Raw genomic sequence first — 427,232 nt, 5'->3', positions numbered from 1 at the left:
TTTCCATCCCAATCAGCAATCTCCCTTTTACCTACTTCCACTCTAAACAACCATCTCCCTTTCCCATCCTCAGGCACATATCTTCTTCATCTATCTCCATCCTAAGACCCTCCTGTCTCTTCTCACTTCCATTCCTATAGCTCATTCTTTCCCTTTCTTTCCATGTAGAGCCTGAGATTAGGAAGTAATGGTGAGGGAGAGAGAGGAGCATAAGCTAACCTTCTTTTCTTTCTTTCTGGTAGGATGACAACAAGGTGGTACTGGAGGATGATCATACCTACGAGGTAGGGAAGTGGGGCCATTGCTAGAGATGGTGGTGGTGGCAGTAGTCAGTGGGTATGGGCCATATGGTAGCCCTGGTCCTAACCTTGTACACTTCTTGACATCCCCAGGGTCTGGAAATTGACCAGACGGCCACCTACGAGGACATTGTGACACTTCGGACTGGAGAAGTTAAATGGTCAGTGGGCGAGCACCCAGGCCAAGAGTGAAGGCTTCCCCCATCTGATGATCCTTCCCATGCTCCCCATCTCTCCACCAACCTTCTGGAGAGAACTCATCCAGCTACTCAGCTTCATGGACCTGTTCTGGTTCCCAGCCCGAAACGCCTTTCTCCTCTACCTATAACTGTCCCATAACTGTCCCACCTCCAGGCTTACTGGCCCAGTTCTGCCTTCCTACCGCCAATCCCTCTCACCTCACAACCATCTCCAGAGGGATATAGGCCTGCAGGGTTTAACAGAACACAGCTTTAAGGAAAGTTATCCCTGGAAGGCTCTTTGGAGTTGGCCATGTTTGGGATGGCTGGGGTTGGGAGGAGATAGAGTAGAGAGAGACCCAGACCTGGGGGGGAGAGGGGAGGTAAGGCAAAGAAAAACAGAGATTTGAAGTCTAGTGAAGAAGAAAGGGAGGAAACCTGTAAATCTGACTCAGATGGACCTAGAAGACCAGGCCATACTTGAATCCCTACAGTATCATTCCTCCAGTCCTAATGAAAGCCAGGACCAGGAGAGACTCTGAACACTTGGCCGGCCAATTGACTCAATCCAAATTGGGGGTTATGGAAATATATCCCCTTCTCCCATCTTCCAGGGACTTATTGAGCCTTTCTTGGTGTCCTGTGCATAGCCTTTGATGTAATAAACTGTGTGTTTTGAGAAAACACATGAAAACTTGTAGCATCTCATGGATCTACCCACATATACTTAACTGTGCATGTGTTTGCCTCTGAGGCAAAGCAGACCTGTACTAGCTAGAGGCAACTTGTAGGTTTTAGAGCTATAGTAACCAACAGCTGAACTTTTCTCCTGACATCTTTAGCTGCTCCCCTTAGAGTACCTAATTTAGTTCTTGTATCTTGTATCTGCCTGCCCTGGGAATCCCTCCTTTCTTTTTTGGCCTCAGTCTTAGCAAAGGAGACCAGTACTTGGCCAGAACAATCACTGACATTCACTTCCCTTTCCAATTAATCTATATTCCTTATTATCTTCCTACAGTAATACCCTAGAGGCACCTCCCGATTCCCAGAATAGGTCCACCATTCCTCTAGATACTGCTGTCCCAGGTTCAAGGTACACTGTGCATCTCTATCATCTAAAAACCACAGTTTACAAGTGCCCATCAACATGCCCACCCTTTAGTAATCAGCCACAAGGCACCATTTGTTTAAAATAAAAGTATTTAATAAAATGTCGGGGCAGCTAGATGGTAATAGTAGATAGGATACTGGGCTTGGAGTCAGGAAAATTCCTCTCTTTAAGTTCAAACTTGATTTCAGACACTAACTTCCCTAGGCAAGTCACTTTACTCTGTTTGTCTCAGTTTCCTCATGTGTAAAATGAGCTGAAGGAAACAGAAAACCATTTCAGTAATTATACAAAAAACAACAACAAATGGAGTCTCAAAGAATCATACACAACTGAAATGTCTCAACAACAATAATAATATGGCATTATAAGATTTTCCATCTAAGCTTAGGGTACCTTTTTCCATAAACATACATATATCATCAATGGGCCAAATGGACAAATATAAAAGTGTGTGTTTGTGTGTGTGTGTGTGTGTGTGTGTGTGTGATATCAGAACATGCTTGGAGGAGTAATCCACACCTCTGACACTCAAGAGCCTCTGATATCTTCTAGCAATGTCACACTCTGCTCCTGTCGAACCTGTCTATTGGTCTCTGCTGGACATGTTGTTCCACCAGGTGCTGCTCTGCTGGCCACGCTGTTCCCTTGGGAAATTAGAATAATCCATATCCCGATGGGCATTTAACTATCTGGCTTCAAACTAAGAACCTTTGCTAAAGTGCTACTCTTCCTCCTGAAAAGAGTGGCCACTTTTTATAATGCTCTTTAGAAAGAAACCCTCAAGGCATCTAGAAAGCACAGTGAATAAAGAGTAACACCTAGAGTCAAGAGGATGTGGGTTCAAATCTTAACTCAGATACCACCTAGTTATGTGACCATGGGCAAAACATTTAACCTTGTTTGCCTAGTCCTTGTCCAGAAGGACAAGAATTGTAGAAAGGAAGAAAGAGAAAGAAAGAAAGAAGAAAGAGAAAGAAAGAAAGAAAGAAAGAAAGAAAGAAAGAAAGAAAGAAAGAAAGAAAGAAAGAAAGAAAGAAAGAAAGAAAGAAAGAAAGAAAGAAAGAAAGAAAGAAAGAAAGAAAGAAAGAAAGAAAGAAAGAAAGAAAGAAAGAAAGAAAGAAAGAAAGAAAGAAAGAAAGAAAGAGAAAGAGAAAGAAAGAAAGAAAGAAAGAAAGAAAGAAAGAAAGAAAGAAAGAAAGAAAGAAAGAAAGAAAGAAAGAAAGAAAGAAAGAAAGAAGAAAGAAAGAAAGAAAGAGAGAGAGAGAGAGAGAGAGAAAGAAAGAAAGAAAGAAAGAAAGAAAGAAAGAAAGAAAGAAAGAAAGAAAGAAAGAAAGAAAGAAAGAAAGAAAGAAAGAAAGAAAGAAAGAAAGAAAGAAAGAAAGAAAGAAAGAAAGAAAGAAAGAGAAAGAAAGAAAGAGAAAGAAAGAAAGAAAGAAAGAAAGAAAGAAAGAAAGAAAGAAAGAAAGAAAGAAAGAAAGAAAGAAAGAAAGAAAGAAAGAAAGAAAGAAAGAAAGAAAGAAGAAAGAAAGAAAAGATAGGGAAGGAGGGAGGAAGAGAGGGAGGGAGGGAGTAAGGGAGGAAGGGAGGAAGGGAGGGAGGAAGGGAGGGAGGGAGGAAGGGAGGGAGGAAGGGAGGGAGGGAGGGAAGGAAGGAAGGAAGGAAGGAAGGAAGGAAGGAAGGAAGGAAGGAAGGAAGGAAGGAAGGAAGGAAGGAAGGAAGGAAGGAAGGAAGGAAGGAAGGAAGGAAGGAAACCCCAAATGGGGTCATGAAGAGTTTGACAGAACTGAAAAAACAACTGAACAGCAACATCTTTCAAGGTCCAGAACAAATCCTACCCCTGACCACTCCCAGCTATCTTACCCCTCTTTTCTCTCAATTCTTGCAGCAGGTAAGAATTTAAATCACACTGTTTAGCATGTCCCAGTGAAAAGAACATTAGCTCTGGGATCAGAGGACCTGGGTTCAAATCTCACATTCAATGCTCACGATTTGTACAATTTTAGACCAGTCATTCAATCTCCTTGGCCTCAGTTTCCTCATCTATAAATAAATTGGGTTAGAATAGATTGTCTCTGAAGTCTCATCTATGTCTCAGTGATGTCATACATCATTTTCAGTTGTTTCATGTGAAAAAGGTGTTGAGTTCTCAGACTACTCACACAATGGAAAGAACACAGACTCAAAGTAGACTGAAAACCTGAGAATGCTGTGGGGGGAAAATTATTGAAAATTGAAAAAAAATTGAACCTGGGATCAGATGCAATGAATTCAAATCCTATATCTTCCTTCTACTTCTTGTCTATGTGACCTTGGGTAAGACTCTTTGTCTCTAATTTTCTCATCTATAAAATAAAGGAGTTGGACTAGAATATCCTGGAAGAGTCCTTCTAAAGGTAAAGCCATTTTGATCTAAATTGAAGTCTTTTTTTTTTTAATAAAAAACCTCTGCCTTCTGTCTTAGAATCAATGCCATCAGTTCCAAGGAAGAAGAGCAGAAAGGACCGGGCAATTGCTCAGGCTAACACAGCTAGAAAGTGTCTGAGGTAAAATCTGAACCCAGGACTTCCCATCTCTGGGCCAAGTTCTCTATCCACTGAGCTACCTAGCTGCCCCACTATGGATCTACTTTAAGGGACTAGGGGCTAGTTTGGCTTTGCCAGCTTGAGAATTTCACAGAAGCAGGTTCAAGGAGGACCCTGAGCTTCTGGTTGCTGCCTTACCATCTCCCTAAACCTTCTGAGGTGCCAGAGAGAATTGCATTCTTTAGACCTTTGCCTCCACTGAGCTGAAGCCTGGCCTTTCCTGCTGTTTTGCATAGCCCAGCTAAATTTGGCCTCCACCCTCCACCCTGGGACACGGAGCAGCAGGCAGAGGGCAGTCCTTCTGGGATGAGGCTTGTTATGAGCTCTTCTCCTTCCCCCCAGCACATAGTAGTCACTTTAAAATTCTTGTTGACTGTCTGAGTGATTGAAACTAATGAACTCCTGAATTCCCTTCTGGTGGTAACAAAGATTCATTGATAAGGAAAAGAGGAAGGAGAAAGAGAAAGAGGGGGAGGAAGAGGAGAGGAAGAAGAGGAGGAGAGTAGAAAAGGAGAAAAGGAGGAAGAATAAGATGAAAAGGAGGAAAAGGAGAAAAAGGAGGAGGAGGAGAAAAGAGATAGAAGAAGAGAGAAGAAGGAAGAAGAAGGAGAATAAGAGAAGAGAAGAAAAAGGAGGGGGGAGGAAGAAGAGGAAAGAGGAAAAAGAACAGGAAGACTAGGAGGAACAGGAGGAGGAAGAGAAAGAAAGAAGAGGAGGAGAAAAAGGAGGAAGAGCAAGAAGAAGAGAACAAAAAGAGGAGGAGGAATAGGATGAGGAAGAGAAAACAAGAAAAGGGAAGGAGGAGAAAAAAGGAGGAAGAGAAGGAGGAGAAGGAAGAGGAGAAGAAAGTGAGGAGGAGGAGAAGGAACAGAAGGAACAGGAGGAACAGGAGAAGGAAGAAAAGGAGGAATTCCAGGATTGAGCTTTTGACCTTTTTTGAACATTTTGTTTTGGGACTTAGCAGCCCCACCTCTTCATCATCCACAAATGTTTAAGATATCTTTCATACCTCAAGAATTTGTGATGTTCTTTCTACTGATGCCAACTTCAACCCCTCTACAATGTCTTCAGAAGTCACTGGTGTCACTGCTTGTTGTCACGCTGGGACTCAGCCTCTCCCAGTGTCTGGTCTTCAGAACACACACAGACAGCCCAGGTTTCTACCAAAAGTTTTCCAGCTTTTGGTAGGGCTTACATGGACTTGGAGACCTCAGGGTCTCCACTGTTGGGATAGGGCACAGAAGGAGGCATGCCGTCATGAATTTTCTTGACAATGTTATTATTGTAATAAATGGTTCTCTTGGACCTGTTCACATCACACAAGTCTTCCCCCGTCTCTTTCATCATTTCTACAAGACCATTCTGTTACATTCATATGCCATAATTTGTTCTGTCATTCCCCCAAAGAGGGGCAAGCCTTCATTTTCAGCTCTTTGTTGACAGAAGAAAAAAAAAGACCTCCTGCAAATATTTTTGTATTTTAGACTGAGAGCTCTTCCAGGCTGTTCTCTTGCCTTTCTTTATATCCCCAGAGCTTACCTACCAGTGCTAGTTGCCTGATATGGATGTTTTTTGTCTTTCTTTGATCTCTTTGGGATAACCTAATAGTAGTAAGATTTTTCAAAACATGAAAGCTAATTTTTTAAATCTCACCTTCTGTCTTAGTATCCATTCTAAGTATCTGTTTCAGGACAGAAGAGCAATCAAGGCTAGGCAATTGGGGTTAAGTGACTTGCCCAGGGTCACACAGCTAGGAAGTGTCTGAGATCAAATTTGAACCCATATCCTCCTGACTCCAGGCCTCCACTGAGCTACTTAGCTTCCCCACAGCTAATTATTTTATAAGGTGTTAATGTATAAGATATCAACCAATCATAAATGCCCTCTGACACAACACCACTATGTACTATATGGCTTCTCTAAAGCCAGCCCTAAAGACTAAGAGATGGCACCTCTGGACAGAATTTCCAAATGTTCAAATCACTAACACTTTCTCCTACCACCTTGCCTCCCCCTCCAAGCACAAACCCTATAGATTTCCCCTTAAACTCTGGCATATGCTCCATTGCCCTTTGGGGGAGTCCAGCCCTGTCCCTCAGGGGCTGCTACTCTAAGTATGGGCTAGTTCCTGCTCTACTGTCGCTTGACTTCCTGCCCGACTATTGCAGGTGCTGCTGTTGCTCCTGGTTCTGCTTATCTGATATTTTTCTGTTTCTTTCTTTTTTTTTTTTGCAAAGTTTGAGGTTTAAAAAAAAACCCAAAACAAAACATGAAAAGCTGCTGTTTCTGTAGTCAGTCACCTGTTATCAGCTTTATCCACCAGCTAATGAAGGGACTAAGTTTTCTTTAGTTATTTTCTTTTACCCAGTGCCCTCTACCAGTAGCTTTCCAGATACCATGGGGCTACATTTTAGCGTTTCCAATTTTATGCCTACCAAATCTTCTTTTTCTTGTCCACTTATGTCTAACGCTTTGGGACTCCATTTGGGGTTTTCTTGGCAAAGATCCTGGACTGGTTGGCCATTTCCTTTTCCAACTCATTTTACAGATGAGGAAACTGAGGCAAACAGTGTCGTGACTTGCCGGAGGTCTCATAGCTAGTGTCTGAAGTCAGACTTGAACTCAGGGAGAGAAGTCCTTCTGACTCCAGAGCTTTCACCACCTAGCTGTCCTTCCTTCCATTGGTATCCACCAATGAAGAGAGATTTCCATTCCAATGGGCTTTGGGGACTTCATCAAGGGTTCCTAACCCAGGGTGTGAGAACTTGTGAACTTAAAATTTTTTTTGATAACTATATTTCAATATGATTGGTTTCCTTTGTAATCCTGTGCATTTTATTTTATGCATTTACATCACGATTATAAGAAAGGGTCAGTGGCTTCCCCCACCCCAGATTGCCAAAGGAGATGATGACATGAAAGTGGCTAAGAATTTAAAAGGGGTTAAGAATCCCCATTTGCTCATGCACACACTGAAGCTTACAGAGGTGGAATCTGTGTACTCTGACTATTTCTTGTCTCCTTTTTCATACTTAACATTATTTCATATACATTTTCCCAAGAATTGACCCATGTGGCAGTGTGTAGGCTTGAAGACCTAATTTGAAATCCTTTGACACTAACTATGTGATCCTGGGCAAGTCACTTGCTCTGTGCCTCATTTTCCTCATCTGTAACATTGGGTTGGTAATAGTCTACCTCCCAGGGTTGTTGTGAGGATCCACTAAGAAGATGCAAGTGAACTGCTTTGCAAACATTCAGGTGCTCTAAAAAAAGTCATAGGCAGCTAGATGGAGCAGTGAATAGAGCACTGGACCTGGAGTCATGATGAGCTGAGTTCAAATCTTGCCTCAGACACTTCTTAGTTATGTGACTTAAGTCACTTAACCTCCATCTTCCTCAATTCACCCATCTGTAGAATGAGGATAACAGTAACATCTGCTCCCAGGACTGTTATGAAGAAAAAATGAGATGATGCTTGTAAAGCATTTAGTATAGTGTCTCGGATATAGTAAAGTGTCATATAAATTTTAGTTGTTGTTTTTATAATTATTATTAGCTCTGGTCTGGCTTTGGGGATGAAGAGTGAACTAGGTCCAGTGCAAGAAGCTAGAGCACAATGAAGAGATCCTGAAGCACTCATACTCATAGGATCATAGATTTAGAGTTGAAAGGCATCTTAGAGATCAAGTCCACCCCCATTATTTTGCAGATGAGGAAACTGAGGCCCAGGAAGGTTAAGTGATTTGCCCAAGGTTAAACCTAGCTAGTAAAGTGTCAAAGGTAGAATTTAAATGAGTCTTGGAGGCAGCTGGGTAGTTCAGTGGATTGCGAGCCAGGCCTAGAGATGGGAGGTCCTGGGTTCAAATCTGGCCTCAGACACTTCCTAGGTATGTGACCCTGGGCAAGTCACTTGACCCCCATTGCCTAAACTACTCTTCTCCTTTGGAACCAATACACAGTATTGATTCCAAGACGGAAGATAAGGGTTTAAATAAATAAAATGAACTTAGGACTTCCAAATTTATCCACCGAACCACTTAGTTGCTTCTTTATTCAGCTATTTCAATCACCTCCAACTCTTCCAGACCTCTTTTGGGTTTTCTTTGAAAAAAAAAAATGGGCGGGAAGAGTGGGTGGAGGGGAGGGAGGGAAATAATGTGATTATTGTGACCAAGGAATAATGTTCTAAATTGACTAAATAAACTTATTCAAATGGGGAAAAAAAAAGAAAAAAAACCTGGAGTGATCTGCCATTTTTCCCCTAACTTATTTGACAGGTGAGGAAACTGAGGCAAACAGGGTTAAGTGACTTGCCCAGGGCCGTACAGCTAGTGTATGAAGCTGAAACTGAAGTCTTCCTGACTCCAGACCCATCACTTTATATACTCTCCAATTGCCTCTATCACTGCCTGATTCATCCCTAACTGTGGTATGTCCTTAGGCAAGTCATTTCCTCTCTTTATTCCTCTTTTTCCCCCTTCTATAAAATGAGAGTGTTGGTCTAGATACCCTCAAATTTCTTTTCCAGCTCTTATCCTAGGCCCTACAAATTACTAGATAACAGAATATGAAACACTTTATAGCTCTAACTATACACTGCCAGACTATTCTATAAAATGACTAAACTGATTTATGATGATATCAGCAATGAAGCATCCATATTTTCACACAATCCTACCAACTTTGCTTCCATGAACTTCTAAACTCACAGAACTCTTGAGATGGAAAGGGCTTTGGGGTTTAAAGCAATATAATTGCCTCATTTTACAGAGAAGAAAATTGAGGCACAGTGAGAGGACATGCCTTATCCAAGGTAACCTAACTAATTAATAGCCAGGACTAAAACTCAGGTCCCCAGTTTCCTATTTCGGGATATTTTCTATTATAACATACTACTATTTACTTCAGATGATTTTTTTAAATTGGTTAACATGAGTTCTGTTGACCACCCACTCAGACAGGACACAAGAATAACCCAAAGTACCCTTGAGGTGCTTTAGAATTTTATTCTGTTGAAGGGTAAGGACAAAGCAGGGCATGATGGGAGAAGATGCTCACCCAAGTCTAACCCAAAATACCAAGGTGCAGCCTTTGACACACATAGTTGTGTCAAGACAAAGAAGGTATAACTGTAACAATACGATTTGCTTAGTGACAAGACAGAGTCTGTCCAACGTCAAAGAGTCAAGGTCTGTCCAGCATCAAAAGGGAGTTTGGTTTTTTTTGGTGGTTGAAAGTCTGTTCATGACAGGTCATGTTGGCTGGGATGTGATTCCTACCAGTGTTTTTCATTACCTAGAGCTGACCTGGCTGGTCTGAGCTGACCGATGGTGCTGGTCCATGGTTTTTGACTGTAACAGATTGATAACAACAGAATTCACCCTGAAGGTAGACATGCAAAGGACTACTGTTCCGTCAAGCCCAGAGCATGTCTTGATTGGCTAAGATAGAGGCTAGGTTTGGGCCAAGAGCTGCTAGGTCTGGGTCTGGGGAGTGTAAGAATTCAGGAAAATGAGAGGCATGAGCAAGGGCTTCACTGGAGGGTCCTGGCACTTTATTTATTTTTTTTTTTAAGATGAAACTCTTATTTTTTTATTATAGTCCACTCATATTAACCCAGTGGAAAATGGGTCCCTGGCACTTTATTGAGATTGGAATGTACTGGAATGATCACTCCTTTACTTCCTTCAAAAAGATTAGAAGCTCCTCAAGGATGCAGATGATGTCTTATTCCTCTTTGTAAAGAGATGGGCACAGAGTAGACACACACTGTTGTTGTTCAGGTATTTTCAGTCATGTCTGACTCTTTTTGACCCCATTTGGTATTTTCTTGGCAAGAGTGACTTGTCATTTTTTTTTGCCAGTTCATTTCACAGATGAAAAGACTGAGGCAAACAGGGTTAAGTGACTTTCTCAGGATCACATGGCTAGCAAGTGTCTGAGGCCAGATTTGAACTCATGAGAAGATGGGTCTTCCTGGTTCCAAGCCCAATATTCTAATTATTGGGCCAACTAGCTTCCCTAAACATAATAAATATAATGTAATGTTATAATTTATGTTATAATATAATGTAATGTTATAATAAAAATATAATCTATTTTTGTACTCTATATAAAATATAATATAATATGATTGTATAACTAAATATAATATATCTTTATTATAAAAATATAACAATATAATGTGATAATATAAAAACATAATATATCTTTATTATATAAAACTATAATATAATGTAATGTTATAATAAAAATATAATATATAGTCACTATATAAAATATAATATGTGATTGTATAATTAAAATATAATATATCTTTATTATATAAAATATAACAATATAATGTGATGGTATAAAAATATAATATTGTATTATATTATAATAAAAATATAATATATAGTCACTATATAAAATATAATATAACATTTTATTATATAAAAATATAACATATAATATGATATAATGTTATAATAAAAATATGATGTGCATTTGCCATACATAAAATATAACATAAAATGTAATGTTATAATTAAATATAGTATATTTGTTATCTATAAAAATATAATCCATAATGTAATATAATATTATAATAAACCATGTAATGAATTTTTATTGAATAGTTCATTGAATATACTCTAATTAGGTCATCCTCCCTCTCTTAGTAAGACATTAGTGCTAAGGAGACTGGGGTCACAGGCACAAGTTCTTTCTGTACATTTTGTACTGAAAGACTTGTTCCCTGCGTCTCAAGGAGGGAGAGACTATGCCTTGCAAAATCCCCAAACACACGTAATCTTGAACCAAGTAGTTGGCAATGAGAGACGATATGATATAATGGAGAGAGCACTGTAGAGATTTAGTTTCAAATTCTTCCTGAGACTAAATTATGATCCTAAGAATGTCATTTATCTTCTCTGGACCTCAGTTTTCTCATTTGTGAAATGAGCCTGTCTGAATAACCTTTAAGGTCCTAGCCAGCTACAATTCAATGATCTGTGAAGGAAGGATGAGTGAGCTGGCCAAATGCATTTGGGCAAGCTTTGGGGTTGAAAAGTGTTAAGAAAATTAATTTTAGCCAAAAGTGGACAAATAAATTTAAAGGATGCTGGGCTCTAAGCTAACAATTATTATCCAAGAAAGAACTTTGCAAGATATCCAGGACTGGGCTAAGAGTCAAAAGATGTGGTTTATCTCCTAGGATCAGCAATCTTAGTAATCAGTAATAAATAGGAATTCTGGTGTCCAGGGCAATGATGCTAAGACACAAGATAAAGGTTAAAAAAAAAAACAATTAAACACCCATAGGAATTGTTTATCAATTCCAGGATGAGAGAGGGAAGAAAGGGAAGAGACAACAAGAATCATGTAGCCATAGGAAAATAAATTAAAAAATAAAAAACAAAAAAAAAACAAACAAAAACTGTGGGTAGGACAAGAGGGGTAGGGCAGGAGAGAAACTGTGCCCTTCTAATTGTAGGTGCCCTGGGGCAAAGCACACCCTGCCCAAATTATGGCTACCAGTAACTAGCTGTGTGGCCATGCACAAATCAATTTACTTCTCTGAGTCTCAGGTTTCTCATCTGTAAAATGGAGATAAAAATCATTTGTATTGCTTACTTCAAAGAGCTCTTGCTTTGTAAACCTTTAAGCCCTATGGGACCATTGAGTTACAACTAAATGTTATTCATTATCCGGGCATGGAGTTAGAAAGACCCAAGTCCAAATCCAGCCTCAGATATTATCTGTGTCACCCTGGGCAAGTCACTTAACTCTGTTTGCCTCAGTTTCTTCATCTGTAAAAACGAACTGGAGAAGGAAATAGCAAAGCACTCTAGCACTTTGTCAAGAAAATCCAAAAAGGGATCACAAAAAGTCAGACACAACTGAAAAACTACTGAACAACAACAAAAATGCTATTGAAGCTGTGCTCTTTGTTGTGGCAAAAAAATTGGAAAATGAGGGGATGCCCTTCAATTGGGGAATGGCTGAACAAATTGTATCTGTTGGTGATAGAATTCTATTGTGCTGAAAGGAATAATGAACTGGAAGAATTCCATGTGAACTGGAAAGACCTCCAGGAACTGATGCAGAGTGAAAGGAACAGAACCAGAATGTTGTACACAGAGACTGATACACTGTGGCACAAATGAATGTTTCTCTTTAGTAGCAGCAATGCAATGATCCAGGACAATTCTGAGGGACTTATGAGAAGATGCTATCTACATCCAGAGGAAGAACTGTGGGAGCAGAAACACAGAAGAAAAACAACTGCTTGATATGCCTGGGGATGTACACTCTAAACGATCACCCTAGTGCAAATATCACACAAAAAGACCTAATAAGGAAATAGGTCTTGATCAATGACACATGTAAAAAAACCCAGTGGAATTGGGTGTCAGCTACAGGAGGGGAGGGAAAAAACATGAATCTTGTAACCATGGAAAAATATTCTAAATTAATTAAATTTTTCCATAAAATAAAAAAAATATATACTATTGAAAATCAAGAAACCAAAACCATGGGAGTAGAAACACAGAAGAAAAACAGCTGCTTGAATACATGGGTTGAAGGGATATGGCTGGGGATGTAGACTTTAAATGAACATCCTAATGAAAATACCAACAACATGGAAGGATACACAAGTAATACCCAGTGAAATTTCACACTGGCTACAGGAAGGGTCGGGGGAGGGGAGGGAGGGAAATAATGTGATTCTTGTAACCAAGGAATAATGTTCTAAATTGACTAAATAAACTAATTTAAAAAAAAAATAAAATCAAGAAACCAAAAAAAAAAAGAAAATAAACAAGAAACAGTGAAGTAGTAGATAGAGTAGAGATTGACTCTAACATAAAATAGCTGTAGACTAGAAACGAGTCATGTGACTTCTCAATATCCAGTGCCATTGTGGTTTCTGGAACTCAGGTACCTTATAATGGACTAGTGAAATTTAAACCAAGGATTAGAGTAGCTAAAATGGTCAGAAGGATAGAGATCTATTACTGGGGATGGAGGATGGAGTAGCGATTTAACATCTGAATTCAAACCTCACCTCTCATTCTTACTACTAGTGTGACCTTGGACAAGTCCCAACCTCCTTGGGTCTCAGTTTCCTCATCTTTAAAGTGAGGGGGGAATGTGGACTCCATGATTTCTGAAGTCTCTTCCAGCTTTGGATCTGTGTTCTTATGAGTCAAATAACAACCAAAATCTATGAAATCATGAAAGGGCTTGTTCACCTGATCTGATCATGCTGGAACTAAGGAAGTCCCTTAGAGTTTGAAAGAGATAAGCTTGGAGCCAATGAAAGATAGCCCAACCCTGTCCAATAAGGACATTCTACTCAAAATGCTTAAAAATAAAATATAAACAACTTCAAGAGATGTCAAAATAAATTAATGGATGACGGGAAAGTGCTGAGAGAAACAGAATGTTCTGAGGTAGACATCAGAGAGGACAACCAGGCCTTAACATCTAAGGCTAGAATCCTGAACTTGACAGATCATGGATCTGCCCTAGGCTAGCAATTCCAATGTTCTTAATAACTTGGATTAGCTGTTTTCCACACTTAGGGCCTAAAAATGGGTGGTTCAGTACAATCCCACCCCCATCGGTAGCAGCTGAAGATAAGGAGGAGATTAACTCCCAAACCTATCCCAAATGTTCCTGTGTATAGGAGGACCTGATAATCAAACATCTGCTCTGGGTACCATTCCAAAGGAGCAATCCCTTCTCCTCCATTCAGTCCCTTCACCCTTGATTCTGTCCATTTGTCTGTACACAGTCCAGATCTCTAGATTTCCTGGGTTATGTCCCTGATCTATGATCCTAAGGGGAGCTGTTGTCCCTCCTATCTCCTCCTGGTTCCAAGATCTGTTGCCAACTCCACTTCATCCTTGGGTTTAACCTAATGGTTTTCTCACCCATCAGTTAGTCTAGATTCTCGTCCATAGCTTGAGAGAGAGAGAGAGAGAGAGAGAGAGAGAGAGAGAGAGAGAGAGAGAGAGAGAGAGAAGGAGAGGGAGAGGGATGGATGGTCAGACAGATAGATATGTATTATATATAATATATATGCATTTTATATATAATATATTTACTCTCTCCATACCTATATTCATATGGGTAAGGGATAATATATATATATATACATATATATTTAAATTTACATTTTATTTTATTTTAAATAACCCTTACCTTTGGTCTTATCAATTCTAAGACAGAAGAACGGCAAAGGCTAGGCAGTTGGGGTTAAGTGAATTGCCCAGGGTCACACAGCTAGGAAGTATCTAAGGACTGATTTGAGCCTAGATCCTCCTGACTCCAGGCCTGGTGCTCTATCCCCTCTATCTAATTAAATCCCCTAGGATCTGGAAAATCTGTGTAAAAATTTTTGGACCTCCCTTTGTACCAGAGAAGTCTGAATTTCTTTTTATTTATGGGGTTTTATAGTAAGATTTGAATTAAGTATTTGGTCATGAACTAGGGAGTTTCTAAACTTTTTCTGTCTTGTCTCCTGGTATTTACCTGTTATTGGCAACTTCCACAAAATTCCCCCAAAATTTTCCCTTTACTTTCTTATGCCTCAATATATTGAAGCTGCCAGGTGGAGAGTTGTGATGTGGAAGGGATACATGTATTTTTAAAGCAGCTGAGTTCAGAGACTCTCCTCAGGAAAACCTAAGATTTCCCTCAAAATTCTTACCTTATGTGCACACCCAAGAAGATAGACCAATAGACTCTTAGGTCGAAGGTCTGAGCCAAAATCCCTTATTGTGGCTGGAGCCCTGTCATCCCCTCTATCCTCTACCAAATGGTATAGTTGGAAGTGGGGTATGAAGCACAAGAAGCTATTTGGGGTATAGGTACACTCCCACAATCATCTCTCTTATTTTTTTTTAACCCTTATCCATACTGCGTATTGGTTCTAAGGTAGAAGTGTAGTAAGAGCTGGGTAATGGGGGTTAAGTGACTTGCCCAGGATCACACAGCTAGGAAGTATCTGAGGCTAGGTTTGAACCCAGGACCTCCTGACTCTAGGTCTGGTGCTCTATCCACTGAACCACCTAGTTGCCCTATCACCATCTCCTCTTGGCTATCTCCTTTGTTTTGGTGGAGTTGTGAAAAACCCTAAGAATTTCTTTTTCTAAAGAAGTCTCCTTTCCCCTCATTCTACAATACTCCTACTCATTCTATGTTCCAAGGAACTCTGGGAAGAAATCCTGCTCCACTATGTAGCCATACCTTTCAAAGAGTCAGTTCCTTCAATTGCTCCCTCTTGATTTCCCATTGACAGGGGTATCTGTGAACCAATGTCTCTTTTTGCTTTCTAGAACCAGAGCCAGAGCACCTGAACCTCTAATGCAAACAATCAGGCAGCTTAGACTTGTAGTAGGTGAGACACTGGTTCAAATGTTCTCTGTTCCCTACTGTGGACAGGTCATTTAATTTCGGAGACTCAATTTCCTTATCTGTAAAATGGGGATAATAAACCTATGTAGTACCCATCTCACCCAGTTATTGTGAGGCTTAAATGAGAAAATGTTTCCAAAGTGCTTTGAAACCCTACTTTAAGATCTGCAGGAACTGATGCAGAGTGGCATAAGCAGAACCGGGAGAACATTGTACACAGTAATGGCAATATTGGATGATGATTATCTGTGAAAACTTGGCTACTCTCAGTAATGTGCTGTTCTGGGACAATCCTGAAAGACTTGTGACACGGAATGCTCTCCACCTCCAGAGAAAGAACCATTGGAGTCGCTCACATCAGTGTATCTCTGATTTTAGTTTGGGTTTTTGGTCATGAATGAGTTGGCTTTTACAACAGTGACCAATATGGAAATGTGCTTTGCATGACAAGAAACATTTTGTAAAAAGAAAGCCCACTTTAAGGTACTTTATATAAATGACAAAATACCACCTTTAGCTTCATCCCCATCATCTCTATCATCATCACCACCTTTATTATCATCTCCTTCATCAAGTTTCAAATCTTGCCTCTGACCCATACTGGTTTTGTGAGTCAACTAACACCAAAAATTGCAGAGCAGGTCTGTTGGTTTGATCTCTGTTGATAGAAGGACTTACCAGACAATGAAATCATAGATTAGGTCCAACAAAATGTTTTTATATATGTTTTTATTTGGGAATTTTTCCCCTATCACCATAATTTTCCCCAATATTCCTCCCTAGCCCACTCACAAAAGAGCCATTCCATTTAGCAAATAAATGTCCCCTACCACTAAGATAAGGTGGGCAAGACTACCCCTGTTTCTCTATATCCTTCTTCCACTGAAAGCTGCTCTCTTGTAGCTTATCTGCAAAAATAGAGGACTACAATATCAGGTCTTTGGGGGCGCTTCTAGCTCTGATATTCTTATGTGGTTTTCTCTCTAAAGGTACTCTTTATTTTCACATAAATTTGGGCTTCTCCTGGATAAAATGGGGCTTAGGGGGAAGGAGTAGAGAAGATGTACCATAAGATTTGCCTAAGTCTTTGGGCCATCCTCCCTGTTTCACTGGCATCACAGAGAAAAACCAAGTCCATAGGTGTTCTTCCATAACACCTTCGCCTGAGACACCAATAGAAACCTCATGTGTGATGTCGTGGAAGGGGGGAGAGCAGGTGAGGAGACACAGCTGGGGTGGAGAATGACACTCCAGAATGGGATGAAGGAGCTATGAAAAAAGAACCCCTGGAGGGTCTCTCTCTGGAGGAAGAAGAAAGATTTACCCTTCTCTCACTGAATTCTCTAGATCTCTGCCCTACAACAAAACTAGTAGATTCTCTCGACTTCCTAACTCAAGGAGCCTTAAAGCCCAGAAAAAAAGGTTGTGTGAGATACTTGCTGTCCAGTGCTCAATATTAACAGCACATCCAGCAAGCCCTAAGTTCAAAGAAGACATGAAAACCCCATTAAGGAAGTTGAAGGGGGGGGGGGCAGAAAGCAGAGGAGAACCTGATCTCCCTTACCTGAACAACTTTGTGATAACCAATGACCAACACAGCCCATTCTCTGGGCTAGAAGTGGGAAAAGCTAGGTGGCTTAGTGGATTGAGATTCACCATGAGATAGAGACAGGAGGTCCTGGGTTCAAATGTGACTTCAGACACTTCCCAGCTGTGTGAGCCTAGACAAATCACTTAATGTCTATTGCCTAGCCCTTATGGTTCTTCTGCCTTGGAACCAATATACAGTATTGATTCTAGGATGGAAGATAAGAGGGTTTTTTTTAAGTGTTCAGAAGTACTTTTACTAAGAGATTATCCCAGTTTTTTCCTCCACATAGTAGAGGTTTGGGGCCAGGTTGGGACTGACACTTACACCTTATGATGTCAGAGCTTCGAAGGATACAGACCACTGCTGCTGCCCACCTCCACCACCACCACCACCAAAATCAAATCGAATCAAGAAGGACAAAGATGGAATGTTTTCGCCATGGTACCATTTCTTTCCCAGAGAAATTCTGAGAATCTGTCTATAGGAGCTGCCCCTCTTCATTCCTCCCCCCCCACCACCACCACCCAAATCCTTTAGCCTTGAATCCCTTCTATCCACTTCCCTGCCTGGGGATTTTCTTTGCATTTGTCCAAATACTCTGAATGCAGGGAGAACACAGAGTTCTCAGGCTAAGGCAGGTGGGGCAGATACAGCCTCGATGTGCGTGTGTGAAGGGGGAGTGGAAAGGGGGAGAGCAGGTGAGGAGATTCTAAAGGTTGGGTACAGGAGGGGGGGAGAATGACACCCCAGAATGGGATGAAGGAGCTATGAAACAGAATCTGATTGGGAGGAGGAATCGGCATTTCTGCCTTTAAATTATCCATCAGTTCAGCCCCCAGTGGTACTAAGCAATGCATAATGGAGGAGAAAGGTGGGGGAGATAAGGGAGGACTAGGGTATAAGGAGGTGCTGGAGGGGAACAGTTCCAGAGCCCTAGGACTCAGCCACCTACATCGACCAGGATCCAGGACCAGCTTACCCAGTGGAGATGGCTCCAGGTATTCTATGCAGATATCTCAAAAATCATCATCTATCCATCTGCCCCTTTCCTCCCTCTTGGACCAATAGTTTCTATACCCTTCCTGTCAGAAATTTTCCCTTATTTTTAATTTCTATTCCACCTGCTTCAGTTTCATCCTTTTCACTCCTATTCTAACCTTTCTGGGGGAAAGAAAACAACAGGTCCCCATTCTCCTCTGGTGCCCAAAGACTGCAGAGAATCTTACCTAGTCCCCAAATGGGTGGAGACTAAGAAGGGAAATCTGGAGAAGGAGCCAGGTAGGGCTGAGACAGAGGGAAGACCCTGGGGAAACAGAAAAAGGAGTAAAATTATGCAAATAGGAGGATCATACTGAGGAGTTGCAAATGGAGCCTTGGTTAGGGGCTTCTGAATCAAAAGATTTCTTTTGAGTCTTTTCTCGATTCAGAAGTTTAACAAACATTTAAAACACTTTCTTTCCTTTGGAGAGGAGTTAAGTATCTGAGATGATGAGCCAAGTGCCAGAGTTTAGACCATCAAATGCCCAAACTGGAGATCAGGAATGGGGAGTCATGGGGAAACGGAAACTGGGGGTCCAGAAATAGAGCTAGGTGCCAAGTTCACCATCCAGGAATCAGCAGCAGGAAAGAGGAAGTTCTTATGGGAGTCCAATGGGCACTAGTGGAGCTAGTGATGGAATAGAGAAACTCATCCTTTCTTCTTTCAGGTATGCGAGTCTGTCTTTTGCTCCTCATCGCCTTCACCTTGCTGGGGCCACAGAGGGCTGCTGCCTTCCCAGCCATGCCTCTGTCCAGCCTCTTTGCCAACGCTGTACTCCGTGCCCAACATCTGCACCAGCTGGTTGCTGACACCTACAAGGAGTTTGTGAGTCTGTGAAGGATGGGGATTTGGGTCAAGGGTGATTGGGAGGTGGAAAGGGGATGAAGATGGGAGTTGAGAAGTGCTTCTTAGGAGTAGTGCATTGTATCTGGCCCCGTCCTGGCTTTGGCCACCCATTACCTTTGCTTGGCTGTTTCCACAGGAACGAACCTACATTCCAGAGGCTCAGAGACATTCCATCCAGAGTACCCAGACAGCTTTCTGTTTCTCTGAGACCATCCCAGCTCCCACTGGCAAGGATGAGGCCCAGCAGAGATCTGTGAGTGACTCCCCTTTCCCACCCACCCCCAGCCTCTCATCTCATTCCAAATGAGACAAAGAAAGAACTTGAGGAGCCAGTCTCCCCTAAGCTGAGTGCTGCCAATGGCCCAAGAAGTCTGAGCAGCCCTCTTCCTTTTAAATGAGAGGAAATTCACCCTGGATTTTAAATTAAAGTAAATTAAAACTCAAAATTACAGTAGACTCTCTAGCTCCCTCACCACAAATCAAGAAGACTCAGGGCACAGGGTATTAGAATAGCTGTGCAGGGCAAGAGTAAGTGCTCAGGGTAGATTAATTGAGTACTCTGTGCACAATTGAACTTAATTTTTTTAGATTTGTTTTTATTCTCAATTTACCAAATGTCAATTAAAATGATTATTTCCACAGATAGATATAGATATAGTAGAATGAGGGGGAAAAGATTGTAGGTGAAACTTCTAGTCTCTATAATTAGCTATTCATAAACAAGTTCTGGGTGTAGAGTTCCCTTTACCTATCCTTGCTCACAGTTTCCCTCCTTTCCTCCTTCTTCATCACCAGGATGTGGAGTTGCTTCGTTTTTCCCTTCTGCTTATCCAGTCTTGGCTCAGCCCTGTACAGTTCCTCAGCAGAGTCTTCACCAACAGCCTGGTCTTTGGTACCTCAGACCGTGTCTATGAGAAGCTGAGGGATCTGGAAGAGGGGATCCAGGCTCTCATGCAGGTGAGGTTGGAGGAGAGCTCCTGACATCCCCCAAGAACCAGACCTCTTTCCTGTCTGCTAATCAAACTCCCTGTAGCCCCAGCCTTTCGTCTAGGATCCTTTCTAGCTTACAATTGATGGTAGAGAGAAGAGAAGAGGAAGTAGGACTTCAGAGAGGGATAAGGGAAGAAGAAGCTTCCCACCTTTCCTTTCTTTCAGAAGAGCCTGAATCCAAGGTCTTTTTATAGCTGGGTAGAGAATCATTCTCCTTCTTTACTTTCCTCATTTAAGCTAGTGATCCCACTTTCTTTTTATTTTTTTGATTTCAAGCCCAAATAAGAAGGGAAGAGGGAACAGATGAGATGGAGAGATTTCCCCCTTGACACTTCTTTTCCCTCCCTTTTTAGGAGCTGGAAGATGGCAGTTCAAGAGGTGGTCTGGTCCTCAAGACAACCTATGACAAATTTGATACCAACCTACGCAGTGATGAGGCACTGCTCAAGAATTATGGACTGCTCTCCTGCTTCAAGAAGGACCTGCACAAAGCTGAGACCTACCTCCGGGTCATGAAGTGCCGCCGTTTTGTGGAGAGCAGTTGTGCCTTCTGACGGCCCTTGGCTGTGTCCCCACCCATGGCACTGGTCCTTTTCGGAGGGTGACAGGCCATCTCTACCTAACATGCCTTTCCCCTAAGAAAATAAAATTGCATTGATCTAACGGTGTATCTTCTGCTGCATCATTTGGTAGGGTGGGTTGAAAATGGCGGCAGTTAAATGGGAATGATCCAAGGGCTCACTTGTGTCTAAGGATTGGTCTGAAGTTTAGGTGACTTGTTTAGGAAAATCAAGAAGAAGTTCTTTCTTGCTCTCACTATTTCTGCCACACCATCCTCCCAACCTTATTCCCTGAGGAGTCCTAGTCCCAGTTGCCCAGTCAGCCATAGACCCAGGGACTTCCTCCCAACCCAGTCATCTTTATCCCTACAATCATAAAACCAGGGGCAAGAGAAAGAGGAAAGAAGAGAATAGAAAGGAGAAGAGAACAGAATTTAAGGAGCCCATAAGCCCCCATAAGAGTCGGATAGTAATATATACTTATGCTATTATGTGTGAGAAAAAAAAACATTCTAGGAGTAGTGATCAAACATTTCATTGTATAAGAGGGAATCAGAACAGCCAGTGTTGAAACTCAGTCCCCCCAATGAGGATCTGAGGCTCTTCTGTAACGTATGGTTTTAGAGAGTTACCTTGGACACTGAAATGTTTCATAGATTAAGAACCACAAGGGAGTGCAAAGACCATTTTGACAAACCCCTTCCCCGTTTTACAGAAGGGGAACTGAGGTCCAAAAAGGTTACATAATTTGTCTAAAGTCACAGAGCCAGGAAAGATAGATCTTGAACAAAGACCTTCCCATTTTAAATCCAGTAGTATTTTCCACCCTACTCATCCACAGTTTAGTATGTGTCAGAGACAGGATTTGAACTCAGGTCTTTCTCCCTCCAAGGCTAGGTCTCTATCCACCTGCTTCACTCTGCCAGAGTAACATATGGACAAGTAGGCTGGGAAGGTCTAAAGGCATAGCTTGTGTTTTGGAGTCATAGACAGGCAAACATAGGGCATGGAGTTGGCTCTGAGTCCCAAGAGGGAGGCTCTGCTTTGATTCTTTACTGTGGAGGCTTCTTAGATTTTTTCTCATGCTTCCCAATAGAGTTGTCTCAGCTGGAAAATTAGGAGCAAGTAGGTGAAGAAGCCTATTTTCTCACATATGCATCTTAGAGATGCTTTTTCTTTACTTTTTATTAAATTTATTTGTAAACCCTTGTGTCTTAGTATCAGTATTAAGACAGAAGAGCAGCAAGAGTTAAGCAACTGAGCTTATGGAGTTGCCCAGGGTCACACATGTAGGGAGTGTCTGAAAAGGTGGGAGACTAGAGGTCTAGAATAGGGGGAAGCTGGCATAGCAGATAGGGCACTGGGCTTGGAAACAGGAAGATTCAGCCCCAGACACTTACTGGTTGTGTGATCCTAGGAGAGTCACTTAACCCTTTTTGCCTCAGTTCCTTATCTGTAAAAAAGAGCTGGAGAAGAAAATGGCAAACTACTCTAGTATCTTTGCCAAAAAAAAAACAAACCACCTGGGGCAGCTGGGTGGCTCAGTGGATTGAGAGCCAGACCTAGAGATGGGAGGTCCTGGGTTCAAATCTGGCCTCAGACACTTCCCAGCTGTGTGACCCTGGGCAAGTTGCTTAATCCCCATTGCCTAGCCCTTCCTGCTCTTCTTACTCAGAACCAATACACAGTATTGATTCTAAGATGGAAGGTAGGGGTTTGTTTTTTTTTTTTAATTAAAAAAAAAAAGAAAACCCCACAATGGGGTACCCAAGAGTTAGACATGACTCAACAACAACAAGAAAAGTCTGGAATATGTTGTCAGATTCAGTTGTTAATGGGTTTGTTTTGTTTTGCTAAAATTATTTTTTCATTTTTTAGTGTTATAAGTGATTTTCTGGGTAAGGAAGGAAGGAAAGAAGCATAAATTCTGAAATGAAGGTAACATAGATGTAGTGGGGAGCTGTATGGAAGCACTTCCCATAGAGCTGGACATTCAAAGTCCCAGTCACATCACCAACTCCAGGCCCATATCATCAACTGAATATTCCGGATGTGGTAGTCTGTCCAAGGAAGAATGCAGTGAGACTGCTTTCTCTCTCATTTCAGACACTATTCTTCTATTATTTCAGCTTTGGATAGAACTAACTTTTTTTGGCTGTTTTGTTTACCTATACTCTTTTTTTTTTTATTTAAACCCTTACCTTCCATGTTAGAATCAATACTGTATATTGGTTCCAAGGCAGAAGAGTGGTAAGGGCTAGGCAATGGGGATTAAGTGACTTGCCCAGGGTCACACAGCTGGGAAATGTCTGAGATAAAATTTGAACCCAGGACCTCTGGGCTTGGCTCTCAATCCACTGAGCCATCCAGTTGCTTCCTGTTTACCTATATTCTTGACATTATTTCCTCTCATCTCCTCAAGAAGAGTCCCCCTGCAATCACCTCTCCTCTTTATTCTTCAGTCTCTCCCTATCTATAGGCTCATTTTCTATTGCCTACAAACACCACCAGGTCTTTCTCATCCTTTAAGAAATCAGTTCTTCCCTTGAGCCTACGATCTTTCAAACTATTATCTTAGATCTCTCCTCCTCATAGCTGAACCCCTAAAAAAAGCTATTTGTTCCTACTTTCAATTGGCTCACCCCTTACTCATTTTTCTTCCCTCTACAGCTTGGCTTCTAACCTCATTACAGCTGAAACTGTTCTCTTCAAAGTATTTACTGACCTCTTAACTGTCAAAATTCTATGGCACTTTCTGAATCCTCATCCTCATCCTGCTGGTCTCTCTACAGCACAAGACAGTGTTGACCACCCTCCATTCCAAGATACTTTCTCCTCTCTAGGTTTTTATGACTTTGGCCACTTGATTTTTCCTCCTACCTTAATGGAAATTTCTTCTCGGATTCCTTTGCCAGATCATCACCCAAGCCCCACCTTGTATTGTGGATGTATTCCAGAATTCTGTCCTGGAGCTTTTCTCCTCATTCTCTTAATTCTCTCTCTGTGTGATTTCATCAGTTCTTAGAGGTACCATCATCATCTCTGTGCGGATAACCCCCAGATCTATACCTCCATCTCTGGTTTCTCTCCTCAGCTCTGGTCTCAAATCACCAACAGTCTGTTGAACATTTCCAAATGAATGTTCTATAGACATCTCAAACTCAACATCTCCAAAACAAAATTCATTACTTTCCTCCACCAACTCATTCCTCTTCTGAACTTCCCTGTTTCTATCAATGGGACCACCATTTTTCTAGTCACCCATGCTCCTGATTTCAGTCATCCTCAACTCTTCACTCTTCTTCATCTTCCATGTTCAATCAGTTTCCAAATCTTGTCAATTCTACATCCACAACTTCTCGTTAGCCCATCCCTTTCTCCATTCATTTGGCCACCACCCTCGTTCAGACCTCCATCTCCTCCCATCTATACAGATTGTTATAAAGAAAGTGTGAGTTTTTTTGTAGAAAATTGCATTACAACATACATTACAACATGCATAACATATTACATAGTCCATATCACAATAGAGTCCTAGTTGATTTTTTGGTATAAAGTCTCTTGCCTCTTCAATCTATCTTCCACCTTACTGCAGATTGATATAATTAAGGTCTAGGGGTGGTCATGTCATTTTCAGTCAGAAAGTTTCAGTAGTTCCCTATTAGGACAGCTAGGTGGCAGAGTGGATAGATAGCATACTGGGCCTAAAGTCAGGAAGATTTATCTTTGTGAGTTCAAATCTAGCCTCAGAAACTTACTAGCTGTGTGACCCTGGGCAAGGCACTTAAACCTGTTGTCCTCATCTGTAAAATGAACTGATGAAGGAAATGGCCAACCACTCCAGCATATTTGCTAAGAAAACCCCGAATGGGGTAATAAAGATTCAGACATGACTAATCAACTGAACAACAACAAAATCGAGAAGAAAAGGAGATCCAGGTAGCCTCCTTGCTTCTGACTCTGCTCCTGATAGTGTTAGCTGCCTACTGTAAGAAATTCCCCATTGACCTAGAAGAAATTAGAAAGCTAACTGTCTACTGGCATCTGGAAATTAGAGACAGGGATTAATATGCACTCCAACTCTAAGAACTGTGCCCTGAAGGTGGTAAATGGTATGAAATATTATTTGTTGAATCAATATAATTTTTGTATTTGGGGGGTGTTAATGATCTCCAGACCAGACAGTCATGACAGGCCTGGCTGCTCACTAAAGACTGGGATTTGGGGATTATCTCAGAATTATTCCAAAAGAACTGTGTAAGACTTATAAAGGGCATTTGGGAGGCCAATGGGAATCGTGAAATGTAGACTTCATTGGATCTCTTTGGTGTGAGGCACTGGGGATGATACTTGAAGGGACAATGGTTAATCCAACCAGAAACTACCTTCGAATTGAGGATATGGTTCAAGCCCACCCAAGGATGTATCTGCTTTAAAAAAAAAAGAATTGAGGATATGGACAAATGTTCCAATATATCTCAGATGATTTGTTGAGGATGGGGGCTAGGGAATGAATGCTGCTCTCACTCTATAACTCCTTTTCTCTCTGGAGCTTCCAGTGAGGGGGTCAGTGAAGTGTCCTTGTAGAGTGGCCCCTGGGATGGCTGAGGATAAGGAGATAACGGCAGCATCTGTAGCATTGCTTGACCTGGCATTGAGGGGCAGAGCAGACTACGGCAATAGCTATCCTTACATGTCATCCTAGTGGGAGGGCATTCAAACTCTGGCATAGAGGGGACCACAGCTCAAAACAGGAAGGCATCGCTAAGCCCAAGACAAAGGGGTCCAATACTCAGCATCAGTATTCAGCCAGCACAAGAGGGCATTGCTAGGGAGAGCGACAACCCTTGGCCCTGGCAGATTGAGTAGCAGTAACAGGCAGTGGCAAAGATCCAGGAGAAGCAAAGTGGGCAGTACCAGGAGCCTCAGGAGAGTGGGCACAGGCCCAATAAGTCCAACATAGCCCTTAGCTTACTGTCACCTGGAAGGATGAGGTCCCTTCACATGGCTGCCCGTACTGGACCTAGTGGTTGCTGGACAACTCCTTCCCAGGAAGGACTTGGAGAATAAAGGAGTGAAATTATTAAGAAGTGGCTTCCTTTTGGGTGAGAGAGAGGAGGTGAAACTTTTTAAACTGCTAAGGAAGAAGGAGGGAAATCCCTTAGAAAATGTCGCTACATTTAATATCTCCTCCCCACCTATATCCCTCTATGTTCTTCCCTAAGAAATGCAGGACAAAGGGGGCAGCTGAGTAGTTCAGTATATTGAGAGTCAGGCCTAGAGATGGGAGGTCCTAGGTTCAAATCTGGCCTCAGACACTTCCCAGCTGTGTGACCTTGGGCAAGTCACTTAACCCACGTTGCCTAGCCCTGACCAATACATAGTATTAATTCCAAGATGGAAGGTAAAGGTTTATTTTTTTTTTTAATGCAGGCCAGGTCCTGGCTGGGGGGGGTTGCAGTACAAGATGATCTCTGCATCAGTCCTGGCTTTGAGACTGGCTGCATATAAGAGAGTAATGCTGCCTGAGCTGCCTTGTGCTAACATAGTCAATCAACACACACACCCCCATCTTTCTTTCTATCTTTCTATCTTTCTTTCTTTCTTGTTTCTATCTTCCTATCTTTCTTTCTTTTGTCTCTTTATTCCTCCCTCCCTCCCTCCTTCCCTTCCTTCCTTCCTTCCTTCCTTCCTTCCTTCCTTTCTTTTTCTTTCTTTCTTTCTTTCTTTCTTTCTTTCTTTCTTTCTTTCTTTCTTTCTTTCTTTCTTTCTTTCTTTCTTTCTTTCTTTCTTTCTTGTTTCTATCTTCCTTCCTTCCTTCCTTCCTTTCTTTCTTTCCTTCTTTCTTTCTTTCTTTCTTTCCTTCTTTCCTTCTTCTTTCCTATTTATCTAGCTATATTCTACCTATCTTTCTTTCCTTCTAACTTTCTTTCTACCTATCTTCTAGCTTTCTATCTAGCTTTCTCTATTTCTCTATCTAGCTATGACATTTTTCATACATAAATGTTTACATATTATCTCCCCTATTAGACTGTGAGCTCTTATAAACAACTTTATATCTCCAGTGCCTAACATAAAGGTGGCACTTAATAAATGTTTATTAGCTGGTTGATAACTGACTAACTTTGACTGACTCTATTGCTCATTCTTTGGAAGGGAAGAAGTTACCAGCCTGATTGCTCTGCATTTCTCTTTTAATAATAACTTTTAGAGCAGGGGGAAAAAATAACTCTCTTTTCAATTGGAATTGGTGATTCCAAGGTTGATAGACTTGACCTTTAACAGCAATGCTAATGATCTAGAACAGCAACAGTGAACCTTTTAAAGATGGAGTGTCAGGCCCCTCCAAACCCCCCCAAGACAAAGTGCCAGACCTATGCCCCACCCAGACCTAGTGCCACATTCCATACCCCTACCTTGCCCCCAGCCCCACCCCGTTTCCCCAGACAGGGGATGGAGGAAGTACTCCCATTGGGCTGATGGGCAGAGTGGGGAGAGAGGGAGGAGTGAAGAATGTCCACAGGTACATGGAAAGGGGGGGAGGGGAACAGCACTGCCCCAGGCCCTCTGGCTTTCTAGTAACAAACTCTGGTGGGTAACTGCAGGCATGCCCACAGAGGGGGCTCTGCATGCCTTTCTTGGCACACATGTCATAGGTTCGCCACCACTGGTCTAGAATGTCTGGTAAAGTTTCTTCTAAAATAATTCCTTCTACTCTCTCTCCCTGACATCCTGTCATGGTGATTCTAGGCCTGAGAAAGAACACCTTTAGCCCAGATATCTTGCAGAGAATTTAAAATGTTATCATATGTAATAGGGGAGCTTTCATAGCACCCTCTGCCTTTTGCAATCTCCCACATAGATGCTTGGGGAACCTGCTTCCAAATGTGTACAGTGGAGAGTGTTTAACACTTTAGAATATGCACAGGTATTTCCTGTTGGTTTAGTGTATAGTGAAGAGGAAGAGGGGCTTTTGAACTACTGTTGAGCCAGAACTGAATGTCCATAAAGGCCATAAAAGGCACTGATTGGGCAAATTAATCTCTGTGTGTGTGTCTCAGTCTCTGCCTCTGTCACTGTCTCTCTCTGTCCTCTCTTTTCTTGGTTGTGTTCAATGGAGAAGGATAAGTTGTTTGAGCATCAAATGAGATAATATTTGCAAAGCACCTGGCACACAATGGTACTTAATAAATGTTGTTCTCTTCCCCCTGCTTCCTTCCCCTTACCCTGAATTTCCATGAAGCTAGTGAGTACCCATGGCCTTCTGTGCAAGTCTATGACTGGGATGGGCCTCTCTCCTATTCGTGTCTTCTTTTCTTTGGCTCAGGGTCTTGTGAAATTTTGGATAGTTGGAAGGGAGAATTGCCAGAGGTCCAGTAAATGGACTCCATACCAAAGTTTGCTGACAGCTGAGACAGGTAAGTTAACAACATGAGATTCAGAAGAGCCGTGACTAGATGAGCTCTTCTTCCTTGCCCTATCTCTCAGAGGGATGTCGGGGCTGGAATTGTGTCTATCTACCATACACCAAAGGTTAGCTAGCTCACTTGGAGGATAACACACAGGACCTGGAGTTCAAATCCAGCCTCAGACACTAACTGTATGATTTTGGACAAGTCACTTAAATACTATTTGTCATATTCAAGCGAAGAAGGAAATTCTCTCTTCACTTTTGTTCCTTTCAGGTTTTCCACAAATATGCAACATCACAGCATCATGGCTAACAGTCTCTCATCCAATCAGAAGTCATCTCTCTCTTTCTCCCTCTCTCCCCCTCCCTCTCTCTCTGTCTTCCTTCCCCTCCTTCTCTCCCTCTCTCTCTCTAACCACCTTCTCTCTTCCTCTCTCTCTCTGTCTGTCTGTCTTTCTCTCTCCCTCTCTCCCCTCCCTCTCTCTTTGTCTTCCTTTCCCTCCTCCTCTCCCTCTCTCTCTCTACCCATCTTCTTCTCTCTTCCTCTCTCTGTCTCTGTCTTTCTCCCTCTCTCTTTCTCCCTCTCTTTGTTTGTCTCTCTGTCTCTGTCTCTCTATGTCTCTGTCTCTCTGTCTCTATCTCTCTGTGTCTCTCTCTGTCTCTGTCTCTCTGTCTGTCTGTCTCTGTCTCTGTCTCTCTGTCTCTCTCTCTGTCTCTCTCTCTGTTTCTCTCTCTGTCTCTGTCTCTGTCTCTCTGTCTCTCTCTGTCTCTCTCTGTCTCTCTCTGTCTCTCTCTCTCTGTCTCTCTCTCTCTCTCTCTCTCTCTCTCTCTCTCTCTCTCTCTCTCTCTCTCTCTCTCCCCAGCCTGCAGCAACACATGGATATCCTGGTATTGCCCAAAGCCTGGGCAGGAGTGAAGTTACATGAACACAAAGCTACTAAAGCTAGCATATTTTATAGATGGTCAGAATTCTTGTAATGGCTGGTTCCTGTCCGGTACCCTAAAGGGAAGTGCCCTGAATCCTTTGCTCAAAGGCAGAGTCTCCCACAGATTGCAGATAGATAACCCAGCTTTGAATTTCAGACTTGGTTATTTTCCTTGATCCCTCCAGATCCAGACAACATGGCTTCAGTCAGAGATATCTCCAAACTGTTTCTAGTTCTCATTTCACTGCTCTATGTGCTGTCTGTGACTGAAGTAATAGAAACAGGAGATGGGATAGCACTTCTGCTGGTCATGTTCTCAGCCTTATGGGACCTGTGCCTCTTTGGGGAAAAATGCCAGGAAGAGAAATGGACAGAGGTGACTCCCAAGTCAAGCATAGATGTGCAGATCGCTGTGTTTAAGATTTAAAGCTGAGAAATTAGTTTCTTAAAAATTGAGGTCCAGTTAGCAAACCGACAGTTATTTTCTACTCCTTAGAAGATGTTGCCTTAAAATGCAAAAGCTGCTTTATGTAAAAATGGAAGGAGTCATTTTATTCCCTTTGAGTGTAAGCCAATGTGAAAATGGTCCAAAAACTTGTAAAGGTTTATGGGACTATAATTTATCCTAAATGATGTTCTATGGCTTCTGGAGTAATAAAGATTTAGGACAAAGAAACTGCCTGTTTAGATCCAACATTTGTTGGATGTCAGATATTTTCTGTACCCATAATGCCAAGAAAATGCTACCCAAAGAGGAGATGAGGAACTCTTGCTCTGTATATGTTTCAAAGAATTGGTCTAGTTTGTAGCCCCAGTTAAACACTTCATTTAAACATAGAATTCAGTCAGTAGGCATTCAAATTTGACTTCAGACACTTCCTACCTGGGTGACCATAACCAAGGCATTTAACCCCAATTGCCTAGCCTTTATTGTTCCTCTCCTGGGAGCTGATACTTAGTATTGATTCTAACACAGAAAATAAGGATTTAAAAGAAAATAAAACCCAATGTTGAATATCCAGCATTTTTATTCAAATAAAAAGTAAATGAAATTCAGGGAAGGGAGGAAGCAGGCAGAGAACAAGGAGGGTTGCTGTGGTAGGCATGAGGGACAATCAGTGAAAATACATAGTCCCAGAATGGAACATCTTGTTCAAGGAACAGCAAGGAGAACAGTATTGCTGGATTACAGAGAATGTGGCGGGGAATAAGGGTTAAGAAGATTGGAAAGGCAGGAAGAGAACATGCTATGAAGGGCTTTAAAAGCCATACCAATTTATATGGATGTGCTCTTACTACCAACATGGAAGTTTGTTTTGCAGGATAATATATGTATAACCCAGATCAAATTGCTCAGAGGGGGTGGGGGGGACACAATTTAGATTTTATAATTTCAGAAAACATGTGGAAAACTGTTATTACATGCCATTGAAAAAATAAAAGAATAAAAGAAAAAGAAATGTAATTGAAAAATATGAAATAAAATAGCACTCAGATTTTTTTTTAAAGCCAAGCCAAGGGGGCAGCTGAGTAGTTCAGTATATTGAGAGTCAGGCCTAGAGATGGGAGGCCGAGGTTCAAATGGGGTCTCAGACACTTCCTAGCTGTGTGACCCTGAGCAAGTCACTTGACCCTCATTGCCTAGCCTTTACCACTCTTCTACCTTTCAATATACAGTATTGACTCCAAGATAGAAGGTAAGGCTTAAAAAAAAAAAAGCCAAACCAAGCATTTAATATTTAACTCTGGGGGTAATAGGGAGCCACTGAAGTTTATTAAATTAGGGGAGTTTATTAAATGTGTCAGCTATTTGCAATATCACTTTGATGGCTAAATGAAGGATGGACAAGAGAAAAAAGAGAGTTGAGGCAGTTCCACCAGCAAACCATCGCAGTAGGCCAGGCTGAGGGCATGAGAACATCTTTGATGACAGTGACAGTGTCAGAGGAGAGAAGGGAGCATATAGGAGAGATGCAACAAGAGAAGAATCTACTGGTCTTAGCAACAGATTAGATACAGGCATGAGAGAGGGAGGAGTACAAATGACACCCAGGTTGGGAGCCAGAGCCATTGGGAAGATGGTGGGTTTTCAACAGTAATAGGAAAGTAGGAAAGAAGGGAGGGTTTGGAAGGAAAGATAATGGTTCCTCTTTTAGACATGTTGAGTTTGAGATGCTTATGAACAACCCAAATTGGAGATATCTAAAAGGTCATGGACATAGGTTTTGATCAAGGACACACGTAAAACCCAGTGGAATTGCACATCAGCTACGGGAAGGGGTGGGGAGAGGGAAAGAATATGATTCTTGTAGCCAAGGGAAAATGTTCTAAATTGATTAATTAAATAAATTTTTCAAAAAATGAAAAATTAAAAAAATTAAAAGGTAGTTGGTGGTGTAGGACCGGAATCCAAGAGAGAAGTTAGGACTAGATAAATAAATCTGGGAAGACAGAAAAGAAGAAATCTCTTTCAACATCTCCATAAAGTTGTTACCTCTTTTCTAAAAAGGTTTGTAGAAGGTTATCCACCTCCAGAGAAAGAACTGTTGGAGTCCGAATGCAAATCAAGGCATGTGATTTTTCACTTTGGTTTTTTAGGGTTTTGGTTTTACATGATTAATCTCTTACAAAAATGAATGATATGGAAATATGTTGGCGGGATAATACATGTATAACCCAGAGTGAATTGCTTGCCCACTCCAGAAATGGGGAGGGGAGGGAGAGGGGAAGATAATTTGGATCATATAACTTTGGAAAAATTAAGTAGAAATTTGTTATTACATGTGATTAGTAAAAAAATATCTTCATTAAAAATAAAATAAAGGACTGTACAAATGCTTTTAAAAAGCTTTGTAAAATTATAGATATTTTAGATTGATCAGGCCAAAGGTTAATTATCCCTTACCAAAAAAGGCATAAATCTTCTATTACATTGTAGAATGCAATTTACTCCAAGCAGGCTAAATGTAGTTCTCATTTTACGCCATAGAATAGCTTTGAATATAAATTGGTCTTATTTCAATAAAGTTCTATGTAGGTGGTTAATATGGAAATGTTTCACATGACTTCACATATATATTTGTAATAATTTCCCTTCTCAATGGATGGGAGGATCTGGAGGGAAGGAGAGGATTTGGAGCTGAAAATTTGAAAAATAAATGTCTAAAAAAAAATAAAGTTCACCATCCCCCCCAAAGTTCAATTAAACATGAAATTTGAAAGGGATTCCCAATTTGCCATAGTTTAACAAATGTACTCCAGTAGCAAAAAGCCTTTTAGTTTCAAGGCATGGAAATGCTTTGTTGCAAAGGACAATTTCTAGGACTTTACAGGATTATATTCACTTTGAAATAGTAGTAGTAATCATAATTATACTGTGAATAATTATTCATATATTAATTAAATGGATTCTTTATTATATACTAATATACAAATTATATTGCTATCTTAAAATAAATATGATTAATAATAACAAGCTAGTATTTATATAGTACTTTATAAAATTGTAATAACTGCAAACAAAAAAATCAAAACAGCAAAATAATAACTACCATTTCAATCACACTTTAAGGTCTACAAAGCACTTTCTAAATATCTAATTTTATCCTCTCAACAACTCTGGGAAGTAGGGGCTACTATTATCCCCATTTTATAGATAAGGAAACAGGATGGCAACATTAAGTGACTTGCCGGTGGTTATGCTCTATCCACTACACCACCTAGCAGCACATTAGTTTAATTGCATGTTGCACATAGATTAGCAGGTCACACTTGGATAGCCCAGTTGTAAAACTAATCAGTTTCATATATTTTCCATATTTAATGCATAAATGTCAATTCCTTTAAAAAAAGAAAAACTTTTACCTTCCGACTTAGTATCAGTTCCAAGGCAGAAGAGAGGTAAGGGCTAGGTAATTGGGATTGAGTGACTTGCCCAAGGTCACACAGCTAGGAAGTGTCAGAGGTCACATTTGAACCCAGATCCTCTCAACTCTAGGACCAGCTCTCTATCCACTGGGCTACAATAGCTGCCCTTAAATGTCAGTTCTAATCAAGGCAAGAGGTATAACTTAATATGTTTTGGGGTTTTGCTTTTATAAGATTGCTCACTTACAAAAATGAATAATATAGAAATGTGTTTTACATGATAATACATGTATAACCCAGATTGAATTGCTTGTCAACTCTGGGAGGAGGTAGGGAAGAAGAGAAAGAAACACTTTGGTCATAGAACTAATGAAAACATGTGGAAATTTGTTATTACATGTATTTGGTAAAAAAAAATTAAATGTATAAAAAATTATAACCTAACGGTCATATAATCAAGTTTTTGGGAATCATAGTGGCTAAATATAACTCCTAATAATGTAAATAAGCTAGAAGTGGGCTCTGAGTGAATTTTATCACATATTGGACCTCCCCACCCCAAAGATATAGCTCTTCCTAATTGTCCACAACTGCACTCTGCCTCAAAAGTATAACAAGAATAAATAGGAAAAGCAAAGGTTTGATGAGGGATCACAAGCACTTGGTACAAGTATGAAACACAGATGGCAGGGGTCAATTGGGTGGCTCAGTGGATTACGAGCCAGGCCTAAAGACGGGAGGTCCTGGGTTCAAATGTGACCTCAGACACATCCCAACTGTGTGACCCTGGGCAAGTCACTTAACCCCCATTGCCTAGCCCTTACAACTCTTCTGCCTTAGAACCAATACACAGTATTGATTCTAAGATGGAAGGTAAGGGAGAAAGAAATGAAGACAGGAAGGCAGGAAGGAAGGAAGGCAGGCAGGCAGGCAGGAAGGCAGGCAGGCAGGCAGGAAGGAAGGCAGGCAGGCAGGAAGGCAGGCAGGCAGGAAGGCAGGCAGGCAGGAAGGCAGGCAGGCAGGCAGGCAGGAAGGCAGGCAGGCAGGAAGGCAGGCAGGCAGGAAGGCAGGAAGGCAGGCAGGAAGGAAGGCAGGAAGGAAGGCAGGAAGGAAGGCAGGAAGGAAGGAAGGAAGGAAGGAAGGAAGGAAGGAAGGAAGGAAGGAAGGAAGGAAGGAAGGAAGGAAGGAAGGAAGGAAGGAAGGAAGGAAGGAAGGAAGGAAGGAAGGAAGGAAGGAAGGAAGGAAGGAAGCACTATTAGCAACTTCTCCCCAGACTGTGTAGCCCCTGGAACATCTTCTCCCACATTTGAGGCTTATAAGTCTACACACTATCGTTGTGGAGAGGGAACATGCAGAAGAATCACCCACACTGGATAAAAACAGTATGTGCTGTTAATGGTTAACAATGGCACACTCTGGGGCACCTGGGAGGCACAGGGGCCACAGAGCCAGGCCTGGAGTCAGGATGGCCTAGCCCTGACGGCTCTTCTAAGAGAGAAGGTAAGAGGTTGTCTGTTTTAAATATAAATAAAATACAATAGTAAATGTGATATGTGTATAATTCTAATATATAATAATAAATATAAATAAAACCCTTGTCTTCAGGCTGGGAATCAGGATGGCCTAGCCCTTGATGCTCTTCTGTTTTTGAATGAATACTAAGAAAAAAAGTAAAAGGTTTCTTGTCTATTTTAAATATAAATATAATAATAATTAATAATATCCTGTATATTATATAATAATAATAAGTATACATTAAACCCTTGTCTCCAGGTCTGGCTCTCTATCCACTGAGTCACCTAACACCCCAAGAAGGTTAAGGGTTCTTTTAAAAAAATAACAGTCCTTGCCTTCAAGAAGTTCACAATCTACTAGGGGAAACAAAAAGTAAATAAATACCTATAGACAAGCTATATGAGGATAAAAAAGGAAATAAATAGCTGAGGGAAGGCACTAGAATTAAGAGATATTAGAAATAAGAGCTTCTAGTGAAAAGTAACACTAAATGAATTTTTCTTCAGGATTATATTTGACATTTAAAAGAATTGATGCTCCATTTCACACTCATCATGAATTTTTAAAAAGTGTTTGGAGTGGGACAACTAGGTGGTTCAGTGGCTAGAGAGGTCCTGGGTTCAGATCCAGACTCAGAAATTTTCTAGCTGTGTGACTTTGGGCAAGTCATTTAATTCCATTTGCTTACTACTCTTCTGTCTTAAAGTTGTTTCTTTTTTCTTTTTTAACCCTTACCTTCCATCTTAGAATCCATACTGTGTATTGGTTCCAAGGCAGAAGAATGGTAAGGGCTAGGCAATGGGGGTTAAGTGACTTGCCCACCTCCAGAAAAAGAACTGTTGGAGTGGGGTGGGTGTGGATAAAAGCATACTATCTTTCACATCAGTGTATTTATGATTTTATTTTGGGGTTTTGGTTGGGTATAAATGTGCTCTTACAACAACGACCAATTAGGAAGGGGGTTTTGCCAAATAATAACATTATTAAAATAAAAACATCATAAAAATAACATTAAAAATAAGTATATCATCTCATTTGATCCTTACAACCACCCTAGGAGGTAAGTGCTATAATTATTTTCATTTTACAGATAAGGAAACTGAGGGAAACAGGGTTAAGTGACTTGCTCAGGGTCACCCAGCTAGTATTTGAGACCAGATTTGAACTCATGAAGATGAATCTCCCAGTGCTCTCTAGCCATTGCTCCACATAGTCACTTTGGATATATGTTTGCATATTGTCTCCCTATTCAATTGTAAGCTCTTGAGGTAAGAACTGTATTTTGTAACATCTTGTATCGATCTTTGTATCTTCTATTTCTAGTGCTTGGAGCAGTGCCTAACACGGAGGAGGCTCTTATTAAATGTTAATTGATTGATTGTCAGTCTTGGCTTATATCTCTATTCATTTTGCCGAATTCCTTTTATAAAACAGAACTTTTAATTCTTTGTTCTACATCTCAGTGGCTAGGAAGGATTTGGAAATGAAGGTGGTGTAAAAACAAAAGATATCCATTGAAATAAAAAAATAATCATTATTATGCCATGTTTGTGTCCTGTACAAGACCTGTCCTAGCCTATTCTTGCTGGAAATCAAATGCTGGAAAGAAAAAAATACCCCCCCCCAAAAATCAGCCCAAGAGTCTCTGGGGGGCTTTAACCCTTGCAAGTGCATCATCCCTTCTGATCAGGGATGGCCATATTTTCCAGCATGCCTGGTGGGTGGCAAGATCCCAGGAAAGCATCCACGCACACCTGAGCCTGGGCTCCTTGGGGCAGAATGAATGATGGTGTGAGGGGGAAGTGATTGATTTCCATGGGAGGCAAAAGCATTGAGGCTCAGCTTCACCTGGTCAGGAGATGGGGAAGCTCTCTCTCCCCCCATCAGAATGACTGTGGGACACGGAGATGGCATAGAGGCAGCTAGGTGGTGTAGTAGATACAGTGCCAGACCTCAGAGTCAGAAAGATGCCTCTTCCTGAGTTCAAAACTGACCACAGCTACTTTTACTAGCTGGGCAAGTCGCTTCACCTTGTTTGCCTCAATTTTCTTATCTGTAAAATGAGCTGGAGAAAACTCCAAAAGGAGTCACAAAAAGTCTGAAGCTACTAAACAATAACAGGCTGGCATAGTGGATAGAGAGTGCCTGACAGGGAGAAAGGAAAACTCTTCAGTTCAAATTCAGCCTCAGACACTTACTTGTGTGACCCTGATAATTTCATCTAGGTTTCCCCATCTGTAAAATGGGGGTGATAATATCACCTACCTCCCAAGATTATCATGGAGATGGAATGAAATAATAATTTATTTAGGGTTAGGGTTAGTAAAGCACTGAGTACATAATAATTAGTGAGGTATTTTCTCTATCGGCATTGAGATAGCAACACCTGGTAAAAAATGACCTTTGTGAATTCATCTGTAAAAAACAGGTATAAGGGGCAGCTGGGTGGCTCAGTTGATTGAGAGTCAGGCCTAGAGACAGGAGGTTCTGGGTTCAAATCTGGTCTCAGAAATTTCCTAGCTGTGTGATCCTGGGCAAGTCACTTAACCCCCATTGCCCAAGAGCCCTTACTGCTCTTCTGCCTTAGAACAAATTGATTCTATTGATTCTAAGGTGGAAGGTAAGGATTAAAAAAAAAAAACATACAGAGGTGGCAAAGAATTGGAAATTGAGGGGCTGTTGATCCATTGGGGAATGGCTGAATAAATGGTGATACATATTGGTGATGGAAAACAATTGGGCTCTAAGAAATAATCAGCAATGTCAGCTCCAGGAAGGGGGCAGGGAAGAAGGGAGGGAAACAATATGGATCATATGACTTTGGAAAACTTATGTGGAAATTTGTTAATAAAAAAAAGAAAAAAGAAATATGATAGTCAAGATGATTTCAGAAAAAATCTGGAAAGATCTGCAGGAACTAGTGCAGAGTGAATGAAATAAGCAAACCTGGGAGAACATTGAACACAATAACAGCAATATTGGACAAGGATTATCTGTGAAAACTTGGCTTCTCTCAGAGCAATACAATGATCTGGGACAATCCTGAAAGACCTATGACTGGGACCGATTTCCACCTCCAAAGGAAGAACTGTTGGAATCATCCTTCACATCAGTATAACTTTGATTTTGTAAGATTAAAACAAATATCCAAATACTCCAAGAATTATTTTAATAAGATTTATTAATAATAATAACTCAAAGTACAGGGAAGTAAGTAAGAGAGAGAAAGAGCTTTTTTCCAGCCGGATTAGGAGGAAAAAAGACCCGGAGGGCGTGGTTACAGACACTTTTAACAACCAAAAGTAAAAAACGTGTGTGAGGACACAGAGGAAAGGAATTCTGGGAAACTTCGTCCTGGGGTACAAAATTCCAACTACAAAGTTTTATTTTGGGGCATTGGTTATGTGTGGATGAGTGTGCTCTTAGACAATGACCAATATGGAAGTGTGTTTTGCATGATAATAAAACATTAAAAAAATTAAAAACCAGGTACAGAAAATAAGGCGAAAGGAAGGGGAAATTCAAACTTCATCACAAACAGCTGGGTTTCATTGCAGCTATAGTTTTGTGTGCATTTCTGCACACATACATTTTCATAAATTTACATAAATATTGCTTTCGAGTTTACTCCAACATAAGTAATTTAATTAAAATGATGACAGTGAATTCTTTAGGATCTATGCTGAAGAAGGAAAGCAAGATCAAAGTAATGACTGGAAGAAATATGCTTATCTCTAAGCTTTTTTTAAATAACCCTTACTTTCCATTTTGGCATCAAAGTAGTTTTAGAATGCAACACTAAGAAGTGGTATGGGAGAGGCAAAGGGGATTAAGTGACTTGCCCACTGTCACCCAGCTAGGAATTGTCTGAGGTCAAATTGGAACCCGGGACCTCCCGTCTCCAGACCTGGTGCTCTATCCACTGAGTCTCCTTGCTGCCCAATCCCTGGACTTTTAATACGGTATGTAGAAAGGCACAAACCCGGGAAGGATGAGAGGGTTTACGAAATACTGAGGAAAGCGGTGCTGGAGCAATTTTAGGTTAGAGCGCCATCTGGTGGCTTACGGCACTGTAGCACCTTGAGCAAATACTGTCAATGTCAAGTCGCTCACCGCTAAGTGAAGCCCCCGAGTGTCTTTCACAGTCCTGGGTGGTTGGTAACACGTAGAAAGGCTGGATGTGAGAAGTAACGCCAAGTTTGGGGACCGTCCAGTAGGCTAAAGTCAGCAGCTCTATGGAAGATGGATTGGAAAGGGGAGAGACTAGAAGCAGGATAGCAATGGGGAAAATATCATGGTCAGAGTGATGAAGGCAAAGGAAAGGTGACAATATTTCTTAAGAGTTTATTGGGGTGAGGGCAGCCAGGTGGCTCAGTGGATTGAAAACCAGGTTTAGAGACAGGAGGTCCCAGGTTCAAATGTGAACTCAGCCACTTCCTAGCTGTGTGACCCTAGATAAGTCACTTAACCCCCATTGCTTAGCTCTTACCACTCTTCTTCCTTAGAATCAATACACAGTATCCATTCTAAGACGGAATTTAGGGTTAAAAAAAAAGTTCATTGGCTTGAGGGCAGCTGTGTCTTTGCCAAGAAAATCCCAAGGAGGCAGCTGGGTATCTATCTCAGTGGATTAAGAGCCAGGCCCAGAGATGGGAGGTCCTGGGTTCAAATGTGGCCTCAGACACTTCTTAGCTGTGTGACCCTGGGCAAGTCACATAACCCCCACTGCTTAGCCCTTACTGCCCTTCTGTCTTGGAGCCAATGAATCTTCTTGATTTTAGGCCCAGCACTCTATCTACTATGCCAACTAGCTGCCCAGGACCTAATATTAGCCATTCCAATGGATCTGAATTAAGCAGCAATTTAGTGCCATTTTAGTTTAAATATTAAGTAGTTTAAAGTCTGATGCAGAGTGCAATAAACAGAACCAGGAAAACATTGTACCCAGTAACAGCAATATTGTGGGACCATCAAATGTGATAGATTTGGCTACTATCAGCAATACAATGATCCAGAACAATTCTGAGGGATTTATGACAAGCATGATTCACCTCCAGAGAGCAGGAATGCAGATGACAGCATACAATTTTTCACTTGTTTATTTGGGTGTATGTTTGGGAGTTTTGGTTTTATAAGATTATTCACTTATAAAAATGAGTAATATGGAAATGTGTTTTGTGTGATAATACATGTATAAGCCAGATTGAATTACTTGTCACCTCTGGGAGGGGGAGAGGAAGAAGGGAGGGAAACAATATGGATCTTATGACTTTGGAAAAGCTGAGTGGAAATTTATTACATGTAATTGGCAAAAAATAAATTTAATTAATTAAATTATCATAGTCTTTGTGTATGTTGTTTTCTTGGTTCCACATTCTTAATCTGCAGCAATTCTTTCAAATCTACCCATATTTATCTGAATTCCCTGTTTTTGGCTTATAGAACAACAATATTCCATTATATTCATATATTTGTTCAGCCATTCATTCTCCAATAAATGAGTATCCTCCTTGTTTCCTTTTTTTCCTGCTACAAAGAATCATGCTATGAATATTTTGTTATATGTGGATGAGGCTTTTTCTTCTTGTCTTTGATTTAGGGGAAGGGAAGCAGAAGCGGTATATATGCTCAATAATGGTTTGGCTGGATCAAAGGGTAGAAGTAGTTTAACAATTTTCTCCTATTTTTCCAAATTGTTTTCTGTGACCGTTGAACCAGTTCAGCTCTATGTATTAGTGTGCTTGCCTTCCCACAATCTCTACAACATTGACTGTTTTATCTTCTTTACCAGTGAAATGGTTGTGAGGTGGAAGCTCAAAGCTGTTTTCATTTGTATTTCCTTTTATTAGTGATTTGAAGTATTTTTATATAATTGTTTTTCCTTTGAAAATTATTCACATCCCAGAAAGTTCTTTTGAGAATTGTAAATAATTAACTCCATCTGAAAAAGTGTTCTAAATCACTAATAAGAAAAATAGAAATCAAAAAACCTCTGAGATTTCATGTCACACACATCAAACTCTCAAAGGTAGCAAAAGATGGAAATAATGCTGTAGGGGCTGTGGAAAGGTAGGCATATTAGAGAGTCCTAATAATGTAGCTGTGAATTGATCCAATCATTATATAAAGCAATTTGGGATGATACTAAGAGAGTCACTAAAATGTTTACACTGAGAAGATTGAACACAGAAAGAAAAGTGCCACATCAAATCAATCAATCAATCAATTAATAAGTCAACATTTATTAAGTGCCTACAATGCACTAAGATAAGAATACAAAAAGAAGCAAAAGACAGTTTACAGTCTAATCAAGGTGACAGCATGAAAACACATATATATAAAATGGGGGAGATTATCTATAAAATTAGGTGGCTCAGTGGATAGTCAGGTCTGAAGTCCAAATCTGGCCTCAAACACTTTCTAGCTGTTTAATGCTAGGCAAGTCACTTAACTCCCATTGACTAGCCTTTGCTACTCTTGGAACTGATGCATAAAACAAGCTATATGGAAGATAAATCAGAGATGATTAACAGAGGCAAGGCACTAGAGTTAAGTAAGGAAGGCTTCCTGGAGAAGGTGGGATTTTAGGTGGGCCTCAAAGGAAACTAAGGAGGTCATTAGGCTTTGCAGAGTAGGGATAATGTTTCAGGCATGGAGAACAGTCAGAGAAAATGTCCAGAGCCAAGAGATTGGGGTATCTGCCAGAAAACCAGTGTCAGCATATGTTGGGGAGTAAGGTATATGAAGACCGAAAAGATAGGAAAGGGCTAGGTTATGAAGGACTTTGAACGCCAAACAGCATTTTTTATACATCAAAACATTCATAGTGGTATGTTTTATGGTAAAAAAAAAATTGAAACCAACGTAAATATTGATTGGTGAATGGCTAAGCCAATAATGGTACACAAATGTGATTACACCACCACAAAAGACAAGGAATATGAATGTTTCAGAAAAGAATAAGAAAATACTAATTCACCAATGGATTTGAGACCTATCAGTTACTTTCCACCTAGTTTAGCCTGTCTACTGAGATGGTTTTACCCATTTACGGCCACTGAGCATGCTACAGCTTCTTGGAGCCACAGAGGAGTGCTGAGTGCAAAGAAGACACAAAAGGGGGATGAGCAGCCCTCACATTAGAGGTGCTAGTCTTCCTTGAATACCTCATACATAGCTGAGGAAGCATCTAAACTTCAAAGGTCACTCTCCCTAGAATACTCAAAATCCTTAGCCAGGACACTATCTCAAGTTTCCATATCTTTGCACAGGCTATCCTCCCATGCCCTTTCTCATCCCTACATATTTCATTTTCTAAATTTAATGAAATTGAATTCATTTTAAATAATTTTATTATTAATAGTTAATAATTTATAAGTATTTTTCCACGGTTACATGATTCATGTTCTTTCCCTCCCCTCTCCCAGAGCTGACAAGCAATTCCATTGGATTATACACGTATTATCACTCAATACCTATTTCCAAATTATTCATTTTTGTAATAAAGTAATCTTTATCTCTATATATATCTATTAAAGGGACCACCATGCTTCTAGTCCTCCTAGATTTATAACTTCATAGTCAACCCCAATTCCTTACTCTCCCTCATTCCAGACAGTCAGTCAGTCATCAAATCTTGCCATTTCTACCTCTGCACCATCTCTAGCTTCCATATCCTTCTCATTATTCACACAGCCAACACTAATTCAAGTCCGCATCCCTTCCTGCCTGAACTATTAAAATGGATCCTTAATTAGTCTTACTGCCTTAAGTCATTCAACACTACTCCCTCCTCCTCATCTCTGCCAAAGTGTTTTTCCTTGCGCATAGATCACTTCTCCACTCAACAAACAAATAGTTCCTCATTGCCCCAAGAGTTCTAGGATAAAATGAAAACTCCACAGCTTGGCCCAAGCTATTTTCCCAAACTATCCTTCCAACTCCATTGTACTTTACTCCTTATCATACACTTCATGTTCAAAGGAAATGGGTCTTCTCACTGCTTCTTGCATAACGCACAGCATCTTCTGTCCCCATGTCTTTGCATTAGCCAGTCTCCATGCCTAGAATGATTTTACTCCTTACCTCCAATTCACAGAATTCTTCCTGTCCTTCAAGACTCATTGGAAGCTTTTTCCTATTCCACCAACTGCTAGTGCCCTCCTTCCCTAACTCATATTTAGCCTGGATATGTTTATTCTGTATGTGCTTATTATACTTGTTGTCTCCTTGGTAGAAAAAGAACTATATAATGAGCCCCTGGAGAGCAAGGAGTTTCATTATTTGTCTGTCTCCTTCGTGCCTACCAAACTGCTATGCTGTTTGACTGATTGGATTGAACATGAATATGTGTACAATGTAAAACCCTGTTCACTTGAAATTCATCAGTGAAAAGTCTTCACTGTACATTTTTTAATCAAAGTTTTATCCCATTGCATGTATCACTTAAGATAGTGTCAACTGTGTTTTTGGAACCCCCAAATTTGCTCCTGTCCCTTGGGAACTTGCCTTAAGTCTCAGACTGAACAATAAACCTTAAAGTACCCAAAGATCTCAATTTAGGGAGAATTCTTAGGTATAATCAGATCTTAAGTACCCTTTTTGTCTTAGAAATTTCACCCATTGTATCAGAGACCTCTCCCAGATAGGCTAGCCCATGGCTGGAATTATCCTTTTGTATCCATTGTAGAGCATCAGCTTCTCCCTGGGGATTAAGTCAGGACTCCTCATTTACTGGAGTCCATTATAAAGCTAATCAGTCATATTTCTCTGTCCATTATTCCCCAAAAGGCATATAAGACCCCCAAGTTCTATTACTCTTTGGAAAATCTCCTTTGATGGTGTATTTTCCCAAAGACACTGTTTCCAGAGTCCCAGAGCTTTGGCTTTGTGTGGTATTAAGCACTTGACTCTGTGTGGTAGCTCAATCTTGAGCATTGTCTCTTGTCCTGATTAAAGACTTATTCTAACTACTTTAATGTGTCAAACTGAAATCTAGAAACCCCTAAGTTTAGTTAGCTTGAAAGCTGAAGACATCAAGTTTGAACTTGTCACATGAGAATTTCTCCTGCAAATCCCAGCTTCACAAGTTTTGAACTAACAATAGACCCTAAAGTTCTGAGGTGGAACTAGAAGACTCAGTCAGGTGTTAAATACCTTTTTGTCTAAGTGTCAAAGCCCTTTCTCAGGTAGCCCAGCTGGATTGGTCCATTTTTTGTCCATTGTAAAGCAATCAGCCTCTTCCTGACAATCCTGTATAGAACTCCTCATTTCTTTGTAGCCATTGTAAATCTAACCAACCATGCTCCCCTTGTACTCAGTTCCCCCGGAAGTATATAAGTTCCCCAGGTTCCGTGGTTCCTTGTAGCTATCACCTCCCAGGGTGTAGGTTCCTTGTAGCTATCACCTCCCAGGGTGTAACTCATGTAAAGGTTTTGGTGTTGAGCTCTATATGTGGCTGAATATTGGACTTATCCCTTTCCTGATTAAAGACTTGGTTTTTCTGACTACTTTGGTAGTACTGTGTTATTTCCAAGTTAACAAGTGGTTCTATGTTTTTCAAAGTTGGCAATAGGTAATGAATAAAAATTAAAATTAAAAATGAGCTAGTTTTCTGTGACAATTCTGTGGCGAGAGTTTTGAGAATGTGATTTGGCCCTGTGATTTAATTGGTGAACAGAACTCAAAGGTGAGGAAGCTACCTATAGGAAGATAAATAAGCCCCTTCTCTATAACATAGAACAGGGGTCCCCAAACTACAGCCTGTGGGCCACACTGGCCCCCTGAGGCCATGTATCCAGCCCCCCCCCCCATACTTCCAGAAGGGGCACCTCTTTCATTGGTGGTCAGTGAGAGGAGCACTGTATATGGCAATGCTGCAAAGCACTGTCCCTCACATACAGTACTACTTCCAGTGACATAATCCTTTGCATGGTGCCTTAGAAAGAGGTGCTGTGCAAAGGATTATGTGGCTGCACAATGGAAGATGGTGATCTGGGGGAGAGGATTCCTCACTGTATATACTGCTGCCAGGTTAGAGTTAGGTTTTTATAGTCTGGTCCCCCAACGGTCTAAGAGACAGTGAACTGGCCCCTTGTGTAAAAAGTTTAGGGACCCCCGACATAGAATGTTGTTATTGTTTAATTATGTCTCTTCATGACCCCATTTGGGATTTTCTTGGCAAAGATACTGTAGTGGTTTGCCATTTCTTTCTCCAGCTCATTTTGCAAATGAGAAAACTGAGGCAAACAAATTTAAATGAGTTGCCCAGGGTCTCATAGGTAGTAAATGTTTGAGATCAGATTTTAACTCAAGAAGATGAGTCTTTCCAACTCTATATATAGCACTCTGGCTGCCCCAACAATTTTTTTTTTTAACTTACCTTCCATCTGTAAAGGTTAAAATTATGGTTGAGACTGAATGTAATAATTATTTTGGTCACCAAGGATTTTATTTATAAAATCCTAATGAAACACCCAAATTTTATGGTGATTTAATTGATAGTGGAGGAGATTAAGGAGAAGGAAGAAGGAATGGAGTAGGTCCCTTCTGTGCCGCTCCTCTCTGTTAAGATTAAAAATTAGGGGGGCAGCTGGGTAGCTCAGTGTGTTGAGAGCTAGGCCTAGAGACGGGAGGTCCTAGGTTCAAATCTGACCTCAAACACTTCCCAGTTGTGTGACCCTGGGCAAGTCACTTGACCCCCATTGCCTAGCCCTTACCACTCTTCTGCCTTGGAACCAATACCCAGTATTGACTCCAAGACGGAAGGTAAGGGTTTAAAAAAAAAAAAGATTAAAAATTAGTTTCTCTGCTAAAAGTATTATATTTTTATGAGGTTTATTAAAGATTAAGAAATAAAGAAAATACAAAATAAGAAAGCACGTGCAACCTACATTTTGCTGGCTAGGTAGAGAGCTCTGAACAATGACAAGTACTTAACCCATACTTTTCTTAAGCTAAGTACCTATAAAGGTCAAGCAACTTGTGAATTTACAAAGAACAAAGAACTGGAAAACTTACTCAGAGCTTTCCTGGTGTGAATTACTCAAAAATCCACACCTTCTTAGGTATGGACTAAGAATGGGCGGTCCTTTAGAAACATCTACAGTGATTGGTAGATGTAAGGATTTAGGGGAGATGACAGCGGAGATTTTGCCCTTAAAAATAAGAGCTCAGAGAAGAGCTGGATCTGATTCTGAGGGAGCTCATTTTGAGAAGACTCATTCTGAGATTCTCGATTTCTGACTCTCATTCTGAAGGAGAGTTCCTTGAGGAGCTCCTCTGAGGGGCTCTGTCCCTCTGGGGTAGGAGCTCTGGAGGCTCTTGAGAGAGGCCCTTTGAAACAATCTCTGGCTGGAAGACTCTTTGAGGAAGGACGCTGGCCTGGTGTCACTAGTATCCTTGTTTAGTCAGACCTTGTGGTGAGTGTTAAAAAACTGACTTATTTCTCTTTTAAGACTCAGGTCAAGGCCATATTGGCTTAAGGCCCTTCATACTTATTCCTTTCTTTCTCTCTCTCTCTCTTTCTTTGATTACTCATTGTATTGTTAATTAAAATCTCCATAAAACCCAATTGACTTGGGTATTTGAATAATTGGGAATATTTCCCTGGTGACCACCTTATATTTGATTTTAAAACCCAAGACACTGTAGTGAAACATATTTCTGTGGTCAAATTTGCTCACCCTCTCTTATATCTATCACAATTTATATCTTCCACTATTTTAATCACTACAGTTTAAGACCTCAACCATTTTAATTCTCACAAGATATACATATAGAGTTCTATATATCTATGTATCTACAGTTTTGATATATAGTAGTTATCTTTATATAAATATTATATCTATATCTAGCTAGGCTTACTCACTATTTTCACACCAGTTAATCTATATTATCAGAATAGGACTACAATCATAAAGTTACATTTAAAAAGATTAAGTGAAAAAAATTGCTCTATAGCAAAAATGAATAATATGGAAATGGGTATCAAGTGACATCATTGATACAACCCAATGGAACTACTTGTTGGCTCTGGGAGGGAGGAAGGGAAAGGGGGAAGGAAAGAAAATGAATCATGTAAACATGGAAAAATATTCTAAAAAATAAATTAAAAATAAATTTTTTGGAAACCTCAAAAGGATTAAATGATTGCTCAAAATCACACAGTTAAGTGTCTAGGGAGTGATTTGAACCCAGAACTTTGTAAATACAAGTCCAGCCCTTTATCCCTTATACTATACTTGCCTACCCTGGGAAGTTCTTTGTCAAGAACTGATGAGGAAACCAGAATGCAATTTTGGGAGGGAAAAAAGAGTTTAGCCCATCTTTTTGCTTTTGTTAAACTTTTGTTACAAGGGAGAGTTTTTCTTTTGGAGCATTAGATAATAATTTGAAAAGGAGAAAAGGGTGTCACTAAATGATTTTTAAATAGCTTTATTAGAGAGTAGAGAGAAGTTCAGAACAAGACACAGATAAGAATAATTTTGTAACTACTGCTGAATTTATCATATCCCTTTAGAAAACAAGCTACACATAAGAGATTTTCAGTTTCAATTAAAAAATAGAAATCTAGACCAGCACTCACAATATAACATTTCAAATATTCACTCAACAGAGGTAAAAAGCAATATTATAAAGAAAAATTGGTGAAAAATGAAATGAATCAAGGTATCTTTCACAGCTATAGCTGTGAGAACTAAAAACTAAATAAGCACTAGAGATCATAAAAGATAAAGCATCATTTTCATTAAATGAAATTGAAAAGCTTTTACATGATCAAAATCAACGTAGCCAGGAGAAAAAGAGAAGCAATTAACTGGGAAAAATCTCGGCACCAAATGTTTCTAATAAGGATCTGATATTCAAGGTAGTCAAGTTCTATATATAACAAAATATTCATAACTGCTATGAACTAGACCTGACTCAGGATGCTTCACATTTCGGATTGAAACAAAAAGAGAAACACATAGATGATCTAGCAGTTAATAATGGATTTACAAGAGCATGGAAGGGGATATTCAAACAGCATACAGCATGGATTCAGTTAGGCCCAGCTTCTCTGCCTCTACATTTGCCATGATGGTAGGCTGATCAGAAGCCCTGAGGAACCTAAGTTTTTTCATTTGCTAGATTTTGTACTTTGATGACTAGAAAGCAATGTCTGGGCTGACTGGGCAACTAAAGGGCATAGAAGATAGAATTCAAATGTGACCTCCCATTCTAGCTGTGTGGCTCTGGGCAAATCACTTAACTCTGTTTACCTCATTTTCCTCATCTGTAAATGAGAGTGAGGAGCATCTGGATAACAGTGGATAGAATGCCAGATCTAGAGTCAAGAGGTCCTGGTTTCAAATATGGTCTCAGGCACTTCCTAGCTGTGTGACACTGGGTACTTAACCCCAGTTGCCTAGCCCTTACTGCTCTTCTGCCTTGAAAATGCAAAGAATTAAATTAAGGGTTTGACTAAAAAAATGAGAATTCTAAGATAATACTGTGGTCGCCGACTTTAAAATTAATATAGCTCAAGTCAAAATGACTTTTAGCAGCATTTATTTATAAAAAAGGTAGAGAGAGTAAAAGAAGAGAAATGAAAAGAGGATAGAGATGTCTATCCTACCACACTAAATATTTGCTCCAGTGTCCAGCAAGGCTCTTATTAACCCCTTAGCTGGAAAACTTGGTGTTGAAATACACAAGGGTTCCACCCACATGGCCACCTCCAAGAAGGAGAGGCCTATCCAGAGCTAATTTCTCTAGAAGCCAGGAAAGGAGGGTCAGCTTTTCACTCACCTAGGTGAAGCTCCAAAGGGAGAAGATCCAGGAGCAGTCTAACTAGAAGCAGTCCAAGAGCCAAAGTCCCAGCTGTAGCTCCAAGCCACCATCCCAGCACAAAATCTTTTAACCCAAAAATTCAGGGAGACCTCTTACACAGGAAATTCATCACCTTTTATAGTCCCTTTTTACGTTCTCTTCCTGTCTCTTCCTCCACTTTATGGGGACCAAGTACAGTCTTTAAATTTGCTTAGCACTTCCCTGGGGGGGGGTGTCAGTTGTTTTTGAGTTGTCACCCACTTTAGCAAGTGGCTTGCAAACCTCCCCTACTTAGTGTTAAATAGGGGTATCTATGTTTTTGGTTGATTAAATTTAAAAGTAGGCAAGGGGGGAGTCCAATCATCTTCACAAAATCAATACTTAGTACAGAAAGTAAGGATTTAAAAAATAAAGTAAATAAAATGAACTGGAGAAGGAAATAGCAAACCACTCTAGTATCTTTGCCAAATGGGATCACAACTGAAAGAATTTGACAACAAAATGCTGACTAGTACCTTTTGACTCTACTCCAGTTTCAGTTGTAACTGTACTTCAGTACAAAGAGAGTAATAGTGAGAAACAAGAATCCCTCCAATGGGAGATTATAAGGACACAGATTTTGAGCTGGAAGTCATGCAGTACAGATTTAGACATTTAAAGTTACCTATTGAAAAATTCTATCTATCATCAAAAAAGAGAACTAATGGACTCAACACCAAAGGAAGCAGATTTTTTACTCATTATACTTATTTTCCCACCACTCAACATGGTCAACATAAAAATGTTTAGCCTATATCTAATGTGGAAATGTTTAGCATGATTTTTTTAATTCAAAGATATTTTATTTTCCTAATTACATATAATAACAATTTTCAACATACATTTTCTGAAATAAGATCCAACTTGTCTCCTTCCATTTTTTCCCTCCCCCTTCTCAGAGATAGTAGACATTTTGATCTGGGTTATATATGTATTATCATAGTGTGACTTTTTAATAGAAGAAATCTAGTCCAGCTCCCTTATTATACAGAAAAACTGAATTTTTCAGAGGGAAATGACATGCTAAAATCACATAGATACTAAGTGGAAGAGGTGACAAGCACATACACCTGGTTGATTTTAGGATAAACAATGAAAAGTGTGGATATCTACATATGAACCAGAGTCAGTCTTTACATGAACATTTATTAAGCATCTATTATGCCAGGCACCCTGCTAAGGAGTAAGGATACAAATAGGAAAGATAATCTGTTTGACAGGAATTTACAATCTAATGGGGGAAGACCACACAAACAATGTTTCATTGTTCTATTTACATGATTGTAGTCATTGTGTATTTTGTTTCTCAGCCTCTGCTTACTTCCCTTTGCATCAGTTCATGGAAGTCTTTGCTTTTAGGTATTTATAATAGCCATGGATTTCCTACAGCATTGTATTCTAACATATTCACTACAATTGGTTGAGTCATTCCTCCTTTTCTCCCTCTCCTATCTGGTGTGAGGCAAGAGAGGGGGTAAGAACTGCATTCAGTCTGGGGTGGGGGTGGAGCATGGCACTCAGTCTCTAAAAAGTTTGCCATCACTGCCCTATATCAAGATAAGCTCGAAATGGATGTATGATTTAGACATGAAGAGCAATACCATAAGTAAATTTGGGGAACATACCTGAGATCTATAGCGAAGGGAAGAATTTATGAACAAATAAGAGATAGAGGACATTATAAGATATAAAATGAATAATTTTTGTTATATTAAATTAAAAAACTTGTACAAATCCAATATAATCAAGATTAGAAGGGAAACAACAAATTCAGGAAAAGTTTTTGTAACAAATTTCTCTAATAAAGGTTGAATTCCTCAAATCTCTAAAGATCTATAAAAATTCCTCAAATTTATAAAAATCTATAAAGAACTAAGTCATTCTCCAATTGAAAAATGGTCAAAGGATCTGATCAAACAATTTTCAGATGAAGAAATCAAAGCTATCAATAATCATATGAAAAAATGTTCTAAAAAAACTTTGTTTCCTGTTCTTTGCTACTGCATGAAACTCAAACTCCTTTAAGTGCTGTAATGGAAGGTTGATGAGATGCTTCCTCCATCCATCCCCCCTTACAATGCATGTCAAAAGCTTTTTTTCTGAAGGAATCCTGTAGTGAAGTAATTCATACTACAAACAACACCCTGTGCCAAGCAAGATTAGAGTTAGAATTAAAATAATACAATATAATGATTGGTGAGGTCCTCCTGGAACCTCCATTTGGGGGAATGACCCTGATCAGCCAGTCCTGCTTTGCTATCCAGACTTTACCATCATACTTGATCTGGCCTCTTCCTCCACCCCATGGCACCCTTCTCTCATTAATGAGTTCCTACTTGAACCTTTGTTTTGAAGAAAGGCAAAAAGTCCAACTTTCATACTCTGACTTTCACCCACAGGCCACAGCATACCCCCAACCCCTTCAATTCCTTTTAATGTTTGTCTTTCCCTAGTAGAAAAATAATAGCAGTACAGCTAGGAAAACGCAGTGAATAGGGTGTTGGTCATGAAGTAAAGGAGAGCTGAGTTTAAATCCAACCTCAAATACACACTAACTGTGTGACCCTGGGTAAGTCACTTCACCAGTTTGCTTCAATGTCCTCAGTAAAATAGGGATAACAATAGCACTTAACTCCCAGGGTGGTTGGGAGGATTAGATGAAATAGTGTAGTACAGTGACTGACAAGTGCTATATCAATATTAGTTATTCATTTGAATCTAAATTCCTTGAGGGCAAAGACTGTCTTTATTTTTGCTCAGATTTGTATCCCCAGGGCTTAGCACAATGCTGGGTAAAGGATTCAATAAATGGCTACTGACTTAACCTGTTTACAGTCAATGAATGTTTAACCTAATGTGAATAACTAACCAAACATATAAGTCTAAAGGAATCAGTTTCTTTCAAGTAGGGGCACATCCCGAAGCCCAATCTTGGAGAAGCGGGTGAATGGTGGCAGAGACTGGAAGGGCTGGTTTGTTAGCAACTTTGTCACTTTGCTGGCTTTCTCTTTTTCTGGCGAAAGAATGGGGAAGCTGCCCTAGGGCACCCTCCAGGCTTTGGGTCTTACGCAGAATTTTTGGTTTGTTTAGAAGAGGGTGAAGGTGCCTGACAGCTTCGAGCCCCGCCTGGGGTCTTCCCAGTTCCCTTTCTGCAGAGGGCGGGAACAGAGCAGGAAGGCGGAAGAGGCAACTGACGGGCGGGGGATGGGGGGGAGGAGGCGGGGTTCTGGCGAAGGGAAGGAGGGGAGCCGGCAGTTAGAGGCGGTTCTCGCGAGGGGCGGGATTTGAGGGGATGGACCTGGATTGGGTGAAGCAGGAGATATAGGCGGGGCCTAGCCTGGGGCTGGGCGGAGTCGGTAGTTTGTTGCTGTCAGCGGGAAGTGGGGACACTCTCGGCCCCTCCCCCACAACTCTGGCCCTTCACTCCCTCCTTCAGGAGCCGGATTTACAGCAGGCGGGCGCGGTACCGAGTCCGGATCTGAATTTCCCTGCTTCCCTCCCTCCCCCCAGCCCAGGAGCGGAGGAAGGACCGACCCGATCCATACCGGACCCGTGCGGAGTTTGGAACCCGGATCAGGAAATCTCGGGACCTAGATCGGGAAATCCCGGATCCTGGATCAGCAAAGACCGGAGTTCGTACCCGGAAGCTCCGGAGCGCGGATTGTGGAGCGGGTTCTCCGGGCGCGGAGCCCGGAACCTGGATCGTGACTGAGGCCAGGCGGGACGGAACGATGTCGGGCCGCGGCGCGGGCGGGTTCCCGCTGCCCCCGCTGAGCCCCGGTGGGGGGGCGGTGGCGGCGGCCCTGGGGGCCCCCCCGCCCCCTACGGGGCCTGGGATGATGCCCGGAGCGGCGTTGAGGGGTCCGGGGCCTGCTGGCGGCGCGGGGGGGCCCGGGGCCGCCGCCTTTCGCCCCATCGGGCCCGCGGGACCCGCGGCGCAGTACCAGGTGCGGGGGCCCGGAGTCGGGGCTGGTCAACCGGGGAACCGGGTGCTGGTAGCCTAAGCGAACACCCAACTCAAAGAGAAAGCGGGCCTTACAGTGCCAAGTTCAAGGGTCACTCCCCATCTAGGGGTCAAGGCCAACTACAGTTAGTGGTGTTGGGGGACAGGACCTGGAAAACAAACACCAGAGTTTTACTCAGGCCCCTCAGGGCCAGTGGCTTCCGAAGATAAGGGCAGCCTCCTAGAATCGTAGACACATTTAGCTAGAAGGGAACTGAGGTCATCCAGGCATATTTCTTCCCCCATTTTACCGATGAGGAAACTGAGGCCAGAGAGGTTGTCACTTGGCAGAAAGTTACATAGTAAGTGTAGGATTTGAATCCAAATCCTCTGATGCCAAGGCCAGCACTGTGGGAAGGGAAGGTCGGGATGGGGGTGGAAGGAGATTTGAGGAATATGTGAACTTGTGTAAGACTGGAGTGCTAAGGCTTAGGTTGTCTCTTAAAGGAAATCTAGTTTGGGCATATGAAAGTAGCTGCCACTTTGGCTGGTGTAGGGGTAAATGAAATGAATATGTGTGGGTGGAAATGGAACTAGGAGAGGGAATGAGGTGTTGCTATCCGCCGGGGAAATCAGTCAGGGCTTGAAGTGTAAGGTGCCCCCTCATACTTCTCGCAAGAAGAAAGGAATGCTGGGTTTCTGGGGGCAGAGGGACAAATTGGGAGAGCTTAGTTTCCTAGGGGTGGGATGCCTATGATGGAAACCCCATTGCAGGAGGGAAGTTTCCTAGGAAGCTTTTGTTTCAGGCCTTTTCTGTTTCGGTTTTGTTTTGTTTTGTTTTCCTAGCATTATGAGCTGGTACTGAATTATCTTGTCTTGGCCTGTTAGGGTTTTATGTAACTCAGCAGCTGCTTTTTTGGAGGGAAAGATGGTTACCACTGACAGGAAACTAAGAATTAGATTGAGTTGACCTCTTTCTAATATACTGGGACCAGAGGAGGTCCAGGAGATTTTCTCCATCAGGTTTTTCAAGAAATGAGATATACCTGAGTTAAAGCAGGTAACTTGGATAAATTGTCAGGAAGGGAGCCCCAGGCCCAAGACAGTCCAGGCACAGGCAGGCATTCTATTTCGCATTTGGTTTTCATTGTGCCTGGGAGCTGATTGGAGAAAGAGGGTCTGAGCCCAGGCCTGGGCCTCAAGGAGCCTAGAAAAAGGAGGGAGTTCTGAAGGATGAGTTAAATTAAAAAGCTATATAACCATTTCTGCCTCACTCTTTACTGCCCCACCTGTCTTAAGAACTACCCAGATGGGCACTCCTAGAGGTCACAGGCAATGCCAGGCAGGGATTTGTTCTAGGATTTAGTTAATTGAGGCCTCACACCCAAATAGTCTAGTTCTCCAGTCTCTTAGTTGTTTTAGATTGTTCATGAATACTTATGAGTTACATCTCCTCTCTCCCTACACACCTGTTTCATTTCTGTCCACTTTTGACTGTTTTTAAAGGTTAAACTACCTGCCTTAGTCTTGAATTTTCTTTGCTGATCTTCCAGTCTTCTGCTGTTGGAGTTTTCTCTGTTCTTTTCTCCTTAAATCTCTAGACAGATGGCACTGGAAGGAAAGCAGTTTACTGGGGGTCAGAGAACACCTATGTATTCTTCCAGGGCTCTCAGATGATAACTGTTGACAGCATTTTCCCTCTTCTTACCTTTCCCACTTGGCTGACTATAACAAGCTATATTGATCCTGGTCCCAAGGTTCTTAGGGAAACAGTCTATCTTTCCTACTGCCAGCCTTGCTTATGATGACTTTTACAGGGATTTTTTGAGGAGGTCCCTAAACAAAATAGTTCTCTAGACCTGTCAAATCTGATTTGAATTGCTAATAGCCTGGGCAACTTCAAGCCTAGAACTGACTAAGGGCTGAATAAACATCCTTCCCACTTTGAGATGACTGAATGGGATTAAGTTATATTCTTTCTCAATTTTCTCTCTCTTCCTCCCTCCCCACTCTCTCAGGAGGATTGATCCTACCATGAAATTCATGGGAATAGCCTTGAATATGGCAAGTTCAGAATCAGCCAGGCTGTTTAATTCATGAGATGTTAGGGAACCAGTATTCCCTAGCTCAGGTAGGGAAAGACAGATCATGATGAATTTGTCAGGGCTGGGTCAGGAGGTCTTTCTGGGTCCTGGCTAGTTGGCTGACCTAAGGACTTAGGGGGCCCTCCCTAAACTCTGTCCTAGACTAGCTAAAGGAATATCTAGGGGTTAGAGAGCTTTGTGATGGAGGATCAGTACCACCAGGGATTAGAGTGGAGGGAATAGGGATTCTGAGATGGCATAGGGAAAATTAAGTTGGGGTGTTTAAACAGCTCAGCAGTAGTTCCTTAAAAACAAATGTCCCTTTGACGCCTTTATAGGTATGTAGGAGTAGTCTTCCATTTTCAGCTGAGACCCTTTTGGTCAGACAGGCAGGGTCACTAAGGTACATTTGAGTTCCTAAAAAGTTGCTGTATGGAGCCTTTTTGCAAGGGTGCACTGACACTGGGCTTCATTCTCTACCCCTGACCAGCCAATTTTATCTTAGTCTTGTGCTCTGATTCCTGTAAATGATAAGGGCTGAACCAGTTCTTGATTCTGGCTCATTCACTTCAAGGAAGATGATATATTCCAGATAGTGGGGAAGTAGAGTGGGGGTGGGGGTTAAGTATAGGGTAAAGTGTCCCCAGAACCAGTCCAGATAGACCAGGGGAAACAGCTTGAACCCTAATTAGGGAGGTCTGGGTTTCAGATTGTTTCTTGGAAGATGGAATAGTTTTCTTAAACAAAGTTATAATCTAGGAAGAATTTGGGGGAAGAATTGAGGCAAGCTAGGACATGATACTGTAAGGTGGTCTTTTTTTGGTGAGCTTATAACTCATCCTCACTATGGGAGAGGCTTGAGCCCATGGGGGTGTCCAAGGGTAGGAAATCTGGAACAGATGTTTAGGCCAGAACATTTACTCAATCTTGCCTTGTTTTTTCAGCTAGGCTTTTCCTAGGCTCTACCAAGAATGAGGATAGATGGTTCCCCAGAGACTGAGAAATCCTGAGGGAGTATCCCGTTATACTCTTCTTTCCCACTAATGCCAAGCACTGGATTAGCTGGGCTGAGATGTATAGGATTTAAGGAGTAGAGTTGAGGTCACAACGGTTTGACCAGGTACTTGGAAGCAATTGATCACACTATCAACAAGCATTTATTAAGTGATTATGTCCCAAGTACTATACTAGTTCAAGAGAAAGAAAAATGAGAGTAAAATATACCCTCAAAGAATTTATACGCCATGGGGAGAAATAAAAGATATAGGATCATTTTGTATGGGGTAGGGAAGTGGGGAATTAAGAGGCCATGTAGGGCAGCTTAGGTAGCACAGTGGATAGAACACCAGGCCTGGAGACAGGAGGTTCTGAGTTCAATTGTGTCCTTAGAGACTTCCTAGTTGTGTAAACTTGGGCAAGTCACTTAACCCCAATTGCCTAGCCCTTCTGACTCTTTTGCCTTAGAACTGATACTTAGTTTCAATGCTAAGAGTTTGGTTTTTTTTTAAGTTTGTTGGTATTGGTGGCACTGATAAGATTGTTTTCTTTAAATCCTAGTGGATCTGTCAGGGAGTTGGAGGTAGGAGGAGCTGCTTGTGGTTTTGACCCCCCTCAAGTGTTGAAGGTGGCATTTGAGCCAGGCCTTGAAGAGGCTAAGGATTTGCAGAGTCAGAAGTGAAGAGGGAGCACACAGAGATAGGAGATGGAATGTCTTTCATATGTCTTTTAACTACCAGAAGGCCAGATGAGCTGCAAAGTGTAGGAGGGAGAGATATTTATCATAATACAGAAACTTAGATTGGAGACAGGCAATGAAGAGTTTGTATTTGATCCTGGAAGTAATGGGGAGCCATTGGACTTCATTGAGCAGAGGAGACTTTATAAATATAACTTTGGCAACTCTGTGAAGAATGGATTGGATTGGGGTAGCTAGGTGGTTTAATGGGTAGAGAGCCAGGCTTGGTAATGGGAGGTTCTAGATTCAAATGTAGCCTCAGACACTTCCTAGCTATGTGACTCTGGGCAAGTCACTTAACCCCCAGTGCCTAGCCTTGGAACCAATACATAGTATTGATTCTAGATGGAAGGAAAAGACTTGAAAAAAAAAAGAATGAATTGGATTGGGGAGAGACCTGTGGGAAGGAAGCCAGTTAGCAGGCTATTGCATTAGTCTAGTCGAGGGGCAAGGAAGGCCTAAACCAGAATTGTAGTCATATGAGTGGAAGGAGGGCCACAAAAGTGAGGGAAGGATGTAGTGGAAAAAACTATAAGACTTGGAAAATTAATGGATGTGTGGAATGAAGGATAGAAGAACTCAGGGCAACTTTGAGATTGCAAAGTTAATGTTTAGAAGAGAAATGGATTTCTGAGGGCAAAATGTTGGGTTCTGATTGGACATGTTGAATTTGAGATGCCTGTATGACATTGAGTTGGGAATGTCTACTAAACATTTGCTGGTGTAGGACTGGACCACAGATGAGAGAAAGGAAGACTGGATATATAGAGCTACAAATTATCTGCACAGAAATAACAATTGAACCCTTTGGGACTGAATGAGATAACCAAGTAGGAAAAATGCAAAAAAGAAAAGAGAGCCTAGATATCCTCAGTAAGAACAGGATATATATATATATAGGAGTTGGAGAAGGAGCAGTCAAAAAGGTAGGAAGATAGCAAAGAGAGAGCCATGTCCTGAAAAACTGAGAAGAGTATTTAAGAATTAGTGTTATCCTTGTCAGTGTCAGCAGCTTCTGAGATGTCAAAAGGGAAGAGGATTGAGAGGAATCCATGGGTATGGCAATTAAGAGATCCTTGGTAATCTTGGAGACAGCAGTTTTAGGTAAATGGATAAGACTGAAAGCCAAATTACCAAGAGATGAGAAGTGAGAGGAGAGACGCAGAGGCCACAAATGTACAGGTTGTGCGTGCCCCCCCCCCCCCCCCCATTTGGTTGTAAAGGGAACAGAAAGATATAGGACAGTAGCTGGAGGGAATTTTAGAGTCAAGTAGGAGAATTTAAAGAAGTGTAAGAGAGGTGGCAATGTTTGTTTACATTAGAGCAGTGATGGCAAACCTTTTATAGACTGAGTGCCCAAACTGCAACCTTCACGCTATATGTGAGCCCCATGCCTTATTCCAGAAAGGGGAGGGAGGAAACACTCCCATTGGGCTGCTGGGCAGAGGGGTACATGATGAGAGAAATGCCCTCAGGCATATGTGGAGAAGGGGAATGGAACAGCCCCCTCTTGAACACTCTAGCACATGTGCCATAGGTTCATCAACATGGCACTAGAGAATGGTCCAGTAGAGAGAAACTGAAGAGAGAGACAGAGAGTTGATTATGAAGAAAATATGCTGGATAGTAGTGGATAGGGTCAAGGAGAAAAGCAGAGGCATCTTCTCTCCTACAGGTTCTCTAAGTGTCTAAGCTTTGAGGGAAAGTTTCAATTTGGGTTAGATATCTAGGGTATTTCAGAGTCTCATTGCCTCTCCTTTGCTCTTTCCAGCTACTTTGCAGAGAGTGGTAGGTGTGTAGTAACCCTTCTTTGCCCTCTTAGCCTTTCCATAGACACAGTCCCTATTGTTAGTCTCACCTCTCATTGTTTGTTGGTATTAGTGACACTGGTAGATTGTTTTCTCTGAATCCTAGTGGATCTGTCAGGGAGTTGGAGGTAGGAAGAGCTGCTTGTGGTTTTGACCCCCTCACTATCTTTAGTCCAGCTACATTATCAGTATTAGCCTGGCTATATCTAACATAACAGGTGGCAGTTTGTAGACTAGAACAGCCTAGCTAGAATATTTTCTGTAACTTGCACTGTAAGCTAGAGCAGAAGGGAGAGGTTCTGTGGTCCCAGGTGAAAGGCCTTGCTCTGAGCCTTCAGGAAAAGTAGCCTGGGGAAAGGTAAGCACAGCCTGTTGGGAACTTGAACCTGAAAGAGATTGGGTTCCTCCCCTCAGTTCACTCTCTAGAGGAGAGATTTTTCCCCTTGTTCTTTGTGCTCTGGTAAGGCTGCTCCTATCCTATTCGCTGGCACAACTGCCTGGGCGGTTGGTGGGGGTGGGGCAGGTGTGGCTTATTTTTGCATTCAGGCGCCTGCTCCCCTTTGTCTTCCACTGAGTCATCTCACTGTGTGGACTAGTCAAAGCTCTCTGGAACCCTGGGTGGAAAATGTACCATTAAGTGACCAAGAGGACCAGGATGGAGGGGATGAGTGGAAGGCTTTGTCGAGCATACCCAATAACCTTTACCCCAACTATTCCACTTTCTCCACAGCGTCCAGGTATGTCTCCAGGAAGCAGGATGCCTATGGGTAGCCTACAGGTGGGACCCCCAGCTGGATCTCCCTTTGGCACAGCCTCTCCACTTCGGCCTGGGATGCCACCTACTATGATGGATCCATTCCGGAAACGTCTGCTTGTGCCCCAGCCCCAGCCTCCAATGCCCACCCAGCGCCGGGGGTAAGTCCTAACTCTTTTCCTTGTCCTCCCTACCACTACCTTTCCTGACAGGACAAAGGTTTCTCCTTGGCCTGAGAAAGGAAGTGAATAAGGCTTGTTTTCTGCCAGTCCTCTCCCAGGAGAAGGTTGAGAGAGTAGGATAGTGTAAGGAGATATGGGGAAAGATAGCCTATGAAGTCATTAAGTTCCTAGGTTAATGTCTGATATTTCTCCTTTCTTCCCAGGCTAAAGAGAAGAAAGATGGCAGATAAGGTTCTACCTCAGCGAGTAAGTATTAGTCTTGGGATCCTAGAAAGTGAGGGTATTTCCTTAAATTGTATACAGTACAGTGGAAAGACCATTAATTGTAAGAAGCACAGAACCTGAAGCTTACTGCCTGTGTGACTTTGGACAAGTTACTTAACCTTTCTTGGTTTTAGTATCCCTCATCTGTAAAATGAAGGGTTTGTATTGGATAGTCCTAGATCTTTGATCCATAAGTGCACATATATATAGCTGATACGGAGTTAGGTAGATAAAGGTTGGAAACTAGATTTTTTTTTTTAAAACCCTTACCTTCCATCTTGGAGTCAATACTGTGTATTGGCTCCAAGGTAGAAGAGTGGTAAGGGCTAGGCAATGGGGGTCAAGTGACTTGCCCAGGGTCACACAGCTGGGAAGTGTCTGAGGCCAGATTTGAACTTAGGACCTCCCATCTCTAGGCCTGACCCTCAATCCACTGAGCTACCCAGCTGCCCCCGAAACTAGATTTTTAATACTTCTCTTCCTCCCTTCCCCAACCCCAAGATCCGGGAGCTAGTCCCAGAATCTCAGGCATACATGGACCTCTTGGCCTTTGAGCGTAAACTGGACCAAACAATTGCTCGGAAACGAATGGAAATCCAGGAGGCCATCAAGAAACCATTGACGGTGTGTATATTCCCTGTTCCATTCCTCCCAAAATTCTCTTGCCTTTACTCTAATGTCAGTAATCCAGAGCAATTACTGGGGTGGTGTTGGGGCAGAGTTGTTGAATTTTTCCCTACTTTCATCCAGCTTGAGGTAAGGGTCTTGCTCTTTAGTTTGGGTTCCATCTAGAATTGGGGTCTGGGTAGTTCCTTTAAAGTGGGTGGCAGTCCTTTAACAGTTAATCCTTTTACCATGTCTCTTTATTTAGCAAAAACGAAAGCTTCGGATTTACATTTCTAACACATTCAGTCCCAGCAAGGCAGAAGGTGAAGGGTCAGGAGCTTCAGGGGCTACAGTGGGAGCCCCAGGGGCAGTTCCAGCAGGGGACAAAGTGGCCTCTTGGGAACTTCGTGTGGAGGGGAAGCTACTGGATGATGTGAGTTGAAAATGAGGGGGGTTTGTGAGGAGAAAACAGAAGAGACATATAATGGAGATATTGTTTCTTCTGTTGTTTCCTGAAAGGCCTAAATCCCCCTTAGTACCAGGTCTGGAATGGGCCTCACTTTTGTTAGGCAGGGGTCAGGTAACTAATTAAGCCTCTCCTTCCCATCTTTCAGCCCAGCAAACAGAAGAGGAAGTTTTCTTCATTTTTTAAGAGCCTGGTCATTGAGCTGGACAAGGAGCTTTATGGACCTGATAACCATCTGGTGGAGGTGAGAACAGCCTAAGCCAAGGGGAGAGTAAGGTGATACGTGAACTTTGGGCAACAGCCTTGGTAACCACACTTTGATGTGTTTGGAGGAACACAGAATTGGCTCTAGTACCATATATGGGGAAAGCATTTGTATTGTTCCATACAACGGACCCTTCTCCCCATCAGTGGCACCGTTTGCCTACAACCCAAGAGACAGATGGCTTCCAAGTGAAACGCCCTGGGGACCTTAACGTCAAGTGTACCCTTCTGCTTATGCTGGACCATCAGGTGATTTCTCCAGAACATCTCTTTGGCGAATACATAGTTGCCTGTGTGGCAGCTGGGCTTCTGCTCTGACTTTACCCTGGTCTCTCCACAGCCACCCCAATACAAGCTGGACCCTCGGTTGGCTCGGCTACTTGGTGTGCATACCCAGACCCGAGCTGCCATCATGCAGGCACTGTGGCTATACATCAAGCATAATCAGCTACAGGATGGGCATGAACATGAGTACATCAACTGTAACCGCTACTTTCGCCAGGTCAACACTCCAGCATTTCCCTTCTGGGCCCTTTCTCATGCTCTCTGCTCATCCCCTCCATGCCAGCTTCCCCCAGTCCTTCTTCAGATAGCTTCTGCTTCATATCACTCTTAAGACTGCTGATCCTGTAGGCCCTGGAATGTCCAACCACCCCCCACCCAGTCTACAGCCTGGTTTTATCTTACCCTAGTTGCTCCCTTCCTCAGATCTTTAGTTGTGGGCGTCTTCGTTTCTCTGAGATACCTATGAAACTGGCTGGGCTGCTGCAGCATCCAGATCCCATTGTCATCAACCATGTCATCAGGTAAGCAAGTGTTTGGGGACTTAGAAGGACCACCCCTTACTTCTGTCCTTTAGGAAAAGGGTGAATCCTTTTGTTCTTGCCATTTAGATACTAAATGGGCCCTAGGGTTAGGTGGGGTGGTGGATACTCCCGGATCAGTGATCTGTATCTTGTCTCTATCCTTTTCCTTCATGGTTTGGCATAGTGTGGACCCCAATGATCAGAAGAAGACAGCTTGTTATGATATTGATGTTGAGGTAGATGACCCACTCAAGGCACAGATGAGCAATTTTCTAGCCTCCACCACCAACCAACAGGAGATTGCATCCCTGGACATTAAGGTAGGCCTTTGCTCTAAAAGTGTAAGGTATGATAGTATCTCCTTGCCCTCAAGTGCTAGGCCCGTGGGATGGGGTTTCTGTTCTTATACTTTGAATTCAGGCCTTTGAGTAGAACCCAACGGAGAATGGGTTACCTGACACAACTTTCCTCAGATCCATGAAACCATCGAGTCCATCAACCAGCTGAAGACTCAGAGGGATTTCATGCTCAGTTTCAGCACTGACCCACAGGACTTCATCCAGGAGTGGTTGCGGTCTCAGCGAAGAGATCTCAAGGTATGAGGGGGTGGTTCAGGGAGGGAGGTAATATATCATTGACTCCTAACTTATTTGGCAGGAGAGTGACCATGGAGCTTCCACCAGCTGGGCTACCAACCCATCATTCCACACCACACCTTTGATGAATTGTTAAAGTTATTCTCATGGTTTCTGCTACCTCCTAATAGATTATCACAGATGTAATAGGCAACCCAGAGGAAGAAAGGAGAGCTGCTTTCTACCATCAGCCCTGGGCCCAGGAAGCTGTAGGGAGACACATTTTTGCCAAGGTGAGGACTAGGTTGTTTCCAGTAGCCTAGATGAAAAAGGCCAGTCTTCCTTTTCTTTCCTCTGATGAATCTGTAGATCTCGGGATCACCCATTCCCCCCCTTCCTCTTCTAACTTTCAGGTGCAGCAGCGCAGGCAAGAACTGGAACAGGTGCTGGGAATTCGCCTGACCTAGCAGCTCAGGGAACCTTCTTTGTTCCTGCATCCACTCCCTTCTCCGACTGGAATGATGCCACCTTCTGCCCCAGCTGGGGTTAGAGGGAGGTGGGATAGGATGGGGTGGAGAAGACTCCACCACCCCATCTCCTCAGCTTTAGTTGCATAAATGTAGTCATAGGATTCATAGTCGCTTGGGCCCCACAGCCTTATTATTCACTTTTGCGTTGGCTTTAATTGGGTTCAGCAGATGCCTCCTCTGTCCTTATGGGCAGGCCTGAGCAGGACCTCTGGGGGCTGTGGCAACCCTAGGGAGTTGGGCTTTGACATTGTAATTGCAAAATTTCAGAACCAAATACCCCTGGGTTTTTATGTTTACAGGTGTTGACCTCGTGGAGGTCAGAACTGGCTCCAGGGAGCCAGACTGGGGTAAGAGGGCATATCCCAGGTTCTCCTTGGCCTTTTCTAAACCAAAGTTCTTTGCCATTCCCACAAGCCCAGTGTCACTGCTGGTCTCTTCCTTTCCTTCAGGTATTTGCACTATTTGGGGAACAGGTTTTTCTAAGTGGGAAACACCTTTTTGTACAGGGATAGGTTGGGGGTTTTCCGAGGAGCTCTACCTGGTGCCTCCCCTTCATTTTCTTAATCTATGCAAGCGGCTCAAGGGCTCCAGCCGCCATCATCTCCTAGGGTGGTAGATGGGCAGTGGTCCCAGCTTTGCCCCTTCATTGGGGTAGGAGGGGGGTGGGATGAAGTGAAGTCTCCCATAGAAGATTTCGCTCCTTTGGCTTGAGAAAGGGCAAGGGAGGTATGGATGTCTGCATGGTGGAGGGAAAGGGTGTTGCTGCTCCTTTGGGGCTAAAGGGAGGGTAGTGGACAGGGTGGCAAGTACCATTTTTGGCTAGTTTGGAAATTTCCAAATAAATACTTTTTGTTTACTGGTGTCTTCCGAGTCTGGTCACTAAACATCTCTGGTTTGGAATGAAAGACAGCAAAGACTAATAAAATCATTGGAGAAGGGTCCCAGAGTTTTATTTAGGAGATGTAAGGCTGACCACTTCATTTCCATAGTTTCTTGATGGACATGTTCTTCTCACTATCTTTTTGCATGACCTGAAGGAAGAAATGATAGGCTGTTGTAATAATGTACAACCCTTAGTCCTATCCCTCCTTTAACAAAGTTACAGCCCAAAAAAAGGGGCAAACCAGGTCAAAGTATATTATGATGGCTTCCCACCTCCCCCAATCACAGCTTCTTTACCTTGGCTACTGCCATCTCAAAGTCTTCTTGGGTGACGTGGACACGCCTTTCACGGAGGGCATACATTCCAGCTTCTGTGCATACACCCTGCAAACAAAAAATCATATGAGAAGACACTATGACTCTGCCTCTTAACAGGACTCTCAGATCTCAAGTCATAAAACATCTTTTCCTTCACATGCACTCTAGGTTACCTTCACTTCAGCCCCTGATGCCCCAGGCATGAGCTCTGCAATTTTCCGTAGATTGATGCCTCGAGTCAGGTTCATTTTCCGAGAATGAATCTTCAAGATATCCAGTCGTGCCTGTAGTGGTAGAGAGGAGAGGGAAGCCTTGAGCATCACACTGGCCCCTTCTTAGGCAGCTACACTTTCCTCTGGGTGCTCTCTGCAACCAACCTCCTCATTAGGGGGCGGAAACTCGATCTTCCTGTCAATTCTCCCAGGGCGAAGTAGAGCAGAGTCCAGGATATCAATTCTGTTGGTGGCCATGATAACCTGTAGGAGGCAAGAGGGCTCATCAGCTGTCTTCATTATCTTTCTTAGGGCTAGGTTCTATCCTCTCCCCCCCCACCCCCCGCTCCAACCCACCTTGATGTTCTTAGTGGCTTCAAAACCATCCAGTTGGTTGAGCAGCTCCAGCATTGTTCGCTGTACTTCGCTGTCTCCACCAGAGCCACCTTCTAGCCTCGAGGAACCAATGGAGTCAATCTCATCCATAAAGATGATGGAAGGAGCATGTTCTCGGGCCATGACAAACAGCTCCCGAACCATCCGTGCCCCTAAATTACACAGATGTATGTCAAGAGCTGAATGCCAAAAGGGGCATGGGGGGCAGTAGAGAAAGATTCTTGGCTGGTCCCTCACCTCAGTTCAACTGAAGTTACCTTCTTGTGACTTTTATCATTCCCTATCATTCTCACCTTCACCAATGAATTTCTGTACCAGTTCTGAGCCTGAGACACGAATAAAGGTGCAGTCAGTGTGATGAGCCACAGCCCGAGCCAAGAGAGTTTTGCCAGTACCTGGAGGTCCATACAACAGCACACCCTAGGCAGGGGAGGGGAAGCTCAGTCATCTCACAGTAAAGACCACCCCAATTCTCCCATTTCCTAGTAAATGTCTTTCAGGAACAATTATCTCTGACCCAACCTCTCTTTGTGACTTTCTTGGTCCAAGGCACTGACTAGAAACTTGTAATTCCTGTCCCTTACCTTGGGCTGTGCAATGCCTAATGCCTCAAAGAGCTCAGGATGTTTAACAGGCAATTCAATCACTTCTTTGATCTCCTTAATCTGCTTGTCTAAGCCACCGATCATCTCATAGGTTGAATCAGGCACTTTTTCCACCATCATCAAGGATACCAATGGGTCTACTTTGTTGGGCAGAATTTTGTGCAGGGTGTAGCTGTCATTTCGCAGGGCCACACGGCAATTGGGTGTCACCTGGTGGTGGTAAATAGGTCATTTTAGGAGATGATATCACTACAGTATAGCACAGATAGGCTATAGTCCCTCATCCCCTGAAGTCCTGGAGCTGCTAAACTTACATCATTGATGTCGATGTTCTTATCTACATCCACAACAAACTTTCCCTCAGGATGTACCTAGAGAGAGAAGCTTATTAGTTTTCCAAGTGGTAATGGCCTCCCTCCATTCCAGGTACCCAAGTCATACAATCAAAGAAAGGCAGAGGAATGTTAAAAGAACATTTTTTTTTCTATTAGCCAGCATGATGTGACACTGTTCCCCAAACATCTAAGGGGTAAGGAATATAAAAAAGAAACTTGGCCCCTGAGATCAAACTCTGTACCTTGACCAAAACTTTCTTTTTATCCATAGCTCGGACCACTTCCCCCACATAGGACCCCTGCTCCTGTAACAGCTGCAGCTCCTCCCGTAGTAGGCGCACTGGAATAGAAGCAAATATGAGCCATTTTTGGCTTATCTTGCTAATGTTTTCCTAAATAGCTCAACATACTGATTCCTACTCCAACCCAGCAATTAAATTAATACAAACACTATTGTGGAACATAAGATATTAAGACCGTTCCAATATATTTGAAGCAGGAAGTAATGATAATCATAATGTTAATCACATGCTTTTTCTATTCAGTGGTTTTACTTGTGTCTGATGTGTGGTGACCCCATTTGGAGTTTTCTTGGCAAAGATACTGGAGTGCTTTGTCATTTCTTCTCTAGTTCATTTTACACAAGGAAACTGAGACAAACAGGGTTTTGTGATTTGCTGAGAGTCACATAGATAGGAAGTGTCTGAGGTCAGATTTGAACCCAGGAAGAGTCTTCCTGACTCCAGGACTGGTACTCTATCCACTGTGCTACCTAGTTACCCAGTTAGATGTTATTTTGTGTTAACATCTGATGTGTAAGTGTGCCAGAACCCACAATCTATGAATTACTCACTATTCTAAGCTCTTACCTTTTGCATTTAGCTCATTTCTTTGTGCTTGTAGACGACGGAGGTTTTGACTCTTGTCATTAACAATCAGCTGTAATGGGCAGAGTACAAACAGTAAAATCTGTAGGCAAGTAACTAGAAACAGCATCCTAGCTAAATTCTCTCAAAACAGTTGTAAAGAAAAACAAGGCACATGCGTCTGGTCTGAAATTCCAGCAAACTGATCACACCCATTTTGCTCTATCCTCTCAAGAGTACTGCTGTGATTCAGTAAGATCCAAAGAAAAGCCTGCTTAATTATATCCTAGAAATCATAGGCCTTCAAAGTGGGTTTCAAAATTCTGGGGGAATTTTTTTTTAAGCCCAGGTCACCTTTTCACTAAAACAATGAAGTCTCTAATAAAAACATATAGATCCCAACCCTACCTCCTCTAATAACTGAATACTTTATCTCCCCTAAAAAAGCATCAAAGCCCCCAGTGAAGTTAGAAATATTTCCTTCAGTATGTCTTTATTCCATCTAGTTTCTATTCTTAGGGTTCCTCTATGAATTAGAATACTGACTTATCTTTATCTTTTATATCTTTATCTTATATTTATCTTGCTTGAACTCAAGCCCCGAACAAATTTTCCTACTCCCTTTTCTCTTTTTAAAGACTCATTTCTCTTCATATCTGGCAGGCGAATTCCCCATGCCTTCTCTCTTGCCTCACTTCCTTCTGAGCCCAGCAATTACTCCCCACTTCATTCAGGTATCCTGGGAAGAAACTTAGAAATGAAATTCTCTTTACTTTCCCCCAAATATGACCCCTATTCCTATAATACCTATATTTCCCTCCCTTCATCAATCCAGTTCCCACTCCTAAAATGAGACACGTGTGTATGCACATACATATTTGTGTATACATATACAATACTCACACATATTTATATATATCCTACATACATATGCCTTCAGCCCCATCCCATCTCTTTCTAGTGGCCTCACCTGAAGTTCCTCGATTTTTGACAGGTAATACTGTCGCAGTCCACTCCCTGCCTTGCCTTCCTCCAACTCCATCTGCTGAAGAAATGTTATCAAATAACATTTTGTGGGAGTGCCTACGGCACAGAGACCTGTGAGGCAGGCGCTGGTCTGGGTCAGGAGGGGAGCAAACTCACTTCCTGCCCTCCCAGACCTTACAATCAATCTGAGGGAAAGCAACACTAACACACATACGCGCGCGCGTATGTGCAATTTGATCTGGGTTATACCCCTATCGTGATACACACACACACACACACACGAATACCAATCATGAGGAGAGGGACGAGGGCGCCCCCCCACCCCCCATCCCATCATGGTCCCTGAGATCTGGGCCCAGAGCCTCATTCCCAGCCCTGTCCCCGGGGCCGGATCCAGCCGTGGAGGCTCTGACAAAGCAAGTCGGCCCTTGGGGAAGCACCTGCCCCAGCTCGGGCTCGCCTCCTGACTCCATGGGGTCTGAGTCCGATTCCAGTTTATCCCTCGCCTCGACTGGAATTCCAAATCCCATTCGGCCCCACAATTCCTTGCCCTAGCCCCACCACAGCCTCCTTACCTGCTCCGGTCCGTCCAGCGCCATCTTCCCTCCACAGAGCCGGATGCCGGCATCCAAGTGAGGTTCTGGGCGCAAGCGCAGAAGGGCGGGAGCGTCCGCGGCCGTGGTCCGCAGAATAAAGCTTCCGGGGCAAGAGGCGTGGAAGTGAACGTGAGCAAAAAACCATATTGGGAAGGTCGGAAATCCTTGCTTGGGAGAAGGAATGAGTGCGGTGTCCTGAAAATGCTCTTCCTCAAAACTCTCCTAACAAGTGGATTCTATCACTCCAACACCTACTATCAGGGTCCTTGCTTTATTTCTATAGGATCGGGGAAGGGAGGGGGAAGAGATCTTGTAGACATCACTTCCTGTCCCTGTCTTCCGTAGCAATTAGATGACCTCAAAAGTCCCGCCCTATTATAAAATCCCATCATCCTATCAAAAACAACAACAGCAGCTGCTACCAAAAGCTTGGACAAATTCAAGATGGCCGAAGGGGCGGAGTCTTACGCAAGAGTGACTGCGACGAAGGAGTGAATAAGTGCGTCCCCAGTCTACACGTGCCTGTAGACTGTAGAGAAGTTTGGCTGAAGGTACTTCTGGAACTCGGAAAGTGCTTTCTCCGACTCCGTGATTCCCGGGAAGGGGATTCCGGATCTTCTCCCAGACTGTGTTGAGGGATATTTCTATCTTGAGCCATGGGGAAGAAGGGCAAAGTCGGGAAGAGCCGGCGGGACAAGTTTTACCACCTGGCAAAGGAGACCGGTGAGTTTGGGGGGACCCTGCGGAGCTTCTGGGCCTCCCTCGCCTCCGCCTTCGCTCACTGGGCCTTATTCCTTCCCCAGGCTTCCGGTCCCGCTCTGCCTTCAAGTTGATCCAGCTAAATCGCCGCTTCCAGTTCTTGCAGAAAGCCCGGGCCTTGCTGGACCTGTGTGCGGCGCCCGGGGGATGGTGGGTGATCATTGCCTCTTCCCTGGACATTTAATCACTGCTCGGGGAAACCTTTCCTTGCAACGTAGGCCAGGGACTTCGTAGGGGTTTCGATGTTCCAATATTTCTTTTCAGGATTAGTGTTTTGAAGATCTTGCCAAATATGTTTCTACCCGTAATCAACAATATCTTTGTGTTCCTAGATACCTGAGCTATATCCTCAGAAACTGATTTTCATAGCAATCCCAGTGATTTGTATTTATCTTCTCTCCCCACCCATCTCAGGAGCCCCTCATAGGTTTAGAAATGTGACTGACATAAAGGATTTAACGAAAGATGACTATGACAACAAAACCTACACTTAATGGTAGCAGAAACAGATTTCTTTACATATGAGGGAAGGATAACTTTTTTGTTTTTAACCAATTACATGTAACAAATTTTCACATAAGTTTTCCGAAGCTATATGATCCAAATTGTCTCCTTTCTCCCCCTTCTTGGAACTGGCAAGGGATTTGATCTGGGTTATACCCCTATTGTCATGCAAGACATTTCCATATTCATTTTTTGTAAGTGAATAATCAATCATACCAATCAACCAACCAACCCCCCCCCCCCAAAAAAAAAAATCCACTTAAATGACTGACAAATTGTCTGCAGGAAAGACAACTTTTGAGTATTTTTTAATAGGGTTTTTTTTTTTTAATTCTCTAGGCTGCAGGTGGCTTCCAAGTTCATGCCAGTGTCCAGCCTTATTGTGGGTAAGTGTTAAGGTGTCTCCCGGCTGCTTGGGGTGGGGAGTTTGGGATTCTGTCTCCCATGGAGTAGCTGAGATCTCACCGTTTTGCTTTTCCCTAGGGGTGGACCTGGTTCCAATCAAGCCCATTCCCAATGTGGTTACACTGCAAGAGGATATCACAACTGAAAAGTGCCGTCAAGTAAGCCTTCCCTTCTCTTAGTGCTTTCATACCATGTCATCATCATTCTCAGTGGTTTATTTGGGGATTCTAAGCCACTATCCTCACCTTACTCCCTGACTCCTCCCACCTTTTGGAACCCTTTGGATAGGAGAAAGAACTTTGACTTAATGAAGGGAAAAACATTTGGTAAGCACTTAACTTTTTGCCAAGCACTGAGGATACAAATTCAAATTGAAGATGATCTTTGTAGTGGCATAGAGCATACTCATTCAATGGTTTGGATTTTGGTAAGATGGCAGAGTGAAGTGATGCAAAGCTGGATCCAGGCCTAGTTATAGCAGGTGACTGAATCAACTATCATTGGGGGATGGGAGGGGGATATTCTGAGAATGAAATGCTTTGGGTTTTGAGGGAAATGGTGGTTGGTGTAGAGCTGGTGGAGGGATGGGGGTGGGATGATGAAGTAAAAATAGTGTGGAGCCAGGTCCATGTGTTCATTGTAATCTGTTTTTTGTCATCATGGATTTCTTCAGTTACAAGAAACACAAATACATAAGAGGTAGGGGTATTGGGACCCTGTTTTTACCCCAAACTAACATCTAGTGCGGTTGTGCTATTTACATGAGCCTAATTATTTCTTATTCTTGATTTTGGCCAGTCTCCATTTCATGTCCCAATGTGTCCTTTGATTCAATTAAAAGCATTTATTAAAAACCCTTGAAATGGGTTAGACCATAGGGAAGATTTAAAGATTAGTTAAAGAGATGTGACATTCTATTTCTTTTCCCTAGGCTCTCAGGAAGGAGCTAAAGACGTGGAAGGTTGATGTTGTGCTCAATGATGGGGCTCCTAACGTAGGGGCTAGCTGGGTCCATGATGCCTACTCACAAGGTGCCTAAGGAGAATTGGGGCTGGGCTTATTCACAAGTTCTGAGCTCCCTAGCTAACAAGTCTTGATTCCCCTTAGCTCACCTGACCTTGATGGCACTTCGTCTGGCTTGTGATTTCCTGGCACGTGGTGGCTGCTTTATCACTAAGGTTTTCCGCTCCCGTGACTACCAACCCCTTCTCTGGATTTTCCAGCAGCTGTTTCGCCATGTTCAGGCCACTAAGCCCCAGGCCTCTCGCCAGGAATCTGCAGAGATCTTTGTGATTTGCCAAGGTGAGCTCTCTTTTATATTCTCTATTCTACTCTTCTTCTAAGCCCTTTTTCCTCAGAGTGTTTTCTTCATCTTTTTCTCTCTGCACCCATCTTCCAGGTTTCCTGGCTCCTGATAAGATTGACAGTAAATTCTTTGACCCCAAATTTGCCTTTAAAGAGGTTGAAGTTCAGGCTAAGACTGTGACTGAATTGGTAACCAAGAAGAAGCCCAAGGTATGCATGTAGAAAAGAGATGGACATACCCTGAAATCTCTGGAGAAGGAATGTGGACCATGAGAACTCAAAGGAGATTCTTCTGTTTGTTCTTTTATGTTTCTTTCCTGTCCCCCTAGGCTGAGGGCTATGCTGAAGGTGACCTCACCCTCTATCATCGAGTCTCCATCACTGACTTCCTCCGAGCTGCCAACCCTGTTGACTTCCTCTCCAAAGCTAGTGAGGTGAGTGTCCAGGAAAGGGATATGTGGGAAAGTTGCCCTAACCCATCAAGGAAGTTTACTTTGGGCTTCTCTGATTTTTTTTCCTTCTTTCCTTGCTGAGCAGATCATGCTGGATGATAAGGAATTGGAGCAGCATCCAGCCACTAGTGAGGACATAAAGGTGTACTGCCAGGACATCAAAGTGCTAGGGCGCAAAGAACTCAGGTATGAGGACAGTCCCAAATTATGTGACTGGTGTAATAGGGTATATTTAGGAGATGGGATTAAATGAACTTTTTGGGGCCAGTAACAAAGGATTGACACTGTGGGTAGCAGGGCAGGCTTGCCCAGGCCAGAACCTGGTCTAGGGTCCCACACACAAACCAATCAGTCACAGATTAGACAAAAATCACTGGAAGTTGTAATTTATTCCTTAAGAGAGGTTTGGAGGGAAAAGGGAATTACTAACACTATTTTTCTAGCTAATGACCCCAGGAACTACACCTTCACGAGAAGGGTCTTCATAAAGTTGTTGGACTGCTCTTATCACCTTTTCCTCTCACTTAAAAATCCCGATCCCTAGACCTAACTATCCTACACTAACCCAAACCTCTTTTGATTGTTACTAGAGGTATTGGTCTGAAGCAGATTAGACATGGACCCAAGGGGAAAGATCTGAAGTCCAGATGACTCAGACCTCCCACTCACTAACAGCTGCAGATGACTGGATATTGTTTCAGGCTAGCTTTAGGTTCAGAGATTTTTCAAGGGAAACACAGGTATCAACAGCAAGGACAGGTACATGAATTCCACCAAGTATTTAGCTGCAAATCTTTCCAGGTCAGCAAAGCCCCAGAGAGACTCCCAGGTCCTGAGTTCTCATCTCAGCCCTTCCTTATCAACATTCCAGAATCTTCATGCATCTCTCCTCTGTAGGCCATCATCTCTTACTATAACCCTCTCTTCCTTATAACCCAGGGAAGGACCTTGGGAGCAAGCCTGAGTATGTATGAGAGGAAATAGAATCTAATGAGGCTTTCTCAGAGTTGGAAATATTTGTACCAGAAATTTGGGTTTGGGGCAAAGCATTGAACTTAATTTATCTGATTGTAGGTTTTATGCTTTCTGTGAGGCATTTAATGATGTTCGGGTTGGGGCAGTCAGTAATGGAGCTTTTGCAACAGGTCCCTACTGAATTGGAGAACAAAGCTTCGTCGATTCGTGGCCAAGAAGCTAAAAGATCAAGCAAAGGCATTGGACATCAGGTGAGCTGAGGTCAGAGTAGAACAAAAGATTTGAGGAGGACAGAACCTTTGACACTGAATGTGCCCTCATTCATCTGCTTACCTCTACCACAGCCTGAGCTCTGGAGAGGAGGAGGAGGAGAAGGAAGAAGAACAAAAAGAAGGAAGAGGAAAAAAGACACTAGCTGCTGCTGAGGATGCTGAGGAGGAGGAGTTGGACAGGGCTCTTGCAGAAATGAAGGCCCAGGAGATAGCAGAGCTGAAGAGGTGAGAGAAGCTTGGGAAGGGCCTGGTAACAGAACTGAAGCCTTATAATTAGGGAAGGCAGAGAACTACCCTAGGGCACAAAGGATAGGGGCGTACTGGAAGACACACACACAAAAAAAAACTTCTCTTACAAATGTCCAAAAGCCATCATTCATAGCATTTATGGTGTGGCATCAAGACGGTTACTTTTACTAGTCATCATATGTCATAGGTTAACAGTTCACAAGTTCAGTTTTTATGTGTCTCTAGTGCTTGTTTATAACTAATTCTAGATTAGACTAGCTTCAGGTTCTTGACTTTTGAGTCAGTAGATGTGGGAAAGGCTTGTGGGGTTTGGGAAAAGCAGCCTTTTGGGGGGAGGACAAGGAACTCATTTCCTGGAGTTCACTAGTTGATTCCATGGGTACTATCCAGGAAGAAAAAAAAGCTGCTTCAGGAGCAGAGGAAGCAACGTGAACGAGTGGAATTAAAGATGGATTTGCCTGGAGTGTCCATTGCAGATGATGGTGAAACTGGGATGTTTTCCCTGCACACAATCCGTGGCCACCAGGTGGAATAGCAGGGGAAAGGGGTGTTATGTGGAATGTCTTGGACTATAGGCCTATTGTGCATACCAAATACTACCTTTCCAAAATAATATCAATGATTCATTATTTTTAAAATAACCTAGTTTTGCAAAATCCCATTGTACTGTCATTTGGCTGATCATCCATTTTTTTTATGATCTTCCTGCAGAATTGACTGACTCACCTAGAATCATTTTATTATATTGACTTTGTAACTTGTGATTATAGAATGTGAAAAACCCAGGGCTAAGATTTGGAAAATCTGGATTGTCATGCTGAGTCTGTCATGCATGTAATTGGTATATGCTAAAACAGTGAGGACTAAGAATGGGATAGGGGGACTATATATATGCATTAGGGTGAAAACAGTCTTGATCATAGAGTCTGAGAATGTTAGAACCTAAACCAGTTGGAAGGCCTCTCCTGTGGTGACCCCGGGGATTTATCTGCCTTTGGCCCCGAGTTGCTCAACTTTTTTTTAAGTGACTTGGATAAAGGTGTGCTTCTGAGATCTGCAGTGACACAAAATTGGCCTTGAGCTAAATCTAATACTACACTTCCCTTTTTGAAATTCCAGCTCCATAATTTTAGCACCATAAATTCAACTGTAGTGAGATAATGGCCAGATTACATAAAAGATCCCAGACAAGGACTCACCAGTAAGACAAAGCAGTCAAAACTTCAGGTTTCACTAGCTGTCATTTATTGTACCTCCAGAACAAGGGAAGTGTGATAAACCCTCTTGGTTTGTGCCAAACTGTTCAGTCCACATTTGGAGTCTCTTACTTAGTTCTAAGGTCCACATCCCAGGAAGAACATTGTCAGGAATGGATATGAAAGGTCAATGAGAAGACCTAGGGAATATATTATATTTATTTTCAAGTATTTAAAGAGCTGGTATGTGGAAAATTAGACTTGTTTTGTTTGACCTCTAGGAAGTTTTCTATGCAGTATAAATTTTCCAAAAGTGGAATTATGGGTATAAATTGAAGATATAGTACTTTGAAAATGTAAAAACATTATTTTGATGAGTCCTGGCCTGTCTTCCATCTAACCACAGCTACTACAGGAAGTAGCACAAGGCAATATGGGGGCTGCAGACAAATTCCTATTGGAGGAACCAGAGAGTGATATCTATCTATCTGATGAAGAGGGTGAGGTTGCTGATGATGAATCTCTGGCTAGTGACCTGGACCCTGAGGAGCTAGCAGGAGTTAAGGGATACAAAGCTCCTCCATCTCGAAAACGGTGAGTCCATTGTTAAAGTGGGCCACTATGGTCTGATGATGTTTCTTTCAGCTCAAACATCATAATATAGAGAAGGGAACATCTTCCATGAAAGTGTCTTAATTGTGAGCATTAGTGTGGGAGTCTCCCTCCATGCTCAAAACCTGTGATCTATTTCTGGGTCCACAGTGTGAAGTTTGCAGAGCAGCAGCAACAAGAGGAAGAAGAAGAAGAGAACCCTCTTTTGGTACCACTGGAAGAAAGGACTGTCCTTCAGGAAGAACAAACTAACCTGTGGTTTTCCAAAGTAAGTGTAAGACCAGATATGGAAATTTAAACTGAGATGGGGATCCAAGGTCTGATTTCAGAATTAATGATTGGGGGGGGGGGGGGCGGGTTGCTTGTTTCTGTTCCCCTTTCTGTTTTAAACCCTTTCCTGAGGGCAACTAAGTGGCTCAGGGTATAAAAAGCCAGGCCTAGGACTAGACTAGGAGGTCCTGGGTTCCATTGTGACTTCAGGCATTTTCTAGCTATGTGTCCCTGGGCAAATCATGTAATCCCTATTGTCTAGAGCTCTTCTGCCTTAGAACCAGTATGTAGTATTGATTCCAAAGAAGAAGGTAACAACTCTTAAGGCATAGGGCTATACAAAATGGGAGTAAGTGACTTGCCCAGGGCCACAGCTAGGAAGTGTCTCAGGTCAGATATGAACGTGGGACCTCCTGACTCCATGCTGAGGTTCTAACTATTGTGCTACTAGCTGACCTCCCTTCCTCTGGTTCTGAAGCCCTACCTTGTTGCAGGGTGGTTTTGCTGGGATTGAAGATGATGACGATCAGGCTCTGGAGATAAGCCAGGCTCAGCTGTTGTATGAGAGCCACTATAAAGAAAAACAGAAACTCCAACTGAAGCCTATGAATTCAAGAAGTGAAGAGCTGCCTCCCCAACATCAGGCCCAGAGCACCAGCACAGGAGAGCCAGCCACCAAGGCAAATGCAACCACTTCTGCTGGAGAGACCAGCAGTTCAGACAGTGATAGCAGCAGTGAAGATGAGAGGTGAGAAAGCCTCAGATGGTGGTGATGGGCCAAAGAGGATTGCTTGCCATCACCCTGCCCATTTCTCAAATGGTTTTCCTTTGGTCTGGGAAGGGGATTTGAGTAGGCTTATGCTTTCTTTCCAATAGAACATTAAGTAAAGGTCCCCGAGGTAAGAAGCGAGGCCATTTGATGGAGCCTGATGATGGATTTGTGGTGGTGCCTATTGAGGATCCAGGTAAGAGGGCCAGAGTTCTACTTGGGAAGGTGGATTGGGGCATTCTGGGAAAATAATCCCATTGGGTAATGAACTCTAAAAACTGCCCCCTTAGTCAAACGCCGGATATTGGACCCAGAAGGTCTAGCTCTTGGTGCCATGATTGCCTCTTCCCGGAAAGCACGTCGAGACCTCATAGATGACTCCTTCAGCAGGTTTGAAGAATAGGAATTATGGGGAAGGATGGGCTCTAGGTGAGTGGACAGCTACTTTAAGAAAGCAATGGGTACCTTTTTTCATCTAGGTATACCTACAATGAGGAGGAAGAGGACCTCCCTGAGTGGTTTGTGCAGGAGGAAAAGCAGTACCGAATTCGGCCATTGCCCCTGGATAAAAAGACAGTGGAGGAGTACCGGAAACGCTGGCGTGAAATTAATGCTCGTCCCATCAAAAAAGTGGCTGAGGCCAAGGCCCGAAAGAAACGTAGAGTAAGTAGTAGTGTTTTCCAAGGCCCTTGGCAGGCTCAAGTTTTCCTCTAGCTGGCTAGAAAGCAGTCAAGTAACCAAGGATTTTGTCCGTAGATGTTAAAGAAAATGGAGCAGACTAAGCGGAAGGCAGAGGCTGTGGTAAATACAGTGGATATCTCTGAGCGGGAGAAGATGGCCCAGTTGAGAAGGTGAAATAGAACTAAAGGGCAGTTGGGTTGTTGGATCTAGAACATAAAACTTCTTGGTCTTGGGACCCCTTTACTTTCTTAAAAATAGAACTCCTAGCCCCCACCCAAATGGAAATTTTAAGTGGATTTTTATCTACCATTTCCATATTATAAATTAGAAGTCTTCATGTTTTGATGAAAATAGTACTGAACTTGCAGACCCACATAAACAGCAAAGAGTTTCAATTTGCATCTTCCTTTTGCAGCCTCTACAAGAAGGCTGGGCTTGGCAAGGAAAAACGCCAGGTTACCTACGTTGTGGCTAAAAAAGGTGTGGGCCGGAAGGTAAGGCGACCCGCTGGAGTCAAAGGTCACTTTAAAGTGGTGGATACAAGGATGAAGAAGGACTTGAGGGCACAGCAAAGGAAGGAGCAGCAGCACAAAGGCCACAAAGGCCGTAGGAGGAAGTGAAAGACAGACTCCAAAAGGACTATAGAGAATTGCTGAGCTATTTCCTCTTCCTAGGACCTGGACAAGTTTTAGACTTGCTTCATTTTTTCTGTGGAAAGAAAAGCTGATGCTCACATCACAACCCTTTGTGGTTAATGATTTTCTGGTACTGGTCACTGTATTCATAGTATTTTTACTGTTCTGTTCCTTCTTGTGAAAAGGCAACTATGGAAAATAAAAGCTTCAAGAAGGGTAGAGGTATAAATTTAAGTGGACACATTCAGAAGTCTGACTTGTCAAGAGACTCCTCTATTCTGATTTAGACTCCTTCCTACCACCCCAAGCATGATCCGATCAGAGCTGGCAAGGGGTATTAACTCTTCAGCTAGTGAAAGAGTCAGGGACTCTGGGAAACCCACTGTAAGTCTGAATCTGAGATAATGACACACAAACCAGGCATTCTCCCAGTAATAAAACATTTACTAGAGCAAGCAAAAAGTAATGCACATCTGAAAGAAACCTTCACAAGTGTCACAAAATCTGGTAGTTCTGGATACTTTTTATAAACAGGATGAAAACAAATCTTTTTAGCAAAAAAAGATTATTGTGGCAAAAGTTTAAAAAAAAAAGGTAATATACAATGAAATTAGGTTTTTTAAAACTGCTGAGGTTTATTTTTAATTAAGAAACAGCTTAGGCCTAGGAACAATTTCCAGAATACTTCCTAATCACTGTAGTTCTGGACTCGGCTTGTTCAGGACAGCTTCCTGCTCTCTCCCATATATCTGAAAATTTCCAGCCGAACAGCCAAAGTACTGCTTCCCAATGACATGGTGCACCTACAACCACATCAGAAACTTACAGTTGTGCGGGTGTGGTGCCATTTGTGGAATCCAAAACTTAAACAATGCAGAGAACCTGCCCAATTCACACTAACTCTTACCTGGCCACTGGAAAATGGAGAAAATCTGTTGGGAGTTGAAGGGAGGGTGGGGGTGGGGGAGAGGGTTGGGGGAACAAAAGTACAGAGTACACATCTGTACTCCATTCAGGACAACCTCAACTGGCCCCTCATCACCTAAATTGGATTTCAGGAACAGTCATGGCTGCCTGACTGCTCTTAAGTCTCTCAAAACATACCAGAAGCTTCACCCTAGCTAAGAGCTCTAGCACTCCCCATGGCTAGTGCCCTGCTTAAACATGAGGGTTCAACACACAATGAGGACCAAAGCAGCTTCAAAGGAAGCTTAAGAAAAATGATTCTAAAGAAGGAGTCTTATTTTCTAGGCCCTGGCTACTGATGTCCTTTAGGAGCAGAGGATCTTTGCATCTCAGATTTATGGGCCCCAACTTATCCCCAAGGACACAGCCATTTATGAAGAAATCCTTTTAAAAAATAATACACTCCACCCATTCCATTCCATGCTTCTGTATACACCTTCTAACTGTCCCATCGACTCTTCTTGCGTTTGGGTGGTTCAGGCACAGCAAAGCCATCTGCTGTCTTGTCTGTCTTCAAGTCTGTCTTGCTGTCCGTCCTGGTGTCCATCCTGCCATCTGTCTTGCTTTCACGGCCACAAGCCTCTTTCCTGCTCTCTCCATTCCGACCATCACTCCCAACCCGGCTTTCCCCATGTCGACCACCACTCCCGTGTCTGTTCTCTCCATGCCGGTGACCATCTCCATGCCGGCCACTGCTTTCTGGATGGCGGTATCCATCGCCATGCCGACCATCTCCGTGACGTGGACCATCACCATGGCGATTACCACTGTCTCCATGGCTATGGCGACTGCTACCTCTGTTCTCTGGGTATCGCTCTCTATTTCCATTACCACTGCCACCACCAATTCCTTCTCGGTTGTTGCTCCCTGAGGCTGTGTTGTTGAGAGCCTGAGTTCCAGTAGGCGAGTACCCTCCTGGAACACTGCTGAGATTCCCAGCACTGGCAAAGCCTGGGATGCTCTTGGTGGCTGTGGCAATGGGGCTGTCAGAATTGGCATGGCCCTGCTGGGCAGAATTACTTGGGACGGAATTCAAGCTCCCTGCACTTGTCCACCCGCTTGCCCCAGCAGCAGAGCTCCCAGCCTTCTGGTTGCTTAAACTGGCAGCAACAAAATGGCTCTTGTACTGCGACTATAAGAGAAAGAAAGTACATGTATAAGTGAGACAAAATTCAGAGAAAATAAGTAAACGGATAATAAACAGTATAACAATTCTACTTGTGCACCAGGGCTCTGTCATCCCTAATAGCAGTATTCTGTTCTTCCTCCCATAAGCTGAGGGAATAGAAAGCGGTAGTAGGTGATATGGTCAGAACAAAATCTAAAGTATAACTATTTGTACATGATATATTCAGTTAGGTCTTGATAAACCCAGGAAAACAACTACAATAGAATAGTCAGAAGGGCTCTTAACCTGCGAGTCATTAATTTTTTTTTGCTTTTGACAACTTTATTTCAATATAATTGGTTTCCTTTAAGATCCCACATATTTTAAACATTTAAAAACATTTTCTGAGAAATGTTCCATAAGCTTCACTAAACTGCTAAAGGGTTCTATGACAGAAAGTTAAGAACCCTTGGCCTGGAAGCAAGTTCATGTACCTAAGGGCCCAGTTAATTTAGGGAAGAAGATGGATCCAAAGTCACATCTGTGGAGCAAACTGTCCTCTAAAGAACTATGGCAGCTACCTCTTTGAAAATAGTTCAGGGAACTGTTAAGATGAAAAGCTTTAGACTGCAGTGGGAGCATAAATCTGATAATGTTCATTAAAAAAGTCCTAGCTGTAGGCAAAGTGAATCAAGGCATTTCAGATAGGAAATTATTTTCTTGTTTTCCCCAATCCTGCCATCCTATTCCTAGAAATTGTCACCCCAAGCATCTATCACCTTACTTACTTGTGCCATCATTAAATCAGACTCTGAGGAGGTGAGGGAAAGAACATGAATCATGTAACCATAGAAAAATATTCTAAATTAATTGATTAAATATATTTAAAGAAAATCAGACTATGAAGCCTCCAACATTTCACCTCCCACCACTCCATGCCTTTTGTTCTTTTTATTGCTATAATAGAGTTCTCCTTTGAGTGCTATTTAAGCTGAATGTCAGACCTGAAAAGCTGCTTTCATTGCAGTCAGGCGGTCTCCCATGGCCCCTGTGGAGGGCTTGTAGGCCTCATAGTTACTCATCACGTTGCTGTTGTTTCCACGATCCTGGGGAATAAAGAGACCCAAGATGATATAAGAACTCCTGAAAAACTTAGATCTCATCCCAATGGAGAATCAATGTTAGGACTATAAAGCCATGCTGTGGAAATTTATTCTACTTTTAAAGAAATGAGGCAGCAAAAGGGCTTAAAGAACACAATAGATTTCAATTTCCTACTAAAAAGGAAACCATTTCTAGGAGGGTATATCTGAGAGAGATAATTACATATATAGGCAGCTTTTAAGGTGGCTAAAGAACATGACAAACAATAGAGTTTGCCAGTGGAAGTTAATGTTCTCTAGGCTTTAGGCCAAGTATCAATACAGTCTTTACTCATTCTGTTTCTTCCAGGTACTAGGAAAGTACACAATACACAGGTTCAGTTCCATGGTGAGGATGGAAGTTGGCAGTGATTGTTCTCCCCACACTGTGCCTTAAGGGAAAATAGAAGATAAGGGCTGGTTTCACTTAGGCACAAGCTTGTAACAAGCTCCAAAACAACTTCCTAAGCAGGCCTAACCAGCTCATTAGCAAGCAAAATGTATACAACTTTCTCAATGACTTCAATGCTTGGTTCATCATTTATTCTATTCCCCTGCCAAAATCCTTGGGAACGAAAATATCCATGCTAACAAACTCTCTAATAAATTGGTCATAATTCCTCATGGAATTATTCAGAATTTGAAATTACACTGACTGATCATCTTCCACTCAGATCAACCTCTCATCCTTATCATGATGCCTGCTCTCCTGAATCAGTCCCTTTCTACTAACCTATCTTCCCAACACTGACTTCAAATGCTTTCCACAGTCAGTTTTATAAGTTACTATTTACACACACACACACACACACACACACACACACACACACACACACACACACACACACACACACACACACACACTTTTTTTTACCAGCTCATACTGTAGTGCCTTGTTGGGGAACCTTTTCTGCATCCAAGTGCTCAGAGGGTAAATTCAAGCTGTCCTTGAGCCCCCTCTCCCTCCCCAATTACCAGAGGGAGGAAAGTGCTCGCTTTGGGTGGCTGGACAGAGGAGTGGCACGTAAAAAATTTCCTGGGGCACTGGGAAGAGTAGGAACAGAGCAGCTCCACGAGTGCCAGCATCATGCAACATTTTTGTCAAAGCTGCCCTAGTGCTTCATTTGCCATTCCTTTAAAAATTAAGTTCTCTGAGAAGAGGGACTATTGCATTTCTTTCTTTGTGTCCTCAAAACTAGCACAGCCTGGCTTAACAAATGTGTTTGCTGTTGTTACACAGAGTTGATTCCACTCATTCTTTTTTGCAATCTCATTCATTTTCAAAGCTTAACATGCCTCTATTCAGAAGACTCCCCAAATTACCTTTGTTCTAAGCCCCAGGCCCATGGTCCTATCTATATAGGTGGTTATTATAGCAGATGCCACTACTTGTGCAACCCCATTCCTTTAAGCTAGTAAGGCCTGCTGATACACTAGCGAAATAGCTCTTACATCCTGCTCTTCTTTCAAATCCTACTGCCATGCATGCATAACCCATATTGAATTCCTTGCGAGCAATGGGAAGGGTGAGGGAAGGAAGAGAGGGAAACATTCTGGAAAACTTATGTGAAAATTTGCTATTATGCGTAATTGGTAAAGTAAAATATCTTTATAATCAAATCCTATTGCCATCACCTTAGTTCAGGTCTGCATTATCAGGGATTTGTATTTTTTAAGAGAGACTACCTGGATAGGTCTTCATACTTCTACTTAGTCTTTCCTCTGATTCAGACTTCCAATGACTATCATTCTCAAAATCATTAGGCACAGAAATAGTTATGGCACTTTCTACTTAGCCTCAAGTGGCTTCCTACTGCCTGCTGAGCAAAGTTCAAATTTCTCTGCCTACCATTCAAGACCTTTCACAAGCTAAAGCTACAATTCCTTTTTTCAGACTTAGTAATATGGAGACAATAGTACCTTCTTCACTCACAGAGTAGTTGTGAGGATTAAATTAAAATTAAATACCATGTAAATTTCAAAAAGTGTCATATGTTAAGATGTTATTTCCAATCTAATCTTAAATCATTCTCTTCAGCCAAACTGGCCATTCTGATTCCAGAACAAGTCCTCCTCAAACTGTTCCTATGCCAGAATGTTTTCCCTTTCTTGTCTACTAATTCTTTACCAATCTTATAAAGACCAATATAAATAAGATCACAGATTTAAGCACTAGAAGGTACCTTAGAAGTCATCTAGCACAATCCTCTCATTTCACATATGAACAAACTAAGGCTTAGTAGGTTAACATGATTTACTCTCATCACAGAAAAAGGCTCAAAGGTAGTGAGATTTAAAACCAGGTGCTCTGAACCCAATAGTCTGTACTTCTGTCCCATGTGACTTTTCAAGGTATAACAATTGTTATACCTTGCCTGCCACAGTAAAATGTGGCAGGAATTTGAACCCAATTCTGAACTCCAAATTCAGCTTTCTTTTCCAATGACTTCCAGCCATGACTTCCTCATTGCTATCACCTTCCAACCTCCAACCCCCTTTATTGGTAACAACTACAGTGTGACCTTAGTTTTCTTCCCCTATTCAACTGAAAGCTCTATGAGGACTCAGAGGAGCATGAATATTCCAAACAGAACTCTGCAAACAGGAGGCACTTAAAGAGTCAGAAATAAATCTTAATTTCATACAAAACATCTCTGTAGGTCAAAAATCTCTTGCCATTACAACTTACTGTGTTCTCGGAGCCTAGCCCAGGTCGTTCTCTGTAGCCTAGGCCTCCACCACCAATGTTCAGCTTTTTCCCTTTTCCTCCTTTGAATCGAGATTTCCGAAACCAGGCATTCTGCATGAAAAACAACTCATAAAATTGTAGCTGGAAGGCAGCTGAAGCATATCTTTAGAATCTTTACCTTCTGTTCTGGAATCAATACTAAGTTAGCAGAACAGTAAGTGTTAGGCAATAGAATTGAGTGACTTTCTCAGGGTCACACAGCTAAGGTAGTGTCAGAGGTCAAATTTGAACCCAGGACCGCTTGTCTCTAGAATTTGCTTTCTAAGCCACCAAGCTGCCCCAGCTAAAGCAAATTCTTTATATGAAGCAGGAAGAGGTAGAACTTACAATGATCAAGCTTTTTGCTCTTCCTACTTTAGACAAAGACATCTGTGATTAGACAATACACAAAGAACAACTCCTCTCTCTTGATTCTAAACCTGTTTTAGACTAAATTTTGCTAAGGTCAGTCAAGTCTAATGGGCCAGGGTTCCTTTATGAAGCTTTTTTTTTTTGGTGCTCTTGTATTTCAATCTGTCTTGGAGAAGAAAAAAAGGCCAAGAAAGGATGGTCCATAGGGACACAGAAATGGCTTGCTTGGCTACATTGCCCTTCCCAGGGAATGCAGATTTATTCTGTATTTTGTCTTAAAACATCTATTCAGTCCATCACCTTTCTCCCAGCTCTGCCATAGAAATCAGTGGAAAAATCTGGGAATTTTAAAGAGAACTTAGGGGTTCTAAAGTGGAAGAGAAATTGCTTAAGAATAACTTGAAGAACTGACCTCAAAGGCAAAATACTCAGACAAGAAGAATCTTCTAATAATTGCAAGTATTAAAAAACGGAATAAGCAAGCCTAGGAATAGAAAATGATTACTGCGCCTTCAGAGCAGAACAATTTCTTAATAGTGAATGCAGACAGCTGGATTATGGTTATAGTGAGGGTTCACTGTAAGACATTTTAATTTTGTGTCTTATAAGCATTTTTCTCAGGAGTCAACTTCCTTCTCATTAGGTCTTCTGCTCCATTAATCTATATGCACTAGGTTTAATGGAGACAGAACACAACTGAACTTTGCTCTATTAAAACCCTGGAGAAAGGAATCCATTACGATCAATGTCAACAAAACAGAATAGGTTTAAGGTAAGGTCTAGCTCTTCACCTGCATTGCTAGGTCCAGAAGTTCCTTGGTAACATGTTGATTGGCCCCTTCCATGTTCCTGACAAGGTCACCAGCAAAATTGCTGTCCTTAGGAGTCAAAAGTGTATATGCCACACCCTTCTCGCCAGCTCGTCCTGTCCGACCAATTCTGTGTGTATGGGTGTCAATGTCCCGAGCCACATCATAGTTGATGACAGTCTTAATCGAAGGAATGTCCAAACCACGGGCTGAAATACACAACCCCCCAGGACCCTAGTTTTAATTTGGGATCAAATACCAGGAAATTAGGCATAATGATTTCACTTCACAAAAGCCATCTATTGGATGGGTCTATTACTATGGATGTTTTTCTTTTGGAAACATGGGGTTCAACTCTCTCAATGCCCCCACTCAATGTCTGTGATTTAAGGATGCCCAATCAACTTCATCTTGCTTAATGGTGTAGAAATACAGAGGCTTGTGTAACTCCTCTCAAGAGAGAAAACAGATTGAATGAAATTAAAACAAAATTAATTTTAAAATCTGTTAAATAAATTTCTGGCTTTGAATGGCAAAAAATAAATCCACATCTAATATTAGTATGATGGATCCAACACCGTGATTCACTAAGTTTTTTTCAAAGTACTTTGAAGTTATAGGTCCTCTATTTTAGAAGTCAGAAGGAAATAGTAAATTGTAATGTGAAACTCTGGATTCTTTAACTGATTTTCTAATGTGGGGGACATGGGTTAACAGGGCTCAGCCTATATTCATCTGTCAATATCCTCAAATGTTAGTTTTAGTTAAACAGGGCAGAGTTTCTTTACAGGTATAAGTTTATGAATTTACTGGGGAAATCTTTCCTCTATAGTACCTGCAACATCTGTAGCCACAAGAACCGGGATGCCCTTTTTCTTAAAATCAGAAATGACCTTGTTTCTTTCACTTTGATCCATGTCACCATGGAGCAGTCCCAGGTTGTGTCCTTCCTGCCTGAGATTGTTAGCTAGTTCATCAGCATTAGCTTTCTTAGTTACAAACAAGAGGACACTTCCTGAAGAGGTGAATTCTACCAGACGCCGAGTGAGCCAATTCCATTTACTGGGTCCAGAATGAAGGATTTCTACAATTTGGGTCACATCTTCATTTGCCTAAGGAAAGAAGTAAAACAGAAGGCTGTAACACTGAGGTCAAAATGGATTAAATGTAAACTGGAGTATTACATTTTCAAAATGAATTCACAGGGCTTTGGATATAGTAAGTGCTTAATAAGTTTGCTGAATGAATGGATGACTATTCCCCTCAGGATGAAATGACCCTAAACCAGGCAGTCTTCTCATTAGTAGTCACAAGTGTTATTACCGTTTAAAATACTGGAATAATATGTAAGTGTAAAGGAAAATTTTAGCTAAATGCTACTGCTTTAGGAAGTGAGAAGTGGCCTTAGTCCCTCTCACTAGAAAGGAAGTTATACAGCCCAGGACATCTCATTTCCTAACTGGCTATACTACTTTGGGACTATGTTACCATACTCCCAGGTACTTTCCCTCCACTTCCCCTTTCAACTCCTTTTTGGGTCTTGTCTTCCCCTATCAAAGTCTTTAAGGGCAGAAATTGTCTATTTGGTATATATATCCCCAACACTCAGTGCAGTATCTGGCACATAGCAGGCATTTAATAACATATGCTTACCAACTAACTATAGAAGAGAAGTCCCCTGAGCATGCAGGAAGAACTAGAGGGAGAACCATGGAGCAGAAACATTAAGAACCATGTGGACTGTGCTTTGATCATATATAGGTATATATTGATTCTAAGATGGAAAGTAATACTGTGCACTGGCTCTAAGGCAAAAGAGTGGTAATGGCTAGGCAATGGGGTTAAGTGACTCGCCCAGGGTCACATAGCTAGGAAGTGTCTCAGGTCATATTTGAATCCAGGACCTCCCATCTCTGGGCCTGGCTCTCAATCCACTGAGCTACCCAGCTAATCCACTTTGATCATACCTTACAGATCAGGGAAAGGTACTGGCCCAGAGAGGGAGATTAAAAGGGAATAAAAATTTCTGGATGGATCACAGTGCCACATCACATAGTGCTACACCTCTGAAATGTGACAATTCTATGTGTCTGCTCATTGCTTATTTTACTTTTGCTTTGAATTTCAAAGTAAAGATTTATAGCCCTGTCCTGACACAGTTATTAAGGGAAAAGTCTGCTGACATCTAGTACAAAGGATCATTGAGGAAATTAAAATTTCCTTGAAGAAAGTCTAGACTTTCATATATTCTAGTGGTGAATAGAGGGAGAGAAGAAACATTCTGAATAATAATAATAATAATACAGTTTGAGGTTTAGTTGCATAAACTGGTTTTCAGTCTCTCAGGGACATTTCCTTATACCTGCTAATACTGATACATATGACTTCATAGGCTAACCAGACACAACTATTTTTGTGTAATACAAATAATTATGTATTCTCAGGAACCTCAAAAAAGCTTATTTAACATAGTTTTATAGTAAATGGTTCCAGATTTATAATACAAACAAAAAGAGACAAGAAATTTAAAGTTCCTCCTATAAGCATCTCCTCATTAGTATTTTAGTTCAGTTTAATTCCCTGGAAGTCAGACAAAGCATTAATTCCAGATCTTAAACTTTTCCTCAGAGAAAACTAAATTTCTGCCTTCTCTACCCCATATTAAGAAATTACCTCTCCAATGTCTCCCTGTACCACTCGGATTGGGTCAATGAGGATGTCTCGGGCCAGTTTTTCAATTTTTTTCCGGAAAGTTGCACTAAATAAAAGAGCTAAGAGAGAAATGAATTCTATTAGATCATTAATTTGAATTGGAAAATTAAGAGGAAAGACTTGTTACTAGCTTCTCCCAAATATTGATTCCAATCAACTTAGCTTGTTGCTCTGGAAATGATTAAGGCATCAAAATTTAGAAACACCTTCAAGGAAGAAATATATCTTCCATTTGTAGTCTTTGTAGTTTTCCTAAAGTTTCATATATGTTAGCTTGTAAAGACATTTTTCTCAATTATGAAAGAGTAGCTACTTAGTGCCAAAGAATAAAATACACAAAGTGCCTTCATCAGGACATTTAAAAGTAGTTTCATACATACTCTGTCTATCAGGACGGACATGACTGGCTATGGATCGCACCTGATATTCTAGAATAAAAAAAAACAAGAATCAAGTTAGAGCATGTATCTGATATAAAAGTTTAACATCGGGAGGGTAAAAAAGTCAGTCTAATAAAAACTTCACATGCCATGGAGAATGAATCAAGGAAGATAATAAAAAAGGATTTATTAAGTACCTACTAAGTACCAAGCCAAAGGCTAGACACCAAGAACACAAAGATAAAGAAACTTTTGGTCCTTAAAGATTACATTCTGTAGTCCTATAGGCTCACTACATCAAGGGGCACCAAATTCAGCTGCAATCTCACTCTACCTGGTTGGAAAGGATATAGATTAAGGGGCAGCTAAGTGGTTCAGTGCATAGTCAGGCTTGGAGATGGGCAATCTTGGGTTCAAATGTGACCTCAGGCACATCCCTTGTTGTGTGATTTTGGGCGAGTCACTTAACCCCAACTACCTAGCCCTTACTGCTCTCTTTTGCCTTAGAATGGGATTCTAATTAGAAAGAAGGTATGAAGGAAAAAAAAAAGATATCAATTTAGCTTAAGACAGCTAGCAGGGTCCCCAAACAACTGGTTAAATAAAGGAAGACAGCAAAAGAAAGGATCTGAATGCCTGAAGCAGTACTAAACAGTACTACACAATAATGTTTTGATCAAAATAAGAAAAGTTATCATACTATAAATATTATAAAGCCCAATAGGAGAAAAGAAATATTCCTGTATTTATGAGAGGCTATTTTCAATCTCCCATAACTTAAACAAGGCACACATCTCTAAAAAATGTTTCTTGATAGTAAGCTACTGTAAAAAGCAAATGCCATACATAAATCTCCAAATAAGCAAGTGTCAGATCATCCAAAAAAAGCACTCACAACACACGCACTGACACACACACACCCTCTTCAGAGAATCTGTCCATTTTCAATAGGCTTAGTAACACTGATGAAAACAGAAAAAGGTGAATGTCTTGAGAAGGCAGAGATAGGAAAACTAGGGTTCAATACATACCAAAACCCATGTCAAACATTCGATCTGCTTCATCAAATACAAGGTAAGAGACTCTCTGGAGATTTGTAGCTTTCTTCTTCACGTGATCAATCAGCCGACCCTTTGGGGAAAATTGTAGATTTACAAATATTTGCTTTAGGATGTTGTCTAATTAGCAATATGATATCATCAACATTCCTAACATATAGTTCCAAGACAATGATATCCAGATGATAATAATGGCTCTTGTTCCAGACAAAGAAAAATTCAAAAACTTGTGGGAAGTCACTTAGGTCCCATTTTCTTCCATTAATTTGAAGTTCTTAGCAAGGCTAACCAAATCTATCTTCACCAAAAGATGTGAAATGTCCCAATTCAGAGGCCTTTTTTAAGGAGTTCCAACTTTTGGAAGCCATTCTCCTTGCCAATTGTGAATTATATTTCAGGCCCAATTTCCTAAGGCAGCAAAGGAAAATCTCCTGGAAATAGCTAGAAAGAACAGAGACCTCTATTGTAGCTATATTTAACACAGAGTTGATTTTCAGGGATTTCCAACACTAATTTCACAACAGAGATGATGCTCTAAGAAACCCTCTTTCTTACTCATCTCTTGGACCTGCATTAAGGCAATACCTTCTGACAATACCAATTCCTTTGCCATTCTTTCCAGGCCTGGCTATACTTTTCTCTTATATCTCACTCTTACAACTCACTGGTTCTAGTGGGAGGACTGGAAGTGTTTTTGTTTTGTTTTGTTTTGTTTTGTTACATCCAGATCTATCCTTGAATGCTTTCACTAGATAACCTGGTGATTAGCCAAATTTGTCCCTGTATCTATATGCCAGTGGCTATTATATATCTTAATTCTAGGACACTTCTTATTCCTTTCTTCTTTAAAAAACAAAAGCCCATACCATTTGTCTTAGAATTGATACCAAGTATTGGTTCTAAGGCAGAAGTGCAATTTAAGGACTAGGAAAGTGGGATAAAATGACTTGTCCATAGTCACACAGCCAGGAAGTACCTGAGGTTAGATGTGAACCAAAGACTTCCCAATTCCGGCCTGACTCTATCTCCTGAACAACTTAGCTTCCTCTCCTCCTTCGTTCTTCAATGAATTCAGTGCCAAGCTCAGTCTCTCTTCCCCATATACTGCTCTTATATTAAAGGATTTTGACTATACATACTTACGTTCACTCAAATACTCTAGGCTCCACAATCTACAGTTCCTATACCTCTTCATCTCAGTTACACAGAGATAATCTCATTCATAACCTTGTTACCACCTACAAGTGTCTCACTTCGACATTCATGAATTCCATCTTTCCTTTCACCTTATCATCCCCTCACCTTGTTCTCTTCATCATGACATCCATTTGCTCCACCTCTCAGTTCTTTCCCAGACCATTATTCCAGCACTGACCACTCTTTGTCATCCTGACCCTTCAGTGAATCAACTCAACTCTATACTACTCTCCAGCCATCCTGGATTCCCTTGCCCTTTTATCTTTTCCCAGATCTTACCTTGTCAAGCACCAACCTCCCACAGGTTTTGATACTATTCATCACCCTTTCCTTCTGAATAGGTTCTCATCTCTATAGGGTTTTTGTGATGCTGCTCTCTTTGTTTTCTTTCCATCTTGTCAGTCTCCTCTGCCAATTCTTTATTCACATCACCCCACCTTCTAATCATAGATAATTCTCAAGGCTCTGACCTGGGTCTCTTTCTCTTTTCACTCTATATATCTCAATTAGTGATCTCAATAAACTTCCATGACTCAATTATCTCTATGAAGAAGATTCCCAGATAGATTTCCAGATCTAGTCTCTCTTGAGCTAGATATTCACTTAGACATCTCAAATTAGATGTTTTGTAGGCATCTTAAATTAAATACATTCAGAACAAAATTTATCATTGTTCCCCCTCTAAAAAGTCTTTCCCGTTTCTGGACATCTCTATTACTTTCAAGGTCCTACTTTCCTCCAAATCACCCTGACCCATACATAATGTTTGCCAAATTTGCTGTTTCTATCTTCTTTTTTTTAAAAAACTCTTACCTTCTGTCTTAGAATCAATAAAACAATTAGTTCCAAGGCAAAAGAGTGGTAAGAGCTAGGCAATGGGGGTCAAGTGACTTGCCAAGGGTCACACATCTAGGCAGTGTCTGAGGCCAGATCTGAACCCAGGAGTTCCTGTCTCTAGGCCTGGCTCTCAATCCACTGAGCTACCCAGCTGCCCTCTGTTTTCTATCTTCTTAACACATCTTGTACAAATCATTTCTCTCTACTCATGTAGCTAAGTGCAAAATTTCACCACCTGCTTGGATTATTGCAATAACTTTCTAATCGCTCTCCCTCCTTCAGGTCTCACCACTCCAAAACATGCTCTTCTTAAGTGCTAAGAGGATTTTCTTTTTTTCCTAAAGCATAGATCTGATCATGTCCCCTTCCTGCTCAAGGAACTCTAGTGGCTTCCTCTGGCCCCAGGATGAAATACAAACTCTCTTTCTTGATTTAAAGCCTTACAAAACCTAGCTCTTTCCTCCTTCCTACACTTCACTCTCCTCTAGGATCCAGTTATACTGACCCTACTTATTTGAAAACATATCATCCCATATCTCTGTTCTCTGTGCTTCTGGCTATCTCTCATGCCTGAAAGCTCGAACTCCTTAGCTCCACTCCCTGGCTTCTTTTAAGATTCTACTCAACTGTTACATTCTGCAGGAGGTCTTTCTGAGTCCTCCAAGCTACTAAGTGTTTTCCCTGTCCAGATTAATCCTATATATAGCCTGTATCTAAATACATGTTTTCTTTCACAAGCTCCTTGAGGGACCCCCCCCACCTTTCTTTGCCTAAATTTGTATTCCTAGCACTTGCATACACTAAGGGGTTAATAAATACTTGCTGACTGACCAGGATGGAATAATGTCTAACAACCAGAAAGCTGAGATATACTCACTGGGGTACAAACAACAATCTCAGCCCCTTCTTGAAGGGCTTTGGCCTGCTCCCACATGCTTCCTCCTCCATAGACAGCCACAGATCGAAGATTGTAGGCTTTGCCAAACCGCTTGCATTCTGCATGGATCTGTTAATGACATTGAGGTAAACAGGGAAATTAATACTTGGCCCCCCAAAGAAATAGAGTAATTTTGGGAAAGTTCACTTATTCAGAAAGTCAGAATAACAGAAAAAATTATTTAAAAAGTTTTTGAGTGTGACAATAACAGATGAAAATTACATAGCCCTTTATGGTTTATAAAGAGCTTTACATACATGTTCTCATTTGATCATCACAATCTCATCAATGAGTTACAACAGAATGATTATCAACCTAATTTTACAGATGAGGAAACTCAAGCTCAGAGAGATAAAGACTTGCCTGTGGTCACACAACTAACAAGCAAAAGTCAGAAACTCAAGACTCTATTCACTCCAAGTTTAGCACTCCTTTCACTACACCTGTGGATAGCTTTTATTTAAAACTTTCAACTATCAGTCTACCTGAAATGTAAACTGACAACTAGCCTTGGATTGAAAGCATGTTAAAAGGCTATCCAAAAATCTTGTGGAGTCTCCTCACTCATCTTACCTCAACACTAAATTTTCACTGATCATAAAATAATTTTGAGGAAATAAAGAAAAAATAACTAATTTTCATAATGCTTTTCAGGAAGAGTTTGATTTAATTAAAGAGAAAAAAGGATGTTTCATGGGTATTAGTAGAAATTAATTCCTCTGGCTATTTCAGGTCAGTCTTCAAGTACATCTTCCTTACCTGCTGACAAAGCTCCCTGGTGGGGCACACAATCACTGCAATTGGTCCATCTCCTGGATCCAATTCCTTCTGATCCATGATATGAATCAGCATGGGCCAAATAAAAGCTGCAGTTTTTCCACTGCCTGTTTTGGCAATACCAATCATGTCTCTCCCACTAAGAGCCACTGGAACACCCTAAAAAAAAAAATGACACCTCAATTCCAAAGCTATAATTAAGGAGCTCTAGTAATGGAACAATGACCACTGTATTCATGATGAACAACAACAACAAAAAAAGAACATTTGCAGTAAACACACTCTAGGCTAAAATTTCTATATCATCCTTAGATTAATAAAGAGAAAGACTATAACTTCCGTAATGTCAATTTGTCACTAAGACACTTATCAGACAGAACATAAATGGATTAATTTTCTAGAACTACAAGAAAATACTTATTGCAACTCCTGACAAAAATATTCAAACCCTTTAATCCACAAATCCCAATGACAGCATTGACCCAGGGTCAAGGACAAGAAAAAAAATAGTCCAAAATACTATTTAACATGATACTTTTTCAAGTGGCAAAAACTTGTAGTTGTAGAGGAATGAATATACAAATATTAGTAAATGAGTGGGATGGAATATTACTGTGCCTTAAGAAATAGTAACTATAAAGAATACAGGAAGCTTAGGAAGCTTTAAATAAGCTGATGTAAAGTGAACTAAAAAGAACCTAGAAAATAATGTACATCAATTTAAATGAAAAGAATGAAAAAATTGGAATTGAACTCTGTATAAGTATACTCTAGCTTGACCCTAAAGAAGAGGTATAAGGATGCACCTTCCTCCTTTATGCATATGGAACACTGTTAGATTTGGATGAACAGTTGGTTAGTCTTGCTGAATTGCTTTCCCCCGTCAGGTGACTGACAAATATTCGAGTGTCCCAGAGGGGTGAAAAGAATGAGACATGGGAAGAAGGATAACATGCATCAGGAGGGTCAACAAAGCTGGCAGCAATCAGAGGCAAAGTTTATATTACAGAGAAAGTATTGTAGGTTAAGGGATTAGGTAGGATTTTTACATGTACAATGGTTAGTAATGATTTACAATCTTAGTACGATGAGTTTGTTTACTTCACTGAAGCTTATAAAGAGTTTTCTATAGGATAATAATTCAATGTCAATGTGTAACTATCTAACAAAGTTTCTCATAAAATTCTTGCACCAGTGATTTCTTGGGAAAACATCTAGTATTTGGGAAGGAATTGGATTAAGTTCTCATGCTGGGAGGTGGGAGGGGGCCAAGAGTGTCTGACTACTACTAGGTTATGGCTGTGATTTTCCTGGGACCTATTCTCACTCCTGGGGGCTACACACCCCACCTTTATTTTTACTATTTTTAAAATAAGGAATAGCTCTCCAGTTATGGGAAGAGGAATATGCTAGGTAATAAAGATATAGAAATAAAAGACGTTTAATTTTTTTAAATAAAAGCCTCCACTTCCTCTGGGTAAATCACACTACCCTCATTCATATATAAACAATTCTTATTGAGGAAAAAAAAAGAACACTGCTTTTCAGTGATGAAATAAAACAAATGCAGTGAATCCCAATACTTGTGGCATTATCTAAACAAGATAAAAAAAATTTCCACATTGTATGTTAGTATATATCTACACATATACTCTGTGCTGCTTTCTTCATACTAGTAGGACTTTTTGTTTAAGCTGTTCATTAGTCATGAGGGAATATGGCTCTGCTTTCCAAAAGGTGTTAAGACACCCAGGACTTTATAGTTCAAGAGATATCTATTTGTATATATCTGTAAAAGCGATAGACCTACAATGAAGACATGCTAATGTAGCTTTCATTTTGGACTATGCTATTCCGAACGAATCTAAACAATATTGTTTACTGCTTTATTTGCTTTGATGTGGACATTCCCCTCAACATACTTTTCTTTCATCTTTTAACGGCTCACCTGACACTGGATTGGAGTAGGCTGTGTGTACTCAGATTTCCGAATCTGATGCATAAGTTGCTCATCAAATCCAAAGTGAGCAAAACTACTTCCTGGTCTGGGTGGAGCAGCACCAGAGACCTAAAAATCAGAAATGAAAAGTTTACTGGCATTTTGATGACAACTTAAGAGTCCAACAGACTTTTATCTATAGTTATCATGTGACCTCAACCACAGCAAATTCTGTTCTATTGAATATTTTGTATGAAAAACTCCTGCACCCAAATTAAATATATTAATATTATTTTTGCAAAGATTTTATTCCTCTCCCAAGTTTGTTATTTATCTTTTAAAAATCACTGAGTTAATATAACTTAATTCTGAAATTCCTTGAAAGACCAAAACACATCAATATAAAGTATATTTGTTTTATCCCTAAAGCAAAGAAAGCAGAATGAAAATTGTTATTTCAAAGTAAAATTATGATATTCCCTTATAGTTATATGTACCTGAAATGAGTTTGTCCATTTTAAAAACAGGTCCATTTTAATATTAATTAAGCATATTCCTGCCCAAAATAGACCACAAGCAGTTCAAGAATATTGATCCTGTCTTACCTTTCTTTTATATCCTTCTAAACTACAAAGTACAGAAGTAAGCAATTCTATATTAAAATTGCCAATGCCTTTATTCAAATAAGATAATGGAGAAATGTTGAATAGCTTTTATTCTCACTCAGTTACTCAAGTACTAATGTCCACAGACAATAAAATCGAGATGTATGACACCTCAGGAATTAAATTAATATTCCAAATGAGAGGAGCAAGCATCATTTGAAAAGCACTAGATTCAATTCTCTCTTACCCGAAGATTGAGTTTATGTCGGAGATCTATTACTTGCTGTGGGGTAAGGCTGGTTATCTCTTCATGCTCATTGTAGAAATTTTTTTCAAATGGTGGATAGTCAATCTGTGAGTCCAATTATTCAAAGTTAGTTAGAATTTAAGAATCAAAATGATTTTACAAGTTTCATTTTTAATGCAAAATGCTATGATTTTGGAAAAACACTCACAATAGGATCTTGATGCTTCAGTACTTCAACTGTGATTTCACCATTGAAATCTCTCCAAAAGATTGTAAGCTATTTACTTTAGATACCTGCATAAACTGATGTAGCCTCCTCCCCCCAAAAAATTTGTTTTAATTTCTTAGTGACCAACCTTTGGGAAATCTCTCCCACCTCTAAAAATTGAACCAGGCCAGGCCCTCACTTATTGTAGAACCTATATCTGAATCTTCTCCAATTTATTGAGACTTTTCAGATACTTATTACTTCTCTCGGGTCCCATGAGTTTTATTGGATAAAAATTCATCACCTAACTCGTGACATTTTTAGATAGGAATAAAGTGGGAATTTGTTTTGTTTGACTATATTGTTACAATGGTTTTGTTTTTCTTTATTTTTCAATGGAGAAGAGAAGAAAAAGAATTTTTAACTAAAGGCTTTTAAAAAGAAATGTCCAGAATAATGATTCTGATATATTCTCCATGACTGGCCACATTTAGAATATTATGTTCAATTGTGAGAACCATATTCTTTAAAAAGACTGATAAATCCAAAGGAGGCAACCAGAAAGGCAAGAAAAATAGAAAACATGTCATATAAGGATGATGTGAAGGAACTAGGGATGTTTAGCCTTATGATAAAACGATTTAAGACAGATAAACGACAGTTGTATGTAAACAGGGTAAATTTGAGAGCAACAGGTAGCAGCAGAAAGTGGCAGATTTGAGGCTTATCATGAAGCAAATATTTCCAACAATCCGAACTATTACAAAATGGCTGCCTTAGGATATATAATAGATTTTCCCTTCGTTCCCTTCAAACAGGATGACTACTTACTGAGGTCAGGTACACACCGGGACCAGATTTTGAGGTCCCTCTAAATTTCGTTTTGTATGATTCTGAGAATTCAGGCCTCACATTCAAGTTATAAGCATATACAAATTACAAGTTACAAGTACAGTAGAAGGCATTAAGGTAGTAGGATCTCCATTTTACAGATGAAGATATTAAGACTCAGAGAGGTGATTTGCTCATAGTTAAAAAACAGAAAAGCCCAGGTCCACAAACAATTCCTGCACTTGACTGTGAATGTTTGTTTTCTTATTTTCCCATCTCTTGTATGAAATAGCAAAATAGGGACTTAGAACAATATATGAACAACTATTTCACCTGTTTGGTTGAGAAAGCAAATATTAATTCTGGAAAATAAGTACAATTTGGCTACAAAGACTTGATCTAAAATCATCATTAGCAAGTATTCTAATATGATAGATTCTAAAGTTTGGAATTTCTGACCCAACAATTTGGAAAAAGTGGCAAAATTCCAGCAATTATTTTTATTAACTATCAGACTATAAGGAGAGAGACCCAGATGAGTCACCATTAGAAGAAGAGCTCAGGTATATACCTGAAGACAAGAGAACTTCAAAAGCAACACTATCATACCTCTGAATGGTCAATGGGAGGAAGGGGATCAATGACTTTTTTGGAGGGTGCAATGGGATTTCCATCACTGTCATACTCCAGGTTATCTTCTTCCTCTTCCTGAACCATACCAGCAGTAGGGTTTTCTGCCATGTATCGAAAATAAGCTTCCTGCAGGAAAACACAAAAGTAAAATCATACCCCAATACAGGAGAGAATAATCATTTTCTTGCTCCAGTAATTTGTGTATACAGTATATCAGATGGTCGCTCACTTTTACACACCTATCATGTAGGACAAGATGTTCACTAGTGATGATTCTTCTAGTATCAATAATCAGAAAGTCCAGAGGAAGGACAATCAAGGGAAATGAGCAAAACAGCTATAATGTTCAGTTAATATCACAAAATAACATGGTTTTTAAAAGAAGATAATGACTCAAATGGAGTCCCACAGCCTGGCTTCGTAAGCTGTGTTCTAAACCTACTGTCCTTGAGGTTGTAGAACACATACTGTAATCCCACCAAGTTTGGAAGCTATCCCAAAATAAAGGTGCCACAAACCTGGAAAGGGCTACTGCTCATTTCTGGTCCCTCCACACCATCCCAAAACCGAGGAGTGAAAAACTAGCACTACAAGGTCAGTATATTTAGCAACCCATTTTGATAGACAAGAAACCACAACAGACCCTCCAGAAAAGGCATTATGTGAGAAGCTGCTAGCGGCATACATAGAGTCCACACTACACTGTTAAATCAAACATCTTGATTTACCAAAATGGACACTAATTTTGGATTTAAATATTCAAACCATAAAAACTCATTCTTTAAAAGTGTTACATCAAAGTTTCCTTATTCAACATGGTAGAAAGCCATGTAAAGTTTTATATTACTCCTTTGCTATACATTTGGAAATGTAGCAAGTTAGGTAAAACTATTTTCTGCTGAATGTCAGAAATGGCTGAGTATTTCAATGAAGTTAAGCTCTGGTTTATCCCTAGTATAGACTTTTGGGGGGGGTAAAAATAAAAGATAAAAATACTGCATAGGAACTCACTTGGTCATCTTCCTCTTCAATGTCATCTCGAATACCCCTGGAAAAACAAGCGGAGAAACAAACTTCCCTGCAAATGTTCCACATACCCAGCTCCAAACTTATAGCAGATTTAGTGTTGAGTTCCATTCAGTATTGGAAGACTCGACACTAACGGTAACAAGCAACAATTAAAATACTGTAAACTATTACGTGCATATTCACTGAGAAAGGGTGTGCTTCTTTCTAATAGGATGGGCTTGTAATTCCTATAAGCATATATTACTGACAAGGGTCTAAGGAGAGTAGAAACTTTCTGGAGACACATGAGGAAGCACCTAACCTTACCAGCCCCATGCAACACAGCCCAGCACTGTCATCAGGATTTCCCATGCAGATATAACTAGAATTTATATAAATAAAAGCCTACTGACATTTGTGATTTCCAAAGGCATCAAGCTTTTACATAACCTTGTATATCGTGACGACAATTCAACTTTCTTAATACCCCAAATTTCTGGATCTTATAATGAAAGAACTTGGTAAAGCCAAATAGCCACTAGAGTCAAGCTGAGTGAAGGTCTTCAGCCAAAACCAGTCACTATAGGGAACAGAGAAGCTTAAAATTACATTAGTTCCCTTATTATTTCAGTGCTTGACACCACTAAGAAGCAATTCATATGATGCCAAGGAGTATTCTATTCTGGTGAGAAGTATTCATGATCTCAGTCCAACACTCAAGAGTTACGAACAGTATGACTACTCAGCACCCCACCTTACTCTCTGGGCAGACTTCCTGCATTGGCAAATCCCTATATTAACAAGGAGCAACATCAAACAGCATAGAGCAGCCAGGAGAAAACTAAATCTCCATAAGGCTTGGATGAAGGCCTGATACACTGAGGACTAAACTAGGCAAAAAGATAGGAAATAGTACACATGGATATCAGTTGTGCCTGTTGGCCAAAATCTTTGCAAGATTGTGGATGTGTGGGGCTATCCTTCCCCACTTTTGGAAGTGGAAGTTCAGAATGAAATAAGAATTCTCTTTCCCAGAAAAGAAAGCATTTCAAGTACTAAAATTGCGAAAACATATCACATCAAAATCAAATTGTCTGGGGGCAACTAGGAAGCTCAATGGATAGAGCCAGGCCTAGAGATAGGAGGTCCTGAGTTCAAATTTGACCCCAGATACTTCCTAGCTGTGTGACCCTGGGCAAGTCACTTATCCCTAATTGGCTAGACCTTACTTTTCTTATAGTTTGGAACCAATACATGGTATTGATGCCAAGTCAGAAGGCAAGGGCTTATAAATAAATATAATTGTCTTGTGTTCTGAAGAATATAGAGCATTTTGTGAATGTAATAATTCACCAGTTACTCTGTAACTAAGGGTGGGTGTTAATCTTCATTTATTGATATCGTACCAAGTGCCAAGAATGATTTTTAAAAAAGAATCTGGACTGAAACAAAAGAAAACTGAGTCCAAATCTAGGACATGATACTTTTCTAGCATTTAATTCAATGTAGTACCCTATATTTGTGAAAAGTCCACTGTTTCTCATCTGATGTCTTTATTTTTCAATTGAATATTTTTAGTCTCATAAAGCTGGAAAAACTCTGCAGATGCTCAAGCTCTGGACATAAGATCACTGATTTGGAGCAGGAAAGGATGTTAAAGGTCATTTAGTACAATCCTTTCATTTTGTGGATGAGGAAAATGAGATTGTGACAGAGGGAGAGTTTGAACCTGGGTCCTCTGACTCCAAAGCTCATGCTCTTTCCACTATAGCATGATGCCTTTCTTCTGCTGCATAAAGACAGATTCTTTAGTATGCTAAAGCCAAGCCAAAACATTTTTGATAATTTTGTTATTAATTCTGAGTTTAGAAAAGAGTTTTGCAATATTGCAGCATTTATTTCATGTAACCTTTGTGAAATGAGGAAAGCAACTTACTTCACATTTTTTCTTTCCTTGTCTTTTTCTTCAAGTCTCTTCATGTCTCGAGCAGCTTGATCCTAATGGAACAACAACAAAAACTACAACATATAAAACACAGCAACAAGGGCCCTTATAAGCACAGAAGGTAAAAAGTGAAAGGGGTGTTTTAGCCCACCTAATTCAGTCATTCCATTTTATGGAATACAAACCAAGCCCAGAATAGAGATAAAATTTCCACAAAGCTCCAAAGTAAGTGAGACTCTTGCTACTGGAAGCATTACTACTCCTGGGCCTTATTACAAACTGTCGATTGATCTAATTTTTGAAAAATGAGAGTGTTTTAAAAATTTGTTTTGCCTTTACTACATGAAACTGGGACAAAGGGAAAGAACAAGTTGCTAGTTATTGCCCCATTACAGTTTAAGCATTAACAAAAGCTAATTAAGAATAATGTTTCAGGGGGCATCTGGGTAGCTCAGTGGATTGAGGGCAAGGCCTAGACATGTGAGGTCTTGGATTCAAATCTGGCCTCAGACACTTCCCAGCTATGTGACCCTGGGCAAGTCACTTCACTCCCATTGCCTAGCCCTTACCACTCTTCTGCCTTAAAACGGAAGGTAAGAGTTTTTTTTAAAAAAAAGAATGTTTCATTGCATTTTGAAAATAATTCTCTTAAGGGTCTAACCAATCTTCCTGACCCCAAATTCAACAAGGACCCATTGCCTAATGAGATGTGATCAGTATGACCTTTTCTTAATACTAAACCAAAAAGATTTAACTGAGATGAACAATACCGCCCCCCCCCCCCCCCAAGCTACTGGATCACTGAATTGAAAAGCTACTCAAGATTTTGAGAATGTATCATTCCCAAATTTATGAAAGCCTGATTTATAGGCACCACTCACATGAAAGGTTGACCCAAAAGGTACAGAACTACCTACTTTCCTTGAGAAAACAAATGCACTTTCCCTTCTCCTTTGGATGTGTAGGATGGAGCCCATGCAATGGGCAAAGAAAGGAAAAACTTGCTCTATAATTGATTTTTTTACATTTTGGCAATGCCCCCGCCCCCTTTCTTATTTTAACTCTTCTACCATCACTTCCAATCCCTGGTTGCAGTTAGTAAAAGAAGAAGGAAAGGAAAACACTATCATGCTATCGCTGCAGGAACCACAAGGCCAACTTTCTTCCCCTGCACAGCAATAGTTAGTAGTGATGACAATTTTGCAAGATATATACTAATTTGTTTATTGCTTTTCTTTTTTGGTCTAATAATCAATTTTTAAAAAATTCTCATGAGAAATGCTTGCCTTTAAATCACAAATATCTAGAGTTATCTAAAAAATGAATTATAGGTAGTTCAGTGGGTTGAGAGCCAGGCTTAGAGACAGGATGCCCTAAGTTCAAACCTGGTCTCAGACACTTCCTGTGTGACCCTGGACAAGTCACTTAGCCCCCATTGCCTAGTCCTTACCACTCTTCTGCCTTGGAACCAATACATAGTATTGATTCTAATGTGGAAGGTCAGGGTTGGGGAAAAAAAAAAGAGTATACTGAGGTCAATTTTTAAACATTTATAATAATGGCTCCTTCAGTTCTATTCCCAAAAGCTTACCAAACCAAAAATCAAACCCTTGGAAATAGTTTCAGGTGCAAATAATGTATGTTAAATGCTTTTCCCTAAGGGATATACAATAGCAACTATTGAGATATAGCAACCACATTTTTTTCCCTTTGGGGGAGTAACTGGAGAGGATTGTGATAAAAGTTTTATTTATTAAAAGAAATAATACAAATGCAAAGGTAATAAAATGTATCAGATCCAACATGAGAAACTCAAGCACTTGGCATAGTGCCTGGAACATGGCAAGTGCTTAATAAATGTTTATTGATGGATTCACTTTCTCCTCCACTGCTTAGAGATAAATGAGATGAATGAAGGAAATGGAAAAGGTAAAGTAGGATATATTACAAGTTCAAACATACATCTTACTCTATCTTTCTGCAGCAGAAACAAACTCACAGCTTGGGAAAAATAGCTGTGTTTGACACTAATTTTCTCCTTTAAAAAATTGGATCCCTTTGTTTATGATGGCTGGCTAGAATTAACAAAGCATGTTTTGCTAGAAAGTTTCTAATACCCAATGATAGCAGACTTCAGGTGCAGCAATGGGGATTTGGGGTGGTGTGGGAAGATGGAGGAGCATTCCCATGGAGACTGAGAAGAAAACTGCTTTTATTTCTAAAGGATTATTCATTCATCATATATTAGGTATATCCTATGTCCAAGGGAAAGGAACAAGGGATAAGTAAAATTCGGTCCCTTTCCATGAGGACATTGCTATCAAGTAAGGCAGCTAAAAGCATGTACTCAACTAATAAAAGGCAGTATGTAATAAAGCCCAAAAAAAGAAAGTCAAAGGTTAGAGGTGGTAAGAAAGATCTTAAAGCTTGGGGATCAGGGAAGGCTTTTTGGAGCTGGTGATAGGCCTTGAAGGAAATACAAAATTTTGATAAGTTGAGATGGGGAAGGCAGTACAAAGACAGGAAACAATGTATAAAATCAAAGAGGGGAACAAAAGTTATTTTTAAGGAACAGTGAAGGTTCTAATTTATCTGAAATGTGGGATATATGAGTATTGGGAAATAAAGCTGGAATAAGATGAAGTCACATGATGAAGACATTAAATGACAGACTAAGAAGTCTGGACTTTATTCAGCAGGCAATAAGCTAACTCCTTTTGAGTAATGCATTCATAGCTGTGCTTTAAGAAGATGAATCTAGTGGTTATGAATAATCAGAACTGGAATAGAAATAGCAATTTGGTTGGGAGGCTACTTCATTATAAGAATGAAGAAATGGAGGCTGTTCAACTTGGAAAGGAAAGACTCAAGGGGGTACAGGATACTATCTTTAAGTATTTGAAGGACTATTTTGTGGAATTAAAGACTGCTTTTCAGTCATCTGGCTGTGTCTGACTTTGTGATCGCACCGACCATTATTGTTTAAGGGGTTTTCTTGGCAAAGAAAAGAGTGGTTTGCCATTTCCCCCTCTAGTGGATTAAAGCAAACAGAGGTTAAATGACTTGCCCAGGGTCGACAAGTATCTATTTTAATTCAGGTCTTCTTGACTCCAGGCCTGACACTCCAATCTAGCTGCTAAAGCAGTCAGGTGGCATAGTGGAATAAAGCTGGAGAAAGAAATGGCAAACTACTCCAGTACCTTTGCTAAGAAAACTCTAAATGGGATCACTGAACAGCAACAACAAAGCAATAATACTTCAATACTTTTGACAGGAATAAAATAAAATTGAATCCACAAGAGATAAAAGTAGTAGCTTTTCTAATAAATACAGGTTATAAGGCAAGGGCATTTCCTTCTCTCCTATTATCTGACAATTCTGGAAATGCTAGTGATTTTGGTAAGCCAAGTGAAAAATATTAAAGGCATAAATATTAGTAATGAGTATAAAATCATGTCTATTTGGAGATGGCGTGAAGGCTTACTTTTTAGTGCTAAACTAATTAGCAGAGCTAGACAAAACTATAACAAAATTGATTTGGAGGAAGGTCAAGGCTAGAATTTCAATGGAAAAATGCTAAGCAATCAATCAGGCAATAACACTTTTAGATATCAATTATATTATAAAGCAATAATCATTGAACTCTTTGCTACTGTTTAAATAATAGAAAACTAGATCGGTGGAAGACATTAGCCAAGAATAGAAAATAAATGAACAAAAACAGTATCTTGACAAGCATATATTAAGAACTTAAGTGACAAGCACTGTGCTAAGAGATAGAATTAGAAAGTCAAGAACATGGTCTCTGCTCTCAAGAAGCTCACATTCTAATGAAGAAGAAAATACACAAAAAAAGTTATTAAAAAGAAGATATATGTAAAGTAGATGGAAGCTAATCTCAGAGAGAAGTTATAAGCAGCTGAGTGTGGGATAAAAGGAAGATCCTGAAAAGGCCTCCTACAAAAGGTAAGATCTGAGACGACTTTTGAAGGAAACTAGGAAAGCCAATGGGGGGAGGGGGGGAAGGAGGGAAAGAGGTGCATTCCAAGTAAGGGAGATATCCAGAGCAAGGCATATAATCAGAAGATGGAGTGCCATGTGAGAAGAACAGCAAGAAGGCCAGCTGCTAGATCACAGGGTAAAAATACAAGAAGACTGAAAAGATAGGAAGGGACAAGGTTATCCAATAAACCTGATTATATATACTACTTGGGAAAGTCTCCCTATATGTGATAAGAAAAAAATGGATAATTGGAAATCCGTTTGGCAAAGCAAAGAGTTTTCAAACAACATCTTAGACAATACTTCACAATTAGTTCTAATTAAACAATCAATTTAAGTATAAAAGGTTATACATTTAAAAAACGGAAGGAAAATAAACGGAAGCATCTTTTACAAGTATGGCTGGCAGGAGAATTCTAAAACAAAAAAAGGTATACAGGGATCTCTTTTACAAAAGATAAAACAGCCAATTTTCATAATATGACTCAAAATTAAAGCAGCTAGGATAAGGGAAAGCATCTTTGGGAAAATTAAAATATTTACATTTAATGTATCTATCTAATGAGGGTTTGAAGTCCTTTTATTAGAAAACTAAAATACGAGAATGAAAGCCATTCCATATTGAGTAAGTGGTCAAAGGATATGAATATACAGTTCTTGAAAGAACTGAAAACTATAAATATGCTTCATATAAATGATGCTCCAAAATTTATTAATATGAAAAGAAATGGGAAGTAAAATTAATTTCTCTTATAGCTAAAGGCATATTACAGATGACAAAGTAGTCAATGTTGGAAGGGCTTCAGGAACAGGGAAGGGAATATACAGTAAGTAAAACTATGAACTGCTCTAGCAATTTTGGAACTACGCTAAAAATTTCACTCTTTAAACCTGGCCATCTTTGGTTGTTTGACACATGTTCAAGGATCACAAAGCAAGAAAAGAAAGACTCCATACATAGCAAAATATTCATAGCAGCACTTTTTTAATGATAGCAAAGAACATGAGAATAGCTAAATGTCTATTATTATTAGAAATAAAACTAATGTAGACAAGATGGGAAGGAAAGGACTAGGTTAGGAAAACAATTTTAGAAATGATTTCTTGGATAGAAGTCTTATCTAAAATATACAGAGAACTTTGTCAAATAAATAAGAACATGAGCCACTGATAAATTGATAAATGGTGAAAAGAAATAAACAGTTTTTAGATGAAGAAATCAGAGCTATTGAAAAACATACTCTAAAACATTATTGACTAAAGAAATGAAAAGCAGAAGAACTCTGAGATATCATCTCACACTTCTCAGATTGGCTAAAATGATAAAAGGGAAAATTGACAAATTTTGGGAGGGATATGGAAATATGAGGGCACTAATACATTGTTGATTGGGCTGTGAGCTGATCCAACCATTCTGGAGAGCAATCAAGAATTATACTCGAGTTATAAAACTGTGACCATTTGACTTAGCAATACCATTATTTTCTAAGATGATCAAAGAAAGAGGAAAAAGAAACTACATATTCTAAAATATATATAGCAGCTCTTTTTGAACTGGAAACTAAAGGAATGTCCATCCATTGCGGAATGGCTAACCAAGTTCTGGTATATGGAATACTACTGTGCCATAAGAAATGACAAAAGATGATCTCACACACACACACACACACACACACACACACACACACACACACACACACACACACACACTGTGGAAAGACATGAACTGAAGCAAGTGAAATGAGCAGAATCTGGAGAATGCTGTACACAGTAAAAATGTATGATGATCAACTGTATATGACTTAACTATTATCAAGAGGGCAAGGATTCAGGACCTCTCCAAGGGATTCATGATGAAAAACGATAAGAAGGTGCAGATGGAATCTGAATGTAGACTGAAACATACCATTCTTCACTTTATTTCTTTCATTAATTTTTCTCTAGTGTAAGCAATGTGTGTCTTGTTTCACATCATGACAAATAAGTATTTTCATTTATGTATAACCTATATCATATTACCTACCTTTTCTTGAGGGAGGAATAGGAGAGAGAAAAAAAAGACTACAAAATGTCAGAAAATGAACATTAAAAGTTGTATCAAAATTCAATCTGGAAAAATATATTTAAAAAAACTAATGAATATGAAGAATCTAGAGATGTATGAGAAGATTTATGTGAACTGATACAGTTAAAAAAGAATTGGGAGAACAATATAGACAATTACAATAACAATGTAAATGGAAAGAATAAAGTGAATTGAATGCTATACAATTATTATGACCAAGATTTGACCTGGAGATAAGTTACAAAAATGTATCTCCTTCACTTCATGTAAGTGGGGGATTAGAAGGGTAGAATACTACAATTACTTTCATATGCAGTGAACAGGTTGGGTTGGCTTTGCTGAAATGCTTTTTTCTACCCTTTCAGAATCTTTCTTACAAGATAAGGCTCACTGGGTACAGGGAAGGAAGGGTATATTCAGAAATGAATGTTGAATAGAAAATATAAGGTAGCAAACCACAAACTAAAAACTATTTTTTTAAACCCTTACCCTCCATCTTAGAATTCATACTGTGTATTGGTTCCAAGGCAGAAGAGTGGTAAGGGCTAGGCAATGGGGGTGAAGTGACTTGCCCAGGGTCACACAGCTGGGAAGTGTCTGAGGCCACATATGAACCTAGGACCTCTCATCTTTAGGCCTGGCTCTCAATCCACTGAGCCACCTAGCTGCCCCCTAAAAACTATTTTCTTAAAAAAATAATGTTGATCTCAATTTTAGTAGTAGCAATGGAAAAGAAAAATTAAAAAGTAGTTGAGAAAGATATTGCTAAAGAACAGGAAATAAAAATGATGAGAGAAAAAAAATGAAAAATGATTCCAAGCTGAGGTGACATGGAGAATATATCATTACCAAAAAACAAGGACGTAAAAAGGAATTGATTTGGCATTGTGGGGAGGTATGCAAAAGACAACATGACAAGTTTAGTTTTAGACAAGCTGAATTTCAGGTGCTAACATTCAGATGAGAACATATATAAACTGGTAGTAAGAAATTTTATATGGCCAGTGTCAAAGCAAAGTAGAAATCTAGAAGAATACATTTATATTACCTTCTTTAATTCAGTTAATATCTTGGAAATCATCTAGTCAAACCATAAACTTAAAGATGAAGAGATCAAAGTCTAAAATATATTAAGTGACTGGAGTAAGGGCACATAGTTTGTTAGTTGCAAATTAACAAATAGAATTTAAGTATATCAACACCTAGTCGTCTGCTTTTTCAACTACATAAGACAGAGAACACTAAGGGTTGACAGTGGAAGCCATTTCAAGTGGGCATGATCACTATGAGCAAGAGTATAATTATAAGAAAAAGTCAAAGGCACATTCTTAAGGATCATCCACACTTAACGAGGACATAAAGAAAAAAAGAAACCAGTTAAGACAGAAAGGAACTAGGACAGTATATGTCAGGGAAGATGGATTTAAAGATAAAGGATTAAAAAAAAATACTTGATACAAATCTAAATATCTTTCAAACAAAATTTTTTAAAAATTTGTTCATTTTTCTTATGATATTCACTTTCATTTTATAGTTATTTATTCAAGCTACTTTACTGTAGGGGTTCCAGTTCTTCTGTCACACATCAGTGCTAATAAAAATTATCTCAAGGCACCCAAGAATCTCTAAGGTCAATTATGACTAGGATTGATATAATAAAAGTAATAATTTGTTTTGTTTCCAGTAATAGCATATTCTAATGACAGATATATAAAGAGTCTTGCCTCTACTTCAGCCATGAATGCTTCCAGGGGATCATCATCACTGTCAGAGTCTGCTGACTTGGAATGGAATTGCTGGCGGGTAGGTGAATTTTCAGCAGGAATGTAAGGCAAATCGACATTGCTAGAGTCTTCTTCTTCATCTTCAAAATAACTTAAAAGTAAAAGCAATAGGTAAAATAGGCAGATAAAGAATGATTGCTGATTTCTAATATTTAAATTCTTTACCTATTCCCCCATTCCAGCTACTTAAAAGTCAGGTACCATTACAATAAACTCCAAAGGACTATCCACATATTTTTTTATGATAGAATTTTGTTTTAATGCATTTTGAAAATAAATGTTTTATCCCTATAAGATTTAGAAATGCACAATTCACATATTTTCATTGTAATGTTCCCTAATGAGCATTTCTCAGGCTCACCTGAAGATCTAGATATTTCAAAAATTATTCAAAATGCAAAAGTCCTATACTTAAAAGAATATGATCATTCTCTTCAATCAGATCTAACCTATGAAAGTATGAGTGAATAGACTGATTCCCTCCCTCCATATGAACCTATTTACACAAATCTTGTGTTTTCTAATTAAATAATAAAAATCTCTCATAGTTATATAGTGCTTTACAATTTTCAAAACATTTTGGAATGAGTTTTCCTTCTGAAGACTCCAAAACTAATGCTCAGATGTGCTAAAGCTATAGGTACCAATCTTGACCATTCTTATACAGAAACAAAGGGGACAGCTGAGTGGCTCAGTGGATTGAGACTCAGGTCAAGAGATGGGAGGTCCTGGGTTCAAATCTAGCCTCAGATACTTCCTGGTTGTGTGACCCTGGGCAAATCACTTAATCCCCATTGCCTAGCCCTTACCTCTCTTCTGCCTTAGAACCAATACCCAGTATTGATTCTAATATGGAAGGTAAGAGTTTTTATATATGTATGAAAAAAGAAACTATAGCAAATATTAATCATATAGTAAGTTATACAAGAGATAAGAACTTTGGGGTGAAACTTAAAAAAAAAACAATAAATTTTGGGGTAAAAATTAATTAATCCAGGTGGTATTTCATAAGAGAGGATTTATCCCCATAGATATCCTTAGAATCTGTTGAAAACCTCTAATAATAGAGTCTAACATCATCACTCATCACACTATTTAAATATGCTTTAAGTGTAGAATACCAAGAGTGGCTTTTCTCCCTAACAAATACAAATTCATGAAGATTTCAATAAGCCTTGTACAATCAACACTGTTTTAGAACTTTTTTTTTTAGAACTTGATTTGTTTAAATGGCTTCAGAGTGTATCATTAAAAAATTAGTAAACATTTAATGTTAATTTATTCATTAAAATGTATTAAGATCATAAGAGCATTCTATAACAATAATATCCATGTAATTTTACGATAGCCTGATGGGACAGTTTTGCCAACAGAATTAACTTTTCTCCATATTTTTAATCATTATTTCCTGTCTATATAATGCAATAATACAGAAAATAACTGTAAAGAATCATAATTGTCAATCTTTTTTGGAATCACAGCAATCTATCAATCATTAATTTTGTGAGATCCTATCTCTAACAATGCTGAGGGTACAGGTTTTTTAAAAAATTGAAGCAAATTAAAATGCATTTTGATATAGAAAGGTGCCTTCTAAGACAATTAACATTACAATGCTAAGTTGGGAATCACTTGCATGAGAATGCTTCCTTTCTCAAGCATAAAATAGTAGGGGTTACGATCTATGGAAAATACAATTCTAGGCACATTACCCTAAAAATCTATTAGAAAAGTATGTTTTAAAATCATTAGTCATACACACTACTGGACAATTATGGGCAAAGAGTCTCATTTGGTTTCTAAAAATATATGTATTAGGTATGGAGGCAAATTAGTTTGCACCAGTACTGGCAATGGTTTGCATTTGTAATGTAATTTATGTACTCTCAATATAAATCATCTTAGTACAGAATGGAAATCATCTAATAATAAACTGTCAGATTTTATAATTCTCAGAATTTATATCCCCCCGTGAAAGAGGGGGAAAGACAAAAAACTTAAAAGGCCAAAATTTCCTTTCGTAAGCAAAATGTTTCTTTGCTTCTATTTTTAGAAAAAGCAAAATTACTTACTACAAAGTCAGAAACTTACGCATTTTCTTCATCAAAATTTGCTCGCTTGGATCCAATTTTATAGAAAGAAGGGAGCTGTGGTGGAGCTGACTTTCCAAACCCTGCTGAAGAGCTGGTTGCCCCAAAGGCACTATGGGACTGTTGCGGGAGCTTCGGTTCTTCCTTTTTTCCAGCAGCAATGGCAAATCCACCAAACCCAAATCCCCTTTTGGTGCCAGGGCCACCTTTGTTCCAATTCATGATGTAGATAATTTACCTGTCAGGACCATGGTATATTAAGTTATTTATAGAAAATGACAAATTCACAATGAATAACTCTGCTTTACCTATATATCTACCTTTACCTATAAAATGCCCACTTTTCATCTCAATAGCTTGATGAGACCAGTTCAACAAGTTATTTGTGGGTCACAGAACAGGATAAGAGGAACAAGGTTGGGATCAGGAGGGTCACAGACAGATTTAAGGCCTCTTGCTGATCAGTGACAAAGTTTATTGATTTAAGGAAGGTACTTCTAGAGGGTTGAATTAAGCAGAGGAATTAGATCACTCACAATGGAAATCAATGATTCACAGGATGGGGACAATGGATTTAGATTGTTCTAAATAGAGTTTTCTATAGGTAATAATTCAATATGTCAATGGGTAACCATCTAACCAAGTTTCTTATAGAATTCCTGCATTATTAATTTCTTTTTTTAATTCATTATTAATTTCTTAAGAACATACAGTATTTGAGGAAAGGAGGAGTTGAATTCTGAATTCTGAATGCTGAAAGAGCAAGCTTTATGTCTGGCTGTTTCTAAGCTACGGCTACCCAGAGACCTTGCAAACCGGGGTACTTTGGGCAATCCAAAACCTTGCTTGATGGAAGCCCTTGTTCTTATGCTGTTCCCATAATGGCGAAGGACTTTACAAAGTGCTGCTTATACAACCTCTTAATGAGAAAAATATTTTGGTTGGCCTCTACTTTGAAATTTGTGTGTATAATTTTTTCTCCCTTTTCCTTTTCAGAAAATACAAAACAAATTTCTGTTTGGCTAAAAGGAATCCTTTAAAATTTTCCTCTCATGAGAGGTTAAAAAGCATAATTTCCACCCCGCCCCCAAGCCCCTTACTTTTCATCTTAGAGTCAATACTGTGTATTGGATCCAAGGAAGAAGAGTGGAAAGGGCTAGGCAATAGGTCACACAGGTATGAAGTATTTGAAGTCACTTTTGAACACAGGACCTCCCATCTCTGGGCCTGGCTCTCAACCCACTGAGCCACCTAGCTGCCCTTCAAAAGCATAATTTTAAAAATGCATTTTATTAAAAAAAAGAGTGGATTACAATTTAAGAATATTCTTATTTTGTTGGGTTTTTAACCATTTCTTTTGTTTACAGTCTTTTTTTCTCCAAATTCTTTTTCATATCTGAGAAACTGGAAGTGACTTATAGACTAGCTCAGGTAGTAGAAACTTTTCCCTCAATTCAAATGCCTCTCTGTCCCACAATAATATTTCCTATCACTTCTCTATGCAATTTCCTAAGGAAATGTTATCTATCCTCCCTAACTCTCCACTTTTACAATGACATTGGTCAAAAAATTTTGAGCATGTGTCATATACACTAAAGATTATATACAAGTATTATTGTATAAACATACATATGACAAAATATTTAAAATAAAATTTTAAAATCTGAAATAAATATTTAAATACTTTATTAATGGTATAGAACTCCTCTTCCATTATACTATTTTAAATAAGAGCAATGTAATTTAAATGTTTTATTATTTTGAAAATCTTAGTTTAACACTTTGTCAATAGTGATTTGAAGATCAGGTTCTCAAATACAACTTATTTTGATATTTAGTTTAAATGGTTGTTCTAGTTGAATGGCTGTTATAGCTGATGGATACCACATAAGGATATGTAGATTGAAATAAAAGTTTATCACTTGATTTTTTTTAATCCAATCCACTAATTATGCAGATTTTTGTTGAAATTCTGGTTTTAATTTCCATATTCTCTTATGTCAATCAATTGTAGGTAAAATACAAAAATGTTTGTGATTTATGTGGGTCTATTCCATGTCCTGCCACGTTGCTATGGTTTCAGTCAATTTTTAATTAATTAATTAATTTTTAATAATTTTTAATCTCTTTGATTCTCTAAGTAAACTGTCATACCCCAAAAGCAATAGTTTTATTTTTTTCTGTGTCTATGTCCCTCAATCTTTTTGTCTTATTGCCATAGCTGACATTTTTAGCACAAATATCAAACAGTAGAAGTGACAGTGAACATTTTTGCTTTACCATGAGCTTTTAGAAAGGAGACTATTTTATTTTCAATTATAAATATCATCTCTTGACTTTAGGTACTACTTATAATATTAAGGAAGTATATATTTTTCCATGTTTTCTAAAAGAATTTCACGTTTTCCTAAAAATAAAAATGGGGTATTATGTCAAAAGACTTTTCTGAATCTATTTTTATAATCACATGATTTTTGTTTTGTTAAACCTAAGTCTAACTTACTCACAATGTATAATCTTAGAAAAATTTTTTTAAATTAAAAACCCTTACCTTCCATATTGTAATCAATACTGGGAATTGGTTCCAAGGCAGAAGAGTGGTAAGGGCTAGGCAATGGGGGTTAAGTAACTTGCCCAGGGTTACACAGCTAGAAAGTATCTGAGGCCAGACTAGAAACCAGGACCTCCTATCTCTGGGCCTGGCTCTCTTTCTACTGAGCCATTCAGCTGTCCCCTACCAGTGTTAATCTTTATGATGTGGTGTTGTATCTTCTTTACTAATATTTTACTTTGAAATTTCCCATCAATGTTCTTAAGCACATCAGTCTATAATTTTATTATCTGTTTTTACTTTTCCATGTCTAAATTATCAAGACAATATTTGTATCACAGAAGGTATTTAGAAGAACTCTCTCATTTTTCATCAATTTGTGTAATGTTGGAATTATTCTTCAAATTTTTAAATAAGATTAGTTTGTAAATTCATCTAGCACTGGCATTTTTTCCCCTTTGGGAGTTCATTTATGGAAATTTTGGTTTTCTTCTCCCTTTTTAGTTAAATTAATTAATGGTCTATATTTTTAACAAATAATTCCCATTTTTATTATTAATTTAATGGTTTCTTTTGTTCCAAATTTATTAATCTCTTTGATTTTCAAGATGTCTATTTTCTTATTTTAGTTGAGGTTTTAAAAATATTTTGTAGTTGCATGGTCTATTTGTTAATCTGTTGCTTCTTTTTTAATCTAAGTGTTGAGATATAAATTTTCTCCTAGGGCCTACTTTGGATGCATCCAAAAAATTTTGTATGTTGTCTCAGTGTCATCTTTAATGGAATGATTTAGTTCCCCCCCCACCCAAGGAGGGACACTTTTTTACCCCATTCCCACAATTCTAAATTCTCTACCTCCTTTTTACCCTTCCCCACTGGATGAGAAAACCAGAAAACCAAAACCTATTACAAGTATGTATAGTCATGAAAAACAAATTTCCACAATAGCTATGTACCTTCCAACCCCCAAAATAGAAAAGGGGGAAAAAAAAGGCAAGAAAGGGAAAAATATGCTTCAATCTGCATTTTCAGTTCATCATTTCTCTAGATAGAATGTTTCACCATTAAATACCATACTGTGGAATTGTGGTGGTTTATAGTGTTGATCACATACTTAAGGCTTTCAAAATTAATTATTTTTTACAAGTTGTTACTATGCAGATTATTCTACTCATTCTTTTCATTTCACTTTGCATAAGTTCTTAGTTTTTCCCAGATTTTCCTGAAAACCAACCCCTTCTATTATTTCTTACAACATAATAGTATCCATCATAATCATATATCATGACTTGTCCAGTTATTCTCCAAATAATGGTCATCTACTCAGTTTCCAATTCTTTGCCCTCAACTAAAAGAGCTATTATAAATATTTTTAAACATATGGTCCTTTTCCTCTTTCTTTAACCTTCTTGGGGCATAGCCCTTAGTAGCAATATTGCTGGTTCAAAGGATATGCAGATAGGCTTTGGGACAAAATTCCAAATTGCTTTCCAGAATGGTTGAACTAGTTCATAGTTCCAACAACAGTAAAGACTGTTAATAGCGTATTTGTTTTTTCACATCCTCTCCAGCAGCTGTCATTTTCCTTTTTTTATTATTTTTATGATTTGTCCTTTGACTCATTATTCTTAATGATTAACTTATAGTCTCTAATTAATTTTTAATCTTTGTTTCAGTGGTCATTTACTGAACATGCTTTTTGTTGCATTGTGGTCTTATCCAGGAGAGTGGGATTAGATGACTTTTTGTAAAGATCTCTTCCATGTTTATAACTATAATCCTAGTTAAACTTGATAAGAATCTGTCTATTTTTACAGGGCACAGATAATCAGCAATATTTTGTGACGCGATGACAGTGAAGGAATAAATGAGGTTAACACTCTCAACTTTCTTTACTTTGTTAATGCTCACCCTTCTCTCAAGATATCTCATATACTGTCCATGATGTGACTATGACATATTGACTGAGAGCACCAGTGACAATCCATATATTAAATGGGTAAAGTTTAATTTCTTTTTCTTTTAAAGAATATAAATAGAAGTTCTAACATTTGCTTACAACACTCTATTGGATAGGTTGTTGTTTTTTTTTGCAAGTACCAAATTTGCAAATTTGCAAGTACCAAGTACCATGGGAGTACAGAGTTGTGAAAAAGCCTATCACTCAAGGAACTTACATTCTATCAGGGTAGGAGTATCAAAATAAGGGCAAACAAATTTATGGTCAATACCATGAGAAGTATAAATAAAGTGCTAAAGGTTTAACTAAGACATTATATTTGGGCTAGGCTTTTAAAGACTGGAGAGGATTTTTACTAACAGGACATCTTTGTATTAGATTTCAATTCATGCAAACTGTAAACATATGAAATATATATCGATTACCTTGACCTAAAATTTAGTTCTGAGTCCTTTGGATATCTGTCGAAATACTATTATAATGCTTTTTCTTGGGCCATGTAAAGACTATTAAAAAAATTTGAACAAAACCAGATACTTAGAAGGAGTTCATCCTGGTCTCGCTTAATCTGAAGTTATCTTTCTTTTATAACAAACTTTTAAATGTCATTAAAAAAATGACTGATACTACAAAAAGGATAAAGATAGTGATAGCTAGGTAGCTCAGTGAACTGGGAGCCAAGCCTGGGGACAGGAGGTCCTTCATTCAAATATGGCCTAAGGAACTTCCTAGCTGTGTGACCATGGACAAGTCACTTCCTTAAAAGCCTAGTCCTTACTGCTCTGTTCTTCTGTCTTGGAACCAATATATAGTACTGATTCTAAGATGGAAGGTAAGGATTAAAGAAAAAAAATGATAAAGGCAGGCATTATCAGAGAAGGAGAGGGAGAAATTATAATCATGACCAGTAATTTAATTGAATAGTATTTATTTGCTCTCACTGAAGTTCTTATTTATGGCATGGAAGTGGTAACTGCTAGGCTGAGAGAACATAAATTCTTGCGTGGTCTATCAGATGAAAAGGATTAGAGTTGGAGGCCTTACTGACAGAACTCATCACATCAATAACAATTTCCTAAGACCAACTAGGCAGCCCAGTGGAGAAAGCAATGGACCTGTAATCAGTTAAACTTAAGTTCAAACCCAGGCTAAGATTATCTTAGAAAAGCCACTTAATCTGTCTTCCTTAGTTTCCTTATCTTCAAAATATAGTATTATAATAATAGAACCTATCTTCCAGGGTTGTTATGAGGATCAAATTAAGATCATATTTGTTAAGGACTTTACTATAATCTTAAATCACCATATAAATGCTAGCTTATCATCAACACCATCACCACCGAAGTTAAGAGGCTGCCATCCATGTCAGTGACGTGAATATCAATGACAAATTCTTAGATTTGAAATTCTGAAACATTTTATCTAAGTAAAAAACCATTTATCAACAGGGTCAGCTATTGTTGTCTTTCATTTTTTTGAAGATCCATGACATCATAGGGTAATGTTTTAACTTGTGAATGAAATGGATTTAAGTAAAGCAGAATTACACAAAGTCTTCCATCTCCCTCTCTTCCACAGTCATCAAAATTCAGTGGCAAAACAAAGTCAAAACTGGCAATTGCCCAGGAGGCAGTGAATGACCTTGGCATATTTCATGTCTGACCAAGTTCTAAGTGCTCCATAGCACCTACTTTATCTATCTTCATGGCTGCTGGAACAAACAATTCTCATCAGCTCATTCTGCTAGAATTCTTCACATGGTTGGGGTGGCATCCCCCTAATTTACTGATGGGTCTGAGATCTGCAAGTTACCCTCAACCTGACTTAGCCTTCGGAGATGGTTTTACCTGAGTGTGGTCTCTGGGCATACTACATCTTCTTAGAACCATGTGATCAGCTTTACTTACCAATACTACTCTTCATCAATCTCCTGTTAAATCTCTCAGTTAGGGTCCACTTTAATCAAATCCAACACCCTAACCATTAAAATATCTTTACCCTCCTACCAACCAATTATTACTACTCCCACCAATGGAAGCTAAAAAGTTGAGTTACTCACTTATAAACTCTAGAGCATAAACATCATGTAGGATTCAAAAGTACTATGTTAAAAGGAACATATTGGTAACATTCTCTGTCTAAAATTCAACTCAACTACTACCCTTACTTAATCTTCCTATTTATGTCTATCCTGTTTTTAAGTTTTTGTTGTTTTTTTTAAATCCTTACCCTCCATCTTGGAATCAATACTGTGTATTGGTTCCAAGATAGAAGAGTGGTAAGGGCTAGGCAATGGGGGTTAAGTGACTTGCCCAGGGTCACACAGCTAGGAAGTGTATGAGGCCACATTTGAACCCAGGACCTCCCATCTCTGGGTCTGACTCTCAATTCACTGAGCCACCCAGCTGCCCCCCATCCCATTTTTTAAGAGGTCAAAACTCAGTTTCCCAAGAAAGTCTTCCATGATAAATCCTAAATGTACGCATATATATTCACACATCAAGCATTTATTGACTATTTTCTTGATAAGAAAGCAACATAAAGGAAATGGTAAGGGTCTTTATTGATATTTAGCAAATATCATTTGCTTCAACACTTATCTGTCAAGATTTGCCTAGGAAGCTAGTTTATCAGCTATACAAAAAATACTAGTCATTAGTTTGGTCATGCCTTGTTTCTAGGGTTGTTCTTACCAAATAAGAGTATTTACCCAGCTTTGTCAGCAAGATTTATTCTCTATAAAACACTCTCAGAAACTTTCATAATTAATCACATTCCAAACAGGCACTGAAATGAAACCTACTTGGAATTATAGAATGCCAAAGAGGTCTTTTAAGATCCTCTCCTCCAACCCCTACTTAACACAGATCAAGAAAACTGAGACCCAAAGTGAATATTTCCAAAGTTGTACATAGTAGTTAGCTTGGAAAAATCTTCTAGAAGTAAACTTATAGTAGTAGTAGTAGTAGTCAGAAGAATGTAAAGCTCCCTGAGGGTAGGGACTACCAGTTTTTGTCTTTGTTTACCCAGCTGGTTCTTTGCTTAGCTTGCAGTAAGCACTTAATAAATGCTTACTGGATTGAATTAAGACCAATGCAGAGATAGTTATACTTGCTTTGGGCTTATTTTTTGCTTGCTTTAGGAATCCTCAAAAGCACACCATTGTTTATCAGTGTTTTAAGCACTGATTAAAAAACAGCTAGAGAAAATATTAGTGATGGATTTTTTAAAATGACCGACAAACTTGCTATTTAAAAGAGCTGGTGAAGAAAAAATAACTAGCTTAGTTTAACCTGGCCTCTTTTTCCTCTATATCCCACAAAGGGAAGGATTAAAGTGAGAAGAAAGTCATCAGGTATTCAAAGGAGAAGTTAGGCACACATAATATACCCACCAAAATGAATAAACCCATGCCTACAGAAGTGAATGCAATATCAAGAAAATATAGTACAATTCAAACAATGCCATTCATTTTGAAAATTCCATACAAAGCAATAGCAAAGCATGAGTGGGTTGGAAAGCACAGCCCTCCCAGAGACCCAAGAAGAGCAGCAGTTTAGAAATCTTTTTGTTTGTTTTCAAATTTTTATTCTGGCATTGGCTGTCAATGTGGCATTGAACAAGTAACTATTGCTTTATACCTCCTTAACCTGCAAAACATTTCCTTTGTACCTAGGTCATTCCCCCAGCCCCAATATTAGACAGGTTAATCAACTTATTACTCTGCTCATCCATTTCCTGCTTCCAGACCTTAAGGTCATCCCTATACTCATGGATTACATATCATACTATTCTTCAAAATCTCATTAACAATTACTTGAAGCTTATGTGGTTTTATAAAATTTTCTAAGCTTGATCCAAAGTGCACAAATAATCCTTTGCCCCAATATGACTATTTCCCCCACCTTTTAAAAATGTAATTTAATTCTGAATTTAATGAACACTAAGTAAAAGAAGCATTTCCATATGCTGGAGAACAGAAAAAGAGCTGTACATAAAGCTGTGGATCTTTTATATATAGCTTACTATTCTAAGGATATACATACATTTATATACACACACTGTATAATATATCAACATGTAACTTTCAAAGTTGTCCTACTTGTCTTTTTTTTGTATTTTTGGGTAACTATTTAAGCATTCATATTAATACAAATAACAAACAGCAGACAAACTAAAAATAATTGCTATATAACTCTGAAAAGTTATTGGCTTAAAAACCAGATTTGCATTCTCAAGAATGTTTTATTTGACTTAACATTAAAATTAATTTTGCTTTCTCTAAGCACACCTTGGGGGGGGGGGGGGGAGACAAATGGAAGAAAGGCTATTGGGCAGCTGTCATGGATAATCAAAACTTTCTACTATTTATAGAATTGCTCTAAGTTCCTTCCCCATGGTCAGCCTTCTCTTATATACCCCTACCTCTTAAGTCTTTGTCCAAGTTGTACCAAATGCCAGGAACGTTCTCCCTACCCAGTTGGTCATCCTGCATCAAATAAATCCTAAAATCTTACTTCCTCCTCCTAAAAGCCTACTCAGATGAGAAAAGACAGGTGGAACATAAGCTCTTAGTTTCATCATGAGCATGGAATTCAAATGGTTCCCTGTACCAGCAAAATACACCTATCTATCAAAGAGTACAATAAGAAAATTCACAAAATAAGGTTTTGTTCACACTTTCATTTTGGAAGAGTACTTTTAGTTCAATAAAAACATCTCTATCTTATTTCTAAATATATATCATGAAAATGTTTACCAAATCTGAATCTCTGTTTTAAATTTTTAAACTTTGGATGTAATATGAACATGTTTAGAAATTTATTGAAACCACAGAATACTAAATCTTACTTTAAAAAAATCAGCTCTGACAAAACAAGTATAAGTAAAACTCTTAAGAATTTCTTTCCCTTGCTAAAGAGTAGGCTATTTGGGGTTTGAGCACACTACCTTCCATTCAACAAATATCTTCTTCTTTGTGCCCAGTTCTTGGGAAGACAAGGATAAACCACACTTTAGTCCTAGAAGAGCTTGGTTACAGAGACCAGACTTAATTAAGGACAAGAAACAATTAGAGGACAAAGTAAGAAAAACAATTCAAGAAACAATTAGAAATCAAATGTTTTAACTGAGTGGTGCTAAACTCCACAGAAATGTGATGGGTGAGTTGAGGTATGAGAATTTAGTTTTCACTGAAGATGAGATGGGCAGGCAAAGATTTTGAAAGGCAAAAGGGATGGAAGTATGGAGAGGACTGCCTCTGCATAGGGGACAAAACTAGGAGTGATATGTGTGCATGTAAATACTGGGGAGATTAGAATAACCAAAACTGAAAATAACTTTGTGTTGGGATGGGGGAAATAGTATAAACTGAAAACTCCCTTAGGATGGGGATCATCTCTCATTTATCTTTGAATCTTCTTTAAGACTTAAACAGTATTTTGTACACAATAAGCACTTAAATATTTTGGTAAATGAATCAATCTATACACATAAATGTTTTTATTCTATTGTCTCTAGTCAACTAATTATGAACAATCTTTTAAGTGTGGCAATAATCATGGTACTCTACTCACTGAGTTCTTGTTCTCATTTATAACTATATCGCCTAATCTAATAAACATCGTGAACATCTTGCACTCAATTTAGTTTTTCTTCAGTACACAGCAAGGGAAATCAAAACACCTTTCTATAAAATAGCTAGCATTTGTAGAGTTTTAAGGTTTGCAAAGCCCTTTTTATTTTGATTTGATCCTCACAATAACCCTGAAAGGTGGTTATTATAATTATCCCCATTTAACAGATGAAGAAACTGAGTTAGATAAGTTAAGTAACTTGCCCAGGGTCATTCAACAAGTAGATTTTGAGGCTGGGTCTGAAATTAGGTTTAACTGGAGGCAGCAAGTTTGCACAGTGGATAGACCACCAGGAGGACCTGAATTCAAATGTAGTCTCAGACACTTTCTAGCTCTGGGGCATGGGAAAGTCACATAACCCCAAATACCTAGAAGAAAGAAATTAGGTCAAAATGATTCCAAGTTCAGCATTTTAACCACTACACCTAAGTGCCTTGAGATGACAAGTAAACAATAACTTCTATGTACTGTTTTGAACATAAATCTATTCCTTTTTCCTTTCCATTAGTGTAAACCTGTAGTATCAAGACTCAAAAAACGTGGGTCATTAATCTGTACATATGGTTCCCTGTAGGTCGAATGTTTGACTTAGAAAATCACATATTCACACTGAGTATGTTGTATTTTTGTCTCATTAATATTTATAAATTACACTTTAATCTTGTTTGGGCCAAGGGTGTTTGTACACAATCTATATGCGGTAAAATTCAGTTGTAAGTTTAGGATTAGGTTTGGAATTTATACTATACTCAGTGTCAAATGAGGTTGTTATAATCGCCTCTCTACACTAGTGCCACCAAGCAATTTTCCTATAACTTATTGGTTGTTAATCCTCTCTTCAATCAAAAGTACAGATTCCCCTAAGGTAGGCTGCATACATTATTCTATACATATCTAAATGGTCTTACGACCCAACAGGATTTTTTTTTTGTTTTTTGAGTTTTTTATTTTAGAATAAAAATAAACAATCGTAGCCATGTACGCCACCAAGAGCGGTAGCTAAAGTGTCAGGGCTCCATGGAACCTGTACCTCTCACCTGAGGCTGGGCTCGGGGGCGGGTTTCTTGCTGCCCAACACCCCGAAGACAGGGTGGCTGCGTCCTCCAAGAAGACTCTAAGCCCACCTACTCTCCCCTTCCCTACCGCGCGGGTCGATTAAATAGGGTCGTCCCACTTTCCGAGTGCCGCCAACTGGGCCGACGCAGAAGCCGCGATCGCGGGGCGAGCGCCAGGGGCGGGATCCTTGCTCAGTCCGCCCCCTCCTTTCTGTCCACCCCCACCCCCCGACTCCAAGGCCTGGCCCGCGCCCTCAGGCCGCCCAGCCAACGGGGCCCTCGGGGTTCTCTCAGTCTTCGCCTGGATAAAGAAAACTCGGCCCGACTCTTTGTTAAGGGAGGCCAAGGTCCCCAGGCCCATACTAGGCCACACGGCGGTCTCCTGGTTCCCTAGGAGCTGCTGCCCCGGCGCCCAGACCTCCTCCCCCTCGTCCTGAGGCCTACCGAGCAGCCACAGCCACAGACGAGCCCTGCCGCTTCGGATTACGTGCGCTCGGTCTCCGTTCCCCCGTCCCGGTGGGTGCTCGTCCTTCTCCGCCTTCAGTCACAGGCACCGCCTCAGTCACAGCCGCCGCTTAGCCGGTTGCTGGGAGGGGGAGGGGGAAGGTGGTACGTAATGTGACATGCGCAATGAAGGGGACGCCGGGATAGGGGCGGAGCCTAAGGCTACTGCTTATTCAGCGAGGAAGGAGGGGAGAGAAGCTCATGACTGTGCGCCTTCCTCCTATCACCTGCTCTTCGTTATCCTGGTTGGGGCTGAAGTTACTCGAGTGCTTCTGGCCATTATTATATATCTACAAACGTGGCGATGGGGTGTCTGGGTGGAGGGAGGGATAGTCAAGGAATTTCCATGTAAGCCCCGAAGATCGAGCAGGTAGACCTGGTTCTGGAAAAGGCCAAATTCCTACTAGCCCCTTAAGGGAAAAAAAAACAAAAAAACTTTCCAACCCTTGTTAATACGTATGCCTAAATTTGAAAGTCTCATTCCCTGCCCGCCAGTGCGCACGGTCACGTGTTTTCATTAAGCTTAAATCTGGTACGGCTACACAGTAGTGGGGCGGGGGAGGTGGGAGGGATGAAGGAGAACTTTTTTACCCTTCGTCCCTCCCTCCTCGAACCCGGAGCGAGGGCCGTAACTCGACTACCTCACGCCGTGGGCGCGCAAACGCAGCTACGCAACTTACGTAAAAGGTGCGCGCCGCCGCGGCTGCGTGCGTGTATACGTGCGAGCCCCGGCCGGCAAGTAGTGACGGAGTGCCGGGCCTTACCTTCGCGCACTACCTCTTGGGGGGCTCCAGAGGGAGTAGCGGCTGGTCCCGCGACTGTGGAGTAGACGCCAGGAGAGGTCACCAGGACTAGGTCGTAGCGACGTCGGCGGGCGAACCTATCCATTGCCTATCAGTGCAGGTAGGGAAGAGAGGGAGCGGGCAGCGACTGACCGTTGGTGCGCATGGACGTGGGCATAGGATGTGGGGAGGAAGCCTCGGGGCCTAGGCTGGTGGTCTCAGCTCACCCTTCCCACACATACTTTTTCCTCCTCTTTCGTTTCTTTTCTCCTCTCCATCTTCTTTTGGAGACCACCACTCTGAGCACAAGCATCCTCCCAACCCTCCCAGAGACTTCGATGGTCTTCCGGCCCCCATTTCCGAAGAGTGGGTTGTTTCACCAATGCTCCTCAAAGCCCCGTGAGGACAAATTTAAGACAAAGTGCACTCAAGTCTCTCCAGTGGATGATACGGGGTTGGGAAAGCACTTAACACAGTCCATAGCTTTAAAACTGGAAGGGACCTGAGAAGAAGGGTCTAGGTACAGCCAGAAAGAACATTGGCTTTGAGAATGGTAGTGCATACCTGGTTTGAAATCCCATCTCTTGAGACACTACCTGTGTGTGACCTTGGACTATTCCCTTCTTTCACCTATGTGGCCCCCAATTTCTTTATCTGTAAAAAGAGGATGTTGCACTAAATGGCTTCTGAGATTCATTCCAGCCCAAGATTTATGATCCTGTGATCAAGACCAACCCCAACCTTGTACCTTTAAATGTAAATGATGAAGACCAATGCCGCGGTTGGCTTACAAAGACTGTGAGGCTCAAGGAGTTAAGGGAATACAAGCTTTTTACCTCTCAGGGCTTATTTAACTTCGGAAGTACTTGGAGGAGTGCCCTAGAAAATCTCTCAAGGTCACACTGAGTTTTAAGTTTCTGAATCAGGACATGGGATTTGAAAGCTCATGATCTTTTTATTCCTCTGCTCATTCCTTCTAAGTAGTGACTATCCCAGAGAAGAAGCTGTTTGAGTTTAGGAGATAATCCAAACTTGTTGATGCATTTGACCTACTTCTCTCCCTATCTTTTGCCTACCTGGACATGTGGTGTGAATTGCTGTCGGGTGTGTAGTGGTTATAGCTTGAGAGCTGAGGTAACTGGTGTTGCCGAGATGTTGTATGAGGAGTAAAATATCCAAGCAACCCAAGATTCAAATGTCATGGCTAATTTTAGCCCAAATAATTTTGAGAGAAGTTTATACAACTATGTACAAATGAGGTATAGAAATTATAAGTTGTAGATACCAACAAAGAGAAAGCTCTAGTTAAATGGAGGACTGGGCAAAACAACTTATAGAAGCTGGATTTTAGTTGAGACTTAACGGAAGCCAGGGAGGGCCAGAGGAGAGTAACTCAGGCATGGGATGGACAGCCAGTGAAAAAAATTTAGATTCTGAAGATGGAGTGTCATGTATGAGAAAGAGTAAGGAGGTCAGTGTTACTGAATCAAAGAGTAGGTGGAGGGGAATAAAGTGTAATAAGACCACAAAGGAATGAAGGGGGAAAGTTATGAAGGCTTTGAATGCTAAAATAGGGTTTTATATTTTGTATTAGAGATGATTGGGAGCCACTTAAGTTTATTAAGTTAGGGGGTGGGGTGGGAGTTTGGAGGGGCAGATATTTTATTTAATTAACTTGATTTTAGAGTGGAGGAATTAGCCTGCTGTTGTAGTAATGGAAAGGTGAGATGATAAAATCCTAAACCAAGGTAGCAACAGTGTCAGAAAAAGGCATATACAAGAGTTATTTCAGAGGCAGAATCAACAGGATTTTGCAACTGATTGGAGCAGAGGTAGAGGGAAGGAGGATCATGAATGAGAGTTGAGAAATATAGAATGCCACCAAAATTGTGAGCCTAAGTGACTCGGGAGGATCAACCATAGGAAAATTAGAGCAGAGAAAGTCTTGGGCAATATAATGAATTGAGTTTTAAACATGGGTTAAAGATGTCTGTGGATCATCCAGTTCAAGATATCAGATTAGGCAATTGGAGATGGGAGATTGGAAGTCATGTGCCTTCCTTAGCTGCAATCTTCATTTCTTGCTTTTTTCCTCCCTTTAAAAAAAATCTCTTATTTCTGTCTTAGTATCAGTTCTAAGACAGAATTACAGATAGGACTAGGCAAACTGGGTTAAACGATTTGCCCTGGGTCATACAACTAGGAAGTATCTGAGGTCAAAATTGAACCCAAAATCTTCCAAATCCAGGCCTGGTAGCTATCTTTCTACTGTGCTACCTAGCTGCTTCTACAACCTTTATTTCTAATGCATCTTTATAGACACCTGGCTATTGGGGTTGGTCCCTTTGCAGTTGCCCAGAAGTACTGCTGTTCCTCAGGTAGAGAAAAGCTATCATTCACCAGGGGAGGGAAGAAGCACTCCCATTGGGCTGCTGGGCAGGAGGACAGGTGATGAGAGGTGCATGGAGAAGGGCAAGCGAGTATCCCAAGTGTTTAACTTCCTTCCAGCTATGTGCCATGCTGTGAGCTATGCTCCCCTCAAACCCCCACCATGGGAATCACCTTCACCACAGACTCAACAGGCTACAGTCTAAAATGCATCCACATGAAGCATGTGAGCCTTCTCCTCCAACCCCTTACCCCAGATAAGAGAGGAAAGAAGTGCTCACCCTGGGCTGCTGGGCAGAGGGGCAGTGATTTGAGGAATGTCCTCAGGCACATGAAGAGGGGAAGGGGAACATCTACGCCCTGAATCCCTCTTGACTCTTTTTTTTTTAATTTAATTTTTTTAACCCTTACCTTCTGACTTGGAATGAATATTGTTTATTGGTTCTAAGGCAGAAGATTGGTAAGGGCTAGTCAATGAAAGTTAAGTGACTTGCCCAGGGTCACACAGCTAGGAAGTATCCTGAGGCCAGATTTAAACCTAGGGCCTCCCATCTCTCTAGGTCTAGCTATCAATTCACTGAATTACCCAGCTGCCCCCCCAACTTTCTAGTAATGAACTCTGGAAGGTGACTATAGATGTGCCCACAGAGAGGGCTCTGTGTGCCCTTTTAGTACATGTGCCATAGGGTTGCCATCACAGGTCTAGATGGTTCAAGAAATCTGTTGGTCCCAACATGACACATAAATGCCATTGGGGGAATGAAGTAGATACTGATGTCTCTTTTAAGAATTAATATCTCTGGGGGCAGCTGGGTGTGTGACTCTGGGCAAGTCACTTAACCCCCATTGCCTTAGCCCTTACCATTCTTCTGCCTTGGAACCAATACACAGTAAGGATTCTAAGACAGAAGGTAAAGGTTTAAAAAAAAAAGAAGAAGAAAAAGAAAGAATCAATGTCTCTGAAAAATAGGTTCTAGGGTATTCTAGAAAGGATTTTTTTAAAAGGAGTAGAAAAAAGACATTTATAATGCCTCCTTGCTAAATTATCACTGAACTAGAAGGATGGTTGGAAGGATTAACTGTCCATTTTTTTCTGAATTGAAAAAGAAATTAATAAGATAAAAGGGAGAGGAAATGGCATTAAAAGTAAATCCAAGGGGCAACTGAGTAGATCAGTGGATTGAGAGCTAAGCAATCAGTAGAGGTAGTCCAGTGTCCAGCCACACAGGGCTAGGTTCAAAACAATGCAATAAAGTTTTATTTAATTCTCATGATGGAATAAAGTTTTCTTACAAGAAAGAAATTGCACTAGACCTATAATTGAATAAAAGGGGAGTGAAGCTAAATCCAGAATTGGGTCATAAGTAGGACTCACTCAATTCCCACAACAATGTAAGTGAAAGGAGGTTGTATTTGGAGAGTGAATTTTTTAACATTCCGATCCTGGAAGTGAAGCACTTCTTAGTGATGATAAAATGTAAGATGTGACCATGTTGATATTAGAGAAAGAAATCATTGTAATTAAGGAATTATGTGGTCATTATTGGTCATCCCTTGCTAATGAGGAAATTAGCATTCATTTTGAATTCCTGAGTTTGATGATAGGAGATTAGGTGGAAAGGAAGACTCTGAACCTAGCTACCATGACATGGAGAAAGTTTGGAGAATAAGTTCAGTGAAATCTATTTTCCCATGCACTTTCTATTTGTTGTTGTCATTATCAGAAAAGGATAATTTAGTAGAAAGTCCTGGCTTATTGTTAGTTCATTTGAGTATCTGATGAGTTTTGAAATACAATAGATCATACACATAGAAATAAATGCCTGGTAATGAGAGAGATATGAGACCAGATCCTGAATGAAAATAGGACTGGAGACAGATTTTTGAGTTATTCACACAGAATTGATAGTCAAAACCAAAAGAATGGATAAGTTCTCCAGGGAGAAATTGTAAGTAAGAACAGAGAGCCAAGGAGTGAGCCTTTAGGGGATACGGATATATAAGAGACAGGGGGAAGAACAATTAATAAAAGTGAAGAAAAGCAACTGTCAGATAAATAAGAGATACAATTTAATATAGGATAGTGTCCCTCACACTTGCCAAAGAAAGCAAGAGTTTAAATGAGAGTGGTCAGCAGTGTCAGAGCCTCCAAGAAGATCAAGGCCCTTAGAGTTGCAAAAAAGGATATCAGAAATGACTGTCAAGACAGTAGTTTTAATAGAAGGAAGAAATACGTGTTAAGTAGATGGAGAGATATATGCAGGGTATTGTACACTTCTATCACTAAACAGTTTTTAAGTATGAGTCCCCAATATATCTTTAAAATAAATTATATGTATCTCCTACTGAACTATTAAGTTTATTCTAAAACATAATACCAAATAGAAATTTGAAACAACAAGATAAAACAATCCTTTTTTTTTTTTAAACCTCTTGCCTTCCATTTTGGAATCAATACTGTGTATTGGTTCCAAGGCAGAAGAGTAGTAAGGGTTTGGCAGTGGGGTCAAGTGACTTGCCCAGGGTCATACACCTAGGGTATGTCTGAGGCCAGATTTAAACCTAGGACCTCTCATCTCTAGACTGATTCTCAATCCACTGAACCACCTAGCTGCCCCCAAAGCAATACTTTTAACATTTTTAATGATACAAAGACCTTTTACTCTCATTAAGATAATTTTTGATGAGCAACATAATTTAATATGCTAAATTCTTTTTTATGTTAATAATTTGTAATACAGACTTTGAAGATCTGTTTCAAAATTCAGCATATGACATACTGGGTTTTACTGGTTGTCATAGTCAAAAATGATACCTCATGAAGAAAAATAAATCCAAATTGAAAAAGTTCATTGTTAGCTGCACTTCACAAATTAATGAAACTTGTTTTTCAACCCTATACTCTTTAAATTATGTGAGGATTTTTTTTTTTAATCCAACTAACAAATTTCCATCATCTCTGATATCAACCATTTATTTTTGTAATTGGGACATGTCACATTCTTAAAGTTTAAAGAAATAAGTTAAAAATTCAGTGATTCTTCATTTGGATTTTTTTTTTTAATCTTTACCTTCCATCTTAAAATCAACATTATGTATTGGTTCCAGGGCAGAAGAGTGGTAAGAGCTAGACAATGGAAGTTAAGTGATTTGCATGGGGTCCCCCAGCTAGGAAATGTTTTGAGGGCAGATTTGAACCCAAGACCTCCTGTCTCATGGCCTGGCTCTCAATGGCTCTCAAGCCATCCAGCTGCCTCTCATTTGGAAATTTTTTAGACAGGCTAGCTAAACCCATTTTCAAGTTTTTAGAGCATGGTAATTAGATAACACATCATTCTGGGCAACAAAAGCTTAATTTTTTAAAGTCTTATTAATCATAAGCAATAGCTCATATCTCCAGGCACAGATTGATTGGTGGTTGTACAGAGATATTTTTATCTCTTGTGTAGAGGTTTTACCTTTTCCTATATTATAAAGCATGGTACTGTGCAGTAGTTTTACCCCCTTGATCCCCAAGCCCTTCCTGAGAAAGGGTTGTCTAAACTATCTAAGAATCAAGGAATGTGAGCTCTCTCCGCACAGTCTATAAGATATAGGCAACTCCTCATTGCCTAACAGCAGTCTATCAGGTAAGGCTCCTTTCCAAATCCAAGGAACATCTGGACCAGAGAACTTTTCTCTTTCCTAAGATGGTATCAGTTCACCATAGACATAATTTCTGAAAACCTGATTTTGGTAAACAAAGACAACCTTCTTGCCCTAAAATAAGGGAAAGGGGCTGGTATAATAATTTTGTCATTTTCAGGCATGTATTGTGACAAGGAAATCACTTTAAAAGACTGATATATATTAATTTAAGGTCGCCAAGGAATTCAGCTGTGTAATTCCTAAATGAAAACTCAAGTCAGCAGTCAACCTTTTATGGAGTTTAATTACAAACAGGAGGAAGAAAGGAATTAGAGATAGAGAGAGAGAAAAAGGGAGAGAAGGGAATAGGGCTTAAATACCCCTTCTGTTTAGGCTGGGCCAAAAGGCCCAAGCCCTTAGATAGCTGGGGCAAAGAAAAGAGATCAGTCCCTATTACTCACGTGACCAAAATGGAGAAACAGTCTCAGAGGCCCCCACCTTCAGCTTCCTTCAGAGCAAGTTTCTCAGAGCACACTCCAACCACTCAGACAAACTCCTCAACCACCCCCTGAGTCTTCAGACCCCTCTATCTTTAAGGGAACCGTCCAAGTTCCCTCCCCTCAGTTCTCACATCTACCAATCACTGTCCATCAATTTCCCTGTGCCAATGGAGGCTCTAGCTTAACCCAGGACCGCCCAGAGGTCTCTGGCTTTGCACATGTCTGTTGAAGGTCATATTTTCAAATAATTAAATCTTTGATCCTTTGCTACAGCCCTTCCTAAATCCTGTTAACCTGAGTAGGGTAGAGATTGGAATAATTAAATTTTGATCTATGCTGCAGCCCTTCCTCAATCCTGTTAGGACTGAGTAGGGTGGAGATTGATTCCAAGTATCTCCATTGTATCAATTCTAAAATCAATCATGACTCAAAGAAATTCCTGTTCTATGCTTAAGCATAGGTCAAAGTCCTTTCCATTGTTCAGCAAAAGGTTTCTGTCCTAAAGTAATCTTAAGAAGGGAGGAGGAGGAACCTCCCATGCCAATGGGGTTCCCATTCCAATAGACTATCAGTAAGAAATTTTCCAAGTATAAAATTTCCCAATGGTGAAATTTCCAACATTTATAAGTCTAAGGAATTTTAAGGTTTACAGTATAGAATCACAGGGTATTATTTGAATTCCTTTTGATACAAGGGAGAGTCCTTGAGCAGAAGTACTTTTGCTATAGGTACAGAAAACTGCTCAAATGTGAGGCACAATGCTTGACTCCCATATATCTTGTCTGACAAAACCCTGAAATTTGCCCTAGACTGAATAATGTTAAAGAAACCCATTGAGAAACTATAGTGATTTATTCTACTCTGGAACTGCACAAAATTTAGCCAGAAAAGTTCATAGGAATTAGGAAAGGGGACTTCTCCAATAAAACAAGTACTAGTACAAGGTAGCCTCCCAGCAGTCAGAGACTGGGCAGGGATATATATAACCTGCCAGCCTCTGGCTCTAGTAGCTGCAAGAACAGACATCCACTCCTCCCAGAAAGCTCTGTAGTGAGAATCTTGGAAGCCCCAGGGAGCAACTAGTACAATAACAATGCTGCTTGTTCTGGGACACACAAAACCCAGGGGCTTTAAGGTCCTTTAACACTCAGTCTTGAGATGCCAAAGAAAAAAGCCCTCAATATTCCATGCTTTTTGCCTCTAAAACTGAAGAGGGCTTAATTCTGGGAAGTGGTGGTCAGTATCAGAACCCAGGAGACTCAGGATGAGACCAGAGAGGTCCAGAACATGAATCAGGAGGCAGAACTTGGCCCTGACACAAAGCCCCATTTTGGACCAAAACTGGAAAAATTAGAAAAAGAAAATACCCACAATTATCAAAAATTATTGAAAAGCTAGAAAGCCCCCCTAAAAGGAGTAAATAACTAACAATTATAAGCCTAGATTGAAAGTAACAATATAATAACTACAGTTTAAATAGAACTTAAAGTTTACAAAACACAGTGAAATTCTGAGCTATGCATTGGCTCCATTGAACCACACCTTACCAATCATTGTTCATATCATTGTCTAAACTGGTCTTATACTCCACCCCTCCACAAAGTTCCTTGGGTAGAGAAAGTCATTCCAATGGTGTAGTAACAGGGTAAGTTTTCGCTCCCTTATTGCTAGAGCAGGTTTCCAGTTCTCATCCTTAATCTCTCACTCCCATTTTTCCTCTTATACTTAAACATTTTTTTCTTAGTTACCTCTGATTTGGAGACCATACTTGCTCTTAGTTGGTTTTGTTTGTTTTTGGCTTCTTTAACATGATTTAGCACTGAGGCTCCTGAGGGTCAGGGTCCAAGGGTGTCTTTCTGATGCTTTTGAATGCCAAGAGTGCAGCTCAGTCTGACTGATAGATTCCTTCAAGAGAGTGAGCAACTATGAGCCAAGAGAAGCAGCAATAGGCACTGCCATCTGCACTTTGCTTGTGGAGTGATATATTCCCCACAGAGCTACATTTAGTTTTCAAAAGACTACAGAATGCAGGCAGCATCAGAAGCAATTTAGTAACTGCCTTATGTCAGTGGCCTCCAGAATGGGGTGGAAGACTACCCACTGGGTTGTGGGGATAACACTACTAATTTAATCAAAGCTGACAAAAAGTCAGCAAAAAAAAAAAAGATTCAGAATTAACAAGATTACTTGAAATACAAATTTAAATCCTGTGATAAGGAGAACTATTTACTACTAATATATTTAGAATCAATGGCAGTAGGTCCCTTTGCAAAATAAAAGAACTGTGCCCACCTTGAACCTGTAAAAATATGCCATTAAACTACAAGTAAAGTTTTAAGTTGACTGTGAAAATAATTGTTGTTCTTTACAAAACAAAGTAGAATGTGACGGGTAACTCTAAATAACAGGCCAAACATTCTCTCTTCTAGCTAAAGCCTAAATTCTGCATTGCTAAAAGAATGCTATGTGCTGTGTGTTGGGATATATGAAAAGATAATATATGTGAAGGATTGAGGTGTGGTTGAGAGGAGCAAAGTGATCGTTGGAAGACAAAATGAAGCATTTCTTACCAGTATATCTAGCTAAATGTTAGTCTCCCCTAAGAATGTCTCATTGTTCCAAACCTAATCTCTCCCACACTGTCTTCCAATTTTCCCAGCAGTTTTTATCAAATAGTGGATTTTTGTCCCAAAAGCTGGAATCTCTGGGTTTATCATATACTGTCTTTCTGAGGTCACTTGCCCCAAGTCTATTCCACTGATCCTCCTTTCTGTCTCTTAGCCAGTACTGTAAACCTCAAAATTCCTTAGACTTATAAATGTTGGAAATTTCACCATTGGGATATTTCATACTTGGAAAATTTCTTACTGATAGTCTATTGGAATGGGAACCCCATTGGCATGGGAGGTTCCTTCTCTTCCCTTCTTAAGATTACTTTAGGACAGAAACCTTTTGCTGAACAATGGAAAGGACTTTGACCTATGCTTAAGCATAGAACAGGAATTTCTTTGAATCATGATTGATTTTAGAATTGATACAATGGAGATACTTGGAATAAATCTCCACCCTATTCAGTCCTAACAGGATTGAGTAAGGGCTGCAGCCTAGATCAAAGATTTAATCATTTGAAAATATGACCTTCAACAGACATGTGCAAAAGCCAGAAACCTCTGGGCGGTCCTGGGTTAAGCTAGAGCCTCCATTGGCACAGGGAAGTTGATGAACAGTGATTGGTAGAGGGGAGAACTGAGAGGAGGAACTTGGATGGTTTCCTGAAAGATAGGAGGGTCTGGAGACTTGAGGGGGGTTGAGGAGTTTGGTAGGGAGTGATTGCGGTGGACTCGGAGAAGCTTGCGCTGAAGGAAGCTGAAGGTGGGGGCCTCTGAGACTGTTTCTGCATTTTGGTCACGTGAGTGATAGGGACTGATCTCTTTTCTTTGCCCCAGCTATCTAAGGGCTTGGGCCTTTTGGCCCAGCCTAAAAAGAAGGAGTATTTAAGCCCTATTCCCTTCTCTCCCTTTTTCTCTCTCTCTATCTCTAATTCCTTTCTTCCTCCTGTTTGTAATTAAACTCCAAAAAAGGCTGACAGCTGACTTGAGTTTTTCATTTAGGAATTACATAGCTGAATTCCTTGGCGACCTTAAATTAATATATATCAGTCTTTTAAAGTGATTCCCTTGTCACAGTACCAAATTGTTTTGATGACTGCTGCTTTGTAATATAATTTGAGATCTGGGACTGCAAGGTCCCCTTCCTTTGTATTTTTTTTTCATTATTTCCCTGGATATCCTTGATCCTTTGTTCTTCCAAATGAACTTTGTTATGGTTTTTTCTAAATCAGTAAAGAAAATTTTTTGGAAATTCAATGGGTGTGGCACTAAATAGATTAATAAGTTTGGGTAGGATGTTCATTTTTATTACATTGGCTCGTCCTACCCATGAGCAGTTAATGTTTCTCCAATTGCTCAAGTCTAGTTTTAGTTGTGTGGAGAGTGTTTTGTAGTTGTGTTCATATAGTTCCTGTGTTTGTCTCGGGAGATAGATTCCTAGGTGTTTTATTTTGTCTAAGGTGATTTTGAATGGCATTTCTCTTTCTAGTTTTTGCTGCTGAGCTGTGTTGGAAATACATAGAAATTCTGATGACTTATGTGGGTTTATTTTGTATCCTGCAACTTTGCTAAAGTTGATTATTTCAATTAGCTTTTTGGTTGAATCTCTAGGATTCTTTAAGCAGACCATCATGTCATCCGCAAAGAGCAATAACTTGGTCTCCCCCTTGCCTATTTTGATGCCTTTAATTCCTTTATCTTCTCTAATTGCTACTGCTAGTGTTTCTAGTACAATGTCAAATAATAGAGGTGATAATGGGCATCCTTGTTTCACTCCTGATCTTATTGGGAATGCATCTAGTTTATCCCCATTGCAGATGATATTAGTTGATGGTTTTAGATATATACTGTTTATTATTTTTAGGAACGACCCTTCTATTCCTATGCTTTCTAGTGTTTTTAATAGGAATGGGTGTTGTTTTTTATCAAAGGCTTTTTCTGCATCTGTTGAAATAATCATGTGATTTTTGTTGGTTTGCTTGTTGATATGGTCAATTATGTGGATGGTTTTCCTAATATTGAACCAGCCCTGCAACCCTGGTATAAATCCTACTTGATCATGGTGGATGACCCTTCTGATCACTTGCTGGAGTCTTTTTGCTAGTATCCTATTTAAGATTTTTGCATCTATATTCATTAGGGGTATTGGTCTATAGTTTTCTTTCTCTGTTTTTGACCTGCCTGGTTTTGGAATCAGTACCATGTTTGTGTCGTAAAAGGAGTTTGGTAGAACTCCCTCTTTGCTTATGTTAAATAGTTTGTATAATATTGGGATTAACTGTTCTTTGAATGTTTGATAGAATTCACTTGTGAATCCATCTGGCCCTGGGGATTTTTTCTAAGGGAGTTCTTTGATGGCCTGTTGGATTTCATTATTCCAAGGCTAGTTCTTTATCAGCTATGGCACATGTATACCTTATGTTTACTGATATAAATTTGAATTTACCAAAAAGGATAGAGTCTTAGAAATCTTTTGTGTTTATATATTATACCTAGTGAAACTTAATTTATATTATTGACTAGCTTCTACAAATTAAATCTAAAAATGTAGATCCCTTTCAAAGCTTCAAAAAATATAGATATGGTAGAAGTTTCCTAGTCACTCACCTTCCACACTCCCCTATTTTAAAAAAAAATTTTTTTTTTAAAGAATGTCTCATTGTTATGGCACCTGGTGTCCTTAGAAGGAGAATATTGAGATTGAAGTAGATGAAAAAGGAAACGGCCACGAAGATAAATTGCTGGAAGAAGCAAAAGCTAAGATACTGAGAATCCTACTGCTTAAGACATATGATCAAACTTGATTTACTATCAGTTATCTTTTAAAGTATTAGGCAACAAAATTAAGTTTCTAAGTGGCACACAGAATTTATATTACTGTCTTAAAATACCTTTCCCTGCGCTGCTTTTTTAAAAATTCCTTTCAGTAATAAATGCTTTACATCAAGACTCATCCTCATCCAGTGTGCATCAGAGAATGGGTTGTCACACTTTGCTCTCCTTATCTGGCTTCTTCCCTACCTCTTCAATATCACACTTCTCAAAAGCAAGTCTGTAATTGCTTTCCTACTTCCTCATCATTTGTTCACTACTTCTTAGTCCTTTCTATACAATATAGCTTCTGCTCTCTTTTTGGTATTGAAACTAACTCATTAGGTAATTCTATTCAATCACTGCTTCCTTTAATAGCAATGATAGCAAGGAGGCCTGTATGGCTATACCATACAACAATGATAGCAAATCTTTTAAAGACTGAGTGCTGTGCCTGTTGTGCCCTCCACCTCCCTAAAGACTTAGTGACATGGGAGAAAGGAAGCACTGCCATTGGGCTGCTGGGCAGAGGCCAGTAATAAGAGAGGGGTGTGTGTGTGTGTGTGTGTGTGTGTGTGTGTGTGTGTGTGTGTGTGTGTGTGTATAGAGGGAGAGGAGAGTGGCCTGAGCACTCTGTTCACCTCCACCTTTGTGCCATGCTGTGAGCTATGCTCCCCTCAAACCTAGCTTCTTGGGGGCAGCTGGGTAGCTCAGTGGATTGAGAGCCAGGCCTAGAGACAAGGTCCTAGGTTCAAATGTGACCTCCAACACATCCCAGCTGTGTGACCCTGGGCAAGTCACTTTATCCCCATTGCCTAGCCCTTATCATTCTTCTGCCTTGGAACCAATATACAGTATTGATTCTAAGACGGAAGGTAAGGGTTTATTAAAAAGAAACCCAAAAAACTCAGCTCCTCTCTAACCCCACCATGGGAATCACCTTCACCACAGACCTGACAGACTGCCTACTGTGCCTCACCCTCATGCAGCATGTGAGCCCCTCCCCCAGGACCTTACCCCACACAGGGGAGGGGGGAAACTCTCCCATTGGCTACTGGACTGAGGGATATAGAAAGTGAGGAATGTCCTCAGCATGTGTAGAGGGGGGGAGGGGAGTAAGTGCTCCCATTGGGCTGCTGAGCAGAGGGTGGGTGATGTGAAAAAATGTCATCAAGCATGGTGGGAGGAAAGGAGCAGCTCTCCCCAAGCCCTTCTGCCTTCCTAATAATGAACTCTGAAGGGTGGGGGGAAGGCTCTGTGTATGCCCACAGAGAGCACTTTGCCATCTTTGGCACCCATGCCATAGGTTCACCATCACTGCCTTGGAAGGTCTTTAGGTGAGTAATGTACAGAGAAAGTTAAGTTAGATTGGGCAAGCTTATAATGTGCCAAGCAAAGGAGTTTATTCATAATAACTAATTTCATGCTGGCTGTAAATTTAAGCATTCATTAAACACTTATTAAAATAGTAGAATCACTTAGCAAAATAGGATAACTCCAGTTAACGTTCCATCCTCACATTTTATATATTAAAGATCTCCCAAGGCCTCTAGAAGTGAAATGACCTTCTCAAGGTCATGTATGTTACATCAGAGCCAAGGTCAGGGCCTATTTTTACTTCGCTTCTAGTTTAGTCCTCTTTCTGCTATACCACATTTAAACAAATTACATTATAGGAAATATTGGTTAAACCTTATGGTACCTTTTAAATAAACTGCAGCGTTTACAAAGTCAGGTTAATTCTGGAAGTAAATTTATTGTATTTTTTTAAATTTGTTTCACAGTTACAATGAGAATTCTCTACTTGCTTTGTGTGTGCCTTTTGATGCTGGGGGATTTCTTGGAAGCCAAGTTTGATGATTTTGAGGATGGAGATGACATGGTAGAATATGATGATAATGATTTTGCTGAGTTTGAGGATGCGATGGAAGATGTTGTCACAGAGCCCCCTCAGCGAGTGATCACAACCGAGGAAGATGAAGAGGAAGCCACTGTAGAGCTGGAAGGGCCAGATGACAACCCAGAAGACTTTGAAGATACAGATCCTCAGGTGAGCTTCTGTTCTGAGACCTAAGACCTAAGATCAACTATGTCTGGAAATCAGTAGCTGAGCATATAAACAAAAAACTTTGAGAAGTTAATTATCTGCAACTCTCCTTTTTTTTTGATCAGTAGGTGGAGCCCTTTTCCCTGAAATTGGATTTATTACTATGGCAACATTTTTGTCTTAAAAATTCATCTTGTAATGAAACATAAATCTCCTTCTCCTTAATCCACATTTAAATCCATAGAAAAAGAAAAGTGAATGACATTTGGGAGAAGACTTGGTCAACTTAAATTCTTAATACAAAAGTATAGGAGATAACTGTACTTTTAAAAAAAACATCGAGTATTTTTCTTTTCTCTTTTTGCTTCTTTATATACTCTATATTTTTCTCTACAAAAATCATTACAAATAATGTTTTTCCCTTTCTTAGGAGGGAGATACTGAGAATGAACCATATGATGATGAGGAATTTGAAGGCTTTGAAGAGAAACCAGACATGTCTTCTAGTAAAAGCAAAGACCCTATAACAATTGTTGATGTAAGTATAAAGGTCTCTGAATGCCAGACTGACCCACACACAGAATGATATTTTGTTATCATTAGCTTCAAGTTAATCACACTTAACTGGTATTGAGATATTAGTGAAAGCTAGGAAAGCATTTGAAATAAATTGTTTATAGCTTTCACTTACTGGAGAGATTCCCTTTCTTTCCTACCCCATTTCTGTACTGTTATTACCAAGACAAAGCAGAGAGAAAGGCGTAAGATGTAGACAAAAATTCCCTTCTAAGGTTACTAAGTCAAATAAATTTTTCAACCCATTTTTTGTCACTATGCTTTCTTGAGGTTTCTCTAGCAAGATTAATATAAACCATTATAATGATTGTATTTTCTCAACGTCCTATGACCATCTTCACTGAAATTAATTTTGTTTCAGTAAAGCAGCCATTACTATTTTACTTGATATTTATATCTTCTGGATTCTTTTTTATGCTGTAAGAAGTTACTCTCCATCAACTTTATTATTAACTACAATAACCCTGCTTTTACCAGGTCCCTGCACACCTTCAAAATAGCTGGGAAAGTTACTATATGGAGATTTTGATGGTGACTGGACTGCTTGCCTACATCATGAATTATATTATTGGAAAGAATAAAAACAATCGCCTGGCCCAGGCTTGGTTCAACACCCACAGAGAGCTTCTGGAAAGCAACTTCACCCTTGTTGGTGAGTAAGGCTTGTTGAGCTAATGACCTAAGAATGAGAATTTTCTGCCCCAAAACAATATAGGCAACTGCTTCAGTTAGAGGGTTCAAGATGTGCCAATGAGAAGGTAAGGTACTAAAGGACTGCCTATGGTGCAATACATTTGTGAGGTAGGAAATAATGACACAATTTTGTAGGCTTAGACTTGTTTCACCTTCAGGACTGTGAGCTCTTTGTAGAAAGTAATTGTTTGTTTTAATTTTATAATAAACATATGTATGCCCTTGGTCCTTTAGGTGCTTAGAATAATACTCAAATGATTAATATCATTCCCTTTTTAAGGGTTCCTTCTCTTCTGCCCCAAAACACACCCAAGTTTCCCCCATTCTTAAAAAAAAAACAAAAACTCTGGTGAGACATAATTGTTCCCTCAAGCTATTATCTCCTCCCCTGTAGAGCTCCAGAAAAAAAGCTGTGTATGTTTATTAAAATCTGTTCCCTTACCACTCACCGAATTTTCAACTCCATGTAGTCTGACTTCCAATCTCATTGATTAATTGAAGCTGTCCTTTCCAAGTTAAAAATGCTTAAAAAATAAATAAATAAACCCTTACTTCTCTCTTAATATCGATACAGATATCAGTTCCAAGACAGAAAAGCAGTAAGAGCTAGACAATGGGGGCTAAGTTACTTGCTCAGAGTCACACAGCTTGGAATTTTCTAAGGTCAGATTTGAACCTAGGACGAATGCACTTCAGGTCTGGTACACTATTCATTGAGTCATCTAGCTGCCCCACAAATAATCTTTTAGTTACCAGTTTAGATGGCCTTTTTTTCAGTGTTCATCCTTCTTGACCTCTTTGCAGCTTCAGGCACTATTGGCGACCTTCTTCTGGATATTCTTTGCTCTCTTGGGTTTTTGTGACTCTTCTCCCTTGGTTATCCTCCTACCTCTCTGCCCCGTCTTCAGACTCTTTTGCTAGAGTTTCATCCAGATCACCCTCTATAACTGTGAGTGTCCCCGGTGACTCTGACTTGTCCCTCTTTTCTTTTTATACTCATGAGTTTAATTATTATCTCTATGCAGATGAATCTCAGATTGAGATATTAATCCAGTCAAATGCTTTTTGCTGAATTCCAATAACACATCACTGCATGTTGGATATTTCAAACTGAAGCCCAGGAGGCACCTCATACTCAGAATATTCAAAATAGAGCTCATTTCTCCCCCAGTCTTACCCTTTTTCTGAATTTCAGTCAGTCAGTTATTAAATATTCCTTGATCCCAGGCTATGTATTAGGAATTGGGAATACAAATGCAAAGAAAAAGAAAAAATCCCTGCTTTGAAGGAGTTTACATTCTATTGGAGGAAACTCTTTGTGTGTATTTAAGCTTAAAATCTGCTCTAAAACTTTTAGGACATCTTGTGTGTGTGTGAGAGAGAGAGAGAGAGGGAGAGAGAGGGAGAGAGGGAGGGAGGGAGAGAGATACTGTTTGAATGTTGTAGTACTTTCCAGACTTTATATAGTCATACTCAAATATGTGCAAAATAATTAATGCTTAGTATCAATTCCAAGGCAAAAGGAGCAGTGAGAGCTAGACAATTGGGGTTAAGTGACTTGCCCAGGATGACATAGTGAAGAAGTATCTGAGGTCAGATTTGAACCCAGGTCCTCTTGACTTCAGGCTTGGTGTTCTATCCACTTTGGCCCTTATTTATAGCTCTTAACTTTTTCTCAAATACATTTAGTTAGCTGTATCTTTCTGGATTTGAGTATGAATTTGAGGATCTTGCATTGATTTATTTAGAGCACTTAGTTTTTCAAAACTATCCATCAAATATTCAAGCTTTTGGGGGGAATTTTTTTGTTAATATCTTGTTTTTACATCATCACCTTCCTTTTCAAATAAATCCTTCCTCCATCTCTTAACCAGAGATCCATTGCCTAGAGCACATAATTTTTTTCCTTTTTTTTTTAATTAATAACTAGTTCAGCAAAACTAGCCAACAAATCGACCAGGTCTGATAGTATATGCAGTGTTCCACACTGACAGTTCTTCATTTCTTTGATGAAGAAAAAGAAGTGGCCCCAAGGAATGGAGCCAGGCTTGATCATTATGATTACATAGCAACCATATGAAAAAATGTTCCACATCAAACAAAAATGCAAATCAAAACAACTCAGATTTTACATTATGTCCAACAGATTGGCAGTGGCAAAAAGTAGGGTTGTTAGTGTTGGAAGGATTAGAGTACACTAGAACATGCTGTAGGTGGAGTTATGAATTGGTCCAGCTATTTTGGAAAGCAACTTGGAATTATGTGCAAAAGTGACTAAAATTTCCATACCTTGAGACCCAGAGTTTTCTCTATGAGGCACATACTCCAAAGAGGTCAGTGATAAAAGCTCCATATGCTCCATAATATTTGTAGTTAATGAAGAACTGAAAAACAAAGTAGATTCCCATTAATTAGAGAACATTAAACAACTTCTGGTACGTGTGGACTGTGCTGTAAGAGACATTAAATGTAATGAATATAGAAAAGCATAAAATGACTTACAAACTAAAGCAATAAGTAAGCAAAAAACCCCAAAACCCTAATAGATGAAAATTATGACAATTTAAATGGAAAGAACATCAAAACAATTGAAACTAAATCCTGTGAAATTTTATTAACCAAGGTTGGCTTCAAAGAAGAGAAGTGAGAAAGAATTTCTCTCCTCCTTTGCAGAGATGGGGGCCTGTAGCAGTGGAACACAGAAGATACTGTGATACTTGATTTTTGGGTTGGTTAGTTTTGCTGAACTGTTTTTCCTTTTTTCCTTTTTGTTTTATAAGGAATGGCTCTCTGGGTAGGGGAGTAGGAATAATTCTATTAGAAACAAGATGTGTAAAAACAAAAGTATATTTTTTCAAAAGAAAGTGAAGGTGTTTATGATGAACAATATAGTGTGTTGGTTGCTTTTTTCCCCCTTTTTTATGAAGTGTGTTATGTTGGGATGGGAGATATATTGTAAAATGTAGGTAATGTAAAAACTATATCAATAGAAATATTTTAAAATTATTTTTTTCAAGTATACAGAAGAGAACAAAAAAGCAGATGGAAAACTTTTTTAGTATTCTATTAGGTGTAATATATTATTTGAGAATGAAAAAACTATTAACATGTTTGCAATTTCTTATGCAAACCTCTCATTCTTTTTTTTTTTAATGAACTGTGTTTCTTAAAAATAAAATTTCAAAAAAGCAAGTAGTCATATTACAGTTTGGTTGATTGTTTTAATCCTAATCCTTGGTGGTAGAGTAATTAACCCTAAAATTTTTGTTTAATGAATAACATTAAGCAAATTTTACTTTTCTTAGGGGATGATGGAACCAGCAAGGAAGCTACAAGCACAGGGAAGTTAAACCAGGAAAATGAACACATCTATAACCTCTGGTGTTCAGGTCGAGTGTGCTGTGAGGGCATGCTTATACAGCTAAAGGTCAGTAGGAAAACTTTTGAACTATAGAAATCCTTGGTCTCCTCTTCATTTTTCCCCTATATAATTCTCCATGGTATGGTACTTGCTATTCATATGTAACCTAGAATGTGAGGTCAAGATATTATCTACTGTTTACTTGAAAGAAATGATTTTGTAGAGAGCGTTTAATAAACTTTTGAGTACTAAAGTGCCAACAATTCTAAAGGTTTCCAACCTGAAGTATTATGCTTGTTTTTTTCAGTTTCTCAAGAGACAAGATCTCCTAAATGTCCTGGCTCGAATGATGAGGCCAACCTGTGATCAAGTGGTATGCCTTCCTATTAATTTTCTGTGTACAATCTCAGTTTTCAGATAGATCACCTTCCTAAATTGGCTGTCCCTCCTGAGCAAGGAAACCCTAGTTTTCTCCTGAACTATTTTTCTGTTTCTCAAATTAGCTGATCAAAATCAAATAGATCTGGGAATATTATATTTTTTTATTTATGTAATTTTATGTTGAGACCTTAACATCAATTGGATTTTTCTCCTTAAGTATATTTTTTCTTCTTACCAGCAAATTATGATTTCCTTTCAATTAAAAGTATGACATTTCCTTAGGCAACTTGTCATTCATTTGTTAAATATTTATTGTTCACTCAAGGTAATTACTTTATTCAGGGCACTATGTTTGATCCAGATTGTAAAAAATACACTTCTCAGTATCTAGGAGCTTACAATTTAGTAGAAAATGTAACATAAACACAAATGTCAGAAATTCATTGCATCATGTGACAAATTACTTATGATTGTTATAAATTAAGTATCTTGGAAATAATTATTGAATTGAGACTCATTTTCAGTTTAAAGTCTCTACTTCTCAGCATGAAAAATGGTGAGATGTAATGACTAAAATGACCAGTCTTAGAGGTCAGAAATTGCATGTGACATAGGTTATAAGTAAATTACTGAACCTTTAGTGCCCCTGGAGAACTCTTTATGAGTTGATTCTTGTTAGAGATAGTTTATTGATCTGCATGAACAGAAGGAGTTTCACACCAGGAATTCCTACAATGATAAAATCACCCATCTGGACATTACCTTCTCTTTACCTTGCCTCCTCCATTTGAATTCATTACATACTTTTCTCTTTTTTTCCCCTTGTAAATGACCCAATTCAAATGCATTTTTTGATCACTTTTATGTAAAGAATCAAGTTATTTAAATTTTCAATAGAGATTTTAAAATTCCATATTTATCTCTATTTTGCCCTCAAAAGTATATCAATGCAATGTTTAACAACCCAGTTAAGAAATCATGAGACCATAAACATCTATTCCTTGGATTTTACTAACTTTGTATATCTACTGTGACATCTATTTTCAGCAAATAAAAGTAACAATGAATGATGAAGATATGGATACATATGTTTTTGCTGTTGGCACACGAAGAGCCTTGGTGCGATTACAGAAGGAGATGCAAGACCTGGTATGTGTATTTTGACTTAAATTTAACCCCCCTCCTCGCCCCCAATTAAATCTTTTTTTTTTTAATCCATGTTCAATTTTACATTTCTTTCTAAATTGACTATATTACTAAAACTAAAATTTAAATCCATTAGAAATAAGTTAGTGAATGGAATAAAAAGTGAATGGGGGAAAAAACCCTTCACTATCACTGTATTATATCTGTGATATGGTTGGCGTACTTTAGAATAGATAAAGGGAGATAGGACAGTTTTAAAGATGATAGGAAGGGGGAAAAAACTTCCTAGCTTTTCTGCTGGTATAGATAGTATAGTTTCAAAATTAATATTAAAAATACTGTCATTAGGCAATTGCTTTTTTTTTTCTTGATATTAAATTCCTACATCTCTCCCTGTTTTCAACAGTGTGAATTTTGTAGTGACAAGCCCAAGTCTGGAACAAAGTATGGACTTCCAGACTCCTTGGCCATCTTGTCAGAAATGGGAGAAGTCACAGAGGGAATGATGGATACAAAGGTAAGAGCAGTAAAAGAAATGTCCCTGTAGGACTTTGCATTTACAGAGTACATACCCTTATTGAATAAATTTTCTAAATTTTTGTAGATAATGTCTATTTTTTCCACACATAGAAGATGTTAAAATGAAAGCACAGAAAGGCATTTCTTTTAGGGAGTAGATCAGATAATGTTTAATTTTGTTAAGAAGTTTTCTTCTCCATTTAAACAGCAAAGTTTGCTTAGGATTTTAAGTCACTGAAAGTATATTCTCCCGATTTTTTTTATTTAAGAAAAAAGAAAATTCAATACCACCTTTATTATTCCCAACATAAATCACCTTGGTGATGGGTCAGACATAGTCCCAGAAGTTTGGTTGATGAAGAAGGAAGGAATTTCATCAAGGCCAGGATTGGCCATTGATATGGGTAGTGTCCATTCAGGATGTTGAGATAGAACATAAAAACAGAAGGAAAATTAGAAATGGTGATTGAATTTATCATAGAGATCTCTGAATACCAAGATAAGCTTTATTTTATTCAACAGGCAATTAGGAGTCAGTGAAAGATGTCAAGAAGATGAAAAAAATGAGCTCAGAGCTGTGTATTAGGGAGCTGCTTATGTAACAGTGAGACATGGAGGATGGACTAGAGAAATTAGGAAGGTTAGGGTGAGAGCTCTTGGTAACAGTGAGATTAGAAAAGAGGAACAGGATGTGAGAGACAGTTTCAAGGTAGGGTGAGGTGGCATTGGCAGTGAATGCAAGTGGAGTGAGACAAGTACAAGAGGTGATAGGGGTTTCATCAATGGAAATAGTGAAGGAGCAAAGATGCAGGTTTGTGGGGGGAGGATGATTAGTCAAAATTTATATACTTGGGGGTAGAATAAGTTTAGGTTGATCTATTACGGTTCCCATTAAAATTATTTGTAGTTTCTGTTTCCATACTTTGACTTTATAGCATACTTAGATAATTATCGATCTGTTTTCTCTTTCCATTTGAGAAGAAACTTAGGAATGATTTAGCCTCTGTGCTAAAGCAACCTTTTCTCATAGACTTGTAATCGGGGATCCTCTTGATAAAATTTTAACTTCTGAAAGCAAAGTCTTTGTCTTGGGATTACATTTTACAGGAATATAGGGTTTAAAATTATATAATTATGTACTCGGAAAAAATTCAGGTGCAAATCCTCCAGTTTGAAACAAATTAGAACTAAGTATACTTTTTTTTTTGTTTTGTTCAGATGGTACACTTTCTCACACACTACGCTGACAAGATTGAATCAGTCCATTTTTCAGACCAGTTCTCCGGGCCAAAAGTTGTACAAGAGTATGTATAAGAGATGAAGTTCCCAAGCAAATCTGCTTGACTAGATGTTTTTTTGAAAATCAACAAGGTGCTACCTGCAAATTTCCCTTGCAAAATGAGTGAGGGAAACTGGTGGCAGGCCACTGAACTTTAAATTCATGCTGAGAGGTGTTTGGCTACTCATGTGAAGCAAATGAACCTACCTACCTTTGTTTTGCCTATATCTCTATGTCATTCATTTACTCATATGGCGTGGTTAAGTGTAATTCTGGCAAAAAGACTGCTGCTAAGAAAATGAGTTACCAATCTTTTTCCTTTTGTGTTTCTATTTTCACATCATGATTTCCAACTATGCTTTCTTTTAATAAGCATTTATTAAGCACCTAGGATGTCCACACATTGTTTGATTTATTACAAACCTGCATGCTCTAAGATTTATATAGCTGCTTCTGGCTTCCTTTATAGTAGGTAATTATATACTTTCTGATGAAAAATGTTTTCTAAAAGCAACAGCAAAGCCTGTAGGACTTTCAGTAGAAATTATACTGATGTAGACCAGAAAAATTTAAGATTAGCTTTGGGGCTTGAATTTGTCCTTTAAATTCACAGCTCTGCTCAAAATAAAAATGTTATACTTTGGGGGCAGCTGGGTAGCTCAGTGGATCGAGAGCCAGGTTCTAGGTTCAAATCTGGCCCCAAACACTTCCTAGCTGTGTGACCTTGGGCACTTAATCCCCATTGCCTAGCTCTTATCACTCTTCTGCCTTGGAACCAAACATTATTGATTCCAAGAGGGAAGGAGGGTTTAAAAAAAAGTTTTTGTACTTAAATATCTGTTGGGGCACCATTATCCTACTAACTTCTGACTTACTTTTTCTTTAAAAGTAGGCTTTTCTTCTGTGTACTCTAGAATTGCTATAGTTAAGAGATTGGCCTGAATTTCAGTTTACTATAAAATTAGATAATTATTGGTCTATTATATTTTCTCTTTCCATTTGAAGAGAAACTTAAGAATGATTTAGCCTAATGACTACAAAAGTGGCAAACTTTTCTCATAGACTTGTAATCAGTGATCCCCTGTCAACATTGGGACTATAAAGTTATCACTTAATTTCTAGGTTCTAATTCCTAGGGGATATTTATCTGGGCCTCTTTGGCTCTCTTTTTTGATAACTAGAGTAAAAGGCAAAGGAAGAGGAAGTAATTTTCTTAGGATGGATAAAGCAAGTCCAAGGCAATTCCAGGATTAATGTCTGCCATACAGTTTATTATATGTTGCTTTGCCCTTAAGTCTGAGCCTGACCCAGGATACTAGCAGGTGAAAAACAAAAGATTCAAAAACCCTATTTAAAATATGGCTTACAGTTAATTCTAGCTCCTAAGAGATTACATCATTACATCCAAGTTTTTTAAAAATTTGTTGTGTGCTCGCTCTCGCGCTCTCTCTCTCTCTCTCTCTCTCTCTCTCTCTCTCTCTCTCTCTCTCTCTCTCTCTCTCTCTCTCCCCCTTTCCCTCCCCTTTCCCCTCCCTCCCTCCCTCTCTCTCTCTCTCCCTCTTTCTCTCCCACCCACCCCCTCCAATGTCAGGGGTAGAGAAGTGAGGTAAGGAATTATGAAATTTTGTAAGAAATTATGAAAACTATGAAATTATGTAAGCAGCAATCAATTCATGAACTTCCTTTATTGTTTAATTAGTTTAGACTTTTTAAATGAATATTTTTAAACAAAGCTATGGTGACTGATATCTTTATCCCATCTGTTTTCAAATATATGTTCATCTCTTTGTGGTGACCAGCACAGAACTTGAGCATGTTTTCCATGAATTGAGAATGTCTTTTACTTTCTTTCCAACCAACCTTTTCTCTTTTCTTACAACAGGGAAGGTCAGCCTTTAAAGCTGCCTGACACTAAGAGGACATTATTGTTTACATTTAATGGTAAGAATTGTAGCATTTATTCATACCTTTTTTTTTTTAACTCTTACTTGCTGACTTAGTAACAACTCTAAAACAGAAAGACAAGAGCTAGACATTTGAGGTTAAATTACTTACCCAGGGTCTAGGAGGTGTCTGAGGCCATATTTGAACCACGGTCCTCCTGACTCCAGACCTAGCACTCTATCCATTGTGCCACCTAGCTGCCCCTATCTATTTATATTTTTTATCTGCTGATCTGTGAAATAGTTTCCTTAAAGGAGGAAGTGTTGTGCTCTCTTTTAGATGAGAGAGTTAAAGCAACACTACCTAGCATTACCTAGATATTAATCAAGAAAAGAATATTTGTTCTTTCCTATATCTTAGTGTCTGTCCCTTTTATCCCTTTTAAAGGGAAGGAGTAGGTGGGTCTGAACCACAAAAAATGTGGAAAGCATTTCCTTTAATTATGTAAAAGGAAAGAAACTTAGAATCATTAACTAATAGGAAATGGGTTTGTTTTCTAGTACCTGGATTAGGTAACACTTCCCCAAAGGATATGGAGGCTTTGCTGCCGCTAATGAATATGGTGATTTATTCTATCGATAAAGCCAAAAAGTTCCGACTTAATAGAGAAGTAAGTGCCACTTATTCCTTTGCTTGCTTGCTTGCTTGCTTGCTTCCTTTTTTTTTAAACCCTTACCTCCTGTCTTAGAGTCAATACTGTATATTGGTTCTGAGGCAGAAGAGAAGAAAGGGCCAGGCTATCTGAGGCCAGACTTGAACCTAGGACCTCCTATCTCTAGACCTGGTTCTCAATCCACTGAGCCACCTAGCTGCCCCCACACCTCAAAAGGGTACATGTTTCTTAGCCATCATTTGTGTCCAATTCAATGAATAGAGTGATAGAGAGCCAGACGGCTTGAGCCATAAATGGCATGGGAGCTCTTTTCTAAACAAGCTAAATGGTATTTTTGTTTCTAAGCTATGGACTATTGGTTGCAATGTTTCTTTGTCTTTGGGAAAGGGCAGACAAAAAGCTGATAAGAATCGGGCTCGAGTTGAAGAGAATTTCCTGAAGCTGACTCACGTGCAGAGGCAGGAAGCTGCACAGTCTCGCCGGGAAGAGAAAAAAAGGGCTGAAAAGGAGCGGATCATGAATGAAGAAGATCCTGAGAAACAACGAAGGCTAGAGGTGACAATGACTTTTTCTGTCACTGAAGTGACAAATCATTGGGGTTGTGCCCTGGAGGAGGGAATGGGGACACTTTGTGCTTCCCCTCCCCTCTTAATCTAAGGTTGTTTTTTTTCTGTACCACTTGAGAAGTACAGAAAATTGTCTTCTAGAGACATTTTCTCCATTCCATTTCCTCCTGGGGGAAAAAAAGTGCTAGATTTGAGATCATATCTGAACCTAAATCATAAAAATAGCCACTAAAAATAAAAAAAAGCAAAGTGTAAAAATTTTAAAATCAATTTAAAATCATCAAAAAACAAGATATTCCAATATATACATGCAGAGAACAAAAAGAAGATTGTATATGAAACTGAATTTCTGTTATAATTTTTTAATGCATATTAGGTATTAACAAAACTGCCCTGTTTGTGTCCCCTTCTGAACATTTTAGTTTTCTCAGTTTTATGTTTTAGTGATGTTCTTTTCTTCTCTCTAAGTTCCTATAAACTTATCCAAATCCCATAAAAGATCATTCAGTAAGCCCTATTATGTATATATTGGGCAGTATGGAATACAAAGACAAAAGTAAAACTAATGCCTACACTCAAGGGGTTTATATTATAATGGGAGAGATAACATGTAGATCTGTAAGTGCATGCAGGATCTATAGAAAATATTCTCTTATTTGTATAAGATAGTATTGGGAAAGTACTGGTCATTACTTAGAGCATCAGAAAGGCTTCATTTAGAAGGTGGTATTTGAATGAAGATTTGAAGGAAACCAAAGATTCCAAGAGGTGGAGGTAGGAGGAGCTGCATTCTAGGCACAGGATAGCCAGCACAAAGGCATAAGGACAAGAAGTGTAACATCCTCGTGTGTACAGGAGCCAGTATACTGGACCTCAGACTTCACAGAGGGGAAGCAATGTGTGGGGAGACTGAAAAGTCATGATAACACTAGGTTGTGAAGAGCTAGATAGAGGAGTTTATATCTGATTCTGAGGTTAATAGGGAGATATTAGTGTTTAATGAGTTTTAGGGGGCAAGTTATGACTTGTATGGATCTATGAAGTATGAAAATTACTTGACAGCTAAGTAGTATTGGGGCAAGGGGAGAAATACAAGGCAAAAAGGCTAAATATAAGTTTATTGAAGTAGTCCAGGCAAAGGGTGAAGAGGGCTTGAACTGTGGCAATAGTTGTTTGAGTGGTGAGGAGGGAACATAGGTGAGTTACTGTGGAGATAGAATCAGAAAGATCTGACAACTGACTTGATATATAGGGTACATCAGAATGAGGAGCTGAGAATTACAAAAGATTTCAAACCTGGGTGATGACAAGAATGGTGGAGCCTCTGATTGCAGTAGGGATGTTTGGAAAGTGGGGGAGGCATGGAGAGAAAGGTAATAATTTTGTTTTGGATGCCCATTAGTATTGTCAAACAGAAGAAATCAATACATTGGCCACATCTGAAAAGGTATGTCTCATTAAAGTGGGCAAGTTTAGAGGTCTTTTGTTTACTTCTTTGTGAAGGGAACTCTCTCTCAGGATCCCACATTGGGTTCCTACCTGTGTCTCTGCACTACTAGAGCTACATCATGTCACCAAGCGTGATGGTGACCTAGGCACTTGATCCAGAAATGATTGGGAAATTGATCTGGGTGTTAAGGGAGGAAATAAAGGAGTGGGATCCAGGAAGTGGAAGTCTATTCTCTCAGGCATGGAAGGTGGCTAAGGGGTCCATTGGGAGACCACCCACATGGCAGAATAAAATTAGGCTTCTCTCTGTCTGTCTTCTATCTAAGTAAATATTAACAAACTTTATAGAAATTAAGGACCCAAGTTTAATTAAATTATTACACTTCTCTGCAACATTTGGTGCTGCTTTGACCAACCTGTTCTCCCGCATACTTCCTTTTCTCTAGTCTTTGGACAGTATCTTCTCTTGGTTCTCCAACCTGATTCACAGTTTTCTTTGCTGGATCTTTAGTAATTCATGCTCTTTTACGATACACTTTGTGTATACCCAAAGACTGTGTCCTGGATCCTCTTCTCTCACTTGGTGATCTGTTCTATTCCCAGGGGTTTTAATTATCTCTATGCAGAAGATGATTTGTAGCTAAACTGTGTCTGTGTCTCTCTTCCCTCTATTTCCCCTCCCAACCCCCAGTCACAAACTGCCTATTGGACATTCCAAATTAGATGTTCCATAGACCTTTCAAATCTAAGAAGTTTCCCTCAAAGCCTATCTCTCTTTTGAATTTGCTTTTACTGTCAGGGGTACCTTTATTCATCAATTTATCTAGGTTCTGAACATCTAGGTTTGCCCTTCTGTATTCCATATTAATTTTTTTTAACATGTCAATACAAATTTTAATCATCGTTTTCTAACATTTTCATTCCTTCCCAAGATGGCAGGTAATACATGTTGTACAATATATATTTCAATGTTTATCATAACACATTAAATGTAATAGTTACTTTAGAAAAACTCAAGGTTATGTAATACTGATTCAATGTCTCAAATACAGTCCTTTTTTTTGTTGTTGAAATGACAGGGACTAGACCTTTGGCTTTATTATTAAAGAGAACTCAGGGAGGAAGAACTTCCCTCTAATACAAGCCTTTGTCTTCTCTGCAGTCTATGGTCTTTAGAAGTTGCCTGGAGCACTGAGAGGTTAAATGTTTTGCCAGTGGTAGCACAGACCCAGAATGTGAGATGTCAATGGGCGGACTTAGACTCATGTCTTCCTGTCTCCACTGAGGCAAAAATCACAAACTGTGATAAAACCCCAGAGTGCAGTTTGAACGAGATAAAAATGTAATTGGAAGAAAAGTACAGCAACATTTTTTAAAATACTGCATAGATAATGTTAATTTGTGGTTTTCTAAGTAACTTTGCCATCAGCAGGGGTCTTGTTCTCTTTTATATGACTATACTCTACTGAGACAACCCATTCCCTCTCTTTGGGGGGGGGAAAAGTCCCCCAACCCACCCCTGATGGAAAAGTATTTTTACATATCTCTTTGCTTAATTAATCCAAGTTAGTGTTGATTCAACAACAGATTATAGATAGTTGTGCCTGAAATTTGATAGTTATGGCTAAAATGTTAATTCCTGGTGCATGGGAAATTTTTTGAACAGTAACATGGGTAATACACTTTTTTGGGTCAGGTTTGGATTAACTGCCTTTTGCTTAATTTTGGATCCTTTCTCAATAGGAAGCTGCCTTGAGACGTGAGCAAAAGAAGTTGGAGAAGAAACAACTGAAAATGAAACAAATCAAAGTGAAATCTATGTAAAGCTAAAGTTGCTGACTGATTCCACTTACAAGTTCTAATTTCACAGGGTACAAAAAAAGTCCATTTCTCATCTTTAGCTTCAAACACTCAACAAAACTGGGAAATCCTCATTGGCATCATCAGCACTATTTATTGGTTTAGAGTTTTACAAAATATGTATACAAGTTTGAAGGGCTCTGTTTTAACCAGTTTCTTCCAGGTAATCAAATTGTTTTAATTATTTTTAAAAGGAATGATAGCTCAAATCTCCTTTGATTTATTTTTTTAATTTTAAATTGTAACATGAATCACCAGTGCCACTCACATTTCAGTGCTTCTTGTTTTTAAGATATTTGACATCAATAAGCAAAATCTTTGTTACTTGTGGGCATTTGAAGTGACCAGAAAAGAACTCTAAAACCAGGATTTCCTAAATGACTATTGAAATTGCACAATAAACATTGCTTGGTGTCATTTTCTTTGTCTCCATTAAGCTTGTTAAGGAGTGTATTTAGAGCACTACAGATATGATCTTGAATTTTCAGGAACTCAGAATTAATGTACTTTAGTTTCTGATTTGTAAGTGAGAGATGCTGATGACAGTATTATGGAACATCATGCTATAAATTTACCATAGGTTTTTAGAATACTTGTATGATAAAAAAAATTCTTGGTAGATGAAATATCAGGGATAGGTAGCACAGGAGCAGTTTTCCTCCTTACCTGGTGCCATGAGCTCATCAAAAAGTGAATGCTGTATTTTAAATGATTGTGTGTATTTCTTTTTCTTGAGCAAGACATGATAAATGAACAGCTTCACCTCAGGCAGTTCAGTGGGCTCTCTAAAATTCTGTGAAGAAGTTAATTCTTAAAATGTTTTCTTTCTTGGTTGCTGCTGCCTGTTAAACTGTTTACTGAGAATCTTTTCTAAAAGGTGACTATGCACCTTTGATTTTTTTTCTGCTATCCACCCTTCTCCTACTTGAAGTCAGGCAGATCCTTTGGGTGGAGATGAGTATCTATCTAAACAATCAAGAGCTGTGGCTGCTTCCTAAGGAAGCAGCTTTAAGGAAGAGGCCTATCTGCACGAGCACTTTGCTTGGTCAGATCTCTGCATTTTATAAATGCTTCCTTCTAAGAAAGCATTTTTTAAAGTAACTACTTGTACTGGGTGTTTTGTGTTGGGATGGGGAAGAGTCGGGTTTTTTCTTGGGGGTGGGGGAGGGATTTTGTTGATGCTTTATGTGCAGATCTGTTCTAAGGCAATAATAATGAATTGCTGTGGAAACAGCATGTGCTGGAAAAGCCTTTGTTACTGCATGTAAACTTTTCACCTGAATTTTTATCTTGGAGAATGCCAAATCCTGTAATTTGGAGATGTGAATGTAATTTTTAACATTTCATAAAATTAAATTATTAAAGTAACATACTTAGATGGAATTTAACTATTTTAATGCTTTAATTTTAGAATTAGCATTGTTCCACAACTTTTAAAGATACTATAATAAGGAAAGTTAATATGCTATAATATCTTTTGATTAAACAAAAGCTTTCTTAAAGACAAACATTTGGGCTATGGCAGCTAATTTTTATAATATGAACATTCATATGAACTACCTATGAATATATTAAAATAATTGACCAAAACACTCAGTGCCTTTCTTATTTTACTAGTGTTATCCTTTTTCAAGACTCTGAAATTCAGGACTGTTTTCCTTATGTACAAGATCAGCATTTGAGGAAGCTCTTTAAAATGAGTGTCTTTTCTGTTTCACCCATGCTTTATCAAACCAAGTTAGTTCCCTGTGTCATCAGTGACTATGTTCAGGAATTTTACATGGGATGAATGACCTCTGATTTATACTAGTGATAGTAACTGATACTGATTAATGAGGTCCTGGGATCCACTGAAGTGTCAGTGAGAAATCCTAAGATATAGCTGGTTATGTGAGTCCTATATGAAACTTTCTGAGCAAGTCCTGAAAATTATGCCACCATTATTGCCATCTCTGAGAGAAGAGAATGTTGCCTATCATCCCAAAGAAGTAGATGGATTGAACCTTTCAGAACTTCTTTCTGGAGTCCAGAACTGGCCCTATTTTAGGAGGTGACTGCACTTTGCTTATATTTCTGCTACCTGCCCTTCTGCCCAGCTAATGCTGGGAAGAGCTCTGACCTTGTCTATAAAATTGGCATAGTTTCCTTCTTATTAGGAAGCCTGATGGGTGAGGATTCTCCTTCAATTATGTGTCATCTTTATAGAACTAAGTAGTTCCTTGCTTGGATAAATAGAAAGACATAGTCCTGTCCTTGTGGAACTTACAGTGTGGCATTGAACACATATCAAGAATTATAATAATGGTGGCTAGGACCAGAGACTAATCCATTGGTATTATTGTCTTAATAACCATAGAACAGATTTAGTATCTTTCAGAAATTATCTCAATGATTGTCATGTGACTTCATGCATTTTAAGAACTGAACCAGGGTTTAACATGCACTGTATCTTCTTGTCAATGGTCTTTGGAAATAAAGTTTTGTTAGTGTAGATTTTGCTCTCCCTGCTACTGATTTTCCAAGTTGGAGGCTGGTGTTGGGGTAAGAGACATTCTGTTCCTCATCAGGGAAACATATTGATGGATCTGAAGTTTTAAGAAGGTACCTGTGCCATAGAAGTGACTAGATTAATTTCTTTAGCTAGCTTTCAAATCACAATACTTCAGTTGTGAAGAATTACCTGGTAACAAGATACTTGGATGTTGTAGAACCCATGGGATCTTCATTCTGACTCAAAATGAATTTCATTTTAGGCAGAATTTTAAGAAGTACATGCTAATATTTTATCAATTACAAAATAGATCTGCAGTAGTGAGCGGTTTCTCGTTTTTGAACTATATTAAAATATAGGAATTTATTGAATGGTGTTTTATGTCAGCCCTGCTGAAGGTACACAAGTCTTCATTTCATAGGGTCTTTTTAGAAGAAAATAGAGATAAAGTAAGCACTGAACAAGACTAGAAGAGCCTGGACTAAAATCCAGTTTTTAGCCTCAAGAACAAACATTTGTAGTTCTAGTCCCAATTATGTTCCAGACCAGCTGTCAGGCTATGGGCTCATTTCTTAATTTTGTTTTACCTTCCTTCTTTATAAAATGGAGACAATACTTTGTCTACCTATCTTATAGACAGAAGCAGATGAAATAATGGATAGAAAAGTATTTTTAATAATAAAAAGTTTTCTACAGATGTGCTAAATGCATAATGTAGATCATCAGTTTGTAGGATTGTAGATTCAGAGCCAAAAGAACCTCAGAGGTCATGTTGCTCAACTCATTTTACCAACGAAGACACTCAGGCTGAGGAGGTTAAATGCTTATAACCATATGGGTCATAAATGGCAACCCCAGGATTTTTTTCCACTGCAGTGACATCCACAGAAGTTTTTACAAACATTTTAAGATACCTTCCTCACAATTGTTTGGTTTATCTGGCATTTCTTGAGGTGGTCAAAGTACTTTACATTTTCTCCTTAATTCAGAACATCCTACCAAAGCTGGAAGGGGCCCTCATAAAACATCTCAATACCTTCAGATGAATTCGGTCTAAATGATTGGAAAGAAATAGGTATCACATCAATTTTTAGGGCACTCCAGAAATCCTAGAGTTATGAGATTAAGAGACAACCCAATTCCCATGGCAAGTCAAAATTGAGACAAACTCATTTAAATGATTTCTTGCTGATTTTAGTTTTCTTTTTGACAGCTGCTTGTTCTTAGTCTTGGTTATATCCTTAAAATTATGAACCTTTTAATATTTTGTTCAGAATTATTGTTTACTTTTACCCCCAGAAAATGTATGCCTGTGTTAGGTAGAATTAGTTTTTATTTCCTGTACCAACCCTGAGGAAATAAGATGAAAAATCTTCAATATAAACTTGGGCACACAAAGATATTCTGTACATTAACACTTTCTGTTGATGAGCAAGCAGTCTTCTGCTTCCTGCTTTGTAAATGAGGAATTTGCCTTTATGCTAAATTCCTCATACATGCATGACATAACTTCCTTTCTTTAGTTGTTGAATTTCTACCCTTTATCCCAACTCAGAAACCACCTCTTTAACCAATCCATCCCTGCTCCCTCAGAAAGGATCAAACTTTCCCCTCAGAACTCACATTGCACTCTTATTTTATAACAATAATACAGTTGAGTAAGTCAGGGATCTGTAATTTTATCAGTGTGGATACTCTTCCCCAGTTGATAGATGGGCTTTGAGAGTTGCTATGACTGAAAAATGTATCACTGCAGCCAATTCCAGTGATGAACTTTTCTAAAAGTAGCTCAATTGATTTTCAGATAACAGACTTCACTAAGCTTATATTCATTCAAAGTCTTCCCAAATTGCCCAGTACCTGCTGAAATAATTGTATGTGAAATCAGATGGTCTCCATTCCCTTTAACAAATCTTGTTTTCAGGGTGAGGGGCTAAGATTTTTAAAAGAATTTTTCAATGAGAGGTATAGATTTAACAAGTGTTTTATAGTTTGTACAAAATAGTTTCCTGATGACATCTGTGTGTTGGGTCATGCAAGCTTCCCACTTCAGTACTTGTTTCTTCTTCCTTTCATATAGCTAATAAGTGGGAAAGCCAGAATTCCCACACACACATAGTATATCCCACTGTCTTAACAAACATGACAAAATGTGGTATGGTCTCCAGAGCACCCTTGGAAAACTATAGACCCAGGCCTGGTCAAAACTGAGTCTAGCTTTCAAGGAGGTAGGAAAATAAATATTTTCTCAGGTTGTGAAAGAGGACCAAAACTGAAGGATGATGCAGAATGAGCCTTGCCTCAGGGGGGTGGATGACCCCAGTTATTTAGTGAGTGAAACGATTAGGGAAAAGCTGATGGCACAGGCTTATCCACTATTGTGGAACCCATTGATTGAATGTAAAACTGAGTTTTAGGTAAAATATCCATGAAAAATGTGGATAAGAATGTTTTAGGTTTGCAACCAATTATCCTCCCTGGTGGAGAATGCATGAGGAATTGAGCTTGCCCTTAGGTGCCTTGCTGTCTTCTGAGAAAGCCCACCTACCTACTCCCACCCCCAAGACTGGAATAAAACCAAACAAAGTTGGGTGTCTAGAAAATACCCACTCCTTCCACCAAGCCTGAAGAGACTTGTGCAAATGCTGAAGCTTAAACCCCGAGTTACTCATGAGACTATATAGTGACACTGATATGCTTTATGGCTTGCAAAGCCACATATGCCTGCTCTTATGATCCCTATCGATTCCACTGGGTGAACTCCTGACATACTGGATAGAGTGCGTGTACTGCAGTCATTTTCATCTTTCATGTTCAAATGCGGCTTCAGACACGAGTTGTGTGGCCCTGGGCAAGTCACATAATCTTGTTTGCCTCGGTTTCCTTATCTGTAAAATGAGCAAATAACTAGTATCTGCCAAGAAAAAGTCAGATGGGATCACGAAGTCAGACACGACCGAAAACAACTGAACGAATGAAACCGATTTTATTAATGAAGAACCTCAGACAATAGAGGTTAAATGACTTGCCCACCTATTAATCAAGAGAGGGAGTATTCAGATTTGGGTCTTCAGGACATTTAAATCCAACAGTCCACCAGAACCTGTAGGTAGCACCAATCTACCCATGGGTTTGAAATTAACGCGTTTACGCTGATTTGGGAGGGATATCAGAGAAGCATGCGCAATTTAGGTCGCTGGTTCAGATGTCCCGAGCGGAGCGAGCTAACAGGCCAGGGACAGTCCCACCCCTGCGTAGGTCGGAGGGCAGCGCGGCACTCCGCGTTCCAGCCCCGCCCTCGAACCGAACGGCCTCTAAGGCGCATGTCACGCTACGTCCTCCGCCCCACTCCTCCCAGCAACCAGCCAAGCTGCTACTGCTGAAGAGAAGACCCTAGCGGGACGATCTGAGCGCAGACTTCAGGACCAGGTACCGGCCGGACTGGGCTGCCCGAGGGCCGAGGTGGGGCCCAAGGCTCAGCCTCCCGTCTTCTCCGAAGCCGCCTCCGCCTGAGCCACCTCAGCGGCTGTGTCTGCCTAGCCATGGTCGGTGCCTCCCCTCAGCCCCCATGGCTCCCGTCTCCAAGGGCCTCGGCCTACAGAGAGGAAGGAGTTAGGCCTCCACCCGTGTATCCGGGTCCCGGGAGACGGGATGAGGCCTCCTAGGGACTCGGGACGGGAACTCCGGGGACGGGACGGGAAGGGACGCAGCCGCCACTACGGGGCTTGTGAAGGGGGCACGCCCAAAATTCAGGGGGACCCACACAAGGCGACTCGCATCTCTTCGAGGAATGTCTTATGCCCCCTCCCCAATACAATGGAGGGGGTGGCCTCGGCATCTGGAAGACCAGGGTTAGGAAGTTCTGACTGTGACCCAGACTGACTGTGTGACCCTGGGCGAATCACTTAACTTCTCTAGACTTCAGTCTCTCTAACGTGTCAGTAAAAGAAATCTCTTCCTCCCTAGGAGCTCCTACCCCGTAAAAAATCACTGGTCTACCTCTCTCCCTCCCCAAAATAGCGTTACTGCACTGTGTAATAAAAGTGCTTACATCATACAGAAAACAAAGGAGTTTCTTCCTGTTTCTTCAGGAATTGAACCCAGCATCCTGTACTGTGAGCAACCTTACTTAACCAAACTCAGATTCCTGTGATTACATCCAAGGGACCGAGAATCGGGGAATTTATGCCTAGTTTGTTTGTTTTTGGTATAACTATCCCAGATGGGTGATAGAAACATATCTGTAGTCATCCATTCCCTTTGGGGTATTTAGATAGTTCCTTATTGTCTGATTCCTACTTTCTTCTGATATACAACTATTAAATGTTTTAATGAGGAGGAAACCAAAAAAGAGGTAATTCACCTAAACTAGTCACTTTACCTGCCTCAAATTGGATCCTACTAGTTCATCATCTGTAAGTTGCAGTGCTGCACTAATCAGTTATATTTATATACCAGAGCAGTTTCAAGTTGGCTTAATGAACAGCTTGCATTAGTAGCCCATACAATAAAGAGGATTAGAAAGTAAAAGAATCTCACTATATGTAACTAACACATAGCCAAAACAGGCCTAAAATTTTGTTATAAAAGTCTTCTGCATTCTGTAGCTTGTCAGTCTCACCAGATCCCATTCCCATTTGCTTTACTCATTCTACATTCTTATCCTCTACCACCTGGCTTTCTTACTACTTTCCAACAGTCTGGTTCTTTTATGCTCTTTGCTTTATTCACTTCCTTCTAAAACACAAATGTGGGTGTATCACAAGGCTTAGTTCTTAACCTTCAGTGCTGTATGTCTAGATTATTTGTTCAATCTCATACATTCTAATGGTTTCTACTCAATTCAGATGAATCCCAACTCTACATCTCTTTTAAACTCCAGTCTTACCCCATCTCTCAGTCTGCTTAACATTTCTCCTTGGATATACTGCTGTTAAGACTCCTTCTAGACTTAACTTTCTGCCCATGATAACACCATTCTCTAAATTACTCTGACCTGAAGCCTTGTAATTATCAGAGCCCCTTAGAAATGCAAGTCAAGATAGCTCCTTGTCAGTGGATATATTCAAATGGGCTAGATTATCATTTATCAGGGATGTTAAAGGATTTCTGTATCAAGTGGGAGGTTGGATTGTGTGACATCTAAAAATTCATTCCAGTTCTCTATTTCATTCTCTTGATTAATCCCATAATCTCACATCGAATTATTCACAACATCCTATTAATTCATCTTTACATTTGTAACTCCATTTTATATTCTCACTGCCACTTTCCTAGTCTACAGTTCCCTATCACTTTACACACAAACTGATTCTTCCCTCTAAAATCCATCCTTTCCATTGCTGCCAAATAGGTATACTTTAAACTTCACTTTGTAGATGTCTTTTTTCCTTAAAAATCTGTGGGCGATTCCCCTTTCAAATAAACTCCAAAAAGTATTCAGGATCATCTACAGTTTTTCCCTATCCTTTATTTCCAAATGAATTTCATGTTGCTTTTCTCGACAAAACTACTTCATTCAAACTCTTCTATTGCCCATACATGTGCCATAATACTTACCCACCTCAGAAACTTTTCTTATTAATTTTCTGCCTAGAGCAACCTTCCCTCTCTGCTTTCCTATTTTTTAAGTCCTCCTCCCATCCTTTTTGAAGCCTTACTTAACAACACAATATTTCACTTCTCTAAACCCTATACATAATACCTATTGTCTGTACATCTCATTTGGCAATTATTGCATCCTTAAATGTTTGTATATGTCTGCAAGCATCCTCTCTCCCCAGATTGTAAACTCCAGGAGAACTGGGATTGTTCATATAGCATCGGTGGCATACAATAATCATTCAGGAATGTTTAATAATGATAAGAGGCAAGCAACTTTATCTCTTGAGTTTGGGCACTAGCACAGATGCTGGTTCTTTAAGATTAGCTAGTAACTCCACACCCTTTTAAAATTTAAATGAAAAAACTTCCAATTAGTACTGAATTCAGTTTGCTAGGAATGAATAAATGTATGATAGTATCTTAAGTAAACAAATATATTGTGGTATCTGACATTTGGAGCATTTTAAAGAGTACTTATATTTATATTTTGGAACCTGCTTCTGTCAGATTTTAATAGTACCACTCAGCAAATTCCATAAAATCATAGAACTTTTCAATTTCAACTTATTGCTGTCTTTTTTTTTCACATGATATTCATGTCTAAATATGTCCCTTGCCCCTAACCAAATCAGCATCCTTTGTAACAAAGATTTAAAAAAGAAAAGAAAAAAAAACAATTCAACAAATCTAACACATTGATGTTGTATAATTAGAAAAATTTGGACTCCATCTCCCAGAATTCTTTTCTTGTCCCAAGAATCCTTTTCTCCTTCATTTGTTACATTTGTATGTAAATTTTGGTTACCGCCTCCCTTGCTCTCTTTTCCACATGAGAGGCTGATAGAGCTCTCTCTTGTTTCTCTAGCCTTTTATTTTTCTTTGCTTCAAGTTTTATTATTAATAAATCTTATAAATATAATACTTGGAGTATTAGGTATTAATTTTTAAAATCTACAGTGTCTTACAATGTGTATTCCACCCTCATAGCCTCCCATATCTGCAGTGAAAGAAGAGTACAATTTCTTAGCTCTTTGCTGATGCCAGATTAATTTTAATTACATGGAGTTTCCTTTTTTCTTTTATTCTTTCTCTTTGCTGTGTTGTGTATATTGTTTTTCTGGTCTACTTCACTTTGTATCAGTTCATTTAAATCCTCACATACTTCTCTAAAATCTTCATATTTGTTATTTCTTAATGATATAATAATATTCTATTATAGTCATATACCATGGACTCATTTATTGGGAACAAGAGGACAATAAATAAATCAAAGTACTCTAAAAGGATTTGAAAGTTATGACATTCAATCAGTAGAAGAATTGGGATCCAAGCTGGAAAACAAACATTCTTCCAGAGACTAGCTCTCTCAGACTTAGCTATAGTAATATACATTATTCATCCCTCTGATAACTTTTATTTCTCTTGCCTTTTATGACTAAACTTCTTAAGAAGGCTGTCTGCAATTGATTCTTCTGCCTCCTCTCCTCTAACTATAGTCTGGCTTCTAACCTCACCATACAATCAAAACCCCTTTCTCCAAAGTTAGCAATTACCTCTCATTTGCCAAATCCAATGACCGTTTTCTCATTCCTCATCCTTTGTAACCTCTCTTAAGCCTTTGATACTGTTATCACTCTTTTCTTCTCTCTAGGTTTTCAGGTCATTGTCTCCTGGATCTCCCACTTATCTGACAACTTCTTAGTCTTTTTCACTGGATCTTCATCCAGTTCACTCCCTCAACCATAGGTGTCCCACAGGGATATGTTCTGGACTTTCTTATCTTCTTTCCTATTTCATTTGATGAGCTCATAAGCTACCATGAATTCATTTATCATTTTCATGCTGATGACTCTCAAATCTGTTTGTTCATGCCCAACCTCTCTGCTCACTTCCAGTCTCACATCTCCAACTGCCTATTGACATCTTACACTCAACATGTCCACAACTTAACTCATAATCCCAAACCCTCCTCACTTCCAAACCTGTCAAGAGCATCGCCATCCTTCCAGTCCCCTAGACTCAGTACTTGGTTGTCCTCCTTGGCTTAATCAGTAAATATTTATTAAGTGCCTTCTGTGTGCCAAGCTCTGTGCTAAGCCCTGAGGACACTAAGACAGTCTCTGACCTCAAGGAGAGCACAATTTATTGGAAGAAGACAACAAAAAGAAGCTGAATAGGAAGTGAGAAGAGGAGAGTACCTGGTGCAGGAATGTGATGAAGACCAAGGGAGGGCCTCCCAGACAGGAAACCATGAGATAGCTGTTGTTCTGGTGCAGAACCTCTGTCTCTTCATGCCTCGACTGTTGTATTAGCCTGTTAGATGGCCTGTCACAAGTATATTCCCACACTTAGTACCCGATACTAAGTTGCCAAATGACCAGGTTCATCTGTATCACCCTCTTAGTAAACTCCAGTGTCTCCCTTTAATGTCCAGGATCAAATATAAAATCCTTTATTTGGTGTTCAGAGCCCTTCATAACCTAGCCCCTATTGCTGCCACCTTTCTCATCTTATTCCTACTACATATACTTTGATCCAGGGACACTAGCTTCCATGCTCTTCCTTTAGCAAGACATTCCAATTACCTATTCTGGATATTTTCACTGTCACTCATGCATGGATTGCTCTCCTTCCTTATCTCTGTCTTCTGATTTCTTTCTAACCTCAATTAAAATCTCACCCAGAGAAGCCTTTCCCAATCTCTTTTTGAGAATGATCTTTCCTCTGTTGATCATTTCCTTTTAATTTTGTATGTAGCTTCTTTATTCATAGTGGTTTGCATATTGTCTTTCCAATTAGATTGTGAGCTCCTCAAGGATGAGGACTTTTTGCCCTTTTGGGGGTCTCCAATACTTAGCATAGTGTATAGCAAACAGTAGCACCTCATAAATCATTGGCTTCTGAGGCTGGCCCTACTGATAGCAACACTAGAGCTGGAATGATAGACCAATGATAAATCAAAGTGAAAGAATTTCTGATCTGGAACCAAAGACATTTCTATTAGCTACTTGCTTTTGGCTCATGTATTAAAATTGATAGCAGAAATATACTTTACCTATGTCTATGGGCTTGACCTCTTCTCCCCTTACACTGTGAACAGATGACAAACTTCCATTAGTTTAATTGTCTTGAGATGCTTTGTTTTACTAATAACTTGTTACTGGAAAGTAATAAGGGTAGGTAGGTGGTGAAGTTGGTAAGAACACTAGAGTTGGAGTCAGAAAGACCCGAATTCAAATTCTGCCACAGACACTTACCAGCTGGGTGACCCTGGGCAAATCACTTAACCTCTCATTTTCCTCATCTGCAAATGAGGATAACATTAGTATCTAACTCACAAGGCTATGGTGAAGATCAAATAAGGGCTGTACAAACCATAAGTAGCTTTATAAATGTTGCTCAGTAAAAATTTTCTTCATAATTTGGTTTTCTTGAGTTTTGTGATCTATTTAGTTTTATGTTGAGTCATTTGCATTACAGTGTTTTTCTAACATAATTTTGCCCATAAGTGTGGAAATTATTTTGAAACAAACAAAATGGTGAACTGAAAATTTTTTCCCTTGCTCAGACATTTAATGCAAGGAGGAAAGCATATCCCAATCAGGAAATCACCTATCCCAAACTGCTTATTTTATAGATGATGAAATTGACTTCTCCAAGACCATACTCCTAAAATGCTAACAGCCAATACTAAAATTCAGGTCTCCTGACTCCTGTTTTCTGATTTGCATTTAAAGATTCATATGCAAATAGAATCACAATTTGATGAATATAATGCCCAGTTTTGCATAGTTTAATTTAGCAAACCTTTGTTGAGAGCATACTAAGTGTTGTGCAAAAACTAAAATATAATAATCCCTAGTAGGTTCATATTGATAAATATAATGAAAGATTGAAGATGATGAGGACAAAGGAAAGATCAGATAAGGCATGGAGTGAGAGGACACCAAAAATTTAATGGATCTGAGAAGTTGAGGGGGTCTAATTTACTCTCTGTTTACTGGATTGTTTATAGAAAACAAGTGCCTGGTTTACTGAGTGGTTACAGATTATAGTAAATTCTTAGGGAAGCAGTAACATAGAAGGGATTATTTGCCCATTCAAAACCTTACTTTCCATCTTAGATCAATGTATATTGGTTTTCCAAGGCAGAAGAGAGATTAGAGCTAGGCTGTGGAGGTTAAGTAACTTGCCCAGGGTCACCCAAGTGTCTGAGGTCATATTTGAACCCAGGACCTCCCATCTCTGGGTCTGGCTCTCAATCCATCAAGCCACCTAGCTTTTCCCTGGACTATTCCTTTTCTTAGATTAATAACTTATATCATGTTTTTCATGTCAGGTCATCTTGCCTCTCTACATATTTATACACTTTTTTTTCCCCACCTACAAAGTACAGACAGTTCCTATGAGTATTTTGCCAGTAGAAAATAACTTTACTACTTAAAAGAGAAAAGTTTCATGTTAGACTTTATTTCCACATTCTTCCATAGGAATAGTCATAAAGTTTGGATTTTTTTGGAACAATTTCATTCATACTTGGGCTGTGTAGTTTATTCAAAGCTAGCTAAAATGGAAAAAAGAGGTGAGCAAGAAAGAAAATTATAATGAAGAAATTACACTAACAAGTTGTTTTCATGATGGTTGGTTGGTTGATTATACTAGGGATATTTTTAGTTATGTGAGTAATATGTTAGAGATTGTCATGCACTTAAGTAAATTATATAGTTTCAACTTTTGTTTCCATACAGCTTTTGCAGAAGTTCTGACAGAACTCATTCTTTTGACCACAGTACATTTTGTTTTACTGTCACCATCAGTTCCTCTGCATGGATGTTAGCCACTATAATTTTAGATTCTAGCAAGTTGTATCTCTCCTGCTAGGCTAGTACAGTGACCCTAAGAACAAATGATTAACTGGCATGTTTTTGAAAAGATATTTAACTAATTAAACCTGTACCCTTTTTTGTTTTTAGGTTTACTTGGTTTTTAAAATATTCTTGAAATTGAAGTAGGCCTGCCTACACATTAGGATTCCATGTCTTTTCTTGTAAGTAAACCAGAGCGAATTAGGGTGAGTGTTTCTAGCCTTCTCGCTTTATTCAATATACTTTTGTTTTCTGAAAAGCAGTATTTTATTTTATTTATTTTATTTTATTTTTTAATTAAACCCTTACCTTCCGTTTTGGAGTCAATACTGTGTATTGGCTCCAAGACAGAAGAGTGGTAAGAGCTAGGCAATGGGGGTCAAGTGACTTGCCAAAGGTCACACAGCTGAGAAGTGTCTGAGGCCACATTTGAACCCAGGACCTCCCATTTTTAGGCCTAACTCTCAATCCACTGAGCCACCCAGCTGCCCCCCAGTATTTTATTTTTAAGGAAAACAATATACATAAAGTTGTAATTAGTTATACATGTAAAATGCTTAGAATTATGTTTTTAGAACTTTTAAGTGAAGAATCACAGGTCTAGTAAGTACAGTGGTTCACTTCATGAGAAAATAGTGTGTGATGTGGTTCACTTCATGAGAAAATAGTGTGTGATACATCTTAGGCAAAGCAAGTAGGCAATTCTGTCTCACTGATGTTAGATATATTCAATGATATGAGTTTCTGTCCTTTTACTGTATATGCATTTGTTAATATCATCCTTATCTCCTTCATGGTTTGTTTGTTTTTTCCCTAAATTTCCATGTTTTTAAAAATCAGAACAAGATTCAATTACTGGGACTTTTTTCCCTAGACCATTGTATTAAATTTAAGAGTTCCTATGTCAAAACACAAATTGAAAATTTTTTTCTAATTTGAAACCTAATTCAGTTTTAACCACCTAAACAGATGCTGATCATCCCTTCTGAGAAAACACTTCCATTTTGTAAAATTATCACCCATTTTACTGAAAATTACCTCATTGTCCAGTGATAGAGGGAGGCTACCCATTATGGAAGCTTAATTTTTATAATTCTGCAAATATGCAGTCATTATAAGTAAACCTTCCTGTCTAAAAATTAAGAAATAAATAATTTCAAACTGTAGTGAATATAATTTTTAAGATAAATTTTTAGGTACAGTGATATATGAAATATTGATCTTTGTATCTTGTGGCCACTAGTATATTTCTGAGCCTTACATATTCTTGTTTTTTTCTTTATTTATTTTAATATAAATAGATCAATCTAGGTTTGTCTGTTGTCCAATACATACATTCAATACAGTGTATGTCCCTTATCCAAACTTTTAATATTAGTTCATGAGTGGCATTTAATTTTGACTCTATTCTATTTAAATGTGAGTGCTTTTCCTGTTTCAACTCAGGTTGATTCAAGTAAAATCAAAGGAATGATCAGTAGCCTGGGAATTTTGTCCCATTTTTAATTAGGCTGGTGAAGTAGACTATACTTTTATCCTGTAAGTTTACTCCATATGCTAGAACCCAATATAATGTTTTTGAAACTCTAGCAGAGATAAGTTACACAAACTTGATTCATTTTATGTTATAGAATTAATATAGGCTTGTGAAGAAACTAGTATCTCATCCATTCTTCCACTTGGCATTGAAAGCACTGAGTGTTTGTAATGGAATGGATATTGGAGAGCCTGCGGGTTAGTTTTGTGTCTAGAAAAGACTAAAAACATTCATTGACATTATAGCCCAGGACCATGTGTTTCTGTTTAGAACTTGGCATCAAAACCCTAACCCTAAACCTACTCTAAATATGAAATGAAAGTAATTGAGTAGGCTGTTGTTGTTAGTGAACATAGAGAGAATGCTGAGGTGGCTTTCCAAAACTTTTTCAAAGAAATGAGATTCAACTGAGCTGAATGATTTCTGATTTTGTGTTTTTGTTTGTCTTTCTGATGGCTTTACTATGGATTATGGTTCAAAGAAATACTAATTCTCTTTGGGGTTTTTTTCTTTAGCGGTGGGTCTCGGAAAAATTCATTGTTGAGGGCTTAAGAGATTTGGAACTATTTGGAGGTAAGTATTATGTATAGCCTTTGGTTATTCTTTCAGGGGAATTCTCATTACTTCTGTCTTGAATAAATTTGCAGAAATTGACAATTCCATGGAGAAAACCAGTCATTGGTTATAGTAATTTAGTTTAGCTTTTCTCAGAACTTTTTGATTCTCAAGTTGGTGATAATTACAGACATGAAAAAAACTTGAGGAAATTCTGTAAATATCCTAGAAAATAACCTAGGCCTACTTGAATTATTTTTTAAAAACTAAAGCATGTGATTCTGTTGATATTTGCATGGTTGAGATATCAAGGAAAGAAAAATAAAATGTTTAACTACCTATTCTTTGAAAATGCTGTTATCAGAAAAGAATAGCAATTGTTTTAAATTCCCAAACTCACTAACCAATCCAGCAACTCCCTATCTCCTAGGTTTTAGTCTTTTGGTTTTTGATAGAAACTGTTAAGAATACAAAATATTGTCTCAGCAAAATCATCAAATTAACTTCAACTGTAAAATATTTTTTAGGGGGAACAAAGTTAGGGACCCTTCTCTAGGTTTGACCATTTTAGATATTACCTCTGACAGCCATATAGACAGTTCTTGCTTTACATAAATTCACTTTATATAAATTGCACTTTACATATATTTTGATATCAATCTGCATTCTTAAAAAACACCAATGTTAACTTTATAGTCCCACCCTCCCTCCCTCCCTCCCCTCTCTCTCTTTCTCCCCCCCCCCCCTCCTCTTCCCTTCCCTTTCCTTTCACATCTTCCCTTCCTCTACAAAAAAAAAAATTAAGAAAATGCCATCCAAATGAAAGAAAGCAGGCAGAAAAATAGAAGCAGCACAGCCAGAGTATTGGAGTTTGGCTTGCAACCTCAGGTACTGAGAGAAGAGACCTTTGCTCCCTTTCCAACTTCACATATCCTTGAACTATATGCTGAACCCCTCCCTCCCCTCTAGTCTTCCTCCCTTCCCCACATTCAGGGGCAATTTCAAATCTCAAGCAGTTCACTTATGTAAAGTGAGAACTATCTGTATTTACAAAGTCTCTTTCCTATCTTAATCTTGGATTAAGGGGGGGAAAGTTGTTTTTTTTTTCCCCTTCATTCCTGCGATTGATATATGTCTCAGGAGATTTTGTGCCTTTTTTAGTTCTTTAATGCCTCATTCCTGGTGTCTTTTAGCATCACAAAACATCCCAGTGTCTACTGATTATAAATTTAAAGAGCCAGGTTACCAATTAATTTAATTGATTGATTAATTAATATCCTTAAGTAGTTGAAAAGTCAACCCATGTAGTTTTAGTACTTTATTGCAATGGTGTTACAAATGAAATTGGCTAATATATGATAATTTCCACAAACTGTTATCTAGGACGGTGTCTAGTCTTTAAGGGGCTTCATGAACTTGGATAGGGGACCAAAAACAATTCATCTTTATTTTCTCATACCTTTAACAGAAATTTAGCATTTCCTTCCATTATGAAAAACAATAGTCTGAGAAGGGTTCCATAGGCTTTGTTATACTCATACAAAAAAAAAAATCAAGAATTTTGATCTGGATTAGGTTCTATTTTGGATACAAGTTGAAAATTAAAATGGCTATAGTTAATAAAGCATTCCTAAGTTCTCAGTCTCATTCTCTTTGTCTTTCTGTTCCCATCTATGTATCTTAGTATTTTAATAGAATCTGTAATGAAACTAAAATAACTTAGAACATGGGCACTATGATGATGTAATGTTTTTAGAGATTCCTGGAATTGTTTTAGAAGTGTATCTTATAGTGAATTTAATAAAAATATGCCAAGCTCTATAGGAACTCATTGTCATTGAGATTCAGATCAGTCTATGTATAAAGGAGCATAAACTTTGGCCCAAGTAATTTGTAGAGCTTTTGGTTTTCCAACCTGAAAATTGCTTTAGTAGATTCTGAACCAGATTTCTTTCTCTTTTCACCTGTTCCCTACATTTAGAGAGGTTGGTGATGGTTTCCAGACTTTAACTTTGAATATAATTTGTTATTCTTGGTCAAGAAAGCAAAAATCCCAATACAGTCTGTCCCCTGTTCTTAATTCCTCTCCACCCTTTATGAATGATTAAATATACACTTTACTGTATTATGCAGTCAGATGTCAGAGGCTTTACTATTTAGATAATGTGCTGGAATACTCCTAGTCAGAGGCAGCTTGGCAATTACATTAAGGTTCTAAGGCTAACAAATAGTGCTTTATAATTTAAAACCATTTTAATCAGTTTTAGAGAATGGAAAAATCTAAGGAACAGAAACAGACTTGATTTGCATATAATCTGGGGTTATTGGGAAGGACCAAGTTGTTAAAAAAAAAACAAAACTTTTTTAATCTGGCGCTTTTACCCTATGGGTGCTTGACCTTGGGTATAAGTTTTAGCTAGAATAGTAATTACATTAATATTGCCATTCTGCTAATAACAAGAATGTTGTGGATAGAGAAGTCAGAAAGATCTGGATTCAGCTCTTGGCTCTGGTATATACTAACTATATAGAATAATGTATGAACATAGGAAATCATTTAATTTTTCAGTGTTCTGGGCACCTAGTTGGTTAGTGGAGGCAGACTTTACACTTCAAGTTCTACATACTAAGGAAGTCACAGGTCTGAACAGGAAAAAAAAATTGCTAATTATTATTATTATCACCAATTGATAAGCTAGTTGGTTATCTAGAAAATGCAGGGGAATACAAAGCAAAATTATTTTGCTACTTTTGCAGAAAAATGAATAATCATCGCCATAGATATCTTACTTAATAGTCTCTTATTTTAAGGGAATCAGCCTTCCAGTGCAGAATAGTATCTTTAAACTAACCCAGGGAGTTGGCTCTGGGGATTAACAGAGATTAACTAAACAGCTCTCTGTATGTGAAAATGAATTGTTGGAGGCAGCTAAGTGGCTCAATGGATTGAGAGCTAGGCCTAGAGACTGAAGGTCTTGAGTTCAAATTTGGCCTCAGACACTTCCCAGCTATGTGATCCTGGGCAAGTCACTTAACCCTCATTGCCTAGCCCTTACCACTCTTTTGCATGGAAACCAGTACAGACTATTGATTCCAAGATGGAAGGTAAGGGGTTTTTTTTGTTTTTTTTTTAGTTAGAAGAAAATGAATTGTTGCTTAGTATGTGTTTATTCACCGTGGGCCAGCTGCTAGAAGGAACCACTTGTGCCAGTGATAAACAAGACTGAAGCAAATAAGAAAACACAAAGTAGATGGTCCAAGTTTCCAAAAGCAATAATTTCACATATAAATCTTATCTACAGCATTTCTGTTCTCTGTGTATATGTCATGTAACATTTTCTTGTAATGACATTTAAGTAGTTTGTATTAATAAATGTAATCTTAAGTTCAGTAATTATTCTTCTGAATGTGCATATCTCTTGCCAAAAACCAAAAAAGTCAACAATTAATTTCTCTACTCCAGAGCAGCCTCCGGGTGACGCTCGGAGAAAAGTAAGTGATTTTTTTTTTTGGGTAGGCTGTAGTGCTGTTGCCATTGCATGGAAATGATTCGTTATGGACGTTTGTGTTTCATTTGTTTATCTTTTTTTTGTTACTGTTTATCCATCATCTGTATTCATTTAGCCTCATTTGTGTGGATTCAGGTTTCACCCTGGAAGGAGACTTTTGGTGTGTGGTTTTGAAAACACGACTTTATGATTTTAAATTCATAGATTCTTAAGTTATTTGCTACTTTGCATTTCCTCCTTGTGGGGATTAAGGTCTTATCCCACTCCAAAGAAGAAAAGGAAAATGTCATTTGGCATCCAAAAATTTAGCTATGTTTGCTCTTAAGATTTCTTAAGGTATCAATGCTGTTACACTCAACCTGTTACTATTAAGTTTTGAGACAAAGAGATTTTTCTAGAGATTATAAAAAGTAGGACCTGGTACAAATCATCTATATTAAAGAAGATTCTATAAAGAGAAACTTGTTTTATCGTTTGAAAAATCTGCAAGATATTAAAGACATGTTCTGTACACTATATTACAAAGCTTTGCCCATTCCCTATTCTAGTTCATTTTGAATAAATAACACTTAATGTGAATAAATGTATATAGAGCTATCTTTGATAATAGTGATCCTAAGGAGAAGCTAAGAATAACTTCTTAGAATAATTAGTAGCTTAATTTCAAAGTAAGGAAAAATTTTGCTCCTTGTGACTCTACAGTTGAGCAGAGGATATTGGTTGAAAGATTTTCTCTAAAATCAGATTTCATTTTAGTTCAAGCCTTTATTCCTCTGTACTTACATTCCTTTAGTACAGAGGCACTTCTCTTCTAGATTTGAATATTTCTTAATCCAAAGATCTGACCTGTGCCTTCTTTGATTAATGAGATATTTATCCAGAACATAATGCCAATCTCATGAGTTTTTTCTAGTTTAAAAGTTTTTGATTTTACACCAAATTTTATCCTGTGTGAAACCCTATGGAAAGCCATGTGAGTCTGTTTGTTAGTATGTAACATGTTCATTTATATGATCTGTGGAGTCTTTTTAATTTTGAAATCTTTAAAACAAAACTCTCCTTTTTGTGTTCTTTTCTATATAGCAGTAACTTTTTTTTTTCTGCCTTAGAAGAGTTAAAATGCTTTTGTAGTGGGGAAAAAGAAGCTTTTAGCTAAATCTGAAACATGTTAGTAAACTGATCTTTCACTGTAATCCAAAATTACAGACCATTTCTTTTCAAACTTATAAATTTTGTTTCCTTGCCAATGTTTTTCACCTTTCTAAAAATTTGTCTCCTTGTTATACTCTTTGCTCTCCTTTAAGTGATAAACTAAGATATTTGTTTTAGAAAAATTTGTCAGAGAAAGACTTTCAATTCTAATTAACAAAAATCTGCTGATGAGTAGATTAGTTTGATTTGTGGCCCATTACTTGTTGCAGAGATAAGGAGGCTGTGTTTAGACTCCAGTTCCCTAACCCCAACCCTAACCCTGAATTCTCTGTTGGAACCCTAGTACTCAATGTAGCCAAATCACTTAGAATCATAGACCGTGGAACCTTTGAGATTTGGTTAAAGCCCCACAAACTCTCAAGTAATTTCTATTTGCTTTTGAGTCCTTCAAAACATTTTTTTCCTGATAACTACAAAGACTTGTATTAAACAGAAGGGGACACTGATCTCTAGGAGGTCCACAAGGTTACTTAGATTCTTCTTCTTTTATTGTGTGAAATATTAGTCACTTTGCACCCAGTGGGATTGAGAGATACAGTGGGAGAGGAGATATGACTGCAGCATAAAGTTACAGCTTTTCTCTTACCTCATATTTTCATCTCAGGATATAAAGTATCTCATTACAATAAGCATTTACTCTTTTTAAAAATTTCAGTCTAGCAAAATTATTAAATGCCTATTGTATGCAAGATACTATGCTAAGCATTGTGGGTACAAAGGTGGAAAAAACATTCCTTGCCCTTTGGAATTGGTCCAATCTAGCAAGGGTATGTGTTGGGACCTAGATGCAATCTGAAAAAATTAACATGAGTTAGAACATGCATATGAGAAAGACAGAACAGGGTAGGATGTGAGATTGAAGAAGAAAAGAAACATTTCTAGCATGTGGAGAAGCTAAGAAGGTTTTATAGAGGAGGTGGCACCCTGAGCTGGGCTTTTAAGATAGGAGCAGAATTTCAAGAGGCATTTGGAAAGCCTTTCTCATATGGGAAGTTTAGTTATTCAAATACATAGTGGTAGAAACTAGCTGGATGAGATCAAGGTGAGTAATCCACATTTTTCCAGGAGCATATGTGAAATAAGCCTGGAAAGAGGGTTTGGACTTTGTGGGAACCTTTAATGTCTATTTAAATAGTTTACATATGATTCTTTATTCAATAAAAGATCAATGAAGATAGAGGACTTACTTAGACACTCAAATACTGTATGTCTCCTTTTCTTAAAGAGGAAGATATTTTAAATATGTCTCAAAGACCAAGCAAGATCATTAATCATCTGCCTCTCATCCCTTATCTTGCCTATTTAGAGAAGTGGTATGAAATTTGTTTGGAAATCAGAGGTAAGAGAAGACTGACAAAGGCCCTACATTTGGGCTGTATTGTATTATCATTGACTGGAAGTGGACAGTTTTATGCTTCAGTTCATGACCTAAGAAGCTGTCTCTAGTCAAGGGTGCATTGGACATAGAATCAGAAAGACCTGAGTTTTAAATCTTGCCTCAGACACTTGATAGGGCAGAAAATATTTCAATTCCATAGATCTGAGCTTGCTTAAGTTGCCAGACCTTTAGCTTGCTACTCAGAAAAAAAGGACTTCAGAGTAGGATTGAAGATACTTGACTGACCAGAGTATGGAAGCATGATTTGAGGTTAAAATCATGGAATCCTTTAGAAAACAAATTGACTTCTACTAGAGGAGCCTTGTTTCTGCCATCCTTTTATTTTAAAAGAAATCTGAACTTGTTAATAAACAAAGTGGAGTTAACATTTCATGGAACTTGGTTTGATCTTAGTATTCCCAAACTACTTCTTGTTCCTTGATTGTGTATCTTCCCACCTGGTGAAACTTTTAGTGTAACTGCAATATATGTAGAATCTATGGTATTTTAAATTTACTCTAATAACATGACAATTTTGTTCAAGTTATAGTAGCCATTACATATAACATTCTTAGAGTTTACTTTCACTATAGGTTCAGAGCACTGATAAGTATCAAGTCAAACCTGGCCTTACCTATTGGTTTCTAGGTAATCAGCATCTGGATAATGAAGATTGATTGAGCTAATAGTTGAGTCTCTCTTCACATGTCCTCATTGCCAGATTTCCTCTGGTTGCATATTATGAGGGCCTAGATTTGGTTTCTTTTCCCTTTAGTAATGCTAATAAGTGTTTAGAATTCAAATATATTCTAGATATCATAGACCCTATGGTACCATGTGACATGGTGATAGACTAGGAATTAAAAGGTCCAAGTTTTCAACTTGGCTTTGTCATTAACTAACTGAATTTAGGAAAGACATATAACCTAATTGAGTTTCAATGCCTTGATTGCAAAACAGGGATAATAGTAGTTTGCCTTTCTCACTTCACTGTCCTAAGCACTAAATGAGATGTCAAAGTGGTTCAAGAGTATACATACAGTTCTATATAAATTTAAAGTAATATTATTTCAAAGGAAGCAATTTCATCAATATGCCTTATTATTCCTGCCATCCTTTAGCATTACCCCTCCACACCTTAGTAAATGGCATCATGAGTTTTTATGACCAAGAGTTTCATCACCTTCTGGCCAAACTTTTAGTGATGAATTGATATAAGTACTATTGTATAGTTTGATGAGAGACCCAAGTAAGTCAGATCATCTGAAGGACAGTGGAAGGAGTACCACGTGAAAAATGTGGGAAAGATCTGTCAAGATTTCTATAACAAAGATTTTGTCCATCAATGGCCATGGAGCTATCACATTTGAATTCTGACATCACAATCCCCAGAGTGTTGTATGAGAATCTTCCTTACTGCATAAGGCACGAAGGAAAATGAAAATAGAAAGACTTGCCCTACTGGACTTCATGGTATACACTGAAAAAGTCTATCCTGGAGGCAGCAACTATTTGAGGATATTGAGAGATGAATTCTCAAGATTTATGAAAGAGGGAAGGGTACCAAATTTTTCAAAATCATTGTTGGTAATTGAGAGTATCAGTAATCCCTGACCCACATATATATTTTCTCATTTATACAAGACCTTTATAAACTACACACATATCAAGGGCATCTTTAGTTAAGGTAATACTTTTTATTGATGCCTTTTGTCTTTACATAATAATTATTCTATATATTCTCCAGTTTGACCCTTTCCTTGTGTTAAGTGAAGCATAATTTTTGTCATATATATTTTACATTATAGACAATATTTGCCTTAGTAATTTTCCTTAGGTAATATTGAATGGCAGACTACATTTGAATCTTCAAATAATTGGTTAAAAGATAAAGAGAATATAGGGTTATGGTGTTTGTTTGTTTTTTACTGTTAAAAAGTATTTAATTTGATAGAACAGAATACTATATCAAAGACTTTCCCCAAAAAGTGTCTCCCATGCATATGTTAAAATCTTGGATGATTCCTTGAAAGGTATACATACTAGCAGAGGTAACTTTCTTCAACATATAAAACAGAAAGATATATGCATGTCAGTATGCCTAGCATAAGTTCAAATGAGAGAGGGATGCCCTGTAGATGGTGAGGTCCTCCTGATGCTCTTGTTTGCATATAACATTGTACTGATTGCATCAAGATCTGGAACATTATATAACTTCTAAGTAAGATCCTTAATCACTCAAAAGTGTTTAACCTAAATATCTACATAGGATAAAACCAAGTGGATGGAGAATACCTTGATCCTGAGTTCAATGTACAGTTGGAGGGATAGCCACTTGAACTAAGTTCATCAGTACACATATCTTTGATAGACACTACAGATAGACAGTGAACTGACCCAGAATTAAATAAGAAAGGATACCTATTTTGTTTGAGAAAATATTCTTTGCTTTTAAAGGCCCCAAGTTTCTCCCTGAAATAAAGAACCCATCTCTTTTCCTGATATCATATATGTTCAACTCATGGAATACCACAGTTTACAGAATTAAAGTTAGGGGACTCACAAAGAATAATGTAGAGATAGGAGGTGGTCATGATTAGGTATTAGCATATTGCCATCAAAGAATTGTGTAGGACAGTGGCATTAACAATATAATCATGGGAAGCTGGGTGGCTCAGTGAATTGAGAGCCAGGCCTAGAGACAGGAGGTCCTGGGTTCAAATCTGGCCTCAGACTTTCTAGCTGTGTGACCCTGGGCAAGTCACTTAACCCCCATTGCCTCGCCCTTACTGCTCTTCTGCTTTAGAACCAATACACAGTACTGATTCTAAGACAGAAAAGGTTTTGTTTTTTTTTAATACACATCTATATGTAATCAGAAATGTCTGACCTTGTAGGATGTGTCCTGGTTATATAGCAAGAGTAGAGGTTAACCTAGGGACAGCTCATGGTCTTCATTGGTTCCCATATGATGACATAAAATCCAAAAGAAGTCAGCCTCCCCACCCCAGCACATTGAGAGAACTTCTTATGAGGAGTCTATGAGACATATGGATAAGAATCAAACAGAATGAGTTGTCTTCTTGGTGACTGGAGGGAAGCACTTAACCTCCCTGGGACTCAAGTTTCCTCATGCATAAAATGAAATGGTTGGTCTCGATGACTAACGTCCCTTCTAATTTCATCTCTGTGATCTCAGTGGGGGTGAGGGGGGTGGAATAGTAGTAGTTATAGGTGGTGGTGAATAGTGTATATAAGGAAGAATGTGAAGTAGAAGAGTTGAAATTATCCCTGCTCGTAATGCTTTCTCATTTCAGTTGTGACCTCCTTGGAAAAGAGATGGAGACAACCTTCTTATCCTCCAGGTTTTCATAGTTAAGCAATTTAAACCACATTAACAGATACAGATTTTGGAGGAGAAAATTAAACTCAATATTGATGGATACCTCCCACATGCCTATATTTTCCACACTCAGTCACTTCTAGGCAACTTTATTTTAGGATCTTAAGGACCTTGTTATCTTATGTGTGATTCTCACATCCTCACCAGATGAGTTTTAACCTAATTTTGAGCATGAACAAGGAGCAATTTGCTTCTATAGGGAATTGTAGCAGAACAAATTACTGCTTTCCTCCCCTTATTTAACTTGGTGTCACAGTTGCTCTCTTTCTTAGAATTGCACAGGGTATTCTAATTATGAACCCTCTGGACTGAGAGGGACAGTCTACTATTTGAGATTGTGTAAGAAATAGCGAAGGGCCTGAAAAACAAGACCATAGTGCAGAATGAAGACCCAGCTTTCTATATAAATGTGCCCTTCTTGGGAGAGCCCTCCTATAGATAGGAATTGTCAGAGTTATGAAGGGATGAGGAATCTTCTCAAAGATCGAATAAACCATATTAAATGTCAGGTGGAACTCATCCTTGTCACTCAACAATGGAAGCTATTTTGGGTCATCATGAGGAATAATTAATTATCTCTTAGCTGTTTGCTGTGATATCAATGCCAGTTAATGCGGTGAGCTGGTGTTTTATATATTATCAAGCCAGTAATTTCTCTTTCTCCATGTGATCCCAAAAGCAGAATACCTACCCTTCCTTTATCTTTGTGTCAGGTTTACCACATTGGCTTATACACTTTCATTTATCATTTGTTTGCATTATGACATCCTCACTAAAAACCTTTCCCTGATGGTCTCTATTTTGACATTTTTTTCTCTTTCTTCTCTAGACCAATGAATCGAGCTCAGAGTCGATAGCATCCTCCCCTAAACAGGACACCATGAGTAGTTTTCTGCCAGAGGGCGGGTGTTATGAACTGCTCACAGTCATAGGTAATGGTGCTTAGAGTCTAGAGGTGTCTCCCCCTCTTCTGGGACAAGATGTATCATGTTTCAAGCATCCCACTTTGTCTGTTTTAGCATCTACAGTTGGGAATATGCTCCAGGGACAGTCAGCCAACTATCAAAAGTCCATGGTGCAAAGTTAGTTACTGGTGGCTAATCAGATTAATGTTTAATGAGGATGCATTGAAATCAATATATGGGGGTATTGGATAGAGAACCAGGTGATGGGAGGTCCTGAGTTCAAATCTGGACTCAGACACTTCCTAGTTTTATGACCCTGGCCAAGTCCTCAGTTCCTTAGTCCTTACTCCCTCTTCTGCTTTGGAATTGATATTTAGAATTAATTCTAAAACATTAGGTAAGGGTTTAAATAAAAATACAAAAAAAGGAAAAGAAAATAAATTATATACCAATAAATTCAGGTATTCCTGTGGCCTCTCCTTTTGAACTATTTTATATATACCATGATTTAGGAAAATCTTTCCTCCCACCCTTCCTTGAAGCATATTGTCTTAGATACCTTCGTCATTGTTTAAGAATGTTAGAAATTTTGGTTACTCTTAACTCTGTTAATGGGATTTTTGTTTTTACTTATAGGCAAAGGGTTTGAGGAGTTGATGACAGTGAACTTAGCCAGGTACAAACCAACAGGAGAACATGTCACAATACGGAGGATTAACCTAGAGGCTTGTACCAATGAAATGGTGACATTCCTGCAGGTAATCAAGCAAGCATTTATTAAATACTTACCATGAGTTAGGCACTGTAAAGATTAAACTTTAGGGGAGACTGAGGCAGGTAAAAATTAGTTTCTCTCAGCAAGGAGTATTATATTTTTTAGAGGATTATTAAAGGTTAAAGATTAAAGAAAATACAGAATAAGAAAAAACACGTGCCTGGGCCAGAGGCCTAGACAAGGCCTCACCTACATTATGGAAAGAGCCACGTCTGCCCCAAAACGGAAGTCCAAAAGAGACACAAAAGCCTTTGCAATCAGCTTAAATCCCTTCTCGATCTCTCCCACCTCAGAATTCTGTGAGATTACAAAGCATCTTGGGGAAGTGGAGCAAGGGCTTGTGGGGATTGAAGTCCAGAGTTTGAGTCTATTTTTACAGCACTATACTAGATGCTAGGGAAATAAAAGACAAAAATGAAACAATTCTTGCTGTCAAGAAACTTTCTATTAGGGAAAATGTAGAAATGTAGCTATGTACCCCCAAAATGCGTAATATGGGGCTGGGAGAGGGAAGGCAAACTAGAGGCTTTGGAGATCAAAAAATAGACTTCATGCGGACGGGAATTCTAGAGCTCAATCTTAAAGGCTACCAGAGATTCTAAGAGAGAGAGGTCAAGTAAAATGCTTAAGGACATGGGGGATGCTCTTTAAAGCTACTGTTTCTTAGTCCCACTAGGCCTCCAGAAAATAGTCCTCTAAGAAGGGCTAACAGGAAATTAAAATAGATTGGAAAAGCACTAGATTTTTGGGTAGCCACTGGTGGTAAATCTGGGACATTTTGTGCACCTGGGAAAGTTTTCCAACTGCTGTTGACTTTCTGCCTCTGAGACTCTCCTATGACTTCTGCACACTTCTGAGTCTGGAAAATTCAGAAAATTAGTGATTCCTTTTGTCCCAAATACATTACTTTATTATTTTTGCAGTAAACATGTTCTTTCCTATTTAAAACAAATTAGCCAAATGAGATAAGCAAGGATTTGCTTTCTCATTAACCTAATGAGAGACCCTGGGAGGGAAAGTGGTATGTAGCAAATTAACAAGAAACCAGCTAAATGAACTCCCCTTTTGATCAGTTGCTATGGTGTGACACAGAGGTTTCAGAACACTCCAGAGTATCACCCAAACCAGATTAAAGTATAATTAAGACATGTTTAACAAAATAAGTAAAAATAAAATAAAGCATAGACAATATGTCATTTTAAACTAAGCCAATAGTCATTCTATAGATTAATGGCCTTGCTTCTATTTGAGTTTGACACCACTGGATGGTAGTGGGAATGTTATCTGGTTTAAATTTATTTTAAGTTCCATTCTTCCCTTTCCTGTATTCTAAGTTAGTTTCCACCAGAGGGGGCCCTTTGGTAGCTTCAACTACCCCTAGATTACAAACTCAACTCCAAATGGTATATCTTAAATTGGAAAAGGAAGCAGGAACAGGACCCAACATGGTTCTTTGGAGCTAAACTTCCTTTGTTCTATATGACTAGTAGTTTTCTCCAGCATAGCAGGGGACAGTATCTGGTTTTTAATAGCTCATGTTTCATAGACCATGGCAGTATGATCCTTGGAAACTTGTTAGCACTTAATTCTGTCTGATTTTGAATTTCACAGTGATAAAGCTTACATAAATGCTTTTAAGGAAGGGACCTCACATTTTGAAAAAATTTGCTGAGGAAATGGTTTTTACAAATGTTCAGTCTTAATTTTTCCTTCTTTAATTCCTTCCTACCATACCTTCACTTGCTTAATCTTATTTTAATGAAAAAGTGCATATATTTTATTACATGGGGCTCATAACTTTTTTTGTGCCATGAACTCCTCAGAATAATGCTTTTAAAGGTAATAATAATATAGAATTACAAAAGAAACCAAAGGCTAATGAAAATAGTGATTAGTTCATTGGGACCTCTGAAATTGATCAAGACTTACTTCTTCATGTGTCTCTGACTCCAGGTTATGAACCCCCTCCTCTTAGCAGGTTTTTGTGCCCCACTATTTGGAGTTACAAATTGGAGCTTGCCATCATGGCTGCATTGAACCTTGGATAGTGTGATGATGAGGTTGCCCCAGACTTTAAGCTGCCAAACTGAAAAGGTAGTCAATTCACAGAGCCTTTCTTCCTCTGTTGAAACAATTTCCCTTTTTGGTAGTAGCCTGTGGGATAGTTTGCTGAGGCCCCTCCATTTTACCAGCTGAGTCATACTTGGGCAGATTTTTGAATCACCTGATACTTTTATCTGTCTATATACCTAGGTCTAAAACAAAGCAATGCTGTATTTCCAAAGTGGCAAGGAAGTCACTTGGAACAGTGGAGCAAGGATCCCTTTATATTTTGAGGGGAACTCTCCAAGCTCCTCTTAAACCTAGTCCCTAGCAAGACCTTCTCTCCTGTTGAGAACTATTTTCTTAGTTTCTCTTAGCCCTGATTCTAGCTACCATTATTTTCAGGGAGAACTGCATGTCTCTAAACTCTTCAACCATCCCAATATCGTGCCATATCGAGCCACCTTCGTTGCTGACAATGAGCTTTGGGTTGTCACTTCTTTCATGGCATATGGTAAGTGGGAAGAAATCTCTTATATGGGGACTATAATTGCTAGTAATCCTTAACAATCCTTTTATTTGTAAATCAGTATTTACTCATTTATCTGTTACCCATCCTCTATATACATTTCTTCCTTCAGGTTCTGCAAAGGATCTCATCTGTACACAGTTCATGGATGGCATGAATGAGTTGGCAATTGCATACATCTTGCAAGGGGTGCTAAAGGCACTAGACTACATCCATCATATGGGCTATGTACACAGGTACAAGTAGAACTAGGCCTGGGGAGTTTTCTGATGTCTCTGTTCCTAAGATAAAAATTTTAAGATTAAGACCTTATGATAATAATAGTAATCCTAAGGGATTAACTGTAACTAGAGTCGGTGGACCTGGGAATCAGAAGACTTGAATCCGTTACTTCTAGCCTTGCCTATGACTTGATAAGTTAAGAAATCCCTTACACCAAGCCTACATTTAATGCCTAATCAATTCTGCTCTCTAAGGCCAAGCAAAAGAAATTATTTTTCCATGCAATGACCTTCATATACCTAATGATAAGCTGCCATTTCCCCCTAAATCTTTTCTTTTCCAGGTAGTTTCTTTAGACAGTCCTTACATGGCAGAAACTTGAGACCCTTCCCCAACCCATTTTCCTTCCTCTGGACTTTCTCCAGCTAACTGTATCTTTCCTAAAATGTAGCCTCCAGAATTGATCAGATTATTCCTGTTGTGGTATGAGCAGATGAGGTACAGTGAAATTTAAGTGCCTTCTTCATTGTGGCCACCCTGCCTTTCTTATGCAGCCCAAGGTTACATTTGCTTTCTTGGCCGTTGTGTTGAACATATTCCACTCAAACCCCCAGATCTTTTTTTCAGACAAATTGCTGTCTGGCCATCCACACACTTCCTTGTCTTGTACCTAGAATCATGAGTTAAAAAGAACATTGGAGGATTTGATCTCATTTTGTAGATAATGAAACTTAGGCCCCTGAAGATGAAGTGACTTGACCAAGGTCATAGGTAGTAATTATTAGACATGAGATCTTATAAAGTATTTTTCAAGCCCAACTATATTTCTTTATCCTGCTAAATTATATATTATTCATTGAGCATAGATAGTGTTCTAGACTGTCAGCATATTTTTGAATCCCAACTTTTCCATCTGGCCATCCCTCCCAGCTTTGTGTCATCTGAAAATTGTATAAAATCCAATAGGTGGAATGGGGCAAACACTGACCCTTTGTATGGCCAGTTTTCCCATCTGTAAAAGAATGATAACCTTTTAGTCTGAGGGATTGTGACCTCAAGTTGGAGGCTGGTGTGGTCTCTGAGGCCTAATATGTGCAGAGATATCTGCCTGCCTTCTTGCTTACACAAACATCCAAACTAATGCGTTTGTAAACAGAGTGTCTTTGGAATTCCACTGTCTATGTGATCACATGACACCTCCTATAGGAGTGTTAAAGCCAGCCATATCCTGATCTCAGCCGATGGAAAGGTCTACCTGTCAGGCCTGCGCAGCAGCCTCAGCATGATCAGCCATGGTCAGCGGCAGCGTGTAGTCCATGACTTCCCCAAGTACAGCATCAAGGTCCTACCTTGGCTCAGTCCTGAAGTTCTCCAGCAGGTATGGACACTGGGCTCTAGGGATTCTGTCTTTAGATTCTTGAGGGAAGCAGTAAAGCTTTCAAAATGGATTGAGACTGGATAGAAGGAAAGAACAGCTTCGGGTAGACTAACCTTTCTGTTGAGGAAGTGATCTCAATGGCAAATTGATACTTCCAAAGTTAGACATAATGGCGTCTTTCCTTACTGACCTTTATCTCTATTTTCCTATCATCATGAAGGTCTGCTGCAGGAAGGTAACAGAAAGATATGGTCCACCTTAAAGGAGTTAGCATTGATCATTCTCAAGAGATGGGGATTGTTCGCTGCCATTTGGATGCTTAGCCCTTAAGCCAGAGTTTGGGAGCCCAGTACTTCTTTCTATGTTTGGTCGTCACCAAGCATCTGTTTCTTTTAAAATAATGCAAAAACTCATCACCAGTTGACTCTCCATCCAATATTGTTGTCAAACAGTTTCTCAGTAGGCAGTGCTGTTTTTGAGATTAGCATTCTTTTCCTTTCCCTGGTCCTTATCCCTATCCCTAAGAGCAGAGACCAAGACTCCAGATGGAGTGACCTGTGGCTGTTCTCTCCTGACTTAGAATCTTCAGGGTTATGATGCCAAATCTGACATCTACAGTGTGGGAATCACAGCCTGTGAGCTGGCCAATGGCCACGTCCCCTTTAAGGACATGCCTGCTACCCAGGTGAGCTTACATTGCCTGATTTCTCCATTCCTGATCTGCCCCTGACCTTGTTTCCTCCACTGCTTCAGAATTGGCTCAGGAGAAGTGCTACAAGAAGCTGTGAACAGGACCTTTTTTAACTGAACTGAACTTTTGTCCAGGGAACTTGGGGAGCTGGGGAGGAATATATTCTATGATGGACAAGTGAAATTGTTACTATGGAGTAGGAGTTTTGTTGCTAGAGGTTCTTTATCCTTTATATATGGGATAAAGGTCTAATTTGCTCTTGCTGTGGAAAACAGAAGATTCCTGGAGGTAACCCATTCACCTAGCCAGTAGGCAGCATTGCTTTAAACAAGTTGAACTTATCCTACCTACCTTCCCAATCCATTTCCTTACTCCTAAGAGTTCCTATTTGTGCATTAAGATGCATTTGGGGGAGGGAATGGTGGAGAGAAAACCCATAAATCCAATTCCCAAGAGCTGCTGATGAGTCCTATCTTTTATATTGGTGGGGCATAAAACATATAGCACATTGTAAATTAACTAATCAAACAGGCCTTTCACAGATGCTTCTGGAAAAGCTAAATGGGACAGTGCCCTGCCTGCTGGATACAACCACCATCCCCGCTGAAGAGCTGACCATGAATACCTCCCGTTCAGGTGCCAACTCTGGCCTGAATGAGGGTCTTGCCGCCAGCACCACCCGGAACTCTAATGGGGACTCCCCCCCCCACCCTTACCATCGCACTTTCTCACCCCACTTCCACCACTTTGTGGAACAATGCCTACAACGCAGTCCTGACTTCAGGTAGTGCCCATTAAGCTTGAGCTGGGTAGGGAGTTTGGGAAGAGTGCTTTCTGAAGAATAGGAGATCTGAATCCCTTTTGGGAGTTGTGGTAGGTAGGAAGTTTGTACTTTCTCTCTTAAAGTACTTTATTTCTAAAAAAAGATCAGGAATCAATGGGGATTAAGGTCAGTGAACTTGCTAAGAAAGCAAGAATGGAAGACTTTAGTTGACCTCTCTCTTTGCCACTATGGACCTGTGGAGACTGGTGATTTGTACTGGGCTTTCGGGATGGGGGAAAGGTTTGAGGGGCAGGACTGTGTGAGCTCTCCTGTTTTCTCCCAATTCCTCAGGATGATCATTCCTAAAGATGTCTGGGATACCCAAAATATGGGATAGCTAGAATAACTAGCCTTTTTCTTTTTCGTATAGGCCGAGTGCCAGCACCCTACTGAACCATTCTTTTTTCAAGCAGGTACTGTAGCCTCTTCCCTCAGTTCTTTATTTTCTCAGTTTTGACATCACCTGCTTTTTAGTTAAAGGGTCCTATAGTAGTTCTTCAACAAGCATTTAAACTTTTACATTTAAAACAGCGCTGCTTTTCCATAGCAGCTGCATAAGAACTACTGTTTTCCCAGAGATTTTCTTGGTTTAAGGACCCCTCTGTTTCTCCCATCTGGCTTCTTGCTCTAAGGCATTTTGGAAATACAGGCACAGAAGACAGTTCGCATATGTTTTTCATTCCCCAGATCAAGCGACGTGCCTCAGAGGCCCTTCCTGAATTGCTCCGCCCTGTCTCCCCCATCACCAACTTTGAAGGCAGCCAACCCCAGGACCCCAGTGGCATCTTTGGCCTGGTATCAAGCCTGGATGAGTTGGAGATGGACGACTGGGAATTCTGATCCCCTGGAGGCTATGTTCGTTCCCCAGATCCCAGAAGACTTGATGGGGGTATGGGGCTATTCCTAAGGGTTAGGGCTTTCATGCCCTCCTGAATACAGATTGTATGAGAAGGAAGGACAGCTCTGATAATAGAGCTGACTGCTTTCTGTTTGGGGGAGGTGGTTATGGCTGGGCACCTTGCCCTTTTGTGCTCCATGACCATAGGGCACAAGTGGATACCTGTATCTAAAGGTCAAAAGCAACTAAGCATCTGACTTTCTCTCTCAGGCTCACATCACCTCTGCCTGAATCTGTGAGAAGGAATGGGAAGGAATATGGAGGAGAAAGTTGTTTTGGGCCTTGTAGGTGGAATCCTGATTCCTAGGTTTTTGGTCCCCACACAAAGGGCTAATCAAGGGAGCTATATCCCCTCCCTATCGTTCCCTTTCTTTCCCTTGGGACAGATTAGTATCTTTCATGGAGAGGAAAAGTTGAGGAACCTAGTTTCTCCCCTTCAAACCCTCTCTTAGAGCAGAGGAGAGGGTTTGTTTGTTTTTTAATCCTTATTTTATAACCCATCCTCTTTCTATCATCCTGCTGTAGCAGGCACAGTTAGGCCTGGCACAAACCCCTACTAAGTCTCAGGATCTGGCACTTCAACCTCAGAGCTTATGTTGTCTTCCTACGGGTCACCTGGGTTCCTAACCTTTCCCTGCCAATAGTAAGCCCCCTCAGAGCCACTGGCCACCTGCCTTGGTGCTTTCCTCAAAGGCCATGCATGGTTTCTGGGTTTAACCTAGAGCTCAACCTTTCCAACTATTTGTTAGTTTTGTTGCCAACATAAATTAAAATTTTCATTGAGTTCATGAAGTATGGTTTCCTTTTCTTTTTCTTCCTGCCAATCTCTGCAGTTCTGCTTTCTGTTCTATGCTTACAGACGTTTGATGCATTGGTTAAAATCCATGGCCAATTAGCCTAGTATTTTCTGCATGACATTCAGAAATATATTGTGGAAGAGCATTGCTCTCTTTGATAAACCCCTAGAGATTAGGGATGTAGCCTTGCTTAACAATTGTAGAGTTGTCATCCATTGATTTAAATGAACCATTTTGTTAACAGACCCTAGCTACCATCTACATGTACTTCCCTTTGTTCTAGTAATTCTTTTTCACCCAAAACGTTAAATGGATATCTACAAAAGTTTTCTGTTAAGGATCTGAGACTCTGGATGTGAGGAATATCTATGGAGTAAGAAGGGGAAGATAGCAATGATTAAGGGACCTAATTGTTTTCCATCTTGGTTTATTTCAAGGTTTAAAATTGCACAGAAAATAAAGATGCCTGGGCACACTTCAGTACTTTTCTCCTTACCGCAGGCCCATCCCCCAGCCCAGTTCCTCCTTTTAAGACAAGTTCCTTTTTATTCATCTCATCTCAGTTCTCGGTCCTTTCTTTCTCCCCCTCTGCCTTTCTCACCACTCAATATCCATCTTTTCCTTAGCATTGGTACCTTAAATTGTTCTTATGTGCAAGATATTGTCCTAGGTGTTATGTTGACTTCCACTAGTTGTTTCCACTGTTTTGCTGTGCTGAGAGGCATTGTGTTATCATCAGGCATCTATACATACTAGACTAAGGGTCTAGAATTTATTGCAAATGGGACATGATTTTCTACCTTCATAATCATAGTTTATCTTCCACTCCACACTGGATCTTAAAGCATACCGCCTCAAAGAGACATTCTGGAACAGAGCTCATAGCTAGTAGAGAACATCCTCATCAATGTTCATTTTGTATAGAAGGGAACATTTGAGGGGAAAAACTTAATTGTAGGATTCATGGAGTCAGGGAAGTATGTATATAGGGTTGGGGGTGAAGAAATGTTATCACACAGACACTATCCTGCCTAATGGGGGGGGCCTGACCCACATTTTTTCATAGAGGTGTGTGGGTTGAGTTTTGTAGCTCCTAGTTCTATTCTTGCTGCAGTGTGTGGGAACAAGTTATGTTTTAAGCCTAGGTTTCATGAGCCAGTCCAATTCTAGCAAAGCAAGATTCTTTGGCTCCCATGGATATCGCCTTCCCCAAAGACCAGAGATTTGCAGCTTAAGATGTCAGCCTCCTATTGGCAGGGTAGAAGGAGCATTGGCCTTGAGAATCAGAAAACCTGGTTTCAAATCACAGGTCTAAAGCTTATTAGCTATGGGACCCTAGGCAAGTCGGAATCATTCTAATCTATAAAAGGGAATGATATTTGCACTACCACCCAAGATTGTCTGGACAACACATTGCAAACTATAAAACATTCTGTAAATCGAAACTATGAAATAATACTACAATAGAGATACTTCCATTAGAGTCCATATCTTTAAATGTCTTACTTTTGTATATTTAATTTAGGAAGAAATTTGCAAGTATCAAGGTGTAAGAACAGATAAAACAGAGCTGATAAAACAGGTATGGAAAGTATAATAAAATTTACAGAGAAGAGTACTGAACCAGAAGTCAAGTGACCTGAGTTCCAGTCACAGTATTGCCACCAATTAACTAGATAAACTTGGACTAGTAATTTTTACCTTTTAAGGTCCTCCCTGCCCCCAAACTGTAAAATGTGATCTCAACAGAAATAGAATTATGGATGAGGGACACTACCAGGTGGCCACAGATTCATAGGTCTAGAGTTGGAAAGGATCTCATAGTCATTTATGGTCTTGTTGAAGTGTTTACAGGACATCCAGGAGGAAATTGGAGGGGCGGACCTAGAATTTAGGAAAGATTTGGGCCTCATTTATAGATCTGGAAATCAAAAGCATTGGGATAACATATGAGAATGGTGAAATCACAAAAGATAAGAGGGTCTTGTTGGGAGGGAAGGCAGGAGGTAGATGATCAGTGTATCAAAGAGACTAAGGAGTGGTCAGATAGATGGTAGAATCAGGCAAGGGCAATACTACAAGAAAAAACGTTATCGGTCTTGGTAGTTTAAAAATATTTGGTCATCTTTAGGAAAACAGTTTAAATAGTGATAGGGTCAGACTGGCCAGATGACAGTTGAGAAATGAATGGGTGGAGAGGAAATGGAAACAGCACATTCAAATGATTCCAGGGGGTTGACATGAAAAGGATGAGAGATGCAGGGGAATAGTTTGGGGGAATGGCAGGATTAAGTGAAGCTTCTTTAGGAAGAGGACTAGAGATTGCAAGTGTTTGGGGGAGATGACCAGTAGGGCAAGCTCTCAGAGGGAATGAAATGAAGAACATGAGTTACTATTGGTGTCAGTCCATCCACTCATGTTACATGAGCCTTGGCAAAGAATATCTACTTCATCCTCTTGACTGAAGATGTTTTGTTGGAATAGTGAAGTTGAGGGAGCTCCCAACAACCTGAGTTTCTTAGAAGAGGATGAGTCAGGGTCATCTGCTGAGAGAGGAAATTGGAGGTGGTTTGTAGAAGTGGAGACAGTTTGAAATAATTTCTTTGGGACTATAGGGGACAGGAGGTCGTGGGTTCAAACGTAGCCTTGGGCACTTCCTTACCTGTGTGACCCTGGGCAAGTCACTTAACCCCCATTGCCTAGTCCTTACTGCCTTTCTGCCTAAGAATCAATACATAGGACTGATTCTAAGACAGAAAGAAATAGTCTGGAAAAAAAATGGGTATGTCACAGACTATCCAAAGAACTTGCAACATCCAGCCCTGCATACTTAGTTGTGTGTGATCTTGGGCAAATCATATTCCCTCTATAGGCTTGAGTTTCCTCATCTGTAAAGTGAAGTGGTTATATTATGTCAGTAAAGTCCCTTCAACATCTAAAATTATGATCCTGTGATATAAAGGTAAGGAAGAGGAGAGAAATCAAGTTATGGAAACAATTTGGATACAAGGAAGACTAAAATGAGAGCAGTGATGTCCAGGTTAAGCTCTATGAGAAGTGTGAAGAGGAAAGTATTGCATTCAGTGAAAGTTGCAGGCTAAGGGAAAGCTTCATAGAGAAGGCACCTGGGTTAGTCCTTGAAAGAAGGAAAAGACTTCAAGAGATGTATGCAGGACAGTGTAACAAGATGAGAAGGAAATGGAGAGAGATCCACTTTCATGGGGATGTAGAATGTGAATAGAAGTAATTCAAGATTAAGCTGGAGAAATCATTTAGAGTAGAATTGTGTGGGTCTTAAATGCCAGAAGAAAAAAAAAGAATTTGTTTTATTAGTTGACCAATGGAGAGCCACTCCAGATTTTGTAATAGAAAAGGAATGTGATAGGAAAATGGCTCAGGAAGGATTGAGAAGGATAAATAGTATAGACATAGGGGATAATAAAAGACAGGAAATAGTCAGGAAGCTATTAAGAGTGTAGGTGGGAACAAATAGAAGCCTTGATTTAGGTGGTTAGTAAGGGAGTTGAGAGAAAGAAACAGATTCAGAAGAAAGGGTAGATGAAAGGTGTGGAATGAAGGATATCTGAGAAGAAGAAAGTGGCCCAATAGGATATGAGTTCAAATCCTCTTTCAGATACTAAATGAACCTGGCTAGGAGGCCAAGTCACTTAACAGCAACTTTTCTCAATTTCCTCATCTGTAAAATGAAATCAATAGTGTCATCTATCTTAATGGAGTTGTTATGAGGATCAAATGAGTAGATAGCTAGTATAGGTAGTGTGCTTTGCAAACTGTAAAGCACTAATATTAGCTTTATTAATAGAAATAGAGAAATAAGATGATGAATTTAGTTTTGGATAAGATAAGTTTGAAGTCTTGCTATCTAGAAATTTTTATTAGGCAGTTATGAGACTGTAGCTCTGAAGAGATATTGGAGGTATAGAAATAGATTTGGGAGTCATCTGAACATAGGCTGCATTTAGAATCCAAAGGAGTGGGAGTAGAGACAGGAGAAGGGGAAAAGTCTATAGACAACCTTGCCTTAAATATGGAAACCCATATTTAAAGAATAAAAGCAGAAATCAGAGGCAAGAGGAGAATAATGTGATAGGAGTCCAAAGAGGAAAGTTTCAAGAAAGATGGGGTGGAGTGGTCAAGTGCCAAAAGCTTCAGAAAAGTCCTGGAGGAGGAAGAGGAGAACTGAGAAAAGACCATAGGATTTATCAGTGAGGTCAAAGAAGAGAATTGTTTCACTTGGAGAGATTATTGGGAAGGAAGCTAGATAGTTGGAGATTGGAAAGAAAATATTTATGCCCTATTAAAATGTAAGCTCCTTAAAGATAAGGACTGTCCTACTTTTTATATTTGTATTCATAGACCCTGGTGCTTAATCAGTTCTTTATGATGGACTGAGTTGAATAATGAGGAAATAGAGGCAGAAAATTTAGCTTTGAAGGGGAGGGAAAATTCTCAAGTTGATGACAAGACTATGTAAAAATTTCTCTGTGTGTTTCAAGATGGAGGGAAAACCTCAGCATATTTCTATGAAAACAATGTTTCTTAATCTTTTTTATGTCATGGCTCTCTTTAATAGTCTGATGAAGCCTATGGACTCCTCAGAATACTATTTTTATATAATTGGGGGGGCTAAATTTTAGTTATAGCTTAGTGAAAATTAAGATGTATTTTTCTCTAATCTGAGCTCATAGACCCTCAGAAATGTATCCAGGGACCCCAAAATGAAGAACCCCTTTTCTAGAAAAGGTACATAATGAGAGGCAGTTAGGTGGCCAAGTTGATAGAGAGCCAGGCCTGGAAGCAAGAGGTTCTGGGTTCAAATCTAGATCAAGACATTTCTAGTTGTGTGACCCTTACTGCTCTTCTGCCTTGGAACCAAAACTCAAATCTAAGACAGAATGTAAAGAGTTTTTTTGAAAGTACATAATGAAGATAAAATTTTCAGATGCATAAGATAAGAGATAGTTTAGGATGCAAGGTCATAGAAAAGACAGGGAAGAATTGGGATCAACCATTCAGGAGGACACTTCATCCAGGATGAGGATGATCAACCCTTTCCCAGAAGGAAAGATGCTAGATATCAGTGAGGGCCCAAATGAAGAAAGGGAATGTGTTGTGATTTCCTTTAAAAGCATTTGGTAATTTAGCATCAGGGAAGATAAATAAGAGTTACCCTATTATTGGAAGATCCAGGTAAAGGAGGGGTTCAAGGGTGGAAGAAAAGGTAATATTGGCATAATCAATCGTAAGGTCCAGTGGATATAAGAAAAAGTGAGGCCAAAATGCAGGCGGGGGAACGGGCAAAGATAATGACGAGCCAAGGTCACGGTGAAGTAAAAGAATGGGAATGAGAGAGAAGAAAAGTGGTCTAGGAGGGGAATTTCGATTTTCAGGATTTTGACATTCAGCAATGATCATGATAACCATCATTTACACGTGTGGAAGGTGTATATCTACATGGTCTCATTTGATCCTCCCCCCATCTTATAAAGGAGATGAGGAAACAGGCTGAGACAATAAAGTCACCTGGCCAGGGTCATAGAGCAGATATCTAAGGGGGACTCAAATTCAGATCTACTTCACATGTGCCCTCCTTTTTAAAATCCTTACCTATCTGTAGAATACTAAGTGTCCGTTGTAAGACACACTTACTAAGGGCTAGGTAACTGGAGTTAAGTGACTTGCCTAGGGTTCCACAGCTAGAAGTATCTGAGGTCAGATTTGAATCCAGGGCCTCCCAATTCCAGGCCTGACTCTCCACTGTGCTACCTAGCTCTCCCTCCATTGGCTGCTTTTTTTTTTTTAACCCCCTACCTTCCTCCAAGGCAGAAGAGTGGCAAGGACTAGGCAATTGGGGCTAAGTGACTTGCCCAGAGTCACACTGTCTGAGATCAGATTTGAACCTGTCTCCAGACCTAACCCTCAATCCACTGAGCCACCCAACTGACCCTAACTAACTGCATTTTTAAAAAATCCTTCTGTCTCAGAATCAATATTGTGTATTGATTCCAAGGTAGAAAAAGCTGTAAGGTCTAAGCAATGGGGGGTAAGTGACTTGCCCAGGGTCATACAGCTAGGAAGTATCTGAGGTCAAATTTGAACCCAGAACCTCCAATCTCCAGGCTTGGTGCTCCATCCACTGAGCCAGTTGCTTTTTAAAAGAAGGTCACAGGAGTTGAAGTGCAAGAAATTGCAGAGATAGGATATTCTCACAGAATTTCAAAAGCAAAGGGGCTAAGGAAGTCATCTAATCCACCTCATATCTGAACAGGAATCTCTTCTACAAATATCCCCAACAAGTGATCCTTCAGCTTCCATTTGAAGACTTTCAGTGATAAGGAATAGACTTCTTCCCAAGACCCTATATTTTCACTCTTAAGCTAACAGCTGAAATTTGTCTCTGGAACTTCACTCATTGTTCTACCTTCTGAGTTCAAGAAAAATCTAATCTAATCTTTCTTCCCTAAGAGCCTTTTAAATACTTGGACTGTTGTTATGCTATCATCCTGTGCACCTTGGACAGTTAGGTGGCAAAATAAATAGGGCCTGGAATTGGAAAGACCAGAGTATCTGGCCTCAGACACTTATTATGTGACCCTGGACAAGTCACTTCATCCCTATTTGCCTCAGTTCCTCATCCAGAAAATGAATTGCAGAAGGAAAAGGCAAACCACTCCAGTATCTCTGCCAAGAAAACCTTGAAAAGGGTCACAAAGAATATTGGACATGGCTAAAAATGACAACCCACAAACACCACCCTACTCCTAAATTTCCTTTTCTGTGGGCTAAATATTCTCAGCTTTTTTATATCACTTTAAGGTCTACAGAATGTATTTTGCTCTGATTTTCCATCCCCTAGTTTGTCAGCTCTCTCTCTATCCTGCCTGTTGTCAGTGTCCATATAAAATCTGATGACCAGAACAGCACACACCACTCCAGATACAGCAGGACTCATCGCCATGGTTTTCCTGTTTATTCGGCTTAAGATTGTCTTCCAAGTTACACTTGTGATTCATTGATTTTTCAATCCATTAAAACCTTCAAGTCTTTTTTACAAATGTTTTTGCTGAGGCTTGCTTCCTGTTTGCAGTCTCCAGGCAGCTGACATTTGGAAGTTCATTACATTTACAGCTCTTCATTGAGCCCTCATTTTTAGAACATTCTAGCCAGCGGTGCCTTTGAATTCCATTTCTGTTGTTAAAAGTGTTAGCCATCCCATACAGATTTGTGTTAACTGCCAGAGAGTTCAGAGTAACTATGGAGAGGGTCATGAAGGCAGATTCTGCTAACGTCAAAGAGAAAGTACTCCCCGATGACAACGAGGAGGTAAATGACAGAGATGGTATCAGCCACAGCTGAAGAGGTTGTTGAAGACCCAGAACCAAGTGGCCGGGAGGACTAAGGTAGAGATTACTGGAACTCTCTACGGGAAAGAAGTATGAGGCTGGATTTGAACCCATTTCCTCCTAGTTCCAGCCCTGCTGCTCTCTCCATTGTGCTACCTGGCTGCTCCAGTTGTATCACTTCTTTTTTTTTTAACCCTTACCTTTTGCCTTAGAATCAATACTTTATATGAGTTCCAAGGCAGAAGGATGGTAAGGGCATTCAGCAACAGGGGTCCAGTGACTTGCCCAGGGTCACACAGCTAGGAAGTGTCTGAGGTCCAATTAGCACTCAGGACCTCCCGTCCCTAGGCCTGGCTCTCCATCCACTGAGCCACCTGGCTGCATCCTCCAGTTGTATCACTTTTAAAGGTGCAGATGTAGAAAGTTAATTCCACAGATGCACTGGACTTGGAGTTATCAAATAATGAGTTCCATCCTTGCTTCTTCTACTGTGACCTTAAGCAAAAAGGCCAGTCTAGAATGTAGGAAGGAGAGTGAATGCTTTCCAGTACTCTTCCTCCATGGTCTCAGACAGAGGTAGGCTCAAGTGTAAGTGTAAGGGGGACTTACTGGCTCCGGTCACAATATGTCCCATCCGATAGGCTTTTCCTAACTTCTGAACAAATCCTGCTATGGAGACATGTTCAGGCCTGATTAGTAGAAAGGGCCCTCCCAGTTTCCTTTAAGGAGCGTATCAAATGCCCTAAGCGGGTCAAGGGTGTAATCTGATGGAATTGAGTTTCTAGACATTGGTATCATATAACAAGGCTGAAAAAGTAGGTTGGAGGGAGGGAGGTTGGGAAGGGCTTTCAGAAGCCAAAGAGAAGAGTTTACATTTGATCCTAAAGGCCCAAGGGAGCCATTGGAGTTTGTTGATCAGGGGATTTTGATATTCAGAAGATTGTTTGTGACTGATGGATTGGAGAGGGCAAATGAAGCGGGAAGGAAACTATTAAACTATTGTAATTATCCAGGGAAGAGATGAAGAAGGGTGACTGGGTGAGGAGGAGAGAAAAGGCAAGTGAAAGATATGGGGATAGAAATGGCCAGAGTGGGCAAAGGGAGCAATGAGGAGGCAAGGAGAACACCAAGGTGAGCCTGGAAGCCTGGAAGAATGGTGATGGAAGTAAGGAAGTAAGACAGGTTTTGGAGAAAAGATGAGAGTGATGGTTATAAGGCTACGAAATCCTTAAGATGTTTGGGGGCAGCTGGGTGGCTCAGTGGATTGAGAGCCAGGGTCCTGGGTTCAAATATGACCTCAGACACTTCTCAGCTGTGTGACCCTGGGCAAGTCACTTTAACCCCATTGCCTGGCCCTTACAGTTCTTCTGCCTTGGAACCCATACACAATATGGATTCTAAGACAGAAAGTAAGGGTTGGTTTTATGTTTTGGGGTTTGGGTTTTTTTTTAAAGATGTCTGTGGAACATTCCTTTGGAAACATTCAACAAGCAGTTGGAGATGGCAACCAGGAGTTCAAGAGAGAAACTTTGGCTGGATATATAGCCAAGTGGCACCACAGCCATCACCTGACCCAGAGTTAGCAGGCTCATCTTTCTGAGTTCAAATGTGACCTCAGACTCTTAATAGCTGTGTGCAGCTGGGCAGGTCACTTAATCTTTTTTGCCTCAGTTCCACAGCTATGACTGAAAAAGTTATTGGCATATAGATATTCATTAAACCTTGAGGGGCTGGAGAAGCCATCAAGTGAGAGAGGGTAGGGAGAGAAACAAGACCACAGAGAAAGAACAGGTTATACTTGATGAACCTAAAAAAGAAATAAGTTACACAAAAATCAAAAGAACAGGGTCACAAAAACCCAGCGAGGAAGAGACAGGAAGAAAGTGTGATAAAGTGTCAAATGCAAAGAAGTCAAGAAGGGGCCAGGTTTTGCAAGTCATCAGTAACTTCCTTTAAGGAGCGGAAATGACCGTTTAGAAGCAGAGTGGAAAAGAGAATGAATGAGAGGAAAGAAGTGGGGGCTTAGGGTTTTTTCCCCTTCCTAGAAATTTTATGTCTAAAGGGATGAGAGCTCTAGGACATTAGCTTGGTAAGATGATGGAGTCTTTTAAGGATGTGGGGAGCCAGGCATGTTTGTAAGAGTGACCCTTGAGGAAAAATCCTCTCCATCTCCAGAGAAGAACCTGATGGAGTCTGAATTCATTTTTCATTGTGTTTCCTTCTTGATTTTTTTCTTGGATGTGTGCTATATGTTTTCTTTCACAACATGATGAATATGGAAATTTGTATTGCATGACAGCACAGTTATAAATTTAGATTATTCATTGCCTCTGGGAGGTAGGGGGGATGGAGGGAGAGAAACTGAATTGAAGAACAGCAGAAAACAAATGTTAAAAATTGTTTCATGGGGTGGGGGGGCATATCTGGGTGGCTCAGTGGATAGAGAGCCAAGCTTATAGATGGGAGGTCCTGGGTTCAAATGTGATCTCAGATATTTCCCAGCTGTGAGAGATCCTGGGTGGATCACTTAAGCCCCCCCCTCCCCCTTTGCCTAGCCCTTACCACTCTTCTGCCTTGGAACCAATACAAAAACAAAAATTGTTTCTATGTATAATTGGGGAAAAATACAACAAAAATAGATTAAGACTAAAGAGAGAATAGGAAGTGATTGAGGGGAGTGTGCTGGAGGGAAGCTCCCTGCAGAGAATGGAGTGAGTTAGCCTTGGTAAGAAGTGTCACTTCCTTACCAGAGACTGGAGGAAGGGAGGAGAGAATTGAGGCCAGGGCTCTGACATGTACCGGAGAGGAGTGGGAGCGCAGTGCCGTGGCTTCCATGGAGAGAGTCCAAGTAGCCATTGTGGTGAGTGGGCTAGACAGGGAATAAGAAAGAAGGAATGAGGTCACTTTGCTGCACGGAGGGCCCTGTTTGGTTTGAATAACATCCATTTCCACTTTACCCAATTGATTCTGTCCCCTGATTTCCTCCAGCTCTGTTGCACAGTGGTGGTGTGGGAGGATGGAGAAGAGCTTTGGAGAAGCAGTTGGTTGCTAGAAATGGAATAAAGGCAGTTGGTCTCCAGCAGGGATGTAAACATTCTTCCGAAACAGAGACCTTGCAGGATTATAAAATGAACAGCATTGCAGGTGAAGGTAGGGGTATCTCATCTCCCCTTGCCACACTCGAAAGAATCCAGCTAACCTGTCTTCAGACACTTCCCAGCTGGGTGACCCTGGGCAAGTCACTTAGCCCCCATTGCCCAGCCCTTACTGCTCTTCTACCTTAGAACCAATATACAGTGTTGATTCTAAGATGGAAGGTGAGGGTTTAAAAAATAAGAATTATAAAATAAAGAACTCATCTGAATGTCAAAGACTTTCTCACAGGCTACGCTGATAGTGAGGAACTGTAAGGCCAAGATGGAATCTAGTAGAGCTGATGGCACGAATCCTGTTTTCTGGTGAATATCTCCCCCACCTTCAATATTTAACTTAAGAAATGCTTAAGTTCCATAGTCTCTTTTTCTCCAGTCCCTCCCCCACCCACTGAGAAGGCAAGACATATATCAATTATACTTGGAACATTTCCATGTTAACCATGTTGCAAAAAAAAAACAAACAAGAAAAATAAAGTAAAAAAATTATACTTTATTTTTATCCAGTCTTTCTGTGGAGTTGGGGATCAATTTTCTTCCAGGCCTTTGGAATGATCTGGGATTGCTGTTACTGTGCACGGCGCCCGGTTTTCCTGAAACCCTCCTCTAGCCCAGGAGCACTTCATCCCCACCCGCACTGTGACTTGTCCGCCATTCCCCAGTGGATGGGCATCTTGTCAGTGACCAGTTCTTTGCTATCCCAAGAAGAGCTGCCATATTTTTGTACATAGAGGGCCTTTTATTTCATTCTTTTAAATCTCTGGGCTACAAATCTAATAGGGGCATTAGGGGGCAAAAGAGCCTGCACAGTTTTGTAGCCCTTTGGGGCATCGTTCCAAATTATTTTCCAGTTCACTCAGGGTGCATTGGCATCCCTTCTTTTTCTGACCAATGTCAGCGTAGCCTCCATCACCCTGGCTTCTAGGGTCTCAATCGGTGATCTAGCTTAGCTCCAAAGAAAAAATAGAGGAGGCAGCCCAGAGATGAACCCCAAACCCTGGGTTCAAATCTTGCTTCAGATAACTTCCCAGCTGTGTGACCCTGGGCAAGTCACTTACCGCCCCCGCCCCCCCCCCCCCCCCCCCCCCCCCCGCCTTGCCTAGCCCTTACTGCCCTTCTGCCTTGGAACCAATACGCAGTATCGACTCTTCAGAGGGAAGGTGAGGGTTTAAAGAAAAAAACTTGAGAAGGCGGCTTCTTGTGTGCAGACGTGGGGGGTACGGGTTTGGAAGAGAGCATGCAGTGGAGTGCCGCTTTGGTTAGTATGTTGCGTAGTTTTCCGGAATGTTTTTATCTTGTGTCATAATAGGGGATGGCCGGATGTAAAAAGTTATCAATATTTCAAAACGAACCAACGCGTCCGGCCGGCTGACCTTACTGAGTCAGCCTGCAGTCCTCTCCCCAGAACCGGGAGTGAGAGCAGAGACCCGAGGCTAGCGGAGGAAATTGACTGGTTGGGTCAGTTTCGGGGCGCCCAAGGCGGTGGCAGAGGTCGCCCCTAGAATCTTGGTAAGACAAATTCGTCCTGAACCTCTCCAGGAAGCAAAGATCCGCTCCTCGATTCTTCTAGGGCGGTGACAGACGAGCACTTGGGCTGCGCAACCCGGGAGGGCTGGGAGTCCGGGTATCAGCTCCGCGCCCGGCCCGCAGGCCCCGGGGTCCGAGAACGCAGCTGGTGCCCACGGGGACCGCTGGGGGGTCCAGGAAAAAAAGACCGAGAAAGGACCCCGGAAGTCTGAAGGGGGACCGGGAGAGGGACAAGTATCCGAGGGGGCTGTTTCCGAGACAAACCCTGCCAAGGAGCCCTCCAATGTGAACACGCTCCTCGGGAGTTCGTTGGGGGTAGGACCCCCACTTCCCTTGCACCTCAGGTTTCCCGCCCACCGCCCCCGCGCGGTCCTGAGTTGAACTGTGGGTGGAGGAGGAGATTCCGAACTGGTGCCGAAGCGCCCAGATGCTGGCGAAGATGGGGAGAAGAGCTGAGGCCAGAACTGAAGGCGAGCGCGGGGTCTGAGGGGACCGCGCGGAGCCGTTAGAGGCGGGGGCGAGTTGCCGAACTAGGGTAGAACGAGGGTGGGGGGTAGCTCAGGCGTGGTCCGAGGGGGAGCAGCCAGAAAGGTAGGTGAGGGTCTCAGGGCCGGCCGGGCCGGGCCGGGCCAGGCCGAGTCTTTGGCGCCAAGCTCCCGGGTTTGGGGGCAGACAAAGGCGGGGGTCTGAGAGAGGGAAAGCGGGCGAGGAGACAAAGCGGGGCGGGGAGCCGGGCTGGGGGACCCAGAGGCGGCTCCGGGGCTGCGCGGAACCAATAGGCGGGCGGGGGGCGGGGGCCCAACTGGGGGTAGCGCCACGATAAGGCAGCGGCTGCCGAGGCAGAGGCTGCTCGGGCTCTAGTGGCGTCGGCGGCTGTAGCCACCTCCCGCCCCCAACAAGCGGATCGGTTCCTCCTGGCCCCGGTGGAGGCCCAGTCTAGGCCTGGGTGAGACCCTTGGGTCGGGACGATCGGGGTGGGATGGGGCTGTGATGTGAGGCTGGGACCCCGAGGGAGCGGCCGGAAGGGGGGGAGGGGAAATCTGAGGCCAGGACGCCCCCCCCCCCCCAAGTGCCACGGGAGTAAGAGGATCTCCCCCCGAGTGCGGGGGATGGCGGTGGGTCTCAGTTTGCGATCCCTTATTGGGGTCGCCGCGTTGTGGGGCTCATCTTAGGAGACGGGGTAGGGGCAGCGGGATGGTAAGAGAGAAGGCTGAGACCGGGACCCCTTGAGTTCCCAGGCGGTTAGAGTGAGAGACTCCGCCCGGGCACCACCGGGTGTGGGGCTCGCTGGGATGGGGTTCAATGTTGGCTTGGGTTGGGGGGCAGGCGCCGGGATCCTCTTCAGGGCAGGGGGCCCTCCTCGGGGCCGGGAGAAGGGCGCCTTGGGGGTCATCTGATTCCCGCTAGACTGGGGCGTGGAGGGTGGGGGTGGGTAGGTCTGTCAGCCTCGGGTCCGAGGGAGAGAACGCTCGGACTGGGGAGCCCCTGGGGGCCAGTTGGCCGGACGCTTTCCGGGGCTGGAGGCGTGAGAGGGTGCCCCTGGGGTGGGGTGCGTGGGGAGGGAGCAGGGGCTTTGGAGACTGAGCTGTCCAGAAGCTGGGGCCCAGAGGAAGGAAGCCCGAGTCCCGAGCCTTTCCCCAGTCCTGGGAGACTGACAGCGCCGCGGGGTCAACCCCAGGACACTAGCTTCTCACTGGGGTTAAGCACACTTCTTCGCTCTCAAGGCCCACGCCTGCTCAAAACCGCTCCACAGCCCTCTCGCGGGGTCAGCTCTGGGGGTCAGCCCCTGCGCCCCGCACCGGCCTGCCTCGGCTTCCCCTCGCGCTGCATCCCACCCCTCCCTTCTCTGGCTCTTCTCTCCCAACCAGATTTCTTATTCTCCCCGCGACCCCCGAAAAATGTTCCACTGATGGGTGGGCTGGGTGAAAAGGGTGGTGAGGGTGGGAGGCGGAAGTGGTAGCACCTAAAGCAACAGGAAATGACTTCGGGAAAGTCCCAACCACAGCCCCCCACCTCCTGATTCTGGCTCTCGTGTAAACAACCCCCCCCTCCTCTTGAGGCCAAGCTGGGGCTGAAGGGAAGGGTGCTGGGTGCGCAGCAGCCTCCTGACTAACTTCCCCTTGCAGAGTGCTGAGGGCCGCACTCCCTCTCCCCCGGCCCCCATCCCCGCCTTCACCATGTTCCAGGATGCCGGAGCAGCCCAGGCCACCACCTCTCATGTAGGTAACAGCATCGGCGCCACCTCGGGTGGAGGGAAGGGGGCTGGGCATTGTGTGGAGGCTCCGGTGTCCGCCCCCGGACCGTGGCACCGAGCTCTGCCTCGGGAGCCGGACGGAGATGGGGAAGGCACAGAGGTTGCTGCCAAAGCCCCCAGTCTGGACACAGACGCGGGTCCGGAGGACCCACGGGCCGGCCCACGCTCTAATTTCCCTTGTGTCCCCAGGAAGCCAAGAGCAGCCCTAGCGGCAGCACAGTGCAGCGGTCCAAGGTAAGGCCCGAGGCCGTCGGGTTAGCGGGACCGACGGGATGGAGATGGGGACCGGGGGGGGGGGGGGGGGTTATGGGCGGGTCCTTGTCCTGGCGCTGATGCTGTGCCCACTTCCCCGCCAGTCCTTCAGTCTTCGGGCACAGGTGAAGGAGGCTTGTGCAGCTTGCCAAAAAACCGTGTACCCCATGGAGCGCCTGGTGGCCGACAAGCTGGTCTTCCACAACTCCTGCTTCTGCTGCAAGCACTGCCACGCTAAGCTGAGGTGAGGGCCGGCCCCGAGCGCCGCCGTCGCCCCCGCCCTGGCGCGGCCCGGCCGGACCACGGTTCCCTCTCCCTCCGTCGCGAGGTCTCCCTAGTGACCCGTGTCTCTCTTGCAGCTTGGGAAGCTACGCCGCGCTCCATGGAGAGTTTTACTGCAAACCCCACTTCCAGCAGCTGTTTAAGAGTAAAGGCAACTACGACGAGGGCTTTGGCCGAAAGCAGCACAAGGAGCTCTGGGCCCACAAGGAAGTGGCCAGCGGCACCAAGACGGCCTGAGGCCCTCGGACGCCCTCTCCCAGCCCCGATCCCGGCGCCCCGGGCGGGGTGGGAAGGGGGAGTTTGGGAAAGACTGATTGGGGGGAGGAGGGAGGACACCCGCCCGGACTAGCTGTCTTTAGCAGGGGGAAGGGGGCGCCTCACCCCAACTTGGCTGACTCCCCGCCCTTCCCTCAGTAGGCCTCGGAGGAGCGGGCCCCAGGGAAGGATTTCCCCCTATCTTGGTGCCTTCTCTCCAGCTGGGAGTCCGCCGGCGCCGCCACCTCCTCCAGGGCCCTGGGCTCCCCACTGCCGACGCGGCCCGCGCCCCCTCTCCCCTCCCATCTACCTCTGTCCACACCCTGGTTCTGAGTTACCGCCGAGACACCTGGGAGAGCGGAGAGGCGAGGGGGCCACCTGTTGGCTAGTAAAGCACAATGCTGATGCCTGGCGAGCGGCGGTGGGGGGAAGGCAGAGGCAGCCTCCAGAGGGCCCGACCCTCCTCCGCTGCAGACCCAGGGAGAGCCTGGAGCCGGGTGTCCTGGCCGGGTTGTGAACCCTAAAGACTGGTTGTGGGACCAAAGTGGCCAGTCCCCTTCGCCCCTTCCGCCCCCGCTTCTCTGGCCCATCTTGACTGTTGTGATACTATTTTAAACATGTGCCCAAGAGTGTCGTTGTGTGTGTGTGTGATTCCCCGGAGGGGTGGGGGGCCGGCCTGGGATTGGAGACTGAGGAAAGCAGGGAGGGTCTCTGGTAGATCCAGGGGGCAGACTTGTGGCACACCCCCAACCCCTTTTAAGGGATGCCCAGGAAGCCCTACCCAGCCTGGGCAAAATAGGTCCATTTCCCCTCCTCCAGGGAGGGAGGACTTCAGACCCAGAAGGACCCAAATCGGAGCGGCTTAGACTGTGGGGCAGTCTGGGGAAGCGAGAAGCTGGTAAAAATAGACACTTTCCCCCCCACCCCCACCTCCCCCGTCCTGGAAATCCATGGTAGGCTCCCTTGGCCGCAGGGCGTGCAGCCCCAGGTAAGGAACCCCCCTTTCAAGGGTTAGTGACGCCACTCCTGAAATTCCTTCTCCCGTCTTGGCCAGCTCCTTGGATTCCGCTTTCTTCCCCGGGGAGAGATGGGAAGGCACATTAAGCATCTGCTACCTGCCCTCAGAGGTCTCCCTCGGTGGGAATCCCATCTGGCTACAGTGTCTCCGACACTCATCCACCCTTAGCTTTTTTTCTTAAATTCTGCCCAAGTATCAATTCTAAGGCAGAAGAGTGGCAAGGACTGGGCAATGGGAGGCAAGTGACTTGCTCAAGATCACACAGCTAGGAAATATACAAGATCATATTTGAACCCAGGCCCTCCTGCCTCCAGGCCTATTGCTTTATGCACTGTGTCAATTGTTGAAGAGCAGTGATGGAAAGCTCCCCAAGGCCACCGGACTCACTTTTGGACAGCTTGAATTCAGAACTCAACTGGAGCCTGTGTGACCCTTGGGGACACAGACAAGGCCCCCAACCGCCCCTTGCCCTCTAATAGCTTTAGGGTTTTCCCTTTATGGAAGAGACATCTGGATTCCTTTTACCCATGGCTCTCCACTGCCCCTTCTGGGATGAGCAGAAAGACTTCCATATGGTGCCTCCTCAAAGGGATGATGGTGGGGTCAGTCACCCTCTCTGGCCTTTCAGGAGTGCCCAGAACAGAACCAGCTAGGCCTGATGGGAGCTGACCACGGCAGAGTGGAGGGGGTGGGGAGGAGACAGGCCTCGCCTCAGTGCTGACCCCTGCTACTTCCTTCTGCTGCATCTCCCTCTCCCTTTACATCAGAGTTGCAGGTGCAGAGAGAGGCCACAAGGCTCTTGTTTACTTTGGCCGTCCTCGGGGCTCCCCGCTTCAGCCCCCCACGGAAAAGCCAAGTGCTACTCCCTGTCCAGACCAGTGACCCTAGTCTGATCCTGAGGTCCCCTACTCCCCTTCCCTACAGATGGCAGGGGGTAAAGATGAAAGGCTGCCTCTCCCACAGTTCAGGGCTGGAGCCCCCCTCTAAAGAGGGGTCCAAGACAGGAAATGTGGAGGGACAGCTTGGGTTTCAGCAAAAGTAAATAAGGAAAGGGGGAGGGCTAGGGAGAGAAGGGCAGCTGGACTCCCAGGGAGAGGATGGGCAGGAAGTCTGGGGCTTTTCCTGTCTTGGACCCTGTTGCCTAAAGTGACTATGGAACAACTAAGCTTGAGAAACTCTTGGTCACAAGACGGAGCAGATTCGGGGCTGAGGGGAGCGAGGAGGGACAGAGGAGATTGTTGGTCATCATCGTCAGGGTCACTATACAACAGGTTTAGTAGCTCTGGAACAGGAGAGGCTCCAAAACATCCCTGAAAACAAAGGACCACCATTAACCATTTTGTGGGAGATGCTTCCAATGGGAGGGAGCCAGAGGAACTCGCTTTAGACAGACTCACTGCTTCTGTTCTGAATGATCTTCAGTGGTGCCCCAGAAAACCCCCCAAAAGTTCCTGGGAAATGGAGCAAGTGATCTTTGAGAGCCTGTGCCCACAGGCTACATGGTAGTAAAGCTGCCAGCAGGGAACCAGGATAGCTGACAGGCTGGAGCTGCCCCTTCTGTGCTCAGAAGGGAACCTGGGAAAGAAAGGGCTACTGAGGAGCAGGCTGGCTCGGTCTCTTGATGGCTGAGCCCCTTCCCCCCAAAAAAGGATGCCCTGGGAAGGAAGTCCTATTGCTGGGAGCAACAGGGAACTTTATGATACATAAAATAACAGAATTTCATTATCAATCACCAAATGGGATTAGAGCCAAAGGACCAGCGAAACCACCCCCCATTTCTGCAGCACCTTTGTGCTTTCCCACAGTTCTGGCAGGGGGAGGTACAGAAGAGAAGCACAGGACCCCATGACAAGAGCTAGCGGTGACAAACGCCTCCCTTCATACCAAAAATCCCCTCCCCCCATCTTGGTAAAGAAGTTCCTCTCAGCTGGCAATAGCTGCTCTCCTACCCAGAAAGCAGAGTAACAGGAGCCAGCTTGTATAAATGATCCTTTTATTGTAAGTAACGCGCTACACTGGCCTGGCTTTGCACTGCAAGCCCTCAGTCGGGATATAGTCAAAATAAACTATGGCTGCAAGTTCTTCTGCACAATCCACATTCAGACACTTGGCACCTCCTCAAATGTGTGCACAGGAGGGTGACCAAGAACCAGCCTCAGTCCTGGGCCTCTGCTGGCAGTCCCGAGCAGGAAGGCTAGATTGAATGATGAGAAAACAGTGGCACCCTGCAATGAAGCTGCCCCAGCTCTTTGGCAGAAGCCACAGTGGTTGGGGCTAAGGGGCAGAGGGCACCTGATACTCCCAGGGCTCAGGGAAGTCCTGTGCCCCCACAGTTTTTTGTCTGGATAATTTAATAAAAAATAATAAATTAAGCAATAGCTCAATCCTGAGGCTGTTGGGCTAGCATATCCACAGTTTTTGGCACAAAATATCAAGTGTTGTCTTGGATTTTTTTTGGGGGGGGGGGTTCAGGGTTTATTAAAACCAAAATTTTTTAAAGTTTTCTGTCAGGTAGCTATTGTGGGGTTGGTATAGAACCCCAGAGAGAGTCTGAACCTGGAATATGCAGAATCGTCTCACCAATGCCAGTGCCTGAGTTCTGTTTCCTCCCAAGGAGTGTTGGATAAAAGGATAGGCTGGGAAGGATTGGGAGGGAAGGGGGGAGGGTGTGGGAGGAGGGCTCACAGCAGGGAATTCACCTCGTGGGAGAGTCTTTATGGACTGAGGGGTGGGTGGGGGAGGGAAAAGCCAAGCTACCAGGAAGTAGCTTTGGTCAGAATGAGGGTCCCCAGGCCAAGCCTCCAGTGAGGACAGAGACCAGGGGTAGAGGTGGCAGCGGCGGTGATGGCGGAGATGTTGGTCAGAGGAGGAGGTATCGTAGATCTTACTAGTCCCAGAGGTCAGGACAGGAGTCCCAAGGGACAGCAAGGGAGGGAAACAGAGAGAGGCCCCGGCCCCACAGGCACCATTTGGCACAAACCACCAGCAAATTTCTCTGCAAAACCAGCTGCTTTCGTTTCTCTTCTCTCCCTTGAGGCAACAGTCACCTGTAACAGTCTAGAATCGCTATATATAAAAACCATCAAATATGATCTGAGATATAAATTAACAAGTACAAGGCCTCACATTACATGATGTGAAAAGGCTAAAAAGAGCGATAGAAACTACATTCATAAAAGTGCATCGTCAACATACACCGAAGGCTTTGGGTCGTTACGGTGCCTGTGGGGAGCCAGGCATGGCTGGGCACTGAGCTGCCTGCTGCTGACACCCCGTCTGTCCCCGGAGAGAGGCCCCCGTCACCTGGCACTTTTCCCCTTTCGATTCAATGACAAATTCTAAGGAATGTGGGTGTCAAGGGAAGGGCTTTAGCATTAGGCACATTTGGAAGGGAGGGGAGAAGGGACAAGACCCAGGCTGAGGTATTTACAGCTGCTTTAAGCTGCTCAGAGATGTTACCCCTCCCGTCCCCATCAAGGCCAGGGAAGAAGCAGGAGCCAAGGGTCACTTCATGGAAATGGCTGGGGTCTGTCAGGGTGCCAATGGTCCTGGGCACAGATGGCAGCGGCACTTGGGCCCTGCCATACACCAGGCGGAGGTGGCTCTTTCCCATCGGGGCCACTATCCATTTTCATCCTGGATCTAAATTCTTCCTAGATTTGCTGACCAGCTCCCCTTGGGGGCTTTTGGAAGGCAAGTTAGCTGACCCTATATGACCCTACTGAGCTACTCCCTGCCTTTGAGCAGAAAAGGGAATGCATGGAGTCTCTTGGAGGAGGCTGCCAGCACATATTTTTGGTTCCTGCCAATTTCCAACCTAAGCTCTGAATCTGCTCCACAGCAGCCCTGGGGGCAGGTGGGAGGAGACAGGAGTGGGCACCAGTCTGGAAACATGGTGTAACACTTGAGGAGCCACCCAGCATTGTAAAACAGAAATGATTGCATTGATAAAAATTGTGCCATCTTTCCTACACATCCCCTCTTTTCTCCTGCAGTAGCTCCTTCTCTTGAACCCCTGGGGAAGAGGTGCAGAGGTGTGCATCACAGGGCAAGGTAGGCATCCCCTTTCCCTGAATAAGGCAGCACAGCATTTGTCCATCTTTGGTAAAGGGGTGGGATTGGCAAACCTGGTACAGAGCCCTCCCAGGGCCAGGGGCAGCACCAGCCTCCACCACCCACTGGCTGGAGGAACAGTGGACTTCACCCAGGATCCCCACACTGATCTTGGTTGGAGCCCAAGTGGGCTCGGGGAATGTCCACTGGTGTCTCCAGACACTGGGAGAGGAAACAAGATAACACTCTGAATAAAAATAACACTATTCACATCCTTCCAAGCCAGTGTGTCCTCAGCACTGCCGGGAACTCTGGGGCCAAACACAGAGCAAGTGAACGTAGCTTGGAGGGAAGGAGGAGGGCAGGGGAAGAAACCCCAGGAGCTCCCAAGGCCAGGGCCATACAGATATTCCCGCCTCTCTGTGAGCACAAGACACCCGGATCCTTCCAGTCTGATAGGAGCCTGCGGACAGAGCCACCTCCTTCTGGCTCTGCAGCTGCCCAGGAGGAAGGGAGTAACAGACGGACAGAAGGAAGGACGGACTGCAGCTCTGGGGCATGTGGACCTGGCAGGGAGAAGCAGCGACCTCACCGAGTCCCTCTCATGACCCCTTCCCAAGGGAGCCATGGTCCCACATCAGCATGGATGTTAAGAGTTCAGTACACGAGCTGTGCAAAGTGGTGTGTGAGCAGCTCCTCAGCCGAAGGTCTCTGGCGGGCCTCCACAAAGATCCGCCGCAGGAAGTCCCGGCCATGCTCAGAAATGTGTGAGGGGAGCTGGGGGTTGGTGGGCTGGGTGGCAATTTTGAAAATGGCAGCCATTGCTTCATACTCGGCCCAGGGAGGCTTCTCTGTCAACATCTCTACTACGGTGCAGCCCAAGCTCCTGGGAAAAGAAAGCACCACATCAGCCCTCAGCTGCCTGTGGACATGCAGTAAGAAGAGGTGTCGCTGTGACTCTCAGGACATATATAGCAGCAGGCCCAGGGGCAGCTAAGTCTGAGGAAGCAGGGGTCTGGGAGAGGGGAGGCTGTTGGGCAGGAAAGGGTACTAAGTACAACCCCCTCCTGGGATAGACCGGCCCTCAGGAGTTCCCTAATCTAAGTGGATCTTGGAGGAAAAAGGAGAAAAAAATGTCACCGAAGTGTATTTCTAAGTACAACTATGAGAAAACGTCTAGTTGAAGGATAACTGTGCATTTTGCTAGTCTCTTCAGAGAATGGACATGAACTCCAAACAAAGCAAATGCAAACCACCTGGGAAAATCTCAAGAGAGTCTATTGCTCTTTAGACTGCTTCAGAGCAACCTCTATTTCTTTAAAAGATTCAGCTAAACATCAGGTGTGTTTTCCATGGCCTGGTTCCTCCCAGTAACAAAAGGTTTACTTTTTGAGGGGTAGAAACATATAACCCATTTGGCCTTAGTCCTGCTGTCTTGGCTTGGGTCCAGTCTCCTCCTCCTTTTTACCAGAGATGATGGGAGTATCTTCACCGTCACAATCAGACAGGAGCCAGGAAGATGCACAAGAAGCTGCCTGGCCCAAGAGCACCAAGAGCCTAGTGCAATGGGGAGATCTGGGGAGGGGGAGTGGGGTTATTAACCTCGTGACTTCTGGAGTGGGAGCTTCTGGGAAAGAAATGGCCTGAAGCCCTCATTCTCTTGTTCTAACCTCTGATAAACTGACCTCTGTGTTGGACTCATCAGAGATTAGAGAGGGAGAGTAGGAATCTCCCGTTCCTTCTGGGTGGGCCTTTGCAGGAAAGAACCCATTCCCACCCTGCTCTGCAGCTTACCACACATCTGCTTTCCTTCCATAGCCTTCTCCACTGATCACTTCTGGGCTCATCCAATATGGTGTGCCTGTGACAGATCGAATCCCTGTGCCTGACATACAGATGGTCTGCAGTCGTTTGCTGGCCCCAAAATCCCCAAGCTTCACGTTCCCAGCAGAATCGCGGAGGATGTTGGCTCCTGGGATATAAGAGGACAGTCACTGCAATCCTCGAGCTGGAAGCGCCCTTCCCTTTTAGCCAAAGCTACTGGCCTTCCCTTGAATGACGGCACAATTCCAGACCCAGAACATCAGTCACCCAAAGAGGGTGACTGGCTTCTACCCCACACTCTCACCTTTGATGTCTCGATGCACAATCATGTTGCTGTGCAGGTAGGAGACACCTTCTAGGATCTGTCGTGTGTATTTACGGGTCACACTCTCAGTCAGGGCACCGTAGGCCTTCAGCTGGTCTTTTACTGAGCCCTGCCAAGCCACCAAACAGAAAATTAGAGCAAGTAGAACCAGGGGCATCACTTCCTTCCTAGGTCTCCAGCTATGTAAGAGAGTCAGGGACAAAGGCAAACCTGCCACGGTCTAGGCAACAGGCAAAGGCACCTATTTTTGCAGAGTGAGACTCCTGGGACAGAAGGAGAGGGGAGGGAAATGTGAACTCGGCAGTTCTCCCTCTCCCCCCAACACACAAGGGCTATGGCCATTCAGCTTCTGGGAGTTTAAGGATGGCTAACTGACGTCAGCCCAAAATTTTATGCCTATTATTACTACAAACCAAACATTCTGGTTTCCAAAAACAGAATCCATAAGACTGTACTGACTTAGGTGACACCATTATAGTGTTGGTTCTGGAATTGCACCCAATTCAGTCATCTACCAGGGCACAAGGTCATCCCTCAAAACCAGAAGCAGTGATCTTCCTATTCTAAAGAGGCCCTTTTCTGCTCCTCCCACCCCCACTAACGTTAATCAACCAAGTTTGGGGATTGGCACTAGCTATGAGTAAATCAATCCCACCTCATCTCCAGCCTGGGTCTTGTACCATGTAGCCATCCCAACAGAACACTGGGAGTGGAGGCAGTGTAGTCAGGAGAAGCATTTTGCTATCTGCCCTTCTGCTACTCCTCAGGCATCCAACCCCATTTTCCACTTCTTAGTAATCCAATCAGTATTAACATTGCTACTGAGAAGGGCAGGGGCAAATACAGCTCCATGCTTCCACTAAGAACCCCCATGATTCAAGGGGGTAAACTGCCTAAGCTGAAGCTCTTACTTGGCCACCATAGTCCTACTCCCTCAAACCTAAATGTGTCTTGGGCTCCTAACCCATTTTATTCTACCCTTCCACTGGGCCATCTGGAACTCTTTCTTTACTGTTAACAGATGACCTTTCACATTGGGTCACTTGCACTCTCAATCCTTCCATCTCCTTGGGACACACAAACCTGGCTTACTCCAAAAGCAATGCCTTCTTGGGTACTGAGTGCCCCATCTCTCATGTCCCCCAAAACATCAAGCCCAGAAAAGGAGTTGATATACTCCCTGTACCTCCCTGACACTTTCAGACCTTGCCCATATCTACCTTTATACAGCAACTACTCTCCTTGGAGATTTACTCCATTTAGATTTCTTCCTATTTAGATCTTGTGGTTGTTTGTGATTTCTCTTCCCTTTCTTAAGGAATTCAGTGCCCAGATCACAATCTGTCTCCACATCTTCCTCTTCAGTTTACATGATGACTGCCTTCCCCTGGCCGGACAGTCTTACTTCTCCATTCACCATCATCTTCATTTCTGATGTTCCTTACCAAAAAAAAAAAAAACCTCACGTGATAGAACCATCCCTTACTGCTATCTATCACTGATGAACCACCCCTCCTCAACTTGGCAAAACTCTGAGAAAACTATCTCGACTAACTGTCTTTACTTTCTCTCCTCTCATTCTTCAATTCTTTGCAATATGGCATCTGCTTTATCATTTCATGAAAACCATTCTTTCTGAAGTTACCAGTGATCTTTAGATCTTTCTTCTTCCCCACCCCCAAATAAACCCTTGCCTTTTGTCTTAGAATCAATACAATGTTTTTAGTTCCAATGCAGAAGAACAGCAAAGGCTAGGCAATGGGAATTAAGAGACTTGTCCAGGTTCACACAGCTAGGAAGTTTCTGAGACCAAATTTGAACCCAGGACCTCTCATCTCTGAGCCTGTCTCTCAATCCACTGAGCTACCTTGCTGCTCCTCACTGATCTTTTAATTGCTATATTTAATGCATCCTCTCATTCCTCATCTTTTTTACAGTCTCTTTCTGAAACCTTTGATGTTGTGACCACTCTCTCCTCCCTGCTGGTTTTCCTCTGCCCCATCCAACCACTTCTTCTCAGGCTTTTTTTACTAAATTGTGTAATTTTCTCTGGTATCAAGTCTAAATTTATCTCTTTGTAACTTCCTGCTATTTCCAATTATGACTTCTGGGGCCAAACAGACCCAAATAGTCTAATCCAGCCGTTCTAATATTTGCAGACAGCCAATATGCCTCCCAAGTCTTTTCTTCTCTGGACTGAACATCCTCAGTCCCTTTAATGCCATCCCTTTTTGTTGTACCTCATATTTTTTGTCTCCACAGCCCACTCTCTCCTCACACCACTCCCAGCCTTGTTCAAGCCCTCCTATGTCTCTGGTCTTTTCTGCTAACAGTCTCCTGAATGGTTTTCCCATATCCAGTCCCTCCCTCCACAGAGCTGCCACTGATAATTCTCACATGCCAGGTGGCTCCCCATTGCCTTTAGGATAAAAGACAAATTCCTTTGTTTGGCATTTAAAATTCTTCCTGACCTGGCTCTCGCCTATTTTTTTTCCAGACTAATTCCCTGTTACTCCTCCTCCCTCACACACTGTATAACCCAGCCAGACAGGCCTACTCACTATTCCCCTTACATAAAATTCTATCTCCTGCACCTTTGCACAGGTTGTTCCCAATTCCTGAAATGTTCTTTTCCCTCACTTCTATCTCTACCTCTTGGAGTCTTTGTTCCCTTTAAGACTCAGATTAAGTGGCACTTACTATGAAATATGAGAGGCTTTTCCCCCAGTTGCTAATGCCCCCCAGAAATCATGGAATTTGGCTTGGATATATCTTTGCACCTACTCATCTGTGAACATGCTGTTTTCTAAGTAGAATGTAAGCACCTTGAGGGTAGGGAGTCTCACTTTGTCTTTATATTCACGGTGCCTGGCACAATGCCTGGCCCACTGGAGGCACTAAATGAGTAATCTGCTTCTTTACTCCCTACCACCCCTTTGGCCAACATCTTTTTTCTCCACCTCATATTATGTCACACTTTTTCTTCCCCTTTAAGCCATATTCCCAGGTGTGCTCCACATGCTAGCATACCCCTGGCATGTACTCCATGAAGATGGTCAGGGTCTTCTCAGAGCGATCACGGAGACAGCCGTAGTACTGCACGATGCGATCATGCTGCAGGTTCTTCAACAACTGGATTTCACACTCTAGAGCACTTACCTCCTGGGGGATGAGAGAAGGAAGCCCTGTTGTCCCCACAAATCCTGACTGTCTAGTCTTCTAGACATCACCATGTATGATAAGGCTATCTATTGCTCTGCCAATTGGATTCCATACCCACTCAGGGATTAAATTAAACACTTATAACCACATTTTGTGGAAAAGAGAAAATTTACCTCCTTAGCCCAGGACCTAGCAGGGCTCTCTATAAGAGTGGCATAGGAATTTAATTAATGCACCACCCACTGGTACACATTACATCTCTCCTCTTCTTAGATTTCAATTTCTCCAAAAATTTTATCTTTTTTTTTTTAAAAACAAGATCTTCCCACAAATCCCTGCTCCCCTTTTCTACTCTATTCTTGTTAATGAAACATATGAATTTCTTAAGGGACAGAAAAATGGATAAATTTGCTCTCATTAGATGTTTGGAGACAGTCTTTTGGGGACAGTCAATAAAGATGTGAGCCTCTGGGTTAGTTACATACTGCAGTAGGATTAGTATCTTTTGCCTGAGCACAAAAAGGTGCTAGCAGAGTATGTCCCTTCCTCACAGAGACCACCATATTTCCTAAAGCCCAATCCCACTTTCTCCTCCCACTGAAAGGAGACATTTTTTATAGGAACCAAGAAGCAATAGAAGCTAGAGGGGTCCACAGAAGCACTTTTTGTGCTTCAAAGTTTGTGAGGATGCCAGGAAACCATTCTTCCCTCCTTTGCATCCAGAGAAGCCATGACTTCCTTAAGCCTAGCTATGACACTGAGAAATTAAATCCATAGGACTTTCTAGGGTCTGAGACAGTCTGCAGGTTGACCTAATTATTTGAGATAACTTTCATGTCCCTCTTTTGCTTAAGAGCTTACATTGGCTTCCTAACATTGGGGCTGCCAAACCTGAACTAGTTGGTCTAGTCTTCTGAGCATTCCAGTTTTCACCCATCCCTTCCTCCAAACTCTTAGCATGCAGGTTAACTTCTTAGACTCTAAGTCCCCAACAAAGCTTCTTCCATCTGCTCATCGTATCCTTCATGTAACCTTTCTCATTCCTCTGCTAGGTGTTGACTCATCTTATTTCCTTCATCTGAAATACTTTCTCAATTGATCCATGGCCTTTAAAAGAGTTTTTCAGAGAGTTTAAAACTTAGCTTTTATAGGAAGCCTCAATGCTCAGAAGAGGGAAAAAAATGTTTTAAAATGTCTAAAAGGGAGAGCATTTCCAGACATACAGAACACGAAGAGGGCACTGCATAAGACATTATGAATCTCTATTTCATTCTGCTTAACTACATATTAAATTGAGCAGCTAGGTGGGGCAGTGGATAAAAAAGTCAGGAAGAGTCATCTTCTGGAGTTAAAATCTAGTCTTAGGCACTAACTAGTTGTGTGACCCTGAGCAAGCCACTTACCCCGGTTTGCCAAAATTTCCTCTTGTGTAAAATGGGCTAGAGAAGGAAATGGCAAACCATTCCAGTATCTTTGCCAAAAAGGACTCAAAAGGGTCACAAAGAGTCAGACATGACCGAATGACAACAATAAAGTTCCACATATTACTTTCAAAATTGTCCTGCTTCTCTGACCTTCCATCTGAACTTCCTTCTATTCTCTTCTGTGTTATAACTGAATTTCAAACTGTATTCCCCTTGGGAATTGGGTGTATGATCCCCAGAATCCAAGCAGACTAAGGGCTCTGTGGGAGCCTCTGTCTGGCACTATTTGCTACCTTCCCCTCTGGATTTCCTGTGTTCATCTTTATTACTGTCCTGGGAGCATTCTTGAAGTTTTTGCACCCTTGTTCTCATTCAAGAGCAATACTAACAGTCTGGAGAGATCTGGTTAGTTTAGCCTAAGAAAAGCTATGCAGATAGGTAAGGATGATTAGACTGGCAGGAATGGCTGATGAGAAAGGGATGGGGGAATCCTATTTACCTTGCTTGTTTCAGGACTGTCTGGGTCAAACTGGACCTGCTTAGAAGCAAGTTCCCGTCCAGTATCCACATCGTAGCACAGATATACTCGGCCAAAGGCACCTTGACCCAGAAGTTTCCCTCGTCGCCAGTTTATGGGAGCACTTGGAGCTATTGGAAAGGCAATAGAGAAGCTGTTATTAAATGGTCCAGGTTGAAAGTCTAAGTCTGGGGGCTTTTGTGGACTTCAGCTTCTCACTACAGTAAAACAGTAAAACATAAATCAAGTTAATCAATGGGAAACCCAGGTCTTTTTTTTCGCTTTAGTTTGTAGAGTTAAAGGGTCAACTCAAGTCAAAGTAAAAATGTTCTCTTGCAACAACCAACTATTTTTATTTAGAAAGTTCTTTCACATTTTAATACCATTAATTTTCATCTTAATCTCAATATATCTATGGCAACCATAAAAAGAATATCATGGGTGAAGTGAGGTTAAGTAACTTTTCAGAGGTTTCCACCAAGCAGTAAACATCCCCCTATTTTATACCTCATCTCTAGTCTCCATGCAATGGCACAAATCATTCCCAATGCTACAAATTTGCACCTTTCTCATTCTCATCTCTCAGAATCCTAGTCTGTCCTTCAGGGCTTAGCAGCTATACCACCTCCTTTCAGAAGCACTCCCCAACCTAGACAACTGGGTGTGCCCTCTTTTCACCTCCATTTTTTTTGTGCCATGCTTATTCACAGACAAATTCTATCTCTGCCAATAATAGCATGCAAGTTCTTTGAGGGCAGGGTTTCCTTTTTCTCTTTGTATCCCTCAGCACCTAGCACAGTGCTGAATGACAGGTGCTTAGTACTGTTTGCTGAATTGAGCTGAGTGATGGAGGTAGATCTCAAATCTGGGCTCTGTCTTACAATCCAAAGCTTTCCATTAGATCAGGCCAGACCAGTTTAATGCTGAGTGTAAGAGCAACCCAAGAGAAGGGCTATGGTGGGATGGCCTAGAGGTAGGGGGGGAGGAAGGCAAAGAAGAAAGAAGCATCTTTCTAGCCCAGTGTCTGAGCCACCCTTGGTGTGTGAGAAGCTGGATGGGGGGTGGGGATGCCACTCTCCTACCCCTTCCTAACTGAAGAGATCTAATGGCTAGTTTGAGTTCTGCTGTTCACTATCTGTGGGATTGATTCATTTTCCTTCTCTGGATCTAAGTTCAAACCAGGGAGTCCATATAAAAGGTCACAGACTTAGAATTAGAGAAGACTTTGGAAATCATCTAGTTGAGTCACTAGATTTGTAGTCAGAACATTTCATTTCTGGTCTGTTACTTATTAGTGGAGAGCAAATGGGCCTGGCCAAACCCCTTTCCTTTTAGGGGCCTTCTGTCTAAAGTAAGAGCACGAGAGCAGAGTCACTGAGGTGTGACACTGATGCTCAAATGTTCCTAAACTCTTGCTAACAGCTCCCCTCAGCCTCCTTCCTCTCTCTTCCTTGGGAGACCCCCACTCTTGCCAGATGTAGAGCCTTACACTTGGTTGGCACAGTCCTCTCCTGAACAGTGAGGGCATTCTCACTATCAGCACTCCATAGACGCCCTCGAGGGTCCAGGTATTGCACTGCCAGGCCCAGGTTCTCTCCATTGGTGCTCAAGGAACGGCTGGAGGGGACCAATGTGAACAGGTTCCCTTGGTGACGCCTTATCCGGGGAAATGTTCTCCGGCCTACAGTGATTCAAGAAAAAGAGGGCAGGAAAAAATTATATTACTGGCCATAAGGTTTTCTGCCCCAAAAATGGCAAGCATCGAAGACTTAAGATGGGTTGAAATAGAACAATAAAACCATCTATATTTAGTCATCTTCACCACCTCTCTAGTTTTACCATTCCTGAGTAGCTAAAAGCAGATAAAAATGAAGCAGATCACTTTAGGGGACATGAGAGCCACAGCATGATCTGGGGAAGAGTTGCCCCAGGAGACAATACCAAAGTGGACCTTGGCTGCTCAGCATGCACTTTTCCTACCCTAAGCCTCTCAGCAATAATCACACTTCCTGTATTCCTAAAAAAACTAGGATAAACATCAACATTCTCAAACAGTTCACTGGGATGGATCATGTCAACATGGAATTCAGAAGTGGGCACCTTGGAGTTGGTCTCCACGCTCTCTAAAAAAAAGATTACGGACAAGGAAGCTATTCCCCGCCCCCGCCCCCCCCCCCCCCAATTTATAGAGTCTGGGACACACCTTTAGTGAAAGGTGAAAACATGGGACCCTGAGTGAAACTATATAGGGGCACCTCAGTTTAGGCTGTTTAGACAAAATCATGCTGGTGGATGATAACTCTACAAGGGCTTCTTTCCCTCTTCCTAGTTACTCATGCAGGAAGAGGCACAGGGTAACTAGCAGAGGGAGGGGATATGCTCACCATCATTGTAGTCTTTGTGATGGACAGAGACATGATAACGACGGGGATATGTTCCACCCTTCACCCCTTTGTCATACAGCTGGGTGTCACGATCTGAAAGAGATACATACAGGAATGGGCACTGGCTACTGAGTGGATAATCAACAGCAAGACTGAGGACCCTTTTGGCCTCTCAGAATAAAAATTGTAAATAGATTAAATTCTCAATATCTCTTAAGAACAGTGAAGAGTACCTGGGGAAGACTGAGAAATGGGATCTGGCCATGTAATTTACCTACTCAGGGAGTTTTTAGTGACTCCCTATTACCTCTAGATAAACTCCAGAGGCATTTAAAGGCTTTCACAATCTGGCCCTAACCTATCTCTTGAAAATGATTTCATCTTGGAGGCAGTAGATGGCTCAGTGGATTGAGAGCCAGGCCTAGAGAATGGAGGTCCTAGGTTCAAATCTGACCTCAGACACTTTCTAGCTGTGTGACCCTGGCCAAGTCATTTAACCCCCATTGCCCAGCCCTTGCCACTCTTCTGCCTTGGAACCAATACCCAGAATTGATTCTGAGTCAGAAGGGTTTAAAAAAAAAAGAAAAAAAAAGAAAATGATTTCATCTTATTTCTTCCTCATGAGGTCCATTGCAAGAGAGGCAAAATGGGCTGATTGAGGTGAATGGACGACCCTTGGAGATGACTGAGCCCTGCAATCTGGAATACAAGCTGTTGAAATACAACCTGAAATACAAGCTATTCTCCTCCTAGGCAAGGAGACATTTTGATGGTGTAGATATCACAGTCCGTGTGAAGGGAAGAGATCACATGGCCCATATTTATGCTGTCCAAGAGTCTATCTCCAAAGCCCTTGCGGCCTATTATCAGAAATATGTGGATGAGGCCTACAAGAAGGAAATAAAAGATATTTTCATCCAGTATGACTGACCTCTGCTGGTGGCTGACCCATGGAGCTGTGAATCCAAGAAGTTTGGTGGCTCCAGGCCCCAGGCTTGCTACTAGAAATCTTATCGATAAGGCAATTGCTTGGATTGTGGGTTTTTTTACAATAAATATGATATATCACCTTTAAAAAAAGCTATGTGGTGTTTCTCCCTCTTGGCATTCTAACTCCTGTCTCCTGCCTCTGCACATGCTGCACTCTATGCCTGAAATGCTCTCTCTTGACTCTTTGCTTCTTGGAATGCTCAGTTACCTTCACAGTTTAGCTCAAGAGCTCTTTCCCACCTGGGGCCTCTCCTCATTCCCCCAGTTGTTTTTTCCACTTATTTTGTATTTGCTTTTATGTGTGTACATATTGTTTTAAACAAATCCTTGTTGAATGGAATTGGTCTGGATTAACTAGCTCAGGGATGTAAGAGGCAAAGCACAAAATTTCTGACAAAAAAAGACAACCTGAGATCTGAAGCAGTTTACCTGAATATTCTTGCCTGTTATCTGGGAAACTCTGGGCTCTAGACATCCTTGATTTCCGGAAAGATGGGCTGGTGAAATAAGCAAACAAATTAAAAACAAAAACCAAACAGATGCACAAATACAACATACAGAAAATTTCTTAATGAGCCAAAAAGGGGGGTGGGGAGAGAGAGAGGGAGAGGGAAAGGGAGAGACAGAGAGACAGACAGAGAGAGAGAGGGGGAGAGAGAGAGAGCGCGCAAGCGCTTCTTCTACCTTGGCTCTCTGGCTATTTTTCAGATTTTGAGGGAGTAAAATCTTGGTGTTCTATATTCAAACCTTTCTTTCCCTCAGTCTGATGCCTAAATCCAGCAATGCACCCCAGTTCAAAACACAAAGTTGGCTGACAACTGTACAGCTCAGTGAGCCCACCTTCAACCAAGAAAATAATCCCAGAGATTTCCAGACACAACTTTTCTAGGACCTCTCTTCTAAACTTCTGCTCATTAGACAATAATAGGAGAATCCAAGAGTTGTAACCAAATCCCTTGCCTCAAACAAAAGGGAAAAGTAAGAATGAGAATAAGCAATGGAAATACCTAAAAAGTCATGTGACAAAATCTAAGAAAAAAGCCACCAATAAATATCATGGCCTTGAATGTCTACACACAAATGCATACAGTTTGTGTAACAAGCAAAGTGAACCCAGATAACAATAAACATAACAACTATAATGGAAATAAAGTCAACCATGAGAAGCAACAAAATTCAGGCCAACTCTTGGGACTTGGGCCATTAGAATAAAAAGGGCAGACACATGTTTTCCTTCTGTTATACTCCATAGGGGCATAGGGCTATATGTGCTTATTGGTATATGATCACACTTTGGAGAAGTTTTTCTTGGCCCTTTTAGGGAAATATGCTGTTGCTTAAATGTATCTGTTGTGTTTAAACAAAATGTAGCAATACATTTAAAAAATTCATGCATAATAAGAAAGGAAATTGGACTTTGACTATCATCCAAGTTTGGTAGAATAAAGCTCATGATAGCAATGTGACTGTGTAAAGATCTACTTTATTTAAGAGGAAAAGGATAGGTTGAAGGGTGTATTGGAGGGTGAGGAAAGGGTATATTCTATATAAAGAAGATCATGGGCTTCTCTCATATGAAGAAATCCAGGGTTTGGGTGCTAAAAGGGAGGAAAGAATGATGAAAACTATTTGGGGGGTCAAGAGAGAGAGCAACATTAGTTATAATCTTAATGGAGTATATAGAAGATACCTAGACAAAAAGGAGACATAGATAAGGAATTGGGGAAACAGATCACAAACTGAGAATAGGGAGGTATGATATAGCAAATGCTGGAGGATTTTAATTATTATTTGGAACTCAATCTCTAACAAAGAAGAATTTTTTTAAATTTGTCTTAATAATAGTTTCATTTTTCAAAAAGTAGAGGAACCAAGGAGAAAAACTTCTATTCCAAATCTGATTCTTACCAAAAAGAAACAACTGATTGCTGGGGTAGAAAGTGCCCTTGGAGAGGAAGTGAGTAATTCATCTTAGAGTTCAGAGAAAGGATAGGTAGGATCCCATGGCCTAAAATTTTAAAGGGGGAAATCAGCCCAGGAGGGATGTAAATTCTGAAGATAACAGTAAAGTACTTCCAATAGAGGGGAAGAGGGATTTGGAGCATTTTTTTTTTCATCTGGTCATTGATAGCTGGATTTCTTATTCCAAGAACTGTCTTCCTATCTGTTAATCATTTATTTATTGAGGAATGGCTTTATAAAAAAGATATTTTTATTGATATCTTTTGTTTTTATATCACTTACATATATTCCTATACATACTTCTCCCTTCAGCCATTCCTTATTACAAGGAATTTAAAAAGAAAATTCTGCAAAGGAATTGGAAGAAGTGTCTTTTCATCTGTCTTTTTCAGAGGCTAGGTTTATTCTTTACAATTTGGCAACATTCACCTTTGATTGTATTGTGGTTACTGTTCTTTTCATTTATACTACTTGTCATCATTCAGTATCTTGGCTTCTAATGGCGCTTTGTACCAGTTCATCTAAGTCATTCCATGCTTTTCTATAATCATTATATTTGTTATTTCTTAGAGCATAGTAATATTCCATTATATTCACATACCAGAATTTGACATTCCTCTATCAAAATGCATCTATTTGGGGGCAGATAGGTGCCTCAGTGGATTGAGGGCCAGGCCTAGAAATGGGAGGTCCTGGGTTCAAATTTGACCTCAGACACTTCCCAGCTGTGTGACCTTGGGCAAGTCACTTCACCCCCAATTGCCTAGTCCTTACTGCTCTTCTGCCTTAGAACCAATACACAGTATTATCCTTTAGATAAGGGTTAAAAAAATTTTTTTAATGCAGCTATCTACTTTGTTTCCAGTTGTCAGCACCCAAAAAAAATTGTTGCTAAAAATATTTTGTTGTATATAGAGCTTTTCTTTTTGACAATGACCTATTTGGGGTATAATCTCTGGGTCAAAATTTTAGCCACTTTATTTGCATAATTCCAAATTGCTTTCCAGAAAAGGTTGTAATAATTTACAACTTCACCGACAATGCATTAGTGTTTGCCAATTTACTGAGTACAAAATAAAACTTCAGGGTAGACTTGTTGTACATTTTCTATTATTAGTGATTTGAGGCATTCCTTCATATGGTATTTAATAGAATGCAATTCTTTTGAGAGCTGTTTTTCATATTCTTTACTATTTGTCTGTTGGTGGAATGGCTTTTAGTCTCACATTTTTCTCTTAGTTGTCTAACAGATGTCAAGCCCTTATCTGAGAAATATGATAAAAATATTTCCTCCAGTTGACTATTTCCCTTCTTCTTATCCTACAACAGTGATGACCTTTAGAGACTGTGTGCTGTGCCCCCTCTCCCTGACCAAGTGTTAGGCACACCCCTTACACTCCCTTACCCTGAACAGGGGAGGGAGAAAGTGCTCCCATTGGGCTGCTGGGCAAAGAGGTGGGTGATGCAAGCCCCTCTGCCTTTCTAGTAATGAACTGGGGGAAAGGGGGCAAAACAACACATGGCACATGTGCTCAGAGAGCGCTCTGTGTGCCATCTTTGGCACCCATTCCATAAGTTCACCATCATGGTCCTAGGGTATTAATTTTGATTGTGCAGAAGTTTTAAAATTTCATTTAATGATTATTATTTATTTTGGTTTTTGTAATTGGCTTTATACTTAGGTTAAGATCTGCTCCTCTTAGCTGAGAAAAATATGTGATCTGTTTTTGTTCTGCCTTTTTAATGATGATAAATTTCAGATGAATCTTCAGGGATCTCTAAGTAAAGCATCATGTGATACTGCAATCTGCTATAAACACAAATTTGTTGTATTTTTTCTTTATCTATGCTTATTACCTCAATTTCTCTGGCTATGGACTAGTGATATGAAACAAACCTAGCAAAGTACAGGGAAGCTCATCACCAGAGAGAATTTTTTTTTAAACCTTTACCTTCCATCTTAGAATCAATACTAGGTTCCAAGGCAGAAGAGTGGTAAGGGCTAGGCAATGGGGGTCAAGTGACTTGCCCAGGGTCACAAAGCTAGGAAGAGTCTGAGGCCAGATTTGAACTCAGGACCTCCTATCTCTGGGCCTGGCTCTCAATCCACTGAACTATCCAGCTGCCCCCCCAGAGAGAACTTTTTTTAGCCACAAGAATTCAAGAATATTTTAATACTGGATAATATTTAATATTTTAAAATTGAGTTCTTTTGAAAAACTCTAATAAACCTATAATTATAAAATCATAGGAAATTCACTCCCCGGGAGGCAGAGAAAAAGGGAGGATAGACAGGTAAGTGAGGAAAAAATGGATTGACAGAGATGGCACCTGAAGGATTAGCCAACAAAAAAGAATCTGGAAGGAATAAGGAGCTTGAGCTAAGAAAGGTGGAAAAATGAGCCCACAAACTTCTTGGACCAGATCACAAGTCTGAATTTCAAATTAATAGTTAGCTTTAAAAAGGTTCATGTTTAGCTGATGAGTAGGTTAGTAGTATTATTTCTTTACATGAAGATGAGTACCTTTCCTCTTCTGAAACCCTCCTTTCCCCCATCTTCCTCACTCAAAGCATAAGACCAGTTCATTATTCATAAATGGAATGCAAAGCTACACATTTTCTCCTTCATCTGAAATCCTTGGATTAAAATGTAACTTTTTTACTGTGAAGATCATCAATGTGGTCCAAAGTGGATCTAACTTAGTCCTTTGTTGTCTAGGGAGCAGGCTCAGCCCAGGATTTCAGCCAAGAGGTCAAGGGGTGGCAACAGAGGTTACTGCTGTCAGTGGATAATTAGGAAAAAACATAATATTTTTAGCAATAAGTTTCTTTTCCAAGAGAGTGAAGTTTCCTCCACACAGGTAGCTCCTTTTGGAGTCTGGTGGGAGAACTGTGGCTAAAGCAAATAGAACAGAAGGAATAAAAAAGCCCTGGCTAACACATCCTCGACCTACTTGTATATTAAAAAAAAATGCAGTATGGCTGGTCATACTACCTACCTATCTGCTGACCTGTCCAAGGACTGGCAACTTCCTGACACGGAGTTCTCGGCACTGCTCAAGGGATCCAGCATCTGTAAGGCAATGTCATACATTAGCAGCATGGCAGTCACTGAATGCTCCCCTTAAGGTCAGGATCCAGAACCTAACCTCACTAATATCCCATAGCTCATCTCAGGGCAGAGAGCTGCCCTGGCATGTCACAACACTTTTGCCTCTGACCCCCAAAGGTAAAGGAAAGTAAATATGAAGCAACAAAGTCAAACACACACATAAGATCAACTTATTTTGTGGACTCTGAGAACATCTTCTTTCCTCAACCCCAACTCCAATTTGTAAAGAAAAGTTCCCAAAGGAAAAACATCTAGAGAACTGTGCTTAGGGAATGTGTGTTGTCAGACTCATTGGCACCAACATGTCTATTTCTGAAGGAAAGTTAAATTATTTCCAACTTCTAGGTATTTCTACTGGGCTTGGGACCAAAAGATGTTGAGTATAGAAGTAAAATCACAAATAAGAGGGTAAAATCACAACCCATTTAAATGCAGTAACTATTTGTGCTAAATGTTTGCAAATAGCTTCCTCTCCCCACAGTCTTTGCAAGTCTCATCCCCTCCACTCTTATGTTGCTCAACTCAGACCCGTTCTACCTCTTTGCCCCCTATACTGATAGAAGGGAACATGTACATGTTTCCCTAGTTCTTTGCCTCCCTAACCTCTTTTTTATGCTTCAAAAAATAAATATTACTGATACTTTGTCTTTACATGGCAATTTCCCAACTCCCCACTCCCCTCATTTCCAAATTGTACCATCCTTTCTGAAGAAAATCTAAGAAAAATATCAGATACAAAGAACACTATATCGATCTTTTATGGCTAAATATAATAGCCTTTCCCCAATGCTCATTCTCCTTGACCTCTTTTCTGCTTTGGCATTCTTATACACTCTGGTTGAAGCTAGGATGTGAAAAGCTTTAAAAGCTAAATGGAGGAGTTTATATTTTATCTTAGCGGCAATAGGAAACCACTGGAATTGGTGGAGTAGGGGTGTCATGTGGTCAGACCTGCCTGTGCTAAAGCAAAATTACTTTACCATCAATGTGTGTTTTACAGACTGGAGTGGAGATACACTTGATGTGTGCAGAATAATTAGGAAGCTTTTACAACAATCTAGCTAAGAAACAATGAGGGCCTGAACTGTGTGAGTGCACAAAATGGAGTGGATGTGAGATGCTATGATGGTTTCCTGAGATTCAGGGTACTGATAATGTGGAGGGGAGGGAGGGGGAAGAATTCAACATAATGCTGAGACTAAACACTCAGACACAAGATAGATGGTGGTGCTTTCAAAATAAATAGGGAACTCTGGAAGACACGAAGAATTTAGTAAGAAAGATAATAAGTTGTTTTAGACAACTTGAGTTTAAGATGATTTGGGGATATTTAGTTTGAAATGTTCAAAAGGCAACTGGTGATGTAGGAGAGACTTGGGCTCTATATAAACATATGAGAATCATTTGCATGGAGATGATAAACAATGGGAGTAGTTGATATTGCTATGAGAAGCAAAAGAGATGAGGACCCAGGACAGAATATTGGGGCATGATGTAGATGATGAGCTAGCAAAGACAACTGAGGATCAAGGAGGCGAAGACAACAGATACTAATTGATAAGAATCCAAAGATGGGAATATCCTGGAGTGGGTGTCAAATGTAGCAGATGTAGGTTGAGAATTGAGAAAAGACCATCAGATTTTGAAAAAGATCATTGATAACTTTGGAGAGAACATTTCAGGTAATGATGTCAGATGAAGTGAGAAGACAGAATAAAAAAAGAGTTAAAGAGTGAGTGGGAGAAGAAGAAGTATAGACAACTTTTTAAAGGTTGGCTAATAAAAGGAGAAAATTGCTTGAGAGGATGGTAGGGTCTAGTGAAGGTGGCTTTTTGTTTTGTTTTGTTTTGTTTGTTTTTAACGTTAAGGATGAAGGAGACTTGGATATATTTGAAGACAATAGCAAAGAAACCACATAATGGAGAGAAATTAGATTGGGAAGGGATAGAGTTAAGCACACATGGGTTAGCTCTGGCAATGAGAAAGGCTACCACACTTTGTCAGAAACTGAGGGAAAGGACAGGTAGGATGTCAAAGGGTTTTGAGATGAGGAAGAGGGAACTCATGTTGAATGGCCTCGATTTTTTCAGTAAAGAGTCAAGGTCCTCAGTGAGAGAATGGGAATTGGAGAATGAGAAATGGGGGCTTGAGTAGGGAATAATTATTGTAGAGAGTAAAACAGAAAATCAATTAGGGAGGAATAAATAAAAGAACAATAATGGCAGTTTATGGAAAGAACAAAAGATAAAAACGTAAGTTGTTTATTGAACTTGAAGAATTGAAAAAATTACTCTCCATCCCTTCTTTGCAAAGTTAGGGAATTAAAGATCTGAAATCCTGAACATCATTTCAGATTTGGATGATGAATAGATGAATCTATTGGATTGCTTTTCTCCTCCTTCTTTAGATTTTTAAAAATTGTTACTACAAAGGATAGCTTTCTGGGTATGGAAGGAAATGAAAGTAATATAAAGCAGAAGACATAAATAAATATTTTTAAAGAAATAAGAAGGTAAAAGAGGCACAAAAATCCAATGAAGAGAAGAATTCCATAAAAGGCAGAAATGGCCAAAAGTAAAAAGATATACAAAAATGTACTGAAAAAAAGAGCTTCTTAAAAGGGAGGATTGGCCATATGGAAAAAGAGGTACAAAAATTCCCTGAGGAAAATAACCCTTTAAAGTAGAATTAGTTGGGGGCAGTTATGTTGCTCAGTAGATTGAGAGCCAGGCCTGGGGAGTGGGGTGGGGGTGGGGGTGGGGGGGAGGTGTTCGGAGTCCTGTATTCAAATCTGACTTCAGACACTTCCTAGGTATGTGACCCTGGGCAAGTCACTTTACCCCAATTGCCTAGCCCTTACCATTCTTCTGCCTTAGAACCAATTCACAGTATTGATTCTAAGACAGAAGGTAAGGGTAAAAAAAAACAAAAAGTAGAATTAGTCAAATGGAAATGGAGGTACAAAAGCTCACTCAAGAAAATAATGCCTGAAAATTTAGAATTGGGCAAGTGGAAACTAATGACTTCATGAGATTTCAAGAAACAATCAAGCCAAGTCAAAAGAATGAAAAAACAGAAGAAAATGTGAACTATCTCATGAGAAAAACACCTGATCTGGAAAATAAATCCAGGAAAGAGAATCTAAGGATTATGGAATTTGCTGAATATTATCTTTCAAGAAATTATAAAGGAAAACTGCCCTGATATTCTAGAATCACAGGGCAAAATAGATATTGAAAGAATCTATTGATCACCTCCTGAAAGAGATCCCAAAAAGATAACTCCCAGGAATATTACAGCCAAATTCCAGAACTCACAAGTCAAGAAGAAAATATTTCAAGTAGCCAATAAGAAAGAATTCAAATATTATGGAGCCACAATCAGGATAACATCAGATTTAGTAGCTTCTATGTTAAAAGATTAGAGGGCCTAAGATTAGAATGGGATATTCCAGAAGGTAAAGGAGGTAGGATTTCAAACAAGAATCACTTATCCAGCAAAACTGAACATAATCTTTCAGGGGAAATTCAATGAAATAGAGGGCTTTCAAACAGTCCTGATGTCTCAAGTCTCAAGAGAAGCATAAAAAAGTAAACAGGAAAGAGAAATCAAGACAGTCAAAAAGGTTAAGTTGTATACATACCCACATGGGGAGATGATACTTGTAACTCAAAAAAAACCTAGCATTATTATTATTATTTTAAACACTTATCTTCTGTCTTAGAATCAATGTTGGATATTATTAAGGGCTAGGGAATGGGGGTTAAGTGACTTGCCCAGGGTCACACAGCTAGGAAGTGTCTGAGGCCAGATTTGAACCCAGGACCTACCTTCTCTGGGCCTGACTCTCAATCCACTGAGATACCCAGCTGCCCCCAGAAAATAGCATTCTTAGGGCAGTTAGAAGGTGTATACCTAGACAGAGGGCAAGTGTGTGAGTTGAATAGAATGGGATGATATTAAAGAAATTAAGGCATGAGAAAGAAGAATGCATTAGGAGGGGGAAAAATAAAATGGAGTAAATTATGTCACATAAAAGAGCGCAAGAAAGAGCTTAAAATAGAGGGGAAGACAGAGTAGGAAACATGTGAACCTCACTCTTATCAGAACTGGCTCAACAAGGGAAGAACATACACAATCAATAGGGTATAGAAATCTATCTTACCCTATAGGAAAGTAGGAGGGAAAGGGGATAAAAGATAAGAGGTGGGGATTGATGAAAAAGAAGGCAAATTAGGGGATGTGGTGGTCAGAAACTAAATAGGGAAATAGGGCAGAGAGGAATACACAGCAATCATAATGATGCAAATTTTTTTTACAACTCTGATAAAAGTATTATTTCTCAAATACATAGAGAAATGAGCTGAACAAAGATAAATACAAATAATTTCCCAACTGATAAATAGTCAAAGGATATAAACAGGCATTTCTCAGACAAAGTAATTAAAGCTCTTTTAATCATGCAAAGAAAATGCTCTAAATCACTATAAATTAGAGAAATGCAAATTAAAACAATTCTGTGATATCACTCCACACCTATTAGATTGGCTATTATGACAAAAAATGAAAATGACAAAATTTTGAGGGGATGTTGGAAAATTGAGACACTAACACACTGTTCGGGGAGTTGTGAAGTGACTGAATCATTCTGGAGAACAATTGGACCTATGCCCAAAGGGCTATAAAACAGTACATATCTTTTGACTCAGAAAATACTATTACTAGACTTATATCCAAAAGAGATAAAAAACAAAAAGGGGAAGGACCTATATATATGAAAATATTTAGAGCAGCTCTTTTTGTGGAAACAAAGAATTAGAATGTGAGGGGATAATCATCAATTGGGGAATGGCTGAGTGAGTTATAGCATATAATTGCAATGAAATACTATTGTGCTATAAGAAATGACGATCAGGAGCAATTCAGAAAAGCCTGGAAAGACTTAAATGAACTGAAACAATGTGAAATAAGCAGAACCAGGAGAACATTGTACATAGTGACAGGAATACTGTGCAATGAACAACTCTAAATAACAGCTCTTCTCAGCAATGCAATGATTTAAAACTATCCCAAAGGGCTCATGTTAACTTAAAAAAAAATGCTATCTGCTTGGGGGGGGGGGGGGGCGGGGAGAGAACTGATAAAGAGTCTGAATCCCAAACCAAAGCAAACTTTTAAAACTTTCTCATTTTTTTATTCAAGTTTCCTTTCACAAAAGGATTAATGTGGAAATTTTTTTTACATGATTATACATGTAAAATCTATGAGTTTGCTTATCATCTCAAGGGCTGGGAGGTTAGGGGAGTAGAGAGGGAGGGAGAAAGAGAATACAAGACTCAATATTCTTTGAAAAATATTAAAAATTGTGCTAAAAGAAATAATGAACTGGAGGAATTCCATGTGAACTGGAATGATGTCCAGGAACTGATACAGAGTAAAAGAAGCAGAACTAAGAGAACCTTATACACAGAGACAGATACACTGTGGCACAATCAAATGTAATGGACTTCTCTACTAGCAGCAATGATCCAGGACAATTCTGAGGGACTTATGAGAAAGAACGCTATCCACATCCAGAGAAAGAACTGTGGGAGTATAAACACAGAAGAAAAACAACTGCTTTATCACATGGGTCGATGGGAATATGATTGGGGATGTAAACTCTAACCAATCACCCTAGTGCAAATATCAATAATATGGAAATAGGTCTTGATCAATGACACATGTAAAACCCAGTGGAATTGCACACTGGCTATGGAAGGGGGGTGGGAAGAAGGGAGAGAAAGAACATGAATCATATAACCATGGAAAAATATTCTAAATTAATTAAATTAAAAAATTTAAGATTAAAAATATTGAAAATTATTTTTACATGTAATTGAGAAAAAATTCAATTTAGGGAAAATAATAGGGAAAATAATTCTCTCCATTAGCTATACTTGTGAAATCTGATGCTAGTTTTTTTCTAAGATACTTTATACTTAGGGCACATATCCATTTTGTGCTTAAAATATGGTAGAAGATACTAGGCCAAACCAAATTTCTGCTAAAATGCTTTCCAGTTTTCCTAGCAGTTCTTGTTAAATCAAAAAAGACTATCTTTGAAATGCAAATCAAAATAACTCTGAGGTACCACTTTAAACCTAGCAGATTGGCCAATATGATAGTAAAGGAAAATAATAAATGTTGGAGGGGATATGGCAAAATTGCACTGCTGGTGGAATTGTGAATTGATCCAGTCATTCCGGAAGGCAATTTGGAATTGCCCAAAGGGCTTTAAAACAATGTTTGCCCTTTAATCCAGCAATCCGACTAGATTTGTATCCCAAAGTGATAAAAAAAAAAATGGGGATGGACCTGTTTGTAGAAAAATATTTATAGCTGTTCTTTTTGTGGTGGCAAAAAACTGGAAACTGGGGGTATGTCCATCAATTGGGGAATGGCTGAACAAATTGTGGTATAGGATGGTGATAGAATAGTACTGTGTTATAAGGCATGAACTAGATAATTTTTTTAAGAACTGGAAAGACCTACATGAACTGATGTGGAGTGAAATAAGCAGAACCAAGAGAACATAATATACAGTAACTGAAACATTGCGAGATGATCAAATGTAATAGATTTTGCTACTAGTAGCAATGCAATGATCCAGGACAATTCTGAGAGACTTATGAGAAAGAAAACTATTCACATCTAGAGAAAGAAGTGTTGGAGTAGAGATGCAGAAGAAAACATATGATTTATTACTTGTCTATATGGGTATATGACTTGGGGTTTTGGTTTTAAAAAATTAGTCTATTATAAAAATGAATAATATGGAAATAGGTTTTGGATGATAAAAACAACTCCCAGTAGAATTGCTTGTCAACTCTGGGAGAGGGGAGAGAAGGAACATGAATCATGTATCCATGGAAAAAAAATAAACTACCACCTGATGCCAGGCCCTTGGAGAAAAAAAAAAGGCTATCTTTCCTCATATAATTTACAGTCTTGGATTTATAAAAAACTAGGCTACAATTTTTTTTTTAAACCCTTACCTTCTGTCTTGGAATTAATACTGTGTTATTGGTTCCAAGGCAGAAGAGTGGTAAGGGCTAGGCAATGGGGGTCAAGTGATGTGCCCAAGGTCACACAGCTAGGAAGTGTTTGAGGCCACATTTGAACCCAGTACCTCCCATCTCTAGGTCTGGTTCTCAATCCACTGAGCTACCCAGCTGCTCCCTAGGCTACATTTTTAAATGGCTTGTCTTATATCTTACTTAGGCTGTTCAAGTGATCTGTTTTCTGGGTTTCTCTTAATCAATACTAAGTAATTTTAATAAGTTTAGAATATAGTTTAAGATCTCACAATACTTCTTTCATTCATACCCTTACTATTTCCCTTAAGATTCTAGATATTTTTTCTTTCAAATAAATTTTGTTACTTTATTTAAATTCTAAAAGTGTTTCCTCTCAAAATAAAGTATCTCCTTAGCAATTCAAACGCTATAGCACTAAATCTATACACTTAGTTATTATCATTTTTATGGCATGGTCTAAACTTGGGCAGTGACTATCTCCAATATATCTCCCTTTATTTCTATAGAGAGTGTGTTTTAGGGAGTTGGATTTATAAAAACATTATAGATGCTTTGATAGATTAACTCCCTGATGTTTTATATATTTTGTAATTATTTAGAATGAAATTTCTATTATTTCCTTCTATATTTTTTGTACTTCATAAAAGTACTGATTTTGGAAGAGAATTTTTTTTATCTTGCTGCCTATGGCTAATAAGCATATGAATTTATTTCCTTTTTTATGAAAAATACTTTATGGTTTGTTTACAACCTTTACTCTTTACAACCAATTTCATATGTAGTAAGTAATTACACTTATCCTCATTTTACAAATGAGAAAACTGAGGCTTGGTGTTCAAGTGACTTGCCCAAGGTCACATAGCAACTGGTGGATTAGGTCTAAAACCCAGGTCTTCTGGTTAGAAATGCAGTGATTCCCCAAACCCCAAACACACTATATTCACAATCTCTTTTTATTTTAAAAAAATATATATATACTTTTATGAACTTTACAAATATAAATAAAAATGGTTATTTACACATAAAAGAACAGAGATTTTTACATGAAATTGCAAATATCTATTACATGTAGCTTGATTTTCAAAAATATAATAAATCTAACATGGTATTTCTAAAACTTTGCTCTCTAAATTTCTTTTGCTTTCTATTTATTTTTAATAAATGTTTCACTGCTGCTATTTTCTTTCTTTTCTTCAGTGAGGTTCTAGTCCTTATAACATGCAATACCCTTACTTTGCAATACCCCAGAACTAAGAGGCCCTTTCCCTCCCTACTTAAGGGCATGCCCAAGTACTCTGTAACTATTTCCTGCTGGGTAACTGTAGGATGAGAAAAAGCCTTTTTATATGGCTGCTGAGCAAGCCAACAAAAGGCTCAAGCAAATGCACTTGCCTTCTCTTCCCTAGTGGCAAGTAGGGCAAGTAATGCTGTAAGTTGATGAGGCCTGGCCACAAATGCATTATGTCCTTGCTTCTTCCATTTCTATTATATTTATTCTTTCCAAGGTAGAAAAGATCAAGTCAGAAGAGCCATCAAAGATTTTCTTGGCAAATGGAATTGGTGGCAACAATATACAGGAGTAAGCCCCAAGGAGTGACCTGCTTGACTCTGTCCAGCAGTAAATCAACCTAGCAGTCAAACACCATGTCTTGCAAGCAAGGGAGCAACTTTTCTATTGCTATCCATACTTTCTTTGAAGTGAACTTGGAGAAGTGGAATGTTTTGTATCAATCACTTTAAATGTGTTACCTCCCTAGAGGAGAGTATGTTTCTGGTATGGGATATTGTGCTTCAAATTTCCCAGTAAACATTCCTTTGGAAAAGCTAATTTATTTTAATCAATTAAATAATTTTGGAATAATATTAGCTGGCAGCTGATATTAGAGGCATTAAATGGGGGCTCATGAACAATATAATAATAGAAAACTCTTCAGCTTCTTCAAGTTATCCCTAGTAACTTGAAGAAAGAAGTAATTGAGGTTTGGGGATCAACCTACACTAGATAATTGGAGTTGGAGAAGGGAGCCTAGAAACCATGCTATACTTTTTTTTTTTTGGTATCATGACCTCCCCATAATCATAAATTTGCTCTTCCTAAAAAAAAGTCCTCCTTATAACAATAAGTGTAATTAAACAAAACAAATTCATACATTTTGGCCATGTCTGAAAACCACCTATCTCATTTTGTCCCTCATTCCTCTAAGGAGGTGGAAAGTAGAGGGAAGGAAGAAAGCATGGTTTATCATCAGTCTTCTGAAGTCCTGGTTACTCACTGTATTGATTAGAGAACTTAAATCTTTCAAAATTGTTTTTCTTTTGTGTGTGTGTGCTGTTGTTACTATATAAATTATTCTTCTGATTCTGATCACTTTATCCCACATCAGTTTATATGACTCTTCCCTGGTTTCTATGAAACCATACCTTTTGTCCTATCTTACTTACAATATAATAATATTCCTTTATATTATTATTATTATTATTTATTTTTTGTTTTTATTTATTTTATATCTATATCTATAATATTAACATGCCAGGATTTCTGGAGCTAATATAATGAACATTCACTTTGTTTCCAGATACAGCAAAAAGGGCTACTATTAATATTTTTGCACAAATGGATCTTTTCTCTCATTCTTTGATTTCTTTGTATTTAAAAAAATTCTCCAGATCACTACTAATTAAAGAAAACCAAATTAAAGCAATTCTGAAGTTCCTTCTCACACTCTTTAGATTGTCAAAGACAACAAAAAAGAAAATGACAATTGTTGAAGAGACTGTGGGAAAGCCCACATTCAATGTTTGTGAAGCTGTGGACTGGTCTAACCATTCTGGAAAACAATTCAGAATAAAATCACTAGATTGTTTATATCCTTTGTTCTAGGAAGAGTTATCTCTACTAGGCCAGTACTCAAGAGAAAAAGGGGAAGAACCCAATATGTACAAAAAATAGCAGTTCTTTTTGTAGGGGAAAAAACTAGGGGGTATCCATTGATTGAGGAAGAGTTGCCCAATTATGGCATATAAATGTAATGTAATATTATTGTGCCATATGAAATTATGAAAGGAGCAGTTTCAGAGAAACTAAAAAAGACGGGTATAAACTCATGCAGAGTAAGGTGAGCAGAACCAAGAGAATGATTTATACAATAACAGTATAAAGAAAAAGTAATTTTGAAAGGCTTAAGAACTAATCATGATTCCAAAGGCTGATAATGAAGCACAGTATCTAAAAAAGCACACTGTCAAGATGCATTGTAAGACAAATTTTTGGATATGGCCAATTTGACTACACACATTTGTTAGAAGGATCTTGTTTTTATTTCTCTTTTTTTCAATTTGGTAATAGGCAAGAGGTTCTAGAAAATAATTTAGAACTATCTCTCCAAAGTTATTAAACTATGACTCAGTGATGCCACTATGAGGCACTATGAGAGAGAAAAGGAAAGGATCCATACAAACAAAAATATTGATAGAAGTTTATAGGAATGTGATGGAATTATACTGTACTGTTAGAAATGAAGGGGTCAGTTTCAGAGAAACCTGGGGAAGACTTGTATAAACTGATACAAAGTAAAGCTAGCTGAACTAGGAGAACAATTTGTACACCCCCACAAATGTAAAGACAAACAACTTTAAAAGACTTAGGAACTCTGATTAGAGTAATGACCAGCTATAATTTCAGAGGACTCATGATGAAACAAACTACCTACCTCTTCAAATGGTGGACTCAGTACGTTTATTATATACACACTATATGGCCAATGAACGGAATTTGTTTTGCTTGTCTCTACATGTTTATAACAAGGATTTTATTTTCATTTTTTCCCCTCAGTTGGGGGCATGGAAAAGATAGGAAGAAAAGAAAAAGGTAGATTTTCATTTATTGAAAAAAAATTCAATTAAAAAAGCCTTCCTATTCACCTCTTTTGACCATTTAGGTAATAAGGAATGACTCTTGTTCTTATATGTTTGAATCAAATTCCTCAAAGCCTAGAAATTTGCAGCAAATATTTTTCCTACTTAGCTATTTACTTTCTAATTTTAACTGCATTGATTTTGTGTGAAAGCTTTTTAATTTTACATAATCCATATCATTTATTTTTGACTCCTGTGATTGCCTATATCCTTTATTTGATCAATGTTAGTTATGTATAACTGAAGTTATCTGTAAAGATAATATTAAAAATAAGTATTGTTTTATTAGTTTAGGGATAAAAAGTAGAGTGCTGGCTTGAGAAAGAACTGGAGTTTGAAGCAGAGCTGAGAGAGCATGTTGATTTCAAATGTTGACAGTTATAACCATTTTTTTGTGTCAATTACTCTCTCTGGCAGTTGGGAGTTGGTCTCTGGCAGTTGGCAAAGACACACTCAGAGACTCTCTCTCTCAGGGCTGGAGGAGGTAACATCTTTGCCTCTCTCTCTATCTGAGGGAAAGACCAGAAGGAGTTGGGTTTTTTCCTTTCCCAATTTGGAAAAATTATTGACTATCTATTGCGGTTTTTATAGACTGATTTAATTCTGAGAAGACCAAAGAAAAACCTGGTCTTCGGTTTGGACTCCGAGACTGTTAAGGCTCAGAGTCCTAACTTGATTCTTGTTGAAACTCAACCAGCTAGCCTTTGCTATGTTATAATTTGAAGGTGAAGTTAAGAATTATAAGGATAATAGTGGTAGTTTTTATTTAGATAGTATAAGTTTGAGTTCGTTAGATCAGGGAGGAGTAGTGTAGCCTATGAAACACAGGAGAAGCGGTTCCTTGTGGAACCAGGGAGTTTATTTGGGTGGATTTAAAATCCCTTAGAATTAGAAATCTTTTTTTATCCTTATATATTTCAATAAATATTTTATTTTTATAATAAGAGTTTCTTTAGCATCCTTGCACCTGGCCCTGAAGGGAAGTTCACATTTGAGCGTTACTTCATCACTGAAGATACTTTTGATTACCTTTATCAAAGTATCAGAACAGTTTTGAACCGGTATTGGTATAGTTTTATGATCTATAGTTATGTAGTTCACCGCTTTATTATTTTTACATTATGTATAATTGAAGTGATCTGCTCCCATTTCACAGTTCCCTTTCTTAATTCTCTATCCTGTGAAGGCTAGACTAGTTTTTCCTTAAAAGCTATTGAAATTATCCTAGAGACCTGTGTGAACCACTGAAGGAGATTCCAAATAGCTTAAGTACAAAAGCCAACACATGAGCAGTCAAGAGATCCTCTCCTGACACTAGCACATCGCCATGGTAAACGTAGAAGTAGGAAAACAGTCAAACTGTGCCAAAATTCTATCTTTGCTGAATACTTTTTCCATGGCATGGCTAAATAAACTTTATTTTAACTAGTTTGAGTGTCTAATTTCATTCCATTCCTGGTCCTGAAATAGTGGTCTGAGACCTTATCTATAATATATCCCTATTAACCATGGCTCTGCACCAGGCCTTATTCTTTACTCATGATTTTCTCACTTGGCAATTTAATCAGCTTCTATTTATTCATTTAGCATCTCCATGGATATAATTCTTGGATCTATATATCCAGCCCTAGGTTTTCTCCTTGGTTCCACTGACTGCTTAGTCATTTTACAGTGGATGTTCAGTAAGCATCTCAAACTTAACAAGTTCAAAACTGAACTCATTACCTTTCTCCCAAAATTCACCTCTTTCAACTTCCCTTTTTGATGAGGGTCCCATCATCATTCTGGCTACCTTGGTGGAGGTTACAGATTACAACTTTCTCATCATCCACTAAATTTCTATTAATCTCACACATCTAATTAGTTATAAATCCTGTCATTCTCGGTAACAATTTTGACACATGCCCCTTTTGTTTTACTAATGGCTACTACTCCCAATCAGCACCTCTTGCCTAGATTTGCTAATTGATTCCTGCTTCAAGTTTCTCTCTGTTCCAATCTATTCTCCAAAGAGTTAACAAAGTGATTTTCTGAAGGTGTAAATCTGACTGTATTGCTCCCCTCCTTAGCAAACTTCAGAAGCTCCTAATGTCTGAAGTATCAAATATAAGCTTCTTTGTTTATGTTTTAAAGCCCTTTATAATCTAATTCTGATCTGCCTTTTCAACCGCATAGGAGGTAATTATATATTATTTTCCTTCCCATACACTATGGTTCAGTCAAAACTAGCCTTCTTGTTGTTCCTCACACATAACACTCCATCTTTGTCTCCATACACTGGTCATCCCCATGCCTGAGAGCAATTCTACTTTGAAACTACCCCTCAGAATTTTTTATTTCCTCCAAAATTCTGCTCAAGGGTAACATACATGAAGTCTCCTGCTAAGAAGCAGCTAAACTCAATGGACAGTCAGGCCTTGAGAGAGGAGGTCCTGGATTCACCTATGGCCTCAGATACTTTCTAGCAATGTGACCCTGGGCAAGTCAGTTAACCCCAACTGCCCAGCCCTTACCATTCTTCTGCCTTAGAAATGATACTTAGAATCAATTCCAAGACAGAATGTAAAGGTAAAAAAAAAAGCTACTTATCCCTCTAAAATGTATCATATATTTCTTTTCTATATGTATTTAAGTGCCTGTTAATTTCCTGTGATAGAATGTAAGCTCCCTAAGAACAGAAACTTTCATTTTTGTCTTTGTATTCCCAGAGTTTAGCATGGTGCCTGGCACATGGTAGGTCCTTAATAAACGCTTGATGAAAATTCCCTTGCTCTGCCTCTGTATTCAATGAGCAACTTTATGATTACTCATTTGTTTTTTATTCATTTATAACCTAAAACCAAGAGGGGCACATCATTCTATAAATTAAGAAATTGAATTTCTAATTTACAAACCAGTGTACTGTGAATCTAATGTGACTGTCTCCAAGAATTTTATTACTACTTAGTAAAATTATAAAAATAAAGTTTCTCAACCTGAAAAGTTGAGAACCAGATCTTGGATGATGGTGGTGTTATCAAGGTTGAGTAACCCCCCAAGAGGACAGTCTTTCTTAGAATCTTGTATTATTTCCATTTTAAATCAGGCATCCTGATTTCAGATGTTTCAGGTCCTACCCACTTATTTAAATGTTTCCTATAGCTTCATACTCACACACTGTTCACTGGTTTCAGGAATAAATTCCCCTTCACTGTTAATACTGGTGTAAGATCCCTGCCGTGCGATACGTTGCTGACGCTCCGGCACATAACCTGGAGGAGGTGAGCTTCGTCCAGGGTTCTGGGAGCCTGTAGCACAAAAAGATAATAAGTACTTTTTTTTTTCCATTTCTCTACTGATCTATTTTATTTTCTGCTAATAATATTTAATTTATATATATATATATTTTTTTTTCCAATTACATGGACAATTTTAACCTTCCTTTTTTAAAATGTTGAATTCCAAATTCTCTCCCTTTCTCCTTTCCCCTCTCCTTGAAAAGGCAGGCAACTTAATATAGATTACAGATATCCCTTGCTATATTGCAATTTACTTATGTTGTTTTTTTAAATATAGTTCTGCATCGCAGAGTTTTTGCTATATCGTGAGATTTTGTGGATGAATACCATACTGTGCACAATGGAAATAAAGTATATCACTATCACTTGTACAAGTCTGCCAATGTGAGATTGTTCGCAGCACACTATTAGCTGATGGAATGAAAGGCAACCAACCACAGTGCTGTGTTCTGTATCCTAGGCACTGATTGGCTCAGTGTTTATAAGAGTATGGGAAAGGTTAAAAAGAATGTGAAAAAGATTTATAGGAGAGTGAAAAGGATTTTTAAAGACCTAAAAATCTATAAAAATAATAAAATAAATAGAACACTACTACTTCATGGATTTTTACCTATAGTGGGAGTCTCTGGAACATAACTCCCTCAATAGGTGAGGGATCACGGTATATATGTACAGTCATGTAAAACCTATTTCCATATTAGCCACATTGTGAAAGAAAACACAAACAAAAAAGACCCTTCCCCCAAAACCCATGAAAAATAAGTTTTTTTTTTAAGTATTTCAATGTGAATTCAGATTCCTTCAGTTTTTTCTCTAGAGGTGGATATTTTTCATAATAAGCTCTTTGGAATTGCCTTGGATCATTATATTCTGAGAACAGCTGTCAAGTTGTTCATAGTATATTACTGCTATTGTTGTGTATATGTCCTCCTGTTTCTGTTTACTCTTCATCATTCATGTAGGTCTTTTGAGTTTTTTCTGAAATTCTCCTGGTCATCATTTCTTTTAGGACAATGGTATTCCATTACAACTATATATCACAACTTGTTCAGCCATCCCCAGCTGATGAGCATTACCTTTAATTACTAATTCCTTGTCACCACAAAAAGAACTACTATAAATATTTGTGTACATATAGGTCTTTTCCCTCCTTTTCTTAAAAAAAAAATCTGTATGAGATATGGACCTGGTAGTATTCTGGGATCAAAGGTTTTTAAAGCTCTTTGGGCATAGTTCCAAATTGCTCTCCAGAATGGTTGGATAAGTTCACGACTCCACCATAAATGAATGCATTACTATCTAATTTTCCCACATCCCCTCCAACATTTGTCACTTTTTTTTCTGTCATACTATCCAATCTGATAGATGTGATGAATATCTCAGAGTTGTTTGATTTGCATTTCTATATTCAATGGTGATGTAGAGCTTTTTTTTTCATGACAATAGAAACTTGTCATCAAACTTTTTATTTATGATTATTGTGTATTTTCCTCCATCTTTTTTCCTCTGTTTATCCTACTATCTACTTTCACTCTGTTCATCCTCAAAAGTATTTTGCTTCTAATCCACTATCTCCCCAATATGTCTACCGTTCTATCAGCTCCTTTCCTTAAACTTGTTTTCACTCCTACTTTTCTATAGGGTAAGTTAGATTTCTATACCCAATTGAATACTAAGGTTATTTCCTCTTTGAGTTAATTCCAATGAGTAAGGTTTAAGCACTTCCCCTTCTAGAGTTTATTAATATTTACATGAGTAAAAGAAGGCAGACAGAGAAAAAAGCCTATTTTTAACTAGCCACGTGGGTGCTTTTCCACATGGCTCTCTCTCCTACACCTTCCTTTCACTGCTACATTTAAGGGAATAGAGAGCCCACTTCCTGGACCCCTGTTTTATATTTTCTCCTTTAACCCTAGATCCTAACATGATTCTTTCTGGGTCAAAGTGCCTAAGTCACTCTTCCCATACTGGAGCACAGGAAAGCAGGTCAGACCCTAAAGCATGATCCTGGGAGGAGGGTTCCTTTCACACACCCTTCAATGTAAAAGCTCTACTGCACCTCTTTTATGTCAGATAATTTACTTCGTTATATCTCTCTCTTCCCCCTTCTTCCAGTGCATTCCTCTCTCGCCTTTTTTTTTTAAATCTTCCTATCCAACTCACATCCATGCTCTCTATGTATGCTCCTTCTCTATGTATGCTCTATGTATGCTCCTTCTAACTATCCTAATAATGATCAAGTTCTTTGGAATTACAAGTATTTTCTTCCCATACAGAAATGTAAATAGTTTAATCTTATTGAATCTCTTATAATTTCTCTTTATTGCTTACCTTAGTAGGTTTCTCTTGAATCTTACATAAACGTGAAAGTCAAAATTTCTATTCAGTTCTGGGCTTTTCACCAGGAATGTTTGAATGTTCTCTTTATCATTAGATATTTAGTTTTTCCTCTGAAAGATTATACTCAGTTTTGTTGGGTAGGTGTTTCTCAATTGTAATTGTAGCTCCTTTACCCTCTGAAATATATTCTAAGCCCTTCAATCCATTAAAGTAAAAGCTACTAAGGCTTGTGTTATTTTGACTGGGGCTCTAAAATATCTGAATTATTTCTTTCTGGCAGTCTGCACATTTTTCACCTTGAAAGCTCTGGAATTTGGCTATGATATTCTTGGAAGTTTTCGTTTGGGGATCTCTTTCAGAAGATGATCATTGAATTCTTTCCATTTCTATTTTACCTTCTGCTTCTAGACTATTAAGGCAGTTTTCCTTGATAACTTCTTAAAAAAGAATGTCAAGGCTTTTTTGTTGTTGTTGTTGTTCATGGCTTTCAGGTTGTCCAATACTTAGATTATTTCTCATGGATCTCTTTACTAGGTTGGTTGTTTTCCCAGTAAGATATTTCACATCTTCTTCTATTTTTTTCATCTGATTTTGTTTTATTGTTTCTTGGATGTCTCATAAGTCACTGGATTCCATAATATTGTTTTCTTCTATGAATTTTTGTACTTCCTTTTCTATTTGGCCAATTCTTCCTTCCTTCCTTCCTTCCTTCCTTCCTTCCTTCCTTCCTTCCTTCCTTCCTTCCTTCCTTCCTTCCTTCCTTCCTTAAATTTATCTTCTGTTTTACCTGTTTTAAATCCTTATCTTAGAATTGATACTAAGGAGCAGAAGAGTGGCAAGGCCTAAAGTCACATAGCTAGGAAGTATCTAAGATTAGATTTGAACATAGCTCCTCCTGACTTCAGGTCTGGCTCCCTGTGCTACCTAGTTGCCCCCCAATTCTACTTTTTTTTTTTAACCCTTACCTTCCGTCTTTGATCCTTTTTGATCTCTTCTAGGAATTCTTTTTGGGCCTGAGATCAATTCACATTTCTCTTTGAGGTGTTGGATGTAGCCGTTTTGACTTTTCTATTTTCTTCTGAGTTTATGTTTTGATCTTCTCTGTCATCAGGGAACTTTTCTATGGTCATATTTTTACTTCTTGACTTTTAACTTAAAAACTGTTAAAATTGGGCTTTTTTCTTTCAGTGGAGGAGGCATTGTCCCAAGCTTTGTGCAGGTGCTTTCATAGCTAATCCTGGGGATCTATAAGTTTTTAGTTCTGCCACAGTGGTTTGTTCTTAGGAGAATAGGCCTTTCCTGGCCTGTGGCACTGGTCTTTGAATGCAGATCTTTTCCCCCTGGAACTGTGATGAAGGTCCCTACTCCCCTGCAGCTGAATGGTTCTTTGTACTCTTCCTCATTCTGGGAATGCAACCTGGATCTGCATATGGGTAATGCAACAGTCTTGTACCCAGTGCTAGGAAAGGGAATCCTTATAATCTCCTTTTCTTATTCCTGAATTAATAGGCATCCACTCAATTTTTAATTCTTTGCCACCACAAAGAGATACTTTAAATATTTTTGTACAAGTAGGTCTCTCTCCCACCCTTTTTTAATGTGTTTGAAATATAGACCTAGGAGTGCTATTGATGGGTTAAAGGGTATGCATGGTTTTATATCTCTTTGGGCATCGTTCCACCAAATATCTCTCAAGAATACTTAGCTCAATTTATAATGCCACCAACAATGCATTAGTGTCCCAATTTTTCTATATCCCCTCCAACATCTGTCATTTCCCTTTTCTATCATATTAGCCCATCTGATAAGTGTGAGGTAATTCCTCAGAGTTGTCTTAATTAGGATCTCTATAATCAATAGTGATATAGAACATTTTTTTAATATAATACTATTGTTTACTTTGATTTCTTCTTCCAAAAGCTGCCCATTCATATCCTTGGACCATTTTTTCAACTAGAGAATGACTCATTTTCTTATAGATTTGAATGAATTCTCTATATATTTGAGAAATGAGGCCTTTATCAGAGAAACTTGATATTAAAAACTTTTCTCCAGTTTTCTGCTTTCCTTATAAATTTGGCTGCTTGGATTTGTTCATGCAAAAACTTCTTAATTTAATGTAATCAAAGTTATCCATTTTACTTCTTGTAATGCTATTTTTTATTTTGTCATAAATTCTTCCCATATCCATAGATCTGAGAAATAAGATATTCTACAGTCCTCTAATTTACTTAGGATATCACCCTTTATGTCTAAATCATATTCCCATTTTGACCTTATTTGGTATAAGTTTTTTTGATAACAGTTTTTGATAAAAGTCTAGAGGTGAGAGGTAAAGGACATGTCCTTAATATTTTCTCAATGGAGCAAGTCCAGAGTTTCCAACTTCTGAAAAAGGATCATATACCAGAAGTTGCAAGAACTACAATGGCTCCATTGACTAAAAAAAACTTTAGCACAAATCTCCTCTAAACCAGTCCCAGATTTCCTCAGTATTGCCATGGCTTCCCCCAATATAATTTTTGGAATCTCAGCAGAAGCCCTATTCTAGCAAGAATATCAATCAATAAAGATGGCATAAATAAGAGCCTGGATCATATGGCAAAACAAACTCTAGTGAATAAATTATAATTGATAACCAAACCTAGATAATATTTTCTAAAACTCCCAAACCAGAATAAAAACATTAAAATGGTGCCCACCCTAAATTCAAAATGAATTTCATTGACAGAATAAGAGGGTTTGGCTACTTACACTGACAAAGAATTCCTTTTCCCTTGTCCAGTTTTACTTATCCCTTATCAAACTTCAGTTCTGGATTACACCTCTCATCTGATTCCTTTTGTCCTAATAACCTTCTGCTGAATGGAACCAGAAATATCACAGCTGAACTTGAATAGTTTCATAAAAAAGTCATATTATTAAGGACAGGTAGGTGGCTAATGGATGGAGAGTCAGGTCTGGAGATTGGGAGGTCCTTAGCTCCAACCTGAACTCAGACACTTCCTAGCTGTGTGACCCTGGGCAAATCATTTAGACTGTTACCTCTCTTCTGCCTTGGAACCAATTCATAGTATTGATTCTAAGATAGCAGGTATGGGTTTTAAAAAAAAGTCATTTTATCCAGCTTCAACTGGGCATTCATTTCAGCAAAGAAGTCCTTTCAAACTGGGCTAACTGATTCCCTATCTCACTCCTCATAAGTTCTATTCCAAAGCTTTTTTTTCTTACTGTCAAATCTGATGCTCTTTTCTCAGTTCTCATCCTTCTCAACCTATCTACTGCACTTAAAACTGTTGATCACTCCTCTTCTCCAGGACATTCTTTCCTCTTTGGATTTTTATGACACTGTTTTCTCCGGGCTTTAACCACTCCTCCTCAAGTCTCTGTTACTTCAGTTTGGTTTTGCTTTAGATCATCATTCATATCATATCTCCTAACCATAAACTCTCCATAGATCTGTTCTGGGCCCTCTTCTCTCTGTACAATCTCTCATGTTGACCATATCAACTTCATGGGTTTAATTATCATCTACAGGTAGCTGATTCCCAGATCTGTATATCTAGTCTGCTCTCTTGGCATCAGTCCTACATTACCAATTATCTAATGAACTTTTCAAACTGGGTGTCCCAGAAACTCACTGTGTCGAAAGATAAACATATTAATCTTTACCCAAACCAACCTCCAATGCTAAGCATTCACATTTCCATTGAAGTCACCCCCTTTCTATTTCCCAGGTTTATAACCTTAGTTATCCCAAATTCTTCACTCTTCTTTACCCCTCTTTATCATCCCTATTTTCTCATTAATCTTCTATCTCTTACTACTGGCTGTCTTAGTAAGAGCTAAGCAATTTTGGTTAAGTCATTTGCCCAGGGTCGCTCAGCCAGGAAGTGTCTGAGGCTATATTTGAACCCTCCTGTTTCTAGGTGTGGCTCTCTATCCACTGAGCTACCTAGATGTCCCTTGTAGACTAGCAAAACTGCTCATGTCTAACCTCATCCTTTGTTAGCTATCCTAAATCTCTCCTCTTTGGTGGCTAAAGTCCTTAAGAATGTTATCTATAATTGGTATCTTGACCTCCACTACTCCCATTCCCTTTTTAACTCTCTGCAATCTGACTACAACTAATCATTCAACTTTCTTAATTGCCAAATCTAAAGATCTTCTCAGTCCTCCTCCCATCTGACCTCTCTGCAGCTTCTCATGTTGGTGATCACCATCTTTTCCCACATACTGTCTTCTCTAGGACTTTATGACACTGCTTTCTCCTGGTTCTCATCCTAGCCAATTCCTTCTCTGTCTTTTCTGCTTGATCTTCATCCATATCACACTCAGCAATAGCTGAAATCCTCCAAGGCTCTGTCCTGGGCTCTCTTCTCTTCTCCTTGTTTACTATTTCACTTACTGATTTCACTAGCTCCCACTGATTCAACTATCATCTCTATGCATGTGAGTTTCAGACCTATTTGTCCAGCTCTACCCTATCTTGGCCTATCATCTCACATCTCCAAGTGCCTCTTAACTGTTGCCCTCTTCTTAACTTTCCTTCTTTATTGTTCTTCAGTCATTTCAATCATGTCCAAACTTTCCCACTAGTGTGAGTAAAATCACCATCTTTCCAGTCATTCAGGCCCACAATGTCAGTATCATCCTTGACTCCTCATTCTGTTAGTCCTGTTGAATTTTCCTTCATAATTTCTTTTGGAGATGTCCTCTTCTCTCCTTTGATGTTGCCACCACTTTGGCACAGGCTCTTCTCACCTCATAGCTGAACTAATGTAATAGCATCCTCTGTCTGGCCTGTTATAACCTGATTGTTTTATACCTTTTTCAGTTTTCCTATACCTTATTTCCTTCCACCCACTCTTTGATCCAGAGACACTGACCAAGAGGTGGCACAATAGAGAGAATGTTAGGCCTGGAGTCAAGAAGACCTAAATTCAAATCTGGCCTCAAGCACTCACTACTTACATGACCTTGGGCAAGTTACTTTTGCCTTTGTCTCAAGTTTCCTCAAATGTAACAGAGGGATAGGAACAAATAGAACCTCCCTCACAGGACGGTCATGAGGATCAAATGAGTTAATACTTATAAAAATCACTTAGCATAGTAATTGGAACTCAATAAATGCTATATAGATGCTAAATAGATGCTTATTCTCTTCCCATCCCCCACCTCCTTTGTACAGCACACTGGTATCTCCAGACTCCATGCATTGTCACCAGTTGTCCCTCATTTCTGGAATGCTTTCCTTCCTTATCTCTACCTCATAGCTTACTTCAAAGTCTCAGCTAAAATCTCATCTCCTACAAGAAGCCTTTTCTGATCCTCCTTCATGCTAATGCCTTCCTTCAAAGATTATCTGCAGTTTATTATCTATAAATAACACATACCTGCACATACATGTAGTTTGCACATACATAGCTGTTTTCATATTGTCTTTTCCACTAAGACAGTGAGCTACCTAAAGACAGGGATTGTTTTTGTTTTCCTTTGTGTCTCCAGAACTTTAGCACAATGCCTGGGACTTAGTACACACTTAAATAAGTAAATAAATAAGCACTTGTTGGTTTTACTTGACTTGGTATTAGTCACATCTCTTGCCTCTGCGATGCCTGACATCTCTTACTTCTATTCACACAGCTACCATTTACATCAAGTTTTCATCACCTCTTGCCTAGATTATTTCAACTGACTCCTGAATGGCTTCCCAGCCTCAAGTTTCTCCCCACACCATTATGTTCTCCACCCTATTGCCAAAGTGATTTTCCATGAGCTCAGATCTGATCAAACCCCTCCTCTACTCAGTCAGCTCCAGTGGTTTCCTATTGTCTCTAGGATAAAATGTAAAAGCTTCTGTTTACCTTGTGAAGCCTTATACAACTGGCCCCAATCTATTTTTACAACCTCACTGTACATTATTCCTCTACCAAAACTCTGTGATCCAGCCAAGCTGGCTTTCTCTGTTCCTTATACAACACTCCATCTTTTCATGTCTTTCCACTAGCCATCCTCTGGACCTAGAATGAATTCCTCCTGCCTAACAGAATCCCTTTTTTTCCTTCATGATGTAGATCCAATATTGTCAGTCTGCTAAAGCTTTTCTTGATCCTCTCCAACTGCGTTAGAAGTGCCCTCCCCTCCTAGATTATTGTGATTTGTAAATATTCTCTTGATATTTATTCGTAGATGTACTACTTATATCCTCAGAAAGTAAGCTTCCTGGGTATAGTGATAGTTTCTTTCATTGCACCATTAGCCTTAGTACTCCGAGCATAATACCTGGCTTGTAATATTCTGAACTCTTAATGAATGCTTGTTGATTGATTCATAGTTAATGACAAAATGATTACTGACAAAAATAGTAGATTTAGAGCTGGAAAGAACCTATTAAGTCCATCCAGTCTAATTCTTTCTTTTTTACAGCTGAGGAAAATGAAAGCCAACAAGATTAAATATGACCTAGGCAGTGAGTGAGTGGTCAAGTGGGAGTATGAACTTAGTTCCTGTGATACCAAGGACAGTATTCTTTCTATGGTACTGTCTTCTCTGAGTGCAGACTCAGGGTCACAGTCTTTTCTTCTCCAGATCTACATTATGATTGTGACTAGCAGAGTAACACTGATACAGTTCCCTAATGAGGTACCACAGGTGACCTCAGAATTTTAAGGGAGGATTTTCCCAAGAAGTTTAACAACAGGGTGATATGGAGGAGGAATTTGTGCTGTAAAAATGAGGTAGACCACAGATACATGACCAGCATCTCTCTCTAGTTATTAGACAGATGGCAACTGGATAACCAGGCTCCTTCCTTTTGAGCTGGAAGGCCAAGGGTCTAATGAGAACGTTCCAGGTATGTTCTATCTCTGGGGAAAGCCCTCTCTCCTAACTTTTGGTAGTGACAAAACAGGACCTCTGAAATGGAATGCCTGGATGATTGTGCTATGGAAAATACAAGCTTGAAGGACCCTAGAGGGCACTCAAATCCCAGGCTGGTTATTGCTTTCTAAGAGTTACAGAGAATTCTGTTGAAACTTCTCTTTTGGTTTGTAGTATCCCACTGGGGCTCACCATTATGATTAATTAATATTAGTTGAGCATAAGAATGGCCCTCTATCCTACACTATTCATTGTCCTATTTTCATCCCCTTCCTCACTAGCTCTTGACAGCTTACACACTTCTAACTAGTTCCTGTAGTTTCTGAAGTAGAGATAAACACAAAACTGAAAACACTCTCGAGCAATCTTGCCAACTCTTAGTTTTTCCATTAACTTCCTCTGATAGACATTGGGTTAGGGAGACTTCCTTTTCCTGTCCACAGATGTTGGCCTGTGTACAATAACCCCTGGCTCAATGCCTATCAGATAGTAGTTGGCTCTCTGCAAGCCACAACATGTATTGGAAAAAGTGAAAGTCCCTGACTGGAAATAAAAGCTCAAAAAACCTTTGCCATTTTCTCCCAGGTTCTCTTGGAGTTGAAGTATGAGCCTCACATGAGCCAATTCTGTCTCACTGCCTGTGGACAACCTATCTCTCTCTTAAAAGTCTAACTTTAATGCTATCTTTTATATAAAAATTTCCATTAGCATCCCAAGCAGAAAGATTCTCTACTGTCTGAACACCTATGGGATTTTATAGGATCATAAAGGATTCTCTGATAAATGTAGCCACTGAGTTCAGTGAATTTTTAGTTTTATCACTTACTGCCTAATATTATAAACATATGTATACTTGCTTTCCCTTCTCTACTAGACCAAAAGCTAGCTGATGGCAAGAATGATGCCTTATACAATTTTGTGTACTGCAGCAGTTAGCAGAATGCCTTCACTATTTCAATGGACCTGTGATTTCAATATGAGTATTCCCTCTCATTGGCACAGATTGCAAGCCAAGTTCTCATTCTGTGTAATCCTGATCAATGTTCCCTCTTTTGAAGATTTAACAGTGTGCTAGAAGTTACTTTACCAAGGTAAACTTAACAGTGTACAGAAGCCTTCTGCTTGGTCTTTTTACATTTGGAGAGTACAAATGCAGTGTTTGAGATGTCCATTAGTTATCTTAAAAAAAATTTTTTTAAACAAATGTTTGATTTTCTTTCTTACATTACTGCTGTTTCCCAATGACTTCCCTTCTCTTCCTCACTCCAACGAACTTTCCCTTGTAATGAAAAAGTATATCTAAATAAAACAAAATAATTCTTGTCTGTAGACCACTGCTGCAAATATGCTTTATCTCATTTGTGTTCAGTATGTATATCTCCATTGCCTTTTGGGTCACCAAGTTTTTACTTTTCAGGGATTATAGTTTCCAGATTTCTAGGAGCAACATCATCAAGAGGACAATAGTGTTAAAGAGATGGAATTGGTCAGGGAGCAACCTGGGATCATTGAAAGCACTACATAATTTCCTAAATGTAATCTAGCCCACTTTCCTGAATTTCTGGGTTCTCCTTGTCCTTCTGCAGATTTCTATCTATTCCAGATACTAACTCAAAGGACTATCCACCCAACTGCTTATCAGTCTGGACAACATAAATTCTTTATCCATTTACTTTTTCTAGCATAGCTTTTAAGGCCAAACTTTTGAGTAATTATGATCTCATTTAGGAGATTCTATATCAGCACAGCATTATCTGCAAACAAGAGCATCTAATGACCTTATGGTCTCTAGGAAATCTTTGACTCTGTATTAGACATCTCTTAAAGGAAAAAAAACCTTTGGCAAACACACATCTCCTTGTCTTATGTCTCACCTGATAATAATAACAGGAAATTCTGAACTCAGTGGCTGCATTTATCAAAGAATCCTTTATGATCCTATTTTGCAGAGATTTCTTGCTGAAGAAGAGTCTTTAAGGTTGTATTTTGCTCTAACAAGGTAAAAGCAATTTTTGTAAGGAACAAACAATGGTGTAATCCTGTATTTTTTAACATCTTTCAGACAATTATGTGAATGTGAAGATGTAAAATATTTCCTGCAAATGTTTCCCTATTACTTTCTCATATCTTCACCAAGGCTAACCACAAATCATTTGCAGCTCATTATTTTATAAAGATCAGAAAAGTAGATGTCCTTTCAGTTTCCTGTTTTTGGAAGTAGTAACATCTTTGATTTTTTGCTATTTTTTTAGTATATTCCCTTCACTAAACTATCTTGCAAAATTATCTTTCAATGCTTCAGAATTGTTATCTACCAAGATTTCCCTTGTATGTTCTTGGTTTGATCTAAAAGATCATCCTCATTTAGTTTTAAGGGCCATTTCTACTTCTTCAAATAATACAATAAGCATGAAGGTAGGTGTTAAAATGTATTGGTTCCACTATCATTAAAAATTAACATTGGTATATAAAAGTTGCTTTGTTTTCCAGTTATTCATTATCTTTCTGCCAGTTCAAGGCTCTGAGTGTTCTTTGGATGACCTGACAGCAGGGTTTTATGCCAAATTTTCTTTAACCTTGTTTTTAAACTCTAATTTTCACTATTTCATGATTATGCTCATGATCTTCCATTTTCCTCTATAGTCTTTCACAAATGAATTTTTATCTCAAACTGATAAGCCTTTTGATGAACTTGTCTTTCTACTTGACAAGAGAATCAACTATTTGCTGGTTGAGTTAGTCTCTGGTATTTTTTTGTTTCCTTAGGGATGTAACTGCATTATCTATTACTTCTTTCAAGGGTCTCCTCTTAAGACTATCTTCTCCCAAGATGACCTCTCCAGACAGAGGTGAGATATTGTCAATAATACTGTAGATGGACGAGGTTGGATTAAAAGGTCTCTGAGGTCCCTTTTAACTTTGGGATTATGACAGCCATTAAATTTCTGCAGGAAATGGTGACAGTCAATATTAAAAGGGAGAGATGTGTGCTAGATGGTAGTATTGTTTAGTGGATTTGGAACATGAATGGCTAGATTCAATGTATTTATAAAAGTCCACTTGGAAAGAGGTTCCAGATTTCTATCTTTGGCCCAGGGTTGGGTCAATTTCATCAGTGACTTGGATAAAAGCATACGTAGGATACTAAGTGTAAGATGGCATGGATACATGAAATGGCAGAGTCAGGATCACCAAAGAGCAATCCAGAACACTCAGTTAAATCTAATAAGGATAAATGCAAATTGTATACTTGTGTTCAAAAATTCAATTCAACTCAATAAACATTAAGTACATGTGCCAGGCCTGGACTAGGTGCTGGGACTATAATAAATAAGACAAATAAAAAGTCTTTATCTTTAGGAAGCTTATATTCTAAAAAGGGTTAAGTACATACAAAAAAGAATCTGAAAAGCAGGGGTGAGCAATGAAAGGACAAGATGTTCCTTGGAGTCAAAATCAAGTAAAAAAAAATTAACTTTGAGAATACAAGACAAGATGGGGAACATGGGTGCCTCAATGGGAAGACATGGGTTGTCCTGAGTTCAAATCTGGCCTTAGACCCCCTAGTTGCATGACCTTGGGAAAGTCGTTTAACCCCAATTGCTTAGCCCTTCCCATTTTTCTGCCTTAGAACCAATATTTAGTATTGATTCTAAGACAGAGTGTATGGGTTTAAAAAAAAATACTAGATGAGGGAAGAAAGACTAGATTGCGGTTTGTCTGAAAGATCTTTGGAGATTTTATTAGATTGTAGACTCAATATGAATCAAGAGGGTAAATATGGCAGCCAAAAATTTTTAATGTGCTCTTAGGCTATTTAATATAGATGAATAGTGTCCAGGAGTAAGGAAGTGATACTCTCCCTGCATAGGTTTAGTTTGGAAGCATTTTAGGAAGGTTGTTATCTCTGGTTTATCAGAAAAAAGGTGAATGGGATGTTATTTTTTTTTTTATTTATTAAGAATTTATTTTATTTATTAAGAATTTATTAAGGGATGATGAGATGCTTCAAAATCATACCTTATAAGTTGAAATAATGGGATGCTTATCCTAGAGAAGAGAGCCCTTGGTGGGACTTAATAACTGTCTTCAAATATTGAAGGCTGTCACCTGGAAGAGATATCAGACTTGTGCTGCATAGTCTCAGAGAGTAAAAGGAGGAGCAGTGGGCAAAAGTGGCAGAAAGATAGATTTAAGCTTGATATAAAGAGAAATTTCAAAATGAGATGCCTCACTCAAATGATGGGCTCCTCCTCAGTGGATATCTTCAAGGAAAGGCTGGGTTTCATTTGTTGTAGATGTTTATAGAGGGCTCTTATTAAGGTATGGGGAGGTCAGGCAGTCTCTGAGGTTTCTTCTAACTCTGAGACTCTGGTCATGTGGCTAGAATAAATTATAAGAAAGTGGACAGCCCTAGACCTATTCTGGAACCCATGAAACATAAAAAAGATTGAGCCATTAGGCCTTCAGCACATTGAGAATTTATGGGAAAACCCATACAAGAGTCACACAGGCTAAGAATATACATATTAGGATGCAATGTGTACCAGTGGAGACAGGACCCATAATGATAAGATCAAGGATCGCTTTAAGTATATTTTTACTTTTTTCATCTTTTATTTCTTAGCCAGTAGCTTGTTTTAATAGTTAAAGTGATCATAACAGTATTCAAAGTTTCTTCTCATTTTTAGTCTTTTTATGTGGTCTCCATCAAGTCCTCTTTGGCTGTATCTTCACATAATCTGAATGTAATCAATAATTCTAAGTTCCTGAAGGCTAAGTAAGAAGAACATAGCCTATGTCAAGTTTTGCCAAGTTAGAAAGTCTTTGGGCATATTCCCAGCATCAGCATGAATCTGCTGTCTGAGAAACCACTTAATTAGGTATAAAGAGACTTACTACCAAAATGACAGTCATTTAGGAACTGTTTTTTTTTTACAATGGTAAATCATACAACAAAGGAAATTTTTTAAATGGCTGTTAGCTCTATCTAGCTTTTTCAGTGACAGTGGAATGATCAAAACAGGGTAAAGAGTCCTAAGCATCGTAGTTTTTAAATTTATATATAAACATTAATTTAACTCTAAATATGGTGCTCTAAATATGAAGGCTTTGTCTAAGTACCAAAAAACTGAAATATCATTGGTTTGGCTGAATTATCATTGGGAGAATTGAACTACATTAATACTGATATTCCTAGGATAAATGAAATCAGAAAACAAAGAAGTTGCAGTTGAATTGAAAGAGAGCTCATAGGTTCTCCTTAGAGAAGCAAATAAAGGGATTGGAAATTTTGGTTTCATTGCACCTTCCAGACACAGTAAGGAACATCATTTCACAGGATACTTTGGATTTACCTCTGGCATATGCTATCTGTATGACTCTGGGTAAATCACTGAACCATATCATGGCTTAGACAATTCTCTTAACTCTATACATTGAAGAAAAAGTGCCAACCCGAATTGGTAGAGGAAAATTTTTATCTGAGAATTTCTCATAACAAAGAAAACACAAGACTGGTCCCAATCCCTAACATAGTTTTGTTAGCCTGCTTTATGGTGTTCATGATGAACGTAAGTGAAAAAAATCACTATGAGGATAACTAAAACTTATGAGATAACATCTGATTCTAGGGATAAAAAGATGTAGACTATGTGAAGAACTTGACAAAGAAACACCTTCAAACTAAGTCAATATATACCCTGATACTTAGTGATATCAATGCAAAGGTGGACATGATGAAGATAGTTAAAAATAATGTTGAAAAATGTAGTTCAGGCATAAGAAATGGAAAGAGGCCAAAGGTTTGTAGACTACTCAGAAGTCTCATACCAACACATTTCACAAATGGTTTAAGAAGAGAGTAAAAAGGTGCTAGTGACAAATACCTTAACCTTGAAGCAAAAGTATTTAGAAAGGAGTCTAAAGATGACTTGAAAAGGAACTAGAATGGTGGTACTTTCTTTGGAACAGTCTTGCTGAGAATACAATTACCAATTACCCACAAGCTTAAGGGAAAACTAATGTTCACATACAATCTTTCAGTCCAGCAACACTGTCAATGATTGTCTGAAGTAAAGAAAGTGCTAGATAAACTAAAGTTTAGTGACATACTTACTCTGCACCGTCCTCAGGAAGCATGCCACTTCTAGACAAGGTCAGCAACAGAACTATGGAGAAGCCCTCAAACTCATCTAAACACTGCTTTTCAGAAATCAACTGGGTGCCCTGGTGCTTTAGAAGAACTGGTGAGTTTCTTCTTCAAGCTACGCTATAGACAAGGCTAATATCTGAATCTAACTCTATGAGCAGTACTGGCTATAAGCTTTGTTTTGTTTTGTTTTTTAAACCCTTACCTTCTATCTTAGAATCAATACTAAGTATTGCTTCCAAGGTAGAAGAATGTTATGGGTTAGGGAACAGAGGTTAAGTGACTTGCCCAGGGTCACCCTGCTAGGAAGTGTCTGAGGCCAGATTTGAACTTAGGACCTCCTGTCTCTAGGCCTGGCTCTCAATCCACTGAGCCACCCTGCTGGCCCCAGCAGATCTCCTTTCTTGAGTGTTCAATGTGAAGAGCTTTAAGAACTTCATCTCTAAGCATTTTCCTTCAAGAAAGAGGAAGAAAGACATTCAAAGTTCCTAAATAATAATATATGGTCTGGAACCCAAATGTCCAGATTCCATCTCGTCTATGACAAGTACCAAAATCCTTCAAGGTGAGAACTGTTAGGAAATATAGTCAGTAAAATTATTGAGGGAATAAAATAGAAGAGGGGACAGGAGGGAAGAGAGAAGGCAAGAGAGATCAAGAGTAAAGAAAAGGAGGGACAAAAAAGCAGGGAACAGGGATGGTAAGAGAGGGTTAAGCTAGGAACAAGTGTCAGAAAAGTAGAAAAGAACAGAGAAAGAGAGAAAAGAAGGCAGAGGGATGGGAAAGAAAGAGAATAGAGAAGGTGGAGAAAAGAAAGAGCTACTTACTGACAGAGAGATGCCTGCTTCTGGGTTCCGGTGGCTGATAGATGGTATTTACATCCCCCATAGACTGAGAAGCTTTGATCCGGACCTGCTTGGGGACTCCAAGATGGGGAGAGGAACTGGTCTGAAAGGGTAAAAGGAAAAGATTGAAACAGGATTTTACAGAATAGAAAATGGAAGCTCACATTCTTCGTGATCTTAAGTGTCTCCACTCATAAAATAACCTTAATCCCCACCTCCCCCCTGTGAATTTTAAAATTATTCCACCCTAATCAGACTATTCTTTAGAAGATCTGATTTAGCTATTTCCTAATCAATAACAATGGAGATACTTGAATAACAGAATCAGGTCTTGGAAAATCCACATTCTCCACCCTACTCAGTTTAACAAGATTTTGAAAAGTCTGCATCAAACTCAAGATTCAATTATCTGAGGAGATGGCCTTCAACAGACATGTGCAAAAAAAGGACAGATCTCTGGGCTGTCCTAAGTCAAGCTAAGTCCTCATTGCTACAGATGAGACGCAGAAAAATGATGTAAAAATGTCCATATAAGGCACTTCAGTTTCTGCTTCTTTCTCTTTCCCTGGAGAAAGACTCTGGCTGGCAGTGTGCTAAGCATGGTGAGTTTGCCCTGGAGCTGATTTCAGGTTCGGGCATCTTAGCTAAGCTTCTTTGGAGGTCAAGCTGATTCTTTCCTCCTTCACACTCAAACCCTTACTTTCTAGATCTCCTATCTTCCTACCCGGTACTAGCCCCTTCCTTCCTTCTTCTTCTTAAAATCTTCTCTACTATATCAATTAAACCACCATAAAATTTGGCAACTGACTTGGGTATTTTATTATTTGGGATTTCCCTTGATGACCACTTAAATTTAGATTTTTTTCAGTCTCAACCATTATTTCACCCTTTACACCCCCCAAAAAACCTTGTTCCTCAGCTTTGGCACAGGTTCTGCTATTTGATGTGACCTAATGATGTCAATGGCACATGAGCACTGGTATATAACATTGCATTTTAAAAGATGAGAGAAAGATCTATAAAACCTTCACCAGCAAATGCTTCATAGGGCTTGAAGAGAAGAACAAAACTATTTGAACATCTAAGTTATCTGCCAGGCACTACAGAAAGCAGGAACCAAATTCCTAAAGAGCCACTCAAAATTACCTTCTTAGCCATAGTCACTCATTAATAGGACAGAAGGATCTCAATTGTGCCACACTACCAAGACCCACAGTTCAATCAGTTGAGGATCATACTTAATTACAGAGAAGGATTGTTTTAGGGATCATTATTCTTCAGTAGGCCAATGGGATAAGAACCTTGTCAGCGTCACTACTACTTTAGCCTCTGTTTTCCAAACCATTTCAACTTAGGCCCAGAGCAACCCAAGCTTCCCTATAGCCACTCACAGATGAATTAGGAAGACAGGCAAAAAGATATAGAACTTAGGAGAAAGCCTAGTTACACACTCAACCAATCATATTGAGGCAGAAAAAAATGGGCTCATATATCCTGGGACTATCTCGTTGAATAGGCTAGTTTCCTGGGGTATGTAAGAAATAGAAACAAATCCAGGACTTCAATCCCCAGAATGCCCTGTAATCTCACTGAATTCTCACGTGGGCCGAGATCAAGAAGGTATTTAAACCTGGTTGTGAATAGGCTCGGGCTCTTTTTGGGCTTTTGTTTTGGAGCAGAGGCGTCTCTTCCATGATGTGAGATTATCTTGTCTAGGCCTCTCTAGCCTAGGCACGTGTTTTCTTATCCTGTATTTTCTTTAATCCTTAATCTTTAATAAACCTCATAAAAATATAATACTCCTTGCAGAGAGAAACTAATTTCTACCTGCCTCAGTCTCCCCAAATTTTAATCTTTATAGTTCGTGACCTAATGGGAGAAAAAGACTCTCAATCTTCTGATTCTTTTCTGATCTTCAGTTCAGCTTTAATAGCTACTGCCTAGAACAAAAAATTTTAAGCCACGTTTCTCCAAGATGCTTTTTTAGAAAACCATCTTGATGAGCTCCTGTCGGCCATCTGCTTTGGCCTTTCTTGATTCAATATTGATCACCTGGTCCCAGCCCTGCCCACCCCGGCTACCGGCCCTGCTTTCGTGCATTCCTGCCTGCAGCCCCCGATCCAGACCTGTTGCGTTTGCCGCCCACCTGGCCCCTGGCTCCTAAGTTCCGCCTGCCTGTTTCTCCTGCTGCTGCTCCTGACCTCTCTCTCACTCACTGGGTCCCTGTTTAACCCAGATCTCGACCACCTGGTGACCTGCCTGCCCAACAAACCCAGATCCTCGGAGCAGATCGACCAGCTGGTAACAAACAAACCGGGGTATTGACTACATGGGGGATCATAGCAGGGGAGAGAGAAGAAACAGACTTTTCAAACAGGAACTTAAAAGCAATGGGCTGTTTAAAAGAATACCTTTTGACTGTTCTGGTAATTTTATTGACTTCACCTGCATGTCATGGAGAAGATTCAACTAACTTTGAAGGGGCAAATAGGTGGCTCAGAGAACTGAGAGTCAGACCTAAAGACATGCAGTCCTGGGTTACAATCTGGCCTCAGATACTTCCCAGCTGTGGGTCCCTGGATGGGTCCCTTAACCCCTATTGCTTAGCCCTTACCACTCTGCCTTCGGACAATAGGCATTTAAATGGATAATTAATAATTAAAAAAAAAAACACCTAAGGAATTTTAAAGAGACTAAATGTCTATATATTTTAAGGCATTTCAGACTCCAATGCTTATAAAAATCCCTGTATTTCTATTGCATTTCCTGATTGTTTTGTTTAAGATATAACTTTGTGATTTTAAGTTCATATATTACTGGATTCAATATTATTCTGTTATACTGTTCATTTTAATGTATTGGGTTAACTGCTGTTAAATTCTGTTGTTTTTCCCCTATAACTGTGATGAACAAATATTAGTGATTAAGCCCATAAAAAAAAAACAACAGTTTTTCTATTTTTGCCTTTGTAAATTGTCACATAGAGGATAGATGAACTTCAGAACTGGTTATAATTGTATAACAACCTTTGGAAAATTTAATGTGTTAAATACCTCAAATGATTTTAAGGGTTTTTTAAATATGATTTTTGTAATTTTTTTTTTAACAATCTCTGGTTATTTTGCCTGCCCCTACCACAAGGTGTAAGGCTTACTCTAGTAGCTGAAGTGAAATACATTTTATAACCCACAACCTTCCCACATTTCTAAATATGTGAATGGAAGTTGGGGCAGTTAATCTCAGGGCATGTACCCCTAAATAATCCTCCAAAAAAGGAGCACCCCTTTATTTATACTCTTCAGCTCACTAGTTAACTTCCACCAGAATATATAGATTTCTTGATTAAGTTCTTAACCCAAGATGAGTTTTACTTTGTTTAAAAATATGTTTAAATACCAAGGTTGAAAGATTGCTACATTTGTAAAAACTTGTGACAAATGTCCATCAATTCATAGGTTTTTTTAAAAAAATGTCATACAGCAACTTATGTAAAATGATAGTGTGTTTGTTTGCTATTGTAATTAATTGGGCTATTGAGAATTTGGGGGATATTGATATCTACATATTTATACTACTGTTTTTTTTTTTAATGTTACTTGGTTCAATTCATTTGCCTTCTCCTCACAGTGAGCATGGCCATATATTAAGAGGAAATGGATCTCGTTTTTGGTGAGAAAGCCTTATATTCTATATTTTGTTAGGTGACACAGAGTGTCAATGATTATAAGCTACATTTTTGAATTTTTTAAAGCTCTTTTATTATTATATTTTTCTTGCATGTGCAATATACTATTTTTTTCTCTCTTTTTTATATTTGAAGCACATGTCACCAGCATTAAGATTTTCTTTAATTTTTTTATTTTTTCAGTAATATAAATTTCAGATACATTTGCTAATGCATGCCCCAAAAGCTTGTGACTATAAAAATGATGCCACTAATTATTTAAACAATTTTGGGACTTTGCTTAATGATTCTGTCTGATTCCAGGACAAGATATACACACAAGAGCCATTGCACAGGGCCAAAGAAACCCAATCCAGGATGGACTGATGCACTTCTAGGCCAATGCAAAGGTTTTGAACCTAATGTGAGACTTGGGGTTGCGACACTTGACTTATGTTAAGAGGTAGGCCTTCCTTGTGTCCACACTCACTCTGAAAATACTCACAGATGAGTATCCCCAAAACTTTGGCTCCTATAATCTGGTCCCCTTTTCTACCACAAGCTGCACAAGATCAAAATGAACTTTGGGTGTGGTTGATTGAACATTTATTTGTATATATACTTTCATGCCAAAGGGGACTGCCCCCAACTGGCTTTTTGTCAATGCGTTCAGCAATTATTGGTTTTATTCTTTTTTTTCCTTTTTTTCTTATCCTCAAATTATTGTAATTTCTCTCTCATAGTGTGGTACCTTTCTGTAGTCCTGGCTACTGACTAGGTAAATGCATCATTGCTTAGATCATTTTGATTGGGCCTTGATTCAAGGACCTGTTATAGATTTATTTTTCTTTTATTTAGAATTTTTTCACATAAGACTTTGATAGTCTATATTTTCATCCAGAGTTTTTTCTCTTTTCATTTGGATTTTTCTGCTATCTTTTTAATATCTCTTGCCAATTGATTCATATACCTCATACCTCAGCCATGCATCCCTAAGTGATCGTGTATTTTTCAATCACCCACAACACGGGGAAATGTAAAAAAATATTATTATTTAAACTGCAAAGTTTAAATTCCCTTTGAGAAGAATTTTAGGTGAAGAAGATGCTACCTCTCTGAATCCAGAAACTGAACTGTTGGAGAAGCCACCATGAAGAAGCCTCCAGACCACAAGCTGCACAAGATCAAAATGAACTTTGGGTGTGGTTGATTGAACATTTATTTGTATATATACTTTCATGCCAAAGGGGACTGTCCCCAACTGGCTTTTTGTCAATGCGTTCAGCAATTATTGGTTTTATTCTTTTTTTTCCTTTTTTTCTTATCCTCAAATTATTGTAATCTTTAAATTGATTATGTTTTCATGATCCTTTGGAAAAAAATTATTTTTTTTTCAAATGATCACACGGTGAAATGTAAAAAATAGACACGAATCCAGGACTTCAATCCCCAGAATGCCCTGTAATCTCACTGAATTCTCATGTGAGCCGAGATCAAGAAGGTATTTAAACCTGGTTGTGAATAGGCTCGGGCTCTTTTTGGGCTTTTGTTTTGGAGCAGAGGCGTCTCTTCCATGATGTGAGATTATCTTGTCTAGGCCTCTCTGGCCTAGGCATGTGTTTTCTTATCCTGTATTTTCTTTAATCCTTAATCTTTAATAAACCTCATAAAAATATAATACTCCTTGCAGAGAGAAACTAATTTCTACCTGCCTCAGTCTCCCCAAATTTTGATCTTTACAGGTGTAGGATCCTATAAGTACCTGATATGATTCTGGCCTTTATACAACTGAACATTTTCTAGGAAAAAAAAAACCCAAAGAATCAAGACCCCTTAATTCTAGTTGCTTTGATAAGTAAGATCACTTAACTAGACAGTAGGAAAAGCCTACCAAAAAGATAGGCTGCTATAGGGATCTCAGGTTGTCAAACCCCCAAGATGGTAAGAGCAAAGCTTCTGAACTGTGGTAATATAATCCTAAAACATCTCCCCTACCCTGCCTTCTCTCTCTGTGGCAAGTGACCCTTCATCCAATTAAGCTTTGCCTAACCCTGCATCCACAAGGAGCAAGGTTATTAGTATAAAAAGATTCTGTTTGAACTTTGTTTGAACTCTGTCTATTGGATTTGGATTTATCCAATCTCCTTTTATGAATTTTTGGTTAATTGTGCTTATCTTTAGCCTATGCCTCAGGTCTCATTTGGTTCCCAAACTCTAACCCTGCTTCCTACATACTCTCTAGCCCTAGAAAGGCAGTTTCAGTTCTGGCCTTGCCCTTTAGAATCTCTGTCTTCCTAAGCTCCAGGAAGTCTTTCTGGATCAAGCTCACTAATGTCCACCGTTAGTCTGGGAGCAAGCTGTGAGGAATGGGCATCACAGGCAGAGATGAGACAGTCCTGGGTCTGGGAATTGAATATTTACCCTTATTCCAGCAGATACAAGTCAAACTTGAGCTGTGTCTCTTAGGTCACCTATAGGGCCTCTCTCTGGGTCTTTTACTATCTAAGAATAAGAAACAAAAATCAGAAAGCTCCACTCTGCAGCCATTCTTGGGTTAAGATTCCTGAGAGCTCTACCTGTCCCTGGATCTTTGAAGAAAATGAAATGATCACTGCATATTTAACAGCCAAATCCTACAAAAAAAAAATCAATGACCACTCATGCTACTTCGGTTAAGAGGAGATTTCTCACAACAATCTTTCTGGAAAGACCATGAAGTCTTATCACTGGGCCATATCATTTTCCCTGACTCTGTGTCCTCCAGACTTCTGAGTATGACTAGCTCTGCTGCTGAACCATAAATGTTTCATTCATTAATTAATATGGATTCCTTGCCTTTGTCATCATCAATGCCAAGGTATTCTAAGGACCACTAACTAAGCTTTTTCATTTGCTCTGTAGTAAAACTCCTCTAAATGTACTGTCCGCCCAAATTAGAAAATTAACTCTTTGAGAGAGGAGGTTCTCACTTTTTCTATTTACAGTGCTTAAGAATGCCTACAACACAGAAAGTGCCTAATAAATGCTTTTCCATTCCAATTCAAGAATATAGCAAATTCAGTTCAGGAAAAGGACAAGTCATTTTAAATCAGAAATAAGAAATAGGCACAAGACTTATGAGGGTGAGAATTAAGGATTAATAAATTATCTGGGTCAAAGTTTTTATATTTCTTCTCTTTCTTCTACCCCCCAAAAGAATTAAGGGGAAAAATCATTATCTGACCAAAAGGGACTCTATCCTATTCTTCCAGAAAAAGACTCAACTCAGGGTTGAGCTCAGCTGCCAAGTAACCAGCTCTAGCCTCCCTAAGCTGGACCTTATCATGTACAGGGCTATCTTGACAAACTGTACCTACTGCTCTAACAGGAAGTCAGTGCCAGGAGGAAGTAAGAACTCTTGCCAAAGCCTTCATGGTACAACAACTCAGCTCTGCCAAGAGCCAGAGAGGAAAAAACAGTCAATGTGCTACCACTGAGGAAGCAGGCAAGTAATGGGGGAGGGAAGGCATGCAGTCTCTGGTCAGAAATAGAACAGCATTGTAGTGAGCAAAACCCAGAGAGGACTCAACACTATATTAAGTACGTAGGAAATGCAGTGGAGATTAAGCACATTGTTTGTACTCAAGAACTTACAATCTAATTGGGGAGGAAGGAAAACAAAACATTTATAGCTATCATAAATAAATAGAAATATAAGAAAAGATTCATAACTAGGAAGATCAGGACTTGTATTAAAAAATTAGAAAGTATATGAATCATTCAGAGAAAGCTTCCTGAAAGTAAGGCTTGGGCTATGATTTAAAAGGAAGTAGAGAAGCTATATGACAAGTAGGAGGAATGAAGTTATATTAAGCAAAGAGGGAATAATGAACAAAAGCCTTGAAGCAGGCGTTCTTAACCATTATTATATAATGGACACCTTTGGCAATCTGGGGAAGCCTATGAAGCCATTATCAGAACAATATATGTGGCCCACATCAATAAATGTAAGAAATATTCAATTTCCGTTGGAGTTTAGTGAAAATAAAAACCTATTTTTCCCCACCCAAGTTCACCCCCCCCCCACTTCAAATCTATTCAATCTTAACCTCAAGTTCAGTGTCCAATGCACTGGGGCAAAAGGAATTGTCAGATACCCACTGGGGCACTGAAGGGGGCAGGAACCAGTACCAACTAAAAGAGTTATTATCCACTACCCAGTTCCTGGTAAGAGATCCAGGACAGACTACACAAGGGAAGCTGTACTCAGGGAGCAGCACAGGTCAAAGGATGAGAGAGATCCAATAAGTTCAGAGGCAAACAACAGCAGTGTGACTTCAATCCCAGAAACAGAGCAGAGTCTCACTTCCAGATTCTAGCCCAATCTAAAGCCTGCAGAGGAATAACTAGGGAAGAATTCCCAGACCAAGTGGAGCCTGCAGTTTAATGCAGTAGATGCAGCAGAGATTCCTAGAGTCCTGACAGTGGTTAAGTCCAGAAGCAGACTACTACTGGTCAGACCCAATCAAATTCAGATCAGGAACTTCGAGAGCTCCAGATCAGACTACTTTGGGAACACAGAAAACTTGTAGGTTCCCTGCTTGAGTGGTCCTGGGGTAACATAATCCCAAATACTCCAAGAAATAGGAACAGAATCAACTCAGATATTCTTTCTAGAAGTGCAGCAGAGCCCAGCCCTAATATCCATTCCAAAGTCAGGAAAATGACTAGAAGAATGAACAAACAGAACAAGAATTTCAACATAAAAGGCTATTATGGTAACAGGGTAAACAAGGTAACAGCTAAAGAAACAAAACCAGAAGAACAGAATGACTCCAAGACATCTATAATCAAAGCCTCAAAGAAAAATACAACATGGGCACAAGTTCAACTAGAATTTCTAGAAGAGATGAAGATTTTAAAAAAGAGTGCAAAATGTTTTTATCAATGAAATAAAAAAACTAGAGGGGAAAACTGAAAAGAAGCGAGAGCTATAAAAGAAAGAATTGGAAAGGAAATTAATGGTTTGGCACAAGAGGTATATAACCTTGTCCAGGCAACAAATTCCCTGAAAATTAGAATAGGCCAAATAGAATCCAATGACTTTATGAAACAAGAAATTTTAAAACAAGAGAAAGAGAAAGAGAAGAAATTATAAGGTACCTGTAAGCAAAAACAAGAGAAGGAAAGAGGAGTGCACTGGAGGAAAAGGGAAATACACTAGGGAAGAAGGGAAAGGAAATTTAGAGAAAATTATCTCACATAAGCAGGATGCACAAGCAGACATGTATTCAAATAAGGAGAAACAGTTAGGAAAGTACAGTTGACACCTGAACCTGACACTCATCTGAACTTGGAAAAAATGCACACACATATATGCATACAGAAGCAATTGAGTACAAAAATACATTTCATTCAACAAGAAAACATGAGGGAAAGGAAAGAAGGGAGGACAGAATTATAGAGAGGGTAGACTAAGGAGAGGGGCTAGTTCTATAGGCTAACAAGAACGTACAAAAATATTTAGAGCCTTTTTGAGTTGACAAAGAATGAGACTCTGATGAGGTGCTCTCAACTGGAGAATGACTGAACAAGTTATGGTATAGAATATATGGAATAGTATTGTGATGTAAGAAAGGATGAAAAGGACGGAGCCAGAGAAAATTGGGAAGATCTGTATGAACTGATGCAAAGTAAATAGACTTAGAAAAGAATTTCTTTATTGCTTATTCTCCTTTTGGGGAGATTAAATGATTGCTAAGACAAGTCAAGATGTTATCATTGGCTACTCCATTTTTAGCAGAATGAGAGCTCCATCAGATAACTAGATGGCTGATCCCATCATGGCTTTGTGTCAGATCTCTCAAACTCTTCATCTGTTTCCTCTTTCTGTCTAGGTGGTCTGTAGTATATGCTAAAGGGGGGGTGGGGGGTGGGGAAAGACTTGAAATCACTTTTGCTTCTCCCTCCTTTGACCTTCACCCAAAAGACCTGGGAGGTGAAATTTACCTCCTTATATTAAAACCTCTTGTTCTTATTTGTTGCCTAAACTTTGGGCATTTATGTATAGACACTGGAGGCCACTGTCAGTACAATTAAATATTTTCTTGGATACTATCTTCTGTGCATTTCTGGGTGCCTCAGCTGCTATTCTTCTTTCTTCTACTCTCTTAAGAGTCTAATTTGGGTGATATATATAAGCAGTTTTCTCCTTCCCTCATCCTTTTTAGTTTAAATTCCTTTTGATTAGATCTGCAAGATACCTGGCAAAAGCATTCTAACTAATCTATGCCAGGCATACTCCCTATTTGGTGGGGACTAGTCATTCCTACATTGTAAGATGTGATGCAGAAATCCAAATCCTTTTCTCAGATACCACCTTTTTTGCCAGCACTTTACTTCCCAAATTAATTTTTGCATCTTTCTCTTGCATCTTTCTTTTGATGGGCAACAGTGAGGAAAAACAACCCATACATGTATGATCTTTTTTTTTTGCCCAAGGTTTGATAATTGTTGGCAATCATTTTTAGGCTTCTTCTGTGTGATTTGTGTCCATTAGAATAATCTTTAGTGAGTAACTGTCATCTGTTTTCATAAGCTTTGAGAGGTTCTTTGTTAGATTTTTGGATGCACCTCCTAGGAAGACAACAGAGCTTTCTATTATTGTTATTAAGTTAATGAATAGCTGCCTCAGTACACTGAGCAAAGAATCACCTGTTCAAGGTTTGGTTTGGCACATTCTTCTCCTATTCCTCTGACTCTGACTCAATAATCTCTCACCTATTAGCTTTTGTGGTTCTATCACATTCTTTAGAGAACAAACAAATTCCATTTCTGCAGCAAAGAAAGGGTCAGATTTAAGCTGAATTGTATGTGAAGACTTAAAATAAAGAAATGCCACAATGGGTTAGATTTGAGAAATAGGTATGTTGGCATCTACAATGATGGGGAAAGGTGATTTTTAAGGCTCAGATATTGGCTTTGATCATGTTAAATTTAAGGTAGCGTCAAGCTATCAGGCAACAGATATCTTGAAGATAGTTGAGAGATCTGGGGAAAGGGGAAAAGAGAAGGCCACAAAGATAAGTTTGAGGATCATATGGGTATAGGTAACAGAAGTAGACATTTGAATGGAGCCACTATGTGAGGAAAAGATTAGAAATGGAAAAGACCTAAGAAAGGAGCCTAGGCAATAACTAAGTAGAGAGGAGGAGGAGATGGGAATAAGTGAAGGAAATTCTTAAAATTCATTTAGAAAAGTAACATAATAGTGAAGATTTAGCAGAGCAACAGATGTTAGAGACAGAGGACTTCAATATAGAATATTCAAAGACAGCAAATCCCAGAAAGTTTAGGAAAGAAATAGAGGCCCTGAGACCTGTCCATAAGTGGGTTACTATTTATCTTTGAGGAGGTAATTTTACTAGAATGGTAAGTCCAGAAGCCAGACTGAAGGAAACTAAAGAGAGAATTAGAAAAGAATTTGCTGCAGAGGGAAAATAGCACATTTGAAAAATATGAATATGATACCAAGATAAACTCAGAATGGGTAGATGACTTGAATATAAAGAAGGAAACTATAAGTAAATTAGGTGAACACAGAATAGTATATTTGTCAGATCTCTGGGAAAGTAAAGATTTTAAGACCAAGCAAGAGTTAGAAAAAATTATGAAATATAAAATAATTTTGATTACATCAAATTAAAAAGTTTTAATACAAACAAAATCAATGCAACAAAAATTAGAAGGGAAGTAACAAATTGGGGAAAAATCTTCATAACAAAAACCTCTGACAAAGGTCTAATTACTCAAATTTATAAAGAGCTAAATCAATTGTACAAAAAATCAAACCATTCCTCAATTGATAAATGGTCAAGGGATATGAACAGGCAATTTCCAGTTAAAGAAATCAAAACTATTAATAAGCACATGAAAAAGTGTTCTAAATCTCTAATAATCAGAGAAATGCAAATCAAAACAACTTTGAGGTATCACCTTACACCTAGCAGATTGGCTAACATGACAGCAAGGGAAAGTAATGAATGCGGAGGAGATATGGCAAAGTTGGGACATTAATGCATTGCTGGTGGAGTTGTGAATTGATCCAACCATTCTGGAGGGCAATTTGGAACTATGCCCAAAGGGTGCTCAAAGACTGTCTGCCCTTTGATCCAGCCATAGCACTGCTGGGTTTGTACCCCACAGAAATAATAAGGAAAAAGACTTGTACAAGAATATTCATAGCTGCGCTCTTTGTGGTGGCAAAAAATTGGAAAATGAGGGGATGCCCTCCAATTGGGAAATGGTTGAACAAACTGTGGTATCTGATGGTGATGGAATACTATTGTGCCCAAAGGAATAATGAACTGGAGGAATTCCATGTGAACTGGAATGACCTCCAGGAACTGATGCAGAGTGAAAGGAGCAGAACCAGGAGAACATTATATACAGAGATTGATACACTGTGGTACATTCAAATGCAATGGACTTCTCTATTAATAGCAATGCAGTGATCCAGAACAATTCAGAGGGATCTATGAGAAAGAACACTATCCACATTTAGAGGAAAAACTGTGGGAGTAGAAACACAGAAGAAAAAAAACTGCTTGATTACATGGGTTGATGGGAATATTATTGGGGATGTAGACTCTAAATGATCACCCTAGTGCAAACATCAACAATATGGGAATAGGTTTTGATCAAGGACACATGTAAAACCCAGTGGACTTGCACATTGATTACAGGAAGGGATGGGGGGAGGGAAGGGAGGGAAAGAACATGATTCCTGTAACCAAGGAAAAATATTCTAAATTGATTAATTAAATAAAAATTAAAAAAATAAAATAAAATGTCCTCAAAAAAAGAAAAACAGTGATCCTGAAAAACTCAGAAGGATTTATGAGAAAGAACACTATCCACATTCAGAGGAAACACTGTGGGAGCAAAAACACAGAAGAAAAACAACTGCTTGATTACATGGGTTGATATGATTGGGGATGTAGACTCCAAATGAATATCCTAGTGTAAACATCAACAACATGAAAAAAGTTTTTGACCAGACACAAGTAAAACCCAGTGGAATTATGCATTGGTTACAGGAAGGGGTGGTAGGAGGGGAAGGAACGAATATGATTCTTATAACCAAGAAATAACGTTCTATTGACTAATTAAATAAAATGTAAAAAAAAAGAAAAATATGAATATGAATACGAGAAGAATAATGGAGAAATAACAGACAGATACAGTAATAACTTTTTAAAGATGGGGAAACACTGTAGGAAGTGAAAAGATGATGCAGGATTATCAGTAGGTGGAATAATAACAAGCCAAGTGGTTAGAGGAAATATGTCTTGAGGAGGAGGCTGTTAACAATTTTCTGAACTTAGGATAAAGTCACTGCTGCGCGATTGCAGGCTTATTTGTAAGCCCAATTGAAAAAATTCCAAAAGCAAAATCTCATTATTAAGACTCTCTTAAAGGCAAATTTGCACAAAAAAGAAAGAGATTGTGTCTCTTTTGCATCCTATATGTGGCTCTATCTCATGTAGAAATACTCTTTCAAATTTATTATAACATTAAGATTCAATAATAATTAAGTAGAAAATACTGTTCAAATTGTACAGTGAGAAAACTGACATTGAATGGTAAAATGACCCTGAATTTCCATCAGTTGGAAGGCTAAGAATGGTAACTAAATGGGCTTGTTCTCAATCTAGTCCTCTAACCATTAGACAATTCCTGCACTTTATCTTCTTTTATAAGAAAAAAAGAAATTTTGATGAAATATGTGAATTTTTCTCACAAAATTCTTGAGTATGTCCTATGCATACAAGATAATTTCTGCCTTCAGAGAGCTTGTGTTATGAGGCAAAACATATATTTGGTGGAACTATTTGAGAATAATTACTAAGCAACTGCTAAGTACATAAGGGTTGAGAAGACACAGAATAAGTAATCAGAGAAGAATTAAGAGTTAATCAGAATTATGGAATCTCAAAGTTGGAAGGAACCTCAGAGGCCATCTTGACCCAGAATTCTATCTACCATATTAATGACCAGTAGCCATTCATCCTCCACCAGGAAATAGTATGTTGAGAGAGAGAATTTTTGAGTGCTGGCACTTGAAGAAAGTAACATGGAAAAACAAGAGAAGAGAGAGTATTTCAGGAGAGGAAAGGAATAAGCAGCAGTAGAGCGGTGAGAAAAAAACAAATGTTTGTAAAGAAATCAGTCTGGTTGTATGAAAACTCATGATGGAGCACATTGGAAGACTAGGTTTAAGAAAGCCAAAGAGTACAAGAGCTAGAGGGCTTTGGAAACTGGGCAGAATTTAGATTTGATGTGATAAGTGAAAACAAAACCATTATTTGTTATGTCTGGAGGCGAATTACTTGAATAAAGGAATTAAATTTTAAAAGATATTTTCTATTTTGAACACTCCTAGGAATATCCAGAAAATGATCCTTTTTACTCTAAATGGGCAACATACATATACAGTGTATACTTTAACAACATCAGTAAACACCATCCCTGATTCATACTTCATACCTGTCGTCCCTCTGCTTTAGAACAGAGGCAGGGCAATCCAACTCCATAATAAGTCTTTATAATATATGCTTAGGGTAAGCTCCTTATTACCTAAGCCTCGTCCCAAAATTAGGTTGGGTTGGAAAGTCAACAAATTATGCTATCCAACATCCACTACCCACTATTTGCTGCCCTCACAAGCAACGGTAATAATGCCAAGAAGACCTCCAGAACCAGGTTTCAAAACAAACACTTGGCAGAGCAATCAACAATCAGAGAACAGGTCTTAGATGGGATACAGTTCAACAAAATGTGTGTGCCAAAAGAGAGATGCATATTCTCAGGCTTCTGATTGCTAATACAAACTGTGTGCCATTTAGGGAGGTAGCAGCTGGGTGAGTTGCAACAGACCATGCAGGTCTGTGGGCTTTTTTCCATTGGACATTAGGGAGTTTCCTTCCTGCACCTGTACCAAGGGAAGGGCAGAGCTGCTGAAGAGCTGTGGGTATTAGTCAGAGAACCCTTCAAATTTGGACTGTAGACCATCTGTGCCAGATGCAAATTGCACTGCATCTTTCATGTTGCTCAGGATCTTTCATGTTGGCTTCAAATCTGACTAATAAGAGACGGGGGTACATTTTTTCCCTTTACTGTAAAGTCTGTTCCTTCCTCATAATCCCTTCTGTTCTATTTGCTACTGCAACAGAAGAAAAACAACTGGAAATTTCCTGGAAAAAAAAAGGCCCTTTGATTTCTTCCATTCTGAGCTACATTTATCATTGTCATGAATAAAAAGAGGAAAAGGGAAACATGGGGGAAAGGGGAAGAGTTCTAATAGTAAAGCCATGAAGAATAAACAGTCTCTTTTTTTCTTTTCCTAGGCTGACTAGGAAACTCATTCAGAAGAGAATATACCCTATATTTGCATTCTCGAACAAGTCTCAGAGCCCACTGGACTGCTATTCTCATAAAAGGAAATTATAGCACTTACTAAAGTGCTACAAAAATAGATAGTTAACAAACAACTGATCAATTAATGAAAAACTTTAAAAGCTACCTATAGCCAACAGCCAAGGAGTTTAGACCTCTTCCCTGGTCTTACCAGTCAAAAGTCAGGTAGTTACATTCTGGTTTCCAAGAATCAAATCAAAAAATTCTGAAGCAAATACCGAAAATAAGATGAGTTCCCCATTTAGGAATAAAGATTCATAATTCTACCCGGATAGTTCCCACAACAGTGTGGAATGTGGAATGACATAACAGATGATGGGCTGGTTTTCTTTCATGTTTTGACTTCTGAAAATTGGGAAAACTGTGCATAATTCTTTTAAGTTCGTATAGCAAGCCTTTAGATAGCAATCAGTCTTCAATTCAGTTGCTAGGACAGGACACATTAGCAGTTACTTACATGATTTCTATCCTGAGACAGCAGCAATATTCTAAGACTTTTCATACTTGAGCTTCTATCCAAAAGGTCAATGGCTTTATCAAGATCATCTTGATTTTTCAGCAGGATGGAGAGCTATAACAAAAGATATACAAAAAGAAAATAATGTAAAATATAAGTCCATGAAGATGCTTAATATTTAGGAAAGAAAAAAAATCAATTCAATTCAATTTTAGAGGTTGAATATGTCTTTGAATAAGTTCTAAAAAAATATCTAAAAGGGAATTCCAAAGGTATTTGTCAAAGACTTTTTTCCTTCCAAATGCGCCCTTAAATCCAAACCAAGCAGGAACATTTCTCACAATACAAGGAAAGACTATGGAAACTCTTTAAATGATTCAACAGTTTTACTAATAATAGGAGAAATATTAGGGAGGCAATATGGTACCATAGGAAAAGTACTAGACTTAGGAGTCTGCAAACCAGATTTCAAAACCTAACTGCAACACACTGCCAACTCCAACTAATTAAACTTCAGTGACATGAAATGAGGGGATTGTTTTTATACATAGGGCTAGAGTGCTAAAAACAACAGAGGGGGGGGAAATGTGATAATGAAGGGATCTCTAAAAGAAAAAAGTAATGTATTAATTAAAATAGGAGTTGATCCTTACATTTTTTTTCCTTTAAAACCCTTGCCTTCCATCTTAGAGTCAATATTATGTATTGGTTCCAAGGTAGAAGAGTGGTCAGGGCTAGGCAATGGGGGGTAAGTGACTTGCTCAGGGTGACATAGCTGGGAAGTGTCTGAGGCCAGATTTGAACTTAGAACCTCGCTTCTCTAGGCCTGGCTCTCAATCTACTGATCTACTCAGCTGCCCCTTTAGATGTAGTTCTTGAAGGAAATTTTGGAAACATAGAAGCTTTGGGTTAATATGTGGGTTGAGAAAAAAAAAATTACTTTTTTGGAATGCCTTTATTATCTAAAACTAGGGCTCTCTCTTCTCTCAAGTCACTGAGAATTGATTGGGGAAAAGTCTTCTCTTCTTCCCTTAGAGATCTAATGTGGAACATTGACTTCCTGTAGGGTTTTTGCATTTATTCTCCTGATGCACCCTTATTACCACATTACCATTCCCTTCTTTAACTATCTCTCTAGTTTCATCTTTTTTACATATATATACACAATCAGCTACATAATATCATGGGTTACCCAAAAACTGTATTATGTGGTATATTTAAAGACAATGAAAAAAAAGAACTTGGTAAGATTTTAGTACTTATTTTGATATTTTAAATATTAGTCCAAAGACTGGATTTCTATGATCTTGACTCAAATTCTGTTTGTTGAAATTCATCATCAAGAAATCTATTCCTAAATATATTTCATTCTCTTCTTTAGATTGTCTATATTTCTTAATTCCACCCAGAAAATGTAAGATTGGACATTCCTAATTTTAATGAATTACAAAGCAATATAACCATTTTTTGATGCTTTAATGTGAACAAACAATATTTAGCCTTCAAATTTAAATATTACCTCTAGTCCCAGGTCTTCAGTCCCAAACTACACAGAAAGTGTCTGATATTTCCAACAAAACTCAGCAGCAGGGGGTAGCTGGGTATCTCAGTGAAATGAGAGCCAGGCCTAGAGATGGGAGGTCCTAGGTTCAAATCTGGCCTCAGACACTTCCCAGCTGTGTGACCCTGGGCAACTCACTTAAACCCCATTGCCTAGTCTTCACCAGTCTTCTGCCTTGGAACCAATACTTAGTATTGATTCTAAGACAGAAGGTAAGAGTTTTAAAAAAAACAAAACTCAGCAGCAGGAGTTAGAAAGAGAAACTCCATTTAAAATCATTCTAGACAATATAAAATACTTAGGAATTTATCTGCCAAGACAAACACAGGAATTATAGGAATACAACTACAAAACACTTTTTACACAATTAAAATGAAATCTAAACAATTGGAAAAACATTAATTGCTCCTGGTAGGACAAGCTAATATAATAAAAATAACAATCCTATCCAAATTAATCTATTTATTCAGTGCCATATGTATCAAACTACCAAAAACCTATTTTATAGAATTAGAAAAAATTATAACAAAGTTCATCTAGAAGAACAAAAGATAAAGAATATTACGGGAAATAATGAAAAAAATGTGAAGGATGGGGGCCTAGCAGTACCAAATCATAAACCGTACTAAAAAGCAGTAATCATCAAAAGAATATTGTACTGGCTAAAAGACAGAAGGGTGGATTAATGGAGTAGACTAGGAGTAAATGACCTCAGCAAGCTAGTGTTTGATAAACCCAAAGACCCCAGCTTTGGGGACAAGAACTCACTATTTGACCAAAACTTCTGGGAAAATTGGAAAAAAGTATGGGAAAAATTAGGTTTAAATCAACATCTTATACCCTATACCAAGATAAATTCAAAATGGGTAAAAGACTTAAATAAAAAGAGTGAAATCATAAAATAGGTGAACTTATCTTGTCAGATATGTGGCAAAGACCAAACAAGAGATAGAGAACACTGCAAAATGTAAAATAAATGACTTTGATTATGTCAAATTAAAAAGGTTTTGTACAAACAAAACAAATGCAACCAAAATTAGAAGGAAAGTAACAAACTGGAAGACATTTTTTTATAACAAAACTCTTTGACAAAGGTTTAATTTCCCAAATATATACAGAACTTAAGTCAAATTTACAAAAAAATCAAGCCATCGCCCAATCGCCAAATGGTAAAGGGACATGAATAGGCAGTTTTCACACAATGAAATCAAACTATCAATAAGCACATGAAAAAGTATCCTAAATCGATCCTGATTAGAGAAGTGTGAATTAAAACAACTCTGAGGTACCACCTTACACCTAGCAGACGGGCCAATATGGCAGAAAAGAAAAGTGATAAATGTCGGAGGAGATATGGCAAAATTAGGACACTGCTATTGGAGTTATAAATTGGTCCAAACATTCTGGAGGGTAATTTGGAACTATGCCCAAAGGGCTTTTGACCCAGCCATACCGCTGTTGGGCTTGTATCCCAAAGAGGTAATAAGGAAAAAGACTTGTACAAAAGAATTTATAGCTCTTTGTGGTGGCAAAAAAAAAAAAAAACCCTGGAAAATGGGGGAGGGGGTGTCCATTGATTGGGGAATGGCTGAATAAATTGTGGTATCTGATGGTGATGGAATATTATTGTGCTTAAAGGAATAATGAACTGGAGAATTTCCATGTGAACTGGAATGACCTCCAGGAATTGATACAGAGTAAAAGGAGCAGAACCAGGAGAATGTTTGTACAGAGACTGATACACTGGGGCACAATTGAATGTAATAGACTTTTCTACTAGCAGCAATGCAATGACCCAGGACAATCCAGAGGAACTTATGAGAAAGATTACTATCCACATCCAGAGAAAGAACTGTGAGAGCAGAAAAGCAGAAGAAAAATATATGATTGATCATGTAGTTCAATAGGGATATGATTAGGGTTTTGATGTTAAAAGATCACTCTACTGCAAATATGAATGACATAGAAATAGGTTTTGAACAGTGATACATGTATAACCCAGTGGAACTGCTTGTCAACTTCTGAAGAGGAGAGGAAAGAATGTGTGTGAAAATCATGAATCATGTAACCATGGAATAATATTCTACATTAAAAAAATTTTTTTAAGTATCTGATATATTTTAAATAAATTAATGAGACTATGCAATATACTTCAAACACTATATATTCCCTGGGAATAGGGACAGTATGGAAGGAAAAGAAATAGGATGAGGAAGGCATCTAAAAGAAGAATTTTGGTCCATTGCTTTGTACCTTGGATGGGATATAATAGCTGCTTAATAAATGCCAGATTGATGATGTGAAAAGATGCCTCAAGAGGAACCATAAAGGTTATCCTGACTCTCTCTCAACTCTGATGAATATCTCTATTCTATACTTCAGTACTTGACTAGATGTATGATTCTGTCAGTGAGAGTTCTCCCTCCATTGATGCAGAGAGCAACTTAAAAGAATGCTCTGAGAGCCTTGCTAAGCTCCAAGCGTGAAGGTTGACAGAAAAGTCCAAACCAACAGATACATAATGAGAGGAGCAAGACTATAGGCAATGACAGGGGGAAAAGAAGGGGCAAATATGAGCAAACAACAGAAAAAGAAAAAAGAAATTACAATAGCTTCTATTCAGGCAATGAACAAAGAGCAAATTGTAACAGAGGAAGATAAAGGAATACCAAGCAAAAACACAGAAACTCCAGCAAATTGGACACAGGCTTTAGAAGAACTCAAAATACAATTCAAAACTTGATTAAGAGAGGCTGAAGACAACTGGGAAAAGAACTTAAAAAGCAAGATAAGTCATCTGGAAACAGAAAACAGTATCTTGAAAGCCAAAATTAATCAGCTTGAAAATGAGGCAAAGGAGATTAAATATGAGGCAAAGAAGATGAAAGATGACCTCCATAGAAAATCAGACCAGAAGGAGAAGGATGATCAAAAAGCCAGGGATGAAATTTAGTCTTTAAAAACCAGAATAAAACAATTAGAAGCAAGCAACTAAACAAGTCAGCAAGAAACTATAAAACAAAATCAAAAGAATGAAAAAAATTGAGGAAAATATGAAACACCTCATTCAAGAATCATTGGTCTACCAGAAGACCATGACAAAAGAAAAATCCTGGATATCATACTACAGGAAATTATCCAAGAAAACTGCCCCGATATTCTAGAACAAGAGGGAAAAGTGGAGATTGAAAGAATCCACAGATCATTTCCTGTACTTAAACCACAACTGACAACACTCAGGAATGTTATAGCCAAATTCAAGAACTACCAGACCAAAGAAAAAATATTACAAGCTGCTAAAAAGAAGTCATTCAGATACCATGGAACTACAGTGAGGATAACACAGGATCTGGCTGCATCTATATTGAAGGACTGAAAGTCTTGAAATATGATATTCCAGAAAGCAAGGGAACTAGGTCTACAACCTAGCAACTACCCAGCAAAACTGACTATATTCTTACAGGGGATCGGATAGTCATATAATAAAATAAAAGCATTCCAAGTATTTGTAAAGAAAAGATGAGACCTGAATAGAAAATTTTATGCCCAAATACAGAACCCAAGAGAATCATCAAAAGGTAATTAAGAAAGGAGGAAAAAAGAAAAACAAAACAAAACAAAAAACATTTTTTAAGGGACCCAATAAGTTAAAATGATATGTATCACTATAAGAAAAGAGGATATTGGTAACTCTTAAAAATTGTTATTATCACCTGGATAGCTAGAATAATTATACTTAGAGGGGAAAATGACAAACTGTATAGGATGAAATGCCAAGACATAAAATGTATATAGTACATATGTATATGTATGAATATATATATATATATATACACACACACACAATTAGAGTTAAAATGAGAGGTTAATACTAAGAGAAATGGGAAAAGAAACAAAATGGGGTAAATGTATATGACACAAAGAAGCACATGGTGGGGGGGGGGGGCATCAATACACTGGAAGGATAAAGAGGTTGGAGATAGGAAATACTCAATTCTTACATGCATTGAAATTGACTCAAAGAGGGAAGAACACTCAAATACATTTGGGAAGAGAATTGATTTGTGCCCTATAGGGAAGTAGAAGGGTAACAAACGGACTGGTGGGGAGGGAAGTAATACAATGGAGGGAGGGGTGGTAGTTTAAAAAGACTGTAAAGAAAATAAGAGGGGAATAAGAAGGGAGGGGGTGTTGAAACAGAAGGATAATAAGGGTGGGAATAAGGAGGACTGATTAAAAACAAAACACTGGTGTAGAAGGAAATACTGAAAGAAGAAGGGGAAGGAAAAGGACTGGAAATCAAAATGCTGGGAAATACATAGCTGGTAATAATAACTCTGAATATAAATGGAATGAATTCACCCATAAAATGCAAGCAAATAGCAGAGTGGATTAGAAATCAAAACTCTAACATATGCTATCTACAAGAAACACACATGAGTAAGGTAGACACACATAGGATAAAAGTAAGAGGATAGAGCCAAATGTATTGAGCATCAACTAACAAAAAGAATGCAGGAGTCACAATCATGATATCTGGCAAAGCCAAAGTAAAAAATAGATCTAGTCAAGAGAGATAGAGAAGGTAATTACATTCTGATAAAAGGCAGTATAGATAATGAGGAAATATCAGTATTGAACATGTATGCACCAAATGGCATAGAATCCAAATTTCCTAAGGAGAAACTAGTGGAGCTCAAGGATGAAACAGATAGAAAAATTTTACTAGTGGGAGACATGAATTTTCCCCTATCAGAACAAGATAAATCAAACCAAAAAATGAATAAGAAAGAGATAAGAAAAGTGAATGAAATCTTAGAAAAATTAGAGTTAGTAGATACGTGGAGAAAAATAAATAGGGACAAAAAGGAATATACCTTCTTTTCAGCAGCACATGGTACATTTACAAAGATTGACCATGTAATGTACTAAGGCATAAAATCATTGCAAACAAATGCAAAAGAGCAGAAATATAAGCAAGCTTCTCAGATCACAATACAATGAAAATAATAAATAGTAAGGGTACATAGAGAGGCAAATCAAAAATTAAATGGAAATTAACCAATATAATTCTCCAAAATCAGTTAAAGAACAAATCATAGAAACAATAGTTTCATTAAGAAAATGACAATAATGAGACATCCATTAAAAATCTATGGGATGCAGCCAAAGCAGTACTCAGGGGGAAATTTATATCCTTGAGTTCATATATTAAGAAATTAGGGAGACAGAGATCAATGAATTGGGCATGCAAATTTAAAAACCAGAACGTGAACAAAATAAAAATCCTCAGATGAAAACTAAATTAGAGATCCTAAAAATCAAAGGAGAAATTAATAAAATTGAAAGTCAAAGAACTATTGATTTAATAAATAAGACTAGAAGCAGGTACTTTGAAAAAACAAAACAGACAAAGTACTGGTCAATCTAATTTTAAAAAGTTAAGAAAAAAAAGAAATTGAGAGTTTACAAGATGAAAAGGGAGACTTCACCTCTAATGAAGAGGAAATTAAGGCAATCATTAAAAACTATTATGCCCAATTATATGGGCATAATAAATAATAAATAAATAAAAACTAGGTGATATAGATGACTATTTACAAAAATATAAAATGCCTAAACCAAGAGAGGAAAAAATAGAATACCTAAACAACCCCATATCAGAAAAAGAAATTGAACAAGCCATCAAAGAACTCCCTAAGAAAAAGTTCCCAGGACAAGATGGATTCAAAATTGAATTCTATCAAACATTCGAAGAACAACTAATCCCAATATTATACAAACTATTTGACAGAATAACCAAAGAAGGAGTTCTACCAAATTTCTTTTACAACACAAATATGGTACTTATTCCAAAGCTAGGCAGGTCAAAAACAGAGAAGGACAACTAAAGACCAATCTCCTTAATGAACATAGATACAAAAATCTTAAATAGGATATTAGCAAAAAGACTCCAGCAAGTGATCACAAAGGTTATTTATTACCAGGTAAGATTTATACTAGGAAAGCAAGGATGATTCAATATTAGGAAAACCATCCACATAATTGACCATATCAACAAGCAAACCAACAAAAATCACATGACTCTCTCAATAGATGCAGAAAAAGCCTTTGACAAAATACAACACTCATTCCTATTGAAAATGCTAGAAAGTATAGGAATAGAAGGGCCTTTCCTAAAAATAATAAACAGTATATATCTAAAACCATCAGCAAACATAACCAGCAATGGGGATAAACTAGAAGCCTTCCCAATAAGATCAGGAATGAAACAACGATGCCTATTATCACCTCTATTATTTAACATTTTACTAGAAACACTAGCAGTAGCAATTACAGAAGAAAAAGAAATTGAAGGTATATAAAATGGACAATGAGGAGACCAAGTTATCACTCTTTTCAGATGATATGATGGCCTACTTAAAGAATGCTGGACAATCAACTAAAAAGCTAGTAGAAATAATCAACTACTTGAGCAAAGTTGCAGGATACAAAATAAACTCACATAAATCATCAGCATTTCTATATATTTCCAACACATCTCAGCAGCAAGAATTAGAAAGAGAAATTCCATTTAAAATCACCCTAGACAATATAAAATACTTAGGAATCTATCTGCCAAGACAGACACAGGAACTATATGAACACAACTACAAAACACTCTCCACACAATTAAAACTAGATCTAAACAATTGGAGAAACATTAATTGCTCATGGGTAGGACAAGCTAACATAAAAAAATTACAATCCTACCCAAACTTATTTGCTTATTTTTTTTAAACTCTTACCTTCCGTCTTGGAGTCAATACTGTGTATTGGCTCCAAGGCAGAAGACTAGTAAGGGCTAGGCAATGGGGGTCAAGTGACTTGCCCAGGGTCACACAACTGGGAAGTGTCTGAGGTCAGATTTGAACCTAGGACCTCCCGTCTCTAGGCCTGGCTCTCAACACACTGAGCTACCCAGCTGCCCCCCTTATTTACTTTTATTTAGTGCCATATGTGATTATTAGATTCTCTCCATCTTGCTTGGTCTAGCACCCAGGAATGTGCACACCCACATTACACGGGCATGTGCTAGCAAATGACAAATCAGAAACAGCAGACAGACAGACCCCTGGCCTGTCCTAAGTCAAGCTAAGCTATCATTGGTACAGATGAGATGCAGGAAAGTGGCGTAAAATCGTCTATATTAGGCACATCACTTCCTCTCTCTGCCTCTTTCCGCGGAGAGGCGACCCTGGCTGGCAGCATGTTAAGTATTCCGACATCTTGGTGAGGTGGCAGTTATTTGTCTGGGTTTGGCAATGAGTTTGCCCTTGAACTGATTCAAGCTCATACATCTTGGCTGAGCCCTTTTGGAGTTCAGGCTGATTCCTTCCTCCTTACTTTCTAGAGCCTCTGGTCTTCCTTCTGGCACTAGCCAGAAAGGGAGAAATCCTACTCCCTTTCCTTCTTTCTTCTTCTTAATCTCTTTCTAGTATATCAATTAAATCACCATAAATTTTCAGCTGACTTGGATATTTTATTATTTGGGATTTTCCCTGGCAACCAATTAAATTTAGATTTTAAGTCACAACGCTAAAATTATCTTTACAGTTTTGTCTGACCATATACGTCAGTTGTGACGAAATACCCTCAATCTTCTTAACTTTCCTAAATCTTTTCTCTAATGTGACTAAATTCAGCTTTTAATAGCTTATTTTGATCAGCTGTAGAGGTAAGTTAAATTTGGAATTTTTCCCTCTCTCCTTAAATTAGATAGACTACAGCTGTTTTTCTCCTTTTTTTTTTTTAAATCCACAGTGGCAGGACTGGGAAAGTTGTTTAGCTACAAATACCCTTTCCCTCAGGGAACAAATGTCCAGATTAGGAGTGAAGGGAATCTAAAGAGAATTTTGGTCCTTGCCCTGCTCCCCATGTGTTTTGTGAAGCCTGCTAGGAAAATAATTACAAAATATTATATATCAAAATGAATACTACATTCTTCAACATTTATATGGTGGTTGAAGAATTAGGGACATTGAGGAATTCAGCATGCCTCCAATATTTAATATTATTAGGTAATGTCATTTTTGTACTCCTCAGTATTATGTTTAGAGATACTAACATAAAAAGATTATTTGAAGCTGAAATTCAGAAAAACATGCAAAATTACAAAGCTAAAATACAAGAAATCATGCAAGAATCTGAAGATAAAATACAGAAAATTATGCAAAAATCTGAAGATAAAACACAGGAAAACAAAAAACATGCAATATAAAACACAGGAAAATATTTAAAAATTTGAGGCTGAAATACAGGAGAACATACAAGTCCAATTGGATGATCTAAAATGTTTCTTACAGGATCAATCGGCAAACATCCACCCCACCAGAAATAGGTCTAAACATGACAGACCTGTTTCTGAACCTCTAAATGAGGAAATTTCCTTCCTTGAAATAGAAATGGAAAACACCTTCCCTATAGCTCAGTTACAGTCTTGTTCTCTCATGGTCTGCAAATTTATGCTGAACTTAATCCCTAAGACCCTTCCCCTGCAATCCCAGTTTCTCATGTTCCTCCTCCTTCACAAAACCAAATTCCAGCCCAAAGGAGATCTCGTCCTACAGAAACTCGTCTTAGTCAAACGGACCCACAGGTACCAAATTCAATTAGAGGCCTGTTTCCTCTAAGAGAAGTACCTGAAATAGGACAGAATGGGGATGTGGTGACTTTAAGGCACAATATACCATTTACTCCCCAAGAAATAAATGAATTTACATGAAATGTTCCCACATATGAACAAGATCCCTTTCTGGCAATGAAAAAGATGACCGACATATTTTTTTCAATATAATTCGTCTTACAAAGACGTTGAAAACTTGCTACAGACTTTTTTAACTGAACGGGAGAAAAATAAAATAATTGCTCATGTCAACAAAACCCGGGGGTGCAATGCAGCACATTTACCATCTCAGGATCCCAAATGGGACTATAACGACTCTGAGGATCTTTTACAACTATACCGTGGTAGAGAGGCCATCCTAACAGCAATGAGAGAGTGTGCAGACAATACAGATAAGTTGACAGAATTTGAAAAGATTAAGCAAAATGAGGAAGAGACACCCTCCAGATTCATGGACAGAATAATTGAGTTTGGGGAGATACCTGGATTTTGACCTAGCTAAAGAAAATAGCATAAGTTAGAAGGCTCTTTGTCAATAACTCTTACAAAGTGATAAGGGATTATATTAGATCACATTGCTCAAGATGGCCAGAGATGGACCTTGAAGAATTGTGGAAAACAACTCTATATGTTGCAAAGGGAAACAAAGAAAAGGAGGAAGAAAATAATGATATCATAGAGAAAATAAAGAAAGAATTGAGATGTTTAAAAGATAAGATGGCTAAAATGGAAAGTGGGCATGATAATCAACTAATGACACTTGCTCCTCTCCAGGAATCTAATTATTGATCCATTACCTGCCAATTCTGTGAGAAGAAGGGTCACAAAATGATAAGAGTGTAGAACTTTACTCAAGATTATCAGAAGGAATACACAGTTTAATAACAACTACAGAAGTGATAATTATAGAAATAACTATAATAATGCTAATGGAAACCACAACTTTAGGAATGATAACTATAGGGATATTGGGAAAATGATAACTCAAACCAAATGACTCCACAACAATATAACTTAAGTGGTGCTCTTCCAAAAAATACTTGAGGTGATAATGCCCCTCAGGGGGGTGATCTTCAGGGGGGTGCCCAAGGAACTTCCCAAATACAATGAAGGTGTTGGGGGGGGGGTGCTGGGGCACAGGAATCAGAGGATACAACCTTTGATTTTCCAGACTCTGATGTCCTACTACCCGATGTCCCTATCCACTGCCCCCCCCATACTAATGAACCCCATGTTACCTTAAAGGTGGGTAACACCTATTATGATTGTCTTTTAGACACTGGATCTTCCAGGCCTGTATTAAAGAGTACACCTGATTTACACTGTTATTCTGTTGGTTCAGAGAATGTAATGGGAGTGTATGGAATACCCCAAAGGGTTAAAAAACTTTCCACTAGAATAATGTTTGTAGGGCCCCTAGAGGTACAACATTCCTCCCTTTTGATGCCTAACTTCCCTTCAAATTTTCTGGGGAGGAACCTATGCAAACTCAGAGCTACAATAACTTGCACCCCAGAAGGTCCCTTATCATTGGAAGTACCTGGGGAATCTTTAAATTTACTCCCTGTAATTCTCTCAGAGAGTCGGGAGGGGAAAGAGAATTCCATATTTGTAATACCTGAAGGTATACCAGAGTCTCTTTGGGTCACATCTTCTTCCAATGTAGGTTTACTTAAGTCAGCTGTTCCTGTGCAGATAAAAACTAAATCTAGCCCAACTCCTTCCATTCCTCAGTATCCCCTCTCAAAAGAGGCAATAGAGGGTATTACCGTAGTAATAAACTCATTAATTGACCAGGCAATAATAATCCCTTGTAAATCTGAATACAACACACCCATCCTGCCTGTTAAAAAACCAAAAAGGGGGCCCAATGGCAAGCACCTCTATAGATTTGTACAGGATTTGAGGGCTGTGAACAATCACGTTATAAAGAGACACTCCGTAATTTTCAATGTAAATACTATTATTTCTTCTATTCCTAGCGCAGCTACATATTTTACAGTAGTGGACTTGTGCTCAGCCTTCTTTTCCATACCCATACATGAGAACTCCAAGCATTTCTTTGCTTTCACCTGGCAGGGCTGAAAGTACTCCTGGAGTTGTTTGACACAGGGTTTCGTAGATAGCCCGAGCTTATTTGCACAAATTTTGAGCCAAGGTACAGATAATATAAAATTTAAAAACAGCAAATTAATCAAATATGTAGATAATCTACTCTTGGCTTCAACAGATGCAAAAGCATGCCAGGAAGATAGTGAACACCTTCATTTGGAATTGCACAAAAAAGGGCATAAGATCTCGAAGGATAAGGTTCAGTGGTGTCTCCCCAAAGTAGAATATTTGGGGTTCATTCTGACAGCTGGTGCCCATTCTATTTCTCCCAAGCGATGTGAATCTTAAAAATTCTCAGACCCTACTTCATAACATTTGGTTAAGACCATTCCCCATTTTAAACAATGAAGAAACTTAGATCAGGAATGTGAGACCTCTCTCTCCCTAAAGCATGCTTAAGTAGGGATGGAGTAAACTCCTTGCTGAACAATGAAAAATACTTAAACCCATACTTATAGTAAGGCAAAAGTTCTTAAGCTGTGCCTATTTTTAGATCTAATACAAAAGGGTGCTAAGTACCTATAAAGGTCAGGCAACTTGTGAATTTACAAGGAGCAAAGAGGTGAGAACTTACTCAGAGGTTTTTTCAGGTGTGAACTTAATCAAAAGCTTAAGTCTACTCAGGTGTGAATTAAGAATGGTCTGTCCTTTGGAAAAAAAGTCTACTGTGATTGGTAGATGTGAGAACTTAGGGGAGGTGACACAGAAGAAAATTCCCTTTAAAAGGAGGTCAAAAAGGAGGTCTCAGGAGATTCAGAGATTCAGCTGGGAAAAGCTGAATTAGAGGAGGCAGCTGGTGTCTCTCTGAACACTAGACTGTTGCTTGGACAAATCTTGTGGTGGGTGGATAAAAGACTGACTGACCTCTCTCTTAGAGTTTTCAGCCTAGGCTGGCTCATGCTGGCCTAGGCTGGTCTAGCCCTTTTTTTCTCATTATTTCCTTTCTCTCTCTCTCTCTCTCTGTCTCTCTCTCTCTCTCTCTCTCTCTCTCTCTCTCTCTCTCTCTCTCTCTCTGTCTGTCTCTCTCTGTCTCTCTGTCTCTGTCTCTCTCTCTCTCTCTGTCTCTCTCTCTCTCTCTTTCATTAATTCTTCATTTGTATTAATTTAAATCTCTATAAAACCCAGCTGACTTGGGTATATTTAATATTTGGGAATTTTCCCCTGGTGACCACCTTATATTTGATTTAAAACAAGACACTGTCTTGAAACCATATTTTCTGCGGTCACAATTTAAGCCAACCACTCTTCATCTGCCACAGTTTATGACTCCCACTATTTTAATCATCACAGTGAATTGAAAATATTCAAAAATTGAGTGCTCCTACCACTAAGAAACAGTTAAGAACAATTCTGGGAGCAACAGGGTTTTGCAGACAATGGATCCCTTGCTATGGGGAAATTACCAAGCTCCTTATAGCACTAACAAGAGATTCAGTCCCCAAACCACATTAACTAGAGCCAGAACACCTGTCAACTCTATCAGACCTAAAATAGGCTATCCTGTCTGCCCCTGCTCTAGGCATCCCAGATTACAACAAGCCATTTACTTTGTATGTACATGAGCAAAGAGGGGTAACTTCAGGTGTTTTAACTCAGACTTTGGGGCCTTATCAGTGCCCAATCGCTTATTATTCTGCCCAACTGGACGCAGTAGCATCAGGAGCACCACCATGTCTTAGAGGAGTAGCTGCTACAGCCTTACTAGTGACAAAAACTGTTAATCTAGTATTGGGATGACCATTAACAATTATGTGCCCACATGAGGTAGAAACATTGTTGCTAAGGCATAGAACACAGGCATTCTCAGATCAGCAAATTACAAGGTATGAAATAACTTTGTTAAATAGTGAAAACATTACTTTAAAACACTGTACAACCCTTAACCCTGCCACCTTGCTTCCAGATTTACCAACTTCAGGAGAACCATTACACAATTGTGAAACACTAGTGTCCATGGCAGAAAAGCCTCGCGATAATCTCTTGGGCACTCCCTTACACAATCCAGATCTGGTCTTATTTACTGATGGTTCCTCTTTTATGAGGGATGGCATACACTACACTGGAGCTGCTATAGTCACAGAATTTGCCACTGAGTGGTCAGTTTCACTGCCCTCTAATATTAGCACTCAAGGGGCAGAACTCATAGCTCTGAAACATGTCTGTATAATTGCCAAGGATAAAAAGGCAACAATTTATATGGATTCTAGATATGCTTTTGGCATTTGTCACTGGGTTGGGATGCTATGGCTCCAGAGAGGATTTCTAACCTCAGGTAGAAAATCTATAGCTAATGCAGAAATTATTAATGAAATTCTGTCTGCTCTCCAGCTGCCTGAAGCCCTAGCTGTAGTTCATTGCTCTGCCCATAGAGGTGGCACTGACCTTGTCTCTAGGGGAAATGATCAAGCAGATACCGCTGCAAAGCTAGCAGCCACAGAAGAACCTGAATTAATTTTAACATTAACAACCACTGATGACTTAAATTTATCACTTTCCTATAATGAAGAGGAAATGGAAAAATGGAAGCAAAAATTCAAATCAAAACAAATTAATGGAGTATAGGTGTCATCTGAAGGAAAACCCCTGTTCCCTAGAAGTTTCTATCACCAAATTTGCCAATCTATTTATAAAAATAGTCACTTTGGCACCTGTTGTGGACTCCATTAAGAGAGTATGGATAGCCCCTGGTATAACTACCATAGCTTCTAAAGTGTGTACACTTGCTCTACCTGCCAAGCATATAACCAACATGCCTTTCGTGGCAAAGCCTTTGGTGGGTGTCCTCTGGCTTACACACCTTTTGAGCACCTACAGATAGATTTCATAACAATGCCAAAGTTCAGACATTATAAATTTTGTCTAGTCATAGTAGATCAACTGAACAGATGGCTGGAAGCATTTCCTACAACCCGAGCCACAGCGGCTTTTGTTGCTAAGGTGCTTTTAAAAGAAATTATTCCTCGCTTTGGCCTGCCGACACGTGTTGATTCAGATAGAGATTTTACTGATTCTTTCCTAAATCAGATATATTCTTGCTTGGGGATAACTCCCAAATTCCATGTTCCATATCATCCCCAGAGCTCAGGCCAAGTTGAAAGAATGAACAGAGAACTTAAAACTATGATTGGCAAATTATGCACTGAAACACATTTAACATGGCCTGAAATTCTTCCTTTGGCCCTATTTTATCTTAGAAGCAGGCTTAGAGGAGACCTACACATCTCACCATTTGAGATGCTTTTTGGACATCCACCTATACAGGCTAAGCCTTTCTCCCCTGCATATACATCATTATTAGGGGGAGATACTTCTATTGCTTCCTATTTACAGGAACTGCAGCACAAACTGTGTGAACTCCACGAATCTGGAGCTGTAGTACAAGCTGGACCACTAGACTTTTCTCTTCATGACCTGAACCCAGGAGACAAGGTGTATATTAAGAATTTCCAGTGTACTGGAACAACTCAGCCTTCCTGGGAAGGGCCATTCCAAATATTGTTAACTACTCCAACATCTATAAAGATTGGAGAGGACTCTTGGATTCATTGCTCACACGTAAATAGAGCATCTTCTATTAAAATTGATTGATTATATCCTATACATGCATTGGAGATAATAATCCATGGACAAGTAGAAGCTGGTTTTTTTTTTTAACACATTGAATTTCTGAATTTTTTTCCCTCTTTTCTCTTTTTCCTTATTTTTATTATTGCTTTTCTTTTATTTTTATTAGAATATTTGATTTTTCCCTTTTCTCATTTCTTGTACTTAAGGTACATACAATCAATATTAATTTTATTCTGCAATAATATAAGTTTAAAATATATATGTACATATATACTTGCTCTAATATTAATACATACCCAAACAGCTTTAATCTGTGGGAACCTGCCATTTATTGATAATTGTTATGGGACTATGATTAATGTTTGTATCTGATTCTAGCAAACGGGATCAAAAAGGAACACAGACTTAACCTGAATAGTACCAAAAGAGCACACAGGTCAAAAAAAAGAAAGAAACCAATCCAGGTAGGATTGATGCACTTCTAAGCCAATACAAAGGACTTGAACCTAGTGTTGAGACTTGAGGTTGCAATGCTTGACATATGTTAAGACGTAGGCCTTCCTTGTATCCACACTCTTTGTGAAAATACTTACAGACAAGGACCAAACTTTGGCTATCATCCTGGCTCCCTCTATCCCTGAAAATGAAGGAAAAATCAGACGAGGGAATGACACTTCCCTATCAAAAAAAAATTCTAGTTCCTTTTCTTCTTTTGGTATGGCAACTTCCTGTAGTCTTGGCTGCAAATGGGTAAGTAAAATATTACTGCATTCTGCCCTACAGACTTGTGGGATAGAAATTACTTTAAATTGGACCTGTACAAGGACCTATTATTAATTTATTCTTGCTTACTCAACATTTTATATACATAGATTTTGCCATTTTTATTCTGATTTTGATTTTTTTCTTTCCCCCAAAAGTTTAACTTTCTTCCATTTTTTATTATGCTTTTGTTTTTGTTTTTCTCTTCTTTTTAATAATCAACTCATACACCCTATAACTCAAATATTGCATCCTGAGCTGAACTGGATGTTTTTTTAACACCCACTTCAGGGGGGATTGTATTTTAATAAAAATCCAAGATTTTGAAATTTTTGTTCGAGAAAGATCTTCAAGGAAGAAGCTTGCTAACTCCTAAATCCAGAGAATGAACTGTTGCAGAAAGATGCCAGAAAACCTACACTACATCAAGAAGATCAAGAATGAACTTTGAGTGTGGTTAATTGAACTGAAGTTTGATAGTTTGATTGAACATTTATTTGAATGTATACTCCTATACCAAAAGGGGAATGTCCCTAATTGGTTTTTGTCAATGCGCTCAGCAAACATTGGTTTTGCTGTCTGTCTTCTATTTCCCTCTTCTATCTAACTATTGTAATTTCCTCTTAGAAATTAAAAATCGTATACATCTGTAGTTAAAAGTACTTTAGGACTACAAGATGATTATGTTAAATGATCAATGGGGAGACTAGTCTCCCAATGACCATCAGGGGGGATTGTGAAGATTGGATTTAACTATCTTCTGATTGTAACAATGAAGACACTCTCTTAACAAAATCAGGAATGTCTACACCCATACTTATGGATTAAGTATTCAGGAAGATGGCCTTTAACAGATATGTGCAGAAACAGCTGACAGACCCCTGGGCTGTCCTAAGTCAAGCTAAGTTACCATTGGTACAAATGAGACACAGGAAAATGATGTAAAACTGTCTACATATTTAGCATCACTTCCTCTCTTTAGCTCTCTTTTCCCTGGAGATGTGGCTCTGGCTGGCAGCCTACTAAGCGTTCCGACTTCTTGGTGTGGTGGCAGTTATTTGTCTGGGTTTTGGCAGTGAGTTTTCCCTTCAGCTAATTCAGGTTCAGGCATGTTTGCTGAGCCCTCTTGGAGTTCAGGCTGATTCCTTCCTCCTTTACTCTCCAAACTTTATCTTCCTAGAAGCCTCTAATCTTCCTCCTGGCACAGGCCAGGTGGGAGAAATACTACACCTTTTCCCTGTCCCTTCTTAATTTCTTTCTTCCATATTAATTAAAATCACCATAAATTTCCAGCTGTCTTGGGTATTTTATTTGGGATATCCTAGGTGACCAATAATTAATATAGTTTAGGTCACAACGCTGAAATTATCCTTTACACTGCACTCTTTGTGGTGGCAAAAAATTGGAAAATGAGGGGATGCCCTCCAATTTGGGAATGGCTGAACAAACTGTGGTATATGTTGGTGATGGAATACTATTGTGTTCAAAAAATAATAAACTGGAGGAATTTCATGTGAACTGGAATGACCCCCAGGAACTGATGCGGAGTGAAAGGAGCAGAACCAGGAGAACATTGTACACAGAGACTAATATATTGTGGTTCAATCGAATGTAATGGATTTCTCCATTAGTGGCAATGCAGTGATCCTGAACAACCCGGAGGGATCTACGAGAAAGAACACTATCCACATTCAGAGGAAAAACTGTGGGAGTAGAAACACAGAAGAAAAACAACTACTTGATTACATGGGTTGAGGAGGATGATTGGGGATATAGACTTTAAATGAACATCCTAGAGCAAACATCAACAACATGGAAATAGGTTCTGATCAAGAACACATATACTACCCAGTGGAATTGCATGTTTGCTATGGGAAGGGGGAGGGGGAGGGAAGGGAGGGAAAGAATATGATTCTTTTAACCAAGGAATAATGATCTAAATTGACTAAATAAAATTTTCAAAAAAAAAAAAGAAGAGTGAGAGCTGCTATGACAGACAAATTAGGAAAAATTCTATACTCTACAGCCAATTTAGTGAGGAACAAATCCATTTGGAGACTAATTCAGGCTGGTCCTCAGGCAGCAGACATGATCTGCCACCAGACATAGATGTAAGGTTTTTCTACCTTGAGAGGACCAGCCAAAGTTTTATTCCACAAGTGTTTGAGAACTCAGGTCAAATCCCTCAGTGCCAGAGAGAGGAAGAATTTAGTGGAAGTCTCCATTTCATGTTGAAAATAAATTCCCTTTTTTCTCAGTTACACCTTTTTAGCATGCAGGCACCCAGAGAGTTTTTACCACAGATAACCCAAAAACTTTAGGAATAGTTTATTTAGTTATACAGTGCACTGACCAAATCAGAGTTGCCATTTTTTCAACCTTTTCTCAAAGGAAGAAATTAAAAGGTCAAATGTAATATAAATTCCACTAAGGACTTCTTCCACAAACTCTTAATTCTGATAAAAGAATAAAGAGGATAAAGTTTGAGAGGTTACGGTCCCAAAGCAAAGTAGGTGCTAATTTTCAGTAAAATCTTGAAACCAAGATTTGAAACAAATTACAATACAGAAAATTTACTTGTAATCAAAAATTGAAGTTCCACTGGGCATAGAAACCTGCATTTCTGATTCTCAGATGAGGATTCTGCCCAACAAGCTCACTGTCCCCAACACTTAGCCCACCTTTCCTCTTGGAAGTACTGTATAAAGCTGGAAAGAATGGAGATTCCGTCACACAGTTTAAAAGAGAATCAGAGGACCTTAATCACAACATGGTAGTCAAAGCTACCCACTGTGAACAGGAAGGAGAGAAATGGAAATGCTTATATTTTCTCCCCTAGAGGAAAGAGCAGAAATCAAGTTGCTGTGAGAGCGATGAAGATGGATTCCAAAGAGGGAAAAATAGGGAAAAAACCTAGGAAAAAGTCCTCATCTGAACAAGGAGGAAGAAGAAGATGGAGAGCTGTCCTCTTCTTGGCCTCAGAACCATCGTTCTATTCCCTTACCTCATTATTCATATAATGGAGAACTAGGGGTTGCCCAAATGCCGTCTTCACCTTCTGTTCCACATCTTCATATCTCACAGGGCGGCTAAATGGAATGATTCTGAAAAGCAGAAAAAGACCCAGAAAGTTGTGAATTTGAGATATAGAGGGAGAATTATTTTTCTTCTCTCTTTTTTCATCTCTCTCCCCCACCCCCCTACTGCTCATGGGTGTGTTCTCCCATGCTTCAGACTGGTCAATGATATATATGGGCACTGCTTAATCTCCCCAGCATCACAGCCAAAAAGGTTGTAGAACAATAGTTCTACATGGCCCAAATTTGCCAAGACCAAGTCTAATCACACCACTCACATTTGTGAAGTTTAAAAAGTTATGGCACAAATACTATAGGAAATTTAGAAGGGGAAGATGTGGTGAAGAGCAGAAAAGATTGACTAGACGAGTCAAATGTGTGATCTGAAAGGCTTCTTCCACTGTCTTTTTTTGTAGATGCCTGAGACTGTTGCTTGAGTGATCTGATGTTCAGAAAAAAATCCTGGCTAGCCATCTAAGCAATACAAATTTCCTTAAACTTTCCTTTTAGGAGTTATTTTCCTTTATTTAATAACCGACACTGCTAATTTGACTCATCTACAAGAGCAGTAGTTATGTCATACTTTGAAAAATCTTTTTGTATCTTTTTTTTTGGTATCACTTTCATTTCAAAATTTATCCCTCCCCCATTTCTTCCTACTGGGCTATCCCGTGTTACAAAGAATGAAAAAGAAGAGGAAAAAAAGTAGTTCAGCAAAACTAATCAATGTATCAGTCATGTCTGATCATATATAAAATATTCCACACTTATGGGTTTCCCTCTGCCATTTCTGCAGAGTGGAGAGGGATCTTTTCTCAATTCTTCTCTAAGTTTGATTATTACAATTATGACTGAGTCATTCTTAAGCTTCCAATTCAATGCTACAGATATTCCTTCTGTCTTGTAACATCAACAGAAAGGCACTAAATCAATATTCTTAAGCAGCAATATTTTCTTAAGCTTCCTGGGCAGACTGATGGTGCTGGGAGGTTAGACTTTGGGGGATTGTCCTTTAAATCTATCACATTAACTTAAAGTGTCATCTCAAAGGTTAAAGATTAAAATCTCAATAAGGTTTACTTGAAGGTATATTTTCATCTTCTGAGAATGTTTAATATTTTTTTTAAAAGCCTCTGGACAAACTGAGGGGAAGAGAGAAGAAATAACTCTTCCCTGTCTCTCTCTCTCTCAGCCAATCTCAAGTCCAAACTAAGGTAAATCAAAAAGAGCTAGAGACCCTAAATAAGCCTTAAAATTAAAGTAAGTAGAAGCAGGAAGATGACTACAACATTATAAATGGAAAGAAAAAATGAAATTGAATGGTATGAAATTACAATAACCAATTGGTTCCAAACAAGCAATATAAGAATATGCCTCTCTCTTCTCTGTGGAGGTGAGGGACTATGAATGTAGAACATTGCAGATAATTTCAGATTTGGGGATGGGTTGGTTAGTTTTACCCTTTCATTCTTTATCTCTTTATCTCTCTCTCTCTCTCTCTCTCTCTCTCTCTCTCTCTCAAATTCTTCATTATAAAGAATGATACCCTTGGGGAAGAGGTAGATGTAAGTGATGTAAAAACAAAAAATAAACAATTTTTAAAAGAAATCAACATAAGACTAGAGTTATTTGATATAAGGTAGTTTGAACTTGGCATTGGCACAATTAAGCCCTGCATAAAGGCTTCAAATACACATATACTGTACACAAACACTGAAATGTCATTGCCCCTACAAGCAGCTCCATAAAAGAGTATGCAGTTTCCAAAACTATGGCACTAAGTCTCTGCCATTCGGGACTTCAGAAGTCAATTCCTGCCTGACCACCTTAAATATCTGTGGTTAGACCTAGCAGTTTATTTGATACCAAAACATATGTTCACTTTCTCTGTTCAGGTCTGCTCATAGTAACTGCATACCACTTTGGGAAGGAGGAATTTGGGCAAGTATAACTGCATAATTAGATTCACATACAACTGAGCTTTTTATGCAACTTTTCTTCTGAAAAATCTCTTCTAGTTCAAGCTCTCTCAAACACTACTTTGGGACAAAAGTGTAAAAAGCAAAGATGTTAGAGTGACAAATTAACTTCTGGCTACTAACAAGCAGCAGGAGACCAAACATTGGGGTTGGAGTTTAGAACACAGTTAAGTGGGTTTGCCCGCTTTACAAATCTGAGACTAGCACTGAAATTCTAACATGGCATGACAGAAGCCTGGCAAAAAAAATAATGATCATGCTTTTCTCAGGCACAGGCTTAATGGTTAATGTATTTTCACTTGTTAATAGTGGCCCCAACACTATTAGACACATCAAAGAGCAACTATGGTTCAAATTAGTGACTGAGTTACTTTTAAAATAAGTCATTCAGAATGAGCCGCTGAGTAAGGCCGAGGACGGGCGCACGTGCGCGTGCCTGCGTGCGCACTCAGAACCTCCACCGGGCTGGCGGGAAGGGTGGGGAGGGGCAGGTTCTGCTACCCATCATGGCTATCACACAGTTCCGGTTGTTTAAAGTTTGTACCTGCCTAGCCACAGTACTCTCATTCATTAAGAGGTTAATATGCAGGTCTGGCAGAGGACGGAAATTAAGTGGAGATCAAATAACTTTGCCAACCACAGTGGATTATTCACCAGTTCCTAAGCAGTCAGAAGTTGAAGACTGGAGCTCCTGGGATGAAGATGCACCCACAAGTATAAAAATTGAAGGAGGCAATGGAAATGGGACAGCACAGCAAAATACATTGGAACAAATAGAACCTGACTATTTTAAAGACATGGCACCAACTATAAGGAAAACACAAAAAATTATTATTAAGAAGAGAGAACCACTAAATTTTGGCATTCCAGATGGTACCACAGGTTTCTCTAGTAGATTAGCAGCTACACAAGATATTCCTTTCATTCACCAATCTCCTGAATTGGGTGACTTGGATACCTGGCAGGAGAATACAAATGCATGGGAAGAAGAAGAAGATGCAGCCTGGCAAGCAGCAGAGGAAGTCCTGAGACAGCAGAAAATAGCTGACAGAGAAAAGAGAGCAGCAGAACAACAAAGGAAGAAAATGGAAAAGGAAGCACAACGACTAATGAAGAAAGAACAGAATAAAATTGGTGTGAAACTGTCATAACGGATTTTTGACATTTCCATTTGAAGGATTTTGAGTTCCACAATATGAGGATCATTTGTTATGGGGTTAAGAGTATTTTTAGAATACAAACAAGCTGCTTGATTTTGATGTGTTTCCGTCAGGCCATCCAGGATACAAAGATTCTCCTGTTGCCACTTGAACTGCTAGTAGATGGGACTTAAACAAAATGAAAAGACTTAAGAGACAATATTTTTCTTCAGTATCTTCCAAACATGAAAGAAAATTGATCGCTGCAGAGAAGTTAATTACAGATGAGATGTGATAATAACTCTTCAGGTTTGTATTTCTAACTTGGAAAAAATTGGGTGTAAATTTCTAGTGGGAAAACCTACTCTGCCATCTATTATGCTTTCTTTCAAAATGTAAAAAAATGAAATAAACAATTTTAAAGAAAAAAATAAGTCATTCATCTCCTCCATTGCTTATAGCTCCATGTGTTTTTTATAGGAACTAATTAAACCACCATTCTTATGGAGTCACATGCACTCAAAGTTGTTTCTCTAGAATTTGGGGAGGAAAAGAACTGAAACTGTTCCAAGAACACACAAAGCAATTTTCAAAGTGGTCTGGAGATAGCCAGTAGGCAAAGAACTACCACTGACTATATTACATAGGTCAAGAGTTGATTGTATGGCTCTGACAATTAAGGGAGATTGATCTCTTACACCAAGGGAAATACTGTTCCCACAGATTCAATTAGGCTCTTTGAATGTACAGAGAACCTTGCTGGGAAGGGGTGGAGGATAAAGAGAAATGAGGCAGAAAAAAGAATAGTTCAGATTGGAGAGAAAGAAACAGAAAGAGTGAAGTAGAAGGGTGAAAAAGCAATGGGGGAGAGGGAGAAAGGGGAGGGAGAATGAGACAGAAAGAGAGAGGGAGAGAGGGAAAGAGGGGTAAAAGGAAAAGAGAGGGGGAGAGGGAGAGAGAGGGAGAGGGAGAGGGAGAGGGGGGGATGAAAAGAGAAAGATAACCAATAGTACCAGGACTTAAACCTTCTGAGAGCCCCCAAAACAGCAAAAGAAATATTTAGTTTCAAAAAAGGTAATTTCTGTTTCTAACCACTGGAAACTATTTCCTTATTTCATAATGCAAGGCAATTGAAATAAAAGCAATGGAAAAAAGGCAGGTGAAAAAAAATCACATCCTATCTACCTAAAGAACTTTGACAACTTTCACTTGTTCTGTCAACTAAAAGGCTCTCACAACAGAACAGAAATTAATTCTGTCTCCTTGTCATACCTTTGAAGCCTCTCATGATTGGTACAGCAGAGAGCTCTTCAAATTTAGAGGTCCATGCTTTGGGGTGAACTAACCCTAGAGCAGATACTGCAAGAGCTTCTGAATCAGCAGTGAGAAAGGCCCAGTCACATGGCAAATTCTTGCTGTCTCTCATCCTCTTCAGGAAGTGAAGGCTAAGAGAATGCTGAAAGCAAGATTCATATGGGACTGGGCTTTCTCCCCAACTGCTACCGCTAACAAAAGAGCAATGCAATCTTGGGTCCAGATTTCAACATAGAAGAATAGAAGTTAAAAGGATGCAGTAAAAATTTCTTCCAGAATGGATAGAAAGCCTGGTCCCTTATAGTCACTACTCTTCTGAGCCTTACCTCCCTGAACCCAAAGACCACCACTATGAGAAGACTCACTCCCCTGGACAGTGAATGTCCTAAGAACTTTACCAAACCTATGCCCTGATTACAAGGGAGGAGGGAGACTTACCGTCTTTCCCCACTGTGTTCAAATTTGATCCTTACATCACTCTGCCAAGGAAAGGAGAAAAACAGGTTAGGGATGATCACTTTGGTGGATGATTTTTCAACTATGTATTCGCTGGAATATACATATAGGCATTCTCACAAGAAAAGTCTGAGTCAGACATTTAGCATAGCTGGACAAATCTACCCCAGACAAATATTTCTGCTTCTCTGTCCATACAGAGCCATTTCATCCTCTTGCCAACACTCCAGACTACACAGTTGTGAAGTTATTCCCAAAGGCAGTGACCAATAAAGGCAGGACCCCTTGGAATGATGTACCCTCTCTACTGTTGTTCCCATCATGCTCTGTTCCTGCATTCATAGCAGGACCATTATAATTTCTATTCTTCCAAGTTATGATAGAATTTCCTGCCATGCTACCTCCACTGTTGCAGTTTCTATGCCCTTCCCTTTGGAAGTGGAGCAGCCTAATCTCCAGTCTTTATCTGAGCTGAATAGCTGACATGGCATCAAGGGGTTGAGGCATAAAGTCAAATCATGCTTCACACTTATTCTCTGGCTAACATTTTTGCATGAGTGAGATCTGATTAAAATTAAGTTTAAACACAGCCTTTATAGGGTATTAGAGTTGGGAAGAATCTTAGGAATTACTTAGGTTAAAAACTCATTTTAGAGGTGAAGAATCTAAGACCCATATGTCAAACTTCTATCTTCTAGGTAGGTGGCTCAGTGGATCAAGAACCAGGTCTGGAGATGGGGGGTTCTGGGTTCAAATCTGGCCTCAGACACTTCCTAGCTGTGTGATGCTGGACAAGTCACTTAATTGCCTATCCCTTACTGTTCTTCTGCCTTGGAAACTATAGTTAGAATCAATTCTAATATGGAAGGGTTAAAAAACCCTAAAAAAAACCTCTTATATTTTGACTCTTATTGGCCACTCACAGCTTCCCCTTTACATACTCTCTGTTTGGGTTAGAAAGTGCTAGGCCTGGAACACTGGATTTCAAACTCAGCCTCAGACACCTACTATGTGACCTGGGCAAATCACTTAACTTTCCTGTTTCAGTTTCTTTAACTGTAAAATGGGATAATAATAGCACCTACCTCTCAGAGTTATTATAAGGATAAAATAGGACAATATTTGTAAAGTGCATGGCACATAATAGGAGGTTAATAATGCTTGTTTCCTTTCTTCCTTCCAGTTAAACTTTCCAGAATTCAAAAGGTTATCTGCCACCTGTGTGCATTTATAGTGTTTAGCCCCTATGGCTAGAATACTCTTTCTTCTTCATCTTCAACTTTCAGAATCACTGTCTTTTTTCAAAGATCAGCTCAGGGGCCACTTCCCCCTTCCATGAGTCTCCCATCCCTACTCCCCAAATGAAATTGTTCTCTCCCTTCTCAAATATACTAGATCATTTTGTCTGCATCTTTCCTTTGCCTCCATTTCACTTCCCTACCTTTTCTAATAGTCATCTGTGTACTTGTGATTGTTTCATTTTTAAACTTCAGTATCTAAGAAAAATGCTTTACACCTAAGTGACACAATAAACCTTCATTAAAATGATTTTAGTTATCAATATCAGAAACCAACAGCAATACGTTCTTTGTGGTGGCAAAAAATTGGAAAATGAGAGGATGCCCTCCAATTGGGGAATGGTTGAACAAATTGTGGTATATGCTGGTGATGGAATACTATTGTGCTCAAAGAAGTAATAAACTGAAGGAATTTCATGTGAACTGGAATGACCTCCAAGAACTGATGCAGAGTGAAAGTAGCAGAACCAGGAAAATATTGTACACAGAGACTGATAGATACACTGTGGTACAATTGAATGTAATAGACTTCTACATTAGTGGCAATGCAATGTTCCAGGACAATTCTGAAGGACTTATGAGAAAGAAAGCTATCCACATTCAGAGGAAGATCTGTGGGAATAGAAACACAGAAGAAAAACAACTGCTTGATTACATGGGTCAAGGGGGATATGATTGGGGATGTAGACTCTAAATGATCATCCTAGTGCAAACATCAACAACATGTAAATAGGTTCAGATCAAGGACACATATAAAAAAACCAGTGGAATTGTGTGTCAGCTATGGGAAGGGGTGGGGTAGGGAAGGGAAAGAATATGATTCTTGTAACCAAGGAATAATGTTCTAAATTGACTAATTAAATAAAATTTTCAACAACAAAAAAAGAAACCAACAGCAATAGCAGTAGATAAGAAAAAAGGAAGAGGTGTCATGAATGGGAAATAGTTATCTTAAAGGAATTAACAGGTGATTAAAAAAATGAGATATTTAGGAAAACAAAGAGAAAAGGAAGGGAACCAGGAAACTAAGGTGACACAGAGATTTAAAATATGGGATAAAACAAGGAAGCAAGCATTTACAATAATATTCCAGTTAAGCATCAGAACAGAAAATGTGTGTATAAGGGGAGGGTGGTGGTGAAAGGAATGAAGTGAGTGTAGAGAGAAGATGGTCTATACATATAAAGAAATGGGAAGTAGGTGGAATGCACAGCTGAGTGGTAAAAAAGGAAGAAGCAGGGAGGCAAAGTGTAGTTATATTAAAGGTTCTTCCTCAGGAACAAGGAGATGGGAATTTCTTTAAGGGTACAGAAGAAGCCTAGGGCTAGTTATCTGATTGTAGAACAATGTCAAGAGAGACTGTCACCCCCCAAAAGAGCTAACATAAGGCAATAAGTCTTTTAAAGTTTTCTTCTTTATGTCCCCTAGCATCATCCCTGCAATATCACTTGTTATAGTAATGATAATACTAATTAATCTGGAAGTCAAACTTAAAGCAGCTCTCTTTGTCCCTTAGTGCATGAATATAAGTACTACCTCCTAGTAGCAGTAATTCAAGTATTAAACAAGCAATGAAATTAATCAACAGATACTTATATATTAAGCAACTACCATGCTCCAGGCATTGTGTTGGGCACTGGGGATACAAAATACAAAGAATGAAATAATCCCTACTCAGAGAAGAGCTGATATTCTAGAGGAGGGGGACAAGTACAAATATGCATACAGCACAAATATAAATAGACAGACTGACAGATAGCCAAGATAGACAGACTAAATAGATAGATGGTAGGTAGGTAGAAAGGCAGATAAGAGACAGACAGATAGATGATTGATAGATAGATAGATGGATGGATGGATGAATGGATGGATAGATAGACAGCAGTACAAGGCACTTAGGAAGGCAGACACTAGCAGGTAGAGTATCAGCAAAGATTTCATGCAGAAGATGGTATTTGTGCTCTATCTTAAATGATGAAAGGGACTCTATGGTACAGAGGCAAGGACAGAGTGCATTCCAGGTAGGGATGCATAATAGCCAGCTGAAGTTTAGCTCGATCTACCAATGTGTGTGGAGCTTAAATAGGAGAAACTGAGAAAAAGGAAAAATCTCAGAACTACGACTCTTTCTGGATGAGTCTGGGGAAAAGATGACGGCCAATTGCTCTTAAGTAGGATTGTGATAGAGGCAGACACAGACTGGTGAGGCCAATAAATTGCAGGTTAGAGAATCTTGGAAGTCTGGAAGGGAGGGAAGCCAACATTTGAAAGACTATCTGTGATTGGGGACGTGAGGTATTTGTGTTAGGAAGTCAATTTCAACTGTTCATGTTGTCTTGATTGGACAGGTTGGAGAACATAAAGATTCTTACTGTATGCAACTAGCAGGTCAGTCATTTAGCCTAAATTTCAGTTTCCTCAAAACTGAGAGGGGTTAAACTTGATTATTTCTCTTTTTCCCTCTTGAATATTTTTTCATAGTTACAAGATTCATGTCCTTTCCCTCATCTCCATCTAATCCCCTCCCGTAGCTGACACGAAATTCCACTAGGTTTTACATGTGTCATTGAACACTTGATTATTTCGAAGGTTCCTTTCAGAAATAAATCACATGAAAAAATAACAGAGAACAGTGTCAGGATAAAAGGTAATGTGACTAAGAAAATGATTCTTAGTAAGATCAGATTCCACTAATGCCATCAAGCTGCTTTATAGAAATGGCATTCTCATTCCCAAAATCTCAGGATAAATTTGGGGAAATGATCAGTTAGGGGACAAGGTGGAGAAATCTAAGAAATACTGAATTCAATATTTATTATTCATAGTTTTGATGGAGGTCCCTTTTATCAATGATTTCCCTGGAGTATGTGCCTAGTGGTACTATATTTGGGTCAAACAAAGGATGTGCACATTGTAGTTACCTTATTTGCAAAATTCCAAATCAGAAACGTAGGTTTTATGGCTATTTGTGAGCTACTGTATTTGCAAAATTCCAAATCAGAAACATAGGTTTTATGGCTATTTGTGAGCTACCTTCTACTCATTCTCTCTGGTTCTGTAACTCCCTACCACCTCTAGTGTACGTTTTTGAGTCTCTCACAAAATTCTGGGGCCTTATGACAAGGATGATAAATGGCTGAGAAGGAAAAGAAATTTTTTTTCAAAGAGAGCACAAAAATAAAAATTTAATTTTAATATGAACTTATTAGTCTATTTGAAAGGAATGTCAAATGCGCAAGTAACTATATCTCCTTCAATGAATCAGCTTTTACGAATTAGAAGGGTTCTTGGAGAGCATTTAGTCTAACTAGCCTAAAGGAGTATTTTTGAGTGGTCATTCAGTCGCTGCTTTACCATCTCATGAAGCAGCCCATTCCACTTTTGGATAGCTCTAATTATTCAAAAGTTTTTCTCTCCATCAAACCTCAATATGCTTCTATGATTTATATTCATTACTCCTAGTTTTGCCCTCTGGAGGCAAACAGAAAAAGTTTACTTTTAAACCCTTGAAAGATAGCTAACAAGTCCCCTTTGGGAAAATAATTTAAGAGGTAGTCTCTTCTGTTTTAGTCCCATATAGTAGTAAGATCCAAAGCAAAGAAGAGGAGATAAATTGGCAGAAGGGAGGATAGGATTCTCACCTATTGGAATTTCTAGCAGTTAGGTTATTATCTCCAAAAATCAGACTAAAGAGGCCTCATCCTATAGAAGAGCACTCTACTATAGACAAAGAATGTTTACCCTTTCCTCATTTTTGTTTACACTGCACATGCTTTTATTAGGGACTAAACTCAGTGCCAGAACATCCTCAGGCAATCTGTATTTTATATTGTCTGGGGTGATTTTAAATGGAATTTCTCTTTCTAATTCTTACTGCTAAGATGTGTTGGAAATATATAGAAATGTTGATCACTTATATGGGTTTTATTTGTATCCTACAACTTTGCTAAAGTTGTTGATTATTTTGAGTAACTTTTTGGTTGATTCTCTAGGATTCCTTAAGTAAACCATCATATCATCTGCAAAGAGTGATAACTTGGTCTCCTCATCACCTATTTTAATACCTTCAATTTCTTTTTCTTCTCTAATTGCTACTGCTAGTGTTTCTAGTACAATGTTAAATAATAGAAGTGATAATCGGCATCTTTGTTTCACACCTGATCTTATTGGGAAGGCTTCCAGTTTATCCCCATTGCAGAAGATGTTTGCTGATGGTTTTAGATATATACTGTTTATTATTTTTAGGAAAGGCCCTTCTATTCCTATACTTTCTAGTGTTTTCAATAGGAATGAGTGTTGTATTTTGTCAAAGGCTTTTTCTGCATCTATTGAGATAATCATGTGATTTTTGTTGGTTTGCTTATTGATATGGTCAATTGTGTGGATGGTTTTACTAATACTGAACCATCCTTGCATTCCTCCTATAAATCCTACCTGGTCATAATGAATAACCCTCGTGATCACTTGCTGGAGTCTTTTTTTTTTTAATATATTTTATTTGATCATTTCCAAGCATTATTCGTTAAAGACATAGATCATTTTCTTTTCCTCCCCCCCACCCCCCATAGCCGACGCGTAAATCCACTGGGCATTACATGTTTTCTTGATTTGAACCCATTGCTTTGTTGATAATATTTGCATTAGAGTGTTCATTTAGAGTCTCTCCTCTGTCATGTCCCCTCAACCTCTGTATTCAGGCAGTTGCTTTTCCTTGGTGTTTCCACTCCCATAGTTTATCCTTTGCTTATGAATAGTGTTTTTTTTTCTCCTAGATCCCTGCAAATTGTTCAGGGACATTACACCACCACTAATGGAGAAGTCCATTACCTTCGATTATACCACAGTGTATTAGTCTCTGTGTACAATGTTCTCCTGGTTCTGCTCCTCTCGCTCTGCATCACTTCCTGGAGGTTGTTCCAGTCTCCATGGAACTCCTCCACTTTATTATTCCTTTTAGCACAATAGTATTCCATCACCAACATATACCACAATTTGCTCAGCCATTCCCCAATTGATGGGCATCCCCTCGTTTTCCAGTTTTTGGCCACCACAAAGCGCTTGCTGGGGTCTTTTTGCTAGTATCCTACTTAAGATTTTTGTATCTATGTTCATTAAGGAGATTGGTCTATAGTTTTCTTTCTCTGTTTTTGACCTGCCTGGCTTTGGAATCAGTACCATACCGTTTGTTACCTTTCTGCTTCCCTATATGACACAAATCAATTCTCTGCCCCAATGTATTTGATTGTTCTTCCCTCTTTGAATCAATTTCAATGCATGTAAGAGTTGAGATTTCCATCTTCAACCTCTTTACCCTTCCAGTATATTGACGTTCTCCCCCCCTCCCACCATAAGCTTCTTTGTGATATATAAATTTACTCCATTTTGTTTCTTTTCCCATTTCTCTTAGTATTAACCTCTTTTTTTTTAACTCGTTGTATATATGTATTTATGCATACATATATCTATAGACATATTTATGTCTTGGCATTTCATCCTATACAGTTTGTCACTGTTCCCTCTAAGTATAATTCTTCTAGCTACCCAAGTGATAATAACAATTTTTAAGAGTTACCAATATCCTCTTTTCTTATAGGGATACATATCATTTTAACTTATTGGGTCCCTTAAAAAAAAAAAAAGGTTGTTCTGTTTTGTTTTTGTTTTTTCCCCCTTTCCTAATCACCTTTTGATGATTCTCTGTGTTTGGGCATAGAATTTCCTGTTCGGGTCTGGTCTTTTCTTTACAAATGCTTGGAATGCTTCTATTTTATTAAATGACCATACTTTCCCCTGTAAGAATATAGTCAGTTTTGCTGGGTAGTTGATTCTTGGTTGTAGAACTAGATCCCTTGTTTTCCAAAATAGCATATTCCGTGGCTTTCAGTCCTTCAGTGTGGATACAGTCAGATCCTATGTTATCCTTACTGCAGTTCATGAATGACACGAATGACTTGAATGACTACAGCTTGTAATATTTTTTCCTTGGTCTGATAGTTCTTGAATTTGGCTATAACATTCTTAGGTGTTGTCAGTTGGGGATTAAGTACAGGAGGTGATCTGTGGATTCTTTCAATCTCCATTTTCCCCTCTTATTCTAGAATGTCAGAGCTGTTTTCTTGGATAATTTCCTGTAGGATGATGTCCAGGCTTTTCCTTTTGTCATGGTCTTCTGGTAGACGAATGATTCTTAAGTTGTCTCTCCTGAACCAATTTTCTAAGTCTTCTATTTTCTGAACGAGGTATTTCATATTTTCCTCAATTTTTTCATTCTTTTGATTTTGTTTTATAGTTTCCTGCTGACTTGTGAAGTGGCTTGCTTCTAATTGTTTTATTCTGGTTTTTAAAGATGGGATTTCATCCCTGGCTTTTTGGTCAACCTTCTCCTTCTGGTCTGATTTTCTTTGGAGGTCATCTTTCATCTTCTTTGCCTCATCTTTCATCTCCTTTGCCTCTTGCTTTTTAAGTTCTTTTCCCAGTTGTCTTCAGTCTCTCTTAATTGTGTTTTGAATTGTATTTTGAGTTCTTCTAAAGCCTGTGTCCAATTTGCTGGAGTTTCTGTGTTTTTGCTTGGTGTTCCTTCATCCTCCTCTGTTACATTTGCTCTTTATTCATTGCCTGGATAGAAGCTGTCGATTGTAATTTCTTTTTTCTTTTTCTGTTGTTTGTTCATATTTGCCCCTTCTTTTCCCCCTGTGCAGGATACTGCACTCTTGCTCCTCTCATTATGTACTGGATCTGTGGTTTGGGGCTTTTCTGTCAGCCTTCACCCCTGGAGCTTAGTCAGCAAATCTCTCAGAGCAGTCTGTGGGGGAGGGGTATTGGAGCTTTAGCTCCCCTACCCTCTGAAGGCTTGGTGAGATTAAGTCCAGCTTAGTTGAAGTTGCAGAGTTGGATGTGCCCTGAAGCCAAAACCTTGGGAAAAGGGGGTAGGGGGACAATATGAAGTGTCTCTACTGCTGAGACTAGGCTGCCAGCTCTGTGCTTCTTCTCCAACTGTTTCCCCATTGCCTGTGTTCAAAGCTCTGAGTCAGGTATAGCTTTGCCCGCAAGGTACTCCCTCCAGACTAGCACCCTTGCCCACCCAGAGGTTCCAACCACTGCTGGAGGCTCAGGGCTCTAGGTGGGGGAGGGGTCTTGGGAACCTTCTTTCTTCCTTCCGCCTTAAATCCTAGTGTTTTCAAATTCAAGATTTTGGGGGGTTGTACCTTTTAAGTTGAGTCCAGCAGAAGGGTTCCTTAGCTCTGTCCTATTGTTAGGTTTGGTTTTCAGTCCCCTAGGAGTATTTAGTTTTTAATCAGTAAGGAAGGTCTGAAGAGGTCTGAACTTTCTCTGCCTCTACACCGCCATCTTGAATCCGCCTCCTACTCAGTGATTTTTGCATCAACAAGACAGTGGGCCACAGGTTGCTGATTCAGGAATGAAGCCCGAATCATTAACAAGTCATTTTCCATCTATCAAAACATAATCAATTTCATTTTTTATGCCATTCAGTCTTCCCATCTTCAATACCTACCAATTATTTTTCTTTAATAAAATAGTTACTGAATAGTAGTTAAGCTCTGTAGGTTTCAAACTTCAGTTTACAGATTTCTGGCCTCTCTCTTTACTTTTTCCTAATCCATATTTTCCACCTTTGTATTGAAATCACTAAGAATCAAAGTATGTGATAATTTAATATAGAGGATCTTATTGAAATTTGAGTAGAATTTTTCAGCTACTTTATCATATGCAATAGATGCTAGTGCATAACAATAATTTTCATAGTGGTATTTTTTTCCAACACTTATGAGCACTACAATATGAGATGGCCAATTCCATGAAATGATATTTCTTTTTGTCCATGGGACCACTATTAAATCCATTTTACCAAATTTCTTATTTTCATCTCCAAGGAGAACCTATGATTCATTAATTCATTAGTTGCCGGTCTTTTATCCTCTAGTTTCACTTATAGTAACAATGTTGAAATAATGTCATATCTTCTAGTATGTCTACTCATTAGTTGTTGAGCAGCGATTTCAAATTTATCACATCAATAGGTTAGTTTACAAAGTTTCCAAAAACTGTAATTCTTGATATCTTCTGCTCCCTCTTCTGATGCTTTGCTACTGTCACTTCAGAAGTGGAAGAGCCATCTTGCACTTTTTATTTTTTAAACTAAAGGTGACTTTGCATTTTTATTTGTTTCATGGATTGTTTTGGCCAAGGAATTCATCACTAAGAAGCTAAGCCTACTGATAATGAGCCACTTCATAATTAACTAGGCTCATTATAGAAGGACAGATTCCATTTGCTGTAGGAATTACATTAGAATGTTATGCTGGGGCATAACAGAACCTTCCAGGGCTTGTCTTCCACTAGCATAATTTGGAGAATGCAAGGTCAACTCCACACCACAAGGAGGAATCTAACTAAATATGACTTTGTGAAGAAGAAAGTACACTAAATGGAGAAAATAAATACACCTCACTTTTAAATTTTTAGTCTCTCCACCAACCAAGTAGTTTCCTTAAATTCAGGATCAATTTTAGAGGCTGCATCATAGTGAAATGTGCTACTTACAAAATACAGAATGTAAATAATCTAACTTTACTTCCCTTTAAAAGAACTCAATTGAGGCAAACAATTCATCACTCTTCCAACCGTAATATCACATCATACACACTCTGTGAAGATTCATTTCAGTTTAAAGTATAAAACTTACCGAAATTTTCTTTTCTTCGCTGGCCCCAGCACATGGGTTCGTTGTTATTGCAGGGCTGTTCAAGAGGGCTGAGCTGCTGCTGTTATGTTTTTTCTTTAAAAACAAAAACAAAAAAACTATTGTTAATATAATTGTATCTTCCATAAAATGAGGTAAACTAAATGAAAGACAAAATATAATGTAGATAAATTGTGGTCTCTCTCAGCTAAGACCATGCAGTAATTTCCCAACTCTGTCTTTTCATCAGGAATCACTAGGATCAATCTTTTCACTGACCTTTTGACTTTATAAGCAGCTGAAAAAACAACCAATGACTTCACCCAGTTTGAAGGAAAAAAATACCTAGCAGGTCTCTCTGACCCAGTTAAGCTAGATCAGGGCTTGCCTCATAATGATTTCTTAGCTCTAATCATATGCATTTCTTGAAATGTGTCCTTCTTCCTCCCTAGGATACTCAAGCCCTCTTATACCCAAATTCTAAAGTAACTCTGGTCCTCTGAAATCAAAAAAGCTATTATTTTTCTATTAAGTAGTTGCTTTCCATTTGATTTCATATGTTTAGAAGAATAGCATTTAGATAGCATTGCACCAAACATTTGACATCACATAAGGAGTGAGGTCACCAAACCCAAATCTGGGAGTAAGGCCTTATTCTGGCAAAACATTACTTCCAAATGGTACTTTGAACACCTTCTAGTCATAAATGGGAGATCCCAAACAATGAGACTGTAGAGAAATCTATGGCAATTTGGAAAAAGAGTGCAAAAGTTGAGTTAGGTAGCTCAGTGGATTAAGAGTCAGACCTAGAGACAGGAGGACCTGGGTTCAAATCTGGTCTCAGACATTTCCTAGCTGTGTGACCCTGGGCAAGTCACTTAACCCCCCATTGCCTAGCCCTTACCACTCTTTGGTCTTAGAATCAATATACAGTATTTATTCTAAGACAGAAAGTAAGGGTTTAAAAAAAAAGTGAGTTCTAGTCCCAAAGAAACCCAAAAGTAATAAAGAAAATAAAATCATATTGTAACTAATCACCCTTATTAAGTTATGCACTTAATTGGGCTAATGAGATTCTGGACTCTCAACACTGCTAGCACCAGAAAATACTGTACAGATATATTCAACAGTCCTCAGAAGGAGAATCGATAGCACTGCATGTACCCAATCCAGGATCCAAAAGCACTCCTTAAAAGAGCTAAAGGAATCATCTAAAGTGAATTAAATCTTTATCCTATTTGTGGAATGAATAGACCATTATTTGACACATATCTGGCCTGCCCTTTAGGGGAAGAAAGGATCTAGGTAACAACCAGAAACAGAAGACACTGGAGGTGAGAGCATGGAGCTTTAATCATCATGTAGGTTTAATGTTTCTGGAAAAATAAGAGCTCTTTTTGAAGAAAAAAAGTCAACTCTCAATTATCTGGGAAGTGGGGGCAAGGAATGGTAAGGATAATGAAAAAAAATTATATTACATTAGCTCTTAGAAAATGTGTTTGTTTTTTTAAACCCTTACCTTCTATATTAGAATCAATACTATATATTGGTTCCAAGGCAGTAGAGTGGTAAGGGCTAGGCAATGAGGGTTAAGTGACTTGCCCTGGGTCACACAGTGTAATCCTTAAAATTTCTTAGACTTATGAATGTTGGAAATTTCCCCTTTGGGAAATTTCATACTTGAAAAAATCTCCTACTGATAGTAAGAACTCTATTGGAATATGAAACTCCTTGGCATGGGAGGATCCTTCTCCTCCCTACTTAAGACTACTTTAGGACAGAAACCTTTTGCTAAACAATGGAAAGAGCTTTGACCTATGCTTAAGCATAGAACAGGAAGTTCTTTGAGTCATGATTAATTTTAGAATTGATACAATAGAGATACTTGGAATGACAGAACCAGGTCTTGGAAACTGCAATCTCCACCCTACTCAAAGTAACAGGATTTAGGAAGGGCTGCAGCAAAGATCAAGATTTAATTATTTGAGAATATGACCTTCAATAGACATGTGCAAAGGGGAGAGACCTCTGGGCGGTCCTGGGTTAAGCTAGAGCCACCACTGGCACAGGGGAGACATCGACAGTGATTGGTAGATGTGAGAACTGAGGGGAGGAAACTTAGATTTTTGGCTTAAAGTTAGTGGGGTCTGAGGACTGGAGAAGTGGATGCTCTGAGGAGGCTGATGCACTGAAGGAGGTCTGAGAGGAGAGAGGTCCTGGAGGGAGAGCTCCTGGAGAGGTCTTGAAGGAGGCTGTGGAAGGAGAACTCAGGAGGAGTCAGGAGGAGAATTCTCTGGAAACATTTCTTGAAAGGAGGCTCTCTTGAAGGCAGAGCCTGAGGTTGGCATGAGAAGCCTTACCTAGAGAGATCTTGGGTGAGTGATAAAACCAACTGACTGATTTATCTCTTAGGACTGAGGTCTAGGCCTTATTGGCTTGAGGCCCTTCATTCTTATTCCTTTCTTACTTTCTCTCTTTTTCTATTGATTAATCAGTGTATTATAAATTAAATTTCTCTATAAAACCCAGTTGGCTTGGGCATATTCATAAATTGGGAATATATTCCCTGGCGACCATCTTATATTTATATAAACCCAAGACACAGTAGAAAACATATTTCAGCGGTCATAATTGATATATATATTTCCCTTGCTCCCAAACATTTTAATTATCACAGTTTATGGCTCCCACTCTCTTATCTACAACTATTTAATGCTCAAAACTATTTTAAATCTAACAACAGCCAGGAAGTGTCTGAGGTCAGATGTGAACCCAGGACCTTCCATCTCTGGGCCTGGCTCTAAATCCACTGAGCCACCTACCTGCCCTCAGAACACATGTTTAAGAAGGAATTTTACCTTCCTAAGTTTTATGTGTGTCATTATTAAATTTTAAATAAACTAATAATTGATTTAATTTTCCTGAGAACACTACTGAAGTGACTGGATGGATACATTCTGATTTGGAAAGACAGCCAATCTAGAATAAACAGTTTGCTAGATAATCTATAAAGCAAAATGGAAAGTTAGATATAATACTTTTTAGTTCATCTACTCATTCTAGTCTCTTTACAGATGAACAAGAAAGATGCTGTAGTCATAGAAATAATGTTTAGGGTTCATGATTAAGGACCTAGAAATTTCAAAAGTCTTAGATACTTTACCTCTTCTTTATCACTTACCATTTGACATGGTAAGGGAGTAATTACCACTCTAGTCATGAGTATCAAAGTAAAGAGAAGCTCTTGGTTTTACTACACATTTCCCACCTCAAAGGCAAACTTTCTCTAGAAGGGTCATCAAATCTTGTAGGAGCCACACCTACCTGTCTACTTGGGTGGCCAGTTTCTTTGTTCTTCATAGTCTCAAAGCCAGGCAGTCTGTGACGTCGGCCCATCTGGAGAGCCACCAGATCTTTCATGATTGAATTCAATGCCTCCTGTTCATCTGTAATAAAAGGGAAAAACATAGGTTAGATCACTAAATTTCAAGTCACAAAGGCAATTGCAGAAAATACCCTGCCTGCCACTGTGTGGTCCAAATAAGATCTATGAAACTTGTTTCAACATGATACATCCACAAGTCAATTTTTATTAAGTGAGAAACTGAACTTAAGCCACTCATTTGTAGTCTGATGGCTCTCAAACTAAAGTTCTGATATTTTTTCCAATTCTACTTTCTTCTGGGGAAAAAAAAAGCTCATAAGCAAAGGGTCAGGCCCAGTCCCTTGGAAGCTCAAACAGGGAAAGTCCATCTAAAATCTGGAACAGAGGAGCAGAGACTATCACAGCAGAGGTACCCAGAGAAAGTCAGCATTCTGCCTCTGGGACATAAAAGCTTCTAGTATAATGAGTTCATTTCAAAATTATCAGGTGGTTACAATAAAGCTCACCCATCATATCCCCTTTTCTCACAAGTTTAAGGGGGCCTGATACTTTCTAATGATATGGCAATTCTATTGTTTTTTTCTTACTAAAAATAGTTGCTGCTTTACTAACTTTAGTTTTGGCCTTTTTTCTTTAAAATAGAACAAACAACCTGAGTCAGCTCTTTATCTACCATGCCATGTTCTCTCAATTTAATTACCAAATTTGGGATTGATAAGAAGATTCCAGAACTATGGCAGAGCAGATATACCAGATGAAACACTAGAAAGGAATAGGAAAGAAATGTTACTCTGCTTTGCTAAGGCGGCAAGTAAATCACATACCCAAATTAAGCAAGTAGACAAAGTTTCATATAAAATAAAATTCCTACTAAACCATACAAGTCATCACTTTCTCTGAAACTTTCTTTCTTCAAGTTACCTAGAACAATGAAAGGTTATGAGTTGGCTCAAGGTCACACAGCCAATACGTGTCAGAGAAGAGAACTAAACCAGGTCTTCCTAGTTCTGAGGTCAGTTCTCTATCACTTTTGCAATGCTACATGGGACGTGCTAAAACAAAAGAGTTTATATTTTATTCTAGAGGCAACAAGGAGTCACTGGAGATTATTGAACAGGAAGCGACATGGTCAGATCTGATCTTATTAAAAAGAATCACTTTGACAACTATGTGGAAGGAAGACTGGAAGAGAGATAACAGAGAGACCAATTAGAAGGCTATTGCAAAGAATAAAGCAAGAGCTGATGAGGGCCTGAACAAAAATTTTGACTGTGTGAGTGCTAAGAAGACATTGGATGACAGAGACACTGGGGACAAAGAAATACCAAGATATAACAAGTGAATAGGTAATGTGGATCAAGAGAGAATGAGTCAAAGATGATGCCAAAATTACAATTCTGAGAGACCAGCTGAAGGGGGGGGGGGATATTAAGTTCTATTTTGGACATGTTATGTTTGACATGTCCCCAGGACATGCAGTTTGAAACATTCAATAGGAGGTTGGTGAAATGAGAAATTTAAGGGAAAGACCAGGATATTTAGCTCTAAGGCATCTGCATGGAGCTAAAAATTAAAAGCTTAGGAGCTGATGAGGTCACTGAGATAGTATAAAGAGAGAGAAGACCCAGGATAAAGCCTTGAGGAACATAAACAGGGGTCAAAATATGGAAGGTAAGCCAGCAAAGAAGACTCAGAAGAAATGGTCAGACAGTTAGGAGAATTGTATAGATTTGAAAAACCTCAGAGGAGAGGAAGTGACAGAGGCAGCTGAGAAGTCAAGTAGGATGGGGACTGGGAAAAGACCACTGGATTTGGTAATCAAAAGATCATTAGTAACTCTGGAGGCAATAGTTTCAATTCAAAGGTCTTTAGCAACCAACTAGATTGAGTTCAAAGATGGGATCCAATATATATATATATATATATATATACACACAGGTTTCTTTATTTCTCAAACAAAAGAAAATTTTTTTAATGAAGACATCATCTTTCATTTTGTAGAAAAGGGTACTGTTATAAGAGTAGTTTAACTAGATGCCATATTTTATTTCCAGGAAGTTAGTTGGATCTTGGCATCAGTTAATGATTGAATTTTGGGGGGAAGTTTGGGTAAAAAAAAAAATGCACTCTTTAGGAATGATTTGGCACTATCTCCTGAAATCAGAAACAACTGATATCACAAATGTAGATTTATAGGTATTGGTCTCAAGCCAAAGCTATATTCATCTCTTGTAGGGTCAGGATCCTAGGCTCTTTGAGGAAAAAAGATAATGAGAGAAATGAAGGAGCTGACTATTTTAAACATTTCTTCCTAGCTTGTTATTTTGACATGATTCGTAAGTTTCATCTGAAAAAGAAAAAAGGGCTTAAGAAAAACCTTATCACAATGATAAGTAATATTTATATAGCATTTCAGATTTGAAAAGTGCTTAATATACGTATTTCATATGATCCTCACAACAACCTGATGAGGGGAGAAACATAGCTATCATCCATTTTACAAGTAGGCTTACAAGGAACACATAATTTCATGATAAAAACACCAAAAAAAAATACAAAAAAGGATATACACTGAATAGGACAACATAGAGATTAGGAACCAGGAATAACAAATGTACTAAAGTCTAGGTGATACAAAAACACATAGGAATCTGACTGGTGATAGAGGATTAGCTACCTGGTGAGAGAAATACATAAGAGGAAAATTTTGAGAAGGTAGGCTGTTTTAACTGTAGCTTAAGGATTTGAGGAAAAGGACAAAATTAAACAAAGATGAAAAGAAGGTGTGTCCTTAAGCGAGTATTGGATATAGGCAGAGATGTACTCAGAGATGAAGACAGGGAAAGAGAATTTGAGATCAAATATTTGGTATAATACTATGAAGTTTAAAAAAATTGGGATTTTTGTTTGATTCACTAGTCACCTATTACCATTAGTGGGATCTTAGGAATGTGATATATCTTTTTTTTTATTTAATTTTTTTCCATGGTTACATGATTCATGTTGTCTCCTTCCCCTCTTCCTTTTTCCCCTCCCCAGAGTTGACAAGCAAGTCCACTGGGTTATACATACATTATCACTCAAAACTTATTTCCATATATTTCATTTTTGTACTGAAGTAATCTTTTAAAACCAAAACTCCAAATTATATACCCATATAAACAAGTGATAAATCATACATTTTCTTCTGCATTTCTACTCCCACAATTCTTTCTCTAGATGTAGATGGCATTCTTTCTCATAAGTCTCTCAAAATTATCCTGGATCATTGCTTTGCTATTAGTAGCAAAGTCAGTTACATTTGATCGTCCCACAATGTTCCAGTTGCTGTGTATAATATTCTCCTGGTTCTGCCACTCCCCAATCAAGGGACACCTCCATGTTTTCCATATTTTTTTTTGCCACCATGAAAAGCACAAATATAAATATTTTTACACAAACAGATCCTTTCCCATTTTTAAAAATCTCTTCAAGATACAAACCTAGTACTGGTATTGCTGGAATAAGAGCATGCATTCTTTTAAAGTCCTTTGGGCATAATTCCAAATTGCTTTCCAGAGCAGTTGGATCAAGGAATATGATATATCTGATAATACTTCATGCACACGATAGGGAAATGAGGAAAAGCTACTGGTGATTTAACCATAAATAAGGTAGGAACTGCAGCACTGCAACTAGAGGTAGCAGCTGAAAGGGAAATATTAGAAAAAATCAAATATACTTCAGTACTTAGGGCAAAGACTGGAAAGTGGTGCTATCAATGGTGATTAGGAAACGGAATAAGGAAAGTCATAGAACCACAGAATTTGAGTTTAGAAGGCATCTCAGCGGCCATCTAGTCCAACTCTTTAAACAAAAGAATCCTTACTAGAATACATTTAGCAAGTCATTTTACACTCTTTCTGCTTGAATAATTCCAAGAAGGAGGAAGCTTCTACCTCCTAGGATAGCCATTCCACTTTTGGACAGCTTTAATCGCTAGGAAATTTGTCTGGACATCAAACCTAAATTTGTTTTTCTGCGTCTTCCACTCATTACTCCTGTTGTTGATCTCTGGGGCCAAATAGTATCAGTCTAATCCCCTCTTCGGCATGAGTTTAAAATACTTGAAAATTATCATGTGTTCCCCAATTCTTTTATTTTGCAGTATAAAGACCCTAATTTCTTTAGTTTTTCTCAAATGCCATTGACTCAAGACCCTTCATTATTTTGGCTGCCCCCTTTGGACACTTCATTTTATCAATTTCTTTCCCCAACTGTGTTGCCCTAAAATTAACACAATACCTCAGGTATGGTTCAATCAGGAAAGGACCAAAGATCATAGATCTAGAGCTGGAAGGTGTCTCAAAGGTCATCTTGTCCAACTACTTCATTTGCCAGATGAGAAAATTCAGGCCTGAGAGTTTACGTGACTTGCTCAAGGTCACACAGTAAGCATCGAAGGCAAGCACCACTCAAGATTCCCTAACTCCAGAGCCAATGTTTTTGGAACAAGCACTTCCCATATCCTGGAAACTATGCTTCTCTTAATGTAGCCCAAAGGTTTTGTTGGCTGCCATATCATGCACCTGATTAATGATGAACTTGCAGTCCTCCAGATCTTTTATAAGATAACTTTTGCCTAACCAGGGCTCCTCCTCCCTCTTGTACTTAAGTCAAAGTTTGATCTAAATGCAAGACTTTACATTTATCTTGCTTGAATTTCATCCAACTTGATTTAACACAATGAACTAGACAGTCAAGCTATTTTAAACATTTTCCCTTTTTATTATCATAAATTTGATAAACATGAACATTTCTATATATAAAGGAGAAGAGAAAAATAAGGTTATATATAAAGCCATAAATTTCTGTTAGGCATAGCTTTGGAGTTTTCGATATATTTAGATTTAACACAGTTGTGTGTGTGTGTGTGTCAGAGCCTCCTGTGCTCTCTTGTTTATAGTGTAATAGTATAATTTAGTATCACTCTACCACGATCCACAATCCTCAGTTCTCTATAACACTCCTCAAAAAGCATAAAAACCTTCTGTTATAACAAAAAAGTAGTCACACAACATACATATACATATTAGCCATGTCTAAAAATATTATGCATCATTCTGCACCTCTAGTCCATCATCTCTCTACCAGAAGGTGGGAAGGATTCATCAGCTTTCTGTCATCTCAACTAATCAATGCCTTGATCAGAGTTCTTAAACCTCACGGGATTATTTTCTTTATAATGTTGTAGTCTGTATAAATTGTTCTCCTGCTTTTGCTCACTTTACATTAGTTCATACAAGTCCTTCCTAGTGATTCTGAAATCTGTCCCTTTTGTCATTTCTTAAGAGTGTAAATAAAATCATTATATTCATATACACTAATTTGTTCAGTCATTCCTAAGTTTAATGGATACACATTTTGGTTCCAGTTCTTTGTCACAACAAAAAATGCTGTTATGAATATGTTTATACATATGGATCTTTGCTCTCTTTTATCTCTTTGGTACTATGCCTCCTTTTATTCTTTAAAACACAGACTTTTATTTCAGTTCCAAGTTCTCTCCTTCTTCTACCCTTCCCCTACCCATTGAGAAGGCAAGAATACAATATTGATTTCACATATGAAGTCATACATAATGTAAGTCTGCATTCGCTATGTTTTAAAAATGAAAAGATAGAATAAAATATTGTTCAATCTAAACAACAAGTCCACCAGTTCTCTATCTGGAAGTAGATAACATTTTTTTTTTCATGAGTCCTTTGAAACTGTGGTGATTCACTGTATCAATCAGTTACTAGTCTTTCACAAATTTTGCTATTTTTGTATAAGTTGGTTTTCTAGTTCTGCTCACTTCACTTTGCCTCGGGTCAGATGAGTCTTCCCAGTTTTTCTGAAACCATCTCCTTTATAATTTCTTATAGCACAATAGTATTCTATTACATTCACATACCCATAACTTGAGGCAGCTAGGTGGCACAGTGGATACAGTGCCCAATCTTAAATGGGGAAGACTCATCTTCCTGAATTCAAATCTGGCCTCAGACACTAACTGTATGATCTTGAGTAAGTCACTTAACCTTGTTTGATTCAGTTTCCTCATCTGTAAAAATGAGCTAAAGAGGAAAATAGCAAACCACTCCAATATCTTTAACAAGAAAACCCCAAAATAGGGTAGCAAAGAGTTGGACACAACTGAAAAAAGACCATACACTACCACCATAACTCGCTCGGCCATTCCCCATCGATGGGTATCTCCTCAGTTTCCAATTCTTTGCCATTACAAAGAGAGGTACTATGAATGTTTTTTAACATATGGGTTCTTTTCTTCTTTCTTTGATCTTCTTGAGGCAAGGACCCTACCAGCACTACTGCTGGTTCTAAGAGTATTCACAAATTAATAACCATTTGAGCATAGTTTCAAATTGCTTTCCAGAATGGTTAGACTAGTTCATAGCTTCACCAACAGTAAAGACTAATATTAATATTATTTTCCCATTTCTTCTGCCTGTTATTTTTATTAATCTGATGGGTGTGAAATGGTATTTCAGAGTTGTTTAAATTGCATTTCTCTAATTATTAATGATTTAAAGCATTTTTATATGACTTGGATGGTGAGTGGGTCTAATTTTTTGTAAATTTGGCTCTGTTCTCTATATTTGAGAAGTAAGATCTTTACTCAAGAAACTTGTTGCAAACATTTTTTTTCCACAGTTTCCTGCCTTTCTTCTAATTTTTGGCTACATGGGTTTTGTTTGGGAAATTTTTTTAAATTTTATATAGTCAAAATTATCTATTTTACTTCCTGTAAACTTCTCTATCTCATTTGGTTATAAACCCCATCTCCCACTCATAGGGTAATTTCTTCAATGCTCCACTAATTTCTTATGAAATCATCTATAATGTTTAAATAACTTAACCATTTTGAGCTGACTTTAATATATGGTATGAGTTGTTGGTCTATGCCTGTTTTGGCAAACCAATGGCACATATGCTAGAGCATACCAGAGGGCCATTCTCCCTCTCCAGGAACGCATGAAGGCATTTCTCACATGACCCACCCCTCTGCCCTACAGCCTAATGGGAGTGCTTCCTCCCTTCCCTGTCTGGGGTAAGGTGGGAGGGGGCAGGGCTCACATGCAATCTGAGGGATTGTAGTTTGGGCACTTGGTCTCTAAAAGGTTCATCATCACTGATCTATTCCATAGCTTCTGCTGGACTATTTTCCAGTTTTTTCCAGCAGTTTGTGTCAAATAGTTTGAAATGTAATACTGCTAGGTTCTTTTTCTTTCCTTTTTTTCCCATTGATTCCTTTGGATATTATTGAGCTTTTGTTCTTCCAGATGAGTTTGGTTTTTTTTTTTCAAGGCATATAAATTCTTTGATAGCTTGACTGGGATGGTGCCCAATAAATTAAGGTAATATTATATTTTTTGTTATATTGACTTGGTTTACACATGAGCAATGAATATTTCTCTAATTATTTAGATTTGTTTTTGTGTAAAAATATTTTATAACTGCATTTGTATATTTCTTATGTATGTTTTGTCAGATAGGACTTCCAAGTGCTTTATATTCTCTATAATTATTTTAAATGGAATTTCTCTTTTATTTTCCTACTGGATTTTGTTGATAATATACAGAAATGCAAATGATTCATGTGTGTTTATTTTATATCCTTCAATTCTGATGATGTTGTTTCAATTAGTTTTTTAGTTGACTCTCTAAGAAACCATCATAGTATCTGAAAAATGTAATACAATTATCCCTTCCGCATCATGAGGGTGAAGGGTACAGCACCCCTACCATCTGGAAAATCCACATGAAATTTTTTGGCCCTTCTTTTGTACCAAAGAAAAGGTGTGAGATTTTTTTTCTTTTATATAATTTTTGGGTTAAATATATTTCTGAGTTTCTGAACTTTTTGTGTTGCCTGCTAGCCTTTGTGTGTTGTCTGCAGTTTCCACAGAACTTCCCAAAGATTTCCATTTAATTTTTTATGGAGACTCACAATACACCAAAACCAAGATAGGAAAAGTTGCAAAGTAGAAGAGATAACAGTAAGTTTTTTCTCCCCAGTACCTATTTCTATTCCTTTTATTTCTTTTTTCTTATCTTTTTGCTATAACTAGCATTTCTAATATGATAGTGAATAGTACTGGTGATAATAGACATCCTTTCTTTACCCTTGATCTTATTGGAGAGAGTTCTAGCTCATTTCCATTATAGATAATACTTGTTCTTGGTTTTAAATAGATGCTGCTTATAATTTAAGGAAAGCTCTACTTATTCCTGTGCTAAATTTTTTAAAAACAGGAATGTATTGCATTTTATAAAAAGTTTTTTCTGCATCTATTAAGATAATCATATGATGTTTTATTGTTTTTGCTATTGATATAGTTCATTATGTTTAGTTTTTGTACTACTGAACCAATTCTACATTCCTGTATAAATCCAATCGAGTCATAGTTTAAGAATGTTGGCATATATTGCTCTAATCTTCTTTCTATTATTTTATTTAAAAACTTTGCATGGGGGGGGGGGGGCAGCTAGTTAGCTCAGTGGACTGAGAGTCAGGCCTAGAGATGGGGAGGTCCTAGGTTCAAATCTGGCTTCAGACACTTCCTAGCTGTATGACCCTGGGCAAGTCACTTAACCCCCACTGCCTAGTCAACACTCTTCTGTCATAGAATCAATATGCAATATTGATTCTAAGACAGAAGGTAAGAGTTTAAGAAAAAATTTATTTAAACAAAACTTTGCACCAAATATTCTTTCTCTTTTTTTGACTCTCCCTGGCTTAGGTGTCAAGGCCATACTTATGCCATAAAAGGAATTTGGAGGGACTTTTTTACCCAGTTTTTTTTTTTAATTTAAAAATGTTTGTTTAATTAACTTGGAATATTTTTCCATGGTTATATGATTCATGTTCTTTCCCTCCCCTCCTCCCACCTCCCTCCCATAGCCAAGGAGCAACTTCACTGGGTTTTACATGTGTCACTGATCAAGACCTATTTCCATATTATTGGTACTTGCATTAGGGTGATCATTTAGAGTTTATATCCCCAATCATATCCCCATCGACTCATGTGATCAGGCAGTTGTTTTTCTTCTGTTTCTACTTCCTGTGAATCTTAAAAATTCTGACTCTACTTCAGAACATTTGGTTAGGACCATTCCCCATTTTAAAACAATGAAGGGACTTTGGTCAAGAAGGTGGGAACTCTAGCATTACTACACCCATACTTAAGCATACTTTAGGGGAAGATAAAGTTGTAAAACTTCTTACTGAACAATGAAAAGTACTTAACCCATACTTAAAGTAAAGCTAAAACCCTTAAGCTGGGTCTATTTTTAGATCTAATACAAAAAGGTGCTAAGTACCTATGAAGGTCAAATTAATCTCTAAAAATTCAAGCAAGTGAGGTTTTAATCTACCCAGAGAAGGTGATAACAAGATTAGTCTACTCAGGTGTGAATTACTCAAAAGTTTTAGTCTACTCAGGTGTGAATTAAGAATGGTCAGTCCTGTGAAAACATCTACTGTGATTGGTAGATGTGAAAACTTAGGGGAGGTGACATAGGAGAAAATTCTCTTTAAAAGGAGGCCAGAAGGCCTCTGAAAGGTAATTCAGCTATGGAGCTGAATTGGAGGCTGGTCTCTCTAGGTGACTGAAAGGGAATTCAGCTTTGGTAGCTGAATTGGAGCTCAGACTAGTTGGAATAGCTGGGTCTCTCTGAATACTAGAATCTTGCTTGGGATAAATCTTGTGGTGAGTGATTAAAGACTTGACTAGTCTCTCTTAAAGCTCAAGCCTAAGCCAATGGCCTAGGCCCTTTTCCCATTATTTCCTTACTCTCTCTCTCTCCCTTTTCCTTAATTCCATTATTTGTATTAATTAAAATCTCCATAAAATCCAGCTGACATGGGTATTTCATATTTGGGAAATTTTTCCATGGCAAACACCTTATTTTTTATTTAATTCAAGATACTGTCTTGAAACCATATTTTCGCGATCACACTTTAAGGCAACCACTCTTTTGTTTGTAACATTCCACAGTTCTTTCTCTGGATGTGAATAGCATTGTTTCTCATAAGTCCCTCAGAATTGTTCTGGATCATTACATTGCTGCTAGTAGAGAAGTCCATTACATTCGATTGTACCACAGTGTACAATGTTCTCCTGGTTCTGCTCCTTTCATTCTGCATCAATTCCTGGAGGTCATTCCAGTTCATATGGAATTCCTCCAGTTCATTATTCCTTAGAGCACAATAGTATTCCATCACCAACAGATACCACAATTGGTTCAGCCATTCCCCAACGGAAGGGCATCCCCTCATTTTCCATTTTTTTGCCACCACAAAGAGTGCAGCTATGAATATTCTTGTACAAAACTTTTTCCTTATTATCTCTTTGGGGTATAAACTCAGGAATGTTATGGCTGGATCAAAGAGCAGACAGATTTTTAGTGCCCTTTAGACATAGTTCCAAATTGCCCTACAGAATGGTTGGATTAATTCACAACTCCACCAGCAATGCATTAATGTCCCAACTTTGCCACATCCCCTCCAGCATTCATTACTTTCCATTGCTGTCATGTTAGCCAATCTGCTAGGCATGAGGTGGTACCTCAGAGCTGTTTTGATTTGCATTTCTCTAATTATGAGATTTAGAAGACTTTTTCATGTGCTTACTGATATCTTTGATTCCTTTATCTGAAAATTGCCTATTCATGTCAACTAGGGAATGGCTTGCTTTTTTGTACAATTGATTTAGCTCCTTATAATTTAAGTAATTAGACCTTTGTCAAAGGTTTTTGTTATATTTTTTCCCAATTTGTTACTTCCCTTCTAATTTTGATTGCATATGTTTGTTTGTACAAAACCTTTTTAATTTAATGTAATAAAAATTTTTTATTGTACATTTTATAATATTCTCTAACTCTTGCTTGGTCTTAAAATCTTTCCTTTCCCATAGATCTGACAGGTAAATTATTCAGTATTCACCTAATTTACTTATAGTTTCCTTCTTTATATTCAAGTCATCTACCCATGGTGTAGGGTGTGAGATGTTGATCTAAACCTAATCTCTCCCATATGGTTTTCCAATTTCCCAGCAGTTTTTGTCAAATAGTGGATTTCTGTCCCAAAAGTTGAGCTCTTTGGGTTTATCATACACTGTCTTGCTGAGGTTATTTACCAAGTCTATTCCACTGATTCTCCCTTCTGTCTCTTAACCAGTACCAAATTGTTTTGATGACCACTGTTTTATAGTACAGTTTAAGATCTAGGTCTGCTAGGCCTCCCTCCTTCACATGTTTTTTTTTCATTATGTCCCTTGATATTTTTCATCTTTTGTTCTTCCAAATGAACTTTGTTATAGTTTTTTCTAATTCAGTAAAAAAGTTTCTTGGTAGTTTGATAGGTATGGCACTAAATAAGTAAATTAATTTGGGTAGGATTGTCATTTTTATTATGTTAACTCGTCCTACCCATGAGCAATTAATGTTTTTCCAATTGTTTAGATCTAGTTTTAATTGTGTGGAAAGTGTTTTGTAGTTGTGTTTATATAATTCCTGTGTTTGTCTTGGTAGATAGATTTCTAAGAACTTTATATTGTCTAGGGTAATTTTAAATTGAATTTCTCTTTCTAACTCTTGCTGCTGGGATGTGTTGGAAATATATAGAAATGCTGATGATTTATTTGGGGCTTATTTTTTATCTTGCAACTTGCTACAACAACTTGCTAAAGTTGTTGATTATTTCCACTAGCTTTTTAGTTGATTCTCTAGGATTCTTTAAGTAGACCATCATCTGCAAAGAGTGATAGCTTGGTCTCCTCATTGCCTATTTTAATAACTTCAATTTCTTTTTCTTCTCTGATTGCTTCTGCTAGTGTTTCTAGTACAATGTTAAATAGCGGTGATAATGGGCAGCCTTGTTCCCCTCCTGATCTTATTGAAAAGGCTTCTAATTTATCCCTATTGAAGATGATGCTTGCTGATGGTCTTCAATATATACTGTTTATTATTTTTAGGAAAGTCCCTTCTATTCCTATACTTCCTAGTGTTTTCAATAGCAATGAATGTTGTAGTTTGTCAAGGAATTTTTCTGCATCTATTGAAATGATCATGTGATTTCTGTTGGTTTGGTTGTTGTGGTCAATTATGTGGATGGTTTTACTAATACTGAACCATCCTTACATTCCTCCTATAAATCCCACCTAATCATAATGAATAACCCTTGTGATTACTTGATGGAGTCTTTTTGCTAGTATTCTATTTAAGATTTTTGCATCTACATTCATTAAGGAGATTGGTCTATAGTTTTCTTACTTTGTTTTTGCTGCCTGGCTTTGGAATCAGTATCATATTTGTGTCATAAAAGGAATTTGGTAGAACTCCTTCTTTGTTTATTTTTTCAAAGAGTTTGTATAGTATTGGGATTAGTTGTTCTTTAAATATTTGATATAATTCACTTGTGAATTCATCAGGCCCTGGGAATTTTTTCTTAGGGAGTTTTTTGATGGCTTGTTCAATTTCTTTTTCTGATATGGGATTATTTAAGTATTCTATTTCTTCTGTTAATCTAGGCAATTTATATTTTTTTGTAAATAATCATCCATATCACCGAGATTGCCATATTTATTGCTATATGATTGGGCAAAATAATTCTTAATTACCTCTTCATTAGAGATGAGGTCACCCTTTTCATCTTTGATACTGTTAATCTGGTTTTCTTCTTTCCTTTTTTTTATTAGACTAACTAGTACTTTATTTTATTTGTTTTTTTCAAAGTACCAGCTTTTAATCTTATTTATTAATTCAATAGTTCTTTCACTTTCAATTTTATTAATTTCTCCTTTAATTTTTAGGATTTCTAATTTAGTTTTTATCTGAGAATTTTTAATTTGTTCTCTTTCTAGTTCTTTAATTTTGCATGTCCAAATCATTGACCTCTTCCCTCTCTGATTTGTTAATATATGAACTCAGGGATAGAAATTTTCCCCTGAGTACTGCTTTGGTTGCATCCCATAGAATTTGATATGATGTCTCCTCATTGTCATTCTCTTCAATGAAATTATTGTTTCTATGATTTGTTCTTTAACCAACCAATTTTGGAGAGTCATATTATTAATTTCCAATTAATTTTTTATTTGCCTCTCCATGTACCCTTACAAATTATTATTTTAGTTGCATTATGATCTGAAAAAGTTGCAATTATTATTTCTACCTTTTTGTATTTGTTTGCAATGTTTTTATGCCCTAATACATGATCAATCTTTGTCAATGTACTATGTGCTACTGAAAAGATATATGGATAAAAATAGAGATAAAAGGAATACATCTATTAACTCTAATTTTTCTAAGATTTCATTCACATCTCTTACCTCTTTCTTTTCTTTCTTTCTTTTTTTTTTAATAAAAACCCTTACCTTCTGTCTTGGAATCAATGCTGTCTATTGGTTTCAAGACAGAAGAGTGGTAAGGGCTAGGCAATGAGGGTTAAGTGACCTAGGACCTCCCATTTCTAGGCCTGGCTCTCAATTCATTGAGCTACCCAACTGCCCTCTCCAATTAATTTTTACTTTATGCTCTAAAGGCCCTTAATTGAATGTGATTTTGATTGTACTATGGTCAGAAAAAAGATGCATTTAATATTTCTGCTTTTAGGCCTTTCCTGGGGAGATTTTTATGACCTAATATATGGCCAATGTTTATAAAGGTGCCATACACAGCTGAGAATTGGTATTCTTCTTTCTATCCCATTCAGTAATCTCAAAAGGTCTATCATATCTAACTTTTCTAAAATTCTATTGCTTTCTTGTTTATTTTATGGTTAAGTCTGAGAAATATAAATTGAGATCTCCTAATAATATAACTTTACTATGTAATCCTATTTAATTTTTTCTTCAATAACTTTCATATTATGCCATTTGGTTCAATACATGGAGCAATTAGGTGTTTTAGTGGACAGAGTGACAGGCCTGGAATTAGAAGGATCTGAGTTCAAATCTAACCTCAGACACAAATCCTAGGCAAATCATTTAACCTTGTTTACCTCAGTTTCCTTATCTCTAAAATGAATTAGAGAAGGAAATGGCAAACCGCTCTAATATTCTTGCCAAGAAAACTGCAAAAGAATCATGAAGAGTCAAATAAGACTGAAAACAACTAAACAAAAACAATATTAGGAGTAGACAGAATAAAGAGCAATAGGGGAAAAAGAAGTTGGCAAAGGAGTTTTTAAGCAGATTAGGGAATCAAGGAAAGAGTAGTGATATAAAAACTATAACCAAAACAGAGCAGTCAAGAAGGTGGCCAATAGTACTAAATATGGTTGAGAGTTGTGAAGGTTCCCAAGAAGTTGTCAAAGATCTTATTAAAGGTAGTTTTGGTATAATGAAAGGTGCAAAATTCAGAATGAAATTAATTTAGGAATGAATGCCAAAAGCTGAATTTTAAATGTTGGAAAAAACCCAATGCATTGAAGGGCTTAAGATTAATAGGCCAATGAGTTATTAAATGAACTATTAACTAAAAAAAGTATAAAATTACAACATGCTTGAAGTTACCAAGAACAAGCAAAAGCAAAGGAAAAGGTCATCACAGAAATGGAAGAGATCAGGATACTAATGCTAACAGAATTAGAGTTCAGATTTAGAAAGTAAATTATCTTAAGTAATTAGATCCAAAATTATATCCATAATCATCAGAGGGTATTTGATACTCAAATCCCCCCCCCCCCCAAAGAAGAGTCAGCAGAGTAGCACACATTTTTTTATAGGGAATTCATTTTTGTGCTTCATTTCACTCAACAAATAGTTATGAAGTTCCTATTGCATGAAATAACACTGCTGGGTGATAAGAGAAAAAAGAAAGATAAATAAAACACCAGATCTCTGCCTTCAGATGAGTCACATCTACTTACAATCTACTAGAGGAGTTTATAATCCATTAGACACTTAACAAGTTTCTTAGTTTCCTAGGGATGACAGCAACTTTATTTTTTACATAGGAAGGAAAAACCCATTCCATGGTTGCTCCAAGGGAGAGATTATTCTTCCTCCTCTTCCTCTTCTTCTTCTTCCTCTTCCTCTTCTTTTTAATTTTATTTAGTCAATTTAGAATATTTTTCCTTGGTTACAAGAGTCATGTTCTTTCTCTTCCCTCCTCTCACCCCCTCCTGTAACTGACACGCAATTCCACTGGGTTTTACATGTGTCCTTGATCAAAAACCTATTTCCATATTGTTATGTTTGTACTTGGATGATCATTTAGAGAAAGATACTTCTTTTGTGTCCTTATTTTCTGTATCCTGTCTGGATGGGGATTGCTAGGCAACCCACTTACCTTTGGGTAGAAGAGATAATTCAATCAAAAGGAGCTCTTTCTTCTCAAAAAGGCATGTCTCACTAAATTCCAGAAAATTTTCCAGAAACACCATGTCCTCTAAGAAAAATTGCTCCCTTATCTCACAGATTTGCTTATGACCCTGAAGGCATTCCTTTAACCTAACAAATACAATCTTTATTTTTATAATGATTCAATTATTTTTGGCTCAGTCCTGCCGAAACAAATATGGCTTCTTCAAGAATAGATCATGCAAGATTAATCTCATTTCCATTTTCTGAAAGGATTACTAAACTAGTAAATAAGGAAAATGATATGGATATTGTTTACATTGATTTTAGCAAAGAATCTGACAAGTATTTTGTACTAATCTCGAGAATCCAATGGAAGAAATTTGGACTAGACAATAATACAATCAGATAAATTCAGAATAGGTTTGGGTGACTGGATTAAAAAAGAAGTTGTTAATTGTTCATTGTCAATGTCGCAGGAATCCTCTATGAAGAGCTCCAGAGAACTGGGCTTGGTTCTATGCTATTTAACATTTTTATCAATGACCTGGATAAAGACATGGATGACATGCTCAATCAATTTCAACATTGACATTAAATTGGAAGGGAAAGCTAACACACATTGGATGACAGTCAGCAACCAAAAGAATCTTGACAGAATAGAATATTGGACTCAATCTAATAAAATGACATTCAAGAGATAAGTGCAAGTCTTACACAAGTGAGTCAAAAAGAAAATCAATTTCACCAGTACAAGCTGGGGAAAGGCAAGGTTAAAAAACAATTGTTCTAGAGAGAGAGGGAAGGCCAGTGGACTAAACACACAGTCAGCACTGGTACGGGATCTTAAAAATCAAATATGATCTTGGGCTGCATTAAGAGGCATATTGTCTGGAAGAGAGCTGATAGCCCCATTATACTCTATCCTTGTCAAAATTCATCTAAAGTTCTGGGCACCACAGTTCAAGAATATTACAAAGTTCTAATGAGTCCAGAAGAAGTCATGCAAGATTGAGAAGAACTTTGAATCCAACACATGTAAGAATGAGTTGAAGAAAATTGGGAATGTTTAGCCTAGAGTAAAATAGATTTGGGGGTTAATAACCATCTTCAAATATTTAAGGGACTGTCAGTCAGAAGTGGGAATAGACTTGTTCTGTTTGGCCCCAGTGGACAGAACCTGGAGCAATGGGTAAAAGTTGTCAGGAAGCAAATATGAGGTATATTCCAGGAAAACCTTGCTAACAATAAGAGCTGTCCAAAAATGGAATAGCCTGCTTCAAGAGGTGGTGGATTTCCCCTCAGTGGAGGTCTTCAAGCAGAGACTGTATGACTAAACATTTGTTTGGTACTTTATATAGCAAGGATTTCTTTCATCCATGTACTAGAGAAGTTGGTTACTAAGATCTCTTTCAACCCTCAAATTCTGTAATTTTATGACATATAAATAAACTAGGTAAAATTTTGAGTTAGTCCACATACAAGATAGATGCAAAAGAATGGTCATATAGCAGATGTGAAGTATTCAAACTTGAATTTAAACAATCTCTGCATAGAGGTCTTAGTAGCATACATTGTAATAAATAAAGGTAATAAGTTAGTTCCTTCCCTATTCATAGAACTTTCTAAAAACTGAGAAAATAATAGTTATAGGAAACTTCTGAGATTGTCAGCAATTCTATTTAAATTTAATTGTCTTGAATTTGTTATTGTCTCTATAATACAAAGTATCTTACAGATTATTTTATGAAAAGTGGGAAGCACAACTTTATTTTTCTTTAAAAAAGTGAGTGGGATATTACATAAAGTTTGGAAGCCTCTGATCTAACCAAACCACTTCATTATGTAGATAAAGATATAATTTCCTAGCAGCAAAATAACTTGGACAAAGTCACCTGACATTGCATGCTCTTTCTCTTCATCACGTTTCATACAATTTTATTACCTTTACTTTTTCCACTTCTGGAAAATTAATCTTAGAATACGTACAATGAGAATAATACCATGGCAGCTAGGTGGCACAAGTGAACCTGAAGTCAAGATAATTTGAGTACAAAGATGATCTCAGATACCAGTTGTGTGATCCTGAACTTAACCTCTTTCTTTCTCAGTTTCCTAATCTGTACAATGAGGGTAATAATACCACTTAACTTACAAAGTCATTGTTAGGATAAAACGGAAAATATTTGTAAGGCACTTTGCAAACCTGAAGTGCTATGTAAATGCTAGAAATTTAAAAAATAACAAAAATGATAGTGGTATTATTAATCTCAACTAGCAGCAGACTACTGACCAAAAAGTATGTAAACTGATCTTCAATTAAGATTTAACAATCATACTATGGTATTTTAATTGCTCTTTTATTTGCTTTAAATTCCTAGATATCATATAGGGCACAACAAATCCAGGCACCAATTCACCCTAGCAACTTTATTTTGGTACCTAATATTTTCTGAATAAATTTACCTGTAATTATAGAAGGACACTTCTTTCTTGCTATTCATTACAATTTGTGCACAAAATTGCAACTCTCCTTATAGAGCTACCTACCTCCAGAGGTGCCCCTGAAGGTTTCAGACACTGCCAATCTATATATTAAGGTGGGCTCTGCCCTCTAAACATATCTGTGGTGAGAGGAGGGCAATGAACAAGGAAAAGGCTGAAGAATACCAGGATTTCACCATAGCTCTTTAGTGTAGTCCTAGAGAAGATTCTGGGTTTGCCATCAGAAGGAATGGACTCAAACCTCAGATCTACTACTTACTAGTTCTTAATTTTAAAAAATACTTATTAAGCATCTATATGTGCCTGGTAAAATGAAGTAAGAGCTTACGATACAAAGACAAAAATAAACAAGTACCTACTCTCAAGAAGCCTATATCCTATAGGTGAAAAAAGAAGTAAACACAAATAAATATAAACAAAAACTAAGTAAAAGACAATACTAAGTAAAAGACAGGCCTCATGTAGAAAGTGGTGACAGAGCTAAACTGAAGAAAACTAGGAATTTTAAGAGACAGATGTAATGAATTTTATTCTACAGGTGGAAGCAAGTTTATGCAAAGGCACAGAGACAATTTGGTTAGTCTATATGTAATGAAATGTATATAATATAGCTGGAAGAAAGGTGAAAACCTGTTCTAAAGGCTTTAAATGTCAAAGAGAGGAAGTTCCCAAAGATAATAAGGAGCCAGTGAGAGTTTACTGAACAGAGCTCTTTAGCAGCTGTGTGGAGGATGGACCTCTGAGATTCAGAGACTGGAGACAAGGAAACCAATTAGGAAACAATTGTGATAATAGAGATGAAAGATGATTAAGGGCTTAAACGAAGCTGGTAACTATGCAAGGAAAGACAAAAGGATGAATGCAAGAGATATTTTAGCACTAGCTCAAGCAAGACCTGGCTACTAACTAAATATGTGGTCTGAGGTTATGTAAGGAGTCAAGATGACTTGATATTTCATATCTGGATGATTAGAAAGATGGTGGTAAGAGCCAGGCCTAGAGATGGGAGGTCCTAGGTTCAAATCTGGCCTCAGACACTTCCCAGCTGTGTGACCCTGGGCAAGTCACTTGACCCCCATTGCCTAGCCCTTACCACTCTTCTGCCTTGGAGCCAATACACAGTATTGACTCCAAGACAGAAGGTAAGGGTTTAAAAAAAAAAGAAAAATGGTGGTAAACTTGACAGAAATAGGAAAGTTAGGAAGAGAGGTTACAGAATACATTTTGTCAGTTGGTGAGACAATGAACATATATTAAGTGCCAAGTATGTGTCACTCTGTGCTAAGCAATGGGGATACAAAAATAGACCAAAGACAGTCCCTGATCTCAAAGAGCTCACAGTCTTATGTGAATGACAAGAAGTTAATGTGTACAAATAAGCTACAAAAAATTTTTTTAAAAAAAGAAAAATCATTAAAAGAAGGAAGGTATAATTAAGAGAGGTTAGGAATATCTAAAGGACCTGTGATTTCATTACTGGTGGTGAATTCCCAGGGTGATACATCCTTCTACCAGCTAAGTACAAATAAGCTACAAAAATTTTTTTTAAAAAAAGAAAAATCATTAAAAGAAGGAAGGTAGAATTAAGAGAGGTTAGGAATATCTGAAGGACCTGTGATTTCATTACTGGTGGTGAATTCCCAGGGTTATACATCCTTCTACCAGCTAAGACTTAGTAGATAAATTCTAGGGAGCTTTTTGAAGCACACAGAAGTTAAACGTCAACATTCTGATCCAAGTTAGAATAGTTAAAATCCAAGACACATGAGCATTTAATAATAATTAAAAATAAAATATATGTACCAAGATCATCACTTCCAGAGATGGACTAACATCCATTACTACTATATTCTACTAGTTTAAAATTTTAACCTAAATGCAGTAGATTCTACAATGATCCACATATGTGGGTTCTGTAATGATAATTGTAATGTAAGTGTAATTAAATTAATTGAGAATAGATTGTAGTCAGATGTAGAGTTTATAAAAGTGATTTGAGACTTCCTAGGGTTGCTTTAAGATTTGCCATGGAACTCTAACAAGGTCAGAGGAAGAGAATTTTGCAGGGTGATTTGGGAGCATCAGTTGAGAAATCGACGCCACTTCTGGGACAGAGACTTAGAGGCTGATTGTTCCTGGCTTTCCTCTGATCAGCCTTGAAGAAGTTGTGGCAGATTTTAAACATCTTGAATTTGAAGGAATTGGAAAGGTGTCTGATCTGAGAGCAGGGGAGTTACTAAGCAATTCTTCAGAACTCCTCTGGTGGTGCCAGAGGGCAACTGCTTCGAGAACAGCTTATTACTCTGACAGGCAGTTTGATCTTTGGCTGAAGGGAAAGGAAGTTGTCAGATCACTATACATAACTATACAATTCCAGACTTTTAGAATCATAATAATTTTTGGAAATAGGTTTAGTAAGTTGGAATTTTTATTTTAGTTATACAGTATAGATTAAGGAGGATTACCATTTGGTGATCAAGAAGGCTTCTCTTGTGAGAAAGGATTGGGGGGTATAGATTAGAATTTATTAGATGTAGAGAATATTTTTTATCAATACTTATTTTCCTTTTACTTATCCTTTATACAAATTTTATAGTTAGAATAAATAGGTTTTGGGGGCAGCTGGGTAGCTCAGTGGATTGAGAGCTAGCCCTAGAGGCAGGAGGTCCTAGGTTCAAATCTGGCCTCAGACACTTCCCAGCTGTGTGATCCTGGGCAAGTCACTTGATCCCCATTGCCTAGCCCTTACCACTCTTCTGCCTTGGAGCCAATACACAGTATTGATTCCAAAATGAAAGGTAAGGGTTTTATTAAAAAAAAAAAAAAGAAGAAATAGGTTTTATAGAATTGGCCTGACCAGTTTTCTTCAACTACTTGAGCAGCCATTTTTTTCTCAGCGGTCAAACTCAAGAGCCTGTCCACATCAGTGACAACTATTGGTAATACCAATACCAAGAACCAATAAAGGTCAATACCCCTTACAACATTTCTAATTGCTGTTCAAAAACTGACATGAATTTATAATTTTCTATCCCTTGGACTATGCTTAAGATAAATTACCTGTTGTTTTTTAAATTTTTAAAAAGAAATCTAAAAATAAAAATGCTAAGAATTTCAAAGTAGTTCAAGGTTGAATAAATCTTAAACACTCAAACCAAAGAGTTACCAAAATTCTTTCAAAGGGTATTCAGATGATAGTTCTTATAATTACAATTGATAGAGACTACTTAAATCCCAGTCAAATCCCCAGGGTTCAGTTGAGACTAGCCCAAGGGGGGAAATCCTTAAGTTTGCTGGATCATCCAGTCTTTAGACAGGTCCCAGTTATCCATGGTCTATATTGGTTCTGATCTGAACCTTAGGTTTTTGATCGGAAAATAGACATCCTTTGGGATAGAGAGAGTTAAATGTCCACTTATTCAGAGAACAATTCCAGATTGTCATTTTTCTTCAGTAGTACTGAGATTCAGTGTGCTTGGACAATTATTTCTAGCTTTAGACATGCATTCCTGAATTCATCTCAAATGTAAATAGAGCTCTTGTCACTCTGAAAACTAAAATTAGAAGAAACTTTTGAGTATAGCCAAGGAAAGAACTATACAATTCCAGACTTTTAGAATCATAATATATCAAAGTCAGAGGAAGTATTTTCCAATGCCTGAATTAACATTGGAGTTTCTACTGTCAATGCTGGGGTTACAAAAGACAAAAAACAGTCCCAGTTCTTTTTTTTTTTTTAAATAAACCCTTACCTTTCATTTTGGAATCAATACTGTGTATTGGTTCCAAGGCAGAAGAGTAGTAAGGGCTAGGCAATGTAGGTCAAGTGATTTGCCCAGGGTCACATACCTGGGAAGTGTCTGAGGCCAGATTTAAACCTAGGACCTCCTGTCTCTAGGCCTGGCTCTCAATCTACTGAGCTACCTCGCTGCCCCCTCCAGTCCCAGTTCTTAAGGAACTTAATATACTGTCAGGAGAGATATGTACATAAATAAATATAAGGAAAAATACAAAATAAATATGAGATAGTTTAGGATAGGAGGAAGGGAAGGACAGAAACAGGAAAGTAGAAGTGCTTGAGTTTAGTGTTAAAGGAAGTAAGAAATTCTATGAGGGAACAGGTAAGGAGGGAGTGCATTCCAAGCCTGGAGGGCAGCCACTGCAAAGGCTTGGAAACAGGAGATAAATGCCAAGTGTGAAAAACTGAGAAAGCTTAACTGAAGGATTGTTGTAAGGGGAACAATGTATAATGTAATGAGAAGTAACTGGGGAAAAGTTATGATGTTCTTTAGAAACAGAGGAGAGGTGATGAGCATCTGACTTAAAGTGGTGGCCATAAGAATAGAAAGAAGGGTTTGGATTTGAGAAATGTTGTAGAGGAAGATTTGGTAGCTGACTGGATATGAAGCAGGTAGGTGACACAGAAAATAGAGGTATGGGCCTATATAGTCCAGAAAACTTGAGTTCAGATCTAGCCTCAGGTACTAGCTTTGTGACCTTGGGCAAGTCATTTAACCTGTTTGCCTCAATTTCTTCAACTGTAAAATGATTATAACAGCATGTACCTCCCAAGCTTGTTGTGAGGATCAAATGAGATGATACTTATAAAGAGCTTAGCATATTAATATAGAACATAGTAGGTTAATACTACAGTATTATACAGTAACAATCATAACAACTAGCAGCCTACTATGTGCTAGGCACCACACTATATAAAGATTTGCTATTATTATTATATGTTGGATGAGAATGAGGAATCATTGATAATGCCAGGGTTACAAACCTGGAATACTAGAATAATAGTACTGCAATTAACAGAAATAAAGAAATTCTAAAGAGGAATGGGTTTAGGAGGAGTGGAGAAAAATAAGTTAGTTGTTCTGTTTTGTACACATTGAATCTAATGTCTGTGGGATATCTAGTTTGAAATGTACAATAGGCAATTGGTAATGCTGGTATGAAACAGAGCAGAGACTGGGGCTGGATATACAGATCTGGGTGTCATCTGCAAAGATGATAATCAAATTAGGAACTTGCAAGAGCTGACAGTAGTGAATAAAACCTGACTTACCTTCATCATGGGCTAACTAAAGTCCTCAAACTTCCTTTGACCCTTTCATATAGATTTTCATCTTTCATTAGACTATGCATCAAAATAACACAGTATTATAAAATAAAGTACATTTTAAAAAGTTATTAGTACTGCAATGTATTTCAAGCAATTTAAGTTCATATAACTCAAACTACTTTTATTTAGTGCCTACCAAGCATAAGACTGTGGTAGGACTTGCAGAGACACAAAGAGAAAAAAAATCCAACAAATCAACCCCTAAACAATTCCTGCCCTCAAAGATTTTACATTCCACTGGTTTTGAGAAGGAATATGAAACATTACTGTAAGGCTTAAGACTATGTGTAAAACATATTGGAAATACTTCCTGGAATAAAACTTTGTAGCAGAATTTGTAGACAAAAAGATTTGGAGAAATCCTCCCTTTGTAAGGTGAATATGAATTACTATCCAAAATGTTATAGTAGTAATAGCTAGAATTTAAACAGATGCTTTATATATAGCTCTATGTAAATAATAGCGTTTTATATATGACTACATACAACTATATATAAAATGCTGCAACCTGTTAAGAAGTGCCATACAATTTATAAGTGAAATCCCCTGACCATTAAAGATTTTCTAACTTTAACTACTGGGGAGGAGGGGTAAGGAATGTGTTTTCAATGCCTCCTTAAACGGTACTTTTCTGCAACTCTAATTAGTTTGAAAATATTGCTTCCTCAAGCATCTCTGGAATGTAACTTTCCTTAAATCACTTATCTTACTTTTTTTTTTTAAGTAGTGAACTCATTAGAAGTAAGGGTTTTTGCAATAAAAACTTGAAACTGAATCCATTTCAAATACACTGTAACATGCGAGAGGTGCCTCGGTCAGTCCCTCTTCCTCCCTCCCTCCCTCTGTCCCTCTCTTCCTCCCAGGCTGCCTCCTGCACTAGGGACCATAGAGCAAGATCAAGCCCCGGGAACAAGCCAGCCCGAGCGAGCCAAGGGAAGGAAATGACACAGGCGGGGCGGGCGGGGAGAGGCACAAACCAAGGAAAAGACACCGCAGCAGTTGGGCCTGCATTGGGGCCAGGCGGAGTCCGTTCTTTTCTCCCCCCCCAGCTCCGGGGTTCCCCCCACCGCCCAGCTCGCCCCGAAGGCGCCGGGAACCCCGGCTTCCCCCTTTTCCACACCCCGCTGTGGGAGCCCCTTTCCTGAAAGCTTCCCGCCGAACAGCCCCGGAAGGAGCTGCCGCCGGGGGCGCCAAGGAGGCTCTTCCGTGGGGCCGGGGTAGGGGCTTCCCCTCCCGGGACGAGCGGGCGGAGCTGGGGGGCCCCCGCCCCGGGAGGCTGCAACGGGCGGGTCGCGGAACCCCGGGCCCGGCCCCCCGGGATCCAGCTCTGGACGTGCGGTGGGGCGGGGCAGGGCCAGGGCGACGGACACTCACCCATGGTGGCGGAGGCGGCGGCCGCCGCCGCAGGGTCGTCTCCTTGGCTCCGGAGTGTCACCTCCGCAGCTGGGGCTGCATGCCGAGGGCTGCGGGCCTGGTTCCGGGCAGGGGGTGCGGGCGGCGCTCAAGGCCCCCGCCACATCCCCCGGCTCCGGCTCCGGCTCCGGCCGGGCGCTGGGGCATGGGCGGGTTGGCCCGCTACATCCCAGATCGGACCCCGTCCAGCCTAGCCCGTTCCGTCAGCAAGTCAGTCGAGTCTCTCTCCTCAGTCCGTCCGTCCGGTTGCAGTTCTCCACCTCAGGAACGCTCCGAAAAAACAAACCGCTGGTCGCGCAGATCGCCCCGCTGTCTGTCAATCACTTGCCAGTCAGCCAACCTCAGGCTTCCGCTTGGCTATTGTACCCACCCCCATCACCCCGATAGCCAATCGAGGAGCACGAGTCCTTCCCCTCCCCTCTCTTCCCTTCCCTACCCAGTGCCTATATTCTCCACCGAGAGCTAATCCTCAACCCTACACTACGAGTTCAATCCCTCCTACTCTCGGTTTGCCAATCGCAGAAGAGGAAGTTCCAGGATAAACCCACCTCTCGCCTGTCAATCTCAGCACAGCGCTTGTATTCCTCTGCCTGGAGCCAATCTCAGAGAGGGGTCTGACGTCCGCCCCAACTCTCTACCTATCTGTAGAACGGTCGCCTGTTCCAATCACTGACTGGATCTCTGAGGCTCCGCCCACATTCCCGCCGCCTGTCACTCAGGAGAGATCCCGTTGGCTTTGGCTGGTGCCACTGTCCCTTGACTCTTTACGGTGTTGGGTTTAGTTCCAGCGTGTTTTGGGGGAAGTAGTTGCAAGGGGCAGTCTTTTATTTCCAGCGTCCAGGGTCCTCCAATACTTTCTTCGGAGGTTCCTGTTTTTTCTGAGGGCGGTGCCCCTCCTCCCCTCTCCCCTGCTCCGGAGCGCACGCGGGCTGCGTAACTAACGGGGGCGGGTCCCGCTTCCCCAATCTCTGGTTCCTTTGGTGCCACCTCTGCAAGTGGACCTATTTCCCTGCCGGGGTTCTGCTAAAGCCTAGCTGGCCACACTTTCCCCTAAACTTCCAAACTCGTACCTTCCCGGAGCTCACTCATCTTCCTGGAATACTGACCTCTTCCTCCTGCCGTCTACTCTACCCACTCCCGCCTTTCCTCATCTCACCCCTCCTTGTGCTGGGACCTGAGGACACCACTGGTTAAAAAGACCCTCGGAAATCTGAGGATTTCATCTCACATAGTCCCTCTGCTGGCTATTCCTGTCCCAACATCTGGAGGCAGAATAATCACCAGTGAATACCATTCCCTTAAAAAAAAAAGTTTTAAGTAATTTATTTTTACATCACCAGTATTTCTCCCTTCCCAGAGAATCATTCCATACAACAAAATAGTATCTTTAAAACGAAGAGAAAAAAATCAGCACAATTACCAGTATATCAAAAAAGTCCAGCACTGTACAACACTTGTGAGTCTTCCATCTCTGCAAAGGGGCGAGTATCCTCCCATATCTCTTCTTTATGAGCCCCACTTTAGGACCATAATTTTCAAGTTGCTGAAGAATCTGCAGTCGTCCTCTATCATTTTACATGTCAGTTCCAAATCTCAAAGAGAGCCTGAGAGCCCCTTTGGCTCAATTCCCTCGATTTCTTCGCCTAGAAAAGATAAATCAAAATAACTTGCCCAATGTCACAAGTCACAGCTGGGATGAGACTATAGAGGTCCTGATTCCCAATATATCACTATTCTATGTTGCCTTTAACATCTTGAACTCTGTCAAACCCATGACTTCTCTCACCTGTTGATTCTTCCTTCGAAACAATTGTCAGGTCCATGTTATTTCCTCCTTCACATACCCACATTTTCGTTGTTTCTCTTCCGTGCTTAAAACACACTCAACCTTTTGATGACTAACCTCTAAGGAAAAGAATATTGGGGAAATCTCTTGTGATGTAAAAAAAAAATCAACAAAACCTTTTTTTTTTTAAAACCCTTACCTTCCGTCTTGGAGCCAATACACTGTGTATTGGCTCCAAGGCAGAAGAGTGGTAAGGGCTAGGCAATGGGGGTCAGGTGACTTGTCCGGGATCACACAGCTAGGAAGTGGCTGAAGTCAGATTTGAAACTAGGACCTCCCGTCTCTAGGACTGGTTCTCAATCCACTGTGCTACCCAGCTGCCCCCAATAAAACCTATTTTTTGAGGGGGAGAGAAAATGCTGTTCACCTTGATTATTCATTCTCCTGATGCTGAGTGAGATCTGGTCCTTTTCTTTTCTTTTAATTTTAATAACAAATTTCCACATAAGTTTTCAAAAGTCATATGGATCCATATTGTTTTCCTCCCTTCTTCACTCCCCCTGCCCAGGGCTGACAATTCAATCTGGGTTATACCTATACTAACATGCAAAACATATTTCCATATTATTCAATTTTATAAGCAAATAATCTGATAAAATCAAAACCCTAAAACACATACTCAAATGAATAAGTGATAAAGCATATGTTTTCATCTGCATTTCATCTCCAACAGTTCTTTCTTTGGAGGTAGATAGATTTCCTTTTTACAAGTCCTCAGAATTGTCCTGGATCATGCTATTAGTAGCAAAGTCTATCACTGATCATTTCACAATATTGCTGTTACTGTATACAATGTTTTCCTGGTTTTGCTTATTTCATTCTGCATGAGTTCAGGTCTTTCCAGTTCTTTCTGAAATTATCCTTTTCATCATTTTTTATAGCACAATAGTATTCCATCACCATCATAAACCACAATTTGTTCAGTCTGGCCCTTTTCTTATATTGGTTTGACCTGTATATGATGAAAGATTATTTATTTCCTGTGTTATATGATGACAGTACCAAAAACAAATTGAAAAATGATTACTATATAACATGAAAGTTTCTACATTCGTTTGTGCCAGTCTATGTTAGAGTTTTCCTTTTGTCTTTTGTATTCCTATCTTTCATCTACCTTTCTATTTCCCCTTTCCTTAGTTCCTACAGAATTTAAGTATATTCATTTTACATTTTGAGTTTTATACATTTTACATTTGAGAAATTTTACATTTAGATGTAAGTGAAATATTTATATTTCTTGCTTTTTTTACTTCAATTTTTTTTCTTTTCATAGATAGGGATGAGATGCCATAAAAAAATGGTTACCTTTTCTCTTGCCTATAAAATCAAATTGAAACTGCTTGATTTGGTATTCAAAGCCTTCTACTGGCTAATCTCTTCTTGTCTATTGAGTGGGAGAATTTCCTTATTATACTGAACATTTGCCTTTGTTCAAGTTATTCATCTTCCTCTAAGGGATTTCCCCTTCTTTCTCCACTAGTCCAAATCATATGCTTCTTTCTGAGTTTAGAAAGAAAATTAACTTAAAATGACAAAGAGCACAGAGAGTGAGAAGAAAATTTAAGAGATCTTTTAATCCAACCTCTTCCATGAAGCTTTCTTTGATTATCCCTGTCCAGATAGCCCTACTTTAAAGAGTTTTGGTTGAATTTTTTATCTGTATGGCACAAATTAGCACTTTGTGACAGGTTGCATACCTATATTTAATTGTTGTATTAGCATTAAAATGTGCCAATCAACTGAGCTCCTCCACATACACTTCTCCAACTTCATCTCTCTTTATCTCTCAACATGTCCTTTATAGTCTTCTCTATTGTCTTCCACATAAATCTTACTTTAACTTAAAGTGAAATCTTATATAAATTCTTATTGCTCCCACCACTAGACACAGAATTATCTCACTCCATTCAAAAGCTCCTTTAAGAGACTTTACAAAAAACTTGATTCATTAGTTATTACTAGGAACACTTTATTCTATTTACACTCATAATTTTTGTAATGTAAATATCATGTTATATTGCTCACAGGACCTATATAAATGCTGTATAATTCTCATAAAAAAATGACTCTTCAAATTTACATATTACTTTATGAATTACAAAATGCTTTCCTCACAACACCCAAATGAGTTACTATGAATTACTTCATCCTACTACCTCAAAGGCTCCACTACAACATGCTAATAAGTGGTCACCAAATCTTTTGTTTGAAGACCTACAATAGGGAGGAACCCAATCACCTCCCCAGGTAGCCCATTACATTTTGGGGCAGCTTTAATTGCTAGGACCTTTTTATTTTTTCTGGTTTTTTAAAAAATTATTTTATTTTAATAACAAATTTCTATATAAGTTTTCTGAAGTTATATGATCCAGATTGTTGCTCTCCCTTCTTCCCTGCCTGCTCCCTGAACTGGCAAGTGATTCAATCTGAATTATGCACATATCACACAAAACATATTTCCATATTATTCATTTTATAAGTGAATAATCTTATACAACCAACCCCCCAAAACATATGCCCAAATATTCAAGTGATAAATCATGTTTTCATCAGCATTTCTTTCTCTGGAGTTGGACAACATTCTTTTTCATAAGTCCCTCAGAAATGTTCTGGATCATTGTATTGCTATTAGTAGCTAAGTCTATCACATTCCATCATTCCACAATATTGCTGGTACTGTATACAATGTTTTTTTCCCTCCAGGTTCTGCTGATTTCACTCTGAATCAGTTCATGTTGATCTTTCCAGCTCTTTCTGAAATCATTCTGTTCATCATTCCTTATAGCACAATAGTATTCCATCACTATCATATACCACAATTTGTTCAGTCATTCTCCAATTGAGGGGTATCCCTTTAGTTTTCAATTCTTTGTCCCCACAAAAAAGGGCAGCTATAAAGGTTTTTGTACAAACTGGTCCTTTCCTAGGACTTTTTAACAGCATGAAGTCTCTTAGAAATTTCCAACTATCCTAAGGACAAAGAATAAGTCTTATTAATGTTCCACATACCAATTCTTTCAGTATTTAAAAATACTTTTCCTGCCCCCCATCTTTACCCTTAATCTTTTTCTAAAGAGAATAAAAACAATCCATTTCATTTGTAGATACATATATCTAGAAGGTTTCCCTAACATCAAGTCTATGTTTTACTTCAGTCAATCCTTGAATGGTATGAATTCAATGCCCTTCACCATTTTGGTTGCCCTCCTTTGGTTGCTTTCCAGCCACTTAATGTCCTTTTCAAATTATGGTATCTAGAAGAAACAGTGTTCTGATTTTAGAAAAAGTATGGAGGGTCTATCACCTCCTCTGTCTTAGAATACTATGCAACTCTCAATGTAGCCCAAGTTTAATTGGCATTTTTAGCTGCCATATCAAACTGTTGTCATATTGGCCTTTTAGACTACTAAGACTCAGATCTTTTCAAACTACTGTCTAACCACATTTCTTCCAATTTTTTAAAGATAAGTACAATCCCTATTGAATTTAATCTATCAGATTCAGTGTAATGTTCCAGCCCATCAAGTTTTGGGGGTTTTTTTTGGCTCCTGTTATCAAATATTAGCTATGCTTTGTGTCATTTGCAAATTTGATAAGCATGCCACGTAGGACTTTATACAAGTCTTTGATAAAAATCTTTAGGAGTACAAATTCAGACACAGATCCCTGTACTTTTTTTTGCTTTGTTTTTTAACATTTTATAGATGAGAAATGAAGCCTAAAGAGGTACAGTGAATTTGCCCAAAGTCATACAGCTAGCAAGTATTAGTGTCAGATTTTGAATCCAGGTCCTCACTCCAAATCTAGGGTTCCCATGTAATAGCCCCAAGCTGCCTCTCAAAATGATAGATGATACAAACAGTAATGAAAATTTCCACATGCTTTATATCCGTTTTCTTATTTTCTCTTATGAGGTTCCTAGTATAATTATCTACCCTCTTCACAAGCTCTCTACCTCCACTTATGGTCAGTGTTCATTTATCATCTAATTGCCTGGTGCTATGAACAGAAGTGTCTTTTTTAAAAAACATGAAAATAAAGAGGGCAGCTAGGTGGCTCAGTGGCTTCATTGCCAGGCCCAGAGACAGGCAGTCCTGGGTTCAAATAGGTCTCAGACACTTCCTAGCTGTGTGACCCTGGACAAGTCACTAGACCCCCATTGCCTAGCCCTTATCACTCTTCTGCTTAAACTTTTTAAAGGCCTATGCCAATTAGTCAGTAATCAAGAGCCAATAGATGCCAGACATTGTGCTAAAGGCAAATGATACAAATGAGAAAAACAAAGGCAATCTTTGCCATCAGTCTAATGGAATGAGAAAGGAGAGGCAAAAAGTTAGTTGGGCAGAAGGGTGAATAGGAAACCTAGATGGAAAGGGAGGCCTTGGAAAGAGTTCACTGCTCTGCCTTCCAATCCTTCAGTTGGAGGAGAGAGGCAACTGAATGCTGAGAAGGTATAAAATATCAAAGAGGATTCAATCACTTGTGACAATGAGATTCCAGGTGAGAAACTTATTCTGGAGAAGGCATGATTCATTATTTATTTTATGATTCATTATTTACTTTATGACTCATTTATGATTCTTCACTCTAAAAGGATTCTCCAAAGTTCCTTTACATATTAAATAAGATCCCTTCATACATTTTAGATGAACACATTTTTTCCAACTTCAATTTTCATACAACTTTTTCAGAACACAATTACATAAATAAAGGCTCATGTGAATAGTGTTTATTCTGTTTGGTCATTTTCAGGCATGTCAGACTTTTCATAACCCCTTTAGAGATTTTCTTGGCAAAGATCCTGGAGTGTTTGCCATTTCCTTTTTCCAGCTCATTTTCCAGATGATGAAATTGAGGAAAATAGGGTTAAGCAACTTGTCCAAGGTCACACAGTTAATAAGTATCTGAGATCAGCTTTCAGATCAGGTTCTCCTGACTCCCTAATCAGGACTCTATCCACTGAACCTCCTAGCTTCTCTGAACAATACTTGGAATCACAGCTCAAGAGCTGTAAGGAGTCCTAAACTTCCTCATTTTCTGGATGAGGAGACAGATCCAGAAAGATGAAATAACTTGACCAAGGTCATACAAGGAGAAATGAGATATAGATCCAAGTCTTTTTGCTTTAAATCTAGCATCCTTTTCAATCTAGTAGATTGTTTATTCTATTTTAAACTACTCTGAGGATATTTTCATTAATAGAGTCAGTATTATATAATAATAGCTACACTACTTATTTTATTACCTATACTGTCGAAATCAAGTCTAACCCAATAAGCATTTATTAAGGTCAGAAAGTCATTTATTAAAGACTGTGCAAGGCACAATGCTAGGTGACAGGGATAAAAAAATAAAAATGAAGAGTAATCTCTGATCTCAAGGAGTTTACATTGTAATGGTGGAAAAGATAGAAAAACAACATGTAAATGGATAAGCAAGTACATCATAATTTTAGGAAGCACTAGAAATCAGGATAAAGAAGTACTGTGGATAGTATATGAGTATGAACTTGGAATCAGTGTCCTGGGTTCAAATTTCACCTCAGGTACTTACTGACTGGTATAACCCTGAGCAAGTCACTTAATTTCTCCGAGTCTTAGTTTCCCAACAGGAAACGGGCCAGTTTGTCTGGAATGTGAAGAAAAAGTAGAGTACTTTACAATATTCAGGAAAATATAGGAGTCCAACTGTAAAGGGAATGAAAACTCAGGTATTTATATTTATTCTAGAGGTATAGGGAGTCATTGAAGGTTCTTCAGCAAAAGAGGGAGACTTGGTTATAGGATTCCTGATTGAGAACTAGAAGGGGCCTTGTAAGTCCATCTAGTCTTATCTCCCTCATTTTATAGATGAACCCCCGAAAGGTCACACAAGTTGTGACAGAGGCAAGAACTGAACTCAAGTCCTCAGATCCCAAAGCCAGTGTTTTTTCTGCTATACCTCACTACTTCTTTAGAATTGTGCTTTAGGAAGATGGTTTTGAAAACTTGGGAATATGGATTTGAGAGAAGAGACGCTGAAAGCCAGAGGTCAGAGTAAGCTATTTATTGTAGGCAAGAGCTCCTGAGGCCCTGAACTAGGTGTTGGCCATGTGAGTGGAAAGAACGGCGTGACAAGAAGAGTTTGGAGATAGAACAGAGAAGGCTTGGTGATTGATTGGAGACTGGAGTCAGAGAGAAGCTAGAGTCAAGGATGACTGAAGTTTCAATTGGATGGATGGAGATGGGCTACTGAATTACATATTAGACATCTTTAATCCGTCAACAAGCTATGTGCTAAGCACTTGGGAAACAAAGGGAAAAAACAAACAGTTCACTAGGGAGAAAACATGCACACATTTAACCAAGTATATAATATGTGCGAAATAAACACAAAGTAATATCAAGGTAGGGCACTAGAAACCTGGGATGGAAAGGAAATAGGAAGTCAGAAATAGCTTCTTCTTTTTTTTTTTTACTCTTACCTCTTGGCTTAGAATCAATAACTAAGTATTGATTCTAGTAAATTACTTGCCCAGGGTCACACAGCTAGGAAGTGTCTGAGGCCAGATTTGAATCCAGGTCCTGACTCCAGGCCTGGTGCTCTATCCACTGTACTACCTAGCTGCCCCCCAGAAATCTTTGTGTGGGAACTGGTGCTTCAAATGAATTTTGAAGGAAACTAAGGCTTCTCTAGGACAGAGGCAAGGAGAGAGCATATTCCAAGGTGGGAGGACAGTTTTTGTACAAAGGCATAGAGATAGGATATGTATGATCATAAGCAAGAAACAGCAATTTGGTTATGAGTGTCAAAGGAAATAATGTGTAATCCATCCAAAGTAGGCTAAAGTCAAATTGCGAAGAGCTTTAAAAACCAATTGTATTTTAACCAGAAGTAATAAGGGAGTCAGTGAATTTTATTACACAAAGGAGTAACATGGTCGTCTATGGTTTAAGAATATAATTTTGGCAGCTGGGTGGAGGATGAGATGGATAAGATAGACAAAAATGGAAAGAAAAATTAGGAGGCTATTGCAAAAGCCCAAACAAGAAGTGATTAGGACTAAGCTAGGCTGATAAATGTATATAAGTTGAGAGAAGGGGAACGAAGTTATAAAGGCAGAATTGGCCTGGCTTGGGAAACTGAATGGAGATGGGGTGACTGGTGGGGAGGCATGGGGTGAAGGAGAATTAAAAGTCAAGGTAGACTTAGATTTCAAAACCTGGGTAATGTTATAGGATTATGTTATAGGTACCTTCAGCAGTAGGACTAGAAAACAAGAACAAGAACATTAGCAGAATACAACTAGTGCCTAGATCTACTGGGAACAGGGCACTTCCTTCCACACCATGCTGCAATCTCAGAACTTTAATTCAGATCCAATTTGACAATTCCCTTCTGAGGGCCATGCATTCTGCTCTCAGAGTCTTTCTGAAGAAACATGATATTCAAGACCCTAATAAAACCCAAGGGAAGAATTACTTAGGGCCTAGAAATTAATTTTCTGCAAGGTCTATCTCTGGGCCTGGGCAGTGGATTTACTGCTCTCTAGTGGCAGAAGTATGAAGGCAGCCCCATTTGAGGGAAGAAGTTGGGAATGCAAATCAAAGCCATTCTTTTCCTTTGATGAGCTTTCAGGGGGAACAACTCTCCACCTCTTGCTCATTCCCCATAGGTTCAAAGATGGCCTCCTTTCTCTCATATACCTTATCTAATTCCTTAGGCAGAATTTGAGGATGGTGACAATCAACAACTTATGTTTCATATCAGTGGGTTTAGGCTATGTGTTGTGATAGATCAAGGCTTTAATGCCTTCATATTTATATTTAATAACCTCTTTAATGGGGTATCTGTAAGACAAAAGAAAGGCCAGAATGGAGTTGTGGAATGAGTTTTCAAAGAAGGATTTTAGGCCTACTGGGAGAACAAATACACCTAGGCAGGATAAAGTCATATTTTATGAATGGGAGAATGGAGCGGGGGAAAAAAATAGAGTTAATAATCACACACCAACCAATGTAGTTATCAATATAAATTATTTTTGCTGCTATTCATAAAACAGTTGTTATTCCAGGAATTCAGAGTGATTCACTAAGAAGGCATCTAAAGGGTAACCTTCTTAGATCAGAGACTAAGCTCAGGGCAGCAGTTTGATTAGGCAACTATATTCAGTCAGTCAGCAGGGATTTAGACATCAACTCAGTTTTCTTCATTATGCCACAGCATGCCACTGGCATGAAGAAGATTCCAGGGGTCTTCTTTCCCCACAGAGCAGCAAGGCAGGCAATGGTCACACAGCAAGTCAGCTGTGTTGGGAATCTCCACTGTCATTGACTTTGGCTTAACAAACTGATGACCTGTCAAGTCATCCTGCTCCCTTCAGGTCCCAAAGGTGGTTTATGGAAATTCATACTACTGAAGATGGGCAGCTGCCTGAGCCAGACACCAGGACATCTACAGGTGAACCTCATTACTCAATGTTGTCATAGACTCGAATCACATCTTCATAGCTATTAAGTGCTTCGATTAGATGTGCAGCTGCCTCCATGTCCTCATCTGACAACTTTACCTTCATGTTAGGGATGAATTCTAGGACACAGGATAAAGAACACAAGCCCAGGGAATCCAGTTTGGTCCTCACTTCATGTAAGGAAGGGATATCACATATAAACTGGAAAAAGCAATTTGCCAGAAATTAGATTTAGTCCAAACAACAGATTACAACTTGAATCCTAAGCTCATAATGTATACATAACCAGAATACTAAAAGTCATATTTAAAAAAAAAATACAACCTTATATGAGAATTAGGTCAGGTAACTTTCATAGCTACAGCTAAGATACATTTGTAGAAAAGTAATGTAAAAATGTAATAATACAATCTATATACTAGTAATGAATGAAAAATTACGAGGAGCTGGCACAAAGGTCCTTACCAACTCCCATGTTCTGATTTTAATTTGGGTTAGAACTGCAAAAATGTGGAGTTTTTTCCAATATAAAGAAAACTCCCTAACAATTAGAATTGTCTAAAAGTTGAACAAATGTCTTTAAAAGTTGAAACTGATCACTTGTCAAGGACTTTGTAGTGAAAATTTATACTCTGATAGGACAATCTCTGAGGTTTTTTTCCAATTTAGAGTATATGATTCTAGGATCCTCATGAATATTTTAGATCAATTTAGATTTATATCAAAGCATAGAAAAGCAGTTTAGCAAATGATCACTCAGTCTTTTGTTACAAGAATAACAACAGAAAAAAAGGCATACATTGAACTAACTTTCCAGAATCTTTTCTGGTGACCTTTTCAAAAGAAGCAACTTAACATTTCTCCTTCAAACTCACTCTAAGCATATTTTTCTCATCATCATTCTCAGGTTCCTGTACATCTTCAGCTCCAGCCTCAATCGCCAACTCCAGGGCCCGCTCTAGGTTCACAGCCCTCTTCTCTTTGTCTTCGGTGCCAACCATGACCACCCCCTTTCTGTCAAAGGAATACTTGGCCCCATCAGTCATCACCCCTCTGTATGAGAACAAAGAGGGATCCATGGTCACTGCCTTAGGTCACTCAGTATCCATAGAATCCCCTACCAATGATTTCCTTAAACCCACCCTCAACCCTATGCTATATGAGGGCCTCAGGGGATCAAAATAGAAACAATTACAGACTCTGCCTGAAATCACTTAGAACTAGTATCTCCAGAGAAAGTAAACAACCTTTCCAGAAGAGAAGCAGAAATTTGGTTCTGGGCCCCTTTACCTACCACTATTCTCTCCTCTCCACCCACAACCACCTCCTCCCACTCACCCATGCTTGTTCAGGATGTGCTTGATGGCTGCCTGGCACCTGGAACCACTGTCAGAAAGTACCTCAATGAGGAGAGAAGAGCCTCCAGGGCCTCGTCCTTCATAGAGAAGATAGATGTCCTTGTTTTTCTGCAACCAATAATAGCACAACAGTTAGGATTTATTTCTATCCCATCCACTCCATACCATATACCATAGACCATGTAGGGAGCTTTCTTTAGGCATTTGAACCCAGGTGGTGTGAGAAACTGCTGTTGGTCAGCACCTCACTTTTCAGTGCTGCCTCAATAGTAGACTTTGGCATGTTCTTGCTTCGACACAATTTCAGGATGTTGGCCAGATTGCTGTTGAACTCAGGGTTTGGGCCTCCCTCTGTGGAACAAAAAATAGATATAAGTAAGATTATATTTTCTCTCATTCCTGGTCTCTCTCACATCTCAAACCCTATGTAATTAAAATGGAAAAGGGATTTGTTTCACAGTCAGAACATTCATCATTCTGACCCCATTTGGCTTGTAATATTGGCCTTTATCTCCGAATATGGGTTTCCTAGCTTTCCCTTTTTGTATAATAAAAAGTTCCATCTCTGACATGTTAGAGATTCTTCCTTCTCTTAAGGGTTCCAGGATGATGATTGGTGGAACAAAGCGTTTTGTGCTCTTTCCAGAGCTATGCTTTGAATTCTTTAAGTGCAGTAATTGGTCTAGGGGATAAGAATATGAAAGTATTATACTTCCTGATTTATTCAAAGTTAAATAACAAGGAAGATGGATAGAGGATATTAAACATGAAGTCAGGTGTTATGGGGCCATTTGGTCTACATGGATACTAATCAAAGAAGTTATTGGGAAAAGAATGGTGAACCTTTTAGCTGGTTGTAGGAGTAAACGCAAATGACACACAAGATACATACCAATTATCTGGCAGGTACCAGGAGAATGACATTAGATTATTCTTTTAAGTGAGGAATCAGAGCCTCCTGGCCATGCCATCTCACTATTCCAACTCCAAGGTGAATTTGGAACACTGCATCCTATTCCCCTAAAATCTTAGTTGGCTATACTTAGAGGGGATACGTAAGTCATGTGTGGGATTCAGTTTCCCATTTCTAGTGTAGATTCAGAATTGCCGCATAATAATTCATTTTAGAGACATTTGCCACAAAATGAAGAAACTGAAATTGGTAGGAAAAATAACTGATCAAGTTTCCTCACTTTTTTAAAAACCCTTACCTTCTGTCTTGGAATCCATACTCTGTATTGGTTCCAAATAAGAAGAGTGTAAGGGCTAGGCAATGGGGGTTAAGGGATTTGCCCAGGGTCACATAGCTAGAAAGTATCTGAGGCCACATTTGAACCCAGGAATTCCTGTCCCTAGATATGACTTTCAATCCAATAGCTGCCCCCCCTGGAGATTCCTCATTTTAAAATTCCTTGAACTCAAGGGACCCTCAATCTAACTGTTGTAGTAAAGGGCTCTAATTTATTTTTTATTATTATTTTAAAATATATTTTTTCCATTTTTCCATGTTATATTTTCTTTCCCTCTCTCCTCCCAGAGCTGACAAGCAATTTCACTGGGTTATATAAATGTTATCACTTAATACCTATTTCTATATTATTCATTTTTACAATAGAACAATCTTTTGAAACTAAAACCCCAAATCAAACCATATAAACAAGTGATAAGCCATATGTTTTTCTTCTGTGTTTTTATTCCCACACTTCTTTCTCTCAACGTGGATAGCATTCTTTCTCCAAGTTCCTCAGGATTGTTTTAGAATAATTGCATTGCTACTAGTAGCAAAGTCCATTACATTCTATCATTCCACAATGTTTCACTTTCTGTGTATAACATTCTCTTGGTTCTGCTTATTTCACTCTGTATCAGTTCATAGAGGTTCTTCCAATTCATATAGAAATCCTCCAGTTCATCATTCCTTACAGCACAATAGTATTTCATCACCATCATGTACCGCAATTTGTTCAGCCCTTCCCCAATTGAGGGATATCCAGAGGCCCTAATTTAAAAGAACCATTTTCCATGGAAAGCAAAGCTAAAAACTCAGAAGAAGTCAAGAAAGTTAGTTCATGGAATTTAAACAAACCCCTCCTCTAGAAATCACAGAGTACATGGGTATGTTTACATGCTTATGATTGAAAGGGGAGGAAGGTGGAAGTAAGGAATAATACTGAGAGAGACTAAGCTAAAAGGAAGATCCAACTTTTCAGAAAGAAGAAATGAAGAGGGATTTCAAGCTGAAGAAAGATATTATCCCCAACTAAAGTTTTGGGAAGATGAGTGTATGTTTGTTGGTTTAAAAGAAAGATAAGGAATGAAATGAGTTAGAAGTTATAATGATAAAAATGAATACCATATAAAAAATTAGAATAGAGGGGAATGGCTGAATAAATTGTGGTGTATGATGGTGACAGAATACTGTTGTGCTATAAGGAATGATGAACAGGATAATTTCAGAAAGAGCTGGAAAGACTAAGTGAACTGATCCAGAGTGAAATAAGCAGAACCAGGAGAACATTATACACAGTAACTGCAATATTATGATGATCAAATGTAATAGACTTTGCTACTAACAGCAATACAATGATCCAGAACAATTCTGGAGGATTTATAAAAAAGAATTTTATCCACCTCCAGAAAAAGCTGTTGGAGTAGAAATGGAGATGAAAATGTATGATTTATCACTTGTTTATTTGGGTATGTTTTGGGGTTTTTGCTTTATAAGATTATTTACTTACAAAAATGAACAATATGGAAATACATTTTGTGTGGTAATACAATGTATAACCCAGATTGAATTGCTTGCCAGCTCTGGGAGGGAGAAGGGAAGGAGACAATATGGATCATATTCGTTCAGAAAACTTTGTGGAAATTTGTTATTAAAATTTTAAATTTTTTTTAAAAGGTAGAGTTTGACATTATTAATTAATATCATACAGATTATTTTCAAACAATTGATCAATTGACCTGGTTTCCTTTGTATTACAGAGTGTAGAATAATAAACAGAAAAAAGAGGATTTTAATAACGGGAAAAATTAGAATAGAACTACACAGGTATCTTTCATGGCTAGAGCTAGGAGTTCTTAATTTAAAAAAAGGGGAGCCAGTCACAAAACATTTTGATTAATAATTTCAAACACATGAAATTGAAAAACTTGCACTAACAAAATCAATGCAACCAGGATAAGAAAGGAAGTGGCCAAGCAGGAAAAAGAAATCTCTCCATCAAGTATCTTTGATAAGGGTCTAATATCCAAGATGAACAGGGAAGAAATACAAATATTTAAGTTCAAAAAGTTATTCCTCAAGGGATGTGACCAAAAAAAAAAATATGAACAAAGTTCTCAAAAAGAGAATTGTAAGCTCTTAACCATATGAGAATTTGTTCCAAATCACTAATAGTGAGAGAAATGTATATTAAAATAATCCTAGGGTTTTGTCTTATATGCAGCAAGTTAGCAACAATGACAAATGATGAAAATAGTTGCTGTTGGGACAAGCACATTTACTTTGACTGTTCTGGAAAGTAATTTGAATTTATACAAGAAAGTGATTTGTCTCTGTCTTTTGAGTTAGATACCCAATTGTTGGCATATACCCCAAGAGAGTCAAAGACAGAAAGAGAGGTCCTATATACACCATAGAAGAACTTCTTGTAGTAATAAAGTACTGAAAACAAGGTAAATGTCCTTCGACCGGGGAATGGTTAAAAAAATTGTGGCATGTGCATATAATTGAACATAACAACTTTATGGTAAGAAATAAGGAATATAAAGCAGTAGACGTTTTGACTAAAGATATTTAAATATTTTTTAAAAATCCTCGACAGATATAAATCACAAAAGATAATATGGGGGGGGGGGGGTGTATAGCTTGGGTGGGTATGAGGAAGCACTGAGGAAAAGGGACAAATTTTTCCCCGTTCTCCAACGCCGTTTCCCAAAAGAAACCCTTGGGATTCTATAGACTACAGCGTGGCGTCCCTATCGTCCACGCCAATGCCACCTTGTTCCCGCTGAGCTAGGTAGGGGTCCAGGCCAAGAGATTACCTCAAGGAGCAGCAGAGCTCCAGTTTAGTTCAGGTTCAAATTCGATCCGCCTTTCCCCCGCCCTCTCAGCGGCTCTCAGGCTGCTTCCACACTCACCTTTGACAGCAAATCTTATGAGCCGGGAGAGCTTCGTGAAGACCTGGCTCCTGGCTGTGTCCTTGGGGCCCTTGATGTGCTTGACTTTGGACCACTTGTTGTGACCAGCGGGGGATGCCGCAGACAAACGGAGGGCCCGGTCCGAAGAGGCCCCGAATGGCGGCATCGGGAGACCAACCTGCGGTGTCTGCCTGCACCTGGTTGTCTCGACGGCCCTGAGAGGCCTCAGACGGCGGGCCGCGGCCCCCAAGAGCCCCGCCGCCGCCATCGGCCCCGCCCGCCCTGGGAGGAACCCCGGCTCGGGATCTCAAACTTTAACCTGAATCCGTTTCTGAAACTCGTCCGTCCGCTCCCCAGGTGCTGAAAACTTTGGTTCCTAGTATCGAGTGTTCTTCTTTGAACCTAAGGAGGCGCTCTATTTGGAGATCAGGGAGTTTAGGTCTTAACTGTTTGATATGAACCCCTGGCAATCTGGTGAAACCACTGTCTCTTCTCAGAAGAATGCTTTCAAATGCATGAAATAAAATACATACATTACAAAGGAGACCAATTATGTGGAAATGAAGAAATTAAAAATTTTTAACCTCTTACCTTCCGTCTTAGAATCACTACTGAATATTGGTCCTAAGGTAGAAGAGAGGTAAGGGCTAGGCCAGTGATGGCGAACCTTTTAGAGGGACAGGTGATGTCCTCAGGTGCATAGTGAGATGGGGAGGGGAGCATCTTGGCTTGGTGTCCCTCTTGCTCTCTAGTAATGAACTCTGGTGAACTCTGTGCTGGTGCAACAGCAGAATACCCACAGAGAGGGCTCTCAGTGACCCCTCTGGCACACTTTCCATAGGTTCACCACCATGGGGCTAGGCAATGGGGGTTAAGTGACTTGCCCAGGGTCACACAGCTAGAAAGTGTCTGAGGTCATATTTGAACCTAGGACCTCCCATCTCTATGCCTGGTTCTCAAACCGAGCCACCCAGCTGCCCTCTCAAAAACCAATTTTTAAAAAAAGGTTCATGGACTCCCAAGAACCCTTAACCTCCTATAAGCCTTTTAATTTTAAAAAAATTAGTCTTGATTTTGAAGAGCTTGGGATTAAAAATGCTTTCCAGTTCCAGAACTTATGGAGTCTCAGTACAGATAGAAGTAGATCATTTTTTACTATTTTTTCTTAGTTTTTTTTTAATGTCTTCTTCCACAGTATGACCAATATGAAAATGTTTTGCATAACACATGCATAAACTGCACCAAATTGCTTAACATCTCAGAGAGAAGTGAAGTGGGAGGGAAGGAGAGAACTTGGGAAAAATATTTTTAAAAATAGTTTTTATGTACTTATTGTCTTGCACTAGTGCCTAAATACATAAGTAGATTCTTTTAAGTGTTTGCCAACTGATATTTTTGTCCTTACATCAGTCATTTTAACAACCCCCTAAAAATCAAATTTTCCAAAGAAATAAGAACACTGTGTATTATATTATATCCTACTGCTACTCCTTCTTTGCCAAAAGAAATAGGTAAGTTTATCTGTTCTCAGGACTTTTGATTATCCTTAATTTTTTTAACTTTTGATGATCTTTTAAAAATTTTTTATCATTAACAAGTTTTGATTTTTCTTTTCTTTCCTTTTTCTTCTTCCCAATTACCTAACCCTTACTAGGGGGAAAATATGCATCATGAAGCAAAACCATTGACTACATTCAAAAATGCTTAATTCATTCTCCACCCTGAATCAATTACCACTCTGTCAGGAATTGTGTAGTCATGTATGATCAAAAGTTTTCTGTTATCAGTTGATCAGCTGCATTGATTGGAGTTGTCTTCCAGTGTTATGCTTTTATTATACTGTTATTGTATAAATCATTCTCCTGGTTCTTCTTTTTTCTTCACTCTATTATTTCATCTGTGTTTCAATTGTGAACAGAGAAACTGTCCCTTTAGTCATTTCTTACTACTCAGGGGTGTTCTAAATCCCTTTTGTTTGCAGTTCTTTGACTACTACAAAAAGAGCGGCTATATATTTGTGCATATGGGTCTTTTTTCTCTCATCTCTTTGGGTGTCTAAGAATGTTAGTGACTTTTGAGGTAGAGTTCCAAATTGCTTTCCAGACTATTTGGACCAATTCGCCATTGCTGTACTAATGAATGCTTTCCCCAAAATTCAGGGTTTTTTTTTTTAATTTTTTTAAAATATATTTTATTTGATCATTTCCAAGCATTATTCATTAAAGACATAAATCATTTTCTTTTCCTCCCCCCCACCCCCATAGCCGATGCATAAGTCCACTGGGCATTAGATGTTTTCTTGATTTGAACCCATTGCTTTGTTGATAGTATTTGCATTAGAGTGTTCATTTAGAGTCTATCCTCTGTCATGTCCCCTCAACCTCTGTATTCAGGCAGTTGCTTTTTCTCGGTGTTTCCACTCCCATAGTTTATCCTTTGCTTATGAATGGTGTTTTTTTCTCCTGGATCCCTGCAAGTTGTTCAGGGACATTACACCGCCACTAATGGAGAAGTCCATTACGTTCGATTATACCACAGTGTATTAGTCTCTGTGTACAATGTTCTCCTGGTTCTGCTCCTCTCGCTCTGCATCACTTCCTGGAGGTTGTTCCAGTCTCCATGGAACTCCTCCACTTCATTATTCCTTTTAGCACAATAGTATTCCATCACCAACATATACCACAGTTTGTTCAGCCATTCCCCAATTGATGGGCATCCCCTCGTTTTTCAGTTTTGGGCCACCACAAAGAGCGCAGCTATGAATATTTTTGTACAAGTCTTTGTGTCCATTATCTCTTTGGGGTACAGACCCAGCAGTGCTATGGCTGGGTCAAAGGGTAGATATTCTTTTGTTGCCCTTTGGGCATAGTTCCAAATTGCCCTCCAGAATGGTTGGATCAGTTCACAACTCCACCAGCAATGAATTAATGTCCCCACTTTGCTACATCCCCTCCAGCATTCATTACTTTCCTTTGCTGTTATGTTAGCCAATCTGCTAGGTGTGAGGTGATACCTCAGAGTTGTTTTGATTTGCATCTCTCTGATTATAAGAGATTTAGAACACTTCTTCATGTGCTTGTTAATAGTTTTGATTTCTTTATCTGAGAACTGCCTATCCATGTCCCTTGCCCATTTATCAATTGGAGAATGGCTTGATTTTTTGTACAATTGATTTAGCTCATTATAAATATGAGTGATTAAACCTTTGTCAGAGGTTTCTATGAAGATTTTTTCCCAATTTGTTGTTTCCCTTCTGATTTTAGTTACATTGGTTTTGTTTGTACAAAAGCTTTTTAGTTTGATGTAGTCAAAATTATTTATTTTACATTTTGTGATTCTTTCTATATCTTGCTTGGTTTTAAAGCCTTTCCCCTCCCAAAGGTCTGACATGTATACTATTCTGTGTTTACCCAATTTACTTATGGTTTCCTTCTTTATGTTTAATTCACTCACCCATTTTGAATTTATCTTGGTGTAAGGTGTGAGGTGTTGATCTATTCCTAGTCTCTCCCACACTGTCTTCCAATTTTCCCAGCAGTTTTTATCGAATAGTGGATTTTTGTCCCAAAAGCTGGGATCTTTGGGTTTATCGTATACTGTCTTGCTGAGGTCGCTTTCCCCCAGTCTATTCCACTGATCTTCCTTTCTGTTTCTTAGCCAGTACCAAATTGTTTTGATGAATGCTGCTTTGTAATATAGTTTTAGGTCAGGGACTGCAAGGCCCCCATCATATGTGTTTTTTTTCATTATTTCCCTGGATATCCTTGATCTTTTGTTCTTCCAAATGAACTTTGTTATGGTTTTTTCTAAATCAGTGAAGAAGTATTTTGGTAGTTCAATGGGTATGGCACTAAATAGATAAATAAGTTTGGGTAGGATGGTCATTTTTATTATATTGGCTCGTCCTATCCATGAGCAGTTAATGTTTTTCCATTTGTTCAAGTCTAGTTTTAGTTGTGTGGCGAGTGTTTTGTAGTTGTGTTCATATAGTTCCTGTGTTTGTCTTGGGAGGTAGATTCCTAGGTATTTTATTTTGTCTAAGGTGATTTTGAATGGGATTTCTCTTTCTAGTTCTTGCTGCTGAGCTGTGTTGGAGATATATAGAAAAGCTGATGATTTATGTGGGTTTATTTTGGATCCTGCAACTTTGCTAAAGTTGTTGATTATTTCAATTAGCTTTTTGGTTGAATCTCTAGGATTCTTTAAGTAGACCATCATGTCATCCGCAAAGAGTGATAACTTGGTCTCCTCCTTGCCTATTTTGATGCCTTCAATTCCTTTATCTTCTCTAATTGCTACTGCTAGTGTTTCTAGTACAATGTCAAATAGTAGAGATGATAATGGGCATCCTTGTTTCACTCCTGATCTTATTGGGAATGCATCTAGTTTATCCCCATTGCAGATGATATTAGCTGTTGGTTTTAGATATATACTGTTTATTATTTTTAGGAATGACCCTTCTATTCCTATGCTTTCTAGTGTTTTTAATAGGAATGGGTGTTGTATTTTATCAAAGGCTTTTTCTGCATCTATTGAGATAATCATGTGGTTCTTGCTAGTTTGCTTGTTGATGTGGTCAATTATGTGGATGGTTTTCCTAATGTTGAACCAGCCCTGCATCCCTGGTGTGAATCCTACTTGATCATGGTGAATGATCCTTCTGATCACTTGCTGGAGTCTTTTTGCTAGTATCCTATTTAAGATTTTTGCATCTATATTCATTAGGGAGATTGGCCTATAGTTTTCTTTCTCTGTTTTTGACCTGCCTGGTTTTGGAATCAGTACCATGTTTGTGTCGTAAAAGGAGTTTGGTAGAACTCCCTCTTTGCTTATTATGTCAAATAGTTTGTATAGTATTGGGATTAACTGTTCTCTGAATGTTTGATAGAATTCACAGGTGAATCCATCAGGCCCTGGGGATTTTTTCTTAGGAAGTTCGTTGATGGCTTGTTGGATTTCAATTTCTGATATGGGATTATTTAAGGATTCTATTTCCTCTTCTGTTAGTCTAGGCAGTTTGTATTTTTGTATATATTCATCCATTTCTCCTAAGTTGGTGTATTTATTGCCATATAATTGGGCAAAGTAATTTCTAATGATTGCCTTAATTTCATCTTCATCGGAGGTGCTGTCCCCCTTTTCATCTTTAATGCTGTGAATTTGCTTTTCTTCCTTCCTTTTTTTAATTAGATTGACCAGTACTTTGTCTATTTTGTTTGTTTTTTCAAAGTACCAGCTTCTTGTCTTATTTATTAAATCAATAGTTCTATCACTTTCGATTTTATTAATTTCTCCCTTACTTTTTAGGATTTCTAATTTGGTTTTCTGCTGGGGGTTTTTAATTTGATCGCTTTCGAGTTTTTTCAATTGCATTTCCAATTGATTGATCTCTGCTCTCCCTTGTTTGTTAATATAAGCATTCAGGGATATGAATTTACCTCTGATTACCGCTTTGGCTGCATCCCAAAAGGTTTGAAAGGATGTTTCGCCATTGTCATTTTCCTCAATGAAATTATTAATTGTTTCTATGATTTCTTCTTTAACTAAACGGTTTTGGAGTATCATATTGTTTAATTTCCAATTGGTTTTAGATTTGGTTTTCCATGTACCATTACTAATCATTATTTTTATTGCCTTGTGATCTGAGAAGGCTGCATTCATTATTTCTGCTTTTTTGCATTTGTGTGCTATGTTTCTGTGACCTAATGTATGGTCAATTTTTGTGAATGTGCCATGTGGTGCTGAGAAGAAGGTGTATTCCTTTTTATCCCTATTTATTTTTCTCCATATGTCTATTAATTCTAATTTTTCTAAGATTTCATTCACTTCTTTTACCTCTTTCTTATTTATTTTTTGATTTGATTTATCTAAATTTGATAATGGTTGGTTTAAGTCTCCCACTAGTATGGTTTTATTGTCTATTTCTTCCTTCAATTCTCCTAGTTTCTCCATTAGAAATTTGGGTGCTATATTATTTGGTGCATACATGTTGATTAATGATATTTCCTCATTGTCTAGAGTCCCTTTTAACAAAATATAATTACCTTCCCTATCCCTTTTGATCAGGTCTATTTTTGCTTTGGCTTTATCAGATATCATGATTACCACTCCTGCCTTCTTTCTATCAGTTGAGGCCCAGAAGGTCTTACTCCATCCTTTAATTCTGACCTTGTGGGTGTCAACCCGCCTCATGTGTGTTTCTTGAAGACAACATATGGTAGGGTTTTGGATTCTAATCCATTCTGCTATTCGTCTACGTTTTATGGGTGAGTTCATTCCATTCACGTTCAAAGTTATGATTGTCATTTGTGGACTCCCTGGCATTTTGATTGCCTTCCCTAATTCTAACCTTTTCTTCTTCGGCTCTACCTTTTAGTCCAGTGATTTACTTTGAATCAGTCCCCCTTGTCCCCTCCCTTGATGTTTCCCTTTTTAGTCCCTCCCTTTTTCTTCCCTCCCCCTCCCCCCTCTCTTTCCCTCCCTTTTTGTTTTCCCTCTCCCCCTCCCCCCCTTGGTTTTCCCTTCTCCTTACCCTTGTTGGGTAAGATAGAATTCAAGATCCCAATGGATCTGGATGTTTTTCCCTCTCAGAGTTGATTTCCCTGAGATTGAGGTTTAAGTAAACCCCCCCCTCTCTTCCTCTCCTTCTTATAGGAGTTTTCTTCCCCTCCCCTTCCCATGTGAATCTTTGTGTGAGAACCATTATTCTATTTGGTCTTTCTTTACCCCCTATTTATACATTACATTTTCCCCACATATTAGTATACATAGATTGATATAAATGTAGTCCTTATAGAAGAGAGTTTGAGTAAAAGAAGAAGATAACATTTTTCCCCTTTCCTTAATATTTACCTTTTCAGGTATTCCTTGCTCTTTGATTTTCGGTATCAAACTTTCCACAGAGCTCTGGTCTTTTCTTTGCAAAAAGTTGGAAGTCTTCTATTTTGTTGAATGCCCATACTTTCCCTTGGAAGTATATAGTCAGTTTTGCTGGGTAGCTGATTCTTGGTTGGAGACCCAGCTCTCTTGCCTTTCTGAAGATCATGTTCCATGCCTTACGATCATTCAGAGTAGAACTTGCAAGGTCTTGTGTGACCCTGATTGGCATTCCTTTATATCTAAATTGTCTTTTTCTGGCTTCCTGTAGGATTTTTTCTTTTGTTTGATAGCTTTGGAATTTGGCAATTACATTCCTGGGAGTTGTCTTTTGGGGGTTTAGTGTAGAAGGTGTTCTGTGAGCTCTGTCAGTGGCTGTATTGCCCCCTTGTTCTAGAATCTCTGGGCAATTTTCTTTGATTATATCTTGTATCACCATGTCCAGTTTGGTGTTTATTTCTGGCTTTTCTGGGAGTCCAATTATTCTTAAATTATCCCTTCTCCCTCTATTTTCCAGATCTATCACCTTGTCGGTGAGATATTTTATGTTCTCTTCTAATTTCTTGGTGTTTTGGCTTTGCTTTATTAGTTCTTGCTTTAAAGCCTGGTTTTCTTTTACAGTTTGGTCAAACTTGTTTTGTAGATGCGTGAATTTCTTTTGCATTATTTCCAACTTTTCCTCCCAGAAGGCTTCCATCTTTTTGGTCATTTCTGATTCAAATTCTTCATGGGTTTGTGGAGAGTTTCCATTTCCTTTGGAAGATTTTGGAACATTTTCTTGTATATCTTCTTCTATCTGCTCTGTATTTTGTATTTTGGCTCCATAGAATGTGTCCAAAGTCGCCCCTTTCTTCTTATTTTTCTTGGTATTTTGGGGCTTCTGTGCTTCTGTGGAGTTTGCCATCTCTGAATGTGGAGGATTAGCTTTTCTTATCTCTGTCTGGTGATCAGAGGCTTTAGTCCTGGGCAAATTGTCGGTTCTATGAGCTTTCCCTGGGTTAAACTGAAGATGCCTCACTGGAACTGGAATGGAAGGGTCGGACCACGTTGCTTTCCGGAAGTTGCCTTCAGAATCGCTGGCCGTGAGGCTGTTTCGTCGGCCTGCGGGGGGATGGGCTGCAGCTTCCCCAAGCTCCAAAGGCAAGGACTTTCACTGAGACTTGGATAGCAGGATCCAGCCCTTGAGGCTGTCTTGCTCCAGGCAGTGACTTTCACTGGGACTCGGATAGAAGGCCCTGAGGGTTGTTGTTCGAGGACCCTGCTCTCTGAGCCGGGCTGGGCTGCGGCTTCCCGGAGCCTTGGACTCTGCGCGCTCCTACCCCTTAGGTCCGAGTGATCTCAGGTTCTGGCTTTTGAGGGGAGCCGTACCTTTTGATCCGGGTCCAGGTCCAGGAGGAGGGTTCCCAGGGTCTGTGCTGTTGATCGTTTTGAATTTCGGCGCCTTAGGAGCTTATAGTTTGAGATCGGTCGGGAAGGGTTTTCCGGAGATCTGAGCTTTAGCTTTCTCTAAGCCGCCATCTTAACCGGAAGTCTCAGGGTTTTTTTTTTAACCCTTATTTTCTTACTATCAATTCTATGAATGGAAAGAGTTAAGCAGCCAGGGTTAAGTGACTTGCCCAGGATCACACAACTAGAAGAGTTCAAGAACACATTTGAACCCAGGCCCCGGATTCCAGCTACTCTAGCCATTGTGCCATCACAGTTCAAGTCCCTCCATGATATTTATAATTTTTCCTTTTGCCACCTTTCTCAGTATATTAGATGTAAAGTTGGTACCTTAGTTGTTTTAATTTGAAATTTCTTAAATTATTAGTGATCCAAGACATTTTTTTTAACATGCCTGTCAACCAGAATTTCTTCCTTGTAAATTGCCTATTCATATCCTTTATTCATTTACCAGTTAGGGAAGCTATTTTTGTTGCTGACCTCTTAATTTTATTTCCTACAGCATTAGTTCATACAAATATTACCATTTCTTTGAATTCATGCCACATCTTACTGTACAAAAGAACCTGATCACATTCATGTACCATGGGGTTTTTTTTCAGTCACTTCCCAAACAATGGGCACCCACTTGGTTGTCAGTTCTTTGCTACTAGAGTCCATTACACATTTATTTCTGACTTCCTTTGGATAAGTACCTCATAATAGAATCAAAGGGAAGCTTAGTAACCTAGAGACTGGCCAATGGCAGCCCAGTCCTTCTAATAAAGACACATTTGCCCTTCCTGGTTAGTTATATATACGTAATTATCTCCTGCCTGGTTTCCAGCCAAGACAGAGGCTTGGTATGGCTACTTCAGGCTTTAAGTGACTTTGGGATTGATCAGGGTCAAGTTTTCTAATTGGTTACAGAGCTTGAGGGATCAATGACTGAGACAGAAATGAGTTCAGATACAAACGAACTGATATATCCTTTCTTTGCCCTTTACACTTTTCTTTCCTGCCGAGTAGAGATTCAACAGTGGCTTTAGCTATCTTGTGTCTCCACCTGGCCATGTCCCTTTGAGTTTTGAGTGTTTTTATTCTTTCCTGATCTTATAGGAAGGAGTATCCTAAGATGTGGGTACCCAGTCAACCAGGAAGCCCTGAAGATCCATCAAAGTCAAGACTGAATCAATAACTGAAGTTAATGGTTGGCAGTCAAATCAACCAGCAGACTTGCTTGACCTAGAGTAGTAGTGGATGGACCTAAGTGCTATAAGGGGAAAGGCATAACTCATCTATATTGGCTATGCTACACCCAGAAAGGAAGTTGGTAAGGACTTCTCAAAAGAAAAGGACTCCAAGGATTTAGAAATACCCCTTGGACACATATGTACCCTACATGAGTATGTCCAAGGTCACCTATATGGCTACAAAGCTGGATTTGAACTTTGTCTCTGAATCCAGGCCTAGCACTCTATCCACTGTACCACCTTGCTGTACTGTCCGTTTTGCCCAATGACTGTGTTTATTTTGTATATCTCTTGTACATGTGTATATGGATGTGTGGGAGTATGTATTTATGTACACGTTGATTCCAATAGAACGTAGGCTCCTTGTGAACAGGGACAATTACATTTTTGTCTTTGTATTTTCATTATTTTAATATAGTTAGTACTTAATAAAAGCTTATTGATTTTGACTCATTCCTTGTTGTGAAGCTTCGTCCATTGAGAAAGTATTTCTTCAGAAGTTTGTTCATTTTTTCTCAGGCAGTTTTTGTCTCTTCATCAGTAACTGCTATTATGAAAACAGGCCTCTTTCTGTCAACCCTTTCCTTTTTGAAGGCTTAGTGTTGTTGCTGTCCATTCCCTGTTCTCTCAAATCAAAAGGGTTGGATAAGGATTGTTCCCCTCAGAGGGTAAGGCTGATCAGTTGGTACATTGTTTAAGGGAGATATAGGACAGCTTTATTCTCCTTAAGTAGTCCCACTCTTCTGGCCCTACTATCTTCTCTTCAACTGACTTCAGTTCTTAGGCTAGCCCTGGGTGATTGGTTTAGAAGAAGTTGGGGGAGATTCTCCAAAAACATTAGTATGAGATATGCTTTGATAAGCCTTTGCAATTGGGTCTACTTTTCTCTTACTTCTCTTTATAATCAGCACTAAACTTGTTTTCCTTCCTTCTAATTTCTTATGCTTCAGGTTATATTTCACCCTCTCCCCACCTCCCACCACTTTCTTTAGGTTAGTCTGATTAATGAATCTCATGTTTTCCTGCCAGTAGCTTGTCTCTCCCCATAAAAAAAGAAAACAAAACTTGTCCTGGACACATTGGTCAAAGGGATAATCTAGGAGGCCCTGAGCTATAAGAGAGAGGTAAGATCAGAATTCTAAGGCCCCCAACCCCCAAAATTTAGAACCTTCTTAGTACACTGCCAAGGGATTAACCTCAAAAGTTAACTAAAATTGGATGGGTTCAAGAAGGGCAGAAGTGACAAGCTGGTGATTTGTTCAATTATTTTTTTCTTTAAGAATAACTATAGGTTTTGATGTTAAAAAAAAATCACTCTACTGCAAATATGAGTAACATGGTTTTGAACAATGATAATGTATAACCCAGGGGAACTGCTTGTCAGCTTTAGGAGGGGGGAGGAAAGGAATCATGAATCATGTAACCATGGAAAAATATTCTAAATGAAAAATAAATAGATCCTTAAAAAAAATAACCTTATGGAAATTTTTCACTTTTCCTCTTAGCATTGCTAGGTTTTCTGATTTGAGGGGCTCTTTTTAGTATTATATTATTTGTATTATTTGGTGGGGTGAATATAGAGATGTTCCTAGAGGTACTGTCCTCCATGATCTTCCCCATATTCCTAAAAAAACCCTTTATTTTACAGAAGAGGAAACAGAGGCATAAAAAAGCTACCTTGTATCCTAGAGTCAGTCATTTGGCTTCTCTTCAGAAACCAGAATGCCTATCAAGGACATAATAGTTTTCTCCAATAAAATCGGGATAATAAAATCTACTTCCCCTTAGTGCATAGCTAATATGGAATCAAAATAAGCATAAAGAAATTAATCACAGAATTTATAGTTGGAAGGGATCATAGCCACCATTTAGTATTCCCAACAATGTGTTAAAAAGTCCCACTTAAAACATATTCAACAAATAGAGATCCAAACTTCCCTTGAAAGACTTCCAATGGGGCAGCCCAGTATGCCTGGAAAGATAGCCCATTTGACTTATCTATAGCTCTATTAGGACATTCTTCCTTTATCAAGCATAAATTTGATTCTTTGCAACTTTCACAAATTGCTCCCAGTTAGGACCAAAAGTAACAGCCAGAACAAATTCCTTTCACTTGAGAACATTTTTTAAAGATAGCTGCCTTGTCCTTCTTGAGTCTTTTCTTCTCTAGTCCACCTGTCTATAATTCCTTCAATTCATCTTCATATGATGAACTCATGAGCTAATCAAGGTTCTTAAATTTTGCTGCCTAGAATTGAATATAATATTCCAAATGTGGTCTGACTAAGGCAGAAGAGAGGAACTTAACTTCTCAATCCTAGAAGTTATGCTTCTCAATGCAGAACACTTGCTATTTTGACTGCCATATCACATTACTAACTCATACTAAAGTTACAACCCAATAAAATACCTGAACTTTTTTCAAACTGATGCCTACCTCTCTCATATACTTGTGACCTTTTTTAAAGCCAAATATAAGGCTTTATAATTTATCCCTATCAATCTTCAATTTACTAGACTGGGCTGAATGTTTTATCCTGTAAAGATTAAAATTTAGGGGAGACTGAGGCAGGTAGGAATTTGTTTCTCTCTGCAAGGAGTATTATATTTTTTAGAGGTTTATTGAAGATTAAGGATTAAAGAAAATACAGGATAAGAAACACGTGGTGCCTAGGCCACAGAGGCCTAGACAGGACCTCACCTACATTATGGAAAGTTGTGTCTGTTCCCAAAACGGAAATCCAAAAAAAGAGACCACAAAAGCCTTTGCAATCAGCTTAAATCCTTCCTTGATCTCGGCCCACCTCAGAATTGCGTGAGATTACAAAGCATTTTGGGGAAGTGGAGCAAGGGCTTGTGGGGATTGAAGTCCAGAGTTCAATTCTATTTTTTACAATCCTGCAATGTGGGATAAAGGAAAGAATGCTGAACTCTGCTGTAGCTACAAAAATTAAGCTTGAAGAATTCTCTTCATTTAATTTTTCATTATATCATTTATTTGGAGTTATAGAACAGTTCTACCACTTACTACCTGTGTGACTTTGACTGTCACTAAATTTCTCTGAACCTCAGTTTCATCTGTAAAATGAGGGGTAAATCTAGATAACCTCTAAGGTGCCATCCAGTTCTAGTTATGTGATCTTATACTAGATATAGAATGATATAATTCTAGTCCAGATAGCCACAACCTTTCTTCACCTTTTCTTGATTTCTGCCTAGGATTATTTACTCCACAAGAAATCAGAGTCGACAGGGGTTGTACTAAAATGTTTTTAAATCTTACTTTTTAAACAACAAAAAAAAAAAGACACACTCAGAAGGGGGGGGGGAGGGAGGGAAGAGTTGAATGAAGAAAAAAAAATGCTAGGAAATTATGCAGCCAATAGATTTAAAAGAGCTAGGCTGGATGAAGATGCTTAAATACCACAACCATAGAATTCTTCCTACCTTCTTTATGTTTCCTGAGACCTCAGTAGAAGTTAGGGTGACAGTTATGCATTGCTAAAGAGAGACTCTTAACAATCTGTGTAGCAAAATCCTAGCAAGCATTTCTAAAGTAGGAGTTTGCAGCCAGGGATATGCCAAACAACCTGAACCAGTTTAGGAGTGCCAATTTTCTATGCAAGCATTTACATCACAGTAATCAACAAACCCAACAAATTAGAGCTTTACTGTTTTTTTTTATGCATATTATCCAGACTTAAGAAAATTATGGAGAAAAACATTAATAATTTTAAAAAATTTTCTGGAGAAGTGGATTTACGCATTAGCTATGGGGGTGGGGGGTGGGGGGAGGAAAAGAAAATGATCTATGTCTTTAACGAATAATGCTTGGAAATGATCAAATAAAATATATTAAAAAGTTAAAAAAAAATTTTTCTGGAGAGTCAGTTGTTAAGAAGCATTTATAAGCACACTCCTGGTGCAGGACCCAGGGTTGTCAGAGAGCAGAATGTGGAGCCAAAGATCTGAAGTGATCTTTCAGTGTTCACTCGTCAGTCAAAAAAAAATTGTCAATAGTATACTTAATAGTTGAATGAGGCCATCATTTGCCCCATGGGGGTGATGATCTTTTCTCCTATTTTTGATAGTAGTATTTAGGGGAAGAATGGATAAGTTTTTTTTGCAAAGGCTTCCTTGACTTCTTGGAAAAGAGTTCAGACTAACCTACCCCACAGGTTTCCTTAGGAAGAATAAATGAGTAAATTCAAACATTAACACAAAAGCTGCTGGTAGCCCCTGGTTCTTTAATCCAAACAATAAACATCTGCTTGAGAGGAGATTCAATACTGTGTTTAATATCTCTATTTCTTGCAATAAATCTACTTAAGCTATAACATAGCTTTTTTTTTTTTTAAGTCATGCAGCACAATGGGAAAGGAGAAAAGAAAGTTAATCAGAATCGAGACACAAACTTTAATCTAAGGTAAAGTTTGGAGATTGTCTGCAATAAAATTTCAGATGTGAGGACTTAAGCTGAAGTTGTATTGTTTTTATGAAATATTACATAAAAAGCCCTAGTCCTAGCCCATCAGCTTGAAGACATATAGCAGGTACTTAAAAGCTTGCTGATTTGATCAAGATAGGGAAGCAATTATTGGCTAATTAACTAAGCTATAGTTGGTGGGCCAAATTTTCTTCTTCTCCTTACCTTTAGTGATAAGTTTAAAATCTTTCATTTCATGGGGGGCCCTACATTCTCATCATTTCCATCTTCAGCTCTCTCTACATTAACTAACCTTACCAGCTTTGTTTTGTGCAAATCTGATTATACCTTTATCCAAGTCTTTGATATAGAGTTAAACAGCACAGGGCAGCCAAGCACAGATCCTTGAAATTTATTGAAGATCTGATCCTGAACCATTAATGACTACTCTAAATTCCACTGTTCAACTGATTCTGAATCCATATAAATTTACTATCATCTAGTCATTTTTTCCTCTGCTGTTACTCTTTCCTTAATATCACTCACTTCCCACTCACTCCAAGAGAATCTTCCCTTATAACACAAACCTATCAACAAATTGGTCATGTCTAAAAACGTCTCATTTCACATTTCTGTACTCTTGCAGCATTGTTCCTGTCCTCCAAAGTCTTTTAAATATCACTAACAAATGGTTTAGGAATCATATCCAAAAGTTCTTTAAGTACTTAAGGTGTAGTTCATCTGGGCCAGGTCATTTGAATTCATCACTCTTTGAGGAAGCATTCTCTTACCATATCTTTTCTTAATCTGGCTATTAACCTCCTATACTAGTCAATTTTCCAGTCCAAGGATCATTGTGCTTGGCAGAGAAAACAAAGCAAAATTTAAATTGAGCAGCTCAGTTTTCTCTCCGCCATCAGTTATCTCATCAGCCTTCCACAATATTGCTTTCATTCCCCTGCCACTACTGCCATAGTGCTGTTATTCATCCTCTATAATTTGCCCTTGTCTTCATCTTCTGTACTTATTTCTTTTAAATCTAAGTTGGTGAGTTCTCAATGTGCCTATATCAGGCTCTTCAGATAAGGCCCATTTTCACCTCATCAGATTGCTTTTCTATGACTCTTCAGAATTTCATTCTTGAAACTTTCCTATCCCTCCTGGGTTGACTTCTCCTGTAATCAATCAATAAGCATTTTAGTTATGGGATCCTACTAGCCTTTCTTAGAACCCTTTGAGATCTGTTCTCCCAGATCTAGAAGAATGACACAATTTATTCCCCCCCAAAAGTTCACATTATTTCTCAGTAATTAGTTTCTCTTTGCTAGTGAAAATCACCTTCATAATTGAATTTCCCCTGCTTGATTCTCCCATCTTTCTTTTCCTTTCTCCTATATTTTTTGAGAATGAGTGTAGGCTGGAGATGAAAGAGCTATTTATGAGTCCAGTCTCACTAATGATCAGCAGAGGATGCTTGTCCTGCTCTATTTCTGACTAGGGCTGGCTTTCACCTCTTTTTATAAATTGATGGCCCTCCCACTCCTGGTGACTCACCATACTGACACTGGACCTAGTGTGGACACCCCACTGTAGTTCAGAACTCTTGAGCTCAAGTAATCCACCAGCCTCAGGCTCTGTGGTAGCAGGAATTATGAGCACCATCATGCTTAGTATTTCCTCCACCTTATGAAGGGTAAAATTATCATTAAGGCAAATCCAGAAGCTATACATTGTTTGCTCTCCACCATGCTTTCTCACTCTGATTTCCAGGCATGTGCAAATGCGAATACCTTAGTAATATATAATGAGAGTCAGCATAGCCACTGATAATTTACAAACAAAACAAAACAACACTCAAAAAACCCAAGAGTTTCCTTTACACATTGTCTCTCAATCTCTTTTCCATTTAAGGAAACTACCACCAGGACATGAGTTTCTAACCAAAGGCTAAATCACAGTTGAACTAAGAGCACCAGGGAAAGCATCTGAGTTAAATTCAGAGAGGAGTTTAGCTTTCAGCAGCTAACAGAAGAATGAAGAGAAGCAATTAAAAAGTTCTCAGAACAGGTTTGATCTCAACCATTGGTTGAGAGGTGTTTGTTGAGGAGACTATAGAAAACTTATACATCGGCTGAGAATGCTAATTGAAGATATTGGTAGCCTTCCTGCTTGCTAACCACAGCACTTTCACCTTAGAGTTGTAAGTAGCTCTTGAGATAGTTCCTCGATAAAGGACTATAGTTGATGATAAGAGCAAGCTGACAGATCAGACAAGAGTAGCTATATAGGCTCTTTTCAGCAGGAGAGAGGCTTAGTAAACACAGCATTCCCAATTCCAAGGACTAGGGATGGTGAAGGTATGTGAAAGAGCTATCAGCACCACATTGTTAACTGATGTTTGAAGATAGGTGACCCAGAAAATAGCCAGAATTGATGACCTGAAATGGAAGCAACACCTGATATGGAACAGTAGAAAGCAACACTTGGCAGAAAAAAAGCATGATCACAGAAGAATCAGGTAGCTTTTCAGCATTGGAGAGGTGAGTTGACCTCACCTCTCAAATAGGAATGCCATAGAGAGAGGTAGTTCTTTAAGTTTTAGTGAGAACTCTGAGATCAAATCTGTCCTTCTGCTTTAGGATCTCTAGATCATCTTATTTGTTGTCTAAACTTGGAGCATCTGTGTAGAGTATAGACATATTAGGCCTGTGGTTTTTTTTTTTTTTAAACCTTACCTTCTGTCTTGGAGTCAGTACTGTGTATTGGTTCCAAGGCAGAAGAGTGGTAAGGGCTAGGCAATGGAGGGTTAAGTGACTTGCCCAGGGTCACACAACTGGAAAGTGTCTAAGGCCAGATTTGAACCTAGGACCTCCTGTCTCTAGGCCTGACCCTCAATCCACTGAGCCACCCAGCTGCCCCCAAGGCCTGTGTTTTTGAAGAGTTTCTTTCTTTTTTTTTTTGCATTTTTCCTGTGAGAAAATTAGAAGAAACAAAAACATATATAAATACAAGCTATTATTACAATGGCTAAGCCCTCATCAGTACTGGGGGCAAATCAGCCAAAGCAGGTCATTGGAATTTTCTGTTGTTGAGAAAAGCCAAAAGTCTGATTTGCTATTGGAGGCTGTAGTCTCTTTTCCTTTTTGCCTTTTCATTTCTAGAGGTAAAGAGATGGCTATTCAAAGGAAGTTTCAGCAAGGAATATGGTGATGGGGGAGCAACAAGGTTCTAGAGCAATGAGGGCAAGGAGTGCCCCAACTGCAACCTTCACATCTCATGGGGGAGGGGAAGAGACAGCAACCCTGCCTTACCCTGTACAGGTGAGGGAGGAAGCACTCACTTGGGCTGCTGGGCAGAGGTGGGCAGGTGATGAGAGAAATGTCCTCAAGTTCATGTGGAGAGGGGGGAAGTGTAAGGAGGAAAAGGACAGAAAAGGCTTGCAAACAGAGAGTTTGCAAAGAGGGACTTGCTACACTGCACAGAACTATAAGGACCCTATTCTACAGTGTGGGGAAGATATAAAAAGACACAGTGGGACAGTTGAGGAAGTTGGTTCCTGTCCCTGGGAGAGCTTGGACCAGCAACTACCTGTGGCTAGCTTCTGTGTGAGCCAAGTGGGAGTTGGCCTGCCTTTACCCTGTGGAGGCAAACCTACCTGCTGGTACTGGGATCCTATCAACTCTGTCTTCCAATTTGTCATCTAACCATGTTCCTGAGTCTTGAGCGTATGACCTGACTGCTGTGAAGAGAACTGCCAGCAAGCCAATAAAACTGACAGAGAGGAAAGCCTGAAGCCATTTTGGGCCCAGCCTGAAGAGGGCTGAACTCATCAAGAGTTCAAAGCTACTCTGATGAACTATAAACTTATCCAAACATTAATTGGGAGGATTAGTTAGGTCAGGTATTTATATAGCCTGAGGTTCATAGATAGAGTGTAGTAAATAGGCAGCCAGAAGATAGGAAGGCACCTTAAGGCCTGTAGGACAGGTAAGGCAAGTACCCAGAATTCATAGAATAGGGATTTCTTTGTTCCTAGTCCTCCATCTTCTTACATTTGAATAATAATAAAGCCTATCTTTGATATTTCTAAACCTTGGTGTAAGAGTCAGATAGCTTTTGGGCCTGGAAAGGCCTGCTGGCCTTACTCCCAATTAGGTGTATTAAGTAACCATCAAACCTTGATATATCAAGGCTACAAATTTAACATGGATATTACTCACATATTTCAGAAGGGAGCAGTTCCCTCTGGCTTAGCTGACATAGGTTCACCAACATGGTCCTAGGGGAACCTCATCATACTTTGGTTATTCCACTAACTTAATTAGCTATAGTATAATCACTGCATGCATCTGATGCTATTAATGTATCTCTTCTCTCTTAAGCCCTTACTCTACCCCTAAATCCTATTTACAGTGCATACCACAATACGGGCTTATTCCCAAAAAAGCCCACTAGAAAGAGGAGCTTATTAATCAATAGTTGCTCTCTAGTTATGCCTGGTATCTTTAGGTATTTTTTCCTAATTCAGCAATGCTCCAGCATTCTTCCTGAAAGGTATTTTTACCTAATGAACATAAAATTTAGTTCATACCTTACTAGAACTGGTCAAAATTCTACAAATATCTAAAAAGAAACACCCTACTCTTTTTAAAATAAAAATCATGGTTTAGTAATATTTAGATAACCATGTGCATATGTCAAGAAAGGTACAAAGAAGTAAAAAAAAGCCCATCAAAGGAAAACATGATCACAAGGGCAGAGAAACTAACTTGGAAGGCAGTCTCCAGAGGAATGCCCAGTAGTCTGTGTTTGGCTCTGTCTCACTTAATTTTATCAAAGACTTAAATAAAGGCACAGCTTATCAAATTATAGATGAAATAAAACTGATAAGATAATTAACACGCTGGATGCCAAAGGTCAGGATTCAAAAAGTCCCTAACAAATTAAAATATTGGTCCAAATCTAATGACATGAAACTCAATAAGAATAAATGTAAAGTCTTACATTGGGTTTAAAAAAGGTTCTGGTGCCTTGAAATCCCTGCTCCTGGAGGAGGCTGAGGCTAACGAATCATTTGAGCTCTAGAGTTCTGAGATGCAGTAGAGCAAAAATCAACTGTGTTTGTGAACTGAGTCCACCACTAACTTGATGAACTCCTAGGAGTGGGGAGCCATCAGGCTGCTTAAAGAAAAGATCAGGTCAAAAATGGACCTCACTGTACTATAAGCTTGGACAAAATAGTAAGACCTATACTCCACTTAAGCCCTCCCCCCCCCCCCAATTTACTTCAAGTACAAGATCAGGGGAGGCATAATTAGGAAGCAGTATGTATGAGAAAGACCTGTGCTTTTGAGGGCTATAAGTGTATAGTATATTAACAGTGTGAAATGCCAGCTAAAAAGGCTAATAGTAATCTTAACCTGTATTGAGAGGTATAGTTTCTAGGAATAAGAAGTTATAGTACCCCTCATACTCTAGAACTTAGAAGTATTTGTTTGGAGGGGTAAGGGGTCCCTTCTGGACTTGTAATTCCTAATTATATCACTATATCTAATCTATTAGAATAGCTTATTGTCCAAGTCTAGAAGAACCTAAACTCAACTTGCCCCTTGAATTCAGGCTAAGGTTTCATGAGTTAGTTCTCTCCCAAAGAAATGGCTCTGGACCATATTATATTGGGGTGGAGCCAAGATGGTGGATTAGAAGCAAGGAAGCTCAAAAATACCATGAGAATCCTCTCCAACCAACCTTGAAATAATGCCACAGAACAAATACAAGAGTGAAAGAATCAACAAGGTGATGTAGAGTGATACAACTTTCAAGAAGAGAAAAACCTAAAAGGTAGGCAGAGAACATCTGGGGCACTAGGGTGAGAGAGGAGCACAGATAGCAGGAGACTACAACAAAGAATGAGGAGTAAGCCAAGGGAGAGCCCCACCCTCCCCCACCCCACATCTGCTGTGCCAGGTTCTGAACCTGAGCCCAAGCCAACATCCCCTGGAACCTTGACTAGGCAAATAGAGGTACAAGCCAATGCACACTCCTTGGAATTCCAATCACAGAAATGGCTCGTGTCCAAGAAAGAGAGCTTGAATGTAGGTATGAATTTATCACAAGAAGAAATGCAATTAATCTACAAATGTTCAAGTTTTATTACAAAGTTTGAAAGGCAGAAAATACTACACTTTTTACAGAGGTGGCTAAAACTTAGAATAAAAAGGTTAGAAATCTGAATAACCTATTGAAGATGCAGGAAACTATAAAATTAGAAATATAACACTGCAGTGTAAGGTGCCTTCAAAACTAAGGTTCCACTGTGGAACTGTTAAAACTGGTTATCACAAAGTCCTATATATGACCAATTTCTAGAAAAAAAAAATGAACTGAAAAATGAACATTATTGGAGAAACAAGCTTTCTGACCACAGGGTCAGACTACATTATAATTCAAGCTGTAAAATATAAGCATATGAAAAAAAGTATGTAGACATACTAGACTAAAAGAGAAAAGTCCGTTTGTGACTGCTTCACAGAACAAGAAACCTGCATTTTCTGTGTAGAGGTTTGTACAATAATGCTATAAATTTACACTTTGGGAAAATGGAAAGGGTTATCTCAGACAAAAGGGTTATAGGGCAGAAGAGAATACAAAGAAACAAAAGTAAATGTCACCCTGACTAAAATAATTCAAAATTTCAGTTCAACAAGTTTAATATACTAGCAATTCAAGTAGAAAAGTTCTTTTTAAATAATGTATCATGAGTTCATATTCATCAGGTTTTCCCAAAGAAAATTCTAGCATCTGTATACAACAGCTTTTCTCTTGTTTTTTAGAGGCTTCTCATTCTGGTGTTCTGCATCAATCTAAGCCTCTCTTTGAGAGGGCACCTGTTTGTTTCTTTATTTAAAAATCATATCAAGGAAGGATCCTGGATCCTATCCCTTGTGGTTGCCATGACTGAAGCCAGTATTGAATGTCACAGCAGATAAAAGGAGCACATAAGGAAGGTTCACCAAACACAGGATATCATCACACTGCAGAAAGATAGTTTGGACTGGTCACAGTCAAAGAGCTAGCCAGCAAGGTGGCTATTCAAACAGACCACTATTCAAAACAGGCTTCCTTTCAGGGAAAATCCACTTTAAATGCTCTATCCCCCACTCTACTCCTCTACTGCACAGGCAATGCAGAGCAAATCAGCTCTGTTTTGTGGAATTTTCTCAAAGGACCTTCAAACAAGACAACCCTAGAAAAAGAGGTCATGTGTTATACTTTAAAAATAACAGGGCAGAAAACTAAAGGGCAACAGCATTAGACTTGTCCCTCCAGTGTGTGCTTAATACAACAATACCTACTAGTTCCTCTCTTCCCAAACGAGGAAGAAGTTATCAAGGAATATAGAAATATAAATTTTAAGTTAAAATAAAAGATCCTAGAGAAGGAAAGTGTCTATATACACAAAGAAGGGTTGAGAGAGGAAGGAGTAAAAAGGAATAAATAAGAGAAAAATCAGGAAACAATGTGCAATCTCTTCTCCTTATAATAGAAGGAAGCCATGGTTTGGGGAAAGGTAAGGAGTTGCTTACTCACTAAATGTCACCTCTAAATCAGTATCTTCTCAAAGACAAGGCTCCCAAGAGTCAAAGAAGCCTAGTGGAATATCTTTCTCCTTCATAGCTGCTAACAGAGCAAGACATCTAGAGGATTAAAAATGCTCCAAAAACTGAAAACTTGTCCACTCTAGACATTTTTTCTCTTGAATTACTCTCCTATCAATTATAGATACATGTACCCTGATAATAAGGGGTCTAAAACTCTGAGACCCCTTGCAATAATTAAAACCACCACTACAATTTCTAGGACTATTCTGTTCCTTCCCAAGGTTCACTCCTAAGCCTTCTGAAAGCTAAGGCTTTAATGGAAAAAATTCCCAAGACAGCACTACCTTGCTGGATATGATATTTAAATAAAGAAATAAATAGAGGCCATCTCAGAGAAAGGCTTAGATTGATTCACAACACCAAAATGAGAAGACACTAAAAAAAAAAAAACAGGAAAAAACCCTATGCTTGAAGGAGTTAATGGATAAAAGTGATCAGAATCCCTACCTAATTTCTAAACTTGTAGAAACACACAAGGACGTGAGGGACACTTACTATCTGCTTCTTTGATGAGACCTGAGAACTTTGCCCAGTGAGTGATCCAGAACATAAAAAAAAAAAGTTCATTCCAGAGTAGACTTCATTCTGTACCATAACAGTCCAGAAGAAACATACTTCAGACAACAGTCATTTACAAGAGAAGATAGCAGGTGTTCTGGAATGTGAAATACTCCAACTGCAAGTCAAACTTAAACAGGACTACTTTCAGCATTGACCTAACAGTATTATTTCCTGGGTGACAACTATCAACTTGTGTGGTCAAATGAAGTTAATAAGAATTTGTTTATTCCGATACCTTAGGCCAGTCTTTTTCATTGTTTCCCCTAAGAATAAGCATTGGCCTAATTCTTTTCATAGAGCATGTTTAGAAGGGGGGAAAAAAGAATTTTTACTGCTAAGATTAGAGATTATAAAAACTTCCAGGTTTTACTAGCAGTAGCTCAAGATCTAGTAATTAGTGAGAGAAAAAGAGAGAGAATATATATATATATATATATATGTTTTTTTTTTTATTGTGATGTATTGATAGGGGAGTATAAAGTCTAGGGTAAGTACAGTAAAAAACTAGACATGAAAGGGTGTAGACCTACTGACCTAAATTAATGTTAGACCATGTCACAAAATAAATTCTGTGTAATAAACAAACACTGTGGGGCAATCAAATGTAATTTAATCCAGGAAGTTCTGAGGGACTTAATAGAAAGAATGCTATCTACATCGAGGGAAAGAACTGTGGGAGTAGAAACACAGAAGAAAAATATGATTTAGCACTTGTTTTAATGGGTATGATTTGGGGTTTTGGTTTTAAAACATCACTCTATTACAAAAAATGAATAATATACATGTATAACCCAGTGCAATTGCTTGTCAACTCTGGGGGGGGGGGAAGGGGGGTAGAGAACATGAATCACGTAACCATGGAAAAAAATTTTTAGATAGATAATTTTAAAAAATAATTAAAAATTCAGTGGTTTCTGTTATATAGGTATACAGAGGTATCGTCTACTGAAGGAAAAGTCCAACTTTGTTGAATTAGGAGGGAAAAGAGAAGGATAAAATATAATTAAGGATGTCACTGACTACATAGATTGAAGGGATCCAGCTAAGAAGACCATTAGGAATTGCCTTCTTTGCAAAGGGGGGTGTAGTGGGGTGCAGCCTCAGATGAAAGTTGTAAATTCTTATTCCAAAATCAAAGCAGATTTCAGGAGGCCAGAAAGAACAAACCCATCTGCCTAGTTATAATATCTATGACTTTTATTTTTCCCAAGTAGTTTTGTGTTGGCTGCTCTCAAAAGTTCTTTGGGAAGTCTAATAGAAGACATTTTGAAAACAATTAATAGGTTACATGTATGGAAGTGAGTTCCTGGCTCAGCATCCAGCAAAAATAGCATCACCATTGTTAATGAAAGGCTTGATCTATTTATTGGATGAGAACTGCTTCACAGAATCTAAGAAAGGGATAGAGATGAAGCCCAGGTAGTGTGATAAAACTTTTTAGTCTGCATCAGGCTCTAATAGAAATTTATCCAGTCTATGGATAAAGTTTTTAGGAGAATAGCAACTTTCCACACTGCCAAAAAAAAAAATCAAATTAAATAGTGCTCTTAGGCCTAACTTGCCTGGTATGAAATCTAGACATTTAGACTTTTCTTATTTGGAAAAATTTCAATAGATGTTCTCATTATTATGGAAAGTATACTGAAAGTTTTCATGAGTATTTAAGCTATTAAAGGTTAAAGAATTAAGACTTTGTAAATTGGGAATAGGAGAGAAGGGATAGAAAAAAAAAAGGATCTTTTCATAAAGAAGTAAAAGATACTAGACTTGCAAGAGACCTGCTTACAAGGCCTAAAAGAGTCTCCCAAATATATCAGCCAACTGATGGAGCACTGGGGCAAGAAGGAACCTGGAATGGGTCACAATGATAGGAAGAAAACAAGGTTAAGTGGAAGAACAACTAAAACGGAATAAAATTCTGAATTAGAGGAAATAATGGGTTTTGGAGTCCTAAAATATCAATAAAAATAATTCTGTAAAAGTTATGAGAGTTCCAGGAATCTTGGCTTTAAAAAGTTTAACCACCTTTGCTCAAATATATCCACTGTTATTCATTTTTTAAAAATACTTACCCTCCATCTTGGAATCAATACTGTGTATTGGTACTAAGGCAGAAGAGTGTTGAGGGCTAGGCAATGGAGGGTTAAGTGACTTGCCCAGGGTCACGTAGTTAGGAAATGTCTGAGGTCACATTTGAACCTGGGACCTCCTGTCTCTAGATCTGGCTCTCAATCCACTGAACCATCCAGCTGCCCCCTATTCATTTTTAACCTATGTTTCTTTTAGCCTCTAGTTACCATTACTTGCTAACTCTAAGTATAAATTGAGGTAGCATAAGGAATCAATCCAGACCTCAGCTATGTCGCCTATAACACTGAGTTCCATTTTAGTCACATGCCCATTGGAAGGTACTGACTATTTCCAAGGCTGGAAAACACAGAGCAGCCAAGATCAGTCAGGATTCAAAAGTCTTAAAATATACCTGACTTCATCTTCATTAAAAAATTACAAGTTAGATTACAAGTGAAGAAAATTTTAGAAAGAATTATTTACCCTAACCTCACAGTTGATCTAAATACAAAGAAACCCTGGAATAAATGTGGAAATTCAGGAATTAAATATTATTTTAGTTCTGGGTTCAACACCTAGAATTCAGAAGAATATCTTTCTCTGCTTACCTGTAAAAAAAAAGAAAGAAAATGAACTATGTCTTTTATTTCACATACAGAAAATCCTGTGAATTAAAAAGTTCTATCATATCAAGAGTCCAAGTGTCCTCTAGAGCAAAGTGAGCTGTTTAATTTTTCAGAAGCAACTGATGGCAGAAAAGCAGGAATGGACAAGATCTCAAAGGTACAAATAGTAACTACTATTTCTAGATAGCAGTCAGTGGGAAACTCCCCAAACTATTGTCTGAAGTTTTCAAAAAACTGTAAACAAATCCATCCCCATGAATTTAACAGGAGAGTCTGATATAATCTTCATTCTATGATACAAACTCAATTACTGGAAGCCTAGTCTTAATACTTCCCAAATGCTCAGCATGATAGAAGAGGTCATTGGTATCTAAAATTGTTATAAACCGTCACTTTCTTAGTGGGTTGGAACTTTTAAGTGTGGAGAATACAAACTGATTAGGTATCCCTTTTAGTGGACCTTGTTCACAGATTTAAAGTGCAGGACCACATCATTCTCAAGAAGAAACTTCATCTCCTGAAGGATTCAGTTTCAAAAGCTGCCAACACACCACATTAAATTTCACATTAAATCAAACAAAAAGAAACAAGTCTGACTGTAAGATCATTCTTGTTAATTGAATGAGAGAAAATTGAAAGCTTTAGGGTACATACCCTGGCAGAAAACAACATTGTGATAACTAGTGGAATTCAGTGAAATTTTCCAAGTTGGAAATCTACTCCAAACTTGGCTTTTCTGTTTTATTTCTGTTGTTTTACTGAAAAACATTCTCCTAAGAGCAGAAATATCAAACACCTGGCCAGTGGCCCAGAGAGTCCATATGAGATTAAAATGTAATTAGGAAGGACAGCTCAGTGGATAAGAGTCAGGTCTGGTGGCAGAAGGTCCTGAGTTCAAATCTGATCTCAGATATTTCCTAGCTGTGTGACCATGGGAAAGTTACTTAACCCCAAATGCCTATCCTTAACCATTCTTCTGCCTTGGAATCAATACCTCAGTATTGATTCTAAGACAGAAGGTAAGGGTTTATTTTTAAAAAATTCATTATGAAATATTTAACAAAATATATAATAAAACACAGATAACATTACATTTAAAAACTAGGCCTATAGAGGCAGCCCTCATAGATCCCTATGCACAGACTAGTGGTCCCCATTTCTATTTGACACCACTGCCTTGAGAATGGGCTCCAGATAGACAACCTGTCTGGCTGAACCCAGTATTATTTCCTTAGGTACCAGGTGACAGAGCACGAAGGCAATACTTCAATTTACAACATAAAACTTCACATAATCTTTCTTGGAAATAGAAATGCCCTGCTTGGGCAGAGCCAAGTTAAGACAAAGGTGTAACAAATGAGCAGATTTCAGAGCAACAAGTTTGTTCAGGCCAGACGCATATAGCTCAGGCAATGTCCCAATAAAGTAAGGAAGCTACCCATTAGCTCAAAGCAGTCCAGGACAGTTGTGGACCCTGCAAGGCCCAGGGCAAGGCAGAAACAGAAAGAACTCAATAACAAAGGAAGAATTAGGAAGAGAAAATTCATTTCATAAAAACTCAGTCAACAGATTAAAAAAAATACAAACTTGAAATGTATTAAAGACAGCAAATGACAAAAGGAGAGACTCCTTCAAAATTGATATTTTCTTTCCATTTAAGAGCTAACAAGTGAACTGGATTTGCTGCCTCAGGCAGCTGACAGATACAGATATATGCAGTAGATTAACACAAACACAGCTAGTGCTTATAATGCTCATTAACACAACAGCTGACAAACAAATATACAGAAATTTTTAATTGAGAAAACAAGGGAGAATAGGGGAGAATAAGAAACCCAACTTCAGAGGCCAAGGAGGCTCCACACATCACTGTGTTCTGAGTCCAGCACAGGCAACGGGGAGACTGGCAAGAAACTCCTAGAGCAGCTTCTGGGAACAGTGGATGCAAAGCAACAAAAGACATACTGGCCACTGGAAAATTGTTTGTTCTTACTTTGGGGATAGGGATGGGGCAGAAAACATAGCCCCTGCCTCTTCGGCATGGACTCCCAATAGCATTAAACTCTCAGTATCTCCAGACAGTTGTTGTAGCAGATGGCTATCCAGTCAGGCTGAGTTGATGCCCACTGTACATTGTTGATTTCACCTTCTGCCGTGTAGGCTAAGATAGGGTCCTCAATGGCTCGGGGCATTTGCTGGATGTCCCAGATGAGAGCCTGATGGTCATCCGCTAAGACAAGTAAAAACAAAAAATTAGGTCAAAACTGAAGCAAGACAAAGATATCACAGATGTAATTTCCCAAAAATCAGGATAAACTCCCTGCCCAATTTTAGGAATTTAAGGTAAAGACCCTAATATCAAACCCCTTTCTCAGAAAAAAATCAATAGACTTCAGAGCTATTGATTTCACCAGAACATATCAGATTGGAAAATACTTTTTAGATCCAAAGGTGACCTAAGAAAACTGAATGATGTGTTGTGGGTAATACTGAACTTTTTTCCAAGGCAATGAGTGTAATAGATTTCTCTCTTTAGGGCTTTAAAAAATAATAAAGTTGGATTTTTTGCAATATGTAGGAAGAAAACCAGAACAGGGCATTCAATAATATTTCCCCAAGTCAAGCAAATTACTTAATATTCTCATCTCATTGAAGAAACATACCAACAAGTTGCTTCAAGAGACAAAAGTCCATAGATCCAGTCACAGTAAAGAAGAGATATTCCTTGGGACCTACCTTTTATTCTCCAACCTCAACCTCCCCATCTCATCCCAATTTAAAAAAAAAAGCAAATTAAGGAAAGCAACTCAAAACTCTTGTTACATAATTTTGAAACCAAAAGTTGAAATACAAATCCCATGGAGGTAGTAAATTAATTGCTCCTAAAATATAAATGAGAAGATTACTAAAATGCAGCCAAAACTCTGAGAAACCAAAAAATACTTTCCTTCTCTGAAAAGGAAGGCAAGGGTCCAGCAGGGCAAGATCTTTTCTACATTTGCCAGAAACAGTCACTGTACTAGGTATTTTTGCTTGTCTTTGGGTTCAATTTGGTAGAGGATTTAATTAAAATAGAGAGTTTATGGAAATTAATGATAAAAAAACAAACAAATGGCACTGATACATCTTAATTGACCTTATGTCCTGTATGGTTCTCCTATATAAATATGAGCTGTTATTCTCTTACAAGCAATGTAATGAACTTTCACATTGTTGAAAACTCCACATAAAACATTATAATGAAATATTTTTTTGGTAATTGAAGTGACTGAGCTCTCTACTACTGAGCAGGAGAAATTTTATAAGTAAGGAAATTGGACCAAAAAAACCCTCAAGTTGACACTTCCGAAGTCTGTTGTCAATATTTTCCCCAATGACTCAAAGGTAAGTTAACAAGTTAGCATATTTAAAGGGATGGTCCTTCTGGTAAACATCAAAGCAAGAATTAAAAAACTCATTCTACTGCCCATTTAAGTGTATTTTGGACCACTGTAAACATTCAGAACTCCATAATGGGTTAAATCTAAGAGAGATGCTTTACTTCAGTAGGGACCTAAGTCAGTTCTTATATAGCTCCAAAGGCTATTGGATCTGGAACCTCTTTCCTATCCTAACAGATATGAATGCCCAGGACAAACCACTTGCTATGAGCAGGAACTTGGGCAAGTGACTAAACCTTTGAGGGTCTCAATTTCCTAAACTATAAAATAAAAGGGATAGACTGGATGATCTTGAAGTCTCTTCCAATTCTAAATCTATGTGTTTATAATTCCATGCTGAAGGACTACTCTCATTTCACAAGTTTCACAAGAACAAGGAAAGTTCTGGTTAAGTTACTTTATGTAAAGCTCTGAAACTTCATTGTTTTATTCAGATAAATTACTGTCAAAAAGAAAGGGAGAGAAATTCCCTCTCCCCATCTTGCTTCTCTCCCCTGCTTACCTGCAGTACAGATGTGGCAAGATGAATGTGGGGCCCAGGCAATGCCATTGACACATGCTCGGTGGTTGTTTAACCTAGCAACGGGGGTGCAGGGAACTCGTACATCCAAAATTACCACCTGTGGGAAAGAGTAAAAAAAAAAATATACTATTAACTTCAGGGAGAGGAGAAAATAATGCAGACTACAGAAGGAAACATTTCATTTTAAAGCATTCCTTTTTCTACATATATATTTAAAAGATACCTGGTAGTTATGCGCCTCTAATCACTTTAAAAGGCTCCTACACCCCCCCTCTCCCCCAAGGCTTCCAGAAATGGCTGTTGTTCTTCCTCCTGTAACATGACTGACACTTGCCCCTAAATGTTCCTCCCTCCGCCCTTGATTCTCTGTCCCCAGTCTCCACATATGTCCTTGAATTGTGTGCTGGCCCCTTTCCTTCCTTTTTCCCTCCTTCCCTCTTCCCATGTTGGCAGCAAATCTGTATTACAAAAAAACTGTTTTAGGTAGAAGTATGTGGAATGATCCATTTATGTAAAGGGAGAACTGTATGTACTATGGCACTTAAAGTTACATAAGGCAGTTTATGCACAAGATAAGAGCAGAACAGAAATAAGTGACAAGTACAGGGAATTTGTTGCATACTCCATGTAGCTGCCTATAGTGGGAATTATGTGCATACTTAGCTAAGAGAATAAGATACTGATTTCCTGTGTTTTGCCAAAGGAGCTGAGAAAAAGAGCCAGAATTTTCATTTGCATTTAGACAATGAAAGAAAATGGAAATCTTTTTTTTGTAGTAACACTGAAATTGTGCTACATATAGTAGTTGCTGCTTTAACCTACCTCTACCCGTAACTCATTTATTTTTTTTCAAAGGACAGTATGAAGAAATGAGGAGTGGGTAATGTCTATTTCAGATGGATGAATGAAGAAGTTGCCTGGATTAAAAAAAGTTAAAATCTTTCCCAAGTGACCACAAGCATACTTATCAAAATGATAGAAGAGGACTCAAAGGGGTTTTTAGCTATAATTCCAGTCCACAAAACCAATGTGCAATGGGTATTGAGTAGTATGTAGATTGAACATCTGCCAACCTAACAGACTAAATAGGTTTCCAAAAGGAAGAAGAACTCACCTCCATTCCATCCATGGCCATTGTAGCTAGATAGTTAGGGTCCTGCTTGTTCCAGCAGAGACGTAGCAGGGGATGATGCTGTGGGTCTTCATAAATGATGGTGCTGTGTTCTAGATGGCGGAGATCAAACATCCGCACAGAACCATCTGCACCCACTGAAGCAAACATGTCCCTGCCGCCCCCGGCCCGACTAAATGCAATGTCATAGACCTGCTCAGAGATAAGAAAAAACTGTCAGAACAAAAGACTAGTCCTCTCTTTTTCTTTTCCAGCAGGGAAATCTGCAATCTCCATGTCATCCAAGTCCCAGGGGACCAACCCTGCTAGGTTTTTGACACATCAGGAGGTGAATACTTTGCAAATGATCTCCTGCCATATAAGACTAACGACAGTCTACAGGTCATAAACCACTCCACTAGCACTTTCTTCCCTACCTCACCCCCCAACCAAGGGCAGATAATTCTGCTGTCCCATATAGTGTAGATATTTTAAGCATTATTCTTCATGTTTGGAGCACAATGGAAGCCAGGGCACAATCACCAGTCTTTGCTCTGCTATTAGATTAGCAAGCATGTACTATCTGAGGACTATAATTACTTAATCATTTTCACTTGTCCGGGTTCAGAAAACTAGTCCCGGAGAGTTCATGACTAAAATATTAATAACAACATTAACACTAAGGATCACAGAATGAGATACAGATATAGTAGTCTCATCAGCTTAACAGCAGAAAAATTGAAAGAACAATAAAGACTAATAACCATTCTAATTCTGTAGTGAAATCTCTAACAAAGAATCATTAACATGGAGGAGACAGAAGCAAATTTAAATCTTTTTTTTAGGGTTTCTATAATGTATTTAATGTATTGTGTATTCATAATATAGTTAAGTTTTAATCTTTTCCTATGACAGAATCCTTCAATATAAAATCATTATTTGTTGTTCATTATTCTTATTGTATTCTTCTACTTCCCTGGGGTTGGGGAGAAGGGAGGGGAACATTTGAGTGATGTTGTTAGAAAACATCGATAACCTGAGCCAGGAAGTTTCAACAGTAATGGAGTTCAGCCCCTAACAGTTATCTCTGCTGTATACATGAACTGAGAGTTGAGAGCTGTCTTTAAGGTTAGGAATAGGAAATCAGTGGATGGCCCAAAAGGGAGTGCATACAAGGCTTTGAAACAGGAAGAAACAATGAGTCTTCCTACTGCTATCTAGTAGAGTTGATGTGATACATATGGGGCCAAGGGCAAAAAGGTGTGCAACTCACCACAAAGGCCAATGAAGGAAGGATAAAGCTAAGATGCAAATTTAGAATATGTGAAAGAGCTTAGCTTTACCAAAGGATAGAACTGGCCTGAATAACTAGATAATGAATGTGATTCAGACAAACCAGTAAAAAAAGAGAAGTATGAGGCAAGGATTAAGAATTTCAGTGTAAGTCACAGACAACCACAGAAAGTGTGAGTACAACATCCAATGTTGGTGAAAGATGGCCTGAGTCCAGACAGGAAATCTTTGGGAACATATCAAACAAAGTGAGCTAAGAGCAAGAAAATGAGCAAAAGCCTATAGGATTTAAAGTAGAGCCTGAAGCCATGAACAAAGGGGAGAACTCATGTCTTTAGTTCAAATTAGGGAAAAAATACTTAAGAGGAATTGAGAATACTACCATTCCTAGAAAAAGGCTCTGAGAAAAAAGGAGAATACCACCAGTTCTGAAATTTCAGTTGGCACTAACCTAAAGCAGCTTGAACTAAAAGTTTGTATATCCTTTTCATCTACCAGACATACTTGAAACAAAGGGGAAGGAATCAGATCTTTTAGACACTGCATTAATCACATAGATCTTTCACTAGAACATGTGTTCTCAAGCTTTTTGTGTGCCATAAGAGCTAGCATTATACAGTATTTTAAGATTTTCAATGTTTTACAAATACTGGCCCATTTTATCCTCCCCAAAACCCTGTATGTGCTATTATCACAGATGAGAAAGGTAAAATTGGACAAAGATTAATTGACTTGTCCAGGGTCATACAGCTAGTAAGTGTATGCGGTTGGATTTGAACTCAAGCCTTTCTGACTCCAACTCCTGTGCTCCATCCACTGTGCCACCTAGCTGCCATGGACTTTTTTGGTAGTCTTGTGAACCCATGGACTTTTCAGTGTAATGTTTTTAAATGTACAAAGTAAAATATACAAGATTACAAAGGAAATAAATTATCAAAATATTTTAAAAGTCAGCTTATGGGTTAATAATCCCTGGGTGAGAAGTTAAAGTTAGGGATAAAGTGAAATAGGGATAAGGACTGAACCTGTAATTTCACTGGTATAGGCAGTGGGTGAGGAAATTCCCTTGACTAAAGAAGGTTGACAATTTCTCTATAATGCCCAAGTCTTAAAAAAAATTGCCTAGAGTGCTTGGAAGTTAAATAACTTGTTTAGAATCACAGTAAGCATCAAAGGTAAGACTTGAAACTGGATCTCCTGAACTCTGAGGAATCTACTATTCACTGCCACATTCCTCTCAAATGTTAAAGTCAGGGTTCATAATACTTCACCTCCTAGTAAAATACTTTGAAAAAATATTGTCTCAGCTACTCAAAAAAAAGAAAATATTGATTTTACAACAAGATAGCCAGGACTGAGGTGATGAGGTTGTGTACCACTAAAAGGTTGGAGTACATCTGATGGTAGCAAATGGAAGTTTCAGGATCTGTGGAAATTGAGAGGAGCTTGTGTTAACAGGGGAAAGAATTAGTAAAGGAAATCTAGGAAACAGGCAAAAGAACATGGCACAAAAAGTAGAAGGGGAAAGAGACCAGAAATGAAGCACTGAGGACAATTGTGAAACAGTATTAGAGGAAACAGTCACATTCTGTAATGGGGAATGTTAGAGGAAGGGAAGAGGAAGAGCTAAGGAATAAAATCAGTCACCGATTACAAGAACTACACAACTACTGAGTAATCTGTTTTCTATCTTTTTGAAAATGGCATTGGAGGTTAATGCTAAAAGACAAAGTGAGAAATCAAAATTTGATTAAAAGGCACTATCATGAAAACAGAACTACTGAAAGCTCTAGATCATAACATTTGACAGTGCTCATCCCAAGGCCAATGGCCAGAGAAGCTTTTCACAGTTTTAGTTACTACATAGTCATAACAGAGGATCTTCCAAATAGAAAGTCTCTTATTAGTCCTTTGACTTTAGCTGAGAAACACTTATACATAAATTCAACTGTTAAGAAAGAACCCTAAAACCAAGAAAGGAAGAGGCCCACGGTTCCTTGATTTTAACATAGATTGAGGGGAAAAAAAGACAAAAACCCCAAAAGCTACTAGGAGGCTCAGACCAATTTTCTCAGAGCATCCATTCTCTAGTTTAGCTTTTTCTAGGCCAGTAGTCCAGAGAGATCACTGCAGGCTACTACCATGTGATCAAGATACAGAAATCTTTGATGCCCAGAAGCTTCTCAGTCTTCTCAGCTGGGCAGACTTCTTTCATTTAACCCCAGGGTAACCCGATAAAAAAGTTGAGTCATCTTATAACAAAGCTTATTATTGGAAGTCAGAGAGAGGCATGAGCCAGGGGAAAGAAAAATGGGCTTAAAATCAAAAGACAAGTTCCAGCTCAAGTACTTACATGACCTCAGGTAAGTCATGCCACCTTTGTGAACCTCTCATTTCCTCATCTATAAAATGAGGGAGAGGAGCTGGATGATCTCTAAGGCCCTTCTAACTCTTTGGAATAACTGGAGGAAAATGAAAGGCTGGCCTTTTATCAGTAGACTAGTAACCTACAATCTAAAGTTTCTGCTCCCAGATTTAAAGCAAAGCTCTTCAGATCAGAAATTCAATACCATCTTCTGGTGGCTTAAGACAAAGTGAGAAAGAAAAGCAAAAACAATGCACAAAGAAATCATAGTGACAAGAGTAAACATATATATGATAGCCTCCAAACTAACTCAGAAAAAGGCTTAGAATTCAACAATTACATAAGTCAAAAAGAGCTATGCCTGTCACTACCCATGCAGATACAGAAATGACCAAATGGATTTAATTTTGAATAAAATTAAACAATAGCTAACTATAAATCTATAAAAAACATTTGAAAAAATAGTTAGGGATGGGACATTTTGTTCAAATATCAAGTTTCATTAAGTTGATTATTTCTATATTAAAGTTACTGAAGAATGCTGCTTACAAGAAGGTAACAATGTTTTTTGGTCACAACAAGTCCCAGTTTGACTTAACACAGCAAGAAAGCAAGAAAGTTTTTTTTTGTTTAATATGTTTAAAAAGTAACACAGGCCAAGGCCTTTCAACCTAGAATGACAGAAATGAAGGCTGAGAGAGCAGAAATGAGCACTTTCTCGTAATTTACTACAAAGGGATTCAAAATGAAGAAACAATATTAGGGATAAGATAATGTTGTTCTATGTGAACAGTGATGGGGAGGAGTCAGAGGAAAAGGATATTTAATAAAATGTTTCTTTTGATTAAATTAGCTTTTTGGCTGGTGTAATAAACATATACATATAAATATAAACATAATTTTTCAAAGTACATTTTGAGTTACCACCAAAAGCAAAGGCTGGAAAATTATGGTCATTGCACCTGCTTTTCTATGGCCTGTGAGCTAAGAATGATTTTGACATTTTAAAACATCAAGTTTTACTGAATTTTAAGACGTAAAAAACATTCTTAGATCCCAGGTTATACAAAAAGGGAGGTCCCTGATCAAGAGCAATAAAACAGTGAATCATTTCTTTTAAATAGGGCAACTTCTTTTTTAAAACTTTACCTTCTGTCTTAGAATCAATACTATATATTGCTTCCAAGGCAGAAGAGAGGTAAAGAATAGGCAATTTGGGTTCAGTGACTTGCCCAGGGTTCCACAGTTATGAAGTGTCTGAGGGCAAATTTCTACCTAGGACCTCTTATCTCAGGCAACTTATTTTCAATTTAATCAGGAAGGTAAAGAATATAATATAAATTCCCACAAAAAGGTAAAGAGTATAATATAATTTCCAGGAAATAGAGAGTGGAAAAAGTTGGACGTTTATAACAAAGCAAATACAAAGCTATAAAGAAAAAGAAAAAGAATGAAAATATCACCTCTTTGTCATGTGCTATCAGCTGGGTCTTCACATGGCCAGATACTAGATTCACTCGTCCTAGAACCTGACCAGTCTCCAGACCCCAGATAGTGCAGGTTGTATCAATGCTTGAGGTACCTGAAACAACCAATACAAATGAGCTTCCTGAAGTGAGATGATTCCATTCTCAGTTTCTTCCCTTTACCTGTATGCATGCATGCATGCATTCATTCATTCATTCATTCATTCATTCCTTGAGCTCTTCCTCAGTACATGATAACATGATAAAAAATCCTAACTCACACTGATAGATTTTAAGGTTTATAAAACACTTTCCTCACAACAACCCTGTAAGTCAGGTATTATAAGCATATTTGGACCAGAACTGTGTTTTCATTGGTATAAGGACCTTCCAATGAAGTTGGATATATCTACCAATATAGCTAAAACTGTTATATTAACCCTAGCAGCTAGGCAGTTGGTATAGTGCAGTGACCTTTTAAAGATGGAGTGCTGCCCCCTCCCCCTGACTGAGTACTGTGCCCCACCCTTACCCCATACAGGGAAGAGAAGTGGTGCTCCAATTGGGCTGCTGAGCAGAGGGGTGGGTGATGTGAAAAAATGCACAGTGGGGAGGGGGAAGGGAGCAGCTCTGCCCAAGACCCTCTGCCTTTCTAGTAACAAACTAGGGGGGAGTGGGGGCATGGTGGTGGCCACTATGTACCCACAGAGAGCACTCTGCATGCCATAGGTTCACCATCACTGGTATAGGGGATAGAATTCTGGGCCCTAAGTCAGGAAGACCCAAGTTCAAATCTAGCATCAGAAAGTTACTAGCAATGTGACCCTGAGCAAAGTCTTTTGCCTGCATCAGTTTCCTTAACTCTAAAATATGGTTAAAAATGTGATTTACTTCACAAGGTTGTTATTATGACCAAACAAGATAATACAACACAGTGCCTGAGGCTTAGGGGATATTTAATAAATGCTTGTCCCCTCCCCCAACTAATTTTACAGAGAAGGAAAGTAAAGCAGAGTGAATAAGTGAATTAATAGAAGTTATGCAATTAGTACACAGTCCCTATATTCAATCAATTTAGCATCTAGTAAAAAAGATAAGATATAAAATGTAAAGGGGTCAGATAATACAACACTCTATTTGAACTGTAAAGCCTGGCACAAAGTAGACACTTATAGGTACTTTCCCTCCCCCCTTACTGAGATGCATCTCAAGCCCACAGTTAGAAAGAAGTGTGATTTTACAACTCAGAGTACAAGTTCTTCCATTTCCTGCCACAGGTCCTATAACATTTCCCTTCTCTTACCTAAGAGATAAGGATCTACCTCATTCCAGTCAAAGGAGGTCAAGGGAGCACAGAAGTCAGAGTTCTTGTTATTGTTTAGCAAACACTCTAGTCTGGTTTCTGTTTCACCAACCTACAGGGGACAGTAAAAACTGTCAATAATAACCATTCACAGTAACATTTCATAGATGTGTTTATTTTTTAATTAACAATTTTTTAAAGAAAATTCACCTTTTCTTACTTTCCTTCCCCTTCTCCCCACTGAGAAACTCTGATACAAGTCACATATAGTTAAGTAAAACAAATTCCTATAATAAATCATGTTAAAAAAAAAAAAGCCCAGCTGTGTGACCCTGGGCAAGCCACTTAACCCCTATTGCCTAGTCCTTACCACTCTTTTGCCTTGAAGCCAATATATAGTATTGACTCCAAGGCGGAAGGTAAGGGTTTAAAAAAAAAAAAGTCAATATTTACTGGGTGTTTACCACTTCTGTATCAGGAGATGGAGAGAATGCTTTCCCAAGTCCTCTGAATCATGGTGGATCATGATATGGATCAGCTAGTAAGTTTGTCTAGGCTATTTCTCTTAACAATATTATTATTCATAGAATTCTACAAACTCTATATATCTCAATAATAAACATGGAAAAATGTCAAAGAAGGTAGGCTCCCAGTCTCTTTCCAAAAAAGGTTATTCCCCTCAATTTACCAAATAACTGTTACCTAACTTTGTTTAAATTACTGAAAAATACTTTAGTTGAGAAGAGAATAGAGGGCTCAAGACAAACATATATGTAGAAGATTTTAATTCAATAACTCATTTTTTATATAAGATTATCAAAACTTGTCATTTTCACAGCTATGTAAAAGTAATACCTCAGTAAATACTTCTGGACTGCTTAGAACAAGGCTCTCATTTGAGTTATTTTTTATCCAATGTCATATTATGTCATATCTCTGTTCACATGACTGCTACAGAAGCTACACAAAAACTTAAATAGTACTAGAAATACATTAGTAAAATAAACTTAAAACCAATCTGTAACTTGAGTTTTGAGAATTCTTGGACTATAGAATCTAAACAATCCATATATTCTAGGTTATACTAATAGAGAAAACACCATCATTTCTCTCAATTCCAGGTCTCTGGGACACTATGTTTCTATAATAGTTTGGGCCTTTAAATATCCAATTGGCTAGCTATTAATCAACATTGTACTTGCCCTCCACACACGGAGATAGTCGCCACTAGTTGCCAACAGATCTGGGTAGACTCCCTTCGTGTCAGGGATCCACATCAGCTTTGTGGTGGGGTAAGGATGGTCAAAAGTGTTTCTGCAAATAAATTCAGAACTCTCTTCATCTAAACCAACGAGCTGGACCTGCAATATACAAAATGCGGGCAACATAAATAAATAAGCAACTTTTTGTTTGTTTGTTTTTTCTCCCATGAAAAAAAAAACAATCAGATGATAGTAGAATACAGACATAACAAATTATGAAATGAAAGCAGTCTTGACAATCTTATTACGAATTGAGACTTGTAGAGAAAAGTTATTTTTATTATACAGCTATCATACAGTTTTACAGTTTCTTAACTATATATATATATATATTTTTTTGATGCAGACAAGCACTTATTTCATTTAAAGTTGAAAATGAACAATGAAGATAACAAATGAGAAATATCCCTCTGGTCTTGATTCCTCACTTTTCCTTGGAAGAAATTTTTATCACCACTCATTTGCATTCTTTGCTGTCAATCATTAAATTGGCTCAGAGGGTTCTGTTATTTTACTGACCCTGCCAGATGAAATGATGGTAATTCTTAGTAAGCAGCTATAATGAGACTATAAATCCTTACTCTGCAAGTAAATAAGCTATTTTTTTTAAACTCACTTCTTTCTTCCTTCTACTTTTCTTATAAGACCAGGTCACAAAAGCATCATTCTTTCTCCCTCTTCCCAACTTTGAATTTATTTGGTAAGCCCAGGCAGGACTAAATCCAATCAAATCAACAAATATTTATTAAGTTCCTACACTGGTGATAATGGGAATAAGGATACAAAGATGTATAAGACCCAGAGTGAAGTTAAATAATAAAACATCTAGATTAATAAGAGTTGTTACAAAAAATTATACAGGCTTAACTGTCAAATTAACTGTATGAACTATAAATTCTACAACAGCGAGTTTCTAGCAGGCAAAAGAAGAGTGAAATATTTCTTAATAAATTTCTTTTATTACAGAAGGACATAACAAGATCATTTAATCCAACCTACTTCTTCACCTCATTTAAAGACAAAAAAAATTGAGGCTCAGAAAGGGAGAGTGATTTGGTAGTACAGTAGCAGAGCTTAGATTAAACTCAAGTCCTGAGGCCAAAATCAACTGTTCTTTTTATGATACCATGCTACCCAGGAGGAAGTTTGAACCTGTCTGGTTTCATGTCAAGCTGGGGTCATTGGGGTTAAGGAGCCTGGATTTTACCCAGAGTCAAATTAGGTCAACAAGCATTTATAGTAATGTCTATGATGTGTCAAAGACTGTGAAGTCTCTGAAGATTATTTTTGTCTCTTCAAGTGATATGATCAAAGAGGAAGTTTTAGAATATGAATCTTCAGTGGAATATAAAATAAACTGGAAGGGAAGATACTAAAAGATAATAGAACATTTAGGTTATTGTAATATTCTAAAAATAAAGTATTAAGGGCATGAACAAAGAACTTGTTAATGGGAATGTAAAGAGATACAGAAAAAGAAAAATTGTTTTGATTTGATGAATCAAAGAATCAAACCAGTATCCTTTGTAGTAAAACAGGAAGAAATTCATACCTAACACATGAAAAATGGAAGATGAAGCAGAGGAAATAAGAAGGAAGGCATCAGACAGAGCAGGAGCAAGACTCAGGGGGGTCCTCAGATATAGATTTAATGTACACAAAAGTCTGGCACCAAGTTACAATACCAATTTCACAGCTGGCACCAGTACAAAGAGAATACCACTGGGGGAGGCGGGGGAGGACAGAAAGAGGGGGAAAGGTTCAATTCCAGAAATGGATTTTTAAAAATCAATTTCATTTTTTAAAAAATCACACAAAAACCTCCCAAAACAACAACTAGTTTCTTAGCTGCTAATATCACAGAGATACTTAAATAGCTCCCCATTTCAAATTTCTTAGTCTGGTATTCAAAGCTTTCCACAAATAATCTCAGCCTTATTTCTCACTTCAGCTTCAGTCAAGTTGATCCCTTAAACTGTCCCCCACAAAATATTTTCCTTTTCATTATCTCACCATATTTTCAAGCTTATGGTCTCTGAACCTATTTAAATTCTACTCATCCTTTAAGGTCCAGTTCAAGTCTAACTTGTTCAAGTTAAATATTCCAAGAATACTAAAGTTTCTAGAGAACACTTTCCACCGAACTTTAAAAAAATCAAAACATACCAATCATTGGTAATTAATCATCTACTACTTTGTTTAGTTTCTTATAGTCATTTTCCCCTCATTTTTCTGACTTGTCTTTCTCAATGTTATCACAAGCACCTTGAGAACAATGAAAATATCTTTTTGTTTTGTTTTGGTATCACCTACTACACCTAACAAGTGCTCTATAAACAGCTGTTTCAACAGGAAAAGAATCATTGCTTCCTATATAATACATCAGGGGTTCCCAAACTTTTTACACAGGGGGCCAGTTCACTGTCCCTCAGACTTTTGGAGGGCTGGACTATTAAAAAAAAACTATAAACAAATCTGTAATATACCACTCTCTGGGATAGCGGAGGCTGCAATGCTGGCTGTGATGGGCCTGTCACACCTTGCACAGATCCATCACCACCACCACTATACTGGGCAGCAGGATACACAGTGTGGAATCCCCTCCCCCAAATTGCTACTCCCCATGCTGACATCTTCCATTGTGGAGCCACATAATCCTTTGTGTGGCGCCTCATTATTGTTCAGTTATTTCTTAGAACAAGGCATCACACAAAGGATTATGTCACCGGAAGTAGTACTGTACATGAGCAATACAGTGCTTTGCAACGCCACCACAAACAGTGCTCCTCTCACTGACTACCAATGAAAGAGGTGTCCCTTTCAGAAGTGTGGTAGGGGCTAGATAAATGGCCTCAGGGGGCCGCATGTGGCCCACAGGACATAGTTGTACTACATGATTTAAGAACTTAAGGCATCCTTCAAATTTAAAAAGGGCTTTAGAAATTAAAGTTCCAATACAGATTTGATCAGCAGATGGAACTTAAATATTCCACTTGGATTTACTACCTTTATCCTAAATTTCCTTTACAATACTGTGACTAGAAATGGTTCAGGATTGACTGGTTTACACTTTTTATATCCTGTTTTTTTATTTCATACACAGTAAGGAACAACAACAACAACAACAAAAACCAATACAATGATCTAGGATAATTCTGACAGACTTGTGATAAAGGATATGATCAACCTCCAGAGAAAGAACTGTGAGAGTAGGAATGCAGATCAAAGCATATCATTTTTCACTTATTTATTTGGGTGTATGTTTTGGTTTTATAAGATTATTCACTTACAAAAAATGAACAATATGGAAACAAGTTTTGCATGAAAATACATGTATAACACAGACTGAATTGCTTGCCAGCTCCAGGAAGGGAGAGGGAAGGAGACAATCTGGATCATACAACTCCAGAAAACTTATTTAGAAATCTGTAACTACATGTAATTGGTAAAAATAAAATAATTTTGCTTTAAATCCCCCTGGTTTCTCAAATGATTCTCAGATACTATCTTCTACATAAAGCCTTTCCTAGTCCCCCCCAGTGCAAGGTCCTCTTTACCCCAAGGTTACCATATATCTGGTTCATATGTATTTCACATATTTGATAGTAAGCTCTTTGCAGTTAGGGACTGTTGGCTTTTGTTTTTGTACCCCCATCACCTCATGCCTGTACTACATGGCAAATAATAATGAAGTGTCTGCCCTATAATATTTTATGAATGTTTGGTGATTAAGAGCCAAGGAAACCTAGTGAGTTCAGCCTCTGAAACAGCCTGGCTGAGTAACCCTGAACCAGCCACATGATAGAGAGGTTTCTAGGCAGAAAAGGCTTATATCTTCACTGGCAGAGAGGACTTCCTTCATAGGGGAGTTTCCTCTGCCAATGAAAAAACAAGTACAGTTCCTATCCTCATTCTGACTGAGACTCTGGCATCTAACAGACTTTTTCTCCCTTTGTCAGATGAGCAGCTTTGCTAATCCCCAACACATAGAAGAGAACTGAGGTTGCCTGCAACAAAAGAAATTCAAATAAAGATTGGTTTATATTAAACAAATAATTACTGAACAGAACATTTGCAAAAATGAATAGTGTAATAGCCAATTTCCAGTAAGAGAATAACCCTTAAGCCTTGACTTTCAAAACCTTGACTTTGAAATAGATTGGGAAATTTTTCAAGAAAATCTAAAACATACAAACCTTTGCCCCAGGTTTGGCCCCTAAACTGTTTTGTAGCAAGAAGAAAGTGTGTCATAGCTGGAAGCCTGAGAGAAACTAGTGATTCAATTGCAGACTAATCACAAACAGATTCACAAGAGACTAGTGGGAGTTAAAGCACATTCATTCAGCTGTATCCAAATTAAATACAAGCTAGTGAACTCTTTATGACCAGCCCCTCCCAGTAAAAGCAGGAATCTTCTCAGCGAGCTATGCCCCTTACCCTCCCCAGAATACTTCAGGAGTATGAAATTTTTATGTCCGTGACCCTAGAGATTTTGTTCTTTCTCAAATACCCTAAGGCATCCAAAAGCAGAACTGCAGGTATTACAAAGGAGATTCAAATACTATTAATTTCTAAGGGTACTTGTTTAGTTAAGTTATTACTAAAAGTAACTAAAGTCGCAGATACCAGGGAGACAGGAAAAAAAGAATTAAAAAGTTTAAAATACAAATCAAAGATTGTGCTTCTATAGAACACATTCAATAATCAGTTTCCATGTATTTAATTATTGTTCCTATGGAAATGATTCTCAGATCTAACTTCTTTCCTGAGCTCTAGTCTTGCATCTTCAACTGACTCTCAAATTGGATGTTAAACTCAACATTACATCTTTCCCTCAAATCCTTTCTAACTTCCCTTTTCCTATTGATAGTACCATCATGCTCCTAGAATGTCATCCTCTATGCTCACTCATTTCTATACCCAATTGTTGCCAAGTACTGTCAGTTTTACTTTTTTAACATCTTATATGTGTTTTCTTCTCTGCTCTAATAATGCCACCACACTGATGCAAGGCCTCATAATCTCGTGCCCTGGATTATTTTAACAGCCTTTTGTTTGGTTTCCCTGCCTTTATTCCAGTTAATCTGCTTCCAATTAATTATCTGACAAATTGATACATTAGTACATGATACTAACACAAAGACACCACTTCCCTTTAAATAAGATCTACTTTCTCCAAAAATAACTATTTGTTTTAGTGCTCTTGCCTCAACTAAATAATCTCCACTGCTCACAATTCTGCAATGTAGTGTCTACACTAGCGGTTCTCAACCTGTGGGTCTCGACCCCGAACAACCAAAACACAGGGGTCGGAAAATACATATTTCCGATGGCTTCAGCCGCTGAGAAATCACTCTATTTTACAGCAAGATCTCGGAAAGAACGGGGACCCTGCTGCCTGCACATTGTACTAATATTAGTTACCTATCAGCAGCCCTCCCCCTAAGAGGGGCGATGGATTTACCTTGTTGCCTGGAGACAGGACTCAGAGACCCAGAGAGAGCAGCCGGGCACTGGCTCTGGAGGGGTTAAGAATGAGACCTGGAGCAGATAACTCCTGGAGTGGATAATGGAGCCGAGTAACCCCAGCAAAGTGAAGCCTCAGCTCGAGCTGGAGGGAGACAACAGGAAGAAGGCAGTGTCTGTGGACCCCCTCCCCAGGCAGGCCTTACCTCCTGCCCCAGTGCTCAGGCTGCCTCCTGCTGGATTAATATTTCTCAACATATAATTAAATATTGTTTTTGTGATTAATCACTATGTTTAAATTATGTTTGATTCGTAGCAATGAGAATACATAATGCATATCAGGTATTTACATTCTGAATCATAACTGTAGCAAAATTACAGTTTTGAAGTAGCCACCAAAATATTTTTTGGTTTGGGGTCACTGCAACATGAGGAACTGTACTGCAGGGTCACGGCATTAGAAAGGTTGAGAACCACTGGTCTACACAATGATGTACTTCATTCCTGATCAAATGGATTCCAAGTTTAAACACTGAGATGTGTCAAGACAATTTTAGGGTTGTGACTTAAAATCTAGATTTAATTGGTTGCTGGGGAAAATCCCAAATAAAATACCCAAGTCAGTCTGGAAATTTATGGTAATTTAATTAATATAGAGGGAAGGAATTTAAGGAGAAGGAGGGAAGAAGATATAGGATTCCTCCTGCCTGGCCTGTGCCAGGGGAAGTTTAAAATTCCCACCTTTAGGTCTCTGAAGAAGATTATAGGCTTCTAAGAGGATAAAGTTGGAAAAGTAAAGAAGGAAACTCAGCCAGAAACTCACCACCGAGCCGGACAAATAGTTTGTAGTCACACTAAGATGCTGGAAGGCTCAGCACGCTGCTTTCAGCTAACTCTCCACTGCCAATAAGTGATAGAGTCCCAGAGGGCCGAAAAATCCCAAATATATAGACCTTTCACCCTTGTGTCACCTCTAAATTTTCACATCTACCAATCACATCAAAAGCTTTCTCCAGGACTGCCCATACTTTTAGTTCTCATCTTCTTTGATTTGATTATATCTTTAGAGTTACTTAACACTTTGTTAAGTTCACCTTTTGTGTTACTTGACCTTTTTGTGATTAATTTAACCTTTATAGTTACTTAACACCTTTTTTGTATTAAGATCTAAAAATAGACTTAGCTTAAGTTCTAGCTTCAGTATAAGGTGTTAAACTAAGTATCTTCACTGTTATAAACAGGAAATAGCTAAATCCAATCTTCACAGATGGATGTTGAAGTGTTCCACTTTGTACTCACTGCTCCTCAATTTAAAATTTTAAACTGAGAAAACATTCTTGAAAGAAAAATTTTATTTTCACAAGGATATGAAATCTGAGGTATGTTGGGGCTGCCTAAGCCATGCTTTTTTATCTATGAGATCCTAAGGCCAACTTTATACCAGCAGAATTGTGCCATAGTAAATCCATTTGGATATAATTATGTCTTTATTCATAAAATTCTAAGTACCAACTAGAAATGCAAGATCAGGGAAGTGCTAGGGGCAGCATACAGAAGACAAGAAGATTTTAACCAATTTTTATCATCTTTGATTCTGTCTTCATGCTGCCGTTCTTATTCCCTCTCTCTTTGCTCCTTCTGAAATCCCTTCTTGATTCTGATATTTCATGTTATATATCCCTTGGTCTGTCTCCAGCTCCATATTCTTTTCTATAACTTTGTTTGATAATTATTTACTTGGTATACTAGAAGAGTGGCCAAAAAAAAGTTTGAGTAATTAATATTTGAAAGATGACCAAAAATTCACTTTAAAATGTGAAATCTATTAAAAAAAATAAAATGTGGGGGCAGCTGGGTAGCTCAGTGGATTGAGAACCATGCCTAGAGACGGGAGGTCCTAGGTTCAAATCCGGCCTCAGCCACTTCCTAGCTGTGTGACCCTGGGCAAGTCACATGACCCCCATTGCCTAGCCCTTACCACTCTTCTGCCTTGGAGCCAATACACAGTATTGACTCCAAGACAGAAGGTAAGGGCCCAAAAAAACAAACAAACAAATAAATAAATAAAATGTGAAATCTAGATGTGCTAAGCTTCTCAAAGTTTTAATTTTGATGGCTTTCATAAATTAACCTTATAAATTAGAACATTCAGTTTAATTCAACATACTTTTCTTAAGAGCATGCGTTGAGCATAGCATCATGCTAAATGGTAGGGGAGATACAAGATGTGTATGAATGTATAATGTGCCACTCCCCACCATCTCAATTTTCCCCACTGTGGGTTCAATATAGGAAGGATCAGGAAGAAATTAAATGGGAATTGGGGGGGAGGGGGAGTTTTGAGGAAGCAGTAGACAATACATAAAGGACAGCAGATTACACACAAAAAAAGTTTAGAAACTCAGAAATGCATAAAATAGCCTATGGCCAAATACTTAGCCCAAATTTTACAATAATGTACTTTAAACAACTCAAAAAAAATTTTACTCATCTTCTCCAGTATGAAAAAATTTTATGTGGAATTTCCACATTGAAGAGGGAAATGGAGCCTCTAATCTCTGCAATGTGGCAGGGATACTGGGACTCATATAATACACACTCACTCACTCTGTACACACACACACACACACACACACACACACACACACACACACACACACACACACACACACACACACCCCCCAGAGACATAGATATAAATTTAGATAACCAGGTTCTTATTCTCATGGAGTTTATAGCCTAATAGAATATGGATACAATATTTATACAAATAACCATAATATTAAAGAGCATATGATAGGCATAAAAATATATATAATGCTATGTGAAGTCAGATGTAAGGATCTCAACTCTGTTCTCTTACAAACTGGGAAAAACTCCATCTATCTTGTCAGTTAGATTCCAAATCTGATAATACAACAATGATGACATGTAAATCCATAAAACATATAAATTATAAATATATTTCAAAGGAAACTCAGTGGGGGAAGATTTCAGAGTCTAACATTTAAGACATTTTTTAAAACCTCTAAATGGTATTATTCTTATATATAATTTAAATATATATATAAACTTAAAAATAAATAAATAAAATGTATTTTTCTCCCTCTTCTAAAAGAGACAGCACCACTCTAATTTTCATTACTGTCACTACCTCCAACTCAAAATTTCTACTGTAAAATTATTAGACTATATTACCAGGTTCAAAGTCTTACTGACTAGAGATGCCTCAGCTAACACATTGGAAAAAAGCACCTCTTCATTGCATTTTGGATGGTATTTAAGAACAAATTTCAGCATAACACATCTCTGTCGCCCAGGTTCTGAGACTCTGGTAGTGTTGCCTTAGGGCATAACAGACAATGTTAAAGATGTAGATTCATTTCTTGCTCAAATCACAGTATGTATGTCCACATAAACAAAGGCAAATTGGAAAAGCAACAAAACAATAGCAGTTTACCCAGAGGCCCCCAAAGTGTATTACTCTCCTCAGTCTGCCATATGAAGAATTGTTAAAAGAATCATTATGTTTGTGATCTAAATTTTAGCCCCATTTCCTACTGAATTTCCAGGGAGCTCTTTCTCAGTGTATCATAATTAAATCCCAGATACCTGAAAAAGACACTAACATAATAAAAGGCTTTCACCAGAGAAATTTTAAAAACTCAAATATATACACATTTCATTGCCAATTTCTCACCAAGTGTCTAAACGCAAGGAAAGCCATAAAGATCACAGTGAAAGCCTGCCACAAATATTAGGAAATAAAATATCATAAAGCAGAGTGAAATAAAACAATTATATGCTCCATTTGTAAAACAATCTTCTATTTAAATCTTTGGCAACAGACAACTATTTCTATAAAAAGTATTGTTGTATAAGCAAAGTATTACTTAGGTTCATTGGTCATAATTTGTGTTATAAAAGCATTGGTTTACAAATGATAACACTTCTCACCAACTTTTTTTTTTAATTTAAGATTATAAAAAAACTTAAAAATTATACATAAAATCATAGAATCCAAATCAGCTAAGTATTTCAAAATGCTCCAGAAATCTTAAAACTTGAGGTGCATGGAAAATGAATATTTTCCTATGCTGAGAAAATAAACCTCAATTATCTTATTAAAAATGTCTTAAAATACAAATGTATAAGTACCCTTTCTGAAGTACCTATCTGAAGGGCGATAATTTCTATATAAAGTAGCATCTTTCATTGTCTACTCTTCGTAACTACGATTCTAAGATCTACTGTAGAAAACGATCTGTAAAAACTTTTCCCCCCCTTCCTTCCCTCCTCCATCTTTTGACATTTCTACCACAGTTACTATCAATGGGAAAAAGTGTTAGACTTGGAGGAAGGTCTATTGTTGAAACACTGCCTAATAAACACCTACTGAGACACACACATACATGCTTCTGCAAAGCTTCTCATATGATTATTGGGTTTTTTAAAAAGTTCCAATACTTTTTGGATCTGTTACTTCTAAAAACTTTAGTTCATGGGCCCCTACTAGGGAGCTTCCTTTTAATAGTCAGTAGACATGATATCAAAACAAAGGAATTTACTAAGATATCATTGTGAACTGGTAGCTATAGAACATTCATTGCCCTAGTAAATCTAACACATACTCTCCCACAAATATAGTATTTTGGGGAAGTATGAGCACAAATTCAGAATACAATGGTAATAAGGCACACAGGGTAGAGAACATATATGGCCAAGGCAACTCATTTCTGAGGTACTAGACTACCTGAAATGCCTTTGTTTCCTTGTGGAATCTTTCCACTGTCCCCCCATGGATTTTATTCTCTTAGTAGCTTGACTCTCAATTATCCATGGTTGACTATCTTTTCTGATTCTTGAGCTGTTTCCTTGTTGACTCTCTATGTCAGTATGGAGCATGGGTACCTACCTCTATTCCTATCTCTAGTAGTCATCCCTCGACGTTCATGTCTGTAGTGTGTGATTCTGCTCTCTGCTAGATGCAATGTCTTCTATGAGACAAATAGCACAACTATAAAGTGAGATCACTGATAGGGGTGATGATGAGAAATCCTTATCCCAGAGCAATTCTTTCTCAAAAGCCAGATTTTTTCCTAGACAACTTGTTCCTAACTGAACTAATTTCTAGAGCTGATAAATGCAGCTTTTTAAGAAGCCATGAAGAGGGTGGCCAACTTTATCCTGCCAAAGGCACTGACCTCAACCAAGGAAGAGTCTTCCATACTTGGGAAAGAGGCAAAATGGGGGATAGGCAGTACAAGTTGTCTTTTTATTCCCATCGAGGAAAAAAAAAAAACTTTTTTTGGAAAGGGATAACTTGTACTTCATTAATATATTAATATCTTTTTATCTTTCCTGTTTGCTTTTTGGCTTATGTAATTTAAGGATGGGTAGGGAACCAACTGGTCAGAGATTTTGTTATCCTCAGCAAATCAATCAATACTTTAGGCATATTTGCCCCCTAAGTCACAAATTCTGAAATTCTAAGTTATTTAAAGAGGCTCAAGGGTTATCCTTTTGAATTCTTTCCTTAGTGTCTGGTACATGAAAGCTTTAGCTAAATCCACTTACCATTACCACTTACCACTTAAATAATCTGGAAATTAACAACTTTCTAGGATAGAAAAGAGTCACTTTTACTCTAGTGATAATACTCAACTTCAAATTCATGGTTGCAGTAAGCATAAAATAGATATCAGTACACTAATATTCAGCTATATACAGAACTTAGCTAAAAGAACACCAGTCAAATTTATAAGGGAAATAAACTAGAAAACTGTCCAATTATAGACTAAAACAAGAAAAAAATTTCCCAGTACATTCCTATACCACCAAGGCATCCAACAAGGAAGGAAACTGGTGGAAAATCTCTCCAGTGGATCCTTGTAATATATAAAGGCCTCAAATTCTGGAAAAAATCTCCCACATAAGTGTTCTAAGCAACTCCAACTCAGCATTCACAGAATTGTAGTTTGAGGCTCCAGAAGGCACAGGTTCTAGGGTACTTATATGTCAATACTCTTAAAATGATAATTCACACCAGCTTTTGGGATAAGAACTCAATATTTGTCAAAAACTGCTGGGAAAATTGGAAAACAGTATGGCAAAAATTAGGCATAGATCTATTATCTCACACCCTATATATATTAAGACTCAAAATGGGGGTATATGATTTACATATAACGGATGATATAAGTAAATTAGAAGAACATAGATTATCTGTCAGATCTATGAAGGGAAGAATTTATGACCAAATGAGATAACATTACAAGATGTAAAATGAATAATTTTGATCATATTAAATTAAAAAGGTTTTGTACAAACAAAACAAATGCAACCAAAATTAAAAGGGAAACAAATGTGAAACATTTTTATAACAAATTTCACTGATAAAGGTCTCATTTCTCAAATATATAAAAAACTAAATCAAATTTATAAGACTACAAGTCATTCCCCAATTGGCAAATGGTGAAAAGGTATGAATAAGCAGTTTTCAGATGAAGAAATCAAAGCTTTCAATAATCACATGAAAAAATTTTCTAAATCCCTCTTGATTAGAGAAATGCAAATTAAAACAACTCTCAAGGTACCACTTTGCACCTATCAGATTAGCCAATATGACAGTAAAGGTAAATGATAAATGTTAGAGGGGATGTGGTAAAATGGAGACATTACTGGTGGAGCTTTGAACTGATTCAACCATTCTGGAGGGCAATTTGGAATTATGCCCCAAAGACTATAAAACAATGCCTATTCTTTGATCTAGTAATACTACTACTAGGCTTGTATCTCAAAAGGATTAAAAAAAAAAAAAGGACAGGACCTGCTTGTACAAAAATATTTATAGCTCTTCTTTTTGTGCTGGCAAAGAATGAAATTAAAGGAATGCTGCCCATCAATTGGGGAATGCTGAACAAATTGTGGTATATGATGGTGATGGAATACTATTGTGTTGTTAGGAATGATGGATAGGATGATTTCAGAGAGAATTGGAAAAGACCTTCATGGACTGATGCAGAATGAAAAAAGCAGAATCAGTAAAACATTGTACACAGTAATAGCAATATTGTGGAATAATTAACTGTGATAGACTTGGGTATTATTAACATTACAATAATCTAGGATAATTCTGAGGGACTTAGGACAAAGAGTGCTACCCATCTCCAGAGAAAGAACTGTTGGAGTCAGAATGCTGATGAAGGCATACAATTTTTCAATTGTTTATTTAGTTTTATAAGATTACTCACAAAAATGAACAATATGGAAATATGTTTTGCATGACAATACATGTATAACCCAGATTGAATTGCCCGCCAGCACCAGGAGGGGGGGAAGGGAAGAGAGGGAGATAAATTCAATCATAGAACTTAGGAAAATTTATGTGGAAATTTATTACATGTAATTGATCAAACAAACAAACAAAAAAACCAAATTATAATTCACAAGCCCCCATCAGTGAACTTCCCTTAACAGTCACTAGTAGACACAATCGGAATAAATCAGAGCATTAACTAAGATGGCTCAGTAAGAATAGCAGTCCCCTCTAAACCTAGGGAACACTGTCTCCTAAACACAGCGTCTGTGGGAAAAATAGACACAAACTTGGAGTACACTGCTGTTGAAGCACACAAAGTAAACTCATGTGGCCAATGTAATTCACACCTCTGGTTCTGCAGGACTTTGATGTCCTTTTTTCCCTTATGGAATCCTTATGATGCTTTAATCCTTGGGCAGAGTGTTTCTGCTAGGCAAGTAACTTGGTTGAATCCCTAGTGTCAGCTCTGTCTGGTAGTATCTTTTCTCTACTGCCAGAGGACTCTCCTTGAAGCTGTTTTCTTGCTGCCTTTCCATGTCTGCTTGGAGACTGCTTGTTTCTTTTCCCCGAAGGATTTGGTATCTTCCACTATGTAGAATATTTGTTTCAAAGAATCATGGACAAAGGGGAGGAGAGAGAAAATCTCCTTTCCTAATTTCTCTGTACTCCCCAGGCAACTTCTTTTAAAATCTAGATTCTTGCTCAATTGCCAATTCTGCCTGTAATGGCTCCAGATCAGATGAACCCAGCTTTTTAAAAGGACTACTAAGGACTTTCAAGTTCAATCAAGAAAAATTTAATTATTTCATCCAAAAAGGTACACGTTAGATAGGCAGTCTGATGCTCCTTTAATTTAATCAATAAGAAACTATTTCAAACTTCACAAGGCAAAAATTAGGCATTAATACTTTGAAGTTGGTTAAAATATTAATACCTCATTATCTGTTATCTACTCTTTGCTTTTTGGGATTATATTAATGGGAGGGGTCAGATGCCAATGTACCTTAAGCCATTGGCACATTCTGAAGGTTATTAATGCATCTATGGAAAAGATAAAATGGGTTTAAACTATAGCAGAAGATATTCAGGGGTAAATGACCTCGGCAAGACAGTCTATGATAAGATAAGCCCAAAGATCCCAGCTTTTGGGACCAAAATCCACTAGTTGATAAAAACTGCTGGGAAAATTGGAAGACAGTATGGGAGAGATTAGATTTGGATCAACATCTCACACCCAACACCAAGATAAACTCAGAATGGGTGAATGACCTGAATATAAAGAAGGAAACTATAAGCAAATTAGGTGAACACAGAATAGTATTCTTGTTGGATCTTTGGGAAAGGAAAGACTTTAAAACCAAGCAAGAGCTAGAAAAAAGATCACAAAATGTAAAATCAATAATTTTGATTATATCAAATTAAAAAGTTTTTGTAAAAAGAAAGCTAATGCATCCAAAATTAGAAGGGAAGCAACAAATTGGGAAACAATCTTCATTACAAAAACTTCTGACAAAGGTCTAATTACTCAAATTTATAAAGAGTTAAACCAATTCTACAAAGAAATCAAGTCATTCTCCAACTGATAAATGGGCAAGGGGCATGAATAGGCAATTTTCAGTTAAAGAAATCAAAACTATTAATAAGCACATGAAAAAGTGTTCTAAATCTCTTATAATCAGAGAGATGCAAATCAAAACAACTCTGAGGTATCACCTCACACCTAGAAGATTGGCTAACATGACAGCAAAGGGAAGTAATGAATGCTGGAGGGGATGTGGCAAAGTGGGGACACTAATTCATTGCTGGTGGAGTTGTGAATTGATCCAACCATTCTGGAGGGCAATTTGGAACTATGCCTAAAGGGCGCTCAAAGACTGTCTGCCCTTTGATCCAGCCATAGCACTGCTGGGTTTGTACCCCAAAGAGATAATAAGGAAAAAGACATATACAAGAATATTCATAGCTGTGCTCTTTGTGGAGGCAAAAAATTGGAAAATGAAGGCATGCCCTTCAATTGGGGAATGGATAAACAAATTGTGGTATATGTTGGTGATGGAATACTATTGTGCTCAAAGGAATAATAACATGGAGGAATTCCATGGGAACTGGAACAACCCTCCAGGAATTGATGCAGAGTGAGAGGAGCAGAACCAGGAGAACATTGTACACAGAGACTGATACACTGTGGTACAATCGAACGTAATGGACTTCTCCATTAGTGGCAATGCAGTGATCCTGAACAACTTGGAGGAATCTACAAGAAAAACCACTATCCACATTCAGAGGAAAAACTGTGGGAGTAGAAACACGGAAGAAAAACAACTGCTTGAATACATGGGTTGAGGGGATATGGCTGGGGATGTAGACTCTAAATGAACATTCTAATGCAAACACCAACAAGATGGAAATAGGTTCTGATCAAGGACACAAGTAATACCCAATGAAATTTTGTGTGGGCTGTGGGAAGGGTGGGTGGAGAGGAGGGAGGGAAATAATGTGATTATTGTAACCAAGGAATAATGTTCTAAATTGACTAAATAAATTAATTTTAAAAAATAAATAAAATAAAAGGACAAAAAATAATATATGCACAATCTATAAATGGAGAGGGGAGAAGTATACATAGATTTAAAATATCAGAAAATGAATATTTAAAAGTTATATGGATGTGTAATCTGGAAAAAATAAAAATTTATTTAAAAAAAAGAAGTTTGATTCAGATATAGTTAAAAGAGATGCTAGACTCTGAAAAGGATATTAAGGGAGGTCAAGGAATTTATTTCCTTTAGCTCTTTAAAAGCATACATTGCCTGGGATAGTAAAGGCATGAGTAAAGGAACTACTAGCTAGACATTTACTAGCTGTGTAATCCTGGTCAAGTCACTTAACCTTGCTTACATCAATTCCTCATCTGTAAAATGAGTTGGAAAAGAAAATGGCAAACAACAACAACAACAACAACAACAAATAAATGGGGTTACAAAGAATCAGACAGGACCAACCAACCAAAGAACAAAGGAACTAGAAAATCAGATTTGTTAAAAACAACAAAATTTCATCTTCAGTTATTTATGGCCTTAATTTCATCCTTATTAGGTAACATTTATGAAAGGGAAATAAGAAAGCACTTTGCTTCTCACTGTCACTTCCAGACTTTCCCTTCACCACCACTAGCAAACTCCTCTTTTGAGGTGCCTTCAATCCAAATGTTTCATACAATCTGGATTCTGATGACTATCATCCATTGACTCTTGAGCAGCACTTTTAGTTTAGTGCCTGATTCATAATATTCCTCTCTACCCTAATTAATTTTCCCCTATTCAAGGGGACTTCAATCTATGTTGATGCTACTTCAAATACCTTAACTTACAGTTCCTCAATCCTCTCAAGTCCTACAACCTAATCTTCCACTCTACCTCAGCTATACAAAGGGATAATCATATATCATCTACACATGTACTGCTTCATATTTATAAGCTCTGAGCTTCCTTTAGCTGTTCTTTTATCTTTCCATTTCTCTTTATGTCTTACTCCAAAACTTATTCTTCATCCTCATAAAGAACCACCAATCTCTTAGAAATCTCTCTTCTACTGTGGAACCAGTTCAACTCTACACTATCCTCATCTCTTGTTCCCTTGATCCATCACAAGCACAATCTGTCAAAGCCAACCCTGAATTATTTCTTCACATCTAAACTTACTTGCTGCTGAATTGAACTGGAGAAAATTATTAAACAGAAGCAGACGTAGTCCATTATAAATTTATGCTAACTAATCTAAGCTAGGCCCTCACTACAGTAAAGTAATCCTAATATTCTTCCCTAATTGATACCGTATCACACATACCATATCAACTGTTCTAAATCTTTTTTTCCTCTCCACAAGCTTCCCCTCACTCCATCCTCTTTGCTGAGGATTCTACCTCATACATAGATTAAAAAAAAAACACAAAAACCAGCATTCAATGACAGCTCCCTTTTTTGACAACAAACTCCTTTTATCCCTCATTACCCTCCCCTTCAATTCAAGCTCTGATGATGTGGCCCTTCTCCTTGCCAAGACCAACTCCTCTACATGTTGATGCATACCATTCTCTCTCATTTTCTCCAGCAGAATGTTCCCATTATAACATACCCCCAATCTCTAATCTTCAACTTTTCCCTATCAATTGGCTCCTTCCCAGAGCAGCTGCTACAAATGTGCACAAAAATCCCCTCATCCTTTAAAAAACCAAAACCAATAACCATCAATAGATTCTACCATGCTTGCCAGCTATCATCCTATATCTCATCTGTCCTCAGCTAAACTTCTTGAAAAAAAGCTGTCAGGGGCAGCTAGGTGGCTCAGTGGATTAAGAGCCAGGCCTACAGATGGAAGATCTTGAGTTCAAATCTCACCTCAGACACTTCCTGGTTGTGTGACTGGGCAAGTCACCAACCCCCATAATTAGCCTTTATCACTCATGCCTTGGAACCAACACAAAGTATTGACTCTAAAATGGAAGATAAGGGCTTAAAAAAGAAAAGTCTGTCTACAAATGGTACCTCCATTTCCTGTCCTGTCCTCAGCAACCTGGCTTCTAGCCTCATTATTTAACTGAAATTGTTCTCTAAAGATACCAATGATTGCTTCTTTTCAAAATATAACTTCATCTTCTAGATAGTCATATTTTTAACCTTTTGGTAGCATTTGACATTATTGACAACTATTCTGGATATTCTTTCCTCTCTGTGTTTTCTCCCTATCTGTCTGATAGATAATGTCTAAGTCCTTTTTCTGGGTTATCATGTCATGGCTGCAGGTGTCTTTCAAGGCTTTGTATTGGGCCTTTTTCTCTTTTGACCCTATAGTCCCTCTTTTGTGATTTCATCAGCTTCCACAAGTTCAATTATTCTATTTATGCAGATATTCCCAGATCATGTAAGTTCAGTCTGTCTTCGGAGCTACAATCCTTACCTTCTATGTATTGGTTCTAAGACAGAAGAGCAATAAGGGCTAGGCAATAGGGATTTAGTGACTTGCCCAGGGTCACCCAGCTAGGAAGTGTCTGAGGTTAGATTTGAACCTAGGACCTTCTAGGACCTACCCAGCTACCCCCTAATCCAAGCATTATTGCTATTCTACTCAAGAGACATCAAACATAGAATATTTAAGGATGTCCCAAGTCTTAGTGTAGCCTTAAGTTCTAAACACTACATTGAGCTTTTAATAGCTTAATCTGATAAATCACAGTTTAAGGATGCACTAAGCCTTTTGGGACATCTTGTATTTTATAAAGACATTATTTAACACCAAATACAAAATGAATTTACTCTTCTCTACTCAGATAAGACCTGATCCAGGAAGCAATTAAGTTAAAAAAAAAAAAGGCTATCCTCACCCTATCATCTATTGTATTTCCTTTGTGATCAGGAAAGCAATTTCCTAAACTATATTTTTTCTTTTCATTTTTAGCATGTGACTAAAGAGAAAGCAACATTTTCTAAATGAAAAGAACTATGAATTGGTGACTCATCGATCTGAGTCCTACATTCAAGTTCATCACTGATATACTTGAACTTATGTTAGTCTCCTTATCTAAGACATTTTAAATATTTAAATACTTTAAAGGGATTTGAACAGATAAAGATGTGAAAATCTCAAAACTCAATATCCTTTGTTAATATTTTTCTTACATTAGATCTAGTATAACATAAAAGGTACTGGTCTAATTTAGGATCAGTAGAGGAGTTATCAAATTCATTCTTTTCCCTACACCATTCAATTTGGTCCCATAAGTAATAAAGTTGCACCAAGCAGAAGAAAAGTACTACCACTCCAATTCAATTAATGTTTCTGAAAAGTTGCATGTAAACTGATTTTTTTCTGGCAAATCAAGTAATATCAGGTGGCCAAGAGCTTAACATTTAAAGAATGGAAAAGTCAATGTTTGATGGATTTCCAGAAGTTAAGTGACATACATAAGGTCACATAGCTAAATAGCAGGAGTAGGTTTACAACTACGTCATGCTACCACTCTTGGGTAACAGTATTTTTTACATCTTGGTTACTATACCCATGTAGTAAAGCCAGGCTAATTTAGTTTTCTAGCAACAAGCAAACAAAAACTTTTAGTAAACTAGCTCAATCAGATTCCTAGAATAAGAGATGAAAGTTGCCTTTTAAGGGTACTTCTTTTTCCTACTGATATTTTTCCTTTTCCCTTAAAAGGAGTCTAATTTATACTACAACAGCAAGGGAAAAACTTTTCATAGTAAATATGGATTCTAACAGCAATAAACCTCTTTTTTCAAAACAGGTATCACAAGCTATTAAAGTACAAGGGCTAGGCAAAAAGATTAACTTTAGTCAGCAAACAGCTAGTTTGGGGCTGTAAATCCTGGCTCTGCTACAAGGCCTAAGTTTCTGTATCTATAACATGAGAGATTATATTAAGTTAACCAAAGAGCCTTCCTGGGCTAATATTCAATTATCTTAAATCCCCCCAAATGGTGTGTGTGTAATGAGCTGGAAGTTTCACAAGTGTAATAACTTCATAGACTAGAAATACTGCACTCTGCTCCTGTCAGTTGAATTGGAAGGCAATTAGTCAAGTAGCACTAAAGTGAAAGACAACTGTGCAATAACTTTAGAATAGTAACCAATGGAATCAACAGGAATATGGGTGGGTGTCTATCAAAAGAAGGTATTATCACTTTAACTCTGTGATTTTCACTTTCCATCACACAAAGATTAAAAGTCAGACAGGCACAAAAGACACAAAGTCAAAGATAAACAATCCTGGTTCTTATAAAGCCTACCTTCTTTGGAGGGGATTCAAAACGTATACTGACCAAAATTCATGAAGTAAAGGAATATTAAATAAGGCTAGATCAAAGGGCTCTAAAACTGTTCATACTCTTTGATTCATTAATACTATTACAAGGTCTCTACCCCAAAAAGATTTTTAAAAACAAAAAGGGAAAAAGACCTATTTGTACAAAAATATTTATTGTAGTTTTTTGTGTGTGGTAGCAAAGAATTGGAAACTGAGGGAATGGATGAACAAGTTGTGTTATATGAGAGTTATGAAATACTACTGTGCTATATAAGAAATGATAAACAGAATGATTTCAGAAAAATATAGAAAATTTACATGAATTGATGAAAAGTGAGGTAAGAAGAAGCAGAACATTGTACACAGAATATTATTTGAATGACCTGGATATTCTCAACAATACAGTGATCCAAAAAAAATCCTAGAGACTCATGATAAAAAATGCCATCTCTATCCACAAAAGAACTAGCATCTAAATGCAGACTAAAATATACTATATTTCATTTTCTTTAGTCCTTTTTTTTACATTTGAGAACACTTCCAAAAATGTCTAATATGAAAGAATGTTTTACATGAATACACATGTAAAACCTATATCAAATTTCTTGTAGTCTCAGGGAGGGGGAAGGTAAGGAGGATCAGAAGAAGGGAATGTTAAAACATTGTTTTTACATGTAATAGGGGAAAAATACAATTTTTTAAAAATAAAATAAGGCTAGAGTCAGATTCTGAAGGATCTTGAATGCCAGGATGAAGAGGGCATCTTCTGCCCAAGATACAGTGATTGAGAAGCCACTGATGGTTTTCAAACAGGGGCAGTGATAAAGTCAGACTCGAGCTTTGGCAGTTGTCTGGATGATGGATCAGAAATGAGGAGATTGGAAGCAGGGAGACCAATCAGAAGGCTATCATACTAGCCCAAGCAAGAGGTAATCAGGGTCTGAACTAGGCTGGTGGTCATGTGAATAGAAAAGAGACAGATGCAAGTGATGGTGTAGAGATAAAATCCATAAAGGAAGCTGGATAGGGAAAATCATTATGTCTCAGCTGTTATATAAGACTATAAACATGGTATGACTAGATGGATGGTGAAACCCTCAAGAGAAACAGGAAAGTCTGGAGAAAAAGTGAGTTGATGACTACTTTCCTTCTGAACAAAATAATACTACCTGACATTTCTATAACACTTCAAAGTTTTGAAAAAATTTCCAAAGCAATGAATTCATATTCTCACTTGTTAGATAAATACTAAAGGTACTGTCAACTACTATGAATCCTTAGTTTCCCTGTCTGTAAAATTACATAGGAGATAGAGGGCTAGTCTTTAAGTCAGGAAGCTATGGGTTCCAGAACTCTAGCTGTGTGACCATGAGCAAGCCACTTAGTCTGTCATGCACCGAAGAACTCTCAGGTTATAAATTACAGATGACTTGCTAATCTGTATCCGTGGAGGGAATTTTCATAATGGGCCATAAATCACAGAAATGGATCAAAAAATTAATGAGAATAAATGACCTTGTTCACGATCATATAGCTAACAAGTATTAGTGCCAGAATATTTACTCTCAGGCTTCTTCTAAGATCTTTTTTTACTGTATCATACTGACCAGTTGAGCTTGATTACACCAATAACACACAGGAAACCCTTTCCCAGTAGGTTGCTGACAATGAAGGAAGTAGAGTTCATAAGAAAAGTTAGGACTGAATAGTTTTGGAAGTCTTCTGAAATGAGAAATTACTTGAAATCCTAAAAACATAGCTGTCAAGGAGAGAAATAGCACAGGATAGGCCCTAGAGGATACCTAAGCCAAGATGGCAAGGTCTAGATTATGATCCAGCAAAGGAGACTGAGAAAGAACAGGCACACAGGAAAAAAGCAATAATGGAAGTATGCAGAACAAGGGGAAAAGTCAAGAATCAAAAGATTCAGACAGGTCAGGCCCTGAGAAAAGGTCAATCAAAAGTTATCTTGGCATGAGCAATGGTGAAGAAACCATGGTAACTAATGTCTGGTTCCTTTCTTGCCTTCCACAATGAAAGGGAAATATATGTTAATGTATATAATATGTTCCAAAAGACCAATTTTAAGTGTGTGTACATATGTGTATAATTGATATCTGTGTCTCTACCCAGCAACTATCAATGTGCTGCAGTACTTTTTTTTTTTACCTGTGATTTCATTGGTGCCGAGAATTCTGATATAGAAAGAAGCTCCCTGCATTGATGTTATTCTGTAACATACTAGTCATAGAGCTGCTGGGGGATTGAAAGGTTAAGAGCCTTGCCCACAAGCTCATGAAATCCCTCTCACAGATGCTGCTCCAATTTATAGCCTTTGAGAGCTATGTGGGGCACTGAAAGATTAAGTGACTTACCCTTGGCCACACAGTAGTATGCCAGGAATGGAAGCTGGGTTTTCCAGGGTCTCTCTATACACTAAGCTAAGCTGCCTCTTACCCTTGGCAGAGCACTTAATAAGAGTTTGTTGAAATGAATATTCACCTTCCTGAGGCCTCTTTTAGAAATTAAGAACCGAGTACCTGGTGATATCAAGACAGGAGGAACCCAGGGAGAGAATAACTGGCCTTTACCCAATGCAAATCATTTTACATATGTATTCTTGTTTGAATCTCTACTGAAGAGAGAGTACTACAGGCATCACCCCTATTTAACAGACAAGAAAACTTAGGAAGGTGGGAGGTCAGCTAAAGAAGAGGGAAACTGAGGAAGAAGAGGGAAAGAGGGTCTCGAAGACAACGAAGTCAGTTCGTGTTTAAATCTCCAACAATCCGCCCACCCACTTCCCAGCCACCTCACCCAGGGGACCCCCCGGACAGGCCCAAGGAAGGTGGGGGACAGACGCTGCGCGGCGGGGGGTGCGAGGCTCAAGGGGAACGGAGATGGGGAGGGGGGAGGGGCCGGCGCCGGTCAGTTCCCTTCCCTTCCCCCCATCCCGGGGTCTCGCGCAGCCGGGCCCCGCCCCCACCTTGTTGTTGTACTCCTCCACAAAACTGCCCAGCGCCAGGCGGAAGCGCTTGTCGGGCCTCACGCTCCAGTTCATGGCGTAGACCGTCCAAGGTGCCTCATACTTGTAGATCTCCTTCCGCTTTCCGTGCAGGGACATGGCGGCGGCAGCGGGGCCGCCCTCCGGGCCGGGAAAGCCGGAGCGGAGGACAGAGGCCGGGCTGGACCCAGCCGAGGGACTCGAGGGGGAGGTCTGGGGTGGGGGGCGGGGCGGGAATGGGGGTCGGGAGGTGGGACGGGAGGGAGGAGGGTGGGGTCAGCAGGGACCGGTGGCGGGGGGAGGGGGAGAGCCCCGCAGCGACAGACAACGGCTCTGGTGCCCGACCCCCAGTTTCAAACCTGAGGCACTGACAACAACCACCTTCCGTTTGGGACGCTCCCCCGCCCTCAAGGAGCGGAAACCACGCGACCCTGTAACAGCACCAGCCGTTGGCGGCCTCACACGTCGTTTAGAACGGCCCTTTCCTTCCATTGGCTGTTATTCCCATCGTTTCCGAAGTCCTTCTTCCCATTGGCTATACTCTTTGTCATTCCAAGGAGTCTCCCTCCGCCTCCTTGGAGGAGGGGAAACAGAACTTTCATAACCCTGAAAATCCGTTGGCTGGTCGGGATGTCAATCAAAGAAATCCCTAAGTGTTCTAGGCTGGACTGGAGGGGGGGAGGGAGTCGGAGGTTTTGGAATTAGCGTTCCCGAGACTTGCTGGTGCTATTGCCGTTTAGATCTCGAGGCTTTGGCGATCTTAGGGAACCATTCTTGGAGACGGGGTTCTAATTGACTTTGCATTAACCTTCCTCCCTCCCCACCGCCTTTCTCTCCACCAGTAGACTTAAGGTTCTGCTAGGGAGTCACCTACAATTATGCCACGTGGAAACCACACTGCTACTACTTTTGTCTCACGCATCCCGCCACCTCCACCTAATTTAGGGCACGTCTCCCACCCCTATGCACATCCCTTCCCTCTTTGCGTTGCAGTTCTCTGCCCTCGAAGACACCATATTTACATGAGTATAACAGCCAGCTCTGTCTGATCTAGAAATGGTTGGAGAAGCTTTTAGTTTAACCTAACATGCATCATCTGAAAATTAAGGGCTAGATTAATACCTGGCATTGGAACTCCGCCCATCAGATAGTCTTTACACGCTGTCAATAACTTAAAAGCCTCAGAGAACTTAGGGCCAGAGAGGTTAATTAACTTGGCTATCTATGGTCACATTGCTAGCAAGTATCAGACTCCAGGCCTCAGTTTCTTCAACTGTAAAGCAGAAGGTGGGAAAGGAAGGGAAATAAGCATTTATATAACACCCATTTGTGTGTCAGGCATTGTGCTAAGCTAAATATGTCATTTCATTGACACCAAAACCTTTGAGGTAGGTGTTATACCCATTTTACAGTTGGGGAAATCGAGGCAAACCAAGGTAAGTTACTTGCCCTGGTCAAATAGATATTATCTGAGAACAAATTCGAACTCAGGTCTTCCTGACTTCTAGCCCAAATCCACTTTACCACCTAGCTGCTCCAGGAAGGGAGGAAGGGGGGGGGGGGTGGAGAAGTCAGGGAGAGGTTGAACTAAATCAAGGTTTCTTAACTTGGGGTCTGTGAACTTTTTTTAAAATTTTGATGGAAGTATTTAAATATAATTGGTTTACTTTATAATCTTTCTCTTTATTTTATGCACGTAAGAGCATTTTCTGAGAAGAAATCCATAAGCTTAAAGTAAGGTTGCCAAAAGTGAAAAGCAAAAAAAGCATTAAGAACCCCAGGAGTTTGCCTCCAAAGGTCTTTCTAGCTCTAAGTTTTGTGACCTTATGACTTTTGGCTTTACCAAATGATTCATGGTTGGATTCCCTTGGGGGAAAAAACACCCTTTATCCTAAATCTTTTAATTTGACTAAGAGACTTGGGATAGGTTAAGATGAAAATTAACTGAGTGTGAGAAGCCATTGCCAATAGAAAACCAGTTAAAAGAAAAGATTAGGTGCTTTTGAAAGTATGCGCTTAATAGAACTTAAATGTGAGATTTTGGCAAATGATTTACCCTTCCTTAAACCTGAGGTAATTTTTCTGGACTATAAATTATAGAGAGCTTGTAATTGCTATTAATGGGAAGAGTTCCATTCCAATGAATTCACAGGTCTCCATCTACTGATCCTTTCTGTATAAAGAGAAGACCTGTGCAACAATAAATTAGAATTGTGTGTGCTTTCTTACTTTTAATTGAAATAGAATGATACAGAAATATCTTTTCTCCTTTATTTTAAAATGGAATTTTCATTATGAAATTGTTAGCCATCAAACATGAACATTTTGATTTACAAATTGCATATTTTATCAAATCTACCATGTAAAGCTTGCCATTTTTAAAGTATACATCAGCTTTTGTATGGTAGTATCAAAGCTGCCCTTCATGTTTGGGTCCTTCTTTGACTTTCCTTCTGTGTACTTTTTATGTATTGTTTTCCTTTCATTCATTGTTCTTTTTTTCCCCCTTGCCTCAGCATACCCCAACATACTCCCCCTACAAAAAGCTAAGCTTTTTAATAAATTAGTACAATCAATCAAAATGAATAAGTTGTATTGATCCTGTCTAAAAATATCTCATTTTGTATATATAGTCCACTACCTTGACTACCAGGAAGCAGGACACATTTCATTTCCAGTTTTCTGGAGCCACGATTGGTCATTGCATCATCAGAATTCTTAAATCTTTTAAAACTGTTGTCCTTTACACTATTATAATTTTTCAGTTATTAGAAGAATAAGAGCCTAATTGCTGATGTAGGGTTTTACTTTAAACTTGAGTTTGTTTCTTTACTTAATCTCAACAAAAGCACAGCAAGATAATGGGAAACTATATAAAGCATGACTGATCTTTTCCATTCTACCTATGCCTCTTTTCCCAAAAGTCACTCATCTCTTCATATATCAAAAGCCTTAGTCTCTTAAGTTTAAATCAAAATTACTAGGTACACAATTTATTAACAGAATGACAAATAATATGGACATAAATATAGCAGCTAGTCAGCTCTAACAACTTTTGGCCAAGGATCTTGCTTCATATCTTGTGAATAAACTTGGGACCATTCTTCCTACTTTTCTGCATTACCCCTTGATGTCACATTTGCTTTAATCTACTCCCTTATGCCAGTCTCTGATGAGGCAGACCTTCCTTTCACTGATGCCAACCATGACTTTATTCCTTCAGGTCTTCTTTAGCAGATTGCTCCCATTATCATCCCTTCTTCTTTAACCTTTCATTTCTCCATCCCAGTGATAATTGGTTACTTCCTTGCTATTTATATTACTATAGCATCTTCATTCTCTAACAACCTTCACTAGATTCCAGTCATTCCCTTAAACTACTGTCATCCACTATCTTTCCTTCCTTCCTCAGCCAAACTGAAAAAAATGTGTATGTACTTTGTCTCCATTTTCTCTCCTCTCATACACTGTTCAGCCCTTGGCAGAATAATTTCCCATTTAATCACTCAACTGAAATTATTCATTCCAAAGTTACAAGTGATCTTAATTGCTAAATCCAATAGCTGCTTCTTCATCCTTATTCTTTGGACCCTTTCCTCAGCATTTGACATGGTAGGTCCACCCTTTCCTCCTGGACATTCCTTCTTCTCTGGTTTCTGTGATACCAGTTTTATTTGGTTCTCCTCTTATCTGACTGTTCTGAAAGGATCCTTTTCAATAGCCTCTGCTAGAATATGATTTGTGTCATGTTCCCTAACTCTGGTGGTAACCCCTATACCTATCCTTTACCCTCTTTCCTTTTTTTACTACACTCTTACTTGGTGATCTCATCTATTCCAATGGATTAATATGTTAAAAAATTTTATTGATATCTTTAACATAATCTACATTTCCTACTGTATCCCTTCATTCCCTACATCCTCAACAGCTGGTCTGTGAGAGCCATTCCCTATAATAAAGAAGAAAAAAAATTCCCCCAAATTAACCACCATTTCAAAAAGTTTGACATTATAAAATGTTACACATTTTGTCACAGTTCTAATTGTCAACTCTAGTCTAGTCTCTCTCCTTAACTACAGTTCTGCATCACTAACTTTGAAATGGTGACCATTTCAAAATGGTTGTCCTCAGATCATCTTAAATTCAACATGTCCATAACTGAACTCATTTTCTTTTCTCTCTAAACTCACCTGTTTCTGAGCTTCCCCATTTCTGTTAAGAGCACAACCATCTCTACAGTCTGTTAATTTATCAACCTTGGTGTCATTTTTTTTAAACCCTTACCTTCCACCTTAGAATCAATATTATGTATTGGTTCCAAGACAGAAGAGTGCTATGGGCTAGGCAATGGGGGTTAAGTGACTTGCCCAGAGTCACACAGCTGGGTAGTGTCTGAGGTCAGATTTGAATCCAGGACCTCTCATCTCTAGGCCTGACGCTTCATCCACTGAGCTACTCAGCTGCTCCCCTTGGTATCATTCTTGACTGCTCTCACTCATTCCACTAATTAAGTTGTCAAATTTGTCATCTCTACCTCCACAATATGTCTTGCATCATCAAACTGTCTTTCTTATGGATACATGGTATATCATTTCCCTTCTCCATGTCTTTTTACAGGCTATTTCCAATGCCTAGAATGTATTACCCCCCTACCTCGGCATGTTGAAATTCCTAGATTTCCTTTAAGACTTCTCATATTGGGGGCAGTTGGGTGGCTCAGTGGATTGAGAGCCAGGCCCAGAGCTAGGAGGTCCTGGGTTCAAATCTGGCCTCAGACACTTCCCAGCTGTGTGACCCTGGGCAAGTCACTTGATCTCCATTGTCTAACCCTTACCACTGTTCTGCCTTGGAACCAATACTAGTGTTGATTCTAAACTGGAAGGTGAGGGTTAAAAAAAAGGACTTCTCATATATTGCATCTTCTGTGTGAAGCTCTTCTTAGTCATCTTAATTCCTAGTGCCTTCTCCCATAAGGCTACTTCTTACTAAATCTGCATAACTTATACATTTGTGGGTTATCCCTCTACCATTAGAATATAAGCCGCTTTAATAAAAGGGACTATCCTACTGTTGTTTTTGCATCTCCAGCATCTAGTACAATGCCTTGCATATAATAGGCAATTAATACATACTTATTCATTGATCAATTTTCTGCTTCTCTGTCTATATTGAAGGAAACTTGATGTGTGTATGGAGGGGGAAATGTGGAAGAGTTGGGGAGGGGGAAAGGTCCCAAAAGGAGAAAATCCTGCAAGAATCATCATTCCTGTACAAAATTCAAATTTTCCTAATTTACTTGCCTGTGGAAGAAGCGTATCAGTTAATTTTTTTTTGTATCTTAAATTTATTATATTAGGAACAAAGCTCTAGCTGCTCCCACCCTAATTACAGCTCTGTCATTTATACACTTCCATTCCTAGGATCCTATGATATAACTGCCCAGAATATGAATCTTCTGCTTACCTATCTAAGCTTGTTCTTCCCTCCACACTCAGATTTTTAAAGGTAATCAGAACGGATGTGATTGTGAGGCTGAGTATCATACATACAATCCAGTCTGAGTTTTGATGAATTTATTAGCTAGGTGAATGCTACAATTTCTCCAGAGGGGCCCAAGTGGCAATGCAGATCTTTTGGAAAAGTTACTTAAGACAAACATCAGAGGAGCAGAGGTTGAGACAATGAAGTCATCATGAATGGGCTGGAAGCTATGCCTTTCCCAGGAAAGTATTAACCACAGAATGCTGACTTTTCTAGCCAGAGTCAGATTTTTTTCATAGTGGAAGTCACTCAGAACAGGTCTAGTTGTGGGAAAGGATGATGAACTTGTCCTCTCTAGATTCAGGATTTCTGTCAATATGGACCAGAGATTTTTCTCTTCATCCCACTTATCCTCAAAAGCCTAGCCTTGAACAACTAGATGTTTTTTTTTTTTCCTGTGCCATTTGGTAATATTCTTTCTTCTCCCACATTTCAGGAACATTCCTCTTCCATTACAGCAGGTTTATGAAGATGGCCCTAGAAGAATCTGGGAAAGGTGTTGAATGTCTGTCTTACTGTTATGAGACAAAGTTGTTTTGAGGTGATGTTTGTCTTCTATCATGACATGAGCAATATGGAAATATGTATTGTATGAAAATACTGGTATATTCCATATTGGACTATTTAATTGCCTCATGGAGGAGGGGGGAGGAAGGAGAGGAGAAAAGCTGAATCCTAAAGTGTCAGAAAATAATTGTCAAAAATTGTTTTTACATGTCACTGAAAAAAATGTTTTTAGATTTGTTTTGGGATTATTTTCGATTGTACTTGGAAGCTGTTAATCTAGGGAAAATGTTTTTAGAGACTATGCTTTGGAGGGGTTGGGGGATCCTCTCCCAAGTCTAAGTGGTATCTTCCTACTCTTACTACATATATACACAAATACTCAGTCCTGTCAGCAAGGGTTTCAGTTGTTATGGGAATCAGTGACTCAAATTCCTTGATGGCCCAGTCATGCTGCTGAGCTAAATCTGAGGGATGCTTCTGAAAGTTCAGCTGTGTGGGAGAAGATTAAAGGTATTCTAGGAGTGAAGGAAGGTGAGAACAACACCTGCCTTTCTATAACCAGTGCAATCTTAGAGGGGGTGCCTGAGAGGATGGAAATTGTTCAGGCTGCACCTGCTCATAAGAGAGGATCAAGGTATCATTTCATGCCACCAGAAGATAAATGTCACTGGATGAAGAATCTCTTTATTTCTGAATATATTTTTCCAGGTCACTGTAGTTTGGAGTCTGGAAAGGGAGAGAAAGAAAGTATGAATGATAAGTATCCTTTAGACTATTTTAAGAAACAATAGGACCTGATCTTCCCACTTTTGAAAGGATCTCTTATTACTCCTTGAAGATGTCTCTCAGAGATTTACCTTTCTCCCCACTGCCAACCCAGATTACTGGTTTCAAGTGTTGGCAGAGATGTCAAAGGATGCTCTAGTTATAAGCCTTTGTCTCTATTTCTTAAATTAATCTTTTTCAATAAAAAATAGCTTTTTATTTCCACTCCCCTCTATTGATTAAAAAAAAGAAAGAAAAGCAAAACCTTGTAACAATTATGCATAGTCAAGTGAAACAAATTTTAGCTTTTGCCATATCTAAAAATATGTCTCACTCTGTACCCTGAGGCTATCACAGCTCTTTCAAGAGATGGGTAGCATGCTTTGTCACTGGTGAAATCCTTTATCATTAGTTTAGGACAGTGATGGCAAACCTTTGGCATGGGTGCCAAAGATGGCATGCAGAGTGTTCTCTATAGGCACATAGACATTCTTTGTCCCCCCCCCCAAGTTCATTACTAGAAAGGCAGAGGGACTCGGGCAAAGCTGCTCCCCTCCCCCTCTTCACTGTGCCTGATGATATTTTTTCCCATCTCCCACCCCTTTGCCCAGCAGCCAATGGGAACATACAGGGGGTAAGGTGGGTAGCTCACAGGCAGCAGAGCTGGAGGGGAGCAGAGCACCCAGACCACTCCCCTTCCCTTCTCTATACTCACTGAGTCCATTCCTCACTTCACTAGCCCCTCTGCCCAGCAGCCCAAGGGGAGTGCTTTCTCCCTCCCCTGTGTGGAGTAAGTGGGGCAGTGCACACCTGGCACTTGTGGGGGGCACAGTACCAGCTGTGTGTGGGAGTGCAGGCAGGGCACTTCATCTGGGGAGTAGAGTGGGGGCAGGGCCCAGCACTCTAAATGGTTTGCTGTCTCTGGGATAGGGAAATGTTAAACTAAGAATTCTTAACCTCAATTTTGTAATATTTCAGGATTTTTGTAATTATCTCAAGGAGCATCATAAAATTCCCCCTTCCCCATGGGTAATGATGAATTTTCATCATGCTTAACTTAACATACCTTTAAATCTTTTGCTGCCCTAGGAAGTTAGAAGTAATATCTAAATGTATAAATCAAGGGCTCAGTCTTTGTTGACCTCAAAACCCCAACTCATCCCAGAACATGTCCAGACCCTCAGTCATTGGGTTCACAAGATATTTGGAGTGCTCTCTCTTTTCTACCCACCCCCAATCCTATACTCAAGGAACAAGAGAAATACATTAATAGATACAAAAAGGAAGACACCTAAGACCTTTTCCTATGAGATCTTGTTTATTCCCTCTATCTCCCAGAATTAAAAGCTCAGTTAATTCGGTATTAGAAAGGCTAATTTCCAAATAACAGAAGCAGTTGTGGAGGTCCTACCTCTTTCCTATTAACATAGACTGGCATGAGTGGGAGGCTGGGTATCCCTCAGCAGTTCCACCCACTCTCCAGCTGCTCTGTCCTTGCTTTTCTAACAATAGGACTTTGACATAAGAAAGATTGTTGTAAAAGCAAATCCACAAGATGGAATAGAGGTGCAGAATGAGGCAAACATTTTCAGCCATGATCAATGTGTTAATATGATTTTCTTAATGATATTGTTATGTTTTTCATGATTATATATGTACAACCCAGATTGAATTGCTTGTAGACTCTGTGAAGGAGGAAGGAAGAAGGGAGGGAGATGACATGAATCATATAACTTTGGAAAACATGTGGAAAATTGTTATTAAAATAAAATAAAGAGAAAACCTTTTTAAAAAGCTGTATTTAATTGTTATGAGGGATTCTATGGGGGAGTTATTTGATCCTGGGGGGGAGCAAATTTGTGGACAATGAAAAAAATGAAATAAAAGAGTATCAATAAAATATTTAAAATAATCTGAAGAAAAACAAAAAAAGAGATAAGCAAAATAAGTTTGGTGCCATCTTGTTAAACAAATCAACAAAAAATTGTAGCATAATCATTACAAGTTAATGGTTATATATGTAATTTAATAATACAAGATTGTGCTCTCCTTGAGATCAGGGACTATCTTTTGCTTTTCTTTGTCATCCCAGAATTTAGCACAATACTGGGAACATTAGTAGGAGTAGTATAGACATTAATTGACTGACTACTGAAATGTTGTTGATGATCGTTCAGTTCATAATTTAAAAAGACAAGAGAGGGGAAAGAATCCAACTAAAGCCAGGGAAACACTGATCTAAACTTTCCCCATTGTAATTTCATTATATCGTAGGTGGGCATAAGAAATTGAATGGGAATTTTTCCGAGTTTTCCAGAATTCACAGACAGCACATGAAGGCCAACAGATGGCATAGAAAAAGTTTAGAAACCCAGAAATGCATAAAATATATGTATAGTGTTGTATAATATCAACATATCTTTTAATACCATAAATATGCACAATGTCTTTTTTGAAGTTAAAATAAGCTAGTTTGCAAAAAGAACACAAAAGCCTGCAGACAACACACAAGCCAAAAATGTAGAGATATCTTAACACATAGCCTATGGCCAAATATTTAATCCAAATTTTACAATAAGGTATCGTAGCCCCATAAAAGAAAAAAAGAAAACATTCAGACTTCTTCTCTGGTACAAAGGGAGAGCCAAAAAAGTTTACTCAGATTTTCCAAGTCACTGGGGCACCCTGCCCCTAACCTCCACAATGTGGAAGGGATTCCTATATTTGCTTCCTGAAAATATTCAGGTTTGGAGCTCTCTCACTAAAGTACATCCTAAAAGTATTCGATTTCTGGGATCTTTGTCTCCTGTTAGATATTTTGCTAACACCCCCAGAATACCTCTCTTCTGACCTCTTTTTAACACTCTCCCCACTTTGAAGAGATGCTGATATGTTGCTCACTCTATTGGGGGAAGGCAGAAAAGGAAGCAAAGGGGAGGTTAACCTTAGAATGGGAGGGAGGAGTCCAATAAACTTCATCACTTTTGGAGATAAGGATTGATCAGTAGCTTTCCCAACAGCCTGTATCAGGACTGATGTTTGTAAGACAGAATTTGAGGCAAGCAAAATGCCAAAGGGCTGCTGAACTCGGCAATTCCTGCAATTTGATCCTGCTCTGACATAATCTGTAACTTTCCACCTGGATCAGAATTTTGCCTTGAACTGCTCTCAACTATGTGAAAAGTCTCACCTGCCTGTGATAGGCACCTCTCTCCTAAAGGCATTGGCTTATGTTGGGAGTATTTCTAGACCCAGGATCCCAGGGGTTTTTACCTTGTCCTCTGACTCTCTAGCTTACAAATGCTTGTTCCTTGGATGGTCTATCTGAAATTTATACTTATTCCTTCTCCTTTACCCCTGTCTCCACCATGGAATACAACTGATTTCTCAGTGGCAAGTCCTACGCCAGGTCTCAGTTGAGGTTTCCATATTTGTTAATGGGAAAGAGTAAGAAGTTCTGAGTCCCTCCGCTTTACCTCTAGCTTTCAGAATCCAAGCTCTGGGACCCTGAACTAGTTAAAAGATGTCCTTTGCAATCTCTTCTGAGTGATGCTTGAGCTCCCCTGTTCCTGCCCTAGTTATATTATATTAGTAGAATCTAGGACAACAAAAGCAAGAGTAGATGTCTGAGCCCTGGTTGCTCTGGATTGCATTCGATTTAGTGCCATTGGAAATGGATTCTGACAATGTGAGAACAGGGACCACTCAGCAGAGGAGAGGAAATGCTATGCTCTGCTCTGCTCACCTGTCCAGGGACTGTGGAGTCTTCTCTAGACAAAGAGCTCTGCAGCTTCATGGGCCCAGGGTCCTGAGCACCAGCGGCAGTGGCAGCAGCAAGAGGAGGAAACAAGCCCCCAGACTCTGAGGCTGGAGAGACAGGGTCATAGGCAGAAGGTCCTTGGGACAAATGTTGGTGCAAGAGTTTCAGAATAATGCTGAGATCCGAAGACATTTGAGATTCCAGCCTGCCAGAGAGATCCTAGAAGTTAGGGTTGGATGGAGAGACCAGGGAGCAAGTCACATTGGAATAGATCATTTCTCTTCTCAGCTTAGAAAGCTATTCATAACAGAGTTTTGCCTCTTAGTCCTCATACCAGCCACTATTGGGCTATAGTTCTTACTACTCCACTCTGACTTTAGTAGAACCCTGACACCAACAAGCTGTACCTGCTTCTACTCCATCAAGTACCGTGAGGCTGGCCATTTCTCTGGCCTCCTTTGGGGCTCCACTGAGTGAAATCAGTTAGCTAATTATGTTTTCAGATGTTTGGGATAGGAGATTTATAGGCAAAGGAAAAATGTATGCATTCACACCATTATCTCTTCTCCCCACCTGAGAATGGGACTCTGGAGCCACACTGGGCTTTGGTGGGCTGAGATATTTCTAGTCAAACCCTCCCACGTCACCCACACCTGCTCTCCACCTCCCTGATTCCTCTTAGTATCCTGTCATCCCCAGCCACTGCTAAAGCCAGAATTGTCTTGCTAATGTTTGTATCCCTAGCACATAGCAGCTCTCCATAAACCCTGCTGCTACCTCCCTGCTTAAGTACACAGGTATGTATGAACATATGTACATGATGTGTGCATGTATGTATGTATCTCTTGACATCTCTATCTAATCCAAGGGTTTTTAACCTCAGATCCCTTGGATTTCAGGAGATTGGGGAACTTGAATGGGAGACAAAATTACATTTTTATTTTTTACTAACTTTTGGTTTTCTGTGCAAGCCTATGTATTTTATTTTTATTTTAAGAGACTCATTTAATTTTACTTTATTTATTCATTTAAGAGCATTCTGAATAGGGTCCCCGGGCTTTACCAGATTGACAAAGAGATCCACGACACAAAAAAAGATTAAATCTAATTATTTAATCTAACTATCCTCACAGTTGTGCCAATGTAACATTTAGAAAATGTAATGAGGTGGGGGGGGGGCAGCTGGGTAGCTCAGTGAATGGAGAGTCAGGCCTAGGAACGGGAGGTCTTGGGGTCAAATCTGACCTCAGATACTTGACCCCCATTGCCTAGCCCTTACCATTCTTCCGGCTTGGAACCAATACACAGTATTGATTCCAAGCAAAGAAAGAAAGAAAGAAAGAAAGAAAGAAAGAAAGAAAGAAAGAAAGAAAGAAAGAAAGAAAGAATGTAATAGGAATAGCATATAAAAGATTCCTGCACTGGGAGGGCCTAGATACCTTCTAAAGTACCATTTTCAAATTTAAGATTTTATCAGTAAAAAGTAATCATTAATAATCCAAATAAGCCTCACCATGTCCCTGGTTGATCAGCAGAAGGCGCTCTTGCAACACCAATTCCAAGGCCTGCTTGGTTTCCTCTTTGCTTCCCAATCAAAAGGTCCTGGGGGTCAGCAACTCACCTGTTTAGCTGGAACTTGAGACATTCCAACCTGGAGCCCAGTTCCCGTGGCCAACCATCCTGGCCTCCATCCTGGGGGTTGTGCACCAGGGGTATGTGCTGGGAAGGCATCTGATGGGATGCTGCAGGATGTTCAGGCCAGAATTCAAGCACATCCGAGGTGCCTGGCAGTCTGGCTCTGGCTGCAAGTGAGAAGGGGAAGAAGCCAGGGGAGGGAAGGAGGCAGGGTCTGGCTTGATCTGACCTGTCAAGGTCAGTTCCTGCCTACCTAAACATCTTCCAGTTCCTTTCCACTTTCCCTGCCATGATAGAGCTGGTCTGGGAGAGGGGAGGCAAGCTACTCACCTGAGTACCTCCCGGCATTGCTGCCTTCCTGAGCTAGGAAATCAGTTTTGGGATTGATGAGGTTAAGATTGGCAGGGGAGAATTCTTCCTGGGTGTGAGGGTGGCTCCTGGGTCTGGAGGAGGTGGAAGGGCTTGGAGGTCCGGTCTCAGTCTCACTGCTCAGGGAACTGGTCAAGGAGCTGCTACAGAACTCATCCCAGGGGGTCTTGCCAGGGGACCCGTGCAGGTGGGTTTGTGGTGACTTCCTAGATGCTTTTACACCATCCAGTCCTTGAGAGATACCTGGAGAGGAAGGAATTAGGAGAGAGGACCATGTCGGTTCAAAGGAACTGAAGGGTTTGGAAAAAAAAAAGACAGATTGAAAAGGTTTCCACACTTTACCCCAGGAGTTGTTATTAATGAAAAATAAAAGTCAGGAATTATGGGCCCAGGGCTTTTAGAGGGCAACTCTGAGCTGCCTTTCCTCACTCTAGATCCTTCAGTATCAGGAGCCTCATTTACTAACCTGGGGATACTGATCCCCAGTGAGCATAAGCCTCCCCCAAAAGAGAACATGTGGCTGAAAAACTTCTGGAAGGGGAAAGTACTGGGGAACAAAACTGAGAGAGGTTGGGGGTGGGGTGGAGGGAGGAACAGGCTTTGCTTACCAAGCTTGCAACGTTTTAGAACAGATTGGGGAGGCCTGGCCCAATGGTAGGGGACCTCCTGGTCCTGGCTGGGTGGTGATCGAGAAATCCTGTCTACCTTGGGGGGACAAGAACTTTATGTGAAGTTTTGTCACTCTTCTCTACCCCTAACTTCCAATACAATGAACTCAAAGGCAGAGATTATCTATTTTTTGTCTTTGTACTCCCAACTCTGATTAAAATGCCATCTATGTAGTAGGTGCTCAATAAATGTTTTGATTATGCACATTCCCATCCTGAACCCTTCAAGATTCCCATAGAAAACTGACTCTAAGCAGAAGATATGGCCAGAGTTTATAAATCAAGAGTAATTATCTCCAAAGTGGAGGACCAGAACATGAACTCAGAAGCCTACATGATAAACCAGCTAGAGAGTGGGAAAATAGATTTCTTCTTCCCCTCCACTCAAAAGCCAATTAAAGTTCTTTCCAACATAGCCACACTGATGATTCTGTCCCCTCTATACATCAATGTGAACTTTAAGTGTCATAATTAGGAGTGTGCTAGTAAATTAATTAATAACCAGGTCTCCTTAAAAAGTGTATGACATGACACACTTAAATTAAAAAAAAAAACTAAAATCTATATTATATTACATCTTAGATTCAATACTGTGTATTGGCTCCAAGGTAAGAAAGTGATAAAGACTATACACAATGGGGGTTAAGTGACTTGTATGGGAGTCACATAGCTAGGAAGTGTCTGAAGTCATATTTGAACCCAGGACTCCCCAGCCTCTAGGTCATGCTCTTCCCTGGCATGATACAGTTTTAAATTTTAATCTGCATTATTGAGGAAAGGGAAAGAGAATAAGCACCCACTATATGCCAGGTAAATTAAAAAAAAACCCTTACCTTCCACCTTAGAATCAATATTATGTATTAATATTATGTATTAATCTGGTTCCAGAGACTAGATGAGTTCAAATCTGGCCTCAGATACTACCTAGCTATGTGACTCTGGGAAAGTCTCTTAACACCATTTGCCTCAATTCTTCATCTGTCAAATGAGCTGGAGAAGGGAAATGGCAAACCACTCCAGTAGTTTTGCCAAGAAAATCCCAAATGGGGTCACAAAGAATTGGACATTACTGAAAAAGGACTCAACAAGTTGATGGATCTGCCAAGAGTCCAGATTGTTTAGCCAAACCTAAAGACCACATGCCTAGTCTGTTCTGGTCTCATATAGCCTAGGACTAGAGGGACACGGGGCTGGGCTGTTCCCCTCCCCTATCTCCATGGGCAACTTAAGGACATTTTTCACATCATCCGCCCCTCTAAAAGGTTTGCTATCACTGGCCTAGGAAAAGGTTCAGAGCCAAGCATGTGTGAGTGGGAGTTAGAAGAGAGACTGAGAAGCATTCTTATTCTTGGCCAAATCTCTTTTGGAGATCTCTGAGATATTTTTCATGCGATCCTGGGTCTCTCATCTCTATCCAATGATTTATTGAGAAATATAGATCCTTTTCCAGAGAAAGGCAACTCTGCTGGGTTCGTGGCTCTTAAGGCCATTAGAGAGAAACTCTGGTCCCAGCTGCCACCTCTCAGACCTAGTAGCATGAGACCTTGCGGATGGTGGATGGTGGGATGCTAGTTCCCATAGTAAGGGATAGGGAAGCCTAATTCCTATAGCAAGGACAATGTCAGTCAGGTCTGGTCATGTTTGGTCAAGTGAGTGGGCTGAGGAGGCTGTAGAATCAATATCCCACTTTGGCATGTCTGGGTGCCCATTACCCCAGGGCACACCACTCTCCCTGGCAGCTGGTCCAGAGGTGTGATTCTTACCAAGGATTTCTGGACACTCATATATGTGTGTGAGTGTATACATATATATTTTCTATCTTTATATATATGTAGATACATGTATCTACATAAATATATATGTATATATGAAATTTACCTTTATCGATATCTACATATTTCCTATCTTTAGATATAGAAAAATATTTATATATCTATAAATATGTATATATACAATCTTTCTATATCTCCTATCTTTCTATATGTAAATATATATATTTGTGTATATATGTATATATAAAATCTATTTTTATATATGTATCTCCTAATCTTTATATATAAATCTTTATATATCTATATAAATCTCTCTCTATATGTATATATAAAATCTATATTTATCTATCTCCTTTATATATATAAATTTATATCCATATAAAATGTATATATGTATGTATACATAAAATCTATGTATATATACAATCTATCTTTATATATATAAATCAGTTCATAAATATAAAGTCTATATATGTTTCCTATCTTTATATCACTCTATATAGGTATATATAAAATCTATCTTTATATATACAAAAATCTATATATCTATATCTATGTAAATATATATCTATATATAAATACGTATATAAAATCTATCTTTATATATAAATCTATCTTTATATAAATATGTATATATATATAAAATCTACCTTTATATATGTATCTCATATATATATAAATCTCTATATAACTATTTCTATATATAAACATATATATAAAATCTAACTATATATCTCCTATCTTTATATATGTGTATGTGTATGTCTTAATATGGTGATGGATCTGGACCTTGTCACCAGAAATGCAGAAAGGAAGCAAAACTTCCACAGCGGGGTGAGGAATGGCAGCAAAGTGGAGAATGATCAACCTTTGGAAGATGCAGACTCAGAAAGGCCTGTCTTCTTTGCAGTGTCAAGGGGCCAGTCCAGGGGTACTTGGGCCAAATTCTCCCATCTCTTTGTTTCTATAAATTTTGGGAGTGTGTGTTTGGGGAAGGGTAGCAGAGAGAACTGAATCTTTTAGAAACAGTGTTACTATCCCTCAATCACACAAGCCAGAACTGAACTCGGGGGTCCCAGCTCCATCTCTGCGTTGCTAATCTGCCAAATAGCCAGCTCATTAGTTTCACCACAGGTGAAGGGATCATAGGCTTACAGGAATTTATGGTAGGAACCTTAGAGATGATCTAATCCAGGAGGCTTAATTTTTTGTGACTCAGATCTCTTTGGCAACTGTTTCAGAATAAGTTTTTAAATGTATGAAATAAGATACATTTGGTTACAAGGGAAACGGACTATACCAAAATACAGTTATCAAAGTAACTTTTAAAAAAAACAAGGTCTAGACTCCGGTTTAGAAAGTTTCCTCATTTCACAGATAAGGAAGCTAAGGTCCAGGATGGGAGGCAGCATAGAAAAATGCTCTGAATATGGTCTTAGAGCTCAGACAGTTGTTCAAAATCTCTGCATATACAGAAGGCCTTGACATTTGGGGACTCTTCTTATACTGTTTTAAATTTGCCCTCATTGCACAATAAAACTCACGTGAATTTCTTCTTGGCCAATTCAGAGCATGTGAACATTCAGACCCATTGTTAACTACTTGGCAAATCTCTATATCTTTGGGCTTGTTTACTCTTCTCTAAAATGAAGGGGCTGTGCTAATAAGACCTCTAAGGACCCTATCAGCTCAAGATGTATGATCATAAGAAGTGATGATAGTCTCCTATCACATAAGAACTAAGGAACAAAACCAAGATTTGAATCCTAGCCAAATTCAATGTTTGTTTGTTTTTTTTTTCCATTCTATTTCATGACTTTCAGACTGGGCTGAATTTTCTTTTCCTTGTGAACCCAAGGGAGTCACTAACTTTTCTGAAACCCCAGACTAGGGGTTTTTGGTGTACAGTAACAGCATTAGTGGGCAGTGAGGTGCTGTGTGGATAGAGTGCCATGCCTGAAGTCAGGAACACTAATTTTTTTGGGGGGGGGTTCAAATATGGCCTCAGACACTTACTAGCTATGTGACCTTGGGCAAGTCACTTCAATCTGTTTGCCTCAGTTCCTCAATTATAAAATGAGTTGGAGGAGGAAATGGCACACCATTCCAGTATCTTTGCCAAGAAAATCCCAAACAGGGTCATGAAGAGTCAGACATTATGGAAACAACTCAACAAAAACAAACATTAATGCCCATGTGATCCACACCAACTCAAATGCTGGGAGGTTGGAAGACCCAAACAAAACCAGTTGGAGAAATTCAGCTTCTCTGATGTTATCTCTCTCTTTAAAATCCCAGTTTGGCAGGGAAGATTGTCATCAACAAAGATCTTCTGAGATGAATGCTCGAGGCCCTTTTCAAAGGTGATAGAGGGCCAATTTTGGGGGGAGGTGAACAGCCAGTCTCATGCAGTACCCATAATCAAGGTGAGTTTTGGCACATTAATTTAGGGTCTACTGACAGAATTTGTACTCCTAAAACCGGTGGAAACTACTGAGTTTACTTAGCACCAAGGAAGCAAGAATTATAAGTTAACAGAGAAGGCTACCAGGGAGTCCCTCAGTCCTACTTCCTCCCTTGAAATGACTTCATCTTGTCCCAGGATCTCTGTGTCTCTTGCCCCTGGTGCTCCCTCAGTGGGAGAGTATGCAAGCATCTCTATTTGCCTTGGATTATTGGGTCTTAGTCTGAGATCTTTCCCCTTCCCCTGCTCAACTGGATTTGAATATGCTTTCATACTTCTTATCCCTGGATATTTTTTGTAGTGTTTGCCCTCAGTGTCCAAATTATTAGTTATGGCACTGACGTGAAGGGGCTGCCACATCGACCCACTCTCCCAGTGCCTCTGAACTCACATCATGAAGGTTGAAAGTGATCTCGAGTTTGCTCCAAAAGCTCTCCGAAAAGGCAGGGTACATGTCCAGGACCTCCAGCAGGTCTTCCCGTTGGATCTTGTGCAAGTCACAGTAGGTCAGGGCCCTCACATCTGCATTGGACTTGCCTGGCTGGGTGTGGAGGCTGATGGGCTCTCCAAAGATGTCATTCTTCCCTGCTGGCCCAAGGTAAAAACAAGTGCTTGTAGGCAGGGACCTGACATAGTTTCTTCTGTTCCCAAGATGTTGCCCACCCTGCTTTACTGTACTGAGGTAAGGGACCTCAGAGATGGATGTTCTACCAGGTTACAAGCACTTCTTCCCAGATTTCCCTCCCAGACTCTCACTTCTGACCCACTATTCCTAGGCAAGGGATTTGGCATTGCTCCTTTGGAGGGAATTCTGAGTAAGAAGCTAGCTGATAATCTAGAAGGTACCCCAAGGGTCTCACAAATCACAGCCTCCTGAACACTTAGGGACAGAGGCAGAATCCCTTCTGTTTTCTCACCATTTTTATACATACAGACCCAGTGCCAAGTGTCGTCATGTTGTCTCCTGGATGCCCACAGTCCCTCAGTGAGGCTGCCTGGACAAAACCCAATATGTAATTCAAATTCCATCCCTTCAACCTCCTCAGAACCTACTCTTCTGTGTTCTCAGGGGTTTACTCTCTGGAAAAATGGGTTGTAATAAACTTTTTTTAAACCTTTACTTTTGACTTTGAATCAATACTAAGTATCAGTTCTAAGGAAGAAGAGTGATAAAGACTAGGCAATTGAAGTTAAGTAACTTGCCTAGGGTTACATAGCTAGAAAGTGTCTGAGGCTGGATTTGAACCCAGGACCTCCTCTCTCCAGATCTGTCTCTCTAGTCACTAAGCCACCTCGATATGCCTGTTTTAGACCCTTAACCCTAAAGGACTAGGTGATCAATGGTGAAAATTCTAGGTCCTGGGTAGGGAGGAGGCATTTGGGGGCAGGGGAGGGGGAGGCAGGAAGACCTTAAGAATATTTTGACTGTTCTCTGCTTGCATAGGTCTGGTAATTAGAAACACCCCTTATATCATATCAAGGTTGCTTTCAGTTTCAAAATTGAATCCTAGAATAATAGATTTAGAGCCAGAAGGAATCCAGGAGGTCATCCAGTTCAACCTAGATGAGAACATGGAGATCCCAAAGGACAAAACAACTTGATAAAAATCCACTGTGAATTATTATCTCTCAACTGAGAACGTGTGAACATTTAAATACTGCCTTACCCCAAAGCCCCTGCCTCTTTCCCATCCCAAGCCCCAATTTGCTACATCCTTCCAGTCCTTTTTTCTCTGACTCTAGTGTTTGGAACAATTGACTGGTTCCAGCCTAGAACTGATGGTAGGTGAGTGGAAAATATCAGTGGTGGAAAGAGACCTGCTTTTTCATTTAAAAAAAGTCTGTACATTTTTTGTTGTTATTCAGTTGTTTTTTAGTATTCTTTCACTCTTTGTGACCCCATTTGGGGTTTTCTTGGCAAAGATAATGAAGTAGTTTGACATTTCTTGCTCTGGCTCATTTTACACATGAGGAAACTGAGGCAATCAGTATTAAGTGACTTTCCCAGGTCACACACTAGAAAGTATGCATTTATTCCTCTTGAAAAAGGGTAGGAGGGGCAGCTAGGTAGCTCAGTGGATTGAGTCAGGTCCAGAGACAGGAGGTCCTGGATTCAAATCTGGTCTCAGGCACTTTCTAGCTTTGTGACCCTGTGCAAGTCATTTAACCCCCATTGCCATTCTTCTGCCTTGAACCACTACACAGTATTGATTCCAAGATGGAAGGTAAGGGTTTGGGGGGGGGGGAGAGAGAGAGAGAGAGAGAGAGAGAGAGAGAGAGAGAGAGAGAGAGAGAGAGAGAGAGAGAGAGAGAGAGAGAAGAGAGAGAAAAGAAAGAAAGAAAGAAAGAAAGAAAGAAAGAAAGAAAGAAAGAAGAAAGAAAGAAAGAAAGAAAGAAAGAAGAAAGAAAGAAAGAAAGGAAGAAAGGAAGGAAGGAAGGAAGGAAGGAAGGAAGGAAGGAATGGAGGGAGGAAGGAAGGAATGGAGGGAGGAAGGAAGGAATGGAGGGAGGGAGGAAGGAAGGAAGGAAGGAAGGAAGGAAGGAAGGAAGGAAGGAAGGAAGGAAGGAAGAAAGAAGAAAGAAAGAAAGAAAGAAAGAAAGAAAGAAAGAAAGAAAGAAAGAAAAGAAAGAAAGAAAGAAAGAAAGAAAGAAAGAAAGAAAGAAAGAAAGAAAGAAAGAAAGAAAGAAAGAAAGAAAGAAAGAAAGAAGAAAGGAAGGAAGGAAGGAAGGAAGGAAGGAAGGAAGGAAGGAAGGAAGGAAGGAAGGAAGGAAGGAAGGAAGGAAGGAAGAAAGAAAGAAAGAAAGAAAGAAAGAAAGAAAAGAAAGAAAGAAAGAAAGAAAGAAAGAAAGAAAGAAAGAAAGAAAGAAAGAAAGAAAGAAAGAAAAAAGAGGATAGAGGTTCTAGGTTCATCAGTGAGGTGACTCCACCGAGGGTAAGATTCTGGTCTCATTAGTGCTCCTTCCTTTCCATATCTACAGGGTATTTTAACAGGATCCCTGCACTGAGCTGTCTTAGGTCTCTTCTAACTTGGAAGATCCTAATAATTTATTTTAAGGTATTATTTTAGGGCATTAAAATAACTGCTTTTGTTTAAATTGCATCATATTTCATGTTTGTACACGTCACAGCTAGTATGTACACAACACTTTAAGATGTGCTGCATTTTACATATGTTACCTCATTTGATTCTCACAACAACCCTTGGATATAGATACTATTATTATGCCTGTTTTACAGATGGGAAAATTGAGGCTGAAAGGGATTTGCCCAAGGTCACACAGCTAGTAAATGTCTGAGTCTAGAGTTGAACTCTGGCCTTACTGACTCCAGGCCCAGTGCTTGCTCTTATATACATATGTGAGTAGTCCCTCTGTCCACTTAGTTTGTAAGTTTTCCTGGGGCAAAGGACTATTTCCATCTATTACACATGCATATATAAAACATGTATGTCTGACTGCATTATGTATGTATACATGTGCATGCACACACATAATAGATAAAATCCACACTAATTCTATATAACACACTACACACATGCCTATATACATACTCATGCACACACTGTAATGTATGTATGTACCCACACAGGCACACGTGCAGTCATGCATACACACATCCATGTGTGTACAGCACAATTACACAAATGTACACACAGTCATACATACACAATATAGTCATGCACACATACACAGTCAGGCACCATACACATAATCATACATGCATAATGTAGTCATGAATGTACATTTCAGCCAAACATATGCACACAACCATGCATACATGTATGTAATCGTGCATATATACATATACATGACAACATGGTGCAGGGGAAAAGGTACTGATTGGGTTCAAATCTGGCCTTTGCGGCTTACTTATTTGACCTTGGGAAAGTCACTTGATTTCCCTCAGTCTCAGTTTCTCCATTTGCAAAATGAGAGCTTTAGATTCTATGGTTTCCTGAGCCCCTTTCAGCTCCATGTCTATGGTTTTATGACCCTACATCTTCACCCCACCCCATTCTCCTCCCCTCCTGTCTCCAGTCTAGTGGAAAGAACATTGGACAAGGAAGGGGTCAGGAAATTTGGTTCTAATCTTGGCTCTCAAACAAGGCTAATTGTATGATTCCTTAAGGCACATAACCTCTCTAGCCTCAGCTTCCTCAGCTATTAAAAAAACAAACTAACCAATCAAAGACTCTTGAAACCTTCAGGGATCTGTGATTGCAACAGAATGTGCCCTTCCTCCATCAATACGGATCACCACCCTTCTATGCCTCAGCAGATGGTCTTTGTAAGTGGCTGTGACCAAAAAAAATCCCCCATCACTGGGCAACTAAGCTTCTGGGGATGATCTCTCCAACTGGAGGGAAAAAAAGAAATGATAATATAATACCTAAAGCACTATATAAATAGGATGTGTGATTACATGAGCAGCCTGGCAGAGCTGGTTTTTTTTTTTTTTTAGGTAAATAAGACCTGGGTTCAAATCCTGTATCAGACATCAATTGCCTGGGGGACAAGCTTCTTGTGTGTTGTTGGACAAGTGCCTTAACCTTTTTGAGTGTGAGATAACCATTCTATGACTTATCTGTTAAGTCATAAATGTTACCATTTGGTAAATCAGTATATCAGTATAGGGAGCTCCCCTAGGACTTAAATGTTGTCATATATGCCACCAATTGGAAAATAATATCTATTCTTAGGGTAATTATATGATGAAGTCACTAGTTATTTGTGTATGGTTTTTATGCACAAATAATGTAATGAGAGGCAGTGGGGTGTAGTAGAGAGTTAGGATGACCTAAATTCAAGTCTGGTGCTTGACACATCCTGGCTGTATGCCCTTGGGCAAGTCATTCTCCATACTCTGTGTAACTCTGAGAAAAGTTGAAGAGAAGGTGGTGACCTGTATTAATGAAAGGAGTTTCCTCCTTTGGGAGTTCTCTAACTCACAGATCTAGTCCCTGTCCCTTATAATAACAATAGCTAGAATTTAGAAAGTGTTTCACAAATATTATCTCATTTGATCTTCATACAATTCTGATAAATGTTATTATTTATTCCATTTTACAGATGAGGAAACCAAGGCAGGTTAAGTGATTTGCTTAGGATCACATAGCTAATTAGCATCTGAGGTCAGATTTGGACTTGGAGTCTTAAGTCGGACAACCTATCCACTTGGCCATCTTGCCTCCTCCATTTTTGATATACCTGTTCTATGTTTCAAAGGTTGTTTAAAGAATACATCTAGATAATATATGTGTGTGTCCTTTGGAACTGTGAAGCATTATATGCCATTATACATATAGTATTATATACAAGGTCCTGGGCATAGAATGGCTACTCAATACACATTGCTGGGCAAGAGAGTGTGGCAAGAATCCAAGAAACCCTGAATCTCAAGATCATGGAATTTCCAAGATAGAAAAGAGACCACAGAGGTCATCAAGCACAAGCTGTCTCTGTATAGGAACTTCTTCTTCAATATCGCCAATAAATGGACATCCACTCTTTATGTGAGGACACCCCCTCCATTCCCAGTGAGGGAGAAGCCACAACTTTCCAAGGCAGTCCATTCCATTTTAGAAATGGCTCTAATTTTTGGAGAAGTTTTCCTTTAAGTCAGCTCTAAACCTATTTCTCTGCTTTCCCACCAGCTGCTTCTGGCTTTGGCCTCTGGAGCCAAGCAAAACAAATAGAATTCCTTTTCCACAAGATTGCTCTTCAAATGCATGAAGATCGCTATCATATCCACAGCCTATCTCTCCCTGCACTTCTTTCTTTTTCAGATTTAACACTCAGTTTCTTCTACTGATCCATACATGACATGACTTCAGGGAGGATTTCTACCATGATGGGGGGAAACCACCTAATGGGACCCCATCTCTTCCCTAACATCCCTGTCATATGTGATGCTGCCTGAAAGGTTGGAGAGATCTGGTCAGACACAGGCATGGGCAGATGCCAGGCCATGTTCTCTAGGAGAGCATGAGCACCCTGGGGGTGGGATAATAATAAGGGT

General features: G+C 39.2%; 14 protein-coding genes across 48 annotated transcripts in view; 8 read left to right on the top strand and 6 right to left on the bottom strand.

Annotated features, from left to right (window-relative positions):
* Window positions 1-1,166, top strand: part of CD79B (CD79b molecule) — a gene marked incomplete at its 5' end in the record, with an annotated part of 29,952 nt that extends 28,786 nt beyond the window's left edge. The window contains 3 exon segments of the mRNA NM_001195408.1: window positions 226-239; window positions 242-284; window positions 393-1,166. Coding sequence (NP_001182337.1) covers window positions 226-239; window positions 242-284; window positions 393-491 — 156 coding nt within the window.
* A 16,938-nt stretch (window positions 1,167-18,104) lies between these two features.
* GH1 (growth hormone 1) lies at window positions 18,105-20,712 on the top strand. 2 transcript variants are annotated; one of them, NM_001032993.1, is given in 5 exon segments: window positions 18,105-18,172; window positions 18,881-19,038; window positions 19,196-19,312; window positions 19,855-20,016; window positions 20,403-20,712. In NM_001032993.1, coding segments are annotated over 5 exon segments (648 nt in total). In that variant the 5' UTR covers window positions 18,105-18,162; the 3' UTR covers window positions 20,604-20,712.
* Window positions 20,713-51,523: 30,811 nt separating this feature from the next.
* SMARCD2 (SWI/SNF related, matrix associated, actin dependent regulator of chromatin, subfamily d, member 2) lies at window positions 51,524-63,052 on the top strand. Its single transcript, XM_001368723.5, has 13 exons — window positions 51,524-52,126; window positions 58,480-58,664; window positions 58,889-58,931; window positions 59,451-59,573; window positions 59,821-59,988; window positions 60,170-60,265; window positions 60,433-60,534; window positions 60,626-60,787; window positions 60,994-61,091; window positions 61,276-61,411; window positions 61,565-61,687; window positions 61,858-61,959; window positions 62,080-63,052. Exons 1-13 carry the CDS (start codon window positions 51,911-51,913, stop codon window positions 62,131-62,133), a joined length of 1,608 nt encoding a protein of 535 aa, XP_001368760.2. The 5' UTR covers window positions 51,524-51,910; the 3' UTR covers window positions 62,134-63,052.
* Window positions 63,053-63,121: 69 nt separating this feature from the next.
* Window positions 63,122-67,495, bottom strand: PSMC5 (proteasome 26S subunit, ATPase 5). 2 transcript variants are annotated; one of them, XM_001376906.5, is made up of 12 exons: window positions 67,373-67,495; window positions 66,781-66,855; window positions 65,814-65,883; window positions 65,187-65,284; window positions 64,924-64,980; window positions 64,589-64,819; window positions 64,298-64,424; window positions 63,966-64,156; window positions 63,774-63,872; window positions 63,570-63,680; window positions 63,376-63,462; window positions 63,122-63,227 (listed from the first exon to the last, which is right to left on the bottom strand). In XM_001376906.5, the coding sequence occupies exons 1-12, from the start codon at window positions 67,394-67,396 to the stop codon at window positions 63,174-63,176; spliced, it is 1,224 nt and encodes a 407-aa protein (XP_001376943.2). In that variant the 5' UTR covers window positions 67,397-67,495; the 3' UTR covers window positions 63,122-63,173. The 2 variants fall into 2 exon arrangements, with proteins under 2 accessions (XP_001376943.2, NP_001280015.1); NM_001293086.1 differs by having other exon boundaries at window positions 66,781-66,852; window positions 67,373-67,424.
* Window positions 67,496-67,890: 395 nt separating this feature from the next.
* FTSJ3 (FtsJ RNA 2'-O-methyltransferase 3) lies at window positions 67,891-76,706 on the top strand. Its single transcript, XM_001376894.4, has 20 exons — window positions 67,891-68,116; window positions 68,197-68,302; window positions 68,996-69,042; window positions 69,140-69,219; window positions 69,993-70,092; window positions 70,169-70,363; window positions 70,461-70,576; window positions 70,696-70,800; window positions 70,904-71,004; window positions 71,964-72,044; window positions 72,138-72,290; window positions 72,705-72,840; window positions 73,917-74,104; window positions 74,273-74,390; window positions 74,887-75,140; window positions 75,269-75,357; window positions 75,452-75,551; window positions 75,641-75,824; window positions 75,918-76,012; window positions 76,258-76,706. Exons 1-20 carry the CDS (start codon window positions 68,050-68,052, stop codon window positions 76,460-76,462), a joined length of 2,520 nt encoding a protein of 839 aa, XP_001376931.1. The 5' UTR covers window positions 67,891-68,049; the 3' UTR covers window positions 76,463-76,706.
* Window positions 76,707-76,903: 197 nt separating this feature from the next.
* DDX42 (DEAD-box helicase 42) lies at window positions 76,904-120,687 on the bottom strand. Of its 2 annotated transcripts, XM_056817077.1 has the most exons (18): window positions 120,504-120,687; window positions 108,859-109,095; window positions 106,708-106,858; window positions 98,908-98,969; window positions 96,975-97,011; window positions 95,940-96,089; window positions 94,292-94,396; window positions 93,449-93,568; window positions 91,483-91,659; window positions 90,664-90,792; window positions 87,726-87,825; window positions 86,695-86,742; window positions 86,276-86,373; window positions 84,438-84,714; window positions 83,585-83,811; window positions 82,383-82,493; window positions 79,556-79,657; window positions 76,904-78,575 (listed from the first exon to the last, which is right to left on the bottom strand). In XM_056817077.1, exons 2-18 carry the CDS (start codon window positions 109,077-109,079, stop codon window positions 77,883-77,885), a joined length of 2,808 nt encoding a protein of 935 aa, XP_056673055.1. In that variant the 5' UTR covers window positions 109,080-109,095; window positions 120,504-120,687; the 3' UTR covers window positions 76,904-77,882. The 2 variants fall into 2 exon arrangements, with proteins under 2 accessions (XP_056673055.1, XP_056673056.1); XM_056817078.1 differs by lacking the exons at window positions 96,975-97,011; window positions 106,708-106,858; window positions 108,859-109,095; window positions 120,504-120,687.
* On the top strand, window positions 120,357-152,205 carry CCDC47 (coiled-coil domain containing 47). 4 transcript variants are annotated; one of them, XM_001376843.5, is made up of 13 exons: window positions 121,255-121,466; window positions 135,065-135,330; window positions 135,758-135,865; window positions 136,381-136,555; window positions 139,902-140,023; window positions 140,265-140,330; window positions 141,386-141,487; window positions 141,891-142,001; window positions 143,222-143,307; window positions 145,165-145,223; window positions 145,727-145,836; window positions 146,227-146,394; window positions 149,598-152,205. In XM_001376843.5, the coding sequence occupies exons 2-13, from the start codon at window positions 135,070-135,072 to the stop codon at window positions 149,676-149,678; spliced, it is 1,449 nt and encodes a 482-aa protein (XP_001376880.2). In that variant the 5' UTR covers window positions 121,255-121,466; window positions 135,065-135,069; the 3' UTR covers window positions 149,679-152,205. The 4 variants fall into 4 exon arrangements, with proteins under 4 accessions (XP_056673059.1, XP_056673058.1, XP_001376880.2 ...); XM_056817081.1 differs by lacking the exon at window positions 121,255-121,466 and adding an exon at window positions 120,357-120,575 and having other exon boundaries at window positions 146,227-152,205; XM_056817080.1 differs by lacking the exon at window positions 121,255-121,466 and adding an exon at window positions 120,795-120,933 and having other exon boundaries at window positions 146,227-152,205.
* Window positions 152,206-155,480: 3,275 nt separating this feature from the next.
* Window positions 155,481-194,904, top strand: STRADA (STE20 related adaptor alpha). Of its 21 annotated transcripts, none has more exons than XM_056817066.1 (14): window positions 155,481-155,634; window positions 162,783-162,880; window positions 164,727-164,784; window positions 168,230-168,258; window positions 175,098-175,200; window positions 175,810-175,931; window positions 178,397-178,505; window positions 178,633-178,756; window positions 179,949-180,120; window positions 180,701-180,805; window positions 181,354-181,595; window positions 182,322-182,523; window positions 184,855-184,911; window positions 193,682-194,904. In XM_056817066.1, exons 2-14 carry the CDS (start codon window positions 162,845-162,847, stop codon window positions 193,754-193,756), a joined length of 1,434 nt encoding a protein of 477 aa, XP_056673044.1. In that variant the 5' UTR covers window positions 155,481-155,634; window positions 162,783-162,844; the 3' UTR covers window positions 193,757-194,904. The 21 variants fall into 21 exon arrangements, with proteins under 21 accessions (XP_056673044.1, XP_016286103.2, XP_056673041.1 ...); XM_016430617.2 differs by lacking the exon at window positions 193,682-194,904 and adding an exon at window positions 190,207-190,388 and having other exon boundaries at window positions 162,783-162,856; XM_056817063.1 differs by lacking the exon at window positions 193,682-194,904 and adding an exon at window positions 190,207-190,388.
* Window positions 194,905-194,985: 81 nt separating this feature from the next.
* LIMD2 (LIM domain containing 2) lies at window positions 194,986-199,044 on the top strand. Of its 5 annotated transcripts, none has more exons than XM_056817061.1 (5): window positions 194,986-195,103; window positions 197,499-197,591; window positions 197,816-197,860; window positions 197,983-198,122; window positions 198,238-199,044. In XM_056817061.1, exons 1-5 carry the CDS (start codon window positions 195,083-195,085, stop codon window positions 198,395-198,397), a joined length of 459 nt encoding a protein of 152 aa, XP_056673039.1. In that variant the 5' UTR covers window positions 194,986-195,082; the 3' UTR covers window positions 198,398-199,044. The 5 variants fall into 5 exon arrangements, with proteins under 5 accessions (XP_056673039.1, XP_007482618.1, XP_007482616.1 ...); XM_007482556.3 differs by lacking the exon at window positions 194,986-195,103 and adding an exon at window positions 195,179-195,354; XM_007482554.3 differs by lacking the exon at window positions 194,986-195,103 and adding an exon at window positions 195,435-195,842.
* A 2,365-nt stretch (window positions 199,045-201,409) lies between these two features.
* Window positions 201,410-328,159, bottom strand: MAP3K3 (mitogen-activated protein kinase kinase kinase 3). Its single transcript, XM_007482552.3, has 17 exons — window positions 327,626-328,159; window positions 303,211-303,332; window positions 299,890-299,982; window positions 289,870-289,910; window positions 284,927-285,026; window positions 265,256-265,369; window positions 249,660-249,780; window positions 233,335-233,468; window positions 219,075-219,148; window positions 214,542-214,609; window positions 213,123-213,215; window positions 212,228-212,419; window positions 210,721-210,869; window positions 208,666-208,797; window positions 205,615-205,744; window positions 205,281-205,458; window positions 201,410-204,372 (listed from the first exon to the last, which is right to left on the bottom strand). The coding sequence occupies exons 1-17, from the start codon at window positions 327,627-327,629 to the stop codon at window positions 204,144-204,146; spliced, it is 1,974 nt and encodes a 657-aa protein (XP_007482614.1). The 5' UTR covers window positions 327,630-328,159; the 3' UTR covers window positions 201,410-204,143.
* Window positions 285,600-288,297, top strand: LOC130457245 (receptor-binding cancer antigen expressed on SiSo cells-like). Its single transcript, XM_056817060.1, has one exon. It carries the CDS (start codon window positions 287,485-287,487, stop codon window positions 288,127-288,129), a length of 645 nt encoding a protein of 214 aa, XP_056673038.1. The 5' UTR covers window positions 285,600-287,484; the 3' UTR covers window positions 288,130-288,297.
* Window positions 328,160-328,962: 803 nt separating the features above from the next.
* LOC100025908 (translational activator of cytochrome c oxidase 1) lies at window positions 328,963-344,211 on the bottom strand. 5 transcript variants are annotated; one of them, XM_056817059.1, is made up of 5 exons: window positions 343,464-343,807; window positions 339,562-339,668; window positions 339,298-339,425; window positions 338,835-338,973; window positions 328,963-329,307 (listed from the first exon to the last, which is right to left on the bottom strand). In XM_056817059.1, the coding sequence occupies exons 1-5, from the start codon at window positions 343,729-343,731 to the stop codon at window positions 329,245-329,247; spliced, it is 705 nt and encodes a 234-aa protein (XP_056673037.1). In that variant the 5' UTR covers window positions 343,732-343,807; the 3' UTR covers window positions 328,963-329,244. The 5 variants fall into 5 exon arrangements, with proteins under 5 accessions (XP_056673037.1, XP_056673036.1, XP_007482613.2 ...); XM_056817058.1 differs by having other exon boundaries at window positions 338,835-339,012; window positions 343,464-343,803; XM_007482551.3 differs by lacking the exon at window positions 328,963-329,307 and adding an exon at window positions 337,507-338,078 and having other exon boundaries at window positions 338,835-339,012; window positions 343,464-344,211.
* Window positions 344,212-369,889: 25,678 nt separating this feature from the next.
* Window positions 369,890-404,152, bottom strand: DCAF7 (DDB1 and CUL4 associated factor 7). Its single transcript, XM_001368585.5, has 7 exons — window positions 403,715-404,152; window positions 381,065-381,223; window positions 379,863-379,974; window positions 378,557-378,675; window positions 373,439-373,648; window positions 372,304-372,421; window positions 369,890-370,591 (listed from the first exon to the last, which is right to left on the bottom strand). The coding sequence occupies exons 1-7, from the start codon at window positions 403,850-403,852 to the stop codon at window positions 370,419-370,421; spliced, it is 1,029 nt and encodes a 342-aa protein (XP_001368622.1). The 5' UTR covers window positions 403,853-404,152; the 3' UTR covers window positions 369,890-370,418.
* A 4,835-nt stretch (window positions 404,153-408,987) lies between these two features.
* KCNH6 (potassium voltage-gated channel subfamily H member 6) overlaps window positions 408,988-427,232 on the bottom strand; it is a 49,862-nt gene continuing 31,617 nt past the window's right edge. The window contains exons 7-12 of the mRNA XM_056814670.1: window positions 421,605-421,920; window positions 416,918-417,014; window positions 416,271-416,552; window positions 415,927-416,107; window positions 414,291-414,510; window positions 408,988-410,506 (exon numbers count right to left, since the gene is read on the bottom strand). Coding sequence (XP_056670648.1) covers window positions 410,465-410,506; window positions 414,291-414,510; window positions 415,927-416,107; window positions 416,271-416,552; window positions 416,918-417,014; window positions 421,605-421,920 — 1,138 coding nt within the window. The 3' untranslated portion in view covers window positions 408,988-410,464. The remainder of the gene's footprint in view (window positions 410,507-414,290; window positions 414,511-415,926; window positions 416,108-416,270; window positions 416,553-416,917; window positions 417,015-421,604; window positions 421,921-427,232) is intronic.

The sequence above is a fragment of the Monodelphis domestica genome, chromosome 2, assembly GCF_027887165.1.
Source record: "Monodelphis domestica isolate mMonDom1 chromosome 2, mMonDom1.pri, whole genome shotgun sequence".
Lineage (NCBI taxonomy): Eukaryota > Metazoa > Chordata > Mammalia > Didelphimorphia > Didelphidae > Monodelphis > Monodelphis domestica.
The sequence above is the reverse complement of the archived record's forward strand: the minus strand, read 5'-3'. Positions and strand labels throughout refer to the sequence as shown.

Bases quoted from the DNA above. Each gene is read 5' to 3' on its own strand.
- LOC130457245 (XM_056817060.1), top strand. From the start codon at position 287,485: ATGGCTATCACACAGTTCCGGTTGTTTAAAGTTTGTACCTGCCTAGCC.
- STRADA (XM_056817064.1), top strand. From the start codon at position 162,845: ATGTCTTTTCTTGTAAGTAAACCAGAGCGAATTAGG. The intron at 181,596-182,321 runs GTAGTGCCCATT...TTCATTCCCCAG, and splicing joins CAACGCAGTCCTGACTTCAG to ATCAAGCGACGTGCCTCAGA. The intron at 184,912-190,206 runs GTATGGAAAGTA...TCCATCCCCTAG, and splicing joins AAACAGAGCTGATAAAACAG to TTTGTCAGCTCTCTCTCTAT.
- PSMC5 (XM_001376906.5), bottom strand. From the start codon at position 67,396: ATGGCGCTGGACGGACCGGAGCAG. The intron at 64,981-65,186 runs GTACAGAGTTTG...TTCTCTCTCTAG, and splicing joins AAAAGAAAGTTTTGGTCAAG to GTACATCCTGAGGGAAAGTT. The intron at 63,873-63,965 runs GTGGGTTGGAGC...TGCCTCCTACAG, and splicing joins AAGCCACTAAGAACATCAAG to GTTATCATGGCCACCAACAG.
- GH1 (XM_056814094.1), top strand. From the start codon at position 18,883: ATGCGAGTCTGTCTTTTGCTCCTCATCGCCTTCACCTTGCTGGGGCCA. The intron at 19,039-19,195 runs GTGAGTCTGTGA...CTGTTTCCACAG, and splicing joins CTGACACCTACAAGGAGTTT to GAACGAACCTACATTCCAGA. The intron at 19,313-19,854 runs GTGAGTGACTCC...CTTCATCACCAG, and splicing joins ATGAGGCCCAGCAGAGATCT to GATGTGGAGTTGCTTCGTTT.
- LIMD2 (XM_056817061.1), top strand. From the start codon at position 195,083: ATGCAGTGGAGTGCCGCTTTG. The intron at 197,861-197,982 runs GTAAGGCCCGAG...CTTCCCCGCCAG, and splicing joins GCACAGTGCAGCGGTCCAAG to TCCTTCAGTCTTCGGGCACA. The intron at 198,123-198,237 runs GTGAGGGCCGGC...TCTCTCTTGCAG, and splicing joins CACTGCCACGCTAAGCTGAG to CTTGGGAAGCTACGCCGCGC.
- SMARCD2 (XM_001368723.5), top strand. From the start codon at position 51,911: ATGTCGGGCCGCGGCGCGGGCGGGTTCCCGCTGCCCCCGCTGAGCCCC. The intron at 58,932-59,450 runs GTAAGTATTAGT...CCCAACCCCAAG, and splicing joins ATAAGGTTCTACCTCAGCGA to ATCCGGGAGCTAGTCCCAGA. The intron at 61,960-62,079 runs GTGAGGACTAGG...TCTAACTTTCAG, and splicing joins GGAGACACATTTTTGCCAAG to GTGCAGCAGCGCAGGCAAGA.
- CCDC47 (XM_056817081.1), top strand. From the start codon at position 135,070: ATGAGAATTCTCTACTTGCTTTGTGTGTGCCTTTTGATGCTGGGGGAT. The intron at 140,331-141,385 runs GTATGCCTTCCT...ATCTATTTTCAG, and splicing joins GGCCAACCTGTGATCAAGTG to CAAATAAAAGTAACAATGAA. The intron at 141,488-141,890 runs GTATGTGTATTT...TGTTTTCAACAG, and splicing joins AGAAGGAGATGCAAGACCTG to TGTGAATTTTGTAGTGACAA.
- FTSJ3 (XM_001376894.4), top strand. From the start codon at position 68,050: ATGGGGAAGAAGGGCAAAGTCGGGAAGAGCCGGCGGGACAAGTTTTAC. The intron at 70,801-70,903 runs GTGAGTGTCCAG...CTTGCTGAGCAG, and splicing joins TCCTCTCCAAAGCTAGTGAG to ATCATGCTGGATGATAAGGA. The intron at 74,105-74,272 runs GTGAGTCCATTG...CTGGGTCCACAG, and splicing joins GCTCCTCCATCTCGAAAACG to TGTGAAGTTTGCAGAGCAGC.
- DDX42 (XM_056817077.1), bottom strand. From the start codon at position 109,079: ATGAATTGGAACAAAGGTGGCCCTGGCACCAAAAGGGGATTTGGGTTT. The intron at 94,397-95,939 runs GTATGATAGTGT...TTGGACTCACAG, and splicing joins CTCCCATTGACCATTCAGAG to ATTGACTATCCACCATTTGA. The intron at 90,793-91,482 runs GTAAGGAAGATG...TGTCATTAACAG, and splicing joins CCAGGGAGCTTTGTCAGCAG to ATCCATGCAGAATGCAAGCG.
- LOC100025908 (XM_001376661.4), bottom strand. From the start codon at position 343,731: ATGGCGGCGGCGGGGCTCTTGGGGGCCGCGGCCCGCCGTCTGAGGCCT. The intron at 339,669-343,463 runs GTGAGTGTGGAA...TTTGTTCCACAG, and splicing joins CATAAGATTTGCTGTCAAAG to AGGGAGGCCCAAACCCTGAG. The intron at 339,013-339,297 runs GTGAGTGGGAGG...GTTCTCATACAG, and splicing joins CACATCCTGAACAAGCATGG to AGGGGTGATGACTGATGGGG.
- MAP3K3 (XM_007482552.3), bottom strand. The intron at 289,911-299,889 runs GTAAGTTTTATA...TTTCCTTGGCAG, and splicing joins GCGAAGAAAAGAAAATTTCG to AGTGATGTAAGGATCAAATT. The intron at 213,216-214,541 runs GTAAACTGCTTC...TATCTCTTTCAG, and splicing joins TAACAGGCAAGAATATTCAG to ATCGTGACACCCAGCTGTAT.
- DCAF7 (XM_001368585.5), bottom strand. From the start codon at position 403,852: ATGTCCCTGCACGGAAAGCGGAAGGAGATCTACAAGTATGAGGCACCT. The intron at 379,975-381,064 runs GCAAGTACAATG...TGTCCCCTGTAG, and splicing joins ACTATCTCCGTGTGTGGAGG to GTTGGTGAAACAGAAACCAG. The intron at 378,676-379,862 runs GTAAGAGAAGGG...TGGTTGTTTCAG, and splicing joins GGTAGATCCTTATCTCTTAG to GTACCTCAAGCATTGATACA.